The sequence below is a fragment of the Excalfactoria chinensis genome, chromosome 5 (assembly GCF_039878825.1).
Source record: "Excalfactoria chinensis isolate bCotChi1 chromosome 5, bCotChi1.hap2, whole genome shotgun sequence".
Lineage (NCBI taxonomy): Eukaryota > Metazoa > Chordata > Aves > Galliformes > Phasianidae > Excalfactoria > Excalfactoria chinensis.
Window position 1 is genome coordinate 23,634,065 of NC_092829.1, and position 536,594 is coordinate 24,170,658.

At 36.7% G+C, this 536,594-nt stretch overlaps 3 protein-coding genes and 1 long non-coding RNA gene across 6 annotated transcripts; all 4 read right to left on the bottom strand.

The window, feature by feature from the left end:
* Nucleotides 1-17,636: 17,636 nt before the first annotated feature.
* AKAP6 (A-kinase anchoring protein 6) lies at nucleotides 17,637-267,884 on the bottom strand. 2 transcript variants are annotated; one of them, XM_072337277.1, is made up of 14 exons: nucleotides 267,673-267,884; nucleotides 222,747-223,104; nucleotides 191,494-191,745; nucleotides 186,867-188,645; nucleotides 168,818-168,940; nucleotides 154,433-154,529; nucleotides 153,078-153,241; nucleotides 102,997-103,145; nucleotides 96,575-96,695; nucleotides 66,636-66,782; nucleotides 62,987-63,211; nucleotides 46,892-47,107; nucleotides 23,679-27,154; nucleotides 17,637-18,610 (listed from the first exon to the last, which is right to left on the bottom strand). In XM_072337277.1, the coding sequence occupies exons 2-13, from the start codon at nucleotides 223,059-223,061 to the stop codon at nucleotides 23,720-23,722; spliced, it is 7,023 nt and encodes a 2,340-aa protein (XP_072193378.1). In that variant the 5' UTR covers nucleotides 223,062-223,104; nucleotides 267,673-267,884; the 3' UTR covers nucleotides 17,637-18,610; nucleotides 23,679-23,719. The 2 variants fall into 2 exon arrangements, with proteins under 2 accessions (XP_072193378.1, XP_072193377.1); XM_072337276.1 differs by having other exon boundaries at nucleotides 153,078-153,244.
* A 46,425-nt stretch (nucleotides 267,885-314,309) lies between these two features.
* ARHGAP5 (Rho GTPase activating protein 5) lies at nucleotides 314,310-361,429 on the bottom strand. The gene is made up of 7 exons (XM_072337786.1): nucleotides 361,296-361,429; nucleotides 346,578-350,474; nucleotides 335,972-336,119; nucleotides 325,698-325,775; nucleotides 324,213-324,344; nucleotides 323,442-323,547; nucleotides 314,310-318,187 (listed from the first exon to the last, which is right to left on the bottom strand). Exons 2-7 carry the CDS (start codon nucleotides 350,298-350,300, stop codon nucleotides 317,866-317,868), a joined length of 4,509 nt encoding a protein of 1,502 aa, XP_072193887.1. The 5' UTR covers nucleotides 350,301-350,474; nucleotides 361,296-361,429; the 3' UTR covers nucleotides 314,310-317,865.
* Nucleotides 361,430-402,572: 41,143 nt separating this feature from the next.
* LOC140252350 (uncharacterized) lies at nucleotides 402,573-418,460 on the bottom strand. 2 transcript variants are annotated; one of them, XR_011903623.1, is made up of 3 exons: nucleotides 418,389-418,460; nucleotides 418,145-418,232; nucleotides 402,573-402,676 (listed from the first exon to the last, which is right to left on the bottom strand). It is a non-coding gene; the product is annotated as an uncharacterized lncRNA (long non-coding RNA). The 2 variants fall into 2 exon arrangements; XR_011903622.1 differs by lacking the exon at nucleotides 402,573-402,676 and adding an exon at nucleotides 414,269-414,370.
* A 36,035-nt stretch (nucleotides 418,461-454,495) lies between these two features.
* NUBPL (NUBP iron-sulfur cluster assembly factor, mitochondrial) lies at nucleotides 454,496-531,226 on the bottom strand. Its single transcript, XM_072337010.1, has 11 exons — nucleotides 530,965-531,226; nucleotides 529,715-529,862; nucleotides 525,000-525,034; nucleotides 514,381-514,471; nucleotides 504,338-504,377; nucleotides 504,160-504,250; nucleotides 486,080-486,173; nucleotides 474,041-474,126; nucleotides 470,079-470,199; nucleotides 466,519-466,601; nucleotides 454,496-455,108 (listed from the first exon to the last, which is right to left on the bottom strand). The coding sequence occupies exons 1-11, from the start codon at nucleotides 531,091-531,093 to the stop codon at nucleotides 455,046-455,048; spliced, it is 981 nt and encodes a 326-aa protein (XP_072193111.1). The 5' UTR covers nucleotides 531,094-531,226; the 3' UTR covers nucleotides 454,496-455,045.
* Nucleotides 531,227-536,594: the final 5,368 nt, after the last annotated feature.

A 536,594-nucleotide genomic window follows, 5' to 3' on the forward strand; every position in this document is an offset into this window, starting at 1 on the left:
ACAGAGGAGAATGTTATTTTTAATTACAGCTCATTTGACATGGAGAATCAGCTCTCAGATCAGTGGGGAGACTGGCATTATTCCAGTAAGAGTTGAATCAGTCACCTAATCACACATAAATCTAAAGTTTCTGTGCTCTGCTTTTAGTGGTTTTCCTCTGCAAATCTTCTTCTCTTGGCTGGACCACTTCATAGTGTAAACAAGGTCTAAGTCAGACCAGTAGAGCGAAACAGTTGGTGATGAGAGGCCAGTATCCATACTAGACATTTCCTAATGTTTACCTACCTAGAGGGTGCGAAAAGGATTCTTTCAAACTAGATCAGGTTTGGTCCTGTGCACTAGAGCTGCTTAAAGAGCTCCTGTATATTAGAGTTCCTCACTGTTGGAGCGTATTTTAAAATGTTTTACCTCAGAGAAATACAGGTTACACTCAGACGCATCACCCTGCAACATGGACCAAATCCTGGTAAATGGAGATCACTTGGAGCTGCTGCCCAAAAACATGCTCTGAATCCAAAGGAAAATTTTAACATAGGATAAATTATACTAGATATGATCTTTGACAAAAATTGCAGAACTTCTGTAAAAATATTTTCTGCACAGAGAGGGGCAGCAGCTAATTTTTGATGGCACTGATCTCATATTCATCTCCAGAAAGATAAATGATGCTTTGTTAAGTGATGCAACCATGAAACCACATCTCTGGAAAGTTCCTCAATGCAATAAAAGCACTTGTAGGTCCAGATTTGATGTTCTTTCGTTTGATTTTTGAAATCCCTTTTTATGTAAATAAGTGTTCATCACAGGGTAATGATTATTGAAAATTATTTAGTCTTTGTAAAAACCTCAGATTTTACATTTCCTATGCTAGCACTCTCTTGCATCCCTCCTTTCTGTCTTTGTCATTTATTTCTCCTTGCATTTGAACTGTAGAAGTTGATTGATTTAATATAAAATTTATTTATTTCAGATTGCATTTACGTTTTACTCCATAGCATGATGAAATGCCTACTAGTCTGGCACTTTAATTAATTAGAACCTTGTTCAGGACATGGAATGGTATGTCTCAATTTCTAAATTGCCCATCAAGTGTATTGTATGAAATGTTTGCTGTTGTTTTCATGAGAAAGCAGTACTGATTACTGTAATAAAACAGTGAATTTCAGTTCAGGGAGTCATACTGAGACTCAAAGGAAATGAACTCCAAGGGATGTGTCATATGTAAAGTCCTAGCACGTACATTAATTCTGATCAGTTGTAGCCTTTGCTCCTCTTCTCCACACTTTTTCCCAAGTCTTTCTCTTTCCTCACTTCTCTATTTATTTACATGAAAAAAACCAAACAAAACAAAATAAAAAACTGCTATGAATGAAATATATGAAACAAATACTTTCCTTTGAATTATGAGAGAAACAGGCAAAGAACAAATTCAGGTTTTGCGACTTTTCAGAATTTGTGTTACTCCATGAAGACCAAGACACTCCTCACAACATTTGAGTAAGATGGGAAGTACCAGAAAGGCTAAGCTAAGCTTGTGTCCACATGGAGCACTGTTCCAGTCATTTTTTGGGTGCTAATTACCATGATAGCAGTCCCTAAGAATTTATATCAGGAAAGAATATGCTGCACTGATTCTATTAGTCCTTTGCTACAAAATCACTAAACCATGACAGTAATGCAACACTCTTACCACAACCAAAAAGGAATCAATGAACACGTATGTTTTAAATCATAGTCAGAGTAGAATTCTTTTAGATGCAGTGTTTTTTCCTCACAAACCTCTTTAACTGGTATCATTTTCTATGCTATGAAAATATAGCTCAGCTCATATGAGTAAGTTCCACTTTAGCTTCTTGTTTAAAGCATTTGTAAACTGACTATTTTAAGTAATGCTAATGTGGGGAAACATTTTCAGTAATCGTGGCTGGTGTTTACACTGCTTCTTTTGAAATTCCAACAAAAATATAAAGAGCCTAGCACCTGAAGAATATTTGCAAGATATAATTATTTTTCCATGTTTCCATATAGAGAAAAAGAAATGCACTGTAGAACTATTTGTATGAAAGAGCAAATGGAATGAAAGATGAATCTGAGGAGAGCTCATGGGGCAGTGATAGCTGCTGGTATGCATTGCAGAAGGGTGATACAACAGTTAGTTCTATTCCTGTCCATCCCTCAGACAAAAAAGTAGCATCATTTTTCATATTAACACAAATTCCTTGTGTGTTTGTGAAATAAGTGCTATTGCTGGAGTTCAAAATAGTTCCTTCCTATGGTTTTAGCTCAGTTAGCTGAGTAACCACTCCTGTGATACCCTCTAAACCAACAAGTAACCAGACTTATCAGACATTTTCTATCATGGTTTTCATGTTCTCAATATAGAAAATGATTCTATTGTTTGAAACTGCAAAGGAATATACTATTTCTTGACATATGTCTTGCTGCCTTTTGTTACTCGTCAGCTAGAAAGTGGAAATACACCTACCACTCACAGGCATCTTGGTTCTACAGAATCTGTAATGCTTCCCACCAAATGAACTCAGAGTATTGCCCACAAGTGGTTCTAAGAGGCAGCTGTGTTGGAGTTGTTCTGATGTAGGACATTCTCATTACTGATAATTGCAAAATAAATCTGGGAAATAGTGTCAAGGTAGATCTGGTGTCTGCTCTTCATGACATGGATTTAAAGGCAGGATGAAGTTCCTTAAGTCAGAAGTGTTCTGGTTTGTGTGATAGCACAAATCAGAATTCATAGGGATGTAGAAATACCAAATATGAGAAAGTTACTTTGAGCAAATAATGTCAAACTTAGAAAAAAATGCATTGTTCTCATTCCACTAATATTTTCTCCATAAAAATATCTGTGTGAGGGACTAATCCTGCTCTCTACACAAACAAAACTCCCTTCAAGTCAGGGAGAGTTGTGTTGGTGTTAAATTGCCTGATTGGTATCCAAATGTATTCACTTTTAGAGTCTGAAGTGTCTTATAACATTTCCAGCAAAAGTACAACACTTAATGGTCCCCATCCAGCGAAGACATCCTGTATTGGTTGTTAATATACAGATGGTAGTAAAGATGGTAACAAATGTACAGAAGTAACAAGCAAAGGGAAACTCACCAGTGGTGGTGCCTTAGCCAAAGAAGCTGGGACAGTCCTCACTGGAGAGCAATGTCCAAGAGATACCACCTCAGTGGGAGTCAGCCCTTAAATGAGGTCTCAGAGGAGGTGGAGTCGAGCTCCACCCCTTCTGGGAGCACAGCTACATCACTCTCACCTGTGCTCCCACAGTTGACCCCATACTTGCCTCAGCTGATTAATCAGAGGTTCAGGCTGTGATTATCAATCTCCCATACACATCCACATAGACTGATTCTTATTTACAGCCAGAGTGATTTAAAAGAGAAGAGACTAAATCTGCCATTAAGATTGCTGACATAGTCTTCCTCAAAAGCAGGCCAAGAAACATCAACCTAAAACTCTCTTAATTACTGAATATTATTTGTAGTTATAGCTGTTCTGTCAGTGCTCACCTCAAATAGATTCAGTGCAACTGCTCATGTTTTCATTCTTCAGTGCCAACTTTTGTGCTTTATTTCCCCTTATGCTGAAGAGGCCTAACTGTAGTGAAGTAAATATTATTCTTCTGTTAGTAGGGATAAAGAATTTACATACAAATTCTATGAGGAGCTTTTGTATTTAGGCAGGCCACCAAGATAATCAGATGATCAACTTCTGCTTGTTTCATTAAGCTGCAAGATCAGTATATTTGTAGTGGCTTTTTGGGACTCTGTGAAAGTGCACAATTGTGTATGAGCTTGTGCTCTGAAGAGGAATTTCAAAGTAATCTAAAAACATTTTACACAGTATTTCCTGAATATCCCAGAAAGATAGCTTCTGTTCTCTTAGCCTAGCCAAATAAGTACAGAATTAAAGAAACAAATAAACAACAAGAAAACAACACAGAAAATACATGCACACAAAACCCACTTTACTAGAAGAAAACATAACAAAACACTTTTCACCAAAGAGTCTTAATCTCACGTGAATAAAATATGTAAGCCTCAATCTTGGTAAAGATATAGTGAAAGAATAATCACAATGACAGTTAATGCTTTCGCATAGCCTAGCTACACAACCTGAAAAATACTTTTCAAATAAAGTCTTCAAAAGACATAGGATAGATAATTCTATGTTACGCTACTAATTTGAAGATTCTTTATGGTATGTTGGGAAACCATTTTTTCCTGTGAAAGACTCAATAGTTCTAGTGGTGACAGGTATTCTTTGAAAAGAAAATATCCTATTTACAAGATCTTTGTGATAAGAGCACTTCCAAAATATGGAAGACAGTTTAAATAACTCTGCCTGAGGAGACTTCAGCCTTCATTTTTTGCTGTCTGCCAAACACTAGTTCAACAATATTGCAAGGATTTCAGGAGGGAAATCCGTGTTAGTCCTGCCTCTTGAATTATTAAATATTTACAGTGACAAAGATTGTGAGTATAGCTCTGCACCAGTTAGACACTTACTGAACAGTGTGAGGAGGTACCACAAGAAAGCTGTCTTGTATTTTAAAGCTGAACTTTCCTCCTCTACTCAATTTAAAACAAAAGCACCTTGACCACTTCAGTCAGCTCCAAGCTTTCACTATAGCATCAATGTCACCTAGTATTGAGTAATGCCTTAGAAACATGAATGACACCTGGCCTTATAATTTCAATACACATTTATTTTTATTTTTCTGTTTTCATAGCCTGTAAAAATAGGTGCCACACACGATTATAATAAATCAGTTTATTAATTTGTGGTCATATCATACCAAAAGCATGAACCATTACTGTAATTTGGAATTAACAGGCCTTTTAAATTCCATATTGTATTATACTACTCTTTTACTTTCATAGGAGTGTGTTGTCATAATAGACACTAACCACATCATTGATTTCTTGCATGAAGTTTCTATTGGGCAACATATTCCAGTCCCAACCTAATACGTTCCAGCCATTCCAGCAGCAATCCTTAAGGGTGCAGGCTGGCCAGTTACATTGAGGCTTGCTGAAATAATTACTTTCTAGAAAATAACCTCTTATTAAAAGACAATGAAACTTGTAACCTCTGATATTTGAAAAGCTACTCTTGCACTTAAAAAACCAAACCAGTTTGAGTACTACCTTTCTCTGAATAATTAAATCATAGAAGTGTGGTAAGTTATACAATTAATTATTGGAAGAGCATCTGGATTTTGAAAGATTTAGCAAGCACAAGATAAAAAATGGCAGTGGGATCTTCATTAGGCATGATACATTTTGCATAACTTTTTTTTCTATTGAATTAATCTTTGCTATTTGTCATTCAACACTTTTTGAGGTAATTAACCTAATTTCCTAATCCTAGCTCTGATCTATAACATACATCCATAATGCTCTTGTTGATCTCTGTGGTATTCTTGTTTCTGATATGTCAAGGCAAAAGTAGGGGTTTTGTACTTGTTTCTCCACAGCTCTGCTGAGCATGCAAAAGATGCTAAGCACAATGGGACAGGTCGTGTCTGCTCTTTAAAATGTCCTTTGCAGAAGATTTAAGAGAAGAAGAAGAAGAACAAGAACAACAACAACAAAGTGCCAAGTACAGTATTTTGTACTTGCTGCTGGAAGCATAGCCCATATCACAGCAGTCAACACTGTCAAGCTACATGTTAAACTTTGCTTAACACTCCACTGGTAAAATGATCTTGGTGTTAAAAAGAGTAGAAAGAAAGAGAGAACAGGAGAGGCAGGGCCACAGTTCAATTTTTTTTTTTTTCTTCTGAAAGATTTATTTAATATCATCCTTGATACATAGAAGTTTTATGGTAGCTCTAAAAAGCCTTCTGATCATTAAAGACTTTGAGCACCCAAATTAGGCTTTTCAGAGTTAGGAGCCTAAATTCAGTCTATGTATTCTAATTTGAAATCTGGCATCTAAATAAGGCTTAATTAGAATTTCTGAAAATCAAATATTTTGTTTCAAGATTCAGAGATGTAGCGAGATAATCAAATTTTGGGACCTACATTCAGTTATTTCACACCTCCCTGCTCTTTCTTGCTCTTAGGGTTGCAGTGAGCTGGGAGGGAACCAAGACTGCCTACACTGGCATTGCAGTAGTATTTCTCTGCTCACATCTTGCTTTTAAAATAATGGATCCATTCATGCTATATTCTTCTTTTTGCACTTTGAATGAAATGAGAGAGTATTTATGAAGGGATTGTAAGACACCGGGGGTGTACTATGAAATCTTAAAACTTCTGAGTAGATAAGGGAAAATGTCTGGGAAGTATCAGCCTTGATACTGAATGCCATAACTTAAGAGCTTTTAGCATGAATTGTAAGCCCTCGGTGAGACAGTTGTTGACAGGAAGTAGGGCCCAACTGTTAGAGGGCAAAGGTTAATAGAATCAAGCAAAAATGGAGCTTATGAGACTGAAGACATTGAATACCCATTTAATATCTTTGATTAAACAAGACAGAAATGTACTGTGCCTTAGCCATAAAATATTTTTATATAATAACTGTCATCAGCATCTTGTTGATAAAGGTTCATGTCCACAGAAAATAAAATAAATTAGAAGAAATTTTTTAGCTCCTAGGAAAGTAGTGTTTTGAAACAGCCCAGAAACTGGAATGAACTATTGATGTTTTTGTCTCATTGAAGATGGTTTTTGATTCACTACACATGAACATGGCCTGATGTAAAGATAATCAAGCACAAGATCAAAAATCTGTAAATATCTTCATTCTTAGGTTATTCTTTCAACTCAGGGGCTAACCAGCTTTAGTTATCAAAAAGCTGTTCAGTGGGAGCTCATGGGAGCTATATCCCTCCCACATTACAGGATTCCTAACAACTCCTCCCAAACTGAAAAAGCAACTAGAACCTGTTTACTTTACAAGGCAGGCAAATTTTTCCATCATTTAAAGTTTTGGCTTAAAACTCTTATTCCAACTGCAAAATTGTACATTAGCCATGGGAGTAAGCATGAGGCATTAATCTGCTTAGATTTCAATAATTCATCCTCTGAGGCACCCAATGGATAGTAAGTTTAGCCAAGTAGCTTGAAGGAATGTTTAAATAGAACTGTTCCACGTGTTAAACAAACACTGATGACTGACAGTAAAACATAAATTAAAATCATAGGAAAAATAATCACAGAATCCATTGCTATGATAGAGAGTTTTGCAAAGATACGCAAAATCCCATTTGAAGCTAAACAATGTAGCTCATTACTGTCAGAATTCCTTCTCTTTTCCTAGCCTCACATCCTACTGACTCACTGCATTTGAAAAAAAATTGAGTAGTTTTGAAGCATTTGTCCAGAATTTGAGCTTCTCAGTACAAGCATGTTTATCAAATGGCATCTGGATTGTTAACTACTCTGTCAAGGAATCAGTATTCAAAAATTTAATCAACAGTTGCACTTCTTGTGGTAACTGGGGGAGTATTATTCCATATTTCAGACAATTGCTCTGTACATATTTCCAAGTCTATGTGGAATTTTTCTTTTCCTCCCCCTTAATCTTGGCAAATTAGAACAAACCTGATTTTTGGTCATTGTTGAAAAGCAAAACAGAAAACTAACCAAACAAACAAACAACACAATAACTACTTCACACTTGCCTTATAATAACCTTTTCCATGATCCTAGTCTTTTATCAAAGAGTTGAGAGGTGATGAGTTTTGTGGTTTATTTAAAAAGGTACATAATTTTGAATGGATAATACTGTATCTTATCAATTTACAATAACCTGAAGTCCTCACTGATAGCTCAAAAATGTACTATTTATTTCAAGTTCAGAAATTTGATATCTAGAGCCAGGATAGCTTTTGGATTTGTTTTGCGTGCTTCTGTAGCAAGTAATTAAAAATCAACTAAAATACTGCTATAAAGTACTATAGTACCATTGCAGTGACTTCTGAATTCTGTCTACCTATTGATACATGTTGGTTTGTTTAGCAGTAGGGATTTCGATAACACTAACAAAAGAGTCTGTCTTCATATAAGATTTTTATTTGTACCACAATGGGGTGGGGCCTGTGACCAATATATGGAATAAAGATGGCATTGCAAAGGAAAGAAGGAAGGAAGGGAGGGAGGGAGGGAGGAATGAAGGAAGGCAGGCAGGAAGAAAGGAAGGTAGAAAGGAAGGAAGGCAGGAAGGTATGCAGGCAGGAAGGAAGGCAGGAAGGAAGACAGGCAGGAAGGAAGGTAGGAAGACAGGCAGGCAGGCAGGAAGGCAGGAAGGATGGAGAAGTGAAGAGAAAAAAAAAAAAAAAAAAAGAGGAGAAGAAAAGAGAAGGGAAAGGAAAGGAAAGAAAAAAAGAAAACAGTAACTGTCTAGCTGTGTGTGGAAGACTAGCAGAGACGAGATGAGGAAAACACTGTCCCATTTTTCTTTGTAGTGCCTCTTTGCTATAGAAAACTCTTACCACTTCTTTTGCAATCTTGAGAGAGGTCAGAAAAGAAGAACAAATCTGACCCCTAGAAAATAATCTCTTTCATCTCCCTTGCTCTGCTAAGGATACACTTCTTGTCTTGCAAATGGAGTCGTTTGACAATCATTGCTCTCAGTGTCTGGTTAAGCTTCATCTTTGGTGCTAACAACTAGTGCACTTTTGACCTCCCTCTGCTGCAGTAGACATACAGTGCCAAAAAAGGTCAAGGAACAACTTTTCCACAAAGATTATAGTCTGACAAACCTTTTCCTCTGGGCAACCCCAGAACTTGGATATTGGCCTTATTGGACTTGATTTTATGAAAATTTAAGGTTGCTCCAGTGAGAGCAAAGAAAGCTATTCTTCTGTTATTGCTAAGGAGCGTCCACAGCTTTTTTGAGACACACTTTTCTTTACACTTTCTCCAGTGTGATTACTATGAGCTTTTTGTGTCTTTAAGAGGCAGAGGGTAAGAATTTTCTGTTTGTTTGTTTTGTTTTTTTTTTTTAAAAAAAAGTATGGTCTACTCTAGCTGTGGGGCATCCAGTACTGTTTGAAGACAGAAAACTAAGTGTGCGGATTTGGAATCACTGAATTATTCAGCTGCCCAGAGTTCATGCACAAGCACTAGAAATACACAGAAAGTATTACATATATAAAAGTATTAAAGCTTTTGGTTGTACACTACTAAAAGCTGAGCCTTTCATCACTGTGTAACATAAATACTCTTAACTCAGAAATTGCAAAAGAAATTAACAGTGCAATACCTTCTCCATTTTCCTGCCTTAAAAAATATTAAAAACATAGTCTCAAAAAAGTGGCCAAATATTCAAATGTGGGCATCATTCCATAATATAATCTATGGGATTAATCTGAGTGGTGCATTTAAAGGCCTTTTTTTGTCAGTACTTTCTTTTTTCATGATCATACTATAGGACACATAGGAAGCAGTGAACATGCTGTGTGTCTTCAATAAATCAGAGCTAAAGGGTGATTTGTCCTGTGCCATGGCCCTCCACATGTAGCAACTGCAATTTGGAAGTTCTGCAAAATCTTGTATTGGCAGTAATATTTGTCATGCAATTTAATAATAATAATAATAATAATAATAATAATAATAATAATAATAATAATAATAATAATAATAATAGCATGTTAACTGGTTATTTATCTGTTAGAAATTTTTTAAAATACAAGCATTTGTATATCCTTTTAAATGTGTATTTTATGGTATAACTCAACACTCACACTGAAAGCAACTAACAATGAAAAGTAAAGATCTAGTCATGAAATAAGTTCACAAACTTCAATTTAGAACTAAATGTTGAAACAGATTACTTTATCCAGATTTAAATGATGAAAAAGCAGTCTGGTACATACTATGCAGCACCATAGCAAGCTTATCACATTCAAAATGCCATGCTGTTATTTAATCAAAAGTATTGCTATAAGACGAAGCATAGCCTGGATGAAACTGCTGGAGCACAAAGAAATATCTATGTATTTTTTAAGAATACAGTATGCAAACTAACTTAAGAATTAAGTGTAAGGAGAGGTGCTGCGAAAAATTTTAAGCTGTTTGTCGCACTTTAGACAGCTGCAGCCATCTGATTCTGTAAGCACATTCATCTACACATTATCAGCATTTTAAGAGTCCAGAGCGTCCCATGTGTCTATTTGCAAATAGGACTATAGAGAAGTGTTAGTGGGCTTCTGTTTACTTTCTTCTTTTCATCACAGATACTTCCAAAACCTAGCCCACTGTTACTTTTTCTGCAAGGCACAAAAATATGACAAACATAACATTAAAAAAATTAATAAAATGAATTTTGGAAAAGAAATTTTCAGTGAGTTGCTCATTTTGTTATGAGGTCTCATTGGTAATGACAAAGAAGATGAGGACATTTTTTATTGATACTAATACATAGCTGGTAATATTGTAGATAAATCGTAGATGCAAATATACAAACATAGCATTTGCAACAGTTTCCTCAGTAGTCCATACCTACCTTCAGAAATGTTTTTCTTCTCTGGGCAGATATCCCACCAAATTATCTCTTCTCCATGGCTTGTCTCCTTCACTTACCAAATTCTACAGTCCTAGTACCTGTTGTGTCATTTCTTTCTTTCCTATTAAGAATTGTCAGCTGCTGTTTGCCAGTGTCTGCACAGTTTATCCCACATTTTTAAGCCCTTTGTTTTCCAGCTCAACACATATATCCAGTGCTAAAAGTCAATCTTTAAGTTTTTCCCCAGAGGCTCATTTTTCTGCAGCACCAGATCTATATTTGTTGTTGATACTAAATAACTGCAACTCTAATACCTCTAAAAAATGTCATATCAAACCTTCTTTTTAGAAGGCTGAATGAGATCTCAGCCCCTGCTCACAGAAGCCAAGGTTCAGCTGCAAATGTATTTTGAAGAAATCTCAGCCCTCTCACCAGTTGTAGTAGGCGAGATGAGCAAAGTCTGGTACATTGCCCTGGTAGTGGCAGGAGTGACTGGAAGGATGTTGCTGAAAATGCTTTATTTCTTAGCCTTCCACAAATCTCATGAGTACATGATAAAATGCCAAGGGTAGATTTCCAAGATTAACAAGGACTTTCTTCACATCACCTTTTCAATTTGACTAAGCCTAAGAAATCTGTGCAGAGATATTTCATTAGTAAGTTTACCATAGTGATAAGGATCAAGAAAGATAAATAGTATTGATTGCCATTGAAATCTCACAAGAAAAACATTTCAAAACATTTCAACATGTATTTTACTCTAAAAGAACAACCTGAATCTTCAGATGAGGATATATAAGTTTAGTTGCAATTGTCATTACAGTTTTTTTCTAAGGAAATGTTAAAATTAAGGGTTCCAGTTGTATATAAAATGCAATTCCCTGCTTGCTTGTCTTAAGGACTCACAAAGTAAAAGTCCTGTTGAAAATTTTCTTGAATTAAAAAAAAAAAAAAAAAAAAAAAAAAGTAAATGATTGCATAAAACTCTCAAAATACAATAGAAGTCTAAGAGAAATATAACTATTATTGTCAGTTTATCACCTCAAACACGTTGTTGTAGCTGTCATTATATCAGATGAGTTTGAAAACAGATTTTGCATTGCGCACTTTATTTGACAAGGTGATTCATTGTTTAGAGCAGTTAAAGATGTCAGTCCTCATGGAAAGAATTGCGCTGCACTGTTGTGCTTATGAGCATTCCTCCATCAAAGTGTATGATTAAAGAAGGGTTATTCTTCTGAAATACTGTCATCCAAGTGTCCTGAATTATGAGCATTTTCATGATTGAAATGTAATTTATCACAGTTAACTCCTAGGTAGCCGTGTATATGTTACATATGGCATACGGAAAGCCAGTTACAGTTACCCAAACAAACATATTTAATTACTTACACTGCAGCACAATAGCTTGTCAAGTAATTGAAATATTTTTTTCACATCTTCATTCTCAACTAAGGAATAAAGAGGAAGGAAAGGAAATGCAGGCATTTTCTGTGCTTTTTTATATACTTTGTGTCTGTCAGTGGTCCATTTCTAATTACCTGGGAGAAAATCAGAAATCTTCCATGTTGCTTTGGTCATTATTGTGTAGGTTTTGGGAAAATTGGCCTGTTCTTTCAGCGGACAACAGCTTTCATCATGGAGAATGAAATTTGCTTTCCACTGTCATTAGTTTGAACTAACCTGCTATCTTAGCACAGCTGCCTATTCTATATTTAGGCTCCTTTACAATCTCACTAAGCTGTTTGACTCATTAATTTCCTGTAGAAATGAAATTCCACAGATAATTATATATCATGTAAAGGAGTACAGTATCATCTTCCATTATGTCTAAATTCACTACCAATCCATTACTGTGAGTGACTTGGTATTATGAGGCTGGGTGAAGAAGAAAGATAGATTTGTCTTAACCAAACCATTCATTATTTTGAATGCTATTATATCTGTCGTGATACAAAATGCTATCAAATAGTCATAGATACATAGTGTAGACACAACTCAATTTTCCATTTCACTCTCTCTCTATCCTTCCCTCTCTCTCCCCTCTCCCTTTCTCTCCTTCTCCTTCTACTCTTCCCTTCTCCATTTTTTCTCATACCTTACTTCTACACTTGTCTAGTACAGCGACTTTTCCATTTCTGGATGTTGCTTTACGTATGAGAAGGTGATATGCAGGATTTATGGCTAAGGACTAAGCTGGTGAAATACTTGCTCCATTTGTCTACCCCTCTTACTGTGAGTGTAAGAGTGACAAGTGGTATAGAGAAGTGTACACACAGACTGCAGTTCGACTTTACTTGCAATTCAGGATAATTATTAACATGCCCCTCCCCTCCAAAGGACTCAAACATTGATACCCCTCCCCCTCCAAGGAGAAACCTCCTCTTCAACACCCTATGTTTAACGCAATCAAATGTTAATTAACTGACAATGGTACATCTGATTGATATGCTCAGCATACTGAACAGCAGATTTAGAAAAAATGTGTATTCATGAATAGCATCACTTTACAGTTTGCAATAACAAGTCTGGCAATAGAGATAAATCGGTTTCAATAAAGTGCATGTTCCTATCATCCTATAAATATTTTAAACAAAGCTAGTTCCCATCAACCTTCTTTGGAGCTCTGCATCCTCTTCTGTCTGTGTCTTCATTTCCAGAAATCAGCCAGCGTATCTGCAGACTTGAATCCTCCCTCCAGCCTTGCTGGCAGCTGAAGCCATTACATATCTGCCAGCCACCTTCTCTTCACTCCAGCCCTCTATTTTATTGCATTCTACTTGCCTGCTTTTCAAAATGGTGCCTGTAAATTGTCTGTAACTTTTTGAATCCCTCTACTACAAATGTAAGTTGCAAATGCTGTCCTTAGTCACCAAATCGTGTGGGAAGATACTGGTCTCAGAGGACCAGTTCCGGACTCAGTGGTTCTGAAGACTCCCAATATGGTGATAGCTGCTTTATATGTATACAGTAGGGTTAGAGATGCACAAACATGTAAAATAAAGAGTAACAGTCCTGAGAAACCTACACTATAGAAAGATATAGCTCTGGTCAGGATAAACAATGATCAGCTAATAGAAAAAACATAATACCATAAAGTTTAGAATATTCTGGGTAAAACTACTGGCCAGGACCACAAGATTTACAGAAACATGGCTTTGTTTGTTTGTTTGCCAATGCATATTACTTTAAATCTAGTTGTTACAACTTATTTTTCTAGCTTGTCAGAGAAATATGCTTCTCAGACCAAATTTGCTCTGGTTCTTTACAAAGGTGCAAGAAAACACATGCCCTATAAAGATAATTCTGTGATTAGACTTCTAGTATGGAGCTACAGAGTAGAAGTTCTGGTACATATTATGTATGATAAATAACCAAACCACCCCACTCGAGGGCATATTTTTTCTAGCAGTATATATCTCTCCCTGAAGAAATGTATAGATGTGGGATAGATGGTATACTCAGTCTCTCAGTACTTCGGAGTCTGATCTTTATCATGTTGCAAATGAAGTGTATCAAGAAGAGCTTATGTTTTTCCACTATTGCTTGAAATGTAGTCAAATATATTTATCTTTTCCTGTCACCCTCATGATATTTCTTTGGCAAATGCTACAACTAAATCCTTGCTGCATTTAAAATATCCTCATAATAATTACAAGGAAGAGAAAAATCTTTTCTAAATCTTATTTTAATTTCCATTCACAATCCTAGAATGTCTCAGAGACATGAGATCAATATAAGACGAAGTCATTTCCTTCTCTGTTCTTTTCTGTGCCATAACATCTCATTTTAGGTATGATGAAGTTCCATACTTTTTGTATTTTTATTTAGCTTATCAATAACTACATTATCACAGTAGTATTTACACATTGAAATTACTGACCTATAAAATTCTAACTTCACTACTAACTTACTTTGCTGGTCCCCAGAAATAAAGCAGTACTATTTGCTGCTGATTGGAAATTACATTTTTAAAGCACTGAAGCACTAAGAATTCATCTAGAACTCAGTCCTAAATGATGCAAAGTTCAGTTATGATCTAGCATTTAAAAACCTGTCTAAAATCAGAGGTGAGAATGCATTTACTGAGCAAACAGTAGTCACACGAAAAATGTAAGCAACTTGGGTTGATAAAATAGGTATAAAAGTCCATGAGTCCAAAAAGTTAGAAGCACAGAACTGAAAGCAATATATCAGATGTCATATGCTAGCCAAAATCCCTCTCCAAATGATGCTATTATTAGGAATAAGTTTGTAGAAACTTGCCAGTGAAGGAGCTTGACTTGGGTAAGAACTTGACATCCCTGTTGATCTTCTTGATTATGGTCTGTTCAAAACATTAATAAACCATTTATAGTGCTTTGCAGCACAAAAAGCCTTTGCAACATTGTTCTTGATGTCTTCAACAAAATAAAATGAAAATATTAAAATCCCACTTCTATTGGGCACATTTTTGTCAAAAGATGTTGTTCTGCTCAACATGGGAATTACAATGAAATTCTAAAATACAAGGCACAGGAACTGGAATTATGGAATCCCTTCACCATTCTGAAGGAAGACCGATTGTAGCTAACATGCCATCTAACTGTCAGGGACTGATCATCTGAGCTTATTGCAAAATAAACTTACACAATTTTGGTACCTTTGCTGATGTGCATGTGTTTGTATGCTTGTGTGTACACAGGTATACAATGAAAAACAGAAACAACCCTGAGGCTGTAGAGGTGCCATCTCTAGAAGACAGAGGCACTGTTCCATTGAAAGGCTTTTACTTACCTTTGGAAAAAGGCAAACTATTAAGTGGGAAAGAGATTGGGTATATGGTTCACAAGGCTTTCCAAACATAAAACTACTGTGACTACAAGACACCTTCTAAATCATAGTCTCAGGCACAGGTTTTACCACTAGCATTAGCATGGGTTCTCTTTGGAGCTGCAGATCTCTGGCTCTCTGTAGAAGGAATGTGAAGCAAACTGGAAAGGGAGATCCAGGCATCAGGGCTGTTTCTGTCAAATGGTCTCCTCACACACTTCAGATGTTCACACATAAGCCAAGGACTGTGTGGAATAAAAAGCAGCCTGTGGAGCTCTGGATAAATGCTGCAGAAAGCTTGTAGCATGCTTCTACAGCACAAAAGTATTTCACCAGAAGGTATCAGGATCTGTACAAGAATCTATTTATGGGCTGATCTTAGACATTATATTGGTATGCCCACATTAATCTTATACTATACCAGTAGTTTTTTTAAGGCCATTAGCACCAGAACTTCTTGAAAGTTCAATGCACAATTTGGTCATAAGCATATGACTTATGCTAAGACAAGAACAAATTCTGTGGAGAATATGTTAGAGATTTCTTTCCATTTAGAAATCAATTTTTATTAACATCAGAACCAGATACATCCTGAGAAGAGTAAGATTAAGGAAATAAATAAATAAAAAGAGAGAGAGAAAAGGTAAAACTTATAACCATGCCAGAGAAAGAACAGTTGATGATGATGGCTCTTGTGTCAGAGTCAAAAAAATGAAGACTTCACCTAATGAGACCAAATACTTTAGACCTGAGTATACTAGTTCAATTGCATGTTCAGCAGCTCTCAGTAAGAAATGACAGAAATCTGTGTTGTGGTCAGGGAAATGACATCCCCATATTCATCATACAGTACATGGTTAACCCGTGACATGGTCATATAAAATTCCAGGTACTGTATAATGAATATGTGGCCTATTGATATGTCAAGTTCTACTATTTTTCCCTAGGGAAAAAAAAAAAAAAAGGGGAATTTGTGGCAAATGGTCTAATAGAAAGACAAGTAATTGATGGATTTCTACATAGTCTTTTAGGTGAGGCGTCTAATCTGAAAGGCTTCAGACATGTTAGTTTTTTCTGTCATCATAGTGTGAGGTCTCACAACACAAACCAGAAAATGCTAGGGAGAAAAATGAATGATTTTAAACTTAATTCCCACATCAAGACTTTCTCTTGATAATTTCTGAAATAACTCACAGATAAAAATAATTGACACAATAAATATTTTACCATACTTAGGAGTTATATTCTTAATTACTTTCTATATAATTTAAGAAAAAATTAAAATATATTACTGTGGTCTTTAGCTATACAGCTATGTATTTCAGGTAATTATAAGTGTAACCTAACAGATTTAAACATATTACAAGATGTGCTAGAGCAGAAAACTTTACAAGAGTTCTGTTAAAAATGCTTTTTATTATTAATGTTCTTCTGTTCTGGGAGTTGTTTCTTCTGTCCAACCAACATCAAGGCTATATAGCAGAAATGAAAACTGAGAGATAAATGACTTGTCTCTTGAAGAAACAGGAAGTTATTAATAATTTGAAAAATATCAGATCTTTACACACCTGTTACTTCAGTGCTACATGAACATATCAGCTGGTTGATACAGACCCTTTAAGCTACTAGCTCAGCTTGTTAAAACATTTTTTTTAAGGAAGAAGAATGATGAAGCTTTTTGTTTAAAAAAAAAAAAAAAAAAAAAAAAAAGGAAGAAAAGAAAAAAAGAAAAAGAAGAAAAAAAGAAGAAAAAAAAGATTGGAAAAAATGGCAAAAGATGTTATGGGACGGTATTACTTGCCTTTTAACATTCCTTATGTCCCTTCACAGCAGATTTTCAGAGATGAATGCAGTGTTTGCAGAGGTAGATCTGGCTTGATTTAGTCAGCCAGCACAAGATAAAAACCTTTAAAATGTACAGCCTAAGTCACTGAAACAGCAAACAGTAAAAGTGTCCATATAAATATATATAAAGCTTATTCAATATAATTATGTAAATACAAGAAATTTTAAGAGTCAGAGAACATTCTACAACCCAATATTCCAATTGTTAATGATAAAAAAGAAATGAAAAAGGAACATGTCTGATATCAAAGTGCACTTGATCACTTTTAACTGAAGTTGGCAGTGTGTTAGCTTAATGTATTGATTGTTTGTCTCTCCTTGTTTGATGTGGTCGGCCTGCCGAATCTTTAAGTAAAGGATCTTTCCCTCTGAACCAGGTAACACAAATCTTCACCAGCTATGGAACTGCTTCCCTCTATGAAGTATTTGCAAACAAAAAGGTATTCCTTTGTACTTCGATGCAGCATCCTGTTCTTGGAACATAGGTAAAACAGATCACCAGTTCTGCTTTTTTATTTCCCCAATAAACTATGTTTATTATGCCAGTTCTAATTACCATGCAATCTAATGGTTTTAAGGCTTATATTTTCCACATCACTGGACATTACAAACACGAAAGCATTTTATACTGTCATTATACATCAATGTTTGCACTTGGTTATACATATATACAGAAATTATTCACACAACTTAACCTTGCTATTTCCTCCTTCCAAATCAACATAATTTTACTGTGAAAGCAGCTTTTTAATAAATGGTATAAGAAATACAGCAAGGCACACATTTTTAAAAAACTTTTTTTACTCATTACCACCTCAAGAAGCATAAAAAACCAAAATGTTGTTCTTAATTCAGTAGAATGTCAACAGTTCCTAACATACAACACCTTGTAGCTGTTTCTTGAAGTGTTGCATAGTTTAAACTTTAAAATAAATAAAATGGCATTTATTTATCTTAATTTTTTATTTTTTAGATGTATTGAATCAGGAGGACAAACGATTTCTTTTTGCTGCAATCCAACAAAATTGTCAAGTTAAATGTAAAACAGCTTCAGTAAGTTTATGCATTATACACATAAATATTAAATTTGATACACAAAACAGAGGAGTACTGGCAGGTACAGTACTGAAAAGATGAACCAGATTGATCATAAATCCTGTGGAAATTCAAAACTTTAAAGAACAGAAACAGTGATAAGTAGTACAGGAGCATTCAATTTAGGAAGGGCAGGTCATTAGAGGTAGCTTGGGAGAGGAATCCATATGAAAGCAAATGGCTTTGCTACCACACAAAATGATCACTGAAATAGGACTAGCATATGCAACCTGATCACAAAGCCAACATGGACAAATCACATTTGGAAAGAAAATTTATCTTGGGAGTCAATGTAATGAAAGGCAGTGATACAATGGAATTGGAGGTCATCCCAGGGTTTACAGGATGAACCTGCACCTGAATTGCAGCCAAGTTTCTAAAAGGAAACAAAAAAGTAATAGTAGGTTACAGAAAATGCAGTTTTATTTGCGAAACATAGCTATTCCAGAACAGTCATAGAGAATCATCAAACAACCACATGCCAGAGCCTTTAATGCAGAAGCATACAGTTGGCAAACAATGATTTTAACAGCCTGAGGTACAAGGTAGTGTAAAAATTGTTTTGATGTAGAAAATTCGTTGATTTCTGTAAAGACTAAAGAAACAAGGAAAGTTGTGAAATCTGACCTTTCCCTGGATCCTGTCTTCATCCTTACCTGCAAACTTACCTTCAGCGCACTCATAGGTGCATCAATCAATGAAAACATAGGAACTTTTTAAAGCCAAACACCAAAAAGATGCACCTGTTGCTTACTTTAATACTTCTGTAATCATACACTATGAGATTTCAATGGAGAACAGGAAAAGACTGTCACAAAAGTGGTCCATGAATAGAACTGTCACTGTCATCACTGAATTTTCAAATTGTAAATAGCTACTTAGACAATTCTAGTACCAGCAATGAGTTAAATTTTCATATTATAGAATTATCCAGCTTAGAGCTTAGGGTTAAACTATTCGTTGAAGAGCACAGGCTTATGATGAGGATTATGAAAAAATAACTGTCAGAATACTGCTCAAAGATTTGTGCAAAGTACATCTTGTAGGCATTCCCTAAGAGGCACACAAGACATGCATTACGTGCCTTCTGAACTAAGCAGACATATCTGGATCTATCCAGCTACCTTCTCCCTTGATCTTATTTGCTGTAACTGAGATCCCCTCTACTTGTAGAAGAAATATACTTACAGAAAAGAGTGAAAAGCTCAATAGTTTGTTTAGAAATTCGGGAAGAACTGATGTGAGTAAGGGGGAAGATTTTATCAAAATGTTTCTACAGTTTTGGCAGGAGTTTCATGTATCTATAGTTAGAAAAATCTCACTGATGGATTACATTAGGTTTTTAAAAAAATATGTAGCACTCAAATAGTATAAGATTCTGTTTATCCCACTTAATTTTTTTTAAAGTCAGCTATTGTGAGGAGATAAAAACACAGACCGTTTTAAATTCTATAAAGAAACATTCTTCTATGCACTTCCCTACAAAAATTAAATAAAGATAAATTTAGATTACTTTTGTAGTTCCATTTTCAAAAAGTAAATTATTGCATACTAGCTATTGTGTAAACTTCTATAATATTTCTCTCCTGTAATGACTAATTCATTAACAATACTTTGCATTTCTCTATCATATTTTATCTGTGGATCTCAAAACACTTTTCAGTATATGAGCTGTGTTTCACAGGTCCCACCAATTATTATTCTCAGTATTTTGATGCTAAAGAAACTGAGGAAGGGAAGGAAAAGTCATACAAAACTAGCTATTGCTGGGTAGGAAATAACAGTCAGGCCTTCTGAAACCAGTTCTGGGCATCAGTTATAGAGTCTGCCATCTCTCCTGGGTTTCTTTCTGGGTAGCAGCAGGATATTCTGGCTAACTTTCTTGGACTGTCAGATAAAACCAATTCATTTTGTCTTAAGCCCAGATAAAACATTTCTTTCTAAATTAAGTTAAAACTTCCGTTTAAACTATGGATTCTGTACAAAAGGAAAGATATAGCTGTTCTGACTTACTTGTAAGCGCTAACACCACACAGAACTATACCGTATTTTCTAGAAAAGATGTCAGGCACATCACGTAAACCTCTTCAATGTAATGATTTTTATGCATATTGAACATATGACTAAGAATTCCCAACCCTTTGGTGAGTCACGGGTCACACTGACAGCAGAACACTGTAGGATCTCTGATGTACAGAAGGACAGCTCTTACAAGCAGTTCTCTACACACAGTTTAATAAGCACCTCTGTCACAGAATTCTAATGTTGGGTCATATGGAAGATGAGTTGGTGCTGACAGACATTTCTGAGTCTACTTTCAGAATTGCTACTACTTTAACATGATGGGCATTTTTTGTAGTATGCTGATAAACAGTAGGATTGTTACATACATTTGTCAGAACTTTATTTTCCTGTACATCCAGTGCAAATACTGAAGCAGTATAAAATCAAACTATACTTGAAACTAGGCCTCTTTCAGCCTGGAATTTTTAGTATGCTTTAAAGGTACACATATACTATAGATTATTTTTCTCTAAGCATTGCAGCTACACATGGAATTACATATTTAAATGAGCTTACAGCACAGGTGCTACAGGAAAAATAATGGTGTTTGCCATTTATCTTTCAAATTAAATAATGTGTTTTTAAATAGTAACTTTTTTCATAATACACTTATGGGAACAACATTTATCTGTCACATTTTAAAAGATGTATTAGTAATAAATGTAAATTACCTTTGGAAAATCAGTAATTAGCCTCATCAAAAAATAAACAATCTGCCACCAAAAAGATAATCTTTAGCATAGTTAAGTATAATAACTGTTATTTGAATAAGTTAACAAATTAGGATAGATTGCTTCTGTAATTCATTCCCCATAGCATGAGAGATGAAGTTAAAGTACCAAGCTTGTGAAGGGGGGAAGGGAGCTCAGACTTCAGTGAAACCAAATCTAGCAGCTAACATTTTCCCTTTTTGATGTGCCTGAGACATGCCACATGTATCCTACTGCTTTACTGCTGGGAATAATATAGTACATAATTTCCGTAGAAGGAAGGTTTTATATATATTTGCTATGAAAAAAAAAGTATCTTAAAGTTAAAAAGTGGGATGTCACATGAAAGGTTTTGTTACCTTAAAATTATTTTTCAATCCCCAGGTAAAAATTAAATGCAAGTTATGTTAAGTTAAATGCTATAGTTTAAACATAATTATCTGAAAATTTTGTATACAGTCTCTGCATTCTCTTGCACTTCAGGTCACGCATTAAAACGTCCATCCTCTATGCCCAGTCTTAGTCCTGATGTCTTGTTAACTGCACACTGTCATACCCCAGTCTTATGAGAAACACGGTTGGCTACCATATAAGTTACTAGGAAGCTCCTAAGAGTGAGGGGAAGTTTACTCAGTATTTTGAGATCCTCAGAGGAAAAGTACTAATGAAGTGAAAAGCTAAATTATTAACTTAGTGAAAGAATGAGAAGAAGAAGAAAATCACACTCATTGTACTAAGTATTCTCCCTCAGTGTTACAAAATGAGTGGAATAAAAGAAACTTTATAAAGCAGTAATTTAGAAAAAAGTTTATGTTTACATAATCATCACTTTCCAGCCTCATGCTTTTGTCTTCATCTCAGTTTACAGATGGTGGCCTCTGTAGAGACACAATCTTTTGAATGCAACCCTAGAATATACAGTATCACCTATCAATTTTGTAAGTCCCAGTTGATACCTGTTGCTTCTCCAGTTTTTTGTATGTGTCCAAGTATTAACCTACTGGCAATCAACAGGTCAGAAAAACTCATTTCAAAGCCTTTTGAGAAATATCCTCTTTGCTATGACAGCTGCAAGACAATGCATTATTAAAATAGTTTTTTGTTTGAAAGAGACAGTGGCAATGTGCACACTTTTGCTGCCATAACCTAAAGATTTTACTAGATGTCTTTATACATATGTGAATATGTGAATGGTGGAGAAAAGGTTAACATGTGCAAAAGAAAACTCCAATGCACAATAATACAATACAGCAAAATCAGGAAATCCTGAAGTTAAATACCCAACAGTAGTAAAGCAATCTATTTTATATAAATAGGTTCTGAACCTCTGCCAAAGCTATGCAGATTGAACTTTGTTAGTAATGGTGGACTTCACAGTGACAAATAACAACCTGCTCTCCTAAGGGAAAGAATAACAGACTCTTAGAATAACCTAGGTAGGAAGGGAAACTTGGGTGTCATCTAGTCTAATCTCCTTCTCAAAGCAAGCATGATCCAAAGGTAGATCTTTAAAGGACATGTCCACGTGAATTTTGAGAATCTCCGAAGATGGAGATTTTAGAACTAGCCTGGGCAACTTAGTGTTTAACTTGGTGCCTTGCCAGAAATTCCCTTGGTACAGTTTCTCATAAGCAGCAGCATTTGGAATTGGAATGGCATTTGGAGTTGCCATGCTGGTTCTGGTCAACTGGATTGGTGTTTCCAAAAACTAATGGAATCATTGTAAAGCTATGTTGGCTTTTGGCTCACCATACTACTAGTGAGACTCAAAGCAATGATTCTGCATGCTAGGATCTGTTCCAGAAGTTGCCTTGTAGATCTTCTATTAAATGTGCAGTTAACTGTTAGACATTCATGTGAGGTCAGAACTCCAGATAGGAACCACATATGGTTCAAAATGCTTACCACAAAATAGAACTGAAGCTTTCAGTGCTACTTTGTGGCTATCACATTTCATCTGCTTTGGTGTCTGAGCCTTTATTCTACATCTCCTTTACATTACCCTTTTCACTGATATTGCAGATTTCTTACTTTTGTAACCTCAAGTTTGGTCTAATCTATAAGGGCTAATTATGGCTTAATGACTGTAAATAATGCTAAGGTGACACCAAGAGATGACATTATCTCTCAATTTAATTTCTAGTCTGTTAAGACATACCTTATGAACTGTCTGTAAATACTATAGAGCTCCAGTTCACTGGTCACTCAAAAATCCTTGTAAAACCATCTCAGATTCATTAAGTGCATAAACCTCATCAAACTCATGAGGTCAGCTGTCTGTGGAGAAAGGGATCAGTGAGTAGAGCTGGTATCTGTTTTCATGGCTCTGCGGATAAGGGAGGAGTAGGCTGATAAAGCAATTTTAATTTTGAAGGAATCCCAAGTTCTGCAAGACAGCAGATTTGAAGTATTCCAGAAGAGATCAACTCCAGTCAGTGCAAAGTCAAAGGGCAAGAAGCAGCTACTATTCACTGAATTTGTTGGCCAGTGGCATGTAAGTCAGAATTACGGTGTAATCAAAACTAAAAATAATACTACCATAAAACAGAAGCCCTGGATGGTGATCCACCTCCTTTCATAGCACAAAAAATTAAAAATAAAATAATAATTAAAAAAAAAAAAAAGAAAAAAATGTAAATTAAAAGAAATTGTATTTCATAGAGTACATACCTGCTTTTAGGATAATGTATAAGCCTGGAGAGAGTTACATTCTATCTGTGCATATTAAAATGTCTTTCTTTATGAAGATTCAGGAGATTTTCTTCACAAGTAAGAGTTTTAGTATTCTGGTGTACAACTTCCTCATTCTGTGAATGGCCACGCTTTAAATGGAACTCTATAGCTGAAGCCTCATCAGAAGCAGCAACACATCCTTTGGGCTCTTCAGTTCCAGGTGATTTTCCTATACTACTCTTTTTACTGCTGAGCTCTGGAATATTCTTTTCCAAACCTTCAGTTTGCCAGTCTGAAATCAACAAATCATCTACAGCATTTTTCAAATTGTTTGATTCATTTTCTTTGTTAGGACCGAAGACATTTATATTGCCATCATCACATAGAAAAGATAAATTACTATCTTCTAATGAAGTTTTAACTTTTCCTAATGATGCCAGAGTCGATTCATCTGTTGACTCTGGAGATGTTTCAGAAATAACATTAGAAATACACTGCTGTTGCTGCTCCTCAGCTCTTGCTTCAGGAATACCATTACAAATGGATTGCTGCTGCTCAACATGTTCATCTTCAGGGCATGCTTCAAAAAAGCATTCAATATTATCTCTCTCATCCGTAAAGTCCAGTGGCACAGGAGTACTGCTCTTTTCCTCTATGTATTTGATTACCTCTCCACAGTCACTATCATGAGAAGAAAGCGAAAGATAAGAATAGAAGTCCCCTTTTCTCAGCTGAATGGGTCTGTGAGAGTGTTCTAACACTTTTTCCTTGATCTGTGTTAATGAAGCTGGAGCAGATGACTCACATTCAGGTTGAGACTTACTTTTCAAAGCTGTTGATGCCATGTCTATTATCTCCTTCACAAAGTTGTGTACTGAGCCATCTTCCATATTTCTTTTATCAGAAGCAGCAGAGTCACAGCTACAGAATGAATCAGGTCCACTGGCTGAGGAGTCGCATTCTGGCTTACTAGATTTCAAGGCTGCACAGCAATCAGTAGATTTTTCAGTAATGCTTATTTTGTGTTGTTGATCATCAGGCAAGGATGTTTCAAAAGAAGCAGCTTGTATGGCTACAGAGCTTGTTTCTGAGGAAGATTCAAGACAAGGCTTTTTAGCAGGAGAGAAAGCAACACAATGATGATCAGACCGAAGATGACTTTGACATTCTTTGGGAGGGCTTCTGGATCCATCAGACAACAGAACAGCCTCCTTTCCATCCATATGTGAATCATCTGAACTGTCTGTAAATGCTTCACAGACACAGAATTCATTTTCAGCTTCTTTTACATCAAGTGATGCATGAATTTTAGAAGTTGTTGATGTTCTAACAAGCTCTCCCTCATGACTGCCAAGAGTATTTTCGACATTGCCATTCTCCATATCATCCACAAGTTGATCCTTCACAACCTGAGAGATATCTTTCATCAGATGACCCTTTGTCCCTTTTTCATGATTATGTGATACATTCTTACTGTTGCCATTATTTTCTGTTATTTTCCGCACTGAACCATTCAAAAGTGCTTCAATGTTCAGTGTATCCATGGCTTTTGAAGTCTCATTACTTACTTTACTGTGCTGAATTTCATCACTGAGGTTACTTTTTCTCTTCTCTCTTGTCAAAGAAAATTTTGGTCTGATCCAAGTTTGGAGTTCATTTTTTATATAATCAAGTCCTGAAATTAAATTGCATTCTTCATAAATATCCTCATCAGTTGCTATACTGGAGTCATCATCTTCATCTTTGATACCTAGCTCTTCCTCAGTTAAGGTAAGGGTGGAACTTGAAAGCAAATCACTGTCATCCTCATCATCAGTGCAAGCAGAAGTGCAGGAGACATTAACAATCATGCTAACATTGACATCACTCTCATCAGCTACGGATCTATTAAGATGTTTTCTAAATGATGCATTTGAATCTGGTATTTTATTTCTGTGCAGTACTATGTCTTCAGAACAGAGAGAAAGATCCTCACTGCTGCTGAGCTCTGTGAGAGAAGCTGCTGAGTCTTCATTAACTGAGGATGCAATATCTACAGACAGCTGTCCAGTAAAAGACATTTTTTGAGAGCTACTTTGGAGTGTTATATCAGAGATACTGCGCTTTATCTTTTGTTCTAATGGACTCTGGATGTTCTCTAAACGATTCAAAAGATCTAATGTCCTTTTGCTGAGCTCTCCAACAGAATCACTGCTTGCACTAATGTCTCCTGAGCCATGGTGACTAAAAAGATCTTCATTGCTTTTGTAGGAAGTCAGCCAGCTCTCCAAAGAGGTGCTTCGCTGAAGACCATCTCCACTTTTAAAAATACCTGAGCTGAACAAATCACCTACTACAGACAGAGATTCTAATGAAGAACTATGAGATAAAGTTGAAACATGTCTTGTGTTTTCTGTAGCAATTAGTTTTCTTACTGTTTCCACAGACTTAGAGGAATTGGGATCTGAACCTCCAGGGATATTTGCCATATTATGATCATGAATAAACTCATCTGTTTGTGACTCTCCAGGCTTATGTTCAGATTTACCAGGTATTTTATCAAAACAAAAACCATGGAACAAAGCACCCTCTGTTTGCACCTTTTCAGTTTGTGATTGTTTCATTATCATTGGCAATTTGAATTTGGAGCCTTGAAGATATGAGTAATCATAAAATGTAAACACATCACATTTTCCTTGCAGTTCTTCTAAACAAACAGTTTTGCACATGGTAATGTTGTCCAAGTCCCCGTCAGTTTCACTTCCACAACCTTCAGATGGTGCCAACTGGAAATCATCTGAGAGACTAACATGGTCTTCTTCATCTTGCTTTATTTTTTGTTTTATTACATCAATTATGTCATCCATTTGAGTTCCTGCGTGCCCAATTTCAGGATTGCTCTGAGTGCTTTCAATATCATTTAGTAAAAAAATTTCTGAATTGTTTGTAGTTTCTGTATCACATTCACTCACTATTCCACTTTCACTCTCAGAATGCCTGCTTATGTTCCCACTCTGGTACATACAGTTATATGGTTTTGCCAATGTTGTTCCCCCTATCAGGTCTGGTAAGGATTTGGTAGATGAAAATGAAGAGTCTTTACTAAGACTTTTGTTTAAAATGTTAGACTGTGTTACACTGGAGAGTTTTGATGTGTTTTTCAAGAAAGGCATGTGTTTTTTTTCTGATAATTCAATATTATGAAGACTATAGACCTGATAGATGTGAGAATTTGGAGGGGAAGTAATGCTGGAACAATAAAGAGGACTTCCACGATCACTGATACTTTCATCTTCATTCACATCATTGCTGCCACATTCTCCTGAAGTAGATTTCTGGTTTACATCATCTTTTTTGAGCTCCTGATCAGGATCACTTAAGTCTTCATTAACACTGATCAGCTTGTTACTAATATCAGTTTCATCCCATTCTAGTGCATCTTCACTCGGACCATTTAGATCCATCAAACTTGGATCAATAACATTCAGAGACTCCTGTTAAAAAAAAAAAAAAGAAAAAAAAAAGGGAGATGAAAAAAATGTACATCTCTACTTTAAATGTTCTTCCACTGAAATCATATAAGTAAATTAATGGGAGAGAAGAGCATTTTTGGAACAATAATAATTATCAGGCTTGTAACTTTATTATGTATTGTGTACAATTTAAATGATCAATTAAAATGAAACCTATTAAATTCTGCTTATTTTCTTATTCTGTATGATCTCTCAATTTTCTTAGATTTTTTCTTATTTGCTACTAAAACACCATACAGAAATGTGACTTTTCTTTAATTGAGATTAACTGCAGTCACTTTACATGTAGCAAACTTTAAGCATTCTGCATAATCAAACAGAAGTATGTTAGTAATAACATACTTGTAGGTCTTTATTGCATTGGATATATGAGAAAATCTCTTAGCCTGCTTAAAAGAGTTAAGATATACAAGTTTTATAATCGTTTCTTGTTGGTTTCTTTTGTTTGTTTTGTTGTTGTTTTGTTTTGTTTTTTTAATTTAATAACGCATTTTTGTGTAGCCAACCTTAAAACAACTGATCTAGTGCACTGGATGTCACTAGACTTGATGAATTTTTGTTAGAATTACTGTCTATTCTTTACTTGATAGTAAAGGTAGTGCTAATGACCATTAAGTAAGGCTAATGAATGGTAATACATTCAGCTGCAAGAACAATGAATCAGTCTAAACAAATACTACATGAATTTCAAATATTGTCTCTGCTGACACTGTTCTCTGGGAAAGGGCTAATAAATAACTGAACTAAACTTAGTTTTATTTTTTGAAGACTTTGTAGCTTTCCAGTAATAATGGTTATTATGAGCTCAGAATGTGTAGTCTCAAATACTGTTACTTCTAGAAACACCTGAGGGACAAGAAACAAATAAACATCTTGACAACTTTTCTAACTCAAATATCACATGTCAAAATGCCAAAGACCAACACACCTTAAAATCCTCATAGTAGTACAGAAATGGTTCCTAATTTGGGGGCTTGTTCTCTAAGCACAAATTAGTTTCACCACATTTTTCTACATATTGAGACCATTTGTGGGAAGGCTTTGCTTACAAAGAAAGTCTTAAAATAGGAGTGATACCTAATGTAGAATTTTACCTTAGATTAAATAATCTCAGCAGCCAGACAATGATCACTGCATCCAGAAAAATAACCACTTTTTCCAATAAACCTTTCAACAACATCAATACTTGGCTTGAGCTTTGTTGGAGCAAGTTTTGTTTTGCATATTACAGCACTGATTGCACATTGAACTGCAATCTAAATATCAACAAACTTAGAAAGCTGCTGAAATACAAGCAGATACAGTGTTGCTGTAGTCAAATAAAATGCAGCTGTAAGCAACTCAGTTGCTGACTTAGATTCATAAAGCTTAACTCAGGCTAAGTTTGCATATAAAAGGATGTATACTCAGCTGTAAGCTCTCTGTGTGAAATGAGTTGAGTTCTCTGTAGAACTCAAGTCCACTCATCCCTATCTTGACAAATCATGAGACATTCTTCAACAGCTCAATAGTTACGGCGCTCATTTTGAGAGGGTAAGAGTTTGTTAGACTGGACATGAAACCAGCTTACCAGTCTCTCAAAAGTTCTCACTAAAAGATGCTATCAAGATAAGCCTCCTTATGCTATTTCATTTTGCATAAAATAATAAAACATTACTTGGGTCACAGAGGGATGATGAGAATTTTATCCCACAGTGCAGTGTTCAATACATTTGACTGGCAAGAATTATAGATAAGCCCAAATCCCTCTTCTGTGTGGAAGATACGAGGGTACCCTATCACAGCAAACAACTGGCTAAAACACTCAAATGACATAAGATAGAACAACTTTGTCCAAAACAGGCAGAGCAGCATTCAGCAGAATGATACAATGATCAACATATTTGATAAAATGATACAGTATTCATGTAAGACAAACCTGAGTCCTCGTGCTCCACTGGGCTTAGCCATAAGGCAGATCTACATTAAGTACAGCTGTGTTAAGATATCATAAATAATTCTAGGCAGAACCTTGGGTGCCAGCATTTTTTTCTGTCCTTGAAGGTTAGGAGATTTGGTGGATTTTGAAGTTTGTCATATATAATGTTGAAGGCTCTTCATGGATAAATATATCACAAAATTTATGAAATAAATTTGATAGTCTTCTTTTTTCCATGAGATATTGGCTGGGGGTAGCTCAAACTTTAAATTCCCATGAAAACACTCATTTGCTAGACAACTAAAGCTACTAGGAGCAGCGCTGTACATTGTAGAGTTGAGCAGTCCATGCTGGGATTTGACAATTGGCCATGTTTTCATAGTGACTCCTGGTCGGTACCTATTTGGACCATGTCCCATTTGTTGCTAATAAGAGGAACATAGAATCATAGAATCATAGAATTACTCAGGTTGGAAAAGACCTTGAAGATCATCAAGTCCAACCGCAGCATACTTTTACCAGTCTACACATGAAAATATGGTGCATGTGATCAACAATTAAATTAGTTTGAAAGCTTGTTAGATTAAACATGAAATCAACTAAAATTACTCTTTTTCTCTGTAGTATGTTTTATGACTATCACACATAGCATTAGGAAGATACTGCTGTGAAAGGCTTCCTGAACTGCACAGTTTTACTGTTTTATGCCTCTGTCAGCTGCAAAAGGAACTCCCAAAGGCAGGAAATCAGCAGCAGGTTCCAAGGATTTTATGTTCCATAGAATCTGATCTTGTTCCTCAAAACAAAACATTTGGTCCTCATTGGTCAGGACGATAACCTTCCCCCTGTAAATCAGCACTTGGCTGCCTTGTTTTTCTGCAGGTCAGATGGACTAAAACAATAAAACATGTGGAATTGTGACCTCACCCCATTCATCTTCACTGAGTAGTCCTTACTTCAAAGCCTATTTTTCATTCCTCAAATGCACATGCTTTTCTGAGTGCTGGCATATACTCAGAAGTTGCACTGACATAGATACGATGGTAGGAAATTTGATTTTTTTTTTTATTTTTTTTTTTTTCCTTATTGCCACTTACTATCACTTCCAAAGTCTCTGATGCAGATATGGTCATTTTACAAGCATAACTTTCTTTGTCCAAGGAACTGTCTGAATTGATATTAACAAATTACTACTCTTCTTATAAGCATCATCTGCCCTGATGAGATCTACTAGTATGACTTTAGTGGTTATCAGCCCTTACCAAGTACAGATTAATTTTTAACTTTCTCTGAATCAGACCACCCAGCTAAAGTCACAAACAATTTTAGCAAGGGTATGTATTTCCTCTTCTTTTTTACAACTTCTAGCAAGCTCCCCAAACAAGAAGGAGCAATTAGAGATGCAGTAGTTGCTGGAGAGAGCAGCAGCAGGCAGACTTTTGAATAAAGCTCTGGTTTGAAGAATGACAGGTAGTGTCATACCAGCCTATGTTTACACTGACAGCAGTAGCAAGGCAAAAACTAAGAATCTCTGAGGCCAATTTTCATCATGTAAGATGTCTTCTATTCAGCCTGCTCAGTACATAGGTAGGATGCTAGAAGATTAGAGTTATCATGATAGTAACATACATGTGTAGATGTGCATGTGTAAAGACACACACACACCTCTTAGCAACTTTCCAATTTCTGGGAATTTTAGTGCAATCAGTTACACCTGCTGGTATCTGAAAAAAGTTCATTTTTCCAGACAATTATAGCATGTTTGGTGGAATTTGGTCCCCAGATGGTCTATCACAGACTTCAGCAAGTAGACACGTGTGTGCAAACATATGTATATCATCTTTCAAACAATGACTATCTTCATATATGATATCAAATTAAAGGCACTAAACACAGCTACCTCTGGAGTCAACCTCAATGACCACGTGGCTCAGAGTTAAGGTAAAAAGTTTTGACCAAGTAAAAAACTTGCTAAGCAATAGCAACAAAAAGAAGCACACTATATTCCAGTTTTATAGTATCACTAGGTACACAACATTCAGAAAGTATTTACTGTATTTTGAAATATATCAAGCATATTGTAAAGAAGAACAAATTAAATTACAGACTCAGAAGAGTGATAGGTTAAGTTAATTCAACTATATTTGAAAGGGCTGCTTTAAAGAGTCTGGTTCTTTCCTGTGTGGACCCTGCACTACTTTGCTTCGGATAGTAATCCCATTTCATTGTGATAACTTATATGCACAAAGTGTGCACTTCAGTACTTGCAGCATTGGTATCTAATGGTTAAACAGTTAATCTGCTGAAAAAGCTAAAGGCAAGAAATGGAATTATCATCATGTATGGATATTTCCTCAACCACAGTGCTCGTTAAGAAAAAGTCTTAAAAATACATTTTTTTCCTCACTTTTTCCTTTTTTCAAACACAGATAGTTTTGCTTTTTCTGCAGCAAATTTTACAAAACAATGATTCTCTGTTTCAGGCTCATTTGCATGTGCTACTCCAGTACAGATACTTTGTGCTGGTGAAACAGGCCTGTAATGTAACCCCTACGTACTATTATATTTTTTTAAAAGAATTAACATGAAAAAAAAAGCTTTTTACAATAATAAAGACAAACTGTCCCTCTCTCTCCGAAACATATCTTTCAGTTGCTACGGACAAATTCTCCAAACTCAGCTGTGCTTTAGGGCCAGAGGAAAAAGAGAGAAAGAAAGAAAACCATCCCCCATCTTCAGGAATGCGTGCACATTCAAGGAAGACAAACATGATTTTGTCTTTTCAAAACTGCAAGCATGCCAAGTACTTCTGCTGCAAGAAACAGTCATATGTACAGTACCCACTTCACCTCTGCTTCATTTTCTAAATGAGGTTCTCTATATCATAGCCAATTAAAAAAAAAATCCCCATTTCCCAACACCAATATTTTAATACTTATAAACATGTGCATAAAATTGAAAGTGAAGGGACTGAAGTGACCTGCACATTACAATATGGTCTCAAAATATATAGAAGCATTATGCTTTATTACAGATCACTGGAAAAACCAATTACTAAAAGACATACTTGTCATAATTACAATAAAAAGAAGGGATGTGTTTACTTGCTGAGAAAATAAGAATCTGGAACTGTGGTTTTTACTTTTTTCTGCCTTCATTTTACAATTGTTATTACCTTCCACAATGAAAAGGTACGCTCAGTCCGGCAATGCAGAACTTGACCTTTTTTGTTGGGTGCTCACAGGCATTGCCAGTGTCCTACAGGGGTGACTGTATGCATAGATGCCTGTAGCACAGGAAGGACACTGGCTTCACTTCTGCTTTCTGATGTCACAGATGCCAATTGTACTTGTACGGGTCTCAACACAGAGTGTGTCACATGGGAACCACAGAGGTCACAACACTGATAAGCTGCCTATCTTCATGCTGACATGGGGAATTCTCCTATAATGCTCAAAAATAAAAGACTAGAGGATTGCTTCCTCATATCCAGGTTTCAGTATTAAACATTTTCTGTCATGACACCAATTTTTGGGCTCATCTTCCAAGCAACAGATTAAATAATTTGAGTGATATTTTAAAAGGGCTGCTCCAAAAAATAATGCCTTCTATGTTATTATGTTGGTCCACAAACTCAGAAGCAGATGTTGATGGTATGGCAAGAGAGGCTGAACCTTCACTCCAATTTCTCAATACATTTTGTTGCTGTGAGTCAGATGGCAGCAGAGGGATAGCCTCACAAAATGGCGCATAATATGGAAGCGCACATGAAGCAAAAATTCATAACTGAATTCCACCATTTGAGAAAAACGGCACCCTTATACATTCATCAATGCTTGCAGAGCATTTATGGAGACCAAACAGTGGATGCAAGCATTGTGAGGTGGTGTGCAGGGCATTTCAACAGTGGCAATAGCAATGTCAAACACAAGCCATGTTTCAGACAGCTGTGCAGATTCTTAGGAGTGCAACATGCACACTTCTGTGCCAAAGAAACTAGCCATTCTCTAGACATTCTGATGCTCTTCAAATGCCTTGTGACCACATTAGGTAATACTCTGAGGTCACTTATGCCTGCACAAGTCCTGTGATCAAACTCTAAGTTTCCTGACAAGCTCCCCTCAGTACCAGATGTCTAAAAGGAGTGAAAGGCTCTATTCCCTCCACTTCTCACTAGAAGAGACAGGCTGGAGCAGAAGGTGAGCTATGTCAGCAGAAGGCCAATAGGAGCTTACTTCTATCACAGATCAAGGCAAAAGCAGGGATTCAACACAGTACTTATTCATTCTTTGGCCTCTGTAGAAGTAGGGGCTTCCATTTTTGTCACTGTATCCTCATGTGGCTTTTTAACATCTCGAGGTCTCATTTACTACAGAAGCCCTTGAAGCATTACTAGAGAGCAGAAGAACACCTGCAACACTTTTATGTTGAATAATATCGTCATCCAAATAGGTTTACAATCCCAGACCTATATTCCAAGTTGTGCATTTGAGCTGTTTTCACACATTTGTCATGAGAAAGCCTGACTACGTGGCACATTTTACAGTCTGTTGTTTTTGCTGCTTTGTAGTTTTCATCTGCCAAGAGGTTACATGACAGGATTTTTTGACCTTGAATGTCATTTTGGTCTAACCTGTATTTCAGGGGAATATGTGATTTTCTTTGTGCAAGAATCCAACATAAGCCCTTAATGAAACTCTTAGAAAAATGCTCCTAGGTTGACCCAAATTCAAAATGTTGTCATGTATACCTAGTTCAGTAAAGACCAAATCCTGACACTCTACGTCAGACACACACCCATACAAGTTGCAGGGAGCTCATTCAGGCTAAGTCTCAGACTTTGATCCAATCAAGGATTACTCTTTATGGTCAAGACAAAAAACAAAACAAAATAAAAACTACACCTCTACCAGAAACAGGGAATCTGTGGAACTGGTCATGCTTAAACAGGCTTAAAACTACTGCTTGTCTAAACTGCAAAATTTCATCACTATGCCCTTTTTCATGGCAAATCAGTTGTTCTCTGCATTTGGATGATCTTGCATAATTGCACTGGCATAATAAAATCACTATTGTTTTGGCTTTATATTATCTATGTATAGTTTCAGTTTAATATAATTTACATTGGACTGCATGCTCCTTTAAAGGTGCACTCTCAGTTAAAACAGAACAACTCAGTGGACTGTGTGAAAGGACTGGGTAGATGCAACAGTCTTCTCTCATTTGTCATGTGCACCTGAAATCACAGAGTTTATAAGAGCTTTGAACAGAAATATCTGTTTGTGAGAAAACACAAAAAAGTGAGAATCACTGTAAAAAAAGACAGATATAAAGTTCAAAAGTATAGGAGACTTGGTCTTGAGAGCTTGGCATTAGGAGAAACCTAGAAAGAAAGCTTTGTCACAAAAAGCTGGAGAAGAAAGACTTGAATTTCCATATAAAAAATCTTAGAATCATAGAATATCCTGAACTGGAAAAGACTCATATCGATTTTTGAGTCCAACTCCTGGCTCCACACAGGACTGCTAAAAATCAGTCCATATGTCTAAGAGTGATGTTTAGACTCTCCTTGAACTCTGGCAGCTTGATGCGATGACCATTGTCCCGAGGAGCCTATTCCAGAGCCCAGCCATCCTCTGGTCTGAAACCTATTCCTGATATCCAAATATCCAACTTTAACCTCCCCTGACACAGCTCCATGTTGTAGCTGTTACCAGAGAGCAGAGGTCAGTGCTGCCCCATCGTTCCCTGTTTTGCCATATATAGGAAAGGGAGATTTGATCTATAATTTATAAACAGTAGAACTGCATCAAGGATATATGGGTCTATCATCAGTTTCTCCTTCTAACAAAACAGTTAAAAGACTACCAAATTTAGCCTAATTCACATCAAAGACAACTGATTCACTTTTTCCTCAGGCACTTCCAGATGTAATTGATCCACAACCCATAAATTTGGGATGTTGACTAAAGGAGAGTCAACAAGCAAGTATCATGAAGTCAGAGGCTCTCAGACTGCTGCATGTTACAAGTAGTTCCACAGTCTACCTACCTATGGATTTCCAAGAATTAAATTAAACATCACTATTATCAGTAAGTGGTAGAGAGTTCTCGCAATGAATGAAAAGGACAGTGGTAAGCACCCTGAGATTACACCACGATTACAGCTCCTTGACATTACACAGTGTACATCTAGAAAGTGCTGCTTTTCAAATGTTGCAGAATAGAAACAGGAGCCTTATATCCAGGTGCAAGAGGTCCTTTGGCAGAGCTTTTTCAGTAAGATCATCTCACTCTCACTCTCGAACTTCCAGACTTTTTTCTTGTCTCCATCACTGGTGCCTGTTGTTTATGGTTGTCTCTGTACATAACAGATGCCAACACAGCCCTAGAGCTGGCTGGAGATAAAAAATAAAATAAAAAAAATTTGGCAATTTCAATCTCATCTTGGATGCCGAATGAATGCTATGCAATATGTGACGTACCAGAGTTAAATGTACAATTTGTTTTGGTCACTGGAGAAATTATTTAATACATGCACACATTATAGAAATTCACTTAGAAGAAGACAAGGCAAAGGATAAGTATTTCTTGTTAGGGTGAGAGGTTTATATTTGCCTGCTTTAGTTTGGCTAAGTACAAAATGACAATGTACTGTATACTTCATTACTGCAAAAATATTACTGTCAACATTCTTCTATTGCAGGAGAGCTTATTTAAAACATTGTACAGTTTAAATTTGAACTCAATTTAGAACATAAACTGAAGATTTAAAGCTATCTGAGTATCTTATTTTCAGTGGTGGTGAGTGACAAAGTCCAATGAGCAGTAAATGTTTACAAAGTGATCTAATAACTGAGGGGTTCAGGGCTGTAAGTATTAATATTGTTAGTATAAATGTTGTTAGTATTTAGCTTTAAGGCACAGCATATTTTATTTGAAACTGAAGCAGTGTTCCTTCTCCCTTCTTAAGCAAACAACAAAGAAAGTATTTTAAAAATGAAACATCTCCTTGCTTTGTTCAGTAAAACTGCTGGATGAGCTGTGACTCCATAAAGTTTAGGAACTCATTTATTATGTTGCTAGATCAGAAGCTGCATTTATTCACACAGTGCATCCCAAAAACTTAGCTTTCATTAGAGCTGTGGGGAGGCCCAGTCTTTCTCTCTTCTCTCGAGAAGGTGAAGCTCAAGAAGATAATTAACCATGAAACAATGAGGAGGCTTGCTGGGTAAGCACTAGTGTGAAAACAGTTACTCCTCACAAAAGAGGGGAAATTAGCTGGCTGGATAAAAAAGGAAGTGTCAGACTGGAAGACTGAAAGGACTGCCAGCATAAGTAGATAGCTCTATGCATCATTAATGCAATTTTTTTTTAACACTAAAATTTCACTGCTTTCTAAATTTAGATGCATTTAAACGCTATGTGTTAGGAGAGATTAATATGCCATTTTAAAATAATTTCTCTTAAACTTTCCATTTTCACATTTCACCAGTTTTAGTCACCCTTCCCACACATGAAAAATTCACCACTCTTTCAGCATTGTGTTCATGTTTACAAAGCCGATGTAAACAGAGCATTCTAAAAAGATTTGGTTTGCTCATTGTATTTTACAAGCACATTATTTCATAGTAAAACACATATTTTTATGAACAGAAAGTTTGTTTTGATTTTACTGTTTCACACAGTAAAGACTTATGATGTGCATTTCCTTTCAAAACTTCCTTCTACTCAAGCAGCGTTCCCTGAAGCAGCCACATTTTTGGCAGAAATTCAGTTATATGCTATGCCAAAAGAAATTGAATAAACAAACACTGCTTAATGCAGCTGGGTAGGTAATTTACATATTATTGCACACCAAACATGAAGGCCTGAATATGGATTAGAGCTACAACGATGACACAAATGTCTTATATGTTAGGGGAAATAAAATTCAGATCATCGTCGCTAATGATTTACATGATATGATTTAATGTATACTGTATTACTTCAAATACATAAATGTTCATATTTAACTATTAAAGAGATGTATGACTTACTTTTTCTGTGTGTTTTACTAGAAATATCTTGAAAATCTGTTAAGTGGATACATTTTTCAAAGTTTCTTTTGGTGAAAGCAGCTTACCTAAATGACGGCATCTCAGTCTTTTGAACCAGTGAGGGAAAAAAGAAGCACATAAACAAACAAACAAAAAACCCCAATCATATACTCTAGGCATTGCTGGATAATGCTTTTGTGTAGGTAAGCCTCCAAATTCACATGCTTTCAAAAAGCATCTGTCATTTTGGTGAGGTCAACAGTCCATTCAGCTGAGTCTTGTCTCCTGCAGTGACCAGTAGTGGATGTTTATGGAAAAATTTTTTTAAATGTAACACAGAGAACAGTGTATGTCATGCAAAATTTGAGAAGTCAGACTTTCAGAGTTGGAGTTAATAAAGCATTAATTGATTTCTTCATTAATTTGTCTAGTCATTTAATGAACTCATTATATTTTTGTTATCCACAATGTCGTGTTGGAATAAGTTTCAAAGTTTTACTAGCACTGCATGAAAACTGCATTCCTTTTAGATTGTTTTAAATCTCCTGCTTCATTATTTCATTGGGCACCCTTTTCCTCTTATGTTAAGAGAAAACATACCTTGTTTATTTCCATTTACTTAAATACACGCACACACATATATATAGTATTCCTTCCTGCTTTCAGTCAATAAAGCTCCTACAACACCCTAAAATAATGAACAACAAAACACTGATTATTCAAATATGAACTAAAGATCCTGCAGATACATGTCTATAATGACTGGAATCATCCAATACTGAACATCGTTTCAGGATGGAAATATAGGCTGTAAAGCTTGTTACCAAAATGAGGTTTCTTCCCTTCTTTCTAAAAATTATTTGCTTGAGAACAACTGAAACAAGATATCAGAAAATCAGCTTCAATCACAATCACATACCATCCCTTGTAGAAGTGGGGTCATTAGAGATGCAGTGCAACAAGTCACTGAATTAATTCAATAATCACTACTTTGTGACTGTTGTATTTCTCCTAATAGTAATCTTTTAAACAATGCTGGCCCAAGTCATGATCTCATGATAGGTGGATCTTAGGAGGAGGAATAAAAGACTGATGTCATCCTGTAATTGGAACATGATGCACTTCAGTCCTCATCACTTTTACATATATGGCCCTGTACTTAACTGTCTAAATAGGAATTTCTCTCTTGCAATATGTGAAGTCTACCACTGAAAATAATAAAACTAGCCATTTTTTCCTACTTTCCTGGGATGCATGAATAAGAGCAGGTGGAGGGAAGTGATCCTCCCCCTCTACTCCACCCTTGTGAGACCACATCTGGAATACTATGTCCAGTTCTGGGTTCCCCAGTTCAAAAAAAAGACAGGGATCTCCTAGAAGGAGTCCAGCAGAGGCTGAAAAACATGATAATGGGCCTGGAGCATCTTCCATATGAGCAAAGGCTGAGTAACATGGGTCTGTTCAGCCTGGAGAAAAGAAGACTGAGAGGGAGTCTGATAGCCTCACTGGTATTCTAAGTCTCTGAGGGCCTTTAAAAAACAACCATTACAAAATTTAAAAAAATAAAAATAACAAAAATCAGATCACCAGGCAAGTGTTAGCAGCTTTCTGCCAGCTATGAAATTTCCTCACCTAACTTGTATAGGTTTCAGTATGCTGGAAACTACAAATCCATACCTAATCAGCACCATCATGGCCCATGGATTTGTGTGTGTTGAGGTTGTCTCTGAACAGATCCTCCTCTACCAAGTGGAAGTCTTCCTGTCCCCAGACTCTTTAGTTTATCTCCAGGGTCTGGAATTCCCAAGAGGCAGTCTTAGCAGTAAAGCCTGAAGCAAAGAAGGTGTTCAGTAACTCCACCTTCTCAGTGCTTTCCATTACCAGAACACCCACCTCCTTAGGCAGCGAACCCACATTTTCTTAGTCTTCCTCTTGCTATTGACATAGTTAAAGAAGCCTTTTCTGTTGTTCTTGACCTTCCTCACCAGATTTAATTCCAAGTGGGCCTTAGCCTTCCTTGTTGTATCCCTATATGCCCTGACAGCATTCCTACATTCCTTCAAAGTGGCCAGACCCCTTTTTCATATTTCTTAGACCTTCTACTTCCACTTGAGTTTTCCATGAGCTTCTTGCTCATCCATGAATGTCTCCTGCCACCATTGCCTGATTTCTTACTCTTACTCAGATGCACTGACCTTGACCTTCAAAGAAGAGGTGCTTGAATGCCAACCAGGTCTCTTGCGTCCCTTTAACTTCCAGTGCTCTAACCTATGGGATACCTTTAAATAGGTCCTTGAAGAGGTGAAAGTGGGCTCCCTTGAAGCCCAAGGTTGCAATACTACTTTCTGTCTCATTCCTTCAATATAAAATCCTGAACTGCTATATCTCATGGTCACTGCATCCAAGGCTGTCCTTAACTTTCACTCCTTCCTTGTTCATAAGAACAAGGTCCAGAAGTACGTCTCTCTTTATTGGCTACACCACCAGCTGTGTCAGAAAGTTGTCTTCCCTGCATTGCAAGAAGCTCCTTGACTGTGTGTGCCTGGCAGTGTTGCTTTTCTGACAAATATCAGCCTGGCTGAAATCCCACATGAGAATCAGACCCTGTGATCATAGTATCATAGTATTGTGCGAGTTGGAAGGGACCTTAGAGATCATCGAGTCCAACTCCCGGGATTCGAGCCCTCTGTGTAGCAGAGCGGCACTTCTACCCCCTGCTCCACAGGGGGGATTCGAACCCGGGCCCCCTGGTGTTGCAGACGGGAATTCTACCGCTGCGCCACCGGGGCACACATCATGAGGCTACTTTCAGCTGTCTGTAGAAGTCCTTATCAACTTCTTCCCCTTGATCAGGCTGCCTCTAGTAAACACCCACAAAGGTGTCACCCATATTAGCCTGCTCCTTAATTCTCACCCAGAAGCTCTCCACTCATTCATCATTCATTCCTAGGCAGAGCTTGATACATTCCAGTTGTTATCTCACATATAGAGTAATCTCCACCACCTCATTTTACTGGTCTGTCCTTCCTAAAAAGTACACAGCTATCCATTCCAAAACACTGAACTACCTTTTCTGCTCTAGATGGAAGGAAAGGTAAGCTGCTCTTGAAGAGGCTCCACAGAAAACCTTATTACTAGTGCTACTCACATACACGTACACATACTGTGTTACACTCCCCTTTCATTAACTGAAAAGAACAAAAAGCATGCAAACCACAAGGTAGAACTGCTGAGTACATTTCCTTTCAAGTTTAACTGTTTAGCCCACTTCCAAATCATCTGGAACTCATGAGAAAGTTAGGAGTATCATTTTCTGTCCTCCCCAGGCCTGACAGAGACTATGAAACTGAGCTGCCTTACTCTCTGTGCTTTGAGCTGAGATAGAGTTATATGCACCAGAGACTCTATCATCAAATATCAAGCCACCGAAAAACATATATTTTAAGGAAAAAAACTCAAAAGAGAGCAAACTTCAGTACTGAAAGATGAGCAGAATAAGATGACTAACAGAACCAAATACAAGCAACCAGTATGATACTATGAAGAGGCCTAATATTAAAACAAGAATGACCCATGACAGATAATGAAAAAAAAAAAAACAAAAAAACCCAAAAAACACTGGAAGTTTCAAAAACAAGTAATTAAATAATTATTCTGTGAGGAGTAGATCATGCAAAATATGTTCAGCACTTCAAAACATTTGTGCCCTCCTCAGCCAATTAAGGAAACTTTTACTCAATACTTTGCTGTACTTCTAATCTTCCAGAATTTTATGTAAGATTTCTACCTAGATTCCACCTCACAAAACAATAACTTGTACTAAAATTACAGTCCTATAGAAACCAAATTTTTAATTTAGTGGAGTTTTCTAACAAGTAACAGAACAATGATGAATACATGCTTTACCTCTGACTGCGGGGTTTTGTATTGTAGCTTAGAACAAGTGTCAGTCCATGGCTAAAAAAAATACTGAACCAGTGAATTAAATGTAGAGAACTGAAAGGGAAAATAATGCAGTTAGCATTACATCTAGCATTATTAAAATATGTTTTCCTTTGCAGAAAACATCACATAAAGAGATGAAAAGAGAAAAGGGATAAAGATACACGATCAGAACCAATACAACATGTTTAAATGACTTGTTTTTTGAAGTCAGTTGTGAAGAATGAAATAAGGAGAAAGCTGGAAAAATACTAAACAGGTCTTTACACAATCTTTGTTCCCCCTATGAAACAAGCACACAAGAAACAAACTTGTGGTAAAGAGAGAGGTTTGGGTTTTTGCTTTTTTTTTTTTTTTTTTTTTTTTTAAAGTGAGCTGCTTCACCATTGCAGATTTTCCCAAGTCCTTACAACTCTAATTAAAATGTGGTAATTGGTTATGTTACCTCAATTACCATGATGCATGGACATTGATGCAAAGCGGCAAAGCGACACCAATTGAATCCCTTGGGTGTTATACCCCAAGGCCATCCCATTTATTGTGGCCTTATTATTTTCAATTATGTGGTTGGATGTACAGCATACTTTCTAGCCAATACAGATGGGGATTTTGCTGGATATGCAGTGTAGTGTACACACAGGATGACTCAGGAGGAAAAAAGAAATAAAAGTTTTTAAAATTTCATGAAGCATAGTGGTAGACTTAAATCAGTGAACACTTCAGACGCTTTCTGGACAATGTGAGAATTACAGCACCTCAATCCAAATTATCTTCACTCAAAATCTCCAGTTTAAAAGCATTATGAATACTGTCCCTTCAATAATTAGCCCTCTGTTGAATAAGAAAATAAATTGTCTGCTCCACAAAATAGATATCTTTCTCATTCAGTGAATAAGCAGTCTGGAGAAAAAGCAGTTTCTCTATTCACCAAAAAGGCAGGAATTGAATTGCAACTTAAGAAATAATATCTATTAGAAAACACAGTTTTGTCTCTCTGTGAGCCACAGCAGTACAACAGTTTTATGCATTCCAGCATTGACAAAGCAGTTCCAGAAAAGTGAATATGCAGAGTAACCTCATTGTGGTTTCCTATACAGAGATAGATCTGACTTGGAGAGGACATCAAATTTTGAATATCTTGATTGCTGGAATAATCCACTGAGGCTAGACGTTTACTTAGAGTGGATATACCAATTGGCTAAGCAAATGATCAAAAATACTGCCTAAAAAAACTTACATATTCCCACTTTGACTTAGCTGTTTAAAACTTGTTGGCAAGACCATGACAGATGCTGTTCCAAATCCTTTTCTAACTGTTCATTTTTCTTTCATGCAAACCAGATTCTCTAAAGAAGAGGGCACAGTGAGTTAAAGCTTCTCCAGCTGTTGAGTACGAATTTCATATGGCAGTTTTCAGTTTAGTTGACTAAAGATTGTTGCTATTGCTGTTGCAATTGTGAGACAGACTCCTTTTTCTTTTACAATGATTGCCAGCAGGGTCTTGTTAGGCAAACTGAAAGGCATCTGTGTAATTTTGAAGCTAAAATTTAGTTGTCAGATAACATTATACCAGCAAACTACAGAATGATAAATTTACAAGAACAAACAAACAAAGAAAACAAATAAGCAAACAAAAACAGATGGGGGAGATAAAACCCTTTTTTTTTGCTAAAACCCATCAGGACTGCTTCCAGTAGAAGACAAGTGTCCTACTGTCTTTTAGAAGTTATCTTTGTTTGTTTGTTTGTTTGTTTTTCCTGCATGAATACCTCATTCTTTTTAGCTAGATTAATCTAGCCACATTTCATCCTTCTGGAGTGACTCTTACTGAAAATTTCGACCTACAGTTTTAGGCTCATTAGAAGGATATATTTTTTACCAGACTTCAGGTGCTTGTAGTACAAGTTAATCTCTTGTTATTCGCAAAGTTATGGTGCTCAGTACAAATGTTGAAGAGCACTGAAAAACATTCATGAAGACAAACAATTCAAAAGAAACCTAAAACCTCTCTGTGGCTAATTCCAGCATAGTTCTGCAATGATATAAATGGCTCAGATAAGTGACTGGGGACAGAAACAGGACAAAGAAAGATCCCAGTACACAAATTAAGAAGAGAGCAGAAGATGCAAGTGATTCTTGTACCTCTTTTATGCAATATAATCATTGGGGTTATCTCATGTAGTATCGGCAAGTTGGATGCCATGAATGAGTCAGATGCCATCAGGGTATAAAAACATCACATTTGTTTTCATAAATTACAGTATTTTGTGGGCAACCACAAATGAAGACTTGTTACTAAGAGATACTGTTTATGTGCCAAGACTGGCACACCATCAAATACAGAGAGATAGGGAAGCAGAAGTAGTCCTGGTAACTACCCAAGAAATGACTACACAGGAACTGAATGAAAAGGAAGCCTAGAATATGCCAATTTGGATGAGGGAAGACAAAGAAACCTGAATTCTGTAGTGGCTGAGGCATCCTTAAGCGCTGGGAATATAAATAGTTTTACCAACATAAGAATCCTGTAGATGTTGACACACTCAAATGTGGAGTTTTATTGACAACTGGCCAGCTAGGAAAGGTCACGTAGACACTGTGCAGCTGACCAAGCAGCCGTGCCATCTGCAAGGACAGCGAGAACAAAGGGATGTGTGATGGTGATGAGAAGTTGGCCATGGTTTTGGGAAGTCAGCAAGGGAGTAGTTATTGGGACGATAACTGCAAGGTACAAAGATAGGTGGGGTTGACATGTAATTGGGAGCCAATGATGAGCTCTGCTTTTGCACTATGTATGAGTTAATTATCTGCACTATAAATGTACACATAGCCGAAGCAATAAATGAGATTTGTTGATCATCAAGGTATGGTCATTTGCATTTCTCCCACCGACTCTGACACTCAAAGAATCGTGTTATTATAAACAAGACTAGAATAAGAGTTTCCAAAGCAAAACAACTCACAGTGCAAATTAAATGAGTATCACATAACGATGGAAGTTAATAGCTGCTGTCTCTTAGCAGAAAGAATGGTACTCCCCTTGCACAATGAAAAACAGTTCAGACCAGCAAATAACTCCAGACTCCCTCAGGCAAAGGGGGAATGAGGCAGCATGCACCTTGTGAAGTTCCAAGCACTGGGACATCAAGCAAAGTACAGTGCTTGAACACCACGCCTCAGCTCCTGATCGATTGCAGTCCCACACAGTAACACAAGACTCACTTCACTCCTGCTGTAAGAGCACCATAAAGCTCTAATTAGCACATAACAGCTTATTTAGAGTAACTGCAGCTACAAAGAGCAAACTGCTTCCATGAGGCAGCTGCCCACATGCAAGAGGAGATAATAGGCTTTCACTACAGCAACTTGGATTTCTGTTCATACCCTCTCTAAGCTATCTCACAAATACAACTTGTTTGTGCTCCACACTCAATAGAACAGATATATTTATAACAACAAAATTGTAAATTTTGTATGAAAAAGGTAATTTTTCATCTTTGTAGTACCTATCTTATTTTTAGTTAAGTATAGTAGAAACCCAGTCCAATCTCTCTTGGGTACCTAGGAGTACTGCTGCAAAAGTAATACTTCCTATTTTACTATATTGGGCTATGAACTCAGAGGCAGATGCTGGTGGTATGGTAGTACAGGCTGTATCTTCCCATCAATATTCTTTTACATTTTGTTGCTGCGTAACAGATGGCAGCAGAAGAAGGGCAGTCGGACAAAATGGCATCTGACATGGAAGAGCATATGAAGCAATGGTGTGTCACTGAATTCTTCCATGCATAAAAAAATTGCATCCATTGACATTTATTGACACTTTCAGAATGTTTATGGAGACAACAGTACATATGAAAACAGTTAGGCAGTGAGTTGTGCATTTCAGCAGTGGTGACACTGATGTGAAAGACAAGCTCCATTCCAGACAGCCATGCACATCTTTTACACCACAAAATGATGAACATCTCAATAAACTCATCTGCACAAATTGGCTAAGGGTGGTGACTATATTGAAAAATAGTGTTTTGTAGCTGAGAATTTAATCTATCAAATAGATTATTGTGCTCTTTGTATCTGTTGTTGTTTACATGTAATTAAATAGGAGGCATTACTTTTGGAGCAACCCATGAAGTTACAGACTTAGCAGAGACTCAACTTTTAGCAACCCAAATTTAGAACTGCAAGAACTGATTTTTAGATTAGTTGTTGCCTAATACCTCACATACATGTTCTTGAAGCTTCACAATTCAAGTAAATTTTCTAGTACTGGCTTAATAAACAAATCTTTTTCATGGCAGTAAACTATGGTTTACTAGAGGTATTAACATCTTAGTAATATGAACAAAAAGCATTTTAAAGATGGAACTGTCACAAAAACAAAACTGGTGTTCCTCAGTAGAATTTAAAAAATAGTTACTATTTTGTTTTCTTTCTTGAACAGTATTTTTTTTTCTGTTCTTCAGTCTCAAGCTGATATTCTAGCCCACTATTTTGCCTTTGACTTCCCTCACTTCTGTACTTATTTCTTGCTCTCTTAGATTAATTACCATCAAAACTCAGGAATCTCACTGATGAGACAGCATTTGTCTTCTTTTTTTATCTTACATTCTCATTTAAAGTTGAATGTACTGTTTAAGTTCCTCCTATTTTTACCTTCAGCACTGTGGCATCCTCCTCACCAACTCACTATTCCTTGACTGGTTCAGACTTATAGTATTTTCATTCAAGAACTGCCAGTTTTTTCAGAATGATATCTTGCATGCTTCATACTACACTAACATAGATAAACAACTCCAAGAGATACAGTTTCTGTTATTTTTTTAAAGGAACCAAACTACGTCAAAAGTAGTATTTTTCTGCTAGGCAGACAACTGTCATGAAATTAGTAAGTATCAAGTATTTTTTCCTTTTATTTGTTTTATATAAATCTAAAAATTATGTAAGCTAAATACGTCACTTATTCTCAAATCTCATCAGGACTCCTCAATATATGCATTACAGAGGGTTATCATTGCTGTCAGTGTAGCTGCAGCATACAGGCTTTAGCATTATGATAGTACCACAGAACATGCTGAGCCAATTCATCCATTACAGTCAATGGTGTTACAGTAGGGATTACTTTGTCCCCCCTACGGTTTATTGTTTGAATGTAGATACTGTATTGTAATATATTTTTATGCTGTAGAAAACCTGTCTTATTTATGTCACTTAATGGATGGTTTAAGCAGAGTTCTATTTTGCCTCTGAGGAATAATTTCCCTGAGATAAAAGGGAAATTAATGCATTTTACTTATATTCAAATAACACAGATTTGTATATTAATAACATACCATGGCATTCTATGTGAAATACACATCTACTGCTGGGATACTAATTAAAACCAGTCATACTTACAAAGAAAATACTTTTTCTGAAATATATTTACAATCAATGGTATATGTCTCTGGGCCCAATTATTATAGGTACTGAGCGACTTACTGATCTCAGAAGGAGAAGGTGGCTTTCATTACTCAATATGAAATCCGATGAGATTTAAATATACAGCAAATAAACATACTTACTGTGAATTTATCTCATTAATCAGTGGTGTCCATAGACTATAATACTTTGTGAAAAACTAAAACTTCACTTGTTGCCATTAGAGACTACAAATGGCACCGTCAGTCAGAAGAAAACACTCAGCATTTGCCTAGTGCTGAAAAAATGACTGGCATAAAATGGAATTACATGAAATCTTTTTAAATGGCTGGTGTAAAATGAAATTACATGAGATCTTTTTAAACCAAGCATCACTCACTGGGTCTTTTTCCAGTCTCTTCTGTAGCCTTGTTTGCCACTGGACAGCTTGCATGACGATGGCTTCCCACCTCCTCTCAAGGTTTACGATTATCAGCTGCATGGACTGGTGATCTGCACTCAGGTTGCAGGTCTCCTGGTCATCCAGGAGGTGCTGGCACAGTCGCAGCACGGAGGCAACCCCACGGCGTCTCTGCTTGATCTCACAGCATAGGGACTGCAGGGCAGACAGATGACAAATGTCAGGGTGAGACATTCTGCATTAAATCTTATCTGATAGATATTGGTGCTAATAGTTCTTCAGCTTTTCCATAAATTCCCATATTTAATGTCAAGGATTACTGTTTATTTCAAGATAAACATAATCTTAATTGCACACAAAGAGTAAAGCTACTTTCAGCCTTCTTCAAACAAATGCCATACATAGCTAACTGTCTTGATAACGTTGAAAGTTTTATGGTTTATTCTTCCGTTTTTCCACATCTGAAATTAGTTACCCTGACAGTAATCACTTCAGAAATTTTTCAGGGAAAAAATGGGAGAAAAAATGATACTCATACAATGAGAATATATATGTACTGTGTGTACACACATATATGCTTCTCAGAAGAAAAAAAAAAACAACAAAAATCAATAGAAATCATGACTCATCTGTACCTTGTCATAGGAGAAATCTTTAGGATGGAGAGTTACTATAAAATCCTTTACAGATGGTTTTTGCTGTCATAAAAACATTTCCAGGGTAGTTACATATGCAAATAAATTTAGGAATACTATGATAACTGTATCTTTCTCAAGGGTGGGTTATTCATTGTATTTATTTAATCCTACAGACTCCAGTGCCACAAAGAATGCAGTCTGACGTAAACCGTGTGATGGAGACACTAAGCCCTAATATTGAATATCGATGGAAGCTGGTATAGACTGGTTGTATGCCAGAAAGCTAAATAACTACACTGAGAGTCTTACTGAATAGCCATATAACTAATTCATTTTACATGCCAAAAAGAAAGAGAGATCTACCACCCAGAAGTAGTTAATGGCATGGGATGACATTAAACACAGTTTTATCTACAAATACAATTGCACTCTATAGCCATTCAATGTCAGATCAGGATTTTATTGCCCCACAATGTGTTTTCATAATATCTATAACACCAGGGTACAAAAAACTCAAACACTTCTGAGGATGAGCCCAGCTTCCAAGACTACATGCTTTTATAGAATCACAAGAAGGCAGTTCAAATACGCAGCTATTATCAGAGGCCAGTGCTACTCCTGAATTTAACAGAACTGTACTCCACACATGGGAACTTTCCAGATAATTTAAACTGTAACTTGCTAACATCTGTTTCCCTCTGCAGGATGCCACAGATGAAAGTGCATAACCCTATGAGAAAATCTCAACTATCATCTTTTACGAAGACAGGGTGTTTTGCTTTAAACTTCCAGTTAATCACAATAAATGATAGATAGATAGATAGATAAACAGATAAATAAATAAATAAATAAATAAAAGCTAGCCACTAGAGCAGAGTTCTCAAAGCTGTTCAAAACCATTAGCTGAAATTCAGAATGTATCTCCCTGAACTTTAATAGGAAAACAGAAAACATTCTGTAGCGAATGTTTGTAAGGCCCAAAGTTTCCTGACACTTGTGGATTAAAAATAAGAAAATCTACTTAGAAATATTATACATCTATGGAGTATTTTGTTGCTGAAAATATGCACTTGATCAATAGTATTAAGTGCAAGAGTGGTATACACATCTAAAAATACATATCCTTTGCCTACCGACAGTGATGAAGTGATTTTTTTTTAATGCAGAGTCTTCAAGAGAAATGATGATGAAACCCACAAACATAGCTGAATTTTACTTTTACTCACAGAATTGGGCTGTTCTAACAGTTAACAGATTGCTTATTAACCAACAAGGGTAAACAAGACAATGCAATCTCATTTAAGGCAGAAGTTTTAATGCCTAACAGTATTTGTGTTCAAAATGCTAATCATGATAAGATTTCATTAGAAGACGTCTTAAAATGATTAAGTACATTTCACTGTAAAGTACACTAAGTAGTATATCAGCAGGTGGACATTTCATACAGATGTTCCACTTATTGATATAATGCATTCTATAGCAATGTAAATTACCCTAACTCTGTAATAGCTGGAATTCTATTACTTCTATAATGAGAGAACCCTGTACCTTTAATATTTCTGAATTTTAAATAAGGTGAATGACAAATTCCCAAACCACTATTTATGGCAAAATATGACCAGGAATTTTATTATTCAATTTATACCAGAGCTGCATTTTCACTTATGTTTCCTGAACTTGCCCTATTTATTTTCCTCGACTTCATTACTAGTTTCCTACACAGTTCTTGATGTAACCAACATGTCTCAGACATTTCCTTTTTGATGCTGTTCATTAGTCTAACATATCAGAAAAAAATAAATAAATAAGTAAAGCCCTACCTAAAGTCAAAGTTCTTACTTTACATTGTGTAACAGCAAAACAATTCATTTTTATGCAGTGATGATGGTAAGTTATATACTGCTGGCAGCCAATTCATACAGATCTGCATTAAGTTTGTGGAAGTCAACACAGCTCAGAACTTGGCCCCATAACATTATCTTACCTCAGCCTATCTGATTATGTCATTCCTTATAAATACTGTTCAATTTTGATACAATACCATATAATTTGATGAGGTAAGGGGTATTTAATTCATAAACCATTATGTGAGTGTTTAAGTGAGGACTTCACATTGTGCTATCTGAAAGCAGAGCTACAGGATCCAAGTCATTTCTAATTTACATCAATTTTACACCAGCATAATAACAGTAGCTTTACTGAAACTATTTCTGATTTACATGGCTGTGACAGTACAATTAGGCCTATGGCACTTTTGTTTCAATTTTATTACATGATATTACAGTTAATATTAAACAGGAGAAGAATGAAGTGCTTGTACCTAACAGTGTATTGAAAGAGTTGGCTATAGGAACAATACTTTAAAAGTCAGAGAACTTAATCATGTAAAGACTTCTTTAAACCCCATACAATGACACCAGCAATAATGAATCTAAGCAGGATTATGATCTGGTATACATTGTCCTTAAGGGACACAGTAATTGCATCCTATGCCACAATACTTCATGTTATTGTATATCCATCCACAATCTGCTGTTGTTAAAATGGTACAACAGCCATGCATGACTCCAAGGCCACACTTACTTCATTTCTTTGCTAGGTATATACTGGGTTGTGAATTAACAGCTATAATTAATTAATAAGAAGAAGAAAAGAAAGAAAAGAAAGGAAAAAAAATAATCAGATTACACAGTATCTCTACTGAGATTCGAGCCATATGTCTATAGAAGCTGTGGTAAGCTACTGAGTACTCGACAATTCAGAAAATTAGGAAATGGTCTAACAATAGATTTAGAGCATTACTTAGGCTTCTGTGTGTGCAAAAGTTTGGCTGAAATGCAGATTAAGAGATCAGACACATTCAACTCTAACTTACGTCTTCCACAGTAAGACTTAAATTGATATATACCACTTTGCTTGCTGCTGGCTGTGTAAACATGGCAACTGCAGCTGCCATGTGCAAGCTCGACTTTGTCCAGGTCTTTGCTTTGCAACAGACACTCTGAAAACACTGAGATGTTATTCATTATAACATTATTGAAAGTCACATTTTCCCATACCCACAAGAGCTGCTAGAATCTTGGGAGATACTTCTTCCCTCTGCCTACTTCTGTTTTCAGTGCTTTGAAGTTATCACCTGCATAGCTACAAAAGGCTAGCTGAAACTACTTCACAGCTTGTTAATACCATGCCTTAAATCATGTGGAAAAGCCCTTGCTGAGTAAAATGACATCAAACAGACTTTCCAAGCCATGGGCTAATGGCACTGCCTATGAGGCTGGAAGTAGCCATGACCAGACCAGAAGTTGTTCTGCATGGCTGCTTGATTCCTGAGTGAAAAGCAGGTGACAAAAACGTGTGCAGCTTTAGGCAGTGCCAGAGAATGTAGGAGACCTAGGCAGGTGAGAAGTTAAAGAATGTTAGAGCCAGGCAGCCCCAACCCTCCTCCATCCCTCAGCTTTTGGGCAATGTATGTTCTGTTTGACTGAAGGCTGGGAAGCCAGTTTTCTTCTGACACAACATAGCAGAGGAGTTAGCCACAGAATTTCTTACATCAAGGTTCCTCAGAGCAGGTGCTAAAATAGATTGGCTAATAGTACCAAGGTTCTCAGTGAACTCAGTAGGCCTTGAGACTAAAAATATTTTAAATGTCTGTTTGAAATGAGTTTCCTTCATTTAAACGCATACAATCCACATATAATCAGAAGTAATGCCAAGGTATACTAGGATCCTTAGGTTGTGTTTCTATGCATGGGCAATACTGGATATTTTCAGGTAAATGACTGAATTTCCACTGCAAATAAATCTGGAATTATCAGCTCTAATACAAAGATTCTATTAAACCTTCATCTCTTAAGGGTTTGTTTTTCACCTCATTACAGGACATGGGTATGTGCTGGAAGATACCCTTCCTACTGTATCTTATCACCTGATGGAGAATGATAGGAAGATGAAATGATAGATCTGTTGTTATTTAGTACAACAACTGTGCATAGAAATTAAGGCAAATTCTGAGTATGGAAGTTGTCCTTTTCAATACAACAATCAAACAATGTAACAAAACCAGTTTACCTCCTAATATCTGATATTTGGCTAGGTACCTGGAACTGGAGCATTAACACTTTAACTTCCAGTGCATTACATGATGTTACGATGTAGAATACCAGTAACCAAAAATCATCAAACCATGACAGCGCAGAACTTCAGTTTACAACAGTGCTAATGCTGCAAGAATCATGGTTAATATCAGTTATACAACAAGCAAAAACAAGAGAAAATATGCTTGCAAATATTTGTTAAAATTTACTTTTCAGTTTTTTCTATAAAATTGCAATGCTCATAGAAAATTCTCCTGTTTGGCATGATGCAAGTTTGTATTTCAAATTCCACTCTTATAGGACACACAGTGAAAGAAAACTGTTTCAAAATGAAAAAGAAAAACAGTAATTTCTCAAAAAAAAAAAAATTAACGAGAAAGTAATTCCTCAAAACAAAAATGCCAAATGAAAAATATAGGAAATGAATGACTTGTCATCTTTTAGAAAAATAATGCCAAACCTGTGTGCTTTTGCTGATTTCAAGGTTAAAAGAAAATGTCACCTAATATTGGAACTCTACTCAGTTGCAGACAGTGGGACTTAATCTATACTGAAGCTAAATATTCTATAAGTATGCAGTGAAGTGCAAAAAACAGCAATTGAAAAATGACATGATTAAATGGCACAACATGCAATCATTTGCTCTCAATTATATCAATGTATCTTCTTCATTTCAAGGAGTCAGGCAGAAATATTGTTTTTTAAATGCCTCTATTAAATTGGGCACCAATAATAAAACAGATGAGAGTCCTAATAAGCTCATTTACGTAACATACATCACACACCACAAAACTATTCTCTCCAAACGGGTTTGTTCATAGATTTGTCTCCTGGTTGTCACCAGTCTTGGCTATATTAAAAGACTTTAAAGGCACAAGGATTGCAGACCATTCAGTGGAAAGCCTTTGTACTTAACCCTTCAGAGATCTTTAATGATAATTATGGAGAAAGTATCGATATAATATCTTTGCTGTCATATTTTATTACGATGATGGTCACAACAGAATCTAGGTCTGGCATTTTAGAAATATCATCCAATTGCAAGTCAGAAACACCGAATGACAGTTTAAAGTAGATTATGAATTCTCCCAAAATAGTGATATGATTCTCTGTTTCAAAGGCCTACTTTTAATAACATTACAACCACTAAATTACTAGAATCATAGAATCATAGAATTACCCAGGTTGGAAAAGACCTGGAAGATCATCAAGTCCAACCGCAGCATAACCATAGTACCCTAACTCTAACAACCCTCTGCTAAATCATATCCCTGAGCACCACATCCAAACGACTCTTAAACATATCCAGGGACAGCGATTCAACCACCTCCCTGGGGAGCCTATTTCAGTACTTAACTACCCTTTTTGTAAACAAATTCTTCCTAATATCCAACCTAAACTTGCCCTGGTGCAACTTGAGGCCATTTCCCCTCATCCTGTCACATGTCACTAGTGAGAAGAGACCAGCCCCACTCTCACTGTAAGAACCTCTCAGGTACTGGAAGAGGGCGATAAGGTCTCCCCTCAGTCTCCTTTTCCCCAGACTAAACAGCCCCATCTTCCTTAGCCTCTCCTCATAGGGCTGATTCTCCAAGCCCTTCACGAGCCTCGTTGACCTTCTCTGGACCTGCTCCAGTACCTCCATGTCTTTCCTGTGCTGAGATGCCCAAAACTGAACACAGTACTCGAGGTGAGGCCTCACCAGTGCTGAGTACAGGGGCAGGATGACTTCCCTAGTCCTGCTCACCACACCATTCTTGATACAAGCCAGGATGCCATTGGCCCTCTTGGCCACCTGGGCACACTGCTTGCTCATATTCAGCCGACTGTCCATCAGCACACCAAGGTCCCTTTCCGTCTGGGAGCTTTCCAGACACACCTCCGTAGCTGCCAGGATTGTCTTTCTGGCCCTTTTTGAAGACAGATGTCACATTCGCCAGGCTCCAATCCACCAGGACATCTCCAGTCAGCCAAGATTGCCAAAAAATTATGGAGAGTGGTTTGGCAACCACATCCACCAACTCCCTCATCACTCTAGGGTGCAAACCACCCAGCCCCATGGGCTTATAAACATTCAGCTTTCAAAGCAGATGGTTCTGGACCTACTACAGTGATCATTTCTTTCTGTAACTCACTGCTTAGCCAAGTATTACTATACTTCTCTTACAAGTCTGAGCACAGTTCACCATATTCTTTGTGAACTGCGTGTATTCCTGCACATATTAAAATGGCGAGAAAGTAGTAAGAAAAAATATTTAATTACTGCATTTGCTTCAAGAGCCTGTATTCTATGTATAATCTAGTACTTAACATATTCACTCACTATCTTTAGAATGTACAAGGAAATTTGTATTTATTTGTCATTAATACTGTAAACAAATTAGTTAAATTGGTAAATATATTTATTTTAAATAAAGTATCAATTTTAAAATAGCATTCTAAAAATAGCCACATTATTCCCCCCCCCCCCCTTTTTTTAGAAGTGCATCATCGTACTGAAAAAAACAGTAAGAATCCAGAATTAATTTCTTTGTTCTACTCATTATGCTTTAGTACTTCAAAATATTTGTTTGTAAAAATATAGTTGAATGGACTAATATTTAGCTCACATTCCCATGTAACTAGTAATACATAATGTACTTCTTCTCCTCATAAATTAAAAACACTATCAAAATTCCAGACATATAAAACAACATGAAGATTAAGTTACTATAAAAGAAACTATAATAGCTTACAGATTGCTTGTATCATTATTAAAGCACTGGTATCTATTACAGTGTCTCCCTGGAATAAAGAATGCACTTTTGGCAATAATCTTTTAAAAAAGTGCCCATTATTGCTAAGATGCTCCTATCTAAGCTCTAAACTAGTGTGCAATTACAGGATGGTAACTTTTAAAAATAAAAGAAAAACAGTGTTGGATGTAAATGCCTTTTCCCTACTGAAATACAACATACCTTCCCCGAGCATTATTTTTTGTGCTTCATATTGGAAACTAATTAGATACATTTTCACAAATATTTTTGAACTGCTGTCTACACACAGCAAAGTTGGAGTTAACTTGGATCCAGGGGTAAACCAAGCCATCCATGCAGAGAAGCCAGGCATGATGGCAGGAGGATCCATTTTCCTACTCTGGCACAGTTTGTGTTTATAAATGCCTTCAGTTCATGCCCTCTTTTCATTCAGTTTGAGAAGTTCTCTTTCCAGGGAAACATGCGCAAAGGGGAAACATTGAAAGAAGTGGTACAATTTGTTAGGGTTTCTTTCTTTGCTCCCAGAAAATGCTAAAATAACAGTAGAGAGAACACCAGGCAGATATGATAAATGTCAGGGCTGTGTTTTCCTTTTATGATGAATCCTAAACCACACTGACCTAAAAGTTATTTTCCTGTTGTGGACAAACTTGCAGTTTTTGCTGTGTAACCACACCGGGCAGAGTTTCAAATGAACATGTGTTGAAATTCAAGAGAAGAAACAAATGAAGGTACAAGCAAAAAGTTACAAATCCAGTGAAGCATAAGCCAGGCTTAACTTTACTTTTAAACTGTTGGAATTCACTTAGAATTAAAGCTTAAAAGAAATGAAGACATTTCTCAGCATACATTTCACATTAGATGCAAAGAAAATTTCCAGTGTTAGGTATGAATTTCAGCCATCTTCAGTGAACAATTTAAACTGTTAAAACTTTGTATGCTAACTCGGAGCTACATAATAGTTCTTAAAGAAAAATTTCTTTACATGGAGGTGCACCGATACCTGTAGCCCTCAGGCTGAAGTTCTAATGTGGATATTGTGCTTAATATCTTTATTATTCTTCTTAATCTGAAATCTTGAATCTTCTTAATTATTATTCTTAATCTGAAAGTTGCCAAAAGGCAAACTCTGGATGAGGAGAGTGTTTGCAGATGATGGTCTCAGAGGCTCAGTATTCATTTTATTATTGCACCTTCACCAACCATTCTTCCATTGCTTTGACAAAACAGGATTAGGATAAGGAGGCTAGATAGATAGGATGCAAACAAAGAGGGCACAGAAAACACTATTTCCTTCACTAATCCTCAGAATAGAGAACATAAAGAGGTTACTTTCTTGCATTCAGTACACAAAAGTAAGCATCACTGTGGTAAAGGGAAGGTGGTACACTACAAATGACACTGAGCTTCCAGCAATAGGTGAAATGCACAGAAAATTCATCAGAATAAAGACCCACTCCTCAGTTTTATTCTGAGGTGAGGAAATGCAGCACTTTCCTGACAGATCAGTAAAGGGACCATCATGTTAAGAACAAGAATCCACATATTTTTTTTCCTCACTGCCTTAATGCAGCTAGCATAATTTGCTGTCTCTAGTAATATGTTGCCGGTCTGCAAATCCCATTCCTGACACACATCTCATACTTGTGATACATAATATACCTGATAAGGAGTTCAATAACACTTATTCTGAAGGCTTGTTCTTTCTACATTCACATTCTAACTCACACTGCACTACACTTTACTCTGCAAATTATACTGGAATCAATGGATTTCCTGAAAGCATACTCTTTTTAGTGTGAGTAAAGGTATGAATACAGTCTGTAATACTATTCCCTATTGCGACAGTGATCTATTAACTTACATGCAATGATGAAACTTGGGAAACCTATACAATCCTGAAACCAAGATTAGGCAATGTTCTACTAGGTCAATAATCTACCAATTAAAAATAAACCTCATCAGCAGAATTTATTGGCTTCACAGGACACCATTCAATTAACAACCCTCTAATATGGGAGAGATTTGCACTGGAAAGCACAATGCTATGGCTCCAAAGGGGCAGTTATGACCAAATAAATCATTGAATGGCTGCTCTGAAAGTTATGCCTCCTATGTTATTATTATTGGCCCATGAACTCAGAGGTAGATGTTTGTGGTATGGTTGTAGAAGTTTAACCTTCCCTCCAATACTCTGTTACATTTTGTTGTCACGTAACAGACAGCAGCACAGGGGTAGTATGACAAATGACAAAATGGCATCTGAAATGTGAGTGCATATGAGGCAAAAGTGTGTCACTGAATTCTTCCCTGAGGAAAAATGGCATCTGGTGACATTAATCAACGGTTGCTGAGCACATGGAGACTAAACAGTGGATGTGAGAACATAGAAGAGGTGGCTGGTGCATTTCAGCAGTGGCAACAGGGTCAGTGGATCACCTCTACTGGTGCAGATTTGTATGAATGTGGCATGCAGTTTCTTATTCATTACTGCCAAAAGTCACAGTTAATGGTGACTATGGTGAAAAATAGTGTTTTGCAGATGAGAATTTGTTCTATCAAATAGTATTACTGTGGTATTTGTATCTGTTGTAGTTTCCACAGAAATAAATAGAACTCATGTATAAACACATGCTGTAGTACAAAGTGAAGACAGTAGAGTGTCCTCCTTATTGGATACATAACAGGGATTTATTTAAACTATCTTATATTTCCTGTCTACATTGTACTAGTTGGTTTTTTTTGTGTGTTTTTTTTTTGTTTTCTGTTTTTTGTTTTTTAAATATTATCACTAACAAAAGAATTAAAGCTAAGAGGCCAAGCAAAGACCCTCACTTCTACTTGCACTATACAAAATACAACTCAAGCTTTGCCTATTTTGAGGGAAAGCATTTCACTCTCTTACTTTTGTCATCTTTTGCTTTCTTCTCATTCCTCTTTTCCAAGCTGATAATAATTGAAGAGGAAGTTTTTGGCTTTGCAGTAAATAGATATTCAAGGTAATAGCAGAATAAGCAGTTGCATTTTCATTTGGGTGCATCAGAAGAAGAAAATCAATTGTATCACCAATGATAATGACAAAATTAAGTGATGGAACTAAGAATGATCTATCAAAAGAAGCCAAGTCAGCTATTCTCACTTCCATACGTATGACTCTTCAAGAGACCATGACTGAAGAAAAATGTATCCCAAGGACTTCCTTCAGTTATCAACAACATACAAGGCTGGGGGAAAAAATAATGTAAGCCATTTGTTACAACTGGTAACCTGCCTAGGTGGATTCTCATTTAAGTGACCTACAGAATTGCTGTTTGGGGATGGTAGGTTGTGTAAATTAAGTTTGAATTTGCTTCAATCCTTTGTAAGTGGCATCAAGTTTTATTACACTTTGGAATTCTGTCTGGTTTTCATAAGATTTAATACTTTATGCCTTCCTGTTTATTGAAATTTAATCCAAACAAAATTCAGGTAAACATTTCTTCATCTGTGAAAAGACTTAGGGCTCTGAAGTCATACTCTTTCTGAGAAATATATTAAAATTTCTACAACATTTTTATCATCTTAGAGGTATAATAAGGATTAAATGCTGCTTGACTTCTTTTGGACTGTCTGCTGGAAACTGTTCTGCATATGTTTGTTACAGGCACATTGAATTTCTGTAATTCTTTGATTGCAGCTCTGCCAGAAACATGATTCCAAAAACTGTAAAGCATCCAAAATGCAGCAGCAAAAGTGATTCCTGGCACCTGTAGGAACATTTTTCCAATCTCTGAGTCACCAAACCTTTACTCAAAGTTAATATTTTCTTTTGATTTCAGTGTGGCTATAATCTTATATGCTCCCAAACTAACTCACTTGTGTTTTGTTTAACAGAATTTTGTTTAACTGAATTGCTGTTAAGATGTACAGTGCTGACTTAGAGAAGCTTTTCAGTTATAATGAAAAGTGTCATAATAGGTGTCGATTAACTGATGAATTATGAAGTACTAATGTAATCTGCATCACTTCATCAGAATGCTCAGTTTCTTTAGGTGATGTTGAAATAAGAGATGGTGACCAGAAATTCTGCTTTTTTAATGCCTTTGCATCGTTTGGCTTGCTCAGTTGCAAATGTAATGGAAGACAAAAACCATTCTTCTGTAAGTTTAGTCATTAGAAATAGCTACAAACACTAGATAATCTACACTGCTTAGAAGGCAGAGATGGCTACAAATACTACTTTCTTGGAATTCAATACGCTATTGATTTTTAGAAATATTAAATGAGAAAGTCTTTCCAACATATTCTGGTACAAATGGTTTTGTCTGATTTCTGTAATGAATACATTGACCAAAGTCAATGGGAACAACAAGCCTCCAGTGCTGCTGAAGATTAGGCATCTCTTTTTTAGACTCAAATACAATTTCATGAGACAGGCATGACAGTAGAGCATGGCTCACACAAAACCAGATCAGAAAACTACATGAAATGTAACTTTATAGTTGCCAAAGAACAAAGGTCAGAAAATGCTCTGGTATGCTATTTTAACCAAGTCTGGAGGAATCTTCTCTTTTCCTTAAGAAAAGAGGACATTTATAAATCTGGCTATCAAAAGGAGCAGGAGCTTTTCCAGCTTTATGTGTCTGAGAAGGGATATCAAGATGGATAGGTACTCACAGATCTATGCTTGTTCTTGAGCAGCTGGCCTGTGATCCAAAACCACAACAAATACCTTCTTAATGTTGATGGATCATTGCTCTATATCAAATGCTTAAAGTCATAAGTTTTATTACAAGTGACAGAAATATGTGACTAATTATTGAGGCTCTTTTGCTGCCTTTTGCACAGAAAACAGCATGATTTTTGAAGTCCCAGACACATAAAAAGCAAATGTGGCAGAACACTCCTACTTACAAGCCAATGAGTGCACAAGTTCTGGCTAGATCTTACTCAAATAATGGGATTTACTAAAACTATCATGAAAGAATGCAAATTCTTTTTAGTATTGTTCCTCATTCTTTCCTGTTCCAAGTCTCTCCTGACTCACAAAATTGTCATACATCATTAGGTTAGGAAATCAGTTGTGCCAATTATTAGTCTCATGACAGTAGGTTTTTCAATTCCTAGAATTATGTGTTTACCTGAGAATCTTGTAGCTCATTTAAAAAGCGTAGTTCTGATTCAGGCCGCTAGAGTTTCAGTGAAAAACAAGCAAACATGAATTCCAGGAACTCAAAAGGCAAAACAGAAACAAAAAGGATGAATAAATAAAATAAATGTATGTTTGTGGTTAGGAAGATCTCATGAAATTTAAGTCCATCTCTTGATTGTCTTGGTCCAGATTAATCTGTTTTTCATGTTGCAGCAAATCAGGGGTAAGGCACCCACACATCTGCCTTTGCAGCTGTGCAACTTGTGTTCACTATTTCCCCCCCCCCCCCCCCCCCTTCTTTTTTAAAGCAGCCTGGGTTAGGCTATTTTTGGAAGCTCGCAGTGTTGCTGTGGAATGGCCAGCAAATGTCACTATAGACTGAAGCAAAGTGTTTTCCTCTGTTTTGGAACTAAATATGAAAAATTTTGAAACCTTGAGGAGGACAGAAAATTGGCAGAACAGGTTACAAAATGGCTTTGCAGACTGGCTGTAAAATATTGCATAGAGATTACTGGGCCAACCAAAGTACGTAATATAGTTATCCCTAAACCAAGAAATACCGGACCTTACATGAGCTGAGTAATGACCGTAACTAATGATATTCTATTAATTTTAATATCCAAATATGCTAATAATAATGAAAAAAAAAAAAAAAAAAAAAAAAAAAGAAGGATTTGAACTTCAAACGGGAACAAGAGACACTGATTAGCACAGGGATGCAGTCTGTTTGCATTACATATTAAAATGGACTATATTGAGAAGTATTCTAGAGGAAGGAAGGAAAAGCAGCCCTGCAGTTAGAACCAAAGACTTGGGTCATAGCAGCTTACTTTTTCTCCAGAACAGCCATTAGTTTTCCGAAAGACTGAAAAAGTCACTTAATCTCCTTGCATTTTAGTTCTCCCATTTATAAAAAGGTGATAATTCCTACCTTTAAGGAAGGTTTAATGGGGTTTAGTTCATTAATGTTTGTACAGTAAGTACAGGTCCCAGGCAGAAGAGTACTGTAGAAATGTTTGATGTTACCACTGCATAGAAATATCTCAAAAGAAAAGCAGTGCAGTAGCAGACTCTTTAATAAAGAGAACTCTTAAATTAATATGCACGATTTTTTTAAATAAAAGGAAAAAAGTCAAAATAATTTCTTATTAGCTAATTTAACAACACCTCTTTCCAACATTATTGTCATCTTGGGTCCCAGCTACAAGTGAACAATACATTCAACCTATCCTATCGGTGCAAAATGAAATAAAAACACACGGAAAATGAAATAACTGTTTTTCCTAAGGCATAAGTGTAATTAAAAACAGCAGATCATAAATGAAAATCAACAGCATTGTTGACTTTATTTCATTAAAAATATATCTCTGTGCACAATGGTGATGTGTATAATTGGGACAGTGCTGTACAATAAAATTCCATTAAGTAACAATGATTCACTTACCACAGAAAAAGCAGTAATAAGGTTAAACTCTTAAGTTAAGTGGAAAGTAAGTCAGACTAAACCCCAGCAGGTTTCCTACTAGTGGCATCGCTAATGTTTTTGAAAATCTTCTAAATGCTCTTTCTCAAATATATGTATTATACATTGGAGTATTGTTAATTATATCCATTTTATCTTTTATACACTTCCCCAGGAGATCAGTGAAGAATGGAAAACTTACTTATAGAGGATTTCAGATTTAATGAGACAAAGATGGTTTAATATATATGACAAAGTGATGTGCTCTCACCATATTTGATAAGTAATTATTTTTTTATACTCTAATGGCTACCATTTTAAAAATAATTAATGTATTATTTATGTAATTAATAGATAATCAACCAAGTAATGAAATACTCTGGTTACACCACTCTATGTGTGTACTATGATAGATACCCTGTTTAACATCTCTAGAGCTCTTGGCATTACATCATATCATATCATATACATATATATGCATACATATATATGTAATTTGAAAGATTTGTGCACATTCTGAATATGTAAGAAAAAAATTATAATAGTTATGTTCATATATATATATCTTCATTTACATATATATTGCTAGGACTTTAAAAACAAGTTTGTTAGAAATCGGATTTTTCAATCCATAGTTACGCACTTACACAAATACCATAAATTTCCACTGAAATAAAAACTACTGAAAACACGGGTCCGTTATTGTTAACTTCTGCAGGTTTACCAGCATTTCCTTCACAATCACTAACATTTAAAAGTTTGCTGATAGAACAAACAGAATCAGCATCACTTATTCAGCATCACAAACAACACAGATGTAGTATAGAAATTCAAAGTTGTATTCAGAGAAACATGTTCAGGAACCTGAAAAGAAAACCAACTTCATCTACACTGACACAAGTTTTCCCCATAATTCTCATGACTGGAAAAAGAAGTATTAAAGACTGTCTAATTGGGAAGACAGTTTTCCACTATAGTTTTCTCGAATATCTGTCTGAAAAAATATTTGTTTGGAAGTGTTTGCAACCTGCCCTTTGAGGTGAGTATTCAATAAATTGTCCATTGCTTTAAGAGCACTGTTGCCTTAGACACTCTGGTGTACCGATGAAAAATATCTTTACCTCTAATGCTTGGCAATTACTCATTATTTGTTTCTTATTCTTTGGTCAAAGACAACTTGCAGAGTAAAGTGACCTGTAAGGATGACTCAGGTGAGGTTTATTAAAAGTCATAGCTATGTACAGAAGAAAAGCACATAGTTCCACCAGATAGATTTATTTGCTAACTGAATAGTCCTGTCTCCTAAACGGTCCCTCTACTTCTGGGGAATGAAACATGACATGAGACTTCTGCTATGTCAGCTGCAAAGCTGAATGCCGGCTGGTTGTTGAAGGAGCTTATCCACCTGTATATAGCATAATGACTACACTTCTCTTCCCTCCTTTCAATAAATATCCAGGCTTAGGCTTAAGATGTGGCCCAGACTAACGCAAATCTTATAGAGCATGTCTTGTTCTACATATCTGTTTGTGACAAACTCGAATATTTTCTCAGCTATGATAAGTTTATACTTCTGTAAATTTGACCTCAAATGGACTATTTCTGACTTATGTAGGCAGAGAAATAGGCTATTAAACTGATGGCCACACAACATACTAATTAAAATAACTTATGTAGGAAGTGAAATTAAGAGTAAAGCTTCTCATAATTGAACTTAGTTTTATAGTGAAGCAGAAATAAAGCATAGTATTGCTTTTCAACTTTGGTGATCAGCCCTGTAAATATCTCTTTTGAAAAAGTTAACAGAAAAATATTACTGCAAAGATTTAACAAAATCAAAATGAATTAACACTTAAGACATAAACGAAAGTTAAAATATGAGTGCATGATTACCTATGTACATACATTGCATTATGACATGTATAATTTAAATATTTTATCCTATCATCAAGAAGAGTATCTATGAAGACTATGACTGTTTTTTCATTACCTTAAAATATTGCAGTTGTTTCTCAGTATTCATTGTTCCTTCGTTTTCTTGTCTCAGACAGGAATTGAAGATGAAAAGCTCTGTATCTCTCAGCCACCCTTTCAGCTCTTTGATCCTGACCTCCAGCTGCCTTACCAGGCTGCCGCTTTCAGGCGAGAGCAGGTCACGTGGACCTAACCCACTGTGCCCTACCATTGTGTCTTGGATCTTCTCTCCTAGGGTTTTCTAATACACCAGATAAAGAAAACATAGATTAGTCTTATGCACCAAAACACATACAGGTTAATGTGCAACAAGAAGCATCTGTTAAATGACTAGAGAGGTTTTTATTTTTAAATTACTACTAATATCAATCAATTTCACTCTTTGTTTCCTTCATTCAATCAATTTCATATTTTGTATCCTTGTTTTTCACTAACGCCACAGTGTTGTTCTCTATGGGTCACTGACTTTGCTGGAAGCATGATTAATCAATGTTTATTCAGAACAACTATGGACAGAGAAGGCAGAATGCTACATAACTTCATAAAGTAGTTACAGAATTTGTCAGCTGCTTTAGATACTTATGATCGTAGGACTTACTGGTTTCTCGGCTGTAAGAACAGAAAATATAGCAAGTGTTGAGCTCACCAAGCTCCTGTGCATCTATGATTTTAGGGAAACACTTCAATACTGAAATATTTCCAAGGTACAAACTGTCAGGTCACAGTTTCCAAACTTGCAGCCCTGAAGTTGTATACAGGAACAGTTAGGTCACATAACATCTGGCTTGCTTTTAAAACAGGAAGAACTCATTCAGACACCAATAAGCTAGAAACTGCAAAGCCATCAAACCAATTATTTAGGCACCTAAATTTGGATTTAAGTTCTCCATGTTAAGCATCCACTTTAAAAATAATGGATCAGAATAAACATTCACCTCTGATTATTAATGAAACTAATTAACTATAGCTTTTCAAAGTAGTACTTCTAATAAAGGAACTGCTGAATAACATTTTGATAGTGGACATGGTGACAGTAATGAATATTCTGAAGAGGCCAGAGATAGGAAGTTACCTTCCTTTTTAATATTTTGAAAGGCAATCATTTAAACATCACAGAGGAGATATGCAGTTGCCTGCTTCTCCTATGCCTAGCAGTATTTTATCTGACCTATAAGCGGCTGTCAGTCTGACACTTATTATAAGTACTAGATCTGTGTTACTGATTGTAGAACACTCAATATACACTGACAATCACATCCAATAACCTTTTAAACTGATAATTAGCAGCGGTTAATTGTTGTAACATGAAGACATGGTTTTAGGTGACCCAGTATGGCTGTCTGTTGAAAATCCACCCTTCATTAAGTTACTGGAATATAATTTATCATAATGAACTTAGCTTCCAAAAATAAGCCTAAAAACACAAAATTAGATCAACAGACATTAATCTACTTTGTGGCATTCTGTAAATAACCTATTTAGGAGATCATAACTAAAAAACATGCTTTCTTGGCACCACCCTTCTATTTTCATGGTGCAAATATTGATAATTTGAAGACCCTCAGTGGAATCCAGCACTAGCTATTGTTTTTATGCTGTAACAAAAGTAGCAGCAGGAGGTGAAATCAATGCCCTTGGAGGGTAGGGTCACAAAAAAGAATTTATTGCCACTTTTTTGTTCTGGAACAGTTTGCAATCATAAATTCTTCATAAACAGAATACTTCAGAGAATGGTCCGTCTTCATAAATATACGACAGAGGACATCAATTTCATTTAATTCACAATTTGTGTCAGCACAGCAGATGCCAATGCCTGCCTTGATAGGGTTGTTTAATATGCAATTGAGACAGAGTAATATTCAGCACAGGGGACAAAATTTCACAGATTAAACTGTACGCACCACTGACATTTCATTCTAATGTATTTCCATTCCACACTGTTCACCTTAGATGAAAGTAATATTAAAAACCATATCCCTCTATTTTACCATTGTTAGAAGTTAAAATCCTTGTCTTTAATTTTTTTCATGCCAATTAAAACATAATCATGCCAATTAAAACAGTATGCCTACCACCGTTAGTTTCTGTGAAGATTTTTATTAAATTCAACAAAACTCTATCAAACTCTGCTTATTATTAATGAAATTGCATCTAGCAGGAAAACAGTAATAGTTATTTTTTTTTTAATTTTTCTGTAAATGCTGAAATTAATTGCAAAACTTAATCCAGAGGCATATTTTAATCTTAAAATGCAGAGAAGGGGGGGCTTCAATTTTTTCTTAAGAAAGAGTTTTCCTAGATTTTTATAATTATTATCACTTACTCATCATTTGTATCCTACCAGCTGTAATCAGTGTAGCTGAATTAATCTGATTAAATACATTGAATGCTATAAGTATAAGGCTAACAAATAAAATTATTTTAAAAGTTGTCATGAATAGATGTAAAAGAACAGGTTAGTAGGTCACATTTTTATTAGCAAATTTATTCTTGTTCAAATACTTCAAAAATGCTACGTTATAATTATAATTGGAAAATAATAAACTCACTATTTAGGAGACAACTTTTAACATTTTCTGACAATTTGCAGATTTATAAAATCGATCAGTAAGAAACAACTTCGCTGAACTAAAAGAACTCAACCCTCTGTAAAATGGCTATTGTATTACCAAATAAGCTAAAGTGACACAAGTCGGTATTTTAAATGATGCTGGCAAGTTGCATGTATAGCTTACTCATTATATATTAGAAATGTTTTTTAAGCTCAGATAATAGCATGCAAAATTATGCAATGTGACTGTATTGTTAATATCACACATCTATAATTAATCATTTAAAGTAATTTATAAATTTATCTTACCCTTGATTTGAAGTGAAGGCAATTAAGGAGAGAAGTGGATGGAAAAATATATAGTTTGACCTCTCTCTCTCTCTCTCAGCTGTTTTACAACAATAGGACTACAGTGTCTCCTGCACGGTGCCATCCCTGGGCTCTGGGTAACAGAATCTCTATATTGCTTTTTTTTTTGCCAGATTCTTGTATCTCACTCTTTGGCTGAGACCCAGCCCATCATAGCGTGAAATGAATTACATGAAACTTTTCTGGCTTTTGTCAAAAGTGAGCTGAATACAGCAGTATGAAACCTAAACAGTCTGTATTCTAAGCTTCAGGTATTCTGATTTGTACAGAATCTGCATATTTGTTTTTGAGCCATCAGAGTGACCTGAAATATGCAGTGACAACCCCACTTTTCATCTTAAGGGTATAGTAAATAGTTAAACAGTAGATGTCTCTAACATGTACCTTCAGAATAAATTCTATTAACATTCACTCAAGCATGACAGTCAGTGTATATCAGATATACTGCATTATAGTTGACTTGGTGCATACCCGTAATACATGGCATATTTTACTTACATTTTTTATGTATTAAAGAACTAAAATTATTAAAGTCAGACAGGAGACAAGCATGGAATAAAAAAAATCAACACAAGAGGAAAATACTATGGAGTTTTTATAATAGCATGAGTAGCTTGTTTGAAATGTACGTGGTGAATTGAAAGAGAGAGATATTTGTGCCTCAAATTAGAAATCAGACAGACAGCGTACTTCAACACACAAAAATGTACACATAACCCACAAACAGTAATAAAAATGCAAATACCCCGAGCAGTTCCCATTTTTCATTAATTGAATCCACTTTTTCAAGGAGATCATTTGGTAGTAAAACACCACTTTTCTTCAGAGCTTCAACCTTACTGAGCAGTTCCATCTTTTTTGGTTGCCTGATTGACATTTCTACACTGTATCTCTAAAAAGAAAAGAAATAGATAATATTAGTTACTGTGTACTGTGACTAGTCTTCTCTAGAAAACAAAACAAAACGTGTCCAGTTGATCATGCTCATTATGCCATTACTTTTTTCTTTTTTTCTTTTTTTTCTTTTTTAGCACATAATCTTCATATCTGAACAGATTTAGGTACCAGCCACATTGCCTTCTGGGTGACATATAAACACAGGCGGTTAGTGATTGATTACACTTAGTAATATCCACCCATTCACAATATTCATTTGTGCAGTAGCATTCACTAACATTAACACCCTTTCTTCCAAAGCTCGATCTGCCTTTGTTTCATTCAAGGGAGTTGGTGTCTTATTTTTCAAATATGCTAAGTTAGCAGGTACCACTGAGTCACTTCACTGAAAAAAAAGCCCATGGAAATAATTTCAGATTTAGGATTTCTGTGAAGTTTACTTCTGCTTCCTCTCCTTCTGGATTTTGTCAAATACACGGGCCTTAAACATTGCAGCACATGAAAATGTGAGAGCTTCACCTTAGAAAAACACTTTGACGTGACTCCCTCATAACAGAATACATGTAACTTGATTTTTATTGTATCAAGCAAAAGTGAAATGGCACACAAAACACAATGGCCACAGTGTCAATACAGTCCTGACAAAATGCTTGATTTTCTCTACTGTTAAGAACTGTTTAAAAAATGAAAAAGAACACAGAAAACAGGACTAAAACCAGAAACTTTTACAAAATCAATTTAATACAAATTTCTAAATATTTTAGCTGTATGTGTAAGCAAGTGATATTCTATTATGTGATACTATATTGAAATGTATTCTGATCTAGAGATGCACAGGGAAATACATCTATTTAAAAAAAAACTTCTCTAAAAACCTGAATTAAGCGTTAAATGTGACAACTACTGCAGCAATCAATTAGTAGCTGGTATATTACACTGATAAAACCCAAAATTTAAACCCAAGCATATTAATCTACATGCTATACCTATAGGTAAGCTAATTCCCTCTCTGGCTGACATACAAACTACTCATAGAAAAAGGAATTTGGTGTAGTCAAAATCATATCTTTTAATGGTAAAGGAGAATTCAACACGTATTCTTACAAAGGAGTTTACAAGGCATTCATAAATTATGCAGAGGTATTAGAAAATAACATCCTAAACATTAAGCTTCTTTGCTTTCTATTCAGCCAAGGAAACTGGTACAGAAGCTCACTAGTGCAAATGCTAGTAACTGGGCTAAATATAAAAAATTAAATGTGAATAAGGAATGTTTAAAACATGGGTGCCTTTTCCAGATCCAGGGAGATGCTCTGTAGGAAAACAAAGCAAAAATACAATTGGAGACGGCTTAAAGAAAATAATAAAGGTGTGAAATCACTGTTTCAGCTAACAGGTCCTCAGCATTTCCATGCATATGTTTGCATATTGTTAGTTTCATATTTTAATCTTTCATTTGCACAACACATGCACATCATTTGTATTATGTAAACTTCAGCAAATATTAGTCATTTGTGGATCACAGAGCAAATGTTTTAAATGAGGTGATTTAAACCATTTCTCATTATTAATGAACACTGATCAGGTGTCTGTGTATCCAAAATTACATGAATATGCATAGTAAAAAACAAGGAATTGTTTGTAAAGAATTTGCCTTGTGATACAGAGTCACTGTGACTACAGTTTCAGAACCATACAATATTAGGTATCGACCAGATTTGGCACAGGAAAACCAAATTCTCAACGGGACAATGCCATTCTATTGGACTGAAATGTTCAACAAGTACTTTTCTCGGTCCCATATCTTTGCCTTTTCAGCTAGAATGGTGACTGGAGGCGATTACGATCTTCTTCATGCAATCTGATTTCTATTTAAAAATGATATAGCTGAAAAGGATTTGCATAATTATTTCCATGAGTACATGTAATATCAAGGGGAATCCAGAGTCCAATTTGCTAGGCACTGAAATCCAGTTCATGCTACTCCCTTTCTTTTGTCAAGTGAATTAATAGACTGAGAGAGTCCTCTAGCTGTGTGAGGCTGGCGCAGGCTAATGCCTATCACCTGTTACAAGCTGCTACAGGGTGGGCTGGGGTTGGTAGCGGTCCTGGGGTGGCATAGGACCAATGAAGAAAAAAAAATACAGTGAATGCTTCATAACTACAGAATTCTTGTTGACACAGAAAAGTAAGATGTTTTATTTAATTTTGGACCAGATGAAATAACGCAGTGCAGCATAATCCAAATACTCTGATGATGTTATTAAAGGGTCATTACATTAAAAAATAAATAAGACAGGTTTTATGTACACCCTCTGACTTTGTCACCATGTAACCTACTATACAAACAAGCATGATGAAAGTGCTGATTGTCAGAAAATGCATTATACTACAATAGTAAAAGATGAAAATATTAAGTTCATTATTAAATATATAGGTATGTGACTGAGAGTCATTTCTGGATATTTAACATGCAGTCTGTATTTTAAGTTAAGGGAAGAGCTTAATATTAGGAAGTATAGTTTAAGAACTGATAGCACTACATGCTATTGCTAATGCTATTTTTTAATCCATTAAACACCTACACTCCAAGCAGTTGCATGGAAAAAATTAGCTAGCAGCTCTATCAGTGCAGCACAACCCTAGTCTGGTAGGACTTCTTAATCCTGCGGTGAGAAGATAATTTAAACTTCAGATTCATTCTTTCCTCAGCTTTAAGTGAGCAAAGGCTGCTCCATTGTGACAGTCTGTGGATGTTATGATATAGATTACTGTTTAATAGGCAAAAATAAGATTAAGAAAGTAAAAGTTCCATTTTCTTTTTTTTTTCAGAACTGACACAATAATAAATAATTAATATTTAATTCCCCACGACACTTTTCATGTAAAAAATTGGGAAAAAAAGAGAATGAAATAAACCTGCAAAATATTTACAGCATGATTAGCTGCACGCATGCATGGCTGGCTTTGTGTTCCCGAAGCCACTCAAAAGAAATTCAAAACACTGTTATGTAAGTTAAAGCATTTGGGCTTTTCATTCCCTCTCAATATGATTAGTATTTCTCAAAATAAAAACAGTGGGGTTTAGCAAAAAGCAGTAACATTTATTGCTGAATAAGTTTGGCAAAATATTTAAACCATGAGAAGTTTAATTCCAAAACAAAGAAAGTTGAATTTCCTTTGATAAAAGTATTTTACAAAACCTAGGCAGTCTTGATTGAGACACGTTTTTTGACACTTTAATTAAACTATGCCTTTTTTCTTTTCTTTAAAAAATTATATAAAACATTTTTTGTTTGAAAAATCACACCCGAAAATTCTGCCCAAATGGAGACTGGAACAATGCCTTGTAACAGTGTTAATTGTCACCATGGAAACCAGAAGAATAAGCCATTTTGAAACTGGTATAGAAGGCACACATTGAGCAACTCAAGCATTTTTCAGCCTCCTTCAGTGTTAAGGAACAAGATGCCTAGTCACTGAGAGGTCAGAGAAAGAAATCATCATGAAAGGTTCGTAGATGAGCACTGTCTGGTAAGCAATAAAAAAATCTGTACACAGTTAACAACTCTGTAAGACTGCACACCGCATCTTTCAGAAAGAGAAACATCACAAAAAGATGATCAGGATGAGGGTGCAGATTCCACTTCTCAAGCAAAACTTTAGGGCAATATTATGCGAACCTTGCCCCTAAAGCTCCCTGGGAATTCCGTTGTTGTAATAAAACTTCAGAAGAGGAAAGAGAAAAAAAAAAAAAAAAAAAAAAAAAAAAGCCCGCATGATGGAATTCAAAATAATGCTCTAAAAGCACACAGAGAGATTAAGACATCCATTGTAAGACTTTTGTATGGTGCTTCTGTTGGTTATAGTGAAAAGAGACCAGACATACTGAACACACAGTGGAGCTATGGCTACGAAGTACAGAAGAATTAAGTCAGTGAACTTTCTCCATTATTGGAATAAGGGTGCACTATTTGTAGATGTTCTGCATTCCATCATTCACATACTAAAAAAGTGCCTTCAGTCAAACAGTAATGCACAACAGAAACTGAGATCATGACTCAGTGACTTCCAGCTTTATTTTTACCTGGATTACACCTTTAAATTTTAAAACTTTGCCTTTTGAAATGATTTGGCTGAGGCAGACAGAAGTGCACAGAAATGCAGTCAGGGGCTATATGTGCACACATTCAGTGGTGACACACTCACAAAACATGCTATATACATAAAGCAAATACTTTGCAAGTATATTTACCAAATACACAATATGAATATATGTAAACATATAGTCATGCACATATAGTAATATTTGTCCACCATCTCTTCACACACATTCTCACTTTGCTTTCTGGATAATGTTTGCACTCTTCATGCTAGGCTTCATGGTGGCCCCTTAGGAAGGCCATGCCTAATGCCATTCACTGAAGAACAAAGAGTCTTTTTATTCCAAAGTCCAGGGTCCAAAGCTCAGCTGTATACAAGCAAAGTGAAGGAATCTGCTAGAGGCCAGCCTCCCCTTCACAATAGCTCTTAATGCTTCTACCTTTTTGGTACTATCAGTGTGAAACATTTTAGAAACCATCCAGAAGCTTGGTTATATTTCTTATGTTGTCATTAGTACTAGAACCTCTGGACAACATTCGAGATCTCAGCTGAATGATCTGTCTAGATAAATAGCAGTTGCTGTTTCTTGCAAACTTCATGTATTTCACTATTAGCAATTTATGGCAAATAATTGCACAGGGAAATTATAGAGACTCCTACAATTGTCCTTGTAAATTAATAATAGGCTTTCCTGATTGGGATAAATTTGCTGCTGAGCCTTTGGAAAAATTAAAAAGTGCAATGTCATTTAAAATTGCCAGAACTCACACAGCAAATTACATCTGAGGTTAAGAATCAGTTTTTCCTCTCCTAGTTTATTCCATTTGCATGATCTGAAAATCATATTACATTGGCTATGTATTGTTAATTGGACATAGATTGCATTATCTTTAATATAAATCAAACTACAAATACTAAAATGAATTGCAAATTCTCTAATAGAAGATCATAAAACAATCTTTTTTAAGTATTCCCCATTAATAATTTAATTCCAATTATATCACTCAGAAAACTCAAGAAGGAGAGTGCTAACTTATTTCCATTTGCTTTTCCCCACTACAAATAAGCACAGTAGTAAAATATGTATTTGTGAGAGTGAGTGCGTGCGCATGTGTTCACGCCTGTAAAACAAGACAAATCTTAGCACTTTTGTCTTAAACCCTCACATTTTTGTTTCAGAAAGTAGCAAATGTGGATTACACTTTTGCAGCAAACTCCTTTTCCTGGCAGTCGGAGAAATAAACACATTGAAATAAATATTAAGTAACTTCATGAACTAATTTTTCCCTACATTAAAAAATTATGCAGTCAATACCCATTGTTCTGTCTTTTTCTTAAGGAAGGTGATCCCAACACTTTAAATTTTACTATAAATGCAATATCTTTTTGAAGACTTTGTACGCCCTTTAATGAATTTATATTAAATATTTAATACTGTTTAGGGCATATCCACTACTACCAAAAACAGTTATATTCCCAGCAGTCCCACTGTTTCAGGCAGAGGGCTTGATTGATCCTCCTAGCCTGAATTGAGTAGAATGAAAAGAAGCAGTTGGAAAATAGCTGCAATCATTTAATGCAGATGACCTCTGACAGGCTCACAGCTCTTCTATCTGAACAGAAATTTGCATGGGGTCTCTGTGCAGAGGAACAATGTAACCTAAATGGTAGACAATCTTTATTCTAATGAAGTGGGTGTCAAGGTCAATGTAAAACTGCAATGATAAATGGTGCACCACTAGGCAAGAGAAGTTGCATAGGCATTGTAGTGCTTTCACATTAATTGAAGGCTGAAATGCACTGAGTGAAAGCACAAGACTCTCTTTTCACCATAATGTGTTAATGCACAAATGTTTAAATGTTTTATTCAAGCTTCTAGCCTGTTGGCTCAAATCTTATTGCAAACAAAAATACAATAGTTGGCCAATAACCAGAAAAATAGAACTTTTTATTAGCTCGCCTTATTTCTTGAATCCCTAACAACTTCCACAATCTACTCAGAGTACCAAAAGAATAACAAGTCTCCAGACACCTAATGTAATTCCCATGATCCTTCTTCTATTTAGGATATCTGTCTTTAATTAGTTCCAAACAAGCAACCCTTTAGACAACTCTTCATTAGATACCATTCCCAATGAACTAGCTGCAAGAAGAAAAGTCATGCTTCAATATTATTATTTCCTAGATTCCAAGTTTTCTTTTACTATATAGTTAACATCTCCAGGTGCCTTTTGTTCTCAGTAAGAATTAGACCAGTAAAACTGGGTTTTGTAATGCAAAGAGTTGTGTGCCTGGAGTGGGGACTAAACTACAATCTGTTATTGTGGCTTTGTCAAAACTGCAGTACAACTATAATTATAGTACTTCATCAGCTGATCAAGCAATTTGTAGAAGGCAGTGCATTTTGTCTTATAAAAATGAGGAGGACAGTAATCTGCTTTTTAAAATCCTGAGCTGCTTAAGCTTGTTAAGGGTATATTGTTTGCTAATACACTCATTAGCAGCCAAGCATTTTAACTTCATCAATTAAACGGGAAATGGTGTTGCACGATTAGTTTCACAAAACGCTGAAATACAGATAACAGTTTGCAGTTAAGAATTTTAGAAAACTTCTTTTCACCTGCAAACTGCATTAGACACTTCAAAACATTCTGTGCACTGTGATACACATGGGGAGGGGGGAGGATGTGCGTGAATGTAGGTGGTGAAAACCCTGCATCTAGTTGTGAAGCTAATTATATACATATATATACACATACACCCACTTCCAATTTCCTAAGTCCCATAAGGATTGCTGTTAAAGCAGACAGTCATTGCTGACACCAATGAACATTACTCCTCCGAGTAATCCCTGGGATGACAGAAGTTCATTCCTATGAACAGCAGCATGCAGCTTCCCTGTATCACGAAAGGGCGGACAATATGGACGTTAATTTTTGAATATTTATCAGCCTTTGTAGTTTTAGGCTCTTCTGTGCAAATAGATGCTAACAATAGGTTTACATTTATTAGCCAAGGAGCTATAGCTTGTTGCTAATTAAGGAGCCACGGCACTTTCAGTTTGCGGAGGGCTGAGTGGCATGCAGTGCACAACGCCATTTCCATGTCACAGCTCGGCTGCGACAGCGTATTTTCCATACAGAAATCAGTCTATTGGATATTGCAATTCAGAGAATAAACTCCATAAAAAAAAAAAAAAAAAAAAAAAAAAAAAAAAAAAAAGGTATCTTGTAAAGGAAAAAAAAAAAAAAATAATAGCACGTTAGTGATGAAACTGTTTAAAAAACTGTACAGCTTCATCTGTGTGTGATTTGTCAGGTCTGAAGCTTTGACGTGCCCAAGGGGCAGACCCCAGCGGGGAGTAGGCTGCAGAGCTAAATAGCTGTGAAAGAAGTCTTAATGTAGGATGGAATTCAAACTAACCTTGACATGACCTCAGGAAAAATATGCAAAAAGTAAAATGAATGCACTCTGCAAGATACATCCTAATTTCGTGGCCAAGCTGGTTAGTTTCGCAAACATAACTGGGGCTTTAAAAGCAAAATAAAATACAAGAAAAGGGGGAAACTTTGGAATTCAGAGTAAAAACTTAAGCTGGCATGGTGTTACTGTGGAGGCATATGAACCATTTGGAAACAATCCAAATAAAAACCAACACTGAACAATATTGTTGTCAGCCTGTCTATTCAGGAAAATTGTTTTTTTTAGGTTGAATATAAATGACACAAAGCCAAGATTACATCATTGCATTACAAAGTCTGTTGTGGCTTTTAGCTGAACAAGCCTCATGGATCTACTGGCTGATGGCAGTATTTCAGTAAGAAGTTTTAAGGGCTTCTTTTTCAGCTTTGTTACTCTGAATATAGGGGAATTTTCTTTAAATGCCAATTATTTAATTTTTCTTTAATCCATATTCCCTAGCTTGCTCTGGAAGCTTACTACGTGATACAAAAATAAAAGTTTGAGTGGGGATATTAAGTCTTGATTTGGCTTTACTGTGCACTTTACCTATCCTGCTCAATCCTCAGTTAAGTAGGAAGACATCCACCCTAGCACAGCAGCCAAGAACCGGCTAATTCACTAGATATACGGAGATTTTAACTGAGCATCAACTTCTGTTGAAATTCAGTCCCATCACTTTAGCAGTATCAGTTATTTACAACACTATTAACCTGTTCTTAAATATAATTAAATCACCAAGAAAATACAAAATACAACACATTGATTTTGCAAGGACAATTAAACATCAGGTGCATGAGATTCCACTATATCTACAAGTAAAAGACAGACCTTGGCAGATGGTAACAGAACATGGTCCCATAATAGATGCAGTTCAAGTGTATTTCATATCCTAGCAATCTACTGATCCTATAAGCTGTCCTTTAATTGGTATCTTTCGCTGATACCCTAAGGAATTTCTGAGTTTCACCCCATGTTGTTTTGATTAACAAGGTATTTTTACAACTAGCACCAAAGGTACATCTTTTGGCATAGACTAATATATACGCAACTTACAGACATATCAAATATCAAATTTGGATTTGGCACAATTTACATTTGTTTACTGTCTGAAGAATAACTGATTTAAAATAAATTTTAAAATAGTGCTCTTTAGGAATTAATAACTATCGTATCTTTGGATTACTGCTCAAGTATTTTTATTTACTGAGGAAAAAAGCAGATTAAGGGGATTCCAAAACACTGGCAGTAGTTAGCTCATTACTGGTCAGAAAATGTATCTGATGGCAGGGAGACTGTATGGCCTGGAAACACAAAGGTGGAGATACGCCTCTCCCTGCCTTGATATTCTGAAATGCGGACCCTGAATGTATCAAATCTCACACTGCAACGTTTTTACTTTTACATTTTTACAAAATGATACACAACAATGTAAGATTATGGAGATTTTTTGAAGATAATCAAAGAAACTAATTTCTAACCTGAAATTCACATCTTATCCTCCTTTCTGCTAAGCTGCACCTACTTGTATGATATGCATGAAACATAAAGTTGGAACTCCTCTACAGAAGGATTTAATTCCAAATGCACAGCCTACTGTCAGGCTGTGTGTTACAGGCTGTGTTTTATTTTGAAATGGATGTTCCTGCACATTTATCTTTCTAAGGCTGGCTCTTCTGAAGTCCTTACTCCATTGTTACTCAGCCAGAATGCTAATAGCAGGCGGTAATAACCTCCCATGAGTGAAGTCCAACTGAAAATCGACAAATAAATTATCCTGTCTTCTAGCAGTACCTACTGGGATGTGTTTGAGGGTAGAATATCTCTGGATCCTTCTTCTTACCTATTTGTTGTACTGTTACACAGGAGAAGAAGCTGTCAACTGTAAAAAGAGCCAAATGGAAATCTAAACCGACACAGGCAGAACTAAAAGTCTCTACCAAAGAGCAGGAGAATCCACAGAAGAGCTCTGAGATCCAGATGGCTCTCTCATCCCACCATTTAAGGCACACTTTCTTTAGTAACCCATGTTACTAGACCTTGTCAACTGTAAGAAAAGAAAATCATCCCTTGCCTTTGGCGATATCCCTGCAATCTCTGCAGGCTGGTGAGTGAACTCATGCCAAGGATGGACAGATTCTGTGTAGCTGGTTTAGACTCTAACCTCAGAATATGCAGGTCTGAGTTCACAACACCTGTAGTATGTAGAGTAACAACACGATCTTCACTGTATTTGAACTTTTATCTGCACAACAGAATTTACAACTGCTTGTGAGCCCAAGTAAGGTGCTGCTTGGAAAGGTGCAGCCTGGTGTTGACAGCAGATTTCTTAATTTGCCCCAAAGTTATAATGAAAGATGACATTCTTATTTTAAATTCATATTCTGTACTATATTAAGTAAAGTGAAAGCTAATAGTTTTTATAATTTGCTATTTGATTTGTTCCTTATAATTTCCCTTGAGTTATGTCAAAGTCAGCACACTCAGCAGGTCCACCAGGAGTGCTAAAACATCTACACTGACTACCTAAAACATTGGCTATCACTGTAGTTTCTCTTACAGCAATGCCATTACAATGTACTGCATCAAAACAATTATTAAAACATGCTAAAAATAGGGTTGTGTAGTTAGTCCCATTTTATCATCTCCAGACAGACATTCTGAACCCTTCAAGAGACGTGGCAACTAATAGCTATTCACTTCTGTAGTACAAATTAGTGTTATTAAAACAAAAGGAGAGAGTTATCATCGCAGTGTCACTATCTGTGTTAACAGCAGACAAATTCCATGTCATACTGAATTTTTAAAATTAAGAAGTCTACCTTCTATTTTTATTATTATTCTGCAATAAGCACGGTACTTTTAAATAAAAATAATCAAGTTGAAAAGTTATATTTATGATCAACATAAACTGTTTTCAAGAGCAAATTTATAATGGAAATGCTGACACAACCTAAATGATGCCTGTGTGAATGCTGCAGAAACAGCTATTTCAGAAAACATTTTTAGCATTAGGAAAAGTCCAACTTTGTTTAAACCTGAACTTATTTTTTTTACAATAGCAAGTAATGTTAACAGCATGCTGAAAATGTTAAGGATAAGTGTACAGTGTCAAAATAGATTGAATCTCTCTGAAAACTAGAGATTCAAGCTTTTTAAACATAATCCAGATGTTTGGCTTTTAATCACATTTCAAGAAAGAGGAAACTTATGCGATACAAAATTCATACATGCATATTTCATTAGTGCCTTTCCTATCACTGAATTAAAAATTTCTAACATATGTTTTCCTCAAACAGATAATGTTTTAAATTAGAAGAGTTGGCAAGAAGTTGTACACCTCACAAATGTCACTGAATTATTATGACATGGAAGAAAATATTTCATTTTTTTTACTGTATTAACAGCTTTGATAGTAAATGCTACGGCAGCAATCACTTCTTCCTCCATTGGTAGGAAGTCTCTTAAACAAATCAAGTGTATAAAGATGGCTGAAAAACTAGAACTAACAACATGCATTCTTAAGAATAACTGGTAACAACCTCATGGACCTGTGTGTATCTAGCACAGATGCTTTCTCCCTGATCTAGATAGCAGAATAGTGCACCCAAACAGCTTTTTCAGGTAAGAGCCAGACTACTTCAAAGGTGGGAAAAACCTCTTCCAAGATGTAATTCAATCTTAGAACATTCTCCAACACAACTACCTTTGCTGAATAATATTTAAGAGACTATATTGTTATGAATGTTGCTTCTAAAAATGAACACATATGGTAAGCCCCAGACCCTTAGTAAATTAAATAAAGTAGTAAATTAAGGATCTGAATCCATTTCTAAAAATGGACTTTCAGAGTGTAATGACATTTTAATATTTAATTAAATTTAAAGCAGACATAACCTAAGGAATAACACTGGGAAAATTGTCACACATGTAAAAGCAAGGGGATAAAATCAAAGCAGTGCAGCTGTTTTCTACCTGCACATGGTACCTGGCTTGCTCTTTGAAAGCCCCATACCTACTGAGAGGTCTGTGAAACGTAAATGGAAACCACCAGGAGCAAAAGTATACATTCTGCTGTTCTATGATAGGAGGGAGGGAGGGAGAGAGAGAGGGAGATTCCTTTAATGAAATGCAGCTCTATCCAGAAATACTGGAAATCATACAGTTCAGGACATGCTAAAAGCCAGTCTCAACCTCGAACAGCTTCTGTGCCTAAGAGAGATACTTGGCCTCTTTCAGAACATCCATCAACAGCCTTTCACAGGCAGACTTAAGCTTGCCATTCCTCTGCTTCAATTCTTTACAGGCTTGCAACAGTTCAGTGAAGTGGAGAAATATTATTTGCAATTTAAAATGAGAAACTGAGGTACAGACAGATCATGTGTCCAGTGCCAGAGATCTCTGATGGAGGAGCACAAGTCTTTCATTCTACTCAATACTTCCTCTTGTGTAACTGAGTTCAAAACTACTTAACAGTTTTTACTTCACACTGGACTGGGAAAAAAAAAAAAAAAAAAAAAAAAAAAAAAGAAGAAGTATTATTGTACTTAACGATACATTTTAGTGACTCTAGAAAATATGTAGATCTAAACTCAATAAAACTTTGTTTCTACTAGATATTTAGGAACTAATAGTTACCTTTAACAGAATACACGAGAGTACTGACACTGAAATCATTTTGCCAACTGTACAAGTAGTAAGAAGAAAACAAAAGATGTTTTTCCTCTGTTTCTATTTCCTTGATTTCAGGTGTCTATTTTCAAGGCTCTATGCTGTTGCTAACTGTAAACTTTGCTATTTTCTGGCATGATGAAAGCTGAATGCTTCTTCTCATTTCTAATGGCATTCTGCCAAAATATTCTCTGGGGGAAAAAAAAACCAAACACACAACAAAAAACAAAAAACAAAACTTGGGCTGATTCACAGATCTAATGTTCATGATCTAACCTCACAGCCTGTATAAAATATGCCATGGTCTTACCTTCCCTTCCTATATTTAGCTCACATTGTTCTTGCTTAAATAAAATCTTTTGATACTGCACCCAGACCCAATTTAAAGAGGCAAATGATGGAAAATTCACAGCATTCCATGATAAAATGATAAATAATTAGCATCTTTAGCAGTTAGAAGCTGTATGGTGTGCTTCTAGTTTGAATTTGTTTAATTTTAACTTCTAACTTAATTTTAACTTTGTTTTATCTTCTCATACATTTGCCAATAGCTTGAATGCCTGTGGAAGCATGATGTTACTATGCACAATAAGAATTAAGTATGAAACCAGATGACTTGTACTGATCTTAGTTAGTTCTGTTTGGTGTTTCTGGGATTACAATGTATATAATCAGAACATTGTGAATCAGGACAATTTTTGCAGAGACTGGTGAACTCAAATACACATATTTTGTACATTCCTATGGTGTATTTCATTATAGTGCAGTCACAAAGCCAGTTTTCTGTAACTTGGTCCTGATATAAATTAAAAAAAAAAAAAAAAAAAAAAGATGGATTTGAGTTTGTGGACAATATTGCCTGTATTCATATTTTAGCTTTTAATTTTTTAGGCTCCTCTGGTTGAACTTAAGATTATTTTCTACTTCTATTCATGCTGGAAAGGAAGAGGTGGAGCAAGATAGAATAATGACAGTAGCAAATGAATTGGACAACATCAATGAGACTTCAATCCACAAAGAGAGCATTTTATACTGCTTACGCATGCCTGTTCTAGATTACAGATCCACAGTGGAAATTGTAAAGCTGAACATGAAGTATTCTTGACAGACTGATGAATCTGTCCCTTACTGTTTAGTACTCTGAAATAAGATGCTGTAAGGCCATGTCTGTATATTGATAGAAACTTTCGGTAATTAAAAAAGCATAGTTCTATAAAGGTACTGTAATGAAACTGTAGAAGCGGACTTCAGGAAACAAATAAACATACCTTCATATTGATTTACGTTGCCAACTGAAATCCTAATCTCCATGTTCAAAACACTCCAATAACCTGGTATCTACCATGTTGATGTTCAGACACTTAGAATACTTACAGTGCTAGATACTAAAATTTAGATATGGGTAAATTATTGCTACTCTAATGTCTGAATTCTATGTAAAGAAGATGAGGAAAACATCTCAAAATTTGGAAAATACATGCATATATCTGAGAAGTAATTTCTTAAAAGGATCACAGCAATAGGAAATATCAGGACACAAGACAAATTTAGGACATTTTGAATGTATTTCAGTTGTAGTAAACACAGGGTAGAGTACCCTTACAAACTTTTTCTGCCATTTTCTCAAGATATTCTGGTCCTGTTTTTGTAGTCAACTTATCCTGGTAACCATGCATGCCATGGTAACTGTATGGCAGTTCAAATACAAATTGAAAAGGTCTGTGCCCATTAAGACAAGCTATATGTTTATAGTAATGTGTCTCTGTCTTCAGTTTTAATTTCTGTCATCCCAGTTCATAGATTTTTGCTACACTACGCTGAATTTGTAGGGAATTTTGAATTTGATAGAAAAATTAAAGAAAAAGAATGAAGATAAGCTGAGGAGGCAAAAAGCACACTATGAATTTCTGATATTTATAAGGAATACGTTCTACTGAGAATATTAGGGAAAAAAAAGTGACTGTGACTTTTATGGTGACAGAAAAATAATGAATTGCAACTTCAGTGATAGAAATAAAATAGTTTTACTCAATCTTGTGCTTCTCATGTTAACATTTTATAATTACTCACAAAAATAAAAAAGTCTACCTTGTTGAATGCTCCATATCCCTAATAGTACTTGGCAACTATTTCAAATCTCTATCTATATCAGATATGTCAGGCGACTTAACACCAGCTACATTAATTATGTTAACACAGATTCATAGAATTACCCAGGTTGGAAAAGACCTGGAAGATCATCAAGTCCAACCGCAGCCTAACCATAGTACCCTAACTCTAACAACCCTCTGCTAAATCATATCCCTGAGCACCACATCCAAATGGCTCTTAAACACATCTAGGGATGGCGATTCAACCACCTCCCCAGGGAGCCTATTCCAGTACTTAACTACTCTTTCTGTAAAGAAGTTTTTCCTAATATCCAACCTAAACTTGCCCTAGTGCAACTTGAGGCCATTTCCCCTCGTCCTGTCATTTGTCACTAGTGAGAAGAGACTTGCCCCACTCTCACTGTAACATATATGTTAACATATAATATGTTGCTACAGAACTTAAATTTAAATAAACTAAATAACAAATATAGATTTCAGAACGGGCTATAGAGCTTTTGTACATTAAAAGACTACACTAGCACTAAATTTACCCTGTTAAAAGTAATTGTTCCAGCTAATTGGTGATTGCCATTTGGTTCTGATATTTGAAGAACTGCTATTGCATTGATTTAGTTCCTTGCCTCTTCAATAAAGTGTGGAAGAAATGGCAGAGAAAGGAGTTCGCTGACCATTGGTAAGGCCATTAGGTACCTTAGAAAATGTTTGAATATTTACACCATGTAAAAATCTTTAAGGACATTCTATATGTCTGCTAATTTTGCAATCTTAAATTGTTCTGAAAAAGTCTCACTAATATGAATACATTTACATTTGATTGGTACAGCATAAACAAAAAGACCAAGGTAAAATTACAAATGTCACATCTGCAGTCACAGAACAACATTATCTAACAATAGAATTTTTAATAAATATTATTGTATGCCCTTCCCAAGACAAGAGTCCAGGCATACATTGAACAACACAGTGTAGCAGGCCACCTGGTGGTCAGAGAAGCTAATTATTCATTTAAAACAAAATTAGAAGACCACGCAAAGGAAAGACAGACATGAAATAAGTGCATAAACCTCATCCAGTAAAATCTACTGGAAATAAAATAAGGATATATAAACGAGAGTTTTTTGGTTTTTTTTTTTTCTTTGCTTTGTCTTGGATTTTCAGAGAGTGGACATTTCATGAGACAAGATACCAAGGTTGGTTGTCAAATGTTTTTTGTGCTAAAGATCCACAGCATCTAAATTCCTAGACTCTCCCCATGTCACTTTATAGAATAAGGTTCCATAGCAGCCTATACCACTACATATGTCAGTTCTCTAGATGAGACCTACAAGTGCTTTCCAGGAGCTTCCCTGGGAAGCTTAATCACAGGGTACACAAATACATGTTGGCCAGCCCATTTCCTTAAAGGACACAGGAACTGAGATGCCTGTGCATACATATCTGGGTCAAAATATCTTAACGTTCATACAAAAGAGTGACAACAGGTATCAGTACAAATAATTGTTGATACTATACGTTCAGACCTACAAAAGAAGTTGATACGAAACATAAGGCAACTGCCGGCTACTTACAAGTAGGTGAGACTTCTGAACAGATAAGTTTAGGTCAAAACTTTGGAAATATCCTCAGCTGTTCAACGATCTGACAACTAAGGATCAGAAAATGGGAGACTCTACAGTCTGGAGATGTACTTGATCAAAATCTGCTCTACCACTAGCAAATTCTGGACCTGACAGATTAAGTCAATCAAGCTAGACTAAATAGCTACACAAAGAATTAAAAGAAAAGATGCAGCAACCTCCAAAGAACCTGTAAATGAAGCGTATTTTTCAGGAGAAAATAATTTAGAATGCACTAGAAAACAATGCAGCATACATGTGTTCTGGGCTATTTTTTAGCCTTAAAGAACCATAAATATCAATACTGAAGACCTTTCTTGGAAGCCTTTTCTCCACATCAGATTTAGAAACAAACTGCATACATGATCCAAACAGTCCAAGCTGATTTTAATCAAACCAAATGTCTAAAACATCAGATCTGCCATTGCAGTAGCTCTACGTGCTGGGAGGTAATCCAGACAGTGAAGAAATGTTCTGAACATATAAAGGCATCTATGAGCATAATAGCCTTATATAATATGCAATTTAAGATAATAATATAATAATCTAGAGACTAGCTTGAAGGGAATGAAGCATGTGGAAGATTCATTTTCTAGCATGAATTCACCTGCATAAAGTGCAGAAAACATGCATCCTCACTGCTTAGACATGCCAATATGAACCAGAACATTTTAGCTGCCATTTGAGCATGCCTTAGCACTAAGGTCAGAATTTCCTAGCTGCAGGTGTATCATGGCCATGCAGAGCACACTCTTTGCATATGTCTAGTCTTCTAAGGGAGAATACACCTTGCCATCCAGTCAAGAAACAAGTTATGGGACATGCTGTTTTTAAAGAAGATGCAAAAAGTTCCTCACATATAGCTCACATAACTCTGTTTGTTGTTGCCTGTTGCTGTCTTTTATTAATCTTTCTTTTAACAGGAAAAGTTGTATTTTAATTAATGTGAGCCAAACATAAACATTTGCCATGAGATATACATTTTATTGTTTAACATTTTAATACTGTAAATTTGAAGTGTGCCAGGAATAGCTAAACTCACTTATTCAGTATCTGTGGTGTTAGACAAAATACCTGTCTATAGATATGTATCTTATATACAGCTGAACTAAATGCAGATATTCGTCCTTAAACAAACTTTATCCTGTTTGCTTTGTTTCCGTACCAAGTGACCTACCACGTTGATGTGCCTTTATGGAGGACTCAGTGTTGTTCATTAACTAGTAGAAATATGTCCAGCACTTGATAAGAGGATCAAGTTACTCTAGTGCTGTCTGACCACTAAATGTCTGATCATTTATCTACTCTGCTTTAATTTCTGCAGCTACATGGTCTCTAATTTGCCACTTAGCCTTTTTCAGAATTCATATCAGACTAACAGAATTCTGTTTTGATGAATTCTAGGGTGTTTTGTGCTAATTTCAACTTGACACCTAGGTTCTGTTCTTGAAACATTGTGTTCATCTAGAATGCTAGAGAAGAAACAACAACTAATCTGTTACTTTTGTTTGCTGCTTTGCAATTGAAATCAGAGTTTGTACAAATATGTGGCTACTGGTGTGTAGACTTCTTATAAAACAACTACTGTAAACTTTAAGTGATGATGTCCTCTCATTTCAGGGGTTCTTTATTGACTGACTACATTTATCAACTGGCCTCATCATGATTTAATTGCACATCTGCAGTGCTTGGTTGCATCTCTCTAGTCTAATTTTATCAGTGTTGCACTGCAGCTGGCTCCACAATCCAGCTGGTATCAAATTAGTCATTGATCTAATAGCATAGTTGCAAATATAGCAATTGAATGCCTGGCAGCCTTCTGTGTTGCCAGAACACTAAGAATCTTCAGATCTGTTTAAGTTACATTACAGATATCTTCATTAAAACCTTAAATTCTTAATGGTTTCAACCACTATATATTTAACTCCAAAGGTATCTACAATACTTAATCTGCCTACAAGTTCTTTCTTAAAGAACATTTTTTCTTTATACTTTGTATGTTGCCTGCCACACTGCATATGTTGCACTAAAACATGCATCTTTTCAGCTGATCTGAACCTGCTTCACAGGTTCTTTTGACTTAAGTCTGTGTGTATATTCTGTTTGTCATTTGGCACTTCTCTGGGTATTTGGGGCACTATATACGCTAAACTTGCTTTACATTTAAATCTTCCTCCTGGATGATGCTGGGGAAGAAATACAATTAAGAAATGTTTTATGTTTCCAGTTACACATGGGCACTCTAGCTCCCAGCACCATGCCATATTCCATTTTCTGTTTCTGCTATTGGTTAAGAAAGCCCTTCTATAGTTTTATGTTTATTTTTTGTGTCATTCTGATCAATCTTAAGCCACTGTTTCTATTTCCTCAAAGCAGAACTCTTTTAATCTGGAGTACCACTTTTCTGGTTGCTCAAAATCACTCTAAGTTGTGTTTTAGGATTGTTTTCTCTTGATATTCACAGATATCTTCCTGTCTATGGTGACTGTTTTCTTGGATATCATATGCTATATTAGGAAAAAAAGAGGAAAGGACAAGACTGAAACTGTGTCCTTATTTAATTCTTAAGACTCTTAAGATTTGGTGGGCTTAGGGGACCCAGGCCAACAGTTTTCAAGTGCAGTGACACCTGCAGTATTGTGTTTAATCCTCTGATCATGCTAAATGTGTTACCAATTTGCAGTGGGAACATGTGGATTAATGAGGAATTGTTCGACCATATTCACAAAACAATCATTCTGTATGTTTAGTAAAACTGAATAAAATACATATCTTCAAGTCCTTCTAATTTCAGTAAGGCACCTTGTGAATTTCAATCTCTGCTTAGCCAGGAAACTAACTACACCTAGACTATTTAGCCATTAATGTGATAAGGAAGAGTGGGTAGAAAGGCCCAGCAGATAGAAGCAAAGGAGAAAGTGGGGCAATTTTCTTGTGTTTTTATCCTCTCTCCCCCTCATCTACAATTATTTTTTTTTTTAAGTTTCTCATTACTGGCAGTCTGGCATTAAGACCTCACACATTCTACTAGACAGCAAACAAAACAACAATGCTCAAAACATAATTTAAGATTGAATCAGTTAGAAGTTATACATTTCTTTTTCTTTTGTCTAAGCCAAAGGAATAAGTAACTACCACATATTTTTAAGAAAGAATGCTTTTCTGGTTGTTTTTTTGTTTGTTTGTTTTTGTGGGTTTTTTTTCTTGGGGGGGGGGGGGGGGGGAGGGGGAGAAGAGGGAGAGAAAGGGGAGCTGTGCTAATATATGGGAAAAGAAAGGCAAAATTCTTCCATACTCACAGTATGATGTGACTACTGACTTGATGGATCATGGGACTAACTACTTCTCATATCTGATGGTGTTTACTTGACCTCTCTACACACGCTAAGAATCTAAGAGGTCTCAGGAATTATTGTTATTATTGTTCTTCCTCTCTCCTAACAGACACATAGTCTTCTTTGATGATAGCCAGGAAAAACCATGTATGTCTGTCTCAATAGATCATTCAAAAAGTGAAACGTTCATCTTTATAGTTACCACCAGAAAATCTCTAACAGAAATCCTTTATCCATCATCTTCCATTTCTAAGCAAAATCAATTGGTACAGCAGAGATGATCAAACTCCAGTGTAATGTCTGTCAAAATCTGGATGCATCACAGCAGGGTTTCAAACTGGAATATTGCACAGATATGACACAATGGTAGTAAAAAACCCTCTTTTCATGATAACGGAGAAAGTCAGTGAGAGGTAATGTTGAGTGAGGCTGATCTTCATAATCTCTTTATACAATCAGTGGAGAGAGATAATAGAGAAAAGGTTTTTCCTTAAACTATCTTAGTGCTTAGCTTAAGCTTCCACCCTGAATTACCCCTTGGAAGAACCTCCATTTCTTAAAGGCTGGACTACGCTAGCAATCTAAATTAGTCTTCACAGATGACCTCTTCTCCCAGTGGATCACTGTACAGGCTATAAGCTACCTCTACAGTCTCTGACATGCTGCTCATCTGCTCTGTGACACAAATGGAGAATGTTCTGCACATCTGTAACCACACCCATCATTTTGCAACAATGACTGAAGGGAGCAACTGTTGTATTCCCCCAAAAGCATCTCTCAATTGAGATAAATTTTAATATTTACAGTTCATCTGCAATCTTATGGCAACTGTGTTTTCTGCAATTCTAAAATGTCAGCATCCACAAAAGGCCAGTTATTTCCCACTGGCCATGGGAGTTTGGCAGAATCAACCCTAAGCCCAGTACAACTACAACTGCAACAGCTATGAATGAAATTATGTACAATGATTACTTATTTTACCTTGATAGAAAGAGAAGTTAGCACAAAATATTGTAGTTATTTTTAGTAAATACATTAAAAAAACAATCATGTAATTGTAAACTTGTAAAGAACTTTAAAAATATTACAAATAAATAAAAGAACTTTGTATAAAATACATAAAGATAATATCTACCTTATGTATATTTTTGTAAGTGTGAAAAATAAAACCAACATTTCTCAAGATAGTAAGCTGGTACACCTCACTGTAGCATAATTTTTATGATTTTGATATGTATGAATCAAAGGTACTGCAACTTCAAGTTAACTGAGATTTAGTGAATTTGGGTTTCACCTAGAAAACCTTGGTAAGGTTTTGTATGGTCATTTGGTTGTTTTTTGTTTGTTTGTTTGTTTTTTTTAAATAGATACTACAGTATCAGTTACTTATGACATATACTCATGAGGAGAAATGGGGAAATAAAAAAATATTTCCTGTACTGCATTTATGAAGAAAATTATCATGGATAAAACATAATTCCTATGACTTCAGAAAATACATTGTATGCTGTGGAAGTATGTGGGAAAAAAATATATGAAAATTAATTAAAACTTGGCAAGTAACATGAGAAATAGGGTAACACTATTGCCCCATATATTTTCACTGTCATCCAAAGCAGTAGCATTTTTTTTATCTGTATCCTAGTAAAAAAGTCCAGTCCACCAAGTTGCTAAAAAAAAGATTAACCTGTTCACATACACCACCAAGAATTATCTTGTTATCGTCCTAATTTTGTCTTACTTTAACATATTATTTACTGTGCCTTCCATCATGAATACTATGGGCCACCAAAGGAGACCAGTAGAAGGCACTTTTAGGACAGAGACCTGCACACATGTCACACAAAAGGCAGCTCTTTATCATGCAGAGTTTGGTCTGAGAAACCACTTGTGGTAGGATACACTACGGACTTCTCTACTTTGACATCAGGTCAGGATTGCTTGATAGTCTCAAGGAAGGAAAATGGCTGGGTAATGCAGTAAGATTCACTGTTCTTTGACTCATCTGAGACATTTTTATGTTACATACTTGTAGTATATGCTTAATTGTCAGTACATGATTTTGGAACCCAGAACAACAGCAGTGAAATGTTGACTAAAGCAGCAGAGTTAGATATAGTGTAATAAAGATAAATCAGTCCTGACTTCTTCAGACTTCCTTACAGACAACTGATCTCTTTGTCTGTCATTAATGTATTTGAGATTTCACAAGTGAATTGTGAGTGCAAATTCCAAAATTTCTTCCAAAAAGTTTCTTTTAGTCAGCTAATTCCTACTGACTTTATTGAAACCAAGTAAGCCAAGTTCAACATGCAACATTGAAAATACATCTCCAGAATCCTAAAACCTATGGTAAGATGTTAAATATTAGCCTCAGTGGGCAGCTCTAGGACTTACATGTGGTCTGTATGTGACCTAGTCAATCAGAAAACAAGAAAACACTCCAAATATAAACTCCTTTAGACAAAAGGATAAATTTTTGAGCAATCATGCTAAGAACATAAATCAGAACATGCCCATGTTTGGGGACATCATACAGCTTCTTTACTCTGCTCAGGGCAAGGAAAAACATTGCAGCACCAGCACTGTCATACCAGCTGTTTGACTGCAAGTATAACAACACAAGCATGACATCTTTTATTAGGAACTCTTAGCTCAGTAACTAGACCAATAATAATTAAGTATATCTGAGAGCGATCTTCAGTCCTTTCTACCCTGAATGCTATGCAGTCCTGGAATATACAAATAATGAATGTAGAAATTTTCATCTTCCTTTCAAGGTGAATTAACTTGCAATTTAATTTAAACAAACAAACAACAAGACAAAACAAAAACAAAACTAACTAAAATGAACTAAATTACTTGATGAACAAAAAATGGTTTGGGAAAATATACTGCTGGACAAAGACACTGAAACCACCATTGCAGACTGTGCAAGCCTGTTACTTCAGAACTGAATCTTTCATAATTCTTTAAGGTCCCAATGTTTGTGACCTTATCCTACCATTTTATACCAGCAAGGGCACAAAGAAAGAGCATGTGGAGTTGACTAAGATGCTTGACGTGATGACTATAAACTGTCCACATTTTGCAGCTGTAGTAAGGAATGGTGATGACAGCTATGTGGTACACATTTACTTTTGTTTGAAGTCCAATGCCTCTTTCATTCTAGACACACTGCTTTAATCTCCCAAAAGCTGCGCTGGCTTTTGCTACAAGCTTAGTAAATACTGCTTTGCTACAATGTGAAGTTCATCTTCAATGTCATGCTGGGAAAGAAAAGGAGAAACTCACTTATTCTTGGGAAACGCATGAAGACACTTTTTTTTTTTTGGAAACACAGGGAGTCTTCTCTAGAAGTTGTAACATCTTTAAAAATGTATGTTTACATTTGAAATGTATTAGGGAAGCAACCAAGAACATGGAAAAATATTTTTCTTATTCTTCACTCATGCTTTAAGCATAATTTGTAATTCTGTTGGCATGTTAATTAGTGTTTTCCTGTTGTAATTATACAATATATTAAAACCTAAAATTTGTCTATTTTAAGGAAGATTTTTTTGCCAACATTATATTCATTTGCTGCTATTGAAAATATAGAATTTGCCAGAGGTGGCAAGGAGTTCATTTGCATTTTGAAGTTAAACACACGGATCATTGAAAAATTAGCTGGTTTTTATGCTATATGTCACAGAGAAGTTTTCACTCCAGTGCAATTGAAAATACTTGGGTAGAAAATGTTAACCAACTTAATCACTCCCTACCATAAAAGACTAGGAAGCCCTGTTGTGTCAGATCCTTTAGCTGAGGCTCAAATAGGAGTCAAACTTTTATTACTGCATGGGGTGTCTGGGAGAGATATTTCCAAGATCTCTCATATAAAACAGCTGATTTTCCTACCTAGTGTGGAAAGCAATAGAGGTCTTTAATCTGTTGAAAAAATTAAAAATAAAAATCCAGTGTAGTACATGGAAACTACAGAACATCATGAAGACAGTGACTGAACTTAGAGTTTATTGCAAAATTCAGTGAAGTTATTTTACTCTGTGTGACAGTTAAAAACATACTACAGAGTCAAAAGCAAATTATAGCTGACACTGATGCAAATATCACTCCACATACGAAGACACAAGAACATGCTGTAATTTACTATAACTACGGAATATCTTAATGCATACTACTTAGTGGAATAATATTTATTTATTTATTTAATTACATAAATTTAATCAGATAAAAGCTTTCACTTTGGGGTATAATTTGGGACATGATTTGCTAATAACATTAAAGATGTATTTTGAAATGGTGGTAATTTTTGCAAGCTAGCCTAAAAAAATTGTTAGCCAACTATAATAACTATTCTGATTGCAATTAAAACCAAACTAAGCCAAACCAAACAACAAACAAAAAACGAAACAACAACAACAACAAAAAAAACACAAAAAAACCAACACCTTCCCAAATGGGTCAACACACCTAAGTGCTATCTGCAATCATTTAGATTTTAACATCACGGTTATTACTTATTATCAGGCTGCACAATGAGATATTGATTACTTTTAACCTTTAGATCCATGAATTCAAGAAAAGTCAAGGCGGCAGCAGAGTCTACTTTGCCTGTCTAGTAAACTTATGGCCTTCAGTGGAATTCTAATGATCCTTAGTGGCAAGGCAAATCCAAAATTAGTTAATTCTCTTGGCTCATACAGAAATGACGACACACCTAAAAGTATTGCATGCGTAGTAGATTTGTAGTTACTACCTACAAGGGGCTTAATCCTGCAGTGTGCTGAGAGCTTCTTTGCAGTACCTGCCACCATCTTCTTTTACTAACAGCTTCAGCAGCCCTGCGTACCACTGACACATTACTAGAGAGAAGGGTATCTGGACCCTGCAGAATATGCATTGTAGGAGCAAAAAATCTTCACATTCTCTCACTTATAACCAATCCCCTAAGCATATTGCCCAAATATATCACTCTTCAGGCTGTTAATCTTTTAATAAGTTTTCTTTATATAGAAAATCTGCTTGAAATAAAGACCGAACTACAATGCAGCTTCAGTAGGTATGCAGGACTCATTTTAAGTGGAACAAAGTAATCCAATTAAACTAATCTGTTTTACAAGTTAAAATGATACGAAGCACATAAATTGATCCTTCTAGGCTGCTGCTATTTGAGCCCTCTTTCTAGTGCAGCATTTGGAACTGCTTCACACATTTGTATCCTCTGCCTGGAGAAAACTCAGTCCTCCAGTTCAGGGGAATTACAGGCAAGAGAAACATACAACTGTTATGTGTTAGATTAATTTGCAGAACACTTGGCATTATTATTGCCAAGTAGTCAAATTGTTCCAAGTTGTTCCGGAAGGTTGTTATTAATAGTATGTTTTCTGAGGAAAGTTCTGTCTACTTTTGGAACTGCATTTCTGTTGCCAAGGAAACTCCTTTAAGCACAGCATTCGAGGAGCACACTGCTGCTTTTGTTTGCCAGTATCCTATTCATATCATCTAAGTAAGCACTTTACATACTTCAGCCTCTAGTTTCAGACGTGGAAGTTTCTCACTATTTATATTATGGCGTTAAATATAGTTTTTTCTTCATGTTAAACTCAGGGACTCTTGCAAGATTATTTTAACAGTTGCTTTAAAGGGCTTTTCTTTTTTAATTTTTTTTTTTTCACAAGTTTTCAATAAATTAGTTTTAATTTGAATAATAGCTCCATAGGTTATAGCACTAGTCCTTAAGTGTTAATTATCTTTTCACTCTGAAATTAATGTAGTCATTTCCTACTGACTCCTCTACACTATTATTGAAGTGCTGAGGAAAACATGTCATTGAGTTCCGAGCCAGAACTGTTGTGATTAATCCTGGTCACATGGCCAATCTCTGCCAAAAGGAGATCACTGAAAAAAGGTGACAAAGACAGTGATTTCCTGTCAGCAAAGAGTACGACAGGGCTGTCTAGAAGTGATGCAAATGAGGGAAACTTTCAGCAGGGTTTGTTTGATCCACTCGGGCTGCCCAGGCCGAGCCAGGAGGGCGACCAGTGGAGCAGCAGCACACCCAGAGGAAGCAGCAGCACCTTACGCAGTTTTCAACATGGTTTGAAGCGTATCCTTAGCTTTTGATGCGCGTTCTAATGTGATTTAAACCAGGGGTCTGCTTGCCGCAAAGTAAGCAGTTTTGCAGTTCACCTGCCCGAATGCCATACCAACTGTGCCTCTTCACAATCTCTGGGCTACTACATAGGGTTTTCTACCTGCTCTCATGCCCACATTTTCTGAGGACTTATAAGTGCAGGTCTTACGCAGCACATGCAGTTTGTATTAAAAACAACATCCATCACTGGTAACCAAAATGAAAAATACAATTTCTTTTATTTGATACTTTAGCATGTTTAGTTAATTTTATTCTGAACATGCCAACAGTCTGAACAATCATACTGTACTTATTTAAATGGGGTTTTAATCTAACACAATTAAGTTTTGCAATTAATCTTCTGAGGGAAATGGAAAGAATTATCATTAACTTTTCTGCCTAGTATACTCATTTCTAATCTCCCCAGTTCCAGTAAATACCGTTTTGCTTCATTTTTGAACACTCAAGGTGCAGAATTACTCAAGTTCTCACTAAAGGGCTAATTAGCAGAGTTTAAATTCTTTGGGTTTGATCCTTCGGTAACGGCATATGAATGCAGCTGAAGTTAACGCAAGTTCTGTGTACTTAGAGCTTATGAGATCAGGCTTACATGTAGTAGATTAAAATGAAATAAACATGGTACATTAGGCATTAAACTGAGTTGTTACTGCAGTACAAAGAAGTGAGAGTAAAAAAAAATAAAAAAAGGAATGTTTCTTTCAATTTTTTTTTTACTAGTTAATAGATATGGTATTAGGGGACAGATAAACTCTCAGCTGTGTGTTCTGTGACTGCCATTCCATCACACACCAGTTAATTTTCAAAATCATTAGTTTAAGAGTGAAAAGCTGAAATCATTTAGAGCTGCAGGGGAACACTGGGAAGAAACTGAAGGAAGAATAGTTTTCTATTTTTGCATTTCTTTGCACTAAAGTCTAGGAAATGTGGGGAAGTCAGCATACAAATTCAGAGTTTAAAAAAAAAAAAAAAAAAAAAAAAAAAAAAAAAAAAAAAAAAAAAGGAATGGCTGATTCTGCTCCTCTTATATTAAGGCCACAATAAAATCTGGTTAAAGAGATAATAAGGATCCTAATAAAAAAAAAAAAAAAAACAAAAAAAAACAACAAAAAAAAAACAAACCATGAAGCTCCCAGAATATTACAAAACAAAATTAAGCAGAGAGTTAACTTAAATCTCTATTAAATCCGAAAATAGACTACTGGAAAAATAGTCTTAACTGTAAAAATGTATTTTATATTCCTATATGCAATTTTAGCATTTATGTGTTATGTTAGGCGGCTTTAATGTATGCTTTTCCCTTCTGATTTACCTGTGTTACTGCTGTTCCATCCCATTCATACACATCCTAGGGGCAATGATCACTGTTAGTAACAGTGGTACCATAGCCAGATCCCTGCCACAGGTAGTTTGCTGAGCTGGCTTATAGGTGCAATTACTTATCAGCTGAATAACTAAGAAAGCAGATCTGTGGGTTTAGAAGAATAGAAAAATAAAAAAATAAAAATGCAGGGAGTGCAATTAGAAAGTTCATATTTGAAATTGTAACTGGTAAGGATGACAAAAGCAAGACGTGTGTTTTCACGACACTTACACCACTAAGGAATTCTAATAATAAAAGTGACCTGAATATCTTTTTACAGATTTCTTTTCATATGGATTAGAAAGGCTCTGTTCACAGTGAAGAGAACAGTGAGCAGTGCAGGTGACCAATGGCTTTGGGCTCTAGATCATCCATCAGCTTGTACAAATCTTTAAAAAAACAAACCAACCAAGAGTGTCACATCTGATACTGGGTACTTAAAAAAACCAAAAAACTATTAATGGCATTTCTGAAGACATTTATTCTGTTACTTGAATTTCAGAAGTTAAGGATGATAAAGACCTCCTGATTTATGTCTCATCTTTTGCTAGTATAGATTTTTTTTTCCTCATCTACTTTTAAATGTCTGAAGTTATGGGGTTTTCAGCATTTCTTTGTGAGGTGGTTATTTGGTGTGTTTTTGTTGTTATTGTTTTTGTTTGTTTGTTGTTTTCTTTTGAAAGGCTAATAGATTTTAATGCTATTCACTCAAGCTTTTTACATCACCTGAAAATATTCATCCTGGTTTATGAACACTTCTCAGCCATCTCTTAACCAAACTGAAAATTTCTAATTGTTTAAGTATTTCCTTTTGTTCCTTAACAATTTGCTTTCTGCTTTCACTATAAAGGTATATTCAGAGAATATTTCCTGTTAAGAGGACAAACAGTTTGTTTCTTTCTACCCTTCTTCAAGAGGTTTTGCAGTGGTCAGTACTTTTGAGACAGGTTCTATTGCTGAGCAGATGCCCTTGCTGGGGAAACTGCAAGTAAGTTGACTCTGCACAGGAAGCAGTGCTGGTGTGCATGCTGTTCAAGTTACAGTTATTGTCTCTGACATAAACTTCCTGCTTTTGAAAGTGTCACATGTATCATAAGGCAGAATTTGGTAATAAAAGATGAATACTCCCCATCTTGAATAAACAGTATTTCTCATTTTGCCTTCACCCTCTACTGCCAAGGAATTTATAAATTACTGCCCTCTTCTCACTACATGTTTATCCCCTTCTGACTATCTAAAATTATTTTTAATGGCTACATTTGGATATCAGAAAGGAAAGTATACTAAACAGAACCTAAAATACTTGTGCTGTATTAGTGCTTTGGCTTTTCATATTTATGAGTTTACTTTCTTCCTAAAATGTTATTTATGTTTATTATTTGATTTATTTTAAGAATAGTACTAAGACTTATAGGTAGATTAGACATGTACATACTCATAAGAACAGACACTGCCAAAACACACTGCGTTAGTCTTGCAAAAAGTTTATATCCACTTCTGATATTGCTTATTTCTAAACTTACGTTGCTTATTTCTGAATTTCTCAAATTATTTCTGAATTTGTGAACAGGAACTGTCTGTGCAATTTATTCTGCTTAAGTATTTGGAAAGATAGGAAAAATTAGTGAAATACTAGTAAAAATAAATGATTGACCAAGAAATAGAGACTACTGAATTAAACTCACCTGCAGAATAAAATAGTTCATATTCATATCTGAAGCATATTTCCATTCCTAAACATATTTTAATCCTTTTTCATAGGATATTTTAAATAAAAGGACTAAAATCAGAGAGAATAAATTGCGAGAAGACCATCAAGAAAATAGGACACCAAAGCTGGAAAAACTAAATTACGTTTAATAAATTATCAAATCATACTGTCATAAAAGAAAGAAAACAACTTCTATTTGACCTTGAATGTACCATTTATTCAAAAAGAAATTAAAAAAAAAAGCTAGAGGGTAGTTGTTTCTTGTCATTATACTGTTGCTGATTCTGTGGTTAGTTATTAATTTTATTTTTTATGATTCACAATCTGCTCTTTGAAATATGCCATATGCTCAAAGCAATTCAAGGATGACAACTGTCAGAATTACTTCAATAAAAATTGCCTAAATGAGGAAGATTTACTGCAGCCTGATATCTCTGTCAAAAGCCCCTCCTTTCTTTTCCTCACCACCCCTAGTACCTGTAGACTGTAGCTTCTCTGACACAGAATGAAGCCTGAAGCGGTTTTAGGATCAAATCACTCATTTTGGGCTACTTCCTCTAAGTAATCATACTTATATAAAAAAAAAAAAAAATTAAAAAAAAAAAAAAAAGATAAAGGATAAAGCTTCTCAGCTGAGGCTACTACTATAAATATAGAAAACTCTGTGTGTGTATATAAACATACACACATATCTGAAACCTGTATTATCAATATGCAAGTTCAGAATCATTTCGTTGAAATCAAAAGGCAAGTGTGATGACTCAATGTGACAACAACTGCTTTATGTATAACTAGTAACAATTAAATTGGAAGAGTCCTGTATTCTGGCAGCAGCAAACCAAAATCAAGGCAAATTTCTTTCTTCCCAGAAGAGTTCTGAAAGGTGGATGAAAATTCAGCTGAAAGCTCCAATCAAAACACGTTTTGTGAAATGCTACCATTTTATTTTTTTTTCCTTCATTTTGTTTCATTCTATTTATTAATGTCGTTTCATTTATTTCTATTCATCTTGAAGACAAATCTTTGTCCTTCTATAGAATTACACCAAATAGAATGTGATAAAGGGAACTTTCTTGCAATTATGATGTCGGTGCAGCCTGTCAGCGCACAGGGGATGGAAATGAGGTTGGGGACAGGGAAAGGAATTCTAATAGACACCATGATACATACAATGAACGCAGCGATATCCTGTGAGAGAAAGACTTGTCAAGCTAATCAGATCTTCTATAGCTAGGTAAAGGCAGTAACGGTAACGCTAACCTTGTAAAGATGCTGCTGCTGCTCCTCTGACATCATCAGGTCATGGCTGTCCATCACAATGGATTCCATGTCAATCAGCCAATCCCAGAGCTCCTGGTATTCTGAATCAAAGTCCAAAAGGCTGTAGATAAGGAACAAAATGTATTATGCATAAATACAGTGTAGTTGTTAAAATCTTGTATTAGAATAATATATTCTTGAAAACTCATGATGTTCCTAGTTACATTTCTAAAGAGACATTCTGTATTTATACAGAGTTGAGGAAAATGAAAACTGAAATCCAATTTAAGCCAGTGCCATGACCTAAATTCAGTGGCTGATGCCAAATCCTGACAACTATTGGCATACTGCATTTGCTTCAAAGTTTTTGAAATATAAATCCTCCACAGATAATGTTGATTAATGGTTTTTAAAGCGCTCACTTTATATTGTGTAAACTTTGCAATTATCATTCCAATACAATTGATATAAAAATATTATTTTCACAGAAAAATGACTCAATTCATTCAGCCACCCCTCTGCTGTCTATCTGCCTATCTCTGTAAATATCCTACATTTATTTTCATGGATGAGTAGCTAGCATTTCAACTTAAGGCCTTAAGATAGGCTTGAGTGAATATGGTAAGCCAGTGAGAACTAAGGCCAGATACAGTATTAGACAGGTGTTCCCTACAGACATGTAAGAAACAAAGGTAAGGACAGGAAGTCAAAACAATGAATCCTTGAATAGCCAGCAATCATTAAAATTCAAAGGAGGATCACTACGGTTTTCAACAAAATAAATCATTAGAATAAGGAGCTTAAAAGGATTAATGTGATTCTCCATTGAAAGCTTAGTGAATAAGTAAAGCATAGTTTCTTCTCAAACACCATAGTACAAGACAGAAAGTACATGCTAAAAAACTGCATATTTGTCAAAAAGACACCCTTTGGAAAGAGATTTCCAAACATCCAGAACTGGAGTTAACAAAAGCCTTGTCAGTAATATAAAAAACAAACAAACAAACAAAAACAACAACAACAACAAAAAACACACAACGGGCTGATCAAACAATTGCACATGTTTCACTGAAGCTGATTTATCCTATTATTGAAAATTGTTTTAGCTTTCTGCATCCTTAGCAATACTATTAAAAAATAATAATAATAATAAAAAAATAGCAGTATTTCAACAGTGAAACAATAAACTAACATTATTTCTAATGTTATTAATACAATTGCAGTTTCAGTTAATAATAACTAGGATACCACGTGCCTGGTAATTTTGAAAGCTTGTAGAAAGAAAGAAAGGGAAAGAAAGAAAAAGAGAAAGTGGGAGAGAAGGAGAGACGAGAAACTATTTGCCTTCTCTGGTATTATCTTCAACAATCTGACGATAAAGGAAGCCTTGTATAATGCCCAAGTGTTGATTCCCACTTTTGAAGTAACTCCAGTTTAATCCACTGTACTTAGTGTACTTTTACTCAATAATTTATGAGGTGTATTTGCTTCAAACTACTCATAGTCCTCAGAAAGTAAGCAATGGTGCAATTACAAAGAAGAGCTAGCATACAAAAAAGCACTATTGTTGAAATATAATAGTTTCATTGGGAGTTCAGGGCTTTTCTTCTCTTTCAGGAGCCATTTCTCTCAAATATCATTCTGAAACTAAAATAAAACTAAACTCTATTTTCAATACCGTATTAGAAGTGATATTGAATCTTTATCTCCTCCTCTGAAAAGAGTATAACCATTTTTTACATTTAGTATCTAGTGCTCCTTTAGTCCCCTTCTGTCTTATCCAAGTATTATCCAGTGTCATAAAACTGACAGGCATTTATTAAAACATGTGTTTTATCATATAAGAGGCTCAATCTCATTCCATGTAAATTAGTCCTGATTCAGTTGGACTTGGTCCATTTGTATCAGTGAAATATGTGAATTAAGATATGAAACTGACTGAATCAAAGCCTAACATCCAACGTTCATGGTCTTGTGATGCCAGAGTGGGGTGGAATGGGCCTTTGGAAACAGCACCAGGAAGTGAACTGGGATTTCAATATAATGTGCAGAACACATGCTGGATCCAAACACCTGCTTTATATCTACTGAACCACATTTTGGTTACAATCCAAATTTGTCTATTTATTAGTATAAGAGAATGAACTGATCTTTTAAATACACACAAAAGCACTTTTTGTTGACCTTTACAGAACCCAAATAAGCACTGTCCTACTGTTACTTAGTTTGATTTTTAGCTAACATTCTAAACATCTTAACCCAAAATAAAGAGTGAAAGAAACAGGATTCCCAACAAGGGATTTCTTTTTTCCCCCCCATATTTTAGACCTTGTGCCTCTTTCCATTTATTTATTTTTTTCCCTCCTGATTGTAAAATAAACTTAACTGGGAACACTTTTAAGCAAACTGTCTACTGCTCTTATTTTCCTGAACCTGAAGATAGTGAAGCTATAATTAATAATAATAATGGACTGCAGTACTTATAATAGTTCTGAAATAATTCTTATGTTTTTCAAATAAAAGCTTTGTTTTGAAAACGAATGTCTTAAATGGAAAATATTGGCTACTCTTAAGTTGATAAAAAGATACTTAGAAAATTCTGCAAACATAGTATCAGTGACATATTAAGATTAAAATGTACCTGTCAGTATTTAGGTGGTATACTGAATGTTTCTTATGTGGGGAATAGTTTTCTTTTTGTAGGTTTAGCAGATCTTTTTCATATTGCTACAGGCAGAGTGAAGGAAAGCATAACCTCTAAAATACTGTGCCAGTGTTACAAACAAAAGCTACAGAAAAGTTATGTCTAGTAGATAACAACATGAAAGCTTTAATGTTGTCTTTAATGGGTTGTCTTTATATAGGTTTGCTGGTTAATAAGTTAAAATCATTAGCTACATAATAACTGAAATGACATTAAGAAGTGTATTTTATCTTGGTAAACAGGAAATCAGATATGCAGAGTTGCACATCTAATCCCTTGAACCCTAAACATATTTCTTAAAATGTGGACATCAATTTATTATTTTGAATGAAAATTCATGAGCACCTCCCTCATGAGAAAACTGACTTGTCTGTGGCATTAATAAATAAAAAGGAATGCAAAGCTATTTCTATTAGCCTTTTTTGCCACATCTAACACACACTGCAGTTTGTATTACTTCTCTGATGGCATCATTCACATAGTATTTAGAAGTACTATAAACATGCTGGTATGTCTGCCAAAATTATCAGCCAGACACAAAGTTCTTTCAGGTTTCTGGGTCATCATTTTTTGGAACTCCTTTACATACACTTTATTAGGTGGATATAAGAAAAATCAATATTCTGACCTTAACGTTGTCTCATATTCCATACACACAACCCTTCCCATTGTCATAACAGCTTTTACACTGCAGGAAATCTTGTTGTTTACATAGTAACAGGCATCATCCTGTTCTGCAGATACTAATTTCTACTACTACTGCAATATCAGCTTAGCTATTTACAGCACAAATTCACTTCTTCAAAATATAAACAATTCTCCATCTACACTAACTCTTGTTCTCCCTGGGGGCATACTCCTTTCACCTGGGCCCAGCGTCCACAACAGGCAATGGACAGATACCCTAATTTTCCCAGTTAGTTGGACAGCTTCTTGCCTGTAGAGATCTCAGATACCTGCTCACCCTACTACAGAACTTATATTTACAGTTTTTACGCAGTAAGGAAAAGCTGCATAAAATTTATTTTCAAAGCCATGTATTCATAGCTGGAAGGCATTATCACTGTGTTCAATACAATGCCTCAGACAAGATCAAATTGAAGCTTTCCATCTGAATTCAGCCCATCAGGTTTTCAATAATGGTTAAATGCATGGTGCGTCTATCTCCCTCACATCCTTTGGTCCTTCAATCTACTGCTGAGCCTATAAGGCCTAAGATGGTCACAAAGGCCCAGAAAGATGGCCATGGCACAAAAACAGAAAACACCACTAGATCATCATTGTCAGTAATACGCAGGAAATTATGAATACAGACAAAAGCAGCCAAGAGTTTCCCTATCTGCTTTACATGTATGATGTATAGAGTTACAGACTGGATTTTCTCATGAGGCTTAAAGCTTTCTTTATAGCCTTTATCCTCAAGAAAAGTAACTCTGTTACTGCTTACAGTCTCGTGTTCCACACAGAATTCCAACCTGAAGTCTCACTCACATTCAACTCCGGCTGCAAAATTAGAAGCTGTTTTTGAACACTTAACCCCCAATGCACATCTATATACATATACATATCAATTCTGAACAAATTATTTTTATAGCTGGCAATAGCTTCTCTAGCATGTTTGAGAAACTGACAGATTTCTGCATAAGTAATCAAGATCTCAGTAATCCTACATAATTAGCCCACATCAACTTTTCTAAAACAGTCATCTTTCTGTATAATAAGAGGGGATGTTTACAAGACTCATTTATCCTTACAGTTAGTAAATTAATAAAATGGTATTTCCAAGACCTGAACATTGAGTTAGTTAACAATTGTAAAAGGAAGTTACAAGTACAAAGAGCACCTTGGTCAGTGATATTCCTTTCACATGAAGTTGAAAGTAAAAGTTCTACTGAATTTTCTGGTTACTAGAAAACTTCTCACAGGGTGAGAATGTACACTAGTCAGTTCTTCTGAACTCCTTTTGCTACGTACTATTATGAACTGACAGGGATATCTGAAACACTGGCTGGATGGCTGTGGTCAGTGGAATTAAATCCAGTTAGCCGGTCACAAGTGGTGCCCTCCAGGGCTTGATACTTGGACCACTGCTATTCAACATCTTCATTGATGATCTTGATGGGAGGATTGAGTGCACCCTCAGTAAGTTTGCAGACAGCACCAAGTTGGGAGAGTAGAAAGGCACTGCAGAGGGACCTGGATAGACTGGATTGATGGGCCAGGATAAACTGCATGTATTTCAGTAGGGTCAAGTGTCGGGTCCTGCATTTTGGTCATAACAACCCCAGGCAACCCTACTGGCTTGGGGAAGAGTGGCTGGAAAGCTGCCTGATGGAAAGGGAACTTGGTGTGCTGATGGACAGTAGGCTGAATGTGAACCAGCAGCGTGCCCAGGTGGCCAAGAAGGCCAATGGCATCCTGGCTTGTATCAGGAATGATGTGGTGAGTAGGACCAGGGCAGTAATCCTACCCCTGTACTTGGAACTGGTGAGCACCCACTTCAATTACTGTATTCAGTCTGAGGCACCTCAATACAGAAAGGACACTGAAGTGCTGAAGTAGGTCCAGAGAGGGGCAGCAAAGCTTGTAAAGGACTTGGAGAATACACACTACAAGGAACAGCTAGAGGAACTGAGGCTGTTTAGACTGGGAAAAAGGAGGCTGAGTAGAGATCTTATTGCTCTCTTCAAATACCTGAAAGGTGATTGCAGAGAGAGTGGTGTTGGTCTCTTCTCACTGGTGACCAGACAAGGGGAAATAGCCTCAAGCTGTGCCAGGGGAGACTTCAGTTAGTTATCAAGGAAAAACAGAAAGTGTTGTTGAGAACTGGAATAGGCTCCCCAAGGAGGTGGTTGAGTAACCATCCCTGAACGCATTTAAAAACTGTCTGGATGTGGTGCTGAGGGACATGATTTAACAGAGGGTTGTTAGAGTTAGGATAGTATGGTTACATTGCAGTTGAGCATGATTTTTAAGGTCTTTTCCAAACTGAGCTATACTATGGATTCTATGTCCCTATGTACATTTAGTGTTGCCAGATACGATTTTGTTAAAAGAAACAAACAAAAAACTCCTACACCAGAGCTACAACAACTTCATTGTGAAAAAGCGAGGGGCAGCCATTCAAGACACCTTTTCTGTTATGAATCTGCCTAAGCTTCTTTGCTCAAATTTCCAAGAAAACAGTTAAATGTGAAAAAGAGTTAGAATTGCTGCTTCCTAGAAGTACAAGACTTGGAATTTTAACTTCACTTACATATACATTTGTATATATAACATATACATATTTTACATATATAAAGATATATGTATACTTTAATGTATACTTTAGCTCGAAATTCAACTTCCCTAGTCAATCATTACAGAGAATTGTCTTACATTTGTATTAACAAGTTATAAAGACATTCCCTTGTAACATGATAAGAAATTAAAAGAAATGAAGACATAAAAGGAGAAAAGTCTGAAGTGAAAGGCATTACATTTATTTTTAATTGAAATAATGGATTGCCCCTAGATAATGTTAGGTAGTTCTATGAACAAACCATGATTTGGGTACATTATGTAGAACAGATACATTTTTGCATTAATATATGACAAATCTTTTCACTGTTTCATGACCTAGGAAGAAAAGTTCAGGTTAACTAGAAGTAAGAAAGAGTATATCATGTAAAAAATACAGATCAGTGAGAATAAAACAACAAAAAGAATAGTTCCCTACCCATTACTTCCCACTGTGTGAACTTTTGACATATCAGCAAACTCTTCCTTTCGCTTGCTACTACTGTTGTACTGCTCACTGTACAGCTTTAAGGACATCTGTTCAACAGCATCTCTTTGTGCTTCCAGATAGCATAGCTGAACCTCAGCCTAGAAAAAGAAAACAAAGAGAAAAAAAAACAAAACATTTTTCTTTAATTCAAAAGGAATGCATTTAAAACATCTACTTTTGCATTGCAAAAATTTTAACAGAGGAGTATTCACACCATCATTTTTCTCTTAGCACGATAGCCAAAAAGGCTGAGCCAGCAAGTCAGATAAAAGTCCAGTGTATTCTAAAATGCTTAAACTGAAATATTTGGGTAACAGACGATATGGAAGATATACCATAACATGTGTATCCAATCAAATGTTGCATGAAAACATCTACATGTACATACATAAACAAATATTTATCATAGGCTTCAACATTTATCTGTTTAATGCTTTGCCTGTGCTTCATAATTAATGAAAACCATGTTAAGTATTTTTGTTTTGAGCAGCAAGTGTAAGCAAAACAAAAGAAATCAGCTATAGTCACATTCTGCTTTCCCCTTACTGACATCCACTGATTACTCAGAAATTGTGACTGCAAAGATGAAGGCAGTAAGTTAAAAGTTAGGGCAGACTCTGTGCCTGACCAGAAGAATGTTGAATAATATTTGGAATCATAACCTATTGAAAAGGCACTTTATTTAGTGCAGCTGTAGTGATCAGTTTGATTCTGGGGCTCAGAGAACCAGATGATAAGATGGAATGTGCTGTGTGCCACAATTGCCCCTAGGAAAGGGGAAACAAACAGAGGATAGAGCAAGTTCAAGAGCACTTTGGGACCAATCTGCTATTGTTTTCTTTTAATATGCCTCTCTGAAAGAAAAACACATTACAAATTCTGATGATGTTTCAAAATCTGCTACTTCTGCATAACTACACACTCATTTCTATTAGGAAAATGCCTGCTTAGCTATTTGGTACTATGGCAAGCAAACGTAACAAATGGAGGAGATTCTGTGCAAGGACTCTTGCATTTTCTACTGCAGCAGGCAGAGAAGTGAAGAGTTTGTTTGGTTGCTGACAGCACAGCAGAGTTACCAGGCTATGGAATGGCAGCTGTACACAGACAAAGGAGGGAAAGCACCGAAGAATGGAAATGTGCAAAATCCAGACTAAAGAAAAATGTTGGCAAGTGAAGTAGGCACTTAAAAGTGGCAGAGGAGAATGTCCAAAAGAGGGTTCAGATATCTTTTTGAACATGTCATAATATGTTCTGCACATTTGCTTATGCCTTTCTTTAGCATTGATGTAGCTTTTCCTAAGTAAAGATATACCTGATTTGAAAATTCCATTTCCTTTACAAATTTATCTTTCTTATGCTTAACAGCTTTATCTCCCAGTGAAAATACAAGATGGAAAGAGAAAATAAGCATCTGGAGATAAATGAATGAGTAACCACTATTTCATCACTGTTATGAGTCCATATTGTACTGAGAATTCTGAACTTTTAAAAAATCATACACTGTGAATTCTGAATAGAAGTTTCTCCCCAGCTCTTGTAGCTCAGAAATATGACCCCTTTATAAATCAATTATCTTTGTTTTAGAACCCACTTGATGTCTTCAACTATTGCAAATGCTTACAGCAAAAGTACTGCTGCAATGTACAGTTTCAGATTAAACTCTGATTTCAGCATAAGTTCATGCTTAAGCATTTCTTCGTACATTCTATTGTTAGCAACTGAAAATCCAAAAGCACCTTTGAAGAACTCAAGTAGCTATTGATCAGCTTAAGTCTCAAAAAACATTCTACATTCTACAGAAGCCGAACAAGCAAAAAATCACAATTTAGAAAATAGCGCATAGCACATGTAAGAAATCTGATGCAGCTTATTTTCATCTAAAAATCTTTCATAATAATGAAGGAACAGTTTTGAAATATTCTGGCACAATGCAGTAGCATCCTCATTAATTGCTATTACAGAATAGTTATTTGTTACCCTCTAGTTTACTTTGAGAGTCCATTTTCAGATTGCCCTACAAGCATTTGTGTGCGACTTAAGCAAAATCTGAAAACTCAAGTCTCTATCGCAATCACACTGCTATGGACGTAGACTTCTAGCACTCTAAGATACACATCATTCCAAATACACATAATAGAAATTAGAGGGGAGGCAATCATTCATTTGCTCTTAATATCCAAAAGCAGAAGTGGAAGTGAGAACTGAGAGACTGACCGTGGGGAAAAAATAAATAAATAAACAAGGAATGATGCACAGCTGTTTTGTACTTCATGGTTTCATGGTCTTATTCCAAGTGATTGTTTCTACAACAAAGATGTAACCACAAAGATGACAAACACAAACTCTCTAACAGTCACTGTCCTACCAAGAAGGAATTAATTTACAATATTCAGTTGTAAATTAAACTGAGATATTTCCAATAATCAAATGTCACAACGCTCTGATATTCCTGAGACTGGAGAATCCCATCTCTAAACATAACTACGAAAAAATAATAGTTTCTGTGGGAAAACTGAAATTTTTCTACAACTGTGTCAAATATTCATATTTAGTGGGTTAATAAATGTAAATATTTTCAAGACTATCTTCAAGGGACTCATCTTAAAAAATGCAGGAGCTCATAAATAAACTGAGGGAGCCTATTCCTTAGAATTCCTTAGGACTGGCTTTGCATGACAGCACAGAATGTCCTTTACCATATAGTTCACTACATAGCACAAAAGGGGTAATCAGAGACAATACCAATCAATGAAAATACATTGTATTTCTTGTTAGACCTACACGTTAGAATGACCTTATTCTAAAGTGGAGAAAGACAAGACATGGGATAATGGCTCATACCCTGTGAGGAAGGAGATTGAAAGGATACATATAGTGTGTCAAATGAGAAACTTAACATTTACACAAATAGGAACTGGAGAGAAGAATTCAGTGTTGTGTTGTTATGCGGTAAACCATTTTCATATTGAGATGTGCTAGAATAAATATCTCTGAAATGGCATTTTCAAACACTATTTCCTAGGGATCACAAGTCTTTTATTACTAACTGCACTGTTGTAAGCAAACTATTTTGTGTTATATAATTATACTATATGCAGTTGACTTTGCATTAGAAAGTTACCCTATCTTGCATTATCCCTTCTAAACAATGCTTTCATAAAGTTATATCATTTGCACACTAGACAGCAATTACTCTAGAATTACATACAAATACAGACTTAATTCCTCCGCCATTAGTTGAACTTAAGATAAATACTTTATTTTAAAGCACAGGTTCCATCTTTCACCAAAAGGTGAGGTGGTCAGATGACATTCTGTAGCACGTAGACTTAAAATATTTATATGTATATTTTACAGAAAAACCTCAGATGCAACTGTCTAAAAGAATGTACACATCCCAGTTGAACACACTTCATATTCTTATTATTAATATCCATAGACAGAATTAGAAGTAATCTCTTACTAGAAATAAGTTGATTACAGTAACAGTTACATGTTTGTATCTGCATTTAAGCTTCTCCCACCCCTACCCCTCCCCTTCCTGGTTTTCTGTCACATTATTCAGGCTATTCTGCCCACATTACAAATTTGTAGACAAGGTATAGTTACAGAACATGAAGCAGACTGTCTCTGATGCATCTACTGAATAAAATGATATCAAGTACAGAGCCCAAGATATCTCCCACAGAGATACAGCTGACAGAGAGTTCTTTGCCAGGCAAGAATCTGACCAAAGACAGTACAGACTTGACCATCCACCACTCCAACCGCGCAATGAGACAGCACATCCTCTATTGCTGAAAACACATCGGGTAGAAGCAGGACTTCCAAGTCACCTTGGTAGTTTAAACCACATTGTGTAACAAATATTTGTTGTTCAGGTTTTTATTTTTTCTTCCCCCCCCCCATCCCATTTCTTACTCTGCAAAATTTAAACAGTGACCTTGCTGCAGTTTACTTCTTCCTTTGTGTATTACCCTTTCTGCTTTTGGTTTTCCTACCTTTCACATCCTTCATTTGCACACTCTCTTCAGGACTGAAATCAGATTAAAAAATAATCCTATATTGTGAGATGTGTTTATGAAAGCTGAACATCTGATAGTCCAATTACAAAGGACACGTTGCATTTTGATCATGCAGGAAATTAATTCTGCTAATCAGGGCATGCCTGTTATCAGTTAAAGTCTTAGCAAAGTGTTTTTATCATCATAAATCTAAAAAATGCTTTTATATCTGTAATAACTTCATTGCTATATTTTTCAGTGTACTAAAACTGAAATTCCAACAATATGAAACCTCCACATGGAAAAGAAAACAACAAAATTACAAGGCAACAATGTTCTTACTTATCAAAGTACTTAAACTCCATGTGGAATTTAAACACCAGCAGTAACATTACTGTGAATTTTATGCCTGTCCACAGGAAGTGTAAGATGAAATTTTAGAATAGGGCTGTGTTACAGCAAGACAGGACTGCTTTCTCAGGCAGCTCCCAATGCCATCGGAAATAACTTCAAGGAGGAAAAATAAAATAAAATAAAAACTAGGCAGCAATACATTTTTTGCAGGGTTTCCGATGCCTTTCAGAAGTAGAGTTTTGTTTTTGCTGTTTTGTTATGGAGGGTAAGAACATGACCTGTGACTCCAAGACTGTGGAGTGCAAACTCAAAACAGTAACATGGCCTCAGCAGCATTGTTTGACCAAATTCACGGAGGTGTCCAGATCACACTGCTAATTTCAAATTTGGTCCTCTGGTGTCTAATTCCTGACTGCCCCCTGCCTTTGGTTCTGTTCAATGTAAAATTAAATACACTACAGGAGCATGGCATGTCTTGCGTATCAAACTGATCTCAGTTGTTGATCCAGAGCAGTTTCTTTTATGATAAATACCAAAAAGCATTAAAGGAAAGTATGAAAGGAATAATCTCTCCTGAGACTTCCAGGGCTGCGAATAGTTTCTGACAATAGCATCCCAAAATTGTAAATACAAAAAGTCCTAGTAAGAATGAAAACTGAACAGTGGATATCATCTTTTAGTACTTGTTTGTTTGTTTTGCAGGTCTGCATCTTGAGGATACAAGAGGGGCTTGCAGTGGTCAGGCACCAGTTGGAGAATACGTTTGCTCTAACAAGGAAGCTCATACAGAGAGGGTTGAGATGACAGAATAATTCTTGCTAAGAAACAGCAAGATACCAATTAATAAGGACTCAAATCCATCTGAAGATATCAATACAATGGTCAGAGTACATTTCATCAAAACTGCCATATGCTTTCCAGCCTTCTTCAGTGACACCACCCAGATTGCCACCAGAATCAGAACACTTTCCCAGGTCAGCCTCAAGACAGAACCCCAGGTAGATAGGAGGTGCAAAGACTAATCAGATGCTGAAATTATTTCCTCATTGTGCTAAAATTGTACATTTAATCTTACTTAATTAAAACCTCCATTACTTGTACAGTCCTACCAGTCTCTCTGTTAACACTTTTTGAGCAATTAAGAGGCCAAAAATGAAATAATGAAGAATTTGCACTGATATTTCTAATGTTCCCCTCACAGGTTGAGTACCAAAACACATGTAAAGGCTATGCATATAACTAGGTCAGTAGGCCTGGGCACTCAAAAGGGCAACTCTTAAGGTTGAAGGCACAAAAGTTCAAAATTCCAGACAGTAGACACATGCAAGATAAACTCCAGAGTACTCAAGCATCTTCCTCCACCCCCAGCCTCGCAGTGATGGGCTCATGGGTCATTTCTAAAAATACTGAGAAAAGGTTCTTGTGAAACCAAAACCACCTATGGATAAAAAGGTAGGAAGGCACAACTGAGCTCACGTCAGAAACCTTATGGCCTTTTTCTTTGCAATTTTTCCACAGAGATCTACTTTGTGCACATTTTGGAGGAATCTTTTCTCTCTGTTGGGAGCTTTACTGACTACAATGAAGAGAATCCCAATTAACAATTTGTAGGAAGTGGCTTCCAAGATATTTGAAATTACAGTATAAGTTCACCACTTATTATGAAAAAAATAAGGTAATTATTCTTTTAAACTTACAGTTCATAAATGTTACTTTGACAACAAACATTGGCTTGTAATTACAAAGGTAGCTCCAAAAGTAACACCTCCTGTTTCATTGTTTCATTACATCAGAGGTGGGTAATGTTGGCAGTAGAAGTTGAACCTTCTGGCCAGTATTTTGATATATTTTGTTACTGTACAACAGATGACAGCAGAGGGGTAGTCTGACAAAATGGCATCTGACCTGGAAATGTATATGAACATGATGTGTGTAACTGAATATCTCCATGAGGAAAATAAATTAAAAAAAAAAAAAAAAAAAAAAAAAAAAAAAAGGCAACCAGTGGCACTCATCAACACTTGCTGAGCATTTATGGAGACCAAACTGTTGGTGTGAGCACACAAAGGTGGCGGCTGGTGAGTTTCAGCAGTGACAGCAGGTCATCTCTGCTGGTGCAGACTTCTATGAGCATGGCATGAGGGGTTTTGTTCATTGCTGGCAAAAATGCATAACTAACAGTGGTGACTACACAAAATAAATAAATAGCATTTTGTATCTGAGAATTTGCTCTATCAAATAGTACTATTGTGTTCTTTGTATCTATAATAGTTTCCATGGAAATAAATAGGATGCTTCAAAAGTAAGGCCAACTACGTACATTCACCATACTGTTATATTTTTCCTGTTTCATGTTTTGACATTTGATAATGAACTGAGATTTTTGCACATTTCTGTTTCTCATCATGCTGAAAGAAACCTACGTAAAATGCAGTAATGAGTAGCAAAATTATGCCGTATTAGAGAAAAGATGTTATACTGCATCATTTGTGAGCATATTACATGGTAATGAAATTATTTTAAGTAGTGCCTTAACATTCTGAAATTTTTTCAAGTAGTTGCATTTTAAACTTTTACATGCTTGACAAATGTTTGGAATGATTAATTCAGTGAATATGAAACATTTTTTAACAACTTGTCCCACTATTTCCTGTACACAGCAACACAAAATTGAAGAAATTTCAAGCTAGATTCTTCCTTTCTCCTTTTGACTCAAGATTTTGAATCAAACAATTTCAAGTCCAAACACATACATGGATTGTACCTTGAAGACTGTCACCAAGTGTTCATCTGACTTGCTATGAAACTGAAGGGAATTATCTCCATGTCTAGGATATACTCCTATTCAGTGTTTTACTATCCCTAGAGAGGGAATGTTTTATAACTATAACTATATATATATATATATATATATATATATATATATATATATATATTGCATTTTCTCCTTTTACTAGGATGAATAATATTTTTCTGACTTTTTAATGCATTCAGCCACTAACAATGAAAAATTGAGAAAACAAAAACAGGACTTTTTTCTCCCTTCCCAGATTAGGAAAGACCACCAGACTATGAAAATGAATAAAATCTACATACTTAATATACTTAACAAAAACCATGAAATACAGATGTATTACTTCACTGGTTTTTTATTTATTTTTGGACAAGAATTCAAAACTGCAAAATAATTTGAGAAAGTTAAAAAAAAAAAACTACTAGTAAAGACTGGACATCACTGTAGATTACTGTAGCAACAGTAGATTATATCTACTGTTATAATATTATATAATATTATATATATTATATATATATATTAATATTATATATATATATATATAATGTATCGATTCATGCAGTTAACTTTTCACATAAAAAAAGCAAACACAGACTGCTGCTCCTTTGAGCTTATTTATGATCCTTAGATTAGAAGCCTCTGGAAGCACCTGACACGTACTGAAGTAGAAGGAACTGTAAAAAGATAACTGTTTTAAACGTAAAATATTTGTATTGCTGAGAGGTCAGCTTTGCCACTACCGACTACATTGCAATTTGCATATTATTAAAGCATTACCCATAACATTTGTAAAATTTAATTTTAAAGCTATGTTGTTAAAGATGTTTGCTGAATTGTAAGCACCTGGGACGTTTGGGAAATATATTAATACTTCGATAGTTACAGGATTTTAGCCTCATTTTGCTTTCTCTTCAACACTCTCCACCATCCAAACATTCACATACTATTCTCTTCTTCTGCTTTACAACAATGAATCTTATTTTAGTGCAAGCTGAGTCACTTTTAAAGAATACTGCAACAGTATATTAATGACAATAAAAGTACTGAAAATAAAAGAGCAAGTTATGTTTGTTAAAAATGACACTAACATTTATTTACTTTTGCTGGGGTCTGAGATTCAGTAAGAATCTTGTAGATTAGAGGTGATGTTTATCATTTTCTATTTCACTCTAATACAGACCTTCTCATTAAATCAGTGAGCTCAGTAATCACAGTCATCAAGTTGGTGCTTTAGTGCTGCATTCACATTCTTTTCCTCTGGAATTCCTCCCTCCTTTCCCCACTCCCTCCACCAAGATCTTTATTTACTCCCTGGCAGAAACTGCGAAATTAAAGATGCGTAATGTGAAGATACCATCTCTGCTTCCTTTGCCCTGCCAGACTAGCACTTCACTCTAAAATACACTTACTCTGGGAAGTACTGATATTAACTCAGTTGCTGTAGTGAATGAACCACAGTTTGCCTTTGAAGTTTATTGAAAAGTTGTCTAGATGATAACAGAAAGGATGGAGTAAAGCAGGAACAACAAGAATTGCTTTACATACTAATAACAACAATTTAGTTATCAAAACAGTACAGAACAAGCATGCCTTTATACAATCTCTAAAAAATTTAGCTTCCTAGGGTTCTAATAGGCTTTTCCTGTGGTTCAGGAATGCATGGTAGCACTCAGCCCAGTGCCTGTATCCTTATTTCAAAGAGAATCATTCAAACCAACATCCACCCTGTCAAGAATCTCGACTTTGAGCTGCTAATGCAGAATAAAAATCAATATAAATTTTGATCATTTGATGAATATTTACTTCTCTCCTTGGAGCATGGGGATTTAGAATTGAAAACTGCTGAATCAAGTCATTTTATTTTATTTTTGTGTTTGTGCCAATGCCAATTTACTACCCTCCTGAAAGTTCCTGAACAAGATGTCTCATGTGGCATACATGTTGGTTTTTTCTGTCAATCATAACTGTGCCAGTAGGGAACCATAAACATTTTCCTTTCATACTGTTAGTTCCCCAAAAAGAAGTATTTTGATCTTCTTGCTGGAAAAGGTAAACTTGCCTTATTCAGACATACTGTAGAATGCTTATGCCTGTCTTTCTACGACGGCTGCTGCACCTAATTTGATACTAGGTATTAGACATTTTGTTTTCAGCATCAGTTGCTTCCTACAAAGACACAGTTCATGTAAAGGAATCACTGCAAACAAAGCTTACTAACACAAAACAGAGATCTATACTGACATTATTAGTTTTTCTATATATTTTCTGAAAAACAGCATGGAAATTCTGAGTAGTATAATTTGCACCAAACATTTGTGTAAATGAAGATAGCAGGAGATAAATAGATGCCACAAGTTAGCAATTAAGATGCAACTCTGGTTTGCATTTAATCTTAAAAAGAAACGTACCTTAAATCTTAATAAAATGAGCTTCTAAAAAAAATTTAAAAAATACAAACAAACAAAAAAACCCACAAAAACTGTATATTTAAATCTCCTATCTTTTTCATAGTGAGTTTTGGGGAAGAAGAATGGGAGTGGTGGCAGGAAAAAAAAAAAAAAAAAAAAAAAGTGATAAATGATGCTTTTTAAAAATCTGGAAAGGGAAATAAATATATAAATAAATAAATAAGGAAAAACCAAGATTAGTTTAAGAACTGTAAACGCAAGCAATTTTCATCTTGCAAACTTTTTTTTACGTTACTCAGTGGCAGCCGGGTTTTATCTTAAGGAGCAATTTTGCTGGTCTCTTATAAATTAAATAAAAGTGGCAGCAGCTGTCTTTTGGAAGGCTGATATAGGCTTGTATAGTCATATGATATTATGTAAACAGATGTTTTAAATAAAATAAAATATTTAGATTGCTAGATACCTTGCTAGATACAAAGACAATTATAGGATGTCTTTGTTAAATTAAATTTCTCATTCTTCTGAGAAGAAAAAAAAAAAAAAAGGAGAACTGTCCTGGAAACTGTACCAACAGGAAATGATCCTATATCTAAAACAGCTGGAGACTGTAACTAATATAAATTTACTTGAATATAAAAATGCAGTATGCCTCTGGAGACAGGCAGCAACATGCAGTAAAAACAGATGTAATAAAATTATTTTTTAAAACTTCGGTTTATATATGCATACAAAATATTAAGATATGTTGCACTGAAGTAGAGGGACTATTCAGGGCTAAGAGAAAGTAAGAAAACAGTCAAACCCCTACATATAAGTGATATCTCTTTTCTAATAATAAAAATGTGGGATTTTTGATTGTTAGATGCTGCCTTTTACAAAAGCATATTAGACATATTACTTTGACAAGGATTCTAATAGGAGAACACTGTTACATTACCAAGACAATTTATTGGTCACCTTTTACCTCAGCACCATAGGGTAAATTTTTATTTACATCTACTGTTCCTGTGTCAAACTTCTAAAACTTCAAAAGCTATGCTAATAACAAATACTCAGTTTTTTTAGATATTATATCTAAGAAAGTTTTCCATAAAAGAAAAACAGAATTTTGGCAAAGCAGACTGTACAACTGAATCTTATGGTGCAAGAGACTTATGAACCCTTTTAAAAGTGATCACACATCTTAGCCTAGATCTATGTAATGCACCCCAGCCAACTTGTTCCTGTTGAAAACACTGCAGAATAACAGACTGCATCCAATTCTATGCAGTTAGAATCGTTTTACTCTCCTCAAGACCTCCATTACAAACTCACCATGACTCTGGGCCCAAACCTGCTCTGCTTATTCAGACACAGCATGAATGTCCTGACTTACTTATAAAGCGGACATTAAGGGAGTATCTAAAATAAAACATATGAATAAGCACTTCATACATGTACCTTTCACATCACTGCTGATACTAATCTATTCTAATTTGCATAACCTCCTTTTTCACAATAAAATGGTACTACAGAATCACATTGTTTGGGGTGCTTTTTTTCTTTATGAAGTAGCACTTCATAATATTAACTTTTTTTTTTTTTTCCTTTCATATATAATAAGAATACCCCACTTAAAAAAAAAAATAGTGAAACTACTATATTACTGTTTACAACAAGCAATGTAAATGGTGTTAAAGATTCCTCTCTGAAAGATTCAAGTTGGATTGCTTTCATTTTTTTCCCCAATATCCTTAATTGGCTAAGTGCCTTTGGGCCAACTAATACCCAGAGAGACCTAAACTCAGTAAATCTTGTAAATACAATGATTTCAACAGATTTTCTTCAAAGACTTGATCATTACATAAGATACTGCTGGTTTGGCACTGTACTATTTCTCACTTAGAACATACATGAAATTATGAACTTAGAAAATCTATTCTTACAGAATTCTTTGCTAAAAACAGCCCAATAAGCAGAAGAAATTTGGATATATTTACTTTCATTTAGATAGAAATTTTTGTGCATACAAACAAATGCTTAATTTCAAAAGGAAAAGGAGTCAGGTTGGAAGCAGCCTGAGAATTACAAAATCACACCTTTCAAGATACAAAGATGCAAATATGACATGTGTGTATAATAAATGACTGTATAATTGCATAGTGTCAGGTTTTCCCTTCAGATAATATTAGGAAGTCTAACAAAGATGACAATAACACACCACAGTATAAAGTAGAATCCTAGGCATTCAAATCCCGATCAACACTGATCTGTATCCAGCAGTAAAACGTGCGATTTCTAAACCACGTAATGACTTTACAACATGAGGACGTTAAAGTCTCCTTAGAAGTTAAAGAAACAACAAAAATCTCAACATTTTGATTAATCCAGAACTACGAGAGACAATATTCTGAACAGTCAAAAGCTATTAAAATATTTTAAAACAAAGTTCTCAATACAATTTGGTAAAAGAGTTTAATTCAAATTACACAAATTCTATTAAAGCAGATTAACACTAGGAAGCTTTTCTGCTTTTTTAGAGCATTGACTGAAGTGAAAGTGTTAAGGCTGTGTACTACAGCAAAATTTTAAAGCTTTTAATAGACACAGTGAAAGCCTTATACAGGTAGTCACACAGTGTAGTGGGATGGTCTAATGCCTAAGAACAGTTTTCAGCAGGAAAATACATAGATGCAGGTGAGAAATCCTGATAATATAGCTCAGGCTAACAGCTAACTTTCTGTTCCAGTTTCCCTTTGTCAAGCATGACTGAAAAATCAATTTTATTGCAGCCATTTCTCATAGAGGCCACACAGAAACTCCTCTTGGAGATACTGCTGCATTACACATATGAAAAAGTTTGGATCCTACAACTGAACCTCACATTCCCTCTTCAACAGTGTGTACAAAGCTGTAAAACCTACCATGCTTTTGAACTTAGTTTCATTATAACTGAACAATCAATATCCTACTAGAGCAGGCTTAGATCAGAAGTTCAGTATGGAGCCATCAGCAATAATTATCACAGAAAGTCATATGGTTGCAGGACATTATGGTCTTGTTTATGGAGCTTAGGTAGGATTTCCAATCAGCATGATTGCATCTATTTCTAGTGCTTTGTTAATCGCTTCCTGAAGCTGCTCATTAAAAGCTCCTATGTCAACACATAACGCTGTGGTGACTGAAACAGAGATTGGGAATACAATCACATCTCTTGGATTGGCTGAGAAGTAACATCATTCCCTTTATCACAAATGCTGCTTTCCCATTAGACAAAACGCCTTACCATGTCATGGAACAGTGGTCATTTATTTTAGAGGAACAAGCTGAATCTTCACTATTAAACACAGGATGATGTTTACTCAAATTCAATGTTTCTCTCCTTCAGCAACAGCATTGTAGCGAGATCCAAGTACAGAAATTTAGTATCTCTCTTACAACAACCACTGAAATGATGTCAGTTCCTGACAATAATCCCTTACCAGTACCATGGTATTTACCTACCTACCAACTGTGAAAGCACTCATAGCTAGAGTCAATAATTGAACCAAGCAATTCCACTATGCTCGTGTGATTGGTGATATTATCCCTTTAAGTGTGTTATTTAAGTTTGCAATGCAGTTAATTGAAACCCTACTAGATGCAAATCAAAAGTTTCAGCCTTAATTGAGATATTTTGAAAATTGAACCCATTGCTTCAGGCAGGTGCTACATGAGATTCCATTAATATAGGTAATTAACATTAGCCTCTGCTTTAATTAACATGCACACTTTAATTAGTAAAGCATTAACCAACATTTAAAAATCTGATCTTCATGCATCACAAAAACTGCAAAGTTATGACTGTTATATTTTTTCCAAGACTATAAATCATACAACACAGATTTTTTTCTTTAAATACATCACAATGCATTAAAAGAAAAAATAAAGTACATATAAACTTGTCTACTTTGGAATAATTGTTTGAAAAAATACTTCAAAATTCATCTAAAATGTGTACAAACGTATATGTTTGTATGCGAGTACATCTGAATGGCTGCCTTATGAAAGAAGATAGTTTGGTTGTAATCAGATACATTGCTCAGGACAGCTTTTTTTCAAAGCTGGTATTGTAAAATAAGCGCTCTAACATAAGTTCTAGCTTTGTTTCCCATCATGCTTGCTTTATTTAGCATATAACAACATAATGCTGCTCTCTGCAGCAAGTAAGCCACAGATCTACAAACATGAGCTGAATGCCTTCTTGAGTTTGCACAGACCCTTAGATATCCTCAAGTACTAGCCTCATGCTCTGAAACTTCTTGTTCTACTACATCGCAAATCCCGCTGCTGGGTACATTACATCTGTGAATTCAAGTCAACAGGAAGCTATGGTGAATTAACTGGGTTGGGTCAACATAAGCCTTTCTACATGGCAGGTCCTAGCTGTTGGTGTTCAACTAATGTCCTTCTGGAGCTTCTACAAGTGCAGTTACACTCAAGCATTCAAACCAAACAGAGGAGTATTTCTCTGATACAATGTCTTTATTACTCTGGTTACTATCCATCTGATTTTCAAATTCTTATTTAGAAGTATAGCACGCTCCCAGACATATCTAGCATACAGAACTCTGCACAAGCTTGTGAGATTAAATGGTTCAGAGTTCCAGTTTCAAAATCCTTCATTAAATAAAATTTAACCTCAATATCTTTCAAAATACATTTCCAAACAATGCAAAGATAGCTTCATCTTCCTAATCCTTCCCTCCTGTTATGAATCACCCACCTGATCCTGACAGCTTTGCCTTAAATATGCTAAGTTCCATTTCTATAGCCTCATTATTACCACAAAGAAGATTTCTTAACCACTCGCTTTTAGATTTCCTGTGTTTCACTGTCAATACATAAAGGTGGAACATGTATTAATTACTGTTCTACAATTCTCATAATAAGATTTTGAATGTGATGGCTTGAATAATAGTCAGCTGAAATCTAGTCCTGTTTCTACAATTCTTCCACATTTCAAACCTCCACTGCATTTGGCAGTGAAAGGATGGACAGTCTTAAAGGACTATATACTGTATTCAGATTGCACCCAAATATCTGCAGATCTCAAAGACAGCATGCACACATGCAGAGAAAAGAATATGCCCTTCAGTTAGAATTTTTGAAGATCCTTGAACAACCACATCAATGTCAATTCAGTCTTTTGCTTATTTCTCCTAGTTAAATGAGATTTTTATTATTATTATTATTTTTAAATAAACACAAAAAGAAAACTGAATTTACTTAATCAAATTTAAGCACTTTTAATCCATGGGAGTGAATTCTACATTATATTTCATCTTCTGTAGACACGGTTTATACATATAGAGACATAAGACTGCCCAGACACTGAATCTATGATGCATATAGCTAAAATGCCAGATCCCTTTGTTGCAATTTGACAGATTTTGTGGGGTACTACAGGACATTTTGCAGAGTTTTGAGAGTTCACTATGAAATTAAGAGTATTTCCACTGAAAGAATACTTCACTGAATATTTTTTCTGACATGCATTTGAATTCACCATACTTTTAATCCTGCAAAACATCACAAAGAGTCAAATCCATCCTGTTTTCCATCAGTGTAACATACAGAGACCAGGAAACTATTGTTTCTGTAGAATAATGTGACAATACTTCAAAAACAGTGATTTGACAATACAAAGTCTTAAGTCTGACCACAAAAATATTTTGTCATTAACTTTTCTTGAATTTAACTAATATTTTTCTTTGAAAAAAAAATAGGAAAAGAATATATGAGGAAAGTGCTTAGAAATGGTCTAAACAACATCTCAGGAATTAAGATGCCTCATCACAAGGTGGAAAACCAGTAGCGTATAAATCACACAATGGTTCAGGAACCATAGAAACTCTTAGCCTACTGGAAACTCAGCAGAACATGCCGTAACTCTGCAAAAGGCCATCTCATCTATACATAATCATCAGAAAACCATCCTCAAGTCTCCTGTGCAACACAGTGAACTAACTCATTCTACCTATCCTTCTTCCAGAGGAACTCTACCTCACGTTAGGCTATGGGAACAACAGAAGAATATATTGAGAAACTAGTTTTCATTACTAAAACCATCTGCAATGATGTCAAGTTTTCGCAACAAAGACTTTTTGATTGCTCTCTCAGTTGGCTGTATTACTATGCATGAGGGTGAAGTTATGATGAAATATTTCACAGAATATTCTTTGCTAGTCCTGATACCACATAGTTAAAAGAAACATGCTTCCCTTATAATGTCAAAACAAAATAACTGGACCAAAAATTCTACTAAATTTAAAATAGTTCTTCATTCATATGTGCAATCATTTCAAGGTTTCCTTATGCAAAAGTCTCCAAATTCTTATTGAGAAATGTACAGCCTAAGATAGCCCCAGCATAGCGAAAGACTTACATAGCATACAATAACACAAAGAAGCAATTCTGAAGTCATTAGCTTTAACATAGGAAAATCAGCACAAAGTGGTCAGAATAATAGGTATGATGTGCTTTTTCACTAGACTGACTCTTCATTAAACAGTTGTATAGAACTTTCAGGATAAGAATTATAAATACACAGGGGAAAATGTTACACTATAACATGATGAAAATCACAGCAGTGACAACAGAGTAGTAAGGATCTCAGCTGCAGTAAGCAAAGACTTGCTCAAATGTAACAGTCATGAACACAGAAACAAACAAAAGCAGCTGTTTACCTTTAGAAGGTCTCAGGTACATAAGGAAAGGATCTCCAGTAAGATGCCTTTCACCTTCACTTCCAACCCTTAAACGAGGTTTGGGAAGGGGCGGATCCTGGCTCTACCTCTTCCAGGCACTCAGCTGCATTACATGCAGCTGAGCTCCCCTGGATTGACCCTGCCTTCCCACCAGGTGCTTGATCACTGTTTCAAGCTGTGACTTAGCATTTCTGCTATAGAAGTGTACTACACTCAGGACATTTTACAAGGTGGAGTTTTGTTTTGCTTTTCCAGTACCTTCAATATAATAGGCTAAACCTAGAAAATTAAGGCTGAGTTATATTCTACCAGAATGAAAAGTTTTCCTACTTTCTGATACCAACAAAACATTCTCTTTCAAATCATTTGACAGAAAAAGTATATGACCTCATAATTTCAAAGATTCATGTTACTAATGTTCCATATATTTTTAAGAGAAAGTATGCATACTGTAGCTGTAATTTTCATGATACAGAGAATACAAACAAGGAAAAGTTTGAAAGGAAGTGCAGAGGAGTCAAGGTCTAGCAGCAGTTAAAGGAAAAGCTGAATTCCACTGCTCTAAGAATGTCCCTTCTATTATGAGAAAAGCAGAGAACAGCCTAAGGTTTGGCTAATAACTTCTGCTGGAACTCAAAATGTCACCCTTGGATCTCCAGTGCTGCTGCAGGAAGGAAGAGTTGGAGCTCTTTTGTTCACTACAGGAAGTATGTTTTGCCTTCCTGTACTAGCTGCCACTCCATGTCCTACAGCCTCTTCACTTTGTAGCCAGAAGCTTCCTGTATCCTGGACACAGACAAATGCAGACAGCAGGGTCAAAGCTACCACAGACAATCACACAGCTTAGTGCTGAAATCCACCCCTTAAGCTTTCGGTTCTTTTCCTGATTCTAGCAGATGGTCTAATAAAAGATAGTAAACTTTACCTCACCACAGTGAGGTTATGAGCAGTCTTGGACCATGTAGACTGACATGTTCTGAAGAATATCTTTAAACATTCCTGCAACACTAATGTAACAATTGTAAGAAAAAGATGATACACAGCACTTGATAACTTATTGTTAACAACAGTGAATTTCATACACTATGAAAATATATAGCTAGCATTCATTATGAAAGGGAATGATCACAATTATTTTTGTTTATGAGCAATTTGGCAAAATGTGACTTTAGCTTCCAAAAGCCACAGTTTCATATAAGAATGCAATTTCTAAGTCACTAAACCAAATTTGAAAACATACATTTTATTTTTTTATACTTAAATTGCCATAACAAGACAGACACTGGAACATTAAAAACAATCAGTTATTCTGATAAGCGTAATATATATTGCATGGCACCTCATTTGTTGTTGTTGTTGTTGTTGTTGTTTTTTCTTTGAAGTTAGAAGAGCAGTGCACCTAATATAATTCCTAAGTGGCAGTGTGTATGCTTTGTGTGAGCTTCTAATTCCAATGTGATATAACCTATTCTAATTAAATTCATAATTCTATCACAATGTAGGAACACTCCGCACCTAAATGCAGATTTTTCTCCTGTGGTTGCATGATTGTCTAAGAATCCTGGAAAGAGCTGATCTTGCTTCTTGCTAATACTGAAATTCTCTATTTGTATCTCTGGCAGAATTTTTGCTATCACATTGAGACACTGCAAAAAGCATGGGAAGTTTGCTGCCATACTCACAAACGACTCTGAATTTCTTTTTTCCTTCTAACATATATAATAAGAACATGAGCCTTAAAATCCTCTCCAGTAATTAATCTTTCTCCACTATACATGAAAAATACTTAAGTTAAATATTTCTTATCAGCAAATACATTTACTGGTTACACTTGTGTTTAGTTTGTTTACTTGCTAATAATTTCCTACCAAAGTTCAAGCATAGTATTCAAGAGGGAGATCTGCAAAAAGTGGAAATAAACCAGGATTTGTGCGGTGCAATGTACTTTATTTGCATTTTGCATTTTTTTTTAAGATGAAAGATGGAAAAGAAATCGTAGAAACTTAGTGGAAACTTTGGAGAAAAACTAAAGATAGATACGTTTTGATCATGTATTTCTTCTTGCCAATTGGCATACATAATAGAAAATGGTAGAGAATAGGTTAAACAGTCTAAAAGGATTTTAACCTTAAATTTGACAGAAGCTAAATGGCTGTGACATTGGGTTCTTCTACTTTATTCCAGCTAGTAATCCACCTTCAAAGTTCCTGTCAGGTAAATGACCTTGTATTTCATTAACTGATAATTAAATGGATTTATTCCACTAACGGTTTTAATTAAAATGCTAGAAATATTGATTACCCCTCTCATCCTTATTCCCCCAGATGAAAAAAAGGTTTTAGGAATGTTTATTTAGAGAAGACAGAGAATTAAATTAGATTGAATCTCTATGAGACCTGAAGACTGGTTCTTTCATTTCTGCTGCTCAAGCAGAAAAAGGTTTCAATTTTTTGATGTTTGATTAATTATTTTGAAATCCATTTATGCTTACCTTGGTGTTTAATTAAAAATGTCATTTTTAGCATAATTTAATTGGCTATCTGTGGAAGACTAACTTCGAACTTGTATTTTAAAAATGTTGTGTTTTTTTTTTTTTTAATTTGGGGTAAAAGAAACTTTTTACTTATTTGCTTTTGCTGTAAAGGTATCATCTCATGAATGAAGAACTAAGAAGGGCTGGAGCTTAAATGGATTTTCTACATTTGAATATGAAGCTACATATGCTTATGAGTAATGCAGCTTTATTTAGCTGAATGCTTGAATCCATTACCAGTTATTCAGAATCTCTAATCTAACAAGTATGGAGTGTGTGCCTACAAATAATCTGGATTTTTTAAGCATTAATTGAAAATTTACTTACTTGGTTTTCCTCACAGAAAAATATGCAAGTACTTTACTGTTTTCGTACCCTCTGTTCTTACCTACTGAAAATTTGACTTACATCCAAGCCAACTGTCCTCTGAGGAAGCAATTGCTTTTCTTAAGTATGAAGGAGATTAAAATAAAACACTTATGTGTCTTTTCAATACCAAATAAAGACATGTTGTCATCTTATAAAGAACACATTTTGTTACCAGTTGCTAGTTTTAAAACATTTGGCCTAAAATACTCAGTAGAAAGTCACAGTACCTCAAATGACAAAAGCAATAACTAAAGCCCTAATTCTGTAAAACATGCTTAACTTCAAGCACATAAATTGTCACCCTGAAGGGCAACAGGCTTATTCTTCCAGTAACCACTACAAATTGCGGACTTGTTTAATGGCTTTGGTGACTCAAGACCTTCACACTTAGATTTTTGTTCCTTTTGCCTTACTTACTTGTGGACTATTTGCTTCATAAACATGAGGTCAACAATCTTAGAAAAACACTATTATGAAAAGACTAATTGCACTATGTTATTTCAGTTCTAATTTGAAAATGAAGAAAGCTCTGATCTGCAGACACTGGATTCTCAGGCTTGTCAAAAACATTAATGCTCTACTTTCTGCAGGCAGTAAATTTTATCTCTCTCCCTTCTTTCTTCAAGTATTTAAAGAAGAAAAATTCTATAGTCTGATTTAAAGCTTGATGAATCAATGAAAATACCCTCAATCAAAATATGTGTCTCCAGAATTCCATCTTTTTAGAATTATTTCAAAACATTATGTGAACTCTGTGCCTGAGATCTAGCTAGCTGACAGTAGTTTGTGTATAGTCAGGAGTCAATTAAAAATAGAGTGGTTTTACAGAGATTTACTGCCTAGAAGTTATCCTTGTCTTTTCACAAATAACTGCAAAAAGCTAAGGAAAAAGAAATACAAATAAACAGCTTTTACATTCGTGAGCTGTATATTTAAGAACTTGAGGGGGTGAAGAAGATGAATTGTGTAGAACGATGTTGCCTCTTTGAAGTCAGTGATGTTCCACTCCCCTGATGTGCTCATTGCTACATTTTCAAAGTGCTGCACATGGCTTTACTCATTCAGCTTTCCATGATGTCAGTTTGAGTCCATTATCTAGCACACCAAGTCAGAATCCTTTCTGTGAGCATGCACTTATAAACAGTCCTTCCAAGCTGCTACCCCAGTGAGTTCTTATTTCCATGTGTATATGTTTGTATGGTGAGATACCTAATGCTTTCTTGTTACAATTCTAACTGTGAAAGGGAATGGACCTATTGACTTCTGCAAACAGTGTACTGGCCTAGTGAAGACAAGATGGTCTATCATATCTTTGGTCAAGATTTTGCTGATTTGACATATTCAATGCAACAACATTATTCTCATCATTCTTTCAGAGAAGAATTTAAGAGCTCAGTCACAGAATTTTATTTCTGGGTATTCTTTAATGCTGCCTTCATTTTCAGTACTGCAAATGTGAGGAAATAAGATCAGCAACATGCTTTTCATTTAATTTTCTGCTATTGATTTGCAAAGATTCAACAGAACTGTTTTGCCTTATTTGGTTACATTTTCTATTTTAATTGAAGGAATTCATTAAATTACAGAACAATCTTTGAGCATGACAATCCATTGGGTGTTTTCCACGACTACTTCAAATGATGATTTCCATTACTGAAGTGAGCAAAGAAAACATTAAATAAAGAATGTCCCTGTATGTTACTAACTTGGATGTTCATGGATAAAAGAGGATTGAAAACATGCAGAAGTTTTTCAACATAGGACAATCACTATGAAAATCTACAGAAATTACAAAAGCACAGTCATGTAGAAGTTCTGCATGTACTATTGCTACTATTGGCAACCCTCTAATTAGCTTGATTTCAGAAATGTGAAATAATTTTTAAAGACACATATGGCATAGGTTTTACTGCCTTTTTTCCTGAACTTTAAGAAAATAACCAAGATGAATAGCTTTATTTTTAACACTGATATATGACACATTTTAACCTGTCTACATACAAAAGTGATGCTGTTAACAACTGCAACTTTCTTCAAGTATGCTATGAATCACTGTATTCCTTTTCCCTTTTTTCATGCACCATTGCCACTATCTTACCTTCAGCGGTTTTGCTAGATTTCAATGAAGATGGAACCAGAGGGCACACATTAGAATTTTATATCAGTTCAAGAAGGGGAGAGAAGAAAGACATATGAAGCTAGAATGACATTCATTGAAGGTTCCCTAGGGAAGATAACACATGTTTTTGTCTTTCACCTGCTAGGCATGCTAAATCAGTGCAATGATAAGCTAATTTATGAAATATATTTCATTGAAACGTGGACATCTTTACTGTTTCTAGTTTGGCTATTAGCTTTTAAGAAATAAAAGATACCTAATTCTAAAAATGTTAGAAGGCTGTTTTTGTTAGATAATCCTTACAGTATATGTTTACCAGGACTCTGTTTCATTGTATAAAGAAGCATTTTAAAACCAGTTAAGATGAAATGAAGGTTAAAATTTATACTACTTCAAAAAAGGAGCAGCTTTGTTTCAAAATAAAAAGAGGATTTTATGCTGTTATCTTTCAAATACTCTGGAACAAAAACAAAACAAATAAACAAACAAAAAACACTGTACCTTTGAATATTCTCACTGTACCAGTGAGAATTGTGAACATGTGTCGTACCAAAACAATGGCTCGGCCATCTTTCATAAAAGATACATTGCAGCTCAACACTGAGCAGTTCATTTCTTAATCAGAGCAGGCAGTATAGGCTGCCTTACAGCTCCTCTGCCCAACATATAGAAACTAACTCTTCAGAAAACACTTTCAGGATACTTGTATTCAGGGGAATGCATGCTAGAAGATTTCAATACTTTTATTTCAATTATGGGGAAAAAAACTTCCATTAAGCTTGCTGTTAATGGAACATCACACTGAGGGAAAGCTTACAGATTTTCTTCACCACCACCCAAAAAAAAAAAAAAAAAAAAAAAAAAGAGAGAGAGAGAGAAAAAGAAAGAAAAAGAAAAAAAGGAAAATGCTGTGTTACTGCTGTTATTTTTCAGCAAATAAGAAAACCTCAAAAATTCACAATCCCTACTGAACACAGATTCACAAGGAATTTAGAGACAGTCCATAATGCAGGTTTAGAGACATACAATCCAAGCAGCATGTACTAATGAGGTGAAATTTTATAAAGTAACCTAGCTGTCTTGCAGATAATTGTGTTTAATTTTAACAGTTTCACGATCAGACACATATGTGAGCAAAATATCAAAGAGCATTTAATGCTTACATCAGTTATATATCTTAATTTATTCTATTTATCAGTTCTGGTGGTACATTAACAGTTATAGGGTTGTGGTTTTTTTCTTTTTTAATAACATTCAAGGCAAAGGTATTTAAAAAAATTACATCTCATACAACCTTCTGTCTCTTCTACCAAGACTTAAATATTTGTTTCTCAACTGGGGAGGGGAGAGGGAAAGGAATATGAAGAAATTGGAGCACCCAAATACCTAGACACCATTAATAAATAAGGTTGCTTGCCTTCTCTAACCCCAGAACTGAAGACCACACTTCCCAAAACCTTTACATTTAGTTTGCCCTTCAGTGGCAGTGGGGTAACACATGTGTACTATGTTTTAGCACATTCAAGCATTTCACTGAAATAGTGCCATGGTCTTTCTCTAAGGATTTATGCAAGAGTTAGAAGAAAATGAGTCAGTTAATGTTACCCGTTCATTGTAGTGGATGAATAAAATCTCCTTTATTTTGTCATATTTCCCTGGATGTTTTCACATCGTTTCTGATGTTCTCCCTACAGATCAACTTTTATTTACCAATAATTTAGTTTGAATCATTCTGGATTTAGGTCTACTCAAAGCAACTTTTATAAACCAAGCAAAAACATAAATTTAGCTAAGCTGTAATTTATTATTTCCCCATGATTATTTAATCAGTTTTATAATGGCTGAATTAAATCAGCCCAAATTATTCCTCCTTTCAATTCACTTTCCTTTGCGAAAAGTTTTCAGAGATTTAATGTCTCTAAATCCTATCTTCAGTTCCTGCACTCTGCTGCACATTGACATACCCATGTAAACCCCAGTGTAGAAAACTCCACTAAAATCCGTACATATCTACTCAGTCACGAGCACTTGGCAAGATGAAGACTAACAATCAAACACAGAGAAGACTCAAAATGTCCAATTGCAGTGGTGCATATATGTTCAGGGATTTATCAAGATAATTGATAATGATTCAAAAGTATACACATATACATACAAATTCCTATTATTTCCTGGAGAAATATTAATGCCTAATTTGTGTAAGTAGTTCTAGAAAAGCTTCTAGAGGTTTGCAGACTCCTCGGATATTTGGGCAACAAAGCATCTCAGCAAATTTAAGTGATTGCAAAGGTATAACAGTTTGCTGAAGCATGAAAATAAACCATGGAATCACAGCATATTTTGAGTTGAAAAGAACCTTAAAGATCACCCAGTTCTAACTCCCCTGACATGGAAGTAACACCTTCTGCTAGATTTGGTTGCCCATCCAATTTGGTTTTGAACACTTACAGGTCAGGACAACCACAGCTTCTTTGTCCAGTCTATTCCAACCCTTCACCAGCCACACACTGAAGAATTTCTTTCTTATGTCAAATCTACATCTACTCTCTTTAAGTTTAAAACCATTACCCCATTTACCATTGCTGCATGACCTTGTATAAAGTCCCTCTCCTGCTTTTTTCTAGGCCCTGTTAGATATAGAAAGGCTGCAGTGAGGTCTCTGCAGAGACTTCCCCAGACTGAACAAGCCCAACTTGTCTTCTAGGAGAGGTGCTCCAGCTCTCTAATTATGTGCATGGTCCTCCTCTGGAATTCCTTTGTACTGCTCTTCAGATTCTCTCTTGCTGACCTGCGATCCTTCTTCAGGCTCTCCAGGTTTTCTTCTTAACATGGTATTTAACTATCTGAATCCCTGCTTACTAATCATCAAAACATACCTACAAATACCACAAGAGTACCTCTTCTTTCAAAGACACTTCTATGCCTGTTAAATTTCTTGTTACAGAACATTACTCCTACAGTCTCTTTTAGAAGTGTGTCAAGGCAAAACTGCAAAAATGAACTTCACTCCAGAATACAGGACTATCTGGATTCAGACTCTCGGTTTGACATTTGCACTGTTGCAAAAGGATAAATAAACAATATTGTTGATTGCTTCCTGTGATTTTAATGAAAGATACTTTTTCAGCATCAACACGACTCTGGATCTCGCTATAAATAAGTTTTAGCCACTAGCACCTTTCAAAATGCACAGAAATTAATAATAGCTTTTCCTGAGCTATTTTCCCAGTGTGCAATGTCAGAGTGGCAGTGACTTCTTTTGACCTTTAGAAAGAAGGAAGGTCTTTTAGGAAAGCAGATATTTTTCTTACACAGTCTAGGGGAACTGTGTAAACATAAGTAATGTGCCCAAGAACATTTTACATTCAAGAAAATAACAAAGGACTTAGGTTCAGAATTCACTACACAGAGTAAATCTTTAAGAGAGATCACTGTTTTGTGACTTCTTCAGTAGAACACAGTGGTGGTTATGCTAACCAACTCTTCTTTGAGAACTCCCAGAAAACCTTTCCTGTCATTACACATTTTCAGCTGGTCTCCAAATGAAGGAATATCCAGCCCTCATCAAAGCAAATGTCATCATAAGATTATGAGAAAGAGGGAAGTGAAGGTAAAATTAAGTAAATCAGGGAAAACAGAATTCTGAGGAGGATGTGAAAAGTATATTAAAGCAGAAGTGAAGATCAGCATCTTGCTCAGTACATATTTGAATATTCCTACAGAAAAAGAGACGTGCTTGGGAATGTAACAATGGAATTCACAGTCTAAGCATGATGGCCAGCTTTCCTTGTGAGGCATGGAGATAGTCTGATAGAAAGAACGGGATTCCTGACACTCAGTGCTCTGAGCAAGATGTTATATATGGAACCAATAGAAAGTGACAAAGAAAGGCTAAATTTCACACTATTGCCTATAAGCCTAAAATAGATGGAATTCAAACTGTAAAATGCCTTTGAACGTAAAAAATGCACATAAGTTATCTCTATAGGCTAGCTCTACAGGAGAAGTAGATAACTGTTCTCTTAAAAAACAAAAACAAAAACAAAAACCTGAGGATTGGAGCATCTACGATAAATCTGTTCTTTGATAGGTTGGTAATTAGAGCATTCTCTTGGGATGTTGAAAATAGTGATTTGATTTCTTATCATAGCTGCTCAGACAGCTAGACTGCATGTAAGATATTTTCTGTTCTTCTTGCTGAATCTAGGTATTGAAAATCAGAAATACAAGATTCCTGATGCCAGAGAAGTAGTGGGAGAACCTGTATGCCTTGACCTAACCTTGTCACTGACTAATTTATCAGAAAAATAAATAAACAAATAAATAAAAATAAAAATCACTGGACAAAACATAACATTTCAACTGGAAAGAAAAACAGCATTTCACCCATTCAGAAGAGAAAGGATATTCCTCCTACTATTTCTTCCTTTTTTATTGTATTACTATGTGTTTTCTATACATTTATATACTTTAATTGTATTGGTAGTTTTGTACATACACCAATTCTCTGACAGGCTATGGCTGTGCTTGTTTTAACAAAAATCATAACATAATGAAAAGACCACCAAAACCATTTGGATTTTCAGCCATGTGGACCATTTTCCAATATACTGTACTATCATCAAACATTTACCCTGGTAAATGTATACAAAAATACACTCTACTCTTAAGGCTTCATTTATGCAAGCACTAATGCTTATTCTAAAATACAACACCCTTATTTGCAGGAAGGATAATAAATCTTTCTGAATCAAGATAAGAATATACTCCTATTCCAAAAAAGAATTACTGAAGCACATTTAATGCTTTCTTAACAATTCATTTTTATGTTTAGCCAAGAAATAGCTTTTTATGGAGCATAACGTAACAGAAACTTCCATGATTTTATTAACGGACTTTTTTTCCAATTTCATTCTATTCACATAATCCATTTAAAAGGAAGATATCTAATTTCAAGGATTTTGTCTTTACATTTTATTAAATAAAACCTACACTTTACAAGAAAAACACATAGCTGCCAAACAAGTATCGGTGAAAAAACTATTGCCTGAAATAGGGAGGCGAGAAATTACATTAAAATTTTAAATGGAAAGTTTTCTACCAATGTAGATAAAAATCTTTTCAAGATAAAACTGTTTTGACAAAACTGTACAACTACAATGCTCCTGACTGCAAGACTATTATTGAATGCAAGTGGGAAAAAAAATCATAAAACAACAAAAAGGGCGATGCTGAACTTATAAAATATAGATCCAGACATTGCAGCATAATTTTTCATGTTAATTATGTTCTTTTATCATCAATATATAGCCAAGTATAACAAAAACCAACCAAACAAAATAGCAATAAAGTTGGTTTGCAAACATGAAGAAAAAGCAAATAAAATAATACTGATACCTAGTCAATTAGTTTAACAGCCTTTTAATCTTGTGGAATAGCTTCCTTCAAACAAAATACTGTATTAATCATTTCTTGTTGATAGATGATAGTAACTTTTCTACTGAATACTAAATAATAGTATTTTTTGAGAAATATAATGATTCTCACTTTTTTTCTTAATGATAGAGCTGGATTCTTCAATGATCAGAGAGCTGGAAAGACATTTTTCAACACAAATACTTTAACAGGACCATGCCTCTTGACATAAGCAGATGTAATACCAGTGCTCAAATCAAAATTCCTTTGTATTTCCCAATAGGGTCTCTCTCCCTTCCTTCTTAAGAATTGTGTATCTGGGCCCCAAGTTCACTACATAAAACAGAATATCAATATGTTTTACTACTCTCTTCTTTCAGACTGATGATACCACAGTCACACAATTACAGAACTACAGATGCCAGCACGATAAATAAACAGTGATAAAAACTGCAATGTTATTACTATAACTTTCCTAGTATTCCTTAAATTCTTGGGAATTTCTGAAGTGTGTTTTCAGCCCTTAAAAAGTGGCCTGTCCTACAACTACTTAAAAGAGGAAGTATTGAAATACAGACATCAGTTTCTCAAGACTAGCTTGTGCTCAAGCATTGTTCCCCATTCACCACTTTCTACCCTCCTGCTCTCCTAAAAATCCAGTGTGAATCACTGTGCAACTCTCACTTGTCCAGTAAAGGCTCTTCACAATTTTTCAGACATCTAATCTGCATCTGACTAATTGGTTTTAAAATAACTAAAATTTCTGCTTTGAATTTATTTTTTGTTATGTCTTGCTCTCACAAACATTCTTTAAATGACATATATCTGTATTTCTCTATATATATTTCTAATATGTAGCAATGTGCAAAATTGAACTGGCTATTTTGTCAATTCCATACATATCCCATTTGAATACCATTCAGTGCAGGCTTTCAGCCTTTTACCAACAATAGAACAGACATGAAATGACACAAAAGGATAATACCAAAGTAGCATAACTGTAAGAACATCTCCCTGAGAGAATGAAGACTTCTATGAATAAGTAACCTTTTCTGATGATTGATTAGAACAGATGTTTATGTTTGCACTTACATGGCTGTTTATTGATGGTTACAAATGAAAATGGATATATTAAGTTTCTTTTCAAGCATACAACAGGCTGGAGAAAAATGATGACAAGTATCTGGGGCAAGTCCTTTAGGCCGTAGAAGGAGGAACTGTTCTTTCCCAAGGCCCCACAATCATTTAAAGTGATGAAGTTTTTTTTTAATGATTTAATATAGTGAGTTGAGCTACATTCCATTAGATATAATTAGACCTAGACAGGAAAGGTAGATCTGAAAAGCTAATGAAATATTATTCAGATTGAATCTATGATTGTTGATTAGGATAAAGCTATCCCTGATTAGTATAAACAAGATAGGTGTTAGATACCTTATTTTTCTTTTAATTTCAATTTTGTGTTACACTGAGGAGAGCCATACCTTGCCATTTACTTAACTGAGGTACAGCTGGAGATACTATTTTCTTTATATTTCCTAATAATGTCTCCTTTCATCTTCTCGAACTTTCAAAGTCTTCATCATTTGACCTCTTCTATACCTGTACTCTCATTTCATTATATGTATTCCATATGGCTCCTACAGCTCACCACAATCCTCCTCCATATGGCAAGTGCTCATTTTGCAATGGGTTGGCACAAGATCAGTGCTCTGCCTGAGTCCTACTTAAGCCCCATAACTTCTTCAAACAGTCCATATCTATATAAACCTCTATGTTGAGGGATTAAGATCTAAGTGATGTATAGATTTTGTGCTGGCCTTCTGCATTGTAGTGAATTTCATCCTTAATCTAGTCCCACTCCTAGCTTTATACTTTCCCCATACTCCTTCTTACGCTTTCATCAACTTTCCAAATCCTATGTGTCAAGCAACCTTTGAATCCTCATACAAATCTTCCTTTAAACCCATTTCTTTCATAAAATCATCCTTGGTTCCAGTGCCTAAATACATTATGCTTTTGGATCTTAGATACTGCTCAATGTTAAAAAGCTTTCTACAGAAACAAGGAAGAAATGTTGCTAGACTTCATATGTGTCCTAAACAAAACTTCCAGCATTAGTGTTCAAATAGTGTATTAGTGATGCAAGCTGCCTTATCTTAATGTTATCCAGTATTTGAATACAGATTTTGAAAGCTTGCAAATGGAACTTGAAAAGTCAAAAACAAAACTAATTTTGAAAAGTCTTTTGGAACACATACAGTCTGAAATCTTTTACTAGACTTCTTTGCCCATAGAGAAAAGTCATACATTAATTTAGAAATATTTCTGGAATGTAGAAGTTTGAGGTGTGTCTTAAAATTTCCCTTGAGTTATTATCTTGCACAAAAATGTTTATAAAATTATTATGTCATGCATTATTTCTCATATGGCAACTAAACCAGGAAATATCCTGCAGGTATTGCCTGCATGAGTAACTTTTAAGAGGGATGCTTCATCTGCCTCTGGGCAGATTTTAATCCAAGGGAAAACAAAACAAAGCAAAACAAAACAAACAAACAAACAAACAAAACAGAGCAGTTTTGCAGAGCAAATTGATACAGTAATGAATCAAATTATATTGACCCTTTAGGTACTGATAACAATGTATTACATGGAGAATATACATATATGTACCTAACATACATGTTTCTCTTACATTTTGTGAATTTATGCCTTGATTGAGATACATGAGCAGAATGTATTAGGTGGGTAGAATCCAATGACAGATTCAGCTAACTGGTAAATGGGCATTATTTGTGGTTTTAGTTACTCTAATGAATGAATTCTTTGAAAATGGACAGCCCAGAGCACAGCTACTTTCTGTAGTCTGTGCTGCTAGAGGAGCATTGTAACATTCTTTTTTTCAGTCAAGGATAGGAGTTACCTTGGATTTTCAGATACAACCTCTATCAATACTATTTCAGATTACATTTTAATTCATTCCTCTAATCCATCTACAAAAGACTATTAGTCACAACTAATTTACTAATACGGCTCTATTATAGAAAGAGCTTTCATAAGTGACTCTGATTTTAATTAATCTCTATTGTGTGCTCAGTCCAGATTTTGGAGTGACAGATTCACAAATAAAAAGAGACGATGAAATACACAAATACAAATCCTCTCTTGTTCGTATGATACATACAATGCTTATATTTAATATGCAAAACCAGAGAATTTTATATCTTACATACTAACACCTCTGTAACTCTTTTTTCTTCATGGTCGCATAGCCCTGGGAAAGATTTCTTTCTACCTTCTGTGAGTCTGTCACTGAAGATATTTGTGCTAGCATAACTGTGGTGTAGATGGATATTGGGGATATCACATGTCTGTGTGTACAACCAGTGCTCTTAGTTGTTAATCCCCTGGGTGGCTGAAGAACCCCTAGCCTAGTCTCTGAACAAACACCACCTGACTGGGGACAATGGAGAAAACTGAGAAAAAGCAACTGAAGGGCCTCACTAATTGTCTCAACACTCTCCAGGTAAAACTCTCAGTCCTGGAGATTTCTGCAATTAACTGGGCTTATTAACATCCTGGGTGGGCAACCAGGCAAGACCAGAGACCCCAGGGCAATTTCTGTTGCAGAAGCAACCAAATAGGAGATAGCTAACATATCTGCAAATAGTAGGAATAGGGTGGTGGCACTACTGGGTTCTTTTGACCAACAGTTCACAAGTGCCTGTGCTACAGATTTCCAGGTTAAATGAAGAGTAATATAGAAACTGAAATAAACAAACGCAATTGGACCAAAGCATGATAGTCTTTTCCATCTATCCCTATTTTGTTTTAAAATCATTTGAAGCCATTTGAATCATTTGAGAACAAACTCTGCACTGTGCAAGAGACTTATTTATCTTATTGGAAAACCAGATAAACCAGAACACCTAACACACAAAACAAAAGTAAAGGTTACATTCAGATAGAAAATTGAAAGTGAATATAAAATTCACATTAGCAGCTTTCACAGGTTATCACAATCTGAAATGAACGAGATCTTAGCAAACTAAGCATCCCTTTCAACATTGTCTTTCCCCACAAAACATACAGAAACCAGCGAATCCCTTCTTCATTATTTTCTCATTGTAAGTCCATTATAAATATTTCTAGCATTAAAATTTTCAGATTCAGTTGCTTAATATAAATAAGCTGACACTGGTAACTACTTAACAGTTGTTGCCAAAACCAACAGATTACTACTTAAATGAATTAGAAGCCAATTTTTATTTTTTTTTCTACTGAGTGGAACATGCTGAAAATTTCCCAGCAATTGTGTTTTTCCAATGGAAATTTTTAAATTAACAATTTTTTGTTGATTTATGAGAAGTGCTTCACATTTTTTAACACTGCTTTTCAGCAGAAATCGTCGTCATAGGTTTCTGCTTTAAAATAATGCTGCTTTTTTCAAAAAAGGTTTTCATTGACTGAAGAAGATGGGCTGTGTTCCAACCAGCAATAGTTGAGACACTGAGATCCATCCCAACTGTTCTTTTTTCTCTTTTATGATAACGAGAATATATAAAACTAAAAACTTAATTAACTTAAGTTTTTAATTATAGGTGTACTTTAATGAACCGACACGTTGGCATGCATGATGAATAAGGAATTGCCTTCTTCCCTTTCAGAACTCATCTTCATTTAGTTATGGGTTTTTAATCTATTTTTTTTTTTTTGTTACTTTTTTTTTGTTTTGTATTGTCTTTCTTTTTTTTTTTTTTTTTTTTTTTTTTTTTTTTTTTTTTTTTTTAAATGGATCTAAAATATAGGTAACAAAGTATACCAGGAGATAAATGAATACCTACTTAGCAACATAAGAAGCAGTTTTATAAGCAGTTTTATTGTGTTCTGTGTTTGCTGATCTGGGTTTTTTTTAATTCCTGTTTTGGACATATTGTGGCCAGGGATGGAAGAAAACAAGTATATCTTATTGGGTGGTTTTATTGAGGGTTACTTTTATCAATTACACAATGCAGTGTAAAGCAAGGGGGAAAAAAACAGAATTTGCCATGTTCCCTATTTATAGCTATCAGCTTCCTATTCAAACAGTTGCACTTAAGATGAAAATTTAAGAAACTGATGGCAGATAAATGAAGTCAGGCCTGTAACTGCTTTCATTTTCTTCATTTTTAAGTGACTTTTTAAGTTAACATCCATTTGGCTGTCCTTGAACATTCAATTTCTGAACAGTTTTACAGGAATTACACTTGTTTTGGACAATTTTACTACTCACCAGTAGTCCTTCTTTACTTGCAAGACTAGCATTATATTCTAAATCCAATATACATTTTGCTCAGCATCCTTCAATAAGCCAGTTTCAAATTTTAATAAAAATGCTCTGGAAAATAAATATTTTGACCAAATTGAACCGTGTTGCCAGGTTTCTGTCAGATTACAAGAGTATTTCCACAAACTGCATTGCTGTCACTGATCTAGCCTAACACAGCAAATCAGCTGTAACAGCTTTTATATTTACCTAAAATCTTAGTATAGTGTGGAAAATGTTATCTAACCCCATGATTATGAATTGTTTTTCCCTCTCAAAGATTATTGTTATTTACTGAATTGGAACAAATTCAGAGCCGTTATGATGACAACAAGTATCAGTTAATTGAGATGATATTTTTGATGTTTCCTTGAGCAAAGGTAAGAAACGACCACATGTTTTGAAGTGATGTATTTAAATACTGAATTTTAAATGTTTAAGAATATGTTCCTTCAGAAAATGTCATATTACGAGAGATACAAAACAACCCAACAACCCATTCAGCTACAGTTTTGGGAATCACAGCCTCTGGAAGCCCTGTGGGCTTGTCTGCATGGGGACAAGACATCTAACATTAATTAACTAATGTTGCAAAACTAATGTGTGTAAGCTGAAGTGCACTAATCCCCTATGTGGACATTTATTCAGGAATAAAGTGGCCTTCATTTGCTATAACTTAATCCTTCTCTAAGGAGCTAGTGCAAGCTAAGGCCACTTCACTTTTGATGTAGAACATCTTGATGGGAATCTAGTCCTCTTTAACTTAAGCACAAAAATTTGATAGATGTAGTAAGGCTTCTGAGGTGCTCATCATGCAGACAATCTTTTAGTTGCAAAGAAAGTAATATCACTGCTGACCACCATGTGATCGCTTCCACCACTCTTTGACTTTGCTAATTAGGGGTATTACATTGCTGTCTTCTGCCTTAAATAGCAACAAAAAGACTGAAAAATGAAGTAGGTTAGACTTAAAAAGTCTACACATAGAGGATCTGAGTGAAAGGACACATCTTCTTTCTGACATGCTTTTTGAGCTTCTTAACAATGACTCCATCTCTTTGCTTCTGATCATGTAACTATAAAACAGATCTTCTGTAAAACAGACACTGTCTTCCTTTCTATCCACTTTTTTTCTGGTCTAAAAACTAATACAGGTTTCCTACACCATACATTTTCTCACATTATATGAGAAAATGTGTTCTGAGAAGATACTAGAAAAGATGAAATCCAGGCACAGGTGCAGGCCTGCAGTGCAGCTGTAATCTTCTACATATGCCTGATCAGCACAATTTAAAACTTTGGTTTACAAATGTAAAATGCAATGGCAAGATTAGTTCACAATCGCTAGAAATCAAAGTCTAAAATTGAAACCAGGTACCATGCAATACTAGGCTATTTCAATTACAGTTAAAAATCAATATGTGGTCATTGGACTTTCCAGACAAAATGTTGCTCACATAGTACATGTGAGCAGAACAGTGCAACTCATATGAGAATTGTTGAAAGATGATTCATGCTTATTCATAGTCAACAGTTTTTAAAGTCATTTTTTTTTTTTTTTTTTCCATTCCTTTGGATAATGATACCAGTACATAAAGATACCATCATATAAAGAAGAAACTCATGTCAATTGTACACAAAAACTGCAGAACATGAAAACTGACCTTATTTCACTTTGCACTGCACACTTCAAAGAGAGTGTAATTCTTCAGAAACAAGAAATGCTCTATGTCTTACCATTAATATTGTATAGACAGACAAAATAATCTTTCCAGACTTCAATGTCTTCTGCAAATAAAGCCTACTACCATGCCTCTTGGAAAAACTCCTGAAAATATGAAAGGATTTTAATAACTCAAATAGATGTGATTTTGACTTCTAAATTTTAGGGAACATTCCCACAATACATACATGGTATTCCTACACCTACTGTTTCCTCCATTTCTCAAATTACTACCACTACTACTTGTTTCCATTTACCATAGTATGATTCATGCATTACAATTCTGGCAACCCTTAAGAACGTGCTTAACTTTACTCAAGATAATAGTTCCTTTGGCTTTAATAAGACCGTTACATGGAAAAATTCATGTGTAAAAACTTACGGAATAACTTCTAAAACTTTTTGTCTCTGACAAGTCTGACCTTCCCAGCTATTCACCTCTTTGTTTTTCATTAAGGTTTCTTAAAAGAAGAAAGTTGAGGATCAAGCCTCAAAAAAGTTGAGGCTTAGACAATTTGAGGTGTTTTGTTTGTTTGTTTTAACATAGAAATTAATACAGAACATAAGGTCCAGCACAAAATATATTATACACTGAGGAGAAATTGAAGTAGTAATCAAAGGAGTAGGGGAAACAATACATCTCTTTAAGTAAACAGCTGTTTACTAACCAGTTAAGTGTCAAAGATAATTTCTAGTACAGTCAAGGGATATTTATACACAGTAACTAAAGGGAAACATACTTTATTCTACTAAAGAAGATGCCCAGAGAATCTTCCCTAGCGAAGGCAAAAACATGAGTTTTGAAGAGTAAGGGACTAAAAGAGCCTCGACTTTCCAGAAGATGTGAATGAGAAACTCATGCATAATGCTCAACCGCCACTGTGACAGAAAGCAAGCAGCAAATAGGCTGAATAACATAATTTCTTGATGTAACTTTAAAGTAAGTACTTTATTACTTCATTTCTGCCTTCTCAAAAATGTCTATTTTTCAAAAGCTATTTCCTATCTTTCGAATATTTGTATTTACATTTTTATGGTAATCTAGCTTACATGTCTTATTAAGTATGTAGGCTAACAACAGCACACTCCTCTGTGGAAAAATGGTGAATGTCTAAATTTGCTCCCTTTAGACCCTCTTGCAATACTTCAACTTCCAGGTCCACCCTGCGTCACATTTAAGGCATTATTAAACTGTGGAAACAGAAGCAGCCAGGGCAGATGGAAGTGTCTGCCTGTCACTGTTCATACATTCTCTGGGATGCAGTAGAGCAGATTACTGGGATAACATTTGAATCTCAACAGGCAAAGGGAAGAGGATGTTGTTTCTTTTGATTGTTTTTACAGTTGAAGTCTTTCATCTCAATTGTAATTTATTTTCAGTTTTACACTGGTTCTACAGTTTGACGGAACAATGTGACGCAGAATAGCAAATTGATGATGATCTTCAAATATGTCTAAACTTGTTACATGAATTTCCTTGTATCTGCTAGGAGTAGGACTAGAATAATTGTATAAACTGCTACAAGATAAATTTAAGCAAGACAGTAGGAAAAAGCTTTCAAGTTTGCAAAACATTGTAATAAATTGTTTTAGATGTTAGTGAATATCCACCACTGACCATTTTTAAGAAAAATGTACACAGTCTAAAGAGTTCAGATATAGTTCTGCGTGTGTATATGCATGTGTTTTGGGCAGGGCAGAGGAATAAATGACCTCCTGATTTCCCGTAATACTTTGCTTTATGATTTTATGAAAATATCACACACATAAGAAGCAGAACTGACAAGCGTTGCACGTCACTTATTAGAACCTATCTTCTCCCAGTTAAAAGGCTAATACATTAGACCATTGCAACAGGCAGCCCCAGGAAAATGTTCTAAAATACCCAAGCAGTTCTTTGCATGGAAATATGCACACACCACTTTACGATTTTTCAAGAGGAGTCAGCAACTCAGCAAATCACATTGTTATGCTGTGTTATGATTCATGATGTTTTCATAACGATGTGACATGTCTAAATGACAAAAACCTGGCTTCCTACCAAAAATGTAAAGCAGTTTACTTTTTTTTTCTTGTTTTTTTTCTTGTGTTTTTTTTTTTTTTCCCCCCACAGGAAAAAAGCCATTATCAGTTCATACAGTAAATTTCCCTGCAAGAAAATGGCACCAGATCATTTTAATATAGAATATTCCCCAAATCTGTAATTAGGAGAAAACAAAGAAATTCACAGGATTTTAATAGCAGAAGTTTTCATAGAACTGTGCATCACTGCACAAAATGAAAATAAAATATATATATACTCCAAATAAGAGAACTGCAACGAGAACATCATTTGGGAAATTTTGGAAACAGTCACAATATTTCCAAAAGCCAGAATACCTTTTCCTGTAGTAAGGTCACATGCAATTGGCAATGAGTAAATGAGTTTGGCCTGCTCTCTCTTTAGACTGCAAAAAAAGCCAAAAACACCCAACAAAACAAATAAACAAATAAATTAAAAAAAAAACAACAAAAAACAAACAAACAAAAAAATGAACAACTACCTGACAGATAATAGTGCAAGGAATTGCTGCTATTTAACATTATTGTTTTGATTTGCTGCGTTAATATGAAAGTAGTAAACAGTCTTCTGGATGGCATGCTCCCTTGTTACAAATAACTCACCCCAGATTCTTTTCCCCTAGCTACCTTATAAGACTGCTAGATCTCTTTTAATGTCAGTTTTTGATAAATGCAACATAGCTTTTGGTGTTCAAATTTTACCCTGAAAAGTTGCCATGACAGCATGGAAGAATCTGTACGGCTCTGCTGTTCCTTTCTTACCAAAGTCTCTTAGCACCTGCCCAGACATGCAGTAAGCAATGTGATTAGCTCCTATCATATCATTCATTCTTCTGCTCATCATCACCCAGTGTGAGTGGAGTGTTCAGCATTTTGTTCTGGTAGCATGTTAGTTTTTCTGCTGTTATTTTAAAGCATGTTACTGTGTCCTCAGGTTAGACAGGCAGAGACAAAAAATGCTGTTCCAAGGTGGCATGAGATATAACACCCCTCCACTCCCCTGGGAGATCATTCAGCAGCCTTGTATCTCTTCTCAGCCCTCTGGTATTCTAGACCTACTCATCTGCCCATTCCTAAGATCCTCCAGAGAAAAAAAAACCAACATAGGAAGATGGAGAAGGAGAACTATAGATGTATTTGCTCAGTCACCTAGTAGCTCATACTTCAGGTTCCTGGGAGTCCTAGCCATGCCCTGACTCTTACAGTGGTAGCAAGTACAACAGTTAATAGCATCCGTGCTTACTTGCAGCAGAACACTCCCAGTATAACAAGTACTGAGCTTAGTATGGAACAATAAACACAATTCAGAACAAATTCAGTGCCTCTGGCATCACACATCAGGTTGTAAGACAGATGATTTTAGGCATCAAAGGATTTTTGCTTTAATTCAGCAAGTCTTTTGAGATCATATGCAACTGTATTTGTAAAAAGGTGTACTTTTTGACTCAGAAAATATACCATATATACCAGCAAGGATTTGTTCCTGAATCAGTCACCCAACCCTAATTCTGACAGAATACCTATGAATAGCTTTATACTAATAACGGCTCTGTAGAGACTCTTGAAATTATAATATATTAAACACCCATCCGCCTATCAGAAGAACATGCAATTTTATGTTCATTACTTCTTGGTTCCTGACTATAGAATTTGGATGGTTGCACCTCAATTAAAAGTTGAATCAAAGTTAATATAATTTAAATAAAAACTTCAATAAAACGTTAAAGTTCTGTTCTTAATAGCATTAATACCCTCTAATGACCGCTACGGTCATTACCACTAGATAACTGACCTTCTTGAACCTCTCCTCGCATAGAAACCTTTCTTCCAATACAGTCAATTATTTAGAAGTAATGAGCACTCTGTAAGAGATTATTGTTTAACTAAGTACCTTGACACACTGCTTTTTCCCTGTTATCTCTATTCTTCAACAAATGGTAAATTTTTTCTATTATTGTCTTTTCAGCTCTGATGACAGAAGGCTGCAGTCTTATTCTTTCCAAAGTGGAAGTTCACCATGTAATTGGAAAAACCTCAGATACCATTAAAATCTTGAGAATTATGGTGTTCTGAAATTGTTTGTGTGCAGCAAATGTGGTCCTGTAAGACACAGCAGTTCTGAGGGAAGGTTTGAGATACCTCAGTAAACTGAGGGAAAATGAGAGAAAAAAAGAATAAAAAAGACAAAGATTCAGAAGTAGAAAAGATGCGAAAAGAATTGAATGAAGGAATAAATAAATAAATAAAGGAAGAGAAGGGAAAGGAGGGAAGATAAAATCAATTACATTTAAGTGGACAGAACTAATTTTCATAAAGACAAATCCTTTTGGCAGAGTCCTGGAAGCATTGGATATAAATGGATCTTTGTTACTCTGAAAGAGTGAGAATTACTGTCTGAGCAACCTCAACATGAGTCTGGAAGCCAAAACTCCTGATGACTCTGTAAATGGGAAAAACCTCTTTATCCCTCTGGCTCACATTCTTGGTCTGCAGAATGTAAAAATTCCTTTTTTCAAAAGGCATTCTGGAACTAAAGTATGGTGTATTTCAAATTTATCAAGTATTCATAAGCACTACTAATTCTATCAACTATGTCCTCATACCTTTCCTGAAGACGCTGGGCAAATAATTCTGATTTCAAGTTTTTAATAATAGTTTTGTAATCCATGAAGCACCTTCCAATTCAAATGTCTGGATTTTAGTATCTTAAGCACATTCTACACAAATTCAGCCATATACAACATTTCTTCCTAAATAAAAAACAAAAAACAAAAAAAAAAGAAAAACCAAAAAAAAAAAACAAAAAAAACAAAAAAAAACCAAACACCTCTTGCCTAATCATGTTGAGAACGCATATTACAATTAGTTTAATTTAAATGTTCTCTTCAGTGTTTCTGCTATTCGACACACAAAGGGAGCTACAGTCAGACTGTGGAACAAAACTTGAAGGTTTTAGAAGAAACACCAGTGTTCTATACATACAAATAAGGCAAAAGCCCAGTATTTAAAAATTACCTGGCACTCAGATATTATGTGCTCTGTGAGAGAGTATTATAACATCACTTACAATAAAAAGAGGTCCATATAATGCCTCAGTCCTGTATACTGAAACTAATGCACTACAATGAGTCATTTAGTCATTTGCTCATTTAAAAACAGTAAATAGCTTTTAAGATCTTGGCCATATTCCTATCAGCTCTTTTAAAATACTGCCTTGAAAATCAAAATGGGGGAAGAGTGATACATTTTGCTATTGTCAACACCGCTGTTATTTAGATGACAACAAAGGAAATATTTGGACAGATGATTGTTCTACACTCTCATGCCACTGCCCAAAAAACCAGCTTTTCTTTTAATATTATATCTCTCATGTTAGTTGATGTTTCTTCTGTAAAGGGGCCATGCTGCTGAGCAAGGGTACAGCAGAACACAACAGGCAGGGGACCTTCAGTTCAAATTGTTTACATCTCTGATGCTGGATTTTATTTATTTTTTATTTTTTAGCAAGACTGTAGGAAAGTATAAAGCTGTGTTCAGTTCTGGAAAACACTACAGGTAAACCACCTTACACAGAACTCTGTCAAGTAAACACTTTACTACACTGGAAGAAAATGGAGCAAGACGGGATTTTTTTATTATTTGTATAAAATATATTGTTCTTCCAGGCTCTACTGAAATAGTTTCTATTTAATTGCAGAGAAATCCTAAGAAGGTTACAGCAGTGAAACATTAAAATTCTAAGGGCAACTAATAACATTAAAACTTTATAGCCCCAGATAGAATAATTTAGACAAAAACAACATGAACATATGTTTTGTGTAATAATAACAAACATTTATAGCTGTCAAGAGAGAAAAACACAGGTTTATGCACACCTTAATGGCGTGCATGGGTGAGCATGAGTATATTTAAAACATAATATATTACAAAATTGACAGCAGGCATGACTCTTCTGGGTACTATGTTAAATCAATGAATAAATTACCAAAAGTGTGCTGTGGCTGTTTGGATGTGTAATTGAGCTTAACGTATGTAGTGTTATTTCAAAAGAAACTGTTCAAGGAGTTTCTAGACTAATCCACTATGCATCTTTACTAAGCTGTTTACAAATAACAATAAATGAAACTGTCTCACAGTAGGAAGGAAGTTTAGTTATACACATTACGTAAATGGAAGAAAAGTTAATTTTAATGTTTTTCAAGAATTACAAACAAACTTGCAATAATGCTGCTAGGATTTACTGAATCGGAAATCAACATTTTTCATTTTCAGTTTTAAAATTATTTTGACTAGTTTATATTCTACAGAATACAGAAATCTTGTTAGCAGTATTTGTCAGGAGTAGCTCCAATGAGATAAATACAGCTGCTTCATAAAATATCTACCTTTAAGAATCAAGTCCCAAATGGATTAACTAGGAAAAATACAAACCTAAATACGTTCTATTTATTTCCTTAATACAGGCCTTGTCCAACAGATAAACAATATATTTTAAAAGAATTTTATTAGAGTAGAAACCTACGGAAGTAACTTTTAAACTTGATTGTTGTTGACTGGTTAAGAACAAAAATAAACAGTGTTGCAAACTAACACATTCATTGTGAAATGAAGAAGTAAATGCCTGGACACACAGTGCCACTTCTTGTTTTGGGGCTATTTCATCTTACTACATCCAGAGTTTATAAAATAGTAAACATCCTCGCATTCCTCTTTATATATTTCAGTTCTAATACTAGTTGGTTACTGCACAATGCTCTCAACTCTTGTACCTCAAATGTAGGAAGCATATCCTGGACAGTTTAATTCTTACCACTGCAGTATCCAGGTAAATTTACTGACTTCAGTCACCTCTTTCTTGCCTCTCTTTGCTGAACTGAATTGTCAGATCTCAAATGTAAGCAGCCATAAATTCACCATTCCGGACTTCTAATGTATATTATAGCTTTAAGACACCATTTCAGAACATGGTACAAAACTCTTAAGCACTTAATCCTCTGTATTTTTCTCTCTGATTCCTCCCCATTTTCCTCCATCTCATAGGGGATATGACCTGTCAGCATCAACCACACATGTGATGTTCTTAGGCCTCATAAACTGAAGAATTAATTTTGCCTTCTGTTCTGAACACACAGCTCTTTCTATAACATGACTGTAAAGAAGAAAAAGAGGATAAAGAAATGAAGTGTACATGCCCAGATGAGCTATTCTTTCACTTGGGCCTGATGATGGTTCATAAAGCATACTACAGGGTGATTATAAAAGAATATGGTATACCACCTGCCTCCTGGTCAGAAATCCCTTGTTACATTTAAAGCCATCACAGGTTAACTGTTATTAATGTTTACAACTGCCCATGGGATAAGGCTAAGTACACTACTACTACATTTATTTTTCCACAGTTTCTTCCAGGAGTATAAGGAACAGGTCTAACTTCCTAATGTGACGCTGTCTCCCCAGTGCATCTTCCATATTTGTTTACACTATGCTGGGTAGTTTAATAATGAGTGAAGCTCAACTGAGATAGTATAGGCAAGGCTTAATTAAAAATTCTGCCAAAATACTTAAGAGCTTGATATAATGGTAGGATTATCCACAAGTTACTAGAGCTGACGTAACAAACTTGCATATGCTTTTACTAAGTGCTCTACTGAAACTGTTGATTATTTTGCCATATTGAAGACACATATAAAGAAATCAGATCACATAACACATATTCTGTTGTTTTCTAATAGTACAGCTTAAAAAACAGCAAAATCTATAACACTGCTCTGAATCCAAAGCTTAAGTGTAACCAAGTGTACTCTGCTACAACACATTTAAAAACAAGTCTTATTTAAAATGCAGGATGTCCAAGTAGATTTTTCCTTGAAAAACAGTTTTACCTTAATTCCCTTTTGTGACCACCCCAGTGAAGAATAGCTGTTTTATGTATACAGCTGAGACTAGAACTGAAAGATTCTGCAGATTAAATCATTGCTAGAAGATGTTCTGAATAACAATAATCAGAGCTGAACTGAAAGAAAAAATAAAAAGAAAAAAAGAAAAAAAAAGAAAGGAAAAGGCATCCAACCACACTGAATATAAATGTAATTAAAATATTTTTAAAAGATTAAAAACATGCAGAAGACAAAATTTACCTTTATCTATCAGTATCTTTGTTCACATCAATGTTCCTTTTGTTCTCTATTACACATTTAATCACTCTTAGACATCAACCATAACAGCAAAAACTCAAATACTGAACTGATAATTAAACAGAGTAATATTTATAAGATGTTAGTTTATTCTGTAGATATGAACACTCAATTTAATGCACAAATACAATGAAAGTAAAATTTCTTTTGAAAGATCAGAGGAGAGCCATGCCAGTCACTCTTCAATTGCATAAAGAAGTAATTTTTGTTTTCAGAGCAGCAATATAATTTTAATAAAATGACAAAGATAGAATGTTTTTAACTGAAGCAACAGTCTTTCATAATTGCAATTGGCAATAGCATCCATATTAAGTTGCAACTTGTGTATAAAGTACAGGGTTTCTAAGAGGCTGTATTAAAAAATGGAAAGAAAAAATACCAAATATCAAATAATTTGCTTCATTAGTGATTACTATCTCTTACTATTCTTCCTATTTGTTACTATTTACAACCACAAACTTGTTCACCATTTCCAGTCAATGAGGCATCCTTCCTTTTATTTGCTTATTTATGATTTTTTGCCTAGCGTATTCCATCATTTTCTGAATTAAGACTGGATGAACAGGTCAATTAAAAAGGTTTTGTTTCTCCTTTGGTGATACGGACTTGGCTTTGAATGGGCGGGCAAATTCTAAGCACACATAGAATGGGGGAAAAGCGATACTTCTAGTAGGCAATCCTGCCTTTATGGGTGAAGGAGACACTAAACTTCACAGACTCACAGAATTATCAAGGTTGGAAAAGACCTAAAAGATCATCTAGTCCAACCATCACCAATACTTCTCAGCTAAACCATATCCCTCAACACAACATCCAAACGTTTCTTGAACACAAGAAGTTCATGAACTTCTGTTTTACAGTGGGAGATGATTAGTTTTCAGTGATATTAATGTGTGTTACCAAAAACTCATTAAATGTGGCTTTCTCTAAGAATCTGAGAAGTATGTGAAGTAGGCAGATATGAATGAGAGAAGTCTTCCACCAATATTCACTACTGGAAATACTTTCTATTAAGAATTACAGAACAAAATGCATCAGTACAGTTGTAGTGTGAAGTAAAAAGGACACAGACAAATACATAAAACAAATGCCATTAAGTAGTTAATACTTAGTTTAACTGATTTAAGATAAATGTGCTCATACACATACACTCATAATTCTACATTTTCAAATGTAGGCCAAACCCAATTGAGAATTCTAGCTAAATAAAACTTGTCAAAGATTGTCCACATGTGAAGTTACAACAGCCTAATATACTTTCAGAGTTTCAGATAATAGTGTTCAGAGATGCAAATAGCATTATGATAAAATTTGCCCTCTGGGCATATGGCAGTTTAAATATCTGTTCTCATCAAGTTCTCAGTCTGAACTTGTTCTCAGTGGAGTGATTTAGATTTAAAACATCTTTCAAACTGAACTTGATCTATGCTTTGATAGAAAATAGACTTCCTATTCTAAAAGTCAAAATTTGTAATAACTTCGCTACTAAATGTTTCAGCATAACTGTTTCAATTAAAAGTGATGGTCAGTTGAAGAGTCTAGGGTTGGCAAAATGTAATCAATACACAATATCTGGAATCGCCAATCTGTGAAAAATACAGAAGCATAAGACCACAGAGATGCTGCAGTCCTTGTTCACATTTTCAGTTGCTATACAGCTTTCAATATTTTTGCAATAAATATTAGAATATGTTGGATTAAAAATGTGCATATATTTTATAACAGGATTGCATACTGTACCTAATTGTGGATGCAATTGATGCAATTTGGCTTCTTACATTTTATACTTGGTATGCAGCTTAATAAACCAGAGAGGTAACTTTTAGATTAAATAGAAAATTATGAAGAGCTCTGGAACAGTTTTAGAAATCTGGCTTGTTAAAGCTTATTAAAATTATGTCATGTACCAGGAAGTAGTGTCATACAGAAGACTATCTTTGAGCTCAAATGGAAGCCAAGTTTGCTTAACTTCAGACTTCAGGGAAACAGTTGCATGAAAGCCTAACAAAATATATATATTTACTTCTGATATAGAGAAGCTTTAACAGAGCTTTTTAAAAAAACACCTTGGCTTAATGACCCTGAAACTCAAATTCTACAAGCTTGGAAAGTCATAATTTTCACCCCAAAACTACCTGCCCAATTGAAGCATTTTATCTAAGCAAGAACTTGCTCTACTGTATAATTTCTGTACGGCAAGAGACATACAAAATAGAAGGGAGAAGAATCTTAGATTTTTATGATGAAGAGAAGGCTTTGGTGAATATTATTCTGTTTGTAATGTATCTGTAATGTATCAGTTTAAGATTGCTCTGAGTTAGAAATCTATAGGAAACATTCTGTACAGAGATTATATGACTTCTTTGGTTTTGTGTGGGTTTTTGAAAGCTTCTGCTTATCTGAAGAAAATTTCCCTTCGAAGTCTGATAAAGAGAGAAGCTTTCTTGGCAAAGCACAGGTTTTGTCAATAAATAACTCTGTTCCAGAAACGTACTGATATTCAACAGTGAAAAGAAGTAACCATTTAACTGTACCCAGTGTTCTGCAGTTGTTCTGAACGGAAGACACGAATACATTCAGCTTATACTGCAAAGAATTTAGATGGCAGATGGTAACTACTGTGTCTGATTTTCATTTTATTATCTGTTAAATTTTAACCGATTAAGTGATGGCTAGTTACTTGCCATTTTAGTACACGAGATACAGGATTTAATGCATGCATCTGATTCTCAACTTGTTAACATGGAAGAGGGGAAGAGAGACTGCAAGAGAAATAAATTCAGTTTTGAGTGTAAATTTTTAGAAGTCCCCTGTGACTGAAGAAACTCCATCAGTCTAAGTAAAATGATCCCTCTAGCATATCCTATTCCTGCCCTTTTGCCAGGAGCAACTAAATAAAAGAGAATGTGCCATCTAACAACTTCTAAGTGGAGCCATACTACCTGCAATACTCCAACAAAGAGTACACCAAAGAAACTCAGTTTTCAAAGTAGTTATGTAAGTGAAAGCACTAGATACTGAGTTCTCGCTTTCTGTGGAGGAAATTGTCAAGTATGGCTGGACTGTCCTACCACACCCACTGGATTTGGGACCTTCTAACTTCCATCTGTTCACACCAATGAAGGATGGACTGAGTAGGCATTTTCCTGACTACACCATCATATTAGCTGTGAACAGCGGGTCACCTCTGCAAATATTTATGAGCGTGGCATGCAGGCTCTTGTTCACTGCTGGTGAAAATGGAGAGCTAGTGGTGATGGCTATGTTGAAAAGCAGTGTTTTGTAGCTGAGAATTTGCCCTATCAAACAGTGTTATTTTTCTCTTTGTTGTAGTTATGTATTTCCATGAAAATAAATAGCAGGCATTACTTTCAGAGCAACCTATTGCATCATGCTGATGTCTGCAGATTTAGAAATTTAGAACTGAGAAAAGACAATGAATAAAAGAAAAAAAAAATGTAATGACAAATACAGTCTTTCTCTGTACTAATCACAGAGATTCCAAAACACTTCATTTGTATATTATTTTTATAACAAAGAACAAGTTACAATTTCGTAGTAATGAAGAAAGGACTGTTACCATCATAGAATGGCTTAGATAAGAACAGATGTAAAGACCATCTAGTTCCAATCCCTCTGCTATGGGCAGGGTTGCCAATCACTAAATCAGGCTGTCTAGAGCCCCATCCAACCTGGCATTAAGTGCCTTCATGGATAGGGGCATCCACAACTTCTCTGTGGTTGGTCACAAGTGGTCTCCCCCAGAGGTCCATCTTAGAACTGATGCTCTTCAAAATTTGTATCAATGACACAGACAGTGGGATCAAGTGTATTCTCAGCAAGTTTGCTAGTGACACCAAGCTGAGCGGTGTAGTTGACACAGTAGAAGGAAGGGATGCTATGCAGAGGGACAAACCTAATGAGGTTTAACAAGGCCACATGCAATGAGCTGCACTTGGGCCAGGGCAATCCCAAATGTGCATATAGACTGAAAGAAGAACTTACTGAGAGCAGCCCTGTGCAAAAAGGCTTGGGAGTCCTGGAGGACAATAAGTTGGACAAGGGCTAGCAGTGTGTGCCTGCAGCCCAGAAAGCCATCTGTATCCTGGACTGCATCAAAAGTGGGGTAGCCAGCAGAGAGAGAAAGGTGATTGTCCTCATCCACTCCACCTTTGTGAGGCATCATCTGCAGTACTGTGTCCAGGCCTGCAGCCCCCAGCATAAGAATGCAGAACTATTGGATATAGTTCAGAGGAGAGCCACAAAGATGATTAGAGGGCTACAGCATCTTTCCTAGGAATAAAGGTTGAGCATTCCCTCTTTTTGTTCTCCATTTTGCAAATTTAGTCTCATATTATAATACTGAACAACATGTAATTGTTCCTGACTACAGAGTTTATTCCACCCACTAGATTTGAGACCAGTGTCACTATAAAACTGCCAAGGACAGTTCCCAGAACTGTAAACTGTGGTTAGATATTAAATAGCTTCAGTAAGTTTTCATTTCTTTTTATGCAAATCACTTTTCTGTATGTGGAGGACTTTGTTTAGAATGGCTGGAAACTGTAAGATTATGCACAACTGAGTGGGAGATGATGCTGAAAACGTGGGATGCTTAATTACATATGAAGGGGAAATTACACTGGTTTTCTTTTTCCATTTAGACAGAGGTTTGTTTAACCACTTCCAACACTTGACTAGATCTATGTACTAATTATATGATTTTAGGTTTACCTTATTTAAAGTTTTTATATCTTCTAATGTTCCTCAAATGCTTACAGCTACTATCATTAACATACTGACAGACATGGTCTTTATAGAGATAAGACAGTCTTCCCAGGAGTGTTTTTTACCTGTTACAACTAAACCAAATTTCAATGTTCTAAGCACTAGGCACATTCTTATAGTTATTCCTCTGAAGCTAGAATAGGGAAGTACAATTATTTTTTCAATAATACAGTAATTATTCTGGGAAGGAATAAGTCCAGAAGTATAGACTACATTCATAGTTCTAGTGTATCCTATTTTCTTTTAATCTACTAGCTTTTAAGTTCTGATGTTATGCCCTGAAATATTTTCTTGCAGAATAAAATCACACAGCTGAAACTTATGGACATGAGCTAATCGTCAAAAAACATACTGAAAATAGAACTTGTAAGTGGCACTATTTCATACAACTATGAATGAAGTTAAATGTTCATTACGGACAAATGCTGTTAAGATTTCTATACGTTTCATGTACATTAATTGCAATTTACAAGCTCTTAAGTAAGCAATGAACTAAACCAGGAATTAAACAGGCCAGTATCATACTAGGGCAGTAACACTCATTGGTTCAAAGTACATAAAGTACATTGTGTTATTTTTCAATATCACTGTTTATTGAGAGCAATACTGTTCCCATAGGCCTTTCTTGATGGAGAGATACTGGCCACACTAAGATGTCAATTATAAAACAAGCAGTCTGAGACCCCATGAGAAGGTGGAAAAACGCAAATATACACATGGACACAAATATTCCTCCTCATATCCAGGTATTTTGGATCACTACTTACTATCAGAAGAAATCCCTTATTGTTAAATAAGTGTCCTTCTAGAAGGATGACATGTACATCATACGAAACATAACTAGTAATGCTAGATCACGTATCTTGTTGAAATGCATAATGGCAATTCTGAGATTTATTTTTAAAGGTATTTCTCAGTGGAGAAGAAAACTCAAAATCTACATAATCCAATTTAAGATGAATACAGTAGTAACTTTTTTTTTTTTTTTTAATTAACATGACAAAGTAACAGTTTTGGTAAATATGTAAAAGGAAATCTTACTGCATTTCTAAGAGCTAATACAATGAACACAGTATATTAGAAGAGTTTAGGTATCAGAAATATTTAAAAACCCTCAAGTCTTCTACAGCAATTGCTACACTGAATTCGAAAATACAAGCTGCCATGAAAAATACATACAATAAAATAAATAATCTCATAAGCAAAACATGAATTCTTCAATACAAATGTTGATGATGTATTTCTGGAGTGCAGAATCTCCCTCTCTCCTTTCAACTCTATTCCTTGCAGAAAAGATGCCATAGAGCTATAAAAACACATTTAAAAACTCCTAAGGGAAAGGTTTCCTAGGGTCTTTGAAATTCCTCCTTTTCCTATTTCTTCACAGATTTCTAATGCCAACACTGTTTCTGTAGTTTCTCAAACAAGTCAAAAAAGAAAAATACCCTCTAGATATAATCTTTAGATTTTCTATTATACTTCTCAGGTTCCTTTTGGCTTTTGAAATAAATGCAAACTGAAATCTACAGTTGTAATACCAACTGTATTTTAATTTTAGTTAATCTTTCAGTATGAATAAGTAGATGATATTTGACAGCACTACTGCCCATACCTACAAGAACCATATAGGAATATGATTTAATTAATGAAAAAAACCTGAAAATTCTTTTCAGTTGATCATTTCTGTCACTTCTGGTTTTATTTATACAGAGGTAGTCACAAAACTATTGCTTCAGGTTCCTATCTCTATGATAAAAAGGATTAGGCAAGGAGCAGCTACCTATCCTCATAAGAAAATGCTGAAACAAAAACTATACATTCATTTTTACATTCACTTTTTAACCAAATATTTGAATGTAATCATTCTATGTTCAGATTTCCATAATTTTCACAGCAAAATCAAGCTGGATTTTAGAACACTTTTTATGTAATGATTTTGACTGAGCAGTTAGGTGTTTGGCCATGTAAGATTGAAGCTGTTCAGAGGCACAGGGATATATTGCTGGGGGGTCATGACAACTTTGGGCTAGGTTGTTTATCTAACTGTGAAAACCAAGAATTGCTCCACCACCTAATTCCTAAACTAAAAAACTATGAGATACTGGATCATTTTGGACCACATAAGTAACTAGGCATATTAGTTCAAATAGCATTTCCTGCCTATAGTTTTTTCTTGTATTATGAGAAAATATCAGAACATTCAACAACATCCTAGCCAAAAACTATGGCACAGACTGATCTCTAGAAAGCAGTGAATACCAATACAAATAATTGTCTAGTATCAGGATCAAATCTACTCAGTACAAGCACCTCTTATTTCTAAAAACAGGAAACTTGATTTCAGCCTGCAGCATGCCAAAATCTTAGAGTTACTAGACTCCCTGCTGTAGTATTCATTGCTTAGGATGCAATGGAAAAAACATGTTCCAGTGCAACCTCTCAACCATTTTTTCTATTGATATTAATACAAGGGCAGGGACCCTATGCCATAAGTTTGTGTTTTGTGCAGTGTCTTTACACTGCTTGTGCTAATTTGAATTTGTATGCTTTGTATTCAAAGTGCTCTTAGAAGTTTCAAGTTCAGCAGCTGGTAAGTACTATAGCCCTCTTTGATAATTAATATCCACAAAATGGTTATAGGTGTCAATACTTTATTCTTGAAGTACTTGTTGTATTCAGCACATGCACTATTATGGAAGACTTAGAGGAAAAAGATTTGTGAAAAGGCATATGACCTTCTTCCCACTACAATGGCCATCCCCTAATTAAGCAATGCATCTGATAGTCATTAACAGGAATGAGATAATGAATCACTTTCTCTCTTCTTTGTTAATTTGCTGTAACCAAGCGGCTAATGGATGTCAGAGCTGAGTGATTGCACTGATTATAGTGATTTATAGTTGCAACAAAACAATTTAAAACCATTCTGATTATTCATGTTAAAGATGCTTTATGTTTTGTTTACTAAATGTTTTATGTTCCCCCTCGTGTCCCTCTGCACAAAATGAGAAAGGTCTTCCAGGAAAACTTGAAAGTTCTAAGATTTTTTATTGTTTCAGAGTAAGGCATTTCATTTTGTTTATAGGAAAAAAAAAGAAAAAGAAAGAAAAAAAAAAAAAGTTTACCCAGTAGAAATGAAAAGCCTTAGGGTGGAAAGAGAACTTCAGTGGTGCCTAGTTCAAAAGAAGACGGAAATAAGAGGAAATAAGGCAAACTTCAAGCCACTTACCTTAGGGCTCCCAGTCCCTTCCTCATTCTCTGCAGACACATCAGTAGCCAGTATCTCTGCTTTGATGATATCCAGAGCCCTAAGAATCCAGCTGTGTTGCCGTTTGATTTGCCTCTGTAGCTCCTTCCATTGACTTGCAATCATCTGCAGCATGTCCTTCAGTCCTTCTCCAAAATGAAGGGAAAAAAAAAAGTTGTAAGCTCAATTGCTTCTTTAAATATTATTTCTTAATCAAAGAATTAGGAGGATATTTAAATAAATAGAACATGAAATTTAGTATATTTTCTCAGAAATGAGTACAAGCATTACTATTGTCCACACTATAAACAATGCTTATTGTGTTTAAGACAAAGTTTTTAAGAAAAGGAAAATCCCACATAAACTGACTGCAACAGGAAAAGATTCTGTAAGCTCTCCCTCTAATATCTAATCTTTAAACATATCATAATCTACCAAACATCTTTTTTCCTACCTTCATCAGTTCACATTATCAGTAGTTTACATATTACAACTTTCCAAGTATAGCCTAACATGCAGTACCCTTCTCTCCTACAGCTTCTATACCCTTTTGGTCTATGCATAGCAGTCAGTGACTTCCTACAGCTTTAACATTACAAAGATCTGCCTGAGACTGTGAAACAAAAGAGGCACAATGTATAACATGATCAGAAAATCGAAAACGGGGGGATAACCTCTACCCAGGTGAAACGCATGCAAGACAAAATGGCATTACCTAGCAATATATGCTGATTAAGACCCTATTACCTTACAAGCTGTGCAATTATATAGGGGTTGGTGGGGAAAGAGAAAAGGATATCAGCATCTCTCTCCCCCTCCCCTCAATTTAAGGACTCTGGAGAAAAAGACAAGCCTAACCAAAGGAAAAAGGCATTTTTAATTTTGATCTATTCCTCATAAATATATTAAAATCACGTAAGGATTGGTTTAAGAGACAAAATAAAGTTTTACCAATGTAATTACCCATGCAGGGTATGTAAAAATATATATGTATATATTTCAAATCCTAATTCATTATCTTAATGTTATTTCCATAGCACCTACATCAAAGAATGTGTCAATGTAAAGTTTTCACTGATGTGATTTCAATTGAAACTCAACTGAGCAGCAAGACCAAAATAAAATGAACAGACTATTTGCAGGCAGTATTTCATTTTATAAGTATCACTGCATTGTATGCAGTATATGAAACATTTATAAATCTTGAAGGTCAATCTGATAATGCAAATATTAATAATACATAAGGAAGTGAATATATGCAGTAATTTACAGCAATGCTTCTTCATTCTTTAATAGTCTGGAGATATAAAGACTTGCAATATTTCAGAAGGATTTACCTGATTTGTGAGATACAATAAGCTCAAGAAGTTGACGTCCTTCCTCTACCACTGCATCTTTTAAAGCACAGTGGCTATCGACATTCAACTTAAAACTCTGGAAAAAAAAAATAAATAAAAAAAAATCTCAGCATCAAACACTGAAGAGGCAGTTCTTATAACAGTTCTTATAAAACACACATACAAAGCTACTTCTGTTTTTTATCAAAAACCACATCCCCATTTACCCAATAACCCAACTAATCTGCGATACTAAAAGCTATTGATATTTTGGGTCTGGGCTCAAAATGTTTCCATTAGATCAGCAAACCGCATCTGTGCTGAAACAGCTGACAAATCTAGAAATTCATTAGCTTTTATGAAAAGTCACAACCTGTAGGCTATATCTGGAGTAACAGCATTCTATAAAATACACTAAATTTATGTCACCACATATGAGCTCTGTTTTTTTCAGATTTCTTTGAAATGTTGGTGATAGAACTATTTATGAAACTATAAAAAAAATTACAGCATTGAACATATTGGCCTTATGTACACTCATACGACTATTATTTCAGCATTAGCTCTCAAATCCATTTTCAAAGAACAAATCAGATTGCTTTAGATCTCTACATTCTTAATTTGTAAAGCAAGTATTTTTCATCCTTTTTGCTCTAATATTTTTATTAGTTGTTCAGTTTTGTGTCTTTTTTATTGTATTGAAAGCTGTTAATAGAAAGATGAACTGGAAACACAATCTACTGTGTTATGACATTTTGTACACCACTGATAATTTAGTTGGAATAATTTGTGAATTAGTTGGCAGAGTTTCTCACTCATACTTGCATGAAAGAAAGAGAAATAAAATACAATAAAGAAAGGAGTTCTTGCTATATTTAATCATCAATCATGCAGCCCTGAACACACACATGCAACCCTTGTTCTCTTTGAAATGCCTACAGAATGAATGAAAACAATATTTGACTCCCTGGAAGAAAAGAGTTTTGCTTTCTCTTGGGAATGAATTAACTGGCAGTGATTAAAGTAGACTTTGAGAGTGCAGATTTATAGCTACTGGATTTTATAAAGCTTATTTATATTTCTTCACATACTACCAAGTATTCTAGTACTGAAGATACCACAAAAATACTTAGAAGTCCTCATATCTTAGTAAAGTGACCATATTTCTTCTGCCCTAACACCTGTAGTCAGGTTGATTGGCATAACAGAAAATAATATAGCCACAACTATAACAAAATGTTTTTTCACCATATTTGTCATGGTTGAAAGAGGAACATTGCTCAAGTAAACCCTCAGCAGCCTTTCAAGCAGCATTCTACCTGACAGTTAGCAACAGAATATTTCTGAGAATTTTCCACTCAAATTGAGTACCTTCAGCATTTTGCCTATTCCAGTTTTCCATGTATAAGCATTGGAAAATAATGTTGTGAATCAGCTGTTGAACTGGTGAATCAAGTTAAAAAGGAAAAATGATGCCTGAAATTTGACTAGCCTGTTCTTAAATCTAGAGTTTTATGAACCCGAACCTAGAAGTTCTTTTTCCTTCATAAGAGCCTGTCTGAACAAGCACTGACAATATTTAATTTACTGTTTACTTAAAACAGGCTTGTATTGAATAGTTTGTAATCATGCACTACACAGGAAATGCACTATGCGTGTGCCTCACACAGCAAAAGGGAACCTAAAGGACCTGAGAGTACGTTGTCTAATTTCATATAATTGAAGTTGAGTATAGATGCAGCTGGATGTGGTAGTGTCTCAAGATGATGTGGATGTGTTTGATAGGAAAATTGGAAAAGATGAGGTATTCTTTTTCATTAGGAAAAAAACGGGACTTTCTGTCCTATAAAGGATTCATTTAACATAACGCACCAGATACTACAATACAGCTTGATTTTCAGGTGCACCTATTAACCAGTAATAATGTTAACTGAAGAAGTAAAATATGATGAATAAAGATGGAGCCAAACTTTGGGTTCTGACTAGCAATATTCTACTTGCACAAAATTCTGATTTTATGTATAAATTATGCGTGCCACAAATACTGTGAACATACATAAAACTTAGCAGGAATAAACTCTTATCAAGCACATACACATCAAAAAGAGCAAACTATTTATTTAAGTATAAATAGCAACAGAAGCAAAGGATGTTGTCAGCTGATGTACTGAAGTGTGAGTTTTGGCTTTCAAATTGCATGCATATATATATATAAGTTCTTATGAGTGGAAATTTCCTAACAAAAGGAAGAAGTGGACAAGGAACACTGGAAAGAGTGCATCGGTGCTCATGGTTTCCTCATGATCACCTGAATGAAAATGTGACACATAAAAAAGGCAAACAGATTTGACAATGTGATAAGATTACATATATATGTAAATCTGTCTATATTTATTTACATATATACAAATCTACACATCAAAAAGCAAATTCAGAGCAAACAGTTGTAATGTAGAAGGACCTTCAAAGAGAGGACCTCTCCCATCCCAGATATTTCCCATACCCTAATCTTTACATAGGGCATTTGGAAAATTGTAACTCTAACAGCGTGTGACCTAGGTACTCTGTTCTTCTCCTCTGATCTTTCCTGATAATAAACTGAGCTTTTGCATCTGAGAAGAGGAAAGGAGAAGAAAAGTGAAGTCAATTAATCACAGCCATTTTTCCAGACACATTTGCAGCTATGGAGCAGTCTAAATATCATACATGAGCACATATACATTATGGAAAATGCATGGGCAATGGCCTGGCAGCTGCTTTTAAAACAACACATTAATGTCATCCCTAGCAGTAAGGATATATAACGCAGTTTACAAGCTGCAACAAGCAATATTACCTTATGAAGTTCTCTGCACTTATTTCCTATAGTCACCATGCACAATCATATAACCATCAACTGTTCTTCTTTAGCACAAAAGAGAGGCAAGTATCACACCACTTTATTGAAGACAGAAACTGTAAATAAAGACTCCAAAAGTGACAAGTATTAAGTTCCAGGAGTGCTGTCTCCTGGTGACAACATGGAGGCAAAGGAGCTCTCCTTCAAAGAATGAAGCTAAGCCCTGACTTTTAGAAACCTTCTGATTCACTGGATAACAATACCAGGTAGCCAAGAAGGCCAATAGCACCCTAGCTTTTATCTGAAATAGGGTTGCCAGACAGGGCAAAGAAGGTGATTGTCCCTCTGTATTCAGCTCTAGTGAGGCTGCACCTTGAGTACTGTGCTCACTTTTAGGCCCCCCACTACAAGAAAGACACATTGAAGGCCTGCAGTGTGTCCAGAGAAGGGGTCTGGAGAACAAGTCATGTGAGGAGTGGCTGAGGGAACTGGGATTATTTAGTCTGGAGAAGAAGAGGATAAAGGGAGCTCTCTACAGCTACTGGGAAGGAGGTTGTGGCCTGGCAGAGGTTGGTCTCTTCTCCCATGTAACTAGCAATAGGACTAGAGGGCATCAGGGGAGATTCAGGTTGGATGTTAGGAAAAAATTCTTCTCTCAAAGAGTGGTCAGGTACTGGAATGGGCTGCCCAGGATGGTGGCGGAGTCACTGTCCCAGGAGGTGTTCAAGAAATGTTTAGATGTGGTACTAAAGAACATGGTTTAGTGAGAAAATATTGGTGGTAGGTGGACAGTTGGTCTAGAAGATCTCAGAGGTCTCTTCCAACCAGCATCCAATGAATGCTCTAGAAACACGATAGGAAAAAAGCAGCATCTCCTAATCTACACAAGTCTCTGAATGCCCTGAGTCTTCCTTTTATTTTTATTTTTTTAACAAAATTTAACTGTCCTCTGTTCAGAAGGAAAAAAAAAAAAAAAAAAAAAAAAAAAAAAAAAAAAAAGATTGTATTCTCAACATATTCTAATCTCTCCTCACATCTTATTGTCTGTACAACTGCAGACAAGAAAGAATATCTGAGAAAAATTAAAAAAAATATTTAAAATATTTTTTGAAGTTCCCTTGAGGATTTGTTTTCTGGCTTCAATTACTTAAATTTGGAAAACTCTGCTGTACAGTTATCATATGCTATATACATACTGAGCTCTGATACGCAGTCTTTCACTGTCTCACAACCCTCTGTTCTTAATAAATCCTCATAATTTGGTAAAACACAGCTGGGGTCTTCACCTATTCTTATCTTCAGTAAGGACAGTCAACCAATAAATACTTTTATTCCTAGAGATACATAGACTTTGTATAAACATATGTTTTGGTTTTGTTTTTGGTTTTGTTTTTTTGTTTGTTTGTTTGTTTGTTTGTTTTTTGTTTTGTTTTGTTTTTTTAATTCATTATATGTCCAACTAAGTATTTCTTGTGTAATTTCTGTCTCTGAAAGACATGTAAGCAACCCGATATCATGTGAACCAAAAAACCATAGAACAGTTCAAATGACACAGCTATACATACCTATTGCCAGATCGAGACACTGAACCTAAAGAATCACTTCAACTCACCATTCAATCATAATATTAAGATGCGTGATCAATTCAGATACAACTGATACCTCTTTTTCTTGAGGTGTATCAGCAGTCATACAACATGAATCAGCACACTGATTAATTTTGGAGACCTACTGTGCTCACATATGCCTTCTCTGTAACATTTTTGCAGATATTTGTCACTGTCTGTTGAATAAAGCAGTTCTGTTACATATTTGTTCTAAAGACACTGAAGATACTTTGTTAGCACTACCAGACTTCTGACAACATTTGTGCTGTGAACCTGTGCTCTATCCAATACATATTCAGTTTAAAGCTATATAAATACAAAGTAACTTCAGGGCAAAAGAAAAAAAAAAAAATGTTTTTCCACTTGTATGTCAAAATGTCCAGTATAGGACAATTACAGAAACTTCTCTAATGATTTTAGCTTTCAATCAGCGATGCATATTCTCCAACTTTCACTTGTCTCAACTGTACTTTTTGTCCAAGCGTATATATAAACAGAGAAACTGGTGGAAGTTTTGTGAAGAGGAAGCAAAATGTGTTAAAAGGTCTAAATGGCAGAAGACTACGAGAAACAAAGAAGACTGACTAAATGATGATTAAGAGAAAGGGATATCACTATCTTTTTCATATGAACATAAATTGTGTGGAGCCAGGAGCTGGACTCAATGATCCTTGTGGGTTCCTTCTAACTCTGGATATTCTGTGAGTCAATGATTCTAATCTGAATGCCAAGCAGAAAGAAGACTTGTTAGCACAGTACATTATAAGAGGATACAGTAGACAAGACTAATGGAATTAAATTAAGAGAGAGAAAATTCAAGATAAATACAAGGGAAATTTCCCTTGAAAGCCAGATCTATTAGATTGTGTAATAATCTCCTAAGGGAAACAGTGAAAGCTCTGATCCCTGGAGACCTTTAAATTTTGACTGCAAAAGATGCGGAAGTGAGGACTGCAAAGCAGCGAGCTGACAGTGCAATAGTCTAAGTCTTTCACGTTCCACAGAGTTTCTGACCGGCCAGATGCTACATGCAAAGAGGCAGGCTCTATTCCAATTAGTCCAGCAGTAACTTACACTTTCGTGAAACCACCTCATCTCTTTTCTCTGCCCACAGCCTCTGACATTACAGTTTTAGGAAATCAATGTTTTGCCCCTTTGTTACCTCTTATATGTGAATAGCATGGCTTTCCTACCCTTAAATAAATATCTAAAGGGAAGGTGTCAGGAGGGTGGAGCCAGCAACAGAACAAGGGGCAATAAGCCCAAACTGGAACATAGGAAGTTCCAGGTGAACATAAGAAGAAAAAAAAACTTCTTCACTTTGAAGGTGACAGAGCACTGAAATAGGCTGCCCAGAGTGGAGTCTCTCTTTCTGGAGATATTCAAGACACACCTGGGCATTTTCCCATGCGATGTGCTGTAGGAAACCTGCTTTAGAAGGGGATTGGACTAGGAGATTATCTCCAGAGGTCCCTTCCAACCCCTACACTTCTCTGATTCTGTAAATAACTTAGGACCTCCAATTTCTGTTTCTCATTCCTCCTTGAATTTGTCATCACTTAGGCAATTTACCCAAGTTTTGAAATGCATAGTTTTAGATATCAGAAAAAAAGACAGTCACCTCAACTCTACAAACCTTTTTGCCAATTTAGTATAGAAATCTTAAGCTATATCAATATTCCATATTCTAAGCTCATGCAATTTTTTCTGCTGCCTATTCTAATCTCTTTTTTGAGTTTCACTACAGAAATTTCTATTTGTCTACATAATACATATTTTTAATAAAATGTTAACTTAAGGCTTCCCAAATCAAGTCTTAGTTTCATTATTATCAACAGACAATAGTGATGGAAGTGCAAAGGTAGGAAGTCAAATGGACAAAATGGTCATAAGCAGGGCGAGCCACACATCTAATAGTCAACCCTGGATAACTGTCCTTGATCCTTTCTGAATTACTAGACACACTATATAACCTTCTAAAGTCAGTGTCTTCTGGCTCCTTTTTCTATCTAGATGGCATTTTGCTGCTGATTTCATATGTTTCTAAGTACATCTTTTCCACCTGCAGGCCTACCACTTGCAAAAACAACTAATTAAACAAATATGTTTATATTATGCTGTCCTACCATATGCACAAAATAAAGAGTTTTACAACCCAAAGGTAAATTCATGGGGCATGATATCCTTTGCAAATATGGAGTTACTAAGGGGGGGAAAAAGAAATAAAAATAAAAATAAAAATAAATAAATAAATAAATAAAAAAAAAACAAAAAAACCACACCACCACTTGGGTACATACAATTTGAATATAAACTAACTTACAGACCAAAAAGCACACCTTGAAGATAAAAAAAGCATCTAGTTTTAGAACAATTCTTGAAGGATTTTGGTATGATTAAAATCCTACGGGAATAAAATACAGATATAATTTTCTTTTTATGTATCTGCAGAGAAAAAGTTTTATGCAATTTAAGGACTGATGTCTTCTCAGTAAAATTTGTCTAATAAAATACATGAGATTCCAAATTATTAACCCAATACATCTGTAAAATTAAGAAATGGAAAATAAATTCACAGGAGATGCAAAGAGAAAAAATTACCAATCACAGCCTCCATTCATGCTCTGAAATTTCTACATTTCTATTCAAATCTTTGGCGTTACGAAGATGAAAATACAGATGGCAACTTTATTACTTCCAGTACTTGGAGTGTGAATGATATTTTGCCTTTGAGAAACACAGCTGAGAACTCACAGGGGTAGACCATAGCTCTTGGTAAAAAAGATTGGGAAAACAAATATACTTTAAATGTTATATCAAGTGTTCTTGGTTGTCCTCAGAGATCCTGGTCCTACATTCTTCCAATGATTTTCAATCTCAGATTTTTTACTCATAATAGATTTCATTCCACTTTTGAAGCCATTTTTAGACTATATTTACATTGATGATACCAGCATACTAAAACTACAAGCAACAGCATATATTTTAATAGACATAAATTACAACTGAGTTCCTACATAATCATTACGCAGTCTATTAATAAAATAAACATTAGTTTCAAATCAAAGTGTTGTGTTGGTTTTTTTCCTAAGGGTATCTCAAAAGTTGCTACATTGATAAATTAATGTAAAGATCATTATCAAATTGGCATTCCAAGATTATTCTACAATTGCTATAAAGCTTTTAAGTTAGAACTCCAGTGAAATACTTTATGTTCTCTACTCCACAAATATGTAATTCAGATAGATGAATAAACAAGAACAACATTTTAAGTAACAACCCCACTCCTGTCAAATACGACACTTTCTGTGCTCTGAATGTGTAAATCATAACACAACTAATAGGATACAGACACACCCAGATAACAGTGTTCACTTTTATTATATCATCCTATGGTCCATCATGCACAACTGTGGAAATTTGGGTTGGCAGCAAACAGAAGAAAAAGAGTGCTGAGGAGGCTTGCACCCGTCAATAATATACATTGGTGCAATATCCTTTTTTCTTCACGGTTTTACAAAGCACCTACACATGGTTAAGTATCTACAAATTTGGACAGTGAGTTCAGAAAGAAAATAAATAAATAAATAAATAAAGAATGGTACTCTTAACATTATTCAAGTCATTCGGTCTCTGGGAAAATGACTGTTCAAAAGAACAATCCAAACCATTTGGAAACCCACACTTTTTCCCATCGTCAGCAACTGTTCATACTGTGGCTCTGGACTGTAACACAGGTACAACTGACTGCATAAAATGACAGCATTTAGTTCTGATGTTCTCATTTTCACTGAGGAAACAGGAAAGCTTAAACAAAGGTTACTTTGTTTCCAGACTTTGTAAGATAAATAATACAACTGAAAATATACATGCATTCTCTTTGTTTAAGGTTCATTTATAACCTCCAATTAAGTCCTTTTATTTTCGTGTGTTATTTTAAAACTGCTCGTTTTAGTTTTTAAATTTCATTAACGTACTCTGCAGACTAATTCCTAAATAAAATGACAGGTTCAGAAGCCAATGCGTGCACAGAAGAACTTTCATGGTAGCAGCATGACATTCAGAAACTGAAACTAATAATAGGCCAAACAGATTTAAAGCTAAGTACTTAAAGAAGCAAGAGATTTGGACGGTCACAGTGTTCCAACTCTTTATCATAATCATCCTGCAGATGCTATTGTATATTTTGAGGAAAAAGATCTAAATTGGCTGCTATGGACAACAGAAATGTCCATACAGGGAAAATGCACTACATAACTTAGCCATTTCAGAGGCTTTAATATCTTTAATAAAACCACTGTTATTATTGCTACCACAAAGACAGGCAGCAGATTAGCCCAAGGCATGTGTATTTAACATCACTTTCAATGAGAACAGGTATTTAATACTTCTCTAAACTGATGTTTTTCAGGAAATAGCATTTTTCAGGGAGATAAGAATGATATTTTTTTTAGACATAGCAGACTTCTTGCAATAAGATGATCAGTTATCATGAAAAACCACAAAAGCTTCTTTATGTTACCAACACAATTTCTTAAAGGCAAAAATACAACCTATTTTCTGTATGAAAGTGTCTGCTGTTTACAGCTAAGAAAGAGATGAGAAATGATGTAGCCATAAATATTTCTATCAGATGCGGGAAAACTTTCATTCCTTTTCCCTTTAGATAACAACATTCTCAAAACCCCCACACTTTAGGAAGAACTTGTTTTTTTTTAAAAGAATGGAGATGACAAACTTCCTATCCAAAAGAAAAGTAAATGCTGGAGTGAATCAACATACAATTCCTTTTGAAACACTAATGATAGTTTCTACATGATTAAATGAGTCTTAAAGGTCCCTTCCAACCCAAACCATTCTATGATTCTACAATACTCCTGCCTAAAGCAAACAAACAAAAAATCTTGGTACAGACAATGACTTATTTTTAAGGAGATCATTATCTCCCATCCTTCAATGAGTTGCAAACCACTTTGAGCTGCCTTAAAGGAACAGGAATCCAGTAATTCCTATCTTTCTTAAGGACAGCATATATCCACAGCTACAGTGAGAGTAAAGTGAAACATCTACCCTGCTGCAAACTGCAAATTTGAAATGTAGGAAGTTTATAGCCACCGTTCTACTCAAAACAGCAAGAGGCAACAAACAATAACAAATTAAGTACATAATCACGGGAACACCCACCATACTTTAGATTATTTTCATTTTATACATCTAATCATTTATATATGTATAAGATGTTGCCCATACACAATGGTTCAGAACTTTAATTTGCAGAAGTTCTGAAGAATAAGAGTTTTAGGGCAAAAATGCCTGACTACTGGTTCCAGATTTCTAGCTAACTTTAACTCCACGTAAATATATTTTAAAAATAATAATAAAAATTGTTTGCACACATCTATTAATAATGCAGGAAAGATTAAAATGTTTGAGTAAATAAACTTCATTTGTAGTATTTCTTTAAAGTCTTATATTATCTAGTTCTAAGTATGACACAGTACAAAAATGGCTTTGGGCAAAATACACATAAAAGCCACCCAATGTTGCACAATATGGAAGCTATCAAGAGCAAAACAAGAAAACAGAGTACTACTGAAAACTTAAGAATTTAGATTTAAAAATCCCAGGTCTCAGTGAACATACCTATTCTATAGTGCCTTACATTTAAACCTTTTCCTCAGTGGTTTCTTTGATTTCCTTATTTGCTATCTTACTTCTTTACTGTGCTAAAACAATATAGCTTTATTAATAAAGCATAAAGAGGACTAAATGATCACTTTAGCAAACTAAAATATTCAAGAGCAACACAGTGAATTATTTGTTGAACTGGTGGGAAAGTCTATACTGTTTCAAAAGTACACCAGTACCCATCAAGATAGATGCTTTTCTCTCACGAGCTGCCTTCAGGATACTGGTTTCAATGAGAACTGATTTCCATGTCACCATTTCCTCTGACATTACTCCATGGTGAAGACTCATAAAACTGAAATATTAATTTCAGTCACTATTTCAGGGGCCTTTGAGAGCATATTTTCACGGATAGCTTCATGTTTAGTGTTATCTAAAACTATAAAGGAATGTCTGCTGAAAATCAGGGAGATAGGGTTTCAAATTTGCAATGAATACTATCCACCAAGATGAAGATTGCCTGTTCTGGCACATCTTATCCTAGCTGTAGTCTAACTTTCAGTCTGAAGGAAAATTTATAGTAATCAAACCTCATAGTTATTCATCATGGGACATTCTGTGGGACTTTAGTTATAACTGTGATAGAAGAATGAAAATCCAGTGTGTCCTATGATTAATAACTGTCATGCATTTGGCCATCAGAACTATGTTTGCGTGCAAAAACAATGACTGAGTACACTCGGTCATTAATTCCTTTGGTGGCCCAGGACATCCCCAGCTAGTCTCTGCACAGATAACAGGCTGAGGACAAGAGACCCACCTGAGAAGAGGTAAGTGTTTGAGTGTCTCACCAGCTTCACAGAAGTGCTGCTAATTGCTTCAGGAGTTCTCACTGTGGGACTTTCAGACAGTCCAAGAGACTCATGCATATCCTGTTGGATGCTGGCCAATGCATAGATACTATATACATGCTTCAAAGCACTGATTAACATCTGGGGAAGACAATCTTGCCAGGTCAGGTGTAAGAATTACCTAGAACAATAGTTTGGGCAAGTGTAACAATTTAAGCTGAAGATTTCATTAAGGGACACTTGTAACAGAAACTCACGTGGCCATCATCTTCAAGAGACTTCACTACTCATGTGAGCAATACCTCAGGCAAAGATTCTAAGATCTGTTGTAGGGTTTGAGGTTTTCCGGTTTTGATAATGATGCTGTCTTGAAGTGTCTGCATCACACTGTTTCTCAAAGTGTCAAGGATGTAGAAAAGCAAGACAAAAAGTGAGGAATAAATTGAAGATTGAGTCCATTACTAATTGTGTGCATTGGGACTCTAACACAACAATTAAGAACCTTACACATTAGAATATTTGTGAGATGCTCACAACCTTGTCCTTGGTTCCTCTGTAAGACTTTCCTCAGCAAGTAATAAGAAAAAGAATGAGTACATTTTTCTGCTTTCCTGTTCCCACATTTATTTTTCTTAGAATTTGACAGCAGAGATTTAATTCATGAATACAAAATATTCTCTCTTTATGGCACTAATTCTGTTATTGCAACAAACATACTTCCAAGAAAACAATATCACAGGTGGTGAAATTGATAATTTGTGCCAAGGGCTAAGGCCTTGTCTCTACTAATAAAAATAAAAATACTAATCTACTGGGTTTTCACTCCTTCTACGACCAGAAAATTTGCATTAGTGAGGAATAATAGTTATAAGGTTTGATAGTGCAGATGCAGTTTACAGAAAAGAGCCAATACATTTTCTTTCCTTTTCAGTTTAGTTTGCTACTAGAGATCATGAGCCTGGAACCTAAATTTAAAAGTGTTAAGATCCTTTTACTTCAACAAATCTCAGGCAGTGGGACTATCTGTATAACCTAACTGGCAAAAGAATAAAATGAGCAGTGTACGCACCTTCCCAAAGACCTTGATCAGCACTGTCTTACAATGATCAGTCAAGGGAAATTTTAACATTGAGCTCAATGTGATTTGAAGTTCAAAGACTTCTGTTTAAACACAGATTAGGATTTCTGTCAGACAATGGCCACTGAAAAGTTGACAATCCAATTAATACAAATAACTCTATCTTCCCATTGTAAAAATGTTCTGTATTTTAATAATTCAATTCTGCTGTATAAAAATGAATGTGATAGCATATGTTCCTGAAATTCAAAAGGAAAAGGCATAATTACTGTTTTTCAAATTGTGCAATGGTTTTTCACTGACACTATATGCCATGAAAATAATTATAATACCATCAAACTGAAAGTGAACTGTCCTTTAGACATTTTACTTCACATAAAGAACACCCCAAAGTTCCACCTTGTTTGATTAAGTAGTCATCTTAAAACATACAATATTTCATATACATTCCCACAATACAACAACAAAAAATAATTCTTTTACCCCCAGATTAAAATAGTTATCAGCAGATGTAACACAGAGTACAGCTGAGAGCCTAGGAACTTACAGGGGAAAGTAGAGGTGTAAAGGTGCACACACACATTTATTCTGACTGCCCCTAGCAATGAATGAGTTCTTGGCTACTAGTCCACATTCAAGTCCATTAGATGGCTTTCGTCTTACCTCCCAGAGAACCAAAATCAAAGCTGGAAGTAATCTGCCTGCAAAAGAGTTACTGTACTTGTCTACATGAAAGAAGTAGAAAAAGAATCTGACTGCAACTGAGACTCAGCCTGCTGATCGTGCTGTTCCTAGGACAGCCTGAGTATGTTTCTTGTTATTCAATCAGAGGTAAAAACTACAATTCTACTCATAAAAACTCAGGTCTCCAGAAGTTTCATGTTGTAAGGGGAAAACAAACTGAAATCACCAATGCCTTTCCTGAGGCCTGATCTCACTATGTGCTCTATATCTTCAGAGCACCTGCGAACATATTTGGAATCCACATTAGCATATGGGAGCAAATGCATTTAGTACATGACAAAAATCCAAACTCTTAGCAAAATAAATAAATAAACAAACAAACAAACAAAAAACCTGCTGTGTAAGGCAAAACTGTACATTCTACATTTTATAGACTACCACAATACACACTGTATCTAGTTGCTACTAAGGGCACTATACAATAATGTTTAAGAACAAAAGACAGAAAACAGTTTGCTCTATAGCTGAAATTCTGAAAACACTTTTCCATTAGTTTCTAATTTTGTATGTAGTTAAAAGTGATTAATTTTATAATGGTCATTCTAGTATTACAGTAGGGATTAAGAAGACATTACTTCCTGTAATGTATCAAATGACTTCCTGGGACTGCCAAGTAATTTTTTGTCATCATATTATCTGAGAATGGAAATGAATCTGAGCTTCAGGTGTTGATGTTTTGATGTGGGTTCACCTAATGCACTGGTCTACCCAGCTACGGTGTCTACCACATCAGCTAGGAATAATGCCCATGAATAGGTTTTCTTCCAGTTTACACTGGGAAGTACCTAAGCTTTGAGCAGAGGGAAAGGGAATTTCTTAATGTGGCCTTCTTTTATTTTTCCTTTATGCCACAGTGGTTTGCTTATTGAGGTACCTATCAATTGAAAAGAATATACTTACCTCTACTCTTTACCTACAGCATGCAATTTTGGTTTTGAGGAATTAATATTTGGTTTAATTCAGGTTGTAGGTTTGTTTTTTTTTTTCACCTTGTCATAGACAGAAGAAGCTCTTGGCAGAATTCAGTGAAAGCCTCATGAGGTTTTTCAAATATTTCTCAATCTATAATTCTAGCCTGTAATGTATTCACAAGATTATTCATCCAAGTGTTTCCTACTTCCACCCAATGTTTTAGCTCTTTGCACAAGAACAAGGCTAGTGACAGTTGTATTAATTACTTGACAGAAATGCATATCAAGTAAAGTGATTTAAATAATTATTTCAAACATTTTATTTAAATGACTTTGTGCTATGTTAAACTGTGGGATATAGAATGAGTTCCTTACTATTAAGGAAGCTTTCTTAATATTACAACATTGTAAAAATCCTAGAATATTCAGCAGAAATAACAGTATTCTTTTTTTTTTTTCTTTGGCTATCACCAATTTCTTTCAACTTTGGAGGTAATTTCTGAATTACAACATAATTTTGGCTTTTAATTTAAATTTTAAAAAGCAATCACGACTTATTTCAAATACAGAGGTAATTTGTTGTGATATTCATTAAAACAAACTGCAATGCTGCAGATCTTACATTAAAATATAGATGCACGCTAATAATTAAAAAATAATAATCAAATAAAAAGCAGCACAGAACACTTCAGTTACTGATAACAATCATAGTATAATCTTGTCCTACCAAGTGTGTCTCCAGGTACAGTTTAAGGCTGTCTGTCTCTGCTTTAGGAGGAGTCCAATTCTCTGTTGTTTCCATGGCTTCATTTAACCAGTGAATGAATTCATCCAGCTTGCTTACAAACCCCTTACCAGATAAGAAAAAAGAAAGAACAAGAGAAGCAAATTTGTTAGTAAAATGGCAATCTGAAAAAGGTATGCTTTATTTATTTATTTATTTATTAAGCTGAGAATGTATCGTACAGCAAACATTTGCCTTTTGCAAGTGTAAAGGAAAAAAATACGATTAGGCTTCTAATAAATGAGGAGCAAAACATTTTTGGGGGGGATAATGTAAGGAGACATTTTAGGACAGAACAAAATCTATATGACTGTGAGGAAATGGAAATAAACTGCAAGGTTTCAAAACATACGAGGGGGATATGTGTAAAGCTGCATTGAGATTACAATGGCAGTTGAGCTGAAGACTTTCTACTGGGGAGACTGTGTGTAGCAGGAGCACTTCTGGATGAAAAAGTGCTGAATAAAGCTGCATTAACAAGTTATACCTTGGCAGACTGAGGAAATAAACTATTTTTTCAGAATGTATGTCCTGTGATTCCTGTTTTGATCCCTTGGATGAGACTCAGAGAGAAGAAATCAAACAGTAGGTGAGGCAGATTATATATCCTTTAATATAAATATCACTGATTACACATGAGTCACACAGATGGTTATACTGAGAAGGAACTCTTGCTTCCTCAGGAGCACCGTTTATTGCAAAATTAGTACCAATTATATTGTCTGATTAAAAATAGTGCCCCTGAATTTACATGATTGGATTATATTATAGGCACATACTGAGTACAGATAATTTTACTGAATTCTTATTCACTGCAAAGCAAGACTGTAAAATAAACTGACCATGATGTTTATAGGCAGCCTGAAAATTTACTGTGAAGAGAAATGACCATCTATTACAAGCACCCTAAAACAAGATTAAGTTAGATCTAAAACTGGTTATATTATAAACTACTGACAATTCCACAGATCAGAGTGAATTATAAGCTCCAGTAGGATAACAGCTGGCATATATACTCAGTATCTCACTCTTATCACTTTATTTATGGAATGATTTCCAGTAATTACTAATCCATTCAGATAACTGAAAACAAGCTGAAGGCAAAACTTTCCAAGACTGGTAAGTCTTTCAGGGATCCAAATCCCATTCTCCAAAGTTGCACATGAAATTGGAATTCAAACTGACGTGGAAACAGGAGTTTGGACTTTGGGGGTACAGTTCTGTTACAGTGGCTGCTCTGAAAGTAATACTACCTATTTTATTTTTCTGGGCCATGACATTAAGAGTGGACGTTGGTAGTGTGACAGCATAGGTTAAACTTTATCACCAGTATATCATTACATTTAGTTGCTGATGACAGACGGCAGCAGAGGAGCAATCTAACAAACTGGCATCTAACACGGAAGTGTGTATGAAGCAAAGGTGTATCAGTGAATTTGTCCATGTGGAAAAAATGGCATCCACTGACATTCATTGCTTGCCAAGCATTTTTGGAGACCAAACAGTGGACATAATGCATGGTAGTAAGGTCACTCTAGCCCAGCACTGTGCAAAGTAGTGTCCGGTAGACAACTCCTGCACTAAGGCTCAAGTGCCTGTTCTCTGGCAGGATGCTCCAGTGCATACTGTAGTCATGGCAGCACAGCACATACTGGGCACTCTGAATGCCTTGTCTTAATTATCATATTTTTGGTGAGCTACTATGAGTTCCCAGAATGATAATTAGTCTACTGCCACCTCTTTCCATGGAACCCACCATATCCCAAAGTACAATAAAGAAGAAAACTGCTATTCTGCAGGTTTCATTACAGGCTGTTTATCAGGACATTCTCTGTGTGTGTCTGCTCTGAAGACTGCACAGTTAGCTTCATCTCCTCCCACACACAGGTCATGACAAAAGAACTACGTTATTCCAAGCAATGGGACAGAGCGGGGGACTGAATATGAGGCAAGATGTTCCCCTGACTCCTTATGCCAAAAAAAAAAATCAAGAAATACACTTGCTTTTTTTCCAGCTCATAGCAGAGAATAAAAGATGCCACACTGGCAGAGGAGTGGGAGATGAGAGCTAACAGGGAGAAGAGCAGAAAGAATAAAGTCCTTCTAGTCGCTCCAATAAATCTCTGCCTGCATTTTAGCAACATGCTGTCCTTGAGAGACAAGGTGATATGGTAAACAGAAAAAAAAAATGAAGAAAGGCTCTCTCTTGTATGTGTGTCTTGTACTTCACAAAAACGACATGCATAACATCTACCCACAGTATACGATGTCTGTATGCCTTCAAAAAAGAGTGCTCAGAAACACTGCACAAGAACAAAATGCTGCCATCAGCAACAGAGTTACTTCTACCCTCGCACAAAACACGTATGTGTGTTAGTTTGTTAACTTACACTCATATTTGGAAATGCTCATACAGCAGCAGTATGGACTACTAACCCTGTTCATACACACAAGCAACAGCCGCATACAAAACCATGCTAATATGCATTCTTTCACTGGGCATCCCGAGACGGTACCTGGACACAGGCTAGGCAGCAGGACAGCTCAGCAGCGCCAGTCTTATTCCTTCCCTGTCTCAGGGAAGGCTCTCCTGCCAGGCAGCGTCTGTCGTAATTTATTTTCCAAATGACGGTAATAAAATGTTGTTGAAAGCATTCAAAAGAACACAGCAGTAGAGACTGAAAAAATCGAAGGGAAAGGAAGAGAAGAAGGGAGGAAAAGGCCGTGCCCCGCCGCGTGGAGCCACCGGAGGAGGGAGCGCCGCTCTCCCGCTAGTGCGCCGTGCCTGGGCCCGCAGCGCCACCTGCCGGCACTGCGCCCTCGACCAGCTGAGAGAGGTGGGCATGGGACTGAGCGAGCGGCGACACGGTGCGTTGTTGTAGGGCCGGTGCCAATAACAGACCCGCAAAAAACACAACTGCTTTTACCTCAACTTATATGTAAGATTAAATTTGAACAGTGCAGCTCCTGCTTCGTTTGTCACGGCTTACTCATAAAACAATGCTCCAATGTTGTTTGCTATTGTTTTGTTGCCTACAATTTCATCTCCTTTTTTTTTCCATATCCTGACGCCAACACAAGAGCCTTTCCTTTTTCACCTGACCCCAAGCCTCGTGAATTAACCCCGCCTGGAAGGCAGCACCAGACTGAAAACTGAAACCTATACACGTATAACTGGATGCAGAGTTCTGGAGTCATGAGTCGGACCGCAGCTCGCTCCAGCTGAGCATTCCCTTTGCCTGCCTAGGGACAGTTAGCTGCAGGCTCTGAGGGACAGACCAGTCCTCACTGCTGATCACAGCCCATGACTGACACACATGGTTCTGCCTCTGCCGGCAGAGCCTTCCTAGCCAGCCCAAAGGGAGACTCAAGCTCCCGGTGCTGATGGTCTCCAAGAAGCCCCGACAGAAATACAAAGCCACATCCCTGCTCTCCTCACAGCATGTGAACAGAAGCAGAATCCGAAACATAAATGAAACTGTACTGAAGAGACTCTGCCCTTCCAAAGACTGACCACACTGAGTCTGTCTAGCAGCCTGTTTAGCTGGAATGATCAAAGATGTACATGTACTCTGTGACACAAAGTACACAACAGTATTTGCTATTCTCATCATTTAGGATCTTTCCCAGAACGTAAATGCTTTCCACAAAAGATTCAGACAAAATAAGTTCTAAAAAGTAACCAGGAGAAAACTCTGTTTTCCAGTACTCTGACAACATATAACATACATAATAATAATAATGATGATGATAATAATAAAGACTACAGCATAAATTATATTAAAACAAAGGATGAGACTTAATATGCAATCCTGAATCCATATCAAGGAGCACTCAGTGAGGAAAAGACCATAGGATGACAAATTGTAACTGATGTATTTTCTTCCCCTTTCTGCATTTTGTGTTTTAGATTATGTTTTCTTTTCTCTAAATACTTTTATCTTCATCAGTCTTAAGGTAGGGAAGAGATTAAATCATTGCAAACTTCAGTATAGCTTTGCTGATTTATATTTGTTAAGAGTCTCATCTGGACACTGTTATGCTTATAATGAAAATATAGTAAAATTTATCCAACCCATATTTTGGTAAGGAAAAATTAAACAAGTTTTTGGAAGTCAAAAATTCACAGTCAGCCACAATGAAGCTAAAAATTACTGCACAAAATTCCTCAGAGAGAAAAGCGTGGAACAGAACAGAAAAATGGAGCACCAGTATAATCAAACCAGTCTTTGCCTTTTGACCAGCTGGTCCAGTTTTGCAAATGTAATAGTCTTGTACTATGCTAGCCAACTAGATGCTATTTACAAAACTCCTAGGGACAGGAAAAAAGTTCTAATCACACACCCATGAAAAACGCTACAGCAAACAAAATGGCTTAATTTGAAATTTCACATGTACAAAGGTTTTTTTTTTTTTTTTTTTTTTTTTGGTGTTTTGTTTTGTGGGGGTTTTTTTGTTTGTTTTTGTTTGTTTGTTTTTTGTGGTCTAATCCTATTTGCTCTGTTTGGATAAGAATGAAGAAGAAAGACAATTATAAGTACTGTGAAAAAAATAACTGTGACTACTGAGTCTGCTTCAGTGCTGGTGGCCTTATAGAATGAAAATACACTTTCATAATTTCTTCTATAAAATCAAAAAATTAATTGACCAGAGAACTTCTAAATAATTGGTGGGATTTAAGTAATGACCACAAGTACAGGAATGGATCAGGTCAGACGCCAAAGGTGTACATGTATACTGGACCAGGGAAGGATGCACCTCAAAGCGTGCCTTCTATTCTTGCTCTGTTAAAGATAAAAGCCTACAAAAGACAGACACACACCAGCTGCCACACAGGGCTGCCTATAACTCATAGAACTGGCCAGAGGAGCTTGAGTTAGGCTTCATGTTGTGGCATGTGGAAGAGCAGCTGTGGTGGTGTGCTGTCAGCACAAGACACCCTGGAGCACGGAAGCAAGGCCTACGGGGTGGGGGTGGTCAGGTGAACAATTCTCACATGCAATTCATTACACTTGGGACTGTGTGCATTCCATCCATCCCAAATGTATGTCATAAAAATTAAATACTTAAAATGATCACAGAAATTGGTCATCTTAGCAATCCTGAGTATTGTGACTATTTCTTTTCCTGATTTCCTGGATCCTGTTTGCATATCTCTTCCTGATCACAGCTGCTCAGCACACCTTGCTTTTCACTACCTACACCCCACTGCTGCCCCTCTTGGCACAGCTCATGAGATCCTCACTCCCCGTGTCTCTCCAGTTTCCTACTTCAAAGTTCCATTGCACTTCAGATGCTCACTCCATCTCTGCTGAAGAGTGGCATCTGAAAACAGCTGCAGAAATAGTTGCTCAGACATATTCCCATTGGATTTTCTGACCAGAACACAACTGAGACCTCCCAGACAAGCTTATGCTGTCACAGCTGTGAAAAAAAAAATACATATATGCAGAACTATCAAGTAAGTCACTTAAAATTTTCCACAAAATTTCTCTCAACTCTCAACTCAGAGAACACTGCTCCTTGCACTGCAACTTTTAAAGCTTTCTAGCTTCTTTTCAGAGGTTAAACTTCACTTTTTACATTACAATCTTTTTTTTTTTCTTTCTTTCTTTCTTTCTTTCTTTCTTTCTTTTTTTTTTTTTTTTTTTCAGATAGGAAAGTAAACTGTTCTGGTGTGTTCAATAATTTTAGCACTTCAAATGATCTCATTTAGACTTTGAAGTTCAGCTTTCATTAACTGAATGGAATGGGAAGACAGGGATTTTCCATCTCAGCTGCAATACCACTTTAAAAAGCCAGCTTTTAGTAGACCACATTTAGAACAGAAACAAGTACAGTTCTGTAATTTTGAGCTCTAATCTAAGAGATGGTACAGTTATGGTTATGGTTACTCCCCCAAAATAATAATAGTTTAAAAAAAAGAAAAAAAAAAGAAAAGAAAAAAGGATAAGAAAACACTGAGTGTTTTCAGTATAGTTTTGATACAAGATTACTTTAGGGGAGGAATCTGGATATATGCAATAAAGAAAGCACTAGCATGAACAATGTCAAAATCATGATACAAAATACGGAGGATGCAACTGCATCCAGTTAACACCACTGTAGAATTCTTTATGTATGCCTTCCATGTCAAATTTTGCTTTTCCTTTTAATGGATAAAATTTCCCAGATGTATTGTGCCTCTATATGGCACAGGTAAGAATATTAATTCAGTGCTTTTGGCTTGTAATTTTAAGCTGTAGAGGGATAACGGTGCTCAGTTTATTAGGCTAACATTTTCATTTAACACACGTGCTGGCTTATTGTACAAAGGCATACTTCTGGTCATTGCAATTTTGAAAGCACAAAACCCTTCTAATGAGTTGAACTAAGATTAAAATCAGAATAAAACAGAAGCGGCAAACTATTAAGTGCAAACATAGTAAGCAATGTATTATGGCAGTTAAGTGTGACTCTACAGTGTCTACTCTGTTCCACAAACCTCAGTATAGAAGCACCAGACAACACTGCTTGTTAAATCGCTAACCCAGACCTTTTTTCTCTCCACCTTCCCTTTTATTACACAAAGGGAATTCTCTTCTTAGAAGAATTGGTTATGAGGCTGTTGCTTAAAAATGAATGTCCAATTTTGTTGCAAGCAGACAGTGTTGTAAAGTTTGTTCCCAATTTACAAGAAGACTGAGCTCACAAGAGGGGTCTGTGTGCAAGGATGGGCTGGCTCTAAGGGCTCTTCTATCACAGAATACATTAAGAAACCCTTTGTCTGACCACAAAAGGACTTGCATATTAGTCTCAGGAGGAACTCATTCCTGCTCACGGACTTTATTTTCAAAAGGATAAAAGTGCACTTTCTTCATAGGCAAAGGTAACTCAAAGAAATCCAGGTACTCAAGAGGATGAGGCTGCAACAAACTGCCGTGGACAATTTAATTGGATTTGGACTCAAAGGCAACAATAAAACCATTAGCAGTACAGATGTTAGGGATTCCCAAGGAGCCAAAATGCCACAACAGAAAATATTCATGTTACTCTGTCAATATTTTGTGGCAGATAATGACTTTGCTGAAATACAGAACTGACCAAGCACATCAGAAGGATGCTAATATTTAATATGCAGCTTGGGATACATTCATTCACAAACAGTCTATAAACTAGCAGCTTTCTGCTAAGAAGTACCATGTTTACTCAATAACCTCAGCCTACAAGTATATGGAATTTAAATGTTCACTCAAAACAGGGAAAGATAAAAGACGTTTCATACTGGACATTTCTGTAGAGATATATCTTAGTCTTCTACTATATACCGCTTAGTTAGGCATTTTTAAGGCCAAATATGATGCTAAACAAATCTTTCACAAGTGCTGCCTCTTGGCTTTGTATCCAACAACCACATACATAATTAGAAGTGACTATTCAATGTATTTTCTCTGATGGGCATCCACCTGGTTGCTCACAATTTATACAGTTACAGAATGAAAAACAGCAGCACAGGATGTTTACTGGCTCATGATGTTTTCTTATTTGAAGTTCACATTATATATCTGATGCTGCAAAATGAGGATTAATATGTAAAAATACAGTTATATCAAGCACAGTCAGACATAGTTCAGCTTTTCAGGGAAAGGTTGCTGGAGAGTCAAGAGTATTTCTTGAAACAGTTGAAACACTATGAGTGACAATGCACAGATCTTAGAAGACTAGAAAAATACTGCAAATCAACTCAGTTCTAATTTTGCCCCTAAAAGTCAATGAAAGGATTCTCTTGATCTTACTTCTTGCAGTCATTTTAGTCTACTACTAAACCTGCAGACTTTACTAGCATTCCTAAGATATACTGTAGTCTGACTAGAGCAGGAATGGCAATAAAAGCTTTTAAGAAGCTCTTGTGTTCCCAAAGCCTTCTTGGTAAGAGAATGACAAATATAAATGGCTTCAAAAGGAGGATACAGAGAAACATGCAGTGCAGTTTTACTTTTCAATCCATTAGAAATAACTGCATGTGAAGACATGGAACCTATTATTCTGCAATAATAATGTCACTGTCCACATGGAACCGTTGTGTAGGAGCAGAAATAAAGTCAAAGAGCAAGTTACACTAATTTATGTCTTACGAACCTTTCATGAATGTAACTCTCTACATTACTTAAACCTTTCCATGGTGCCATAAATGTGATTCTTTCCTTACTCTTGCCTTGCTCAAGGTGAAGGTCTACTTTCTCTTTAAAAGAACTACCACAAGCCCTCCAATACTATTTGAAACTAACAAGATCTAAAAAGAGATCTTGACAGTATCAGCAGATAGGCTCTGGAGCAAAACTAAAGACAGTTATAGGAAGGTATGTCAAAGTCTTCCAAAGCCTATTCCTGAGTGGTGTTTTCATAGATAGCAGACAAGCTTCCAGCACTGCACATAGCACTTCCCCAGCCTTTTGATGGCCACTGAACACCTACAGTCTAGAGGCACAATCAGTGGGCTAGAAAGACACTGCTAGAAAGACACTGGTCCAAGCAGCCATCAGACCAAGTATGTATGCACCTGTATGCCATACAGTAACATAGGAAAGGTCCTCATGCCTTTGCAAGTGTTAAAGAGTAGAAAGGACCATTGCAGAGAAGGGAGGGGAACAAGAAAACTCTCCAATACATTCATCATTTAAGGAATCATCTGGTGTGGACTTAACAGCAATATGGATTTGTTGTAAACCTCCAGAGATGCCATCTGCTCAGAAGGCAGTACTGCCAGGCATACAAAATGGCTGCTGATCTCTCACGCTGATGTGACCAGGCTTTCTAACAGAGACCCAATGTTAACAGCCGTAACGCCAGTAAGGCTTCAGGCTTACAGTGAGGAAAGAGTTCATGCTGCAAAAGTATATACAGGTGTTGTAACTCAAAAGTGGTATGGGATTCAAAGTACTCCTGGGAATCAAATAAATAATTAGCATAACTTTCTTTGCATGGAAGAATTTCACATATGTCAACACATATTAGATGACAGGAAGTTCTTTTGCATATCTACCTCCTAAGTTACCATGCATCACAACTGGAAACTGGGCTGTTTTCAAGGCAATATTTCATTCAGATCGGCTGAAGCTTGCCCTACTCATAGCCTCAAGAGCAGCACTTGCAGCCTCACCTGGCAGAGCTCCACTGCCATGCCAGAGGCCAGGTGTACTTCCTGCAAGCACCACGCAGGTTGTAGCCTCATCCACTGCTGTAACACTGGCCACCAGGCCCCAGACTTTGACTGCTTTAAGTGCTAGACTCACTGAATTTTGCAGACACAGAATTATTGGTTAAGGAAGTAAATACTCTCCACTTATCAGTTCTGCCTTGCCAAAAAGCCTCAGTGTATGTCTGCAGAGGCATGGTTCTTTCATTTGCCTCATTCAGCATCCCTAATATGACCTCTGATGAAATTTTGAGGTAGAATAGGAAGAGGTTCTTGGGAAAATAGTTTGCAACTATGGAGTGAATTATATGGGCAGCAGAAAGGACAAATACAAGAGTTAAAGGATACCAAGATCCCTGAAAAGGGGATAGAACAAGGAAAAGATGGGTAAACAATTAAAAAAAAAAAAAAAAACAAACAAAAAACAAGCTAATGGAAATCAAATTGACATACAAAAGAATTAAAGGCAATACCAGTCAGCAACAGCAATGCTGTGAGGCCTGAATAATGCACAAATTTCTGAATGGTCATCCAAATCCAGTCTTTGAATAGTCTGGTCAGCACTACATACTGTTATTCAACATAAGTTCATTCACAAATAGCAATGCCTGTTATTGATCATGTCTCCAGGAGTTTTCACTACTCTTAAAATAACTGTTTCTGAGTCATTTATTTTCTACATTAAATAGGTATGTGCCCAAAATGTGTTCCAGTAGAAGTGTATGTTTATCATACACGTTAGAGCATCAAATACCACAAGCTCAGGCTTTTTTATATTATAACCTCATGTGATCCTAAGTCAAAGACTTGCCCTATATAAAGAACAGCCAAGAGATGTACACTTGGACTTACTCAGCTTATAAACCAGGGAGCAAGTTATGACCACCGTCTCCAGATATTTGCAGCCAGAGATGCAAAAAGGGAAGGTCAAAAACAGCAAACATGCCTGAGAGAAGACAGATCATGTTAGCTACTCCCCAAAAGGGGAACTTCAGCTCTGCAGTTGCAGCTGAAAGCAGGGTCTGGGTTTTGGAGGGATCCTGGGTACAGTGCAGGACAGGACAGAGTGGTCTGGCTAAAGGGGAACTGGTGAAAACAGTTATTCTGTAAAAGTTTCAAAATTTCATTAAAAAAAAAAAAAAACAAACAGAATTAGGGTTTAAAGAGGGTATAAAGACACCAAAATGAGTTCCTATGTCCTGGTTACAGGATAGGGGCTTATTGCCTATATATTCACATATTCACATACATTTTATGGTCCCAAATTCTCCTTTAGTCCACTGTTAAAACCTCTAAACTGCAACAGAAAATATAGAAGTTAGTTCAGGATCTGTTGTTTCTAAGTACAGTTTTGTTATTTATTCTACAGAAAAAAATCTAAAGCAGAACGTTCTGGTCAGAACAGTTCCTATTCTTTCAATATGAAATGTTTATTGTGTAGCAACCTTGATCTAAAGTCCATGGTTAGGGAAAGTATGTAGTCAGCATCTACAGTTTTAGTGAAGCTAGTTGCCTGCAACGCTTTTTCTAAAAATGCTGTCAATGTAACTATTGATGTTGAAGCAACTTATGGTGATATAAGGGTACTTGGAAGTACTGCACTGCCTCTTCATGTAATTATCTTAAATGTTGTGTTGGCAATGTACCTTATTTTCAGATTGTTTTACAGCTAATGTATGTATTTTTGATTATAAACTGAACTGCATCCAAAAGATGAACTAACCTTCATTTGCAATTTTTCCATATAACGGCTTCTGTAATATATTAGACAACTTTATTTTGCTCAGAAAAAATAGGCAGTTATGGGTGACTGTCATTTCTTGCTTGGCATGCTCTGAGTATCTAAGCATCAGATAGAGCCTGGGGGTGGGACACCCATGTGCAGCTGTTCGTCCTGCTGAGGGTCAGCTGTGACCTTGCACATGTGCTGGGCAGCACCACAGGACTCAACTGGTGCCGCCCGTGTCTCATCCCACCAGTCCTAGCATTTCCTTACTGTTTGATCCTGTAGTTCTTGGATGTTGACCTCACTCCACCAGCATTTAGTTCCTTTTAAACTGCATGTGATGTACATATACCATGGTTGTTACTGTAGCCTAAATTGCAGAGTGGGCCGATTGCATGATTAAAGCAGTTTAAAGGAGGTTTGCAAGATTTCTGGGTAGTAGCGAACAATTTACCTTTACCCAAACAAAGAACAAAACATGTTAAAATGATGACACTAACCAAATTGAATACTTTCAGCAAACGGCACAAAGATTCGCAGTGCCTTTATAATGACAGATAAATTAACAATATTTTATGTACCGTTTTCAGTAAGCTAGCTGGCAAGTGATGCAGAAAGGCAGAAAGGAACAACATTCTTCGCCTGAAAATCAGAAAGTCATATTAATCACTGTTTCTGTATATAATGTAAGTAAAGTTCTCTAAATGATAATAAAGATAACAGCTATATTTTCAGTGAGACATTTATTATTTGCAGATAATAGAGTTTACTTTTTAAATATATTTCACAGTATCTGTGAAGTGAAATAATGCACTTCCACAACAGAAGTGGAGGTGCAAGTTATATTTTTTAAAGTTTAATAATAGACATATTCATTCTATTATTTTAAATCAGAATGACATTTCAACGTTAAGTTCCTCAGAATAAAAATCAAAGCAAAAATAGTTGGAACCTACACTAAAGTAAAAATATCCTCCTAGGGATGAATATTCATAAGGAGGAAAGATTATTGTTTACAACTATTTAATTTCTCAATTTCTAATAAATCTGACTATAAAGTTACACAAATCTTGTTTGTTTGAGAAGCAAATTAGATTTCTATTAAATAGGTGCTGTAACAACAACTGGCCTCAAGAGGGTGATATATTACCATATCTAAAAGTTTTCCTATTGAAGGAAAAAAAAAAGCACAAACCACTCTTTTTTACTAAAATAGAGCAAATGCTGTTTGCTTATGAGTAACTGCTGAAAGTACTGACCTCTGCTAAATCCTTGACATGAATTAAGATACAATGACCATGATTTCCTATCAAAATCAGAAAGTTGAATTCAGTAGTTGCTATTGAGGAAGGTTAACTGGTGAGAAGAGGCCACCTCACAAGAAACAGACATTTAAATTCTTTGACCTATGAACTTGTTTTGCAGTTAAGATTTCTGTGTTTAAATACTAAAACAGGGAAATCAGTGATTGCCACTATTCTGTAAGTATGACAGCAGCAGGGAGAAATTAAGATTCATCATCTCTTACTTTCCTCCATTATTATTTCTCCAGTTGCCCAGTTTCATGTCCTGTTATGCCCTCAGTTTTTGATCACCTGCAGTCTACACAAAATTCATGTCACTATTACATCCTCCTCTGATTGCTTTTCTTTTGCCTAATTTATTTACCTTCCCTTTAAGTTTTTTTTTTTTTTTTTTTTTTTTTCCAGTGGTCTCTAGTGGGCCATCCTTTATATCACCTTTAAACCCTAATTCTGAGTTACTTTTTATTCCTTCCACCAAAATTTGGAAGCCTTTACAGAATAAAATAACAATCTCTGGTCTTTACTCTGTTGTCTCTTTATTCTTCATTTTTAACCCCAGAAGCTTGGCTGTTTTTAACAAATTTACAATTTTCTCTTCTTTCCTGTACTTCAGCGGAGTTGTGACAAACTTGTACTGCAATGCATAGGTTGAACCCAGTTTGGAATTATCTGAGCTAGTTTTACTTCAGTTACTGCTACAGTGTGGTATTTATCTTTTAAGTGATTCTGTGTGTCTCTGCTCTTGTGCAGCACAGTATGGAAACGCTCCTGTAGTCAGATGTCAGCATCAGCAAGAAAAAATAATAAGGTTTTGCAACTTGCATCTCTGCTTGTTGGCTCTATCTTGGTCAGCCCACCCTGTGAAATTTCCAAAGACTGTCCAACTGAACATAGAAGCAAATCTAGTCCACATCCTGGTAAACTTATTTGATCTACTTGAAATAAGTCTTTCCTATCAATAATGGTATATTCAGATAAGAAATAAGTTTTGTTAGCTAAGGATAGTTCAGATCCTTGTTAGGGTTAGCGTCTGTGCTCCAAGGCATCCTTGCTCTAAGGCAAGGATGAACATTTATTTGTCTTCCTGGTTGCTTTTAAAATGACTTTCAGAAACCTGCGTAAACCTCCAGATTTTCTGAAATAAATGGCTAAGGGACAGATTTCTGTCCACATTTGCCACAAATCATATTCGGTCTGATGCTTAATGATGACAAATATGATTTAAGAGTCAATATGCTTTAATGTTTCACCTCTGATCCTAACATACTGGAAAGGAGGAAGGAATGAAAACTAGTTGCTGTCAAAACACATAAAGACATGCAAAAAGAAAAGGATATGAACATATTCTGAAGAGTTATGCAATAATCTTACATAAGTGGACTTGATCTTTCCTCTCAAGTTAATCCTCTCTAGACCCTCGAACGTTTCTCCTGCTCTGACTCATCTCCAGCATGTACACATTTTAAGGCAATGATGCATTAACAACAGTAGATAGACTGGAATTTAATTTAGTTGGAAGTTAGCAACAATGTATTATTTAAATAATTAAATATTTAGTCTAGACTATGGGGACTCTGCTGTACTGTATCTTTCTGGAATATCCTGTACACTCTCACCGAAAATACATAAAACATTAGTATCCAGGAGCCTAAGTGCATTATGTAACAGAACAGCTAGACCTTAAATCATTGGGAAAGGCACAGTTCTATGAAAATATAGAAAACAATCAGTGTTCTTTCTTACCCTGCTGTATATAATCATGTTTAAGGGAACAATAGAAAACACAAATGTCAATTCACCAGTTTTCTGCTTGATTATGATGGCACTTCAAGGAGTAAAAAAGAAACAAACAAACAAACAAATCAATATAAATAAAAAAATCAACACACTAACTAGTAAACTAATTAAAAGAGTTTCTCAGAAGTTATCTGAAACTGAAACCAAGAGGACTGGGATGTGGAGTTTGGCTGCATACACAGCAAGAAACATGAAGTGCTCGGAGCTAAAGGTTTTGCATCAGATGTGAGTCAAGCAGTTGATGTAAACATCATTTGCAATCAGTTCTAAATACTAGTAAAGAAACACCCTGAAATCATTGCTAAATTTCTAAATTTGAAGATCTTCACACAGTGAATTAAAAAACATCATGGGAAAAAAAAAAAAAAAAAAAAAGCACAAGCATGTGCTTCACAATATAGAACTCCTGCAGTCAGTTTTAGATATGCAGTTACAAATTCAGAATTTGCACAGCTTGCACAGTAGTTGCTGGTTTTGCAAAGATTCCCGGTGACAAACTCACTCAGTTATAAAGCAAATGCCAAAGAAAAGTGAATGTACTCAGAAGACCTGTTAAAATTCAAACAAACTGTTAGAAACCCAAATGTTCACTGTATTTCAATATCACTTTTTAGTAAGAAGTATTTGAGTAGAAGTGTGAATTCCATATGCATTATTGCTTAATAATAGTTTAACCAGCTTGTAAACTGAGGGATGGGCTTTTAAAGCAGGGGCGGATCATTGGATCTAAAGCAACAAAACAGTTTTTCCACTCACAGTACAAAATACGATGTGACATCCACAATTATGCTGCACAATGCAGCAAAACTGCTGAGAAGACTGCAGAGTTGCCAAGGTATTTCTGGATCTGATACCTTTTTACTTGGTGTTGTATTTTTGTTGGTAATTTTTTTGTTGATTTTTGCTTTTGCAAATTGCTCATCAGCAAAGAGCTGTATTTCAGTATAATATGAAGCAGCACAGTAAGATTTATGAATGAAAAAAGGTTGACAACTACTTTACTATTAGGAAAAATATGCAATCCATTTAACTTAAGGGGGTCAGTATTAAAGCACTTTTGCATAATTTATCGAAAGAAAGAAGGCTGAGGAGAGCACCACAACACTTGAAAATCCTTTATCTGGTAATCTAAAAGAAGCAAGTTCTGCTCCCTGACAGTTATCTTTGCTTTTTTCACCTGTTCTGACATTACTGGTTGATGTTCTGTTTTTCTTCGTTGACAAAGCCTATCAGCATTATTGTTTTCTACAAATTTTTTAGTACACTTACCACCATGGCCAAACTTCATTTGTCCACTGTATGTGATCTTTGCCCTAGTGCTGAAAATCATCTCCAAATACAAGTAAAATTTGCTTCTCTTATAGCAAGTTTCTACATTAACTATACCAAGGCAATGTTTCATCTCATTTTCTGCCCAGAAGTACCTATGTCCTCTATCAACAGAAACAATAAAAATTTAGTTCTCCAAATATTTTCCAGACATCTCTACTACCCATATTGATTCCCAACTCGATCTCCAACATGTAATTTGCTCTACTGAGCCCATCAAACCATTTGCAGAAGCCTACAGCTTAGTTACCTCTTGTCACTACCCTGAAAATACAAGTATTTCCCACACATACACATAGGTTATTTGTCACTCTAACAAGTTTAGATCTGATATTACACTCTCATTTGTAGATTGCACATGTCACCAAACCTTAGTTACCCCTACACAGGAAAATTAATCCTATCATTCTGATAACTCAGAAAAGAGGTTTCTAATCCCTGGAAGGCAACACAAAGACTTGCAAAAAACTCTTCATTGTAGGATCCCCTCTAATCCACAACATAAAAATGTATCAAGAAGGTGAGTAAACAGTGCCAGACTGAACTTCCCCAACAAAAGACAGATCGCTGCCTGAGTTCAGGGAAATTAATGACAAGATGGGATCGATAGATATCAGATCACTGTTTTCAGAGAAATTCATGTATTTGTCTGACTCTTGCAAAAACTGAGCTTGCAATAAAACAAGCTGCAAGTCTGTAAATGAGTAAAATTTCACAGTTTTCTCCGTACAATAAATACTGAGGCCTGCAAGGCCAATATATCTTCATATAAATGCCCAGTATTGCACGTAGTTACTTTTCCATCGTTTATAATAATGCCTTCAAAAATCAGATAGAATGGGATAATGAGTGACCACTGATTACAGGATAAAGATGTCAGTATGGTCATTCTAGGACTGTTATCTAGAGGACAAGATGAAACTGGTTACAAAAAAAAAAAAAAAAAAAAAAAAAAAAAAAAAAAAAAAAAGTTTTTTTTTAATGCCATAACTACCATATTACTAAGGTGATTTAAAATGTATTATTACAATAACATCCCTAAGATGATATTCCAATTTTTCAGTTTGCACATAAAAATGCAAGTATATATATATTGATCATTAGTATGATCTTAAGGAAAAATTAGTTTTATCAAAGAAAGTCAGCTTTCTTTCAAAACTCAATGGTGGAGTTCTAGAATAGTTGAGGTTGGCAGAGACCTCTGGATCCGTCTGGTCCAACTCCTGCTCAAGTAGAAACATGCCCATGCAGCTTTTTAAGACCTCCAAGGAGACTGCACAGCCCTCTAGTCAGTCTGTGCCTCTGCTGTTACCTACACGGTACAGTGTTGCCTGGTGTTCAGATACAAACTCCTTAGTTCCAGTCTGTGCCCATTTCCTCTTGCCCTGTCACTGGGCATCGCTTAAATAAATCAAGCCCCATCTTCTTTGCAACCTTCCTTTAGGTATTTATGCACATTAATAAGATCCCCCTGAGCCTCCTCCAGGCTCAACAGACACTGCAAATAATGCCAGTGATTTTGCCTGCAGAAATATCTTTTCTTTTTCCAGTTACTATAATAGAAACTATCAACCTGAATCTGTATTCTACAATTAATTTAGGGTAGCTACTAAAGTGCTTTAATGCTATTTTTAGTGTAGAACTACATCTTAACAATAAAAGGTACATTCAGAATTCTCTATCACTCATTCTCACATTGATCTCCAAAATATAATTTCAGAAATGTACACAGAGCTGCCACAGAAACTGTGATTTGCCACAGAATGGAGATACCCAGTACTACCTAAATAAGCAGAATACTCTCAGTGGATAATCCGAAAGATTAACAGTATGACAGTACCAGTGCAAGAGTATCTGCATAATTTAGTAGTATGAAAAAACATAATTGACTGGCTTCCTCAGATGTTTATATTCCATATAAATGAGACAATGGAAAAGTCTTCCAACAAATACTTTAGCATACATTCAGCAAATTGCTTACTATCAATATATTTCCAGAGTCATATTAAGTCAAAATTATTCCTGTCAATATAAAATGTTGTACTTCAGAAGTGATGCAAGAAGCCAAAAAAATAAAAAATAAAATAAAAATTCTATCTCAACTCAAGTCAACAAGTCAAGTGACATTAAAAGCTGTTATGCTTAGTTCCAGCAACACTGGGAGGAATATCACTACAAAAAAAGAGAACTGATTAAAATGAAATGAGGTTATTATACATGATGTGACAGGAGTCATGAAAATTATCCCCATATTCTTGGACTAAAGTAATTATTTATTTATTTATTTTGTTAAAGAAAATAGGCAATATGAAGTAGGCACTACAAAACATTATTTCAATAAAATGATCCCTAACTTTCAAACGCTTCCAAAAATAACACATTACACACATAATCTTGGCCAAAAGAATCTCTGCTGTCTTTGCAGAGTATGTTTTGCCAAGTTTAAAGGCATTGGTGAAATAATAAAATTCTGTATAATAAAGGTTAACTGCAGCCAGTAATAAACACAATGATCATTACTGTTGTCTACTTCTACTGATCAGAGGGGACTATTTTCATCATTAAATGAAAAACAAAGCAGATTTTCCCTTGCTCCCAGCTCCATCTCTATGTACAGTCTTATTAAAAACACAGCACAGAAACACAGGATTATGACCTTACCTCAATTTTTTCCCATATGGTTTCATAATTTTCTTGATGTTGTATATCTTGCATGAGTTGACGAATTAAAGCTGATTTATTTGATGCAGAAGTTTCATTCTCAGTGGGCTGAGTGGCAGCAGTACTTTCCAACTTTCCTTCAATATATTTTTTAATGCAAGACACAGGCATAGAAAGATCTTCATCAGAGAGAATATCACTGAGAGGCCCAGATTCAATACTGTCACCCAAGGAAGATACTATATCACTTGAAGAGCTTGGTGAAATTCTACCCATTTTTTTGTGTTTTTTTACCTGGTATGTTGGATACATTTCTGAATCTGAGTTCATTTCTGACAACTCCCAGTCATCAATATTTTGAATAGTTTCTCTTCTGGGCCTTTGAGGCAGCAGCTTTGTCAAATTTTCTAGTTTTAAAGCTAACACTTCAGTCTGTTTGAGATGTGAAGGAAGTGCTAAATATTCATCAGAACCATACCAGACCTCACCATCTTTATTGTTAGTATGACTATAACTTGGTGATGAGGATAAACTTTTATTTTTCTTTCTTCTCAGTAAAAGAGGCGATGAGTCGATATGTTCAGTACCAGCTGAGGAAGCACTCTTCTGGCTACATGGTGAACTAAAAGGCTCAGTTTTGCCTTGTGATTGTCCATTTGGGTCTCCCTGATTACAAGAATCTGATGATGCAGAAGTAGAATCAGTTTCTGTGCCCTCTAGAGACTGAGAGTTATGAGAAGTGATTCCATTTTGTAGAGGACATCCCCTTTTTTTGACTTCTACTGGTGGAGCTGTTTTACACATACGTACAGATGTTCTGCCAGCTTTCACTTTCTCTGGAGTGTCACGAGACTTCTTGTGCTTTGTTTTTTCTTTACAGGTGTGGGAACCAGGCTTTCCTAGACTTACAGGACTGTCCTTAAAGTGATTATTTATTGTGTACTCAAGATTTCTATCACCTATTTTATTTAAGCAATCATAAGACTGACTAACAGCAGAAGGACTACTGTAGGTTGACTGTAAAGCCAGGGAAAGTTTGGACCTGTCTGGTGGATCTAGCAGCGAGGGTGTACTCCTACTCATTTCATTCTTTACTATTTGAGAGATTTGCCTTTTAAAGTCATTGGCTTCCATATAGTCTTTAAATACATCATCTTTCAGAAACAGACCCCTTTTTGGCAAAGTAGGCTGTGTAGGGGAATCTTCATTATAGTTAAAGCAGTCTCTTATGGATCTCTTAGGATTTGAGTTTTCACAGTGAGGGTGTTTGATTTTTTCACCACTGAGTTGTGGAAGGTTGTATTCTGGTTTATTTTGTGCAGAAACTGTTTTGCTTTCAGTTGATGAGATCCCATCTTCAGAGCAAGGTCCTTTAGAAACAGAAGAATTAGCAGAAGGAGACTGTGAAAGCTCATGTGGTCCTTTCCTGTCCTTGTTTTCATCTCCATCTTCTGATACAAGAGGTAAATTTTTTCTTTTCTCATTTAATGCTTCATTACACTGAGGAGCAACAGAATCCGTTGCTACTGCAAGTAAACCCACACTTCTGATAAGTCCTGGAAAGTCCTTATCCATCTCACTGTAGTTCCAGGATTCAAATGATTTTGCTTTACCTTGGCTGGAGGTCATATCATCTAGAGCACCAAGCAGATCTTCACTTGGACTGTAGTCAGATAGTTCAAATGCAGTAATACCACAATCCAGTGACAAGTAATTTTGAGAACATTTGATAGTTAACTGTCCAGAATCATCAACTTCAGTTAAAGAGTCAAGACGATCCTGAAATAGATGAAGAAATTGTACTGTTTAGAAGTTTAAGTTCATATACTACACACAAAATAATGAACTATCAATTTATGTTCCATTGCCTAAGATCTAGTAAAGCATTAATCACTAAACAACCAAGGAACAGAAAAGTTCATCTAAGAAAAATAAAACAGAACTTTAGGTCAAGTGTTTACAACAACTATTTAAAAACATCACAAAAGGCAGAAATTCATGTTTTAGGGTTCTAACTCTAGGAAACTAAATCTGTACGCTGTTGTTCTATTTTTTGCTGGTTTGATGTACATAATAGATATTTTTAAGGCAAAGTTGTACCTAAAGAATGTGCAGTTAACCCTACAATCTCAAATAAGCCACATGGCCTATGGTCTGAACCAGAAGAATCTCAATAAAGAAGGCTACTGTTTGCAATCTTCTTTAAACACATTTAAGCTCTGTACTCTGCCCACCCCACTTACATTAGTCAAAGTAACATAAAATTCCTCTTACTAAAACTATTATTTGTAGAAAAGATCAACTGAAATCATGGGCATTGAAAATATTTTTTATTTAGCATATTATATCCAGATGTAGAACCTATGCCACAAAATGTTCATCATCAATAGTCCAGAATTAAAAAGGGAAGTTTCTATAAAACTGTTGAATTTCCATTCTGGAGCTGCATTTATTAAGGAAAATAATGACTATGCAATGATTTGTACTGCAGCTGCCTTTTTCCTCCGATCTGAGGAAAATATTAGAAGCTGTAAGGCCACATATAAATCAAACCCCTTCCCAAAGGCCCAAGGGGCCTTCCTTTCTCCTGAGTAATGAACTTCATTCCTTTGTCTCTTAAAAAAATGTGTTTATGAATCTTAATAAAATTTACAATCACATTCATTAGACCATTTTGCTTGGTCATTTCTCAGGCAGCCATTTAAATGTGTGTTTCAGATGAGCATTATTTAATGCCAGTATTATCAGAGTTTTATTATTGTTTTTAATTCAGGAAAATATTCTATTAATTATTTGCACAGCTACCAATAGGAATGACTTACTTCAAAAGATCTGTTTCCACATAGTAATATTCCCTGTAAAACTTTGTAGGTTGCATTTCCAGAACCTTCTTGTATTTATATTTCATTCAGCACCTTTTTTTTTTTTTTTAAACTCATTCCAGTAAGTTAAATTAATTAGCAAGGTATTTCTACTATGAATTTCTTAGCTGTTTGAGAACATTCAAATTCACAGTATATTAATGTGGACTTATACTGGTCCTTTCCGTATTTCCTATTGTTATCAGTTGTGAAACACAACTCACAAATGAGGTTCAGCTAGGAAGAATTCAGGCTGCACTGAACTGATTTTTCTTTTCTTCTTAGCTATTTCTGGGTAGTTTGTAAAGGGAAAAGTCCTTCCAAATATTAATTTCCTAAAGTTCTTATTTAAAAATCTGTTTCCTCAATTTGGCATCACCATCATAGCAGCTTGTCCCATTGGTTTTTATTCTATTTTCTCAAAGTGTGAAATCTCATGTATCTCTTCTTGCTGACACCAAGATTCACCAAAGTACAGTTACAGTTAATTTTACCAAATGTTATTTATGATTTACCTGGGAGAAATTAAAGAATTGTGATAGAATATACTGCCTTTTTTATTTTTACTTATTTTTTATATTAGTATTATAATCATACAAGCCAATCTGGAGAAAAAAAATAAATAAATAACTAAAAAAGCACTTTCCCTCTCCAGTCAGTACTCCCCTTTGTTAGAAGGACATTTATAGCAGTTTTAATAAGAGCCATAAGGGACATTTTCTATTTCTTTGTATCTGAATTAGCCCTTTTCTTAGGTCTTGAAATCACCACACTCATGCCAAAAAATAAAGATTTCACCCTAAGTCACCACTCTGGATGTTCAGACAAGCATCAGTTTCTTTCACACTTGCCAGAGAGGATTTATCATCAACGGCAAAGGAGAAACTGAATCTGAAGAGTCAGATGCACATTTAAGAGGAAGAGGGGGTGTGGAAGGTGGGCCTGGACATGTCTGAATATTGATTTCAGGGCCACCCACTTTGTTGTAGCAAAGACATATAAAAACTCAAAAGGGAGCAGAAAGGTATGCACATTCTCATTAAAATTCGGGGATCTGAAATTAAGGACGTCTTTACGGGGCTTTTCGCTTCCTATGTAATATAGGTCGCAGAATCCAGACAAGTGATGCCCCCCAGCGGTCAATATTGGGTACAGTCTAGTTCATCTCAATTACCAGTTACCTGGAAAAAGGGACAGAGTACACCTTCAGCAAGTTTGCTGCTCACATGAAACTAGAGTTTGCTGATGTTTTTCAGAATGCTGCTCTGACTTTCAGAGAAATCTGAGCAGCTGGAGAGTTGGGTGAAGAAGAATCTCATGAAGTTCAGCAAAGGCAAGTTCAGGGTTTTACACCAGTACAGCTTTGCGGCTGACCTACTGGAAAGTATCTCTGTAGAAAAGGAGCTATGGGTCCAGGTGGACACCAAGTTGCATGTAAAAAGTCGGTTTTGAACTGCACGTGACTTTTAAATTCAAGAGCAACTGTACAGTCCTCTGTAAATATTTCCACTCCTTTAAGAAAAGTATTTCAACCAGGAGATAACTTTATTTACCACTAATACGACATTTCTGAAAGCTTGTCTTACTGGTTCTTCTCTTTGCTTGATTCAGACACTAACTGAAAACACTCAAGATAGGTTCTTACAAAAGTAGCACTAAATATCCACACTTAAAATTGTCGACATAGCAATTTAAAATGTGCAACAGGGACAAGCTTCTTCAAATAGAGATAAAATTATCAAAAATGTTGAATTTAGTTACTATACCTCCTTTGTCTCTTCAGAAAATGCTTGCAGAATATCAGTCTGTCTGGTGTAGTTTCCATTGGCGTCTTGTAGCCCCTGGAGAATGCGTTCCCTCAGAACCAGAACAGAAACACGGAGCTGGTGCCAGAGTAGTTGTACTGTATGGATATCGACTATCACATTGACAGAGTATGAGAGAAGCTTCAGGGAAAACTCAGTCTCTAGTAGAGCATGAATTTGTTCAACGTGATCAGATATATCTTCACAAATATCCTGTAATGAAAAAACAAAGTATGTATTAAGCTACAGGCAAGGTCCATCTATGGATCAGATCTACCTGTCAACCACATTTTGTTAATTGCTGATTAGTTTATTTCAGAGAGGAAAAATAACATAGTGAATACATCTAGGGCTCTCTCTATTTATTTGTTTATGGCAATGCTATCACAACTGAACCAGCAGCTGACTTGTTTGGCAGGAATGCTCAGTAAGCCCAGCATACAGTAAGGAAAGATGGCACAACAAGGTCACATGAAACAGAAGCAGAAAACTAACACTGTAAACTGACATCCTGGGAGACAGAAATAGGAATGAAAGCGATAATATTGCCACAATGAACGTCTCTCTCTATCCTCTTTTTTCTTTTTTTTTTTTTTTTTTTTCCCCTCCAGTTGCAATCTGATCTGTCCCATCATTAAGAAAATTTTTGACAGTATTTCCCTTTAAACCAATCCTCTATAACTGAGTAGGGCAACAGTCTGGAATGGCTTCAATGTAGATAAGCTATTCCTGAGATTGACTGCTGACTGCTGCAATGAGAAGTCACTAATTTTTGCGTAGTCTTGTTCTGAAACCGAATCAAACAGAAAATGAGTGGAAGAGAAGCTGTAAACAGTTGTGTTGAGAAAGTAAAGAAGAAAACGTAAGTTACCAAGTTATAAAATAAAGACTATGATGGGATTGTATCCTCCAAACTTAAAAGTATTCCAGACTTCTGAACTATCCTACAGTGTAAGGTCTTTATGATTGACATCTTATTTTCTTTGTGAAAGGAAAAATTTAGGTAGCACAGGACTTTAAGGAATACTTAGACAAAAACTACTGAGTGAATAACGCTGCTTTAAAACAATCCAGTTTGAATGTTGTGTCTAAAGAACATGTTATAAACAAGTAAGGAAATGCTATTAAAATATTGAAAAAATAGCACCAGAACCAGTAAATGGCAGTATAAAAATACATAACACTAATAAAAATGAGAACAAGCAACATAATTTTGATTTGTTTCAAATTTGCTTCTGTCAAAACAATCCCATCAAACAATTATAATAAAAGCTTGTGTTTCTGACAACACTCATGGTTTTGCACAGCAGTAGATATTCAATAAACAATAACAAGATATTCAATAAAGCCAATTCTTTCTAAATTAATAATATAGAAGAGGGATTTTTATCTGTTCAGATTTGACAACTTCAGTCTGAAAGTAAAGCCAAATTATTGAACATGAAGCTGTATGTATATAACAAATTAAACCAAAGTTAAATCTCAAGAAAATATTAAAAAACACATTTAGTGCTAGAGATAGAATATTAGCCTTAAATAAACTGCTTTGGTTGAGTACTATGAGCAGCAACTTGTTTTTATAAAGTCCTGACAGCTAAATCCCTGAAATGCCAGAGGTGAGCAAAGAAGTATGGGAGTTTCAATGAGCAGAGTTTTGGATCTGCTTTCAGAAGTAGGCGATCTCCCTTCCTCTACCTCCACCCCCATCTCTTGATCATTTGGTCTTGACAACTAGCATCTATACTTTCAGGCACCTGGCAATGCTCAGGGCTGCATGTGCTCAGAGCTTCAAATGTTCACACACTGCCAGGAAGGTAAACTGTCTCAAGTGTTAACAGATTACTGCACTAAACCCATTCTGCAGGCATAAAAGTACAGCTAAAACTCTTGGCAAACCATAATAGAAACTTCACTGGAAAACACTGATGTATTACTATGTTGTTTCAAATATTTTGAAGAATATTTTAAGCAAATCAGACTGAATTTGGGTTCATTTCTCCAGTGCTGCTCATGTCTCCTCCCTTCTGGCCATAAAATAGTTTAATTTTCATTCTCAGTAACAGTGCACTGTGCAGTAACTGCAAATTTATATGTCTGCACAAAAATATCTTGTATTCCCTCAGCTGGATAAGCTTAATTATGTACCAAAGTGCAAAATAAGTTTTCACTATTTTCAAGCTCCTCAAGCACAGAAAGCACATACTGAATTATGTGAATAATTACTGAATAATACCTGCTGAATTAAACTGCCAAAAAGATTCTCAAAAGAGAGTTTTGACAAGGAGAAATTGTCAATGTATGAAAACACCAAGTAATGTATCTAGATATTACAGCATATCAAGAGTATCAGAACCTCAATTAAGTTTTCTCTGGAGTTACTGTCACTCTGTCTCCCAAAGCATCTAAAGTTTCTGACGTAGACAAACTTCCCACAGCAACACAGAAAAGTTTCTCCTAAAATGCAAATCACAGCACCACTAAAGGTTTGAAAGTAGCCCATATGCAAGAACATACTCTACTAATTTTTACAAGGCTTGTTATAAATTGCAGATTTTCCTCAACAATTAACCTCTGAAACACTTTACAGTTTAGAGCATTACAGCAGCCAAATGCTTCACGTTCTAACAAGATAATTAACCACTCATGACAGGTCCAGCAACATGGAGAGACCTTAAGGCCAATCTGTGCAACATACAAGTAAAGGTCACATATACATAAACAACTTATAAATGACTTTTTACTTTCCAGGAAAATATGCTGACATTAGGTGCTTTCTACAGCTGTGTTTTTCTGGGCTATTTTGCTTTTTTCTTGTGTTTGCTGCACTGGATTTTGTTGGAAAAAACAAACAAAGAAAAAACCCCACCTCTTATTAGATGAAAATCAGATTGAAAAGGTCAGGAAGTTTGATTTAATTTAAAGTTGGGCCAGGCATAGATTAAAAGGAACTTAACTCCCCTATTAATAGATCCAAATAGTCAATGTTTTCATATTTGTTGTGTGGTTCACTTGCACACACCATCCAAGTCTGAAGAGCAGCAAGAGCAGTTTTGTTTACTGAGAGCTTACAGGCAGGTAGCATCAATGCAACAGCCTTAATGAACACACACAAACCCTGTGTGACAGCCAGCAGTGGATCTGCAGCTTCTGGATGTGCTAGATCCTGCACACATGATTCATGGCCATACACCAGTCTACTGGGTATTTCTGGACAAGAACCATGAGAGCCATAAGATCACTTGCCTGCATCACACAGAACTGGTAGTTTCCTATTTTTGCTTGATTTTGTTGCTGTTTTCACATGAACTGGATTTCATTTCACCATATGGTTGGTTCCTGGATAAAATGGATCAGAACTGGGTTTAGAGAGATTTCATCTCATGTTAAATTTGGAAAAAGAAATTAGGTCCCTGTTGGTATCCACTTTACCTGCTTTGTAACTGTCATATGATGCTTAGACCTTAGCAGTAGTGTCAATAAGGCTGCAATCTATTTACTTATCTTTTCTTTATGCTTGCCTGGTACAAAAATAACCTCTTGAGAGGAAAAAATACAACCTCGAATCCAGATGATAGTGTCTAGTATAACATTTTCTTTATACTGTATACAATATTTAGATTTACAGATAATTCAGCAAAACAAAATTATTACCTCTATCACAGCTACCAATTCAATATTTTTAAAATAATTAATGCAGTTCAAATACACAGAGATCCAATGTTAAGGGTAGGAATAAGTTATTCACTTCCAAGAGAATTCAAAGTTTAGTCTTTCCAGCTAAAACTGCTGGAATCAAGATACTTCCAGAGTTTATTCAAGTCCTGCCTTCAACTGTGGCACTGCTGAACAGTGGGCGTACTCATGGTAAAATAAATAATAGAAAAAAATCAAGCAACAATGCAACAACTTACAAAGTCTGCAGAGGTGAGACAGTGCCTAGTGAGATAGTACCTAAATGCTGCAATGAGTGCAAGTTGTTATTACCAGAAGTAGTAAGTAGATAAAATAACCCACATACTTTAAGTAAAAAGAAAAAAGTGTTTTTCTGCTGGCATTTATCTTAGGTCAACCACAATAATATATGGCCTACAAATGAAAGTATATAAATTCTTATCCATTTTATAATATATAGTTTAATGTCAAGAGCTGTTAGAGCCTGAATTTTACAGTGTACCATTTCCAAAGCAACTTTTTTTTGCCATCATTTACCTCAAGCCATCCACTGCACACTTTTATTTTTAAATTACTTCCTACTTGTGTCAAGGTAAAAGTTCTGTCATCCTTCATGGAATATCCTGTGCATGGACTGTGGAATTCCTTAGGCCAGAGAGGCTGCATCCACTTGGCCGCCAACTGCCCACTTCACTCAGTCTCTCAGGCAGCTGATACTGTAATTTGCAGCTGCTGAATCCATCAGCCAGCTCATAACCCTTTGCATCAACCAAAATAGCCTGAACTGAAAACATTGCAGTAGACGAAGTGCATAAACAAACCCTCCAGAGCCTGTGAAACCTAAGCTTTGATGTTAACTGTAAAATACATATATACTTTATCTGCTCCTCAAGAAATTCTGCTACAATGTATGTGAAACTACTGGAAGATGAAAGGTTGCAATATGTTACTCCAGAGTTAAAATCAGTAACAGAGAAGCTGTACACCAGATTCCTCTTCTTTGATCTCACAGCAAAACCTCAGTATTAAAAACAGGTTGCCATTAGTCTTACAACTACTGCACATTCAAAACAAAAAATATGATTTAGGAAAACATCTCTCCACTTGGTATTTCCTTTTGAGTGTCTTTTAATTGCTCAGAAGACCAAGCTGTGATCAATTGCTATCCTTTAGAAAAAAATGTGAATCTGTCAATCATTTTTTGAAACGTTCTTGCAGACTATGAATTAAACTCACTCTGCATGCCCTTGTTTGCTTACGCAGGGAATACAAAAGAATTTTTATTGCTAAACAAAGATTTACAGCTTTAAATAGCCATGCATTAAAAAAATAATAATAATAAAATATAAAAAATAGTTTGACCAAGCAAAATCAACTGCCTTGGAAAGCTCTAGACTTAACTGCAAGTTGTAAGTCAGCAAAGAGTTGAATTACTCAAGTACTGTAGCTTGTGTCATTGTGGCATCCAGGAACTAGGGGAAATGAAAGCAATTTACCGCTGCAAAGCACAGCAGCAGAACAGCTAACAAGAGGTTCCAAGGCCACTGACCCTACCTTTTGCTTACAACAGCATCTTAGGAACATGTTGGTCCTCAAGGTAAATTTCTCCACTTATAATTTTCAGACTACTGACATTAACTTTCTTGGTTTGCCAGTCATTTCTGAACACTGTACTCTTTCTTGTTTGTCTGTTATTCCAACTTATTATCTTTATTGTGAGACCTTAAAATTCCAGCAAGTAGTCTGTATTTACCTTTTGCTAAAATTCTCAGAAATTTGTTGGAATATGGCAAAATTATTAGTTTGACTGGTGCTTTTTCCCCGTAGAATTCTTTATTATTTTATATTTTTTTCCCCTTAAAGTACTCTGTTTTTAAACAGATTTCAACATGAATTATCAGGTCTTACAAGAGTCTAGTCACCCTGGCACACAATACTCAAAAAGGAAATTTCAAAATAACTGTCCAGTCCAATGATCAGGCCAGAAGGCACATCCTTAATGTAATCTGTCATCTCAGCATTCAGTGACTAACATTCTTATATCCCTGTACTTCAGAATAATGTGAAATAGTTGTCAAATCACTGATTCTTTGACAGAGCTGTTGCAGTACAGTTTGTCTGGGAATGTGGAAGATATGGAGCTGCTCTGTAATAACTTTTTATTAGCTTGTATGATATATTTTTTTTTGGATGTTTAGTGTATAAGTATACTGGTCAACTGTCACTCCTCAAGGAAAAAGGCTGGAAGAAAGGAAGAAATGATGTCACTCACTAAGCACTTCAAGCTGCTAATGTAATGACACCTGAAATGCTAATTGCAAAGCTCCAGTCTCAGGATACCAGCAGTTTGCACTTGTGCTGCCATGTGAGCCACTGCTGGGGCCTAAGGATAAAACATACTGTAAAGAAGGAAAAGGATTCTATTGTCCAGAGGAAGCACAGTTGCTGCAGGAAGATATTCCAGCCAACTTCCAGGACCAGCTGCAGTGCCATAAAAACCTAGGCTAGCCTCTAGTTTTACTGCTGAAGAGAGCGGCTTCAGAGAAGATAAACTGTGTTAAAATGTTTATTTCACCTATTAAGCTTTGATTTTAAAAGACTTTCTGGTTACAGCATTCATCACAGTCCAGATTCTTAAATAGAATGCATTATTCAGTCCACCCAGTAAACTTTAGATAGCTGATGTCCAAAACAGTTATGGCAATAAGGCCTGGGGTGTAACAGAACTGGAGAACCACAGAAGTTTGCAACTGTAAAATGAGAACTACTGAAAGAGTAACACATAAATAGATCTGAGCAAGCCATTTCTAGGATATTCTTGCCATTTTTAAAATGGAGCAAGACAATTTCTAGAATTCTTCAAGACTTCTGCAGGGCCATAAGATATTTGTTGTTCGAGCTCTATTTACTGATAAGAAACTCCTTCTATCGTTCATATAAAAAAACAGATGCCATTCTCTTAAAGTATGTTCAGTTTAGAGCTAGGAGATACTAAACTTAACCGGGACCTTTACTGGAGTTAAACTGCTAAGAAAAATTCCCATTTTAGACAAAAGAGAAACATTTCTTGGTGAAAGACAGAAGTTTCATTACTGAATTAAGTTACAAATAGCTAAGTGTAACTACAGATAAACAGCAGAAAATACTTTAGGCACCAATAAACAACTGTGATGTATGACACATCAGAATAAATAAAAGGATCTGCAAGTTCACACAGGATAAAAAAATCCATCCTTCAGTGCAGACATACAAAGCACAAGGGAAAAATGTTAATCAAAACATTTTGACTTGCTAAAGTCAAAGAATGTTAACCTCGTTCATTCTCTGACTAAGGCTTGGTGGTTATAACAGAATTTGATTAAGGATGGTGAGACTTTTACTCTCACATCAAATGCTCAGTTTGGTGACTCTCTTCCGGAGCAAGTCAGAAGTGAAGAATCACAGAATTATATCAGGCAGGGACTCTGCCTGACAGTCATTACTCTTCAAATATGATGGAGAGCGACCACATCAGCCAGGTCCCTTATGGCCCTAGGATGCATGTTATCTGGTCCCCTGGACTTGCACACATTCAGTCTCATGAGTTGGTCTCAGATTTCCTCCTCCTTTACAGAGGGATGCAGTTTGCTCCCCCAGTTTTCACCTGGAGATTCAGATTCAGGGATGTGAGAATCGTTTGCCACTGATACTGAGACAAAGAACAGTGTTTTTAAAAAGGAATACAATGGAGTCTAAACTGGAAACCTGGAGTTATGGAATTGGAATGAGGTCAATAAACATATGTTTAAATGTGGATCATCCAAACCCACTTTAGGTAAGTACTGAAATGTTTGAGAGTTTGCATATATAAACAGTTAAAATACATTGTCTAGTAGTTTGTCCTGTTTTATTCAGTTGATTTCAAATACCATTGTCAACCCATAAGTGGATCTTTCTTAGATTCTCATTTAAAGGAAAGTGTGTGGTGTGGTGCCTTCTTTTCAAATAAATAATCCATGACCTTGAATTTTTTGTTAGATGTTAATAGTGGAATACTGTCTAAACATCAAATGATTAAAATTAATTTTATACCATATCTGCAGTATCTTAATCACAAATATTTCTAACATAATTAAAAAAACAAACAAACAAACAAAAAACACACAAAAACAAGAACAAAACCCTAACCCTGTTGTATTTAATAGACACAAGGAAGCATGTACTTCCAATTATACAGGTCCTAAGAAACCTAAAATTCATTATCATTAAAATAGATGTTTGTTTGGGCTGTTTTTAAGATTCAGAGTGCTAGAAGCTAATATTTCAGTACTATTTAAGAACTAAGCACTTTAAAACTGGAAAAAATATTATCACTAGAAGTACTTAGAGTACACTGTAATTGTAATTTAGAAAAGCGTTACAAGACTGTAGATTCTGTGCTAAGCTGGTACATAGCCTATTCTAATTCAGTCTTGCTGAAAGTCAGCTTGTGCTCTAGCAGGACAATTCCCTTAAAAGCACCAATTTTAGCGTTACAAGAGAACTTTCCAGTGTAAAGCACCAGGCCTAATGGCTATTAAGCTGTTGTTGCTGCTTGAGAAAGAACTTGTGCTTAGCAGAGTAGGACTGAAGTGCCTTGAATGGGGCAGTGAATGAGCAATACTTACTTAAATATTTATTCCCTTATACATACACACAAACATATATAGGCGAATATTTGTATTGCGTATTACTATCTAGGAAAATATCTTTGATTTATAAACTACCTCACAGACAGTGGAAGTCATATCTTTGAGCAAGCAAGTCAGCATGACCTGTGGTTGTGGCTGAGAAAAATTGTTATGCTGACAAAGAACTGTTTGTTATCAGCCTTTCGTTTTGTTGTGTGTCATTTCATTTTGTTTTCTAGCTATACAAAGATAAGTCAAAAAGTGTCTTTGTCTAGACTGTAGCTTTCAGTGATAAGCATAACTCCTACCTCCATAAAGGAGCAATGAGAAAAAGAAAGGCTGTTGACAGGTCAGCCTGTAAACTAACTCTTTGAATTTCAAAATCTGAACTTGTCTGTGTGGAAGTTAATGAACTTGTGTGATTTCAAGCTTCAAATGCAAATGTGTCTGATTGGCTTGTAGATAGTCACATTTTCTCCAAAACTAATCATCGTTAATTTAGCCTCATTGAATCCTGAATTTATACTACCTCAGATCTTCTTTCTCAGATCAGATTCACAAAGAAACAGCATTAGACTTCAAGATTATGGCAGGCTGCAGTACATACAGAGAAGAAATAAAAGTAAGAATTAAATGGAATTGTTTCTGATGAGAAGGAAAGAAATGTTTCTCTACACTTCTGGCTCATTTACAAACAGAAATATTCAAAGTTTTGTTGTAAATGAAATTGAAACAAGAAAATTAGTATGCAATAACTTTAGATGAACAAACCTTTTCAGTTTTAGTGATTAGATGTTTTTATTCCCCTAGACAGCCTTTAATTTCAATTAATTAAAAGATGGAATATGACCATTATCCAGCCAACTACATAAAGGAAATAAATGTCATTCACCACATACTAAATCCTAGGTTACATTAAGGTTTTATTTCTATTGAGACTACCAAGAGCTTTTCCTGTAGTTATCAGTCAACTTCCAATTTTCTGGAATCAGAATGACTGAAATGGAAAAAAAATAATGGCAAAACCCAGACATAATACTATGGCTTTGAGGCCTTTAGAGTTCAGCAAACAAATCCTTCCTGTCCACTTGCTAGGCTCAATGGAGCCATACAACTGTTCTTTCTTCCCTCTTCCTCTCAGAACTACAGGAACAGTTCTTCAGATGCCTAGCTTTGTCCAAATCCCTCTATAATAAAAGTAGCCATACCGCTGTCAGATTGGGTACAACCCTGGAAATCCCATAACTCTACCCTCAGGTGGTAATATGTAAGCTAGCATTCTAGCCAAGGCCTGTCTCACCCTGCCTAGCACAGGTAGCTGACAGAACACTCCAGCTCTTGTGTGGGTTATGTAAAACACCCATGCATAATGAAGGGCAAAGTCCAGCAAGCTAAAGACACTAATAGTATTTAATACTCTTGGAAAGAAAACGCATGCAGCAGCCCTGAACACAAAAGCATGAAATCTGTTCAGGAACTGGTAACAAGAAATAAACAACACACTTCCATCATGGAAAACATGCATTCCTAGGGGATTCTGTAGCTTTTATATTTTCAACAGACTTCAAATGCAAAATTTATTTCTTTGTGAGTCATTTTCTACCAAAACAGCAATACCATTGATCCGTAGAAAAAGCAAAAACCACAACTGTTTTCTTTCTCGACAAGTTACAGTAAGATTTCAGCTGATCCTGCAACAACTGCCAAGAGAAAAAGTGTTCATATTTCTTTAAAATCTTTTGATTACGCTCTTAACCACTGAGATCTTCTCAGAGGGACTTTTCAACATTTCATCAAGAAGCTTGTGGGAAAAATGAGTCACAGCAAGCCAATAGGAAAGATGGTCAGCTAAGAAAATCTTGAAACAGTACGATAATGTAACAGCCAGTCTGTCAAATCTGATATACATTTCTTCTCCAGGCCCATTGTTAAAAGTCTAGCACTGTCTTTAATTCAATATCCTTCACTCCATAAATATATTAACCAAACAATAATTTTTGTAGAACATTATAGAATCATAGAATTACCCACGTTGGAGAAGACCTTGAAGATCATCAAGTCCAACCACAGCCTAACCATAGTACCCTAAATCTAACAACCCTCTGCTAAATCATATCCCTGAGCACCACATCCAAACGGCTCCTAAGAACATCCAGGGACAGCGACTCAACCACCTCTCTGGGGAGCATATTCCAGTACTTAACTACCACTCTTGCCTGCTGCTATTAATTAATTTCCAGCAAGATATCCTAAAACCTATGTAGAATCTTTAGCCCTGTTAGCTAAGGTCCGAGGGAGACCACAGTTCTTGACGAGCAGAACAGTCTTTCACTCCAAGAATGAAGTATGGATTGTAAGAATGACAAAATTGCTCACTGCAATAATTCTTTCCCAAAACATCATCAATACCTTCTCTCGAAGCTCATGTAAAGAATTTCTAAAATGTATTTTTATTAGCATTATTTTAACAGTATCAAACAGGACTAGTAGATCAAAATAATTTTTACGTCTCTCCTCAAGGTATATTGTGCTTAATTTATAGAAATCATTATACAAAATCTCAGTTTTTCTCAGTTAATGCCAACTTTCTAATTTTTTCTCTTAAGAAAGCATTCTGTAAAAACAAAGGAAGAGCAGCAAAAATATTATTTTCTAATTAAGTCTCTTTAATTATCAGTACAGGCAACATAGGAAATGAAATGTTATACCAACTATGTTTAACTGATTCAAGGCAATTATACAGTAAATGTGAAAACTGCTCATAAAGGAAAGCATCATCTCAGATGAAACATGAAAGTATCAATACAGAAAACAAGAAATAAAACATGAATGAAGAGGAAGAGACTGAGGAAAGAAAGGAAGAAAAAAGCCCTTAGTTAGCAAATACTGTGAGCAGGAGCAAGCAGCTTGCACACAGTGGGACTGCTCTCCAGCACAAACATGAGAGAGCTGAATAGAGCAAACCATCAGATTCAGTTTGAAATCACACTCTTGATCCAAACTAAACTGCTTATATAGAGCGAGCCATAGAAGGACACTAAGACTTTTCTGCATATTGCGTGGAGCAGAAAGGATTCAAGCTCCTGAAACAGCATTCAGAAGATGATAAAAAACAAGGCAATAACACTTATGTAGAAAGTAGCTATGACACTTCTATTGCTAAGCACATATAGCTATAGTGGAATTCTGGAGAACATGAAGATGTGGATTGCTACTATAGACTGGAAGGTTGTAACATACTTGGCCAGCAGGGAGCAATTGACAACTGATGTATGGGTAGCTGAACAGCAAAACTAAGAACTTTTAAAATGCAATGAGAAATTTCTATCCAAATAACAGATGTAGCAATTGCCATAACCTATGGCTGATTCCTGTCTTCTGGCACCTTACATAATCCATGTATCAGTCAACAGTTTCCTACTTAGTGCCAACCTCTGCTTCAGGGAAGTCAAAATACTTCATCATCTTATCCCAGTGCAAATCTTTGAAGAAAACCGCTAGACAAAAATACTTGAACTTTTCCTGTAAATACAGTTTCAAAGGAATAACTTTTTCAAAAGGAACAGATATTTTGAGCAGTCTGAGCGTATTCCTCCAAACATGGCACACATGCAACTTTAAGAGCTCAGAAAAAAAAACAAACAAACAAAGGGCCTTTGGAGAATTACATCTCTGAATATTTTCAAAACAGACTCCTAAGTGCAATGCAACTGTACTTAAATAAATAAATAAATAAATAACTATAATTCACCAGCAACTGCCCATATGCTACATTCAGGTCTCCTGTGAATGAGTTTCTAATGAAGACTGTAAAATTTGGATAAAGCAATAAAATCACCATATTTCCTAATATTATTCTATTTTCAGTCTGTTGATTTCCTGAGCCTTTACTGAACACATCACAATATAGGTCAACGTTTTCACCAAGGTAATGTAATTATAACCTTACAGTGTCTGCTTCTAATTATACTGCAGCCTATAAAAGTTAGCTGAGTAATGTCCCAGGGAATAGAGAAGACTGAGCATTCAGTTTCACCTACTCAAAAAAGTTATAATCTTCCCATCGAAACATGGGACACACCACAGAGCTGTTTAAACACAACAAATATCCTTTTCCCTTCAGAAGCGAATGACAAATTGGTTAAACAAAAGATTGTGATTGCAGAAACTTTACATTATGTAGTACAAAGAGTGAAAGAAACCAAACAAAGTTTTCTCTATATTAAGAAATCTACATCCACAGTTAGATTACAGCACACAGGAAACAAAACTTATTATTTCAAACCAAAAGCACAGAAGTCATACAATTCTTTTTAGAAATTGAAAGCCAATGGATTCAAGAAAAAGAAAAATAGCCTTTACTGATAAAAAAAATGCTAACTGATAGTTTATGGCTTTAGATATTTTCAGTGTTTTGTAAAGTTTTTCACTTCAGGGCTGTCTTACCTCATTTATACTGGGTGGAGAAATTCAGGTATCAGCTTTGCAAAAAAAATGACTGTCCCGTATCTTTTCCTCAGCAAAAGGAATTACATGTAACCAGTTATTCAGAAAAATAAGTGTCTGGTTAAAAGACAGTGAAGTAAGCCATAGATGATATGTAACTCATTTCATCTTCACAGCAAAGTCAACAGCTTTTGTTTTGCATGGAACATAGCAAATAATCTGCTGCCTGTACCTGAGTGACTGTGCAGGTCAAGTTTAGGCCTGTCAGTTCTTCCCCAGCACGTTCAGAGCTACAGTCTTGATTTCTCAGCATCCAGATCTGCTGTATGGCGGCTAACTGAAATTTCAGCCAACACTTGTAGACTTGCAATTAGCAAGGTTATTTTGAGCAGTGACCTAAGTTCCAGCAGAATGTTTATGGCATTTTGACAGGAAGGAATCCAGTATGATATTAGTCACTTGGTAACCCCCTAGAGCTGATTGCAAAGGAGAAAGCCTCTAATTCAGAGAGTAAAAGTAAGTATCTTCCACCCAGCTAACTCTGATTTTTGCTTTGGATGAAATGGAACTGTTCCCTGGGTTAATATTAGGAAGTTAAAATTTATTTTAGGATCCGGTAGATCATCTGCTTGGAACAAATGTATTAATAGGAAGTCATGACTTCCCCACTGAAGTGATTCATCATTTACAAAATAGAGACTGTTACTTTTGTAATGCTAATATTTGTAACAATTATCTAATATATTATGAATGGGAGAAGAAAAACACTCCAGAGCTGAACTTACTACAGCTGGTCTCTGTCTTCTAGCTTCTATTTAGTTATCTTGAAGAGGGCTCCCTCTTCTGTACAGTGCCTTGGTTCCCCCTGCCATTTGCTCTGAATTCCTTCTAAATTCCCTGGCTGTCTAACTATTTCAAAGTCATGTCAAAAGGCTCAGTCATAGCTCCACGCCCTCATTCGTTGTTCATGCTCATTCCTCTCCCCCTTCTTTCCTCCTTTTTGTTCGTGGATCATCTTTCTTGTTCCCACCCATTCTCATTCCTCCAATAGTGGCAGCTCTAACCTCTCAGATGCAGTCACAGCACAACCCTCCAACTGTCCCACATTACAGCTCAAACTGCCAGCTTGTGTGCATTAAAAAAAAAAAAAAAAAAAAAAAAAAAAAAAAAAAAAAAAAAAAAAAAAAGCGTTTCTGAAAGCACCACAAGCAGAAAAACCATTAAAAGAGAGAGGTTTCTTTTAAAGGAAATTGTAAATATAAACAAGAAAATTCACCTCCTTCACAAATCATTTAGTATTTTCTATGTACTGATCCTCTGAATAAAACCCACCAAGGCAAAAAGCACTTTTGAGAATGAAGAAAATTGAGAGAAATGGAAAAATAAAGAACTTACTTTGTCTTCATTTTAAAACATCCTATGCATACTGAACTACATACAACTGTGAGATGATAATTAGGAACAAAAGCCGACTATTATCCCAGATATCAAGATTTAAAATGAAGTATAGATGTCAGAGTCTGCAGAGAAATGACAAGATTGGACACATGGGGTTGTAGAACAAAGCAATTGTTCATATACCTTCAATGTGATCAGAGCTTAAAGGACTACTGCAGTCACCAGAACTGGTGAGTTAAGGACAGGATCATCATTTTTGTCACAAATACATCTTTGGACCCCTTTTACACATTATAATAAAACAAATATTTAAAAACATCCCCAAAACATCATGTTGTTAATGCAGGATAGTCTCAGCTACCAAAAACTCCTAATGAAAGTTAATGAAAAAAATATATATATTTCTTTTTTTAAAATCTAGGAATAAAAAACATCTGCCTTAAAATTCATGCACTTTCCATTTCAGATAAATTCCTGAATATGTAAACACGTTGGATTCTGTAGGAATAAAACACAATTAAAAAAAAAAATAAATCAGAATATTTGATTGAAAAATGGGAAGAAAGATAACCGCAGGGAAAATATTTTGTTTTAGTGCTAGATTAGGACCACAGATTTCAGAGTATAGGACAGAAATCTTGTCTCAAGCAATATTTCCAGAATTGGCCACAGTTGCTAACTCAAAGATCCTTAGAGAATCTTGGACGGACACATTCTAACTTAATGAACTTAACTGATTCTTAGATTGCTTATATTTTCCTGTAGATTTTCCCTATGCCACTCATAAGTTATCATAAACAAAAAGTAAAAACACAAGAGTTAGAAGCAAGAAATAGATTAAAAGCAAAGTAGATAAATTCTACCACAGCAGATTTTGCAATCTGAGTGTCATAGTTTAATTCAAAAATGAATTTCATTTAACAACAAATCTGTTCCAAGTACTGGTCCTATTGAATGTATCCACATTTATTTAAGGAATACCGGGGGGGGGGGGGGGGGGGGCGGATGGGAAGAAGAAAGAAAAAAAAATAGTAAATAAATGCACCTGTGAGAAACATAGAGTTTAGACATTAACATTTCATTTTGGTTAAGAAAAAGCCAGTGATTAGTGCCTCTGGCATTTTTATTACTGGCTTTTAAACTCAGAATTACTGCATAACGAAATCATTTTATTCACTGCATATCTATTCTGTATCCCTTTGTTACAGCATATCTTCCTTTGGCACTCAGTGGGGACAGAAGGTTTAGTCTGTTCCTCCCTACATTTTGAATTTTTTTCTTTCAGAATGTAAGGAATAGCATGCTTGGGATGCACATACTGGCTTTCTATTTCTTCACGCTAGTGCATAGTGCACACAAGTGCACAGAAAACAGATGAAGGACTTTTCAAGCTGAGTACCCTATTGAAAAATCCTCAGTGTGTCACCATGACAAAGTATGACTCTATATATCCAGAGAGATTTTTTTTATGTGGAAGACTCTGAGTGAAGCCAGACTTATGTTACAACATTTCATCACACACCTGAAAAACAAAAAGCTGAGTAAGGCTGCTGCAGAGGAATGCTTTTCCTAAACTGCACTTGTAATATTTTACAGAGAATAAATAGCCAGACAAATGACAGTTTTAGCTTTTGCCCTGAAGGATTTAATCATGCAAAACTCTAAGTATGGTCTTTCCTGAAATGAAAGGCTGATTAAAACTGGTTTTCCTTCTCCTATTCAGAGTGACTGATTGTCACATTCCAGACATTTCTAGGCAACAGGATTACATCATTCATTTTTATATTTTTTTTTAATGGAAACAGCTGTTACATCCAATATTCATGACCTTTAAGTTTTCAATATCAAGTTATTCAGCTGCTCTTTCAGTCCATCTGAGTTGCAGTGAAATGAAACTGCACAAAAGCCCAAACAGTTTTATTTCACAGTTAATGAATGCATGTATTGTTCCAAAGTAACAAAAAGAAAACACAGTTTAAGGGAAACATAGCATATGAATATCTTGGTCTTATCACTGCGTCAGTGGACTGCCAATCTCTTATTCAACCCACAACGAAACCCAGCACAGTATTCTGTTGCATAGTTCACATTACTTCTTACTAGGGTTTGATGTGCACAGCTGTATGCATTATGTGTGAATAATTCTTATGGGACTTCATAGAAGGAAAAAAATAGGGAAAGCTCACACAGATTTTTAAGTCAGAGCTCATAAATTTCGGAGGATATGTGCCAACTCATAAAAGCAGCATCTATTTGAGCTCCAGGTACAGCCTATATTCATTGGTGGGCATTAATGTACAGCACAAATGATAAAAGCATGTTTTGAATAAAATAAATTGCAAAACAAAACACTAAAAGAAAACTAATAAAAAGTAAGGTTGCCTTAGGAACAGGCTAGAAGATTTTGGGTTCCAGTAAAAGCCACTTTGCATCTGTCAGGTCTGCATTATTTCAAGTGCTCAGTGGATGTGATAATGCTAACTTATGCTATGCAAACAACTTAAAAATAGCATGTAAAACATACTGACAGTTCTGCCCATGCAGAACTGGAGAAGCAGTAATTCTGTAATGTCTCTAAAGAAACTTTTTGGTTTATAGACACCCTCTGCTCAGGCCGACCCATATTGCACTGTATCCCATTAACTCCATGGCCAGGCAGCTCTTTCTCTCATCTAAAGCACTGCAGAAAATGAATGTTTCTACAGAGTGTCAGTGTAAGTATTTATCAAATCAGCATATACACAGTGCAAGCATGTTTCCCTAGAGATTATCTATCCACTTTACTGCTGCAAGATCAAGCATTTTTGTTCGTCTTATTACACATTCCTCAAATAGACGTTAAGAAATAACTTGCACCTTACTATGATGTGTTCATATGAGAGCTTTTTTTGCTTACTTGTTTGCTCGTGTTTTGCCCAAGTAGTAAGAGCAGCTGCTGAAAGTTATCTTAGCTGTGGGAGCGCTAGGTGGTGCTGCAGCACAAGCACAGCTGCTTCCATCATTTTATTTACAAATGCAGAAGTTACGAGGCACTGTTATTAAAAACTGGTAGAACACAGATGCATTTTCATGTTTCATTTCATCAGAAATTCTAGCTTTCTAGGACTCCACGTTTTCTGTGTTTTCCTCACAAATATATTATGAAATTTAAAAGAAAGAAAATGGATGTAGTTCATAAATGCAGTACACTACACACAACACCAGTATTTTTTCAAACTTCTATTTTGTCCCCTTAAGGAAAGGCTTCCTACACAGTGAACCAGGAAGAAAAATTACAAAGATTTTCCTACACTACTACATCACACACAATTTGTACCATGCAAAGCAATTGTTTTAATAGAGATATGGATTAATAACAACATATTAGATCTTTGTAGAAACAACACAGAATGATACAACATTATAAATGTGTTATTTCCATTCCAAAAAAAGCAAACACTCAAATGCAGGTTACTAAATTCCATGTTTAAGTGATCTCATAGTTCAAGACCTACCAAGATGCACAATGATACCATATGCACATTTGCTGAGCTGTGTCCTAAACACGCATTAATTCTTAATTTTTCTATAACCAAATAAAGATGCTTTGATTTCATGTAACATTTTTGTTGTAACTTTTTCAATGGCATGCAGACATCCATGCACTGGCTGATTTTCATTTGCAGTTGGGCTCTGCAAGACTGATGTCTGCTTACATATAACCTTAAGAAAGTGGGGCCTTTGAACACATTTCTGTGTTCAAAGAAAATGCACAAAATAGGAGTCAAGAAGTCTACTAGAGTGAAACACAGCCCATGCACAGAGAATGGCACTGTCCTCCACTCCCCTGCTTTAATTCTGATATAGGAAGCATTCCTCAAACACATGTTCTGGCAGGTTCCTGCCCTCTGCACAAAACATGGCACTGGTCCATGTAAGGAAAGAAAGAAAACTGCTTTGTAAAATAGCAATTCAGCATAGTAGCAGATGACTCAGCGATGTGTTTCAGTGAAGGACAAGCAGGAAGAAGATGAAAAAGGACATGAATCAGATATTAACTCTGAAAGAAGAAAAATGTGAGAGAAAGAGGATGACCAGACACTTGCTCCGATTCCTTGGTATGCTTTCCTGTTTAACTCCACATTAATTCCTCATGCTGAACTGCTGGCTGAGATTCATAAATAACATAGATGTTTAAGCTACTCTTTGAAGAGAAGATAGTATTTGTGTGGTTCATATGAAAGAATTCAAACAAGGCTACACACTGTGTAATATTTGCTAATTTAATGCAATGTGACAAAAGTATCCATTGCAGGAAATGATGTGGAAAAAAAATGGGTACAAGAAAAGTTTCTGTAGCTGATAGTGGAATTAAAATTAATGCATAACAGACTGTTTTCTGTCCACAATTAAAACAGGCATCTGAACTTTCAGGAAGTCCCTGAAAGAATTCTTGATGATCTCACTATATATATATTTTCTCCTGAGGTTTCATTACATCTCTAAGCAGCACCATATGAACATTTTTACAAGCACAGCAAATGCAGCTATTGGCTCTTCTTGATGGGAAGGGGTGGAGTCCAGCTTCTTCACGCTCCACAAGGAATAATCTGGCTCAAACCACTTCCTAGCCTCTGTGCACGCCCCACTGAAGGAACGCCGTAACTCTTCAGTCCTTAGCAATTAGTCCTACAGTTGCTCTGGTGCACTACTTTGCTGTTGTTCTCTTTCCACTTAATCATCTATTTATTTGAAATTTTTAAGCTTCATATTTCAAGTCACTTTATTACTTAACTCTGCAGTAACTTCATGACAAAAGGAATGTCCAAAGCACAAGATAGCTCAGATGCTACTATGCCTATACAAATCATCTTTGGAAATATTCCGCTTCCTTTTACTGTAAGTCTAATGATGTGATGATTCTCATCAATCCTGTACAGATTGTGAAATTCATACATTTGCCTAAACTCCTGGAGCTAATTAACTTTTCTAGCTATTCTTGCTTTTAAAAAATTAAGCCCCAAAATAACAGTTGAAGAGCAAGTAAGAGAATTCAGTTTGGTATTTCAGCTCTATGATTTTAGATCACAGCTGGCTCAGATTTTGCAAACTTCAATCTTCTAGCTGCAGTGCTGAGATATAACAAATTCCAGTCATACCTTTCACAGGAGATGATGAAGTGGTGTATAAACCACTCTGCTCATTGCACACAGTTTAAGAGCTTTAAAATAAATAAATAAATAAATAAATTCTGTCCCTATTTTTCTAGAAGTTAAACAGATATTTCTAACATACCCAGACATACAGATACTTCACATCACTTGCAATATAACACTACTCCTTGAGTACAGTTTTTACGTCCCCAGAAGGACATTAGTGATATTGTCAAGTCAGGCATTTTTATCCTGTCAGTGTACTAAACAGACACATAGGCACATAGGGAACAGGATAGCCTTCAATATCTATGAAGAACAAGAGACCAGTCATTGAATAAGAGCTCTGCTTGTGGCAAAATGGAAGCACATAGATCTTACAAATAGAGATGGATTAAATGATGTTGTAAATTCAGCAGGGTCAAAAACTTTAGGTCAGATAAATCAGAAGAGTTTTGGAGGGAAAAAATAAAGCTGGATGAGGAGTAAATGGGTATACAAATACTGAGGTAGTAGGGGCACTGTATTTCTTTAACAGTATTGTAAACATCCTATATTTGTGTATACATTTATGCACAAACATGCCCCTAACAACTAGAAAAAAAATATTTCAGAAAGTCTGATTGATCAGATTGGAAATGTGAATATAAAATCATAAATTTCTTACAATTTACCATAGAAACTCTAATCAAATCTGAAGAATCCATTCCATAGAAAGATTACTTTCTTTGTTGCCTTTGTGCTCGGAAGCCCATGTACGTATCAGAGCAAAACAGATAAATGGCAGTACCCAAAGGAAAGACTCTATATTGTAGCTTGTTTCAAATCCTTTCTGACTTTTGTAATCACAGATAAGGGCAGATGAAGTTGTAAGGGCAAATGAAGATAAAAAGCAATGACAAAAAGCAACACTGAATGTTGCAAGATGCGTTCTTGGATTACATAGATTATGAAAAAAGCATTTAGTGCACAGTGGGAAAGAGAACTAAGAATGTCTAAGTAGATTCAGTGGACTTTCATATCTTATGAGAACTTCTGAAAGGTCTGTTAGAGTTTTGGATTGTGATGGCGTCTAATGTAGTGCTGCTGTTATGCCTTCTGCATTGTATGTGTTTCCCAAAGAGAAACATACAAAAACAACACAACACACAAAAAATCCTACTGGCTCCAAAGAAGCTATTATCTTCCTCTGGGGAGACACCTATAGGAAGTGAGTGAGCATAAAGTTTTAAGGGATGGGACTGGTGACTATGAATATCTCATTTTACTCACTGCTTCTGCTCATTCTGCTGTAAATGGTTCAGCTCCTGTTAAGAAAAAAGAAGCTGCTTCTCCTTTCTCTGATTCTGCACAATTTCACTAGTGACAGTTAGGTGGAAGGTATTAAATAATTAGATCAAATGGTTCATTACATACAGCTCAGGGAAGCAAAAAAAAAAAAAAAAAAAAAAAAAAAAGAATCCAGCTGCATTTACAACCCTTTTCCAAAAAAAATATGGTATTACACCAACACACCAACAGCATCAGTCAGACATAGGCCTGCACCTGTGCTTTTGTCCAGACTTGCCACTCCGTTCTGTTTGTTAGATGCAAGAAACAAGGCCTCCAGAAGATTTGAAGCAACTCTTAAGAAAATCTCAGGGCTCAGCACAGCTCCCACTGATATGGGGTGTGGGCAAAGGCCACAGTAACTCCATCCTCTGGAAGGTACTCACACAATGTGGTCACAGGGTAGATATCATGCATCAGAGAACTGGGAAAACAGCTAATGCCATGGAAAGAAAATATGTGGTAAATGGGTGTCAGTATGCCCATTCTTAGGGCAACAACTCTAAAGTGTAAACACAGCAATAAATATATGGAATTTACCATTCCCAGGTAAATAAATCACTCTGTTTTGCTGAGCTTACTTATCAGTTGTGTGGTTTGATTTACAAAGAAATCACATCAATTCACAGAAAGCTCATTACAGATTAACTATACTGAAAGGGATTTTCTTCTGAGGAAGAATTTATCTAATTTAAGAGACAAATACTCAAAGTATTAAAAATTGCAAAAATAATGGAATTCATTTATGCTTACTGAAATGCAACTGTGTCACATTTCTGAAACATTCATATTACATTTCCGACATTCAGACAGCAGTCATTCTATAACCTGAAATTTCTTCTGCCAGCTCCCTCATTATAAATGTCCATCAGGCAATTTTAATAGTAACAAAGCAAACTGAATAATTCCCTACATTTTGGCAATTTTCTGTGCCTATTTTTTGGCTGCTCCCTTAAGCATATTATAGTCATCTTAGATACCTACCATAAGTTACATGTAAATTAGACTGAAAAAGTAACAAACCCTACTAGTAAGAGCTCAATAAATATGTCCACAAAGCCTACTAAAATATGTAAAGCAAACAAACAAAAATTGAATGACTCACTACATGGATCAGAAAAAGATGCATGTTATAAAAGAGAACAATATCCTCCCTTCTAAACTATGTGCAGGCTCAAGCTAATCCTCAAGAAATAAATCACCAGAAGGATTTACGTAGCATTGCTTTTTGTGTGCTTATGTTTTTATACATACATAGTTATACATATATGAAATCAATTATTTCAATCACAGTTAATAAAAATTGTTATTCTTTCTTTCAAAAGGGAATGATATAGTAACACAGACTTAATTTTACATACTGTCATTACTCACCCTTACTTATACCTTCAAAAATAATATTGATTTTATCTTTTTTCCAGCAAATCTAGATATCAGCAGTCTAATTCTCAACATATATGCAGATACTAAAGAACAAAATATAATTCTTAGGATTTTATTACTTTGCACAGTGGCTTAATGTGCAACATTTTTCATCATATTTAATTTTTTTTATATAATTGTATCCAGTAAACATTTGTGTGTTCATGAGATTAGTGTGGAGAACAGAGAAGACTAATAAGTAACATCTGTGCTGAAATTCGATATTTACTGTAATATTTCTCTAGTGGCCATGGGCAGAGTACATGAGATCATGTTTCTAAAGCTTGTACTAGCATATTTTAACATAGGAACAATAAGAAGTGGGAAGACATAATCAGTATTTTTTATCAAAGTACACTCTCATAGATTTTTTCATTGCTGAAGTTCTGTAATAAGTATAGATATCTAAATGATAGTAAATTTTTTCAGGTTGGACAGTGGTGTTTTTCTTTTTTAGTTGTTTTTCTATGTTTTTATAGAATCATAGAATTACATTTTCTATGTTTTTGTTGTTGATTGGTTGGGTTTGTTGTTTTGGTTTTTTCATTATTTATTTTTTTGTAGCAGACTTTTCAAACTAGATAAAGGAACAGAGTAGTTTACAGAACAGAGTAGTTTTCCTGGCAAGTCTCAACAGTTTCATACCCAATTTTTAAACCTAATTACTAGAAATATACATTTACTTCAACACCATTTTCACCCTGAAGTTACTGACCCAGTAAGTGATCCACCAACATGCCCAACAGCACCAGGACTGTAAAACTATGTAAAACAGAATATAGCATTGGCTTCAATTTATGCTTAATAATAGACAAACAAGGTGTTACAACAATTTTAAGAGATTCTGAAGAAGTAGTTTTGTTTCCCTTAGAAGAAAATTTATCCTAAAAGCTACAAAGACAAGATGAATGTTATAATAAAGATGAAAAAAGAATGCATTGTGTTACTTTTGTGAAGCATGTTGCGTATGTGTTAAACAAGTCACATTTTCTCCTTAAAACCATCAGTTTAAGCAAGACCATGAAGATACCATACAAGTTCTAAACAACATGATTGTTTGATTTAACAGACTTTCAGAAACTCAGAGTTATTTCTGGTACTCCATGTTTTCTATTGCACCTTTCTACAAAACAGGAATATCTTTGGGCACTGAGGGGAAAAATAATATTAAAAAAACAATAAGCACACTTAGCTACTTAGCAGAAAAAGAAAAACTGACATGCACATGTCTGATGTTGCATACCTGTAAGTGGTAGCCTCTACATGTCTCTCTTTAGAGACAGGTAAACTGTCCTTCCCAGCATTTACACTAAAATGCCCAAATCAATACTGCTACTCCACTGAGCCATTCAGAGGCAAAGAAAATAATAATAATAATTTTAAAAAAACAAACAAACAAACAACAACAACAACAAAAAACAAACAAACAAAAAAAAAAAAAACAGCTCTTATACACCAAACTGCTTACTTTGTGGATTAAATTTTGCTTACAAAGCATACATAGATGATAAACGCCAATACAGGAAGCCATCAAGCTATCATTATACCATTATAGACATGTTGGTCCCTAGATCTAAGTACATTAGTATGTCTTTAAAGATTCAGCACTAAGCTACAGGTCACACATTTATAGTCAGATGTTTACTTTTATAGGAACTGATATTAACAATCACAGAATCACAGAATTATAGGGGTTGGAAGGGACCACTAGAGATCATCAAGTCCAACCCCCCTGCCAAAGCAGGCTCCCTACACCACGTCGCACAGGTAGGCGTCCAGGCGGGTCTTGAATATCTCCAGAGAAGGAGACTCCACCACCTCCCTGGGCAGCCTGTTCCAGTGCTTCGTGCGGAACTTCCTATGCTGAAGTTTCAGCCCATTTCCCCTAGTCCTGTCCCCACGCACTACTGAAAACAGACCAGCCTCGCCACTATGGCTCCCACACTTCAGGTATTTATAAACCTGGATCAACAATCATATATGGAAGCCATAAAAGTTTGTCAGAGAAATCCTTTTTGTAAACACACCCAGAAATCTTTTCAAAAATACCTCTGTGAATTTAGGAATAATGATTTCCCATCATATATCTTTTGTATATTTCAAATTTGCACAGCAACACTTCACTTGAAGTATTCCAGGATAATATATTTCCTGCAAGTGAACAGCTGAACAAAATTTCAGACAGCCTCTTCAGATAAGGATTCATTTTCACTTATCTCTTGTGTCAAACTTATGTCCATTCATCACAATATTAGGAGCTACATTGTACACAACCTTCTGTAAAGAACAACGCTAACATTTTCTGTGATCATTTGTAAAATGCAAAATGTAAAGTGATGATGTGGTAACATTGAATCATCATGGAATCATCAGATGACTTAGATTGGAAGAGACCTTAAAGATCATCTACTTCCAACACCCATGCCATGGTCAGGGCTGCCATCCACGAGATCAGGTTGCCCAGTGCCCCATCTAACCTGGCCTTGGAGACTAGGTATCCTCAACTTCTCCAGGCAGCCTGTGCCAGTGCCTCACCATTTTAAGCAAAGAAGTCTCCTCTTGTCATATCAATTATCAGATTACATAATAAGCCATTCTCCTTCCTGCTTGTATGCCTCCTTCAAGTATTGGAAGGCTGCAATGAGGTCTCCCCCAGCACCTTCTCTCAATATCTCTCCAAGTACTCCTACAATATACAGTTGTCTGTACAGTATAGAGAACCAGACATCTGTTCACTTCGTTAAAGGTGGTTTAACTAGCAAAGCTGAGGGGCGGTACAACAAAAGAAAACAAGATATGTCATCACAAGCATCAGAAAAATATGGCCACTGAGAAGCATCAAACCAAGTTGAGAAGAATGAATAGCCCTGTTTCTAATGTTATAGAAAGACAGGTGGTAGATGAAGTACTCCAGAAATGCTACTAGAATAAATGCAAGTGGCATTTTTGTCCTTTTATGGGTCACAATAAAGGCAGGTCAGATTTGCTAATTACAAGAAATTAAAAAGGTTACTATAAACAATTTTGAAATTCTGATTTTTGCTGTTAAAAGAAAATCATATGGGGGGGAAAAAAACCAAAAAACTGTTGAAAGTACTCATAGAAGTAATTCGGTCCAGCCTTCACTATTTGTTCAGTTAAAACAGCAACATTTAATATTATTTAAACAATTAAAGCCTATTAAATTCCACATAAGTGTATGAGAGGGAAATACTCATACAGCACTTTCATTTTACAGTTTTGCAAAATGTTTGTAATGGAACAACTACAACAAAGGAATAAACTGTATCTAATTGCAGATGCATTAGAAACAAATGTCTTTTAATATCTTAGTAATTCTTCACACTCATCCAGAGTTTAAATATGAAGAGAAAAGCAACTAAAAATTCTTTGGCCTCATAAGTGGAAACAGAGGTGGCTAAGGGATAATGGCTACATGCCATTTGACTTCTGTCCAAAGAAAATCATGTGAGGAATCTAGAGGAAAGGCAGAAGATCCACTAAATAAATGTCTGAAGTTGGTGAGGAATCTTGGAAAAGAGAATGTCTGAAATCTTTTTATGTGGAAAGAGAAAAGATCAATATCTTGCAAACATTTAAGACATTAAAACAGTACAGAAAGTGCTTGTTTGTTTACATGGCAACAAAAGATATGTAGTTCAAACTGCATGTGTGGTGGTAAAGTACTTTGCTCCACAATAAGTTAATTGACATATCTCAAAAAGAAGTTTATATCTGATTAACCAAGATGGCATCGCAAGCAAAATGAGATTTTTTCCAAAGCAAACAGTAAAAGCTAATAATGGGAGAAATGAAACACTAGAACCTTCCCTGAGAGGGTTAAGGAACCATATAGAATAAGCAGAAGAATGGCAAGATGGGTCCAAGTCAGACCTCAGGATGATTTCAAGAAGAAATTTTCTGTAAAAGCAAGAACTTGCAGAATAAAATAGCTAAATGGATCGTGAAAGTATCTCAGCAGATGCTGAGAATGTAGTGCAGACTTCTAGATTTGCTTGAAGTAAAACCACAATTTTCTTCATCTCTTTCACAACTATTTGGTAACAATTGGCCACAGCTTCACTGAATGTGTCAGAGAGATGAAAATGAATCTTAGCACAGCTCAAGTTAAGAGTGATGATCAGACAAAAGGCTAATACAAGGCACTCCAGACCCTGGAGAGTTATGAGTCATGCATCTACTATACTGAAACACTCATGTGAAACTGAGCTTTCCAGGAAATTTCCCAAGGGATGACATAAGACAAGTGTCCCACTCACGCTGCTTGGTCTGTTCTGAGAGAGAGCATTGCAGAAGTTAGAGAAATAAGTATTTTCAAAGGATAAGCTAATAAAGCTTTTAAGTCATGCAGCAAATAAATTGACAGGAAAAGCTCAAATTCCCAAGGAAACAGCCACAAAAGGAAACAGAACTCCTGATCGCAAAAAGCAAAAGCAGAGACATATCTGCAGCAGGAATCCAGAGTAAATCTTCACAAGAGAGACATTATCTGAGATTTATGGAGATTTATTATTATTATTATTATTATTATTTTAGGAAAAACATATGAGTAACATAAGTTACTAGATGATCAAATCAGCCTGTCACCACAAGACAACTGATAGCCAGACAGAAGAGACATCTGAAGCAAATAGAAAACTGCATGAAAATGGCATTTCATCTTTGCTGGCTGAGGAAAGCAAACAGTGGAAAAATTGTCCTATGGACACATAGTATAAAAATGATATTCAGAAGTTAAAATATTACAGGCTTTAATCCTATGTTTAAAATTCACTTTTGTCAAACCTGCAGATTTATTAAATATGCAGTTGACAACAGTGTGTGGTAAGGGGAGAAGCTTCTGGAACACACCAGATTATAAGCTTGGAACCAAAAATTCACAGATGCACTAAAGTCAAGGAGTGGGGAGAGTTAAAAAATATAAAAAGTTAAAGTACAAAGACAAAATCCTTCATGTAAAGTTATACAGATAACACAGATAAGAAACTACAGAGTGGCACAGAGGAACTTGGGGGTTACAAGGAATCACTGAATATAAATCAATCATCTCCTGTTGTTGTGACTAAAGAAAATACTAAATTGGGGCACATCATTTGAAAGATACGTGAAACACTTTTTCCAGTCTATGCAGTAGCAGTGAAGCCTCACACTGAGACCTGTGTCCAGTTTGTGCACATCACTTCCATCACTTCCAGAAGGACCCTGATCAATTGGAAGGTATCCCTCAGAAAAGTGAGAATTATTACAGAATTATTACAGAGAGCAAAAAGAAAAAAGAAAAAAGAAAAAAAAAAAAAAAAAGAAAGAAAAAATAAAAGAAAAAATAAAAAAGGAAAAAAAAGAAGAAGAAAAAAAGAGAGAGAGAAATAATCTGTACGAAGTTAGATTTATTTTTCAATATTAGAATAAAATGGCTCAGTTGGAAGGAACCTACAAAGATGACTGAGTCCAACCACCTGACCTTTTCAAGGCCAGCCAGAAGCTAAAGCACATTGTAAATGGTGTTCCAAATGTCTCTTTGAACACCATCTTTTCAACCTAAGCCACAGGTCAAGAACTCAACATTCCAGTCACTGGGCAAGCACAAAATAACAAGTCTGTCTCTAACTGTAAAAAGCAAACAAAAAAAATCCATTAAAATAAGTAATAGAGGGAATACTAGAGAAAAAATGTTTTTAGATGCTCTGTAGATATCCTAAGATGTTGAAGCCTTTAATTATATTTTTAAAGTGAGGCTTTGACCAAAAAGAAATATTTAGAGACTTCCATAAGCTCTAAAATGAAAGATTAAAGCAAAAAGAACTTTTCACCTCAGACCCTAGAAGTGACCACAGAGTAAGATGAGATTGACTCCTGAAATCAAACAGGAGTAAAAAAATAGACTAATGTTAGATCTACACCTAGTTTTGAGATAGGATCACAGGTTATGAACTACCTCCTATTACTTCCACGTATGTATATATACGCAAGTCCCTCTGAAAATTATGCCTATTTATTTCTGCTGAAACTACAACAGCTACAAAAAGCAAAATAACACTATTTGATAAAGCAAATTCTCATCTACAAAGCACTGTTTTTCAACTTAGTGACCACAATTAGCTATGCATTTTTGTCAGCCATGAAAAACTGCCTGCATGCTGTGCTCATAAAACTCTGCATGGCCATCTGGAACATGGCTTGTCTTTCACACTGATACTGCCACTGCTGAAACACACCACCCATCGCCTCACTGCTCTCACATCCACTCTCTAGTCTCTATAAACATTTAGTAAATGTCAATTAATGTCAATGGGAACAATTTCTTCTGCATGATGGAATTTAATTCCACGCCTTTGCTTCATATGTACTTTTACTTCAGATGCCATTTTGTTGGATTGCCCCTCTGCTGCCATCTGTCACTCAACAACAACATGTAACAGAAGATTGTCAAGAAGGCTCACAGTCTCTACTTCCATACCACCAACCTCTGCCTCTGACATCATGGACCAACAAAATAAAATAGGAGGCATTATTTCAGTGAAGCCCTTGTATAATATTAATTACGAATTCATGCATATGTGAGATGTTAGTACTTCGCAGTTCACAATGGGAAAAATGGATAAGCCTTATGCTCATCATTCTCATAAACCTATCATATATATAGGAAAAAAAACCCTCTTATATTACTGTTAGATTTAGTAACATTATTTTGTGAATGTATTGATTTCATCTGATATCTGCATTATGATTACTCTAATTCCATTTACTGAAAATATTAATTGTGGCAAAATGAAACAGCCTAGAGAAAATAGCTTTTTTCATGATGTACTCACAATTATTGATGTCAACTATCCTCAGATGCAATGAGCTAATTGTATCCATATGGACCACTTTTCCTCTTTCCTGAACATTTTACTTGCCTCCAAATAAAGTATGGATTACCGTATTGCTCCACTTACCATATACACTTGAGACTCTAGACTCCGGAAATCTTTTAGCTAAAGCCCTCGAAATACCTAACAACAATTGTTAAGTGATATAATGCAAGGATAAACAGTTTGAAATATATCTAAAGCATTTCCATAGCATGTGATTTTTCAGATTATTATTTCTTCTTTGCCTGTACACAGCTTTAAAGGCAAGCAAGTTACAGAACTCTTTTTTTCCTAATGTCTCTGTTAAGAATTGTTGGGGCTTCTTACAGCTATTCCAGATCTTTTATAAAAAATAATCTTTATTTAAAAAAAAAAAAAAAAAAAAAAAAAAAAAAACTAAAAAAAAACATCAAATATTTTTAAAATGTCCTAAAATGCAAATCATTACAGAAAAGGAGTACTTCTCTGTGAGTCCAAGGTATGTACACAGCACTGTTTATTTGTTATAGCCTCAGTGCCAGCCCCTGTCACTGGTTCACAGTTGAGATAATGGTACATAACTGAGATTCTTTCATGTTATTCTTCCGTTCTTTTCAACAGTTGCATTAACCAGGTCCTTTCCTAGCCCTGAACAACTTCTAGGTGCTACAGCAACTGCTTACATGAAAAAAAGCCACTAGGAATGTATTTTAAGAAGTACTGTTGAATATGCTACTTAAACTCTAAGAAGAAAACTGTAAGGGATGCTCTAAATTCATTGCCTTCCATTTGGAAATAAAACATCTTATTGAATGTATGAGGGTGAATAGTATTCACAGAACACTCTAATATTACCAGTTCGCACAAGTCAGTTCCGCTAGTACTCTGAGCTGGCCTGAAGCTGTATGCAGATGCCACCCACCAAAAGCTCCCTGGCTCCTCAGTTTCAGCTCAGCTCTATGTTAATTTGGCCCTAAGCAAACTCAGATCAGTGCAGCACAAAACCCAGCAAAATTCTCAACATCTGCTTGCAAAAATACTTTTTAGACATATTCTCTGAATGTTCTAGACATAGGCCAGCAAGGACTTAAAAACTAGCCAGCTACCCCAAAACTACCCCAATTTTCTCAGAAAAATGCCATGAGCATAGATCATAAAGAACTCAAGACTGATTACAGTACAACTGCTCTACAGATAATGCTCATACACAGAGTTGTATTTTAAGACAGCTTAATGCCTCAGTCCAAAAATAAACATAAATAAAATACCATTGAGCTGAGTACGAAGGAAAACTATGCTCACATAAACAGGCCTCAGAATGCACAACTCTGAAGACAGCTCAGTCTGAAGAGAGAACATTTGCTTACTATTTTTGGAGGCTGTTTGCTGTCTTCAAAAGCATAGTTAGTGTGCTGCAGTAAACCCAGCCATACAAATGAACATGCACAAAAGTTCCAGAGAATATTTGTTTAAATTCTACTCTGAATTTTCACTGAATTGTTAAAGAGAAGAAAATTTGGGATTAAGAGAGCTATGATTATTTAAACAGAATTAATTTCAGTTGTTGAGTTGATGGGAAAATTTAACAACAACAACAAAAAAAACCAAACAAAAAAACAAAACACAAAACAAACAAACACAACAGATTTTTAAATTCCATTTTATATTATTTCCAAGTCTAGTCTCGTTAATGCATTTTCTTGCTGAAAAGTCAAAAGAATGGTTGATTTTTTGACTGTGACTACTCAAATCTTATAACTTTTTATTTCTTACTATGAGTCAGAGACTTAAAAAAAATTAAGTATTTACTGTTCTGTATGTAGTCCCATCTATGTTCAGCCTTGAACATAACCTCCATGTGACTGAGAGCCCAGGCATTAGAGCTATGCTCTTTCTATTCTACTGCTTCAGGTTTCAAGTGAGCAGCCATGCTTATTAGGAAACAGATTTGGGACTGTTATGGACTTAAGTCCATTAAAATCAAAGGGATATTTCTGAGCACTTTCAAGATAACTGATTAGATTTCTTTCAGTGCTTTATTTGATTCTTTTAGAGTGTGAAGGCATTCATTTACATGGTTATGGCTGCTGAATCAAGTGATAAGTACTTTAAGAAAAAAAACAACAACAACAAAACAAACATCCGAGAACGATTCTCCTTTCTTTCTCCCTAAAAGAGATTGGTCTGTTTTTTAACAAAAGCTACCAAATACAATACAGCAATTATGAAACGGCCTTTTGTTTATTTTGTCAGCAGGAAAGCTTAAGAAACCACTCTCATGTAAAAGTATGCATTGTTAAACTCAGTCCTACCTTTAGCTGTACTAGATGCACATCCACATGCCTGCTATCGGAGTCCTGCTGGACAGAATAAGTCAGATCCCTGACTCTTTCAGATGTCATTCGAAGCCATGTCTCAATTTCTGGCAAATGAAGAACAATCTTCCAATCAGCCCCAGTGTGTAGAGGAGGTGGCTTGTCATATTGCTGGCCAGAATCAAGCCCTTTCATTACATCCTCTTCCCCATCTCCATCTACTGTAGGAGTCATGTTTATAAGCATGGGAGACGCATCAGATGGCACAGGGTCCAGATCTTGTGTCCTCATAGGAGATAGTGCTACATCCATGGCTATCACAGGAAAGTTTAAAACATAATTCTTTCATATATTTCTGTAAAGACAAAAAGAACAGAGAATGCTGTTATGAGACCATATTTACTGGGAAGAAAATAATACTAATAATAATTCAGTAGACTAGAAGTAAATGGAAAATTCAGAGGTGTATCAGTTTTAGAATGAGCAGATTTTTCAAATTAACTTTCATAATTACGACGAACAACTTCTTTAAGGAAAAATAACATTAGGATATTTCTCCCACCATAGACTATCACCTTGGAGATAACAGCTTTCATTCATGGAACAATGTGCTGACTTTCAGTTTATTTATATTGTAATTGTAGAAATATCCACGAAGTAAACAGAATTTTACTGAACCCCACAAGTTAACAAAGGTCGCATATTTGTAAGTTATCACATTAATACATTTTCTTAGGCCTGAAAGTTATGAGTGAATGAAAAATATCTCAGGTTTAATGGAATTTCTTTTTGCAGTTGCCTACTCAACTATTGGTCATATATGAGAAAAATTTTGACAGTGTTCTAGTTTTATTAGTACTCCAGATCATAACATCACGTGACAGGCTGTTGGGTGTAGAGACAGTGCACTGCGCAGCTGTTTCTTTTTAGCAGTCTAACATGAGTTCTAACTCTCCAAGGGGAAGATATACTGAGATGCACAGCATTTCCCAGGAGTCTCAACATGATTTCCAACTCTGGGTGATGGGAAAAGAGCTCTCTGGTCTTTTTCCAGGAGGCGAGTGGTGGAGGGCCTGTCAATAAAGATTTGGATGGACTTTCTTTCTCTCCTCCAGTTTTTTGTTTCATTTTACTATTTTTTTGTTCTTTTTTATTCTGTATTATCTCACATTCCTTTTTAATAAACTACTTCTCTTATCTCAATTGGGTTTTTCCCTCTTCCTTTCCCCCTCCCTTTCTTCCAGAGGGGGTGAAGGAGTATCACCTGATTAACTCTTCAAACCATGAGAAACAGTATATTTTTGACAACTAATGTGTACACTTGGTCAATCTCTTTGTAGGCAGACTTCGGTTTTGAAATTTAAATTCTTGTAGTTTTGTTAGATTAATAACTGTTGCAATACACAGATCTCTATCAAAATACGTAGAGAAGAATTCCATACTTCAGTGTCAAAATGCATACCTAAAAGTAAAACACCTTTTTATAGGAGTGACTTTATTGAAGTCCCAGATCTCTGTGTTTTCATGATACACTTACAACATTCACTGGAAGAAAGAAAACATTTTGCTCAGTTCCTCTTTCTTAATGCACTATAGCTACACGTAGAAGGCTGCAGTAGACCTTACACCCAAGAAAAAATAAGAATACATAACAGCATGGAGCCAGGCTTAGAGCTAAGCACCTAAAGAATTATGAAAACTTTAATTTAAATGGAGTTGTAATTGTAATCTGATACATTAGAAATACTTTAATTATATTTTAGCAACTTATACTTGCATCTCCATAATGCTAAGACCACAAAACAAAGGATGTAGTCATAGAGCTATTACTTTGGGCAACATCCCAAGCTTTTTATGGATGAGTAAAGACTACAGTTCAGTTTTTAACATAACAGGAATAAGACAGCAGAAAAGACCCCTATGATTTTCACTACAAAATCAACAATGCTCTACTGAGTTATATTCCTAAGTATTTCAGGTGGACTCTGAATTCAATGACTACTCTGGCAGGAAGTGAGAGTAGCAAAGAAGCAGCCAGGCATCAGTCTACTTCTCATAGCTCAGAAGGGGCAATGAGGGGGGAGGAGGAGAGAAGGGGGAAAAAAAAAAAAAAAAAAGAAGACATTTACTGTTTGCTTGATTTTATGGCCTATCTTGCTCCTATTTAGTCCTTTATCTCCTGCACATCTATCATTCCCTCAAAACAATATTTGAAACCACTCTCAATCTGGTTAACGTTAATTTAGCACTTCAAGACAAAATTTTCTATCCATGCAATCAAAGGAAAGAATGAAAAATTTCAATCACTTGCAGCACAATTTCTGACTCCTTCAGCTCAATTTTGTAAAACACTTCAGAATAAGACTGTCCAACAAACAGCTTTGTAGAAAGACTTCATAATATTGTGCATGTCTCACATCCATCTCTTTTCACCACTTGTTTTTCAACTTAAATGCCATTGCCATACATACCCCAAATATATTTTATTAGACAAAATTCTATCTGAAGACATTCACCCTTAAATTCTGCTGCTCATAGCATAGTTTTATATCATATAAATCAACTGTTCCACCAGGTAAAAATATCTTATTTTAGGCATAAACTTTACATGAATTCCTCTCTCATAAAATGACATTACAGAAAAGTGGATACAGTCTTTATTTTGGTATGTTTGCCACCAACAGGTTAAACAAGTCCACCAAGAAAACAGTTGTGTTCAAATCACTAAATGATGCAGAAACACAGTAAATACAGCACTTGCTTAGTAGTTCTTTCACACACACACACAAAACCCACTGGCAGTCTGCAACAGTTTTTCCAACATGACTCAGCACTAGTAAGGACATTAAAGCAATTAGCAAACAGAAATTAAAACATGCTGTTGAAGAAGCAAACAAAAGACAGCCCACTAAGCATGCAGAGCACAGCTCCAGCTCTGACGCACTGCATTCACAACCAGCACCCGCCTGGAACCTGCTGACCTGGGTGCTTTTACAATCGTTCGATTCTACTCTATCTCACCAGCATTGCAGCTATACCTCCTTAATCCTAGTCACTCTTAGAGTCAAGTTCCTTAGGGCTTTTCTCTCTGCCAGATCACAGAGCAAGTTGCAGCACTTCAAGAAAGAAAATAAGAAAGAATTTAAAAATAGATAACTCTGTACATTCTCTAAAAAAAACTATACAAAGGTAGTACAACACGCTGGCTACTAATTATCAAGGTCTGGGACACCTTTAAAAAAAGCCTACACATGCTTGAAAGGAGAAACCGTCACAGCTAGGAGCGACTGAGCCGGAACACCAGCATGCAGACTCATTAGTACGCAGACTCAAGATATCACTTCCTGGCAGAATAAAAAAGGCACTGTCAGGCAGCTCTGGTGTAGGCAATGGAAACCAAAAGCTCCTCCTGCTCCCCCCAGCACATGAGCTGGAAAGCTCATGGCTGCCCTGGAAGACTACAGAAAACAGGGGTGAGAGCAGGACCTTTCCAGCTGCCCTGGCCCAAAGAGATGCCAGGTGGCTTTGTGCCAGCCCTGTGAAGACACATCTGGGGTAGCCCTTGGATTGAGAAAGGAAAATGCTCTGTTACAGAGGTGGTAATGCAGGTGCAGGGTTCTGCTGGTTCCACTCTCCGCATCACTGAACATGCTTATGCTGGGTGGGCTCTGACCAGACAGCAGCCTCAAAGAGAGTTGCACTCATAAGGAGCCACCAGCTCCTGAAGATATCTACCTGTCACACCATTCTTATGTACGCATTTGCATCTGATGACCTTAGCTGTATATTTTTTTCCCTCAATATCTTAATATTTTGGACATTAATTTATATCAAATGTGCATGAAATCTAAAACTAACAATTTAGGACACAACGTCCTGCTTTAACTTTTTCAGTGTTTGAATAAAGTAGTACCAGTGAAATTAATAAAACTCAGCAATAAATTTTGAGACTTAAAAAAAAATTAACAATATGGATTAAAACATTTGCTAGGAAATGGATGATTAAATGGATAAATGTATGAATGGATAAATCACACCAAATGATGCTTTGGGATCAAATATTACAGTGCTAGACATTTTGTGTGACTGATTTCAATTGCTTAGTTTGTTATATTTTTGTGAGATGCACAGGTAGCAAACTGTAAACCATTATAAAAGTTAGAACATTTATTAAAACTGAATACATTCATTTGAGTTACACTGTTTATGTTCCTAGAGAAAAAAATAATGGAGAAAAAGGTATGGTTATATTGCCCATCTCAACAGGACTACTATCACAGCTGAAATTCTTTATGAAAATGAACAGCTAAGTCTGGCTTTCTACACTGTCAAATTCTGATAGCACTGGTAACAGCTTTAGGCAGCAAGCAGTGCAAAAATCGGAGTCTGGATTTCCTATTAGCTGAATTCTTTCTGTACTTAAAATATCTGTATAAACTAGGTGGCTTTAAACCTGCCGATGAATGGATGAAAACATATTTTCAAATGTCATAATCAATAAAAGTTTATGTATCAATATTTTCAGGATGTAGCCTTTTATTAACATCATTATCAGTCTAGGAATGATTTATGACTCCATTATTAAAAAATACACCTCAAATTACCTGTTTTCTATCACTTCTGAAGCTACCATTTCAGTACACTGAAAGGATACATTTATAAATTACCCAGTACAGCTAAGAGCTTGGACTATTTCTTGTTGTAGAAAAAGAAAATTACATAGGTGAAGTAAGAGTATATTTTTTCCCAAGTCCCTTATATGCAGTTCTATCTGTTTTCATGGGTACTTATATGAAAGGTGAGAAATTCAGTGTAAGCACATGCACACATATGCTTTCTATCTTCATTTTCAGTAAGTGCATTATGCCTAACAGATGGCTGATTACCTTCCACTAATCACATAGGCAATCTCGCTCTCCCCTGGTTTTCCGCTCAATCAGATCCCAATGCTTTTATGCAAAACATACAGTGTGTACGTCAACCATAATATAGTTCATCAATCATCACAAGCCTTGAAAGACTGCCTTCACTCATTCTGCACTTGTTATTCACATTTTCCTTGTTTATACAGTGTAGTGCATATTCATTCTGCCTGCTATCAGATCATCCACGTCTTCCTGCAACAGCAGTCAGCTTCTGTCAAACAAAGATTCATTAAGCATTTTAAGCCATACAGTAGTCCAAGCATTGATCAGTGGTGCAGACACTGGGCTGAGTGAATGTTAATGAGTTCTAATTTTTCTTACTGTCACTTATTGTTAAAAATCAACCATAGGCATTACATAGCCACCTGCCTGTCAAGTAAACAATTCATTTCATTCTAAAAAATGGCAAAAAAAAAAAAAAAAAAAAAAAAAAAAAAGCCTACCAGAAACTCCATCATTAAATAATTATGTCTGCTTGCTGACTCTAAAATATAATGATTTAAATTTTAACATCAGGTTTAATGAGCTCATTGATGTTGAGTTTTCTTAAAAAGATACAGTCACAATTATCAGGAATATATTGCCAAATGGTAAAGATTGTCTTTCAGGAAAAGTGTCACCTTCAGATAAGCTATGGGTACATCAAAAACTAAACTGTCAGTAACTATAGAGACAGCAACTTGAATTTAATTTCACATTTACATTGTCCACGCTAAACTGATTCTATTGCTAATTTTGTACTTGATTTAAGAAAAGCAACAATTCAAAGAACTGAATTCTAAGGAACAGTATATTTATTTTTTTAAATCCATATCATTTTATGAACTCATTTCAGAAATACTTCCTTTATCATTGTCCTACTGTTCCATCTAAGTATCAGAATAAATTGAGCAGGAAAAGCTGGAATATATGTACAGAATCTCAGAGGGAAGGTGATGCCTGAACTTCTGCAGGGTACAGACCCAAGAGGCATGTACAGTATTATGTCCAGTATTATGACCAACAATGAGAAACATGATTAGACAGTTAAATGCAAGAGACTTAAACTCCATTAAAACATCAAAACATCCACCCCCAAGGCTTTAATGGTAGCAAAGCCAGACCACCAATGACTAGAAAGAGATATGTCACCATGGATGTTTAAATTTTCTGATTACACCTATAAATCAGCAACTACAGTGACTCAGCAAGCTCTTTTGATATCTGCTGTTTCTTTAATACAAGGTGAAGAAGAATTTAGAACTCACAGGTCTGCAGAAGGTATGAAATACTCCAAACATTTACACTCTGAGTAAATGGAGAATCTTACAAGATTGAAAATTTGAGCAATGAAATAGCAAATCAAACTCACTAAAGACAAACATGGTGTAATATGCATGAGAAAATACAATCCTAATCATGTGTATAAAATGGACCTCAAGATAGATGTGACCTCAGAAAGAAAACCATCCAAGTTCCAGAACAACAATCAGCTCAATATTCAATAGCAATCAAAAAGAAAAGCAAACATTATAAACATTTAGGAAAAAGAGCAGAAAATTAATTACATCACTATATAAATCCATGGTACCCAGCTGAAATATTGTGCATGAAATTTCCCTCAATGCAAAAGGAATCCAGTGGAACTGGAAAGAGGGTTCAAAAAAGGCAATTTAAAGGACAAATGGGAATCAGAAATTGCCTCTATTCAAGTGAAAACTGACAAAGCTGATGCTGTCAGCCTGGTAAAAAGTAACTCAGAAGATAAAGTAGAGGTCATCCTAAACTAAACTAATAGATTTAAGAGAACGCTTCAGCCATTCTGTTTGACATGGTTTATACATGTGGTTCTCCAAAGGACCTCTTCAACAATTTCCTGTTACAGAAGGCATAATGAGGCATTTAAAACAACATTCCTGAACTTGCCTCTCTTAAGTTTTCCGTTTGTTCAGTGACTTCAGCTGATTCAAAAACTCCAACTTCCTGACTGAAATTCACTAGTGCAAGTATAGTATTTATAAAGTCACAATTACAACATACCATAAACTCTCTAAGCATAAATCCAGTAAACTCCTGTCAGAAGTTTTTATCTTCTATTGTCAAGTCCCAGAATTTCATAACCTATAGAAATTGTACTGTATTCTACTGCTACAAATATTCACTGGATTAACAGTAGAAGCAACACAGAGCTTTAAGTCACAGCAAGTTTATAGTAACAGCACATCTTTACACAAACACCAAATTTACCAAACAACTTACAGTTCTTAATCTAGTATCAACTGAATTGGAGAAAAGCTAAAAATATTCTTCACTACTCCTCTAAAATTGAATACTAAAATACTCACACTGAGTCTTGAAAGCCACCATAAAATAAAAAAAAAAGGAATACTTCTTTAAAATGCTCTACTGAAGGAATTATCCTGTAAGTGTTCATGTAAAAACATTAATACTGTGACATATGGTGAACTCTTGTATGAAGCAGCACATAAAATTTATACACTTCAGGCTCATATCATTTTATATTCTCAGGAAAAAGCAAGGAGACTCAATGAAAATAGACCCATTAGACAACTGTAATGAGATGCATCAAAAAAAAAAAAAAAAAAAAAACAACCCAACCCTTCTCTACAATATGTACAGACACTGACATTTTTCTGTAGTGCCACATCCATGCAGATACAACGTACTCATCCAATTATATTGGGTTGAAGAGTACTGTTTCCTGTCCATTTCTGATTCAGCACAGGTTTGCCCTGCAGTAAGAAAGACTGAGTAGATAGTGATGTGGTAGGAAGATATTAACATTAAGATGTACAAATTAGTCACACCACATTAATCCATCATTACTTCAGAAGCTTCTATCGGGTAGTTGCACCCAAACACCTTAAGGCATTTGTTGTCCTAATTTTCACTCCAGAATGTCAGCAGTTCAAAAACAGGGGCAAGTTTCATACACCAATCCTTCAACATACATGTGAGTGGGTTTATGTTTCAGTGGGATATTTTTGGCTTTTTCTTTGCTAATCTAATTTTTATTCAATTTCTCCCCCAAAACAGGAAAAAAAAAAAAAAACACAAAAAAAACACAAAAAAACCTTTTTTCCCCATGTGGGAGATAAAATAGAATATTTTACTTTAAAAAAAAAAACAAACCAACAACAAAAAAAACCCCAAAACACTAAGAATATCTACTATTTTCACTATCATTTAAAGTTTAAAAATAATTTCTCTTTTAAATATAATATTTTCCCACCATAACTAGAACACCATAGCTACTATGCTTTGTCTCAGTCTGGGAATTCACAGAACTAGGCTGATCTCTCTGGAACACAAATTGCTTTTCTGTACTGAGTCACACCACTGTGTTCTGCGGTTACCTTGGTTTCCAGTGCTTTCTAATATCAATAATGCATAGAGTTAGTTGTTTCAGACATCAGTTATCAGTAACAGGGTACTGTAAAACACTGTCTTCATTTGGGTATTAATTTTTAATGTACTTGAAGAGATGTCCTGTATGCAATTATAAACCATAGTTCGTATAACTATTTTGCAAACTCTATAGACTTGGATAAAATCCCGACTTTCGATGTTAACTTACTGTTTACCTAAAAAATAGATCTCTACTTGTGCAGTAATGCCCACAATTGTTTGGTTCCCTCTCTTACCATCATGCAGTTTTACAAGGTCATTTACACCAGAATCATAAAGGCATCTCCCTAGTCTAGTGCAGAATTATTGTTTCTGGATCATAGTAAACGTCAGAGACAAGCTCTTTTTCTCTGGATACATATCAGTACTGGTTTTGCACATAGAGCCTTCTAGCTCCGCTATCATTCACCTTCTGAATAGAATTTTAAAACAAAAAACAAAAACAACTAATACTTTCTCATCATATTGAATCTTACAAATTTTTTGAAGAAAAGCAATGATAAACAGTATCATTGCGATCCCTGCACAGGGTTCAGGCATCTTTCTTACTTGATATTGCACCAGAATTTGAGCCAAAATTACAAATATTGGCAGTTGCAGGAACTTCATTCTTAAATTCAAAATTAGTTTCAATACTGATAGGAGTTGGGACATTTTTCAGTATCAAATTCTTTCTAACCATCATTTATATTTTTATGGGAACATAAAGTACCCCAGCTCTGGATATGTAGTCCATAACAGTGATGTAATTTATTCTGATCTCTCCCCCTCCCTCTGATTACTGTTTACTCAGACTAACTTTATGGCAGTCAGTAACATGAAAGGAATGAAAAAAACAGGCTTTCGAAAGGTTCTTACAGCTGAACACTGAAAATTAAGGTGCAAAAGTCACCCTTGCCTAACTATTTTACCATAAGGAAAGGATGACAGTCTTCAGCAATTAGAAGTATTTTTTAATGGGAATAAACAGGATTGGATATTTGTGGTTCATATTATTGGAACCTAACAACTCAAAATGTCATCTTCGCCATCTTCTGCACTTGAGGGTTATGTTTACTTTATACAAACAGTTATGTTCATTCAGGTTCTTACTTCTGTCTTGATATGAAAGGTTACACATAAGGTCAGGTTCCATCATTTCATTAAATGTTTTCAGTCTCAGAGAACTCTTGTAGAAACACAACCAGGGTCTTGTATTTTAATTTTCAAGAGGCAGAAATAATTGTGCTGCCCCAAATAGGTATAATTTACTTTATAAGAATAGCTTGAGGATGATGAATCATACCCCCTTTGCTGCCACCAGCAGGTGGCAAGATATTGACACCAGACAATTATGAACAGATGAGCTGCAGACTTCCTTATGCATTGCACACTGACAGTGTACATTCCAACCATTTTCTTAACATTTTCATTTTTTTAAACTCTGCATATTAACTCTGAAAATGATGTGCACTGTACATAGAGACAAATTATGATAACTTTTAGCCCTGGTGCATTTACAAGTATAATTTTTCTCACATGAACAATCCATTAGAATTTATAAAGCCATGAGCTTCTGTATGTGTTTCCTAACATCCATTGCCAAATTCTGTATATATAATATTATGCATCTATTTATTACACTCATCTTTGTGTTTGAAAATTGGGACTAAAATTCTGCAATGCTTGCCTTTCTCCAGATGTCACCCCTCTCTAGGTTTTAAAGCCCATCTGAATTGGACTTCATCATACAGGTTTTTTTCCTCAACTACAATCACAATTGCAGAAGAGTATAAGATGTTAACTCCTACTTCAAAAACGAATAAAACAAATACTATTTTCTCTAGACTATATAGAACTAAACAAGTATAATTTCATTTGAAATATTTAATTTTATATTATCACTTAGGGCTTCTGAGAAGTCCTGGCAGTCTGTCACTTTCTTGAAGGTTGACAGAAGTTGTTGAGGATCAGCCCTTTAATTTTTTCATTGGTTAACATAACAATTAGATGATTTGATTATTTTACAGTCTTAGTCTCAAACTGTTCACAGTGTAAGAACATTTTTGAGTTTCAATTTTAGTTACTCTATGTTACCAATCTCCAATGATACACTAAATCACACAGCTGTGATATATATTTATATTAATGCACTATTTCTGAAGAATGTAAATTTTCAGCATAAATTAGAGTGACTTCTTTAATATAAACTTTGGCTACTCCAGAGACACAAAAAGCAATCCTGATTTGATGGACCTTACAGTAATCCTGAACATTTAGTATAATCACTTGGAAAGGCTCAGACCAGTAACACCATGTTAAAAAATATATGTAGAAATATAGAAAGCACAATTAAACCAGAGCAGCTGAGCAAACTCTACCCAAAGCACCTCAAAAGGTTCTGCTTAAGGCACTTTCTTTATAGTGAATGCCATTTTCAAGAAGGAGCAGGAAGTAAACCTTTCATTCATTTAAGATTTCCCTAATCATTGGCATATGGGGGGAAAAACAGAACAATGGTTTTCTCTTACGAAATGTGAGGAAGTGATTTGTCCTGGAAATGTGGCTTCAGATTGAGTCTGTGTTATCTACTCGCATGCAGAATAGCCAAGCTTTCAGAAAAGTAATCAGACAGAAAATACAGGAAAACCAATATGCTGCATGCTTCCATACAGAACGCAAGACCAGGAGAAAGAAAAAAATGTCACGAAATCCTTAATTGTACACTGATTGCAACAAATTCAATCCAGACAAAATGTGGGACACATGATTATCCTCCAGTATCCTTCAGTGCCTTACACTGGTCCTCACTGAGGCTGCGGTGAATACCTGTTTAGGTCTCCCTTGCCTCACACACTGCAGGAGTGTTCTGTTCTCTTCTCTGAAGACCAGCCTGCCCCTTTGTGGATCCTGCAAACCCTCAGCATCATACAAGCATCACAAACAAGCCATGCATATAAAAAGACACAATATCTAATTTCAAACAAAAACAAAAAAAAAAAACCTAAAAACTTGTATTTAACAAAATGTGTTAATTCATATAATGACAGAGAGTTTTATTCAATCAACTATGACATTCCTATTTTACAAGCCTCATGCTATCTCCACTAAACACAGTAACATGACTTCACTAACTGTTAGTGTATATGAAAGGGTAATGGACCTATGTTGCTCTCTCTGAACTGTGGGTCCTATCCATTTTCCTGCTGAAAATGTCATTGCTTCTTCTAAAGTCATAGCATGGAAGTATATTTTTAGTTCTTAAATGGCATATACTTTAAGAAATGATGATATCAGCACCTGTTACTAAAATTACTGTTTAGTAATTTCAATTTTATAACCAGGTCCACCCCTCTAAGATGGGATACACCATTGGTTTACCACTTGAGTTGTAAGGAGACAGTATGTACTATATAAGTTATAACTGGAGTGCTTCCAAGGGTAATTCATTAAAAAGTTGTGATCTACTTCAATTATATTCTGAACATCTTGTTTTTCATCCATGTTGTCCACATAAATTCATTTTACTGTTTGGGAAATGCATGAGCAGCATCTGACATAGATAATCAACTCATTCAAGGAGGAGCAGAAGCTTAAATTAGCAGCCATAGTATATTTGAGGGCAAGCAAAAATAGTTTAAATAGTTTCTGTATTTGCTTGATGCTGTAATTTGTCTTAATTTTCAGCCATCTCATGGTCCTGCACTCATTTCTCTACCTGTTCCTCTGAACAGCCATAATGTAATAGCATTCTGACCTTGGAGTGAGGATCCTCACTGATACTATAATGCAGACTGATAATGATATCACAAACTAGCTCAGCATCACTTTACACAGGTCATGAAAATATACATAGCAAAGAGGTAGTTACAAAATCCGCTATTCAGTTTGCCATCATTGAAAACAATTCCTTTCTAAATGATTGCTTCTAGCATAAAGGAAAGGTGTGTAATGGTATGACAAAAAAGGGACCTTTGTGGAAAGATAGAAAAAAAAGTTAGAAGTGTGAGAGTCTCAGAAGCAGCTCTAGCAGTCACTTCACAAAGAGCTTACAACTTTCATAGCAAAACAGTTAATTATTACAGCAATAGGCTACTTAAAATATTTAGAAAGCATGCCAGCTCTGTGAAGTTTCAATCAAAATAAAAACACAATAAATTTGAACTATGAAATTATTTTGAAAATTCCCCATGTGATTTTATCCAAGCTCAGTTAGTTATTCCTGTGCTCAATCAGTGACATCAACAAATTGTTTAAACTGTTGCAAGACTAATTAAACATTGATAGCTAAATAGCTTTCTGTCCCTTCCCTTTGTTTTGATGTTCATTTCTATTTGAACTAATTTCTTACTCCTAAAATTAGTCTTTCTTTAATTCCCCTGGAAGCCAGCCTAGTATCCAGTAGTTCTTAAGTCACAGTTATTTGTCCTAGCTGTCTCAGCCCTTCAGATTTGAGGAACCACAGCTCATCCATTAGAACATCAGTGCTTAGGACCATAACTTTTAAATATCCAATATATTTGCCATGACTGATAGCTACAACACATGAGCAATGGGAGACCTGTAATCTTCCAGCCAGAGATCAAACAGGGCATCCTAGGACAGAGGCAGCTCTTGGAAACAGTCCCTCTCCACAGAGAGGGACTAAAATCATATTTCCCATCTAGCAATATTAATTGCACACACACCAACAACAAGCCTTGTACAACTTGTCACAGGAGAGAACAGTCTGTCCTCATCTTCTAAGGTCCTCAGCGGCTAAAAGCATTAGAGTTGGGGCTGCTATAGGGCCTCTCATACAGCTACTGTAGATTCAATCAGGTCCAAGCAGTCCAAGCACCCACCTCATCTTTCTAACATTTCTATTTAGACCATGTTTTCTTCTGCTCATCTGCCTTTTGCTTCTAATTATGTTCAGGGTATATGTCCTAACTGAATCATAGTTTAGGACACTGCAGCCTTACATCTTGAGACTTATTCTGAATTCTGAATCAGGACAAGTGAAAATTTCCCTTGTAAATTGTATCCAGCTGGAAATAGTCTTCATCAAAATTAAGAACTATATTTTCAGCAATCACTGAGAAAAAAAAGGATATCTTAGATATAATGCATATTACCTTATTAACTATTAAACACGCTCTGCTAATGGACAGATTCAGTTTGGAGAAATGCGGTCTTATTTCAGACATCTTAAATTTATGTCACTGCTTTCATTTCTTGTTAAGGGATTTGTTGTCCCTTCAAAAGAGATGTCCCTCTTTTTATACCCTAACCTGATTGCAGCAAGAAAAGAGCCAAAATGAATGCAAACACACTTCAGCTAAATTCACCCTGAAACATAATTCAGAAAGATGAATAGTACAATAGAATATGTTGGAAATTTTGCATATTATCTTTAAGCAGAAAACTGAGAAGATTTACTTCATGTTACAAAGCTGTTGAACCTATTGTAAAGACCATTTTCATGGTAACTTTAATACTTCCTTGAGAAGTGAAAGCTTCTAGATTAGTAACACTTTGATCCTGAGGAGAAAGTGAGTCATCAGTGGAAAGAATGAATGTTAAAGAGCAATGAAGGAACTAATTTCACTAATGTTAAAATAAACAAACGAGCCAAGGTAGGAAGGAAAGCTTGCAAGGATTTGACAACAAAATCTTCCAATCAGCAAATTACAAAAATTTCCAATCAGCTTTAAATTATTTTAATCATAAACATTATGTAGATATTAAAATCTGGACTCATGGCATTCTGGATGTTCATTAACTAAGTCATAAAATTAACTAAAGGCATTGAGTAATTGCCCCACAAAATTTTTCCAGGTGCCAACTCACTCCCACCATCAGTAAGGAAAAATGTCATACAAGGCTATGAAGTCTCAACATATATAGTAGAAAGTAATCACATTATACCTGGATACACAAGACATGCAATCCTTTCTGAGTTACACCAATGCCAAAACTCATTGAATATTCTGGAAAGGTTCACTCACATAATCCATCCACATAAGTCACTGAAACATATACAAAAATGCAATGAGCTGTAAAAACCTGTGTAGTGCTTAGCCACATTTGGATGGCCAATGTTACATGAACAGTAGCCAACTTTTGTCCTCCAAATATATGTATAAGCACACATATATAACATTAAACTATTCAAAGAATGTAACGATGCCAAAGGAAGAGGTTCCCTTGCAGATCTTTCAAGCATCTCTGTCTGTTTGTGAAGGCATCATTATGCTTAACGTAGAATGATAGCAACTGACACTAATGGTCCCATTTATTGTGACTTCATCATCTAACATTTTTCATCAGTATAGAAACTAGTTTTTTGTCTTCCAGAGATAAAGGATGGTACTGAATATTAACATTAAATGTTAATTAAAACAGTAGCTCTTTAAAGTAATGTGCAGTGACAGTTTTTTTTCTCATCCCTCTGCTGCCCTAAGTTTATTTCTAGTTAAACAAGTGTAGTCATCTCTAAACATACATGTATGACAGGCTCAGGGGTAGGAAATATATTTCTCTAGTGAGGAAAGAAAAAACAAGCAGAAATAATGCAAGTTTTCCCCTAACAACCTACCCACTTTCTGAAATGATTACTTCTATCCAGGCACGTAGGAAGTGTTTCCTGTGGGAAGACTGGGGGCCCAGCAACACCAAGGTCAGGCTTAATGTGAGGAGGGGAATATTGCTGCAGCCTTCCTATCTTGCCAGAATGTGCATGAGAGATGAAGGAAAAGAGAAAAATGAACGCTTTACATTTCCCCTCCCAGATATACTTTACTTCGTGTTCCCATTCATAATTGAGACTTTGGTCTTATCTCCAAAGCATGTCATAAATGAGACTTAGGACATCTACGTGACTGTCTACAGCTTTGGGACAGAGACAGCACTACTCCTCCAGAGCAATAGAACCCTGAAGCAAAGATAAAACTCATCTGTGTGTACAGCTGCACTTTTCCTCAGGCTGAAACAGAGTGAAGAGTTAATCCTGCCAGGATGATCAGTGGCTTCGCTATTTTTTTCCAAGGCAAGACACATACTCAGAGACACATATATAACAATTAAATATAGCATTTGACATGCTTGTCTTTTTGTCTTGGTGTTTAAGCAAGAAAACAGGTCTTTTCACTAAACTGGATTTCTCTCATAGATTGAAGGGTCAGAGGACACACCAGACACCTCAAGCAGGTATTCACCCTGGTTAACATTACTGAAAAACATATGGTGACGTCAACTTATGGCATCAGAACAACAAAGAAAGAACAGGTTGCATAACTAACAACAAAACTATTTATTGCATGCATCTGATCCAACTAGGCTTTGATTGCATCCTCTATTAAAAGCACAATAAGAAAACACTCACTCTTACTATGACTTCAGGAAAAGATTTGTCTCCATTTTCTGCCAATATAACGTACTAACTAGCGATCATAAATCAGAAGTAGCAACATACTTTAACTTTGATAAGATATTTGATTAAACACTGTGCTAAACACTTATGTAACAGAATATTTTCAGTGGAAAAAGAGTATATGCTAAAAAGCATTAACAAGCGAGTGGAAACCTGAGGGATCCCAGGACAAAGCATTTGGTAGGAAATCAAACAAGGCAGGGGTTTTTTTTGAGTGAGATTCCACAGGGGTTAGTGCAGTGCCCAGTACCTATTTACCATTTTCATCAGTATTCTGGAAGCAAATGTTAAAGCACTACTAATAATGTTTTCAGATAGACTGATGGAAGCTGAAGAGGAATCTCTACAGTTCCATTAAAGCAAGGAGCCCACTTTAAAAATAAGGGAGCATTACTGGCAGCTAAAAATTTTGTAAACTAATCCCATCAAATACAACATTTTTTTTACTATCGCACCAAGGACCAAGGAATGAAAATTAATATCTAGCATGGGGGAATCTTGACTCAGGAATGACAGTAAAGGTTGCTAAGGACAAACGGCAAATAAGTGCTGTACGTTACACTGTGAGAACATGGGTTAGGAGGATTTTGAAAACAAACTAGGAACAGGTCAAAACTGGGGGAAAAAATAGCACTGTCTCTGAATATAGCAACATTGAGAACTATAATGGAATGTTTTGGAGGGGTATGACATATACATTTCAAAAGCAATGCTAAAAAACTGGAGTGTACACGGCAAACCTCACTGAAATTAGCAGAATGAGAGAGGTACTTGAAACTGGAAGGAAAAAAATACTTCTGTTTAATATCACATGACTATCCAGAGAATATGCTTCCTATTGAAAAGAAGTATTTGGACTCTACAGTTGATTCTCAAGAAGTTCAAATTATAAAAGAAGTCTCTAATAACAAGAGTGATTAATCACAATGATGAGACTACAGAGAAGAATGTGGGTTCTCTGCCTGTTGCTGATAAAGAATGGAAGGTTTAAGTTTACCAGCTGAAAGTTGTTGTACCCAAACATCTGCAAAAGTCTAATAATATTAAAACTGAGGAACTACTTAGGAAACAAAATTGTCAGGAGACTGACTTTCAGAGACTGTCTTCTGAATTGCTTTTAAGTGCTACATCTGAAGAACAAATTTCTGTACTCAGTACTCAACACCCCAGGCCACACCATGTGTTGCAACACTATAGCAAAGAATGCTGAACTAGTAGGAAAATAAGCATCCAAGTCCTGCTAATCATACTTTAAAGAATTATTGCCTTATTGTCATTGCTGTTCCAATCATCTAAAGCCATCTTACTTCTATAATCCCTCTCCTGCATAAAGTGAAGGCATTCACGGGTAAACACACATTACTTTGTAAATAATGGGCTTTTCCATCTAGTGGCATTTCTGAAATATTTTCTTTTGCTGTAAAAGAGAAAATTCCATTTCAGGCATTTCTGAAAGGAAAATACATTAAAATAAAATGTAGGTTTTTATTATTTCTGTATTTTTCTCCCTTTATCTTTCTATATTTCTACAGCTGGGAAGTTCACTGTGATCAATGTAGTGGGAAAACAGAAAAAATGACTTGGATTAAGAACTTTCCTTGGATCAAACAAGTAAACATCTCCATGTACAATATGTGTTCGGCTTCCAAGACAATGAATGTTTGGATTAGGAAAAAAAATAATTTTGTACACTGTTTACTGTACCAAAGCAGAAGAAAACAGCTCAATAATCTTCTAAGTACTACCTTTTTTCAGAACTTCAAAAAATGGCTAATGAAAGTGTCATCTTCAACAACAAAAAAAAGCCTTTTCATGTTCTTTCCTGAAGTACAACTGATATATGATCGACAGTATCAAGAAGGCCTGTTCTGAAAGTCATAATTTAGACCATCACTCAGTGCATCACACTGGTTTGAATCAGCCTACCAGCACTCTAGAATTTCTGACACTGAAAATAAGTTTCAAAAAGTGTTTATTACAAGCAGTTTATATTAACAGAGAGTCTTTCTGCTTCCACAAGCGTGGAGTCAGAAGGATAGGAACAGTTAGTACACATATTACATCACATGCAAATGCAACCTAACAAAAGTAAGGAACTAGACCTCCTATTCCATTTCTTCTCACTTCCCTATTTAAGAGTCAAGAAACAAAATCAGAAAAGGAGAGGAATACAATTTGTACTGAAGTTAACAGACTTAATCTCAGCAATGATTCCATAAAAAAATAAACTACAATTATACTTTTCTTTCATATAAGACATATTCATGGAACGCATCTGTTCAATTCAAAATATTTTGAAAGACTGAAAATTCTATATGTATATTTGTGATCATTTCAAATGCATAGTAAGATATTCTATAATTACAGCCATACAGTGTGTGACTGCAGTCTACATTACTTAAGGTTTCATTCTCTCAGGCATTTATTCATTTGACATGGAAGCAATAAAAAATTCACTCTAACATAACAGTTTCATCTCTGAAGAGCTACAGACTTGTTTATATAAATATGACTCTAGGAACAGCAAATCTGCCTGCAGATCCCGTAAAACTTCTATGACACACTATGTGACTGTTGAGAAATCACAACCACTATATATATTACAGGCTCAGTTTAATCCATTTCAGAATGAAGGATTTATACCTTCTCTTCTGCACAGAGCATCTTTTCCATTAAGATTTAGAGAAAAGAACAGCAAAGAATGACTCACAGCCTGGAAAGAACTATCACCCTGTCTTGGGGAAAAAGTGCATGCAATCTATATAAAGTCTGAGCTGACACCAAATGAGAGAACCCTGGTATGGCTAAACATTAAGAATATATATCAGCTGTATTCACCTCAGCTTTTCTTTGCATAACAAAGTGATACAGGACTGTCACTTGCTCTTTGCAAAAAGCATGAAGAGTCTTGATGCATTTTGCACTCTAGACTCAGAAGTTTTGTATCCCAAATTGCTGGTATTTACTCCCAACAGAACTGCTCACGCTCATAAGGGCTGCAAGCCAGTTGCCCATCAGCTGGCTGGTACAGCCCAGAGGCTCACACATGCCCTGCTGCATGACTGAATTCTACAGCTGTACAAGGAGGTGCCTGCCCAGACTTCCCCATCTTGTGACCTATCATGCCTGAGGGGCTCATAAACTCCACATTGTTAGCTACTTGAATAAGATTTGAAAGCCAAGTTTCCAAGCCTCAAGTCAGCTTTAGAGGGAAGTGGTCCAGCCTTGGTGGGCTGAAGTGCCTGCATGCCTCAGGTCACTCAAATTCTAAGAGCTCTGTGCTTCCTCTGGGACAAGAGAGGAAATTTATTATAGTTACAGACAGAGCTATCAAGCATCATTACTTTGCATTGCACAAAGCACTGTTCTCCAGTTTACATTAGGAAACATTAATTATTTTTGAGCAATATAATTGTGGTACAGGAAGCATCTGGGGCAGCAGGTGTGCTGACAGTGGTATTGTGACTGTTTTGTAGAGTAATGATCTTACTTACAAAGTTGAAAACAAGGACACTGCTTGCTCAATCACATCACCTCAAAGAGTTAAAGCTTGTTACAATAAGAGGAGAGGGGAGTTAACAGACAGGTTTTTTTGCTCAGTTTCAGGTGTGAGCGTTCTTGGTTTTTTTTCTGTTTGTTTTGAATTCTTTGTGGTTTGTTGGATTTGCTTTTGCAGGGTTTTTTTGGTTTTGTTTTTTTAATGATTGATTGGTTGTTGTTTGGTTTTTTTTAAACAGACTGAGTTTTGTGTCCTTACCAGCAAGCCACTAATTTAGTTGGTTCTTTCAGGAATTCCCAGTGCAGCAATATCAGATTTAAATATGTAATATTTATTTTTTGGTTTGCATTCTAATCTTCTACTGTTTCACCAGTTTCACCTTATTATTTTCAAGGCTCCTGTGCTCTACAATAAAATGCTCCTAGTCAGTGCCTTACTACATATTTAAATACTCATCATGGATGCTATTGGATATAGCAATAAGGAAAAAAATAAAAGAAAAAAAAAAAAACAAAACAAAAAAACTTTAGATAAATCAATTCCAAGCTGCCAGACCACATTCCTAGTCAAAGGTGAGAAGTTGGATATCATTCACACAGACAAAAAACGATAGGTCAGCAAGCCGACACCGAAGCAACCCGCTTCTGGCTGCAGAAACATTTTGATGACTTGCTTTTTGTTGCCTGAGATCACAAAGATATAGGAAAAATAATTCCATTATTTATGTCATTAATATTAACCAAAAGAATTCGAAATCCCTTGGAAGTTTGTGAGATTTGGAGCAAAGTACTTTGTACTTCATTTAAGTAATGTTTACAAGATCTGGCTGTTTATTCAAATTCTAACACCTAGCTACTAATTTGCATCATCAAACTAAGCCAGTTCTAGGGAAGTCTGAAATACTTAACATCTGGGACAGTCTCCTAGACATCTACATTCCTGTTCCCAAGCACATATTTAACTACCTCAGTCTGTACAATGCTCAGATGCTTTGTGGTCGTCTCAAATCCCAACAGGATGTTGAAATTCTCCAGTGTCCTCCATCTTGCACCTGCTCCAGTGGATGTGGTCAAAATCTATCTAAACTTTCAAAGGCTAACCGAGGGCTATTTTAATCTAAGCCTGAATTTAGGAAAGTTTATAGAAGTAGTTTTTTGGGAACTGAGATTCAAATGTCAATAGCAGAGCAGGCATACGAAGCTAGGTGTCCCACTTCCCAAGAAGCAGCTTATCCTCTGATGACTGCTTTGTAGTCCAAGCTCCATTTTTTGAGCCATTTCACTTGGTTGTGAAAACTGAATTTACGCTGAGCTAAATGAAGCACAAGAACAGCTCTCCAAGCTGAAAGCTTAAACAACCCATAGGAGACTGAAGACATAAAATCTTTCATCCTACTTCTTAAAGCTTCACACTTAGAATATTTCCTTGAGAAATTGATTCCTCTAGTCTGATGATCTGTGCATGGTGTGAAGAAGGCATCACCTCTTATTCCCACAGAGAAAAATAGTTCTGTTTAAGTACAGTCACAAGTCTCTGAGGAGGCAGACATCTAACTCTGAGCTGGAGGAAGGAGTTTGAGGTAGTGTTTAAATTACAGCATTCTTTTTGTCACATCATTTCTGCTAGATTTTGTTTTGCCATTTCTATTAAATTTAAACAGCTCCATCTTAAATGTTCTGGACTCCATCAAACACCATTAAAACCTCTGTGCTCCCAGAATTTGAGATTACCGATTCCAGAGAATAAAAAGGCTTCTGAAGATGCTTACTGGACTTGACCAATACTGTCCTGCTTTTTTCTATTCATTCCATATTTGGTTTGCTGCCCTAGGAAAAGTGTAGGTCAAGATAATCACCAGAAATTAAATCATTATTTGAAGTTTTTAGTATTTATCCACTTCTATCCCTGCTTATCATCACCAGATCCAGAAACCTAACATCCCCCACCACCCTGATTCTTGCAGTCACTGCAAATCTTTCCATTGACAGAAGCATGTACTGAAGTAGGTGCTAATAAGAATTAAAGGGGAAAAAAAATAATAAAAAAAAATGATTAAGCAAAGGCATTTCAGTATGGCACAAAGAAAACAGCACAACATTTTCCACATTTCATTACTCCCATCTACAAAAACATACACACATTACAGTCTTTCAAAAACCTTCCTAATGCTACTGTATGTACCAGAATCATGAGTGCCTAACCCACAGACATCAGCAAGCTTCTCCAACCTGAAGCATTGCCTTGTTTGGCCTTTTCTCAGAGCCTATAAGAAGAGTCTCTCTTGTAACCTCTGCTCTTTTCTCTTAATCAGAGTTTTTTTGATCAGTTAGTCATTTATTCTGGAGTACCGTAACTACACATGCCTTCTGGGGAATGACTTATTTTAAAATCATTGGCTTCTTGTTTACAAGAAGAATACCCCTGGTATTTTCGCTGGTTTATTTATTATTATTATTATTTTGATGTATGTCACTTTTTTCAAAAGTCCTTTGTAAACACCAGCGAAAATGCAATAGCCAAAAGGCTAAACAGAAGTAACATACAGTGCAGATGGTCTTCAGTGAAAGGAAGAGCTATTTCCTTCTGAATAGAATTACTGTGGCTACATAAACACAAACAAGGGGGAAAAATTCTGTTTTAAAATATTAGGCCAGTTACTCAAACACTGAAGTTTTTAGGAGGCTCAAAGCATAACAACATTGCTCCTTTACCTCTAAAAATAAGAAACTGCAACAACTACCTAGTTTGACACCTCTTGGATTGTTTTGTAGTTTCAATAAAGTACAGCAGAAAACACACTGATGATATGAGAACTGCTGTGCTTTGAGAGTAAATATCTGCAAGACATTCTGTATGGGCTTGAGCACAGTGGAAGCAAAGTTGACTTTCATTTGTGGAAAATCTGTGCAGGAAATAGTAATAGCAGACAACGTGGAAATGGGGCCAGACATTGTTCAGAAAACTCCCTTCTGATAAGGTTAAATTACTCAGCTGTCAGCTGTCTCAAGCTGCAGATAAAGAACCATGGGAGTCACTGCTTGGGAGAGATTAGGATTTCGCAGGGAGAAGGAAAAGAGATCACAATCGCACAGAAGAGCAGCTTGAACTACTCTGTCCCTTACTAAGTCAGGGCCAGGCTGCCTGTGTTCAGTAGTCTGCAGAGAGCAGGGAGGAAACAGCTGGAAGTTGGGATGTGGAGAGCTATCCTGCAAGTAGAAGTCTCCAAAGTAATAACACATGCTGTTGGTCCTCAGCATTGTAATCCATCTGTGAAGGCCAGGTAGGAGGTTTTGTGTTCTCATATTCCTGGGTTTCAGAACGCTCTTTTATATATATATGGTTGTTCTGAATTAAGGGGAAAAAACAACAGCAACAACAGGCTAAGCTTGATGTCACAGCATGGCAGAAAGGAACATTCTCTGCAGTGGATCTTGCTCTTGAATTACAACAGATTTGTGCAAGTGATAAGAATGCCAGTGTTATATTGCAAATAAAGGAATAGTCACATACACAAACAATTTGCAAGCAATAATTTCATGTTTATACACATAAAACAGGTTAGGAGATGCCAATTTTTTTCTTTCCAAATCTGTTTGTTTATATTAACATGAAACTAACAGCTTTGACAAAACTTTTCATTACATGCATTCAAAAACACAGAAAACCAGCATCAGACTCGTTGATGCTTGAAGTAAAGCTCTGGGGAGAAAACATTTCAGACATTATGCAGCTGGTGAATGTTGCTCACACAAACAGAATTTAACCTTTTAGAAGAGTCAGCTTTCTTCCTTTGCATTGAGCTCCTATCATGCAAGGGATGATCAATTGCCATTGTAGCACACGGTCAACATACCAAAGAGGACAAAAAACAAACCCTCGAACTAGCAACATTTGGCTTCACTCAAGCATGAGTGGGTCGTTCTCTGATAAAATTCTCTTCATATCTTTATATTAAATATTCAAGGAATTTACAGCTATCAATCAAACACGAAACAAAGAAAATACTCTGTATGCAACTTCAACTTGAAGTAATAATGAGGATAGCTTCTTTAATGAATAGTTACAAAACAATCAAGATTGACTAACGACTTGATTTGGGGGGTTTGGTGAAAAACCTCTGTCGGGCACACTGGAACTAGAATATTGCATTATCATGTTAATTAGATAAATAACAGGTGGTAGGCAAAGAAATTCTCTGATAATTTTGATACCATGAAGAACAAAACAGATCCCCATCATGGGTTCTCTTCAGCACAGCATAATTCTTGGAAGTGAGATGATTTCTGAAAGCGTGTTTAAGCAAATTTTGCATTGTTTTTGTTTCAGTAACTAGCACATCTGTAAGACTTTTCCCATTGCACTTAATTAGTGCTGACTCTCTTAAAGTATGCATTTGTATCTCTAAGTAACTGTACTTGTAGTTTATTTGCACAATTAATAATTCGTAACTCACAGAAATCAGAGGGTCATACCCTCAGGTCTTTAGGTAACAACTAATTTGAATTTATGGGAACACTTAAAGTACAGAAATAATATAATTGAAATTCATTACAATAAATACAAGTTAGATCAGAAAGTAGCCACCACTAATAAGAATAAGTAACATTAGAAGATGAAGTCAAATCTAATAAGCACACGACTTTGTAGGTTTCAAGTGTCTTTGGTGCATGCACATTTACCTGCTTTTAATGTCTTCAGCATATACTGGAAGATCAAGTCTGTAAAAACTTCTCTTTCTAGAACTGAGATTTAATCATAACATTGTAACATTATTTTTAATTAATATTTTATATGTGGTGAAAAGTACGTGCTTTATGCAAAACTAAATGGTCAAAGTGCAAAGATCGCTTAAAGCCGAGGCATTTTTCCCACTGAGATTAATAAAAAACTCTAGAAACCTTAGAGATCTGCAAATAAAGTCACTGCTACAGAAGTGAGCAATATAAGGGCACATAGAAAAATGCATTCAGATTGCAGAAAACGCACTAAACTTATAAGACTATTACAAAATTTTTTACAAAAAAAAAAAAAAAAAAAGTGGAGTGTCAAACTGCCCATTAACATGCATGCTCTTAGCCTACTGTTTATGCAATAACACAGCTCAACCTTCAGCTCCGTTGCACAAATAGAACAGTCTGAAAGGGCATGTGCAGAAATGAAGCTGGCAGCTCAACTGACAAACAGCACTAAATCAATTGTATATCCCTATCCTTAAGAGCAACTAAATTTATAGAACAGCAGCCCTAATGTTAATGGTATCAGGACATGAAATTCAGCTATTAGAATAGCGACTAAGTATTTGCATCAAGACTTCAATGTGAAGTGTTCCTAATTCTCATCAAATCTAAAACTACAGACTTTTTTTAAAAAAAACCTGATATTAGTGTAATTCTTCAAACTGCTATTTGCAGCAGTTATTATTCTCATTGATTTTTAAATTAATCACTAATTTTTGATTGCAAGGAAGTGCCTGGAAGGTGCTGCTTGAGGCATTTGTCCATCAGGAAAATTTCATGTCAAAATAGTTACTTTTCATCAATACACACATCCTGTATATAAACAATTTCATACCTTTATATGACCATTACAGCCAAGTAAATAAGTCTGGTACAGGTCACCACTGAAACTTGTCTTGTAGATAGATTGTATTTCTACATGAATGGGCACAATTTGCATACCTGTAGAAATTTCAACATCCTAAGAATGTTGCTGTGACCTGACTATGCCTACTCTGGACAACCACAAAATAGCTACTGGAGGAAGTTAAATAAATAAGCTTTGCAGCAAATTTTGCAAAACTTCAGGTTAAACATAACAGAAAAAAAAAAAAAGACTCCAGAGTGGAAGTAAAAGAATAAGCTCAAAACAGACAGCAAAAGCCCTTTTGAGGTTGATTCTTAGACACAATTATTTTAATAGAGGCAGACTGATCTGCTCCACTTGCAGAACTGGTTCAATTTTGTCTTCAGAGATGCAAGAGAAACAAACTGAACCTTGTTCCTAGCTGAACATAATTCTTAATCATACCTTGTTCCTACTAAAACTCATTGTCACTAGAACGTTTTCCGGAACTTCTCATGGCACAGTGGGATAATTACACTAATCTCATTTCCCAGTCTTACTGGTGGTGATCTTTTAAGTCTTCCAACCTTGTCAGAATATTCAGATACACTTGGTTCTCTATTCTGCCTCACAGCTGTGGCTGCAAATACAAGCCTGTACTTACCACAATTTTCTGTGGTTTCTCAGCACTTGACTCTTTTGGTGAGTCAGAGACCACTGCCCTGGGTGGAATCCAGCTTCCAACTTGAACACTGAGATTTCAGCATAGCTTAAGAGCAGAAAAAGCATCCTGGGATTGCCATCATTGTGTACATAGCTATCAAACATGACTAGAAATACGTGCACGTTGTCAGCGTGTTCACCACTCTGGTTTCTATGTTAGTTTAAGTAGTACCACTGATTGAATTGCTAGTGGTTGGTCTTACAAATGCTAATTTGAATAGAGCTGTAGCCGTGAGGGAAAGAACAAAATAAAAGCTCAAGAACACTTATTTCCCTCAAAACAGAAAGAATATGTTACCTTGCAAGTTAATTTTGGCTTTTACATCACTGTTACCCAAAAATACCAAAACAATTTTTTCTTACTGAAGTTATTACTCCATCACGCTCCAAGAACAAGGAAAGGACAAGAACAAGCCAAGGGGCAGGTGCTCACACGCACTGTGCTGACAGATTTATGACTGAAAATTTTGGAGGAATACAGTGATGGAGGAAAAATTAGAAGACATTAATTCTTTCAGCAAGGCAAGTAACTGGCAGGTGGGTATGTTAATAGTTAAATCATAATATAAAGCTAAACTTGCTTTTGTTGTCATCTCATTTTGCTGTTGAAAATTAAGCCTGAAGAAGTTTTCTACACTTGCCTTGCAAACATTCAAGAGAGAATTGAAGCTGGGAAAAAAGTCACAAGCTTTCTGACTGTTTGTGGCTGTTGCTACTAGCAACAAACATGCAACAAACAACTGGTGCAAGGAAAGAAGAATGTACAGAGACATACAGCGTATATGCATTAATTACATGCACTTTCTGACATCAACACCAGTACTCATGACATTTCAGAAGGACCCTAAGTATTAAGACCATTATCATCTCCTCTACTACTCAAATCAGAAATTTTTCAAATCTTCTCGGTACTACAGATCTAAAGAACCATGAAATGACAGACCCATTCAACTGAGGTTCTTTAGCACTTTTTTAAATTAAAAAGGAAAATAAAAAATCTTAGGGATTAATCTCTGTGTAAATCATCAGACAATGTAGGATGCTTCAAAAGAGAATCCTGAAAAGCCTCTTTCCTTCTCTAACACAGACCTTGCACAGAATAACCTCTTGGCCAAGCTCTGGTGCAACTGCTCCCTCAGCTGCCACCAGGATCATATCTGTCTATGGCAAGGTCCCTGTCGTGCCAGGTCAGTCATTTCTGACATCCATTTATCATTTCTTACCCTTTTTTGCAGTTAAAAGTGGTTACAGCAGTTTCTAAGTCAAAGCCTACAATCTCAGGTAAATAAAGAGTCAGCATTTCCTCCTTGCTGGAATGCAGTAACAAAGGGAAAAGATTTCTCCTCTGCTTCCAGGTAGAATAACAAAGTACTGTCACACTGCTTTTCACCTAACTCTACTCCAGTCCTAACAAGACACAGCCAAGGAGGGAGTGTGCCAGCAGCAGCAAGATCCCTTCAAGAGAAAAATGTCTAGGGGCAAGCTGTAGCAGGAGCTACAAAGGGAAATGACAACAAGTTAGACCAGCTTCTGGAGCAGTACAAGAACCTGAGCTGGGTTGCAGATGAGCAGGATAGAGAAAACTGCAATGCCCTTTAGCTCCGTGAGAAGAGGGGGAGGAGGAGAGGCAATACTTGTAGCAGCTGGGGAAACAGCAATCCAGGAAAAAGCTGAATTAGCTCCTTAGCAGTAAATAGGCACCAGCAGAAAACACTCCTTATGATAGCATACAAATGCATAGACAAAGTTGCTTCTATTGTAGCATCCTTCCAATTCACTTTCTGCCTTAATTAGAATTAATTTTTAAGGTCCCAAGAGAAATCCACCACCTTCCACACTGCTGCTCCTGCAGTAATAAGGATTAAATCAATCCTTTCTTCCTTCAGCTCCCCACCGGGAGCAAACATATGGCTTTTGAGAGTTTGACCCATTCCCCATCTGCCAGTGGCCAAACTGCAGGTGGTAAAACGAAGAATTGTCACCTTCCATGAAATGACAGAAAGAGGCTTTTCTCAAACTATGATGACCCATCTCATCAAACAAAGATTCTTAAATAAGGAAATCTTTTTAGTATACCAGAACTCATGTAGCACCTGTGCAAATGCATGTGCAAACATTAGAGATTCATATGAACCTTTATTCAGCTTGTGTTATGATAACTTTGTTCTCTGCAAGTGATTTTATTATTATTATTATTATTATTATTTTGGAAAGATAAAACACCAAAAATGTAGGTTCTTCTACATCAAATTTTCACCTAAAGATAGTGGACACAGTTAAAGAACCCCTTTTGTCATTACTTTAGTTGCTTGTGGGCACCAGGTCCAGTCACAAACAAGGTAGAGATTGCAATCACCCATTCTGCACAGCAGGGTGCAGCAATGGGCCTCTCGAGATCACAAGTTGGATTACTCCAAAAGCAAGCACATTCCCCTAGTAATAAATCCAACTGACAAATGTACTGCCTCAACAAGGCTTGTGAAGGGCTCGAAAAATCAGCCCTATGAGGAGAGGCTGAGGGAGCTGGGGCAGTTTAGTCTGGGGAAAAGGAGGCTGAGGGGAGACTTTATCACTCTCTTCCAGTATCTGAAAGTTGCTTACAGTGCGAGTGGAGCAGGTCTCTTCTCACTGGTGACAATGACAGGTCGAGGGGAAATGGCCTCAAGTTGCACCAGGGTATCTTTAAGTTGGACGTTAGGAAGCAATTCTTTACAGAAAGGGTAGTTAAATACTAGAATAAGCTCCCCAGGGAGGTGGTCATGTCACCATCCCTGGATGTGGTGCTCAGAGTTATGATTTAGCAGAGGGTTGTTAGAGTTAGGGTACTCTGGCTAGGCTGCAGTTTGACTTGATGATCTTTGAGATCTTTTCCAACTTGAATAATTCTATGATTCTATGATATGAAGTAATCCACTAATGTGGCATTACTGCATTAGTCGCCTGAGCTCTACACATCTAGTGCAGTTCTATCAAGTACATGTTGTGAACCTTGGGGTTTCTATGTTACATTTCATTAGAGAAATGCTAGCACCAGACTCATCCTGGGACTCCTGCAAATATAAATGCCAGTTTTTAGGAACAGTGGTGCATTGCTCCAACTTCACTTGTTCGTATCTTGATACTCACTGAAGTACATCTGTAAAGTGTGCCAAAATACAGAGCATACTTTTAGCTTCCCAAGCTCTCACCAGACACAGCTCAAATACGACTCTATCTGGAGTTGTCAGAATGGCAGTTTAGCAGAAAGCTGAAGATCTGTACCAACTATCAAAGGGCCCTCCCTACTGATCCAGTTCTCCAGCTTTCTAAAGGATTTCACTTTAAGTCCTCCATAAAGAATAATGCACTGAAATCTGCACAAATGCTATTGAGAGTAAAAGAAGTTATCAAGTGCTAGATGACTTACAGATTTAAACTGCTAGTTCTATTATCAATGCTTTTAATTCCAGAGTGCATTTTTTGTGATTGTTCCAGTCTCAATTCATTCACTAAGCAGCACCAATTACCTTTTTTATGTGTAGCATTAAAACAAGAGAACTGTGAATGAAAGATCATGGGAATGAATATCAAAATAAATCTTTAAGTTCCAATCCCAAAATTATATCTGCTTCCTAGATTTTAACAGAATTAAATTTTGCTGAATGACTGTCTAATCTAAGAGTCAAGAGAGCATAACATTAGGAGCAGTATTCCTCACACCCAGTAGGCAACCCAGTGTTTCCTATGCTAATAAGCTTCCTTGATTTAAGATACTTAGGAGAGAAGTGAAACTGAGAACATAGCAGCAGACACCAGAAGAGATATGGTGCCTTCAGATATTTCTTATTTAGGTCAGGTCAAAAATGCCACAAGGAAGAAGTCTCATATTACTTCACAATTTCCAAAAACAGAAAGTAGTCAAAAAAGTAGTAGTATCTTGGAAAGACCAGTATGTTTTTTTTTCTTTGTATACATTGAAGTTACGGACTTCAAAGCTATTGATTTTTACCTGCACTTCAATTTCTCACTTTGTTTTTAATTCTGTCCTTGATTTTTTCTTTAGGCAACTATCAGTAAAAGGGATTGAAACAAGTACCAGCTTTATCACTATCTTTAATTATACAAGTACTACATTTGTTTTTATGTTTGAAAATTTGTAATTATGAAAGATGTATATACTTAAAACTACAGATGATTTGGAACTAATGCAGGGAAGGAGATTTTTTGTTTTCATCCTTTTGGAAAGCTTAGGAAATGTTTGTAGGAGGAGTTGTAGACGCATGGCCAACACTACACAGCTTTTGTTACTTCCAAGACAGTGTTAACACCTCAATCTATTGACCCCAATACAAAATTTTTAGTCTCATCTCTAATCAGAAATGGAGGTCAGCAATAACACAAGAACCACACATTGTTCTCCCATATTCTTTAAACTTTCATTTATCAACTTGTAATTGCAAGTCAGTGTACTAAGAAAAAAGACAAAAAAACCCCACATCCCAGATGTGTTAGCTTTGCAGTGTTTCTCTGAATAAAGTAGATTCTTTTCATGTGAGGTATACAAGATATCTTTAAGAATCAGTTTCTAAAAGGTTGTAAGATTTTGAAACAAGAAAATCCCTATAAAGAAATAAACTATTCAATTTTTTCCTCCATCTGCCTACTCTGACCAGCTACTATTACGACGCTTCACAGCACAGCCATTACTAGGGATTTCATATTTACATATGGTAAAAAAAAAAAGTCTTCAGAATAAATTAAGTGAAGCATGAAATTCAATGAAAATTTTTGTTTTGAATGTCATAAAAAACAAAGAATCATGAACCACTCCCACCACATATTTCCGAAGGAAAAAAAAACATGAATTATATAAAATCACTGAGATGATTTAGATATGACACATATCTCTTAATGAACCAATTGCAATAAGCTTTGTCATAAAAAAAAAGAACTGACTTTTTCAGTTTCTGAAATGTTCTGAGCAATGTTTCTTACCTTCGAAGAGGTAAAGTTCTTTAATCATGTCTAAATTAGAAATATTGTAGGTCTCCCTATAATCCTATAATCCTTGAGTAGTCCTATTAGTTACACTTCTACTATATACTGAGGGTACTGTGCCAGTCTATACCTTCTGATATATTTCAACTATGAACAGATTTCAAGCTACTGGAGGAAAAAAAAAAAAAAAAAAGATTTTTTCTGTAGGAAAAAAAAAAAAAAAAAAAGAAAGAAAAGAAAAACACTTGAATATTATGCTTGCTTAAGACATTTTCTGAAAGATGCATGCCTAACCTATGTGGTGTTCACAAAATAGAGCAAAATGGCGCAAAGTAAAATCGTGAACTTTAGTTTCCCACACACAAGATGTCTTTTATGTTACAATGCTAATTTCTATCTTTAACAACTGTTTTAAAGATCGACCTTTATTACATTTAGCTTTATTAAGCATATTGCTATGTTTGGGTTTTTATTAGATCACTACAGTGAATGATGATCTACTTCGTAATTCAGGAAAACAAATGCCTAATAAAGGATGCAAAGTCAGCATTGATTAAATTGGGCACCAAGCCAGAAGGAAGTTACTAGTATTTTCAGAAATCAACACAATTTGTATTAGCAGTTTGAGGTTTTGCAAATACAAACAGCCTATTCTTTACATTAAATTTTTCGCTTTCTGCTAAGCCAGGGAAAATAATTTTCAGTTTGCGTTAAAATCACAGAACATATCTTTAAGAAACATTTTTACATGTGGAATGACACTGAAATGAATATAGAAACAAATCTACTGTTTTATTGTATAGACAGAATCATCAATACAAAATAAGCCATAAATGTGATATAGATATATGGATTTTGTTTCAACTATCTCTATAAATATCCACCTAAATTTTGTTTTATTAATCTGTGGCAAAGCATTCAGACAGACAAAACTAACAGTGGAGAAAACGCAGGCAATATTAGATTCATTATTTAAATGACAGAACATCCTCATAACATTCAGCAAAGGATCTGTCATTGTCAAAGAGTTTGTGTAATATCTTAGACTACCAAACTCCTGCCTATACAAATGAAGTGAAGAGCAGAGGACAGGGTTCCAAATGCAACCTGCATTTCAGCACTCCTTGAATGCGTGTGCATAATCATTTTAAACATCACACTGTTATCTTAAATACTGACAAGTAGAAAAGTTGCTAAATTATCTTTTCTTTTTCTGAATCTCAAGTCAATAATGTCAGCATTTTAGCAGTGAGTAGTTTATATCATAAAGACTACTGGGGATATTTCAGAGAGAAAGACCCCTAGTTAACAGCTGTCTACATCCTCAACTTCTTTCCTTCCACTTAGAAAGGTAGGTTTATTTTATGGTTTCAGTATCATTCAGGTTTTATTATGGTTTGCTGTTAACCTCTATAGCACAGATGGATGGAATATTTTTCTGGGTAACAATGATACAATTATAAGCTTATTCCTAACTACAGATGACTCCAACAAATTGTTTTCCTAATGAATTAATTCAAAGGTCTTCAAATATCAGTGAACTGTGGTGGAAGCATTATGGATATTTTTTTTACCTATAGCTATGCACTAAGAACTTACTATTAATCGCAAACTTACTGCTGTGAGGGTATGTATACAGGCCTAAAAAGCTTTGTAATAGGATATGCAGCATTTCACTGTTAAATCATTCCTCCACATCTGGTCTAGCTTAGCACTGACCTAAAATCATTACCGTATGAAAGATCTTTTCTAAGTTATGCAAAATGAACCTACTTAGTCCAGTTTTTAAACTGAGGAAATATCCACATCACAAAAGAGCCATTAAAACATCCTGCAGAGCCTCCAAGGATTTAAGAAATGAGCTTGCTTAGCTAAAGTAAAATTTATTATTATGCTCTTAAACCACTGCTGATTCATTTGCTGCATGCTCTAACTGTACTGGATAATGCCATTAGATATATTTTGTTGCGTACTGTACTTTAAATGTCTTATATTTGTTCCCAGTATGACTGGAAATAGTGCACCATACCCATTAGATGGCCTCAGAGGAATTTGCAGCATTCATGTTATTTTGACAGGAGGTGAATAGAAGTTGGAGCCCATGGAGCCTTTAAGCAGCATTTAACTCGTGGCCAGGCTATATCAGCTGTTACCTCATTCTCCTTCAACTTGTTAAAACTCACTCACAGAACCCTTGACATTGGCAAAGACCACTAAGATAATTTATTCCTGCTGTCCACCTACCACCACTATTTCCCACTACCTGCACCCCTCAGTGCCCCATCTCCATCAATTTCCCCCTTTTAAACTTGAGCTAACTGTTACCAAACACTCTGTTCCTGCCATTTCCTCTCTCTGTAACCCTCACCAGCTGGGCTGTTCTTAGCCACCTCTCTGCATTTTCTTCACATGGCTGCAGGGTGCCCCTAAATCACAAGCACATCCTGTGCACAGTGCTTGCCTCTTCAAGTCTCCCCTCTCCAAGCATACTAAAGGGATCAAAGGGAAGCAACATTACACAGCAGAATTCTTTTCAGTGCACAGACAGGAAATAACTTTTCAGAGAGGAAGCATTTCATACCCTAACTCCTGTGTTAATGGAGGGAGTTTGAAGGTACCATCTACTGTCACAGCTAGGAAGTATGTCGGAAGCCCCTTCTTCCTCTCCACTGAAGCAATTAGCTTCCATACTTGGAGAAAAGTGCACATTTGATACAGGGTCATATTTCTTTGTACATACAATGTCATTTTCTCACAAGTTATTTGAAACATGACAATTCAGATGAACTTCACAAAGCTGAAATTCTCCACATCTCCAAAAGTGAGAAAGTTCCCCTGCAGTCAGAGTATGTTTGCACCAAGCTTCAGAAAATAGCTTCTTTTAAAAAGCACAACTAACTTCTCACCCCATCGGTTATTAACAGATCAAATTCTTACTTTTCTTTTTTAAAGACACAAATAAGCTCAATCACAGATGTGGAATGTCCTCTCAAATACCTGCCAGCACAGTACAACTCCTTCACAGACATGCAGACAGACATACACAGTACATGTTTTGGGGCAGGGAGGAGATAGTCTGGACTTCTGTATGCATCTTAGCATGACTTCATCTGCTAAGTGTCTCTTTCCAACAACATCAAGAATAACAACAATAACAATAGAACAACAATACCAAAACAGACCACACTACTTTGGTCAGTTTGTTTTCTTTTAGGATCTACAAAAGCAACTTCTATTTAGAGGCTACACTGATTTCTCTCAAGTGAGTCTGAACAACCTTAGCGGATGAACCTGCTTTGTTGCCATCATCTGTGCTTTGTTATAAGACATGACCTGATTCTCTGAGGCTTTCACATTTAACACATGTAAATTCATAGTTCATCATTATGCTTAACTCAAAGAAACCACTAACAACTGATGTGAAATTTGATTTCCTGTACAAGAAACTTTCACACTGCAATTTGGTATTGGGAAGTGATAGCAACATATCAAGAAGCATGGGCCTTCCATGTAAAAGTCAATTAATGTTTGAATTTTACTATCAAGCCACAGAAATCTTGCTTTTTAAAATAAAGCCACACATCTATGAAGATCATGACACTTTCCTCAGAATTCTGGTATCTTTAGACTTTAAAGCTTGTTACAGTCCTTAAAAATTGCAGCTAGAGAAAATACATTTCAAGCTGGGTAAGATTTTGGCAAATAAAACATGTTGCGAACTTGAAAAATGAATTTTAAACCCAGACGTGATATTAGTCCTCAGTGAAAAGGGGATGAGATAAAGGGTAGCCCTCAAGATCATCTTTGTGCTAATGTTTCTAGGTTGTTCAGAACAAGTTCAGAAGCAGACAGACTCACCATGAGTAATAACTAAACCAAACATCACTGAATAGCTGTGCACCAACTGCTGCTATGCTGCTGACTCTTTTCCTTCCAGACTCAGCACAGCAATATTCTTAAGGGAGCCTAGTCTTCCTCCTCATCACAGCAGGACAAATCATCACACTGCAAAGCCTAGGAATTATTAAAGCACTATTATGCCTTTTTAGTTCTCTTCCTCTTATTTAAAAAGAAAACAAACAAAACACCTCTTCCTTAGAAGCTTACATTTTACTTGGACACTTTTCTAAGAATCAGCTTCTTCCTGCTGTGTTTCAATATGTTCTAGGTTTGCTTCTTGGAGACAAAAAGATCTGGCACACACATTTAGTGAGCTATTTGGGTGAATGGAATAGTTATTGAAGTATTGCCTATTTCAATCCATTCAAACCTAACTTTGATTCTGTGGCATTATTATTATAATGCTAAAATAAATAAATATAGCAGCAAAAGGCTGCTCAAGTATAGCCAAGTTTGAAATTTATTGATTACAGATAACACAAACATTCATAAATACTTATATTGCAGAGTATTTGATTTCTATGTGAACACCTTTTAGGATTACTTATTCAAATTTCCTTCTGAAAATTGTTTCAATTCCTACTACATGTTTTACATTCTATTTAATTACTCATGCTCATGTGTTTATTGAACACAATTGCAACTCCTTTCAATCAAATGATATAAACTCATTTACTAAGTTATAACTTTGTAAACAAGCATTTGTTTTAATATTTGTCTAAACATACAATGTCAAAGAAAAACCATATTTATCTTTGCCTTTTTATTACCAGTATATTGCTGCCTTTAATTTAAGTTTTATCTATAAAGATGTCTAATTTTGGATTTAAGAAAAAGGATGAGTTTTGTTTGTGGTGCGGTTTGTAGCTATGAACCACCAGCATGATGAAGAAGGCTTAAATAAAGCGTCATAACTCAGATGATGTTTTCCCTCACTTTCAATAAACACTTGAAAAGGCTGGAGAAAAACAAAAAAAAAAAATCACTGTGTATCCTGGTCCAGGAGATAACCACCTTTAAGGATTATATACATCTATTATTTCTTCTCTTAGAGAGATTTAATCTACCAAAATGATTATTCCCTGGGCTCTCCACAGGGAGGAGTGGAATCCCAGGCTTCCTTCCACAAGATTGTTAGGATATGTTATTTTGCAAATGCAACAGTACTCGAGCACCTAATGCTAATCAGCCCAAGACAGGCTAATAGTAACCCCTGAGGCCTTTTCCAGTCTAAGGAAATACTGTTAAAAACAAAACACAAGAACCCTGCCACACAAGCATATTCCCTGACTCCAAATGCTATCAAGTTTCACTTACAGAATTTATAATTTGCAGATTAGATGTGGAGGAGGGGAAATACCCCTTTGTAGATTCCAGGTTTGCGGTGGTTGTCCACAGACTCTGCCTTACATGTCGTTCTCCCATATCAATGAAAACACTAAGCATTTTAGGAAATGTTTCTCAAAACTATTTTTTACACACATGATTAGAATTTCACTGCCCAGAACCTGAACTTGTTAGAGATTAGTTAAAACCATAAGAAATTGGTTTGTATAAATGCTACCAAGAAAAAAAAAAAAAAAAAAAAAAAAGTAAAATCATTCTCTTGCTTTACGTACATGTTACACATTTACACATGTATCATTAGTGTTTGATTTTTTAAATTTTGTTATGCAACTCAAGAGGTGAAAATGGAAATCAAAGCTACATGCAGGTACACCTGGAAAGGAAGTCCAAACAGTGAAATCAGTACAGCTTAACTGTGGGACCTACTTTAACTCTTAACCCTCTTAAGATGCCATTCTTGCCATATTCCCTGACAGACTGGCATATAGATTGAAAGCTTGCTTGACAGTTACAGCTATCCAGTTTCTATAAATGTGTACTTATTAGACTGGCAAATAAAGTCATCTCCAGAAGCCAGGGATCAGCCAAATTCAGAACAGATGTTAGCTCTGTGTAAATTGCAGCTCAGGTTAGCACATATCCATCAGTCATTAGCTATTTTGGGCTGTTTGCTCTCTGACCAAAAATAACCTAGGATTTCATGAAGATCAGCAATAGGTGTTTCAATGAGTCAGCAATCACCAAGAAAACAGCCTTTTGTGCAATACTTCTGTCAAGCCCTGGCTGGGGAAAGGAGTCCTTCAAGATCACAGAAAAAGCTTGTGGGTTTCCTTTCTTTTCCAAAAAAGAAATAAGTGTATTCATGGCAGAGTGATATGCATTTATGTCCATGAGCTATATTGACCAGGTGCTTCTACCTTTCTGTCAGTATTGACTCAGCCTGTGGAGATCTCTGTCCATAACTTAATTACGGAATTAAGCTCTTACTTTCAGTTAACCAGGCTTAGCAGTTTGTTGCTTGCTACTTTCATCTGCAAGGTTTTGTATTGTCAATAACACCCAGTTTTCCAGACATCTGATAGCAGATTTAAGTCTTCTACTGTTTAATCCTTTATTTCAGGATAAAAAAAATCCCGAGTTCTAGACTGCTTACTTTAGATTTTCACACTTTACCTTCAGCACCCATATCCAAATCCAGGAAGTCATTGTATGAGTTTCAGTACATTTGCACAGAAAATGTAGAATGGACAACAGCTGAGATCTTACTTTAGCCAAACATTAATCTAGTAATGGCGTTTAGTGTAACTCACCACTCATGCCCTCAACACACTGAAAACATTTTTCTCCACATTGCCCAAGGGTACAAGGAAGCAACAGGGATTTGAGGGGGTTTTATCCTTTTATCCCATTTGACCTTCGAGACTTTAAAAGTTACAAAGTCTCATAGTTGGAAAGAGCAAATGAAACTAGAGTTCCAGTCTGATTCATTCAAAGTAGCACATGAAACCAAGAAAAGTTGATTACTGCATAATTCACAGAAAACTAAAGTACAAGCCTTTGAGTTTATTTAAAAGGTTACTTAATAAAGCTATTACATTGCAAACAGGTGCTCAGCACTCAGAGGGTTAAAACTGTTTCCTTCTCAAAGAACAGTCAGCAGTGTGGCCAACCTACTACCTGGTTTTACATTGTGCACAGGGCATACTGACACCACCTTTTCCACATGTAAAAAAAATAAATAAATAAAATAACCACTCAAAGATGCTCTAATTTATATTCCAGGTTATCAATACATGAGATCATTAGGAACTAAACTGGGATGTTGCAGTTAAAGACCTAACAAAGTGTTGAGACGAAGCTCTGAGGAGAAGCAAGGCTGAATGGCACATTAAGAAGCCATAAAATTCACCCAGTGTATTCTAATAGCTGACCATTAAAATGGCAACTTGCTTATCTGCTGTGTCATTGCCATAGCAGCATACCCAAGACATCTTGAAGTCTGACAGACAGTAGCCTTTTCTACTTGAATTAGTGGTTTTTATGTGTGTTTGCTTTTGTGGCATTCATAATCCAGTTTATTATTCCAATAAAATTTGGCATGTTTTCAGAGACTAACAGTGCGGCTTAAAAGTGCAAGACAGATACACATTTGCTGGTACAGACATGCCATAGCCAGAGAATTGGTCTCCTCAGCAGAAATAGATGTTTCTAAACACATTCTAACATTCATGGATATTTTGAGTAACCTGCAGTAACTACATAAAACAGCTTGAAAAGTTGTACTATAATTAAAAGCCTTCTCAGAATACCCCAGCTTATCAGTAGAGCTCAGCTCTGATACACAATTCTTCATGACAAAAACTAAGTGTTGAAAGAAATCTTTTACTAATGGCAGTCGTTGCTAACTTGCATTTTGAGTTTCTAAAAGACTCACCTTGGAATATCAGCTTAAAAAAAGTCTTAATGCAGCCCCAGTGACAATATCCAGCTCCTTTTTGTTTTTTGCATTCACCACATAAGTTTTATCAGTTCTTATCAAACATCTATCAAATCTGTACACATTTATCAAAAGGAGAAGTGCAATACAAGTCACTTGGTTTAAACTTCCAGTGGGCTTAGTTACAAGCAGCTATGGTCATACTCCTTACATTCCAATCTCCTATTTAATGAGACTAGTATTTCACTAGGCAAGTATTTTGCTCTTGTAGTTTTTATTTTCAAAATCCATTTTGTTGAAATGTCTTTACTTACTTCCTTAGCAGTATTTTACAACAGCAACCTGTTGAGCTTAGGACAAGCACTTATCTAGCTGGTAGAAGTTGTGTTTGTTTTCGCGTAAGGGATGCGGGTAACTCTTTTCTGACACCAGCTAAGTAATTTCAGATTCCAGCATCAAAGCAGAGGATCTTTAATACCATTTAACACCAAACAAATAATGAGACCAATGTTTGCCTAGAATAACTGGAAGCAGATTCTCCACCCTTGAAAGTCTAGAATGACCTGAGTTAATCACAGTAAGAAGTATCCTAATTTTGAGCAGGTAACAAACCCTGTTTCAAGCCCTGAGTTTTTATACATCTACAATACAAGATAGTCTTACTCATACGACTAGAAAAACACAGGAAAAGCCAACCCCCAGAAAAAAAAAAATAAAAGGAACAATCTTAGGAAACTAGGAAGATAAAAAACAATAGTTTTTCCCTCAAGTAGTATACTAGAAATGAGAAAAATAGCTTATTCTCCCCAGCCTGCCAGATGCTTTCCAAGAAAGCTGGTCAAGTTACTCAATCCTTTGAGCAGAAATTCCTCTTTAAAAAAATTTTTTTCTTAGATGAATGAAATAATTCAAAAAAGGGATCAGAATTTCAAATAGATATACACACACACATGCAGAGCTCCTACAGTCTATACTCAGACTTTGCTGGAGATACCTAAATTGTTTTGTTTTAAAGCACAGTAATACACCAAAAGTCCCACAAGATTTCTATTTAACTCTTCATAAACTACTTTTTAGGTGCAGTCTAGAGAAATTTTTTTCCCTCCTCTCTTCTGTGAGGGACTTAAAAAAAAAGTGAATGGTAACTGTGTATAAGGGTGACTACAAAGGTAACACTGAGGACCAGAATGCTGAAGAAGCAAGATGTAGAGAAAGTTGATATGTAATAGAACCGAGCAGGAGCTGAAAATAAGAAGTGAAAGTCTAATGTAAATTGCGAGGAAGAGTTACAGAGGTGGGATGAATTTAATATCAAAGAAGAAACTCAGCTTCAAGTTTTTAATCCAGAGAGAAAATGCTTTGGAAATGACACAGCAAAATACACAAAAGAAGTCATATCAAAAAGTCACAGCAAAGAAAAACAAAGAAACAAAAAAAACAACAAAAAACAGAACTTGTTCTCAATTCAGATGCATACCTCTTATTCATACATGAAGTTGTATATAATTTGCATTATTCTTTGACAGTTCGTGAAGCAGTTTTGTCTTCATCCTAGCCCTGAAACTACATCAGTAACTAGCTTACAATTAGTAAGGGGCATCTCTTGAAACAGAAAGATATACGTGTTAGCATTAAACTGAGAAGAAATCTAGTTATTGCAGCTAGTTGCTTTCTCACACAAAAGCCATGGCTTTCTTTAGTACAACCTAACTTTATCAAAGGCAGTCTTTAAGTGTGTCAACTCCCAAAAGACCCTGTACTGTGGGGGTTGAGAAATCTATTTCATAGAGCTATTTCCTTCTAGAATTCACTCTCAGGAGGAATATCTCTGCCAAAGAGAGCACACATTTCTAAACTATAGACAAAATAGATATGAGCATGTACCTGAGGTTTATGAGGAAGGCATTTGGTATGCCACAGCTTCAGGACACCAGCTTTTCTGAATCCATGCTCTACCTTGCAGATACCTGACAGCCACACAAAGGCTTCCCCAGTCCCCACCCCCCCAGCCATCAGCCACTGACTTCTAGCGCTGGGCGCTCTCAACAGTTGCAGAAGCCATAAAGCTGGCAGAAGTAGTAAAGTGTTTTTACAGCTCAGAACATACATCCTCCAATCCTAGCCCTGAGATCAATGCTTTCTGCAGGACACAACAATTACTCCACAGCATGGGAACAACTCACAATTAAGAAAAAAGAAATTCTTAGTTCCTAGGTGCTTTAGAGATATTCATTGACCAGAGGGACAAGCCTCTCATTGACTGGCACGGTAACTGAATACTGGACAAGAAGCAAGAGGAGATGCACTTCAGTCAAGCTGGCCAGAGCAACCCTGCATCAGACATGTGTCATGAGAATTGAGAGATCACAAAGAGCAGAGGATTCCTGGCTTTAAGTATCTTGTCTGGAAGTGCCAGACACCGTAAGCTGCATAGAACTGAGTTTTTTTGACCTTGGAGTGATGCATAGCTGAGTCAGCCTCACTGGGATTCAGAACACACAAGAGCTTAGACATTTGAAGCTTCAACCACAAAAGAGGAAGGGAGAAACTATCTGTAAGTAGTTTTACTTTTCTCTACCACCCCCCTTTCCTCTTCTTCATGAAGCAAAGCCTCTCTGAAAGCATTTTGGAAATGAGAAGCCTTTTGATTCAGGAAAGCACTTCTTGATACTCTTAAATAACTTTGCTGAGGACCTTCCTGGTGCATGGGACCTTATCAACAGCATAAATAGTTACGTAGCTAAAAGCCACAATGACAATTCCAAGCAAATTTCTGGATTTACATTACACTTTGTTATGCCTGACTTTAAGGATGTGAAGGGAGATGTGGATGGGGGGAGGAAAGGAAAACAGTGCTGTTGTGTTAGAGTCACTAGAAAATGACAGATACTAAACCGAACATAAGAAAGAAAATTGCCCCCCAGGCCTTTAGGTAACTGAATAATAGGACAGGTGTCCACCTAGCAAACAAGGAAGAGAAGGCTTTTAAACCATAACACAGAAAATGTCTCTATAAAAATATCTATATATATATGTTCAAGTTAGAAGCACAGCTGTGGTCTTTCCTTCCCTATGCTGAAGCCTACAGAAGTGCCGGGTGGTGACTGCCTTTCCCAGGGGAGTGCTGGGTCACAAGTGTGACATCAGACATGGTAGCCCATCTACACATTCCACTCCCCAGAGCACAGAGTGGCAATCCAGACTCCCTTGGATCTCCATCAAACCCAGATTTTCCTCACACTCCTTCTCTTCCTGTGTCAGCAAAAACCTGGCCCAGATCAAACAGCTTCTGATAGGAGCAACATACACAATTTTCCTTACTTCCTGCTACTGGAATCTTCTGTGATGTGCAGTTCCTTTCAGCAAAAAGCACCTGTCTCCCCCTTTGTCAACTGAAATATTGATATTCAGACATAAATTAGTTGCAAGATGATCCTTTAAAGTCATCTTTCAGGTCGTGTATTTTTAGTTTTATCCTACTAATGCCAGTACAAACTCATTAGTGCACAGACACTTCACTGCATGCACAGGCCAAACTTACAATTAAAAATATAAATGTAGCATTTCAAAACAGAATTCTAACACCTCTTACTACATAATTTCTGTTCTTTTAAGCACAATACTTAAAATAAATACAGATATTCTGGATAGCCATACCTTTTTCTAAAGCTACTAGCATTCAGAAGGAAAAAAATACCACAAGAAAAGCAAACGCACACCAAGCCCAGAATGCTGTCAGTATTTCTCCCATGACACAGCAATAATTTTTGCAGAAGAGTACAAGTTAAAAGAAAAACATATTCTGTGTTATAATTAAGTTATTTTGAAGAAAATATTTCACTGTCATTTTGGAAGGGCACCAGATCTAATAAATGCCTTGAACTCTTCTGATGAAAGACTCCTACAGTTTGAAGGGATGAGTTTCTGGACACAGGACCACTCCAGATCCACAGGGTTGACACCTACCCAGCATTATTCTACTGATGCACAACACAAGGATTATAAAGCCTAGATCACAGGGCTCCCTCAGCTTTAGAGGAGAATGACTGCTTTCTTCCATAGAGGAAGATATGCTCCAATAACTTTTCAGGAGGTTTTGAGCTGTTGTAGGCTGACAAAACAAATCCAACTGTACCAACTCCCACTGTAGGAGTTGGATCTTGCCATCAAATCCCACAACTGTTTTGGGAAGAATCAAGCTTCTGTTTCACTCTCTATGCAGTTCTAGGCTATGTATGATAAAGGATTTTATCATAGCAAAGATTAAACACTTATATCCTTTCACTTCACGAATATACATCAATATCCAACCACACATCAGTATAAATCCGCACATACAAAGAAGTCTATCAGATCAGGCCATCCAAATTCAGTTACTTAAAGAGCACTGTGCGCATTTTCAACATGCTTTACTTTTGGTAAGGATGATTCAGTAAATCTAGCAGCAGAACAAAATTTAAAGCAACACGGCCTGACTGTTGCTGAATACTGTCTCACACAATTGTCCAAATTATGAATATACCTAAACAGGAAGCAAAACTGTATTGCACCAATAGTGTTTCTACACACATTCAGTCATGGTCTGACACAGGCAATAACATTTATAATTAATGAAAAAGACCCTCTTCATCACTCCATACTCTTCCATGTCCTCATACAGACCTCAGCAAAATACTTGGGCCTGTACAAAAATGAACAGCACTGTGCTGAAGTCATAAATTGCAGAAATGTTCACCAAAACACTAGTAATGTCATCACAGCTCCAATACCAGGGAGTGTTTCCCAGAGCAAACAATGCTGTGAGAACAGAGTGGTATAGAGTAACAGGTACTCTACAGTTCTTTTACATATGTGTGTGTGTGTATGTGTGTATATATATATATATAGTTAAGGAAATAAGATTATTTTACTAATAATGATAAAGAAAACAAAGACAGTCTGCACAAGAGACTTCATTTGTTCACGGATGCCATCAGAAGTCTTTCCTCAATATTCCCCCTCACATTTCATCTTGTAATAATCCTGTCATATGTAAAATCTAACAAAACACACCAATATTAATAATGGCATAATATTTCAAAGCATGTCTTATGAGCACTCCTTACAAAATGGTCCCTAAAGCTGCAACTTAAATGTATTGATCAACAACTCCCTTCTGACCTCAGCAATCCCTCCCTTCCCCTTGCTAACTCATGCCTTCTGAGTTTGCCTGCTGAGAGTGCCACGGACACAGAGGACTTTCATAATGTAAAATGCCTCACAGATAATAAAGAAACTATAATTATAGTGTACATTTACAAACATTTGTGTTGCATTTTTTAATAGGGAAGAGGAACAAACATACTCAGTTCATGCTGAAAATAGCCTATGAGCAGCGCAGCTGTCTAATTAAAATATAGAAGCTTCGTTCCAGATTTGCCAGATAAGCCCATAGTCTCTATCCCTGTGAAGGGTAATCAAATCCCATTAGATTTGCCACTCCATACTTTATCAAGCATAAGTGACCAAAAATGCAGACATCAGTAGATTAGTAGCTGCTATTTCTTTTCTCGATGCACTTTTCAAATAAGCTACATGGGCAGAACAGAGCCAGAGACCACTCCCTAATTCCTAGTGGACATATTGATCAATTAAAATGACATGTGTCTGGTCTTTTCTTTCCTTCTAAAAGCAAGCAGCTGAAAGATCGAACCTTTCAAACATGCAAAAACAGTTAAACAATGCTATATGCCATCCAGCAAGATTAGGTTTAGCAAAATCATCCTGGCCTCTGGAAGTGAGATATTAATACAAAGTAAATGAATATAGGACACTGCAAAGAGTTTCTCAATATTATAGACATGTTTCTAACCAATTCACTAAATAAAAGATGCACATTTTCTTCCCACTACAGGCGTAGAAGCATTTTATACTTATTCATATTCTTATTTTATGAACAGCAAAAGCCTGAATCTTTGGCTACACCTTTTACTGCAGTTGCAGCAGGAAAAAAAAATAAAAAACCAGACATGTTTTCCTTCCAGTAAAGGATAGATCTGAAATGCATTATATTCATATTAAAGACCAGCATAAAAAAAAAAAAAAAACACAGGAAAGGAAAGAAACAGCTGAAAAGCTAAAAGCTACTGTACATACAAAACACCTGGTTATTGTCTGACAGTCGTATCAATTTTGATTATTTTTTAATCTTGTTTTTTTCTTAAAATTAAGAATACTATCAGAAATAGGGTAAAACCAAACCATGTTTTAAATTAGTACTGTGCCAGCTGCTTGTTCTGTACTGGTTCATGAGGTATTTTCTGTGCTATTTGGGTATGGAAGGCCATTGAAAATAAAATAGATTATACTGATGTTATTAAAATACAGTAGGTTAAAAGAAGAGCTGAATATAAAAGAAATACTTAAATATGCATGGAAAAAAATGAGCTACCTTTATGGCATTAAAACTTAAAATAGTTATTCTTTCCATTTAAGCATATCAAACTGTAGCAACTTCAATTGAATTGTGAAATCTAAACACATTCCCTTCAAATCTTCAGAGATTATTTCAAATACAAAGACAATGTATTGAATACATTTTCTGAAGGCCTTTGTTTTAGCCTATCTGCCTGAAAAACAGTATTTAGGCATGCAGCATCTTTTCTCAGAATGATTTTCACAAGGCAAAACCCACACATTCTCATATTAGGAAAGCCTTATAAAACAGGAAAGATAATGGTGCAATTAAGAACAGCACAGCATTTCACACTTACCATGTCCCGTTCAAATCATCCTCTTTTGATGTTTACGGCACATCTGTAGGATGCAATACTAGGAGGTGCCTTGTGTGACCTGCTGCATGATGCTGTGACATCAGTTCAGATGATGCAGCTCATTATGGGAAAGACTGCTGTTGCTATGGCAACGGAGATGTGATACGAATCCTTACTGCATTTCCAGGGGAGCCCGAGACAATACGGAAGCCCTTTAAAGAAACAGACAATATGCAAACAGGCTTTTAAAGTACTGTGCCACAGATTTTTGAGTCTATGTTCAAGTAAATGTCTGTTACCAAGCACTGTTTTAGATAGATTATTCTGACACAGTGATATAGAATCAAGATCTATGCACTATACACTATTGTCATATTGAAAACTTAATATTACATTCGTCAGTCTAAGAGGAAATCTTACAAGCCTGAATTCTTTACCATTTAAAAAACAAACTTCAAAACAAACAGTAGCATGATTTTTAACACCAGAGCTGTAAGCACAATAGCTATTCTTCAGTATTTTAAGAAGCATGCATATTTACCCTGCCCCACCCTGCTCCTACAGCCAATCTGTCATTTTAAAAAATATCTTGTTGCCAGGGAAAGCACACTTAGTACTCCAAAACGATCAGACTTCGCACTGTTTAGTGAGCAACAATAAGCTGGGTTTCTGTTGCTGTTGGTTTTTTTTTGTTTGTTTGTTTTTGTTTTGCTTTAGTGGGTTTTTTTTGTTTGTTTGTTTTGGTTTTGTTTTTTTAAGAAAAAAGGCTTTTTATACATGTGAGCGTAAGGAAGTTCCTAGCTGATCAAGTAGAAATATCCTTATCATTTTTTCAGCTGTGGGGTGACCTGTGCTACTATCTGCATGCTGAGTAGCCAGGCTTTCATCTGTCCATCAAGCAGACTGTCAAGTGGAGACAGAGCCATGGGCAAGCTGTGGGCCTAGTGGGCCACCACCAGACCCCACACAGGCCCAGCATCAACTTGCAACAAAAAGCCCCCCACCCCCCCCCCCCCCACCCCCCTCAGAACCTGCTCCGTGGGCCAGAACAGGGCCTGCAGACATCACCCTGGCAGCTCACAGTGGTGATGAGAGAAGGAAAGGTCATGAATGAGCATTAAGAGAAGCTGTCTGGAAATTAAAATTCACACCCAAAGAAGAATCACCACATTTTTGGCTACTTGCCAGTTCTGTTTGGATAAGTTTCTGGCAAAAAACTGCTTTTCCCAAGCCATGAAAATCCCTTCTACACAGTAGGAAAAGAAAAAAATACACAAAAAAACCAGAGCCTATTTACTTTATATGCTGAGTTCCAGGGGGAAACAAAAAGCCCAACCTGAACCAAGAAGCCTGTGTCCTGCAGATAGCAAATAAGCATGTGCACCACCATCTGAAGCACTTGATTCTATTAAACCTCAGTATAAGTTTAAAAAAAAAAAAAAAGAAAAAGAAAGAAAAAAAAAAGTATGATTTTAGAAGAAATCATCTGAAATAAGTACACCTCTTCACCTTCCAACTTACCTTTGAAAGAAAGGTAACATTCATACATATTGAATAACAGATTTAATACAAGGCTTCTCTACCAACTTTGGAAATACCTAACACTAACTGTTGTTGTACCACTTCACCCTTCGTGTTCCCACACTTGACACCTTCTCTTCTAATATTGTAAGGGGTGGCTAATACAAAGATGTTAACAAAGATGATGGTAAATATTCAAAGGTTATATGTAAAGGAAAACTCACCAGTGTTGATGCCTTGGATGGAGAAGCTGGGGCAGTCCCCACTGGGGAGCAATCTCCAAGAGATGCTGCCTCAGTGGTGGTCAGCCCTTAAATGAGGTCATAGAGGAGGTGGAATCAAGCTCCACCCCTTCCGGGAGAACAGCTAGATTACTCTCACCTGTGCTCCCATAGCTGACCCAGCACTTGCCTCAGCTGATTAATCAGAGGTTCAGGCTGTGATTTCCTATACAAATATTAATCTTATGTCAGTACAAACACAACAATTCAGCTCTCAAGTTGACTCAACAAATCAGATCTACAGTCTTATGATAAAGTTTTACTTGCAAGAGCAACAGTGGATTTATTTCTAGATTTTTGATCATTTAAAGGTTTCTTAGGCCCTCTAGGATATTATCTGCCATTTAGCAGAAGACATCATGACTGAAATGTGATTCAGGCTGGACTGCCATGAAAGTTAGGGAATGTCATCAAAACACAATAGAAATTACTGTAGATTAAACGTCATACCACCCAAATAAATGACAACTTCCTGAAATTCCTGTAAGGGACCTATTTCTCTAAAGAAATAAACACTACTTAGTATATTGTTTTAGTATTTTTACAGCTATGGGAGTACTGATTAGAGTCAGCAAGTTTTTTTTTTTATTCTTAGGAAAGTGGTAAGATCCAGGATCATCCTGAGATCAAGGAGCAATCACCAGCAGGTCTGACATTTTTGACTTGTTCCACATCAGCTTAGCCTGGATCCAATAGCTGGAGGAGCAAAACCAGTGGAGAGAGCATATGAGAGAAACAAGCATTGGGTCAGCCCCACTTGCAGCCAGACCTGCTTCGGCCAGGATCCCACTCCAGCCCAGCTCTTTTTCCAGACTAACATCCAACTGCATATTCTTTATGGAGCTTTCCTTGTAGGATGAAGTAGGAGCAGAGCTGACATTGCAATGAGGGTGGATGGGAAGGGAGTCAGCCACAAGGAAAATATTAGAATTTTTTTCTAAAGATTTCTGCCTATTTACTGTTAATTACAGACTGTATGAGTCTGGGTAGCCACATATGCAAATGATAATATGGAAATGGAGACAAAATTATAGTGATTTTCCTGACTTTTGGCTGTTTGACATTCTTTAAATAGCAGTCTGTTTTGTGGTATATTTCAACGAGGGGGTTGAAAAAACATTCGTCATGAACCAGAGCCTGTCAGATTGTATGCAAGACAGTTACAACAGGAGGGTCCCAGACAGAGCACAAGCTAAGGATTTTTAGCCTAAAAATCATGAAAACTTTGTTCTCTATCCTGTAGAACTGGGAATCTAGAGGAAGAAAGCTCAGTTTTGCTGCTCCAGCTGGATTTCTCACCACCCCATAAAGTGAAAACAGAAAAAAAATCGAAGATTACAGTTATCCACCCAGCCCAGGACTGAGATACTTAAAAATTATGCTTTAAAACTGTTTTTCATTCCTATTCCACATGGTTTCCCAAAACAGGAGGTGGAGACAGAACACAACTCATTATGTCACCACATTGACTTCATGATCATTTTGATGCATCTTGACTAGGTTTCCAAGCCACAAGCACAGGGCTTCAAATACACTTTCTTATATCAAAATAGAAATGCTTCATCCTAATTTCAATAATAACAACACAGGTTGGACATTAAAATAGCAGTCTAAAGTAGAGTATTTACCACATTCTTCCTCTCCAGCCTAAGTAACAATGCATTTCACCCTTGGCCCCATTGTAATCCTCTGATCTGAAGGGCACGAGTTTGACTGATTTTGAAGGGATGAAGAGTCCCATCTAATACTTTTTTTTTTTTTTTTTTTTTTGCTACTATCAATTTATTCAGATAATTATATGTGGTACGATCCACAACACTTTTCAAGAAGCCACCCCTCTGCCATATGTGTAGGCATTACCTCAACTTTATTAAGTTCTGCTTTCCCTTCAGTAGGATCAATAATAAGCCATGGCCAAATCCTACTGTGACTTTTCTTCTATTTAACTATGCTCAAGAAATAGCAAACTCAGCTAAATTAAGTAAGATGTTGCCATAAAAAAAAAAAAAAAAAAAAAAAAAAAAAAAAAAGTTTAATTACTTTTTCAGATTTCAACCCTCCAAATGGAAGGTGACGATTTGTTACCTTTTACCAGCTATACTCTACACAAACAGCCAAGAGAGAAATGGGAAGGCACGCTGAAGTACAAGCTGAGCAAAACCACATGCCAGTTTCTATTTGAGTATGGATTTACAAGTTGAATATTTCGCGCTACAGATTGAATGGGTCACTGATTTTCTACCTGCACACTCATCTCCATGGATGCCACTAGATTAAAGGTTGAAAAGTCAGTTTGTTTTCCCTATGCAAGGTTGCCTTGCCTCATCTTTGGAAGGTTAATAACCTTGTAAGCAACAGTGCGCTTGTTTCTATCTTGATAACATGAATGCACCTAGTATAAACATCTGAAACTTGCTATATTCAGAAATACCTCCAGGAATTAAGAAAAATAAAAGCAGTCAAGAACATATAATAAAGACAACAATGACTTACAAGCCAGAGAATTTTATTCACCCCTTCTCTACATCCACATGTAGATAGAATAACATCTTTTCACTCCATCTTGAACTATATTTAGTCATGACTCAGTGTATCGTGCTAGAAGGCAAGGCATCATCTCCATTCCCAGCACACTGAAAGGGTACAGCAGGGATGCCAGTAATGGAACACTTTTGCTAGTCACTAATAAGTTGTTGTTCTTCAGACAGAGAAACAAGTTTCAGGTGTTTTGGTCTTACTCTGGACCAACTACTACAGTGTTAAAATATTGCAAAGAATACAATATTGCATATTAGCAATAGATTTTGGTGCACTCCATTTTCCTTTGATCTCATGACTTCAGCCAACCCAGGAGTATATTATAAAGAGAATAAAAACTGCCCAAGAAGGTCATCAGCTTATTAAATATAACAATTACCCTTTATTATGGCCATATCTATTAAACATATCCCACTGTGTGCATCTTCCCATTTCATCTATGGTTATACCAGTCTGAGGTGAACTTGAGACCTGTTCACTTCATATCTTTGATAATGCAAAATCCTGCACACCAACAATTACTTTAGTCCCTTTCCATTCAAAACATCACTAGTACATTCCTCTGATTCATTTAACAGTGAGCTTTAAAGTAAAATTCTTCTTTTCCTATTTGCACTTGAAGCATTCTAGAAGACAACATAATTTCACCTTGCTGCTCCTAAGTTTTGTTCCACCAGTATCTTCATAGCCTGTTCCTCCTAAGTTAAATTCCTTTCCCTGCACTCTCCTATCAACACAAAAATCCGCAGATGAGAAACTGGTAATGGGGAATATTTTTAAACTAAGACAGGGGAGGTTTAGGTTAGATATTAGGAGGAAGTTTCTCACTCAGAGGGTGGTGACACACAGGAATGGGTTGCCCAGAGAGGTTTTGGATGCCCCAAAAGGTCTTGAGTGCCCCTGGAGGCACTCAAGACAAGGCTGGATGTGTCTCTGGGCAGCCTGGTCTGGTGGTTGATGACCCTGCACATGGCAGGGATTTGAAACTACATGATCATTGTGGTCCTTTTGAACCCAGGCCATTCTATGATTCTATGATCTTAATCTTCATTTACCTTATACTAACCATTGCTTTTCTCAGCTACAACCCTACTGATAAGAAATAAGAGATAAAAGAAAAACAGCAACAAAAACAAGCTGATCAGCTGATTACCATCACTGACTGGTTTATATACTATACTTGGCCAATATGTTCTAAAGCATCTGATTCCTCTGCCTCCAGTCAGTGATGCTTCTCCCTCCCCAGTTGTTTCATACCTTCATTAAGTATTGCACAGTAGGAAAAAAACAGGCTAATGGCATAAATATAGTACACACAAGAGACTACAAAAACTCATGTGAAAAGCTGAATAAGGTTTTTGGCTTCATGTTGCTGGATTTAAACAGCTATTTGCTCTTCAGTAGGCTCATTTTAACCCAACTCAGACATACTTATGCCAGCTGCTGTTTTTTCACTATTACACTAAAACTTCAGTTTAGACAAGCTAAGTCACTTGCTGCACACATATACGCAGAGGCTAAAATACAGTGTTTCTCTATACTAGTTAAAGCAAGAATTTTTAGACTCTGAAGTCATCAGACATTTAACAAATTCCTTTAATAGAGCCAGTGCTTTCAAAACCTCTGTTTACAGCAATATTGCTTTAATCTTCCATAGCCCTTTTGTAAAAACCTAGTTCAGCATTGATTGAATTACAACTAAGTATTCAAACCACAGGTGGCAGAAATGTCTGGCTACCGGAGTGATAGAATATGGAATTAGGAGGTTAAAAAAAAATCCAGAAGGAATAACATGACAAGAAATATCAGATTAGAGGTTGCTGCAAGGTGCTAGAACTCACATATAGCAGAAGCAATTAGCACAAGTAGAAAATGCCTCATTACACTTTCAAGAAGTTAGTGTTATACTCAGTTTGATAACCATGGCTAAAGAGACCTTGATAGAAAAATGCAGATTAGGCCTAACAGCATATTACAAGCACCACTCCACACATTACAACCTCATACTGACTAGCTTAAGTAGGAGGCATCAACAAAATAATGAAGTCTCCCATCCCAATTATTCACCTTTTTAAGTGACCAAGAGAACCACATGCTTGGGGGACAAGAATTGTGTAGATTCCTACTTGAAGATGCCAATGACCATCTCAAATAAAAAGCTATAATCTCATTTTTTCGTCTTGAGTGCTGGTGAGAAATAGCAAACAGTTTAATTCAGACAAGATGACAAGCAGATGAGGTGGCTGTGCCTAGACTAGAGGCACATACATTGTCCTCAGAACATACCATTACAGCTCTATTACAGTTCTTTGAGAGTTCTATGCAAGGCATTAGTAATAGCATAAACCCCATGAAAGTGACAAAATTGAACAGGTCTACTCAATCTGTACTATAAACAATAACTACTTATACTTATTATCCAAGGACAAATACACTTAACTATATCATTATTAGATAGAATTTCCTGTGGCAGACTTGCTATTCAGAACCTCTATTCTATGGGTACATAGATTTAAATGTTTTGTATATTGATAATCATTCTGATTGCTTTTAAGTTAGATTTTACATTACAAATCCTCCTCACATCACAATGGACATTAACCACTTACTGGGTTGATGTACTCCTTACATGACTGCCTCTCTGCATATAAGAGGCAACAATGGTTAAGACTAAAGGCTACATAAGATAACAAAAACAGGCAAGTATAATATTACCACCCAGATATACACATACCATAGACTTAACCTTCTAGCAAGTCTAGAATAGTACTGTTCTGAAAATGAGTTCTCTAGACAAAGACTGCATGTTTGATCCAAACCCATCACTTCATGTTCTGTATGAACTCCAAAAGCATTCTTTAGGAAACATAGCAAAACCGAAGTTCCCACTAATAAGGAATTAAGATATGCAAATTTTACCTCGCATCTACACAATAAAGCACAGCAGACATTTAATAAACAGTTCAATTTACTTTAACACACATAGATTTCTTCCCACTAACCTAACCAGCAAGCAGGGTTGTTTGAAGCCACACCCCAAAAACAAAGCAAACCACAAACAAACTTATTAGGTATGTAGCACCGCAAATGTATCAGCATAGATATAAAGCATATGCAACAGTATGGGAACCAGGTTTAGCAGGTTTTCTTCCAGCTTTAAAGAAATCTGATATGTTATCTTATCAGTCTGTAGGAGAAAATGATAGATACATCATGCTTTAGCTACCTTCTTAATTGATTAACAGTAACTGAACATCAAAGTTCACTGTCATGATTAGTGAAATTGGTGGCAACAGAGAGAAAGATAAATCAGGTAATGAGGAGCCTATGGAAGAAGAAAGGGAGACTTCAGAGAGAATTCCCTAGCAGTCGCCATACAGCCCTCAGGTACCTCCTGAATATGCACTACTTCTCTAGCTGGCAGAGTAAGAAATAGCACTATTGTAGAAATAAAGAGCTCTTCCTGCTCATCAGCATCAGTCATAATAGGAAAAAAAACATTTGAAGTACTTTCCTAGCCCACCTTATCTGCTCTTAACACCACAGCCATGTCTTCCTGCTTCTCTTTTTCTTGCAGCCTTCCAGGAACTGAAGGGAGTTGCCTTACCATAGACAAGTACCAACAAACTATCAGCCTCTATTAAGTAAGCCCCTGTGGGAACAACTGTTAACAGAACAGCTCACTCCTGCTTTACTCTTTCTACCCCCAAGAGAAACCTCAACATAGCTTAGCTGCTACCACACACCCTAACACAGAGATGGGCATCAGGCAGGATAGCACAGTCACTCCAGTCAGAGGAACACTGAAGAGGGAGTGTCTTTTGAAGAGTCACAAAAAATGAGAGTTACAGAAGCTCACTCATATGACAAAAAGGCTAATTTCTCCCTCAGATAAGACCTGTACACCATCAAGCTAGAGAGAGCAAGTCAAAAACAACCTTTCCCACACACAGAAAAAGTAAAATTACCAGGTTATCCCCCAACAACCTTCAGCACCCCTAAATAAATAAATAAAAACCCTTGCTGACCTGTTCCTACAAAGACATTCTTCCCACGCTGCAGCCTGCTGAAATGGCAGAGTGCTGTGCCTATCACAGGCTTATTGATACACCTGTGGGACTCTCTCCCCCTTAGCTTTTACTCCTCCTGTGGGGGCTCTTACCCAGGACAAACAGGTGTTTGATCAAGCTTAGGCAAAAAAAGGGAACTTTTTTCCCCCACAAATCTGGTAGCATTATCAAGGGACCAAAATCTATTGTTTGACTACTGGGTACAGGTGGTAGGGATTTTCTGCTAGAGTTTGGCTTCAGCTGCTGAGTGATTTTGGTCATCAGCAGGTGCTACTCTGGCTTTATTTTACCTCACTAGAACTTCATTTACAGTAGTGAAATTTGTTTGGAATTTAAGAAGAAAAAAAAGTCAAAGCCATAGTAGGACACAAAGGCTAAGACTTTTAAACAGGAGAAATATGCCTGCTTATGGAGCTATATGAAACAACTTGATCAAACCTAATCCTGAAAGATTATTTATCTGCCTTTTCTTATTGCTATACAGCCAATATATATGCCAAAGGTAGATAAACTGAGGGAGGTGCCCTCAGTTTAGGGAGGTAAGAGTAGGTACAAGACTTAGTTTTATCCCTATTGGGGTGAAAAAGAAGGTGGAATACAGCCCTGAAAACGTAGGTTCTGACTGAGATGGGGGTGCAGGTCCCAGGAGTGGTGGAGTAGCCTAGCAGCCATGCTCAGTTCTGCAGTCTTGCCAGGGGTCCTCCAAGACAAAGGGACAGATCATCAAATGGCTGCACTGTCCCAGTGATACATTAAGCTCCCCCTGAACCAAGAAAAGTGGCAAACACCATGCCTAGCCACCAGGGTCTTATTTGAATTAAAAAAATAAAAATAAAAAAAAATAGATCCAGAGTACTTGATTCTCGTGTATGTGCTTAAAAAACTCTCTAGTTCAAAGAGAAAGTTCTCCCATCCACATGCATTTATGGTACTTTGAATCACTGAGCAGTCTCAGAGGTCATGAGCTGAATTCCTTTTTCACAGCACTAAACCAGAAGATGAACTCCAGGAGAGAAATGAATGTGCTACACTTGAGAACCAGTGCTTCATCCCGAGACATAGTCCAGTCTGGAAAAATCTCCTAAAAAGCTGCTGGTGGAGATGCCAGGTCCTCAGTGACATTTGCTTTGCCCCACAGCTCTGCTTTCACTGAAATGCAGGGCTCCCTGGGATGGGCACTACTGTAAGCAGGGCCACGAGAGCCTGTGGGATCACAGCTCTGTAGACAACTGACTCTGCACCACCATTGTTAACTCTGTGTTGCACTAAAGAGTCATCAATGCCTCAAAGTCTGGATTCTCATTGAAGTCAGTACAGCTGCATTCACATAGCACAGAATCTGATCTAATAAATCCTGGTAGATCTGAGCTGTCTCAGCAGTGTTACTTCTTTCCCTCTTGGTCTCCCAAGAAAACCACATCTTCATATCCTTCTCCAGGCTCTCCCTATGGCACAGACTATCTCACCACCTCTCTCCTTTTCTTGCATCATCCCTCAACAAATTACCTTTAGTACTCATCCTTCATATGTCCGCTGTCTGAAATAATTTAAAACCACAATTCACATATTTTGATAGAACTTTCTAGACGTTACTGGCCATGGCCTGTGACGACTGCATATTTACTTGTGGCTGCTTCCCACCATCTTCAGTGGGTACAACAAGGCTGACGTTGCCCCATCATAGTCCTTCTAGATGCATCTGGCTTCTTCCTGCCACTAGGAAGAAATGGGCATCTATGCTTGGATGACAAATAGATAGGGATCTTATTGTCCCAAGACTGGATTCCGTAGTCTCCCACATAAACCCAGTTTTCCACTTTCCACCACAAAAGGTAAATCTTAATCCTTCTTTCTTAATCATTTCTCAACTTTCCAGCAGAGCAGTTTCACATCTCCCCTCACGCTAATGAAACTCGTCAGATAATTGCTTCAGCCTATTTAATTCACCAGTTCAGCAGAAAATGATCAAATTTCAGCTAGGTTCATTTTCTGCTAAATTAGGAAAATAGACTGAGGATAAAGAGTTGAGTCTATGCCACTCCTACTTTTAGGAGAAACACTTCTCTCTTCACATACTTCTCTGGTATGTTTTTTCTGGGCTTGGTGGTGAAGGGTTCATACCTCAGTGACACAGTGCTAGGTGCTGGGATCAGAGTCTGTGGTGACAGAAAACAGCCTGACCCTGCCTTCAGGGTAGCTACGTAATACCTGTATGCATTGTTTGACTTCTGTGCTGGCTCTGCCCTGTCATCTGTGCAGCTTATACAGCACATTAATTGGTATCATCAGTGCATATATTTCTCTGTCTTCTATGTCCTTCTTTTCATATTCTGTTTGAATTAGGTTGATCTTTTTAGTGATTTTTGTGAAATACTTGTCTATCTCTCATGATGGTATACAAACATACATACTTGTTCAAAGAGACTGTATTTTTGGCAATCTGGAGGATGCCATCCCCTTCCACGTATAACTTGTATCAAGTTTATTTAGCACACCACTCTCCTATCCGATTCTATGCTTATTCAATAGCCTTAGGCTTTCTCCATTGTATGAATTCAGAAGACAGAATGGTAATATTTAATTGTGAACTTTTCTATACTACTCATCACATGAGTACCTGAAAACTTCACAAGACCAAGCTCCTTCACAATCACAAAATCCCTCTAATGGAAGAAGTTGAATCTTGATTCAAGGAAAATAAAGGCACACAGAGTTAAAAAAATAATAATAATAACAGTGTGATGGATATTGCATCTGTAAGACTGGACTTTTTGAGAATATATGGCTTTATGTAGGATATATTCAATTCAAAGCACAGCTGCTGTTGGTTTCAGTTTCAGCTGCAAGAACTCAACAAGATGGTTCCCAGAGTTTCAAGTCAGGCCCAAGGAAACAAGTATCAGTGTGTCAAAGCTAAATAAATAAATTGGCCAACACCACAGAAGCTCTGTGATAGAGGCAGAACAGGCAAGAAACATTCTGATGAACATCAAAGAGAACTGGCCCTAAAATGGGGATGTCTGTTATGAGTCAGGAATGAAATCTTATGGAGTTCATAAATAACTCTAGGAAACATGAGCTTAAACTTGTAGAAATAAATAAATAAATAAAAAATAAATAACAATTAATAAATAAAAGCAAATCAAATGCCTAATTTATTTCCTGATGGAGTAACACAAGCAAGCACGCATTCTAACCCAAAAATGTATTTAAGCCCAAATCAGTCTCACCTTCTGGAAGAGAAATAACAGCCCTCCTGCCTCTTCTCCTGGGTTTGGGAAATCTGGTCACTTTTTCCCCTATACTCCAGAAGGAAGAAGAACACATGTGATTTGTAATTTCCTCAGACAACTCCAGCCTTCACCTGTGGTGCTCCCTGAAAGTGCCCAAACACTACCAGCAATCTTGTCTGTAACCTGCTGAGGTACTAACCTTCTTGGCAGTTCACTGATGGTCTTATGCTGGTTCCTGGAAAATAGAAATCACCAGCCAGCTGTGCCCTTCATTCAAGTTCAACTTTGAGTGTATTTTATAACACCTGCTTAGAAGCTCTCCATACAAGGCAGGGTAGTTTTAAAATTTCAGTCATATCAGTGCAACTGGAAACAAAAGTCTAGTTCAAACAGCTGCCATCCACATATTCTTAAATAACAAATGTTTGCTGGCATAATTAAAAATGCAAGAATATTCGACTTCTCAGATATTTTGTGTTTTTTTTTTTTTAAGTTAGCATTTCACAGGGAACTATTGCAAATCTCTAGTAAAATCTATTATGTAACTTGAGACTGCCAAACATTTTCCTCTCCATCTCTCATAGCTTCTGCATCCTCAGGGTGTTTGAAAACAAACAGAAGATGGCAGAGGGACTAATATCATATGTATTTCCCTATCAGAAGGCAGTTATTTATTTTTGTAGCAATGAACTATAAATATTTCAATAGTAATGCAAACATCTAACTTCAGGCTCAATAAAGGAGTATAATTTGATTAATAAATCCATAAGAAGATAGACTTCCCTATAAAACTTCACAGTTGCTCTTACATATATACATATATATACATATATATAAATAACTCTCTGGAGGTTTATATATTTATATATTTATTACATAGTGCATGAGAGTAAAATGCTGTAAAATGCAAGTTTCCATATACTAGAGAAATTTGTGAAAATGCTAAGTTTTCTACAATTAAAAGAAGAAAAAAGAAAAGAAAACATGAATTTTCCAGATGTATTTTTGTAAGATGTAGAAATAACTGAACATTATCCACAGGGCATTCTGGAAACTAGAAGGAGAACAGATAATTATTTGGAATCCTCCGATAATTTTTATGTCAGGATTTTGAGAGAGAGATCCCAGATATGCCTTTGGGCACATCACCAGTGTTATTTGCATGCTAATTAGAGATGCGTGCTGTCTCCCAATGGGATGAGTGATGTGGCAGTTTTAACTAGGTCTTGTCAGAAAAATGAAAATATGTGCCTATTTCAATGCATCATTTCTTCCTGGCAATATGCATAGCAAATTTTACTTAGTCACCATCCGAAGCAAAAGGTATGCATAGAACCACATAAGTTTTGAACCTGTAAAATGTTCTATCCAATACAGTGTGTTTTCACTGTCCATATTTTCCTTAGCTACTCACTCTGTCAAAGTAGTAACACTAGAATTCTTTTCTCTTTTCCATCCTTTGCCTTGACCAAAATGTCAAAAATTCCATAAAGTCAAATATTCTTGACTAATCTCACTGCAAGGCAAGACAGGCATACGTAATACACTTGAAGCTGACAGCTCCACTGTGAAAGATGAGAACGAAACCCATCCCTTATACTGGGTCATGGCCTGTTGAGGTTTTCTAGCTCACGGCTGTAGAGGAGAGATGAATCAGAAACTTTGGTTGGAAGAAATATCTGGAGGTCTTTGTTTCAACCTGTCATTCGAATAATGTTGGATAATTGCCAGTACTGGATCAGGCAGTAGCAGCTTTTTTTAGCCAAGACATGAAAACCTCCAAGGATGGAGCTTCCACAGACTCTCTGCATAACCTGTTAAGGTGCTACTCTACCCTCCTTGTGATGAAGTTGACATGTTTGGGATTTTGTCTAGGTGGAGTTGTAAAATGATAGAATACCATAAAAATGCAAGCTATATATTTTACATATATGAATGGTAGTGTTATAGTCTCTCTCTGACTTCAGGGGAACTAAGAAATAGTGGGAACTTAAAACAGGAAGTGTATGAATTACCAGTGCCATAATGAGAGGCAATATGTAGCTAATAAAGGGAGGAAGGAGTAGAATTTCCATTCTGCCCTATTCATAATGCTGTTCCTGTAAAAGCAGAACACAACATTCACTTTTATTACATATGCCACCTACCTGTTATGGTGGAAAATGGCCCACTTCTACCAAGTATAGTTACAAATAGCAGATAACATGGCAAACATTACAGTTCTGGATGTCCCCATTCTAAACTGGGTCATGTGGGACTTTTGCTAAAATGCCCCAGTCAGCTCAGGTCTGATTTTGGCTACAGTTTCTAAGCAATGGTAGCCCAAACTGGGATGCAAAGTCTCTGCAGACTGAGAACCTAGCACAAGGCATAATTTATCAGCTTAAACATTTGTTGAGATTGGAATGCAGTGGAGAAGAGTTTGTGACTAAATTCAATGTTATTTCAATTTATATTTTTTTACTCCTTTTCTTTTCCTCCCCTTTCCTAGACTTGAAAGCAAATCTGACAACCAAGTCTCCCTAGACACAGCTCACCAAGCCTGGGTTGCCAGACGCATCAGCCTGAATCACACTGCCTCCAGCCCTCCGAGCATTTCCTGCTTCTGAGAGTGAGCAGCTACATTCTGACAGTTTCAATGGGAGGTGTCAGCCTATTTCCAGATCTTTCTGAAGACATTCTGTCATTTTGTGAATGATATCGTTGTATGGAACCTCTGAGATAATGAGACTATGAACATCATCCCACAATACTGTTTGGCTCAAAGACAGGGAAACATATGGGCATTCCCTCTACACAGATTTTGCAGGGGAATATAGGGAAAATCCTGTTGTCTGCAAAAGACATTTCTTAGCCTCATTTACAACAGCCTGGATGCTACTAACAGTGGACAAGATGGAAATGGTTGGCAACAGACTGCACATCAACACAGTTTTGTTCCTCTTTAAGCTTTTTCATAGAAGTTTGAAGAAGGTAAGCAGTCACCACAGGATGTGAGACTTGCTAAAGCATACTAAAGATATTACACTGAAATAGCTACCATTAAAACATATGTTAAAAGACAAAGTTTTCACATTATTTCCATGTTGAACGAGTCTATTGAATCACCCAGGTCTGGATTTTAGATTATGCATATAGGATGTCTCACTTACAGCTTACCACTCTGCAACATGATAATCACTGGGATGAAACTGGTCTGCAATAAAAAAATTAATCTCCCGAGTCCTGGAGATTGACCTGTCTGTTTAGAATCCAAAATGTCATTGAAAATTATTTATATTCAACTATTTTGAAAAACATCAGTGTGGACCTAGCAGGGATTCTGCCAAAATTCTCACATTGAAGTTCAACTGCTACTTTGCATCGCTCTTCAAAATAGGAGTTCTGAGTTGTACTGTGAAACACATTTTATGTTTACACTCTTATCAAAAGACTGTTCAGTAGCTACTATTTGATTTAGTTCAGCAATTGCCCTTCAAGTTCAGTCACACCTTTTCATAAAAAGTACACACGGAAAACAACAAAACCCAAACTTCACTATGCTCCCCCAAGGAAGGCTGTCTAGCTCTCTGAAGAAAAAAGTGAAGGTAATACGAAAGACTAAAACATTTTATACCTCACCACAGGATTGCACTACATATGGTATATATTAAAATTCTCAGAGTTTATGTACCATATGTCACATGAGAGCAGTAAATAACCTTAATTGGCTCAAGTGTGAATTTTTGAAGAATGGCTTTTTTTTTTTTTTTTTCATTTGGTAGGTGTTTAAATGTAATGCAGAATTTATTTTCCACTTAAAAAGGCCATATGCTCTAAGGCAAATTCCTTAAACAGGGAGATAACAATATAAAAACTTTTTGGCCTCCAGCAGTGCTAATCTGAGCTGGGAGAGTACAGCAGGTTCTTTGATAAGATTGCTTGAATTGTACATGTGAAAATGTGTGGCGAGATCATTCCCCTACCAGTTGCACTGGTCATTCAACAGGGAATGATTTTTCAGGTATACACAGTACAGGCTGTTGACCACTAGCTGTCTACACTAACATAATGAAGAACCAGCAAGAAGAACCTCTGTGATACTGCATGGCAGCACCTTCCATGTCTTCATAGGCTCTCATCAAAATATTCTACTCAGGGTTTTGGCTGTCTCAGTGAGGTGGACACAACTCAGCGTTAACAGAGGAGGTGTAAATAGACAAAATAGAAAATAACTTTCCTTCTGTGAAATTGCTATTTCTCAAGTACTAGGCCCAGTCCTGCCCAGGATTAAGGCTTAGCTTTGTTGATGCATCAGATGGCTAGAGCTCTTCCTTCCTCTTCAGTTATATTCTGTGTTTTTCTGGACAGAGAAGACGCTGGGTTTTTTAGCTGACACAGGCACAGAAGAAGAGACTTGCTACCTCTGTAACAGCCTTCATTTTTTGAAAAAAAAAAAGCCTGAAGCAGAAGAATTTTTAACTCATTTTCTAGGAGTGAAAATCAGATATTTTTTTTTCTTTCTTAAGTACAGATATCTGTCCCAATATTATCATCTACACAGAACTGCTCTGAGTCTTAGCTTTTGCATTTACACCTCAAGGGAAGGAAAGATTTCAGAGATGATAGAAGTTGTTAGAGGGTAGAGAGCCGTAACACAGAGCCAGCCCCTCCAGGGAGAGGGAACTGCCTACTTCTCAGTTATAATATCTTCTGTGTATGTTTCCCTGTGCAGCCCTCCCAGAGCTCTTTGCAATTAACTTGCCAGGGCTCAGTTAGCAGAGTGAAATAGCATCCAGATACTTACCACAGCCCCAATCCTCAATAGTGCAGTGGAATAGGTAAGGATGATAATTAACAGTCACAGCAATTAAAGCAATTTCACGTTGTGATACTCATTCTCAGCAGAAGGGGAAAATCTCCTGACTGACTGCCAAAATAACTAACATGACTGCAAGATTCAACCCAGAAACTTTCAACACAGAAAATCTGCCTCCCCTGTTTTCTAAAGACAAGAACTGGGTGACACATAGAAGCCTAATCTGTATTTTCTCCTGCTTCACTGTTTCAGCCTATATTGAGTTGAAAATATTATAAGATACTGCCTGCTAACCAATATTATTATTTTATTCTCCAATATGATTATGTTCACAACTTGTACTGAACTACATGCTAAAACACAGGCAAAAGCTAGAGACCATGTTTTTTGCTACATCCAGCAGTGAAATATGAGAAGAAAGCCAAGTGAACTGAAAGAAGAACTGCCAAACTGAAAAATGCTTTCCCCATAAATGTTCCACAAAGTTTTGGTCACTTCCTGCAGTTCTTGAAGGAAGTCCCAGTGTTTAAGTCAAGGCATTGCACAGTGGAACAGGGAAAAGCATCTTTATGAGGATTGAAATTACACGGCAAATCAAGGACAAGATACAGATACTCCTACCGTTACCAGCAACATCTACACCTGCATCTGCATCTTTTGTCCTTATAATGAAAAAGAATACATTAAAGAAAAAAGAAGCTAACAAAGAAACTAATGTTTGTTCTTTCTGCAGCATGATAGTTATGGTGAAAATCAAACTCATAAAGAAATAATGAGATGTGTCATGCCACAATTTAAAAATATAAACTGCATGTCTAAATTTGAAATAATTTAGATCATCAGTCATGTAAATTCTATTAAAAAGAAATGTTCCACCTTATAATCCGTATGTGCATTCACACTGGGGAGTATAAATGTCTTGTAGGATTTGGCTAAAATAAATCAAATCTGATTTTGTGTGAGGGCTTTAACACATACTGTCTGCATGAGCCCATGGTTCAGAAGCAGTCTTGTATATTTTCATGCAGATGAGAAGCCTGACTCAAGCCAACAGCCCCTTCTTTTGACATGTGTTTTACATGGGTTAAAATACTGACAAAGTTGTGTATCACTCCCTACAACTTGGCTCATCAGGTATGCTATGGGTTAATGACACTTTTTGCCTAATGTATGCCTATTTTCCCACTTTGTATTTTTATAACAGCATATGTCTGGGTGACATCTCTTAATATATACCTAGAACAAAAATAATCCAAATTTAGTTAGCATGTGTCATTCTAACTGTAGTGCAAACAAAACATGTTCGTAGTTTTGTTGAAAACCTTCAATTTGAATAATCCAACTTCACAAAACACTCTAAAACAGGGGCCAATTTAATAAGGTCCAAACCTTATTAAAAGTATTCATATAACCAGCAATCATACAAAATGGAAGTGGGTGTGGACAACATGGAGAAGTACCAACATATGGAAGAGGAGAATCTAGATTCTCTGTGCTGTGCATTGCAAAGAAATAAGAGAAGAAGGGGAATGCAGGACACTCCTTGGCTGACTCTCAAATGCCAGGAATCTTTAAATAGGATTCTGCCTCCTGGTTCAGTTTAGATCTGTAATGCACAGAGCTGAACAATCTGAATATTTACAGGTATAGCAAATAAATAAATAAATAATAATAATAAATCTTTGGAGTTTTTGTATATGAGCTATAGAAACCTAAACAAAGTAACCTAACAGTTGACATGCCTGGGTAAAAAATAATCAGGCTTCTGGATGAACTTTGCCTTTGGATAACCTGGCTATCCTTGGCAGAATCTCTTCATTTGGCAACTGTGTAATTTCAGTGCCTACATACAAGCCTGGATGCTGGGGATCAGCCAGGAGGAGAAGAAAGAAATGAATACTCAGTAACGTTTATCATGAAGGGAGATTGGTGCATCTGTAGGCTAACCACACCTCAAATGAATGGGCAAAGCAAATCTTTTAAAACAGGCTACAAAGTTAGAGATCCAAGTGAGGACAAGGGTATCAAACCATATTGCTCAAAGTGGGTGGCTCATGGAGGCAGGGAGAACAAGAATGTTGGTGTAGTGAACGTAAGGATAGAATATGGAAGGAAAAAAAAAAAAAAAAAAAAAGAGAAAGATGAAGGAATAAATGAATAAATGTGGTAGTAGTTTAGTACAGTTGCAGGTGGTTTAGGTGTTAGTGATCCGAGCTGATATCTTCACTTTTTAAAAAAGCAAATATAAAACACTGTTGGAGACAATGACCATTTCCCTCTGCTAGGCAGTTCCTAGACGCATTTACAAAAGAGAGGAATTCAACAACCATGCCTTCTTTTCAGTTTCATCTCGACCGCTTAATGATCCTTCTCCACAAGGTGGCAGAAAGACCACACAGTTGACCAATAATGGGTCTAACCAACCTTTGTCTTGCCACAGAATTACCACTTTAAAAGTACTACCACCCAAGTGAAATAAATTCTGAGACAATTAATTCCACGTTAATTGGAAAGGTGCAATATATCCATACAATATAATAAAAGTTTAAAGAAAAAGATCACAAACAGGAGATTAAACTCCTTAGTCATCATGACCTACTCAAACATTATTATGCAAATTAAGGCTTTGCTCAAATGCTGTCCAGTAATACCTTGGTTATCTGCATGGAAATGGATATGAAAGCAATTTGGATAAGAAAGAGGATCATATTTTAATATAAATGAAACCAGCCCCGAGGGCAATAACCTCACTCTGGATGAGTTTTCAGATAATAAAATTCAGAAAATGAAACTTTGTATAAAGTGACTTTTCAAAAAAAATAAAGTGTTTCAGCATGGGTAATGAGGGCACAGGGCATGTGTAGGGCAGGCTGCCAGCCCCAGGCCACAGTGGCTGTGCCTCTGAGTATGCAATGGGAAAGATTTGGATCTGTGAGAGAGAAGTAAGGCTTTGGCCATCAGCTCTCAAGAGCAGGGGTCTATCCTGAGTTCAGAATAAAGCACGAGACTCAGGATCAAGGCAGCAGGCTCTGTGTGGCAACCTGACAGCTCACCTCAACATCAGGCAGGCTGGACTGTCTTGCTCACCACAGGATCTCTCCCCACAAACAGGTTGTGAGTCACTTCTCCATACTAGAGATAACATTTCTGTTCCTCTTCTGCATCTGACTAACCTGGCTATGACTGACCACAGCAGATTCAGAAGAGAACCAGTCTTGTCCAAGACCTTATTTTTTGATAACTCTCCCCAGATCTTTTCTCTCAGTGTCAATCTGACCCCATTTTTATTACAGCAGACAAAAGAGACATTATGCACATACATAAGAATCCTTCTCTGCTTTTATGCTGATCCTACCAAGTTCATCTGCACCTCCAATCAATAAACAGCAATTTCCCCTTTGAGGATTAGCTGTAGGAGTAATCTTCACAGCCCGCAGAAAGGCTTCCAGTCTTAGTACACTGCAGAAGCAACTGCCTTTTAAGAGGCTTAAATAAATAAATAAATAAATAAATATAAAGCAACTTAAGAAATAAGTTTTAGTGAAACCAATTGTTGTAGTTATTTCAGAATAAGGTAGAAATTGAAAGACAACTAAAACTCAGGGCAAAAGCCAGTAGAAACAGACAGAAATGTTAAAGCTGTGATGTCAAGTACACAGCACAGCAATGGCAGTAAACACAGTCATGTGCTGAGAAGGCCCAACATGACCTTGTCTCACTGACAAACATTCTCTACAACTTGTGAAAATGACCGTGTTTTTATTGAAAAAGGATTCCAAAGGCTTCTGAATCCAGAAAATCAAATTAAGAAGGCATTTTAAAATCAGCTTAAAGTGATTAAAATTTTTGTAGAGTGTAAAAAATGTGATTTTTAAATCACTTTTGCTTGTCAGGAAGAAAGTACATCATCTGACTGAGACTGTTTCCCACAAACATGGACAGGGCAATTATAAGAAGCTGGGCAGTGCTGTGTGACAGCTTTAATGCCCACCATAGCAGCTGCTATCCCTGCCTCTGGACCTAAAGATTGGGTAAGTAGATTTGCAAGAAGTTGGTCTTTTTTTGTGCAAGCCCATCAGGTTTGCAGAGAAAATTCAATTTCATCTCCGTTCTGCCCATCCAGCGTCAGCAATCTGATCTGAGTAGAACTTCTCTGCCTTTCCCCCACTTGTACTATAAGACAGCCAAACCTATGTGGGAAATTAAATTCACTGAAATACATTAACAGATTTGGGGTACAAACTTTTAGAACTATCCTTTACTGCATTTTGGATTTTCAATTTAAAGCAGACAGTGTCTCCAAGTAATTTAGTGGAGTTTAAGAATAGCTTCTGTTTATACCAGTGGGACTATATATCTATAGAGATATTGCCCTACATCTGAGAAAAGCCAGGGCATTTAACAGGATTATCCTCACAAAAGAACACCACACATTTCAAGTGCTGCTGTTTCACGTAAGAAAAAGATAAATCTTATTCATGACCTAAGCTGGAAAACAAAGGTGATTTTACAGCTGAAATTCAGGAAACAGGGGTTGTCATCCTGATGGTTCACAGGTTCTTTATAGGCCCTAAGGTCAGCTGTGTCTGTATGATGGAGCTCTCACCTGGGAATCAGGGGTGGCGGTGTATCAAATCCACTTCATTTGTACCTTCCTTATAATGTCTTCTCTTTAGGATAGGACCACAAGCTGAGGCCTTGTTTTTTCATAACTGAAGATGACAAGGTATACATTAATAAAATGGTTGTCCATGCTCACACTAAAATATTAATTATGCCACAGAAGAGAGAGGAAATAAAAGCACATTAGGTTCTACACAGTCATTTTAATAGAGTTTCTGATACTTTTGCCCTGATCTTTGAGAAATTTGCTGTAAGAGCAAAAGGAAAGCATGTCAAGGTAGGGCCAGTGTCTTCTATCTGTGAAGATGCCATCTCCAGACCATGTTGGGTCTACTCAGGAGCCTAGTCAACCAGGGTTAGTATTGACTCCCCTCAAGTGTGTTGCAAACACATGGTAAGAAAATACATTCCAGCTAACAGCTTTTATGCTTTCACACTACTCAAACACAGGACATGTAGAAATGAAGGGAAGGAAGCACTATACATGCTCGAGTCCTTTTGCTGAGATCTTGTATAGTCTTCATAGTTTCAGTGCTAAATTCCTGAGTATTCCTCCCCCAGAGGAATGAACTGAAGGAAACCCTGAAAATAGTTCCCAGCTTCCTAATGGAGGTTTTAACTATACAGGGGACAATCTCTGCAAAGCTATCTGTAATAGTTAATGGGTATCAGGGTGGTACAGAGAAAATTAAAACTAAATGAGCTTTGGTAAAATTAAGATAAGCTACTTGAGCACTACACAAAAGGAAGACCAAGTTAAAACACCTCAGATCTGCCTCAGTCATTACTGATCATGTACATGTAGCCATAGCTACCTTGTCTACTCCCTGCAGAAGGAAAGACAGATTTATGCACTCCATATCTCTTACTTAACTGCAATTATTTAGTGTCATACTCAGATAAATAGCATACAGTCCTAAAACCATTGCTGTCAAGAACCACCTTCACAGATGTGGTTTTTTGTTTGTTTGTTTTTTTCCTGTGCCTTATTCACAGATGATTTATCCCAAATTAACCTGTTTAACTAAGCATGACAGGGACAGCATGGCTACATATTTCTTATTCTCATAAAGATTATCTGAAGAGAAATTAATTTTGCAACTCTTTTTTAAAAAAAAGTCCAGCTCCATCACAAAATGTGACAAAAACTGTCAATTATTATTATTATTATTTTTTTTTAATAGGAATGCATTTATAACACTGCATATTTTCTGGGAATGCTGGAAGGAAACAGAAACTAATGCAAGGAGGAATTTAGCAAATTCTATAAAATCATACAGACAGGAAAAAAATTTGCTCAGCATCAAATCCTTAGTCAGTTAAGCTCTAATTGCACTGTAGTTTAAGATGGAAATGCCTTACAGAGCTCATCAAATTTATGTCACTCCGAGGGCTGTCACAGAAGATGTAACAGATAGTAAGCCGAGGATACATTTGTTCTTCTAAAAAAGGCCAAGAAAATATCTATCTTCTTTCTACATCCATCAGCTGAGGAAAAAACACATAACTGGTTGAGAAGATAAGGCAATAACTAATTCAGTCATGTGGAAAGAGCTGCCATGAAATCCCTCCCACCACCCACAACATTTTTCCACCCACATTGTTTGTGCTGCAGCACAATCCCCACCTAAACTTTAAGAAACTGAAATTCATCTCTTGGCAATCCTAATGCTTTGTTATTTCAACCCACGATTCTTTGCTTCGTTGGCGGCATAATACATTAGCAACAATGAAATCACTACAAGCCTAATTCAAGACCTTCAGATGTCCACAGCAGCAGTCACTTGAAAGGGAATCTATCCTTATTAGAGGAGAGAGGATTTTCAATCAATAACTGTCAGCTGCATGTTTTCTTAAACATGCTGTCAATGGGATTTCTTTCCTTCCTTATATCAGTCAAATGCTTTTCATACTCACAAACATGAGAGCCATTCAGTCACTCTGTGCATCTGTTTAGATTTCAGTTTCTCCAGTTGTGAGTACCAACGAGGCCAATTTTGACTGCATTTTTTCTGCTGTCTGTGTACACATGTAGTAGAAATTGTATTGAGACCACAAACTCATTTCACATTCTGTAGGTCACCGAATAGCTGCTGGTAATGATTTTTGCTCACTAATGACCTAGGTTATATTTGAATCAGTGCCCTAGAGGTGAAAAACTGTATTCCATTACTGAATCCCTGAGTCATAAAATCCCTTGATAATTTTTTTCTAGGTGGTTTTTGCAGTATTATTATTTATTGACTTATAAAAATTACTTGTTCATCAGGCTTCTGTAAAATGAATAGAAACAAGCTGCATATATAAGAGGCAGAATCATTTACATTAAATGACCCTCAAAATGTGGCAGTACAATAGGATCAGAGCTATTTTACAGCCAAAGGGGAAGAAAGTAAGAGGCACGCTTCCTAATGAAAGGAAATATTCTGTCAGAAGAGTATAACTGTATAATCAAACATATGAAAAAAAGATATTGTATCTGTTACAGTTAAAAAATAAAATAAAATTAAAAAAAAAAAAAAGCCTTAGTAAATTAATGATAACCTTGGCTTTTAGTCACATCCATAGGCAATACACAGACATAATTCACTCATATATTTAAGTTAACATGTCCATCTCTACTGGGAAAGTATACTTCTTTTATTAACATATTATACATATCACATGACTTACCATGTGCTACATATACAAATAATTCTCCCACTCCCAATGTGGGATTAAGAGAAGTACCCAGGTTCTTAAGAGAAAGAAGTATCTCCATTATGAGTTTAAAAATCAGGCTTGTAGCAAGGGGTTAAAAGACATATAGTGTTTTAGTGTCTAGATGTACCAGAGCTTTTCAAATGTTATACACTTCCTACCTGCTGTGCTTAGCTTCAAAATTTGGCACTGCCACAGGAAAAATATATATATATCTGTTTGCTTTTTCATCCATGTACCACATGGCTTTCACTTTCATCAAAACACATCCAAAGTGCCACAGGGGAATTATTCCCTTGGCTGCCTTAGCACTTGTGATCTTTGACCTCTGCTGGAAATGGATTCCAGGCACACTTCTGCCTGACAGGTGACCCATGTAAAATCTTGATGAGGTGTGTGTTTTGTTTGGTTTGATTAGCAAGCCCTAAAATCAAGGCAAAGCTTTGTCTTAAAAAGAAAATCTCACTTTCTTTATCCAGGCTTTGGTTTTGCAAATTTACTGATCTAGAATGGCAAACACTGTATTCTACACAGGTAAAAAGCATGTCTGTAAATTTAAGTGGCATTTTAGTGAGTCACAGTGGGTAACAGCTCTGAGTGCAGACCTTGTGGCAGAAGAGGAAGGCTTAGAGCCATGACGTCATAAATCTCGGCAACTCCTGCAATGCACTGAGAGCGTACCCACAGCATAATGAATCTGCTCCCTGGAGGAAAAAGCTTAGGAGCGGGAGGAAAGAAAAGATTATTTTTAGCTAAGGGAACCCTTTGTCTTCCAGCATTAAAAATCCTTGAGTTGGTTTCTCACAATAGCAGCTTTGTGTAGTGCTTTACTTTTAACTCACGGAGTGCTGTAAAACGCAAAAATTACAGCATGAAGCACAACCTTCTGGTCTTTCCTATTTTCTTTTTACTTGATGTCCTTTCAGTTTCAGCTAAATTTTTGCTCATGTCACAGCTCCAAATTTTAACCATAGAATTCCAAGCTCTTGTTTTTATCCGGCACGAAGTTGCAGGTTTTTGAGAGTTATACAGACCTCAGCAGTAAGAGCAATAAACGTTGTTTATTAGTCTGACAGGTTTAAAATGCAATACCAAAAATTAAATTGAAGGTCCATTCCCATTTGAACATTTTATCTAGTGAGGCACAGATCACCCTTTTCCTCTAATGCCAAAGAAATTTGATTCTACATCCATTAATAATCCCAGATGTCACCCATAGACATCGTTTTCATCAATCATTGCATTAAAGCACTGACCAAAAGATATACCTATGAAAGAAGAAAATACACTTCCCACTACTTTAATGTCTTTGATGTGTTTTTAAGATTTTAAGCCATTTTGCCAAAGGCTACTTTTAGTAAAGTGAAGAGACAACTGCATACACATCTCAGCTGCAACTATGTTGATTCTGTTTAGCAGAGAAAAAGAAGTCTCAGGACCTATTTTAGCTGCATCCTAAATATTCCAATATAATATACTACGCTTTGTAGTACACCTTACTGTTTGCTAACATCACGTTTGGGCTGATCTGGATTGAGTTTGACCTGAACTCTAATGCACGTGGAGTAGTTGTAACCAGCTGCTCCATATCCAGGCTGGCCTGGCACAGAATTGTTAAATGGGGCATCAGGGGTATGTCTACATCACACCTGTCAAATCTAAGAGGAACTACCAAGCTGCCTCCAAAAGCACTAATTCAAGTATCAAAACTAGACAGATACATCAGTGCAGTACTAGTCTGCCTATTGAGTGGGACTAATTAGTCTATATAACAACTGGTACTAATGAATTTCAATGAAAATGGGCTAAATCTAATTACATAACAGCTTTTCTGCATAAGAGCACATCAAGTGTTACTTTGAATTTGCCGGTGCACAGTAACTATCCAAACATTTAACTTTTCACTCTTGTATGTATCAATTTCATTCCCCAGCCATATGCACTGAGTGAGCCTTCTGATCAGCTGTCTGAGAAACTAGGAGAAAGCTGGAAGGAGAACGATGTGGAACTACCACAAGCAATCCTTAACACTAGGACATTGCTAGTCCATATTAAAAAGAGCACATATTACAAAAATCACACAGTGCTTATTCTGCACATCACTGATTTCTGGTTAGGTCAAGTCCGCCTATAGCCCATGCATACAACATGAAGGAAGTCTTCCTGGAAGGGTAAGTTATGCGTAATGATGGCCATTGCCATAAAAGGTAATGACCTCACTTTGAACATAAACTTCTTTAGCTGCACCTAGATTCATGTAGAACCCATATGAAATACGATATAGTCATCCATCACATTTTCCACGTAATACATCAAGATATGTTTGCTTCTAATCAAGGGTGTTAACTCAGCATCTCCAGCCATGGTCAACTTAAACTACCACTTCAATTTGTCTGCCTTTAATACTGAAATATTGAGTAACATTTCTTAATGTTTTGAAGTAGCTTGGCAATTGAAGTCACATTTCAATACCTATAAAACTCCTAAATCAATAGCAGAAGTAGGACTAATGGGTAATTATATTTCATATTCAGGCTTGTAAAGACAGGCACTTTAGTAGATCCAATTAAATGCACTGGTGAATGGAATACTTAAATTCCCATTGAAAATTTCTGCTAACCTTTTGAAGACATTTTTATTAATTCCAAGTTCCTATCTGTCTTATGATGCCTGTATAAATACATGTATAAATCTTAAGTTCCTAAATCATGTAAGTTCTAATTTCCTAGCACTAATAGTAGATAATGCATATTGCTTACTGATACCCAGCACCATAACTGTGCTAGCTTACTATTATCTAAGGAAACCATAAGAAACTCTGTGTAATGCACAAAAATGACTCGAATCTCATGGTCTCATCTTTCACAGGAAAAGCTTCTGAAATCTGTAAAGAATTTGAACTTCAGTTTTGTCTTAATGAGGCAGTCTTGATCCTTTTAGTAAGTAAGGCGGCAAACTCAAATGTTTCTAAAAACATACATACATATTGCATTTCATTGTGACTGAACACTTTCTTAGCACTCAGTTCAAAACAACAATACTAACGAAGCATGATAATCATTGACGGTACAGATGGTTAATGATCTAATTAATATTAACAAGCAAAGAGTAATCAAGGGTTATAAAGTGCTACAAGCTTGTTTAAGAAAGATGAATCATATAACACTTAGCACTTAAAAACAAATCCTATTGTGATTGGACTCTAATAGTAGGATCTAGTGCATCTAGATAGATTTTAGAGCACAACTGAGTACAGAGAGCTAAGAAGTGACAAGTGAACTTCTATCAACATCAAAACACTCTCATAGAAAAACTTCAGTTTTGTAAAAATTTAGAGTTTCTGATAAGGAAACTCTGAAATGACAAATAACAAAGATGAGCAGAAGGCTCAAGGATTACTGTATCCAGGATTATCCTTTAATTATCTAACTCATAAGAAAAAAAATGCATTAAAATGCTTCTATATGAAAAGTGGATGCTGCAAAACAGTCTGGAGAAACAGCCAGACTGTCACAGCTGATGAGAACTTCACATTGAAAGAGGATGGCTGAATTTGAAAAGTGATTTATTCAAGATAGATGTTCAGTGAAAGGACTATGCTTAACAAGATGAAAGAAATAACTTGCAGGCAGTAAAAATCAAAACATCCTTATTAATATAAAAGATCCTGCAAAGCAAGTTAAAATAAACTGATCTATTACTGAGGATTACAAAAGAGAATGTCCTCTGAAAAGCAGGCACACAGCAAAGCAGTAATCCTTTGTGGAACAGTTATTGAAGTGCTGTCCAGTGAAATAAGGAAAAGACAAAGGTGTTTGACAGCCTTCCTCTTTAATGACATGCTTGATGTAAAAGAAAGAAGAAAGTAAAGCCCCAGTATAGGTCCAGAGGACAGCACTGAAGTTCATTGAAAAAATAATTACCAAAAGTCATCTCATTACTGACAAAGATTATAGTTGTACCAACACCACTGAAGACCTGTTTATCACTGGATGACACAGTTGCCTTTACAGACTACCGAATAGTCTCTTCTTTCAGTAAGAGAAAGAAAAGAGACTGATCGTATAAAATGATTTTAAACTAAACAACCGTGAATTCATTCAAAACCTATGGCACATTATTTCCACTCAATCTTTTTTCAATCCTAACAGATCTTTATCTAAATAAGTGCTAACATTGTCTAGTTAGAATTAATGAGCACTTCAACAGATCATGGAAAACTATTACAAGTTTTGAAATATAAACTGATATTTTAGTTCACATTCTAAAAGTTCTGGCAACTCTTTGAAAAAAAGAAAGAAACAAGAGAGAAAGAAACAGCTTAGTACTTCTACATTAAGAGAAATTCAGAAGAAGAACAAAGTGCTTCTGAAAATCATGCAAAAGATATAATGAAACCATACAAATAAAGAAGTTACAACTTTTTCAAGGGGCAAGCAGTAACCTTTTGTTAACTTCTGCTCTTTTTCTTAGTTTTTACTGATAAATACTATTATCTGTGCTCATAGTCATGAAATAAATAACATTGACATTTCAGATATCTGTTTAGATCTTGTGATACGGCAAGTTGTAAAGCACAGCTACAATAATGCAGGAAATATTAATACTCATGTTTCAGGATAACCACTTCCATGCATCTAAAAGGTCAAAACAACATTTCCTGCATAGTACAGGATTGCTCCATTGATTAACACAGAGACTTCCCCTTTAAAAATCCTTTGTAAAAGCAGAAAATAGGGAAAGGAACGACAACTACGCTCTCACCGTATAGAAAGTCTAGATTTTCCCTTGGAAAATCAGAAGCTTCATGTTTCTCAGAAATTTAGTTTAGTTTTTTTGTTTGTGCTCTTTTTTACTGTTGCAATTTTTTTTCCCCTAAGACTTTTATACAGTCCCGTCTGGTTCGGTACAAATTTATCCTAAGATTCATTAATTTAATGAATTCAAATGTTTTAAAAACACAAAGGAAGAAAAAAAAGAAGGAGGAAGACATTGTGGCCTACACAAGATTAGAGTCACTCAGATTTCATTTGTGAAATATATCTACAGCAGAAGAAAAGAAAAGAAAATGGGGGCATTGCAGTAGTCCCTCCAGAAAATTTTGCACATGTTCAGCAGTGGAGATGGGAAATTAAGCTGCCACACTCTGCAGTGGGCAAAAACAAAAAACAAAGCAAAACATGAGGACAAAAAGATGTAAAGCTCTACACTGTGGTTACATGAGAAGAAGAAATTTGTGAGCCTTGCATATTCAAAAGACAAGGACAGCAGCAAAAATATTCGAGCTCTTTTTCTGTTTCTTTGAAATACTGTATGTGTCCCTTTCATTTAAACATCTTGGGTCCTTGTGAAAACTCACACAGAAAAATAGTAACTCAGCGTGAATCTTGGTCTTCCTTGATTAGCATTTCTGACTGACTTCGGAAGTTCAGCTGCAACATCCTGTTCAGAAATGCAAAAATCTTATCTGTATGCTGATGGAATGAACAGACACTGTATGGATGATGCTCAGAATAAAAATTCAGGCAAGGGTGAGACAGCCTTCCAGCTCGTGTTTGCAGGAGAACAGGGACAGGTTGCAAAAGAGCAGCAGATTACGTAAGGTATGTGAGCATTTGAAGAGGAAAGCTGCTTTTGTGGATTGATCACAGTGGTTTCTTCTGGCCAAATCAGACGTGATCATTAAGTTTCATGTGCTTTGCTTTTGTATTTTTTGATATGTAACTTTTTCCTTCAATGGCAAAATTAGATGCAGGCAAATTTGATCACATATCAGATTTGTGATCAGGAAAGTCAGCCATCCATGTAAACTAGCAAGCTCAAAGAGGGTAAATTTAGGTCAGGTATAAGAAAATATCTTTTACAGTGAGGGTGGTGAGGCACTGGTATAGGTTGCCCAGTGATGTGGTGGATGCCCCATCCCTGGAGATTTTCAAGGTGAAGCTGGATCAGGTCCTGCGCAACCTGATCTAGCTGTGGTGTCCCTATTAATCACAGGGAAGTTACATTAGATGGTCTTCAGGGGTCCCTTCTATCTCTAAGGATTCTATGATTCTAATGAGTCATTCTACCAAATTTTTCAGTATCATCACATGGCAGACACTGTGAGACACTGTCCCAGCATTGTTATTATTATAAGCAATTTTTCTGTAAAAAGCCTTGTTGACTTCAGTGGATAAGCCAGTTTTATTCTCACTGGCAGATCTGATTGCAGTTTTTATTATAGGCACAAATTGATCCCCAGCTTCCATCCGCTATCACTACCCATCAACAAAAGATCTTTCTCTGAGAGCAGTTTCTGCTGCTGGCAATGCTATTCAATGCTTACATCAGGAAGAAAGGGGTTCCCACAAGCACCTGTGTAATGCTGTGGAACAGATCAGGTCAGAAGGAATTTTAAAAGTGGTGAAAAATGGGCAACTTCTTCAATAGTTGTGCCCCTTTGGAAACAAACCTCTTCCCTGCCTTGTTCTAGATGTGCAAGTAGTCCTGTAAACGAAGCAGAGATAGGATGCAGGACTGACTGTTTTGATGTCATTTTCTAAATCTTCTTCAGGAAAAAAAAAACACTGGAATATTTAAGTTACTGTCCTTCCTAAAATTACATTGCCAAGTTTTCAGTCTTTTTAAAAATATATATACATCTAAGTGAAGGAGGATTCATCAGGTTCCTCTGAGTTTCCTCTGAAACACACTTGATTCATATCCAAGTACTGAACAATGTTTCATGTGGCATTTTAAGCTCAGTGGGTTTGCATTTCAGTTTCTCAAGTGAGAAGATGCAATAGCAAGAAAGTGAAAGCAATACCACCAGATCTGGACAGAATGAAAATAAGGTTTACAGCTGAAGTACAAGAGAGGGGGCAAAAGTGGTCAAAGTTCCTACTGAACTCAATGCTCCTGGATCATACTACACACAATATATCTGTAAGACCATATCTCAGCTACCTGCAGGATTCCTTTTCCTATATTAACATAAAAGACAAATGGAGGAAAGAATTTGTTAGATGGCAAGTGAGTTCAGAAGGATTACCTGAATGTGAAGAAATAGCTCACAACATCTACTTTTATTTTTCTCCCAAACATTTGTTTCTTATGACATTAAAAGCACATAATCACATTTCTTTCACTAAGCGTCAGTTATCTGTTGCAGCATCTGCACTCTGCAAATCTTTTTCCTCCAATAGTGAAACAAATCAAGAATTCATCTTCTGACAAAGAAAAGTTTAAGCCCTCTCAGGAGCCTAAGCCTGACTTCAAGCCATAATCTTGTAATAAAAAATCTACCCAAAGGGCAAGGATAACATTTTCAGAGGACATTCCCCTTATCATTTTCTTGAACCAACCCCATTATGATCTACAGTCCAAAGAAGGCGGATGCACCAAGTGCCAAAGACTTTACCCAGGTGGTTCCTGGGTGCCTCAGCTGCAGTGTGCTGCACTCCACTCTGCCCCTCAGCCACACAACTGGAGAGCAGGGCAGACAGAAAAGCCAAACCCCAAGAAAGAGCCTGAGAGAAGCTGCAATTAAAATGGGCCTGGCCAAATGCCAGCCCTGAATACTTCCATATACAATGGGTCCTAAACCTAAGTTAGGCCAACTGCCAGGCTTGGGGATGCATGCACAACCATAATCTCCCAAGAACAGAAAGAGGCAGCAAAGTGCAATTAAGTGTTCTCAGTTCACCAGTCAGCTACTGCAACACTTGACAAACATTTCTGTATACAACATGAATAACAAAAAATAAAGGATTTAATTCAATTTCTGTCACTTTGGGGAAAAAGGAGAAAATCTAAAATCCAGGAAGGGAAATACTAAAACAGGAAACTAGGAAAAAAAGTCTATCATAAAAGGAGAATTTTAAAGCTGGTGGGGTCTTTTTGTTTAGTTTTTTTGTTTGTTTGTTTTTTGTTGTGTTTTTTGTGTGTTTACTGTGCTGGGTTTTTGGGGTTTTTTTGCCATAGACGCATAACCACACATGAGTTGCATTGATTTACCTTCAGTAATGAGGACAGTTGCAAAAATGTTGGCAAACAGGCAATGTGAACCAAGTTGAGTAAGAAAACCATCCAGCAATATACTTTGGCTGCAATTTATGTTTGTTGCATTCTCGGCTTATACAAGACAGACTTCCAGTAATCCCCCTTTGACACTACCACCATGCTCCAACTTATTCCCCTCATTAGGCTCAGTTATTCACCATCTGTCTGTGCAAAATAAAGTCAGTCTGAATATTATTTCTTCATCGTGATGCGGAAGCAATAATGAAACACATTATACAAACAGCAAGCTGGAATTAGGATACTTAGCCGTCCAAACGAAAAAGAGCTGGAGCCCAAACTCCAGCCACCAGAGTCCAAGTCCTGCCACAGCCTGGTGCTGGAAGCCAAGTTCAGGAGCTGCCAGTGAGAGGGAGAGCACTAATGCACAGCCAGACCTGGTTGTGGTCTGGAATCAGAAGAAAAGAGAGGTTTAATTATGAATAATGCCATTGCAAAGAAAACAAATCCCGCAAGCAAACACACAGGCAAAAACCAAAGCCAGGGATGCTGCAGAACTGAGCACTCTCTCTTTTACATTAAGCAGAGTCAAGATGTGGTCTCAAGTTTTGAGTATATTTTACAGGAAAACCTTAATAAATAAACCTAAGGATATGGAATCTTACCATTTAATGGCTGATAAATTAATCATTATGCAAAGTTGTTCAGCTTCAAATCACTAATCCCCTTAGGAAGTCATAGACACTAAAGAAAGCAAGAAATACTCAAAGATTTCCACGTACTCTTTCTTCCCATTCTGCTAAAAGGAGAATCACAAGGTATTCATTGTCTGCATTTTCCCTCATATGATTGGCAGGAGTGAAGGAAGTCTCCCAAAGGAGTGCATAAATAATTTAAATGACACACGGTGGTTGCCAGTACCCAGCAAAATTCATCCCAGCTGTAATTCAGCTTGGCTCTTTAGCACTCCTTCTCCAAAGCAGATAAACCAAAGGCATACAAGAAAATAAAGAAAGAATAAAAAATACCAGCAGATCTCTCTACTAGCAGTTACAATACATCTTGCCATAGGATTAAAATCTAAACCTTATTTTCAGAAAGGTTATAAGGAAATTATGCTCCAAATTGCTCTGGGATCTTCAGATGGAAAAAATTGTGTATATTCAAAATGATTATTAACACTACTTGCATGTCATTGCTTTGAACACAGCGAGCCCAAAACATGTGTAAAAGACGTTATAGGAGTATTTTAAATCACCAATCCAGAGCATATTAAAGCATATAAGATGCCTTCCTGTCTCTAGAGTTTTTAATATGATGAATGCCTGAACTCCTGTCAGCCTTGTTATGAGAGTTATGATACAGTGATTGTTCAGCTGAGCACCACCAGCCTATTGTAAGCCTGAGTCAAAAGGATACTACCCTTCAGTGGTAACTAAGCCTCAGTTATTCTGCATTTTTACGTTGAGTGTTTTTTTCTTTTTCCTTTAAAAAATATTTCAGTTCAAGTTTTTATTTCAACACTGGAAAGTTAAAAGTTGGTTCACCTGCCACTGTAGACATGTGAGACTAAATTATTCAAGACAACATGGTTTTTCTACTGTTATGGAGTTAAGGGATTCTTTTTCCTGTAAATATTTTAGACAACTAAATATCTACACAGATCACTTTGAAAGCTGAAATAAATTTATTTACTCTATGAAAAACATGGCTTGCTATTGAAGCTGAAGGAAAACCTGTTATATTTATTTTTGCCTTTGAACATCATAATACTATTTGAAATATGTCTGTGCTGAGGGAGGGAAGAATACATACAGCTTTGTCTGTCAAAATCAAGGCAGAGAGCACAACATCATTAAATTTTTCAAAACCTTTGTCAGAGGTAGATTTGTTCTCTCTGCAGGGAAAACCATAACAAAGATGAAAAACTACTTCTGCTTAAATTTCTTCTATGGGATTTTACCTTTAAAGTCTTCTAAAGCTTCTTCCTAATTCACAAAGATACAGGCATTTCAAACAACAGAACTCAACAACTAAATGTTTCGCGACTTATCTTACGCATTTATTTAGAATCAGTTATTTAACAACAAAATCAGCTTTGATATTAAGAAATTTTTGTATTGTTTCTTAGTGCTACCACAGATATCAAGAAACGTATACTTTTCCAATGAAAAAAATATTGCAGCTCATAGTACAGTCCATTCTTGCAGGTCTTATAAAGTTAGATTTAAATGTTGTTCCTGAACTTGAATCGTCTGTGCATACAGAAATTAATGGGGCAGTCTGTAGCCTACAGAAGGAGAAAACAACCTTTCAGAAAATTCCGAAGTATGCAGCTGCCTCTCAATCACCCACTGCTAATGGTCCTGCTCCCTAGGGCTATTTGGGAAGAAGAGTCTTCTCACTCTGATACACCCACATCACTCTGTTAACTCCATTAGAAATCACCTTCACTGGTTCTGCAGTTCAGCGAGACGAAGCTTACCCAAATCTCAACTGTCACATTAGTATTTCTGTCAAGCATTGTGCCTCAGTGTTTGCTTGTTGCCCAGGCTCTTCCCATAGATGTATGCGTGCGCAACAGAAAAGGGATCAAAGGAGTGACATTCACCTTCTTTAAATGCAGTATGGAACTAAACACGGGCCTGGTTTGTGTGCGTGGCAGAAGCTTACAGCTGTGCACCCAACACTGCAAAAAGTCAAATCTAACACAGATAGAAATCACCAAGTGCTTCAGCAGGAATTGTAACACAGAAAAGTCTACAGAATGTGCTGTGCCATTTGAAAATCTTATAAAACATACTAGATGAAACAAAAGTGATTTTTATAGAATTCCTGGAACCTGCTTTACAAGTATAAAGAATGTGTACACTTTATCTGCATATGAATGTAATTAAAATTCAAAGCATTAAAATGAATACTAAGAATAACAAGAAGTTTAATGGGTCCCTGTGGAGCACAGACTAAGATGGTTTGTTTGACTAAACTCTCCTTCATTAATATAGCTGCAGTGGAACTGCACACACAAGAACAATAAAGAAGAGTAATTACCTTAAAAAGAGAACCACATAAAGGTGAACAAAGTAAAAATGTATGAATAAAGGTAAACCCAATGTACCAAATATAAATGAGAAATGAAGGCTACTGTATCAGCACGATGAGAAAGGCAGCTAACCAAGTACTTCTGCCTCTCTGCCTCTGCCTTTATCTCATACTTCCTGTCTGTTTCATGTCACAAAAGCAAGACAAAAGCAACAAAAAAAACTTTTCAAAAAATATAAGCTACATACCACAACACTGTACTGAAATGACAGCATGTACAAATAGCTTTTTCCAGATGACAACTGAATAGACAGTAGAAAGAAGTTTCCCCGCAGTCCATCTCTCCCAGCACTGTATACAAACCAGAGCTGGCTGCTGGTTAGACAATGGATTGGCATCAAAGCAAGCAGTCCCACCTAAGAGAAGTACCTTTTAATAATTTCTTTAACGGATGGTTTTCCAAAAGTGTTCCAAGGACACAAAGGAAGTCAGTCAGTGCAATCCCTGCTTTAACACAAGGATTTGATTAATGGTCCAGAATGAATTACCTTGGGAAAAGAGACAAGGTCTTTATTTCTACATGGATTTTCAAATTGTGTGTGAAATGTTCATAGGGTTGTATCTCAAGATGTGTTTAAAGCACATGGAAATGAGTGACAGTTCTTGATCAAATGCCACATTCAAATGCCACCTAAAGCATAAGTCCTGAATCACAGACAACTCAGATATGTGGATGGAGCAGGACAGGAAACATGGAGAACTTACTACAAAAGCTTTTCCACTGTGTTTCCTGGGTATTTTCAGAGGCTTGAAAATACCCTTTGTTAATCAGGTTAGATACACAGCTTACTTTTGAAGAGCCTATTTTAAGTCTGCTACAACACAAAGCCATTAAGTGGGATTTAAACATTCACTGTGATATGTGCAAAAATTTGATAATTAAAGGTGCACCTCCAAAAATCACAATCATGGTACAAGAGATACGGAATAGACTGAGGGACTGTGTCTACCTGGAATTGGGTCTTGAGCCTGCTCACAAACTTTGGTGTCTACAAAAGCCATTGATCATAAAACACAATCAAGAGACCATGTGGTGGTTGCAACAATCCTTTAAGATAGAAGAGGTGATCAGACTCAGTCCCCTCCTGGGACATTCTGAACTTTTTCGTATTACATCCAGTGAGGATGTGGACTATTTTAATTACTATTTACATAACAAGGCTTTGTATCTTTGTTTCTATTGATATACCCCCAAAACAAAACTCAGTAATATTAAGATCAATTATCCCTGGTGAACTGCACTTAGGGAAAGCTGGAAATCTTCTAAATGGAAACAATGTGCTCAGACATCAGTTTGTTTTCTTTATATACATCTTTTTACAATACTTACTATCTTCTACCTGTCTCCTTAAACTTCTGAATCTTAACAGGTTCACACTGTGTAAGAACCTTAAGAATAATAAAACAAATGGCTTTTCTACTTGAGATTAGCCTCTAGCACACATAACCATTTCTCTCACTATAATAGAACTCACAATTGGTTAAAAGAGCTGTAATGTACAGAGATGGTGTGTCCATCACGCAGACTTGATGCATTAAGTCTTCATATTTCTGATTGTATAAAATTTGCTGTGCTCCAAAGTTCAAGTGAACTTGAATGTGTTTCTCACAGCAAAGTTTTTAGCAAGAAGGTTAAACATCACACTGTATGAACTATAGAAAACAAAACCTCTTTTCTAAGAGTAACTTGTGGTGAAGATCATTATTTTTTATGAACTCTAATAAACAGGATAAACAGGGATAGTCAGTGTTTACAGAAGGGTTGTTACTCAACACAGCATACAAAAAAGCCAGATATTTTAGTGAAGCATTCATCTCCTTCATATACTCATGTTCTGACCATGAACAGACAGAAGCAGCAGCTTATTTTTTTTAGACAACAAATTAGAGGACCTGATTTAGAGACATGAAAATACTTAAATCCTCTGGTTTTCCATCCAATTTGATTCACATATGCACACCTAAGACAAACTACAGGGTAGAACCTGGGAGAGGATTAATCTGGATGATGGATGATGTTCCGTGTGCAACTTCAAGAAAAGAGCAGAAGTGATACCACACTGAGAACTCAATGAACAGCACTGTCTACTTTGTCTGAGAAATTATGCTTTGACTACTTATGTTAATGGAAAGAAAATTTATTTACCCATCCATCCATAAAACTGAATGAATTAAACTCTAAATTCTAGGCAGTCTGGAGTAGCTAAATGGAACCTCACAAAAGCAAGAATCTCATTAAAAATGAAAATGTAACCAGTGAAATACGAGACTCAAAGAAATGAACACTCCACCAAAATGATTCATAAATTTCCATCTAATCAGTGTTTTACTGGGTTTGTTGGTGGTAGAAGGGGAAATCAGCACAACGGGGCTCTGCACACTAGGCTGAACAAAAATTGACTGCACTGGAAAACAGAGTTGATCAACAGCAGATCTGAGATGATGTAAAAATGAGCATCACAGACGAAGAGAATACTATAAATACCCCCTATTTAAATTGTAATAAACTATTCAATACAGTTATTCTGCAGCCTCTAACTGAGGGCTGGTCTAGTTCTGCAAGTTACAAAAATGAAAACTGAACAATCAGAAGCAAAGATGACAGCACACGGCGTAACATCAAGCTGAAATTATCACCACATTGCATCGCAGACTCACATTAGCCTCATTCTTTTTAACAGCAACACTGATTAATTAAAGTAGCATGCAAAGAAGAGATCAGTATGTTGGTCAAATTCTGAGGTGATAATACATCTGCTGAGCACCACCATTAGCTGAGAGAAGAGACTCAAAAAGGTTACAGTATTGGCAGAATAGAGATTTTTAGCCTGGCAGAATAGAAGCTAATCCATCTGCAAGAGGAAAAAATCAAAACACAGCAATAAAACATGAGTGAGCATTCAGGGGAGTGATGCAGCAAGGGGAGATGTGGTAGAAAGTGAGGGAAGGAACAGCAGATGCCAACTCCCAGGTGTTTACCTGGAGGCTTAAGCTATGATATTGAATCTCCAAGGCAGGCATCCTGTCCTTCTTCCTGCATCGCAACTCTGCACTTGGGGCTGTGTGACCTCCTAGCCTCTGGCAGTCAGTTGTGAACACACCTGCTGTCTTACTACCGCACATTTCTCTGCTGCAGCACTGAGTCAGGTGTATCCTGTCCCCCAGCAAATATTTTGTGGCTGGAGGCCAGCAGCCAATAGAAACCATCACTTCAAAAGAGTGTTTGAGTACCAGAGAGAGAAGGAATTTGCATGGCATTGCTCAGCAGCTTCTCTGTGCAAAAGGTTTGTAAGAGTTCTGCCTAGTTTGTTGTCTGAGCTGCAAATTAGCATTGCTGAGTAGAAGAATCACGCTGCACTTCTTCCCTTCCCAAAACCAGAACCCAAAGAAGGGAAAGAAAGGAGGTAGGCATTCTGATACCTGAATAGATACTGAAAAGATAACATGAGAATCACTTCAATGTACACTTCAGACTGAGGAGGCTGAAGTTGATGGTAGGGAATGCTGTGTAAAAGATTTATATAAATGAGGGAAATTTGCAAACGTAACAGCCTGTTCCACGCCCATCTCCCTCCAGTGCAAAACCTTTCCCTCCACCCTGCTGCTGTCACCAGAGAACAGAGCTCAGCACTGACCTCCACTCCCTGGAAGAAGCTGCAGACCTCCAGGAGTCCTCCCCTCAGCTGCTCTGCGCTGAACAAACCAAGGGGCCTCAGCTGCTCCTCATTTGTAGACTTCCTTTGGACACTCTCGAACAGCTTTATAGGCTTCGTATATATAACTTCATCATATACTGTGGCTCCCAAGGCTGCATGCAGTGCTTGAGGTGAGGCTGCACAGCACAGAGCAGGACAGCCCCTTCCCTCGCCAACTGGCAGTGCTGGGCCTGATGCACCTCAGACTACAGTCTGGGGCCCTTTAAGTTTTGAAAAGAAACACTCTTAGGGTAAATTTTTCTTGCCCAGGTACGTGCCTTCTTTTGTCTTTGTTGTTATCGCGGAGACACCCACCCACTGAGCTGTGAAGCCCAAGCTGTAAAGCTCAGCTGCAGTACCAGCTTACCTCAAAAACAGTCTTTGATAACATGATCAGCACACTAGCAAAGCCTTTCTTGTTTCACGGACATACCTTAGTAATGTTTCAGATGAATACTAATCACATGATTGAGGCAGAAAGAGAAGAAATCCATATTGTGTTAGTATCTCAAAAACAGACATACCTGCTAAATGGGGGAAAATGCATTTATATACAGATACTTTATTGTACTGTATATATACAAATTGTACTATATATTATATACTATATATATTATCGCTTTCAGCAGTGGCTTCGCTAACAATGGGTTACCTGCCAAAGTTTTGTAAATAAAGCCCTCATATTCACACAATGCATTTCTAGAATGACATACAGCGCATCATATGGCATGTGTGCATAACTCAGTATCACTAGGAACATAAGAGAAACATGGTTCCTAACAGATTTGCTTTAAGAAAAGTATCCTACCACATTATTACTTTTCACAGATGTACTGTAAGTTAATTGCTTTGTCATTTAAGAAACTGCTGCTTCCATATTTTGGAGTGCAGCGTCAACATTAAAGGCTGAAGGCAGGAGGCAGGGATATTGATACTGCAGCACAAAACCAGCATAACCTGATTAATGGCCTCTATTGCTAAGAATTGCAATGAGAAGTCACACTGCAGTGCTATGGATTTAGCTTCTTATGAATGTAAAGGAAGTGAGAAAATGAGAGGACAGCTGCATTGAAAAACACAAATCATAGACGCTTTTCAAAATTAAAGGGGAGAAGGGCTGGGGAAGGGGAAGAGGTCTTAGTTATTTTTTAGTTCTCGTTGCTTTTCTCTAGCTCAGGAGCTGATGAAGGGAGCCATCAATTTAATAGCCAACAAACCTTAGAAAAAACATGGCATTAAATCTTCAATTAGCATGTATTAAATGAGATCTCTATTATGGGATTCAGTGCCAAAGATATTTACGTCGCTTTTGCCACAGCACATACCCCTTTGCAAACAAAGCTAAAAATGCTGCAAGAAAATTCTTATTCTCAAATTGATAGAAATGAAGAGTTACAATGTATTAACTAGATATGCTAAAGTGTAGGAAGCATTTTCACATTCTGAATGCATTAAATAGAGAAGTGAAGGCATCTAACTTACACCACCTCACTATATTTTTTCTCAAATATTTGAAGTATTCTTTAAAGAAAAATCATTAATTCTAGAAACTTCAATGAGCGATTTTAATATTTTTGAAGCAAGCCAGCCACGATAACTAAGGAAAACAGAACAGATGAATTAAGTATATGTGCTAAGCCACATCTTCTGTTCCAGACCACTTAATTCAGCATCCCATTTTAAAGGCTGCCCTTGCTTTTATCCAAGGATGACTGTCTCTTTTATGCTTTCTCTGTCATCCTTCTTGATGACAGTGCTGGATCACAGAGTTGCAGCGTGATTGAACAGCTATCTCAGGAGTGACAAATAATGAAAACTCCTGCCTCTTGACTTCCCGGAAAGGCAGAACTTCAACAGCCCCAGGGCAGCAGGGAAGCACGTTCTCCCTGACACTCAGGCACATACTGAGAAGGCACCTGCAGACAAACTGCCTTGAGCGGACAGAAACACACTGAACAAAACAAGAGAAGAACCCGAGCATCATGAGCTTCAGCTACAGACAATCCCCCTCTTTGCACAATACTATTTTAAAAGCATACTCTGACAATAAAATTTAGGGTCTGTAGAAAATAAGCTTTGGGGCCAAATAGCTGTACACATTGTTTGCGAGATGCAAGAGATACTATACTGCTGCACTCAGTGTTAGTAGAGTGCTCAGAACTATGACCAGTTTGGACCACCAACATTAAGTTATATAGCTGTAAGAGGCCTCAAAAAGCAGCAAAAATCCTACAAGGCTCATAAATATAACCTGTAAAACAGCTTACAGGAATGCGTTGTTTAGAAAAAGCAGGGAAAAAACATGGAAAGCAGTGGAAGTAGCAGTCTTTCAGCATCTAAAGGTCACCACAAAGCTGACAGTGATAAATATTCACTGCGTCCACTTGAATGAAGAAGAAATGAGTTTATCCTGCAGTAAGATTTAGCTTGGCTACCAGGAAGAGTTTTTGAAACTACCCGGTACAGTTTTAGTAGTTTATAAACACCTTTAGCTTGCCTTCAAATGCAAAATACTTACACAATGCCATAAAAAAAAACCTCTTAGTCAGAAAACTGGAACACCAGTAGGAAACCTAACAATGAGGGTTAGTGTGGATACTTCATTGATATTTCCAGAGGAATACTTTGCTAACTAACATTTTCTTTGAATACTGAATTCTCATTATTGGTGTTGTTTTTTTTAATGAGGAAGCAGGTAAAATGTTGTTTGCAGTCCAACAACAAAAAACGTACATTAGGATTTATTCATTAAACTGTGTAGACTGCAGATTTGGCTAAATCAAGTATATTTCTGAGAATGTCTGTCTGAGTAGGCAAATCACTTTTCCAACACAAAAACAGAAAAGAACAGGTACTTCTTTTGAGGCTCTTGGTTCTTACACTGAAAGAGCTGGGTTGGTGCGAACTGTCTTCAGCACCTCCTCGGTCCCCACCAAGCTTGACTTGGTGGCAGCTAAGACCACTGCAGTGCTAGAAAAAGTTGAAATGTCCTCATAACATAAAAATACATTCAGATTACAGTGCAAACACCGGAAGGAAAATATACCCACCATAAATATTACCTCCAATTCAGTTTAAAATTTCAACTTAAAATTCCCACTCCTCAGCTTCCTACTGATGAGCTAAACCAGTTGCAGGTCCAGTTAGGTAATGCTCAGCATGCCTTCTAGTAGCCCTTCATTTTATAGCCATATCAACTTACTACAAGAAAGCAGTTGCTTCCCAATCCCCTGCCTCTCAGGTTAATTCAGCACAGAGAGCCATTTACCCTCTAAACAAGTTCTGAACTCATTTTTATAACTATTGTTCAGTGCAAGAACTGCACAGAACCGAATAACTGAGTAACTAAATAAGTTTCCTCAACTAGTATCTCAGAAGTGGAAGGAGGTAAAGTCACGCTCCTGGAGACTGTAAGTTATTTTTTTCTTTACATTTCTGAGTATCTGCCAGCCTAGGGCTCTGGGCACCCATCCCAAAGTTAATTATGAATAACTGCATGTAGACATTCCCCTCAGCCCACTCCTTCTCAGCAAATTTAGGGAGGAAAAAAATAGGTTTTGTAGCAAGCCCAGCAGTTTGCAAACCTACGTTCTTGTAGTGCAAAGGAGGAGAAGTAAGATCTAATGCCAAGCACGCCCAAATGAAAATGCCCTGCAGCAGAACCTCTTCATTCACATGGAGGAAACTCCAGATTCCAGATCTGCAGCTCCTGTTCTCTGTGGTGGGGGAGCTGGGGAATAAGTTAAAAAAAGGAAAAAAAAGAAGAGTATCTCAGGAAATCCAACTTAATCTACTAACAGAATAGTTGCTTACAAACAGCCAGGAAAGTGTTTTGAGTGGAACACTGGAAGTGGGACAGCGGTCAAAATTCAAATGGAGCTGCAAGACCCTGCTTTGCAGCATATGAGAAACATTCAGTTTCAGAGAAAAATAGAAGCAACTGGTTCCTCACTGTACTTTGAATACTTTGAATACTAGGACAGGGGCATAAGCATCTGCAGTCTCCTAAGGTGTCTCTAATGCCAAATTATTTGCTCATTTCCCCTCTGGGTCAGAGCACAGCTTTGACAATCACATCACATGCACACCAGTTCTCCTGCCTCTTAGAGAAAAAAAACCAAACCAACACATTAGCTTTCTTCAAAGAGGAAAAACAGCCATGATTGAGAGGATAATTTGTTCTACAAATCACTTACTATGCCTTGTACAGTCTTCCAAATGATTCCAGCAGGATTCATGTCTTCATACACTACTTTCATGTCCTCATTCAGTGATCTGGGTATTTACTGCACCGTGTCACTACCATGCTACAAAAATACACCTCTGGCAGATAGCAGCACAGCGCTCCCATTTCTCTTACAAACTGCCTTCTTTGAAAAGAAGAGAAAAAAAATAACGCTTGACAGTGTCACGTACAAGTCAAAGGAGAACGAAGTTTGATTTCTACTTCTCTAGAAGCACCTCAGGCCAGGAAAGATTTATATTGTGGCACATAAATCTGGTCAGCTCCAAACAGGTGTGAAGGTGCCTCAGAACCACAGATCATAGTGGCATTACCAATCAACACTGTTTGCTATTGAAAAAATGTCAGCAGAAGACACTCATGGCAGTAGGGAACTGAACAGGGATGCCAATGAACAAATACAAATTGCTATTTTAGTCCCCATTTCAGTTGTTTCAGTTGTAGCTGATGCTCACCTGCTAATCAATGACTTTCCATCAGACACAGGGAACTACATGCCCCAAACTCTGCAACATCAGCACCGGCCCTTGAGCTTAATGAGAATATAGGCAAGAGTTTTTCCATCTCCTCCTCTCTTTACAATATCATTAAGGCTTGAAAACACCCTAAAAGCAAATCTGTAGCACAAAAAAGACGCCCAGTGAAGGCAGGCATTTTTACCCCGATAAGCTCGGAAGTAGTAACACTTATCCTCTCCCCTTTTAACTGGGTCCTATCTGTTTCAGCACTCTTTCATTATGGACCACCTTTCCTACCTCCTAGCATAGAGAACCTCCAAACACAGACAAGGGTCACACTGCCCTAGGTCCTGCATAGCCAAAATCAGAAAGAAGCACACTGACTGACTTTTATGTGGGACCCAGGATGTTTTAGAGGAGACAAGTATTATGATCATGTTACAAATTCTAACTTAACTAGTCTTAAGATAAACAAACATACATATGACAAGAAGCAACAAAGAAGGTCACCTGCAATAAAGCTACTTTTCATCTCTAGCACAGTTAAATAAAGAATATAACATCAGGCTTGTTTGTGTGACCACTGAGGATAACAAAGTTAGACCAGCTAGAGAGTTCACAAAGATAATACAATCAGATACAGAGCAGCCCAGACCTGGACATGGTACTCCAGATGTGGCCTCATCAGGGTAGAGGAGGATCACCTTCCCTGACCTGCTGGCCATGCTCTCTTTAATGCACCCCAGGATACAGTCAGCCTTCTTGGCCACAAGGGCACACTGCTGGCTCCTGGCCAACCTGTTGTCCCCAGAACACCCAGGTCCTTCTCTGCAGAGCTCCTCTTCAGCAGGTCAGCGCCTCTACTGGTACATGCAGTCATATATTCCAGGTGCAGGACTCTTCACTTGCACTTGCTGAACCCCATCAGGTTCCTCTCTTCAACTCATGCCTGTTTACATTCAGTTTTCAAAACTTACTAGCGGAACTGTAATCAATAGCTATCTGTAGCAGACTGGCCATCTGTTGCTATTTTAGAACTGCTGTTATCAACATCAACTTCATTACTAAGTTTTAGAAAAAGCATGTGTATACACATATTTCAGTAATGAACCACAGACATCTATTTCTTGATAATCTTTTTGTTATATTCTGCGTTTAATATCCTCATCCATGTATTCTAAGAAGCAGCTGTTCAATACACAGGATTTTTCGAGGCACTTTTCCTCTTCATTACCCCTCTTGCATAGGGTCAGTAGGACCAAGTGGACACTGCAAAGTCAGGTCACAGTGTCTGTAATTAAACAGCAGCTTGTACGGTGAAATGGTGAGCTGGTGAAGCATCTGTGGAAAAAAAACAACTTCAACTCATAACTTACATTCCAAACTTAAGTAAAACCAAGCAAGAATGATTTAAGAGTCCCATTCTCCTCAGTGGCAGAGCTGAGAGAATTGCAGAAGATTAGAACAGTTAGTTTGCTTTCCCTGCAGCTCTTTGTGTGCAAAGCAGAAAAAAATCTGTAAGAACAGGCAGATTGTGATACTGCGATGCAGGGGAAAACGTCAATTGCAGCTACAGTACTTGGACTGGCTGGTCACATGAGCAGCCAGAGGTGCTCTCCAATTAAACCTGTCTGCCCCGAAGTAGTGGCAAGGCCATCTTAACAATGCTCTCCAACCGCCTTGTCCACCCCTGAGCTTGTCACAAGCCACTAATAAAGACATGTAAAACACTGGTAAGATAAACCAGAACAAGCATTAACATGACAAGATTCGCAGAGATTTACATCTCAGAGATCTACATGGAGCGTCCCAGAGATCAAATACAGACTACTTTAAAATGTCATGCTGGAAACACTGCCACGAGACTCCCTTCCCTTCTCCTAGTTCAAACAGTCTGAAACAACAGCCTTTCATTATCATACTCAGAGACTGAAAAAGCAGAAGTTACTACACTGTAGGCTTTAACGGAAAGGGTTTAATTCTCCATATTTGCTAAATCACACCAAATGAAAGAGTAAGGGACAAATTATTATTAATGTTACCAAGTATATTAAACACTTCTCCATAATATCAAAGCACCAGAATGTCAGTTGTGCACCAGTAACATTCAATTTAGCAACAGAAATACCAAGTACATGTACACGTGCGTTGTACCTTAAAAGAAAGATGAGAAACACATGGGTAACAGCTATAACATGCACCATCTGCATACTTGTCAATAAAAGTCAATTAAAAAAGGAAGCGATTATTTTCATTAGCCACGATGACAGATCAGATTCATTCCTTCTGATTCCACAGAAATTCTGTTTATTAGTAGAAGGGGAAAAAAAAAAATGAAAGAAATACTAATTTAACACGTTGGTTCTGTAGGACAGCCGCTCGTCAGAAAACAGCAGTCTGTCACAGAGCCTGAACACAGCGATATGCTTCAGATTCCACAGAGATGATGATCTTTGACACAGCAATCTGAGATTTTCACACTGAGTTACAGGGAAGATGCATCCAATTTGAGATTAAAATGCATCTGTATCTCCAAGTGCAAAGATTTACCAAAAAAAAGGAAACAAAAAAGAAAAAAAACCCCAAACCCAGCCCTGAGCAGCGTCCAGATAGAAAAGCTATCAGGAGGTTTTTGCAGTTAATTCCAAATAAGCCCAATTACTCAAGATGCTTTAAAGAAACAAAGTAAGGATGTTAAGCATGTACGTTGCACACACAAAGGGATACAAACAATAATACAGTACTAGTAACAAGTTCTAATTAAAAGCTGGACTTATCCCACACCACTAGAAGAACTGTGACAAATGACCTGAAATTCAGAGAATTTAAAGTTGACCTGACAGTTCAGGTTTTTATTGGTTTACTGGCTTAAAAAAAGAAAAAAGAAAAAAGCAATTGCAAAAGAGTGTTTTCATTTTTAACCATTCATCTAGCACCGTAGGAACCTGAGAAACTGATTTCCATAATCACAGCCTTTCTTGCTGAGCAGATCAATCTAGAGAAAAATGTGAAAGACCACACGAGCCACAGAATATAACATGCATTACGCAGCTAAACAGAACACCTTCCATCCTGTCTCTTTTGAGGTCCGCATGTATTCAGCATGAAAGAGGGGTATATTACCTACAGAAAGAGGCACAGCACATTAATCACGGGATAAATAACTCGCAAAATTCTGCAGTTTAAAGGAAGAGATTCAAAAAGGCAGAACTCCTTCCCCATCCCACCCCCCTCCCTTCAAGGAATTCCTTAAACATTTGATGCATTCAGTTTTGCACAATTTAATGCTATATTTCATCTCTGTGTATGTGAAGGAGATAATTGGGTGCTTTGCCTTCAAAAATTTAGTAGGCAACTAAACTGAACATTATACACAGTACGCATCTTAGGATTTTATTCATTGCATCTTTTATACAGAATAAGCGTCACTGATATTAAATCCACTGCAGTATTCTGTAGATGTAGCAACAAAGGATTACATTATAAACAAAGAACAAAATTTGTACTTAATAAAAAAAGGTTTGTTTGTTTGTTTTTTCAGCTGACAAACATGATCACATTACTGAGAAAAACTGAGATAAGCATGGAAGGTAAGGCCAAATTTTTCTTTTTGGTCTCAAATTGATAACTTGTCTGTATTTACCATAAATATTAGAAGCTAACTGCCAGCAACTAAAAATAAGCATATCTATCACTTTCTAGCAACCGGTACCCAAATAATGGAGAAAACATACAATAAAAGAAGCTTCTTTTCGCTCAGATTGACATCTGCAATCTATGTACACTATGTTAAAATTCCACAACGTTCTGGAGGGCAAGGAGTTTCAAAATAACCTGCTAAACATTACTCAGGTTGGCACTTTTTAAACTCACGTGTCGTACTTCAAAACCGCTAAAAGATGGAGAAACAATACACTGCAGAATATGCCTATACCAAAATTACATAAAAAAGACAAACTACCCCATAAAGTGTCACTGAGACGCTCAACCAAAAATAATATACATTTGTAATTTTTTCAAGATAGATATTACTGTAAAAATGCTCACATTAAAAAATATAGTTATTATTGTTTGTATTTCCATTAAAACTAGAAGGGACTACATGGAGCCAAAGTATGAGGAACTTGTATATAATGACATGCTTCCTCATTTTATAGCACTAACAAAAATAACAGAGAAAGCTCTACTAAGTATCTTTGATCATGATGGCATTACTTTGTAGTATCTTTTCCAAACTTTGCTATGACGGTGTATGTGCATGCAGGTCTGTGCACATGTGCTTGTATACATAAACACACAAGCACATCAAAAACAGCCGTGTATGTATTATCCAGATACACGCACATCCACATTCCTGCATATAACACTTGTATAATGCAAATAATATGCAGGAACTCTGCCATGTGACAATCAAGAATCACATGCCGGTGCTTTTTTTTTTTTCCTTTTTTTCCTTCTAATGGTTTATCAAGTAAATGCAGTAACACTTTCATATCTGGCCAAATGTATGCGTTAACTTTCAGGAAATTAGGAAATAAGTGATTTATCCATAACGTCATATACAATAAAAATGATCACAAACTCGGTGTGAAAGTAGATGGAAAGGAATGTAGACTACTCTAAAAATTAGTATTCAAAGTTTAGATAAATAGTATGGCAAATACCTTGGAATTCGTAGAAAGTTCAAAATGCAATTCACATTACAAAGACTGGAGATACTTTCATAGATAGAACTTTTAAATATGGATATGACTGGCATTTATTTTTAAGCTTACTTCTATTAGAAATAGACTTGTTTCCTGTACAGGTGATGCATTGTCTATACCATATATAGTAGAAAAATAAATTCTTTAGCAACTTAGAAATAGTTTATAAAACACTTGAAGTTGCATTTTGTTTGCTAAACATGCCAATGTTAGACTGACAACTATAAATAAAAGCTATATAGACAACAGATGTAACGTAGAACAAGTTAAGAATACTACACTTTACAGGACAGACTTTATTGTACTATTAATTCCTGTGTGCTTTGCAATAGGAATAAGGTTGACTCTTCTTTTTTGTTTTCTTAAAAAAGATAATTAATTGCAAGAATATAACACAATATCAAGATAATTTATAATATACATGTACTTCAAACAGCAGCCGAGTTTATGGTATCATAGTAATCTAGAATGATAATCCAAGTCATAATTAGAAGTACAATACCTAGGACATAAGTGGGAAAGGCAATTTTTATTTTATGCAAATGGAGCAAATCAAACTCTTAAGAGCCTTAATACTCAAAATCAGCTATTTACTATAATACATACAAGACGATCTTAAATCTTGTTATAAGTGAAGATTACAACAGTGACCATCATAAAGCTTCGTTTTTCAAACTACACAAAACATTCTAGCAGCTGAATGAGCCAAAACTGTTTTTTTCTTTGCAGATCTAAAAAGGTGTATTTTGAGCATGAAAGAAAAAAAGCTGCTACGAAAAGTCTCACAAATAGTGATTGCTCATGGTCTCCCCTTTGCTACGGCTTGTAACCTTCTGAAATTTTTACCACTAACAAAATATTTAACCAGAAGTTCTGTTTAAATTAAGCAGCATTACTTTTACAGCAAAATCGGTACCAATGGAGAAGGAAAATAAAAAGAGAAAATAAAACAGGACAAAAAAAAAAAAAAAAAAGGAAAAGAGAAAAAAGAGAGAACTTTAAAAAAAAAACCAATGAAAACAATGGTGCAAAACCTAAAAAAATCAGTCATTCAGATTTTAAGTACAACATACCACAGGAAAAAAAAATGAATACAAGTTTATGTGATTTCATATATACATACTCCAAAGAAGTTAATTGTCAGTACCCAAAGTATTTATTGCTATGTATTAGCAATGCATTTTTGTATATCTTTAAAGGGTCACATAAAAATAGATTTAAAGGATAGATTAATTGAAGTCCTAGATTAAAACATTGTTTGGTTTAGAGAATTTTACTACAACAAAGTTCATGTTTATGTATGAAAAGTTATATAACCTTGTATGAAAATGTCATGAACTATTTTCTAAACACTAAATGCATTCCCAAGTGGGAAAAATTAAAATATCTAAAATATATTAGATTAAGTTTACAAGACCATCAATGATCTTTTAAACATGCAGCTGTTTACAGAATTAACAGTTTTACAAAATGTTTAGTTAAGGAATGGAACATAAAGAAATAAGTAGGCAACATCAAAATTTTTGTACAATATTTGAAACTCACTTTTACAACAAGCATGTCCTTGGTATTGTGCTGTAAGAAATAATAAGCAAGTTCACCCACCCTTAACAAACTGTCCACAGGTTTACTTACAAGTAAAGATGGAAGGTGAGGCATTGTAAAATTCTCAACAGTGCATTTTGCATTCTTCCATAAACCATCCTAAGCCTACGGTCACGTAAGTAGCCGGAGATTATAAAATAAACTATAGCTGGGCTTTAGTTGTTTATACAGAATGCTTGAATGTGAATAAAATTGCCAAAAATAGCATGTTAAATAACAAAAACAGCCATAAAGCAGGCTGTAAGCACTGAATGTTTCATAAATGTAATTTTTTTAATCATTAAATTTCTATAGAAAAATTTTATTCACAATATATTGTGACAAACTGTCACAGGAATGATATAGTGATTGCAATAAAGTATCATGCAGCAGCAGCTTTGTACTTTATAGCTATTTTTGCTTTTAAAAATTAAACCTCTCCAGTCATGCTTACCACATAGTTTTTATCTGCAGTGTGTACAAATGAGGAACACAGTACGGGATATAACAAAAAAATGTCCAACCAGCTGGATGAGAATTATTTTTCATAAATATGAAGTACATTACTGTATCCTGAAACATGCACGTCTATAGCTTTTCTTTACGGTCCAGTGCCAGGCTGCCTGCAATCATCTTCTATTTATATAATACCAAGAGGGTCTGCTGGTAATTGCGGCTGTATCAGCTGAGGCTGCAGTGGTGGTGGTAACTGCAGAGGTACCACCATCTGCACTGTGTTGGAAGGCGGTGGCTGACATGCCACTGGGTTCGGTGCTTCTACAATCTCTCCATTGTAAAAGAAAAACTGACACTGCTGAATGAAAGTCTCAATAATCGACTGGTGGATTTTGGTGGTAGAAAGGAACTCTCTGTTTTCAAAATCAGGTCTCATCAAAGTAGGCCAGAAGCAAATTGATAAGTTATCAGCAGTCATAAAGTTGGTTTTATATTGCTGACTAACCCTGAAATGAGAATGACATACACAGAATGAGTTAAAAACAGTATGCAATCAACCAGAAGACTTTAAACACATGTCAACATTTTGAAGTGATAATAATAAACAAACTCTCAATTCATCAACCAGCCACAGGATTTCATGTGTTAGAAAATCGATTAAAAGGTCTAGACAAATGACAGAACTGGCTTCTTGCTGCAGTACAGCCAGATACTGAACGACACTTATGGTACTTAAATAAAAAAGGAACAGATTAGATCATATATTAAAAACAGACAAATGAAAAAATATCAAGTGTTTATTAAACAGGCTTTTTCATATTAGCCAGAAAAAGAATCTGACTCTGCTGTAAAAATGAGGAGCTCTAATGACTGTGGGTATTCAAATGTTCAGCACATATAAACAACTGTTAAGAAAGAATAACTGTATACAATTTTATACTGTATGATATCTTTACAGCAAAATTTATACTATTTTTTAATAAATCAAAACCTTGGGGAGGAAAACGGATTTATTTTATCATTTTATACTATTTTGTTGCCATGTTATTTTTTCTCATGGCAGATGTGCAGTCAGAAGCATCCTAAGATGTTGTAAAAGAAGCAGAAGGAACAGGCACTATATCCAACTTTACACTCCAACCCCTTTCCTAACTTGGCAATTCTTTGCCATTAGAGACACCTCTTTTTGAAAGAGACAGTTTCCTTCTACTTCTATAATTCTCTTTCTCCTACCCTACTACTTCTAGCATTTCACACTTCCAAAACTATGAATTACCATGTCACACTGCTCCACGATCTCTATTTCCCTTTGATTATCTAAGCAGATAACACTGCAACTCCAGCAATTACTGCAGTAATCTCCCAAAGCAACGTCTAATCAATGAGCTAGCTTCTTATTTCTATGTTCATTTTCTTCTTGTAGGTACTTGCTGTACTTCTCAAGATGCTAAATTAGTATGAGATAGGTTATCTATCTAGGATGCTAGCAGCAACTACTGCAAGTGTGACCAAACTCTGACCAGGAAAATGTTGTGAATGTCATACTCTGAGCAGCAAAGCAAAACAAGTCACCTGGAAATATTTTTTTAAAAGCACGTTATGATTAAGATTTTTAACTATTAATATTAGTCCATATGAATTTTGCTCCTCACATTCACCTAAGTCTTTAAACAAAGCTACATGGGTTTTTAAAAGTAAAATATTTTTAAATATACAAACTATTGAATTCTTAGAAGAAGTGAAGCAATTAAGAGACAGCAGTCCATCTAGTTAATATCAATCAACATAATTTTAGGTTACAAAAAATAAATAAATAATCCACTTCCTATTAGAATGCTGATTTGCCAACACAGGACCTGGAGAACAGTTCCAAAAAACAAAATTAACCTAATTCTGTGCATCATCATCAAAGGGAGGAATTCTTTTCCTATTCTCTCTCACCATCATGTACAGAGTTCATGCTTCTCTCCTTGCATTTGTTACGTTTGGCACTTGTCACACTCCTCTGAGAGCCAATCTGTTTAGTGAAACAGCAGAACACTACCCTAGCAAAACAGGTGGAGCTTTTTTGCTTTGTTTTCCTGATTTTCCCATTTTAATAAATTAAATGAATTCAACCTCAGTTCCAGGTTTCCAGAACTTCACCGGTAGTGTCAGTGTTATTAAATACAATAAAGTTATAAAAATAGAAATAATGTATTATTAATGATTAATAAGACTATCTGCCTAGTAGAACAAAAATCCATCCTCTCTCTAATTCAAAGAATATTTAAGTATCATATACTACTATGCAAGGAGCACAGAACTGTATTTATAAGCATATTTGTGGTTTGACTGCTTTCTACATGAACTTTGCTCAGGCACAAGATGGTAGTATAACAGGAGGTATGGGAAAAACAAGCTCTAGTGTGTTTACTTGGTAAAGTACAGGTGCAGAGGTATAACTGCACTCTTACTTATCTTAACAAATGCAGTATGACACATAAGATGACGTTCTTCTCCCAATAAAACTTTGCAAAAACTTCAGTTAAAACTATCTGCAAGAAAGACGTACCACACCTAATGACAACTCTGCTGCTTCAATCAAGTTATAAAACTCAGATGATATGCTGTAGAAGATATCCTCTTCGAAATTCTGAATGATTTCTATAAACATGAAATCAATCCATAGGATCATGATAATCTTCTAGGTGATCATCTCCTACTACTGAATTCGTGAATCTCACCAACATATTTAGCATTAAAATTCAATACAGGACTATGGTGGGTTTTTTTGTGTTATTTTTTTTAAGACTTATTGTATTTTGAACACTGTGAACACCTAATGACAAAATGAATGTTATAAAAAATGCTAAACTTAAAAATGTTAAACTTTTTTACATACGTTTTCCCACAAATTAGTTTTTTATCAACATTCTACTGGTACTCGTGCTTTTTTATTTTCCACAGTATAATTAAAGACAAGTACATTTTTGCTTTAGTTTTCAATGTATAAACCAAAGCTTCCAGCGGGGTTCTTCCTTTCAAAGTTTTCTGATTTAAGCAGGAGCTGAAACAGGTTCTTCATTTTTACCCCAAATTCATCATTACAACAATAATGGCAAGAAAGAAAAAACCTGTTACTGAATATATGATCTACTACTGAATGTCTCCTTAGAAAAATGCAATCTAATTCAAAATAGGCCAGAATCAAGATTTTCTGTTTTCAAAAATTATTCTTCATTCTGAACTAACATACAATTTTACCTAGTAGCAATTAGTTAGAGATGCATCAACAATTCTGTTGTGATAAATCTAACACTTAAATCTTAAGGATATGCAATTCCTATGATGTAGTAGAAAGTATGATGATAAGTGAGATACAGTTCTGTAGAAATAGAATGTACAAAAACTTCAGCAACTTGTCAATTACTATTCTGATGATCAGCACGAGCAGACTGCAAGGATTTCTGATTACACTTCATAGATTGAAAAGTGAAAATCATAGTAAGTACTACAATTATTGCCGTAAGAAAATATTCTCACTCATTTACAATAAAAAAAAAAAGATAATAATAAAAGGCTGACTTGTATTTTAGCATGTGTATTACTTATTCTAAATAGCGCAAGGGAACACAAACAATGCCTCACTCAACCTGTTCTGAATAAATTTGTTCCAAGGATATTTGGACACTATTCTTGAATGACGGTGATATTCACACTTCCTTTCCTAAAAGAGTAACATTTAATTTCATTCAAGGAGAATAAATTAAAAACTGAAAGCTTTCACTTGACTTTTTAATTCAAGTTTTTTCTTCCTATATCAAAATCTTTCTGTGTATCTTCAAAAGGCTGAAAATGGACTTCAGTGCAAAGGCCAACAAGCACTACTTCTGTTCTCCAGTAAGCTTTGTGATATATATATATATAATATATATATATTTCATTTGCTTGTATATGTGCATGCATTAGGAATCTATTTAGGATCATTGAAAATTGTATTTAGCTCTTTTACTTGCAGCAATCTGGGTGCTTGACACTGCAATTAGATTTTTGTTATTCTCCTCTGTGCCATGCAAACAGGCGACCAGCTGAAGATTTCTGACAATTCTGACACTCTTCTACTGAATTCAAGGAATCTGGTCCATTAAAAACTACTGAAACATTACAAGTGATTTACATCAAGTACCTCAGTACTTTGTTAGTCTGTAATACATAAATGCGAGAAATAGTTCTATCCACTCATGAGGAAAATACAAACTACATTTGTGATTGAAAGAAGTGTAAAAGTAAGTGCCTAAGTTACAAAGCTTCCCAAAGATTCAATGAAAATTGAAAAGTCATTTATGCTGGAAAAGACCTTCAAGATCATAAAATACAGCCATCCACCTAACACTACACATCTACCATGTCCATAAGTGCCACATCCGCAGATCTCTTACAAAACCTCCCTGATCAGCCCATTCCAAAAACTAAGTGCCTTTTCTGAGACATAATTCTTACTGACATCCAACCTAAACCTCCCCTGGCCTTACTTGAGGCCTTGCCCTGCATTCTACTTCTTGTCATCTGAGAAGAGAAACCAACAACTTCCTCAGTGCAATCTCAGTCCATTCACCAGCTTCAGTGTTTTCCTCTGCACATGCTCCAGCACCTTGATGTCCTTATCATAACAAGGGGCCCAAAACCAAACACAGTACTTAAAGTGCGGTCTCACCAGTGTCAAACACAGAGGGACAATCACTTCCCTGGTCCTGACCAAACCATTTTCATGGCCACTGGCCTTTATGGCTACTTGGGCCCACAGATGGCTTATTATCAGCTGACTGTTAACTCACAACTCTAGGTCCTTTTCTGCCAGGCAAATTTCTGGCTTCTCTTCCCCACTTATAGACTGTTAAAAGTGGCTGCAAAGCAATTTAAAGATCAGGAAAAGCCTACCGGTATATACAGAAAATTATACAGCTGGCTGAAAAGCACCACTGTAGAGGAAGCACTTGACAGTATTTGTGGGCAATACACTGAACTCAATGCAGGCAAACCTGGCCAAATGTACCTGGGCTACACTAGGACAAGTGATGGCTGTAGGTTAAAGGAAGTTCTCTCCCCACTCTACCCTGCACTGCACTTCTGGTATCTGGACTAAATATTTATTATGTCTTTTAATAATGTTGTTCGCTATAGCTACCTTACCAAGTGGATTTCAGAGAATCCACCAGTTTTCCTGGGTAAGAAACATGAGCAAGTTAATCTTTTTATGAGTGAATACTGTATACTTGAACAGATAAAGAGTCAATAAATTAAATTTAAAAACACAAAATATTACATTTCTATGCAAAGGCAAGATTTAGGAAGCAAATTCATTGCTACACAGTTTTATTCTACATTTTAATTATTCAGCAGAGGTTATGCGTGTTACATTTTAGAGGCATGAAGCTGACCTTGCTTCAATGGGCAGGGAATAGGCCAAATAACCTCCATGTTCCTTTAAATCTCTGTTAGTCTATAACATATATATGACTGCTTCCTTGTACATACTGGATCTGGGAAGTTATTTTGTTCTATACAGCAATAATTTTTACATCTCTACAGTAGCTATGATGGTAGATATTATGTATCAATTACATCAGACGTCATAATACATCAACATTAGTTCATAATTTTCAATCTCCATTTTCAACACTTACACTGACAGAGGAGAAATGCAGCATGACATTTTAAATTCTAATACGTTGGGCTTATTTTAATGTTAAACAAAATTTCAGTAGAAAAATACTAAACCTGTTCAGATGTGTTATCACGTATTTGAAGACATCATAGTTCACTGGGTGGAACTTCTTCACAATTTCTTTTAACTCATGTAGCCGTTCTGTCTTATCCGGGATCTCTATAGAAATAAGCGACATTTTCTCATACATTTAGAAAGAAATAGTGAATAAAGTGTTGCTAAGTCTTTTTCCAACTATAAGAAGCACAGATATCTACAGAGAAACAGAAGGTGAAAAAATATTCAATAAAATTCCTATTTACATGTATTATCGCAAAGAATCACCTTTTCATAAGAAAGTGGAAAAATCTAAATATATTTTATCTAAATATGAAAAACGTTTTTCTGTTTTTAGATAGAATTATTTATTTCTATTGAACAGTCCTCTTAACAAAACATCTTGATCAAGTTGTTGGCTTGTATGCAACTAACGAGACAGGGAAATCTGTAAGACTTTCCATTGCTCGCAAAATGTTCGTAACACATACGTAAGATTTCTACATTATAGTTGCACAAAGTTTTGGGGGATGAAAGACATTTTCATGAACTTATAAAATCCTATAAAATCTTATAAAATCCTTTATGATAACTAATGTAATCACCATGTAATTCTGTTCTCATTGTGTAATTCTGTTAATTTTAAAGAACACTAAAAAAAAATAGCACACCTAAGCAATTAAAGAAAATAAGTGCAGAAAGCCCTTTTAACCTACAATGAATTAAAACCTGCAGTAACGGTAAATATTGTTAAAAAACAAAACAAAACAATATACTTTATTACTTACTTGACGCTTCTAACAACTCTTGATGCAAAGAGTAAGGAATTAATGGATCTGGCAGATCTGCAAAAAAAGCTTTAAGAGCCCCAGCCACAGCATTTACTGTCACTTCCATAGACTCCAGGCTGATACTATGATCTGTAAGACAAAATCAAAAGCAATTTAAGTCAAACTTACAGTAAACTCTTCAAAATATTTTCATGAAATAATTTATTTATTTAAAACACTGAAAATGAAATCCTTGCCTAATATTTGTCAAAAACCATGAACCAGTGAATAAACTGCCATCACTTTGACATTCATGAAATAAAGTCTGACATTATTAAGAAAGCAGTAGATCAAAAAATAAAACTGTCTAACTCTCCATGCAGACTTAAATGCTTTTCTATTTGACACCAACCAGTTTCTAATAATTCATTCTGCACAAGAATGTGTTTTAAAATCTACATCCCAAATTTTGTTGAAAACTGCCACAGGGTGCATCAATATGCAGAATTTGTGAGATGCTGTATACGTGGCCACATGAGGCCTTGAAAGAAAGGGCAAGACATGCCAAGGACTGCATATGACCATATAACCTACTGCTAGATTTCCAAATAACAAAAGCTTCATGTAATACATTTGGAGATTTTAATTGATAAAAATATAAAAATCATACTAGATAATACTAAAACTCTTCAAAAGTTCACTCCAAACACCATGTACTACTACAATGATGGAAGAAAATCTAGCATAATAGTCAAATTATTTGAAGCAGATAAAGCATTAAAAATTGCACCTTTATTTGCTTTATCATCTAGGAGGAATCTTACTATTTCATAGACTCGATTTCATTAGTAATACCAAACAGAACTTTTAACATGTTGGGGTTTTTTTTATGTTTTTTGTTTGTTTTTTGTTGGTTGTTTTTTTTTCATTTATAAAGATCAGTTGACGTCATAAACTTAATTGGAAAGCAGGAAGAAAAACTAATGCCGTCCCTCTGAATACATGAACACTTCTCTGCTAATCATATTTCAATACATTCCAGCATGACAAAGGTGGTACTACAGATTCATTATTAAATTTAACTGTTAATTCACATTCATCAAGAGAGTTTTCAATAAAATAATTATCAACAAGTTCTGCATTTTGGGGAAGATAAGTGTATGCTTAGTGTTAAGGGATTATGCGCCACTACCCTAATATAAGGAGCAGTCAGTACTGTATTTAAACACATTTATTCAACTAGAAGACCACCCAGGAATTTCACAGGAATCACTCAAAATTAGTTTTAACCAGCTATAAGATTCTATTCCATCCTTGGTTTGCACACAGTTTCATTAGTTACATATAGCCTAGACTATATCAATACAACCTACCAAAGAGTAAAGCACTAAGTGCTATGGATATCAGTTGGAAAGGAACACTCATTTACACTGGCTGTACTACCTTATAAATCCATGGAGAATTCAAGTTCTTTTGGCTTAAAATACTTAAATCTGTCATTACCTTGATCAAACTGCTTCTGAATGTTGTCTTGATCTGTTTTATTCCCACTAACACGATACAGGCCTTCAGTACATAATCCTTAGGAGGAAAAAAATACATTCATAAATAGGTTATGTACTACAGAGCAAAATAGAGTCATCCATAAGTACTTATTGAGAAACCACATGCAGTGCCTAAAAAGTAACATTAGCAATTACAGTGATACAGAACTATCAAGCTGTGAAATACCAGTTGCATTTTTGAGTTCGCTACTCCATTTAATGTCAGTCAAGAGTGGAAAGATTGTTAGGAAGTAGAGGATTTCCAGGGCTCTCATTATTACCTTGTCTTACTACATGTTACAGAGTTGTCATAATTAAAGCAGGCATTCTAGGTAAATAATGTTTCAATAAAAATTCGTGTATTTATTATGAATACACAAACACACAGATGCACACGCATACACACTCACACTTTCTCACTCCACTGATAATGCGTTCTATCATAATGCGACCTGTTTTACTCACAGCTACTCACTAAACAGAAGGATCTGAACTGCTAATCGTGGTTACCCATAATCTTTTTTTTGCTGTTGTTGTTAATTTGGAAACCACTCCAAGCTGTAATTCTTCACCTTTAAGCGTGCAAAAATATCCATATGGTACATCTCCAAAGTAGTACATGGTTTAATGAAAAATAAGTTCTAAAGCTTTATGAAATTTCCTGACTCTTGACCATTGCAGATGAATACGTGAATGCATTTTCCAATATCAGGTCAATACAGCAACTTTTCTGTCTCGTGAACTCTGGATGTTTACATTACTAAGAAACATTAGGAATCCTACAAACACAGTCAAAATACAGAATGCACTTAAGTGCTTCAAACCACTGATTGCTACTCTTCTAATTACACTTTTCCCTCTTAATTCCCTTCACAACTCACAGATCTCCTTGCTAGATCCATCAAAGCTACCTTAGTACATTTTGACTACTTTTTTCTTCAATAAACATTGCTTATAGCTTTCCAGTTCCATAGCCAACAATTTTTTCTTCCAAACATTTACCTAAACAGAAGAACAGAAAATGCTCTAAAAACACAGAACATTGTTCTGTGATGTCATCAGAAAGCATCAAGAGATACAAACTGGTGGCAAAATGCAGAAGGTGGGATTCAGTAATTTTCACAGCTGGAAGGACTTAAAATTTGTCTTCAAAACAGTGTCCTGAATGTTATCAGACAGAAATACTCTGTATTCCTCTTACCAAATTTGTAAATAAAGATTAAAAAAAAAAAACAACAAAAACAAAACACTGATAGATAACAAGCTAGAATCATCTAATATGGGAGAATTCTCAGTTGCAGCTCTTCCAGCCTCAGGCTATTTTGTGTTCTATCCAACTACTATTCAATTTCTTTCTGTACAAAGGGAATTGAATCTGCTGCAATAGCATTTTCTGAGAAGTCCAATTCAGTCACTGTTTAGCAGCAGTATTTAAATCCTGAATACTTGAGCTGGGCTGCTGTGGAGACAGAGATGCTCTGTCACAGTATTTAGCAGTTATTCTTTCAATTTTATCACACAGCAGACACCTCTTTGTTCAGGCCAGTATAGCTCTGAGATACTGTTAAAGATAATGTACAGAATTTCAGAAACATTTCAGGAGGTATCTACTGAAATGAAGCGTCTTCCAAGAATAGCAGCTAACTGTTGCAATTCTGGATTAAGCTAACTAAATCAGTCTTTTAAATTCTTCACATAAATATTTCCTCTTGATGGAGAAGTGGGCCCATGGGAACCTAATTAGGTTCAATGAGGCCAAGTGCAAGTTGTTGATCCTGGGTCAGGACAATCCCAGGTATTTATACAAACCAGAGGAAGAACTCCTTGAGAGCAGCCCTGAAGAGAAGGATTTGAGGGTCCTGGTTGATGAGAAGCTGGACATGAGCCAGCAGTGTGTGCTTGCAGCCCAGAAGGCCAACTACATCCTGGGCTGAATTAAAAAAGGGGTGGCCAGCAAGGAGAGGGACGTGATTGTCCCCTCTACTCAGCTCTTGTGAGGCCCCATCTTGGAGTACTAACTGCATCCAGGCCAGGGGCTCCAGCTAAGAAGGACACGGAACTCTTAGAGCAGGTCCAAAGGAGGGCAACTAAAATAATCAAGAGGGCTGGAGCACCTCTCCTATGAGGAAAGACTGAGGGAATTGGGCTTCTTTAGCTTGGAGAAGAAAAGGCTTGGGGGAGACCTCCTTGTGGCCTTCCAATACTTGTGGGGAGCGTATAAACAGGAGAGCAAACAACTGTTTACATGTATTGATAGTGACAGGACAAGGGGGCAGCCTGGTCTGGTGGCTGGCTACCATGCACATAGCAGGGGGGCTGAAACTAGATGACCTTAGAGGATCTTTACAACCCAGGCCATTCTATGATTCTACAGTATACATGCTTGTAATGTCTGATACATCAAGGTCTTCAAGTATGACACTGTAGTTCACTAGTTTTAGATTTTAACTACCACAGCTCTCGGTTCCTCTAAAGAACACATTAAGTTTAGAACAAAGTCTCCTAAGGCAACATTCACTTCCCATGACATTAAGTAGTATATGGTGGAGGAGAGATACAAGCAGCGGGAGAAGAAAACAGCTGTTTTGCTGTGATATATCCTCCCATCCTCCAGCAGATTCTGGCTTGCATCTGTTTTTGCATAAGGAGCTGTAATCACCATCTGAGGATTTATCCTCCATTAATTCATCTAAATCCCCTAAAGTCATTCACTTTTCTCAGGAAATCTTTTTTTTTTCTCTTTCTCTCTCTTTTTTTTTTTATACTGTGTTAAAAACCAGGGAGTTCTCTACTCTTTGTCAGCTCCACTCATGTTTTTTGTTTATTTCCCTTTCTCAGAAATTTTCTAAGCTAATTAGCTTAGCCCTTCTTTGTCCAAAAGTTAACATTATTGTTCTAAGCTGTTCCTTTTCCAAATTCTTTTTTACTTTAAGACAGATTGATTGCAATTGTAACCAATGCAACACATGGAATTACACAATAGTATAGTTTTTTTTCCGCATTCACTCTCTTTTTAATTCTTTTAATTCTTCCTCCTAGTCTGGTACCAAGTACTGAGAGTTAATGTTTTTAGACAGCTTCTATGATGATTTTAAAGACTTCGCTTGAGTGACAACAGCTATACCAATATTTAGCTTGCCTAGGAGTCACACAGTATCTGCCAACTTGGCAGCTGTAGCCAGGTTCTCAGTATCATTGTACTGTCTCCATCTCTGAACACATGCCATTTAATCACAGCAAGTTTAATTCTTTCCCCTGTGGTGACCAACTGCATTTTTTTAGGAATGATTTTGGACTACAGCAGCCAAGATAATCATTCTTACAGTTACCTTTGTAAATTTTGTGATCTGTATCATTCCATAATTGTATTCAGCAGATTGACCTAGTGTAACTACGCTCAATCCCTATGCCATCCAGACTACACAGGACTAAAGGAATCTCCATCTGACTAATCCGGAACCATAATTTGTATGTACACCAACAGCATATGTGAGTATAAAGTAAAGACTACAAATTATTTTCTAGTAAGAAAAGTCTAGCACTAAACTGCTTTAAACACATTTAAAATTCTACAGTTAAAGCATTCCTAACCTGTATATATTAGGTTTTTTGTAATAATGTATAAGACACTGAAATACTTAATAAAAAGCAAGCAGTATAAAAATATTCTGTACTTTCAGGAAGACTCAAAAATAGGAAGCTCTCATCCAATGCTGAATAGTTCTGTAATTTTCATTAACCAACCATTAAACAAGCTCTAAATCACTTCATAAAATTTACTCAAACTCCCATTTCACAGTCTGACTTTAAAAAAAAAAAAAAAAAAGAAAATACTTCAAATAAAACAACATGAGAGACAACAATTCACTTCTTCTGTATGCGTCAAATAAAGGGTAGGTATGCTCTTTACCTCATTAAATATGGGTTAAATCTGAAGATACAATAACTTTTCCCAATCACTGTGGGCATAGAGGAAGGTAGGGGAATAAGAGCTCCTGCATAACTGTAAGCATTCTGCAAAAGACATTGACGTTTTGGTCTCATCTGCATTGTTTAGAAATTCTTGACACAATTCTCATGATGTTTACTTTGAAGATAAAAATTAACTATCAATACAACTCAAGTGTACAACATGTATTTATGAATATTTCATAGCATATTTGTTTACAGTTTTCAATTATTCTCAAACACTAATAAATTAACACACGTGCTCCTCCTCCATCTGTCTGGTAGTCAGTCTTCCACCAGAAGAAACAACTGATGCCTGTCTTCCCCTCCTCTTGAGTTGGACAGTTTCCCTGCTGTTAATTAATTCCAAAGTTGCAAAACTTAAACTGGTTGTTTAGATGTTAGGCCATCGTCAATAGTGATACCGCCTATGTCAATTCTGAAGTGATCACAGAATTACTGTTTTTAAGGGAGCTAAGGAGCTCACCTGCCCCAATCTCCTATTCAAACACAGGGCAATGCTCAATCCAGATTAAATTGGTAGGTCTTTGTCTAATCTGATCTTGAATACCACCAAGGACAGAGAGAGTCATCAAAATCTTTGGGCGATCTGAACCACTGTTCAAATAATCCTCAAATTTTTTTTTTTCTTTTTATCTACTTGAGACCTCCAATTTTAATAATCATCGTTTCTAGTTCTCCTGCCATGCACTTCAGTACTTCAGCTTCATTCTGTCATCTTGGGATTCTTATAGGCAAGAGAAAGACACTTCAAAATAACTCCTTGGCCCTTTTCGCTAAGATGAATCAATCCAGTTCTCAGTGCTTCTCCTTACAGACTGTAATCTCTAGCCCTTGATTTTCTTTCTGATACACTCACTCAAGTTTGCTTCTCTTTTTTTTTTTTTCCCTTTTTTTTTTTTTTTTTTTGTAGTATTTCCAATAATGCCTAACATGGGGTGAGTAAAGAGGAATAATCACTTCTATTGATTTACTGCCCATCCTTCTCTTGGGGCAGACCAATACCTCCTCAGCCATCATTGTTATCAGGACGCACTACAGGCATATGCTTAGAATGCTTATCACCAGGGTCCTCCAGATCCTTTCCAACAGCACTGCTGCAACAATTCCTGCATTACCACTGCAGGAATTTAGCCTCTGCATGTGTCCTTGGTGGATTCCACAAGGTTCCTGATGTCCCATTCTTTCCTCTTGTCCACATCTCCCAGAATAGAAGCCCTGGCCTTGAACATATTAACTGCAACTCCCATTCCAGGGTGATTCATAAACTTGAAGCGGGCTCAAGTTGCACTGCAGGGCTATTTAACTCTCTTACTGTCCAGAATCATGGCCTATAAATGTTCTTTTTACATATCCAGCTTCATGGGTAGCTGAACCAACATAACTGATCATTATGACTGAAAAACTTGTCTAATTCCCTGCTTCATCAGTCACTCTGCACTTGCTCTACTCACATGTGCACAGTCCTGCTCCCTGCCTTGCACCTGCACTGGCACATATTTGAACCTTAATTTAACAGATGTAATACAAAATAGCAGGATGCAGTACATTTTTGCCAAGTCAGTGAACTGCACTGATTCAGGGAAAGACCTAACAAGCGCTCACAAAAGAAGTGGCAGAAGCATACAGCATGAGAGGATCTTCAGAACTTACTGGCTATTATGCTGCTTTTTATTAAACAACCCTTAAAATGTTGGGTCCCATACACCAGGGTTAAGGGAATGGCCCTTCTCCCATTTTGTTTCACTGTTTAGCAGAACAGACTTCCAAAAGCCACTAGCTCTCACAAGACATCTGAATAAAAGAGATCATCCATCTTGACTTTATGGATTTTGTAGCCACTAGATTGCAATGATATGCCAGCCTTTTTACCTCATATGGCTCCGCTGACTCATTGTCTCATACAGCTCGTTGCCTATTTATTCACTGTCCTCATTCTCAGAAGGCAAATATTGCACTGTCTGCTTTTAGTATAAAAATCTGGCCTATTGGCAGATTGAGTGCAAAAAATCTGGGTATAATTCATGGAAGACAATATTCCTTTACTCAATCTACTTCCAAAACTGCAACTTAAATATGAATGTATAAATATAAAATGCCGTCAATTATTTTCCAAATACAATTTCTGATTTCAACTGTAGTTCTCCAAGAGAGTAAGAGATGCAGCTCAATCAAATCAACTCACATTGCTTTGTTCCAATCAATGTCTCACATATACTGAGTAACTTAATAAATTATTACAATATGCACACTAGCCTAGTATGTTTCTCTTTCCTTTATGGCTTCATGTATAGTTAACACCATAGCAACGTTATTGGTTTTTTTATTAAGTACTGAATTTAAAATTAATAACCTTGTCAATTAAGCACATACCAATATTCCACAATGATTTTTTTATAATTGAAAACCCAAAGAAAAAACACACAGTACATTGCTGTTATTATTATTAGAGCTGCATAAAGATAAGCACTACACGCATTAAACTGCAAACTGCGTTAGTTTTCATAATATTGATTCAATTCCTCCTTATTAGAAAACAGACTGAAATGTCATTTTTATCAAACTTTTCACTTATCATTTAACAATGCATACAAAAAAAATTCCAGAACACCTTAAAATAATACCTAAATATTAAAAAAAAAAAAAAAAAACAAAAACATGGATGTACTTAATAGTTTGCATGTTAGCATGAAATTTTAGTCCAAATGATTATAAGTCCAGAAAAGTTACAAATAATCAATAAAAGTGTATGTTGGATAACATATAGATAAGCAATCCTTGTACATAAATTGGTGACATGTAAAACAGCATAAAAACGTAAGTACGTCACTATCGCAATACACCCAAGCTATGAGCTCGCCATAATCACAACAGACACAAAGTTCTGTGTTTAAATCTTAGAACAGAACTAGCATTCAACATCACTTTAGGTGGGTCTGCAACATAAAATTCAAACATACCATCAACAATGGTAAACACTCTTTTTGTTGACATCACCTTCACAAAACTGTGTTCTTCTCTTTCAAGCAAAACTGACAACTTCTGAATCTGGGCAGCTACATGGAAGTTGTGTACTGTAGAAATATTACAGAATATCCTCCTTACTCCCCATACGACAATTCTTACAGGGAAATGCAATCACAGCATTCATTCTACTAAAACAATTGAGATTCAGAAATTATCTCCACTTTGCTGCCTATGCTAAAAAAATAAAAAATTACGATGTACTAAAAAACATAAGTGTCTACATTGGATAGAATCTAAAAAAAATAGTAATAAAGAAGTTATTTTTTCTCCAAGACCTTACCATAGCAACACCAGCTCTACAGAAAAACAGTCACAGCAATTTTCTTAAAAATCTAAACTCAACTCTAGCTTTGCTATTAACTGTGCTTCTCTGCTGTGTATGTAAATCTAGACTGCAGAACACTCATATACTTCAAAACTTTATTTTAAGTGATGAAACACAATGACCTATTCATTCAATCAGGGGAAAGCAACAGAAAGAACTGGAATTACTGCACCCTCAAAACCTTCTTTTGGAAGCCTTCAACTGAAAATAACTACTAATGTCAAAAAGTCTACTTAAATAGCTGCCCTGAAAAGCAAGTTACATAGTGATTTAATAAGAATGTGACAGAGGTAAAAGATCACAAACACCAGCAGCTTCTAAGTAATGTTATGTTACCAACAATATAAAAGTGCTTACACATGGTTTGTAAAAGAGTACAGGTAACCTTTTACCTACCTTCAGTTAAAAAGGTAATAGTCAGTGCTATAGTATTGGCTACTTCACTCCTTCAGTTTCTACTTTAAATGCTATAAAGACAAGCTTCCAAAAAAAAAATTCAGGTCACAGATTTTTTGTCTGTGTCTTTTGAAAGTTATTTGTCTCCTTACAGATAAATCACTGTGGAATTAAAATTTTAGCTGGAAAATATCAACCTAAGCAGGAACACACAGAAAATATGTTCAGATGTAGGTATTTAAACACCTGGACCTTGAGTTAAGATCCCCTATCTTCACCAGATCTACCTTTATCCTGACAGGATTTTATGGCTCCTTCAGATAAAGAAGTCTGTTGAGTTAGAAAAGGCTAGAATTTTTCAGCTCTTGGATTTACTTTAGTTTTATCCAAACTATTCCTCATCCACTGATGTGCACTTTTTTTTTTTTTTTTAAACTGTAAGGACATTGTAGAACAGCATGATAAGACAGAAAAATCTGAACACATTTTCTGCGTGCTCTCAATTCTTTCATGTTTACATTGGAATCTTCAAGAACACTTGCTGATCTTATCTGAGCATCCAAAGCAAAACAGAGAAAACTGTGTTCTATACTCAGTACTTTTTGCCTCAGGGACAGTTTAGAGAAGTATGCCTAAAGGACCATCTTGTGTCATTTCATGAGGCAGAAGGAGGGTACATTAAAAATTAAGGTTGACCCTTCAATTTGAGGTTAACTCTATCTTCATTAGAAAAAAAAATTCAGTTCAGCCACAATGCAAATTAAATTTGATAATACAAAGAGAAGGAGCTGAACACAATGAAGTATCTTAAAGGGAAAAGCTAAGCAGTTATGCCCTCTGTAAAAGAAACATACTGACTAGTTTCCTTCAAGCAGAGCTGGAATAAGACTAGAGCTCTTGATTAAAAAGAAATATGCTCATCATTAGTACTGGTGCATCTGAAGGGCTAGTTAGTACTAACAGTACTTAATAAGAGATGGCTGACCCACTGCAGGACTCCCCAGGGCCAAGCAGCTGATACAGTATCTTTACCAATTGGAAATGGTACCATTCCCAACTCTAGACCGAAGCTAACAGATCTTGACTTGCCTTCTGCAGACCGATCACCTCCAAAATATTTGTGGAACCTTCTATCAGACAGACCCACATCATCAACTCTGGGACTACTTCAATAGAGGACTTAGGCAACACAAGCATAATTTTAATTTCCCTCTAATACCCCCGAATGGCTGCACAGGAACTACAACACATGGTCTGAACCTCATCAGATACCGCCTGGATATTAACCTAATATAAAAATAACATATGCTAAAAATGAAACTCCCACAACCAAGTGTGAGAGTTGAAAAGAACAGCCAAACCTACTTACAGAGAACTTGTAGAAGAGCTGTTAAAGATCAAAAATAAGGGTTTTGTTCCATTTTTAGGAAATTATTAACAGAAACTGCAGGTCAGCTACTCTCTTCACAATCACACACACAAAGCACAAGCAATCACAAAAGAAATATTAAATGATCTATACCACTCTATTACCCCTTGCTCTTCTTTCTCTTCTCCCATTTTTTTCCTGGGTGAGGTGGGGAAAGTGAAAGCAAAAGGGAGGAAATTCTGCTCTTATCCACATTTTATCTACATCTTATTCTGCATTTAATGCAACTTCAGATCAAGGAAGAGCTGCACACAAAGCAAAAAGTTATGTTCTCCATCTTTAAAAGCTAAACAACAACAAAAAAAAAAAACAACCACAAAATCCAACCAAATCCAATCCAACCAAACCTCAAAATAACTCCCCTATCCGAAATGAAGTTTTCATTTGGACCAGAATGATCATTCTATTTCCCTTATGACCACTCAGTAAAGCAGCTGAAAGCCAGACAGGGCTCAAAACACATGACTAGAGAGTCAGGTAGAAAAAACAGATGAAAACCATACCATGAAATCATACCTTAGTGAAAACACACGTTAATATTGTACAACAAGTGGGAAATCCGTAAATTAAATAAATCATTTGGTACTTTTAAAATACAATATTTTAAAATAGAGATTTTTCTCCACAAGTTAAAGCACTTGTCTAGGATTATCAGTGGGGGGGGAGGGGAAAGAAGAAGAAAGAAAAAGAGAAAAAGAGAAAAAAAACAGTTGACTAATTAAACCATATGGAATATCTGAAAGTGGATTTCAGAGCTCCTTAATATGTTACATAAAATACAGTGGAATAAAATTAATTTGAAATTAGAAAATTAAGTTTTTCTTCTCATTACAGGAAACAAATGTTAAATGTCAAACATTGGTATATAACAATGGAAATATTGGTGTAAATAAAGAACAATGAAATGAAAATTACTTCTTAAACATACAATTTAGAGAACACAACCTATTTTTATAATGTGCTTTTCCCATAATAAAGTTATTTATACCGGGCATAAAATTGCAAAGAGTGTTTTAAAACAGAAAATGAGAGGCACTGCTTAATCTGCACGTGGGAAAGTTTTCCTGCAATAATTTTCCTAACTTACCTGTATCTTCAATGAATTGCACACATTTTTCAACAAACAGAGGTATGGGTTTCTCAGATGTAACCAGGTCTTGTAGGGGCATTCCAAAGTAATTACTTTCCCAGTTTCTACGGATTGGAGGATTGAATGTCTTAACTTTCTTTTTTTGCTACAACAAAACAGAGTTATTTAAGCAATAATTATTTTAAGTAATATTCAAGTAACATTATAACTAACTCAAGCACAGAATCACACATCTATCAGACATAAAAATATCTCTACAGCAAACTGAGTAAAAACAAAGGTACTCTTAAAGTAGCACGCACTAGATAAGCAGCACTCTGATCATTTCTAAAACACTTAGTCATCTTTGCATCATACATAATAACTTCCAGCATGACTCACAAAGGAATCTACATTAAATACAAATTGATCACAGCAGTGTAATGTTTCCTATCACCAGAGAATGTCCCCCGTATGTCTTTCAAAGGTAGTAAATAATATCGCAACTATTTTACAAGGGTAATGTCACAGAATATGTAAAAATAAATCACAGAGTAAGAGTTTCAGGCACCAGCACAAACATGACCGCTGCAGTGAGGTACTACTAAAAGCATACTTTTTTTTCTGAAAAGGAGATTTGCTCTCAACCAAACGTATTACAAATATGATCAAGAGAATCAAGATTTGTTGCCTGTTTTCTCTAGAGCCCCTGCAACCTCCTGTTGAAGGAACTTTTCACAATTTAACTAAGAAATCCACTTTTAATTATCCAGAGTATTATATGATATCAGATAACACTCAGAAATGAAATGTGGAAAGATATTCAGAGATGGTCATATAAAAGTGGCTGTACTACTGGAACTGAATTAATATCATCATCATCTCTAGCATTCTATTTTAGAAGTTTATGCACAGCAAAAACAGTAGTAAAAAGCAGCTATGCTTTCATAGAAAAGCTCTGACTTGTGCATTCTCTTTTTCTTCACATAACACTAATCAAGATTTAAATTTAGTAACAAAGTTTCTAGTGTGTTGCAAACTACAGTAAGACTGTATCTCGTGTAACTAGTGACATAACATACACCACCTTTCTGTTTCTACTTTTAACACAAAACTCAAATCTCCCCTCTTCTGCAAAACTACTGGACTTTTATACCATCAAATACATTTACTGAGACATTACAAACTACCTAGAACTTCAAGTTAGAGAAGTGCATGTTCATCACTGAATTGCTCACTGGGAGGTAACGAATTGAAGTACAACTCTATGAGGGAAGATGGAAACCACATTTCTCCAGCCATCACCCTGCAGCACTGTGGAACTTCTCCAACAGCTGATAATGAGATCTGTTCATCCAAACTTCTCAACAGCCTAATTAACAATTAGAGTTTTTTTTATGAGGAATGTTTCAAGGACAATTTCTGCCTGTTGAGACTGGCATTAGGCTACCTGTTATTGATCACAGTAACAGCTAATAAAAGACTGGGTTTACCTTTCAAATTTTGAATATCTACAAAAGGTTCAGCATTCATAACTTAAAAGAAAGGGACATACATTAGCAAGTACTTCAAAGCATTAGAAAGAAACTGCTCACCAGCAATGTCTTCCTCATGAAGTTTTATATTAATTGTAATTTTTACTTTTTTAATGAAAATAATATAAATATACTGGGAAAAAAAAAAAAAAAACTTAGGATAAGCTTCCGTGGTTAAATGAGACATCTGAAATTATTATTTCAAACTGTGAACTCCTCAACTAATTTTATCTTGGATAAGACATCATTGGTTCTTTCAGTCTGTGTGCTCAGGTTAGAAACAGCCTTATCTTCTCACTGCCACAGTTCCACGTTTTCAAGTCTCCAGCACTCACCCCAGTTCATTGCCCATTTTCTCCTTAGTGGAAAAATCTTAACATAGGCAACAAACACAGACAGTACTGATGAGAAGAAACTGAAAGGCCCAAACAGAAGCTATGTGTAAAGAACGTGCAAAACTCAGTGAAAACCTGTGTCAAATGCTGAATGGTAGCTCATTTTAGAGATGATTAATTTTCTTTCAAGGTGTTCAGCACAAACCAATGCCATCTTAGAATAAACAGCATAAGACCACTCCGTCTATGTGTTTCAGACACAGTAGCAAGAAATAGGCTGTCACTTTGATAAAGACGTAATATTAACATAACTAATAAATTGCATTATAGCAGAATCTGGTTAATGAAATAAGAAACTAAGATTTTCCCAAGAATTTAAACAAAATTAGAGCAAAGAATAAAGGAAAAAAGAAAGCCATAACCAGAAATGCTTTTCAGGCTGATCTAAAAATAGAGAAAACATTTGATTTAGGTCCATTGCATAAACATGAAATTAAGATTTTGTAAGGCACCAGTAAAGTTAAAATAGCAATTTTATCAGCTTATTCCCATTACACATCAATTTCCTCTCTATACTGTCAAGTATACATTACAGTATCTCTTTCATCATTTCCCCATCTTTTGATGCAGTGAGCAGGCAAAAATCTCCAAATGAGATCATTTTGCAAATGGCACATTCTACACAATCTCCACAATAATACAGCTGCAAATTAATTACACAATTTTAAAGTAATAAAACATCAGTTATTTCCTTATTTGAGACTTTCACACTTCCCATAAGTTGCATATCTAGTGTCCTTAAGGAAGGAACTTCTCAATAGAAAGAAACGCCATTGTCTCAAAGGCTTCATTTTTGTTAAACTTTCCAAATGACTTCAGAAAATGAAGAGGTCTTATTTCCACAATGTTCTAGTTTTATTTCTAGCTTTATTAAAAGCTCATTTCACCCTTTTCCCAACTCTGAGGAAAAAGTAGTCAGCTTTTGTGATCCACCAATCTTATCAGGAAACTGTTATATCAGCCAGTCACTAGCATATATTTTATCTGTGTAAAATAAATTTCTAGAAGTTTTCAAATGTAAGAACATCAGAACAAAAATAGATAAAGATTAAACTACTCAGTAAGTTAAACACCTTAGAAAACTTGAATCACTTCTAACACTTAAATTTTGAGACTATGATTTTGTCATTCACTTTTAGTTCAACAAGTATTTCAGCCAAATGCATCCCCCACCACAGCACAGCAGCTGCCAAATACTGAATGCAGTGAGCACTATGGTAGGTATGGTCAGACTGTTTTGCATGCTTTTCCTAAATCATAATAAAAAAAGAACAGCCAAGTACCAAGTCAGAGAAGACAAGCACCAGCAAAAAGCTGCTAAGCTAATCCTAGCGAAAACCTCAGTTGTTTCATATGCCACTGCTTAATGTTGATAATTAAAGCACCACAGAAGCCTTACACCATAAAACAAAAATCCTCTGGTTTTGTGTAAATTTGATTTTTTATAATTTATTTATATATGAGTTTTACACCATCTCCATCATGAGTTCTATCATTTGCTGCCTGCCAACAGTCTACCAAGACCGTACAGTTCACTCCCTAACAAAGGTTAAGGCCAAACCCCAAGCGGACCCTTTTATTTCTGCAAGAAAGTAGTCCAACTCCAGGAACCCCAAACTTTCCTTGGGTTGCTGACACCAAAACTATGTAAGGACAATACTGCTTTAATTACAGTAGTTTAATCACAGAAACAAGCCTATTCCAAAAAATTCCTTAAAGCCCTCCCAACAGAAGACCAGCTGAACATAAAAATGTTTATTCTAGCACTACACAGCATCCAACTCTCAATGTCCAAGTTAGAATTATTGTTATAAAAGAGCATTAAAAAATTAAAACATAAGCTTAAAATATACTCAGGATTAATTCTCTTGACAGTAAGTTCCAGAGAACCAGCTCAGTAATCTCATCTTCCAGTGCAACTAGCCAGAGGTATCAGCCAAATGTGAATCTTTAAAGAACAATGAACTGCAACAATCTGCCCAAATCTATCCATCAAACTCCTGCTGAAGGGCTATTTACTGCAGCTAGTCCTCTCTGCCCAAGCGGGACTATCCTTCTTTTCCCTTCTCACCTCCTTCCCACCAGAATCCCAGCATCATTTGTTAATCCAAGTGGAAATTCAGCCACCTTTCCTCTACCTCCCACACACTACACTACTACTTTTAATACCAGGGAAATTTTCTGCCTGCTTCATTTGCAGTCAGCCCTGAAGTCATAGTGGGCAGAGTCAGTTTTTTCAAAACTATTAGAATAATTCATGAAACCAGGTACCACAAGCAGCATTCATCTTATAGGCTTAACAAAGTACGAGCAATTTCCAATTCATGGCAAGCTCTTCAGAAACTATAGAAAGCATATATAATGCAGATGACAGCCTTTTAACATGCCCTTTCTCCTACTCATACCTTTTGCCATTTTTTAGTTTAAGCTTGTAAAACTGAGTTTTAAGCTACAGAAGCTCTAAGAGACATACAGCTACAAACATGCATTTTAAGAGTGGTACATTTGAACAGATTAAAACTGGAAGTACAGTCTTGGATCTTTTTCTCTAGGGGCAAAAAATGAAATCAATAGTTCATTACACATTTCAGTTTGAAGTTTGCTAAATCAACCACTGAATTCACACAAAAACAGTTGAGAAGATCAACTTAAATTTTTGCTATTGGTCTCAAGTTCATCACAGTCTTACTAAAACTGAGAACATGTCATGGTTTTATGGTTTTTGGTTACCGGCATTCCACATCGTAACATCATAATACATGGGTCATGTTTTTTCTGTCACTTTTCAGTAACAGTTTCAACACAAAATTACATCTATTTTTGAAATAATTACAATGAGAACTAACAAGTTTAAACCTGGTACACAGATGTTAAACCTGTGCATCACCAGAATAAGATATGTGCAAACTCATGCAGATGCTGTTGGACCTTTCTTGTTGAAATACCACTATACCGCGACAAGTTTTCAGATGAATATAAAAAGGCATCTTACAAGCAGCATAATGTGAAACAGAAGGTAACACACAATCCTCTCTGTTCAACACTACTTGTAGACAAGCTTGGAAAACATAGTGTTTTGAAGTGCTGTTTTTCAAATTTGATTGATCAATACATCTGGAAACTCCAGATATATATATATATAATATATATCTTTATATATAATAAAAATAAATAAAATGTAGTTAATTTCCTATTGTTTACAAGATTTCTGTAGTTGGGATTTGTTTTCAGAAGAGCTTCAAATAATTTGATCCACAGGATAAAGTGAAATCTACTCAAACTAGTTATGCTCCTACATTTACAAAATTACTATTTGTTGAAAACTTTATATTTGCAAATATTAGTTGCAAGGTAACAAGGCGAGAAGCCTGCAGAATTTCAGGATGAGAATTTGTCCTTCTGTTCACAGAAATGCACTCAGGATACATGCTGTTCCTGATACACCATGGAGGAGAAAAAAACAAACCCACAAAATAAATACACTTCATGAGAGGGAAAAAGAATGCAGCCTAAATTAGATGCCAAATTTCAGAGGGTTCACAAAGGTAAGAGCGCTAAACAAGATGGGTGAATTTTTAAAACACATTCATTTCACAGTAACAATAAATAATAAGGGTATTAACTACATCACACAGCTATAGGTTTCCATACCAGAAAGGCTTCCTGCCTGAAGTTAGAAGTACTAAATTAAGACTAGAATCCCCTAATTAATTTAAATGATTTAACTGATAAATAAATAATAACATGTAGGTAATAATTAATGTTGATAAATGGATATATTTTTTAAAATACACAGAGGTTTGGGACTTACATATTTACGTTATCAATGTATAAACTTTTCAACTACTGCAGTTTGGGATTATAGTGCATATGAAGAAGTTCCTTATGCCTGAGAAGCAGGAAGGCTTCCCATAGCATCCAGAAATGCTCACTTCCCTTTTGGGTCTTGAAATCTTCTGCTTTATCACTGTGTTGTTCTGTACCTCCAAACTGATCGAGTTGAACTGAACACAATTACTTTAGTATTTAGCCTGCAAGACTGCTGCTTCTCAAGAGACTGGTACGGATCAACACACAATACCACAGCTCAATATTAGAGCATTTTAATTGAGGTAAGCATATACTTGAAGTTCCTACTTGTGCTATTTGAAAGAGATGAATGAGCACAGATATACATCTCAGCTGGAGAGGTCTCACTAGTCAAGGTAAAAAACAATCAAGGCAAAGCTGCATAAAGAACTGCGTACACTTGAAAGCTTACTTTCAAGCACAGCATTACCTCATGCATGAGGTGCAGACAGAACTCCACATCAACCTGGCTAAAGGGTCCTCTGACTCTGAAAACCAGTCCTCATTCTTCATCTCTCAACCAAAGAAAGGTTAACAGACTGCTTGTTAGTAATACACACAAGGCTACAGAACAATTATTTGCAGAATGTTTAGAGTCACTGCAATAACTCTAATATGTAATAAAATAGGATGAAGGTGATTTTATCATAAATCAGATTACAATAGACTGATCGAACCTTCTCCACTGAAAATACACTCACTTTTCTTGAGGCAAAGAAAACACAGTTACAGGGTAGTTTTACCAACCTGGAATCTAGTAATACATTCAGTGGTGATATGAAAGTACTATGACAAATACAGTAACAGAAACAGGACAATATTATGTAAAAGTCATAGTCTAGTAGAAAAATCATGCACTGGAAAACTACTATCTGTACTATATGTACTAGGATTACAGTAGTTGGAGGACAGGAATGGGCCTAAGGGTACTAAAGTAGCAGTAACTGCAGAAAAGAGTGGGTACAACTCAACAAATACAACAGTATTTGCAATACTACACACAGTTTTAGTCATCCTTATTCAAAAATATAAGCTCAGAGGAATTACAAAAACTTCGTCTTCTAAAACTCAGGTCAAGAAGTAAGAAGCAACCACATTTTTGCTTACTTGTTTGCAGGCAGCAGATCACAAAAAGAAAAAAAAAAAAAAATCGGGTTACCACAAGAAAAGGTGAAAACTAGAAACTGCAAAAGGGTTCCTCGCCAACAGAAAGATAATAGAAGTTCTGGAGTTCTACAAAAAAGTGACAATGAGGGGAAAGGTCTTCTGATGGATTATTTCCACAGTAACTGAAAACAAAGCTCAGGATGGCTCCTCTGGTTCTGACCACTGGCACAAAGAAATGAGATCTGAGAACACAAGCGCTTAATAGACAGACCAAAAATTCAGACTAAAGTACACTCAGTTTTACTGGTCTCTGTTTTAAAACCTTTAATTTCCTTTGGTAACTAGCAGTGCTAGAGGATATTGCAAGTAACGTTATCTGCTTGCCACTGATCTGTCATCACAATACTTCCCAAAGTAAAACATTCTAATTTATGTTTCCAAACAGAAATAAGTATAGCAATATTGAATATTTATGTCTGTCCTCGATAACATCTCAAGTGTTCAGAATAAATGTTTTAAGTTTGGTACAAATGCAACAAGTGCCAGATTCTGTACTTGGGACACAGCAACCCTAGCTGTGTAAGTCAAACTGGGGCTAGCTGTACAGACTGGGGATGAGAGCCAGCCCTTGCAGAAAAGGTCTGGGAACTGACTGAGAGTAACTGAATCTGAACCATCAGTGTGCCACGGCAGTGCAAAGGGGCAACTGTACCCTGAGATGTACCAGACCCAGCACTGCCACCAGATGAGGGATTGCCTTACTCTGCTCTGTGCAGCCTTATCTCAAGCACCACATGCAGCTTTCAGACCCACAAGGTAAGGAGGACATAAAACTATTAGAGACTGTACAAAGGAAGGCTACAAAGATGATCAAGGGTCTAAAGGGCAAAACCAATGAGAAGCAGCTGAGGTCCCTTGGTTTGTTCAGTGCAGAGCAAAGGATGCTGAGGGGAGGCCTCATGGTGGCCCACAGCTCCTCAAAGGGAACGGAGAGCCTGCATTGAGCTCTGCTCTCTTGTGACAGTGACAGGGCCTGAAGGAACGGTATGGAGCTGCATCAGAAGAGAGTCAAGGTGGGTGTTAGAAAAACACTCTGCTCGAGCAAGTGGTCAGAGATGGAACAGAATCCCCAGGGCAATTGGACACAGCCCAAAGCTGACAGAGTTCAAGGAGCACTTGGATAACTCTCTCAAACAGCACAAATCACTTGGATTTTGGATGGTCCTACCATTATGAAGACACTACTGGGACTTCATAATCACTACATCCCCTCACCAACTCAGGCTATTCTGTGGTATAAGGTTTCAGAACAGAACAAGGGCTGGAAAAACACTAGTTGTTTTCCCTATTGTTTGCCAAAACTCCCTTCCTCCTTCCTATCCCTGCAGTTGTAATCTCTGACAATGAGGACCACAGACTTAACAGGCTGAGTTTTTGTTCTGAACTGAAACTAATTCATTCTGTTTATAAAAAATTTACATTTTAGTCTAACTACAGTTATGGCAAAAATAGCTACACTTCAACTTATGTTACCAGTGCATACAGTTGAATAGTGTAGAAAAAGTTATCAGTATGAGCTTTAAGAAATATTCCAGAAGTAGTACTAAGTTGTTATTCATCCTTTTCACATTCATGAAATCAATTAAAAAAAAAAAAAAAACAAAAAAACAAAAAAACAAAAAAACAAAAAACAACATGTAATCTGTAAAGAATTGTACCTTAATAACCCTTGGATGCTCTACAAAGCACAGGAAGGAAAGGAAAATATCATCTGAATAATTCTTCCAGTACTGTAATCAAAATTGCTGGCTGATCATATAATACAATGCACCAAAACACTGTAAACTATGAAGTAAATAAAACTGTGCACCTCTTTCAGAATAAAAGGAAAAAAAAAAAAAAAAAGGAAGAAACTACACTTAAAGAAAAACAAAGGAGTGTATTACCTACAAACTGAAGGGACTTACAACATAAACTTCAATTTGAATTTCAACATAATGCAAATCAACACAACATACACAAAACCCCCCCAATACCTATTAAAAGAACTAGGCATTCAACATTCTTAAGACTTTCTGAATACTTATGAGCATTTTACCTCACAAGATAAATTTGCTTTCTCCATCATTCCAATTATTTCTATTTCTGCTATCAGACATGAGAGCAACAGCCCTGGACCATAAATTTCAGATTCAGAAAAAAAGCAAGAGGAAAGTTACAGAAAACTTAAAACTACTCTTGTAGTAGTCTTATCCACTGCAAAGAACAGTTACAACAGTCAGACACTTTTGCCTACATCTTCTCAACAGGCTAAAGCAACAGCAGAGGCCTTGGTAAAGACAGCAGGGGAGCTGTTGACACAATGAGAGGAAGATCTTATGACATCCAGTCTACACAGCTTCAACATAAATATCCACCTCGAAGGAACTTTCTCTCAACACAGCTGAGACAGCAGTATGAACACTGTATTTAAATTTCTATGGAGTAAGATAAGTAAGATAACAGAAGTATATCATTGCTTCATTTTTTTTTAAAATTGTTTCCCCTTAAAAAAAGTATCTTCAAAGTATTTTTAACCATATGATTTTATAATCATAACACAATAATATTTACGCTCATTAGGAAGCCTTAAAAAAAATACAGTACCCTTTAAATCAATCATGTGTGATTCAAATCACATAATTCAAATCTGCATAATAAGAGCAATTCAGGACTTAAACAATTAGCAAAATTTAACTCCACTTTCTATTTAACTAAACTTCTTTTTCTATATGCTATTTCAGTAGTCAGATATAAGCCAGTAGGAACATTTAAAAAAGTCTATCAAGGACAATATTGAGAACAATGTTTTATCTTGTGACAAAAAAAAAAAAAAAAAAAAAAAAAAAAAGAATATATTGAACTGATCAATGAAATGTTAAACAGAAACCACTTGCAAGGCCATGCTTGCCTAAAATTATAAACTTTATAAACTAACCTATAAAGAGTATAAATTCAGTACCTATAATCACAACACAACCTGAATATAATCCAAAAAGTAAACAACAAAGATTGAAATAGAAGAGGCTTTCTACAAGGAGAATATCAGTTAATTAAAAACTTACACTAGGTGGGCATTCTGTTCCATTTATTTTAACAGAAAATTGTACAGGTTGATTACTTGTTTGCACACACTAGGAAAACTCAGTAGTCAGTAAAACCACTATGAAAAGTTTTTTTTTTTCAGGCTTTTAAAAAGAGTTCCACATTCCCAGCAAACAACAGAGTGAAAAAGAAACCACTCCTTTCATTCCCCAGCCCTTAACTTCAATCTGACAGCCAGAACTGCAAGAACTGAAAGAACCAGTTCTACCCCTGTATTCATAAAGTAGGTTTTGTTTTGTTGTTTGTTTTTTGTTGTTTTGTTTTTTTTTTTAACAGATTAACAAGGAAGGATTTATAGACTAAATTCTGCCCTCACTTACGTGTACGTGAAGGAAGTGAAACTGCACAGGTACATACAGATATGAAAACGACTAAAACTTGTCAAACAACTGATTAGGCAGACAACCCATCTCATTCCCCAAGTCTGCTGGAGAAATCTTGGAACAAAATGAAATAACACTACTTAATAATTTTACATTATATTTTTCAAAATGAGAATAATCCTATGTATTTTTATAATACATTAGATGTGTAAAAAAAGCCAATAATGTATACATAAACACATGTGGTTCACATTGCAAATAACTGACTTACCTTCTTATCTTCTTTCACTTTTTGAGTTTTCTTTTTTATTTTCTTTTCATCCAATTCTTGATCTGATGTAATAGCAGGGTTATCTATGCCGCCCTTCCATGTTTCAACAGGTGAAAGAAGTGGGTCTTCTTCACTACCACGATGCCTGCCTTTTCTTTTAGCTTTAGAGGTGGTAAAAGCCTCATCATCACTTGCATCTGAATGCGTTCTCCTATAGTAAGACTTTGCTTTGCTGAACAACGTCTTAGACTTATATTTGTACTTTGAAGGCCTTCTTTCCCCATGACTTTTAGATATTCTGTCAGAAAACCCATTTTCTTCATCCCCCTGGGCATTTATAGGCATTGAGTTTCGAACTTTAATAACACGATTCTGACTATCATCCGGAACTGCGTAGATATCATCTGCAAAGCCTTTAGGCTTGAAAACAGTATCAATAGGTTCAGCATAATTGTCAGATTGGTCTACATCTTCTGGTGGTGCTACAGGCACTCGAGAAGGTTGTTTCCTTGGGTTTTTACCAATACCTGCCTCTATTGTTTTCAGAAGGTTAGGATCCAGTTTTTTCACATTTGTTCTTGGAACAAGGGGTTTCGGTTTTATTGGAGGAGGCACTTTATGGTTGCGTTCATGGTCATGACAATTGAGTGGCGTACTGTGAATAGGATACTCATTTCCTTCCAAGTCCAGTCGGTACTTTGAACGGTCACTAGGGGTCGGGAGTAACCTTACATCATCACCAATTGGACTGTATGGTGGCGGCCCCTCAGCATCATCCTCTGAATCTGGATAATTATAGTCAAGGGAACTTCCTCTGGGAGACCTTGAAAAAACATCCTCACTTGTATGTGTTGTTTCTCTTGTGCTGTCCGACATGTAGGAACTTTCAATCATGTTTTTCTTCTCTAATACATCACTAAAGAATAATGTGAAGACCTCTGTTTGACGATGATACTGAGATAATGAGTATAAAGCTGTAAACTTCGCAGTTATCTCTGTTGCTATGTGTTCTCCTTCAGTCATGAGCTCCTTGATAGCTTCATTCTCAAAAAAGTCTGCCTGGCTATCTGTAACAGCCACCAACTGCACAGGAATTGTATCCTGAACTTCAGAAAGAAATGCCCGAAGCATCCCCATGGACGCCTTCCGCTTTGCAGAGTAAACCAGTATGTATCCATGAACAAGTTCATCTTTCCTTACACCAATTGAAGAATGGTATGATAATATAGTTATTTGTATTCTACGCCTCTTTTCACCTATAATTTTATCAAGCATCACAGAATTATTTTGGCCAGCCTGAGCAGCACTACAGGAGTGAGAGTCAAGGAAGGGTGAAAGAATGAGATCTACACTGAATGGATCACCACACATAGCACACATGACAATTCTTAAGTCAGCTTCTGACAGATCTTTAATAGTGGGAACAGGACTCACAACATCAAAGTGATGTTTAACTGCTTCCAGTACTCCCCTCAGAGCTTGTTTTATTTGGGTCTCATTAAATTTGCGTGGATATGTACCAGCAGGCACATCTACGAAAGGACACTGCAATTTGTTGGCCAGCTGCTGTCCCTGATGTCTCAGAATAGGTAGATTCTTGCTAACGCTGTCCCTCTGATTAGCCAGTATCAGTGTAAATGGAAGATTAGCCATATATTTGTCTCTCCTTATCTGAGATGCTTCAGCTCTTATTTTTGCAATGCAATCCCCAATAAAATTCAGTGATTCAATAGAGTTAAACACACAAAAACAACCATGTGGTTTGAAGGTAGAGGTCCACAACTGAGTCAACAGGTATGGGGATTTTGCATCAACTGGCCTAAGATCAAGCTCATATATTTTTCCATCTAATGCATATTCATCATCAGTAGACTGTGTCCGAATTTCATTTGCTAACTCTTGTGCAAGGCCATCTTTGCCCAAAATGAAAAGATTAACCTTATCTATGTTGGCACTATCATGGTATAAATTTGAACGGCCATGGTCTAACTGCAGAAGACTGTTGGCAAGTAACTGCTCTACTTTAATGTCCATGCAATTTTGGCCACTGAGACAAGTTTCTTTAGTTGGATGATAAACAAATCCTATGTGTTTGAGAAGAAGAGATTCTCTATCAGGTGCAAGTTTCTGCAAAGCTTTGTATCTAGGCTCTTCACTCAGAACTGCATGAATTTCACTCATCTTATCTGAACTTGGTGTTGCATTAAGATCCAGGTCATAAAATAGCTCTGAATGTTCAAAAAGCATTTCCTGAAACTCCTCTTTGGCTTTTTCAACAATCTCTCTCTGATGCCTACCATACACTTCCTTACTATCTGCATCAGTGATGTATTTGAACGCCTCATCCTCCATAACAAAACATATAACTTCTTCCCATGGCTGTCCAGGTGAAATGAACTGGATTTTCTCAAGAGTTTTTTTGAATTTCTCCTTCATTTCAATCCTCCTCTTTTCAGATATAAGATGCTGCACATGATTTTGATAAACTTTTTCTGCCTCTAGCGTAGTGAGAAGGTCAAATGGAATCCTTCTGTCATTCACTTTATCTATGTGGTCAGTTTCATCCCAGGGTGTTTTTTCAAGCACTACAAAACAGGAATGGAAGTCAGGCCTTTTTTCCATTAACTTCAACGCTTCTGACCAGCTCAAATGTTCAATCTCATCTAGATTTGACAGAAGAGTATTAAGAGCTCTTGGCAATGCATTAATGTATTCTTCTTTTCTTTTTCTGATGTGTTCCTGTTTAAGCTGCTCTATGTGTTTTGAAAATGTATTTTTCGCCTTTTTTGTTCCTTCCAAATTTATGTATTCTTCATAATCAGGGTGGTTTTTCAGTTTATTACTAACTGTTTTCCAAGTAGCATGATAGTCTCTCACAGTTTGGACAAGTTTTTCAAACTTGTCTGTTGCCGTAACAACTAGCTGTCTTTGAGTTTTGTAGGCATCCAAGTAGGGGATTATTTTAGGTTTACCACGAGTTTTATCCATCATTTGTACCAGGGCAGTAAAACAAGTTTCAACGTTGACATTGAATCTTGCTGACGTTTCCACGACCACAAGGTTCTTCTTATTAGAAGCAAATGCCTGAACTTCTCGTAGATAATGATCCACACATTCATCACATTTTGTTGCTGCTATTATTATGGGTTTCTTAGATTTTGATAACTGAATATAGAGATTATTCACAAATTTAAGTTGATCATCAAACTTCCTATTGCATCCTTGGCTTACATCAATGCACAGCAAAAATCCATCTATGCTTAATTTCCCTTCAGGCATTTGTTTTTGCTCAAAGTCTTGCTCCAAGCCCAGCTGATCTGTGCAAATGTACATTAATTTTTCTGCTGACTGCAGTTTGGAGGCAGCTGCACGTTTTATGTACGGTTGTAAGTTTGTACTCCGATGAGGCAAGAAAGTCTGATCATCAATGAACTCAGTCTGCTCAATTACGTGAATTCTGCAGTCAATTCCATCCTCCCCACTTTGCGTTACGTCACCCCAGTACAAAAAGTGATCATTGTTAACAACTCTTCCTCCAAAGTCAATTGTGCTAAGCACAGAGGTATGCTCAGGATAATATTCATCTGCTTTCGAACGAACGAATCTATTGCACAAACACGATTTCCCAACTCCACAATTACCTTTATCCTTTTCAGTTCCAGACAGTCCAACAACACTAACAGCATAAGATGGGGGACGTGGCTCTTTGTTTTTTGCCATCATAACTTTCCTCTCATTATTTGGCAATTATTAAGGTAACTGTATGTGGTTTTCATTCTGGAAATGTTCCTACTAGGTTAAATTGTACATCCAAGGTTTCACAAACAGCTTTCAGTTGTTCTTGCTTCAGCTTGTCATTGAGAGTTCAGACACTCAGAATGAAGAAGGATCATCTTCCTAAAGGAAAAAAAAATAAAGGAAAAAAATGTTACAGATTGCAGATATTTCCTTCCGTAATCCTCAAGAGAATAGAGGTTTTAAAAACAATACTGTTTGTTTACCCTGAAATTATTTGCTCTGTACATGAATGCTTCATAACTACTTTAAATGAGATCTGGAGCTCCCAATTTATTCATGATAATCTTATTTATATCAAAGATTTTAAAATGAACAGGTTTTAGACACAGTTCAGTAACAGTTTATCATCTATTTGAATAAGTGATCAGAATATGGCTGAGAAGAACTAATAAGTTTCTTCCTGCACAAATTACAGGCACTAAGCAGCATTTTCTGCTTTATCAGAATTTTCCTTATTACTTGAGATAAGGGACAAGTTATGTTTTATGGTGTCTGGCCCTCGCTACGGATAAATACGTTACAGTAACAAACCCAGAGAAATATTCACTTTCATTTATGCTCACATCTTCACTGAATAGCAGGCTTACTTGCATAACATAAACTTTGTGCCCATTTGAGAATTCCACTTTCAGTTTCCAGTAAAGAAACGTTCTAAATATGAAGCTGTAAAACCAGGAAGTTGACAATGCAACTCAGTTACCACCTAGCTGCAAAAGTAAACTTTACTTGCATGCTAACAGCAAACTGCCCTTAAGGGGAAGCTTCTAACCTAAATTCTATTGAAAAAAAAAAAAAAAAAGTGAACGCTGATATAGGGATACTAACATAGAAAGATAAGAGTTAATTCTGAGGTTTTAAAAAATATAATGTATATCCCTCTGTCTCTTTAAAATAAATTTAAAAAGAAACAAAACAACTGTAAATAGAAACTCAATACACACAAAATCCCATAGAATTATTACAAGGATCCAGTGGTTTTACTGAAACTGTCATCCTGTATAATGAGTTGCACTATCAGTTATTAATCAGAAGATACTGCTTACATATGTACTGCAAATGAAAAAATATTTACTATTTTAGAAACGACTGCCCTATGCAGAAAATGGCACAAACAAAAGAAGGCTGAGTGGCCACACCAAGCAGGTTGTCATCATGAATGTCAAGCCTAACTGAAGTCCACAAACTGGAGGAGTACCCCAGGAGTTAATACTGAGTCCAGTAAAGTTCCAACATCTTCCTTAATGATTTCAGTGATGAGTCACTGAGTACTCTCAGTAAGTTTGCAGACCATACAAAACTGGGAAGAAAGATTGATACATCACAAGTTTACACTGCATTACAGAGGGACCTATTGGAGAAAGCCTGGCAGGAACCCTTGCAGTTCAACAAGAAGTGCAAACTTTAGCACCTGGAGAAGAACAACTGCTTATATCAATATGTGCTTGAAGCTAACCATATGGAAAGTAGCTTCACAGATGCAAACTTCAGGATCCCAGTGGGCAGCAAGTTATCAGGAGTTAGTACTGTGGCCTTGTGGCAAAGAAAGCTAACAGTAGCTTAGGCTGCATTAGGAAGAGTCACAAGTGTGTCAAAAGAGTTGTTTTTTTCCTTCTACTTCAGTACTGATGAGGCCATATCTGGTGTATTGCGTCCATACAATAAGAAAGATACGGACACAATGTAGATTGTGCAGTGAAGGGTCACCACACTTGTTAGCGGATTAAAACATTATCTCATTCACTCACATAAGGAAAGGTTGAAACTGTTTAACCTGGAGGGATCTCATCAATGTATATAAATATTTGGAGGGAAGGTATAATGAAGGCAGAGACAGATTCCTTCCAGTAATAGTGATTGAGAGAAGATGCAACAGGCATGGACTGAAACACAGGAGATTCCATATGAACATTTTAAATTTATTTTTATTTTAAGAAAATGCAAGTAACTCAGCACTGAAATAGGCTGCCCAGAGAGACTGTGAAAATTCCCCCACTTGGATATATTCAAAAGCCACCTGCACATAGTCCTGGATAACCTGCTCTGGGGGGCCCCACTTGAGCAGGGACTGGATCAGATGGACTCAGAGGTCCTTGCTAACTTCAACCATTTTGTGAAAATATGTTCATAATATTATTTTTGGTAGAAAAATGTTAATAATGTATTTTCTAATTAAGAACTGAAAAATAAAAGTAATCACATGACACTACAAATAGAAAACAGAGCTTACTTAACATATTTGCTTTTATCTTTCTGGAGTATGTTACTTCAAACACTGTAAATTTCCTAAATACATAAATAAACCAAATATGAAAAGATATGAGGAGTCCTAGCACTAAAATCTTCACCTCAGTATCTCAGTTTTATTTACTATGTTGTCATTCTTAGCAAAAAACTGTTGAGAATGCTGCTAGAGTAATTTCCTCTGGTATGAAAAAGAAGAAATAGGTAAGCTCTTGATTTTTTGGGGGGTGGGCTGCATGGAGCCATGAATTGGACTCAAGCCTCCTGGGTCTTTTTCAACTCATGATATTCAGTATACTGTGATCTGTCACCCTTTGAGGCTCTAAAAATCTGCCTCAAAAACTAATTCACAAATGTTAGAACATATGAAACTTAATTAAAACCATTAAGAAGTTTTTAAAAAGTATTTGTATCACACTGTAACAGAGAAAGGAAGTTCTGAAACCTTTAACATACTGGCCATACAGAATTAATGCTTCATCTACGTTTTCCACCTAGAAGTAGAAACTGAAGGCCTGATCAGAAGCACAGTATCTATGTAATCATCTCAATAATACAGCTCATTGACCACAATATAGAAATTTAATAATTTTTTTTAAAAAAACAACAGCTTTCAGTTATAAAAATAGCAAAGAAAAGTACCTCTTTAAGGCAGAATAAACTATGTCTTATATTGAAAAAGGAAAGGGAAAGTAAAGTTAATAATTGTTATACTTAGTAGCTTTTAAATTGCAAGAAGTAAAACTTATGCTGCTTTTTAGGAAGTTGTTTTGTTTTGTTTTTTTTAAAAAAAAAACTCAAGACATTCAGAAAGAGATTTTTTTTTTTTTTGCTTTTTACTTTTTCCACTATATTTTTATGTTCTTGAAACTCAAAATTTAGAGCTAGAAGAAAATGGCTCTGCAAATAAAATCACTTAGTGAAAGTAAATCCTTTGCAAACAGTGTTTATATTAGTACAAATAAACCAACCCAGTGTTTCCTTTCTAAAGCAAACCTTATCATAGTAGCATCATTCAAACCACCAGAATGAGACATTTAGTCACCACTTCCACTATAAAAATGTTTTCTGTTTAACACAGGACAATTCACATTTGATGTGGACTAAACAGAAACCTTCCTTCACAAGACTACTTTATTTAATCAGGAAGATGCTGTCAATTTGCAACTAGTTTACAAGACTCAATCAATACTTTCAGATTACCTACATCTTCACATAGCAAACATTCTTCCTCCTCCAGCAATAAATGTTTCATCTAATCAATATATTTTTAAGAGACTAAGTACTAAGAGTAAGGTGAAATGAAACACTTACACAGAAAAGCAAAGAAACTTGTCTCTCACCAAACTTCTGCCACTGAAGACTTTCAAAACAGTGGGAGATGGATCACTTAAGGTATTAAAATAAAACAAAAACTGTTTTTGAAATTTCCATTTTACACTGACTGTCCACTGCAAATTCACAGCATGAAATTTATTTTAAGTAATAAACTTGGTAGAAACTTATTTAACATGTAATCATTAAGTTGCTGACCAAATGGAAGATTTTTATTACTAGTACATCATTATATTAAAGGTTCAGTATAGTTCTGTACAGTTTTAAAACATACACTATAAAAGTTTGCAATAAGGTACTTTTTTTTAATCTTACTTCAATCTGCCTGTTTCTAGTATAACAAACTGAGAACATTTCAAGTTCCATACTAACTAATTTTTTGTTACAGACTCAAAGGAGGGGTTGTTTTCTGCAAGTTATTTCGTCTATGACTTGAAAATAATAGAGTACTTCTATGTGTAGACAGAAGGATTTTGAAGAACTAAAATGCATGACATCACTGCAGGAAGAATCACTGACCTGACAATCGTGTCGTAAGACCATGTCTCTATAGGCTTCCAGATTTCCTGGTGCAATTATGAAGAAAATAAGGTGCATCACCTTGTATTTACTCACCCACCTACCCCCCCTTGAACAAAAGATTATGGAGACCTAAAGCTTAAACTTACTGTTAGAAAAACAAGGTGCAAAGCAAGACAATTATCCTGCTGCGATCTTTCTGCAGTGATGTCACTACATCTAAACAGTGACCTTCAGTAAGTCCTTCCCTGAAGGATCCGAAAACAAAGGTAAGATTCACCAACAATTTCAAAATTATGACAGAAGCAGCAGCAATCAGAAAAGATGTAACTCTTAAGCTGTGCATGAAAACTGTTTCCCCCATTTTAAACCTATACACTTAATTCACAATTCAGAGCCCAAGCTGGATCTTCCTCTAAATTTAAACCATCTAAACACAGCTATTAATACTTGGAACAGACAGAAGACATAACTCTTCCTAAGTAACTGTGTTTTCAGAAGTGCAAGGTGGTAGTTCAGCCACATTTAGGCTGCAAAAGCCTCTCAGTGAATACATTATCTCAGATAATATACAAAATAGGTAACATTTTTTTTTAAAATCTCAATTACTTGCAGAAGAATTTGTAACTCTGAAAGACCCAGAATACAATTTCTTCAGATGAACTTGAAACAATCTGTTAGGTAGAGTACACACAAAATGAATGCCTAGGTAAATATACAATCTACATCAAAATCCCCTTACCTGTAATAAACCCCAGTAAATGTTGATTTTGTAGCAGTAACTAACTACAGTACAGTTATCAAACACTGATCTCATCCATGGATCTTCAATTTGAAACCACTCAAAACCAGGCTTTAGATGCCAGGTCAGTGTTACATTTACTAAGACACAGAAAAGGAATGAAACTTGATGCATTTGGAGATATAGCGCCATGCTGTAAATGTGCTAAGCATAACATCCAAAATGTATGTTTTTCTTCTATGTCATTTATATTCTCAGTAATACTATTTTGGAATAATACAGGTAGTTGAAAAAGCTTAATCTTTACTAAGTTGTCTTTCATACTTTAAAAAAAGTGATAAGCAATGCATTGATACCAGAGCAACACTGCAATTCTCAACTTGTGGTACCGAATACTAAAAGATCAGCTAAAACCACAGATACCATTTACTCCCAAATACACATATCTTAAAGTCTTTTGAGCAAAATTCTAAGTATTAGCATGTGAGACAATTATTATCAGCAACTAATAGAACTCTAAAATAGTATCACTTGTCTTTATTTAGTAACTGCAGCTGCACAGGAAGTTGCAGGTGAGCCCACAGCCAAGAAAATCACTTACACACAGTACTCTGGAATACCTTCTGAAATTATTTTCTGAACCTAAAAACATTTCCAGTGTGCAGACCTAACAAGGCTGAAGTGTAAGTGCTGTACGAAAGACTCTCCAGAACCGCTCATGACAACAACAAACTAAGCAGCTGAGAACAATACCAGCAGGTAAGTAAAGTTCTCTCGTGGCCCTCTGCTCACTCTAACACTGCCTAGAGTCAACAGTTAAGGACAGCTTTTGTTCCAGGATTGGTTTCAACTACCACAGCGCTCTGAGAACGTACATAAATGAGCCACCTAAGCACACTTTTAGAAGAGGGCCATCCCAGCCTAGTCTGCGTCACAGGATATGTGAATGCATTAAGTTACTGTGACCTCTACAGTGGGTCACAAAGTCAATTCAAACATTAAATGCCTACAGAACAGTTTGCAGGATAACTTTTGCATGCACATCACTTTCAAATATCAAGGACCATGATCCCAAGGAAGCCATAGTTTTGGATTAAGAATACTGCTGACATATAGCTTCAGCCCTCGCTTCACACTGTGAACCAAAATTCAGCATTAGGAAATACTTAGATATCTGAACTTTAACATCTATCAGCACATCACTAATTGTATCCAAAGCGTAACAGAACAATTCAAACACCGTCACTTAATGAAAAAAACAAACCAACCTAACATAAACATAGCTTACAGTAGTATTGCTGTTGCTCATTCAATAATTAACCAAGAGGTGTATTCTTTACTCTAACAAGCATTAAAAAAACCTATTATCTTCAAATCAAGGCCCTTTTAACAAACTAAACTAGATTCAGAGCCTGTCAATAACATCTCACTAAGAATCTTGATTCACCAGTCGTTCAGTGTGCCCTGTTCTTATTACTAACATGCCAATAGTCACATCCTCACAAATAATGGCAACAGTAACTAATTAACTGTACTTGAAATTTTATTTATATATAAGGGTCAATTCCATGCTCACTGGTAAAATTCTCCTAGTATTCGCCAACATTAGGAAATAATTTACTGATGTGCTGCCTAAACCATTATTTAACCAAGAAACAATGAGACAGTAAGGGATGATGCTCTGAAACACCTCCAGCAACAACTCAAAACTCAAAAGGAACACAGTCTTAGATGCAGGGAGGTTGGTCCTGATGCACAAATGGAGGACAAGAAGGGACTGCCCCAATGCATTCATCTCAGATCCGGTTCCTACAGTGTCCAGCTATCATCCCTAAGGGAGCGAGACACCAAAGACTTCTTCACATAGGAAAGTGAAGTAATCAGTTTATAAAAGGACAGAAAGAAAAACTGACCTCCCAGTAAATGAACGCAAAGCTGGTTTTAAACACCAAGGTTTACTAGAACTTTCCTACTAATAAGAGAAATTTGAAAATCTCTATTGCATTGCCCACAATTAAAGCAAGGCCTGAATTTTGTTTCTAAATTCAAAACAGACCATCACCCCTCAGCTGGGATCCTGTACTCCAGGGGAATTATTGTCACTGCTGCTGTTGGCAAAAATCACAAAAGAAAAACACAAACACCGAACTACACAAATTAGATCATGGAACAACACAGGTAAACTGTAGAGGTTCCAATTATCATCACTGCACAAGTCTGAACTCGGGCCTCTCAAGTGACTTATCTACAGGTTTCTGAATACTCAAGAGCGCTCAATACACGTTCAAAGCTTTGATTTTAACAGCAAAGTAAATAGCGCGAGCTTATGGGAAAAATAAATTCATAATCCTTCCTCCACAGGAAAAGCTCCTACTGAAGACATGCCTACTGCTCACAGGAGTTTCTTAGTGCAAGACTACCTGATCAGACTATTGACAAAGTCATTCAAGAACACACAAAAGCACTAAGGGAAGAAATCTTACAAAAGGGACTGAACTGACAGAAAAAGAAGAAAGAAAATGGAGCAGATGAGGGAGGGTGATGAGAGAAATTGGGCTAAAATGCATTTGCTGCGACTTAAATTTCACTGATCCACGTATCTGGATCATTTCATGTTAATTGGCTTGATGAGGAACTGCGGTACGGAGTCCGAGTACTGACAGGAGAAGTTTGGAGACTTGAGTCAAAGAGTAATTCGTACAACCCAGATGTGCAATTTCTAGCTGTGTAATGTGAGAACACTTCAACTGTTTGCAAAGTGAACAAATGAAAAGCAACATGTAAGTGGCAAATAATATTTTGCAGAATTATTAAACCGAGTTAATGCTACAGTGTAAAAATAGCTACGTTTCTAGAACTGTGCATAGAGGTTTTAGTTTCCCCTTTCTAAATGCGAACATCCTTCAGCTATGCTAACCCGTCTAGCAATACAGTACTGAAAAACCAAGGAAACTGCTCTGATGTACCACAAAACACATATAACCACAACGAAATAACCACAGATTCGTTCAGTTTCTGATGGGTGATAGGCTTTTTAAAAAAAGCAGAGCTAATACTCAAAGTAACTTCACTGCCGTTCCTTCGATTTCCCTGCCAACAATTCCAAACTCATTTTTCTTTAGTTTAAATATTCCATTAAAATGCACAAACATATGGAAGCGATGACAGGGCTCAAACGATCTGTGAAATTAATGCCCTTACACAAGTACCTCCTAAAAAGGACCAAGAAACAACATTCCAACCTCAGTTACACTGACCTCTAGGCTAAGAGCTCTCAGGAAAAAAAAAGGGGAAAAAAAAAAAAAAGGCGATTAAGAGCATTGTGCCTCCTTTATATTGGTAATAACAGACACAAGGAAAAGAAATCCTGGCAGCGCTAACAGCCAGCTCTCGGTATCACCGGGACGACCAGTCACCAGGCTCTACTCTCTGCAGGTCTGGCAGCACACCTGCAGGCCAGGAGGCGGCCGGCGGTTCGCCCGTCCCCCACGCAGGTGCTCCCACCCGGCGGGGCGCGGGAGGGCCCTCATCTCTGTGCCGACGAAGCCCCCTGGCGGCCACCGGGCCGCAGCCACAACTGCTCAGCCAGGGCAGAACCGTGCCCTAAGAGGGCGGACAGAACCTCGCATGGGAACCCTCCATCGTTCCACGCTAAGAACGCAACGCAGGTTTTATCCCTAGAGGTACACCACTTATGGATGCGACGCTTCCGGTCTGCCAACCAACACAGCCGTGCCAGCAGCCCTGAACACCTGTCTACACAAACTCTCATTCCCCCAGGAAAGGTTGGACAGCACGATGCCCGGAGCACGTCTGATATGTGCAATTTGGAGGACAGTTCACGTGTCAGCCTACTGACAATAATGGTGTGGAGAGCTTTAGAGTGGCATGCAAAAATACCATCATAAGATGCCAGTACACAGGATGTGTCTGCTGTTGAGGACAGACCTTCAGAAGCCTGAAAATCCCACCTGCCTCCTTTTAGTACCTTCAGTAAACGGAAATGGACTTAGCTCTGTACCATCTCCTGGACTAACAACTCCCAGAGTGAAAGCTTACACAGCACGACCTACTAGCACTGTCAGTGCATTTCTTTACTACTCAGTTCACATGTGAAAAAGCACCTACAGCTTTAGGAAAGCATATTTTAACCTCAAAGAACTGCAGCACGTGATTCTTAGCGCTAAATATAGGATTTTAAAACAATTCAGTCTGAGCATCAAGTATTTAATTGGATTACATTACACACGTAATACCTTACCTAAAATACAGCCCAACACCAGAGAGCAGTGACCATTTGGTCGCAATTATTTACCTTTTTTTTTTAAATACACAATGCTGGCAGCCTCTTCCCATGGGGATACTTTTAAGAAAGGCACACTATTTAAGTTCAGTATGCCCCGGGCTTAAAAACAACTTGATATCAAATACACCAAGATAGCGATCACGTAACAAATGCCTAAAACATTTTCTGCTACTTTAAGTGCTATAGACTCCATCAAAAAAAAACAACCTCTGTAGTTGCACCACACTTTCTGAGCTCTAGTAACAGAGTTCCAGTAGAGCACTATAAATAGACCATAGCACATCTTTAAAATCATTTTCAAATAAGGCACAAAGAAGAACAGACCATCCTAAAAACATACCTGGATGAACGTACATGCTCGTGTTAGATACTACCAAGTTTTACATTCAAATGTGTTTTTTCTTCCTCTGAGAAAGCGTGCAACTATGCTCAGTGATGTCACTGCTGACAGCAGCTGTCACGCTGAAGAGCCCTCGGAAGGTATGGCAGCACAACAGGAAAATGCCAGCCTGTAATTCCTCATTAATCTATGGAGTAAGTACACGAGTACCAGTCCTGTAACTGGCCTCAGTGCACAGGTTTAAAATGGACGTCCAATTGGCCAGCACACACTGATCTCTCTCTCTCTCTCTCTCCCCGTTTTCACTCTGCAGAATAGTTTTTAAAATTTCTGTCACGAATTTTTATTAAGAAAAAAAAAAAAAAAATCTTCCAATTACCCACATGACACTAAAGAATACACACATACCCCCACAGGCCTATTTTGGTCTAGATTTAAAACACTTCCCTCCTACTTATTAAGCAAATACTCCACACTGGTACCAGAAGCAATACAGGAGAGGGCAAAAGGGGCCCACTGAGCAAAGGGTAGGCCGGATTCTGGGGGAAGGTGACCTGTATTTCTCCCCACCTCAAAGAAAGAGTCCTTATTTTTAAGTAAAAACAGTATTTTGTGCTTCTTATATCCTGTGTTCTCAACACCGTGGCTCTCTATCTGTGTGTCTCTGGTGCTTTCCTTGGGTGGAGAGAGTCTAAAGGTTATGCTGGTTTAAGGGATTCAAAATGCTCAAGAGCTGCAACACTGCAACTGGCTACCCTATTTCAAAGGCTTAAAATCCACCTGGTGGAAAAACAGAAACGCACAGACATCATTAGGAGAGCGAAGTTTGCTCCAATTTAGTATCACGCAACACTTGAAGGTGAAAGGAAGGAGGAGAATTGACAACTGTTCAAATTTTTGGTGGAGGACCGAAAGAAGATGAGGACGAGTAGAAGGGGGCGGTGAGGAGGGGAAGAAGTACGAAGGAAGGGTAACAGAAAAGAAGGGGGGGGGGCTGGGGGGGGGAAAGACCGGCGGTGGGAATGGAAAGAAGGGAGGAAGCTGGAGGAGTTGGGAGGGGGGGAAAGAGAAGGGAACGAGGAAGGAAAGCAAAGGAGCAGGGGAGCTCCCCTTCCTGCCGCCCTGCCTCCCCAGAGAGCCATGACCAGCTGGCAGCTCGCACGGCAGCTTCAGACCCTCCCATCGCTCGGGCCTTCATCACCTGCCTGGGACCAGGCTCTCTGCCCTCCCCGCCTCTCCTCCCCACCGCGGTGCCGAGGGGCCGCCCTGGGCCGGGGGCCGCCCGCCCTCTCCCAGCTCCGGCCCCAACCCTCCGGACCGGCTGCGGCCAGCAGCAACCGCACCGCCCGCCCGGGCTGCGGCCGCCTCCCCCGCTCCGTCCCTCCCGCCCCGCTGCGGGCCGCCGGGGCTCCCGTGGGAGCGGATTCCTGCCCTCACCTCGCGCCGCCGGGATCCGGCTCCTCCGCGGCGGCGGGAGCGGCTGCATTCCCGGGACGCTCTCTCCGCGCCGGCGCCCCCGGCGGCTTCTCCTCCCCGCGGGGCTCTCTCCTCTCTCCGGCCCGCGGCTCCTGAGCGCTGCCGGCGGTCGCAGTCCCGTCCCGCCTCTCCGCTCCCTCCTCAGCGCTCTCGGCTCAGTAATGGCGGCCGCCGAGCCTCCCCGGCTCTCGCTTGGCTGACGGAGTCTCTCTCTCCCCCTAACTTTACCTCAGCAGCTTCCCTCCCCTCCCCCCTCCCTCCCGCCTGCCCGCCCGCCCGCCGCCGCGGCTCAGCGCGCGCCCGCCAGGCCAGCTGCGCGTGCGCGGGGAAGCGCCTCTTCCTGCTGCCGCTGGATTCCCTGGGAAGCCTGGGAGAGGGCGCGCGTCCCGCCGGGTTCGCGAGCTCGCGCGCTCCCGTGCTCAGCCCCGCCTCCCCCTTTTCCCTACCGCCCTCCCGGGCTCGAGAGGGTGCGCGCGCCCGGAGCCGCGCTCGTGCCCCGGTGGCCGCATGGGTAGCGCGGGGAGGCGAGGGGTTTGGGGACCCGGGTTCTAGTCCCACCGCGGACGGCGGTGCAGGCCGAGGCGCCGCGGCGGGCACGTACGTGTGCGCCGCTTCGAGGTGTGTCCGTGCACGCTGCTGCCTGGATGTGACGGGGCTTGTTCCTAAACGGGGGTAGAAGGGGAGAACGCTGGAGTTTGAAACTCTGCTTTAAAAGGCGGAGGTCGGTCCCTCCCCCCCCCCAATCCAGCCGCCGTGCTCACTGTGGCTTCGCCGGGTGCTTGCTTGCCCTCATTGTCCCATGTGTCCCAGGGTGCAGTCATACCCTCGAAGCTGCTTTCTACTCCACAGGAGCGTGTGGACCCTCATGCTGCTCTCGCTGCTGGTAGCTGGGCAAAGCCGGTCCCCAGAGAAAGGCAATGACAGGCAGCTGCGGCTGATATGCTGCAGGGCTGGAGTGGCCAGCACTGGGTTTCCACTTCTCTCCTATAGAACGTGCAACATCTATCAGCCTTAAAGGTCTGCAGACACGAGCAGGCTTTGTGGCCTGTAGTGTTCCTGTCCGTGGGGCAGACGTCATCACAAATCCCACACTCGGATTTACACACCCAAACTTAGTGCTCATTTTTCACCATTATCTCCACACACCACCATTTGTTGATGGCAAAGGGATGGTCAAACCACCCTCAGATGGCTCTCCCAGACAGTTTGTGAAGCACTCATGGGATGGTGTGAAGTAGCCCAGGTGGGCGTTTGTGCCTCTGCTTCTGCCCTATGTCTGAAGGGAGTGGTGGGTGAGGTACAGGACACGAGATGACAACTGGTAAGTGGGTCAAAATCTTTCTGAGTTAAAGTTGAGCAAATGGTCTCATGTAGACACTGCATTACAGGGGAGTATTTCTAGAAATACTCTTCTTACATAGATCCTCCTAGAGAAACTGAAAACTCTGCAATGTTGTGATCAGAATGGATGAAAGAGGTTTTTTTGTAATCACAACTTCACCCTCTTAAAAAAAAAAAAAAAGAGAGAGGGAGAGAAAGAAAGAAAGAAAGAAAGAAAGAAAGAAAGAAAGAAAGAAAGAAAGAAAGAAAGAAAGAAAGAAAGAAAGAAAGAAAGAAAGAAAGAAAGAAAGAAAGAAAGAAAGAAAGAAAGAAAGAAGCAGAGAAAGAAAGAAGCAGAGAAAGAAAGAAGCAGAGAAAGAAAGAAGCAGAGAAAGAAAGAAGCCTGAAAACAGAAGTTAATTTTAATTTGAACTGCCTGATTTTGATAGTTTTTGTTTTGTCCTGTTCAAATACATTGTGTAGGTACAACTTGGGCTATTAAATCTCCATTTAAAGCTCGAAATTGCTATTCACATGTTTTGTTTTTTTAAATAAATAAATAAATAAATTGGAGTTTGGTGTTGTTTTTTTTGTTTGTTTGTTTGTTTTTTTCAGCTCAATAAAATATAAGCTTTAAGGAACGGAAGTTTTAGCTTTATGGAAGTTTGGTGACCCTGCCAGGCAGGGGGGTTGGAGCTTCATGATCCTTGAGGTCCCTTCCAACCTGGGTCATTCTGTGGTTCTGTGATTCTGTGTGAATGAGATCTGTAATTTCATATAGGAATTGACTGTGTCACCTCAAACCTGATGTGCCAACTAAAAAGTGTTAAAAACAAAAAACTCAGGCAAAGCAAACAGGCTTACATACGTATATATGTTAAATAAATAAAAGAAGAAGAAAAAAGAAAAAGTTTAATAATGCTGAACATGAGCTTGGGAATAGCAGGAAGCCTTTTCCAACAAGCTCAAACCTGAAATAAGAATGGATGATGCAGAATGCTCCAGTTAGGAGCAGATGGAAATACCCTTTGTTAAAGGGAGGGTGGAGGTACTCTTCGCTAGAATGCACAGTCACAGGGTGAAAGACAGCAGGCGCAAGTTGCATCTTACTGTGCTACTACCTAGCAGAGACAGCATCAGCTCCAAAAGCATTCTTTGGTGAAAGAAAGGAACAGTTTTCCAGGCGGAATTATATTGGTCAATTCTTCTTCCCCTAAATATCGCCTTAAAAGTTAATATAATAGAGGAAAACTGTACAGACAGGAAGAGATTTTCATATAGATTTCCTCACTTTAGATTGCTGCAGTAAGAGAAAACTGATGTGCAGAAACTCCATTTGCTAGTTGCCTCCCAGGAACCATGCAAAGTTCTGGCAGGCTATAGCAGGCAGCTTGCTATGATTTTGCAGAGCTTATTAAAACCTTTGATTTTGGGTAAAGCTACCAATAGCCAAGAATTATGACCAGTGAACCAGCAAGCAGCGTTATAAGCATAGTTATGACACAGTATTTTTCTTAGATTCTGTGTTATAAGTTTAATGTTAACTGTTGAATGGAAATAAAGCCCATTTCAGAATCATATTAAGAAGATGTGTGAGGTTTATAAAATTTTGCAGGAAAACTAGTGAGAAAATTGAAAATCAATTAAAAAAAAGAGTAGACATACAGGTAGTGTTATATCCTTACAAGAGCCCAATAATCAGAGCTATAGAGTAGAGCTGCTTAAAGTTTCATATCACTAATGAAGCAGTAATCTATGTGAAAACTTGATCAAAGTATTTTCAAATATGAATTTTTTTTTTAAAAAAAAAAAAAAAAAAAAAAAGATTTGAAATATTTGTGAATATTTGTCAGAAAAAATATTTCCAAAAATCTTTTCTATGACTGACAATAATACAGGGAACATTACAACTTAGAGAAGGGGTAAAATATAATAATGAAATCTGATTAATAATGAAATAATTTAGTTTTTTGTTAGTTATGCAGAAAGACATTTCAGATAAATGTGTTAGTAAAGTTTGGGAAACTCGGAAGAAAGTCATTTCATAACACCATTTGCTATTTACAACTATTGTTGTTTGAGCCTTTAACTGTAATGAACTTGTCCTTAGAAACCCTAATGTTTCAAGGACTGATTATAAACACAAATATGGTAAACATCTAGAAGCCTGTGCAAGGTGAGCAAAGAAGGTATCATTTGTTTCTGTCTTTCCTTTAGGGCAGCAAGACCTTAGGAATGAAAGAACGACAGTAACAGCAACAATCTATTTCCCAGACTGCTTCTGTCTCTTTCCTTAAGCAGGGCCAAGCAAGAAATGAGTTTGTATCTGTTTCCCTGTGCTTCTAAAATTTGGGGATTTCAAACCACAGATAGGGTCAGCAGTGCTCACACTTCACAAGGGTATGACATTTCCTTAATTGCCTTTGCTCTCCCATCCTCTCTTTCTTTGTTTACTTTGCACATCAAAGTTGTGTAATCTCCCCGTTGTACAGAACAAGAAAATCAATGTGCCGTTGTTGGTTGTAGAAAATGAAATCTGCACAAAATATTTTACCGCAAGCTGCTTTTCAGCTCTCTTCTCCAGTATCTTTCATTAAACAGCAGAACTGCCAGGTCTTTCTTACATCAACGAAAAGCACTGTTTCTTCTGAAGAACCTTGAGAAAATCTTCACACACTTCTAAATCGTGTTACTTACACTCATGTTAATTCATTGCATTGCAAGTAAATGCATTTGTACATGAGAAGAGAGGGCAAAATAAAACTGTAAATACCCTTTCAGCTGAAATTATTAAGGAAAAAATGTCTAGTTTTAAATAGAGGTCATTTAGAGACCCGCATCACTGCATAATTCCAGAAGAGAAAGGGGAGAGATTCTCATCAACATTACTGATTTCCTGATCATCAGTGCACCTGCCAAAAAAAGAGCAGGCAAAACTTTCTGTACTTTACTCCTCATATCTGACCTTGGTTTTGCTTAGTTTTTGGGTGTGATTGGTGTTGTTGTTTTAAACACATCTTTTCTTCATTTTCAAAATTAGTACTTCATTGATGACTACTTTTGATTCATTTTGATGACCTGCAATTCCAATGATCAGTCATCACACTAAACCCAGCTTATGCAAATGAAGCCATTTTTTTCCTGAAGTACCCTCCCTCTAAGGGATCCTTCACACAAATACAACAAAGCTATTAATAAAAGGTCAATTCACCGTGGATCGCTGTTTTGGTTTCTACCACTCAATTATTTTGGAAAGAATGCTTTTTATCCACCGAAAACTGAAATGATAATAAATGTTTGAATATGGCAATGCACTAATTTATACAAGTTCGCCGTATTCTGCAGTGTTTACTAAAAACATCATTTAATTTAATGATTTCTGTGTCAAGATTACTACATATAGCCACAAAATAGTGCACTTTTTTTCTCGCTGCATGACTATACTATAGTTCGAGTAAGTGTGAGTGACAGGACCATAATTTTATCCACATCTAAGAGAAAATCATGTAGTATCCAAAAACAATTTTTTTCCCCACAAAATCCATAATTTTATATTACATTGCTTAATAATGGGCAATGTCAAAGCCAGCCATAGGAAAAGGCACTGAGGGTAAGTCAGAGCCTCAGCTAATGCTTAACGGGGGTTTTTGTGTGCCCACAGATCTCACATTCTTGTCATCCTCTTCACTCGTGAGGACCAACGTAGTGTTACATAATCATATTTGTATGTTCTGCTGGGAAAATACGTTGTAGAGGTAAAAAAAAGTACTTCACCAGGACTCCAGGTAGAGTATATTGGACAAGAAACCGCTTTCTGTCCACCTCTGCTCCTAAGCAAGGCACAGTCATTCTTGTGAAAGAATAAACTGGAACCTGCCATACAAAAACAGTTGTCCCAAGATTTAAGTTGGATCAGGGTTCAAAGCATTTCTATCATGCCCCAGTCCTGGAAAGACAGCCACCAGATTCACATAATCTGCTCTTTGTGCCATGAACCCTTGCCTTTCTCTAAGCCAAGCTAATCTTCACACTGCCAGTATAAAGCCCACAGCTCCTAAGGACCAGGACGTCCCAGGAGAACACAGAAAGATGCAACAGTACATGGAAAAGAGAGAGCATGCAAAGATATTGTATCCAGTCCTACTTCTAAACATTATGAAAAAAAATTAAAAAAAATAAAAAAAATAAAAAAAATAAAAAAAAAATTAGCCAGACTTCATGTTTTAGCTTAGGGAAAACAAACAAACACACAAACAAAAAACAACACCTCAAAACACCTTTCAGGATATGTTTAGCTCTTTGGTGTTTGCAAATGAAACCTGAACACTCAGGAGAGAGCTTGACATTGGGAAGGAAATAGCCAATTACTTCTGTTTGGTATTTTACTTAAAAGAAGGCAATTTTAATTCCAAACCACAGGCTCTTCTTGCCTGACCTTAAGGAAATGTTGGCACCAGCAGGGGATGGGACCACCCTCAGCACCACACAGACCATACCCAAGGTTTATGCAGGCCTGCTTGTGGCATCTGCCCTGCCCAACAACAGCTACCACTGTCATACAGCATTGGATACCATCTCCTATGGACTTGCCAGATGATAACTCATTTCAGTAAAGACATCAGCCTGATGAAGGGGAAAGGAGATAGAGCTCTGTGAACAACAGCTCTTCTGTTGCTTGCTTGTTGAAGAAATCAGTGAATGAAGCGTAGGGAGCTGCTGAGAAGAGATTACGCTTATCACAGGTGAACAAGAAGAGGGCTGTGAGGAGAAGATACTAGAAAAGACTCCTGGGGACAAGGGCATAAAGGAGGTTTGCTTGTGCTATCATCATGTCTCCCTGCGTGCTAACTGACAACTCAGGCTTTTCTGTTTAGAAGCACACTGGTTGAAGAAGTAAGGGAAGAGGAGAGAGTTGGGAATAAGGTGATTTTCTTGGTTGCTTTCTGTTAGATAATTAGACTGAGTATGTTTTTGTTTCAGGTGCCTCAGGGATAATGCAGCTTTAGGAAATGGGTGGATTTCAGTTGCTTGTTTGCTTTAAAGCTGTGATTGAGAATTTCTTTTTGTAAAAGGAGGGGAAAAAAAAAAAAAAAAAAAAAAAAAAAAAAAAAAAAAGGTGCTAAATATGCCTTGGGAGAGGTGATGGAAAATATTATGACACTAGTCAAGATGATTGCAAACACAGCAAGGCTGAAACGTGTTCAGCTGACCTAACTAAGCATGAATAATGTATCTCCTCATTTGACTACAATATTACTGGTCAAATTTCAAACATATCAAGGTGATATCAGTAACCAAGTTGCTATTCTATCAGACATTAACAGTGTAGTTGTTACAAGAAAAATATGCTAAAATATTAAGTTTCTAAAGAAACAGCACTAAACGTGTTTCAAAGCAGCCTTCTTTATAGGGCAAGCACCTTCTCTAATAAATTCTTGTCAAACTGCAATTTTTTAGTATCAAAAGAAGAGCTGTTTCATCCAAATTACAAACATCTGACAAAATTTGAAGGCAATCTGTACTGTGAAGAAGAGGAAGGAGGTTCATTTTGCTAACAGCAGTTCCGGTTAGGAATTGATCACACCAGTGATTATATTGACACCTACTATTGAGACTATCCATATAAGGATGTTTTACTTATTTTTTTATTTAGAAATTGTCTAGCAGCAAAGCTAGTAAAAATAAAGAATGCCCAATTGCTAAGAAATTGACTGTAGGCTGCAATATTTTCAAGACAGAATACAATTACAGAGTCACATCTCCTTTTTTCAACCTCTTGAAGAAAGAAATACACAGTAAAGGATTGCCAGATCTTGTGTTACAGATTAGAGAGTCTGAGCAGCCTGTTGCTTTGTATACACATCAGAATCCTGAGCAAAGGCAAGCAAACGAAATACGTTGTCTGGAAATCTGTTGTTTGTGATTTTGTTATATATTAAGTGTATGTGACTTTTTTTTTTTTTTTTTTTTTTTTTTCTGTGTGAACAACACAAAACAGCTGTCTATTAGGAAACTAGTAGATGTTAATTGCCCTCAATAGATAACGTATTTCTCTCCCTTTTGTCCAGAAGAATGAATTCAGTACATAGTAAGATCAGACTACATTAAGAGAATTCAGGTCATTTGAGCTCATAGTAATTTAGCAAAACAGTACAAAGGAAACACGTGTTCCTAAAATGTGAGTTTTGATCTGTGATTCTGAAATGGGTTCTATATTTCTAGTCAGATCACTTATAACCAAATTACACCTTAAAACACATATGCATGAAAACAGTTAAAAACAGTCAGTTGAGCAAACATGTCCTAAAAGGTATTGCCAAATAAAACCCCAAGTTACCGTACGTTTGCAATAAACAGAAAAAAGATCTTTTGTTGTCATTGTAAAGCAATTTACTGTTTTTTTTCTGAGTATGTTTAACTGCAAAACTAGATTTATTACTGTAATTAAATATTTCATATTCTGTTCTGCTTAATAAAAACAAACAAACAAACAAACAAAAACAACAACAGATCATTTCTGCAATGAAACATAACATTTTTCTGGGGGGGGAGAGGTGGTAAGACAACAAAACAACAGCAACAACAACAACAAAAATCTTGGAATCTTTAAATCCTTAGTGTGAAAAATGTGTTTTGGAGTCCTGGACAACTGCAAACAAATACAAGCCTGGAATATAGACTCTTTAAACTTACTGTTTCTGCACGCGTTCTGCTTTTTACATGAAATGTGTATATGGCTCCTTAGCCTGTGTGAAGAATTCAGAACAGACGTGTTTTCATAATAGATGCTAACTGTCTTGAATAGATACGCGGTTCTCTCCTTTTTCCCACTGATATAAATTTGGGATAAAAGCCCTTTTCTTCCCATTCTCTATATATAGATTTTACAGACTGCAGTTGAGAGAAATACTCTACTGAGTAGGAACAACTTACATGCATATACTTTTATGGAAACTGTTTCATTAAGCAACAGCACAGACATTTTTCTCATTTGGTTTCTGAAAGTTATTCTTTGCCATTTTTCTCAGGTGTGTGTATTTTTGGGTGATATTTTTAGTTCCCATTCTTTTTTCCTTGGTAATTTTTACACTGTCATTTACATAGGGTAAAATTTTTATCTGATTGGTATGATTGGCAAAATGTGCATTGACTGTCCTGAAGCCATGATTTACCTGACAGGGCATTCCAGAAGCAGTAGTAGGGGCACAGTACATTATGTAATTACTTTGTGCTGACAAAAAGGAGTTTAAAAAGAACCATGGGAAAGGTTCCTTTCAGGTGGTTCTCTCCTTTCATAATTAAAACCTTAAATTACTTTCCTCTTAACAAAAAAAATTGCACGTTTACTTAGTTAATATGGTAATCAGTGCTTCCACTCTGATTTTTTTTTCCTGCGTTCTTGTCTTTCCAGTTACAAGCACACACGCACGCACATGCTCTGCAAGTACCACGTCAAATGGTACAGCAAGTGGCTGAAAGGCGCTACTGAGGCTGTTTTGTTACCAAACAGCTGCTCTCCTCCTTTAGCATTATTCATGAATCTGCCAACTTCTTCCTTTCTGACAGTGAATCTGTTGTGCACATGAAAGAGGTGTGGCACTCCTCTCTATCTTTGAGCACATGAATAAGAGAAAATCTGGTGTTTAATAAACAGTAGCTATCATTATTACCATTTTGTTATCTTATAATCTAGTCATTCTTTACAAAGTTTCATCTGCAATAAGACTGAAAGGAAAACAGAAAATAATCTTGTTAAGTAATAGAAGTATTTATGGACTGTTACATCTAGCAACTAATATGGCACCAAATTAGTTTTGCAATTAGGGGAATTTTTCATTTCAGTAAAACAGAAAATGCGTTCTGGGTATTTTGAGATAAGTCAGGCATTTGAGCTGCATTACTTCATAACTTTCATATAGATTTGCCTATGTAAAGCATTTAAATTAGAAGCTACAGTGATGTTATCTGGCTGTTAAAAAAGCAAAAATCAAAACAAAAATACTAAATCTTCAACACTCACATATGTGAAATTTTGAACATAACAGCTGTAAGCAAAAATAAGCACATTCCACAGATTCCTGCTCACAGAAGTCATCTCTGCTCCTAGGAGGCTCCTTGGTTTTCTATTATGCCTACCACACAAGTCACGTTTTTTTAGGGGGGAAAAAAAAAAGAAAAAAAGAGTATAATTACACAGGAAATGGTTTCCATGATCAAAAAATTAAAGAAATATTATTCGCTCATAGGAAGATATAGAAGAAAATTCAACACTGCTGAATGTAATTTAATACAGTCCAAAAGCGATGAATATTTTATAGAAATGTCTGTCTTTTGAGACACATTAATCACATAGATTGCATTCAGAAAGCTGACCAGGTTTTTGCATTTAAAAATAAATAAATAAAAGAGTATTTATTTGCACTTTTTTTAGTTGTTTTAGCTTCATCAAAAAAATGAAAGTAACCTCATTTCTATTTCCAGTTAAATGCATTACCTGGAATATTTAAAGAATCAGTGAGGTAGCTAATGGCTGTCATGTTTTAGTGGCATGTCAGCACCAGGGCAGTTCATTTTTGCTGAAACACTCCACAAGAATCCATCCATATTCTTACTCTGCAGTTCAACTACATCTCATGTTAAGTCAGTTGGATATTTACCAATAACTCCAATGGGATTTCTCTTGTCTTATATGTATATGATTCATTAATCCCAGAGACACAGAATTGTAGGGGTTGGGAGGGACCTCTAGAGATCATCAAGTTCAAATCCCCAGCTAAAGCAGGTTCCCTACAGCAGGTCGCACAGGTAGGCATCCAGGTGGGTCTTGAATATCTCCAGAGAAACCACAACTTCTCTGGGCAGCCTATTCCAGTGCTCTGTCAATTTGATGAGCAGTGCATGGCAAATAATCTCCAGCAGAGCTGAGCCATACCTATGTCACGAATACAGATACAGAAGGAACTCTTTCCCATATGCTTACATGATTACCCCACCTTAGAGTGGTATATGCATCCCATTACGGGCAAACAATGAACAAAATAAAATCTTCTGTTGGCTGTCAAAGAAATCCCTTTTTCCCTCAGGAGAAGTAACCAGATTCTCAGCCATTTTCCAAACCTCTGTATATCACATGAGTTGCTGTAATCTGCCTCAGGCTTTCAAAATGTGTTTCAGGAGTGCTCTGCACGAATTGTAGTTGCTGGTCACAATACAGAAACCTGAATTTGTTCCACCATTGCTATGTGAAATCAAATTGCTTAGGGTCGAATTTAAAAGATAATTATGCATATATCCAAAGTAGGAAACAAACATATCTGGTAGATCACTATCCACCTGCTGTAAGATCACTCTGTATCATATTGCCCAGTGCAATGTGTTAGGAGTAAAGAATCTTCCAGCTATACAGATACATGATTTTGGTTACTTTTGTTTTATCTAATGATTACCTAATGTAGGATAGTTTGGAAGACCAGAAAGTCAGCATCCTCCCTTGTAGCTAATTGCCTAACTGCTGGATATGGTGCATCTCTTCTTTACCCTCTTAGAAGCCATGTGAGCCTTCCCTTCCTTTATGCCCAGTAACATGGCTGCAGTGGAAAGCTCCAGTGCAAACACTTCAGTCTTGCCTCTTCCCTCACGGTTTGGATATTCTCTTGGAAATAAAATATGCAAGTCTGAGTACTCACCACTTGAAAAGAAAAGCTGAAAATATACATTTTTTTTTCCTCTGTGTTCCTAGGTGACTTTACACTATACCTCAGAAGGTCTTTGAAATAAGTTTGAGAGTCACCTATATGTCTTCTATAGTGTCTTCTCTGAGTTCTTTGGGCATCTTTACATCACTCTCCATCAGCCAGATGGTTTTATGAATAGCAACTCTGACTGCATTACTAAGGGGACACTGTGTCTGTTTTTGAATCCCATTCTTATCAACAAGTGCCTTAAAGTTACATGTTGTGGCACCAGATTTACAGGTACTTCTGCCTTTACTGTAATTAACTTTTTGTATTTACAGTTCAGATTTATAATTCAGACCCACAAATGAATTACAATATCATCTCTCTTAGGTTAATGGTAAATTTCATGTATTTCAGATCTTTAAAATGCCTGGGAACTACCTGAAGTATGCAAAGTAATACTCTTGCTATCATTTCTTCCCCTTAAGATGATAGTCTGAACATCCTGGTATGTGTTAACTTTTATAACATCAATAGTTCTCTTGAGCCAAGTTCAATATGAATTTTGCAAAGTTAAGATATACTTCAGTGGTCACAGAGTTGCAGTTTCTCACAGTATAATACAAAGGAGGATATGACATTAAAAGAAATAATGCCAATCATTATTTTCCCAGATTTATTTTCTGGTACGCACTTAAAATCCAGGTAGGCACTTGTTGACTAGGCAGGTAGATAATATACAGTGACTTATAGCAGAATGATTTTAGTTTCCATTTGGATATTAAGTCTACAGTAAAAGTGCAGGTAGGCCTCTAAAATCCCCAAAGTTTTATTTTCTACTTATGGAAAGTGCCTACTGTACCTGGCTTAATTTCAGTTTGCTAGCTGTGTTGCTAATTTCTCTAACAATCCTGACTAAACAGTCTGAATGAAGAAAAGCTGGTAATTATCACCCTTTAAGATAATTTGCAGTAATTGATAGGTGCATGTATCTCATTATCTGTGAGATTATTGTAAATTGATTCCTTTTCATGTAGGCTTACTCTGTTGTATTGTTCTTTTTGTGTTTTAGGGGTTGGGATTTCTTTTTTGTTTTCCTATTTGTTTGTTGCTTTTTTCACTGTATGGTTGTTATATTCCCTTTCATTTGCTCTCAATAGCTAAGGTAGAATTATTCTGAAACAAGGTGCATTATTTCAGTTTTGGCAAATTTTAGAAAAATGTGTGCTTAGTGTAATATTCTTCCAAGTAACTGAGCAAGGAAATCAGTATCGGTATCAGTTGTTTTCATTTCCAAACTTACAAGATTCAGCTGTAATTAGAGAATTTAAGTCAGTAACATTCCAGTTTGTTATCTTATTGAAATGTATTCTTTCAAATGATTGCTATATGTTGTCCTGTGCCAGGTAAGGATTGCCCTTACTTCTTGATGATTTAAAAAATACAGTTATATTATTTCTTCTTATAAAAGTATATTTTCACTAAATCTTCCAGAAGGATATATATACATATATACATATATATATATATTTCAGTATGATGATATTAGCGCATTTCAGAAGCATAGATACTGTTCTTATGGCCTTTCACATTTGAATGTAAATGTCACTGGTTTAATTCAGATCAGACTATCTGTTTATTTTAATGCTGTAATCTAATTGAGCATTTTCACTCAATTTTCTCTCAGACTCCTTAAGTGTTCAAACCATGACTAAAGTGCTTCCTTGATATGGATATTCAGTTTTCAGTTTATTTCTTTGAAACCTGAATTGTTTAACTCACTTCCCTATGTTCTAATTAAAGTCCTCCAATGCCTTCTTCTTAATGTTGAAGAATTAGATGTAGGCTGAGCATCAGAAGAAGTAAATACACATTGATGTGCAGCCTGCCTGGGAAGGGAGTGGTGTAAGAACTAGCCAGGGCTTCCCTGGCACCCAAACAGATAAATAATTATTATACATGACATGTAATACCAAGAATTGTCCAAAGATAGAGCAAAGTGTTATTTCCAACAGCTGAATTTGTAAGCATCGAGGTTTTAAAGTAAGAGTAGGGTGGTTCTGCTGTTCAAGATGTCTTATCCCCAGAATTAAGGTTTTTATGTGAGTTTATATCACTTTCAATGAACTTTGGAAACAGTACTTTTTTTTTTATATGGTACATTTTTAAAATAAATTAATGGACCAGATAGCATAAATGCAGTCCCAAAGAACTACTCGTCCCTAACATTTCCTCAGTCCCTCCACACACAGGAAAGGCATGGTGACTATTTACTGCTCTTATGTGCTCTTTTCCCTCGGGTACGTTGGCAGAGTCAGCAGGATGTACAGAAGTGATATTAAGGAAACTCATTTTCCTGAAAATGAAAAGAGTGGCCATATTATGGATTAAAAGCCTCTGTCAGTCCAATCCAGAGCTTAATCAGGACTCATAACGAGCTCCTCAACTGATCCATGTATTGCAGAGAAATAATGACTTAATGTTCCACTTTTATTTTTTTTAAGGATATCATCAGCCATCTGCTGGCACCTGACTATTGATATCACAGCATTTAGTCAATTTCAGTAAAAGTCTCATTTAAAATGGTCAGAGAATACTATGGATGATTAGATTAAAGCTGTATCCCAAAGTTATCCAAACAATTTTTCAAGTGATTTTTTTCCATAAGGGTTTCTTATAAAATGCTTATAAAATTAGATTTGTATTAGGATCACTTAAGACCTTCAAGGATCTAAGCAGAACAAAGAAAGCCTACTCTTTTAAAGAATTAATATATCAGGAAAATAATGTTTATACTTGTTTTTAATCACTTTCAGAAACAATACAAGCCTGTAAAAGCACATTCCAAAACCATCGCCTCTGTCAGTTTTTACCCAGTATTTGACATTGACACAGTTTTCACAACTTTATTCTCAAAAATAGATATACTGAATGTCTGAGGGAAAAAAAAAAAAAAAAAAAAAAAAAAAAAAAAAAAAAAACTGGCTCAAGTATAATGTGCTGAAGATGGAAGGACAGAAGTATATAACAGAAAAGAACAAAATGCTTGACTAAAACCTTATTTGAACTCTTAAGTAGGACAATGTCCTTTTAAATGTCAAAAAAGTGGTTAGCCAGGAACTTAACATTCCCTTCTAATAATCAGCAAGATACATGGTAAGAAACATTTTTTTCTGCCTTCAGATTCCTGGAAGAATGTGCATGTGAAGGCTTTTAAGCCATGATGTAGAAATTGGTGATTTCTTTTAAAAGATTTTAGCTAAGAATTCTTAAAACCTTCAGGCAGTATAAAATGCTTAGTAAGTGCTTTTGAATGCATTTCTCATGAGATGTAGACAACTTACATTTGCTTTTTTCTGTCCAAACAAGCTTTTTCTGAAGCTCCTGTGGCCTGATAGTAGGGCTCCATCCCTGACCTTACATCTCAGCAGTATTTCCCAGGTTGGATGCTGCAGTTTAGTAGGCCTGTACTAAGGGGGATGCAAAGGTTTTCAAGGAGACTCCCTGGCCTCATTCTGGGCACTCCTGGATGGCAGCAAGCACAGGCCTCCTCTTCTTCCAGAAGCTACCTGAGGTCAAAGCAAGCCCCAGTACAGCCTAGAATTCTTCCATAAAAGTGGAAAAACTACCTATCTCGCAGCCAGTCTGAATGATGGAGTGAATGACACTCCTGGTTTAGTTTCCCTGTGGGAGAAAAAGCAAGAAAAGACACAAAGCTGCCTTTGAGGCGTCTCAGGATTCCTTCTTGCCTAAAAAAATATTCAAGGGCACATTTAGAAATGCACTTAAGTTACAATACACATGAAGTGGGGATCTGACAGGAAGATGTGGAGAGATCACATCTGAAAGATCAACAGCCCAATAGTTGTGGTTTTTTTCAGCTATCACTTGCTTACCTGGCAAGAGGTGACTCAGAAAAAGTCTTGAAGTTCATGGCAGATAGCATCTGAATGTAAGTTCCAGTACAATGATTTAAGGTAATCTGCCCTCAAAAATGTGTTGTTCCAGACAAGGTCTGGAGATCCTTTCCATGCTACATGATTCTCCAATTACATGAATATCAATCAGTAAATATTGCTCCTACTCCTGAACTCATTTTTTGTAAATAAAGTACTGGAAAATGTATGCCTTCTCAGAATTTACATTTTAAATCTGAACAGCTTTGCAAAAGACTTGCGAGTTAGTGCAAAAGTTTGGAAATCCTGTCTCCAGTGTACTTCTATAGTGTACTTCAGAAACATAGATAAGAACTGACTTATATATGCTCTCTGTATTTACAGTGGAGAAGGTTTGGATAATAAAGGACTCAGTTTAGTAGTCAAGAAAATAATGATTATTGGTTGCTGATTTTTTTATTTCAGTAAGCAATTCATTTGAAGTCAAGAAAGAACCAAGAAAATTACAAGGACTTACTGACATATTTGTGTGGTTTGGGATGGTTTCTCCTACATCTATTGAAACAAACTCAACCTGCCTAGCTTAAGTCTGTTGAAAATGATCAGAATGGATAACTGGGAAGAGAAACAAGGTGCAGATATTTAAATACTATTAAATCTTCAGAGTATTTTACCAAAGCATGTGGAGTTTTCTATGTGATCAAGATTTTATCATTCTTGAAAGAATACATTTTAATTCAGTTGAGGTTATGTGTGCTATGAAGGGCCCAAGGCCAAATGATACTGTACTCCCCTGGCCTTAAAAATCAATGAATCCAAGCAATAAAATTCAGCATCAAAGGATTCTCAACACTAGGCCACATGTGCTGAATCACTTGTTGTGAGACACTAGAGCACTTATGGATCAGAAGTGCTTCTCTGTTGATTTTTAGATCCAAAATTGATTCTTTCAGAATTAAATCTCAATCTTTCATTTTGTCATGGGTTAACAGAAGAATGAAAATTGAAGAAAGTGGAGATAAGAATCACCTAGAAGTATTAGAAGGGTTTATTCTGTGACTTAATATTGAAGTAGTAGCAATAAATATTATTTAGTACAGACTAGTCCTGCAAAGACTAAACACTCCATGCAGGATAGAGACTTTAGTTCATAGCAAAGTTATTAAATTTCTCACTGTACCGTCATTTATTCATACAAAAATTACTAACATTACCACTGCACTGCAGGACTTCACTTATTTTACTGCTGCTATTTATATTCATTTAGGTCTGTTCATTATTGTGGCACCATAATGTATACTTTTGAATATATTAATTACACAGCTATAATGGGACATAAAGGAAACAGAATATGCTCCTATAATAATACATTAGAAGTTTAATTTCAATTTAATATGCTCTAAAATTAGACAAATTATAGATATGGAGCATTTAATTAAACTGACTGTTCTGGCTGTGCCTACTCTGTCTCTGTTAACTGCTTCCAGGTGTGTATAGCATGTCCAGCTCCAGCCCCATGCCCAGACCTGCCAGGTAGAGTACAGTCCGGGCATCAACTGTAGTCCAAAACTCCCTTTTATAGAGCGCCAGGCACACAAAAGAGAAGCTAAGATCAACCAGACAGCACTTCTAACTTGCCATGGCAAGATACCTGCACAAGGATGATATAAATGTATGCACAATGCTAATCTAGTGTTAAATACATTTTGCTCTGTAGATGGCAGGTTACCCATCTACCCTGTGTATGATACAGTCCGTGGGCCATGGATCATCTGGTCCTAACTAGTCTGACAGTGACCGGACAGGGAGTTACAACCAACAATCCCTTCCCAAACTTCCTTGTTATTAACAAATCCACATTTGTGAGTCATTCTAATGAAGTGCTTCGCTAGGAGCCTGATGGTATGGAGAACTGGGGGACAAAAGGTTAGGACATGGTCCCTCTATGAACCTCGCACATAACCCTGCTATTGACTCTTCCGTACAACCACTTCCACTACAGGAAGCCAGTCACCAACTTTTCTTATTCTTCCAGTGAGTGGTCGAGAATCCCTTCTCCTTCCTAGACTGTTTGATACTGTGTAGAGCCATCCTCTGTTTCACTAATGAGCTATTGGTGAGGAGAGAAGTAACCATGACCAGAGCTGTGCACCCAGAAGAAGGGTGCTGACTTGTGCCTCAACAAGTGCATGACTCAAGCAGGGGCCAGAAGAAAGAAGTGCTTGAGATGATGCCTAGCTAGGGTGGGGAGTGCCTGATCACAACCAGATCATGCTATGTAATCATAACAGTCCTGCCAAGTAATTGTTTACCAATCTGAATGGTGTGTTTGCATTCAGCAATTGTGTAGAACAAATTGAAAATACTATCATGGCAGCTAATCCAAGCTAGCCTAGAAGGGTTTTTTGCACAAATTAACAGTGGGCCTGGGAGGTCTCTGCCCTTCAGGATCAAACACCTGTCACCACAGACCTGACCATGGTGCAGCTCACTACCAGTTGGGGCTGCCAGCCAACCTGCTACACCTACAACAGCTTCTCCCAGAAAAGAGAAACATTCAATCCGTGAACATTTCAGAATTCATCTTTGTCTAGGAGCAGGGGCAAGCAGATGGATATGGAAGGAGTGAGTTGCTTCTGAAATGTTCCCTTACTCCCCAGGAGTCCTACACCCTGCCTTTGTACAGCTAGAACAAGCCCATCATTATCAGATGACCTAAATCTAAGCAGAGAAGTGTCCCTTCACCTACACAACCCTTGTTCCATTCCCCTAAAACTTCAATATGTGTATAGACATACCACAGTTCAACCCCTCTCAAACTGTCTAGTGCATACACTCTGTTTTCAGCTCCTTAGGGAGGGAAGGAGACACTAGCCACAGATGAGTTTACTGGATTTTGGAGACTTTCTGTCTGCAAAGGTTAATGTCATAGATGTGGATATACCTTCTTTGAACTTTAAAGCATAACACTTCCTTGCTTTGTACTCACAAAGCAGCCTAGGGCAGCTCTGTCATGTTCAGAGCACACTTCTGTCAGACAGCCTCCTTGCCAGAGGAGTGATGAATCTTTGCTCATCGCTGTTAATTCTGATGAGTGTCTGAGTCTTTTCTACACTCAGGTTTCTCCTGAGTGCTTTGCAGCTGCTGTGTTGCCAAACAGGGGAACTGAGTGCCTTTTTATGATGTGTACCTGAGAAAGGTGTGTGTGTGTGTGTGTGTGTGTGTGTGTGTGTGTGAGGGCACCCTGCAGTCTGAGGAGCCATTAAGCCTTGGCAGCTTGCCAGCAAGCTGCACCTACTGACATGTTCCCCTGTTTGTAGGGAACACTGGGATGCATCTGTGTGTGACATACAGCATTTCTGTGGGCACAAGTGGCCTTACAGAGAGCCCAGGGCATACACCAGCACACATCAGCACTGGACAGTGTAGGTTACTGGGGGCCTGACAACCTCAAACACAATCTAGAATGCTTAACAGAACAGATGAACTCTGGAAAAAAAGAAAGTTGCCTCTAAAAAAGCTGGCATACCATCACTGGAAAAATTAATTTTGATCACAAACTTCATGTCAGACTTCTTTGTCTGTCACTGCCATGTGCCTGTGGACCCCTGTTAGTGATCACAAATTGAATACTGTAGGGGAGTGTGGAGCTAGTAATTTAGCAGCCTCACAGGGGCAGGACAGCTTGTTTTGCATCTTCCCTCCCCATTCTTCACCATGCAGATCACTTGTGTTTGCCAGAAAGAGCTGTCAAGGGCAAAGAAATGTTAGAATGAATTGATATAACAGAAACTTATTGCACTCCACTGCTCAATCATAGAAAAACTTTGAGAGAATAAGTGCCCTAAGTTTGAAGATAGCCATGCTAATACCATATTTAGGTAATAGGCAGAGTTGTAGCAGACCTGCAGATGAAACAAATTTATAAGCCATGCAAAGCTATATATAAAAGCTATCAAAAACATAAACTCAAGAAAAAACATGATATTGTGTGAAACCAATCTGTGTAAATCTTTCATAGTGTATATATGCTCTCTGGGAAGAATGCAAAGGATATGTGATATGTCTAATGTGTTGCTGAACTGAATATTCTTTTATATTTATTGCAAGCAGGAAGTACAGGTTACTTAATTTATAAACTGACCTTTGATTTTCTGGATCATCAGTTCATAATATTTTTGAGATATTTTCACTGTAAAGATACTGAAAACAAACTTGTAACTTGTGTTACAGAGGAGAGGAGAGGAGAGGAGAGGAGAGGAGAGGAGAGGAGAGGAGAGGAGAGGAGAGGAGAGGAGAGGAGAGGAGAGGAGAGGAGAGGAGAGGAGAGGAGAGGAGAGGAGAGGAGAGGAGAGGAGAGGAGAGGAGAGGAGAGGAGAGGAGAGGAGAGGAGAGGAGAGGAGAGGAGAGGAAAGCGGGGTTCCCTACCTGTTCCCTGAAATGTTCACGAGTTTTTCTGTGTTTTCTATTGTGAAAATTCTCAGCATCTTCTTTCAGAATTTTCATTAGAGACACTGATCTAATTGCATTTGCAGCCTCACAATGCAGTACTTTTTCTTGTATTAGAAAATGGCATGAAAATGAAGTGCAGAAGAGAGACCACTACTTTTGGAGAGAATTTTCATTTTCTTTCTTCTAGGGCAATCATTTTATTGTCAGATATTGCATTTGATTCATTTCCTACTGAAATAAATTCTCACAAGTTTCAGCACTACACAGCTTTGAACTTACAGGCACATTTTCAGTGCAAGATCTTTTTCCTTTACCAAATGCTTCACTGTCACCAGTATGTTTTGAACCTACTGTCAGATTAGGAAGTTTGATGCATAGTATTTTCAATTTAAATGGATTTCTTTGACATTAAAAAAAATATATTTCCTCTGACTAAGTATTGACTGTAAAAGACATAGAGCTCTAGATCATTTCCCCTGAGAATTTTTCAGTATCCTTCCAATTAGTCAGTCAATAGGATGTTCTTATATATATATATGATTGATAGTCTATTATTCTCTAGGGATTTCCTTTACTCTCTTTATCCAAGATGCTTCCAAAAGATGAGGAAAACTTTTAAAGCATCTGCTCCCCTACACAGCATTTATTATCGCTAAGATGCACCCCATGCTATGAATGGAAAGAAAGCAACTGCACAATTATTTGCTTTCTTTTAAATATGTATATATTAAATATATTTGCTGTATTTTATTTATAGTAGACTCTCCATGTGGTAATACTCAAGGAAATGACCCAAGTAACCAACTACCTAACTACCTCCACTGATTTACACCAAGTATTTTTCTACTGATGGTAAAAATTACACATATTTCCAGCTACTTAATTTAATTTAAATTCTTATTCTCTCCTCTGCATAAACACAAAGCTCCTATTACTCACTCTAATGTCCCCCACATAAAGTAGGCCATCATTGCATGTATATTCCAAATCATTCATAAATTTACAGCACAGGATACGTAGGATATATTTAAATGCAATATGTTTATGTAGGCTGAAATTCCCTAGTTTCAATAAAGACGCTTGAAAGACTGTGCATACTACTTCAGGTCTGCATTATGTATTTTCTTTATCTTGTAAAAGTCTCTGTACAAAACCAGTGCATTTTGTATGCAGTTGGTACACATGTAGCAAATACATTAATCTTGGAACCTGCATTACAAGCCCACTACACTTCTCATGTGATACTACAGATTTGCAAGCTTGGCCTTACAAAATTCTGTGTAATTTCTGGTATTTGATGAGTGTAACACTATTGTCAATTAGCTTAGCTTGAGCCCAGACTCCCTTTGTCACCCCTCATGCTGGCTTGTCAAGAGGGAGAAGCCCAGAAGATGAAGGGAAGATTAAGAGTTCAAACTCAAATGAGCTCAATTCTTGCTGCTCTTGACAGAGGTGATGCAGCTGGTTCAAGCTGAATGAAGATTTTGGCCCATGTGGGGATGTAGCTAATATCAAGAATAAAGAACAGACACTGAACTGCTATTTTGTATCATACTTAAACTGATGAGACTGTAGTCTTCTGCATTTTGCTTACATTCTGTCTACTCAGTCAGTCTGAAGTAAGACAAAAAAGTCTTCAGTCAGATCAGCAAACTGAATCAAGTCACTCATCAGCCTAGATTTTATGCAAGAGACAGAGTGGAGACATGCAGCCCCGAGACATAAAGGAAGAGGGACTGCCATTCTTAGCATCTGACTGCAGGTAAATCAATTTGTTTATAAGAGAAACCAGCACCCTCCACTGAAGGGGCAGTTACATGAACTGCATAGCAGATTTACAGCATATTTTCAAAACACAGTTCTACAAAATCTCATCCTCACAAAATGAAATCACATAAGTTCAAAATGACCAGGAAATGGCACAGTTTTAGTAAAGCTACTCAACTGAGAAATAACAGAAACATTCACACAGCTGTAAAACTGGAATCAGAATTATTCAGCAGAGGTTCTTATTAACGAAATGAAGTATATTTAAAGCCAAATTCTCACCCTTGGACAAAGCTCAAGTAAACCTGCCTTTTGTATGCAAAGCCTAATTAATAAGCTGGTAACAGAATTTTCCAGCTAAGCTGAAGTTTTCACAGTTCATTGACACCTAGAGAGTGAATCAGTTAATTTGATTGCTACATATACTTACACAAAGCATATTTTACCTGATTCTAAATCCTGTGAATCCCCTTAAAAAGCAATGCCTGCAAATAGTAAAAAATGTCATATAGGACTCATATGCAAGAAAAAAATAAAATTTACAAGAATATGGCATCATCTACACATAGCTCTCAGTGAATGTTACTACTGTCTGTGAGGCATTAATTACATTATTTACACAAGTGAGCATTCAATCTTTGATATACACTTGTGAGTCGAACATACTACATTCAAATCTTGGACAAAACACCTCAATTTAGCCATAAAAATTTCATATGGTCATAGCCCTAAAAAACAAAGTCAAATTCAAATTAAACAATAGACCTTGTAGAAGACTGTATTTTCATTGTTATTTCGGCATCATCTTATTCTGAATCTTATTCTAAGGAAGTCTCATTCTGTAAGTATCTTTCTCTTTTTCTAAGTTTTGGCTATTCAGAACAGTTCCCGTAGTAGCAAAGAGCTGATACAGAAAGGACCTGGTAATAAGTCAGAAACTTTAAGAAAAGAAGGAAAAGCTTTTCTTATAAAACTAACAATTTTGGATAATTTAGTAGCATCTTAGTATTTGATTTTCTCCTTCAGAAAAATCTTTGATTCAAAGAAAATATCCAGTGAACCCTGAGCATTTTAAAGATACTTTTATAACAAGCAAAATAAGTAAGAAAAAATTATTTGAATTCACGTTTGCATCCCCTCAGTGGCAGAAGGAAAAGAACTCTTCTAAACAAATGTGGTTTGCTTCATATTTCTAAGCAAAAAAACCTTTAGATCACTAAAATTGCACAATTACAACCCTTCAAAGTTAAGTGCGCAATTTTTCATCACTGCAGCTGCACACAGTGACTGTTTGAGTCACCAAACAAGGGAAAGCACTCCTGCCAGAAATCCCTTGATCTCTCTCCTGCAGAACGTCAGCAGTGACTGTAGCCCATGAGGTCACCTGAGATGACTGCTGTTTGGGACCATTTAATCAACTTCTACCTGGAGAAACTCTTGAAGCCTATCAATTGATGCTGCTTTACCTGCACTTCAGGCCTAGGACTGGAATCCCAACCCTGCTTCACAAAGAACAGCATCCAGTCATCCATTCATAATTTGCCAGACTGTCTTTACTATGTTCTCCAGGCAGCAAGTCCAAGATCAGTGAAGGTGTTTGTTTGCCACTCAGTTTTCCTATCACCATTCTGTGAAATATTTACTTATTTCCACTAACCAAATGTAAAGATTGAGGAAAACAATGTTAGGTAAAATCCTTGCTGATATAAATGAACAATCCAGAGACAGAGGTAAAGTTTTCCATAGTCACCCAGGGGGTCAAAACTGGGTTCAGTCTTGTTTAACATCAATTGGATAATGAGGTAAAATGCACCCTCAGTAAATCTGCAGACAGTGCAAAACTGGGGGTAGTGGCTGACTCATCAGAGGGTCACACAAGCATTCAGAGGAACCTTGACAGGCTGGAGAGGTGGGCTGAGAAGTATCTCATAAAGTTCAATAAAGGGAGACTGCATCTGGGGAGGAACAGTCCCAGGCACCAACACATGCTAAGGAGAACCCAGTAGGAAAGCAGCTATGTGGAAAAGAACCTACGTGTCCCAGGGGAGGCCAAGTTGAACATAAGTCAGCAGTGTGTCCTTGCCACTGAGAAGGCTATTGGTATTCTTGACTGGGGATTGGGCAGAGTATTGCTAGCAGGTCAAGAAAAGTGATCTATCTCCTCTACTCAGCTTCAGTGAGGCCACACCTGGAATGTTGTATCAGTTTTGAGCCCTTTAGTACAAGAGACACTTAGACATACTGGAAAGAGTCCCATGGAAGGACACCAGGATGTTCATGGGACTGAAGCGCTTCTCCTGTAAGGGGGAGGCTGAGAGAGCTGGGACTATTCATCCTTGAGTAGAGAATGCTCAAGAAGGAACTTAACAACGTCTATAAATACCTGAAGGGACTCTGTAAAGAGGAAGGGGATAGGTTCTCCTGGTGGTGGCCAGTGCCAGGACAAGAGGCAATGGGCACTAACTGGGGCTCAGGAGGTCACATCTAACCATCAGGAAGTACTTTATGACTGCAGAGGTGACAGAGCACTGGCACAAACTTCCCAGAGAGGCTATGGAGTTTCCTTCACTAGAGGTATTTGAAAGCTGCTGAGGTCATGGCCCTGAGCACCCTGCTGTGGCTATTCTTACTTGAGCAGAGGTTGGATCAGGCGGACTCAGAAGTTCCCTGCAGCCTCAGCTATTCTGTAGTCCTCTTACATACAGTGGAGGTTCATGGCTTTGGGAAAGATTTTGTTCCAGAAGACCATGAGACTGCTTATATTTACAGTATTTATGTAGTTATGGGAATTACAGTCCAAAATGACTCATTTAGCTTTATTCTGAAAGCCTAAGTTATGTAAATGCCGCTGCTATCAGAGCTACAAAGTAAGAGCTGGAATCTCTAGAAGAGCACTACAAACTCCTTCTGTGATGGCAGTCTATTGTGCTTACTCAGTATTGGACTGCCAAAGTGTCCATACTAATCTGTGCTGCCAGCAATACAATGATGGATGTCAGCTCATTGGTATTTTCCTCATCTTGCTACCTCCCTTTTGTTCTTCATTCTGTTTGAACCATTGATTTTGAATTTCTATGTTCATGAATACACTGAACATATAAAATACTGCAAATAATCTGAGAGTTTTTAAAGCTCAAACACAACATATTGAAGGAATAGCCCAAGTTTATTGGTGCAGACTAACTGCCAAGGGCAGAGTAGGGAAAACAGCACAATATTGTGCATTCTTTCAATCACTGTTAAATGAACTAAGTTTCTAAAAAAGGTGGCCATGCATGCTCATATCTGCTACAACCATTTATAATTAGAAAATCTCTAATATTTATTATTAATTCTTTGATGGTCAGAAAAATTGAGAAACGGAACAAGGAGACTGTAATAAATCCCAATGGAGTTCTCTTTGCTCTTCAGAAAAAGATCTGGAGACAACTGAGAAGTGTAGCATCTCCTGTCCCGGGCGCCCCTTCAACAGGAATTCCATATGCTTTGCAGTGTCAGGCATGCAATAACACAAGAAAGAAAAATCACTATGAATTCTCAAATTGCCTGTATGTCTGTATGTATGTAAAGCAGCAGTGCCAGTAATATTGATGCTTTCAAAAAATTAATAACAGAAACCACACTCAACTATTTAGGTTAAATATTTATAAAATCTGCCCCTTGATTTCCAGTAATTTCTACAAAACATTTTTATCTAGAGACATAGGTTTCATTCTAGTGAGTTTGCTGACAGAACAGAGCTCACAGTCTGGCCATATTGCAGCAAATTTGCCTTTGTGTTAGTCCTTATGCTGACACTGACAAACTAGAACTCCAGCTCTGATGAGAAAAAGCATGATAGTAATCTCTGGCAAACATTTACAAGTTAAAAAAGAGAAGTGAGGACAGCAGTGTAATGTATTGCTTCCCAGCATTAGAAACACTTCCTCCTGGAAACATTGAGCAATACGTTCAATACTCAGTCTCCCTCTTGAAGAATCTTTCTCCCCTACCTTGGTCTCTCCTTCCCAAGCACACTTTTAATTCTGGGAATCAGAAATGTAATGAAATCCGACCCATAATTTAAGGTTAATTTAGAATTAAGTTCAAACAGAAGTTCTAGGAACCAATAGCATACTTCCTTCTTTAGCATAAATCGGGGATAAAGAGCTGGCAAATCAAACCTTATAATCATGTCAAACCAGAAAGTCTGAGCATGATCAAATCAAAGCTTAGTTTAAATATGTGTAAATTAATTTTTCAGTGATCCATTTGATTTATCTCTTATAATGATACTCCTTATCAAATCAACTTTATTTACATTGTTGAAGTAGAATTTGGGAGGACATTAGGCCTGACCAAATACACAGAACACAGGTCTGTACCTATCTTTCTTTGGTTAGTCATAGGCATTTTAATTTAAAAAGACTTGCAAATTCTTTAGCTGTCTTTTCCTTGATGCAATCAAGCTTCCCAGGTTGCTGATAGCTCACAGTGTTCTGCTAATTACTGCAATTGATGACAGACACCCTCCCAAACACCCTTCTCTCTAATGAGACATATGGTTGACATCCTCTGCCATTGCCTGCTTCAAGTACACCTCAAAAAAAAGAAGAAAAAGAAAAAAGAAAAAAGCTGAAATAAAAGCAGAAGATGGTGTTTCCATTTAATCTGGTGACCCTTGTGGTTAATTATTACTCCTAGAACAATCAATGGCCACTGGCCACAGCTAGATACTGGCTGAAGAGCTGAGTATTTTGTATGCTTGTTCCTCCCACAGATGCACCTTGTAAAAGATGAAAATAAAAGCCAAGAGCAGATGAGATAAGAATCAGTGTTTGTTAGACAGTATCGCAGGGCAAAGATTCTGAGTTTAGAAGAATTTATACATCAAAATATTAATTAATTAGTAATTGATAGATGTAATACATCCAAAGCATAGAAAAATGGCTACAGTGAAAAACTTATGAACAAAAATTACTTTGGGAGCCTAAATTCAAAATGTCTTTTTAAAAGTTTATACAACTAAAGATGCATGTAGGTACCCACTACTAAGCCTTTAAATATCTATACTTGCTGAGCGTTTTTAAGTATCCCACTAGGGTCCAGATGTCCAAAAGCACCACAATTACATTGTTTCAAACAGATATAAAGAAGTTTGAATTGAGGACCATCTCTCCAGAGAAGCAGAGACCTCCTGTAGTCAGTCTGAACACTGACACATTATTAAATGAAGAATTCTGGAACAGATGGAGGTCTTTTAAAGTATGTAATGAAAGTGCAGGATAGATCTATCAAATCCTCACCTACAACTGATGATTTACAGTAACGAACCTCACTTAGGCTGATATTTCATCTAAGTAACGTCTAATCTTATACCATTAGAACAGTAAGGGGCATCAGCAAATCAAATCTTTTGTAATTCTGAAATTGCATTGCTCCAGACCTTACTTGACAAGAAAAAACAACAACAACAAAAAAAAGGGTTCTTCAGCCCACATTAATGTAATTCATGTTAAACTAGGCACCAAGTCTAAGCTTCTCCTGTGTTAATCTTGGTGAAAAATAGTTGCTTTCTTCCTCTGAATTTTCATGTTGAAATAAACGCTGGACTCTCAGTTCTGGTAGTACTGGCTTCCAGGAGGAACTGTGAAGATTCCAGAGAAAGCAAATGGGAAGAAAAGGGCCAGCAGATTCAACTTCTTTGCTTGCCTACTTCCATTTAGCTGTTCCACCTCTTATTAGAGTTGTAGGGTTGGATTCTGATTTCTCTGACAGTTTTGATAATTCAAAGTAACTTCGTTGATGGACACACCAATTCATCTGGGATTTAAATCTACAGAAAGGTATGAGTCAGGCCCAGAGTATGTCTCCTTATTGGCTGAAGGAAAGGGAAATAAATGCTTGCATGTATCTAAGAGAGATAAGTGGGAATGCATGTGTTGGAAGTGCCTTTTTATTACAGTTTGAAATGCCTTGACTTTCTGCCTCCCTCTGAAATCAAGGACAGATTTAGCAATATAAATAGAAGAGAAAGGAAAATCTTTAAAAGTGTCTTCTATTTTATCTTTAATTGAGCTGCGAAGTCTATTTTCTACTTCTCATTATCTATGTATTTCACTAAAACAAGACTGGTGAATAATTTGAAGAATAAATGTACAAAATTACAAAATTTGATTACTCACCAGCTTTAGTATTTTAAATAATTTTTATTACTATTATTTCTGAATTAATGCAAATTATTTCCTCTTAATTAATGCATAATTTCCTCTTAATTTCCTGTAGGTCCGCAGAAAGCTAACTGGAATACTTCTATTCCTTAATAAAGTTGACATGCAGACTGTACCAAAATAGCCAAATGCACAAATTACAAACAAGTGGGACAAGTACACTATATTAATTGTCATTTGCCCTGATATATCTATCAGCCTGTCTTTATGTTTTGAAACAACACTGAAAACACTGCAGATTATGAAAAGGGTACTGTTTCACTCAAATGTTTACAGTTCAAACTCACATTTCTTTAAAGCCATTTTCCAACAAATGTTCTCTTACTTTTACATCTCTTGGATGGCAGTGCAGATTTTTGGATGAGCTCTGAAGCTTAGTTTCTGTGAGGGGGCAATGTGAAAATTATAAACAATTTATGTCCATGTCTGTGCTATGAGAGCATCTTCAATCATTAAAGTAGAAAGAAAACTTTCCCAACCTCATGCAGTAGCACAAGTAAATTGTCCTTGTATTTCTAACACGGCAGAGCTACAGCTTATTAAAAGATTATCAGCTTTGGGGTTATGAGAATAAACTATAACAAAATCATTTATATAATTTTTATGGTTAGCAAAGTCCTCTTAGCAGTCTATATATTCACCTAAGTCTAATTTCGGATGTATTCTCAAACTATTTTTTCATTTGTCTTTACTTTCCACTGGGTAGAGTAGTGGAATAAATTTTTCATATTCTGAGTCCACTTTCACCACAGGGAGCAATCCTACCTCACAGTGCACCAGCTCAAGGAGTGCTGCATGCTTGAGCAACATCTTGCTGCAGTGTTTTGCAGCTGATCAGTTCCTCACTGTCACGCCTGCTAATACACTAGCCAGGGAGAAACTGAAAAAAATATCAGGAGAACAGCAACTCTTCAGTAGTGTGTGTCCTAAGCTTTCTCTGAGTAATTTATCACCTCTGAAAAGAACATGCTTATTAACTCTCTAAAGCAAGGCACAAAGCTACACTGTGTTACTCAAAGGGAGCCATGGATGTCTGCTTCTGAGTGCAGGTGGCTTGCCTTCAGAAGGTCCAAGGCTAGGTACCTTGGAACTACAACTATCCAACATCTACGTGTGCTCTAAAAACAGTGGAGGCAGGTAGCATCTTCCTGAGCAGACATCAGACAGAGACTATTTCATGCTGGAGCCTGAGCAGTGTGCAATAGAAGGGATCTACCTGGAACTGTTAGCTCAGGCACTGACCATGACACAGCTTTGATCACTGAGCATTGCTCCAGAAGGATGCATCCAGTGGAGGGCCTATATATGAATTTTCTACAAGTTTTACAGAGGCCCAAATTCTTTTTATGCTGTCAGTTGACCTGCAGATTTGTCATAAGTACATGTTTGTGTGGTGGGGGAATTAGCTGGAACTCCCAATAGCCAGGAACCAGCAGAAGGAATGGTACTGCATCAGTTAGTTTTACATAGGAAGCAATTATCACTTAAGTATCACACTAATGTCCCATTAACTGCTGTTGTATTTTAGAAATGTGAAAGAATCAGACTGGAGAAAGGATAATTTCAGTTCCTATTGAAAAATTACCTAATCAATTTAAATTAATCTTGGTTAAGTGCTATGATATGAAAGCCACAAAATGTAGCCACCAAATATATCCTTATATTGAAGGAATTATTTGGAGCAAACTTTTAAAAATCCTTACGCCTTTTATCATTATGCCAGTTATTCATTATTTCTCTGCTCAAAAGGATTTTGACACTACTCACAGTACTACACACCTTCACTTCAACCAGAGTCATATTTACTAAATCTACACCTTATTTTCTCAGATTTAATTTCATAAGTTGTAGTTTTTCTCCCAGTTTCAGAGTGCTATTTCTACATGTACTGTACACTGATAGAAAACAGGAAAATAATGGCTGACAGACAGTGTAGGATTGCAGTAATTATTTTAATATAAGGCTGATTTGTTCTACTGCTTCTTTCCCTGAGGCTAATAACTGGAGGCTAGTTATACTGCAATACAACAACCCAGAGGAAAAGCACCTGTTGCATATGATTATTCTCTATTAAAATGCAATGAATAATTCAACATGAATACTTTAAAAAGCAGTGTTGCTATCATGCCCTTCAATACTTAAGAAAGCATCTGTAGCTGAAGAGAAGGAGGGTCAGGTCAACCTAAATTATTGGCTGTGTCATATCAGGTATGTTAGTCCACTCACTTTGTAACCCCAAATATAAGATTGTGCTTCTTCCTCTCTTTGAAGTGAAAGAAAAAAGAATAAAAGAGCAGCGATACTGCTTCATTAGCCTGAGTTCCAACACTTTTCTACATTATATTATTCTTTGCATAGATGTGAGCTGAAAATTCACAACTGAGCAAGAAGATGCATGTGTGCAATGGTCACTCCAAATAAGTAAATACAAAGTTAAGGCAAAGTAATTAAGGTAAACTTTATGGTGATATCACTAGTGTTTCACTTAAATACTTCACCACTTCACTGGTCTATTGAATGCAACAGAATAGAACCTAGATAGATCACTCCTTGGAGATTTAGGGTATTTTCCAAGAACTACTTTATTGCTAAAATTTCATGAAAGACAGATAAGTTTGTGCATTGATTTTTTTTTTAAGCAAACGCCTCATTAAGATTACAAGAGCTCAAAATGCATGAGGTTCTCAAATATTCTTACTGTCCTATAGAAAATGCTGAGCATCCTCCATTACTTACATCAAGAATGCTCAGCATTTTGCAGTAATGGGGCTCTCATGAAGCACGGGAAAATTTCTTATCAGTCCAAGCAGATACAAATTTAATATACAAATTTATTATTATCCGGATGTGATAATCAGAGAAATCAAGGTCATCGGCTGCAAAATAGATCCAGTAGAAAGGATTAACTACAGATCTAATTCTTTCCAAATCATGATCACGGGGTCTCAGACGTGAGCTTTTTGTGTTTAAGAGCAAGTGTGAAAGACAAAAAAATCAATGGAACTGTTCCAAGACTCAGCTATAAACAAGAAGAAAATTCTATCTCAATTACATCAGAAAAATTGGAATGCTGAGAAAGATTGATAAAGGATGGTTTCTAAGGTTCAGAGAGAATTTTCCTATGACTCTTGCTTCTTTCAAGACATAGAATTTGCATGCTTTCAGTGTGAAGGAAGGATGTGCTGAACGAGAGGCAGAGGAGCTCTATTCATTATTAGTAGTGACTGTGATAACAGTTTTGCATCCAGTGATTTCTAGAGCAGCAGCTAGGCCACCCAGACTGTGCCATGGTTAAATTTTAACAAGCATATTCCTGAAATTCAGAATGAGTTGCTGTAAATGTAAATTACCAAAACTCCCACAGATAAAGGCTCATTCACACAGAATACGATCTGCACTGCCAATTTATTTTCCTTTTTTCTATGACTTTATACAGTTTCTAAAAAGACAACTAGGAGTACACAATTCACAAATTGAAACAATGCTTCTGGTTAAGATACTGCTTTATGGGCAGATCAGGCAATGAATTCAATGGTATTTTCAGTGATTTTTAATATCTTCTCAAATCACTGAAGTCATAAATTCTGAGTTTCCTGATTAGGCCTGAAGAAAATAGAAATATTTTGGCATTGAGAGCAATATTTCTAATGGTTCCTCTGTTTTGCAGTATGAAATATAAACAATTTTTAAAAAGATTCTAAATCCTTAATTTCTCTAAATCAACATTTCTTCTCAATGCTGTATGAAAAACTTTCCATTTTTAGAATTAGGTGGAAACAACATTATCAGAATTCTCATCACTGAACATTAAGGAAGTTCAGTGCTCTCCCCACAGCTTCCTTAAGATCCTATTTAATCTGCAGGATCTCTCGCAGCACTGCTAAAGCACTGTAGCAGGCCTTGCATCCATGAGTAACTTTAAACCAGCTACAGATATAGCTGAAAATATCTGTAAACAGGCAGTACTGCCATTTTCAAGTTTAGGACTTGGAATGTATCCATAAATTTTGACTGGGCTGGGGAGTAAAATTGCAGAGGGTGTCTTAGTTTTCTCTGATCAAATTTGTGCAATATTTTCTGTTCATTAAAGTTGTTAGCAACTACACTTTCCATGTTGCCAGTCTTCTCTCAACCTCAGAAATGCATCCCAGGTCAAAAAAAAAAAAAAAAAAAAAAAAAAAAACAACCAACAAAACAAGTTGAATAAATCTTCTCTAGTTCAGAAACAGAAACTTTCTAAGTTACGTATTGGAACAACATTTTACTATTAAGATTAATTATTTTCTATAGATTATTCTAGTCCTTTTTTGGATTAGACATCTTCGGTTCCACAGCTGAAGTCACAGAATTGGAGAACTTATTTTAAAATCTAATTTAGCCAGATTCCTCTTTTTACAGTGAGACATACTTGTTATTTCCCATTTTTTTATCTATACCACTCATGATATTATGAACTTCTATCCCCCCTGAAGTTGTCTTAATTTAGTCTTATATGGAAGTAATGCTAAACAGTTGATTGTTTTTATTGTTCTTTTCTGTTCTTCTTTCCTAATTCTTCTATACTCATTTAGAGATGAAGCCACTGAACTGAATGCAGCGTGGGGACACTGTCTATTTTGTTTTGCACTCAAGCCCTTTTCTAAAATTAATTTAATTCCCTTTGCATCATTGTGATGTTTTCACAAAAATCCCTACAAGGATTTCAAGGGTTACAAAGGGTTTTCCCGTGGCAGTGTGGTTGTATCTACAAATCTCTCAACAGTACATTTTTCCATTCAGCAGCCAAGTTTTCATCATGCTTATACTGTCTGCAGTTCTGATGAACAAAAGCTATATGAACTCTTTATACCCAGATGTAATGACACTCCCTGTAGCAATCTCCTTCATGCCTGACAAGTTGGTTTTACTGTATGAGTTGATAGGTATATCCACATAATTACATGAGGAATTATCAGTAAGCTAGCTTTTTCCACAATCTCATGCTACATGTGTATCTGAGTGTACATCCATAACTTCTAATTCCATACTCCACCAGGCTTCTAAGTTGAAGATGCAAATCTTCACAGAATAACTGTTCTAATGCAGAGGTTATGTAGAGATTACAAGCTAAAAAAAGTACTGTATTTTAAACTGTAAGAAATCATATTGATTAAAAAAAAAAAAAAAAGTACATCCCTAGAGTTTTAATGCTGGGTTTCAACAGGCATCTGATTCACAAAGTATTTCCATGACATATGGATGAGAGCACCATGTTTCACTATTACTTGTTCTAGAGTTTAAGTGGCAAACTATTGCTTCAGGCTACAAACACATGATAAGTACATCACATTCTGTGTTGCTTGTATTGCTTTATAATTTTATTGCATCTTTGACATTAAATTAGTTTATGACAAAAAGCAAAATATAACCCCACACCATTCTGTCAGCACTTCTGACAATAGTACCATAATGCTAAAAATCAGCTTGCCCTGATCTAGTTTCTTTGGCAGAAATATTATTGGGTGATATAAAATAGTGTTTTACACTAAACATTAAAAACTCCATGTTGAAGCAGAATTTACATTTCTACTATCTATGAAGCTCATGTTAGCTTCCTAGTCAGTTTTCAGCTACCTCATATGTTTTTTCCCCTTGGCTCAATGAAATTGTAATTCATTTTCCCACTCCACTTCAGCTCTCCCTTTTTCCCCAGTGCTACACACTGGAAACCCTATTTGATTCTCTCAAGTAGAAGAAGGGAAGGGACTAAACCTGAATCTCTTATGGTATGTCAATGTCCTTGGTAAGGGGTGCCCAACCTTTTGACTTGCCTAGGCCACACTGAATGAAAGGGAATTGTCTTGGGCTGCCTAATTTACCCTGAAAGTAATGCCTCCTATTTATTTCCATGGAAGCTACAGCAGCTACAAAGAGTACAATAACACTATTTGGTTGAGAAAATTTTCAGCTACAGAACACTATTTTTCCACATAATGACCACTATTAACTATGTATTTTCACCAGCAAGAGCCTGTGTGCCACACTCATAAAAACCTGCACCACTGCTGAAAAGCACCATCCATTGCCTCAGTGTGCTCACATCCACAATTTGGTCTCCATTAATGTTCAGCAAGCACTGACAAATGTCAGTGAGTGCCTTTTATTCTACATGGAGGAACCACACCTTTGCTTCATATGCATTTCCACATCAGACGCCATTTTGTCAGAGTGCCCCTCTGCTAGCATCTGTCACATGGCAGTAACACATAATGGAATATTGTTGGGAAGGTTCAGCCTCTAGTGCCATACTAACAACATCCACCTCTAATATTGTGCGTCATCGTAATAAAACGTAAGGCATTATTTTCAGTGCAGCCCTCCTAAAGTGTCATATATTAACAATACTGTTAATATATAAGGAACAAAACATTTTAATTGTAAATATTTTTCTTAAAACATTTTTAAAAAGAGAAGAAGAAAACCATAAAACTAGTGGGATATTTTACCTCATTTTTGTGAAACTGATGCATCAATCTGGTTCAATAGCTATGGTTGCCATTCTCTGTGAGTTCACAAGGTGTTCATCAGAGATTTTTGATGAAATGTTGCTTCATCCTTGAAAACAGTATGTACATATTGCCAAAAAGAGATGACAACAATAAGGCATGATCATGAAGTGAGGAATATTTCTGTCTGATAAAACAGGGTTTATGACATGATCAGATTTTTGAACTGAATATCTGATTGCAACTCAATACATTCCATTTGAAAATTTGCAGGTAATGTATTTATATGAATTGAAAATTATATTGCAAACGTAAATTGATGTTTTGTTTTGTTTTGTTTGCAATCTTGAAACCTGTTCTCAAATTCCTTTATCACAACAGGAAGCACAGCTGCATAATCTTGGCTGTTCAAAGCTTTGTGTCTAGCCAACATATCAAAATGCATGCACATATTTGCCACCACTTGAGCCATCACTTGCCATCACTTGAGGTTAGACATACCTGACCTAGGCAGTCTGCTAACATAGAGGAGATGTGACATGCTTCTTCCTGTGTCTTAAAGGAAGGAGGTGACTACAACCAATTTGTTTTTAGAGAGGTTAGGAATATTAAAATGCATTCCAGAAATACCTACAGTCTAAAGATCCTCCTCAGAAAAGGCAAAAATCTACTCTCTAGTTTGTGATTTTTATTAGATATGAGCACAGAGCTGAAAGTAAAAAAAAAAAAAAAAAAAAAAAAAAAAAAAAAAAAAAAGCCTAGTAAGCCTTAAATTGAAAGATAAGAATAAGAATTCTGGTATCCTCAAGATCAGCTGGCAATTGGAGTTTTTTCAGTGCTAGAAGGTTAGAAATAGGAATCTAAATTCCACCTAAGGTATCCAACTTCTTTCCTGGGTCTGGCTTTAAATTCCATTAGTTACATGAACAGAAAGGAAGAAAATCAATACTTCAAGTCCAAATGTGTCTGGAAATAGAGTTAATCCATTATGTACACATTGTGTCATACTGAAACAATATAAGAATTCTTCTCTTACTTTGGATAACTCACAGCTGCAATATTTCAACACTACTTTGCAGGCTTTTATCACAGTTTTAATGAAGTATAGTTGGTTTTGAAGTAAAAATCTGTCAGTTTTCATGAAAAGAATTAGTTTTTTGTCTTGCACTGCCTGATCAGCTTTAAGATCAGATTTAGTTCTCATTATCTTCTGAACAACATATTTTAAGGAAATTAATTGTAGTGATACATTTTAAGTTGATGTGAGGACAGGCTCATTATCAAGAGTAGCATGCCAGTAGGTAAAGATGGATCATCTTAAAAAAAGGGCTCATGGGAAGGAAGTTTAAGAGATTAGACTGTCTCCTGGGCAAAGGGTTTTTTTAACTAAAGTCAAAAACCTTTGAGAATGCTCTAAGTAAAATGCACTTTTGATAGATGTACTTTTATTTCTACAAAAGAGGTTATAAATATCACAAGCATAATTTCTTAGACCATTATTTACTGGTTGGAAGTAAGCAAAGATTAAGGTAAAAGGCAACTCAATATTTAACAGCCTGCCTGCAGTGTCCCAGTATTCAGCAAACACCATACTCCCAATAAGGAGTTAATATTTCCCTTTTAAAATTACTGTTTGTTTCCTTGTTTTGAGAAACACACAAGATGTAAGAAAAAGGGAAGAGAAAAGAGTTAGAATTTTACTTCCACTATTAGTTAAACCTCTTAATAACTTCAGTTTTTAATGTGCTTTCTGGTATTTAACCTACCAAACTCCTAACCATTCAACTTGCATCAAATCCTGCATTGCTAGATTTGGCAACTGTATTGGTTCTAGCATTAGTGTCATACTTTCTGCCTCTGTGATTTGTGGCAAAGCTCACCTGGGACTTCAGCAAAAAGAAGGGATTCCTTGTTGCTCTGATCCCGTACCTGGTCCCATACCTAAGAATGCCTGCCTTTCCTGTTCCTGTAAGTTCTGCTTGACTGTAGAAGTGGACAAAGCCAACACAGAAATGGTCATTCCTTACAAAGAAAGGTCAAACTACCCAGCGTCTCCAGTGTCTGTGAACAGAAATAGCCACGTATTACACATTTCCTCTGCTCTCAGACAATCTTCATCCTAGCTCTCATAATCAAATTGAATACTGTGATCAGTCACTCTGAAGACTGGTGAGGGCTAAGGTGACACCTCCTAATGCTGTGCAGCCAGCCCCGCAATCACTCATAGCCATGCCTCTCTAGAGGGAAGTAGGAACATACTTCAGTAAGAAAATATAGCATTTGGTTTAAACAGTTGTAATGAAGAAGAGTTAGGAGAGTTAGAGGGGCAGGCTGGTGACTTGCCAAAATGGAACAATCTGGAGAAGAATGTCACATGCAGTTTTGGGAAAGAATGTGTCAATATTTTTGAAAGGTGAAAGGGCAAGCAAGGTTAAGAAATAAGCCTTAATAACAGAGATGATAAAATTCCAAGAAAATTAAGGCCTTGGAGAGGATAAAAAAAAATAAAGGGGGGGGGGGGGGAGGGGGGGCAATATAGCATTTTAAAAGTATTATTGAAATTTTTTAGTTTTCAAAGGGAAGGAAAAAAGAAGGAAAACAAGGAAATCACAGGGAAATAAAGACCTTTTCAGAAAGAATCTGGAGAATTCAAAATATCTTACAAGAGAGAGACATTAAATGTCTCCTCTAAAGAAGATTTATATAGAGGGGGAAGTTCCCAGCAGGAGACCACCTCTGTGATTAAAAACAGAAAAACTACTATCAACAAATTCCACTGGTTACCAAATGTTTTTCATTGCTTCCGCAGTGAAGGAATCTGCCTTGAACTATGAAAAAAACTTTGACAAATAGCTTCCAAAAAGCAGCTTGAGGAAGCTACAAAGTTGTTTCATTCATAAACAGAACCTACAAATTACTGGCACAAAGTCTCTCTTGCCAGCTGCAAGACAAAACACCCCAAAATAGTGCTCTCAATTAGGTGGGATTTTTGAAGGATTGGTTGCTGCCTAGAAAAAATAAGGAAACTGATTACCGTAATATATCAGGCAAAGCACGCTGAAGAGTCAGCTGCAGATTTTGCAACAAAAATGGGAAAAGAAATTGAAAGAGGCCCTCTCTTTGAGATTATAAACCACTGAAATATTTTACTGACTCTGGAGATTAAGCTTCTCTACATCCTTTTTAAACATCAGTGACTTCCCTAGAAAATTATACCAGCAAGTTACAATGCAGAGGGTTTTTTACTTTCTGTATCTCCTTTCTCTGGCACTTCTGTTTCAATAAATGTAGTGGAAAAATGAATCAAAAACATGGATACAGAGATAATACCCAACCTGCATGTCAATGGTTTGTATTAACTTTGAAAACCACTGCTCAAAAATAAACAGTTTCATGAAAATTTTGACTTCCTGATTGGACTATTTATTTATTTATTTTTCTATCAGGATGAATAAAATCTTCATTTTTAAATGAAAATGCATTAAACTGAAGGTTGCACTGTAACTTAAGAGGAGCAATTGAGGCCTTACATTACAATAAAGTTAGAAAGAAGCACAAAAACTCCTTCTCTCCTCCTTATCAAAACCTACACAGGAAGTTTCTAACCACTGGACTTTATTTTCCCTATGAAGTTTTGTTGTATTTTTACAGACATTTCAGAAAGAGAGATACAGATATTAAAATAAAATGAATATGAACCCTAATCCTTGTGTTGTACAGTTAATGCTCTCAGTTTCCTTTTAACAGGATGACACTTATTTGAACAGAGTGGTTGATGGGTCCACTGCATTTTCTAAAACTAACTCACAGACTATCTGTGAATTCAGGCAGAAAATATCCTGGGCACACAGTGACAAGATGTGGAATATTTATTCTACATGAATATGCAAGGAAAATGTCTAAATTTGTGCTTTGAATTTCCTCCAGCCTTGCTTCCAGAAATTGATTTTCTACTTTCAGCAAAATTTTGAGAATACAAAATAAATAAACTAACCAAATTCCATACATACAGTATGACTTGCTGAAGAACCCCCTCTTTTCTTTTGATTTTCATCAAAAGGTCATCAGTGGTCAAACAGTGCATTGGAACAAGGACAGTGTTTATTCTGTAACCTTGAGAGAACTTTCCCTGGCTTTCTTAGCTACACTTCGGTTTACTGATATCTGAGATCACATCCCTGAAGTGCCTCTCAACTACCAGTCAGTGACAACTATCTTTCAACTACTGGAAGCCACTGTAACAGCTAGCATCTCTGCCAGATATGTAGAGATGTGTTGCTAATACTTGTTAGAAGGAATACAAAAGGAAATTAGCTCATCAGGGTCAGTGTTGATGCTATACAAACAGATAATGCTAGGGTACTGCAGTGGAGCTGAAAGTTCACCAAAGAAATAGCCACCTATTGTTTCCTCTTGGATCAGAAACAAGTGATGTAACTTTTCCATCACAGAGAAATGAAGATATTTAAGAGCAAACTCAGCCAAGTATTCAGATGGTAGAAAAAGAAGCAGCCAAGACAGAGGCTATTGCCTGGGAACAAGTGACAAAATGAATGTCTAGTCAAAGCCAGTCTCCCTTTGACCAAAAACTAGAGGAGATTCTGCATAGATAAAGAAAAAACTTGTGGCTTTGCAAAGACAAATTGTAAGAGACATTAGCTTTCTAAGCATAAGGACAGAGAAAAATGCCACTAATAATTCAGAGGCCAGCCGTACCCTGATACAATAATAGCCAACAAATATTTTCATCAAATAGTTGTTAAAAATCCCAGACAGAATTCTATTTTAAGCTTGGTTTTGTTAGTAGTGGGAACATTTGTAAAATAACTGATCATTGGAAATAACCTTGAATTAAATGATCTGAAGCTGATGCCATTTAAATTGAATGGAAGAACAAACAAGAAACGTAGGCTGTAATTCAGCAGACTATAATAAGCTTAGACACTAGCTGCAGATGAAGGGCAGGCTGTAAAACCCACCTAAGAAGTAAAATAAGTAAGCCTAGGCAAACCAAAGTGGTACAGTAAGAGCAGAGCATTAATAACAAACAAAGCTGTTGTGGATGAGTGTACTGTGCTATTGTAACTGTGTGAGCTGTTGTACACAAAACAGAGGAAGTTTCTGACTCAAAATGAGAAATTTTAGGGAAGTAAGGGGACTAGTTGAGCCAGTCAGGCAAAACAGCTCAAAGATGTGTTTCCTCAGTAAGGCTGCAATGTCATAGAACTGGTAGATAATAAAGAGTACAAAGATACTTTTAAAAAATAAAGAGGGACATTGTAAAAAGGGTATGGAAATGAAACTTCCTGAGCTTGTTTTGATGTTGAAACAAATCTCCAAGTGTGAAGGGTCATCTCCTTGGCTGAATTTGAAAAGGAAGACTATGAAAAGTTCTAGATCTGACAGCAAGTACCATCAAATGGGATGGTACTGAACAACCAAGGCTTACAATGCATCACCTTCTTTATTAAGATAACCAGCTCTCTAGCCACAGCAAATGCAGTATACCTACACCTATGGGAGTTCATTAAAGCACTTGACTCAAAATTAAGTGAGAATGGTTGGCAAACCTAGAGAAAATATCCTTTTTACGGAAAATAGTACTATTGATAATTACATGCTACAATATCTTATTTGCCATATTTATGGCCCACACCTTTGCAAGCACTAAGAAAAGGCAGAGAGCATAATTTCTCCACTGAAGTGCAATAAGAATTTCCCTGATGTTTCATATTTTCAGCGTGCTTACAGATCCTGGAGCAATTGTTTGTCATTTGAAATAGACACCAGAAAAATGGTAGACCAGTTGATGATATTCCATGGCAAAATAGAAAATGTTTTTTAAAATAGTGCTAGTCTGAATTTTTGCCATCTTGATCCTGAATAAACAGAGAGCAGTTGCACTCTGTAATGGTAACACTTACTGCCAGTAGCATATGATCCTATAATGAGAGGAGAAACCTAACTAGACTGTTATATTAACTATAGTAGGCATGCACTCCTTGTTTTGCCTTCCTCTTCTCATTGTAACCAGTACATCACTGAGGAAATAAGAATTTACTGACAAGTAACTCTAGCTGTTTATTTCCTACCAAGCATTTCAGGGGATATACTCTTGTCAACAGTCTTCTGATATTATACCCAAATTTACATTCTGCCACAGCTTAGCAAAGGTGACTAACACTGGCAGAGATTTCTCCAGCACAGACAAAACCATGTGAGGCTGGCTTTTTGCTTACCTGGTGCTACCAGTCAATGACAGCAACTGAAATTAACTATAGCTGCTACTCCAGTAGAACACAAACCTATCATTTACTGAGCTCCCCTTTTTAGCAATATTAATCTAGTTAGTGTTTTGCAGGAGTAACAAAGTGAATCAAGATAAATCCACCCTAGGTATAAACTAAATCTTTCACCCCTGTGAATTTTTCTGACATAATTGCTATGTGAGAACCACACATAATGACTACTCTACCAGCTTGGGTATTTTAACAGTTTACCTCAAAGAGGATAAGGTACGCAACTACAAAACAGCACATCCTTTTCACATGGCTTTATCACATCACACAATTCACTAAAAGATTTTACACAGAAAATCAGGTGGGATTTTTCATTTCTCAAGAAGGAAATAGCCACTCTGCAATGGAAAGCATTTATAAATGTTTTGCTGGGTCTTACACATGGTGCTTAATCATTATGATACTACGGACCTTAACGAAGACATACTTCCACAGTTACAGCTAAGTTACAATAGCATTCACAAAGGGACATGTATGGTGATTTTAAAGTAATGCAGCTATTGCTTACAAGTGTAAACTGAATAAGAAGAAACTACAGATACTGAACTTTTTTTTTTTTTTTCCTACAAAGAAAAACAGAATATAAAATATGAAATAAAGTATGAAAAGTTGAAAACACATTTCTAAGTTATCTTTTAGATACAAATAAAATTATTCCAAAAGACAACTTTCTCTTTGAGCTAAACCCAAATTCACAAAGAAAACCCAGAAAGCAGAGGAACTGAAATAAAAAACAATGTAAGACAGGAACCCTCTAGGATATATTGTCAAAGTGACTCATGAGGTTTAAAGTCAATAGAAGTTGACGGGTGAGACTGAAATTCTGTGTAGTGCTTTAAAAATATACCCTAAGGTACCAAGTAAGGAAACCAAGAGCTAATCCCTGCATACAAATATCATCTACTGCAAAATTTACTTTAGGTTTTTTTTTTTTTAAAAAGGTCACAAGGAATAGATTTTTTTTTGTCTGCTCTGGAGGGCACAAAACATTTGGAAAGAAGTTTGCCCCACAGAGAGCAACAGCCCAAGTCTGAAGGTTTAAGTGAAGTTCCAGTGGCATCCAGTTCCCCTTATTCCTCTGCGCTTCAGAATATCACAATCTCTGCTACTGGTATGGTTATCTCTAAAGCACATGCATACCTGCTGTGTTTGCACTTCTGACCTCTAGATCCATGCACAAATCCACTTGCTGTACTTGTTTCTCTCACTTCTCTCCTTCTTATCTTGTCTTCTTTTTCTACAATCCCATCAAAGCAGGGCAATCAGTTTACTAAAATAATCTACAGCTGAGATTTTTCAGAGTGCTTGATTATTAAACATATGCAAAAGATTGTTGCTTTTGGAATTGCATTTTTAAGACTTTATTTTGTTGCTTGTGGTACAAAGATGGAACCGACAGAAATTTCAAGTAATAAAAAGCCCAAGCAAAGCTGCTGGCATCTCTCAAAATCTATTCAATTGTTTATTCTTCTGAGTCATGCTGCAGTTGGGAGGGAGGGAGAGACAGAAAGATGACCTTTCTATTTACTGAACTCACTGCTGTTGATGCTTAATGGAATCTGTATCCTTTTAATAACAGTTATACTTTAGAACCATTTTCTACACTTGATTTCTCATACATTTTACTTAACATGGACACCAGCTTGAAAATAGGACACTTCACCTGCTTGAATTTGAGTTTCTCATCCGAACTTCGAAGATGATGTCATTTGACACAGGACTGAGGCTTTCTAAGGCCCTTTTTAACAGAGGCAGAGATCCCCCGCATGATAACAGAGCACAGCCAGAACAATGGCTGGCCACATTTGCTGGGTGGGACAGAGAAGTGGGTTCCCTCTCTCCTGCTGAGAAATACTGCTTTGTTTCCCTCCAAGAATGTACTTCATTTTTACAGAATAATTGTTTCAGTGTATAAATAAATAACCATATGCTCTAGACTTTTGGACCGCGGTATAAATGGTCACTTCCTCAGTTACTTCCTATGAGCATTTTCATGTTATCCTAATCATACTGACTGCTGGCAATAATAAATTGTACTGCTGTTCACGGCAGAAAAATGTCATTCCTCTCTGTAAAATTCAGGCATAAAACTTTAAACTTTGCTTGATTATTTTAGCTTTAAATTATTTTTTAAGCAATGAGTCCAGCATGAGGAATCTCTTGCGTACTACTGCACTGTTAGTTTGGCTTTGAAAGGAAACATCTGAAGATCCAAGCCAACTAAATTCCAGAAAGACAGCACTCTCCAGATGGCAAAATTTCCATAAGTATCTCTCTACCTGCACTCCTTGAAAGCAGACAAGCACTGAGAATTTCTCCAAAGGAATACTTATTTACAATATTTCTAGCAGCATTTTAAGATAATGTTCCCACAACTCCAGTTTATTTCCAAATTCAACTCAGCTGAGCAGCAAATTAAGCCATTGAGAAGACAAGATCAATGATTTAGGTTGATAAAGGACCTACTCCAACATACACTACTGGCATAAAAGCTCCTAGGAGTGGCAAGTCAGTGAAGCATAATAGAGCATGTGATTCTGCCCCAGCTCCCATTGGATGTACCAGCACACAAACACCCTCCCCGTCTGCCCTGCCATATCCCAGGGGTGCCTGGCACAGGTGCTGCTTCCACTGAGAAAATAGCTACCTGCCAACCTCTTTGACCACGCTCCATCCACTTGATCCCCCTGGAGAGGCCCTAAGAGCTGAGCTGAGCAAACTTTGCAGCACTGAGCACTTTCATGGGAGTCCCAAGGACCAGCCACAGACACCAGCATGGACCAGCTAGGGCTCAGTTGCACAGCCCAGCTCCCAGAGGATGGTCTAATGGAGGACCAGCAGATGGCAAGTAACGCAAAACAGAAGAAGTTGCTACAGTTAATTGAGTCCAAGCAGGCATGAAGTAACAAGTACTCTTACAACTGTATTTATGCGCAGCTTTATTTCAGACATGACTTTGATTGTTTTCCACACAAGCAATGCAAAGAGGTAATTCTTAAAAGTGACCCAAAATATATATTAGGTAAAGTGGAATATTTTGCTACTGCTAAACTGATGCACAAAATATTCTCACAAAATAAGGGTTGTTACTTGGATGGCAAAAGCTATGCCCTAGCAGACAGAGCAAAGCCATGGAGTACAGGTCTGGGTGTGAACTCTGCCTGGGCCTGGGGCAGCAGGTTGGTGGGAGCCTGGGGTTCAACCACACTGGAATCCAGCTGGAATCCAGAAGCTGCTCTCAGAATAAGCCAAAGCCTACTGACCAACGCAGAGAAAATCATTATAAAGCATCACTGATTAGATGGTGACACATGGCCACAGACATGAACTTCCAGGAAACCAGGAAATAAGACATCAAATATCCTTTGGAACTAATGGTTAGATCCATGGTAGAAAGGAGGGAAAAAAAATAATATATATATATATATCTTACTAAGTAACCTGATATATTATTCAATCTCAAGAAATTTATCCTTCTATACCGTTGTCTATTATTAGTTTAAAGTTCTATTTCTGATTTTCAAAATGAAAATTGTTTACGTTGATTAAATTCTATCAGCAAAACAGGGATTATTTGAGGCCATCTTCCACTTTTTGCTTAATAGTATCTTTTCTCCAGCATTCAAAAGATGCTCCTCCTCATTATACTACAAATCCGAATACCATAGTCATAAATATGCTTGAGTGCCCACTTGCCTTTATATACATATATTGCCTTTATTTTACACATAAAGCAACTTAATAGAATTTTGTTTTTAAATGACACATTTGGACTTAAACCTGAAGGAGTCTAACATCTACCATGCCTGGGGTATGTATGGGGGAAGGAAAAGGAGATTTCTTAGAACATCCTGCTATAGGTATAAACCTACACTGTCTGCTGGTGGACACTGCATGAATGCCGTGTGTGTAAAGAGCATTTTAGATAAATAGAAAGCTTTATATGCACACAAAATATATATGTATGACATTAGAATATATAAATTTATTAGCATAAAGAAGTTTATGAATGCCAAATAAACTCCAGGTATTTACTTAAATATTCATGATTGTAATTAGACTCTTTAAATAACATTTCTGACAATTAACTGCTACATTATACTAATTAATGTATCTTCTTTCTCCTCTACAGGTGAATAGCAAAAGCGTTTTAAGCTTCTTTACTCTTAAATTACGCATTTCAAATGTAATTTTGTATATATTTGTATTTATTTAATGCATTTAAGAGCAGACACAGTAGCTCTTCTTCTGCATTTGAAATGCAAAAAAAAAAAAAAAAAAAAAAATTAGTGGGAGTCAAATATTATTGTGATGTTGTAATTAAAAATTGACATTAATTTCCCCACAGACTGTTCACATCTAGGAGAGAAGTTCATACAGTTGATTTGCTCTTTGCTGCACAATGATGCTCTTATTTTATCTGACATTCACTAAAAATAAATGTGTGTGAATGAAGGAATTAGGTCACCTAGTGACATTACAGGCAGCAAAAGGATATTCAAGAAAAAAAGTTTATATCTGCACACACCAAGTAGTATAGTTTCATACAATAAAGTGACAGGATGGCCACAGTAATTGGTTCCAGTCCTGGAGCAGAGCGAGGGATGCCATGGTTACTGCAGGCAGTGGTCCATCCTGCTGGCAGTAAGCTCACTGCACGGTGTACAGTATCCTGGCGTGTCTGCTGCCCTGAGGCTGTGATGGCTTTCAGCATAATCAAGGAAGGGCACCTCATTTACAACCAGTCTCTTGCTGCCAGCTGCCCAGGGTCTCTGCTGTGGGGTTGTAACACACTCATTGATGGCAGGGCAGTGGTACATGAGGCCTCACTTCACTCCCCATGCAAGGAATTTGCACCTTACTGGGCCCTGAAAACCCTTCTGTGCTGCTCCAGGCATTTACGTGGTGCAGGGAACAAGACTCTCCAACTACAACCCTATGTTGAAGACTGCAGGAGTAATATACTTGCTCTTGCCAAGTCTCAACACTTCTTAGTTTCTCAGCCAGCTCTGTGTTTGCTCAGTACTGTGCGAGTCCTCAGTTTCTCATGGGTTTTGTTTCAGTGCAAGACAGTACACGCCAGCTCACAACCTAGTGCACCACCAGCCTTGTTTCCTGAATCAGGCCTGTCAGAGCACATGAGCCTGCTAGAGAGGCTTTATCTGATGAGTAGGATATCCACTCTATATGCAGTTAATTGAGTTCATTACTAACCCATTTGGGCCTGCCCCAGTGCAATGCCTGCTTTGGAACAGGATTAGATAAAAAAGTAACTCTGCTCTAACAAGAAAGGAGCTAATGCAAAGTAACAATCCTGAAAGCCAAGGCAAGGTTTCTCCTTCATCCCCAGGTATGAGGAAGGGCATTCCACTGTGGTCTTTGTAGGAGAAGGATTTAGTAAAAGAAAGTATGTCTACAGTTTTGTAGTACTAACAATGGAACTTCTGCCTTAAATTATGAGAACTAGCACTATCTAATTTCATTTTATTAAGTCTTTTACTTAGCAAGTATGACACGAAAAAAAATCTTAAAAAGGCTTTGGATCTTTCTGTGGGGTCATGATCTGAACTACTCTAAATCTATGCACGTTCTTTTTCAATAGACAAAGCTAATGCAGATGGCTTTATTTATTTGGGGAAGTAAAGAATTAATCACGTAAAACAACTTTTAGCTACAACACTGAGTTCAGGCAGAATACTGAAGAGATGTGACCTTTACACCTACAATGACTGAGCAGTATGTAAAGAGGAAGGGGGGCCTGCTCCCCAGAAGCAATTTATTCATTTTAATTATCTTTGCCTCCTTTCTCAGTTGGCCTTTCATCACAACAGTTCTTGTGTCTGAGAAGCATTATTATATGTGGTTTCATTGCCTTACACTTCTGCCTCTAAGACACATCAGAGTGTCTTCCTTCTAATACAATCATGTCCTCCATATAAAACTCACACAAACTCTTTTGGCTCAGGAAACAAGCAGTAAAGTTCAGTACCCAAACTTAGTTTCCTACATATACCCCAACTCCAGTATTTTGGGGGATATCCTTCCTGATCATAGTATTTGCAGTGCTCTTATAGGCATCTCAAAATTCCTGCAATCATACTCATCAAAGCCACTGTACCCTGAATTTGTAGGTGCAGTGATAAAGCAGTATACACTAATGCATTGCTAGAGCTGCAATCTTAGCCATGATAGGCTCGGCTCATTGCCAGAAGATAATCAGAGTGACCCAGAAAATCTGTGCAGTAATCTTTATGTATCTGTTTCCACCAGAACTGATTTTACTCCTTTGCTCATTGGATAAGTGATAAGATTTAGCAGTATTATAGTGCTTGATTCACTGAGATGAGACTGATGTGCTGAAAAATTCTGTAAGAATCTTTCAGCTTAGTCAGGAAAGACATCACTAATGAAAGAGCAAGGACAGGTCACTGCTACCAGCAATATAGGACATCACAGACTGCAGTCAATATACAACACTTCTGCTATAGTAATGGGCAAGGATTATGAGTGTATTGCTTCATAGTACTGGTCCCTGCATTTCTGTACTGTAAAAGAGACTTTCTTGAGGCATGACACTAAAACATCTTATGAGGAACTGAAAATGACTGAGATCAAGCAAGGAATTTTCTATTGTTTACTTTCTATCTGTATTGTGTCAAAATTCAACTAGGATTAATTTCACTCAGCATGGGAATTTAAAAAACAAACAAACAAACAGCTTTATGCCAGCAAAATTTCTGCAAGAGACCTGGAGGCTCTGAGTAAGCAAGGCAAGCAAAAACTACATTTATAGCTCTGCTTCCCCAGACCTATCCCACATGCAAAAGGGCAGAAGGCCTTCTCATTCCATGGCACTCCAGATCCTTTCCTGTTGAAAACATTCTACCAAACACACAGCCAAAGGCTTCCAGCCCCCTCCTCAGGATTTTGCCACGTCCCACAAAAGCAGCCCCAGGGAGTGACTAAAGGGCAACTTAAGTCATCCTAGGACTTTCCCTCTTCTTTTTGGCTGTGTGCTCCCAGTCTTGCTCATCCAGGAAGCTGACCTAGCCATGATGTGATGACTTTTCTTGTAAGATGAAGTTTCATCATTTCTCTGAACCAACTCGTTATGCAGTCACAGGAGCACTAGGGCCCACGCAGAGTGGGAGGACAGGACAGTCTACAGCTTGAGCTGTTCTCGATGTGCATATTCAGTATCCTAAGCTACTGCAAAGCAAAGCCAAGTCATAATTCATCCCAAAGAAGATTTTATCTGTTGCTACAATACACCATCACTGACCACTGCTCATATACATTAATTACTCTGAGATTGTTTCGGAGAAAAAAAAAAAATAAAAGGCACACATTTATAGGCTAATTATCTACATAATTAAGTTTGCATGAAATCTCTACAACTGTGTAACGCATGCTCAACTCAAAGCTGGCTGTCTCATGAAGGACAGACTCATTTTCTTAGGCCATAGAGAATTTAGTGAAGTTCCAGGCTAGTTTTATTTATGCCTCAGTTCTATGCACAGCAATCTTTTCATAGCACAACAGCTGCCATGCTGACACGTGCAACATCTTTACACCAAAATGACTATCAGTCCCACTAAAATGCTCTATTGGCTCTGATTTCCTGTGCACTGTACGCTGAGATTTTGCTGACACAGGCTTTCCTCGTGATACTGATAGTCTGTTTTCAGTGTTTTGGGTTTTTTTTGTTGTTGTTGTTTTTTGTTTTGTTTGTTTTACAGAGGTGAAATCTCAAACTGAGAAGCTATTCTGAACCTCAGATAGATAACAGTAGATAAATATCTGTATTGAGATGTTGCATATGAAAACTGAAAGCTGGACCAATATGACTTTAGAACAGCTTTGGGGAAGATGTATTCAGCACTTCCATTGGTGTACCCGTTAACTCAAAGGAAGACTACTAAAGTAATGCATTTTTTTACACTAATATTGCTCTCAGAAATATCAGTTACTGTCTGCACATTTTTGTGGTTTTTTTCTTTTCTTTTTTTTTTCTTTTTTAATCTATTTTAGTGACCCAAGCAGCTTCCAGAAATGAAGAGGAAGCTGAAAACATGGACATTTTCTTATGCAGCTGCTAAAACAATAGGAAATATCATCCTTGTGCACCAAAATAAAGTTTCTGGACCTAACACTGCTTCAACTCTAAATGCTTTAACCATTAATATTTGTGGTAGCAAGTGGAGAAGGGAGAACATCAGAGCAGCAGGAGCAAAGAGAGAGAGCATGAGGCCTTGCAAGGACTAAGCTTTATGCATTTTAACATAACCTGTCTAAGGGAAAGGAAATCCCCACTGAATGACCAAAAGAATTTTCAAAGAAGTTCAGCATTTTGGAAATAAACTACTACCGTGCTTCATTTTAAACAGCTGAATAAAGTTTACAAGGCCATTTTAATGTACCTTGCTGTTTATTTCCTAGGACCATTAATGTTATTCCAAGAACCAGAAGGTAAAAGGAATATACGTCTTACTGATTTTGTCTAAGGAAGCACTGCTTTTTATCCAGCACTCCATTAGAGTTAATTATAGTATTTTGCGCCATATTTTAGTAATCCAGAGACACAAGTACAGTCATGGGAGTTTCTTTTACAGTTTATACAACTAAGACTACATTTGCTAAAAATCTTCAAATGCAGATACCTAAATGAAAGCATCTAATACCAGATAGAGATACTCCTAAAAAGTAAGAGATCCTCAACAGGTCCAGCTAAAGGAATGTTGCCTTCTCACTGTACAGCAATGCTTTGGCAGAAACAGAGCCTAATGAAGCACCTGCCATGCTGCTAAGGAATCATGGCACAGAACTCTCAGCCCCTCTGCTTGGTACAGCTCTGCTCCTTAGTGGGAGTACCAAGCAGAAACCTGTTCTGCACAGCCCAAAGGCCAAGCTCTGAAGTTCTTATTCAGCACTTTCCTGAAACCCTTTAGCTGATATAGCCCACTCTTTTCTCTTTCCAGGATATGAATTGTTATTGCACGTAGCCTGCTTTATTCTCTTTTTCTGCACACACATCTGAAAGCAAGGCCAGTCGAGTGAAAAGAAAAAGCATGCTTACTCTAGCAAGATCAATTGACAGCATTGGAAGAAGCAGAACAGCATTTCAGCATCTGAGCTATTTTCCAAGTCTTGAAGTAGCCTTGTGTACAGGAGGCTCTGTTTGCATTTATATATAAAGACTTTTAAAAATGTACTTAGGCTGTTACAGCTACAACAGCAATATTAATACAGAATAGCAGGAATATCATGTATCTCTCCCAACATAAACACACCACGTTCATATAGAATAACAGATTTTCATCCCAACTTATTTATTTGTTTGTTTATTTTTAACTAGGCAGAGAACATTTTTCTGCCTTCTCTCATGCTCTGATGCTTGCATTCATGTGACATTAAAGGGTTATGGTTCAGACCTGCTAGACATGGATAGATTGTTTATTAGTACAATTCTTCAAGGCCTGTGTGTAGGTATTTATAGAAATTATTCAGCCAGCATCTAAACATGGACACTCAAAGTAAGAGATTCATTGTTCCAAGTCCTTAAATATTTCTAAGAATTCTAGCAAGTATGGAGGGTCTGAGAAAGACAAAGCAACAGCTTGAAAAGGTGACTAAGTGGGTTCAAAAGTCTTGCCTCAGAGCAGAGGAGGGAAGAGAGGAAGAGAAGAGACATGCAGAGAAAACCACCCAAGAGTTCCTAGGTGCTGTCCCTGACCCGTGAATCGGGAAAAACTCAGTTCCAATGTATAGTGAAGGAAGAGTTTCACAGAAGCAGGGGACTTTGGCAGTTCCCCAGCATAATGGACCACGAGGTTTTGGTGAATTGGTGGTACACTCTCAGGTGCAAAATGTCAAACCTGAGTTACTGACTCCATCTCCCTGATACAAATGCACAGATTTTATATCTTTTATTCGATTTGTCTTCCATCTGATGAGATGAATCTAGGCTGTGTTTTGTGTTTGCTTTGAGGCTAGCATATTTGTCAGCTTCTGAGAAGTCAAGATGACTATGGAGAGACTTAATCTGTATCTCTGTTTTTCACACATACATACATACAGATACAATACACTATGCTGACATTGTGAGAAACACTCAAAGTCAGAAATTTCAGGTGAGGCGAGTATCTTAGTGATAGCAGGCCTATACTGCAAAAACACAATCTACTTCTCACAACATGAAACACTTTTAGCTATTTCATTTTATAAGGAAAAGTAAACTTTCAAAAATGCACATCTACGCAACAAGCTTTTTCACAAAAAGAGTATGATTCAATTAAAAACAAAACAATGAATTTCAGTAGCACTACCAAAAATGATCAGATATTTTCTTTCCTTACTCTCTTCCTTCTCAGTTAATGTTCTTATTACCAGAGTTTCTTTTCATCAGAACAGACATGAGGGAAGCACTGTGAATAAACAGAAGGGAATTTGGACGTCAGGACACACTACCCCAGGCTTTTAGCATGCAGTATAGTTTTCTAGAAGGCAGCTTTGATGCCACTGTTCTTTCCCCAAAGACGTTCCTCATTACTGAGTGCTACATGTTGCCCTGTTGGTCTGGAAGAAACATTTCATTAAGTACAATATCACTATAGATTGCATCTAGTTGCCATAGAAACTTTAGAGAAGAAGCTTGGGTTTAACCCTTGGAATGGACTGAATTTTTCATCCTGATAGCGTTATAACTTTAAAAGATACCATAGCTTTTATTGTCCTTTATCTTTCAGTATAAAAACTGGCAGCTGCTGATAATTCATACAGAGTTGATAGCTGTGAAATATTTTTACTACCAATATTTGCTACTTAACTGGGACACTGTGGAGGGACAAAATTGCTGTTGACTTCTCTGCAGCTGTGATTTCCACCTCATCTGTTCAAAGCCAAAGGCTACTGTAAAATCAGCACAGAAAATTCCTTTTAATGTTCTGTTCTGTGGCAAGAGAGAAGGAATGAGTAAACGTGGGTGCAAGTCATGAATTTACCACAGCTCCCTTCTGTCTCAATTTGTCAAATGGGAATAAAGACACCACGTATTTCTGAGGTGCTTCAGGTTCCAGGAAGTGGCTTCTTATGGACCCTTGATGGCTTCCTTTATGCATTAGAGGATGCCTAAGAATTTTTCCTTTGTAAATAAAGACAACCCCAAAGTCCCAAACTATAGACTCCTCCACACATCAGGCTCTGCAGCTCCCTAAGCAGCAGTATTACTACCAAAATGGCATCTTCTGTTAGCAAGATTGCTTCCTAGTGTACACAGAAAGGGCTGTACCCAGATCACACCACTTTGCTAAATGGCTCACTCAGTGAAAGAACACTAGCTCACTCAGGAAACAGAGCCACAGTTCCATACCTGCCCACACTTTGGCCTTGACTAATAGAACATTTTTTCTTTATGTAAAGCAAAATGCCTGCAGATTATGGCACTTCCCATTCACGTAAGTGTAAGAGTAAGTTGTGCAGCACATGCTATTATCACTCAATAAAGAGTTCCTTCTACCTCACCAGGCTACATAAAAATGTGGAAAGTCTCATCTCCAAAAGGAGGTCTCAGGTCTTTTTTTTTTTTTTTTTTTTTTTTTTTTGAGTTCTCATTTCTTACTTTTTTAAAATTCTTCAGCATCAACAAATGATAGTGTAAGGTTACAGTAGTGGAAGGATCTGGCATCATCTCCTGCCAACATTCTTTGCAGGGTGGCTTCTGCACACTAGCACTTTTGTTCCTCTTGTTACAAGCTCTTTTCAGTTTGTAAAACTCAGCCTCTAGTTACAGATGGTTTTGTTCTGAAAGAAAAACTAGAGGGGGATGAAGGGAGGGGGGGAGGGAAAGGAGGGTGTGGATAGCGGTGTGCAGACTCAGCTCAGTGACTGGTCCATGGCAGGATTGTGTTGGGGGTTATATTTAACATGGTAACAGAGGTTTTGTTATTAAGATCTCTTAGCTACATTTCACAGCCCTTACTCGTTCTGGTGGACCAAGCAAGTGTCACTGAAGTCAATGAGGCTGTGGTGCTTTATTATTTCAAAACACATAATGATCACTGTAATAGAAATGATCATAATGAAACACTTTCATTGGAAAGTCAATGGGTCTATTTGTGCAAATGTTCACAAGCATGAAAGAGAATTGCACAACTTAGCCCAATACATACTCTTTTCTGAGAAGTTCAGTATCTTTTCTTGATAAAATCTCCATGAATAATACTGTCTTACATGTGCAAATTACACAATGAACCTGGTTCTGCTTGGAATATCTAATTTGTGTCAGTGGCACTGCTCCAGAAGAATGTATTTAACTCTTTGGAGCCACCATTAGGCTAGAAAAAAACTGAGGCTTTTAACTGATTGAACAGGGATGATTTGAAAAGGAACTTTCTGTCCTTGAGAATCACTGATTTTAAATGGTACTGTTTCATTTAAAATGCCTCATTCCTAAAACCGTGCACTAAAATGGTGCACCCATGGAAATTTACTGGAAAGAAATAGGATTTAGTTTAATTCCTATTAGAGGACAACTATATGACTTGGAATAATGAGGTACTGTCCAGTGAGTAGTCTCATCTTTTATTAGCATTCATCACTTTGAAATAGGAAGGTAGCCTGCTATCGAGATCTACATTCAAATTTAAAATCACAATCAGTAAACCCAGAAGGTGCAGGAATGGAGCTACCCTGACATAACTTATCCCAGTAGCACACAGAAGTAAAAGGTTTAATTTTGCTCTGATGAGGAAACTGTAAACACAGAGCTGCTTATCAAACATCCTGTTCAGAGCTAGGCAGATTCTTAGGTTACAAACACACATCTTATTTTCCTGACAGCATTAGCCATTATACACTGGGTAATTCAACACTGTATTTCCTTTGTCCTATTCTCCTGGTAGCCAAGGTTCATTCCCATCCCTTTAATTTGCTCCTAAAATGACAAAAATTGAATAGAAACTCATAATCACCAAAGGGAAAGATGACTGATTGCAACAGACTCATACCTCACGTATTACAGCCCCCTGAGGAGACTGAGGCAGCTATGCACCTGACCGAGGTAGAACTGGACTGCAGGATCCAAGGGTCTGAAACCACAGAGAAGCAAGCCCTTCCATACCAGCAAAAGCTATTTCCTCTCATGCTGGAATGTGAGATCCCTGAGAGGCAGTAGTCTTATTTGCTATGGAAGGACAATAGCATAAGTCTTTACAGAAAATGCTCACTATAATTTCTTTTCTCTGACTGCAGGCAGTCCTCGTAAAAAGAGATTTGAAAAGCAGGAGGAAGACACACTGCATCTTTCACAGAATAAGTGACAATGGAATTCTTCAGCTTCTCTGCATCTGCATTACTCTGGATCCATCTGTCCGGTCTTTCTGGAGGTAAGATAGCTTTGGCTATTTTTCCGGATGCCTGGTGTTGTGGTTGGAGAAGATGAATCTAAACATGCTCAGACTGATTCTGCACATATGCTCAGTGAACCCATCACAACCAGAAGACAGATTTATGGCACAGAAATTGAATGACACACTGCCTGTGCCCAAATATTTTGCTTGTGGATATTCTGGACAGAATCATGGGAACTCTGCATTTTGGAAACATACAAAGGCAGTAGCGTAAAACTCTGAATATCTGAAGAAATGAAAGCAGTGTAGTGGTCAATAGAAACCAAAGATAATCAGCTCAGTATTTGTTAATACCAACTGATTTGAAACAAAAGTGTCCTTTGAACTGATGAATGCCTTCCCCTTTCCCCCACTGCATCATTCTAGTGGAACAGTTACTAAGGATAAGCCCTGCTGTGATGTCTCCCATGCTCACCCATCCTCACGAAGTGAGCAACCAGACATGGAGAGATCAGTCTCTCTGATTCTGCCTCTTCTCATTTAGGAACTCCCCACGTAGTCTGTGACTTGAGTCTCTCAGAGCAAAATTTCTGTGTAATCATTCAGAATCTCAAAAACTGCTGTATTAACAATCAGATTAATCTATCCAAGATGTAGCAGAAACATCTAAGAGAAAATCTGATCTTAAGAGTCCCTAAATTCTCACACTCACCAGGGGGGACATTTACTACAGTTCAGGATTTGTGCTTCTATAAATGCATTGTTTGCCACAAATCTAAAACTCTGTGTACTTAGATTACCTAACAGATGCATTTCTACAGCAATTCTACCTGCAGACATCCTGCCACAGAGAGACCAGATGTCAATTCAACTTCAGATGGAATATCTCTGAGCCTCAAAAGAGCAAACAGTTCTTGTGCAAAAAAAAGGAAGAACATCTGTCTAAACAATCATATAAAAACACTACACTGCTCTAGAAGAACAACATAAAAGCATGTAGCAACATTTACTACATTTACAGAATCTCACTGAAGAATATTATAGGCTATTATTTTCAGTTTACTACTAAGGAGGTTTTTTTTAGCTAGCACTGTTTTGGAACGTGCTCTGAGGCATGTTCCCACAGAGCCAATACTTATTGCTATTAAAACTTGATATTCTGAATAGGTATCAAACAAAATCAAGATTTTTTTGATAAACAATATCTTCTATTATTAAACCCCTTCAGGATAAGATGATGTTTATGAACATTTGACTAAATTCTAAAAATAACTTCATAGTTCCAAAATTCAACAGAAGAACATATATATGAATGGCAATTTAATCTAATTTACCTGAAGTTTATACGCACTACTGATATCAAACAGTGTAGTCCTATCTATGTGATAAAAAACCAGAGTCTTCAATTCAGATAGATACACACATATGGACTGTATGAGAGAAGGCACACGAATCCATGCTTCAAGTTACCTTGAAAATAGGGTTAGGCCTTTAACTATGCATGTCCACTGAGTTGTACAAATGAAAGCGTACAGATGAAAATCATCTATAAAAATGTACTGCTTTCAAACTAAAACCACATTAGTGATGTTAAATTACATTTATGAGATTTTCTTTTATTTCAAGATATCCCCAAATACAGAACTTATGGTTTTGTCTCACCCCAGTCTCTCTGACTTGGACTCTGGCAACTGCGTATTGCAAGTCTCTCTAAAAGAATCACAGAATGACCCGGGTTGGAAGGGACCTCAAGGATCATGAAGCTCCAACCCTCCTGCCTGGCAGGGCCACCAAAATTCCACATTTACTACATCAGGTTGCCCAGGGCCCCATCCAACCTGGTCTTGAACACCTCCAGGGACAGGGCATCCACAACCTCCCTGGGCAGCCTGTTTCAAGACCTCACCACTCTCCTAGTAAAGAATTTCCCCCTGATATCCAACCTAGAAGGAATGCTAAGGATTTGGCAACAAATACGAAACCATGCAAATTTCTGAAAAACAACAACAACAAAAACAGTTTTTTTGATTATTTTCTTAGACACTGAAAAATAAAGAGTTAAAATTGAATACTCTTTCATGTGCCTTCTGTTAATTTCTCCTATTACTGTCTAATTTGCACAGCATAGACACCCAACTGTTGTTTGTAAACAAGTGGTTAAAGGATTAGAAACATACAGCAGTCACCCTGCTAGCCTTATTGATGAGTTCTCAAACAGGCAACTCCTTGTTGAGGGCTTTAAACAAATGAAAAACATTATTTTACTATAGATGATGAGACATGAGTTAACAGCACTTGCAGGACTGTAAACATCACCATATAGAAGAAATACCTAAGGGTTTAATTCCTAAAGGCAAAGTAGGTCAACACTGTAAGGCACAACATAGACATAGAGAACTGGCTGCCTAGTAAGTTCTGTTCCTGAGCCCACAGTTTCATCTGCTTTATAGAGAAAAACAGATGCTCAAGGATGGCATTCACAGACACTGGTTGACAGAACATAGAACAACTTATCGTTTCTAGCAGGAAACACAACCACAAAGGCTAGAGCTCATAGACCATGATACTGTCTTCTAGACTCTCATGAACATTCTCAGTTACATGCTCTTCTAAATATCAGTGCCTACAACACATCACTCCTGTGCTGAAAAACAAGGAATAACACCACTCAGAGTGTGTCAGGCCCTACTGTTAAGGCCTGGCTGAGCTTAGGTGAGCAGTCAGTAATTTAGGGCAGCAAGGGCTTTCCCTTTTTTTTTTTCTTGTTCCTTTCACCACACACCCTACACATCAAATTCTGCCAAAATAGTAGATTGAGGAGAGAGCAGAAAGCAGAGGGGAAAAGAAACTTAATTCTGCAAAAGTAGGAGTAGCTTCTGTACATTTGTACATTGCTACTGCCCACACTACCTTTTTCTTCCTCAAACCTTCTCTGGCCATTAAATACCACAGCTTCCTGCTGCTAGAGGAGACTGAATGACACAGAGTATGGACAACATATTTAAATATTCATTAGGCCAAAGAGCTTAAAAGACCAGTGTAATATCTTCAGTAAGAACACATCCAGGGAAGACCTGGGCAGCAGTTTTTGCTCCCTTAGGGTTATCAGTACTCATACATAGCAAAGCAATGTTCAAAGCAGAAGTAAAGAGATCTTTCTTGGACTACACAATTACACTTTACAATCACTTCATTCTTCTTCACAAGCCAGAAGAAACAGTGCATTGCAGCCTCAACAAAAAATGAGCAATAGCCATAGGCAGTTTTTTCAGTTTTTCACTTCAGTGAACATAGCCCATCCCTACTGCACCTTCAGGCTGACATGTCATGACAGAAATTCTTTACCAAAAATATCCTACCTCTTTCCTGTCCTTGCTTCAAGCAGTGCACCTCCTGGGTCAGAGAACTAGCAGGTGGCAATCTTCTCAATGGTTGGCTAGCAGCACCCTGCAGGAGAGCTCAGTGAGTCCCCACAGGTGCTCATCAGATGAGCAACCACCTGTATGGGGGATGGGGGAAGAGCCTTCTTTGTTTCTCTTTCTTTACCCAGTAAAATATCTACAAAACTGAATCTAGATCCACCAGGGGAAGAGATTTACTCACAGCATTAACTTTGTTCTGTGCTTCTCCCTTCATTGTAGGGCAAACAGCAGTGACTGGCTATTACCAATCCTGTTTAACGATGGCATTTCCTGTTCTGGTTAGTACTACACTTAAAGTTTTAAATTATCCCACAGCTGAATGTTTTCCTGGTTTAATTGCCAGGCTTTGGAGAGAGACCTAGCATCCAGGCCCTGACAGGAGTTCAGCTCTGTAATATCCAGCTGGCTGCTGTCCCAAAGCTGTTAGAGCAGACACTGACTAGAGGGAGATTTACACCCCTGTGGACTCGGATACTTGCAGCTTCTCCTGAAAAGCTCTGCCTTCACTGCTACTGTAACGTGCACTTTCCAAGTGACTGCACAGAACTACTTGCTGTTTTTTTGTTTTGTTTTGTTTTGTTTTGTTTTTTTGCATTGACCTGGGAAGTCTTGCCAAGCCTTGGGAGAGCTGGATGGGCAGCAGGCTGCTGTGTCAGTCTGTGAATGCTGCTGGAGGGCTGGATGATGCTGCAATCTGCCCAGCATGCAGCTTTGCTCCACATTGGCTGAAAAATCCTTTGCTGCTGAGCTCCTTCATGAGGGTGGGAAGCAGAGAGCCACAATTTCTGATTGCTTTGGCTTAAACAAAGTGTTTCCACTAATGCTAATGCATGGGATTTACTTGTTAGTTAATCTACATTCAGAAGAAAAGATTTCACTTCTTATTAACATCAGTGTGAGGGCTAATGTACACTCATTCTGCTTGATTATGATGATGATATAATGCCAGTTATTCTTCTCATACTGTCCTTTTAGAGGCACGGGGCTCAATTCTATCCCCATTTCATTTGATTACTGCTATTTACTCCCAAACTGAGCTTGAAGTAATTATTAGCTACACTCTTATTTCCAATAAATGCTCAGTAATTTAGTCTCCTCTGAATTGTTTTGCTTCTCTTGGGTTAGAAGAGGTGACAGCGAGAATCAATCATTCAGATGCAAAGACAGTAACAAACTTAAGATATTTCACTGTTGCACATATAGAGCTGTTGTGCCAACATCACCAGTGTCCTGCCTAATTGTCACCATGCTGCCTCATTTCCCACTTCCTGTGGAGTTCTCAGGGAGCTACAGGCATCCCAGTACAGCAAATCTCCTGTGTGATCTATATTGAGCACAGATTTTAAGAATAAGACTTGCATATTAAAGATGTAAACCTGCTCATGATTGCTGCATTGGTTTATGAGCAGACCTCTGCAACACTACAACAGCCATTGTTCTTTTGTGGTGATGGCCACAGTTATTCTAAGAGCCAGCTCCATAATTTTCCTGGTATTTGCACAGAGTGCAAATGTGCTCATTGCCCAGAGCTGTTTTGAACAAAAAACTGTTCAGTCTTTACTGAGATAGGACAAGAAGAATTAATGTCAAGTGACTTAAGCCAGAAGCAATTCTGGCCTGCACATTGGTATTTAAGACCTAGGACTAAGATCAGAGCCTAACACTACACCTGTTGTTCATCCACACAGCACATCCATTTGCTTAGGCCAGGATGCTTTTTCTGTAATGGGCAAGGAAGTCCTTCAGCCCTCAGAGATCTAGAGGCTTATTAAGAGTCTGACCTTCCTCTTCAAAGACTGCATGAATGGAAAAGTACAGGGGTGCCAGTGCCAAGCTCCTCAGTTTCCCCGGGAAACAGCTGTAGCAGTTTAAGAAATAAATATGACACAGCTGCTCCCAACAGCAAATTCGTGCTGCTTTAATGTGATGAGAAGCAGAATATGAATGCCTGAAACTCTTAATATATTTTACAATCAAGTTAATCCACTCCCAGTATAGTTTAACCTGACCTGTTTGACTTTGCACTGAAAAGGGCTAGGAGCACTAACCCAATAAACCTGTTTTGCTCTTCAGTTCAAAGATGGGACTACTAGCTGAGATTTCAAAGATACAAGACAGCTCTGATGTACCCACAGTCTTTACAGTGTGCCCCTAAGGTTTTGAAACAGAAGTGTGGCTCTGGGCTTGGGTTGCTGTTTTGACCATTGGGTTGCTCAAACAATGTTTTTCAAAAGACAACAAGGATGGATAGAGTCTTTTAAAGGCCCTGTCACAGTCCTAATCCCAGATTCAGAGACAGAGCTTCTTAGGTTTCCCATAGCAATGTCTTTAAAAGGCCACTGTCCAGGTGATTAATCAGCATAAAAGATTACAATATATCACAAGTGAAAGTTAGGATTTTAATGGAAACAAAATGGGTTTAGGCATTCAGATTGTATTGAGTTTCACATCTTAGACGTTACTGAGCTAACTCTCTAAGCTGGATGCAAGGAATATACACTACTGAAGCAAGCTTACAGCTACCTGCTCTTCGCTGAATAAGTCTTCCTTATGAAAAGAGATACTCAAAGATTTCTTCAAAGAACGCAGAGTGTGAATTAAACAAGGGAGATCTCATCCACTGCAACTTGTCCTAGTGGCCTAAGAGACCTCTGGTAAGTGTTGCCAAAGAAAATGGCAGGACAGATTATGTGGAAACATAAGATGTGCCACAGAAACAGTAACAGATGAATACTCATGGTTTTGGAAATGGAACAGCAGCTATTTGTGCACTACTAATTTTGCAAAGCAACTTGCAGGCTTTTTTGTAGGCCACATTATTGCAGGCTGTTACCCTTGACCGGTGGAGAGCAGGATATATCCATTAACTGCCACTGCCAATTACATTTCTGTCTGCTCCCAAGAACATTACATTCTTAGAAAAGGAGCTGGCAGATCTTGACATGCTGTAACTGTGGGGAGGGCAGAAGCAATGTCCAGAAGGGAAAGGTCTTCAGACAAAAGGTTCCAGGAAAGCATGATAGAGTATAAGAATAGAAAGCAAAACATAGTGAACCAGAAAAGTAAAGCTCTAGGCAATGTATGCCAATGGATGAACTCCTAGTCCTGGAAAACAAGCTTTTTGCACCAGTGAACAAAAATGAGCCTCAGCATGCACTTCATTTTATCTCTGACTGATCTCTTAGATGAATATTAATAGATTAAACAACATAAGTGTACCTGAAGGAGAAACTTTGTTTCTGTCTTTGAATATTCTCCTTCAGCTTTGGTGCAAAGCAGTATTTAGGTGGCAACATAAGTGCAGTGCAACTTATAAATTCTTTGAGAAAATGAAAACATCAGAAAGAAGTCTGTCCTTTCCCAGAGAACCCTGGCCCACTTGCCCAGCTCACCATTCCTCACCAATTTATGAGCATAAGAGGAAAACACTATTCTACATTTTGCATACATGCTTTTAAAAAATATACAGAGTAAATATATCCTTCTGTATGCTCATATTTCATTACTGTCAAAGCATACTTCAGTGAGTCTAATAAACTCTACCTTGAATTACTTAGTGTATTAGGAAAATGAAGCCAAGAGAAAGAGGACAATGCCTGAGAAAGCAGGGTCACCCAAATGCATACAGAAAATACATGCAGGAAAAAATGTAAGAATATACAGCCTTGGGAAGGGATAGGAGAGAAGAAATGTGATAATATAACTGAAGAAGGGGAATGTGGACGTTTTTCTGTTAGAGTATGGCTTTTGTGGAGAACACTGAACAAAGATATATGATCAGGGGAATCGCATGTTTGTCCCAGCTAAAAAGTATGATTAAGTGTAATTAATGCACTCGTTAAGAACAAATGAGACTGACTACACTGAGAAGTTATGAAAAGCAGGTTCACATCAGGCAGCAACTAAAGGACCCTTGCACAAGCGAGAACACATGATAAATGAGCCTTTATGAAAGGGAAGAAGCTGAGCAGTATGTAGTGCAATACAGGCTGCAGTGTTCAAAGATAAGAAAGCACAAGTTTGCAGGATATACACAACTTGTGGGGAATGTCTGTGATGCGATGAAAATGGCAGCTGTGCACACCACTAAAAAAAGAAATTTCTCTTGTTTCTATTACAGCTTGTGCAGTTAACACATTCCAGTGCTGATAGTGAGACTGAAACAATTCATTAAGGAAATTGATATTTTTTGCATATAGTCTTTGCTGCTCCTCACTTTTGTTACATATTTAATTCTGACCATTTCTGCATTAGATGACCAAACTTCCAGAAGAGCAGAGTCCCAGAGATTCTACCACCTGTTATATAGTGATCTGCTCATTCCCTCATATGGAAAATGGTTTTTAGCATCAATTTTTTTCTATCTCCATATCTTATGCAGTTGAGGTAGAGAAACACTGACTGCTACTGTAACTCATCATTTCAGACTTATCAAGTTAACACAATGTTGCTCTAATGTTCACATTCAATACTTTGGCACCAGGACTGTTGCATCTCTGAGGTAACAAATGTAACTTGACAGAGATCATGTACACATACTTAGTAACAAAAGACTGCCATGTTTTTTGTTGTTTTTTCCCTCACCTACTGTAAATAGAAAGAGAATGGAAAAAGAAAAATGGACAGGTAAAGCAACCTGAAATAGAGTTTTGGATTTACCTTCCTTATCTTTGCCCTTAACTGAAAGACAGGCTCTGGTCTAGAAGATTAGCAAAAGTTTCTATTGGATTTGTGAGTACTATATCATTGTGTATACTATTCTTTCATTTAACATGCCTTCATTGCTATTTTAAATATAAAGAATTTAAACCAGATTGTAAATACTTATCTAAACAGAATAATGTTCATAGAGGAATCAAAAGAAATTCAAGTCTTACCTACTCAGTGGTGTATGAGAGTGCTGTCCTAGGAAAATAGTCTTGTTTTCAGTTCACAAATCATATTTATACAACAAATTACACCTGATCCAAGTCAATAAAAAATAATGAGTATATATATTGGGCAAATGAGTAGACTATTTTGAAAAGTGCTTATACTACATATTTTTAATCTTTAGCCAAAAACAATTTTTGTGAGTGTTTTTTCTAATTAAAATATTTTAAGAAAGTTTTGTTGTTCTGGACAACCAAAGAAGAAAATAATTTTTACTGCTTTTTATTATTATTTATAGCAGTGGAGAACATGGTATTTCCCTGCTCAGCTTTCTCAGATGTTAAATTGTTGACAGTTACGTCCTTGCAATGAAGGCAGAGTCTGCCAGTTTTGACGCTGACTTTAACTGTGGGCAGGATAACATGTTTCATCCTGTTTCCATGAAACACAGGAGGGAAAACTTCTCCCGAATTTTCATGGCACAGGATGAAGACTCTTAAGGATAATCCATGTAGAGTGGGCGTTATTCAGATCATTGTCTAGAAGTGTCCTAAAGTCTGAGATGAAATGATTCATAGAATCATATCACAGAATCTTTAATCAATTTATTAGTGTGGTTACTAATTAGAAACTTAGGAAATACTTAATGTGATCTGTTGAAGGATGCCAGCCTTCTCTAATGACCTTCTAACAGTACTGAAAATACAGTACTTTAAAAATCACACAATACGAACTGCTTATAGAGAACACAGCATGTGTAACAGCTTTCTGATTTAGATCATCTAATGGCAACATACTATGGTATTATGGCTTTCTGGTTGGTTCGGTTTTTTGTTGCTTTTTTTGTTGGTGCTGGTTTGGTTGTTTTTGGGTTTTTTTTGCATGTGTGTGGGTTTTGTTGTTGTTGTTTAGCTTTTACTTTTTCTTTTCTAAATATTGAGTACTATGTCCTGCTGTTGGGTCAGTGGTTAAACTGGTTTATGTGGGAAAAAGCTTCAGCTGAGAGTATAATAGACACAGGGTACTTGGATCCCCTTAACACTATCAGGGTGAATTCCAGCCTTACTACACAGCTAATAGCAGCCAATAATTGAAGATCAAAAGCAGACTGGGGGGGTAAGGTAAATTACTACAGGCAACCAGTAAAAGTACAAACATTACCATCACTGGTGGAATTTAACCAAACCTCTACTCACCTGTTATCAACATTTATTCCTGTTGATATGACAACATAGAAGTCATATCAATATAACAAAAGCAAAATAGAAGCTTAGCATTGCCCACACATCCATTAACATGGCCCGTTTTTCAGAGGTGTTTTTTTACTTCTAGTTTAGCAAAGAAGAAATCAAAAGTATTTTTTTACTGATGAGCATGAAGATGGAAAAATGAAAGGAAGCAACTACGCAATAGCACTCTCCCCACTGCTCCAGTTGCATAATGGTTTCTAGATTATGGGGGGAGCAGAATGAAAAAGAAATGAAAGTAGCATGTTCATAGGCTCTTTATAACGTGCTCATGAATCTACTAATTAAGTGAAGACATCTCAAACAATTGTAGAAAACAGCCTAACTAAATAAGAAACAGGAAGGAAACAATAACAGGAATTTACAGTAAGTCAGATGGGAGCCTAAGTAAAGTGTATAAAATCAGCTGTTTACAGCAACTCATTATAAGGTAAAGAAAGCATCAGTTCAATTAAGCAAGAAAATCTCAGTATTCCCTGCTGGCTGCCAGCCTCACTGGTTACCAGCTGGCAGATCTATATGGGCAGGCCACTAGAAGCAAGAACTGAAGAAAACTGTGAGTAGCACTTTCTTAGCTTTTTCTATACTGTATGCCCCTTGAAATGTAATCTGGTGTTTGTTCCCATAGAGTGAACTCACTTTAACTGTTCATATCCTGTCACTAAGAGTGTTGTCGTAAATAAACATAGAAAACCTATATTAATCCTTATCCTCATTCATTCCTAAAATTTCAGTTTATGCAATTTTTTAGTAAATCAAAAGGACTTTCCTCTAGGTAAAGGCTGAGAGCACAAAGAGATCATAAATCTGCTTAATTTCAAGGTATTCTTCTTCTGTTTCTATTTTAACATGTATTCACCTTCAGAAGACAGACAGAAAAATGTTCTTGGCAGGCCAAAGGCACGAGCTGTGAAACTCCTATACTGTTTCCTTGGGCTCAGCTGCCTGCAGCCAAAAGGCTGCCAGCGTACACCCCACAATACCCCAGGTTGCAGCTGGGCCCAGGAGCTTAGCTTGTAATACTACTGTAAAGCTTGACAATTCTCCTGTATTGCTTTACCATCTCAGCAGCTATTGCTGTAGTTGCACAAATAGATTCACAGATTTTACCTTTGGGCCTGTTCTCCAGCTCCAATGAAAAGCCTTCCTGTCTTTGCCATTGCTCATCTCCATCTTCTCTATGGAGAGGAGACTGAGAAGACTTTCTCCACAGACCTGCCCCATTTTTGAGGTGAAAAGATAGCATCTGTGGAAACATGGTATTTTAGCGTAACCATCAGCTGAGTGTTAGCAGTTCTACACCAACAGCAATTTCTCAGGAGGAAAAAAGGAGAACTCTGGCTCCCTTCACAAGCTGCACATAAAATAGAAATGATTCTCTTTGTACTTTCTTGAATCACCTTTCATTTATTACAAAAGTGCCATGGTTTCTTTTGTTTTGATTTGGTGTTTTATGTTTACCTCGGTGTTACTGAATTCCTGGGCTTTTCATTAAGGGCTTTGTTGTTTTTTGTTTTGTTTTGTTTTGTTTTTCCATTTACATAACAGATTTTCTTTTCACAACTCCTGGAGTTTCTTCTGAGTTGTCTTATCAGTGATCCTTACTCACAGACCTGAGTCATGACCTTTTCTGGCAGAACAGAGCCATATGAGAGTCCCTTAAGGAGTCTCAGATCTAAGCATCAGCCACTGGGGACAGTTACTCCAGAGCAAAAAAGAGCTCCACAGAAGGGATGTACAGTGTTTCCATAGCTCTTGCAATCTCCCAAGTTGGTGGTTCTGCATAATATCATGCAGAACATTTAGATTTGCTGATGGCCAGGTGCAAATTTGGGTGAACTGATGAACGTGCTGTCCTTTCTACTCTGGAAATGGATGGATATAGTCTCTTGTTAGCCTGGAACCTTTATGTTCCCACTGGTATTTACAAAAAACATGAGAATTAGGTCTCCAGGCATGTCTGATACAAACGGCAACTAAGGAAAACAAAGATAACGAAGATAAACTTAACCAGACCAAGGAGTTTTGCTCAAATTATCTAAATGCAGAAGCCTAGAGACATGAGAAAGCACTGTATTGCCTCCTTCCTCTCTCAGTTTGTTCTTGGTTTGTTATATTTCCTGACTGCTGCTGCTGCATCAAAGCACTCACACAGAAAAGGGCCTGGCATGACATGCCAGGAACAAGATTGTGCTCAGTCATGAGGCTTTGATCTTGAAGACTGTTCAGCTGTGTACAGTACACAAAGGTGCAAGCTTGGTACAAGCTAAAAAAGGGGAATAACTCTGGTGGTTATTTTTGCCTGGTGACTGAAGAGTTAGTGCAGACCAGTAATAAATGCTGTGTGTGTGGTTTTCATTGCTGATGCAGTTTTAAAACATTGAGCATATGCAGAGGAAGTCCCAGCATGGTGGTAAATTGCAGCATCTAGATTTTTTATTTTTTTTTTTAATCACTCTGTGTATTTTTAGAGATGTACAAGAAATGAAATCTTCAACCAGAAGGAAGTGTCGAAAGAACTTTCTATGCAAAATGGAACCTTCACTGTTTGTAAACTCAGTATATAAAGAGAAATAAATACATACATAGAGCAAACTGTTCATGCTTTTTCAGGTTCCTCCATGTGTACAAATACCCAAATCACCTCTAGAAAATTCTTTGTTACTCACCTTTTTAAATTGGATTTTCAATATTTCTTTGACTTCTTGATTTACAACCACAGGAATGAGAACCAAACAAATACCTTTTTTGTTGTTGTCTTCTAGATCTCTGTGCTTTGTTCTATTGTAATAACCAGCCTGACAGACTTTATATCACACAGATAAGAAAGGAGATACAGAATGTGCTGTGATCTGTGAACTTCTCTAAGAATAATTGATACTGCACTGAAACAAACAAGCACATGTCCCCCAGGGAGATGCGGCATATTTAGGGACGACTGGAACATCATGAAGATTTTTTTTCAGTAGCATTAATGCAATGCTATCTGTGAGTCAAATTTCTTATGTATATTTTTTTCCATCCTTTTTTATAACGTGATCAGAGATGGCCAGAATCTCAACAGGTGATTTTAGGACATCATCAATCAAGTAAACCAAAGTCAGTGTAAATATTAGCTGCAGGAGGATAGAGAAGCAGAGAATAACACAGGAACTGCATACTGCATACAGTACTTGGCCCAGGACACTTGTCTCCATAAATATCTATATACATATCTTAACGCTCAAGTAAGGTTTTAAATGGTAAGGCATCACCGTGCCTTTGCATAGGTTAACTTACACCTTTACAGTTACAGCAGTATAGGGGCACCTTCTCTGGATTAAAAATGATTTTTATGTTTGAAAAAACTGAGTATAGCTGCTAGAAGTGACAATGTGTTAATGTCAGCATCTGATGAATACAAATGTAGAGGGAATTGCTTGTTGCTGAAATACATTAGATCATAGCAGCAGCAAAGTGTAGCAGCGAGACGCCACCATCATCATTTCAACGTCTGTTCCATATAATTGCAGAGTGACTGCAAGCTAGCAGGGAAAGCGATCTATCTTTGGGGTGCTTGTAAGTGACATGCTATTTAAAATAAAACATCAAGACTATGAAAAACATTCAGAAGCTTTTCAGCATCTACTGAATTGTGTACAGTCTTCATGGAACATCATAAATGCAGTTCTCAGAGGAAGTAAATGGTTGTCTGAAGACATTCCTATCAATGCTATTAACACAACTCATCAGCTAACAAGAACATACTCATCTGTCTAGACAGATGATATTAGAAAAGTAATCACCATAGATCATATTCATGTTCCAGTCCTAAAGGAGCTTTGTGTGGTTTGATTCTGTACCTTCTCTAGCCCACAGTACTGAATGCAGTGATCCTCAGTCACTAATGGCATTAGTTATCTAAGCCTTGTGTGATCAGTGGAGCTCTTGCTGTCTGCACCTGATGAAGTATTGGTCTGGTGCAGATAAATATAGAACTCATTGCAGAACCAGAGACTTAAGACCTCAAAGAAATAGTTTCTTGTCTTTCCTTTTCCCATGATGCTACAGAGAATGTTTAGAAGATTAGCTCAGATTAAACAGCCAGCATTTTGACAGGTAAAGAAAAGGATAAGATTTTCACCCAAACTGAAAGAGCGTTCCAAATCCAAAAAGACTGAATGCCCTACCCTTTACAGGCATTATAATAACAACGTACTTGAAATCCATTTGTGTGCTTAATCTCCTTGAATTTTGCTAAACTACACATTTGGAAATTATTTTGATTCAGAGTCCCAAACTGATATCTCATCTTCATGAAAAAAAGTATTTCTTTTTGACTATTATACTGCCATTTTTTCCCTTTCTGTCTGTGCCCTTATTCTCATGGAAATACCAGTATATGTGTATATATATATATATATATATGTATGTATATGTACACACATATATTATATATTATATATAAAAATTATATATATATATATATATATATATAAAATATTCATATACATATGGTGACATTTAGGGTGATGTGAATAAATTTCTGGCTAGTTTTCTTATGAGGAATATTATTAATACAATACCTGTCCTCTTAATGTATCAGAGTCACAAGAGGGCAACCGTCCATGTTCTGTCTTGAAATTGAAGCTCTAATTTCGTCAGTAGCATCATCTTAGTTTTTAATCAAATACACATTAGAGAAAAAGCAAGGAATCAAAAATTAATACAGATTTATTGAGGAACTTCAAATTTTGCTTTATGACTGCTATCTCAGCCTAAGGACAAGACCCTTAGAGGACTGATAAGCAAAAATCTAGAGGTAGAAATGATGCTACAGAAGTAGTTACACATAGCTAGCAAGCAGAATGAAAACTCAGATTTATTTTGCTTAAATTAGAGAAATGATTGTCTTGGTTCTGTTTAAGACGCTGCAGAGGTTTAGAGACACTTAGTGAAATACCAATTACAAAGGCTGATAAAGAGATGCACTCATCCCACTACTGATTGGAAAATGCATTATATGATGTCTGTACTACTTCAAACATTGTGCCAGATATATGAAAATGAAATAATGGCTCTAGTGATTATTTTTTCTAGCAACAGTTTTATGTGATAGCAGATTGGGGTGAGTTCCAAAGCTACATGAACCTGTAATATGGATAACATATGTTATTTGTGTATTTTTTCTGTTGCAGAAGTCTTATGCTGTCCATGAATACACTGCTCAGAGTACATTTCAAAATAGACTTGTGTCAAGTTTCATTTGAAAAGCACAAGTACTTTATTATTTATTTGGTACTTATGTGTACTTCATTTTCTCTTCAGTAGGACTCATTTTTCTTTTTTTCCCTCCTCAGAAGTTATTTCTATTGTAATCCAACAAGTAAAAGATTTGTAGTTTAAAGGGTTACCAAAAGCTTGGATTAATATCCATTTAAATTATACAGCTTTGTAATTAATAGCAGTACTTCCATAGTAAGATTGGAGGGCAGAACACAAGCAGATGATTTCGATATGTACAATTTTAACATATGTATAGTGGAAATTTTCCAGTGAGTTATTGGAAAGAATTACATAAAAACAAAGGTATTAGAAATTTCTAAAGAATTTATGCTTGTTCAAGCGTGACAAAATAACCATTCAGTTTAAATAGATCACAGTACTCATGGTGATTTTGTCTACTGAGTCACTGCGAAAGAAATAAGACAAAATGTCTGAAAAATGGCAGACTAGCTCATCTGCAGAGTTCTTAATGAGCACTGCTCTTGCTAGTTAATTGTATGTTGCTCACAATCAAGAGTCAGAGACATAGATGGAAGAGATGTCCTTATCTTAAAGAGGAAAATCTTAAGAGAATATACGATAATAGAAGAGGAAAAAAAAATTGCATAGATAAACTCAAAATATTACATATCTTTTGCTCTTAGAGAAAATTCTACTCAACACTACTCAAAACACTATTGCAATGTGATCCACTTCACAGCACCCCATCCAGAAGGAGGTAAGCCAAGGTATCTGGTCCTATATGAGGTCTGGATGCATTACTAATAAAAGATGAAAATACAGATTCTACCAGCAGTATTTCTGTCATCACACCAACCTGTTAGAAAGTGACACTGTCAAATGACACAGCTTTTATTTAGGGAAGGAAAACTGAGACCCAGGATATTCCTCCAGCTTCATCACCAGTAGTAGAGGTCCTGCTGTTTTTAGGTCATCATTCTTTTAACATTCTCACATTCAGACTCAGGAAGTGATTACATCCTTTCCCAGATGCGAAATTTGCATATGCCGTGAATCTCTTGCCTTTTAGAGTCTAGACAACCATGTCCCATGATGGAACCACCAGAATCATCATAACTGAAATCTCAAGAATTTCTTCCAAAAAGGAATAGTACACAAAATCTGGCTTCCTGGAATCTGATTATTGGCACTCAGGGCAAAAGCAGGTAGCACAAAACATGAACTGAACTTGATAGTCAGCACTGAGTCTGCCTCAACAGCATCAAACTTATTAGCAAACACAGTAAGATTCTTCACTGGGACCTGTCTCATATATCAGCACAAGCCATACAACACATCCCAGAAGTTATTCAGTAGGTCACAGACAGGAGGGGAAAGAAAGATGGATAATGCTATATTTGTCCCCTCATCAGACATCAGATTTTCAGATTTCAGTCAAGCAACCCAATTAAAAACAGTTTCATTGTGGATCATATATTTCAAACAGAAATCAGAACGTGTATGTACTCACAGGTACAGGATCCCTGATCCTTCTTGTAATGGTGGTAGAGTCCAAAAGTTTGTTACCTTTAGAGATTTAGAATAAAGGTAAGTAACAAGGTCAGGACTGAATTGCCAAAGCTCCTATCATCACTTGCTTCTCCAAGATTAGTGCAGGCATCCCAGATTCAGGCACAACACTCAGTCCTGCTGTGCTCCTGATTTGAGTAAAAATGTTTAGAATGGCACCACAAGCCCTTATCATTAAGGCAGCTCTCTGGTAACAATAAAGCTCATCCACTGATCCCAGTTCTACTACCGTAAACTCATTCTCAACCTGTTAGAAGGCACTGCAGCAGGGAACACCTATGAAATCCCTGCTGTTTTCTACCTTTACCTATAGCATACTGGGCTCCCCAGCCTGTGTGTGGACTTCAACTTTTCCAACATCACAAGGCTGATGAAGAAAGAAAAATGGAAATGTGAGACAGAGAAAAATGACAGAAAAAAAATGAAGGCTGATACAAACAGTCTGAAAGATAAAAGACGCCTCGAAGTTTATCTTGCGGCTTTCTTGTAAGCCAACAGAATTTGCTGCTGCCTCATCTCAGTTCCTAGAGCTACTTTGAAACTATAAATCACAGTCAATCCAAAATAACAGCATACAACAAAGTTGGACATTTTCTTCTTTGTAAAGATCACACATGACTCAGGAGCACTTTCTGTAACTCTAGTTTCACCAAACTTGTGCCCACTTGCATAGAAGCATGTAGTAATTCAGAAGTGCATTTCAGTTATTTATGAAGCATTAGAATATTTAAATACAAGATGATACCTCCACATACTTATCTCTACATCAGAACCTCTTCATTACTCTCAAAATGAGAAGTGAACACACTAACCATAGAAAACAGGACACAGAAGAGCAGACATAAAACAAAGACAGGGACTAAATCAGAAAATAACTTTTTTTTTCCTGTTTAGGAAAACATCCATGACAACAACAATATATTTCTATAAATAGGTTATTAATATAAAGAAGTACAAGGAAAGAACTGGTTTGCCACTTACAGAGAGTTGTCAGTAGATGTGAAAGAGGTCAAAAGCATTTAATTCCTCTGGCTGCAGTCAGCTTGCTAACACTAGTTGTACAACTTATGGGTTAATACTTCTGCCTAGAAGGGAGAAAGGGACATTATAGTTCTTAAGACATTTTCAGTTCACTGGCCAGGCTGATTTCATCATGTGGTACTTAAAGATGTAGGTGAAACTATGACAGGAGCATTAACAGTTATCTCTTAGAGCTCATGGACAGTAAGGAAAACAGAGCAGTATTGCTCTTTTATTTAAAAGAGATGGACAGATAAGCTAAAAAAATTCAGACCAGCCCATGTAATTTTAATTCATGGACAAAAGCAGCAGCAGAGCTTTGTAGCTCAGAGAGTACAGGGGTATAAACCAGAAAGGTTTAATATGGAGAGAGAATGAATTTTATTAAGCTAACTGGTGTAAGTAAGAAAAAATAAAATAAAATAAATAATTAAAAAAAAAAAAAAAAAAAAAAAAAAAAAAAAAAAGGAGAAAGCTTCAAGAGTGAAAACCCTTTTATCAGAAAAAGACTGGACCAAATAAATAAACTATGTCTAAGGGAAAAAAAAGGAGAGGAGGGGGTGGAAGAGTGATAAGTAAAAGCCAATAATGGACTTGCCAAGAACAAGTCATGTCAAACTATTGTAATTTCCTTTTCTGACAAAGAGACAGACATTATAGATAGTAAAAAATAAGTACACATCATTTTTCTTGACTTACTAAGGCTTCTGATACTCTCACACAACATCACAAACAGGCTGGAGAAATATAGTTGAGATGAAACTATTTGATGATGGCTGTAGAACTAGCTGGAAACAAAGTACATACTCAGAAATATCAAAATCTGACTATCAAAATTAAAGATATCGAGATTAGGTAGTAAGTTCTACAGGTAACTGCCTGGATTTATTCCTACTGAGTATTTCTATTAGTAGCCAGAGAGAGGGAATTAAAAGTAAATATGTTACACTTGCAGCTGATGGAATGCTAATAGGCCGTAAACAGTTTGTAGGTACAGGGGGAGAATTAAGCAGACCTAAGCCATCACCAGTTCTCCTTGTAATCAAAGCTTACCCAGGACTCTAAAATGCCAATATCTTCACAGTCACCCTGTCCTTGGGCTTAGCAGACTATCTATACCAAGTGTGGAAACAAAAGAGCAAGTTTTTAGACAAAATTTACATGTCTTACATTGTGTTAGGTTTGAAACTGTTCCATAATTTGGGAGTCCGAGGAATTTGTGTCTATGAGTGATTATGCACTGGATTATGTCAAGAGTCATAGAAGTTCTGCAGTTGGATGCAATACATGCATAATTCCTGAGGTTTCAGGCACAGCTTCACTTGTACACCCAGTCCTCTGGAAAAGTTCCTCACCAGAGTGTGTTCAGGCATTGGAACAGGATCCTCAAGGCACCGATCATGGCACAGTTCAAGAAGGGTCTGGAAAATATTCTCAGTCTGATGAGATCTCTCAGGTCAGATTTTTGGGTGATCCTGTGGGAAGCCAGGAGTTGGACTCAATGATCTTTAGGGGACCCTTCCAACTCAGGATATTCTGTGATTCTGATTCTTTCACTCTGCTTGCAATTAATACTTAAGGTAAAAACTGCAAGACAACCACCCTCCCCTCAGTTACTAATTTGATACTTTTTTCTTTCTCCTCTCTTTACTATTCAAATGACCCAATGAAAATGTTGCTGCTGATTGACCAAAGTATCTGTCCTTATAGGTACCAGTCAGGAAGACAGATGGAATGGAGAGCTATTGGAAAAAGCTACTGACAAGGTACATACTTATATCCTAATAACTGGCATTAGCTTCTGAAATCACATACTGTGCACAGTGAAAATCATCAGTGCAGAAATTATTATTGTAGCTAAGAAGCAATGCCTGAAAAACACTATTCATTTTAATGGCAAATTGCTGGGTAAGTTTCAAAGCTGAAGGAGGAACAGTTGTAGTTTACATCATTCCTGTATAAAGTGATACAGATTTACAGGATATAAAATATTGTGTCCCACACAGAGCGAGTACAATTTAGGTTAACTCAACTCTTGCTCAATGAAAAATTAGTTCTCTTCTACCATGGAAAACCACTGCAAAGGAAACAGAAGGAGGCAAAATGAAAACAAAACAAAACAAAAATCCACTAACAAACAAATATGAGCAAAAGATAAATGACCCACCAAAAAATAAAACGGACTGTATTTATAGTTGTCATTTTTGCTGTCCTGTCCCAGCTGAGAGGTATAATGGGGCTCTTTATTAGAAACTGAATAGCAAAAAATACACTGCAGAACAGTGTTTGCTCTTACATATGCAAAAAGATAGAGCCAACACTTCTAAAATATTTTATTCATCTAGTAAAAGATACATCCTAACCTGTGTTTATTAACCAAGCTAGCTTTACTCACCAGTATTTCAGATGAGTTTTAGAAGAGAAACAGCATGCAGAAAGTCGTCACCTCTGCTAAAACTCCTTACTTGGACAAAGGCACTTATCTTGAAAGTTGACCTCATTTTGTTATGATTATTGAAATGCTGCATTACCTGCAACGTTTACTACCTAGAACTCATTGCTTGCAACAATTGAGCAGTAAACATCATTGACATGGATGTGTACATTTTGCAGTAGGTTTGATGCCATAACACAAATGAATGAAGCTAATGAAGCTGTCTACCTCATGATTGTTTTTACAGTTCACATCCAGCCGAGTTCACAGCATAGCAGCAAGAAAGGGACATAACAGAAGCATTTCACAAGGGCAATTTGAAAATGTAATTGGTTTAAGTCATTGTCAAAGCCAACAGGCGTACAAGTTTATAGGATAACTGTAAGAGGGCACAAATACTACTGGTATGAAAACTACCTTGCATTTAACTACATGGAAATTAGCATGTAGTGGCAGGATAACAACACAGTGAGTACCATATCATTACAAGATTATAGCCTTCTGAACCCAAAGGCAAGAATACAGGTTATATGCTAATTAATTTTGGATCTACTAAAGGTAATTACATAGCAATCTTCATGTAGTTACATGGTGTTTAATAGGAAACCCTGTTAACTAATCATATAATTAAAGAATAATTGCATGATTCTCCTGCCCCGTGACATCTACAGTGGCCAGATGAATTAAAACTATTGGATTTTCACAGTACAGACTATTATAAAACTTTAGGGCAATACCATGCCTCCTGACATATTTATATAGACAAGAAAAAAGTACCAGAAGTCAAGCTATTTGCTGCTTTCTCAGCACTCAGAGAGCAGCACCTCACACACAGAACAACCATTCATTTCCACAAGATTACTTAAAAGAAAATCTCACTTGAGTTTTTCTTTGTTTTGCACTTTTCCCTATGATTTCATTTGCTGTATCCTCTCAGTCATGGCCACCCCCTCTTCTCTTTCAGGCACCTATTGATCATTCACCTTCACTTGATCAGAATTCAGAATTATTTTTTTTTTAATTTTTTTTTTTTCCCTTTCCCATTTTCTGCTTTCTTTTCCAGGGGTCTCTCTTTGTCTCATCTCCTTTCTGCTGAGAACACTTTAATGCAAGTAATAGATAGGAACATTACTGGAACTCTTCCATTAGACTTTCCAAAACCAGAACTGCAGCCAGAAAGGCTCCTCCATGTTCTTTCCATTAGCCAAACATCCTCTGAATTTCTTCACCAAGAGTTGCTCGCTGCTTCCAAATTCTTTTCTCGGTGCTGGTACCTAGGCATTTCTAACAATTCCTACCAGGTAACACCACTGACCACAGCAAAAGTTGCACAGCACAGCCAGCAGGAAAGAGGAAGACACACAATGTGGATCAACACAGAATGCTGGTTAGAATGCAGAAGATAACTTGTCACATGAACTGCTGATGCTAGAAAAATTTTGTCACCAAAATGGGGTGGAAAATGGGAATTTGCCAGAAAACAACATTAAAAATAAAGTCCAGTACATAAACATGTTTACATCTTTTAAATTATTATTATTCTATATTCCACTTCATACCAACCAATGTTGGAGTTATACAACAATATAATCTACAGCAAAAAATAGAAACACATCAAGAAGATCCAACCCCAGATCAGCATCCTTCTGCAATTCAGTTTCAGTATAGAAGAATTTTCTGAAAGAAGAAGGCCTATCCAAAAATTTCCAAGCATACAAGAAACACAAAGTGTGTTTATGTGGTTTCCCTACCCTGTTGGGGATACAGAAATCTCCATTCAATTCAAAATGTGAAAGCAAGTGAAATGTCAGACTAATAAACTGCTATAATGATCAATCATCCACGATACCCTGAATTGTGAGAGGACTGCACACTCTGTCCAGTTTTAAAATACCACGTCCCATTCACTGCCCTCCTGAAGTTTGACACTCAAACTGTTGCAGAGCCCCGCGGGAAGGAAAGAAATGACCTTTTTCTTATTTTGTTTTGACAGACCTCATTCGGCCTGACCAGCACACAGCACTGTGAGTGGGTGCTGCCCATACTCAGTAAGTGACAAAAAAAAATAAAGATTGGTATGAATGACAAAGAGAAGGTAAGCTCCACAAAATGGTAGGCAAAGCTACATGTCAGAGCAATGCCATAGGAACATCTGAATACATAGAGCTAATAATATGTCCATAACATGGGAAAGACAAAACAGAGTGAAAGTGATGACCAATGGCATGATTGAATACAGGCAATGACAGCTTACAGCTCTATTCTCACTTTTTAAGTATTAATACTTTTTAAGTATTTGTTGACCCTCTGTTTCTCACAGTTACAGAGCTCCATTTGCCTCACAATAACCATGGACTCAGCAGTCTGCTGTCACTCTTCGACTGACCACAGCAGCCAGAAGAGTGAGCTATGCTGAGGGACAATAGCTCATGTACACACATAGAAAATCTACACTGATTCAGTGTTCCTTATCTGCTGAGCTTCTCTAGCACCTCAGTGGGACATACAGCTCACATCTGAGATTTGAAAGAGCAGAACAGACTGGATCCACTCTACTGCTCCAGCATGCCAGTGATGCTAGGAAATACCATTCCTGTAAGTAAAGCTGGACCTCGCCTTTACATTGTACAGCTCCTAGAAGAGATACCACAATGCTTATAAAGTTTAAAGTTAGGAGTAGCATCTTCTATCTTCTGTTAGACCTCTTGGTGGAGTTGGAAAGATGGGGCAAGGTTTTGTCTTTCTTCATATCAACAGCAGTTCTGCAACACTGAGTTGTATACTGAAGCTTCTGTTTCTAACCCAGAGGCAAACTTTTGGTGCTGAGAGCTTTTTAGCTTTTCCAGTTCTCCTTGCTGATTCCCTAAAAGATAACTCTGCACCTTCACACCTCATGGTGTCACAAATACTGTCATAAACAGAAGCAGCCTCATAGTTCATGGCTGTTATTTATAGCTTGATATAATAGTATGTGCAGGTTGAACTTAATGAGGCTGAAACTCCTTGGTTGCACCCCACTGTAAATTGGGGGCAGTTACAGTGTGTTAGGTATCACACTCAGCATCATACTGTTAGCACGCCAAATCATATCACATGCCCCTACTAAATAATTAGCACTTTAAAAAACAATTATTCACATAAATTTCAATCCCTCCATTCTTGGTATAATCCTGGTATAAATGCAAGTTCAGAGGTCATTGCAAAAGTAACAGGAAGCGAGAAAAAAAAACAACAACTAAATTCTTTCACAGCCATTTCTACCTCAGAATTGGAAGAAAAAGATGGCTGTGTGCCAGCCATGGTAAAGTACTCCCAAGTCTCATGGTGGGTTTCACTTCCTGGATCCCTGAGCATCTAATGATGGTTCAGAAAGAAGAAAACAAAAGCCTGTGTGTCAAGAGAGTTCCCTGAAAGGTAATGTGGCACTGAAAAATTATGTCTGATTGTGATGCATTTTGGCACTGAAACAAGTCTGCTGGTCCATCATACTCACACTACACAGCAGTTCCCACGTGTTCAGAATTAAATGGGCAGCTTGCTAACTAATAGTCCCCTCAGAACAGGAGAACACATTTGCATACGGACTTGGCATCTTGGTTAGTCACTGTTGAGACAAATGAGTGGACACAATTAAGTAAACTTAAGCAGCAAGCACAAGTAGCCCACAGCATTACTTCAATCCAGACATAACAAAGACTTATTAATTAACAGCAGTGATTACTAGAGCCTAAGAGGTTATGAACATCTCTTTTTTTCTTTTTTTTCTTCATGCTAAAAGTCTGTTTACTATGCTGATATTGACATTTTTCAGAACTGCAAATCCATTGTGTTAGCACACAGAAATAAGCTTCCAAAGAAGATTATGGGTTATTAAAGGACATTAGAGTGAAGAGACTGTGTCTGTCTTCATCATTTTTCCTCTGCAGCAAATACATCCAGAATTTGGAGGTGAATAACCCACTCCCCAAAGGCTCATGATTGCCCTTCAGACCCAATGGGGAAAATACCAGGAGAAGTCAGCAGAAGTTGGGGAAAGGAAGAACTTAAGATATTATCCTCTCCATCTTTTCCTCTCTCTCTCTTTGCACCACCTTTGGGATGTCATGATGCAGTGTCACAACAATGATTTTTGCTCCAAAGCCATTACATTAGTATCTTCTTTCTCCTCAATACGTGCAGCCCTTGATCACTGCCTTTAGCAGCTCTGGAGCTGTCTGAGAGTGCCCCAAGTCTGTTTGCTCAGATGAAGAATGCAGTGAGTTGAGAAGCCCTGCTACTCACAGACACAGGGCAAGTGGTTCTCCTAGATCTTGAAACAATGTCTAGTCACCGATCTAATCTGTGTATCAAATATCCTTTACCTCACAATTTGATACATTATTTGCAAAAACCCCAGAAGCCCTGGCTGTGACTAAGAAGAGTACAGGTATTGCTGTTAACATTACAAGATTGCCAAAACTAGGCACATCAGCATCTATTGAAATAGAAACTGGCTGATCATTTGGAAAATGCAGGCTCTGTGCAAGCAGTCAGTCACCAGGATTTTGGGGTGGCAGAGGCTGACTACAAAACAGCACAAGAATCTGTCAGCAGTAAGAACTGTCATTTGCCACAGGAAGCTCTTTGGGTCATACCTCTGAATTTATACAGAAAACACAGTGACTCACTTGGCAGCTGTGATCAAGACATTTTACGTGGACAGAAGCACCAACCTTAAAGTGTTTGGCAGAGACCAGTTATTAATGCTCATGCTGTGAATATGTTTCCTTGTGTGTCCTTCTTTTCATCTCCCTCTTTCCATCCTGGATGGAAGTAGCTCACCTCTTTGCCCTTTACCACACAAAGGCTGTTGTTACTGAGGAGCTCTTTGTGCTAGCACTCTTTCATCAGACCAAGGAAAAAGAAATAGCAAGGAAGTACAAATAGGAAAGCAGTTCATGTGAAGAAATGCCCTGAACAAAAAGTCAAGAAAGTAAATTCATATGACTCAGTCGTCCTTTAACCTCTCAGGTTTCTTATGCACATTTGAGACACTGCCTGAATCCGAGGATACAAGAAGCACTGCCAAGAGGAACAGTTCTAAGAAAATGAAAAAGCTCAGCAAAATTTCTTCATGTGTAATTAAATTTGAACCTTTAAATTGTAAACGTTTACAAACCTAGCAGAAGAAGAAAGGCCCAAGGCTGGGGAAACAAAGGCAGGGAGTCTGCGTTTATAAGTATTTAAGTTAAATAAAATGTAATTACGTGGCTAAAACAAAAACAACAACAACAAAAAAGAGGCAGGGAGAGATGAAGTTGTATATAAGACATGGAAGTGATTCCTGGGTCTCTGAACACCTGGGGCCCATCTAACAGGAAGCAGAGCTGGGACTGAGAGATGCCATTTTAAAAGGAAGATTGAAGCACTGGTAACTGGGGGATCAAAAGCGAGAAAGTGGTAGGAAGGAGAGGAAGACAGGACCTAGATAAAAGGAAAGAACATATAAATCAACATGTAAATTAATTGGGTTTCATTCAGTCAACATATATTGATGAAACATTTTTCCAGGAGGCTCCCAGCCTTACGGCATCTGGTACATCAGAGGTACAGCTTCAGTCTTAATGTTGTCAGTAGAGATCTGCTTAGTACAAAAGAGCAGAAATTGCAGTAATTCACATGCTGCATGCAGTCTTTGCTTGCATTCATCCAAGTGTCAGGAGGAAGTTAGATGCAGCATATGGAACCCATCCAACACCTGCACCTGACTGAGGCTGCAGCATCTACACACACTGGGGCAGACTGGGTCTCCTGCAAAAGTAAATTTGTACTTGTGGCAAGTGGCAAGGCATCCCAGCAGGGTAGTTTTCTGTGTCTGTAAGAGAAAATGAAGATGTCTGCAGCAAAGTCACCCATCTTTTCACTCAGGTCCAGCTATTTCAGGAGATGTGAGCACCATCAGAGAATCATTTTGTCCAAGATCTTAATTCACTCAGTACTTATAGTTTGTTGCATTGCAGCCAGTCTGTTTGCTACCATATGATTTCCTCGTTTATTGATTAGCCTTATATACTGCCTTATTCATCCAACAGCTTCATTAAAGTAGAGAAACACAAAAACCAAATCCTTTTTGTGTCCAAGCAATAATTTAATAGCAATGTGTTTTTGCCCTGTATCTCAACAACATGTAATTTTGCCAACTTTAGCAATTTCATTAAAATACTCCTATTTTTTCCCTGTACACTGCAGTGCTGAGAGTTCAATATTACTTAAAACAAAATGGTTTGATCTCCAGTAGTAGAGATAAATTTGTGAATAAAATCTAAACAAAACAAAACCAAAAAACCATTGGCAAATATAAGAACTTCTGGTTTTTATTTCTTTGTCCTTCCTAAGCAGATGGTGGGTTTTGTGCAGTTGATGGTCTGCAAATTCCGGTTTGGCAGCAGTGAACCAGGAGCACTTCAAGTCAGCATTAGCTCTTCATTTTCTGTTCTCACCTTCACTTTTGTTTGCCCAGAACTGGAGGTCACATCGAGAACTATGTATCAGGTGTTTTAAAATACAAGCCTTTTTGATAACCTTCATGCTAACTTTATTTTAGCCACCGTGACCTCTTTCTCCCCTGGAAATAAAGCCAGAAAAGGCCAGCAATGACACACACCTCTCTTTATTGCATCAGGTGGTGACAGGTGAAGTCTGTGAGGGCTATTTGAAAGCTGTCACAGGAGAGGAACCCTTTGGTTTCTTTAGTAACCTGGTTTCAATTGGGATAAAACACCATTTTGCACTTTTCCTGTCATTTCTTGCTTAGCTTTAATTGTTCCAACTTGTGTGAAGACTCCAACCACATCATCTCCCTTGGCCGTCACTCAGATCCCAGCTTTGATAATGCCGTCTATAATTTGTTTAAAGCCAAAGGTCGGGAAGGAGACTTCAAGATTTAAAATTTCCCATTAATTCGCATAGTGCAGAAAAATCAATACTCAGCCAATGTTCAGACACCCTGACAGGCCCTGTACACATTGTACCAGCTTGATAATCGTTGTAATTTCTCTAGGAGGTATGCTATGCATATAGGGGGGTATATCCTACATAAAAGCACATTGGAAATGGAGAGATTATGACTAGCTCATCAAAGCTCTGAGCCACAAGGAAGCATCCTCAAAACGCAAACCCAAATGGTAAAAGAACAGGCTCTAATTAACCACATCTCAGTGTGGAAACAAAAAATCAGTAACAGCTGTAAGAGAAATCCAGATGGCTGCACTGTTGCAGGGTAAGGCCATCATTGTAATGCAAAATCATGAAGCACAACCAGTACCGTTTTTCCTTCTTTAAATTATTCACAGTGTGACCTTCCAGGGTGGGTTCCCAATTCAGCATTTCACTGTCTCGTTGTCATTAAAGGATGTTTTCCCTGACCTTTGCAAAGCTTTCCCTTTTGTGCTGCACTACCTGGTATCTTGGCAGAAAATACAGGTAATCCACAGCAGATATATAGAGGAAAAAAAAAAACAATGAAAACTCCATCTATTTTCCTTGCTGCCTAAAAAGACAAAAAATTATCTCCCATACACAAACTCTGAATGATTTTTATAAAAATAAATAAATAAAATCATTTATTAAACAGCATGTGCTTATTAATGAATTTCAAGGCAACCAGATGTAGAAGTCACTTTCAATATGTTGTTGAAGGCACTTATATTAATGAGCATAAGCAGAAGCATTTTTAGATGTTCATTTGCACAGGGAGAACACTACAATATATTGCTGTACCAAGCAACTTTGAAGTACTTGTGATGGATAGTTAAGTATTCTTCTTGAAGAACAGCTGGCAGCATTTGTTCATACGTGCTTGAGAGAGCCCTTCCTTCTCAGAAGGGATGTCCACTCACTGTTTTCTGAATCAATTGGTTGCAAGCTTCTATAAAACAGCATTTCCATTTTCACATGCGTCATATCCAGACAGCCTAATCCAGTATAAATAATACTATTTTTAATAGAGTATTTTAATTGTTCTGTAAAAGCCATTTAAAATCACAACCTTCTTCCTTCTTTTGTTATCTCTGGTATAACAGAAAGAGTAACTGAGAGAGCAATCAGATAAGAACCTCCTGTCAGAATGACAATGAGGAGAGAAGAACGGTTCTCTTAACTAAAGGAACAGGAATAATCAAATTCCTCTGAAGTGTTGAGGCAGGGTTCTCATTTGGTTATTCTAGCACAACAGCTGAAGAAGATATCGCTTATCTTACTGCTCTTAATAAGTACAACTTGTTCCACAGAACAAACTCACAGTTACCAAAAGGGACCACAAAGCACAGCAGCAACTTCCACCACACGCGGTGCAGGCAGCAACGCCAGCAGTGCTCAGTCACTGGCATCTTCCAGGGATATTTACAGCCAGATATATATGCAAAGTAAATGTGAAAGCGTACCGGTTTTAGGGACAGTAGTATTAGGCACAACACATATGTAAATGTGCCAAGTATTGTGTCCTTGTACAAGTATGCTGAAATTATAGACACAGAGGAATCTGAAGCATAAAAGCTCCTGAATAGTTCTGATAGCACAGTGTACATCACTTTGTAGAAAAAGGTTTACATCTTCTCAGATCCGTTTGTTCCCTGGAGCAGGTATTCTCTCTGGCATGCCAGATGCAAGCACATGGGTACCTTCTGCAGAAATATTATACCTTCCAGGCATGCAAACATCAAATATTGTGGATGCAAATGAAAATGGTATCTTTGTACTAACTGCAGTTTAAGGTGGTTGTATTAGAGGATGAAATCATTCCACTCCTTCTGTATGTTTTTGTAACATTACAAAATTGGGCTGTATCCCAATTTTCCTCCTGGCAACAGCTATCTAATCCAAGCTGTGATCTATGCCATCTCTTTGCATTTTATTTTAGCAATATAACATAAAGTGGACTTCCCAAATGACATCTACCATGACATAGTGAGAATTTTTCTCACCTCTGCTGTTTTGCTACAAATCTGTTTGTTTTGCAGATATCAGGAGAGGAGTCCAGGGACATCTGATCAAGCCATCTCAGAACAGGACCACAGGAATGGAGGTTACAAGGCAGATTTCTTACCCAAGAGCTATTTCACCCAGCCACATCAACTGCACTTTAAAAAGGGATGATGAGGGGATAAAATTGTTCCTTTTTCTTCTTTTTCAAACCTCAGAACTAGCATAAACTAGATCAAAATAATGTAACAAATGTAAGTTACAGCATATCCTGAAATATAATTTGTATGCTTTTAGAACAGAATGTTACAAAAACGGACACAATCAATTACAGTTTGATTTTGAAGCAATTATATCTGGTATATATCCTAACATTAAATATTCAGCAAAGGAGTTGAAGCATTTGCACACCTATTTATTTTTGTCATAGCATTTCAAAATCAGGCACAGAATAGGAAACAGACATAATGTTAACAATGACCAATGGCAACATACTAGAGTTGAGAATAACTGTTCTTATGAAATAAACAGTTGGAATACATTCAGTTTTGAAAATCACAGCCTAATCGCTACCAATTCTATTTTGATAAACACCTCCATATTTAGAATAAATAAATGTATTTTTCTTAAACAGCTTCTTTAAACATACTGCATGGGCCAGCAATAAGCATGAAACTTAAATGGAACTTAAGTTTCTTGGTATTTTCATTAAGACAACCAAGAAAAATGGGTATTTTCTGGTAAAGAATAACGGAGTCTACCTCAAATGAATATACTACCTGAATTAGCACTTTCTGAAGTCTTTACCTAGATGTTGCTGCTGGCTCCAAAGCCTCCTGGTACTTGGAACTAATGAGTCCTGCCTCAGTGATCCCTGTTGAGTAACTGAGTCATTTAAAGAAAAGAAAAAAAAGGGAAAAAAAAAGTAAGAAGTGGGGAAGTTTTACTTGCTAAATGATGAAAAACAAAAGAAATTCAATGAAAAGCAAGTCACTGACTTCTGGAAGGGGCAAGTTTTACAAAAGAAAGGGAGCTCAGTGTTCCTTTTTCTCATATCTGTCTGTTCAGAGGCAGTTTACATGCGCGATAAGTTACAAAGAAACAATTCAGCACATTTCTGACAAATATAATCCGAGTTTTTAATCCTCTTAATTAGCATCAAAGATAATTAGATAATCACGAGATAAATAGTGATGTATTCTACTCCTCTACAGCCACAAATAACAAGGCCTAAGAAATGGTAATCATAATGCCACAAAAATGTTCCTGCAGAGCTGCTGGAAAGTTTAGCACAATGGCTTTACTCTGACACTGACAAAAAAAACCTTGGAAACTGTCACCATTTTTCCCTCCCACATCTTCCCTGTACCTTTCTAACTGGTCCCAAGGAACAGGCAGGCAGTACAGGCCAGGATGTGAAAGGGATCAGCAATATTTGAACTTGCTTCAGAACCTACAGAGAATGAAAGAATGCAATCCCATTACAAAGACACAGGGATGGGTCATACCCTTATTGTGGACTACAGGAGATGAGGTGCCCTTGCACAGCCCATAACCAAGCCCAGGGCTGGCAGCCTGCTTTGTCTCCCAAGCAGTTCTGGTATGGGAAATTTTCCCAGCTGGGTGACACATTAGGAAAAGCACTTTCTTCCTGTAACATCCCTTTTATAGTTCTCACAGTGAATTAATGGGTCTGATCTTCTCTCCTGAGGGATTTAGGTTTTGAGCCCCTACACTGCATGGAAGGGGCTTGGACCAGGATTTATATCACATGCACCAACGTTTACAAAAAATGTTTTGCAGTCCAGATGGGCATCCTTTGTATTGCTGTCAGAATCAGCACAGCAGACTGCAGTAAGTCAGCAAGATGCTGGGGGCTCAGAACAGAAAAGCCCTATGCCACATTCGCTTTGCAAGAAACTGGGCAAGTTAACAGCACTGCACAATTGAAATACCGCAACAAACAGTGCTGCTCTGCTGAAATCTGGATAGGTCTGCAAGGAGGGGCATCCCCCAGAAACAGATGACAGACTGCAGGTGACTACTAATTGCTGCAAACACACTTAAACTGAATCTACCACTCCAAAAGCAGTGTGATTTTCTGCTGTTGTCAGATCACTTGACTGTGCTTACATCAAAACAACAGCTGAAATAAACATAATGACAAACACTGGTAATGAGCAGTTAAGACACGTTTCAGAATGAATTAGCTAGGATGGGATTTCTGCTCTAGTGGAATCGCTGCTTCACAAGACTATCTACCACTACCTCATTAAAAGAGCACCAACGCTCAAAACTCCTTCACTGGAAGCACAGCCTGAAGTGAGTCTGGCAGAGTACTCCTGTGTGAGATGGTCAAACAGGGCAGCCTCGCAATCTGTGCCTCCCCCACACACATGCAAAAGTGTGCCCCTCAGATTGGAGGTCAGTTAATTAGTCAAATTAACGTCACAGATGTCTTATGGGACAAAATTTCTGGAGGTCAACATTCAGGAAAAGGCTTTAAAGCAATTGCAGCTGTTGAGCAAAATTGTTTGTATGCAGTAATGCCAATAAATAGATCTTGGCCAAATTGTAATAATCCTCTCAAAGAGGAAGACATTAATTGCTAGGAAGTGTCATTGCTGCCTGACTTGTCAAGCAGTAACTGGCCACCTACAGCGACCGTGATCTGGTTCTCCACAATACATCACAGGAGTAAAATTAATTCCTATTTACAGCAGAGTTTGAAAGTCATAACATTTCTAATCTGCAGTGAGATCACCACTCTTACAGCCCAGCTTCAAAATGCCAGCTTCTTACCAGCTCTCCACTCTAAGGCAAACAATAAATCACTCTCTCCACATTTATGTTGACCACCTCCCTGCTTCCATGGATGCCAAGCTCTGTTTTTCCCTTTTTCTTTATTTCAGAGGTTCTCAGCTAGGGAGCACAGGTTACAGAAAACAGACATTTGATATGCCACATCAGAAATTACAGAACTGTACTGTCGATAGTTTTCCTCATTTTGTTTCTCGGCTGAACATATGAATGCTATCTTTAAAAGTTCTTTTATTACGAATGACATCCTCTTTTGAAAAAACTTGGAGGATAGAAGCATATCAGAAACATCTTCCATTTTTGCTATAAGTATTGCTTGATTTGCACACATTAGAAATTAAAACTTAAAAAACAAACGAACAAACAAACAAAATAAATCATATACAACCTGAGTATGATGACGCTTAATTATCAGGACATACTCAATCCAATTGAAGCACAATATATAGCATAGGTATAGATGACATGCCAGGAATCTTCTCCTAATTCCAGATATACATATGGTAAGGATACAGTTCATCAAATAGGTAGGCCTTAAAACACTAATTCACCATACTGACTGCCCTTCCTTGAGAGAAGGGCAGAACAGTACCAAGGTTCCTGGTTTCCTTCCTGTTCTAGTAACATGGAAGACCATGTCCTCATGACATGTAATCGCCCTGCAGCTATCCAGGTGTCCCAATGCCCTCCAAAGTCCTCCCTAAGTCCTCCAAGGGAAAGCAGGCAGCTTTCCTGACAGCTCTGCCATCTCCATGCTCCCCTGCTGTGCCTGAGTGCTTCCCAAAGCAGGAGTTACATGGTGAAGGTTGCTAAAGGGTCATTCCTGGTGTCCCCTCACAGCTGCAGGTCTCATGACCTGTGGTAACCTCAAACATGAAGGGCCAGGCATGGCTACAAACAATGCAGCACTACTCAGCTGGAGAGCAAATCCAAGCAGCAATCCTAGTCCACAGCAGTCAGGTGTGGTCAGGTGCAATTAAAGAACATCATTCCTAAGTATCACACACAGCAACTGGGCTCCAATGCAGCAAACCCCAGCCAGTAATAAATGGTGGCCAGTGCCAACTCTGGCTCCCAGATGCCATACAGTCTGGTAAGATACACCGATACATTATAAAGTAAATAGATTCCTGTTTCCCTGGGCAGCACAGATCACAACATGGAGAATAAATATTTCAGTGAGTCACTTCCTGTGTGGGGGAAATGGGAACACAGAGTCTAAAGGTTTAATGCTGCCACAGTTCAGGGTGTGACTTTTCTCCATATCAAGTCACAGACAACCTGGAACCTCCAAGGCACAACTTCAGTGCTGCAGGCTCCTACAGCACTGAAAATCTGGATTCAGTAGACCTTTACTATCCATTGCTGTGACAATAAACTCCCATGCTTCTCAAATGCCTTTCACATCCCAGGTGCCAGTTTGATACTGTTCTCATGCCAAGGAAGATAAGGTTAATATGGCATTCATAAAGACAGAAGCCCAGAGCTTTTTAAGGGCTATGTTCCTATTGTCAATATATGACTAACTACTGGCTAGCAGAGTTTCATCAAACTATTCAAAATGACAGGCATCTTTTCTTACTGTAGTTCTCCAAAACAAAACAGAAAATACAGGACAACCACACTGTTTCTCATTTTGTTTTGAAGAAAATTCTGTAATTTCACCTCAAAACAGCAAATTCCCCCCTTCTAGCCCCCATACATAGACCCATTTATTTTTATCTTACCACCCAGCACCAGTAAAGCACTGTAAAGGGAAACATGTAACAACTTGTATAGTGCTGACTGAAAAAAAGGACAGGAATAGATGAAACTTCAGGTTAATTTATTTCAGCCTATTTTCTCAAGTGGCATTCTGTGGCAACTGCTGTTGTTTGCTTGCATTTTAAACAGTTCTCTTGTAAATATACATTCCTGTAACCTCTGTACCATAAAGAAACTGTGTCATAGATCAGGACTCCTGATGGACTGCAGTTATTTGACCCTTCTGTCTCTCTTCATTTCTGAAGCACCAGGATCAATATGTCTCTGTGATGCCACACATTTCCTATGAGCACAATTCTGTTGAAGCAGAACAGGTATGCTCTGATTTTATTTCTATCAGTATAAATGTTTTATTTCCTCTCATACGCCATTCCAGTTTACAAACTACTTAGACCTCCTCTGTTCTGCCCTGACCCACCGGCCTTCACTAAAGGTGTAATTCTACTTGTAGTTTTGCTGTACCAAACAAACTCCTCTTGCTTCCTGGCATGAGGTCATTCCAGGCAAACATTGGCACTTCATTGCTTTCCATCCTCTCATCTGCTATTGCGGATTCATATGCAGTGTTCTGTACACAAATACTGACGTTGAGCAATACTTAACCTGCATGAGTCATACTGCGTGAGAAGAGCAGAACTTCTCAGCCAGTGGAAAGTAATCCATTTCCACAGAAGAGTTTGTCCAAATGTCCTTACTACTCTGCAGATCTGTCTTAAAAGCTGTGCTTAAAAAGTACAAAAATAGAAATACTTCAAATAAATACCTCTGCCATGTATTGTTTCCAGACCTCGTGAACTACCAGCTCTTGATAATTAAAAGACATTTTATCAGCAGTTTCATTTTGTACTATTGAAGACTTATTTCCCATCAGGGTAACAAACCCAAGAACATTCACAGAGACAGATTAGTTTCTACACCAACCCAAAAGGAAGGACAGCATTCAGTATCCATGAGCGCTATCGCCTCTTTCTCTGGAGTAATAATTTTATAGATGTGTTACCTCCCAAAAGGCGAGGAAATCCGCCTTCAAAATAAGAGCTTTATTATGCAGAGAAATTAAGCAGCAGTAGTAGTGAAGCAGCAGTATCTATGTTATATAAGAAATGTGTTAAACGCACATTTATAAAAAAGTGCAAACAAGCACCAAATTCACAGGCTTTCTAAAAGCTTAGTATATTATAGCATTACAAAAGAGAGGTCAGTAGTGCTGGCACTCACGAATAAACACGGGTTTGTTAGACTAGGTTTTCAAAGCCTAGACGCTCAGGAGGCACATTTTCCCAGCCTTTTAATGCTTGTTTTAAAAAGTAACTCTGAAATAGCCATTGGGTCCTATTATCCAGCAACAGGAAGTGGTGCAAACCCAAATCCTCCCTGGTTCAATCTTGAATGTAATTAATTAGAGGCCTCAAGGTATCAGAGACAAAAGCCTGTTTATATGGAAATTCCTCCTCTAGAAAGTGGCAGGCAGACACTTCCTGATCCAGCAGATAACACAGACTCATCCCTGCCTGTTCAACCACCCGACAGTCAGGTCTCACATCACCACCATAACGCTCACGTTCAGGCTCTTCAACTTTTGTTCTTTTTAGCAGTTTCACATAATTTAATGTAAAAATATTTGTAACCTTTACATGCTGGAGGAACAGCACACGAGCTCGCCTTAATCAGCTTCTCACATTTTATTTCAACTAAAAAGTGGCCAAACTGGGCTTTAAAACTGTTAGAGCATTTCCTCAATGTCAATTTAAAAGGAAACCCTTTGAAGGGAAAAGTGCTCCAGTACCATCAAAAAGTCATTAAAAATAAATACATTTCAGAAAAAAAAAAAAAGGATTCAGAAGGTTGTATTCTTAAAACAGCCCCCATGTAGTAACAGGAAGCATTCATGGGGGAGGCAAGTGTGAGAAGCCTTCTGCCTTTCTCTCGGAAAAGACGAAACAACCTCTGGACCACAGGAAATAACACAAGTTTTATAAAATCCCAGTGGTGTGAGTGAAAGCACTTCAAATAAATCTGTGAGTCCTCAAAACAATATTAAAGGACAACAGATGTTCTCCCCACCAGCTTGTTCGGAGGCTCACGTACACCCTGGGAGAAGCCATTTATTTGCATAGATTAAAGTGGGTACTCAGATCCAAACTCATATAAACAGAGAAACAGAGCAATAGGTGCATAAGGAATAACAAGCTCTGCCTGTCCTCTTTTTGCCAAAAAGAAAGCCTCATTGAATGTGTCAAGATAATGGAAAAATACAGATCTTTACATATACACATTATTTTCAGACTTAATATCTTTATAATGTAAAACAGAACCCATATAAAAGATAAGTCTTAAATTTAGCTGAAAGCTACTTTTTGAATGAATTTTTTTCTTTTGCTGATATGTGGGCTGACATACTGGTGCCTTGGCTGCTATGCTGCCTAAATAAAAAATAATCATCATCATAAGGAATAACTCCTGTCATTGAAAGTCAGTTCTGAAATTGAATCAGCAATTGAGATCCATCTTACTGTCATGCTCCTTAAGCAGAACTGCTCTGCCTAAGCATCTCCATCAGGAAGCATTTCTGCTAAATAAGGATAATGACAATACAGGCCCAGATGGGGCTGCAAGATACTCATCCGGCACTCAGGTACCAAACCCCAGAGCAGAGTTGTACCATCTTCCCTTCAGTCTGTGAGCAGCCTGTGGCTGTGCACCAGACTTCCCCTACCCATCAGAAAATGTTATTCAGACTCTCATTTGGCCAATTTATCAAAAACGCTGCAGGCAAGGATCAAAGTCCAGTTCAAGTCATTAGGCTAAAAACACTTCCTGCAATTACGACCATGTTACTCACACTTTTAACAAGCAATATGGCTTTATCAGGAGAAGCAGTAAATTCTCCTTGGGTCATAAGTGAAGACTAAGCTGAGGAATTCCCTAAGTGTAGGGGTTGCAGATTTGCATCTTCTCAGACACTGCACAGGTCTTTGTGCCTTCACTGCTGTTCTTGTGAAGATGCAGGCATGGAGACACTACCAAAACCAACACCTGGAAAGAGACAAACAGAGCCTGGCTCCCCTTATTAAAGGAGTGTCTTGGGTACTCAAGTACAGAGCTCACATGCCAATCTCAGGGCTGTGTTTGCTATTGCAGTGGTTCTGCACAGCTGGGGCACCTAAATCCCCTTTATCTCATTGCACAGTACAACAGGGGCCTTTGCAAATCAATTCCACAGCCCCAAGAGTTGCTCACAGCTCTTTAATCTTTCACCTAAGCAACAGAAGGCTTTTCCTTTGTTATCATTCTCCTGCTGATTCTCTCCAGAACCAGCAAGTTGGGTGTTATCAAGGCAGAGTCTTCAGGGAACCCGGAGATATTCTCACTGGCACTACCCCCCTTTTTTTCTCCCCCTTGGCTGCAGACCTCAACATGCACTATGGGGTCCAGTAACCACCAGAGCACAGCTGACCAGCACACCAGCAGCCCACTCCAATGGCTCCAGGAGAATCATGATCAAAGACCAAAGGGAGTCAGGCACAGATGAGAACCATTCCCACAAAGGGAAGGACACTGTGGAGGGATTTGTCTGTTGTACTAGTCCCAAGTGAGCCTCACTTGAAGCAAATTCAGAATTCAGATTTACTTCTTTCTTGTTGATACACTGAAATGAGCTGCTTAATCCCCATGATCACCAATCAGAGCAACCAAAAAGTGCTGTAATTTAAAGTCTAATTGAATTAGTAGAGAAAAAATTGATTTGTAAACTACTTTCCTCTCACAACTTGAAAGAACAATTAAAGTGTCACAGCTATTGTGAAGAGAAATTTAACATCTGCAAGAATGCACAAACCACAATCTTAAGTGGCTTACCAGTTTGCAGCAATCAGAAGGTAGCAGTAGAAATTTTATAGCAAAATATTTCACCAACACGAACAATTTCATACCTGCTTTGAGCTTCAACTTCAGCAAAACTGATGTTGTTGAAAGCCATGAAACACAGTGTGTTAAGACACAGCGTGCTCCTCATGAAGGAACAGCAGGAGTTATCCACAAGCACAACTGTGCTCATGACCCAAAGAGCAGCGTGCTGAAGAAGACAGAAGGAACTGCAGCAGCTCACACAGGTAGAGCAGCACTGCAAAGCAATTTGGCAGCCGTGCCCTCAGCACACACAGGAGATGGCACGGGGTAGCCTCTGTCCCTCTGTCTGCATGCCTCCTTTGCCTGGTGAGATGCTGCTGTCTGTAATTGCAACTTACAGCACAACAACCGTCAGTTATTACATGCTGGTAACCCATGATCATGGTAATTCTGCAAGAAGTCTTCCACTGCTCCTGAGCAAAGAGTATCGAACCCTGCAGTTCAGGAGAGATAAGTCCTATCGTTAGGATTAGCATCTTTACAAGAAAACTACAGTGGTACACTAGGAAATATCAGACAGATGAAAGTAAAATATTAAAGCTGGAAAGAGCAAACAACACTGTATGTCAAGTCTGTGACCTTATTTATAAATGTATGGTTAAATGCCAGTGCCTCCTGCTCAGCCTCTGACTGATCCAACTGCCAACCAATAACCAATATCACTGATTTTATGATCTAACATTTGAAATCTCGTGCATTGACTAGAAGTCATTACTATTTAATTAACAAGGTACTCTAGAATTTTTAAAAATAACAATAAATGTGTTTCTGTAACATTAAGTCCCAATAGACATGGCACCTATTCCCTTCAGTTCTTTTGCAGGAAGAGGCCTCGGAAATGTGTTTCTTGCCCATGAGAAATTGAAATGTAAAACAACTATGATCCCATTTTAAGTTTGGTTTGGCCACTGTTATCCTTAAAATGCAAAGATGTCCCACCTACTCTGATGGTCCTTCATGCAATTATTAATATACTTTAAATGACTGACAAGTTTCAAATCAATAAATCAGCTTCCAACTGCTACACTGTCCAATCTTTCCCCAAAAGTACTTATTAAATATGAATTTTCAGACTGGATTAGAAACTGATTACATGTAAGGATAACTCCCTTCTGTAATAAAAATGCATTAAACATAGTTCTACGGGTAATAGTTTCAACACTGCAAAGACAACAACTGGTCAAAAGGAGGAAAAGTAAAAATTAGTACAAGTATAGAAATGCTCATTGTTCATCCAGTCTCAATAGGAACTGCGTGTCAGAGGCATTCACAAACCTTCTTGCAAATACCACAGTCTTTTGCTAAAAAAAAGTCAGGAATCCCACTTCTTTTTTTCCTTAAATGACTGTACTACACCAAAACCATCACAGGGTTATTTTGGACGTAAACATCAAATACTACAACAGGTAAAACACAAGTAAATAATGCATAGAGAAAATTCAGAAGGATGATGTTATGAGTGGAATAAAGAGCAGAACACTGAGCCACCATTTATTTCTATAAACTCTAGTCAGCAACTGAAAGGGTCTGAGTATTTGTGCCAACTCTACAGGTCTGGGATAACATGTGACAGAAAAATAAAACACAGATACAAGACCTGATGAGGGAAGGCACAGGAGAGGCAGCTCAACTACACATGTCAAGATTGACTTGAAATAACTAAATAAGCAAACCAAGTTTTGAAGCACGTCATTTACATGCTTGCAAATTTGATTAAGCTTGAAATGTGACCCATAATTTATGCCCCTCTCACCAATGTAAATTCTGGGTACCTAAGATTCAAACGTTCCTAATGTAAATGGATACTTTTTTTCTTTTTTTTTTAATTATTTTTTAATCTTTTAGAGCTTCAGTAAGGAAAATCAACTAATGAAAAATGTATGAATAATTATTTGGGTTACAGGAAGAATCTGTGTCCCACAGAAGTCAGTAGCACAGAATTCCTTAGTGTGGAGAATCTCCCAGTGTAACTAAGATTTATGTTTAAGATGCCTATACTTCACATTGTGTAGATGAAAAGGCCCAAATGCCAACTCAAACATCTAATTGTAGACAGAAGCTCATTCCCTGGAGGCATATTCTTTTACTTCAGCACATCAACACAAGAATAAATATCACAGAATGTAAGGCATTAAGATAACAAAACCATAAGGGCCAGGCAGTTTGAAGACAAAAGTCTACCCTCCTTCAAAATTTTGTCATTACACTTAAATTCCAAGTTGCTGCACTGTAATAGGAATATGCATTCATGAATTTAATTTATCTTGATCGCTTACGTCCCCTGGCAAATCAAGCTCTGGAGTTTACCATGAAGACCTCAGTTACCTTGTGTCCTGTCTGAGTCTATTATAATGTCAGGCAGTCAAGAAATGAGCCTAAGGGTCATGTAATCCATTATCCAGTAAACTGAATTACTTCATGATTGAACATTATCTAATAACAAATTAATTGGTTCATGATCCATTACACTCAGACTATATGTGTATCTTTTATTTTTCTTTTAAAGGAACAAAAATGTACTGCAGTTACATAACTGAATTTTCTACTTAAGGTTTTGCAAAGGTTACAGTCATTTTGGTAGTTAAGCAAGTGAAAAGCTGAACCAAAAATTACAGAAGTTGCAGCATTGCAAATGTCATTTCTTAAGCAGGACCTACATCTTGGCATACTTCTCATCATGCTGCTTGGCTGGACAGGCTGTTTTCCATTCTTGACCTTAAAACAGGGCACATCTGAAAGATGTACTTTGTCCCTTCTTGCTTGATAATGTTACAGTCCAGCAGTTAAATATCATCTATCATCTTCTGCATAATTGAATCCATTTGGGCACAGCCAAATAATGATTTGAAAACCATTAAATATCATAATTGTAACTTAAACTGTGATAAACTAAGTCCTAGAAAAGCTCTTTGAAAAAAAAAAAAAAAAAAGTGTCCACACCATTACACCATTAAGCAGCAGAACTCTTGCAGTAGTCACATCAAAAGATCACTTCCTTGGTAAGCCTGTGACAACCTGTTCAAGCTGGAGGTGCTGGCAGTCGCCTTACTATTTCCACAGCTATCTTTAGATACGCTTTAGCCTGTAAAAACAGAAACATATAATCAGAATTTTTCAATATAAAACAATACTTGATGTCTTGTTAGGCATATGCTTTTTCATGCACATTTAAAAAGAAAAGCGTCTTCTATTCAGCTAGTTTTGTGTTGAAGAAAACTATACACTACTACATAAAATTAGTACAAGCATTATCTAAATATCAGAGTGAATGAAACTTCGGCATTATTTTTTGATAGAATTTTTAACGATCTGACCTCAGCAGCAAACAATCGAAATTTTGCAGGAGGTGAGGCACTGAAAAGGAAGGGGGCTCTAATCCCGCAGGTCCTTTTAGTTATAAACAACCCTCACCTCAAAGATAGATGCACCATACACAGGACTGAGACAAAGAATCAGAGAAAATAATGGCATTCCAATAAGAAAAATAAGATTATTAATTCATTATGCACTTAAAAACAAACAAAAAAAATCATATTTCCAAGAGACTGGAAAACATATAAAAAAAAGTTCACTCTCACACCAACCTGAGATATGCAGGTTGATGCTCTAAGTCAGAGGGCAGAAACCAAAGCTGCAAGACTATCCAGAAGTGACCCAATTCAAGCTTGCTTCTCTTTTAACCTCTCTGACAAAATGGCACAGCTGGGACCATAATCAATCTAACATCAAATATTCATAATCCTACTGCCAGAAGATGTATATAGAGATACTACTCAAGCTTTAATGCAGCATAAACTACAAAATTAAAGACAGTTAATTTCTTTATCAAACTCAACAACTGACAGATTGTTTTAGAAAGGTCTCTGATATTGATATAATGATTTTCATGTGAAACAGTATGTGTGTGGGGTATGCGTGTACATATTTACCATGTATGCTTTTCAGAGATTACTTCCATTGTTAAAATGGACACCTTATCTATTATTTGAATTTGTCATGCCTCAATTTCCAGCTGGTGCATCATGTTTGCCTAGTAAAATAAAAGATTCCCCTGCTATTCAGACTACATACACTTTGTTAGACGGTAACCACAGCAATTTTTCACCTCAAATAATCACTCATTTGGAGCCTCTCTTATTTGGCTCTGTGATTTAGATGTGGTAGTCCTGGTGGGCCTTAAATATAGCAAATCAGCTGACAAATACATAAGGTTACAGCTTGAGGAGCAGGAAGAGAAAGGTCTGTTTCCCACTCACACCATGAGCACCTGCTTCCTGAGCACAGTAACAGCCACTTTTTGCAGGCAGCCCCACTTTTCTCTTGTTCTCTTCCAAGCTTTGCTCCTCATCTGTCAGTTTGCTTTTCTGTCACTCCCAGACTCTGATACTCTTCAGACTAAATCAAATAATTCTTGGGTTTGTAAGGAATGCAGGCACCATCTACTTGCAGATAACAGAACACATCGAGTGCATTATGACCATAGCAGAGTAACCAAAGGCCTTAATCCTAAATGCTCTGGACACACAAGTTTCTCATGCAAGTGGCTATATCAAAGTCCAGTGAGCAATCTATATTTGTTAATCATGTGATTTAAGCCTGTGCTCAGCTTCATATCCTCTTGCTGTACAATGACAAAGCTAAGACTTATTTCAAATAAGAGCTATAAGAGATTCTGACATATGGCCAAAAAAGTACTACTTCCTACTCTGAAGTTCAGTGTAAGAAGAGTTTTTTGGGTTTTTTTCCTCCTTATAATCAACTCTGAATATTAATATTGACCATTAAAGAGAATCAAAACATAGTTCTAATAACATGATGACTATGGGTTAGAATGTCTTCAGAAGACTGGTACCATTCATGTTTATTTTTTCCACAGGCTTACACTACAATGACCTACTTAGGACTCACACTAACTACGTGTCAGAGGCTTCTTTAAAACCATTAAGCTGTGTATCACCACTCATAAAGCAGGGCTAAATCCAGGCAACACACAGATAACTGAAGATTCTTTATGGGGGAGTCTGAAGAACTGAATTTTGCTCAGCCTTCTGTATCATGGATAAGTTGGCTCTTGTTTCATAGTAGCTTTTACATCCCTTAGTACATACAATGACAAAACATCTACAAGTGAATTATTCTGTCTTAAGTAGTCAATTATTCACAGATAAATGGCACCAATTAGAAAAAAAATAGATACTATTTCTTCATCTACTCTAGGAACATTATGTATGTTTAAAAACAATCTATACATCCTCGTGGCTACTTAGATCATACCAATACATTGCAGAGAATAAAAAGAAGCATGGTTATTCCCAAGTGAGTTATGCTGTTAGAATCCATAGGATCTCACAAAGAATTATGTATAATAGAGGACTTAAGAACCATGGAACAGATATTGCACAATGGAGACAATACTGCAGCTAAAACTGAAGTGGGTGTAAGTGTTTGGTCATTTTAACATCTCCTGGTTGATTTTGATATGTTCTCCAGACATCTCCTTCCTTCCATTTCTGCAATAAGTTATTCTGTTCTACCCGGTCACCTGTGAAGTAACAGCTGTGGTACTTGCAAGGTCCTTCACTAGAAAGTACAGTGGAAATCTCAGTCATTTACATACAAAATAAAATATTGAAAAAATAAATGTTAGCTTAATAAGACTGCACCTGAAATCTTACAATATTACTTTTCTGGACCACATCATGACAGAACAAATACCCAGGGACCACCGATCACAACAGAATCTACTCAAAAAAATTAGAAAAAAAATTTAAAGTGAGACATGAGAGCAAACACTGGGTTTTAGTTTATGAGGAACAAAAGCTTTTATTCCAGGGTAGAGAAAATATCAGCAAAAGATTTGCCCTTGTTAAACGATAATTCACAACAGACAAGTTAAAATTTTCAAGTAGAAAATAAACAAGGAAAGCAAAAAATATCAGCCAGAGCAAAGGCTGACTGAGCTAAGGACAATAATAAGAAATTTAAAACACCAGTCAAGAAAAAAAAAATAGCCTTCCAATTCTGTAGACATCAGCACAGCTACAAAGGCTCAGACCAAATGCCAACCTAGCAGTCTCTCTTCAACTGTGGCTGATGACAGAAGCCTCCAAAAGAATAAGACTAGAATAAGTGAAGGATACTTCCCTAGGATTCCCTGCAGGCCTCCAACTATTTGTGACTCAGGAAACTCCTGAGTGGTATGTCTATGTATAAGTGCTATTAAACTGACTTTTCTTATGATGCTTTGCACTCCTGACTGTGGCACTACTGAGCATCAAGCTGATTTCTTCATAGAACTGCAATAACTTCAAGGTGTTTATCCTGCTAATTGAGAGCTCTTTACTGCTTATGTAAAGTGATATTTTCTCCTGTACGCATAAATTTGTGGCAAGAACTTAAGTTACAATTGTGTAATTCAAAGTAGTCCTATAGGTATAAATGCAGTGCAGTTGGGTAGCACAGCTGTGTTGATGAGCAATGTGCATCTCTGTGTGGTCTAGCTACTCCACAGCTTGAAATTTGCATAAACAGAATAATGGATCAGTTTGGAACAACAGGTCAACTTGAAAAAAGGTGACTGACTGAAGTTAAGATGCCTTTGCAATTAAGTATTTACACTAATTGGTGTTGGAGTGCACCAGGTGGGAATTTTGGACTATTCTCTTGAAGAGTCCCACAGGCAGCTCCCCCATAGCACAGATCAATTCATGGGTTTTAATGAATCAATTAACAACCAGAAAGGAAAACATGGCCCCTTTCTGAGAGTACCCTGGCACAGTTTCTGCTCCAGAATTGACTATATCGTACATAGATAAACACACACCAGAAATAGCTCCTGCAGCTGAAGAAATTTTAACAGAGGACAGTAGTTTTGTATGTAGTTTAGCACACAGTTCAAGTTAGTCAACAACAATGACCAGGCATATGCTGGAGTAACAATGTAGATCAATGACTAGCTCCACTGTTAAAGTCAAACTAACCAGTGGTTCAGGGAGGCTCATTTGCTCCAGATGAAGACACCGTCGACAAGGACTTCCATAACCATCCAGGCAGCAACCAGATAACATTCTTGGGAGATCAGATTCCTTAAACACTACCCTATTTCAAGATCCCAATAAACTAGATTTTTCACTCTCCCAAGCAATGTTCACAAGTGCCTGGGCAAGGACCTCATATTTATGTATGCCAACTTTCATTTGCCATTTATTGGATCTGCCATGCAGTAACAGGAGTCTCCTGTCACAACCCCCTGCAAACCAGCACACTACTACTACTTACTCCACCAGTAATCAGACTTTGACTAAATCAACAGTTTCAAGTCTTTAAACAAGTCACTTGACTATAAGTGAGGACCTGTCTACTAGCAGTAGCATACATCAACGTACAGAAAAAGTCTGGAGAGAATCACATTAATCATCAATACACCTTTTGTTAAGTAAACACAACTCTGTATATATTGAGACTTTCATCCTACTTCACAATCTACTTAATGCAGAATCTGAACACAAATAATAGAGCTTGGTTCCACTATTTACTCCATCACTACTAAGCAAAAGAAGATAGATTGCAGCCAAAAATGGAGAATGATTTTTATTTCCTTTTTGGTTGGCAAGATAAAAGAGAATGAGTTTAGTCATCACTGACAGCCATTTTCATTTATATAGGTTAAAGATGAAGTTCACATGACAGTTTTTCCATTTATGGTTTGGAAGCTGTAAAGGAATAGTTTATAAACTTTCTGATCTTTTATTTGTTTATTTTGCTGATGGACAATTTATATTTAATAGTAACACATAAATTTGTTGGAAGCCAAACATCCTCCCTCTTTAAGAGCATGAAGAGGCACACAGAAGATTGATGCTCTGAAAGCAGACCAGATTCTTTTGTTACAAATGCTGAAGAGGTTGGGCCTGAAAGCAGCACTCACAAGAGTAAAGGCAGAGATAGAAGGTGATGTTCAGAGTCAAAAGAGCTGATAATGGTCATGTGAAACTACTCACCTCTCAAAGACTTGTACAAACACTGTCAGAAAAGACTGCAGCATTTCTTAGATGACAAAACATCTTAGGACTGAGGGGGCGCAATGGATGAAGTAACTAAAGATAGCACAGATCTTGGGGTAGGAACTGGAGAACTTGTAATGAACTTTGTCAGGAAAACGACTGAAGAGTCCTACTTTGCTTACATAATCAGAATGTCCCAGTTCATTACTCTGCCATGGAATAATAGACACGTAGTAGAATTAAAATACAAGTGATCTTTTTATTACCTCTATTTGATTAAGCCCTACAGTAAAACTAGAGAAATGTAAGCCTTTCAGTTACACTGAAATTCCTTTCAGGTATTTAATTCTTGAAAATCTTACCCCTGAGGTACGTATGCATCACTCCTAAAGAACCTGCAAAATAACCTAACAGCTTATAGCTGACTCTGTTTCCATAGGTTGGCTTGGCTTGACCTGCTAATTTGGCTTGCAGTTCATTTTCACTGAAGTATAGATCTTAGGCTGCAAACAGTTCACAGTGTTTAGTACAAGGGCCACACAACCACAGAATAGAACTTACTCATCAATAAAACCAAATAGGAAAGAGCTAGTATCACATTCATCTTCTCCCAAACCAGTGGATGCTAGCAACCCAGAAAAAATATACTGATCTCATGACTTTTTTATGGGCCAAGGATACCAAAGAGCACAAATCCAAATAGTGACATCTTTCCAAATGCTATTAAAGGACTCCAAGGCTGTTAAGACGCTTTGTCTAACTGAGCAATCCAAAGGAAAATCTATGCAAGCGCTGACTGTCTGGAACAGTGAATGCTACTATAGCTACAAAGAAGAATACAAATATTTTAATCTGCACAGCTGAGCTGTCAGGGTCTTGTACTATAATCATCATTAAAGAAAACTAGCAACCTTAGGCAACAAGCATCTAATGAGATAGTGGCCAATACAAAGACAAACAGTAGACTTGGCTACCGTCTACATGATAACAATGCTTAATTATATCTTACTGAAAAAAATGAAGTGCATCTCTCTTTATTCAATCACAATCCATGTTTTCAGTTCTGTAAGATCTTTTAGTTTAAGTTCCCATGGAAATTACTTGACTTTGACACAACTCCAAACTCCAGTGTGCCTGGAGCTGCCCACTTCTGTCTCTATTTTACCACAGGCAGCACAGGAGGCACTAGAAACATAATAAGCACAGCTTTAAATGAGCTTCCACTTCAGACAAAGACTTTATAACACTCAAATAAATTTTTGATAGCTACAAGAAGCCCCACTCTGTCTTCCTCTTGGCAGTTCTCTATGATAAGATTCTTCTTTGGATGAATTGTCAACTTCTGCCAAACTGCAATGAAGCCCAGAAAGGGGACTTACAGAAAATATGTTAAAAAGCTAATCCATAAATTACAATTACAACGTAGGTGATGGGTTAAGTAAAGCGGATGTCTCCTGATTAAAAAAAAAAAAAAAAAAAAAAAAAAGCCACAATATTCATGAGACACAGAAATCTCCTGTTAATCCTATTTATATATAAGCAACTGAAAAAGCTAAGCTCCTGATGGATCCTCAGCTGTGAAGCATTGCTAGCCTCAAGGTGCCTGTACATATATACACTACTCAGATGCCTTTATGTATAACAAAGAAAAAACCATCCTGCCTAGAAAACATTGTTAAGTAGAATAGTGCAATTCAAATGCAATGCAGCAGCATCATTCAAACAGACTGTCCTAATACTCAGTGCTTTCTTCAGCAGAATGTGAATGAAGGTCTGATGATGTACTACCAGCACCCTGAATGAAGGATTCAAACATACCAAATGTTACTGCGATCATTCAGAAGAAGCCTGGATGGTGGTAAAGCATAGTATACATCATATCAAGCAATCCTCAGGGCTTGCCTTTTTAAAAGATATCATGCCCTGGACAGACCTCTCTTCAAATGAAATCATTGATGGCAGCTAAACAACAGCAAACATAATTTGCTACCACTAATTCAATTTTTTTCCAACTACTTACTGCAAAGCTTTAAACATGGTACATTTTTACTCTACTCACACTTCATCCTTGCAAAGAATTCTACAGAAGAAGTCTTTATGAATATAATTTTCATCTGTCCCTTTGGATAATATCAAACTCAAGTCTGTAACATTCCTAATTTATTTCACTGCTGAAGCCTAGTGCCCCTGCTTTCCACCTGACTGGACTTCTTTCCTCCCCTTACAAAGATCTGTGCCATTTACTGGCCTCAAATTCTTTCACCAATACATATGAATACATTTTCAAGGGGGCTGAAAATATTTCACATAGTTAAATTTGAACTAGACAATAAGAAGTATGTGTTTTTTCTATCATATGCTGGTCCTTATGACAAGCTGGATGGGACGACATTAAGCATGTCTTCCAGGAACAAGCCTTAGTTTCCTTACTCCAGGACAAGTTTTTTGTTCTCCTACCCAAGCCAAATCCCTCACCAAACTGCAAGCAAGTTTGCACGTATCTCCAAAAGGCTGATCAGCCTGGGGTTTGGAAATTCTAGCAGCATCAGATTAATGGAATTTGCTCCCTCTCATCTTCCCATACTTTCTCAATGCACTCTACTTGACTTTATGAGGCTGAACTCACAGTATCTTTTCCTTAATTGATTCCAGATGTTCTCTGTAACAATTTGTGGCATGAAAACACTAAGGAGCTGACTAACCAAATGTCCTCATCCTCTGTATTTTCTGCCATGAGAGCTTACCACCTCTTTTTTAATGGAAGAAGATGAAATGTAAATTTCATTCTACCATGACTACTTCTATCTTAAATACAACATCCTTCCTGAATCTCAGAGGTGTATCATCTCTCTACAGTTCTATCATCTCTCTACAATTCTATTTTTTCTTAATCACTGCATTCCTAAACCAAGATGAGAGACTACATCTCATTTATCTCAGTCTCCAGCATATCTGCTAACTGAAATGTCTGTTTCACCAAGACTTTTAAGTTTTTAAATGGTGAATGGTTACACTGGTATAGGAAGCATACTTTGAATTCTTTACTTGCTTGCTGACCTTGGGATAGGTGGCAGTTTGGTACTTGATGGTCACAGTCAGCCTGCCTCTTCTGGCAAGGCATGAGCAAATCCACTGTGCTATCAAAGGCTGTGAGATACCTAAGGGTTTCAGCCTGGATGTACTCACTAGACAACCACCCCAAACCTCCTCGAGTTTTTTGCTCACAGATGGAAAATCTTTTAGAAACCCATTCTTAAGTTTTTCCCATTGTTCAACAGGCACTTTTAAACAATTCGTTTGGCAGAAGTGTAACTCCAGTGAAAAAAATCATGTCTTTTTTATCTCTTACTGTGCCTATAGTCCCCTCACCGGTGAATTTCAAAATGCCTCTTTCAAACCCCCATTTTGCTGTTGGTTTTTATCTGCAATCCTTAGTAGGTTCTCACATTTGAGCATTAACAATTCTCACCTGGTTTCTGTGATCATTCTTTTGTTTCCCCTATTCTCTGTTTCCCATTTTAACAATGTTCCTCATTTTTATTTTTATTTTTTTAAATAGCTCTGCTGTCCAGAGACTCTTACACTTTTTGACAACCAAACAGCAAAGCCATAGCCAGCAAATCTGCCTCCACAACTAAGAGAGAAAAGAATCGTTCCCAAGACTCTCAATTACCTACAGAAGGGCCTAATAAGTCCTCACCGTTGATTGAAGTAAGAAACGATAAGCTCCTCGTAGAGGATCTCAGATCACTACCAATTGCTGCTGTCTGCTACCTTTCTGTTAGATTAGCCTCTGTTATCTGGGCTAACATGCAAGTACAGCAATATTCAATTTTCACAGCACACTTCTACAGCAGATAAAAAAGTTTTGGCAATAAAGTCTGTTTAAAAAAAAAACAAACATAATTCAAACAACTAAGTTGACAGAAACATTGTGGATAACGTTATACCAAGAGCGAAATGAATTTGCTAATATTCTGCATTTCTCCTTGAGGATATTACCTCTTCGGGACTTGAGCTTTAGCAAAATAGAACTTGGGTCATTAAGCCCTCCTTATCTTTTAGTTATACAGACAACCCTTTTCACAATATAGGAGTCTTACATATCCTGTAGATTCTGATGGAAAAGTTTCAAATCTGAAGCATCTACAATTTTACAAGTAATTTTATTTCTTCTGGAAGAGTTATTTTGGTTGTTACTAGTTTCCTTGCCAGTTTTGTATAAAGGCAGTTTACTGTCTCTACTAACTGCATGCAGGCAAACTAAGCTTTAAAATAAACAATCTAAACAAGTCTGCTTATGCAATTTAAAATCCTACTGGAAACTGAGAGTTATGCTTTTACACGTCAGCAAGACAAGATGAACCCAGTGGTATGTAAGCAAAAAAAGAAAAGTACTAGCTAACGTTTTAAAAACACCCTTTATTCTTGTCTGAACTTCATAGGTGTTACAACATTCTGGGTTTCTGAGAATTCAGTCATCATCCTTACCCCCCACTGTCTGACTTAACTAGATATTATTTCAGTCCTGTGAGTCTGTATTTCATTTTTAAGTGTGCTCTAACAAAGACAACAAGAGAATTTTGTATACAAAAATCTGTAAATTTAAGGGACAAATGCAGAGATAATTTCAGCAGCTCAGAGCACATTGTTCTCTATCTGAATAACTATGATTGTTCATGCATGAATAGCCACAATTTTAGTTTATTTGAGAAACACGGTGATGGGTGTCATGCATTAAAGATTAGAATCTGACCTTATAGGACCTCTCCCACCATCAGTCGTGTGCTAAGAATTTCATTTTTCTTTTAAAATATAAGAGAACAACAATCACTTTCTCTGTCTTTATTATGAGAAGCAAATCAGTGATACGGGGAAAATTTTTTCTCATACTGTGGAGATTAGTTATGTCTAAAAAAAAAATAAAAATCAAACTCATTCTCTGAGGAGAATGATTATCTCACAGACACAATGGCAGAGAAGAATATTAAAAGTTTTCCCCAGAGTCACACATATTTGTCAATCTTTATTCCTCTCCATATTTAACTTAATTGCCACAAATGGTGCTTATAACCCCTCCTTTCATTACCAAGAACAGTCCAAGAAGGAACAGATGGCAACCCTACAGACTCTCTTGTCTTTCTTAATTTTCAGAATGCTGTCCTGCACATATGTATGTAAACTCAGACTCCCGCAGGCTACAGACTCTTGGTTAATACGTATTTCAGAAACTGTGAGTGTTCCATATTGCTATGCTTACCTGTTTTGCATCAATTTTGACCTAAGCTATATATCTATTGAAAACCTTACCACTTCTGATCAGAATTGCCAGACAGAAACTACAGTATTGATTGGAATGACTCCTTTTCACAAGAATCCGGAATCAAGATTATTCTACATTACACCACAATCAATCAGCAGAGGTCTTGTCAAAGACAAGTAAAATCACTACATTCAATTAGAAACAGGTATGCTGTAGTGCTGCTGCTCTATTCAATTAAAAAAAAAAGTACTGCAATGTGAGCCACAATTCATCAGTACATTAACAATACTGGATTACACCCCACCACTATTTTAAAAAAATGGGCAGGAAAAGTTATTTCAGTCTGTACCTAGCAATCATGAAAGTGATCATAGAAAGAATACGTTATTTGTACTTTGTACTTTCTACCTATCTATAACAGATTCTAGCATCTATTATCATCAAATACTTTTTGTTTGTTTGTTTGTTTTTAAGGTATCATCTAAGCAGCCTACAATAGTAAGGCTGCATCATTCAATACACTGTGCCTACACAACACAGCAGACAACATCGTGCCCTACAGAGCATGGCAGACAAACTCCAGCAGAGGGGACAAGCAATCTCAGTCTCCAAGTGTTAATGAAATTTTATGTGCACAACTGCTTTACCTCAGAGACTTGCATATTTGACTGCCACCATTTCAACAACTCACATTTTCCTTTGGCAATAAAATGTTATGGTAAATGCACAAAAAATCCATTTCCTCTTGTGCGCAAATTCCTCCACTTCCTGCAGAAAACAACCCAGGTACTGACAATACGCAGATTTTGCTCCAAACATTTTTTGATAGGATCCTTTGACAGTTTCCAGGCTCCACTACCAAAGGCTCAACTGACAGTTTTAGAGGACCTCCATTAGCTGCATGGTCTCATGTGGCTTGACACTGACCTTCCTCCTCTTAGCATACCAGAACCTGAATCAAATCTTAGCTATTCTGAATCAAGCAAAAACACATGCACAAAAGCAAACCCAAGACCAGCATTCCAAAAAACTACGAAACATAAGGGCCAAACTTACTTAAGGACACAACTCTCTTTTACAAGAACTTCATTTTCCTCAGTTATGTTCAGGCACACATTTGATATCAAATAGCAAAAAAAAGAAACACTCTCCATCCACTTTTCTTTAGAGGGTGGGAGTGAGATGAGGTGCTTTTTGTTAGTTATAGTGCAGTGCACCAGACTTACGGCATCACTTTGAGGCTGTGAGATCACAACAGGCTGCCCTGAATCACAGGTCTCCCGTATGTTAACATGCAGAGGAATGTCTCCTGTATTAAAGATACCAAACACGTGTAAGTGAAGACCTGAGATATCTTCAGTGTTTCATCAAAATAGCCTTAAAAGTGACTTGAAAACAAACTCCAGTTTTCTCAAAGGGCTCTGAATTAGTTATTATCAAAACATCAGCATTTCAAATGAAAATTAGCTGCAGAACACTTACTACATATCAATAGTGTTTAATGTCAAATATATTCTGGCTTTTTCATTCTCTGAATATGACAGACTACCCTTTGTAATAAATGACAACAGGTTTTCTGTTTTTTTTTCCTCTTGATTACACAGAAGAACACAAACTGAGATACAAACTATTTTGAGTACATGAAGTTTGCTTGAGCATTAGGGCAAATACTCATGCAACTCCTTGTTTAGCCTATCTCCTCATTGTATATTCCTTTCAAAGCTTTTTAAAGATCTTAATAGCCGTTCAAGGGCTCTGAAAGATACTGTCTGAAATACAGTTTTTCAGCAATAAAGAAAACTTGAAGCTCCCATGTTTAGTTTATTACTACAGAAATAATTAAGAGCTGAATTGAAAACCAACTTTTAAAATGGAAGATACAGCTGTATTTTACATCACAGGTTGATGTAGACAGAATACACAATGCTTCATCCAATTTTGACTCATCTCAGTGGCTGCAATTTTAATCCATACATTTTTAGCAACATTTAATTAGCCTAAACCAAGCCAGTGCAGATTAATGAAGTATAGCATAGTTAGAAGAAGAAAATGTTTAGATAAATGGTATAAAAACTGTCAGGATTTGGAAATTACAAAGCTTGTTAAAGGAAAAAAAAAAAAATAAAAATCAAAAGCACATAGGAAATGAAATAAATAGCAGACAAAAGCTGTGCCTCCATGATTACGGAGCAGAATGCTTAAAGAAATTCAGTTGGTTTTTTTTGTTTGTTTGTTTGTTTTTAATTATTATGACCATCACTTGCTTTAAATTTAATTGTTGCTTATTTTATTTTCGGTTGTGAATGACTCTTTTTAGGTATAATAAGTAAATAAATAAATGACGAGTCTTAAAATTTTCTTTAACCCTCGATATAACAGAATAAGAGTAACTTATTATAACCCAGAACTTAACTCTTACAATTATTCTGTGTAAAGCCTAATCTTCACTTGTTTTTCCCAACAACGTTCTTTGTCAATTTAATAACAAACTCAAAATTACAAAGCAGAACTATCCTGCTACCAAGTGGCAGCTTTTCTCTTATCTTCCCAATAGTTTTAAAGATCTGATGGCTCAACAGAAGCACAAGGTCTTGCATGGACAAAAGTGCATGTCAGAAAAGACAAAGCAACAGGCAAATCCAATTTAAAAATGTCAAAAATGTCTTAATTATTTCAGACTGTAAAGAAAGCCTAAAGGCTTGGAAATGTTTATTTTATTGTAGGAAATAAAATAAATAAATACATCTCAGAGTCACTGCTGGCTCTATTAGCAGACAGTTGAATAAGTTTGGAAGTGCAAAAGTCAGCACAGAAGTATGTAAATCAATGACGTATCTTTCTGGTCATAATTCTGGTCACTCAACTGTAATAGAAGAAAAAAAATCAAAATAGGGGGATTTCAGAGAAAGGGAGAGAAAGAATCAGCAATGCAAAGTCTTTCTTATGGACTTAAGCACTCTTTCCTACAGGGAAGAATTAAAAGATGAGGGAAAACCTATATGAAATAACAAATGAAACTCAGAAGGTGTACTGGTGACTCAAACGTCTTCTGTCACAAACAAGAATAAGAGAGGTTTTAACAATATTAAAGGCTGCATATTCCGAGAAAATAACTGAAAAATACTTCCGTGTTCTGCACATCGTTATATTGCAGAACTTGCTGGATACTATCAGGGAAACACAGATCGACTCATCAGGATTCACAAGAAAACCAGGTCTTTAGCTGAACAAACCGAATAGCAAGATATAAACAAAATAAATTTTAATAGATAGATATAGATAAAATCTCTCAAAGCTTTTGGGTGCAATTCAATAGCATTAGGATAAAACTACCATTTGGGACAGATTAACATATAAGCCGTAAGCAGAAATGTTTATAATACCATATGGTATTATTGTGCAGTGGTCACCCTTGAAGTACAAGCATACTAAACAGATCAAGTACTGTGATTCTAAATTTAGCCCTTGGGGCACTTTTCTTAATCTTAAAATTGCCATCAAAAGGATTGACTAGGGTAAACTTCACTCTGTTTTTCTTCATACACTGCATCTATCCCCTAACAAACTTCCCAGTGTACCAGACCTTTCCTTATTAAATACTATTACAATCAGTTCTGTCCTCTTAGGAAATACCAGACAATGTTAACAGGACCAATGTTAGGACATATCATTCGTGCCTGTGTATCTAAACACAGATTTGATTCAACTCCATACGGAACATTTGCATCTATCCACATCACCCAGGGCTACAGAAATCCCCTTGGGCTCTGATCACAACTCATTATACATTCAGAAAACTAAAAGATAGCCCAAATGTATGTCTTTAATTATGTGCTGCCGTGCTATTTTGTGTCAGACCTTGAAGTTTTTGTGTTGATCTTTCTAAGTGAGCTTCCTGGTTCTTTTAATGAATTAGCTATGGAAAATCATTGAGATAATTACAGTAATACATGAAAACACATCATTAACACATGCAATTATCCCATTTACCAACTTAATTATGCTGTGTTATATTCTATTTTTTTTTTTTTAACTAATGATACAGGTTGCGAATATGCCTTTTTAAAACAGCAACGTGTATCTTATAGATGAATGTATATTTTAAACCTATGCCAGATTATTTAATCATGAACAATTTCTGTTTCAAAGAAATGTATTTTTTCCTTTACAACAACATTTTGCAAGTCAGCATATTCTTTTAATTTCTACACTTGAATATAATCATTACAGTCTGCTTGTTTCCGTGTGAGAGTCATGAGAGAGATATCTTCACATGGACATAAAAAATAACTGCTCCAATGAACTGCATTTCAAACTGGCATATTTATTTCACACATATAACAACGTATTTCATTTAAATGAAATAAATCTGCTTTTATAGGCCCTGACATAGTCCTTAGGTTTATATTCTACAGGGCCACACAGAAGTCTTGACTGTCTGTAAATACTGGTATGTGATACATAATATATTGAATTTCAGGTAATATAGAACATCAGAAAAAGAAAAAAAAATAATAAAAAAAAAATCAGCGTTCTGCATAGTTTATAATTCAAGAGATTTAAGATGCAATTCAAGAATTTGCATCACCAGTCCATATTCAGCTAGCAAGAATGATCCTGAGCATGAATCTGAACGTACAACGAAAATGACATTTGACACCTTTAACTTTAATTATATTGTATTTAAACAATGTCTGAATATACAATAATTTACAATTGTACAGATTTATACTCAGATAAAGCCTTCCTCATTCATGTTATTAATGAGCTATTTCTATATCCTTACCTAGAACATCCAATCCAAGAGTTTTTGCTAGATCTCTCACACCATCTGCTCCAAAAATATGCGTCTCATGTTTACATTTGGGACACTGGAAAACACTCATGTTCTGAACTAGTCCTAAAACCTGTTAAATGAGAAAGGAAGAATGTTGACACCTGGGATTCAAGCTTCAGTTCTTGTTCATCTTTGACAACTAAGAAGAAATTATCAACACAGAATCTAGAAACCATCATCAGTTACTCAGTTTTACTTTCATTTCTAAATTATTTCTACCTTATTATTTTTTTTCCATAATTATACATCTAAAGGATTAACTAACTTACACTTTACAGAAGGACATCTTGCACCGATCTAACTTTCCAACAGATCTCCTTCTCAGACAAGATGTGTCACAGTTCTGACCCTTGAATACCACTTCCCAGCTTTGTAATTTGCAGTTTGGAGATATAAATTAAAATAAAAATAAAAGAGCAACATTACAAGAAACAACAATCAAACGTGATTTTCATGTAATTCCTAACTTTTCCTGAAGGGAAATGTTTTCAAGAAAAAAGAACCAGATTCGCTATTCTTCTGTAAAGGGGGAACAAATTTTAAAGACCAAGTAACAAAAATAATTATGTGAAAGGAAGTGACAAAAACTACTTTTGTCTTCATGTCAGACGTTCATCTAAATCCTTGCAAAACATCTCCTGCAAATTTGCCAAATCAGGCACAAAAATACCTTCTTTCACAACGTAAAATAACGCTCATGATAAAATTGATCTCATTTCATTCCCCTAATCAAAGGATGATAATCTGTTTTGTTTTCTATACCACTGTTAACATGTTTCATGTTACTCTCTAAATCTTCCTTCACTCGTGTAAAATTTTCAGAGTTTTTAAGGCAAGGATCATTTTAAGAAACAGACAGCATATGTGTTTATATATAGATAGATAAATACAAACATATATTCACGCCATCATCTGCAGCACATGAAAAAAGAGATCTCGACATTTATACTCTAAATGAATTCGTCCACCTTCAGATAATTTGTGTCTTTAACTTTTTATTCTCCTCAATACAGCTGTACAGTTTCATAATCAAAGTCATTTAGCCTACTGAGAATAGCTTAGAAATATTACAGCTGTTTGGTAAATTCTTTGATCATCTAGTATCTAAAGAAGTCTTTCTGCCCTATTTAATGCAAATACTGAGCTACAGCTGTATTCCCAAAGCTAGGTTGGCTTGAGAGGTCTTATTCACTGTCCTTTCTTTAAATGAAAACAAACAAACAAAAAATCTTGCTAAAAGCATGTGACATTTCAGCACTGCAATATTGCTTCTACTATCTCAGCCTTATTCCCCTCAAACACCGAATAGTGCATATTTACTACAGTATAAATTTTTCTTTTTGCATACAAATAGATTTTGTAATATTAGTTGCCAATTACAAACACTAAATTTAATACAGAATCTGTGCAAATATACAAACTTTGATCACTGAGGTGTATTTTTAACACATATCTCTGCAGACACTTGGATAAATAAGAGATTTCACTATTACTCTCAGAGCCTTTAACTCTATAGAAAATGTATTAGGTTTTGCTAATAAAGTCAGTAATGACTCTTATTTCCCTGTTTAAATACTAGTTTTGGAAAAGCCTCCAAGTAGCTTTTACTTTCTGGACAAACTATTCCACAAGCATGGATGAATCTTGTTCTATCCCTCAATCAGCAATTCTGCCTGCATACTTCTCTGAAAGCTTGGCTCAGTGAAATGCACATGAAAACAGTAGACCTTGATGCTCTGCAGCGCAGGAGCTAGCCGACAATACCAAAGTTGTAGTTCTAATGCTTTTTAACTTCTTTGGACAAACTGTTTTATCTTGAACAGTGAAAAGGCAACCATCAAGAAATAACCAAAAAAGTAAGAAAGCGGCAAACTCTCATTACGAATTATCTGCGCACATATGGTTCCTGAATGCTTACAAATTCCTTTTGCTCAATTAACCTTTTGGTTACACAACATATGTTGCCCAAATCCAAATATACACTACCTTCTCCAGACAAGGAAAAAACTCCTGAGAAACCCACTTTGAATTCAATTCAGCAAAGGACAAACAACATTAACAATTGTGACTCAGATTCAATTTAGACTTAAAACTAAATGCAAAACATAGGCAGGACCTTCTTTAACACTGATGTAAATGAAACACCTATGTTGACGTATGTATAAAGTGAGAAAAGAAAAGTAGTGCAAGATGTAAAAACTCCAGTGCATTGCAATTCAGCATCTGGCATAACAGTGTTACTGCAGCTTATCATTTGATTAAGGTAGATGTAGTCATTCCATTCAGTCCACATAGATCTTAAAATCTTGCCTATCACACATCAAATCAAGCCAAGCCTACCACAGAATGCATGGATTTGTTGGAAGCCATTCTCTGCAAAGAACATTGAATGAATCTGACTTAGAAAGAAATCCGGACAATTTCTCATTAGAAGGAAAATTCAGGAAAGTACTAAATTGAATGTAATCTTATATTAAGAATAGTCATTCTGCATGATTTTAGTAAATCCAAACATATAATCAAAAAAGAACATCTCACATGCTGTTCTTCTGTCGTATGCTTTTTTTTTTTTTTCTTCTAGTAGTAAACAACAAATGCTACCATACTTTCATTTTGGTGCAAAGACACTTAAAGAGCCATTAATAATTTTTAATAATGTCCATTTATTTCTTTTGTCGTGCTATTTTGCAAACTAAAACAAATAAAAAAACGCAGCCTTTTAAAAGACCTAAAAATGCTACTGATGCTACTGAAGTCTCTTCCTTTCTTAACAAAAAGTAAAAGTAACCTTCACACAGATAAGCCAGAAAACAATTTTTAAAGTATCGTAAATAGCTTTTTTCTTTACTGTTTAAAATAATGAAGTGTTCCAGTTTGTATTTTCTCATCACATGCGTATTTCAAATGAAAAACGAGTCTTTGTGAACATGCACTAGAGTAGAACATTCTGTTACTTAGCAACTTGTAACACTGTCAAGACCTTAAATCAATGTAATCATACTTAAAGAAAAAAAACATTTGAGAAGTAACCTAGTTAGTTCCTTTTTAATAAATATGTTTTTGTTGTTTATTATCCGTCTACTTCAAATTCCTTTATTTGGTTCTTCAGTTTGTGAGCGGTAAGTTGCTGGAACAGGCTGCCCAGAAAGGTTGTGGATGGTCCAACCCCAGAGGTGTTCAAGACCAGGTCAGAGGGGCCCTGTGCAAGCTGGTCTAATTCTACAATCCTATCACTCAGTTTAAATGTAAAACATTAATTCTAATATTTACTCCATTTCAATTCACATGAATATTGGGGATAATTCTGAACTTTGCATTTCCCAAACAAGCAAGCTACCACATAAGCTCTAAGCCTAATTTAAAAAAAAAAAAAAAAAAAAAAAAAAAAAAAAAAAAAAGGTGAAAATGATGGACTTCTTCCTTCAGTGACAGTCATGGAGTCTTTCATATGGCAAAGTGACAATTATGTGTGTACCTAACTTCATCAAAACTTATACTTCCTTCTTAAATTGCAAATACATGATTTCCTCTCATTTAACAATTCTTGAGCTGAAGAGATCACATAATGAGGATTTAGAAAGACAGTATATTTGGAATGCAGAAATTACTTTATAAATTACTCTATTTAGCTGGTTAGCATTCTGATCCATTCCAGGTGGATTAAATAAATTGATTGAAAATAAATACTATTATTACTTGATGCTGAGAAATTCTTTTCCTTCTGCTGAAAAAAGCTTCTGGCACAGATAAAAGGCAGATTCTAATCCGTTTTTTAAAACAAGAATTTTTGACATTCAAGTGATCCACGTGGGTTGTTCATCTATCACAAATAATAGAGTTGTTTGTTTTATTTAATTTTGGAATTATTATTATTTTTAAAATCTACTGGTATTTTTAATGTAGATGCTTACAGGTACGTGGACTTTTCTAAACATTTCAGTTCCTTTGCGCGCATCCAACAAAGCCACATCTTGAGGAGTAGAGATGATTACAGCTCCTGAGAAAAGGAAGAACAAAATATCATTAGTTTAAATTATGATTCATAACTGCTAAATATTTTGAATGCTTAATAGTTGGTTTTTTGGTGGTTTTGTTGTTGTTGTTGTTGTTGTTGTTGGGGTGTTGTGTTTTTTTTGGTTGATTGGTTGTTTTTTCTTTTTTTGTTGTTTTTTTCAATTTAAGAAAGAAAATTATCCTGTTTCTTTATAATGCAGTGACCAAAGCTGTATGAGATATGATGCAGAGCAATAAAAATAAGACATTTTATCCCCATATTTTTCTATGTAGAAACCACTTCTGTTTTCTAAATGAGAAAACTGATCTGGTTGCCATATGACCATGAACAGATGATAGAATGGACACGAGTAGCTTTTCAGAGCCACAACACCATACATGCATGGGACTTTACAGTGGGAGCCCTAGGATCTTGAGACCCCTCCTAGATCTCAAAGCACTGCGATAGGAAACCCTGTCTCCTGGATGGCCCCATGCAATCCATGTGCTGACTGATGGCATCTCTTCTGCGTGACAGCCAGCCATTTCCAAACACTGCCTGACAGCACATGTGAATGTTTTTGACCAGTGTGCTTAACCTCTAGTTTACAAAAGGAAAATACAATCTGGTGTTTCAGGCCTATCTCTGCCTTATGTAATAGTAGACTTAAGTCCAAAAACTGAACAGCGTATGTAACACATTAAGCAAACAATTTCCTATTGTTCTCTAAAACTCTGGAATGCAAATAATTTTCTGTTTTTCCTAAGCTGACCTGCTTCCAGTGACACAGCAAAGAATAACTTGGAATCCTTTCAGCTACATCCACACTTAAGCTGGTCCTTTCAATGAAGCATACTATTACATTTCACCACCAAGACTGAAACACAGAGTTCCACAAAATGAATGCAACCTAACTTAAATGTAGTCTACAAACTAGTAGCTTAGACTCACTGACCTTGAGTCTCTTAAATGGTATTTTTTTTTGTTAAAAAATAATTGTAAAATGAAGATCTTTCAATACTTAGACTAAAAGCTTATCTTAGCTGTCTTCTCAAACGAAACCAGGAAACTAGAATTTTCTGCTGAATGTGTATACATGCAGGTTAGCTGTCCCACACAACAGGCTCTCGTCTACCTTTTTGTAGACAAAAATGTTCAGCATTCCATGCAGCAGTCAACAAAACTTAATTCCCCATTTTCTAGTCCAATATTTTTTAACAACTCAAATGATTGGATGAAGTACAGAGGTTATGAACAATGAAAACATCCACTATAACCACAGGCAGTTTATATGAAAGGTGTTCTTTATTAACAAATTCTCTTGCTGGAGCACCTCACCCAAAGGGGGAAACTAACAAGATGAAATGATCCACTGGCATTTCACAGACTTCAGGCTGTCATGAATACCAACACACTGTACAAAAAAGAACTGACTTCAGAGACACGTGAGTTAAAACTAGGATTGTAGACAGCCTGCATGTTTTTCCATAGAATGAAAGTCTACGCGTCCAAGAATCTGCTTGTGCTGACACTGCATAAGTCCCTCTTCTATTTTCCTTTACACTCTGAAATGGATTATGGATATATATATATATATATATATTTAAAAAACAACAACAACTAAATAACCTTTTACATTTTTTTAAGTTTACCTTTGTTTGTAAGTTTACTCCAGTTTGTGAGAATAAACAAACCTGAAATCATCTCCTGTTGACACAGAGGACAGAACATCTTTGAAAAGGAAGCAACATCACAGTGCTTCCTTTAAAAACCCCTTAGGTAACTGTAACAGCAGCAGTAGAAAGCTACACTGAGACTGCCTGCACAGTGGCTTAAGAAAGCAGAGAACAGCATTCACTAATCAGACTGGTAATGTTACTCAAGAATCTGACACTTTCATAAGCAGTTTAAAGAAGGTTATTTTAAATTACTGTAATTTCATTAAGATTTGTCCTCTGATTCTAAAGCACTTTCCTGAGGCTCCAACTACTTAACAGAATCATCACTAAGTGATTTACTTCACAATAACATAGAAGATAAAGGACATCTCCCAATTTAAATTTCATGAAATGAACTGGAAATTAAAGGTGGTCTCAAGGAAGTGCTACTCACCAATTTTAATCATAACAAAATTAACTTTCACAGTAAGTTACTGATTTCATTTACTTCTTTTTTATTAGAGGTAATCCTGACTCAGTTTTGAACATGCTAATTCGGGGAAGTGGAAGTACACTCAGTTCTTCAGTAGCTTCTACCTTAGACTCCATTCATATGCAATTTAGTAAGCATTAAATTCTTAAAATAAGCTGTAAACATTATACAAGTTTTAAAAGTGTATATTACAGCCACCAGAGATTTACTGACTTGCAGAATTTGATGAGCCTTTTGAACTCACCTGTTTGGTGAGTGATTACTTCCTTGCAATCAACTGAAACTCAGTCAAAAAAACCCTACAGGACTGGAAGGGACTTCAAAGGTCTCCACTCCTAGTATTGATATCTAAATCCATGGAAAACCCATCGAAAACTCATAAAGAGTAACTGCTGATTAGGGAGAAGATCTAGAAACTTCGTGCTCAGAAATCTATGTTTCACATACAGACTGAAACAGCACAACCAGCTTATACTGACTTACACCAACATGCTTTAAAACATACTTTCTCTCTCTTTGGTGCAACTGCTAGCCCAGCAAACTCAACCTGAAGTACAAGAATTCAAGTACTTAGCAGCATTATTTCCTCTACCAGCAATAGAATACAGCAAGGAGGCTTTCCTTGGTGCTCCCCTTCACTGAATAAGTTTGCATGTTTAATTTGGAAAGCAAATCAAATGTTTCTGTTCTACATGTTTAATAGGAATATCAGACAGTAAAGAGTTATTTTGATCAATAAAATAATGAAATATGACTGAATTCACACACACAGTAGGTCTCTTGAAGCAATACGTGCAATGTTTACACAAGACTGACTGAATGAGGCAAATGAAGGCTGACAAATTGAACAGAGAGGTTGCAGAAACTATAATGTTATCACATTTCACATTAAAACATACTACAAATTCTATGTTAGCAGTTGCATGCAGAATAATTTCTATGCCTTGAGCATACTAAGGATATCTACATTAAACACATTTAGGTTTAACTGGTATATCTACTTATTCATGCATTTCATTTATTTTCCTAACTCCATCGTATTTCAGCTGGCAAAAAGCTGATGCACTTTGCATTAATAAAACCTATGCTAACTCTATTTTGAATACTTAGCATGCATAATAGAGAGACAGAATGAACAGTGGTCTGTAACACCAATGCTTGCCTTTTTCCTTAAACCCCAGGTGCTTAATCCCAGTAAAAGAAATGTGTGCTCATACATCACTGGTACTTGCCTTACTGGTGGACTGGTGCTTAGGAAATGAGAAATGCTGACAAAGCTTTAAAGTTCTGCATACAGAAAATATCACCTCTATTCAGCAATTCATGAAGATTTGCATTACACATCTTGGGTTACAAGGCATAAGGTAGTATCTCATCAATCCTTTGATATAGTCTATTTGAACCTAAGCAAACTACGTGGGCTTTCTTTCAAGAAAGCAGAAAAGAAATCTTACGATGAGAACGACTCTCATAACCAGGCTATGACTCCCCCCACCAGCATTAGATTATGTCTAGATGATATCACCCTGATTCTTATTAGCTTAGTAAAGAACATTAACCTGTGGAGTGAGAAGTAACAGACCAGAAAGACTGACAGAGTTCTGAGGGAAAAAGACAGAAAGTTACACTACATCTCTCTAACAATCACACCTGTTGATATGCAGGCACTGAACACACTTGCAGAGGCACATCCACATAGCTGCCCCACGGTCTGACCAGACCACAACACTCAATTATTTTTTGTAGCTTTTGCTACCTCTTCCACTGCATCAATTTTAAACTTCCAGGCAAGTCTTACAAGTTATAAATAGCCTAGTAAACCTGAATCATCTCTACTGCAGATCTTCACAGGCCCTCTTACCTTCCACTGAATTTCTTGTTATTTCATTGATAAAATATGCCTATAATTATAAGATACAGTTTGCACTTGAAGATGCAGAACAAGGTATTGAAAGAACAATGGCTTTAGTTTTTGCTAAGATTTCAGCAGGTAATGCTTAAAGTTGTACTAATACTGGAATGTGTCCAGAGACAGGCAATGAAACTGGTGAGGAGTCTTATGAGGAGCAGCTCAGGGAGCTGAGATTGTTAAGTCTGGAGAAGAGGAGGCACAGGGGAGACCTTATTGCCCTCTATAACTACCCAAAGGGAGGCTGTTGTGAGCTGGGAGTCAGCCTCTTCTCTCGTGTAACTGGTGATAGGACTAGAGGGAATGGCTCCAAGCTGTGCCAGGGGAGGTTCAGGCTGGACGTTAGGAAATACTACTTCTCTGAAAGAGTGGTCAGGCACTGGAATGGGCTGCCCAGGGAGCACCAACCATGGAGGTGTTCAAGGAACAGTTGGAGCAACACGGTTTAGTGAGAACTATTGGTGACAGGTAGATGATTGGACTGGATGAACTTGTAGGTTTTTTTGAACCTTGGTCATTCTGTGACTTGCCTTTAACGGATCCTTGAGATTCATAACACAGCTCAGAACTGTTCTGAAGCCTGGATCCCAGCTGCATCCCACTTCCAGCTTTTATTTGTCAACTACAATTTTTTGACAACAGAAACAAACTATTTCACTGTACAACCTACAGTTACATGAATACAATCATCAGTCTATAAATTCCCAATGTTGTGATTGAGGGTTCTTTATTATTCCATTCTAAATCTCTGGCTTTTTGCTTTTCTGTAGTTACTTAAAATATCAGAATATAGCATGAAAGAAAGGCTAAATCTTCAAGGTCACTTGAAAAAAAAAGTATAAAAGTGTGATACTAAAAATATTTGCCATTCAAAACAGATGAAGTAAAATTTACCATTATCAAAAACCCAGACGATTTTCACAAAGAATCTTCAAAAATTTACCATAGAGATGAACAATGCACTTTCTACATAAAAGAGGAAAGAAAGCTCAAAAACTGAGAAAAACATTGTGTATCATTGTTAGACTTAAAGGAAAGAAGATCAGATGCCTTGCAACTATGATTTGCATCAAAGTAAGAGATTTTGAAAAAGGGGCAAACAGACACTTGCACAAAGAGCAGTGACAGAATACAGATACACCTCCCATCAAAGCATACACTACATACAACTTGCATGGCTGCATTGGTTGGTGCTTTTTTTGATCATCTCTCTTCAGAAAAGAGAGGAAAATGGTGTCATACTTACTCAGATTGCATTTTCGGCTAATATGACTTTTTTTTCCTCACATCAGAATTCTTCTTCCTGCTAACACCACTGATATCTTTTTTTCTTTTAAGATCATTATCACTGTTTTCTTTTTAAAATTATTTGAAAATCCTTTTAAAATCCTTTTTTCTGCCTTTTTTTTTTTTTTTTTTTTTTTTGGATGTTTCTTTCTGAACAGTCTGTTTATTAACTGGAACTTCCTGTTCTTGTACATTATGATATGGTGAGGCAGGATCCAGTTCTGTCTGTATGGGGTTTACATGCCAAAGTTTTGGTGTCAAGGGATTTGCAGGGGTGCCTCTGTGAGCAGAGTCCAGCACTGCCTCATGTCAGATCAGAGCCAGCTCCAGCTGCTCCCAAGGAAACCTACATTGCCAGAGCTGAGCAATGAGCAACACTTGATTTGAGAAAGGGAATAACTACTGTGGGTGAAAAAACATGAGAAACAGCCCTGCAGCCACCAAGGCCAGTTCAAGAAGGAGAGTAGGAAGTGTTCCAGCCACAGGGCAGAAGTTCCTTCCTGTACAGGGGAGGCCCATGGAGGAGCAATTTGTCCACTTGCAACCCATGGGCACCATGTGGAGATTTCTATGTGCGGCCATAGAGGAGCCCGCAGCACCGCAGTAGATGGCCTGGAGGAAGTACAGCCCATGGAGAGCTCCTGCAGGAGCAGACCCAGACTAGAGCTGCACCCCATAGAAAGGAGTCTGCAGTGGAGCAGGAGGACCAGAGGAGCTGCTGCCCACAGGGAGCTGTGCTGCAGCAGTCCACTCCTGAAGAATGGGCCTCATGGTACAGAGCCATGCTGGAGCAGAGCTTGAAAAACTGCAGCCTGTGGGAATCCTCTGTAGGATCAGTTCAGGGACATCATCCCATAGGAGGCACCGCATGCTGAAGCAGGGGCAGAGAGACCATGAAGGAACAGCAAAGATGAAGCATCGTGGACTAATCACAGCCCCCTACTCCCCTTTTACCCTGTATCACTAGGGGGAAGGAGGTGGGAGCGGATGGATTATAGAGGAAAGTGATTTTAGTATGCCTTTTGTTTCTCGGTGTTCTAGTCTCCTAGTAATAAGAAATAATTATATCTATATCTCAACGTTGAATTTGTTTTGCCTATGACAGTAATTGGTGAGCAACCTCACCATACTCTCCAGCCTTGCACTTTTTTCCATAGTATTTTCTCCTTCTGTTCCTTTGAGGGTGGGGAGAGTGGGTGCACTGTAGTGACTTCAATTGGCTGTCATTGTGAAACTACCACAGTGGTATGCACTGCTATAACACAGCTGTCTACAAGACTGCACCCCAGGGCTGTGTGGCACTGCAATATATATGAATAGTTTGGTTCAGCAGTTTGGCACATAATGGTTAATAATGTCTTCAGAATTAATGAAAACAATTGGCATTTAAGTTGGTAATACACCTCTACACATTCCTTCCTCAATTTACACTTTTGAACAGAAGAATATTGCTATGACTTTTAAAGTTCAATTAATAGAAATCTCTTTGTTGTTTTTTGTTTTTTTAAACCAAACAGTCAAAAAATCCTGTTTGTCACAATTCTTTGAGAATTCCTTTTTGACATAGAATTCCTTTGGTAAACATTCAATAAATATCTGAAGACAACATTCAGGAGATAATTAAGATCTGTGTTTGGTGAAAAATGCAGTCATTAGGAAAATCACACAATTTGCAGGATAAAGCAACCAAAAGATGGTGGGATCTGTGTGCTTTATAGGTTTAAAAGGTAAGAAGTTATGGAAGTCATTTGCTGTATGTCTAGCAATGACAATGCTTTTTTTATAGAACTTGAAACAAAACATAAAATAGCATTCACATTGCTTTTCACTTTTCTTATCATGACTAATAATCATTTCCAATTTTCAACAGAAGCCTTTTTAAAGGTTATAATAATAAGCTTGTTATAATAATATATGCTTTGTGTGGAGAAAAAATATGTTACTTTTGAAAGACTGGAAAATTAAATGCACTGAAATAAGACAACACCTTTTACCTTGAGGTCTCCTGTATAAATTCACCACTGTAACAAGTAAAAGACTGTTCAGCAAGATGTGAAATTCCTGGTTTGTCTCAGTCCACTTCCTACTGACCAGGCGCATATCTCTAATGGCTTTCACTGCCATGGCATCTTAGGGTCCATAGAAAAAAGTCATACGACAAAGCTTAGCAAATGAAATGACAATTCCAGTATTAACCTGGAGCCAGATCTGTCAACTGAGACAGAGTGCCATCTCTAAAGCTGTCAAGCTGTCACATTTGACTATTACTATCTTCACTTTAACATTAATAAAGAACGGGCAACAGGCAGACTAACATAGTTAACAGCTTCCACAATTCAGCTTCTACAGGAGAAAGAAGTGCTTGTGCTAACAGGGCCCTGGGAACCTTTTTACAACAGGCAGGCACTTTCCCCTACCCATGCAGTAAGTAGCAACAAGTCACAAACAATGCCTTTCTGTCCAAGCTGGTCTAGGATTTCTATGTGGAAAATAAGACTGGCATCTGAAGACAGAAGCTGGGGTGAAACAAAAATATCTATCGTGTTTCCAAGTAATCATTTCTCACCTGCTAATTAGTTGAAAAATGACTGCAAGCAAGAGAAAAGTTACAGGCGATTAATGAATAGTATGCTAAATAAGATATCTGCTTGTACAGTGACTAAGAATAATAAAACAAAAAATCACAGTAGTTGCTTTGGTTGTCATATCTTAAAAGAATAACTGCAGACACAAAGCTGTCATTTCAACTGAAGTTGTGAGGCTGATATTCTCTTTAATGCTGACCAGAATTAAAGACATTTTATTGTGTTATGTATTTCTCTAATCTGCCTGAAAATCAAGAAAATTTTAGGAGCCATGATGCAGGATAAAAAAGTTGTTCTAACACTTAAGCTCAGTACCCTACCACACACCCCATAGGCTCCTCTCTTAATGTCCAGCGTTGCAATGCTACAGATTTACACATCACATCTGAATAACACTCCCCCAACAACACCTTTGCCGTTGCTCTTTCTCACACTCACAGAAAAACTTTGTCAAGGAACTGGCAAAAGAAAAAAAAAATCATGCAGGTTCTAGAAATTTATTTAGAGGAAACATTTTCTTTTTTCTTTTTTTATGCTGTCTGTCCCTAGGAAGCCATAGATAAGTAATGAAAACATAATGCAAATACTGTATCTCACATATGCATGCTTGCAAATCAAAGTACAACTTTCATGCAAACTAGATAACGCACTTCTGAATGTACTTAACTAGGATATATACTCTCTCTGAGGAAAGAAAAAATTATGCTGCTAATACCATGACTGTCCAAGGCATCCTCAAAGGAATAACAAAGAACAAGAAAGCTGAAGCGGAAACACAACAGCTACTTTCTGCAAAAATAAAATAAATAAAGACAGCGCACTGTTTGGAAACATGAATTGCAAATGAAGATGGAGCTCTTAAAAAAAAAAAACAGAAGAATCCTGTAAGCTGCTCCAAAGACATCAGCACTGAGATTTGTGACACTATCTTCTGAACCCTTGAAAGCAACAATGCTGAAGGAAACAAAGGTATGCTAAACAAGGCTATGGAGTGTTGAATGCACAGCAACCCGTTAACCAGAGGGGAAAAAGAAAAAGACAGAAAGAAAAACAAAAAAAAGTACAGTCAAAGTTGTAATACGCAAGAAGCAGCCCTTCCAAAGAGAATGAAAAATAACCACAACAGACAGCAGAGGAAATTCTATATAAATTGCTAAATTATAAACCACATTAGAACACACGGATTTATAAATCTTAATCACTGCCTGATGTCCTACTCAAAAACATAATAGACTTCTCTTACACTACAAGAGTTGACCTCAACTAACATGCTGTACTACACCAACTAACGTGAAAGGCAAATGCAAACTAATGGCATCATTCCTAATTTTATGAAGTTCAGACAGAAGTAGTAACAAGATGAACTGAGCGACTGTGGAAGCAATGTGATTTTAGAACTCAAACTGCAAACTTCAGCTAGAAGGTAGAAGGTATATATATGTATATATATGTATATATAATAATAAAGTCTTTTTTTTTTTTTAACCAATATTTAATAATCTAAAGAGCCATGGGTATTGAATTTATCTCCCTTATGGCGTATAAAGAGAATCTGTACTGCTTCTTGTTGGTTTAAAGTGGTTTTCTTTATCTTAATTCAACATCTTCTCTATTTTGACTTACTGCAAAATTGAATTCAATAGGTATGGAAACCACATGCTTATGACAACCATATTTAACTGAAAACTTATTAAAACACAGAATAAAAATAAATAAATATTTACTCTTAATTCTTCACTTTGTTACATTTACACAAAAATGAGGACATTCTGTAAGAAAAGAAAAATCTTTTTTAAATGTCTATTACAGTCTGAGAAGCCACATTAGGGAAAAGAAAAATCTTCCTAAATTACTATTTCCATTTACTGATGCAGTTTATCAATTAGAAATGACTTGTGATCTTCCATAAGCATACTACAACACAACTTGGAAAACTAGGAAATACGACTGAAGTGCATTCTAACACCACTCCTCTGGAAGAGAGGACAGTGCAGAAGCACCGCAACCAGTGACACTTCTGAAGACACTTCTGTAGAATTCTGGGGGAAAACGGCACAAATCTCAAGAAGATCAAGAATCTGTTGATCTCTTAGTTAAGTTAGTGAATAACAGTAATATAACACCATATTTTGAAACAACTCAATTGACACCTCTTGAATTTCATAGTTTTACTGCCTTTACATACAAGATTTAATGTGAAATTCTATCTTAGCAAAAACTTCATACCACTGTTATACATTCCTAAAAACCTTGGTAGTAAAAAGCCCTCCTGATCTGCTACCATTACTCCAAAAGTAATGACTGCTTTATTATGCAAATTTTGATGAGATAGCGGTAGAAGTTGAACCTTCCCACTGACACTCCATTACATTTTGTTGTTATGCAACAGATGGCAGCAGAGGGGCAATCTGACAAAATGGCATCTAACATGCAAGTGCACATGAAGAAAAGGCATGGAACTGAATTTCTCTATGAGGAAAAAAACTGCAGCCACTGACATTTTTCTATGCTTTCTGAATGTTTATGGATACCAAGTAGTGAGTGTGAGCACAGTGAGGTACTTGGCGGTGCATTTCCACACTAGCAACAGCGGTTCACCTCCACTGGTGCAAATTTGTATGCATGTGGCATTCAGGTTCTTGTTCATGGCTGACAAAAATGCATATCTAATAGTGGTGACTTGAAAAATAGTGTTTGGTAGCTAAGAATTTGTTCTATCAAGTAACGTTACTGTGATGATCTTTGTAGCTGTTGTAGTTTCCATGAAACTAAGTAGGAGGCATTACTTTTGTACTGACCTAAGAGTGCAACATGCACTAAGTACCAATACCAAGAGTTAGTCTCAACAATGCTTGTGGGTCCCTACCAACTCACGACATCCTATGATTCATTATTTGAGATAATGGGCTTGATTCATGGTTTTCTTCTCATCATACATCTAAGGTCGCAGATAAGCAAAGGCAATAGAAGACTCACACTTCTTAGGAGAAATGTTCATTAAATCCTTTGTCATAATTCTGTTGATTTGTTACCTTTCACTGTTCAACGCAACCACAGAGAGCAGCGTGACTTCCCTGAGGTTATTAATGATTTGAGGGCAACACCACTGCAGCTGAAGTAACATTTGAGTTTCATATATGTCAAAACACTTAGGTTTTTCTAAACTTGACATCACAGAAGCTTGTGAGATACCACCACAAAGCTTTAGCACTAGATTTAACTTTTTCAGACATTCAGACGTGTAGATATATGAGTAATTACCATTACCACACAAGAATACACCTTACAAGATAAAGATACTATTTGCCTGATTTAAAAATGACTCCCTTCATTCCACTAAGTTCCTAATGTTCATTAGACAGGTTATTGGTGATTGCTTCTGCTGAAGTATGGCAGACAGGTAAGACCATTACACTCTATTAGATCTCATGAGATGCCAAGCATATCCTTTCACAAGCAGCGTTTCTAACTCCTGCTTAAGCCAATGGGATTAGAAGGCAGCCTATATATATCAAGACTGATTTTTCAAAGTTCATATTGCCTACAAAAATTCAAATTCATAACACAAGAGGAAAATGAATGCATCAGTGCACTACAGTGCTGCACAGTTTAACTGAATACATGCTGTGCGTTAACAGCATTGACAGCTTCTAATTAAAAAGCAATCATGAAGAAAAACAATTTTATTGTATTAACATTAATACATAGCAGCTAGAGACAAAGGAACTACTTTTCTGTATTAGCCTTAACAGACATTGGCATACCTGCCTTTCTTTCCAGAATACTGAAACAGCTGACTTCTCAACCTTTATGAAACTTAACTCAAGAGAAAGCAACACAATCTCAATATAGACATGCTAAAAATCCCTGACAGTATTTTTTCTATCACTAAAGTACTGACACAATAGTTACTTAGTGTGTTAGAAAAATGATTAATATAATTTTTACTAGCATTATTAACAATGACTTCTCTAATGCTACCAGACAATTTCAAATCTCAGAAACAGTCAAATGATGTACATACCTGCAATTGGAATATTCTGTGAGATTGATAGTTGTACATCTCCAGTCCCAGGTGGCATATCAATTACTAAATAGTCCAGTTCACCCCAGTCAACCTAGAGGAAAACAACAAAATGTATGTTGGAGTTTTGAAGGGTTTTTATTTAAGGCACTTTAAAGGACACAAGGACGGAAATAAAACATGTTATGTAGAACAGGTGAACCAAGGACACCTCAAAGAATGACACTGAGACAATGTCATTTTTCGTGTAACAAATATTGCTTAAAAACTGTTTCCATCAAATACTGACTCATTTTGCATATTACTTGTCAATTCCTTGAAATAATGTATAATCTCCTAAGCAGTCCTTATTAGGCTGCTTCTGTGAAGTCATTCACGCATGTAGAACTATTGGTACTGAATGTACTGATATTTACTAGGAAAAAGAGCTGTTTATTAAAAAAAAAGATTTGTTAAATTGAAGTCTATTACAAAAAATGATTTGTTAAATTAAAGTCACCGGGTATAATACACAGATCTACAATGCACATAAGACATCACAGAATAAATCAAGACTACTGGTTGCTAGGCATCAAATGAGAGTGATGAAAGGTCCTAGGTTCAGACCTGCAACTGCTGTGATTACATATGTTCTTGACCAGTACAGACCTTCTGGTGAGCTAAATAACTCTCCTTGCAATGCTGTGTACTTTGGTTCTTCATGAGCTCCAATGCAAAGGAGCTGTTGAGCAATACAGCCCCTTCTAAACCAGGAAAGGAAACAGTACTACCCCATATTATGTAAAGCCAAGCTACACTTTGCCTAAACATTTCCCAGTGGCTAACTAAGCCTTAGGAGACCCATGATTTGACTCTGACTCAGTGTAGGTTAATACCAGTGCACTTTTATAGCCAGCAACAATGATACGAGGTCTCTTGTCTCTACAGTAGAGAAGCTTTAGAAATCACAGCCACATTAAAAACAATGAAGATGCACAAATGTCTCCCCTCACTCTTTGGTCCACACAGACAATGTGATTATATGCTGCATCTGATTCAAACTACAGATACAGTCTGCACTAAATAAGAAAACGCTAAACTAGAATTTCATCTTCTCTTGTTTTGCATGTTTCTTTAGTGTCATCTGAACAGTAGAAACAATCACCATTTTTGCCTGTCTCCAGTTATTGTTCTGAAGTGTCAGACTTTTTCAAGGGAATGTTCATTTCATTGAGTCTTTGTACAGATAGAGATGCTGGGGAAGCACAAACCATGCTAAATCCACCCTAGTAATACAACGTAGCAGTCCTGCAAGAAACAGAATGGTTCAGGGCTGACTGCTAAAGACAGAAGATTTCAAAGCACTTCCTGGAAAAGACTGATGGGAAAAGTGAGTTACCAGATCTTTAAGCATCTAAATTAGGGATTGTAAATTGACATCAGGCCCTCCTCCTATTCCTTGTTTCCTATACAAACGCTGCAGAAACACTAAATGGTGCCAAAGACCATTTCTAGCTAAACAGAAAATGCTACTTTTTTTTAAACCACAGCAAACACTGCAGGTTTCTTTATTTTTACATTTAGCATTGATCGATATTATAATACTATCAATATTTTGCCAGTGAAAATGACATATGCTGAGCAGACTTCTTAAGTAATTAACATTCATAATCATATCAAGATTATAATTCCAAAGAAGAATCTCACTTACATGCAGAAACGAACAACCTAAAGATAAGCATGAGATACAGAAGCCAGATTATTTCAAAAATCCACTGTTTTTACTTATTTTTCTTATCTTGTTTTGTAATTAGCAATATTAATTACATACCAGGGCTTGAAGATGTCTCCTTTTCCAGAGACAATTAACTTTGCTCACATGGAGGCATGAACTTCATATTTCTATGTTTCTTAATTAAAAATTAACCATTACAAAAGTGACAAATTGCAAGGTTACTGATACAGATGCTACAAAGCAGCAGTAGCTTACAACAAGAGAAAAGTCAATTCCTTAGAGATATTCAGCTAAACACATCTGCCATAAAAGGTGTATATTTAAATATACAAGAATAGAGCTTTCATGATAATCACAGCCATTTTGCAACATTAAGGTAGTGAGTGTTTCGTTCATACAAAGGATTAGATCAAAATGCCTTTTTTCCTCTCATGTCTTTAGAACGCATGATCCTGGCATCTTTTGTTAAGCCCAAATTTACAAGTCCACTCATTATGTTCTCCTTCCTTAAATTCCTCTGTAGGAACTTCAATTAAACTCATTTCTTGTCTTCTGCCTTGCAGTAAGATGCAGACCTGAAACACACATGCAACTATCCACCTCTACTGTTATTCTGACTCTCTTACCTAGTCTGCCAAAACCAGTTATGGCTTTAGAAAAACTTAGATACTGAGTTCCAGTTCTTTACTACAAAAGCTCAGCTTCAAGCATCACCTCAAAAGAATACTGCAAAATAGTTAAACAAACCAATCCTCACCACCTTTACCAGGGATGACTGAATAAACTGCTTTCAAAATTCACTAAGCAGAATGGGAGAAAGGGGACAGAAATTCAAAGGCATCGGAGCTATCTGCCTCAACCTTGCTTAGTGACTCTGTAACAAGAACTTGCTGGATTGCATTATGAATAATGATTTTTAAGTTATAAACCTCTGCAAACAGATGTTAACAATGGAATCTTAAGCACGTGGTGAACCTCATGGTAAATCTCATTGCTAGGCAACAGAAAAGATACTCCTAACACCCAGGGCAATTACATTATAATGCTTTAGCTAATTCATGGCACTGAAATCACCTTATTTGTTTTCTTCAAATTAATTAATTGAAAGAATTATCCTCGTCAAATTAATTGTGTTCTGCTATAATTCCTACAAATCTGACAAGAAAAAAAAAATTGGAGAAAGTACAACAATATAGCAGTACTGCAAAGGATATTTTTCTGCTCTACAGAGTAGCAGCAAGACAGGCTCCTGTCATGCTAGTTCAAAAATAAAGTAAGAGATATTTAGATGTGCACATGTTGAATATGTGCAAGAATTATCCTCCGCATAACTCACAATTGTGCCAGTACAACTGTTGGAAGTGGGACAGCAAACTGGACTGGAAAACTACTCCTTATTAAAAAATACATCTACATACATATATTAGATTGTATGAAAGAACTAAGCTAGTGTTTTTGCCTGGGAACAAACAATATCCTGCAGCCAATATGGACCTGCTTGGACACAGGCTGGAGAATTTCACACCTCACCTCATTTCACTCTGCAGACTTCTGCTTAGGGCAGAACAGGACTATGACAAACACTGGATTTCAGTTGCTCCTCCATCATTGTCCCACAAGGGTATGCAATACGACAGGCTTTTATTAAACAATTATTGAATATAATTTGGAAGGTGTAACTATTTGTTATAGAAATGCACACATTATTAAAGGAGGAAAAAAAAAATCCAAGTCTTTTACTGAATATTGATAAAGCAGAAAAAAGAGAGACATTTTAAATTAACTTAAAATTGGAACATATAGTCATAGGAGTGGCTTTCTGAAGTCTCTTATTGTCATTCTTTCAACATTATTTAAATAGGATGTATAATCAGGCTGTGATATAAAACACTAATTTGAATGCAAATTTTGTTTATATGCAAGAATTCACCAACTCAGGATCACCAGTCCTCATGTTCTCCTACGGTTCTAAGTGCACCTCCATGCAAATGTCCTTGCATACAAGTAAATGAGCTCAGATTAACAGCACATTACACTAAAGGAGGTCCCTTTGCAAGCACTAAGCAGACAGCAGTTACAAAAGCCTGCCTTGTAGCATCTGTAACCTGTCAGCACCTCCACCCATGTCAAAGAGAGCTAAAACCTTCGATGTTCTAATATACACAGTGTGTAAAACATTTCAAACCACAGAAATATAATTTTGCTTTCCTTAAGTATATCATTCATCTTTTTTAAAAAAAGGTTTAACTTGACATTTATTGTTAAGCAACATAATTAAGTGCCACGTGCCTCTGTGTTTTTTCCCTTGCTCAGAAACACCATGAATGCTTCCATGTAAATTACTTGAATCAATCACTGTTTATGTGACAATTCATAATCAAAGCACCAGATACGCATTTTGAGCAAGGGTTCCAAATGGCAAGACAAACCTCAGAGCATAGGAAAAAAACATGCCTTTTCTGTTGAGGAATTTAGGCTGAGAATCCTGTGAGCATGAGGTAAAAATGACAGAATATTAGCACAGAAGAAGGATTGCTGCTTGTGGTTTTGAAGTAATCCTGGTGTTTGGTAAATAACAGAAGATATTATTTATTTGTTCTTACTAAGAGGAATACATGCAGAGTTTCAATCAAGCAGCACTGCAGGTGCAGACTTGGCAGCAGCCAGCCAAGCTCTGAACACCAGTATCAGAAAAGTCTAAGAGCTACACTGCAGACAGCCTAAGGTCTATTCCTGCCTACCGCCCCCTCCTCTAACCGCTGTGTTGGGGATATATATGCGATTCAGTGCAGGCAAATAGCTGAACGGAACAAAGCTCAGAAAATGTGTTATAAACTTACAATATTGTAATTTTTTAAAAACATATACTCATTCTCACAAATATTTGATAAAGAACAGGAGATGCTCAGTCCCTGCAGAAACTTTCTCTCCACCACTGAAATAATTACTTGCACTATAGCAGCTTCTTACACTATAGCAGGAGATTCCATAGTGCTTAATGCAACTTGACACTTTCTGAATGAAGAACACTGCTCCTCTGACTTGTCCTGTGAAGCTTAACCAATCTTGAAGACTTGCAATTTAACACCACAAAAAACCAATGCACTGCAGTAATTCAAATCCCCTCTAAGGTATTTTTGAGCAGTCACTTTTTTTTTTTTTTGGCCAAAGTTCAGAGAGAAATTGAGGTGAAGCCTGAGAACAGTTTTCTCCAATGATTTCCATAAGGAGAAGGAAATTCTCCTATTCCTCTCAAATACAAACTCTAAATGCCTAGAAATCAGAGCTGTGTTAAAGTCAACCACTGAAAAGGGAACTGGCTTCCTCCTCCCTGATGGTTTTTTTACAGCATTAAGATCTGAAGGCAGATAAGAATATGAGGCAGTAAGGCTGAGGTTTCTGTCACCCTCACCAAATACAACCTACAGGTTAACCCACCTGAACTACCATATCCCAGACGACTCAATAACGAAGAGTTTGAGGACAGGCACTTTATGCCAAGCTTCTACCCAAGCACAGCAACACCAGCCAAGGCTGCATCAGCCTCAGAGGCTCTGAGAGCAGCTTGACATGTCCTCAACAGTCTGTGGCTGGTCACTGGAGATAACTGAAAAGGAGTAGCTTTGTGCATCCCCGAAACAATTACTGGAGATAGTATCAGCAAAATTGTGTATAAAAATCTCCCTATGGAAGTGCCTTTGTGAGATGAAACTTATTTCACAGCAATTCAAAGCACTTGCTCTCTAATAGAAGACATTTTGAGAAACAAACTGTTATGCAGTCAGTCTTGAGATTGATCACTCATCTGCTACTCTCCACCCTTGACCCACAAACAGACTGTACCTATATAACATAGAACATATTTCTGAAGAACCTTCTTCCTGTTCAGTGATATAAAATAGTCTGCAGTTCAGCTTCTCAATAATGATGTTCAGAACATAATTGTGCAAGACAATTTTCTTATGCCTTTCAGCAATAAAGTTAAGTAAAGAAAACAAAAACATAACCCTAAGCAAATTGGAAGAAAGTGAATTAGTAACACATCATCCAAATGAACTATTAAACAGGTTGGTGCAATTGCTTTATGGATATCACCTAAACAATTAAGCCTCTTAGAGCTCTGCCTAAGCACAAAGGGACATCGGCATTATTTAACTATCAGTCTCAAAGTTAACAGACCACTTCTGAGTCAGCGCTGTTAGGAATCCATTTCAGCTCATAAGATTAACATGTACTGTCTGCACAATCAAAAGGGAGAAATTTATTAAATCAGTCCTCCATGTATGATTAAGCCAGTCTTTTTCTAATGATGTTAAAAAGCTGGTGTATAATTCAAGATTCAATGCCTAAGGTATACAACAGAATGCTGTTTGCCTAATTATCTTTACAAGTCATTTAACTACTTTAAACTTCAGTTTATATTCTGGTTTAAAAAATAATATTTAACTTATTAGTAGGTTAATAAAGGCACAATTTTGTGACTCATTGAGAAACTGATTTTACATTAGTAGTTAAACGGAATAATATTAAATTTAAAAAGTTTAAAAAAATTCTGTTTAAGCGTTTAATTCTTTTCTGGTACAGAATACAGGACTTCAGGACACTAGTCCTAAAGACTTCAAGAAAAAGATAACAGAAGAAAATAACATCATAGATGTTGTTCAGATCATGTAAGATGCTGCTGAAGAAATTTCCCCAGTATTACCATAAGGAGAGTAACATAAAAAAATGGAAAAGAATCAATTAGTTGTAGACCGCTGAACTGAGGCCAGAGATAGTAAATCTCAATACGGAGCTAGATTTTCTGTTTGGTGAGATGTTATCTAACCTCAGAATAAGAAGCCTTGAGTTGAAACATTAATTTTCAACAATAAAGTGCTACATGCATATATTTTAGAATAACCTGTTTTCCCACACTGACAAAACTCTATTGTCCAAACTTTATGTACTTAAAATTCACAAGCATATCCTCCCCAGTCACTGAATTCTGAATAGTCTACCCTTGCTAATGAAATCAGCATTGGACTCAGCTTACCCTGGAGTACAATAATCAATACATCCAACAAGAAACAAGAAATCACAGCAAGGCCACATAATAAGAATATGGAACCTTTTACTTCCACAGGAAGACTCAAGGGGATGAGAGAGTGAAAAGAGAGAGTAAGTGAGAACACAGGCAAGAGCAAGCCAAGTAAATCACTGACTCACTGGGATTCTCAACCATGGGCTGGTCCATAAACATTGAGCTGATACAAGTTTTCTGTTAAATGAACTGCCTTTAGGCTAGAAAGTAGTAAAGCCAACTACACAGAGATTGTTTTTACAAAGAGCAGAACACAAAACATGCATTATAAGAGCAGACAAGATATAACAAACATAAATAAATCTAAGAATTACATACATTATGCAACTGTATACACAACTTTTCAAATTAAAGGTATACTTACTGTTAGAGTACTAAAAGCATTTACTATGGATTAGACAGACAACCTACGATGGCTTCATACACAAGATTGCCAAAATAACTGCCATGCTTGCAGATTCATGCTCTTGCATCCACTTATGCCCTCAGTTCTAATTCTGCAACAGCAAATTAGAAGCGTTATTTGTAATTTAAAGCTAATTAAAATAATTCACTAAAAATGCTGATACTATGAATTAAGGGTCATTAAGTGATTACTGCCAAGAAAGGGTCAGGTTCCATATTTTCATCTCCATTCTAGGCTTCTATTCAACTCCAATTCTTACTTCTTAAGAAATATACAGAAAAAAATTGTTTACATCTAGCACCAAAAAAAATCTTGACTTCACAGAAAAAGAGGCATATTCCAAAGGCATAATTCTGCCTTAAACTATTTTTCTTTTAAAAGATATTGCTGTTTGAGCAAAAAACAAACAAAAACAACCCAGAAAAGTGGTAAGGTTTTTTGGGTCGGGAGGAAAAAAAAATACATGAAATCTTTGGTACCTTTAGTACAACTGTTCTACATTTCTGTCAATCATTTAGTAAGTGAGGAATAATCACTATCTGCCAAGAATACAGGTACAAAACCTGCTCATAGATTTGACTACCCACATTATTTTCTGGGAGCAAAAGAGATAGAGAATGATGTATTGAGTGAAGGATCAGTCTCTCAATTTCAGTGGTAAGAACAGAAGCCAATTCATTAAAAACAAAACAACAACCAACTTATTGACTCAATTTAAAAAAATCTGTTAAATTCACACTTTACTTCATAAAGCAAATTTGAGTGATTCTGAACAATCTACTAATGGTGCAAGAGCAGGACAATACTCTGTTTTGAACAAAAATATGAAAAATGGAAAAAAATGGAAAAAATATATAAACAAACAAATAAATAAATCAGCATTAGTGAACTCCACCTACACATTCAGAAGCAACCCAAAGCTCTCTTCAAGATCTTGACTGCTCAAGAAGCAAATGCAACTACAGCTGAAGAAGGTACAGCAGTGGGCAGACTAACTCCTTCCTCACTTACCTCCTCAGTTATTATATTTTTGTGTGTATGTGTTATTACTGTTAGACATTAAAAGGCTTTTCCTTGACTTGGCACAGCAAACTCCAAACTGACTAACCAACTTGAGAGTAATCAAACTACAATTTGGTAATCAACACTTCAAACTCACTGCTGTCCTTAGGCAAAGTACTGTTTACTAATAGAAAATATTACTATCCTGAGAGTACAATTTTAGCTGTAATTTCAACTGCAGCACTAATAAAGAAAGTCTGGCAAAGGTGTCTGTACTTCAGAATTTCTTTAGCTTTCTCATCATAGTCAATATCTACCAGCAGCCCTCAGTAGATATACTATATCCATAGTTACTTCAGTTTACTTTTGCAGTACAGTTTGACCTAATACTTAAGAAGGCAGCACCCAAAACCAACACGTAACACCTCATAAGCAATTCTTCTGATTCACAACAACTCAAACTGTGAATTATATGGGAGCTGTGTGCTTGTAATCCAGAGTTATACCAAAATTTCTGTTCTGCACCAAGTGTAAGGCCCTTTTGGGATCCAATAATTATATTATATTATATTATAGTTCAGTGAGAGAGGAGCCCTACAGTCTTATGAAACCCATCAGGCAAGCATGCTCAAAACGCACCTGTCACTGTTAACACTGAATCCAACACAAAGCTGAGTACTCACAGCCACTTCAAAACAAACTAAAGCCAGAACACTGGTTCAGCTGCTGTAATTGTGGGTTTTGATATCATAATTAGATATATGAGACAACTCATACAGAAGATGGAAGGTATGAGTTTCATTTATCTCAGCCACCAGACAAGGAAAACAAAAGTCACAGAAGCAACCATGACCACATACATCAACTCAGAGTTGTCTAATCCAGGCTACACGTAGGTGCTGAAATCCAGGACACACAGAAAGTGAGATATCTCACAGGATTTTCCTAAAACTTCTGCTCAGAATCCACAGTATCGCTCATTTCCAGCCTGTGACCCTCCCACAGTTGACCTTAAGACTATTAATTTCCATTTATTCCACAACAAGCTTCAAACTTCCAAACTCATTATGATACCATTTGTGTTCTGCTAATGCAATAGCAAAGAGTCTGAAGGTATCTCCAAGATGGGTAAATAACCTCTCAGCAACACTGGCAATGACAAAGGAGGCATTCCCACCATCCTAGATAGATCCAGTTCAGGTTTTTCTTTGAACTCCATTCCTTAAGGCCAGGCACCCACCTTTCTGGCACTGCCATACAGTGTGTGATCACAGCAATGATGATAACCACGCTCCTTTTTGGCATTTAACTTACAAGATCTACAAAGAACAAACAGACTCCCTTTATCACTTCAAAAGAACATAGAGAGCAGAAGAGTGGCGTATGAGGTGCCTACAACACTTGATATTTTGTGAAGTCTCATGCAAATAATAAATGCTTCATTTAGAAAAGAAATAGTGCCTTCTCTTTTCTCAGTTCCTCTGCCACCAGTATTCCTGTTTAGCAAACACATATGAGCATGATTAAATGGCAGCCTCTTTCCCTAAAGGACAAATGTAGATGACATTTTTTAGGCACAAAGTTCTAAACTTTGCTGCAGACAGATGACGCAATCCTTTAAACCTCACAATAGCTTTAAATAAAGCTCCAGAAATAAAATATAAATACATGTAAGTATCAGTATCAGTTCTAGCCCTAAGGCAGCCATTTTGGAAAAACAGGAGTTCCCCTCCATTTCTCCCTGCCTAGTCAAACCCAGAAAGAACAGTTGCATGTTTTACATTTGTTTTATTTTATGCAAAGGAGGGCAGACACATGCATACCTGTGCAATCTGTGCAGGAGACGAGACTACTGGAAGCAGAGCAAGGAAAACATTCTCACAGCCTGTTCCCACAGCGGTAGCTGCACAGTCATAACCATGACAGCTGAGGAACCAAGCCAAGAAATGTTTGCTGTAAATACATTCTCACTTACTCGTGAAGCTTTTTTTTCTTTTTTCCTTATTTTTTCTTAATCCTCAAAAGCAGTTAAAATACACTTAGTGCAAATGCGTCCAGTTCTGCCCTAAGTTACTGGCTAATGTTTTTGTTTTCTTCTGGCTTTCATTTCTTTTTACAATTGCCGATTCCTTTCAGTGACTATAATCCTTTCTCATATCAGCTGCTAACACAAGCCAATAAATCAACAGGCATCTGTATTAATCTTATTTGCTTCATTAGGGAAAGAAAGGCAACAAAACAGGTTTTGTAGCTTCAGTTGGAAACAAAAGAATCAAGTCTACATTCATTCAATCATACCTTTCCCAAAATACTCAGGAATGCATCACACAGGGGTGACAATAGGAATGCTGCAACTTCACAAGGCACATGGAGGGCCTGGGGTAGACAGAAGTTTTTTAATCTCCTAAATGTTTGCTGAATCTAATGCTTAGCTTCTCACCTCCAGGAAGTACAATCACTTCCCTTGCAATATGTACATACTGCCTGGGACTGGTTTAGGCATTTCTCTATGAACAGACAAGGGCTTGCAAAGTGATTATTAGTATTTTTGCATATTAGAATTGACTACACAAATAATTCCTGTAGCAGGCTTTTCTAAACATCAACACTATAAATTAAAGCTTAGTTTCAAGCCCGCTGGCTTGAGAAGAAATGTGCTTACTTTTCCTTTAGTCAAAGCAAAAGAAATGCAACAAAAATCAGGATAAACTTTCTCTTAAAAACAATAAACTCTTTTATAAGGTATAAGAGAATAATCTCACCTTGCCCTTGAAAAAGATACCTTAAATTAGTCATGAAATAAGTCATGTCTCTCGACCTTCCCTCCTTCTAAATGAAAGCTCATGAAAGACTTGCTGGTTGGACATACAAAACCATGAAGCACAGCTTATGAGAGCATATCTTGCTGCAAAACGTGGCCACCATTACTACTGAGTTTTGTCCCCCTCCTCAATGGTAAATATTGTATTTGTTTTACTTAAAAAGGTCAAGGTATCAGTGATACTCTGTACAATGATTAAGTGTCTGGATCTTTTAATTTTTGTACTGGGATCACAAAAATATAAACAAAAAAGCATCCTCACTACCTCAAGATGCAACTGCTTTTGTGTTCCAAAAAACACTGATACCTCAGCTTTCCCCCCCAAAAAGACTTTAGTCTGGACTAACAAATTTTATACTCAATTCAGGCTGAGATAACTCAATAGAAAAATAAAGCACAAGATACAATTTTAAGATTGTTGAAATGCTGACAACATTTATTTTTTTAAAAATACAGTGACACCTGGTGAGACTACCATATTTTAAAATTATGCACTGCAAAGAACAAATATCTTTGCAGTTTATTATGTAGACACAGCTTTGTTTAGTTCTCCGAAATGTAAACTGTAAATATCCTGCTACAGACTATCAGTTCTCCATCACTTGCAGACTGGTTAAGTATATGAATATTGCAAAACAATTCAGTGTTGAAATTAGAAAAACAAAAAACAAAAACAAAAAAAAAACCTCAAATGAAAAACATTGAAAAAAAAAAACATAAAAAGAAAGAAGAAAATAAAATTAATATTCTGCATTTAGCATACACACTTTGGATACATCTATTTTGTTGATAAAGAGACAAGCAAAGATGGAACGTTAATATATTAAAATGCAAAAATATGATAAAATACTGATCCTTATTCCACTTCCTGATCACTTTAGCTACGATTTCCCAGTACAGTATCTCTTCTTATCTCCACAATCTGCTGGCAGCACAATGCAAGTTAAATGCCTTCAAGAGAAACCACTTGACAGAGTGATCTTCCTAAACCAAAAGCGTTAAAAACAAGACTCCAAAAGATCCTCCTACTTCTTCCTTTGCTGCAGTGTTGGGTTCCCCCCCCCCCCCCCCCCCAATTGGTCTTTACATTTACAATAAGAATAATTTTCATCATTGACTCAGTACTGCTATTCTGGGGATCTTTTCAATTCACTCAAAATATCGCTGCAAAAAAAAAATAATAATAATAATAATAAAAATCAGAACCATCAACTTGTTATTGTTGCCTTCCTCCCAATCCAAGATGTGTCATTCTCTGCTGAATCCTAGCTCACCAGTCCCTCTTATCCACCCATTCACTCTATCAGTAATTTTATACCGATGAAATATGACTTTTTTTTCCCCCTCCCACGCCACTAATAATTCCATCCTTCAGCAAACCCCACTGACAATTATCAACAAATAGTTAAACACTAAAACTGGAACTTTATGTCAAATCCCACAAGTCATACATTTGAAGGATAATAAAGAAAACCTGTTTTGGTTACCCTACTAAGCTACAGCTAGTACCTATTCTTTTAAAGCACTGGTAAAGAAACTGAAGGTATCTCCAAGAGGGGAAAATATCCTCTCAGCAATGCTGGGTATGTGATGTTGAGGTGCATTTCCACCATCACAGGTGTGGAGAGGATCTAGCTCAGGCTTTATTTGACTCAACTCTATTCCTGCATACCTTTCAGGCATTGCAACATTCAATACAGCAATACACATTGTCCCTGTTTCATCTAGCCTACAGCTACCGAAAAGCCTTCCTTATCACTGGGGACTCCTTCTGAAGGTTTTGACTGAACACTTTAGCTAGTGATCTTCTTGTTAAAGGACATGGCCATTTTCTCCTCTCTGAGCTGCAGCCTTTAAAAACTTACATTCAATTACTCAATAACCAGCTGGATGCCTATTTTAGAATTAATCACAGAACAATTTAGGTTGGAAAGGACGTCAGGAAGTCATCCGGTTCATCCTTCCACACAAAGCAGAACTTAGAGCAGGTTACTCAGAATCTTGTCCAGCTGAGTTCTGAATATCTTCCAAAAGAGAATCTACATTCACTCTGGGCAAGCTTTTTAGATATATGATTGCTTTCACTGTTATATAATAAATCATACTATATAGTGCAATTTGTGTTCATTACCTTTGTGCTATCACTGTGCACATTCAGGAAGCATCTACCTCCATCATCTCTGTACATATCCATTAGGCAGCTGAAGACAACAGTTCAGATTTTCCTTTAACCTTCTCAAAAATCAGATACATCCAATTTTCTCAGTGACTCTTCACTCATTACATCTTTTATCCTCCTTATCATTTTGATGGCTCTTTGCAGGAGGAGATACAAGTGAGGTAGCATGTACCTTCAGAGCTTAAGCAACTGTGCACATATCTACAAGACATTTAGACCCCAATGATTATCAGTTGTGGTGAATGCCAGTAACAAATTTACACCAACATCCAAGAACTAAGAAGTCTGGATGGCTAACAAATTTTTATATCATTGATATATACATATAGCTTGGGAAGCTAGAACACAAAATCTGTTATGCTCAATATAATAAATGTATAATAAATTTTATAAATATGAAACATCATAAAAGGAAGAAGCTTAAATTTACTTGGAAGTTGTAAATAATAGTCTTTTTATTTCTATGACTTTTTGTGAAGCAGTAACTCACTACTGCACTGAACACCATACTCATACACAATGAAATCTCCACAGTCCCAAAAATACTGCAAAAGAAAACACACAAACTCAGACAGAAACTAAAGGACAAATTTTAGCAAACCATACTAATCAATCAGACAGTTCAGCATATAATATTCAACTCCCTTTTAGTGTTCCTGTAATATACTGCTTTCATATCACTTCTAGTTTAGAACCTCTTCCCCTAGCTTCTTAACTGTTTTGATAAACAGAGATAAACAAGATGGTACAAAACAGTGAAAAAATATGTTAAAGAATTTACAAGACTTAATACATCTGTTTATAAACACAAAAGGTAAATGGGATTAGACGATTGAACAAAGACATCATATACTGAACGGTCTACTGACGGAATATGCATGGTACAACAGTAAACAGGAACTCAGTAGCTACTTTACCAGGTGCAAATACATTTGCTCTTGGTATCTTATCTACTTTTGTTGCCTTCTCAAGTGCAGCATTATGTATACCTAAAATAAACTACATTTAAGAAAAAATTGCTCCTGATTTCAATTTCTTCCAGTCATGATACTGCACAGCTATTTCATATGATAACTTAGCATTACAGAATTATGCTATGAGAAAAGAGTTCCACTTGTATTTATGTACACACACACCTCTATACAAATGTTACCACCATTACTTCTGTTAAGTGTTGGTTTCAAATCAACTCTTCTCTTAGCAGAGACCAGCTTCAAAAGCAAAGCTGCACAAAGAACTTCCATGTCTAGCCAAACTGTACAACTGTAATAGCCACATAAACAGAATTACAGGGTTTTTTGTTTGTTTGCTTTTTAAAGGGCAAGTCTGGATCTTCAGAATACAGCTCTAATCAGCTTTGGGTTTCTCTAATAAAATCATTTTTGTGTTCTGCTGACTAGGTTCTTTCAACATCAGTCTACAGGGAATGAAGTCTGTCCATGTATTTAAGTGCAAAGCACCATTTTCTCTCATTCATGTGCAAATGCCCTGCCTTGAAAGGCTTGCATCACTTCTGCTAACTTCCCTGTATTCTTTCTTTTCCAGTTGTATTCCTCCCAGTGAAAGTTCATTTCATTTTCATTCAATACATACCTTCTATTAAACAGAGGCACTACACTGTTGCTTAAAAGGAGGAGGAAGGAAGAGACAGCGGAAATAAAATTAGATAATAGGAAATGTATTTTAATGACTTTTCATTTTCAACTGAGCCACTGCAGGAGAAGCTTCATTATCTTTCTGGGAAAATGTGTTCATGCTTTTCAGATGCATGTAAGGAACCTTTACAGCTCACAATATGCTTTAGCAGTGCCGAAATCTTAGTCTGTAACTGTACTATGCCAAAGATGCTGCCAATGCCCAAGATGTTCTTGCTGCTCTAGAGGAGCACAACAAGGAACAAATAGAGGAGTCTTGCCATGTAAGATTTGAGTAGTCTGCAAAAACGTTGGTTACAGTGACATGGCAGGGTAAGAAATTCTGTTAGGGATGTTAGTCAAGCAGAGACCCCTGCCTTGAAAAGAATGCAGCTTCTGAGTTCACTACAGGGGAACTGTTTCCACTTAACAGAATTGCTGACATCCATAATCCGCATCAGAGAATCACAGAATGTCCTAGGCTAGAAGGGACTCACAAGGATCATTGAGTTCAAATCCTGTTTCCACGTAGGAATGCGTCATATCTGAATTTCTTCTAGGCAATCCACTTCTCTGTCTGCTGAAATCAGCCTTACAGCTCACAGGGAGAGGCAGAGGACAAGTAGGTAGTGACTCAACTTTACTGACGTGACAAGTACACATAAGCACTTCATGCTGAAATATGCACTTCATTTATACCTTTCATTTTTAAAAAAATAAAATAAAAAAAAAATAGGTAAACTAACTAGCCAACTTATCTTTATTTTATTTTTTTTTCAACTCCATGCTTATATTTTGACCTGATGAACTGCTATTTCATATCTGTTAAGGTCCAAGAAACCAACAGGTGATATCCTTCGCACTCTAAAAAATATTCCCTTTCACTTGCTATAGTCATAACAGAAATGCAACAATTAAATTGGCGGCCAACTGCAGCACCACTTCCCTTCTGCAAGACTTTCAGTGAAACAATTGCCACGATATACCATATGATGCACAGCAGCCGGTCTCGTAGCAGCTCTTGAATCACTTCAGGATTATGCCTGTTCTCTTCTATTTGCTCCATTGCTATTGATCTGCCAAGATGTTTGCAGACAGAAATGGACATGGTGCTAGAAAACTTACAATGTAGACTGTCTGGAATAGTGGTAATGACCATTTAAAATTCTTGCAGCAGCAGCAGTTCAAAGCAGAGTACAAGTTTTGCTAGCCTCCTCCCTTTCTTCTCTCAGCTGTCTACTTGACACTTCAGAGCTCCTCAGCAACATTACTGTTCAAGTACAAACTTCAGGTAACTCTCAAATTACGTCAGTATATTTACTGTATTTAGAACTCACTTCTATAACAAATACACCAAGACAATAGGACTGAGTCAGGACAGTCCCAGTAAAGGAATGAGTGCTGAAGGGGACTTACACAAAAGAGGAGGCAGCATCTGAAGTGTATACTATGTGGAAAGTAAGTAGAAAAAAAAATTTCTGCTACAGATAACAGTGGAGAACTACTGAAACTTCTGTGCCTGGGCCATAATGGTATCTTCACAGAAAAGAATTCAGAACTATAGTTTAAAAAATTCCAGTAAACCGAAAAAATTCTCCCCACAAGCCCAAGACAGTAAGTCGTTCTTCAGACCTCCTCTTTCAGATGTGAGGCTCAATTGTCAGGGAAATCACTGATGCCCTGAACATTAAAGGACCCTGCTTTAATAGTGTGCATTTGCTTCTCCAGCTCCTAGGGAGCTTATGAGCTCCAATGCATGGCATCATCTGTGCCCTCCATGGGGCTGCTGGCACATGCTCCCATCTGGGGATAGCACTGATTGTAGTAGCACTGCATTGCATGCCAAAGGCCTTCAGTCTCCCAGGGTTGAGAATATGAATACAGCAGGTGCTTACTTGAGCTATGTCTTTGAGGTTTTAGGCTCTGTGCTTTGTGTGAGCCTGGCCAATGCAATGTGACACACGAAGAGGGCAGAATGGCACGGATGCCCCTTAGTTTTAAATGCCAAGTCTAGACAAAGGGTTTCTTCCTTAAATTCTGCAGTTCTCAAACTGCTGACTAGAGCAACATTTGTCACTATTCTGAAGTCTGTTTTAGAAACAGAGGAGAATTCAGTAAAACTGGAAACAGGCTATAGAAAAAGAATAAAAACAAATCACAACTTCTTTTCCAGTTATTAAGGCAGTGCGAAGTTTGCAAGCATTTACAGAATATATAGAGAAACCCAGTGATATCTAAGCTGCACATATTAAATGTCTGGAATAGATGTCAACTACAAAAAGTACTGGGTCACTTCAAAGTACAAACACAAAAAACTTACTGTATTTTTTTTCAGTTGTTTGTATCATTAGCACTTCATAGATCTATTCACACTAAGAAGGAAAAAATCTGTCAAGAAATAAGACAGCCACCCTGCATCCATATGCCAGGGAATTTAATAACCAACAACCTACCTGCATCAGACAGAGATTGTATCTAACAATTTTCATGTACCTGTCATAGGTTAAAATGCCATACAAGAATTCTTTATGATGTTGAATAAACAAGTGCATAAAGGAATACAGCTGCAGATAAGTACAGAAACCTATACATTTAAACCTATAGACATCTTCAAAGTACTTCAAAGAAAAATACAGAAAAATTTGCCCTCTTACCTGAAGACAAAAATCTTTAGTTATAAGGCAGCTAAACGAAAGAGGAAGTTGTCATAATAAATACCTGAAATGCACAGTAAAAAAGAAATACCCTGGAAATTTTTTGTGTTTGTTTGTTTTAATTTGCCTTACAAGTATCAGTTCAAAAGGGCCTAGAAAACTGCAAATCCAAGGACCAGTAACAACATTATACAAGCACCATACATAAGCTAGTAAGATCAGTAGTAAGTTAACCACCAGGGATAATTTTCTTCCAAACGCATGTTGCTTGTAGTTTGTTTGTTATTAAACTTTCATCAAGTAAGCACAACTGTAAATGGTATTTAGCTCCATAGCTCTTGTCAAGAGTACACAGGAAGATCTGTGCCGTTTGGTTCTCCAGTGAAAACCTTTCAATAAGCAACCGACACCACAAAAATAAATCCTTAGTGCACAGAATACTCCTTTAGAAGCCTGACAACAAAAGAAGTTCATACAAAAGACCAAGATAGAAAAATGCTCACCACTTATACAAAAAGATGTTATGGACACTTACATATTAACATTTTAAATTAACAGGTTAGTCTGAATCACAAATAAAACCTTACCTGTCTCAACAATTTCTCAATGGCTGACATGACCATGAGCCCTCTCCACACAACTGGGGCAGTCTCTTCAATCAAGAAGCCCATAGACATGCTGAAACAATAAAGCAAAAACTTCACTGTCCAGCATGATACCAAGTATATCTGTCAAGAAGCTTGATTTGAATTAAAACATGCTCACCATGCGATTCCATAGTTCTTAAGGGGCCTCATTAGATTTTCTAAAACAAAAGCAAACAAGTTTTTTTGGGAACGTGTTTTTTGTTTTGTTTTAAAGAAATAAGCTTAGGCTTTTTTTTTTTTTTTCCCTCCTTTTAAGTTTTAAGAGCAGTTTTCCCTTCTTCACCAATAGAATTTGTCTATTTTCCCCCTCATTTCCTCCAAGTATTTAAATACATGTACTTCTATCTATTCCACCTGAGATCCCAGGCGCACTGTTTCTTAGGCTGCAACATTTTACTGCTGTCATTCGGGTATTGCCAGAGATACAGTGTATTTGTCTGTAACATAGTAACACTTGGTTCTGCTGAAACAGAGTTCATTGGTGGCTACAAAGCCTCCATTCCACAGAGACGAAGACCACAAATAAAATATAAGATAAAATAAAAATAAAACCAAAGACCTACAATGCTTTGTGATTACTATTTTTAATTGTGCTCTTAGTTAATCCCATGAATCAGAGGATCACAGCCTTTGAAACATCAGCTTTTCAAGGAATTAAATCTGCTCTAGAACACCAGATGAGATCTACAAACTAAAGCTACCTCTAAACTACATGATGATAACAGTGCTAAGGAAAATCCTCAGGACTTAGGTAAATTTTTGTAAATATATAATATGCTTATTTGGACATTGCAAAGGTAATGCCCTTGTCATGTTCCACACTCTTCCCTATGCTTTCCAGACTTAAGAAAGAAAGAGGCAAAATATTGCAACTGCTTCACTGACAAAGGGATGAGGCAGCAAAAAGTAAAAACAAATCACCAAGAAGATAACATGAGTACACTTAAAAATATTAATAATAATAATTCTCCCGAACCAGAAACTCTTCTTTCTTTCTAGACTCCATTATCCAAGTTCACAGTTTTCTTTAAAATGGCACATACAAACCAAAGAACCAAAGGAATTATATATGAGCTTCATCGATTTATTTTAAGAGCGCATACAGGCAGGAACCAGCAGAAAACAGCAAGATTTCTTAAAGCCATAAAGATATATTACAACATGTATTTTGACAGAAACCTTTGATGCAACTAAAGTGAAAACATACATCTAATAAAATAAGGACAAGGTGAATATAATTTGGTGCATTCAAAGCTGAACTCCAAAATTCAGACAAAAAACATCCAAGAGCACTTGAATTAAACAGCTGAAATAAAATATACAGATGAAAGCTTTCAAGCAATCAAGTAAACAGGCATTTGAGCCACGTAATTGGATAAATTGTAGAAATATGGCTGAAAATAAATTTCATACAGTTTTTGTATTCACTGTACTGCGGTTTACAAATCAAAAAGAACAAAACAGAAAACTAAACAAATCACTTCTATGAGTACTGCATTCAAGAAAGTACAGATCTGTTAAAGAGATGGGCTTGGACTGATTCCCTGAACAAGCCTGTAGCTCCGTTCAGATTTTAATCAGGGCTGAGTTTTGGTGGCATTATACTGCCTAACTACAATTCTAGTCATCAGGCTTACTTCTTCCCCCTGCAGCAAGATAGCTTTGCTACAAAAAGGTTGATGACATTTGAACTTCAGCCTAGATTCACCTCTAGGCACTGCTTTGGTGTCCTTGTAAACAACACACATAGTGCCACAAGCTATAATTCTTCTGACAATATTGAGGAAAGAATGCTATTTTCAGAGCTTATTCTCTGGGAAACCTGACATAGCTGTTCTATGGTGTCCATAGGTTAGCATAATACAAAGTAGGTATACAGCTATAAATTCCATAGGAAGGGACACTGGCTCAGTTTTCAGATGTCTGCAGATGGAAGCATTAAAGCAAGCAAAAGCTTACATTAAGTCTTGTCATGTATGCAAAGGCCATTATTCCAGAAGATTGTGATGTTACACTACACCCCATTAAGAGCCATCACACTGCTTAAGAAAAGTAAATGTAGCTTAATACATGGATGTTATTTCTACAAAATCCATGTAGGAAGGCACTATCTCATTTTACAAATGAGAGAATCCAGACACAGGCTGTGAAACTGTTTGTGTTGCCAATGACTGCATGATCCTGCAGACTTGGAGACCAGTATTGCATTCCTCCAAAGGCTGACAGAAGAGAGCCACGGCTCCGCTAACCTCCAGTGCTAGAAAGCATGTAACAACAACTGATAAACAGTTATGTTTTACTTTTAAAACAGCATATTTTCAATTGAAACATGAAAGAATTAAAATAAAAACAGCAAACTTAGGCATAAACAATATTCAACAGGAAAAAACATAGGGGAAAAAAAAATCATACTACATAGTCTGTTATAAATGAGACTCTGAATTGCATTTTATCACCCCGTATTTAAGATCCAGAACAGCATCTTTAAAGGTGTATTTAAAAGAATATTTATAGGTATTACATAACTCTAAGCATTCCTTCATCTCTCATGGTAATCTATTTAAACAAAAATCACACAGTAACTCCTCTGCATACATTTATCAGAATTTTAGCAAGCTTCATAGTTTAAACAAAAGGATCTGCTGCTGTTTGTATAGCTTAGCATTAGCTAAGGTTTTCACAACAAATTGCTCTTTTCCACCTCTTCACATCTCACCCTGTCTCTGCCTGAAACACATATGGCAACAAAACACCCAGCCACCACACTAGTCAGAGTAAACAAAACAGTGCAGAATAGTCTGTGGATTCCACTACAAAATCATATAAAACAAGCTTTAATTAATGCTCCATACATATAGACAAGCTTAACAGATCTACAGTATGATCACTTGAAAAATCTCAGAAACTTCTTGCTTAATCTGTTTTTCAGTTGTGTACAATTTCATGCTATATGACTACAGAACATTCCACCAATCTGGTATGCCTCCAACTTATCAGAACTTTCTGTTTATCACATCACAGAAAATAGTAATAGGAGAATCCAGGTTCCAGTTGAGGACATGAAGGCTGCAATCATTACAGGGTTGAACGTAAAGATTTCTATCAATCAAGAACAACAAACAAAAGCAGATGTCTTCAGTAGGTTCATAGAAAATAGCTATCCCTGAGCAGTAGGAAAAGTGACAACAAGACAGGAAGGGAAAGAGAGTACCAAAAACATGGGGTCACTTTGTACAAATATAAATGACTCTCAGAACTCCGAATGCCCTCAGGAGCTGAGCGCAGCCTCCTTTGCTGGGTATGCAGCAGAGAGTCACTCATTCTGAACAGACAGCTTGAAACCAGAAACCATATTTGAACATGTTTTAAACAGCACCAATTTCCTGCTTAAAGACAACTTAGTTCCACCCACAGTGTTAATGGAAAGTGAAGCAGAGGGAAGGGGATGGAGGCAAACAGACCAAGGAACTACAGCTGGACCCCAGGGCATTCCACAATAAAACAGAGCATAACCTACTTGCAATGGCAAGGGTGGGATGCTGACACCAAACTATTAGTCAAAACCCAATCATCACTTTAACTGGGGCCAGAAGCCCAGAATATTCTAAGGCAAGCAACCGACTAATTGAAACTTGAAGATTGATTTCACACTGTGTTATAAATTTATTTGCAGGACTGCCCCAAAGGTACTACAATTTGTATTTTAAGCTTGAAGAAGGAGGGATGAGATTTCCCATTACGCTCTGCACTAACAGTGTTATCTGACCATGGAGACATCACAAACACCAACCAAAGCAAACAACCAAAGAGAGTCAAAGAACATCATTCAGTGCTCACAAAATAACTCAATTTTTTAAATAATAAATGCATACGGCTTCTTCCATAAGAATCACTCCTTATATTTTGTCAGTCCAATCCCACTGCCTGAGAAGGTTTTCACAGATTTTTTCCTCCTAGTAGAATGTAGAAGCAACAAAGCTCTGTGAAAGCATTTTCATTAACAGGGCTGTTTTGCAGCTATGGCATCAGTCCTATCTAAAAGCAAGAGACCTAATTGCTGGAAGAGTATACTTCAAAAGCAAGTCTGACAAAAGTAAATAACTCAGTGATTTAGTCATGAATTAAACATTTTAAGGCATCCTTGACTAGTTAAGTTTGGACTAAAGGCACAGGACTAGTTTTAAATGTATTTCCATTGCCTTCAACCACCAGCATCCTTCTCACAATCTCTAAAATAAACCACACTGAAGAATTCTCAAAGCTTCATGGAACCAAAAAAAGCTGGTTTGTTTGTTTGTTGTGGCTCAGGAGCTTTCTTAGACTAATTTGAGTGGATTCCTTAAGTTCTTGGTACCTGTGAAATAGAACTTAGAAATAGTGTTCTCAGCATTTTCCATTTCTTGTGAAACACCTCTATACGTCCTTTTGAAATTTTATTCTTATTTCACCATTTGTAAAATGAAGTTCTATATGCTTTAGAAGACTATGACTTGCAACTAAAGAGATGCTAGCTTATAAACTTTCAATGTCCCTTTTAGATTCATAAAAATACTTCCTTTTACTTCTATTTTTTATGTATACAGCTTCATTCTTTTTCCGGAACATGCACTCAGTTGTACTGTGGAGAAGGGGGAGGAAAGATGGGGAACACAATGAAAAAATCCAGAGATAAAGCATGCAAGTGAAATTAGATACATATTCTGAGAAGGTTCAGAATTAGTACCAGTTCTTTAATTATACTTGTAGCAGAAAACAGGAATGCAAACATTTATTCCTCTGAACAAGTAAATGTGTTTAGCGTACCAAAAGAAAATTCTTTTGTGTATATATATACAATTAAATATGTATTTATCATCGTATTATAATAGATCATTTTGCAATTTGTTTCCAACATGTCTTAAAGTTGGTTGAACCAGACAAACCATTTACATCTTGAAAAGTAAATCTTATAATATGATGAATATGTGCTAGCCATAATCTGTATCAAAATATTTATAATCACTGCATTGCAGGATTTATACTATGAAGAGCAATATACTCTGCTTTCAAGTACCTGATTTTTTTTTCTTTTAGCTGCAGTGTGTCAGTAATTTCTATTTCAATATTATTTAATAAAATTTGATTTGCCAAGTATTGAGAAAGACTGCTATAGATAAAATGCTTTAATTACTATTTGTTTCTTATACTGTAATCTTCTTTTGTCATTTCATGAAATTTATCTGAAACAAAGAATAAAATTTTAGTAGCTGTCCAGAGGTTTTCCACATACTTTTTAACATGCTATTCCTTGCAGAGCTGGCTATTACCTTTACAAACTAGACCGGCACCCCTGAGTGTTTCAAGACCACAAATTTAAAACAATATCATATAATTATTGTCTAGATATGTGATTCCAAAATACGTAGTGAAATGATTAACCAGGTAAAATTGTTATTAAAAGCTCAGGTCTTGATTACCAAGCATATAATCCACTTAAAAGACAGAAAAAAAGCCCCAAAAACTAAAGAGGTTTAACAATACTGGAAACCTTCACTGTATTTAAAAGACTTTTTTCCATACTCACCCTCAACAGCTTTCTCAATTTCACTCCATAATTCTGTGGCCCTTACACAACTCCTCTACTCCAACTACCTCACCGTGTATGTAAAAACCTCCAAAACAGAAACACAACTAATTTTAAGATTCCTCTTCCGGACACTTTGAAACAGATTTTCAAAGTACCTGTGTACTTACAACACCAGAGATTTCAGTCATCAGTCCTTAACAAGAAACAAGAACAAAAAAATAGAAGCCCAAACATAGCCAGGCACTTTGACAGTGAGCAACCACAGAACTGCTTACAATGCTCCTAACAAAAACCTGTTTCCTGTGAATACACCTGCAAATACAGTTGTTTTCAGTTAAAATTATTTTGTTTATTACAGGTACTAAATATTTCTATAGTACTGCTATATTTTCTGATGTTTTTGTTTTTACTGCAACAGTTACTTAAGTTTGCCTTTCATACAGCAAAAAAGGTTTTTACACTGCACCAGAGCTTACAATTTTTGCTTAACCTTTACAGTCTATTCTCAACACACACTTGCCAGAGGATATAAGATGGCTCTTTGGGCTAATAAGAAAAGACATAAACCTCAAAGCAGTCTTCTCATCAGTGCAAGGATTTTCAATCAGCAACGTCACTGACTGCTGCTGACTCTTTTCTATAATGAAATCAACACAGATAGTCTTAGTGGTGCAGACATGTCTGCTTAGTTTCCAACTAGATACCCTGAATAAGGATAGTGCAAACAGCAAATGCTTCTGGAAACTAAAGGATAGCCAGTTAAAAAGGCAGATTAGGCTTTCTAGCCTAAGAACAGCAAACAGGCATCAAAATCATTGAGGATGGGAGGTCAGACTGTTGAAGTGGAAAAAAAAAAAAAAAAGAAAAAGTTTAAAAAACAAACATTTGGGGATGGGGATGTTGATCACACTTCAAAGAAAAATATGTGTCATTTTATGAGAGTTCTCTGATAAACTCAAGGAGGGTCTGGTCCCAACAGAGAACTCTGAAGACAAGACTGCATGGCCTCGTGGCCCAAAAAGTGAAAGAGATACAGAACTACTTCAGTTATCTAGATAAGCTGCGGTAAGATATCACGAAAGTAAAACACCACATTTCTGTTCAGAATACTTTCAGAAAAGAATAAACAACACGTAATATGGAACTACAGGCAATTTAAAAGCAACTTGTTTACAAATCAAGAAGCAGTAGCTGTACAAAATATGACATTGAGAGAATCAAATTTAGTTTTTGTATGAATTAATCATGATGCTGTTCCACTGGTGAAGCACGATAAAGACATCGTTGTTGATCAATGCAAGCTCTATCTTTAAAATCAAGCATTCACATATGATCAGGAAACTTCATGGTTACCTGAACAACTACACTATCAATGTAACATTTTCCTCTATTTAGTACACTCCAAGTTTCCTATTCATAATCCAAAGTTTCTACACACCATCGTTTCAGCCATTTAACTGATTTTGCTTTTTGCAAAGTAGTTCAAATGGAGACTATAAAAAAAAAAAGAAAACAACACCACAACTGAACTTCTGCAGCCTACAAAGTCAGAAAACAGCTTTTAAGTACATGATTTGAGCAGAGTTCAAGTAATGCTTTTGCTACTTGTGTTAGAAATGTTTATCTGTAAATATATCATAGCTGATCTTACTATTTATTCCATAGTTATACTATCCTCCATCTCCTAATTAGATTCAGTCATAAACTTATTAACCAGTATTTCCCTGATCTATTAAAGTATTTTGAATGATACCCTATTAAACATCAGCATTTCCAACATACTAAAGTTTGCAAGATTCAGCTGTGTATCTCCCATTTATGCAGACTCTCCTTACTAAGAACAACTAATTCATTTTGAAAACTTTATTATGATAGTGGAATAATTATTCTCAATTCAAGAGCAATAATTGCTGCACAGATTTCTTCTGTTAGGTACCAAGCATTCCCAATCTCTTTTTTACCATTACATGTGAAGAACTTAAAAATCCAAGTGCAAGAATGATCAGAACCCTGTAGAATTACTGTAAATATTCAGTAACAAAGGATGCTGTTACTCATCGTTTTCATATCCAGGCCTCATGCTAAAGACATCAATAGTCCTTGAACATAATTTTTGACTTCTATGCTATTAAAAACGTCTTTAATTGACTTACTGATCATTAAGCATACATAAGTAATGCACATCTTTAGTACAACTGCCTGGCTTTGCTCAATTACTGTACAAATCAATACTTGTTCAGAGTTTGCTTTATTTTTGAAAATGCAGTAAGAAACTGGAAGGTAAGGCTAAACTTCATTATAGGAAAACATGACTCTTTTGATATCTATACCTAAATGTATGTATATATATAAACACGTACACCCCTACAATTGATCCTGATTTTTATTTTTATTTTTTTGCTTTTTTTTTGCAACTGCATCCTATTATTGACACAAAAATAATGAAATCCTTGAAATTCAATATGAAATTTTCTCATGTCATGGAATTTCCCATTGCCACAACCAAACCACCTTCAGGTCACCACTTTCATTGTTGCTACTCTGCAGCTTCATCAACTCAGGAGTTAAACTCCACAGGAAACTGAACAGAACTTCTGAAATACAAATTCTACTCTGTCATCATTCACACTGAATTGGTGCACCATTTTCTCAGCAGACATACGTTATACGTCCTGCTTTTGAAAGATACAGATTGAATTTCTGTTAGTTAAAGGTCTGTTCTTAAATCCTAACAGTATTTACTTGTGTGTTCCATAATATACCTTTGCAACTGAAACATGTTTACAAGACAACAGTGACAATTTCAGCTCAGGGAAATCCTCTAATTTCTACTACACTGAATGCCTTGTTTTCCACAACACACAAAACATGCTAAGATAAAAGCCTATCGTTAGTTTTCAGCTGCATCCTCAAAGCAACTCTAGTCACTAACATTTATCACAACACTGAGCTGTCACAGTATCTGAATGAATCCTTAATTCATGTCCTTGCATTCTTAGCAAATTAAATGGTATGACGATAAATAAATCGGGCAACTTCCTCATTCCCTTTCTCTTATAATATAGATCTCAATTTCATAGAATCATAGAATGGGTTGAGTTGAAAATCTCAATCAAACTGAGTTGAAAAAGACCTCAAAGATCATCTAATTTCAACTCCCCTGCCATGGGCAGGGTTGCCAACCACTAGACCAGGCCGCCCAGAGCCACATCCAGCCTGGCTTTGAATTTCTCGAAAGATGGGACATCCACAACCTCTCTAGGCAACCTGTTCCAGTGGGTTGCCACATTCTGAGTGAAAAACTTCTTCCTAATGTGGAATGGATTAATAAAATACAAGATTAAATGTATTTTTGTCCTGGGCACAAATTACAGAAGAACATAAGAACACTTCAGTATTCTTCTCGATACAAATCGAGAATCAAATAATACATGAGAGGATTCAGCTATTTATTTATTACACAACAGAATTAGCCTTTTCTAACCTGAGCAATTCTATGATTCTACGATTCCATACTAGCACTGTTTCATTCTGCACATACTCTACCAGCTGAGAACACACAGAACAGCCACTGCAACACCTACAAATGTACACAGATTAGTCAGAAATAGACATTTTAAAACAATAGCAGGGTAAATATAGAGTAAATACAAATAGGAGACAAAAAGATTGTGGCACAAATGAAAGAGGAAGGAATATAACGTGTCTACTATTTAGCAATGACTTCCCACATATTAATTATAGATATGTATATGTATATGTATATGTATATGTATATGTATATGTATATGTATATGTATATGTATATGTATATGTATATGTATATGTATATGTATATGTATATGTATATGTATATGTATATGTATATGTATATGTATATGTATATGTATATGTATATGTATATGTATATGTATATGTATATAAAATAAGAGTTTCTTCTTTTGATGAAACCCTTTTTTGTACCATTTCATCTGATCTGTGTACTCAGTCCTCCTCCATCAACAAGTATTGCCAGTTTGGCCTTTCTTAACTACAATCCTAGCTCACTCTGGTGCAGGACAAGAGTTAAGAGCATGAGACTGTGGTTAAATGTATATATTTTGATTAAATGCACTTTGCCATAGGAAGAGCAAAACAAAGCACTGAAATCCCACCATCTCAAAGGCTGGCAAAGTACTGTAATAGTATTTATTTTATTTCCTATATTGCCCATTTTTCCCCCCCACGTGACAGCTTTCATTTTGTTTTCTGTTGTTACTATTGTCTAATTTGAAGATGTTCTACAGTGGGATCCTGTACAGCAGTTTTAAACCTGCTGACAACAACCTTCCTTTCCTGGTTACTTTTTCCAATCTGTTTAGTAACTATCCATGAAAATCCCAAAGCCAATGGAACCACTTAAAAAACGACGATGAATATGCTCCCAGCTGTACAACCTAGCTATGAAAGTTGTCCCAGCAATAGAACTGAAAAATTAATGCACTCAATTTTCATTTTCTGTTTGCATCCCTTCTGCACCACAGCAAGGAAGCACAAATGAATGTTCTGTACAAAGGAAGCAATAAAAAATAAATAAATAAATAAATCACACTTACTTGGTGTTAACTCTGGGTTTCCTTTTAAGTTCATCATCTTTGGAATTGAAGGCCCATATATGTCTGCATCAAGCAAACCAACTTCTTTTGCCTGTGTAAGAACCAAAGAAAAAAGTATTTATCAAAATGTCTTTCTTCCTTCACAAGCAAAAGTTTAAAACTGCCCACAGAAATAAAAAGACAATCTCCACTTTAGACAGAAGTTATTACTGTTTCTTTTCTGTCTAAACTGCAATTGAAACATGAAAGATAACACTGTCTCTATGCTTTTTAGCCAGAGGTCACAAAATCCAGGGTCTCAAATCATATAATCCTCACTCGCACATTTTGTTATTTACAGTGTGGAGGATCATGGACAAACACTGGAAGCAACATCCTCTCCATGCGCACAGAAATAAGAGATTTTAGAGGTAGCACATTTCACTGTAAAAAAATCAGCAACATTTGTAAATACACGTTGAGATCAGAACTACATCAATTACTGCACAAAGAATGTGAAAACATTAAAATGTATTTTTATCTTCTTTTAAGAGGCCAGAGTAAGTTTTGGCAGATACCTTAGAAATATCAAAATGTAAGTCTACAAAGCCAACTAAGCAGGTAAAACATTTTAATCAAGTACATAAGAATAATAAAAATACAGACTTATTTAACTATACATGGCACCTTATGCAGTAAACTTTAAATAAAAGTTATTTCAGCTACGTAGTCTAGACCTACAAGATTCATTCTGACAAGCTCTTAAGAGTACACACATATTTTGTGGGAATGGAAATATTTTTCCTACAGATGGCAAGACAAACTACTAATTACCAGGTTCTCCAACTAAGTAAGAAAGAACAAACTCTTTTAAATGCTGAACATCAAGTTTCTCACACATAAAAAGCATTCAACATTTTCCAAAATTGCAGGAAAGTATGTTTAAGGGCTTGTTTAAAAGGTTAATAAGGCAATGGGAGCTTTTCCAACCATGCTGAATCACACTTTCACTGTGCATGTTTCAAAGCATGTTTCATTTTTCTGAAAAAGGCTTCCATAATTCAGAATCACATTAAGCCTTTTTTAAAATCATTATTTTGGTGGGAAAGATGTAGACAAAATACAAAGGCTTGATAATAACTACTACGTGTGGGGTTAGAAGACAACTGTAAGGAGGCTTTTAACACAGGTCTATAGAATCATTAGCTTTAAACAGGATTTCTCAATGTGAGCTATATTCCTCTGCACCATAGTTTGTTCAGTTTGTTTTTTAATGCAGAAACGTGATTGGGATAGAAAACGAAGTTCAAGTCACTAAATAGACAGGAATTTCAATTTACTATCTTATACTAGCTTAGACGCCTTATACTAGTCAGAAACCTAAGTCTGACTGTAATTACAACAAAATGAACCATAATTTGTTATTTCAGGGTTGTTTTTGGAAGGGGGGGTGGGGGAGCTTTTTTTGTTTTCAACTATTTTGTTTAAATTTAGTGAACCCTGGAAGCAGCCCTAGCAGCTGAGCAATTTAATGTGTCAGATTTAAGATGCATTTGGCTCATATTAGTTAGGTTTTACAGCCGAGAAGTAAAAAAAATACTTATCCTATGTATTTTTACAGTTGAAGTTTTTACTACAATAACCAATCTAATTTGGGGTTAGCTATTCAATATACTTCTTTATTAAACAGAGCAAAGCATACTTAATTAAATGGATTATTTCATTTAGAGTTTTTAATACTTCTTTCCTTATAACAAACCTATGAAAGCTACTACAAAAAGGCTCAGAAATTACACTGACAAATTATTCTGCTTCTTGCCTATGTATGAAAGCTGCAATTTAAAAAAAGATTGAACAGACCCATTTTAGGTTAGCTTTCAAAGACATCAAAAAGAATATCAGAGCTTCTTTGTTCTTGTAAAAAAAAAAAGAAAAAAGAAAAAAAAAAGCATATTTTAACAGATTAGAAAGATTCATGACTCAGTCCCTTTATCTGTGTCAGCAGCTAATTGAACCCATCAAAACATCATCTAAGGGCTGCGCCACCTAATTAGTTCTCAAATTAAAGTAAATATTTGCAGAAAAATCTACATACTTTTTTTAAACCTGACTGACAATCCTTCCCTCAACTTTTTGAGGAATCCCCTGCAACACTGACAAGGATCATGAAAAACCACTAACAGGCTACAACCACCTTACTACTCACTATCATTTTGTCTTCAGGCTAAAGGGACTGTAGACATAGGATAATCTAAATTAATTAGATTGACTTCATGACCTCCTGAGCATAATCAGATCTTCACCACCACACACTGCTTATTCTTGGGACTCCATAGGAGCACTGACATCAAATCTTTCTATGAGTGCACCAAATTTCCTGAAATTATTTAATAAACACACAAAGGAGAAAAAAAATATTCCTCAACTGCCTCAGTCAGGAGGACTTTGCAAATGCAGCTACTATTCCAAATTACAAAGCTGACCCTATTGCAACCCAACAAAATAAACCCGACCGTTCTCAAAAAATTAAAAATTATCAGCACATTTCCTCAAAATCAAGCAAGATGTTTGTCTCTGAGATGTACTGCTTCTGTTCTTGGACATAGTTCAATACAACTGTCATCCTGAAACAAGAAAAATTCATGAAGTCTCCAGTTTCTACAGCTCACGTTACTGAAAGCATGAGCGTTCCTGTGAGCATGGTGCTTTGCACAGGCTGACAGAAGAAAGATCTTCTGGAAACTTCTTTAAATCAGAATAAGGTTAAAGAAGGCCTAAGGTAGGTTTTTCTTAGCTAAGCAATTCAACATATTACATAAAGAGTTCACACTGTCTTAACACAGCAGCTTTTACAGAAATAAGCAGTAGGCTAAACTAAGGGTTTAAGTTTTATTTCTCTCAAACACCATTCCATTTGCAGCAAGTGAGTATCTCTATAATACTAATAATGCAGAAAATACTAGTAATACAGAAATAATACTAATAATACAGAAAAGCACCATGGCAGCTAACCAGAAATCTTCTAAGACAGGTCCTGAAGATCTCATTCAGAATCTACACAATGCTTTAAGTCCCCAAGAGACCTTGGTACAGATTTGAATGTTACCACACAAACCTGTCTGAATCAACACACCGATATCAGATACTTCTCAAGCACATTTAAGTTCATTCTAAATGAACGCCTAAACAATAATCAAGATTCTTTTAAACTTCAATTTTATTAAGTATTCTGGATTTACCCATGTAATCAGTACCATATATAGATCAACACATATTTCAAAGTGTTGTTGTATTGACACAAATCCTAAAAGATAAACTTAACATCAGTTAACATCAGTCAAGACAAAACAAACAAACAAAAAAACAAAACTGGGAAAAACGGGGCATAAGAAACTGATAATAAGCAGCTGATCAAAAGGCCAAGAAGGCAAAATAAAGAAAAAAGCAAGCAAGCAAGCTCTAGGACTCCTCTGACATCGTCTTCATATGCACATGCACCTCATTCAGTTGCTTCAGCAAGTAATGCAAAGTTTAAGCATACAGAGACAAAGATCTCAGGAGCACACCCATACAGGCCAGAGACCTCCTGTTTCTCAGTATTACTTTCTCAGTGCAAGATGTAACACTGAGTGCAAGGCTGACCACTGCATCCTGTAGAGAAAGGATTCAGGTAACATCTCTACCATTTTCTTCTTACGGTTTAATTTTGTGCTTATAAAAATATTTCTAACCTGCTTTATTCACAGATAACATTAATTCCCTCCAGCTGGCATAGTAATAATCGGCTTTGAAACAGCTGTTCTCAAGCCTTTGCCCACCTCCTTCCCCCTGCCCAGCTGTTGATGTAGGGCTGACTCAATCTGAGTTTACCACACCTTAGAAAACACCTTCCAGACACCTACACTTTTTGTTACCTACCTGCAAATTCTGAACAGTTTAAACTCTGAAGATGTAACTGCAAACACAGCTGTTCTTAACCAATTTAATTACATACTTCTAAGTCACTGGACATAACAACACACACTAACTAGAAATAGTATACCAAACTAATGCAGAATTGCAGAAAACTTTCCTAGCGGGTAACATAGTTACCACCATGTTACACCAGCCAGTGAGAACACACAATTAAAACAATACCCTTGCCAGGTGAAAACAAAGATGCAATCTCCTGGAATATTCATCAGAAAGTGCATTTAAACAGTAACAGGTGATCACATACAGTTTATCAGTGCTTTCCAAGTTTATTTTTCCTTTCCTGCCGAAACGACCTTTAACACAGGATAACTCCTGTTTGGATTTGTTCTTCCTGCACTATGGGTGCCACCTTTCATGTTCTTAACCAATGACTGGTGATCTCAAAACAGCAAAAAATAAACTACAGAGCGAAGTACGTGCAACTCTTCTTCATTTTCTACTTTTGCACCCGACTATCACCATTTTTTATTTCACTGCCACTCATCTTCTCCATAAAACACTCATTTGCACAGTTAGAACTCCCTAAATACTGCAGACACTCAGCACGAGGTCCATCTAAGTGTCTATCTTCTTATCAACTATTTTAGCAGACAATTAAGAGATGTTCACTCATGGTTCATTAAAAAAATAAAAGAATATGTGCACCTTTCAGATAACAGGAGCTATGAAATCTGTTTGTTGGGTTTTTTTTTTTCCAATCAAAATGCAACCAGCTTCATTCACGTATCACAGATGAGCCCTCCACACAAAATCCTGCATTCAATACAGAATGTGGTGATTTGCATTGATTTCTTCCAAGTTGCCAACTGCTTTATTGAGGAGCAAGTCTGATAACAGACTTTATGTCAGTAGAAGGAAGGAAAAAAAAGAAAAAAGAAAAAAAAAAAAAAAAAAGAAAAACCAGTTCACAAAGAGCTGCTATAAATAGCTGTTAATCAACATAGCCTACATTACTGCTAAACACCCAGAGACTCTTAAACAGCATTAATTTCACTTTTGCTCATCTTTTCTGAGATTTTTTCCATACTTGGTAAAGGACGTGCATCCCCACTGGATTTTAATGGATGATACTTTACTTTGAAGTAAACTCTGCAGACCAGCAGAAATCCCTGGTGTTCAGCCAGAAAGGGATGGAGACACAGGTTAATGATCTGTCATTGTTCTGTACAGGAATGATTCTGTAAACCATAAGTGCTCCCAATATTCAGGAGCCGCAGCCCCTTCCAAAGACAACTTCAGCTTTGCTAAGTAAAGGTGCCAGTTATTTTTAAAGCTGGTGTTCTTAATCCACAGCCAGTGACTCTCAATTTACCCTTCTAATGTGGTTATAGAATTAGTGCTAATCCTAAACTGCAAGCAGCAGTATACAGGACAAAAGAGAACTTAAAAATCAGGATAGGCTCTGGATTCATCGTTTGACATACTGACACACTGAATAGCCATCTTTTAATCCCTAATTCTCCAACTCTTTCAGCTAAACACTACTTACGTGCCTAGCTGTAAATTGGATTAAAGCCAATAAAGGCCAACAGCAATTTTATCACTATCTGTCCCAGAAAAGCAGGCTTGTTCATTCTTCTGCTGGTTTAAATGCCTTTTTTCCTTCATATGAAGATCTTCTAACTTTGTCAGTTACAGAACTTCTCTGGCATTCTTTTTCTACATTAGTTTGCAGTAGCTCTTGCTCAGATTACTCCATCATCACACACCAGTAACCGTGCCGCCTTTGGCTTTCTTACACTTTATGTATCTAATTAGGAGGGAAAAAATAACTCAAAAAGCACCACTTTACAAATAAGCCACCAAATCCCCAACACTTCCACGTGCGTCACCTCACAGGCAGTGTGCTGAATTGTTATTGCAAACACGTGCCATTTTCACATCAGTTTCTGACTTCTTCAGTAGACTTTTAATGCATGTAGTTAACACCAGACATAACACTTGAAACCTCCCCCATCCCCTTTTTTGTTTTTAATCCTCAAATTAAGTACAGTAATTTGATTAATCACGCACTTTTAAAAATGTTTAAGAATGTTTTATTCATTTTCTACTTGAAAACAGATTTTTTAAAGCTTCATTTTTTCCTTCCCTCAGCTGACTGAGAAGCTGGGCTGTCATTACAAGATAACCCTAATCAATTCTCGCTGGCACCTCCAGCTTTACTGATGCTATTTAGCATTAAGAAACTAGCATAAACACCTTATCTATAGCAAATACAGCTTTCTGCTTCTCTAAGCAACAAAGGTGGCTTAGAAATCAAACCCTAATAATTGGGAAGGCTGCACAGGAGGACAAAACAGGACAAAAGCTTCCCTTCAAACTAATTCCTCAGTGAAGGGATGCCATTATTATCTAAATTCTTTTATGTTCCCTCCTCCCCCATCATGCTATTTTTTTTTTTCCTCTTACCAGGACAATAAAGGACTACACATGGCAACATACAACATATATCTCACCTCCTGGTCTAATAGTCAGATACTAAACTGCATACAAAAACTATAATTACAGAAGCCAAATATCTATGGACAAAAAAGCTGGAAGGAAAAGAAAATAGGGTGAGTTTTGAGTAGTTCAAAAACTAATGAATGTTCCTTAATAAATGTTCTGAAATTACTTTATCATCACAATAGCGATTCACACCGATTCTGCTCATAGCCACATCATTTCTGTTGCAATCACGGTACGTCTGTACGATGCCCACGCTCACAGCTGCGCGTACCAGCCGGACCTCCGCAAGCCGCAGTTACGCGTAACCCCGCGCAGCGGCGGTGCCGTCCAGGCGCTCCCCCCACGCCGCAGGCCCGGGCCGGGCCCCGCAGCCGGACGGCTCGGCGCCCGCTGGCGCTCCCTCTGCCGGCCGGCTGCCACCGCCCGCAATCTCCACGGGTTGCTCAGCAACCTGAGTTTACTCGGGAAAGCAGGGGCCTCTCCTTACAGATCACTGCCGATGTAGCCCAAATTTCGGCCTGCTCTGCTCGCCCCACGACCCCCTACATGGCGTGATGCCACAGCACGTCACACTGCTGCTTCCTTCTCCTCAAGTGCCCAGACAGTTCGGGAAGAAGCCATTTGCTTAATGCTTTCAACACTAATTCCTTCCATATGCTTTTACTGCTTGCTGCTCTGTCCTTCACAGCACCAAAACCATCTCATCCTATAGTGAGGAAATGAAGTCTACTTGGAAAGAACAAGAGAGAGTCAGAAGCAATCTGAGTGGGAGCCTGCCTGCAGTGACAGCACAGGCACACGGCCTCCAATTGGATGAGTGCCATCCTGAGTCATGCACAGCTGGTGTTTGCTCACTAAAATACTCTGTTCATAAACAAGCAATCTCTATCCCATTATTGCTGGCACCTATTAATTCAACTTGTTTCTACTATAATAAATCGGCCCCAGCCAGGCAGCTTTCATAGTCATTCTAAGTCTGAATATGAATTGTCCTGGCACAACATCCAAAAACTCTTCTCAAGTGCTCCTAGGAGAGTCCAACTGACTGCCAGAACCCCCTCCAAATAAATAAATAAATAAATAAATAATCAGCTGTCAAACTAAGCAAGCAATTACAAACAGAACACAGAGTTAAAACTTTAAGTTATTTATTAACACAAAGAGAAAACTGCATGGATTTATAGATCTTGGTACAAGCAAAAGATTTTACACAATTCTTAACTAATCCATCTAAACATGCAACCTAGGGTACCACAATCTAATAAACCAGAAAGGGATCCTGTTTGTTTCCTTGGCCTTGCACCAAGAACTCAGGAAAAACAAACAAACAAAAAAAACCCATGACAAAACAAGTGATCTTGGGTATGGTATCTAAATATCTAAATGAAACAATATCTTACATTATTCTGAAACCATGAGGGTAAAAACAGCCCCAGCACTGAAAGCTTGAACTGATGAATGTTAATCCCAGTTTTGCCAACAGCACTGGCCTGTGATGATGTCCAAGGCTGTTGATTCTTTAATACTGCAGCCTATCATTATAGTAGCTCAGAAAGCTTCCAAGTTGAAAAAAAAATAAAATTAAAAAACAGCTTATTTATAGAAACAGTGGTTCCTTTCTCTCTTACTGCAGAAAGCAGACTATTAAGATGGAAGGAAGCTTTCTTTTATTGAGAGGACAAGAAATTCCTTTATGCTTTGACTGTTAATCTGCTTCCAGCTTATGACACTATCAAGCAACAATACAGTGTCAAAGTCATTACTGAAAGAAGCAAGAATCTACTATAATCCATCTCCTCTGAAAGCATCTTCCACAGATGTCTCTTACCAGAAAACAGTTATTCTCAATATACTGTGACCTGTGTAATCTTAGAAAAGGATACTCAAAAAATCAGGAGGCAACAGGCTTTATTGCCAATTAGCTCCAGTACACTAGTTGCTTTGAAAACTTAGATATAAATGAGCAATTTGTAACAGAAACAGACTGTATCTAATGAAGAAGCAAAGCACAAACCTTTGCGGTCACGATGACCTTTCTTTACAAGTCCTTTCTCTTCTGCTTTAAACAGTTTATCAAGATCAAACATCAGTTTCTACAAATTTGTATTTTGTTATAAAAAAACATAAGCACTGCAATGAAGTTGCAGCAGGCTGCTGATGCTCTGATTTACTAACAGAACCACAAGTGAAAAACACTAGCGCATTCAAGTCCAGAGGTTAAACATGACGTATACTATCATTTCATTGTAAAGATACCAGCGCATAAACCAAACACAGTTGACTTTATTCAGTTCACCTTAGCTTCTTATTTTGTAACCACACCAATGCACAATTTCACCATGTTTGTAGCTTGTTTTGTTTGACTAGTCTGATCTGACAGTCACCAGCCATCTCACCTGCTCTTTCATCAACATCAGACAGCCTCTGGCCTTAGTTTTTATATTACCGTATAACATCAGAAATGACTGGTGCCATTCTACACTTACCAAACTTTCCCGCCTCAATTTCATTTAGAATTATTTCTCAGTCCCTAATTTGCCAAATAACTCCAGTAAAAACCTCTTCAATTATTCATTCTGTTCATTTATGCATTTTACAAGCATTTTAATGGGCTACTGAAGTGGTGCATCAAATCACCACGTTTAAAGCCAGATATTTAAGCCCTAACAAAAGGGTACAACCCCACAACCTATGAATGCCAGAATTACTAAGAGATGTTCCATCTAAATTCACACAATGCCCAAAGCTGCACGCATGAGCAGTATCAGACAATTCTAAAAACACTCAAGCTGGTACAGAAAGTTTCTGTGCAATTAGTTGACATAGTTTCCATGGAGCTACTCAGGGACCATGCTACAGCACAGAACTACTTGCAGGATCACATTTATTTTGGAAAAGTATTACAGCAAATGTCATGTTTTAAAGTTAATTAGAAAGAACCATTCAAGCAGTTTTGCTTTTCAAGATAGCAGACTTTCCTCCTGAATCAAATTACTCCAGCAGCCTACTTAAAACACAGAATTAAACACTGTGAAATATCAAGATCAGATGCTACCACAAACAGTATGCATCTCATTTAACAGCTTTAGCACTCACTTCTTATCAAGTATGATTGGTGTTACAGAAATTAAAAAACAATTCTTTTACAAATTTCTGCAAGTCTGCAGAGAACAAACAAACTTCACTCCTACCTATTTTATTTCACTTGTCCCTTGCAAGATAAGAAGATAGTACATTTACCTGGCCAAAATATGTGAGAATACCTTGTTTTATACTGCTTTGTAAGCACTGCTTTTGATGATAACTGACATTAACCGTGAAATATTTTCCAAGAGTCTTTTGAGAATTCAACAAAATAACTAATTAAAGTTGACTGTGATGAAATTCCAAGGCCATGCTCAATAGGCGTCCCTAGATAATTTTAGTTTAAATAGTGGAGTGCATCATCTGAAAAAGATGTTTTCTCACGTATCTTTCTTGGCCTTTGCATAGGGATTATCAGTAAATCTGAAGTTCCAGCTTCATGGAAAACCTCTGTGTAATACTATTCTAAAGGGTACGCTTATTTTGAACTTCTTAGCTACTTTGGAGTCGATGCTTTACGAGCTCTGCACTTGCATCACACACCCTTCCATACAAACTTGCTTCTAGCATTTAGCAGTTCCAGTTTTGCAATACCAAATGGGGCAATTGTATTTTCACTAAAAAATAATAATAATAAACATATTTCTAAGCTTCAGGAAGATACGTAGCTTCTTTCTTCCCCTCAGCCCATTAAGTGTTTTAATACGTTAATTTCTCCTGGAAAAGTGAATCTTTGCAGCTACAAATGATGCTTTGGACACCACCCAGCAGTTACTCATATTTTTTCCAAGTCAGTGCTCTGAAGTAGTAGAAATTAATTACTTATTATGCATCTCCAACCTACACAAACATCCTCCCGTATGTCTACACATCCTTGCAAAACTGCAGTTGTAATCAGAAACACACAACAGAAAGGGTACAGCCGAACACAGATGAAGGATGAGAGCTGAGTCACCGACAGCACCGATACAAACAAATTTACATAAGCTTAAATGTCCATTAAAAAAAAAAAAACAACAATAAAGAAACTAACTGCCAGACATAATCTATGTGACCACCCCTACGAGTAACCATTTTATTTATGACTCAAGCATTTATTTAACATTAAGGCTGATAATTAGATGTTAACCTACCGAATCATTTGCTGCTAGGGCGAGGGCTATATTTACTGCAAAAAAAGAGAAGAAAAAGATTAACTGTATGATTTCTAACAAGCAAAAAAATAAATACACCACACTTGCTTAATAAGTGCACTGGTCATCTCAGTTCTTAGCTTCTAGTATCTCTACAGTGTTAGTAGTTGAATAGTCAGCAGCACCTACTTTTCAATCCATGCTAGCGAATTCACATTAACCTGCAAAAAACCACAAGCTCTAAATTTCTACAGGACACTGCAATATGAAGTTATAATCTTAGCACTCAGCCAAAGGATAACATAAAGAAAAGTATTTGTTGACTTTTGGAAATGAGGCACTACTATAAAAATAAAATACCATCGTTCTCCACAGTCTCCAGTGAACTTTTAAAACTAGAGATTAGATAAGCATTGAACTAAACTATCAAAATGCACTGACCAGAAATATGTTCATAACCCTTTTCTGATGTCTCATGATATAGACATTTTTTGGAAGAAGTTGCAATTCTGCCCTTTGTTCAATTTGTACACTTCAAAACAAGGTCTCATCTACTCTGAAAGCATCTGTAGCAATTATAGTAACAGAGAAACAGGAAGAAGCAATTAATCTGTCCCTTAGCTTGTTTACAGCTGTTTACAGCACTTCCATCGATACTTGTGTAGAAAACACATGGAAGAAATGGCATCCTTCAATGGTTCAACAGCTTCAGCTATACCGGACAATCTGGAAACTTCAGTACAACCAAACAGTATGTGTTATATTCCAAATAATAACATGTTATAACAAACAAAAACCCTCACACTTCTCTTGGACAAAATCTTTTGCCTCCTTTACACACTGCTGTATTTCAGCCTACAAAGCATTTTAAGAAAGATAAGCTGCAATCAGCCTTTTCCTGCTGGAAGAGTACAAAGATACTGAGAACAAGTTGGGAAGACAATAACAGTTTAAAGTATTTAGTATAAAGTGGCAAGTTCCATTAAACAAGACAGTGAGAAGGTTAACAAGAAAAATTATACAGCTTTCCCTAAGATGTGCACAGGTGCTCTTTACTCCAAAGCTGATAAAGCGTATAGATTTTATTCTTCAGTTTGCTACTTAAATAGATGCATGATTAACTATTCCCTTAACCAAGTAGAGAGAATTAATCCTCTGCAACTTGGAGCCTGACCTACAAATCAAAGATAAGGAAAAAAACATGCAAGCCAATGATTAAACAAATAAATAAACCACAGATCACGTTTGAAGAAGCACAAGGGAAGCAGCAAGTTACTCAACATACTGCTTTAATATGCCTATCACTTCAGTCTATCTTCTTCCCATACAATTATAAAATGTGAAAATTAAAGCATGATCCACAATTCATCTTAAATAAAGGATATTTGACCACCAAAGGAAAAGAAAGAAGACAGTGGAAATAATATACTGGGAAAGCTCATGTGTATTAGCTGCATTTCTAGCTGGACACAACATACTACTTTGAATCATAGCTGATTGTTGCACTTGGTTATCTTTGTATTACTGTCAGTTCCAAGAAGGTTCGGAAACACAGCACAGGACCCCAACCCTAACACGACTCTAAAAATTAACACAGGCCCTCACAATTAGACTCCAACATAATCGGGACTGTAAAAGGGTAGGGCATACATATTCAACAAGTCAATACTTTTCACCACCACCTCTTGTCTTCATAGGATGCCGTAAAGTCACCATGCTATCTCTAGCCCATGCTAAACCAGCCAGCATCAAGAAGGAAGCACAAGGAGATCAGAGTTAGACTTAATACCAGCACAAGTCTGGGATGACTTATTAGCTTTGACTTTTAAATTCCAAATTCAAACTGGTTCTAAAAACAAGCACAAATGAATTCAAGGAACGCTGAGCTAACAATGCTATAAAAACTGCTAGGCCCAAAATCAGACACATACAGAGCCAGCTGAGTGCATCTGCTGCACAATGAGCCTAAAATACTCACAGATAGCCAGGAACAAATCTTCCTGAAAGTTAAAAACCTAGATCTCAATGTAATCAACATTTAGAAATAGAAGAACTCCTTTCTCACTAGTTAGCTGAATATTTTAACACGTAAAAAAGGTTCAATATCAGAACGCGTATTGGTCCTGAAAAAGAACCGTAATTTGTCATCTCTTATTATCATCTCACAGCCAAAGGTCAAACTTATGTCCAGATGGTATGCACGAATAGATGGATTTTGGCCACTGCTTTGAAAAGATCAATACATCCTACATGCAGAATAAAAACATACAAGAGAAAAAAAGAAATGATGTGATACATTTCACCATGTCTTGACTACATCAGTTCCCCTGAACAACTGTGAAAAAATCTCATCTTGACAGCCTTTGCTAGAAACGACCAAAGAAAACCAAGGTAAATTATCAGCAGTTACATTTCCTTCAAACTGCAGGATTAACGAAATGTGAGTCAGAACACCACCACATGCTTACACAGCTGAAATACTAGGAATTTCAGAAATAAGAAACTTCTATTCTTTCAAGTTCACCCTCTGAATTCTTCTCATGCCAGAACCAACTCTGGGATGCTGCACTGAGACTGAGGAAATCTAGCAGAACACTGTAGAAGAAGAGAATTCAACAGGAAACAAATACAGGAAACAGGAATCAAACAAACAAAATCTCATACTAGACAAAAAAAGAAGAAAAAAAGAAGAAAAAGAAAGAAAACAATGTAAGTATTTAAATGCAGATTAAAAAAATATATTTTTCCTATAAAACAATTCATTCTTTTAATCAGAGACTGTATTGATTTCCAAAGTGCTAGAAGCAACTAAGTGCATATAGCAACAGACAAAGAATTACACAACATAAACATGAAGACATTAAAGAATGGCCCTGACAAACTTAACCCCAGTGCATATCCACTCAATCTGAAAGGGAGATCTGGAACAACTGGAATATAAACCAATGGGGAGAAAGAACACCAGCAGACCTGACAGTCCCCTCTGGAGGAATGCAAATCCTAAGACTGATGATATTTTCTGTGGTGCTTTAAGAGCTATAATACAACTTCTAATTACCAATTACCATCCTCCCTTCCCTCTCAGTCAGGAAAATTGCAACCAAGCAAATTTCCCACAAACCTCTTCTACCTTTTTTTCCCCCATTCAAATTATTTTATCTTAATAAATTGTTCATCTGAGACATTCAACTTACTTTAATCATCAAGAATCCTTAGCCCTCTTTCTTCTCAACATTATAAATAATATAAAAGCATTCCTCAACAAAAGGCTGTTCAATACAATAACATTTAAGTGGTCTGTTTACATTTCAGTTCTCTCATTTAATGTATGGTGAATCCCGATTTACTTTTTTGAAATGAATGGGAAAGAACTCCCAGCCGCTTAAAGGTGTTTATACATGTGTTGCACTTCATGTGCAAATGACAGAGACTACATAAAGATACGTATAAACTATGTACAGATACCAGTTAGAGTCTGCATTAGCACATCTGTTGGCAGATGTGAGGATATCTTGTTCAGATTATATTCAGTTTGTAAATCTGTTGATTTACAACTAGCTGTTCCATTTTCTCATTAATCAGAAACAACTCACCAACAAATTATAACCATCAAGCTCACATATTTAAGAAATGGAGGTGTTGATCATTTTGAATGTCTTTGTGTATGTATAGAAAAGTGTACATTATGTATGTATAGACACGTGTCCTACATACATTATGTATTACCTATATTAACTATATGTATTCTATGTGTAGGAAAAGATATATTAAATACTTCTTCCCTGAAGTACCGTGAATCACTGTGGATAGTGTTTGTGGTTCCAGTATTTACATTTATACACACAAATTTGTTCAACTTCAAGCAGATGTACACGGCACTAGAAATCCACATCACCTTGTTCTACTTCCTAGATTTCAAGTTTTTCCTCACTTTTGATTCCAAAGCCTAACAGTGTGGGTATGAAAAGTCAGGAGTTCACAGCGATTCAATAGGCTCTCACTGCTTTGTGTAGTTTATCACTGCTGTTTCACCTGTTGTTATGAAATGTCTTTATGAGTAGTTGAGAAAACTGGCCAGAGAACTGACACTGAACCTTCTGAACACTACAATATTGATAATCCCTACAGAGCACGTGACAATATAGGATACTGGAGCACTGTACAGTTACACCTAAGATGACAGCAAAGGAGAAACAGCATCACTATACACCAGCACATAATCCCCATCACCTTATCTTACCCCCAGTTCAAAGCAAGCTGTCCAAGGACAGCACTGCACTACTACAAACACATTATTTCTGCTACCTGCTCTACCAGTACCCTCTTCAAAACTGGTTCCTCTGCACTCATATGGATTTTCAGCAGCTGCAACAGGTCTTCACAGAGGCTGAGGGCCCTGTTAGTGGGACTTAACTGTCCAAATATGCCTTGCAAAGGAATTCTGTACTTTGTACAGAATGCAAAGTAGAATATCAGAGGAAACCAATGTATTTTGCAACAAAAAGCTTAGCTGCTATGTAGGTAATACCACACTGAGCGAAGGAAGCATGAAAACACACTTCTCTGTTGCCTTGAAGTAAAGCTGTATAATCTGTCAGGTGTCACAGCCGCCAGCTGAATGCAATTCAAAAACCACACTGGCACACAAATATTTACATATCTATTATAAAACCATAAAAATACAACAGACGGCTCAACAAAAAGAAAAATCTTACCTGCTGTTGTTGATTTTCCAACTCCCCCTTTGCCAGAAGCTACGACCAACACTTGCTTAACTCCTTCTATGGGCTTTTGTTTGGGCAGCCCCCGTGACAGGATCCGAGTGCGTTTATCTTGTAGAACTTCATCCCTGGAGCCTGAGGACTAATTAAAAAAGAATGGAACAAAGCAGTTGTGTTATCAACCCGCACCATTTGCAGAAAGAGTGAACAAGTACAGACCAGCCTGTGCTCAGAGACAACCTTGTTACCGCTCCTAAAAATCTTTTTGCACTCCTACAGCAGCCTGCCTTATGCTTAGCATTGCTTGAAGGAATGGGGCCTACTCAGCATTGACCTCAGGGACATTTTGTATAGACACGGTTAACTGTGATCTGTCTCAGACCTCAAAAAAGAACCCGGGCTTCCAGTAAAATAAATCAAAACCCCATTTGCTAATTTGGAGACTTTTAAAAACCACCATCAAGTTGCTCAATTTGCAGGATTCTCATCAGGGTTAAAAATGAAACCTTTTGCTTCCTCTCTTCCTGAATACCTCCAAAACTAAAGTCAAAGCTGCACATCAGAATATACTAGCTTTAACTTCACTACAATTAACACACACGGTGGCCAGCAGCTGTGCATTTTCAGCATCATACAATCAAAACGAGAGCCCCAGCATCTCAATCTGTAGTCACTGAGGCAGAGCGACCTAGGGGTGGAGCGACCTAGGGGTGGCAGAAATACAACAGCTGCACGGGCAAAGTGGCACCAAGCTCAGAGAAGCCCGCCAAGCCCCTGCTGCTTTCCTGCAGCGCACTCGAGTTACTTAGAGCGCACCCCGGGCAGGCGTACAGCAGCTCTTTGTGCCCCAGGGACGGGGGTACCAGGGACTGGGGTGCAGAGCAGCGCACAGGAGTTAGCATCTCCAGCACCCCGTTCACCAGACGGTGGTCGAGTTTTGGAGACGGTGAGCAATCAGGCATTACTTCTACAGAATGAAAGAGGGTCCAGGAGAGAGACTCCTCTTTCTTCCCTCTGTCCGCCTGCTAGGCTGCCCGCGCCGCGGAAGCCCCACGGCTAACACAGCCCCAAACCCAGCCCCTATGGAGGCTACTTCGGAGCATCTTCGATGCAGATCCTAAAACAGCTGCTCAGGAATCGAGCCGAAAACTTGTCTGATCCCCCCACCCTGGAGCTTGCCGAGACCCGCTCCCCTCCTGCACCGGCCCGGGGTCGGCCGGGCGGGCAGCTCCTGCCTCACTCACCGCGGAGCCGGAAGACGAAGCAGCGCGAGCTCCGCTGCCGGCAGGGTGCCGCAGCACCGCCAGCGCCCCGCCGCCGCGGCCGGAGAACCGGGAGACACGCAGCACCCAGCGCCAAGCAGCAGCCCCCATCACTGCCTCCCGCCGGGCGCGCTGAGATGGCGCCGCCGCGGCTCGGCCCGCCCCCTGCGCCGCGCCGGGCCGCGCTGTTGTCCTACGTAGGTGCACAGCTTTCGAGCATCGGCGGCCGTAGAGCTGATGTGAACGTCCTCACCGCCTCTGAGCAGCCGGGGCAGCGCGGGCCTGAAGTCTTTTCAGGCGTGGCTGCAAACGGGAAGCGGGGAGCGCCGGTTGGGACTGATGGCCGCGAGGAGGCCGCGGCTCTCGTGCGGGCACGGCCATGGCACGGGCCGCCTGGCTGAGCAGCGCGGCGAGACTCGCTCCGGCCTTCACTGTGGTTGAGCACAACGTGGCCCTCCATATAACAGCTGTATTCCGCTTCATCCTTTGAGTCATCAGTTCAAAGAACCCGTGGCCAGGTCTGATGCCACTTCTTCGGTATGAATATATGCATATACTTTAAGTGCAATTCAGATGGTTCTAATTAGGGTGCGTTAGGGTGCTTCATGACATGTGAGTGTCATTTGAAGCATCCAGGCATGCACTGCCTAAACCACCCCGAGGCCTGTGGCCATGTCACGGGGGGAATTCAGATCTTTTTGATGCAATTTATTCCAGACAACCCCATGAACAGCCTGTTTATCCAGGCAGTAATACTGAAGCGCTTCAGACCTTGGCAGTTTCTGGCCATTAGTTTCCAAAGGTAAAATAGAGTGTAGATAGTGCCCTTTGTTGGCATCTGCTGTAGTGCGTAATGGATCAGGGATTTTATATCCATTTAAAGTGTTATTGTAATAAACATTGCCCTTTTTTCACATTGAGAATTTTCACCACTCATTTAATGTTATTTTTTGACTCGTATTATTAAAAGCCCTAATCAGGCATTTTGCTCAAAGCCACCATTTTCAAAGGCTTATTCCAGTGCTCAGCTGCCAGAGAAAAATTACAGTGATAAAAATGCAACTTTTGCTTTCTTTCAAGCGATGCTCATTCAGTCCCTTGTTCTTGCTGTAACCATTTAAGCATATTTTGCATAGTGAGCACAGACAGTGAAGGGGTCAGGTAGTTTCCCAGTAATTCACCCTACCGAGAAACCAAAATGCAGAATAATGCAGACAACCAGCGAGACATTTAATTCAGAAACGGTATTAAAGATCTCCCTCAAGGGCCTATTCTTCACAGCCCCAGAAAATGGTGCTACCTTTTTCCTTGCAATAAATTTGCATAATTCATTTTCCTACCTTGAGTGGTTAGGGCAGTGTTAAAGTGCAGAACGCACATCACACAAACAAAATCAGCAATGCAGGATCACTCGTAGGTGTGCAGAACTGGTTTTCAACGTTTTTTATGTAATTTTAATAGCAATAGGGAAGCTACTATGGCACTAGGCTGTACTGAATATGAAAAGTAGAATTTGGTCATTACATTTGCTCTAAAATAAGGAAGCCATTTCCAAAATGCCGTAATTGCTTTTGGTTTCTTATTTAAATGTTAATAATTGCATGTAGTGGTGTAACTTGTGTGCATGACGTCCTTACAGTCCACACATACCACTGGAACGTGAGCACAGGAAAACACATCAAGGAATCAGCAAAGATCTTGCTGCCTGATGGAAACCATGGGAGATCTGTGTTTTTCAGCAGATTCTGGATATTTCAGTTGTTCAACAAAATGAAAACTACAATATTTAATGTTTATGCAAATTATAACCTTTTCTTGAAGCGTAAGGAAGCATTTTAAAGACTTTGAATTAGTAGTTAGCCTGAACAACTGATAAAAATGTGTTTGATTTCTGCCTGAAATTAGATTGTCTTGTATTTACATGTATTTTTCCTCTACCCAAAATCAATGAAGGGCATGCAGGTCTTTCTAGGAGAACTTTGCGGACAAATGACTCCAAATTTTAAAAACAGATTAACGTGTGAAAAATGACTTATTAGATAATTAAGTTCATTTGTGTGCAACACAGAATAAGCAGTTGAGAGTGTATTACCAAGACTGCAACCTTTTCAATGCTGAAGGAGCTCTATGTCTCCATTACCATTTCTGGATGCCTGCCGAGTATTAATAATACAGGAGGCTGAGGGCATGCTGCAAACTCTGAACTCACATGGATCATTTGTTTTGGTCATAAATTAGGCAAACAATCACATTAAAGACAGGCTAATAGCACTTCAGTTGTAAATACACACTAAAATGTTCCTCACAACTTTGGGGTCATTTCAGCTCTGGGGCCTTTATGGTAGAGGTTTGCTGTAGCACATTTAAGACAAAGAAGGCTAAAATGTTTTGTTTTTTTTTTTTTTTTTTCCTTTTTTTGTCCGCACAGGGATAATTACTTGTCTCATAAAGAAAGAAAGCCTAAGGTGAGTAAGATTGAGGCAGGTTATCAAAACTCTCATGTCATATAATTAAGAAATATAGGTGAATATATTAAACGATTAGATCATTCTGCATGTAAGCCTGCTATCTCAGTCTGTGACGGGGACAACCATGACATCCTTGCGTCTCACACTATTGCCCTTGTTTCACTCATTAGAATTTCACTTCTTGCTTCATCTTCCTGCCAGGTTTGGATATTAAGGGCTGGCACCCATGATGGTGAGGCATTTCTGCCCTTTTGCTGCAAAGGTCATTTGGCCCAAGGGACTGTAAAAATCTGCATTAAAAAAAACCTGTGTTGTCATATGAAATATTATTCGAGGATCAACAATTTTGTTCATTATACATGGCAATACTTGAAACTGTAACAGATTAATAAGCACAATGAAATCACAGAACACACAGCAGTAATACACATTTTTCTTTTTAATGTATATCAATACTTCCGTTAAGTATACACCACAAAAATAGCTCCATTGTATGCAAACACTGTTTCAGACCTTAAACTGAGAAATTTAGTTCTCCGCTTTAGTTCTCTTTTGCTAAATGAGGACCGAGGCCTGGCAGGATTTAACCCAATTTAGTTTGTATATCGCTTTTTTGTGGACCCTACAATCAGTTCAGACCTTCACAGTCAAGAGAGACAATCTTTTTTAAACTATTGCTAGATTCTTCTGAAGTCAATCATCAAGTTCTTCAGGTTAATATCATGTACTATAGTAACAGTCACATCACAGTGAAGACACAGCTGCTACTATGGCAGTTTTTCCAGCTTTGAGCAAGGAGTGCAGGAAATGAAGAGATTTGTTTCATTGGATATGCCCTTCAGGAACAAAGGTACATAAGTATTTTCTTAGGTACACAAGATATATATTCCTTGCATGAATGTAACTAGCTCACTCCAATTCCTGGTCTTTCTGTACTTAAAAGCTTTGATATTTTTCTCTAAAAAAAACCCAAAATGAACCAAAAAAACCCCCACACTTTCCTATTCTTTGTCATTTGTGTTACAACCACTGAAGGAAGAGTGGAAATACCTTTTCTTCCAACAGCACATAAATTGTAATTTATTTATTTTTTTGCATTTGACACCACACAGATACAGAATTAAGATCTTCACTGCCCTAAGAGCTTCACTAATCCATTTGACTGCACTGCTTTGAGTAATAATGGCATTCAGGCACAACTTCAATTTGTGAAACCACTTTAATTCTGTTCTTCATTCATTTGCTCAGTAATGAACTTATGTTTTACAGGAAGCATTTTTGTTAGCATCAGAACCTGGATCACAAATGAGTTCTGTATAGCAAATTAATCTAATTTGAACAATGAGGCTAATTGAGATACAACACCAACTTCTAGTGGGTTTGGTATTCACTAATTATTTAAAAAATCCATCTCACATTCCAAACCAATTCCGTTTTGCTCTATGGCCATTAAATACTTTTCTCGTAATTTCTAGTACATTAGCAACACAAAGCATCACCCAGGGGAACTGATGTTCTTTGGGTGTATATGGATCATTTACACAATCGTGACAGCAGCAACATCTTCCAGACTGATCCTTGCATGCTGAAACAATCGCAGTGCAAAATAAATGTGATCCAAGAGCACTTTATATAAGTACTACATATAAAACCATGGTAGTCCAAAACTGTGAAGGCAGAATAGTAGATTACTGGAATGCTTATTTCTTTCTCCAGTTAATCCACCACTGTGAAAGACAGTAACTCTTCACGGTTTTAGACTGAGCCAGAGGCAGATCCATGAGCTTAATCTACAGTTCCTGATCTCTGATCTTCTGTGCTAAAGTATGAAAATGAAAAAAAAGTTTCTCAGTGTCTCAGATTTCTGTTTATACTATCATCTATTGCCAAACAACAGGTTTCATTAGGCAGAACATAGGAAGATGGGCATGTTTATAACCATGTTCTTTGTATAAAGCATAGGCCAAGGAAAATATTGCCTACACTAGAGTCTAACACAGACAAGAAGCTGAGCAAGTTCCTCCTGGTTCAGAAAATAAACTTGTTTTCTTTTCCATCCCAGCTCTCTGAGCATGAAGTGGGACTTAGTTAACAGCTTCCTACAATAAAAAACCTGTGTAATTGCCTCAGATGTAGACAATTTTCTAGCGAATCATGCATCAGTGCTCTTGGCCAATAGGTACCAAAGCCAAGATCTAAAAATCAACTCTCACAGAAGTAAATTTAATTTGTCCTTCTAATTACTGCCACTAAGGGACTGGACTGTAGCCTTTACAATACCAATTTAATCAAACATTGAAATGAGGAGATACAACTATTACAGGAAAATACTAAATTGCTTTTTTGACACTGAGTGATTGTGTAATTCACTGCTTAGCTTATTAAGCTTATTAGCTCACACTTAGGACTTCAGAAAGCTATTTCAAGAAAGGAACTCTCATTGGCTCTGTTTTGCTCTGTCACCTACTTTATACATCTGACCTTTTGGAATGGAGCATCTTTCCTTCTTCTTCTTTTTTTTTCTCTCATATGTAAGAACACTGTAAGAATAGTGTTTGTCTTAGAGACAGGATGCTGTTGATTCAGTGGAGCCAGACATGGTGAAACCCTACCTCAAATCCTGCTGATATCCCATATACAAGATTAATTTAGACCAGTAGTAGTAGACTAGTGAAGAGAAATGCTGCTGTGGTAATCAGGAATCAGAAGAAGCCTACTATATATTTGGGGGAGGAAGAAGCAATAAACCAAACAAACACAGAACACCCCAACCACACCACAGATTTTTTTCCTTTAGTAGAGCAAACTCTGAAATATTATGTAATTACTAATGATATAAATATACACACATATGTATAGTATATAAAAGTTTGTATATGAGGGCTCAGCACAATAATCTAGAGAGAGAATGAGAGAGTCAGAGAATCCTAGCTGCTAAATCAGGCCAAAATGTTTTAGATGCAAGTTAACCCTGGCCAAAAGTACGATAAGAACCATAAAAAGCAGAGCTGAATTAGCATCCAAGGATATTTCTTGCAACTAATGAACTTCCTAGATGTAGCCTAGACATTTACCTGAAGTTGAGCTGAGTCATTTTTCAAGCTTCAAAGATGTATTTTCTCCAACATTAGGTAACATTTGTTT

What these genes read in the sequence shown, in the direction of transcription:
- AKAP6 (XM_072337276.1), bottom strand. Translation starts at nt 223,061, where the DNA reads ATGGATGTAGCACTATCTCCTATGAGGACACAAGATCTGGACCCTGTG. An exon ending in TTTCTGAAGAGACAAAGGAG is followed by an intron (nt 188,646 to 191,493) that starts GTATAGTAACTA and finishes CATCTATTTCAG; the next exon opens with GATCGTCTTGACTCTTTAAC. An exon ending in CACACAGTGGGAAGTAATGG is followed by an intron (nt 96,696 to 102,996) that starts GTAGGGAACTAT and finishes CCTTATCTACAG; the next exon opens with CCTTTTGGACTTTGATTCAG.
- ARHGAP5 (XM_072337786.1), bottom strand. Translation starts at nt 350,300, where the DNA reads ATGATGGCAAAAAACAAAGAGCCACGTCCCCCATCTTATGCTGTTAGT. An exon ending in TCAGAAGCAGTTTGATCAAG is followed by an intron (nt 324,345 to 325,697) that starts GTAATGACAGAT and finishes TTTGTCTTACAG; the next exon opens with ATCATAGTATCAGCCTGGAG. An exon ending in AGAGTTGTTAGAAGCGTCAA is followed by an intron (nt 323,548 to 324,212) that starts GTAAGTAATAAA and finishes TTATTTCTATAG; the next exon opens with AGATCCCGGATAAGACAGAA.
- NUBPL (XM_072337010.1), bottom strand. Translation starts at nt 531,093, where the DNA reads ATGGGGGCTGCTGCTTGGCGCTGGGTGCTGCGTGTCTCCCGGTTCTCC. An exon ending in AAACCCAGAGTTAACACCAA is followed by an intron (nt 504,378 to 514,380) that starts GTAAGTGTGATT and finishes CTTTTGTTTTAG; the next exon opens with AAAATCTAATGAGGCCCCTT. An exon ending in ACAGAATATTCCAATTGCAG is followed by an intron (nt 474,127 to 486,079) that starts GTATGTACATCA and finishes TCCTTTTCTCAG; the next exon opens with GAGCTGTAATCATCTCTACT.